Source organism: Manis javanica, chromosome 4, assembly GCF_040802235.1.
Source record: "Manis javanica isolate MJ-LG chromosome 4, MJ_LKY, whole genome shotgun sequence".
Classification (NCBI taxonomy): domain Eukaryota; kingdom Metazoa; phylum Chordata; class Mammalia; order Pholidota; family Manidae; genus Manis; species Manis javanica.
Window position 1 is genome coordinate 164,435,304 of NC_133159.1, and position 420,770 is coordinate 164,856,073.

Genomic DNA, 420,770 nt, shown 5'->3' on the forward strand with positions numbered 1-420,770 from the left:
TCTCTGTCCCCATCTGTCTCTCAACATGCCCCTCTTCTCTGGCAGGTGAGAGTGGTTCTTATTTCACAAGAGGTTGACTTGAATCTTGAGCTTTACCATCTGCTGCCACAAGAAGGAACAAGTGCCCCCTATTACATTCAAAATTAAACTCTCAGCCCATATTCCTTTTCTTCCTGTCAATATTTTATTATAAAAGGAAACATGTAGAAGAGTTGAAAGAACTGTATTTTGCCATTCATCTAGCTCCTCGATGCCACAATAACGTTTTGCTGTTTTATCACGTATCTATCCAACTTTCGGTTTTGCTGTCCACCCTCAACCAGGTTTTCAAGTTCATTCTTAATTTCATCTTCTTCATTTTCAGAACTCTTTTCCTCTCTAGAGGCTCTTACCCCTAAAATGTTTAATTTTGCCCTTTACTTCCATATTTAAAATCAGCCTCTTATAATCCCCTCAGTTATTTTCTCCTTACAGTCCAGCTCCTTTGAAAAAAAAACCATCTGTATCCACTACTGCTACTTGCTTATCCTCAAACTTTTGCCACTAGTGACGCTGCTGGCCTCACTACTACACTGTAACTGCTCTTCTGCAGGACTTCATAACCGGCCCACTGAATCACTGGCCTTTTCCTGGTGCTCCTGCCATCAAAAATTCACCAACCTCTCCCTCAGGCCCCAGCAGGCCTCAGCCACGCTCCTACCATAGCACCAGTAATATTAACTGGATTTATTTTTATATTCTATGTCTCTTTCCTCAAATAAATTCTAAAGTCTTTCAAAGGTGTCTGATTTATCAGTGTTGCCAGCACCTGACACATTAGAAGTAGTACTTAATATATTTCAAATGAATCAATCTTATTAGATTCCAAATATACATACCACTAAAACTCATGACTTACTGTTGTTATCATTAGTAGAGTACACAGCACAATTTCTGAGCTGGAAGATAACTTAGAGATCATGTGATCTTGAGCTCCACACTCCTCATTTTCATAAATGAATAAAATGATATACAAAGAAGTTAAATGACTTGTCTACAGTAATCCAGTTAATTAGAGGCAATGCTAAGACTACAAGGTAGATAAAGAAAATTCTTGGTTTTGGTTCTAGTCGGCAGGATATATTTCTGATCTCTGAATCTGAGTAGCAATGCATGTGAAGTCAAAAGATTATGTGCAGTTTATCTGCTTTGATTATCCTTTGTCATGGAGAAAAGAATTACATAATCTTCTTTTGCCTAGTTGTTAGGCATTTTAATTAGCTAAATGGAAAATAAAAATTAAGCATGAAACCAAAATACTCAAATTTATATTTATGGTACAATGTGTATATTGATGGTAATCAACCAGTGCTGAATCCACCATCAAAGAAAGTTGTGAAAAATACGGAGAGGCTTTAATGATAAGTCTTATATGTAATTTAAAATTTTAAATAAGTCCTGTAAGGCTAAAGAACCAATAAAGCTCAGTTGGGAAAAGAGAAGGTAGAAAGGCAATTTAATAATGCCTTTCCTCTAATAAAATGAGGAAATGAGCTCAAGAGTAAGAGCTATTATACGTGGTGACTAGAGCAAGAGCTATTATACGTGGTGACTAGAGCAACAGCTATTATACGTGGTGACTAGCTATCCTCTCCCTCTACAATGGCCAGAACAAGACGAAACAAGTTCAAGATTGTAGCATGAATAGTTCAGAATAGATACAGAAAATAAATTATGAGTTTTTACAAGAGAATTTCAGTCTTTCTGAATTTATAAAATAAAATTAACTTGCAGCCACCTGAGATGTTAATGGTAATGTCACAGGCAGGCATACAGATAAACCTTCTCAAGGTCTTTAATGAGTCTGAAATTATTTAATATGGGGTGATCAGGAGAGGTCTCATCTGAGCACATGATCAGTAAATGCAAAAGCTCTTTTCCTACAAGGTCTCTAATCCACTCTACATACATAATTTTCCTGGCTCAACTACAACTAATACTGGGAAGTTAAGGTGAGGGGTGGAGAGAACAGGTATTTTGCAGTTGACAACATGGCAACCTGAAGTATCACTAGGAAAACCTGAATAGACCAAATTTAGTGGTTCATAGTACTTTCTCCCCTGACAGCCAGACCTCAGAGGAACAGCTGTAAAGCACAGAAACTCACTGTAGTAAGTAGCTCCTCTGGAAATCTGAAGCTGCAGTGAGCATAGCTATCCACTGCAAAGAGAACTTAATGTACTCTAGCTACCAAAACAAAAGTCTGGAAGACATTAAACCCACTATGTTTAAATCTATGCAATAAATGGGGATTAATTATATTTTAATGATTTTTTGCTTCATATCTTCAACAGAAATAATTTTAAAAGGGAAAGGAAAAAGTCATTTTTTAGGTAGTGGATCGTAAGTGTTATCTAGTCTGAAAAAAGTAAGGATGGCCCTCTTTTCCTAGATCAAATTTAAAAATCCCTTAAAGAAATTCAAAGTGGGAAGAAGGAATTTAGCAGATGCCAATCCATCCCTTTCCTAAGGATAAAGTTCCTAAATACAGGACTTAAAATCTCAGTGAATTAAAATTTAAAGACACTGTATTAATTCGTTATGCCTGTCGTAACAAAGTGCCACAGACTAGGTGGCTTTAATGACAGAAATTATTTCCTCACACATCTGGAGACTAGAAATCTGAAACCAAGGTGTCATCAGGGCTGGTTTCTTCTGAGGCCTCAAACTTTGGCCTGTAGATGGCTGGCTCCCCCTGTGTCATCCACCACAGGGTCTTTCTTCTGAATGTGCCTATGTCCTAATTCCCTCTTCTTACAAGGACAACAATCATATTGGATTAGGGCCCATCCCAATGATTTCATTTTTACCTTAAACACCTCTTTAAAGGCCCTGTATCTCTAAACACAGTCACACTGAGGTACTGGGGATTAGGACTTCACATACGAATTTTGGGGAATCCAATTTGGCACATACACATAGATTTTTAAAACAAAATTTTAAAAACAGCTTATAGATTATTAGTCTTTACAGCATTTTAATTTTAAAATGATAGAAACTACTGAGAAGTTGACTTAGCAGATATCCTACTTACATAACGGGAATTTAATATTGCTTTTAAGAGAAAAAGTCAGGCCCAGGGGAGAGGAAGCTGCGACACAGCTCCAGATGACTGTGGCCATGCGAAAGCGCCAGCACAGGTTTTTAAAGAAAAGTAAGAAATCTAGATGTTTGTCAGATACTTTCTCAGAGTGTGTAGTCCAAACAATACATCCTGAAGGTCATGAGTTTGAAACCTCTATTTAATGTAAAGGGAATATTTTGGACATAAAAATAAAAGTACTCTTGGGCGGCCGTGCCGTGGTGGCGGCGGCGACGGTGGAAGCCCCGCGCTGAAGAGGCGCCGTGGCCGACCCGGCGGCCTGGAGGCCGCGAGAGGCGGAGGCCGCGCCCCCCTCCCGCGCCGCGGGATCGGAGGGGAGGAGGCGGACGCCGGAGAGCCCCGCCCGGTGGCCGGGAAGGTGGGGGAGGCTCCGCGCACCGCCCGCCCGCCGCCGCCGCCGCCGCCGCCGCCGCCTCGGGGGTCCCGCCGCGAGCTCGGCGGCCCCGGCCGGGGAGGGAGGGCGGCGTGCGCGCCCCGAGCCGCCCGAGATGGCGGGAGGCACTGCGGCACCTTCGCTGCGGCGGCGGCCGGCAGCGGCGAGATCGTGCAGCTGAACGTCGGCGGGACCAGATTTGGTACAAGGCAGACTCTCATGTGGATTTCAGATTCGGTTTTTTCCAGCTTGTTGAGTGGAAGAATTTCAACACTTCGAGACGAAACTGGTGCAGTATTTATTGATCGAGATCCAGCAGCATTTGCACCCATTTTAAATTTTCTTCGGACAAAAGAACTGGATTTACGTCGTGAGTCTTTTGTCGCTGGAGTTTTTGTGAAGCTTACAACGATAAAGTTACTGTTTAAGATGGAAAACATCCCTTTCTCAAAGTCAAGATGGGATTTTTATGTAACCTCTATTCAAGTCTACACAGGCGTGTTCTATTATCAGGTCACAACTAAGCAGGTATCTTTCTGACTGTGAGCATGATATCAAAACACATTTTCAAATTTGTGAAAAGTTCTGTAAATTGGAGGGAAATCATGTGCAAACAAATTATCTATAAAGGCTTTCTGATTTCTTTTAAAACAAATTCATGTCATTCGGCAACATTTCATTTGAATACAGATAGCAAATTCAATCTCCAAGCCTAATGTGTGCAATAATGAAGTGTTTTCAAGACTCAGAATTAGTTTGACTGTAAAACTGGATGAAATTTTTTAACACCTCAAGAAAAATTCCTTTAAAAATATTATCAGTTAATAAGATACACACCAAGATTTTAAGTTAAATTATTAGATGGATTATTCACTTAGTGAACAATAGTAGGACACTTAGAGGTAGTAGTCTTTTGTTCACCAAGCATCACTGAAAGTTCTTTTTTTTGTCTCATATATTCTTAATCACTAGCAATAGAGACATGGAAAAGACAGTTTTAGTTACCTGTGATTCAGTGATAAAGTAGAAGTGCCTGCAGAAAGCGGAAGAAGGGAGCATAAGGGTCCAGGGGACATGGGGCAGTGCAGTGGGGAAATGGCGTGTAGTGAGGATGTATTTACTGCTCATTCTGTAACAGACAGCTAGCTAAGGCCTGAGGAAATGCAGTAGTTACCTGAGAAACGGAAATTAACCTAGTTCAGTACTTTCATACAAGCCTCAGTAAACTATTAGTAATATTTGAATGTATCATACAAAATGCTTGGTAAGAATATGTTTTTAATATCACATTGTAAATATAATTTTAAAATAAAATAATTTATGCATATTAAAAATAAATAAATAAATAAAAGTACTCTTGTAATCCACAATATCTGGGGGGTATTGTGCATATCCCATACTTTTACTTTAGGGATGAAATATGGTCCTTTCACGCAGAACAGGGAATAATGGGAGAGGATGGTTGTGTGTGTGTGTGTGTGTGTGTGTGTGTGTGTGTGTGTGTGTGTGTAAGAGAGAAAAAGTAAGGGATTTCACTTTAACATGCGTATTCAAATTGCTTGTTTAAAACTTGGCTCCATACTTGAGATTAAAAATGAGGCTCTGCTACTAACTGAATGACCTTGGGAAAGGTACTAAATGCATCTCACCTTAGCTTCCTCATTTATAAATACAAAATTATAACAGTATTTACCTCACAGTGTTGCTGAAAGGAATAGATGGAATGAAGCAATAAACCACTGAGCTGTCTGCCAGAGCATTCGGTAGTGAGTAGCTGCTGCTGTTGTGATTGTCCTTGTTACCATATATATATATATATTCAGGGTGGCTGGACACACAGGTCTGCAGCTCAGCAGCTGACATGGGGACACACAAGTGGAGGCGTCAGTGCATGGATTTTAAATGGAAACTACAAAAGTCTACCAAGGAGACTGAATAGGAAAAAAAAAGAACCAAGGACCGAACTCTGGAGAACACCCCATTTATGGGGCAGCTAGAAGACTCTAAAAAAAAGGTACAGGAGTTAAAGAAGATAAACAAAAGAAAGAGCCCCCAAATCTAGGAAGAAATTTCAAGATCTATCAAGTGCTGCTGAGAGGTCAAGCTACAAGGCCTGCGATGTGCCCACTGAACTTGGTGACTGGGTCATGGGGACTTTAGCAAGAGGAGAGGTAAACACAAAGTATTGACTCCAAACTATCCAGACCTCTGTTTAATGAATTGTTGTAAAAAGATGGTGGGGTGGTAAGCAGAAACATACAAATCTTCAAATTCCTATAGGTTCTCCAACCAACTGCTCAGTTTCGGCTCCAAAACACCTGTGAATGTTTAGCTACATTGAACTGGAACTCAGCACTCCTCTGACTGCAGTATTTCTCGTGTTAGCAAGGGGAAGGCAATCAGTGAGCTCAGTCAGGCCTCTGGTGGCTCTGTCCCTACGAACAGACGCTGCTTGTTTTGGGAAAAAAGACAACAGTAGAAACAAAAGGCAGAACTTCGTTCTTATCCATACTGAAACTACGTAATATTTTCAACATGCTTTAACAAAATTCTAAATATTTATATGATGATAATATACCTCATTTCTTTCAAACAGTACTGTATACATATGCAATTACTCAAAGTGTGCCATTTTACTGCCACAGGGCAAAGTCAAGATCTCCTACTCCAATTATCATTACTGCCTTGTAGCTATCATTTCACTGGGAGGGGAGATCACAGGAGCTAAAGGTATTAATGGGCTGAGTAACACAAACTTTTGAATCATGGGAGAATCTGGTAAAACATTAGTCATTCTTTTAACTTAACCAAGACTCAGAAGGATGTATTCTCTCCAAACAGCCATGGTTGGATGTTTGACTCCCCAAAAAACATACCTGGTGATTTACATTTTGGAAATCACACAGCATTTTAAAGTTCATTACAAGTACATAGTAGTGATAAGCAATTTGCTCTGCGTTCTGCTCTGCACACTAAGTATCCCAAGTTCTACTTCATAGTCAGCTTGAGCTAAGGCTGTAAGACTTGCTTTCATGCTGGGAATCCACAGGGAATTGCTTCAATTGGTCCTAGAACATTCATTCAACAAATATTTACCGAGTCCCATTTGGGTACCTGGCATTATGATACTATTCCAAGCATTAAGACATTTACAGACGTTGGCCCACACTTATGACACATCACCAACACAACTGGTCATGCACAGAGTAAATTTATGTACACTAACACTGTCTCCAGCTTTATACAGCAAAAAAGCTTGGTAAAAGTTTTTATTGAAAGGCATGTCCAGGCTAAGAATCATTATGCTTTCACTGGGTATAACCTAATTGCATGTACATATGGTATATTTTCTACAGAGTTTATACTCTACTGCCTTAGACCTGTTTAAAAAAATAAATCCCACACGCTAATGATGACCATGGGTTATACCCTTCATCTCATGCCAACTTCTGTTGTCAATTGCACAATCTGCACTGAACTCTGTTGGACCCAATTATTTGTACCTGAGTGAGTTTCTAGTGCCATTATTTAGTTTGACTTCTGACAAAACACTTAAGAGAGACACTTCCTTGTGGAGCATTATGACACATCAAATGGACTTCACAGTTTGCCAAGGTGTTGTAATGCACCATTACTGAGCACCAGCCAACCAGACATGGAAACATCTTTCCTCGTTCAAGGCTTTCATAAGAATTTTGAAAGTAAACTTAAAACATCTGAGAGAGTGCTATTGGTCTAGTTCCAATGGATCAGTCCTATTAGAATAGACAGTTGTCTAACAGATGGCACTGGAATGAGGCAATCTGCCATCTATGTGCATCTGTTACTAAATATTTATGCTGTTGAAAATCACTCCAATAATTTCTCATGGCTTCATTCCCACTACAGGATTATGACCAACAGGAATCACTTATTTATACAGCATAGCACATTAACATTCCCATACTGGAGGACAGAACCAAACTGCTAATTTTGCCTCTCTAGGGTTTTGTTTTATTGTTTTAGCCTTTTTTTTTTTTTTGCTTTGTTTTGTTTTGGTAGAATTCATAGAAAAATGCACTATTTACTTTTTCATTAATTTGTCCACTTGATAAATACTTACCAAATGCCTACCACGTGCAGGAACTGTGCTGGGCATTGGAGATGCAATAGTAAACAGACTAACTTGCCCCTGTTGTTCTCATGGGGACTGGGATCTCATTGGGAGGAAACAAGTATTATTCAGTCAAACAAATACACTATCACCAGCCATGATACATGTTGTGAAGGAAAAGTATTGATGCTAAGAGAGCATGTAACAACATAAATACTGAGGACATGATTTCATAGGTAATCTTTTTAAGCACTGCTCAATTTCAACACAGATCATACTGAGGGAGTGTGATGAGGATTATTGTTGTTATTGACAAACACTTCACACTTGCACAGTACCGTTCATCCGAGTGAGTCACAACTTCATACACACAAGTATCACAATCCCAATTTTATAGATGTGAGGAATGGGCAGTGCACAGTAGTTAAGCATCTTGCCCATGGTCATACTGAGTGAGTGGCTGATAGTTTCAACTCATTCAAACTCCCTTTCAATTTAATTTTGTTTTGCAAGTGCCTCCTAGTTAACAACTCAAAATGAAATTTATACCCCATCTTAAGTTTACGAAAACATACTTGATTTCAAGCATATATCCTCAACCTTTAATGGTCATTTGTTAGTTCTTATATGAAAAGACATTTATTCTTTTTTTTTTTTGAGAGGGCATCTCTCATATTTATTGATCATATGATTGTTAACAACAATAAAATTCTGTATAGAGGACTCAATGCACAATCATTAATCAACCCCAAGCCTAATTCTCAACAGTCTCCAATCTTCTGAAGCATAACGAACAAGTTCTTACATGGTGAACAAGTTCTTACACAGTGAATAAGTTCTTACATGGTGAACAGTGCAAGGGCAGTCATCACAGAAACTTTCGGTTTTGATCACGCATCATGAACTATAAACAATCAGGTCAAATATGAATATTCGTTTGATTTTTATACTTGATTTATATGTAAATCCCACATTTCTCTCCTATTATTATTATTAATATTTTTTAAATAAAATGCTGAAGTGGTAGGTAGATGCAAGATAAAGGTAGAAAACATAGTTTAGTGCTGTAAGAGGGCAAATGTAGATGATCAGGTCTGTGCCTATAGACTAAGTATTAATCCAAGCTAGACAAGGGCAGCAAAACATCCACGGATGCAGAAGATTTCTCTCAAAACAGGGGGGGTGAGGTTCTAAGCCTCACCTCTGTTGATCCCCAATTTCTCACCTGTTGGCCCCCCTGCAACTGTGCCTGTCTTAGGTTGTTCCTCTCTTGAGGAATCTTACCCGTCTCTGGCTAACCAGTCATCTTCCGGGGCCATACAGGGAAATGTAAAGTTGGTAAGTGAGAGAGAAGCAATATTCTTTGAAAAGGTTAGCTTTTTACTTCTTTGCAGATTTATGCCCTGTGGCTTCTATGCCCAGCATTTGCCATGAGGTATCTTTACCACTTGGAAGAATTATGATACTCAGTAATTTCGATATGAGGCACAAATTCTACTTAAGGGTTGTAATTAGGAAGGAAGAAGAAAAGCTTTAGAAGTAGCAGACGGAAGAAAACATGGGAAGATTGATTATTTCTTTGACACATCTTCTTGTAGTGTAACATAGCATGTATAGGTTTTAAACTACTAATTAAATTGCATGCACACATTAACATAATAGGAATACAGCTACATAGTCAAAGCAGACCTACAATTACCAGCCATATCCAGTGAAACCAAGAAAACCAGTTAGGCACCCTAGGCATTTGTGAAAACTTATCAATTATATGATGGATATTGTCTCACTGAATTTGAATAGTTTGAGAAAAATCAGACAAATTAAAACAACACATTCCTGGGAACTGTTCACATCCCATATGTTCTTTTAACAGTAGATAGTCTATAGTCGCAAGATTTTGGAGCACTGCAACTTGCACTTCTCCTAATTCTTGGTTGAGTTCCGACAGTATAGATCCAGTCAAATTTGTTGTTTCACTGTATGCACAGGCCAGCTTAGATATCTCCTTCGTCATTCCAATGGCAAGTCCAGGAACTGGTAGGATGAATGTAGCTACAACTGCAACAGTGCCAGGATCTTTGTTGAAGTTTTTTGATGATCATCTTCTGGAATGACTCTTCCAGAGAATGTTGATGTTGGAAGTTCTTCTTCATATCGTATCTTAATTCGTTTTCTGGGTAGCCAAATTAGGCTTTGATCCTCTGTATAAACACAAACAAACCCTTTGCCCACCCTTTGATATGACCTTTATACCATTGTGAAGAACTTATTGGAGATCACCACACAGGAACTGCTTTTTTTTTTTTAAGAGAAAGGAATATTATCAGAAAAATGTACTTCCATAGCTGATCATCTGACACCCTTTAAATGATCAAAATTAAGGATATTTAAAGCATGCATTAATCGGTGATTTGCAGGTGGTTTTATCCTATCAGGGAGTAATCCCCTTTTCTTTCTTTTTTTTTTTTTTTTTGTTATCATTAATCTACGATTACATGAAGAATATTATGTTTACTAGGCTCTCCCCTATACCAGGTCCCCCCCACAACCCCTTTACAGTCACTGTCCATCAGCATAGCAAAATGTTGTAGAATCACTATGTTGTTCAATTTTTATTCCTCACCAAAACAAGCAATCAGATAGCAATATCCATAACTTCAAGCATGTAGAATACATAAAGAGAGTGTAAGATATTTCCTTCTAAATAATTATCATAACCCACTACGACCCTATATAGTTTCAGGTTTTAGAAACATTATAAAATTATGACCTGCTATTACTTGGTCTTGTATCAAGCCTATACAGAGAGCACAACTTTGCTTCAGAAAAGGACAATAAGCATTTTTTATCCCTTTATGAAAGACAAGGGAGTTTCCTGACAAGCATTAGAATCACTAAATCCAAGTTGCTCTACAGTCTAGGGTAAGGTTAGGACTGAAAAGTGGGATAAAACTCAAAGTGTCATCTTTCCTGTTTAGCAGGGTGGGGGTAATGGCAAGAGGGCTCAAGATGAAAGAATGCTGTGAACTATAGAATGTGGGTGAGAGAGGGCTTGTCTTTTTTTAAAACTGAGTGACTCAGTTTTGTTTTTGTTTTTGTTTTTGAGAGGGCATCTCTCATATTTATTGATCAAATGGTTGTTAACAATAAAATTCTGTATAGGGGGGTCAATGCTCAATGCACAGTCATTAATCCATCTCAAGCCTAGTTCTCTTCAGTCTCCAATCTTCTGAAGCATAACATACAAGTTCTTACATGGTGAACGAATTCTTACATAGTGAATAAGTTCTTACATGGTGAACAGTACAAAGGCATTCATCACAGAAACTTTCGGTTTTGATCACGCATTATAAACTATAAACAATCAGGTCAAATATGAATATTCGTTTGATTTTTATACTTGATTTATATGTGGATCCCACATTTCTCCCTTTATTATTTTTATTTTTAATAAACTGCTGAAGTGGTAGGTAGACACAAGATAAAGGTAGAAAACATAGTTTAGTGTTGTAAGAGAGCAATTGTAGATGATCAGGTGTGTGCCTGTAGACAATGTGCTAATCCGAGCTAGACAAGAGCAATAAAACATCCATGGATGCAGAAACTTTCTCTCAACACGGGGGGGGGGGGGGTGAGGTTCTAAGCTTCACCACTGTTGTTCCCCAATTTCTCACCTGATAGCCCCCCTGCGACTGTGTGTCTTAGGTTGTTCCTCCCTTGAGGAATCTTACCCGTCTCTGGCTAACCAGTCATCTTCCGGGGCCATACAGGGAAATGTAAAGTTGGTAAGTGAGAGAGAAGCAATATTCTTTGAAAAGGTTAGCTTTTTACTTCTTTGCAGATTTATGCCCTGTGGCTTCTATGCCCAGCACTTGTCTCAAGGTATCTTTACCACCTGGAGGAATTATGATACTCGGTAAATTCGATATGAGGCACGAATTCTATTTAAGGGTTGTAATTAGGAAGGAAGAAGAAAAGCTATAGAGGTAGCATATGGAAGAAAACATGGGAGGATTGATTATTTCTTTAACATATCTTCTTGTAGAGTACCTTAAGCATGTATAGGTTTTAAACTACTAACCTGCGCACACATATTAACATAATAGGAATACGGTGACATAAACAAAGCAAATCTATAATTACCAGCCATCTCCAGTGAAGCCAAGAAAACCATTTAGGCACCCTAGGCATTTGTGAAAATTTGTCTATGATATGATGGATATTGTCCAACTGTACTTGAACAGTCTGAGAGAAGTCAGACAAATTAAAGCAGCCCATTTCTGGGATCTGTTCACATCCTGTATGTTCTTTTAACCGTAGATAGTCTATAGTCGTAAGATTTTGGAGCGCTACAACTTGCACCCCTCCCAACTCCTGATTGAGTTCCAACAGTACAGATCCGGTCAAATTCGTTGTCCCACTGTATGCACATGCCAGCCTAGACATCTCCCTCCTCATTCCAATGGCAAGTCCAGGAAATGGGGTGGACGCAGCCACAACCGCAGCATCGCACGGATCCCTGTGGAGGCTTTTTGATGATCATCCCCTGGCATGAGTCCTCCAGAGAGTGCTGATGCCGGAAGCTCCTCCTCATATCGTAGTGACTCAGTTTTTTAAAGGGAAAAAAGTTGGATTCTTTATGTAAAAATACCTTGAACAGGAAACAAAAGCAAAAATGAACAAGTGGGACTATATCAAACTAAAAGGCTTCTGTACAGCAAAGGACACCATCAGAACAAAAAGGCATCCTACAGTATGGGAGAATACATTAATAAATTACATATCTGAAATTTCTTTACCTGCAAGATAAATTTGAGAATTGTGGAAGTCTAATGAATGTTCTTTTTGGTTTATTTATTTATTTTTTTAAGTTTTCCAATATTGCTCTTTGGCTCTTGGAAGGAAATGAATGTGTCTTCCACTGTCATTTTCTGGCTGATGACTTTGAAAAGTTATCGTTCAAGGTTGGGTTGAAAGTTCTCACCCGTATATATGTGGAAAGAAAACAAACAGCTGCACACATCATGATCATGAGTTACATATGTCTGTACAGTGCTGTGACACCAAGAAGTAGGGTTAAAATAGGAGCCAACTTAATTAACTGTAATCCCAATACCAAGTGCATAGGTTCCAATTTTTTAAATTAATGCGTCAAAAATCTGGATACAAAGTCCATGTTAGAAATAGTCAAATTCTGGGAAAAAAGCAGACAGTTAGCAGGAGTCCATTAGGAACTTGGGCTAAAGATGTGCAAACTAGAATTAACATTTTGAAATGTGTACATTGGGGCAAAATTAATGGCACAAAGAGGCAGATCCTCAACGAAAAGGAGATTGTTTAGGGACCTTGTATTTTCAGTGACACCTGGTACTGCTGTCTCCTCAGCATAAATGAATCTTAGGCTGCTCAACTAGTTTGTTGCCTTTCAGCTTAATAGTATGTGAGATTATCCACCAGTGTGTATCATTCATTCACATGTTTGACGATGAGCTATTTTAATGCCCACTTTTTAAAAAATGAAATTTGAATGGCCTTGCCTATATTTGGGAAACCACCTGGAAAACCAAAAATAATAAATAACATAAAGAAGAAGAAAAAAGTTTGCTTATCAAGCCCAGCTTTGACAATCTAGCTTTGTCCCTTTGGGTATAACAGCCAATTCATTAGAATATGAGGACCCATTATTGAACTGACACTGAAAAATTCCAAGTCAGAGTTGTGGTAAAGGAGATTTTTACATCAAATAGGAGGTCATCTGCAAGTGTAAGATTCTTTGAGTCTCTTTGAGGGGTTACTATTCCAAACCACCCTAAAAATCATGTTTTGATGAAATCTCTATAGAAGGTGCACCTTGCCAAGAAAATCCAGTTAGTATATATATCCCACTTGAAACTGACATGATTTTTAAAAATTATTTTTAATTTGTGAAACAGTGCAGGTTCACAATCTTTAGCTGCAGTTGTGAAATCCAAAGAGCATGAAAAAAATACATGCACACCAAGTAACTCCTTTGGCAGCAAAATCTGAGCTAATATGAAATCATTTGGAGTTAAACCCGATCAGAGCAGATATGAAGCTAGAGATAGCATTATTTACCTCACTTGTGAATATTCGTAAATTTTATTGCAGAAATATGTGTGGATTATGGAACACCAACTGAGACCCTACCTATCATATCACATATGATCTAAGCATCCTATTACTTTCTTGTATTTGAATAATGCCATATTCTGAAACAAATCTAGCCCCAGTGATTTTGGGAAAGGGATTATAGACCTTTACATAGAACTATAGACATATAAGAATCCATCTTATAAGTTTGCTATATTATAACAGGCTTTTTGAAAATATAACTTTGAATCGTAAGGGTATAAATTAAACCACAGCTATATCTAAAACTACGTAAAGTCAAGGTATAGTGAATTCTGTTTCGTTGGGCTTTCAAGTTTCTAATATGTGCATTTGTTTGACCCTTTATTTCCCACTGTGAACCTGACTCAGTGCTGCTCGATCTTCTGCTGATTCAAATATGGATGATATTTGTAAGCTGCTCCGAAGTACAGGTTATTCCAGCCAACCAGGAGCCAAGAGACCACCCAACTATCCTGAGAGTTATTTCCAGAGAGTGCCTATCAATGACGCCTTCATCAGTATGGTCATTGGCCGACTAAGATCTGACGACGTTTACAGTCAGGTGGAGATTAAAGCTGTTAAGATCTTAATGATCCAAAAGACTGCTTTCCCTTTCCTCTTCAATTACTCCTTCCCTTCTTTCTTCCTTTAAAGAGTAAAAGCAACTAAAAACTATCTAAAACCTTTTGAACTGTGCTATGGGATAATAGAGGAAACAGGGATGTTAATTTGGGCAGAATTGGAGATTCAGGGAGGAGATGGGATTTGAGTTATATTTGAAAGATGCTGCATTCTTTTAGTCATTCATTCAAGAAATGGTTACTGAGTGTGCATTAGATGCCTGTCTGTGTGCTCGGTGCTGGGGATCCATCGCTGATGAAGGCAAGCCATACCCGTAATGAGCTTGTAATAAAGATAGAAGACAGAGAGCTAAAGGGATTACAGTAAAGCAAGACGAGTGTTATCTAAGGGGAAGCACGGGGTGCCATGAAGTATATAACAGGGCCGGCAAGATTGCGACAGGTGACAAAGGGGACATTTAGGGCAGTCCGAGCAAAGGAGGCAGCACAAGCAGGGCTGTAAAGATCCTGCAGCATTTGTAAGTCATCTCCCTTTCCTCTCCAGTATATGTATCATTCACTTACTTAAAAGGATGAGAAAATTATCATTTGACTATTTTTCTGAAATGAACATAATTTTATGTATTTTATATACTTTCTTACTAGAAGAGAATAAAGAACTGTACCTGTGATAATTTATATTGTATACTTGTGATAATTTATGATAGACTGTTATTAATCACAGTGAGTACGTGCTCTGTGCAATTGTTTAGGTAGCCTGTTTTTCGTATGAATAAGTTAAGTGTAAAAAAGAGACCTTTTTTTCCCTTTTTTTTAAGACAACTTAAAGTCAGGAGCTACCTGCAAATCCCAGGTCTCCATAATACTTGTGGACATTTATTCAGAACCCAGTATAAACCAGAATCATTGGAGTCAAAGATTCCTAACGCAGGAGGTTATGGAGCCTGGGGACACATCAGTATTTAGAAGACAGGCAGACGAGCAGCCAGCAGAGCACAGCGAGGAGAGGACCCGTTGCCCAGAGGATTGAAGTGGGAGTGTGACAAGGAGGCCACCGAACTGAGTGACGGTGAGGGTGTGAGTGACCCCAGGAAATCCCAGGAGTGATGGTGGAGGCCAAGCTTCAGGAAGTGGGCAAATGGCAGCAGAGAGATGAGTCTGTGAGTTCCGAGAGATTGGCTGTGATGGGAAAGACAGAGACATGTGCTAGTGAGAGACATGGGGTTCAAACTTTTTCCTTTTTCTTAAGGAAGACTTTGAATTTGGAAGAAAGATGACATTATGTGGTTGGAGAGGAGAGGGAAGGCCCTGGTTACACTGCATCCCTTATAATACCACAGTCTGAGAATTGCATCTGGTGCCCAGGACCCTCAAAGGAGGTGGCTTGTGAGAGACTGATAGGCCCCAGGACTGGGTCATTTATTTGGCACCTGTATACATTTAGATGTTGTAACAGCTCCCTCCTCCGGGTGATCCAGGTCTCGGCGTATCCTTTGCCTGAGCATCGCAGCACGGCCATGCTGTATGTGATTCTCTACTTTGAACCTTCCATCCTTCACACCCATCAAGCAAAAGTGAGGGAGATAGTGTATAAATACTTTCCAGATAATTGGGCAAGTATTACTATTGATCTGTCTTTTCTCTACAATGAGGTTGTTGCAGAACTGACTTTGTATTCTTTTGGCCTTTAACTCAGAGGTCAAAATGTTGTAAATAAGGAGACAAAATTACTGGCAAAATTACTTTAAGTGTGTTGAGAATTTTATAAATCATAACATGAAGAAGAAAAAAATCTGAGTAAAATTTCCTGACCAACCTACTGGTTTTTCTCTTCAATGGATACTTTGAAGGTCAAACTATGCATTAAAATATATCTTGCCTTAGCTACTGAGATTATAACTGTTATGTAAGCATTTCTTTGTTCTTTTCTATTTTATGAATCTAAACCATCAGAGTTTATCTAATTTGTCATTTTATGAATAAGAATTTCACTTTTATAATGTTTTATCCCTATGTTAATGTTGATGGGGCTGCTGAAGTGTAAATACTGCAGGAATATGCTGTAACTTTTTAAATGTTTCACTTAAAAGCAGTAATTCTTAAAGGAATAGAACTGACTTAACACACTTAATTTATATGAAATATTCTCTTTGCGCATAGAACTTTAACAAAGTACAGTGAATCAGATCATTTTGTAATTCAGGTAGCAGATTTTCCTTCACTTCTTCCCAGCCATTGAATCACAGATTACCTATGATAAGGGACCTGGATGAGGAGCTTTCCTGGGGAGGACACAGCCTACACAGAGGAGGTGATGCTTTCTATCTAACTAAGAGTGCGTCACACTCATGGGCTAGCAGTTGAACAACCTAGGGGAAAACTCTGGTAGTCTAACTTCATTTGCCTAAGCATAATTAAAGAAGTTTTGACCACAATGTTATAATCAGAAACGGAAGCGCCTTTAATATTAAGAAAGGTCAAAATCCTGTTACATAATGTTTACAAGATGTACTACTTTAAAAAAAACACCCTGGCACATGGAAATAAAGGAGTTAAAAAAAAGATATGTCAGGCAAGTGGCATCCAATAAAAAGCTAGTGAGAAATAATAATATCACACCACAGAGAATTTTAAAGAAAACACATTAATAGGGACAAAGAAGGATCATATGTGTGTGTCATATTAAAAAGAATAATCCACACTCAGTAACATACTCAAAATATATAAAGTGTGAAAACTCAGAATAATGTGGAAAATTTGATTTTTTTCCTTAATGATAGGAAATTTTAATGTACTTCTTTTCTATATATAATCCTGCTCCCCCCAAAATACATAATGGATGTTCCATGTGTATTTGAAAAGTTGAATATGCATTGGATCACGAAGGAAGTCAAAAATTCAACAAAGTTAAAAAAACCAGTGTTAGACTAGGGACTATATTCTCCTGCCATAGTGCATTTGAATTAGAAACCAAAATTAAAAAGATATTTTTAATGTTTGGAAATACATATACTCCCAAATAACTTACATTAAAGAGGAAATCACAATGTAAATGAAAAAATACTAAGACTTGCACCGTATCAGAATGCTACACAGTGAAGCTTATAGGAAATGACTATAACTTGAAGGTGAATACAGAAACTTAAATTCACTTACTTGAAAAAAATTAAAATTAAATGGGTTAGATATTAAGCTTAAGAAGTTAGAAAAGGCAGAGTAAAAGGAAGTTGATAATATACGAGCAGAAAATTTATTGAACTAGACAAAAAGGAAATGAGATCAATACAGCAAAAGCTATTTTGAAAAATGTAATAAAATAGATATTTATTTGGTAAAACTGACTACAGAGAGAGAGCAAGAGAGAAATTTCAATATATTAAGTTGGAAAAAGAAGACCTAGGACAAAGAATTTTTAAAAGTATAAGAAAACCTATGAACAACTTTATGCCAGTACATTTGAAAACTCTGCGAAATGGACAAGCTTTTTAAAATTATAACTACCAAATATGAGTCAGGAAGAAAAACAAAACATGACTAGTCCAGTAACTATGAAAGAAATGGACTTGGTGATCAAATCTCAGTGCCTAATCCACTCCCACCAAAAAGAAAGAATCACCAGGCCACAGGAATTCACAGGTAAGTCTTGGCAGAGCTTCACTGGCTCCCCAGCTTTAGACACACTGAAGTGGGTAGGTACAGAACTGCAAAAATAATGCTGTTTCCTCCAGTCAAGGGATTTTTACAACTTGAACTCGGGACCCCTTGAAATCTCTACCTTCAAGGGGTCAGTGAGGTCAAAACTGTCTTCATAATAAATTAAGACATTCTTTGCCATTTTGCTCTCATTTCTTCCCCAGCATACAGGGCAATTCCAGAGGCCACGTGACAAGTGAACCTGCAGTAGAAACAGAATGTAAATCCAGCTGTCTTCAGTTAAGCCAGACATTACAGAGACTTGAAAAAATATCAGAACAATGCCAGTCTTTTCACAAATATTTTTGGGAAAACTTGAGGTTTTTTTCCTTTGTTGTTAAAAAAATATGTATGTTAGCATGTAAAACAAAAATTTATGTTGTTTTTTTTTTCCTGAGGGCTTTTTTTAAGTTATTAATTGAACATTTAATGGTGCTGTAGGGCCAATTATTATCCTTTTATAGGTGGGGAAACTGAGGTGTGAAGACATTTAGTTACTTGCCCAGGGCTACACCACAGGCAGTGCTGGGCTGGACCCCAGCAGGCTCTTTACCCGCCAGGGGATTTCTAACGACCCGCAGAGCCTACATCCAATGGTGGAGCCAGACTGAAGTCCCTGATTCGTTTCTCCTCCCTTCTTTCCAGCGGTCCCTCGCGCGGGCTGTCCTGAGAGCACCACCCCCCACCCCACCCCTCTGCTCCTGGAGTCTCTGCCCCATATCCTCCCCTTTCTCAGTCCCCTCTCTCCTTCTGTGGAAGCATATCCTCAAATAACATTCTCAGGAAGGTAGATCAGAGGAAATGCGAGTCCTTGTGTGGCAGAAGCAGCCACAGCATCCCCTGTCCCAGCACCCTGGCTGGCCCTCGGCAACAGGACTTCCCATTATTCACATCAAGAGACAGGGTCCCTTTCTTCCCCCGGACGCTGTGGTAGCGTCGGGATTCACTCGGGTCGGAGGGCTCTTAATGACACGTCGTGAACAGCGGACTGAACAATGCTGGTGTGCGGCCTTGACCTCTGTTTCTGCTCTGAGAACCGCTTCTGTGCCGGGAGGTGCGGACTTGCTCTAGGGAGGCCCGCGTCATCCTGGCTGGCCACCAGCAGCCTGGAGGTGGGGTGAAAAGCCCAACAAGACCTGCGGTAAACAGCCCCCGGGGCCAGCCAAGGCACAAAGCCTCAGGCCAGGTCAAGGGTGTCTCGGTCACTACGTTTTGGGGTGGTTGTCAGGTGGGAGTAGGCAGGGAGACAGCTCACAGGCCCGGAACCTTCTTACGCTTGCTGGATGGCAGGCTGGGGGGTGCTCGGCGGGCGTTTCCCACTTGGGAGTCCGCTGGGGGCCGTGCGGTCCGCAGCTGCCCTGAGCAGGCCACGAGCCACGGCTGGTCTTGTTAATGTCGGCACGCGTGTTTTACATTTCTGAGGTATTGCTCGTTCGGGAGCCCCCGGTTCTTTTTTCAGAGCACGCAGTTCTGTTTTAGGGGCAAAGTGGCTTTGCAGGGAGGGGGCTTTTGGGTCCTGCATTTTCTCTTTTTTCTTTGTGGGTTTTTTTTTTCTTTTCAGTCGTGGGACCTCCTAGCAGGCACTGTCTTCGGGGTCTGGTCTGCTCTCCTTTCCGCTCCTGTATGCGAGGGAGGTCGGAGGTCAGGAGGAACCCCCAACACGCTCTGTCCCCGTTAACTTCCAGAGCTGTCCGAACATCCGAACCTCAGGCCCCTGCAAGGAAGTCCTCTTGCCTCTGAGCAGACCGGTCCTGCTGTCGCTCTGCCATCTGGAGGGACAGCTGGGGGAGCCCCCGTGTCACCTGCCGTCCTGCCCTTGTGCACCCCTCTCTGTGATGCTGGATCGGGGCGGCCATGCCAGGCCATCCCTGATCGGCCTGTTTTCTGGCCCTCGCTTCATCCCCACCCAGCCGTCCTGCCAAGTAAGTCCTGACCTCCGCCAGGAGTTGGTCAGTCCCTTGTCTTCAGACTGTTATTTCTCCTGTCCTCTTTGCCACATGAGGCAGATATGCTGCAGGGGCTGCAGGTGGATGGCTCACCAAGAGGCCATGGTGTGACGGGCCACAAGCTGGGCTGGCTGGACACGTGGGGCCCCTGCCCGTGGAGGCCCGTCTGGCCTAGGGCCGGGCGGCACCTGGCAGCCTGTCACTACAGCTCTGGATGGAAATGAACCAGGAGGGGCTGCATCCGGAGCCCAGCGCAGGCATCAGCTGCAGAGCCAGCTCGGGGTCCACTCGGCCATTGGAGGGAGGCACCCCCGGCCTCTACCCTGTCGCCCCTTTCTGGAGTCTCATGGTTCTCAGCACGTGCACAGCTCAGAGCATCCCTCTAGGGCTGACCTGGGGCGGCAGCCAAGGAAGGCTCCCCGGAGGACCCTGAGGCAGGGAGGCCCCAGGAGGCCGGTAGGGGAGCGGCAGGGTGTGGGGGCTGAGTCCTGCGCCCCATGCCTCCCAGCCTGCCAGGGGCCAGCAGAGGCCCAGAGATGTTTGATGAGGAGAGAGAAGAGGTCCATGTTTAGTGTTATTTTAAATTAATAATTTTTTCTTAATTTCTCAGTTTTAATGTGTAATATGATAAATATTATTCACTATAACCCCCATTTAAAGAAAAATTCTTTGGGGTCCTCAGTAACTTTTTAAGGGCTGAGATTAAAATATTTGAGCTCTAGTCAACGTCTCTGCTTTTTTTCCAACCTTGATTTAGCATTTTTCCATGAATTAGTAGCAACAATTCATTCTTGCTCCAAAGTGTTCCTAAGGAAGAACTCTCACCTATTATGTATTTTGAAACCCTTAGTTCTTCAGGGATGGAGTTTAAACTGGAAGGAGGGGGCAATGTCTTCTCTAATTTTGCCTTGAAGTGAGTAGGTATTTAACAAATACTGAATGAGTGTCTCCTCTTTCAGGTAATTAGTATTTACATGGGGATCACAGTGAATCTAGCAGATGCTTGGGAACCTTACAAAGCTGCAAAAACTGCTTTAAACAATACTCTAGACCTTTCAAATGTCAGAGAACAGGTAGGTCTGGCTAATCGAGAAGGATTCTGTAAAAACTGTAAGCCTGCTTTCTGGGGTAGGAAATGAGTTAAGTACATTTCCCAAGGAATTTGGGTGATGTCCACATAGACATTTCAGTGCAATGATTAATGAAAGGTGAATTTTTCACATCCAAATAAGATAGGTGATTACAGGTTTTTAACTTACGTGAGTATTTGTAAATGAGAGACTTGGGTTCTAAGGAGGAGTCAGCATCCTAAGATGAATCAGTAGGTCATATGGCTCCAGTTGGCTTCACTTATTCTTGTTAAACACCTTCTCCTATGGATAGAACTGCTTTCACAATGAGCTGGAATTTTAGTCTTTTCATTAGTAGGACAAATGTTGAGGATGGTAACCGAAGGTGTACAACATGCCCTACCATGCCCTGTCATTGTAATTTCAGTTCATTTCTGATGTGCAAAATAAGCAGCAAGACTCAAGACATTGATCTCTAAATGGCTGCATTCTGTCCCTTTGATTAGCGCACAAGGCAGAAGAAAATACCTGAGTAAACAGAGGAATAAAAAATAAAGCCTTTTAATAGGGAAATACCCTTGACATTTCTAAACAGTTGCCTTCCTCAGCCTGACTGCCTGAGTTTTTCAGTTTCTAGTGGGGATGGAGCAATATTGACTCAACTTCAGCATGTTTTATTCAAATAACTTGAATTCCATAAATAATTCACAAAAGACAGTATCACCGTTGGCATATCTCCTAGAAATATATTAGAGAAAGTGTCACTTCCTATGCTTACTGGCATCATAGCATTAATTTTTCATTACTTAAATTACTTTCTAAAACTGCAATTGCTTATTGGCAACATTTTAAGAGGTTCTCAAAGTCTTCTGATGAAACACCTTATAATAGTTTTAAACTAAACTGACTAGGTTAAGGCTGTTTTAACATTTAACTCTTGCTTCAGGTAAAGCAGACAACCAAATTTTTAAAAGGCTGGTTTGAAAATTCAGTTTTGCCCTCCCGCAGTGTACTTTGTCAAGCTTTCCTATGCCTGCAGAAGTCTCATCTCCTGAGGTTTCTGCTCTGCTCTGCTCTCTCATCGGCAATAACAGGGAGAAAGGCAATCGAGCTGCTCCCTTTATGTCTCTTTTCTGTCCAAGTTAAGAATAGAAAGGGTCCTAGGAACCGCTTGATTCTCTTCTCCAGTTTACATTTGAAGAAACCAACATGCAAAGGTTAAATCTGAATTCACACCAATAGTTAATGTAAGCACAGCCAGAATTCGGATTTAGAGTTCTCTTAATTCTAAGTCCAGTGCTCTTTCAAAAGTGTCCAATAAACCACTCGCCTTTGAGCCTTATCCACTGTAGCCTGTATGTTACTCATCTAATGTAGAAATGTTATCTGTCAAGGGATCAATCTGAATGTGATTCACTTTCAAGATAAATAATTTTCTCTTTTTTCATATAATTCCAGTGTTTTTTTTAATTTTCAAAGGCAAGCAGATATGCAACTGTCAGTGAAAGAGTACATGCTCAAGTGCAACAATTTCTGAAAGAAGGTTATTTGAGGGAGGAGATGGTTCTGGACAATATCCCAAGGCTTCTGAACTGCCTGAGAGACTGCAACGTGGCCATCCAGTGGCTAATGCTGCATACAGCTGACTCAGGTAATGGAAGAAAGGGGTGGCCATTTATAGCACCCTATAGAAAGGCCTTCAGAATTAAGATCTACTGCATGATGCAAAGCTGGTTAGCCCTTGGTTGAGAATCAAGTTGCTTTCCTAAGTTGTTTGTGTGTCTACTTGGACAAGTCAACAGCCCTCCTGAACAGCCCCTTATCACATACTGTTAGGTGCTAGGGAACATGAAGAAATTTACCTCCACATTCAAGGAACTTGTCACTGGTCACATTGGGAAGATTGGACGTATATGTATGAAAAAGTATAGCTGCAGATCTGCAAAAGGCAGAATAATGCATTCCCACCCCCTCTCTCAAGCATGCCCATGGCCTAATCTCTTCAACATGGGGCATGGTAGCAAAGGGGGAGTAAGGTTGCAGGTGCAACTAATGTTGCTGGTCAGCTGACTTTGAAGTAAGGAGATTATCCTGGATTTTCTTAGTGGGTCTAGTATATTCATATAAGAATCCTTAAACTGAGAAGGAAGCAGAAGAGTCAAAACTAGAGAAACCCATCATGGAAGAGACTCAGCAGGCCACTGCTGGCTGTAAAGATGGGACAGTCCACGAGCCAAGGAGCACGGGCAACCTCTAGATGCTGAAGAAGACAAGAGAACAGATTTTCCCCTAGATGCCCCCGAAGGAACCCAGCCCTGCTGACTCCCTGATTTTCTTTAGCCCAGTGAGACCAGTGGCAGACTTCTCATCTCTGGAACTGCAAGAGAATAAATTTGTGTCATTTTAAGCCACTGAGTTTGTGGTAATTTGTTGCAGCCACCATGGAAAACTAGTCAAAGGGCCAAGCCAGGAAACAAAAGCCAGATGTGTGAAACAGACGGTTGATGGGATCTGAGTCCAGAGCAGGAGAGACAGTGGAGGGGCGGAGGTGACTGGGGCAGGCTCCACGCAGGAGGCAGGAGCTGACCGCCCCTTGCTAGGACTTTGAAGTAAAAAGAATTCTAGACTGGAGAAACAATAGAAAAAAGGTGTGATTTTGGAAGTACAAAAAACATGGGCCCATTGAGCTAGACAAGAGTGCTTAATTACAGAAAGTTGGATCTTAGTGTTTTCTGGGTCATGGTCCTCTTTGAGGCCCCATGGGCCATCAAGTCTAGTTGTTTCACAGATTACATGAGATGCCTCCACAGGGTCTGAGAGACCATGACTTTAAAGCCCCTGGTTTAATAGAAAAATAAGTGGGTTAAGCTAACCGGAGTTTGTTCAGAGCTGATGCAGTTCCTTATATGTAGTAAGTGCTTGATCAACATAACTCAGGGATTCGTTCATCCAGAGCTGTGTGCCCCTTCCCCTAAGACCCCTAAGAATCGTGTTGTTCAGCATCCCTGGAGAGCCTCTGCTTTACTTTTTTCATCAACGGTTTTCTTGAGAACCTACCCTGAGAAGGGTACTGCTTTCAACACTTCCTTGTTCTCTCAGGTAAAGCTGTGTCTCTAAAAAACTGTTCACACCAGACTATTCTGCAGCCTGCCCTGTAACACAGTAGCCCCATCTCAAGACTCTCAGGCAAGGTGTTCTTCAGTCCCCCTCGCTGCCACGTGTCCGCTTCATGGGGGTGGGGCAGGGAGGACAGGGGTTGGATTTCTTCATCCCTCACAGCTGAAAATGAAATTTCTCCTCAGCCTTCTCTCTTCATGCTAGAAATCTCCGTCTTCTAAACTCTTCCTCATAAGCGATGCTTCAAGTTTTGTTTTGTTTTTCTGCCTTTTGCATGTTGGCCTAGAGCTTGCTCCAAATTAGTTTACTCAGAGCATGAATACCATGGCTAAAGTTCTAATCATCTAATGGACCTGTTTTTAGTTGAGTTTATTTTTTACATAAACTCCAGTTCTAATTTGAGGATTTTACTACGTTGACTCAGTTTGTAATCTTCTTTACCAAGAGTCTTACTTTCTCAGGCATATAAACAACTCAAGCCCTTGATTTATCCTATCATAAAACTAACTGCTGTTTTACAGTGAGTCAGCCTCATCTTCATCTTCCTATGTCTGTGCCTGACAGTCGAGCCTGCATTCGGGGAGCCAGTGTTCTCCTGGATTGCACCCCTCCAGGGGCAACCTCAGTCTGCCAGAGTTCTCTGCTTTTATCTTCAGCCACATCTGTTTTCCGTGTTTGTCCCTGACCACTGTCTGACCTGACTGCGCAAGGTCATAACTTACCAGAAACAAACGGTTTACCTATCTGGTTGTGAGTCATATGTGGGAAAAGTAACTGCTTATTTAGCTTTTCTGGTGTTGTGATCATGGTGTGCAGGAAGAAAGGCATATTTCTCATACTCCCTCTGGTTGACCTGCTACAGGCATTTCACACAGGCTCTGGATGCTTCCGCAGTGCCTTGTAGCTGCTGAGGAAGCACACTCGGAGTCAACATCATCTAGGCAAGGCCGGCCTGCTGCAGTCTGACCCCAAGGTCGCCAGGATTCCCGCCGTTCTCTGGGTGTGAATTCTGGAGGGTCAGATCTTCTAGGGGAGATCAGGCCTGACAATTGGAACCAAGCCTGGCTTCTACCACGGAATTAATTGTCAATGTGTAGAGCTGTCCCCTGTCCAAAAATGAAAGCCAATTAATACCAGAATGTTTCTTGAATTACAAGTAGTATATAGACAGGTGGAAGTCCTTACAAGGTTGCCTTTTGCTTTTTAGTTAGGCAAATGTGAAGCTGAAAAAAATTGTCTATGTAAATAAATACCTTCCCTGATAAGTCCTGGAAAACACATGGTAAGTCGCCACTGCAGTTTCCCTTGAAAACTGAGCCCCTCTCCAGGTTGTCATGGTCTCCTTCTGATGGAGAAACTTAGAAATCAATATATTAAATGGCCTTCTGCAGGCTTCCCCGTAACTGAAGCACCAGAAACGCCCCTGACATACACTCATACAGCATCGTCATTCTGGACATGCCCGACACCCTGAGGTACCAGACGGAGGGCCGGGAAAGCAAGGAAGTGCATGTGTGGTACTAGAACAGCTGCCAGGGACCTTGGACCTTATCAGCTGTGACCTTTTTGACAGTATTTATGGTCTTAAATTTTTGATTTTGACTATTTGTACTTTGACTTCTAAATATTTTTGCCTTATCCTATTTTCTCACTCTTTCTTAGAGAAGTAATTGTGCCCATAAGCCAATTGCAGCAAATAATGGCAGTTTTTTATTCTCTCTACTTTTTCTTTTTTAACATGTTGTTTATTTTGTTTGAAATAGTTTAGCTTGGCGGCAGCTGGCAGGCTGAACAGGGAATCAGGACATCAGTGATACGGTCACTCACTGCTGTTTTGGAAGCTTGGTCTAGTCTCCCTGGGCCTCGGTAGTGGACAGTCCAGAAAACTGAGTGCCGGCCATACCCTCTGGCCTTTACAAGGAACAGAAGAGTCCCAGGTCTGGTTGGCAGTGCCACATGTTCGTGTGGGTATCCCTTTCCTCTGCTGTGTCTGGGCACCCCAAGACCACTCCAGCTTCAGTAATTTGCTAGGAGGACTCAGCATATACTAGTACTCATGGCTATAATTTATTACAGCAAAAGGATAGAAAGCAAAACCAGCCAAGGGGAGAGGTGCAAAGTCTGGAGGAAACCAGGCAGAACCTTCCAAGAGGCCGCACATGGGACACGTTTACTTACCCCAGCAGTGGGTTGTGACAGCATGAGTGAGATGTTGCCAACCAGGGAAGCTTGTTAGCAGCTCAGTACCCACGGCAATTATTGGGAGCTGGTGTGTAAGCCTGGAACCTACCCAAATTTCAGTCTCCCCAAAAGGAAAGCAATGGTTGATCATAAGCCACATTGTACAAACAGAAAAGCCATTATCAGACCATTTTTATCGGCTCTCGAAATGGCAGAACTTCAAAAAATCCAAGTTCCCACATGTCAGCCAAGGGCTGCTCTTTTTTCAACTGTATATCACAGGCGACATTTCATGTCAGATCCAGTTGTCATATTTAGTAGTTTAGTTGTACTTAACTCTGTAGCATACATGTCCTATAATTTATCGTGCTGTTACCAATACACATTCTGCTTATTACTTCATAAATGCTTAAAATAAATGAAAATGAAGGAAAGTATTTAAGAACTCACACTTCATCAATATTTTCTACACATTTAATAAATTGGAAACTCTTCTCTTCCTATGTCTAGCCTATAACCCAAACAATAAACATCTTCATCAAATCAAGGACCAGATTCTCAGACTCTAGGTACAATCCCAAGATCCTCTTTTAGTTGCTGTTGGATACTGCACAATTTGAGTTTATACTTAAGGAGGTAAAAATATTGAATGAATAATCAATTCTTAGGTTTGTTCAATGCTTAAGAAGATAAGGATTCGGTAGCTTCGTCTCTGATTCATGCCATAGATTCCAGCTGTCTAAGATAGTTCTTACAGAAAAAGGACAGGTTACACATTTAATGAGCATTTCATACCTACTGTCCTTGGGGATACAGTGATGGAAAAGTGCACAAGATTGTGGAGTACAGGCTAGTGAGGAATATGGGCATTAATCAGAGAATCACGCTGATGAAAAATAAATATAAACTGAGATACACACGCTCAAGGAAAGGAACCTCATTCTGCGAGTACCAGAAATAAGGGGTGTTGTACTAGCCTTGACGACTTCCCTAGGAGAAGCGAGAGCTTCCGAAGGGACCTGGAGAAGCAGCCTGCGAGGGTTAGCAAAGAGAAAGGCTGGGAGCATGATGAACATTCTGGAGAGAGGACGAACATGTCCAAGTCCTGGGTGGGAAGCAGCATGACCAGTTCAAGGACCTAAAAGACCAGCTGGCTGGAGGGAAGGGAATAAGAAATAAAGGTATGAAATGAGAGTTGGGGAAGAGTGAGCCCCCTGCCTGCCCTTGCAGGATTCCAGTCTTCACCTGAAAGGCCAAGAGAACCTATTAGAAAGGTTGTAAGTAGGATGGGTAGTTTGCATTTAAACAAGGTCAACTTAAGGACTTTAAAGATTTTGAATTCACTGGAGGAAGTTCTGAGGTTATTCTTATCCCGCAAGAAGCCTCTTTGGATATAAGACTGGTAAATACCCAGGAATGCCAGCACCAGCAACCTTGGGGGTTTGGGTCAGGTGGGCCCAGGAACTAGCCCCAAATATTAATGCCCATTTAGGACCAATACTCACCTTGACTCAGCCTGGTTAGTGGTATACAACATGTTTCTTTATCTTCTAAGTATGTGAGGACACTGTTTTCCCTATTTAGTAGCCCAGGAAAAGTAGATACTGATTCTTAACATAATGTTAATGGATGTGCTGAGTGTTTTCAGTGACTTGTTTAAGTGTAGTTTTATAAGATCAGAGAAGTGCTATCCCTTTTTTAAAATTTTTATTTATTTTTTTATTAAGGTATGATTGATATACACTCTTCTGAAGGTTTCACATAGAAAAACAATGTGGTTACTGCATTTACCCATATTATCAAGTCCCCACCCATACCCCAATGCAGTCACTGTCCATCAGTGCAACAAGATGCCACAGATTCACTATGTGAGAAGTGCTATCCCTTTTTATCTTTTTAATAATGTTAATGTTTCCCCTGTGAATAGCAAAGTATTATTGAATACCTACTCTGTTCCCAACTAGGTGCTAGGAATCTAAAAGTGAACAAGGTATATCCGTACCCCCAAGGAGCTCTCAGTATAGTCAGGAAGAGTGACAGATTAAGCCAAGATAAAAAACCAGGAAAGATCCAAGAGCTGGAACCAGGCATCTTATTAGCTGGTCAAAGTAAAACTGGCCTTTCAGAGGCAAGTGAATTGCCCCCAAGGAAGAAATGTGCTCCAGTTAGCGTCCTGACCTAAGTTAATGCTAGTGACCCAAGAGTTGTTGAGATCAGGACAGATCTGGGTCATCTGCCTGACCAAGCCTGCTTTCTAATCATAAATCTTTACCTGGAATCTATTGGAATAGAATGGGCAGCTCCCTTCTGTCTTTTCAGGTAGCAGAAAAATAAAAGCCTACAGATCAATCCAAGTTGTTGTCAGAGATCTTTGAGGAGAGAAAGATCTGGTCGAAAGAAAAGAAAACCAACTACGCAATACAAATCGATCAAAACGAGGATACATTTGAATTTCTGACATTACAGCTTGGTCCTTTAACTTGTATTTTCATTTGTCCCCCCGACCCCAACCCTTTTTCTAGAATCCCTTTCTGATTCTCCTATAAACACACCAATTGGTTCCATGTTTTTTCTCATCTTTAGATGAAGATGCAGCTCCTAATTTAAGGACCATCCCCTATCCCAAATCCCATCTTACAAGATAAGAAATCTGAGTTCACTCTGAGGGAGTATTTGAAGAGCTGAAGCCATTTGGTCCATAAAGAAGATCTCGGGGTGAAGTTTTTGCTGCTTTGTCCAATGGCATTGATTGATCCGAGGCACTCAGATAGAGCAGACTGTATAAATAGTGCTCACTGTTCCCATCTTATGACTTATCATTTCATTGATTAAGCATCCTGCCTGGTTACTAAATTCCTCTTCACTGGACTTGCAGAATCCCCCCAATTCTGATCCTTTCATTGGCAGATGGGAGTCTGCTGCCCCGTTGCTCATCTTTTCAATATTCATTGTGAGGCTGAGGAGCAAAGGATTTAAGAGGAAAATGAGCACTTACGTATACTTACCTCTTAGGAGCTCAGTAAAATAAACCTCCATACCTTTGTACATACCTTAGATATGTTTTTAAATTTTGTTTCCAGAAAAACAAAAACCAACTAACCCTGAGTTATACCATTTCCTCCTCTGTTCGACTCTGTAAGTTTAAATTTTATGAATGAGTGAATTAATAATCAGAATTATTGGATAATCAAAGCAAGGAAGAATTTTTTTAGGTGACTTAATTCATTCTCCAGTTGTCAGACAAGATAATACTCAAGTCTTCCCTGACTAATTAAATTAGAATCATAGAAATTGTTACCTAGAAAAGACCTTAGAGCAATGGTCATCAAGTTTAATTTCACATTGGAAATGCTGCTTCCTGGGCCTACACAAGACCTGAACCAGAATCCTGCTGGGTGGAGCATGGGATTCTGAAAATGTTAAGGCTGTCCAGGTGATGGACAGCCTTAAAGCTCTCAGAGATGCTCTAGCCTTGCCCCTCAGTTCATTTGAAGTAGTAAGGCTTAAGAGATGGCCTCGGGGTAATGTTCAGGCATATATTTTTGTAAGTTGGGTTTCACACAGGCTTTCTCAGGAAACTGCCCAATCTGGATTTCTTCTTAAGTAAATCTCTTCTGTCTCTTCAACAGATGTTCAAGCAAATGCTCTCAGAAAAGCAAGCCAAATGGGAGCATTACAAGAAGGAGGGCTCAGAGCGGATGATGGAGCTTGCTGATGTCTTTTCAGGAGTGAAACCCCTAACCAGGGTGGAGAAAAATGGCAATTGCTAAAGAGGCATATCTGTGTTCGGAATGTATACACAGACTGTTGGAAACTGGCAGAGTAGAAAGTCATTATGTTGGTAACATCTTTGTATTGATTTTAACATTGCAAATGAAGGTGGGAAGTTTAGTTTGGGCTGCCTCTAGCTTTGTGCTCCTTTGAGTGGTCTGTGTCACGCCCCTATAGTTTTCTATAGTTTTCTTGTCCTCAATATATGTTAGGCTAAATCAGGGTTTCTAATTCTGTGGTTTTTAGATGCCTTATAGAGTCATAATGCACCCTCCCCCACACTTACCAAAGTATGCAAAACTCATGTGTCAGCTCATGTGCACTTGAGGGAAGGGGAAAACCTCTTAACTCTCACCATCTCAGAAGAATATACTTCATCCAACAATAATCGCTAGGTGATAAAGGTTCTTTTTCATCTACGTGCCTGCCATCTACTGGCATAAGAGGGGACATGCAGACTGGATTTGAAACTAAACGTAACTCATTTACTTTTATTTTAATCCTGCTGCTTTTAGGAAATTTTATCTACATGAAAATTGTTGTATCACTTAAATTTTTCACATAGGTAGAAACCTTTCAAAAATGCCCCTGAAAGATCATTTTGATTTTTAAGATAATAAATCGAACTATTTTTTTAATGCTCTAATAATAGTTAAAGCTGTCAAATTCATTTCCAATAGTTAATTATGCTGTGAAACTGCTTAATAATATAGCTTTTTATTTTTAGAAAATTACTATTTATAATCAATATGAGCTTGCTTGCATATGTCAGTAAGAACTAAGTGTGTAAAGGATTAATTAAATTCAAAGCCACAGCTATGGGAATTATGGGATTCAGTAGTCTTTCCTTGTCTCTGTATTAATAGAAAATCTTCAAGCTTGGTTCAGAGAGATCTCAAAATAAATACTGTCTTTAAATTACGATGATTCTACTGCTGCAGGCAGAAAAACTGTGCAACTGATAGAAGCTTTGGAGGAGGTAAGGAAAGTCTTTTAAAATGACAGTTCTTGAATCAGAAATCATACTTTCTGACCAACCCAGCAATCTGCTCCTGGAAATATATCTAAGGGACTATTTCGTCAGAAGCAGAAAAGTACAAAAAAAGCAAAATATGCCCACTGTGCTACTATATACAGTGTCCTAAAATTGGGGAAATAATTAAATGACTAGCATGAAGAGAATGGTAGTGAAAAGTTACATTTCAACTGGTGGAAACATGTAATCTTGGAAAATTAATTATGAAAACAACATAGAAACATTGGCGAAATTGTGGTAAAGTAGTAAAAGCAAAAATAAAATTGCACTGCATGTCTCATTTTTAGGTTGGTAAAGACTGTAGACCCAGGGCAAAACTGTAAAGGAATCCACAAGAGTGAAGATAGTTGTATAATGATCATATTCCTAAAGTTTTAATTGTATGCTTAGCTAAATTTAAAATAGAAAATAAACCAAAGTATCAGAACAATAACCATGAGGTCTGTTATTTAAAACATCATTCAATACTTATCTGGAACCCTGTCCAGTTGATGTACATATATTTTTAGAAATATAATAAATATTGTTTTCATTTGATGGACTTTCTTAGCAGACGTTTTCTTATTTTTATGAGGTTTTTACAATCATCACTTGTTAATGGCAGCACAATATAGTACTCCGTTGTTAGCATTTCAGCTTCCCAAGCCATTCCAAACAATCCCCACTTGTACTATTTGGGTTGTTTTTTGGACATTCTAGTCTATAGTACAACTACAAATAACTTTGTAAATCTCAGATGCTTTTATCTTTTCCATTATTTATTTTCGTAATAGCCCAGACCCTTTGAATCATATATATTAAAATTTATATATGAATAAAATATATATAGCATTATATACATTAAAATTTCAGTGGAATGTTTTGATTTAAATACATCAAAAACTTAAAAATGTGCAAGTGCCAACACCCCACTTGTGAGTTGACTTCGTTTTTTAGCAGTCCTGCAAATCTTCAGAATGAAGAGGCTTCTCCAGTATACTTTTATTGATACTAAACTGGAAAGTGGAAATAGTCACTTATTATGTCATATATGTACAGGAAAATAAGCAGTGGGACATTTCCTAATTCTAGAACTTTGTGTCGCCTTTTCTGACCTGGCTTATACAGTTCTGAAATTATAATTTGAAATTAAAAATTTGCCAAAAAATTCTTAGTAAGTAGTGTGCTTTATTTTAGGTGTTTTGAAGGAAAAATAAACACCACAGAGGCCACTCAGAAGTTTTAATTAAATGTATTTATGTAACACAGGTTCAAGAATTTCACCAGTTGGAATCAAATCTGCAAGTATGTCAGTTCCTTGCTGATCCTCGCAAGTTTCCCCACCAAATGATTTGAACCATTAACATTAAAGAGGAGGTCCTCATCACAATGCAGATTGTTGGGGACCTTTCTTTTGCTTGGCAATTAATTGACAGGTAACGTGGACAGCCTAGCATTTGCCATTGATGAGGGCCACGATGAGCATCTCCTTACCATTTATCTCTTTACAGTTTCACATCTATCACGCAAGAGAGTGTAAGGGTAAACCCATCCATGGTTACTAAACTCAGAGCTGCATTCCCAAAGGTAAGCAGAGAGCAGTGAAAACAGTCTCAGACACCAGGGGAGAGTTGGTCTTCGTTATTACTTCATTAATTCAGCCCAAGAATTTTATCCTTTCAGAAAGTTAGATAATTTGAGTATTTTTATAGACTGAAAAGTTGGCAATTTTTCCATGAGAGCACACTTTCAATAGATGCCATAAATATTTAACGTTTGAATTCATAAGTTGCAGTGTCTAACATAAATTATTTTTAAACTAAATAATTTTTTAAAATTTTACCAGTATATAAAAAGGGCTTCTGTCGTGAGTGGCACACGTGGGGCAGCTTGTATGCTCTTCGTGCGGAATCGACATCAAGAGATTTCGGAAGCATAATTTTTTGGTACTTGGGCAGCTAGTGATCGTTGGTCCTGGAGCCCCCGAAAAAAAAAAAAAAAAAAATTTTACCACTATACTAAAAATGTGAGTCCCAGAGTCCTTTTTCTCTAGACATGAATTGAGTCCTTTTATTTATTCATTTAAAACATTCTTGTTGAGGCTCTGCTCCAAAGTAGGATCTCCTCTGAGGTCAAGGAGTAGTGGTGAACAACACAAGCATGGCCCTTGCTCACGAGGTAATTGCAGTTTGTGATAGGTGAACAAATAATTTACTCAGCGACTTCTGATGGAATTACCATGAATATCAGTTCTGAGGTACACTTTCTTTCATGTTTAATTGGGGTTACGCTTTATAATTGATGGAATATCCTAGTTGAATTGTCAACATGTTTTTTTCTTTGTGAATAATGCATAAAGTAATGAATGGCACTTCTTATTTGCCATGATGTCTTAGATTGTACTCAGTACAGTAGTCTCATCAACCAAGACGTCTGATTTTTCCAGAGACGAATAGCTGTCTACCGTAGCACCGAGAGACGAGCAGCTGTCTACCATAGCACAGAGGCTGTCAAACTTGAGGGGTGTCAGAGTCACCTGGAAGTCTTGTTAGAGCCGATTGCTGGGCCTCTCCGTCAGTCTCTGATTAAGTCAGTCTAGGGTGGGGCGTGAGAACTGGCATCTCTACATCTCTAACAAGTTCCCAGGTGATGCTGATGGTGCTAGTCCAGGGACCACAACTTGAGAAGCACTGTCATCCAGATGACATTTTTTTTTAATTATATTGTTGTGAGAAACCATTAATTGGCATTGATAAGTTCAGTGATCTTTGGTCTGAGTAAAGCCCAGAGGCATTGTTGTACGTTACTATTCCTGGAAAGAAAGAGATTTCTAGGACTTTTTGAGAAACGTGTATATGTGATTTTTCTTCCAGCTTGCCTCTGCCCTTGATCTTCCCCTTCTTCGTATTAATCAAGCAAATAGCCCTGACCTCCTCAGTGTGTCGCAGTATTATTCTGGAGAACTGGTGACCTATGTGAGAAAGGTAAGAAACGTATCAAGATGATGTTTATTTTTTGCACATGTGTTTTTATTTTCAAAGAACTTTTACACCTGCTTTATAAATGCTAGTGGTAGTAACCCCATTTTATAGGTGTAGAAACTGAGAAACAGATTACAGTGGTTTCTTCAAAGTCACAGAGCTAGTTGGTAAAAGACGCAGATCTAGATCCAATATGTCCTAGTCACAAGTTAAGTTTTCAGGGGAATTTTGGTCCTGGTTTCAGTTACATATGGTGTAGCATGGAAGCAAATAGGCCTGGATTCAAAATTTACCTGGGTCACATACTAACCTTTGTGACCTTTGGCCATTGTACTTAACATCTCTGAACCTCAGTCTCCTAAAAATGTGTCATCTGAAAAAGATACATTTTTTTGCAGCATTTCTATGAGGATTAGCTTTATATCCTGTGAGCAAATAATATTTGAAGGCATGTAGCCCTGGACCTGATAGCAGTTATGAAAAAAAACTCTTTGAAGTCCCTCAGCATCCCTTGCAATAGACCAATGGCTGTTTGCACACACTGGTACCTTTCCTCCTGTCATCCTAACATTTTTTAGCAAAGAAAAATAAATGTTCAGATCACGGGAAGATGACAGCGTGAGTAGTTCAGAGAAAATCTCCTCCCCAAAACATATATATTTATGAAAATACAATAAATACAACTATTCCTAAAAGAGACACCAGTGGATGCAGTAAAACAGCCAGGACACATCTACATCTGCGAGAACTCAACATCACACGAAGGGGGTAAGATACAAGCCACGGCCAGGAAGGACCCAAATGCTCCCCCTCCCCAAAACCCAGTGGGAAGGAAGGAGTCGGAATGGGGAGGAAGTGAAAGCCCAGTACTGCTAAACAACCAGCTCTAGAAATCCGCACCTCGAACGCAGACACAAGGTTCACGGGGTGCTGGATATTAGAGAAACGGAAAAGCAAAACCTGTGGGCAGTTGCCCGCAACTGGTGCCCCTGAGACAAAAGAAAAGCGAGTGCTTTCTGCAAGTCTTAAAGAGACAGGGACCCCATAGATGGATGAAGTTGTCCTGGCACACTTAGCCAGCAGCTGGGAATCCTGGGGAAACTTAGGTGCCCTAAATCCTGGGGAGGCAGTGCAGCTCTGAAGCCCCTCATGGCACTAAGCAACCTGCCAGTCGTTCCTCCAACTGGTGTGAACTCCGACACACCGGCCCAGTAGCGGGAGAGTGGCAGTGCGTGCCAGGGATGGCGGTGCCAGAAGGGACTGGGAGCAGATACATGTGCCAACGGTGCAGGAGTGGACCAGGAAAGGCTTGTGCGAGCCCGCAGCAGTGCAACCGAACAGCCCAGGCATGGCTCGCGCACACCAACAGCAGTGGAGCCAGAGGAGCCCGGTAGAGAACCGCGCGCACCTGCAGCAGAGCCAGAGGGAGCAGGCGCACTCCCAGCAGCTGACCAGAATCCCAGCCCAAGGCACAGCTGCCCAGGGCAGACCCAAAGGCCACTGCTGGCACAGAGCTGCCTGGCAGGGGCGCTGCTAGCACGGAGGAGCACACCTGGCGTGCCTGCCACTCCTCGCAGGGCTCCGTGCTGCTCTGACAGAGAGCCTGCCCACAGCAGCTTAGGGGACTCACCCGGTGGCTGCTCCAGGAGTGCAGGTAACCATCAAAGGCAGTGGGGAAGGGCAAGGGAACCAGCAAGCAGGAAAGGACTTTCTTCTCCCAGCTGACACACCCGCAAGCTGCCTACAGCCACTGCTATCACCATGAAAAGGCAAATAGATTTAGTCCAGTCCAAGATAGTTCAAACAACACCTGAGAAAGGATCTGCAGAGGCAGACCTAACGAGTCTCCCTGAAAAAGAATTCAAAATAAAGTCATAAACATGCTGACAGAGCTGCAGAGAAATATGCAAGAGCTAAGGGATGAAGTCCACAGGGAGATTACAAACGTCCAGAGGGAGATTACAGAAGTGAAACAAACTCTGGAAGGAATTATAAGCAGAATAGATTAGATGCAAGAGGCCATAGATGGAATAGAAACCAGAGAACAGGAACGCATAGAAGCTGATGCAGAGCGAGATAAAAGGATCTCCAGGAATGAAACAATATTAAGAGAACTGTGTGACCAATCCAAAAGGAACAATATCTGCATTATAGGGGTACCAGAGGAAGAAGAGAGAGAAAAAGGGATAGAAAGTGTCTTTGAAGAAATAATTGCTGAGAACTTCCCCATACTGGGGGAAGAAATAGTTGCTCAGACTATGGAGGCACACAGAACTCCTGAGACACGGGACCCAAAGAGGACAACAGCAAGACACATAATAATTAAAATAGCAAAGATCAAGGACAAGGACAGAGTATTAAAGGCAGCCAGAGAGAGAAAAAAGGTCACCTACAAAGGAAAACACATGAGGCTATCATCAGGCTTCTCAACAGAAACCTTACAGGCTGGAAGAGAATGGCATGATATATTTAATGCAATGAAACAGAAGGGCCTTGAACCAAGGATACTGTATCCAGCATGATTATCATTTAAATATGAAGGAGGGATTAAACAATTCCCAGACAAGCAAAAGTTGAGGGAATTTGCCTCCCACAAACCACCTCTACAGGGTATTTTAGAGGGACTGCTCTAGATGGGAGCACTTCTAAGACTAAATAGATGTCACCAGAGAAAATAAAAACACAGCAAAGAAAGCAGACCAACCAAATACTAACTAAAGGCAAAAAATAAAATCAACTACCCACAAAAGCAGTTAAAGGAAGCACAAAAGAGCACAGAATAAAACAACCAACATATAAAGAACGGAGGAGGAGGAATACGAAGGAAGAAAAATAAAGAATGACCAGACAGTGTTTAAATTAGCTCAATAAGTGAGTTAAGTTAGAAGATACTAAAGAGGCTAACCTTGAACCTTTGGCAACCACAAATCTAAAGCCTGCAATGGCAATAAGTACATATCTTTCAATAATCACCCTAAATGTAAATGGACTGAATGCACCAATCAAAAGACACAGAATAATAGAATGGATAAAAAAGCAAGACCCATCTCTATGCTGCTTACAAGAGACTCACCTCAAACTCAAAGACTATAGGAACAAAGAAAGACAGAAGGAACAAAACAGCAGCAGAATCATAGAACCTAAGAATGGACTAACAGTTACCAAAGGGAAAGGGACTGGGGAGAAAGGGAGGGAAGGGAGGGATAAGGGTGGGGAAAAAGAAAGGGGACATTATGATTAGCATGTATAATGTTGGGGGGGGTGGCATGGGGAGGGCTGTGCAACACAGAAGACAAGTGATGATTCTACAGCATCTTACTACACTGATGGACAGTACTGTAATGGGGTTTGTGGGGGGGGTTTGGTGAAGGGGGGACCCTAGTAAACATAATATTCTTCATGTAACTGTAGATTAATAACAACAAAATTAATTAATTCATTAATTTAAAAAATAAAATAAAATAAAATAAAAAAGGTAGGGAGTCAGTAGTTGAGAATTCTTCTGGGACCACAGTAATGCATATTATTTAACAACTGGCTGATAAAAATATAGCTGTATCCAAACATGTGACAAAAATTTTGCACCAGTCCACAGATAAACAAGTGTGATCTACAATCTGTTACACAAACGGAAATAAAACTAAAAGATGACTGTTAATTATATATAAACACATACAAAGTGAGAGTATAACTATCCATAACACAACCTCCCATACTTGAATTATCCCTCAACTGGCTTTAAAGTATATCACAGAAACTGGTAGTTCAAACTAGATTATCTGCAGCACAGCAGAAAGCTGAGTCCCCAAGTCTGGCCATTCTTGTCAGACTCTACTAAGCCTTTCCTTCCTATATATTTGTCTTTACTCAACCATTAATTCAAGTATCTCACCAATTTCTAGGTGCCAGACCCTGATTCAGCAAGAAAAATGAAAAAAACAGAAGATAGTCTGCATTCAAGGAGTTCTAAATCCATGAGATGAGATAAATTATAAGAAGGAAGTATACAGTAAGAGAGGTAAAAACAGCAGGGTGGTTAAAGTCTGAGACTAGTCTGAAATACCTGAAAGCTACTTCTCTGACTTGCTAGCTATGTGAACTGAGTAAGTTTTTCACCTGTAAAATGAGGATAATAGAACCTACCTAATAGGAGTTTTTATGAGATAATACCCAACAGAGAAATAAGCACTGTGTATTATTTACTGCTATTACTAGTAAGAGTGCTATTACTGAAATATGACCAAAGTGCTATGGGAAAATGAAGCAGTTAACTGCCTAGGGAAGATTATCAGAGATGTTATCAAACTGAGGCTTGAAGAATTAGTAGGAATCCAGACAGGTAAGAGCATATGCAAAAACAGTAATAAAATAGCCTAGCATGTCCAGAAAACAATACGAACAACTACAGAGAAACAGGACAAAGAGAAAAGAGAAAGGATAAAAATAAAGAATGACCAGACAGTCTTTAAAATAGCTCAATGAGTGAGTTACAATGGCATCAGATGCTTAAGAGTCTTACAAGCCTAGTGAATTTACACAAGACAATCAGGAACCACAAGAAAAGGCACACCTTAGGAAAGATCAAGGTTCAAATCTAAGTTTACTGTGAAATGGATCAAAGACCTGAAGGTAAATCATGAAACCATAAAACTCTTAGAAGAAAGCACAGGCAAAAATCTCTTAAATGTAAACATGAGCAACTTTCTTCTGAACACATCTGCTGGGCAAGGGAAACAAAAGCAAAAATGAACAAATGGGACAACGCCAAACTAAAAGGCTTTCTGTACAGCAAAGTATACCATCAGTAGAACAAAAAGGCATCCTACAGTATGGGAGAATATATTCATAAACAAACATATCTGACAAGGGGTTAACATCCAAAATATATAAAGAACTCACAAGCTTCAACAACCAAAAAGCAAATAACCCGATTAAAAAATGGGCCGAGAATATGAACCGACACTTCTCCAAAGAAGAAATTCAGATGGCCAATAGGCACATGTAAGATTCTCCTTCATCGCTAATTATCAGAAAAATGCAAATTAAAACCACAATGAGATACCACTTCACACCAGTTAGGATGGCCAACATCAAAAAGACAAGGAACAACAAATGCTGGCGAGGATGTGGAGAAAGGGGAACCCTCCTACACTGTTGGTGGGAATGTGAACTAGTTCAACGATTGTAGAAAGCAATATGGAGGTTTCTCAAAAAAACTAAAAGACAGAAATACCATTTGACCCAGGAATCCCACTCCTAGGAATTTACCCAAAGGAAACAAAATCTCAGATTCAAAAAAAACCTATGCACCCCTATGTTTACTGCAGCACTATTCACAATAGTCAAGACATAGAAGAAACCTAAATGTCCATTCAGTAGATGAATGGATAAAGAAGATGTGGTACATATACACAATGGAATATTATTCAGCCATAAGAAAACAAATCCTACCATTTCAAACAACATGGATGGAGCTAGACAGTATTAGTTAGGCTCAGTGAAATAAGTCACACGGAGAAAGACAAGTACCAAATGATTTCCCTCATTTGTGGAGTATAACAATGAAGCAAAACTGGAGGAACAAAACAGCAGCAGACTCACCGACTTCCCAAGAAGAGACTAATGGTTACCAAAGGGGAAGGGTGGGGGAGAGTGGGTGGGGAGGGAGGGAGAAAGGGATTGAGAGGTATTATGATTGGTACACATGGTGTGTTGGGGGGTCACAGGGAAGACAGTGTAGCACAGAGAAGACAAGTAGTGACTCTGTGGCATCTTACTACGTTGATGGACAGTGACTTCAATGCGGTATGGAGAGGACTTGATAATATGGGTGAATATAGTAACCAAAATGTTCTCATGTGAAATCTTCATAAGAGTGTATATCAGTGATACCTTAATAATAAAAAAATCTAAGTTTACTGTGTAGCCTCAATTTCTCTGAGTCTCAGTTTTCTCATCTGTAAAATGAGGGATACCATTATCTGGTTTGGATGGTGACTGGGATTATTTAAATATCTCCAAAATGCCCTGGTGTAGGGCCTGGCATGTAATACTTAAACAGCAGCTGATAGTATCATCACTATATGTGATAGTAGTCAACTTTTGATGCTGGAATAGTCAAGGATAAGTTCATAGGACCCTAGTTTGACAATGTCTACTAGACGTGCCATTCTCCTGTCCCATCTACTCTTTTACTGAAACAAATGAACAAAACAGACTGATTTTATATTCTCTTCTTATATTTTATGATGCATTCTAACAGATGGATGCTCAAAAATATATTTGGGAAACAGAATGAATTGTCTGGTATACCTGTTCTTAGTGAAACGGCCAGCATGAAGTCATAAACAGCCAATTAAGTTTATTAATACTGAGATGTTTCCAGAAGCATACCAACAATTTCCTACCAGTTACTTAGCTGGTAGAAAATGCAATGCTTTCCCTACTGTACACAATACCAACACTCCCCTCTGCAAAAAAAAGCCCACTTCAAAAGAAATCAGAAGATAAAAGTTCAAAAACTCAGCTTAGTAACTGGGCCTCAGTTACTTCATCTATAAAATAGAGTTACTACCTATTCTATTTACCTCGCTGAGTTACTAGAAGCATTAGATAAGAATGTATATAACGGCACTTTAATAAGTACACAACTATACAGTATTATCATTCTGACATCCAGTTAGATGATTTTACAACATCCTGGAGTCTCAGTTCCTAACTTCCTTCCCTATAATGATCCTGTCCTCCATTCTCCCTTAGCCTTTTAACTCTCATGGTCAATACCAACCATCTCAATCCTTCTATAATCTCTATTTCAAACACTGTGCTCTGCAACCACAACCTTCTACCTTTCCAGTTCATTTCTTCTAGCACCTCCAAAATTCTTAAACCCCATCAGAACCTACAATCCACTGATCTAATTTTTCACTCCATTCCCCTACCCCTCCACCCCAAAGTCCTCACCAAGTTTAAAATTACATAGTCCATTATTACAATCACTCCCTTGTCCCCACTCACATTAACTCTGGTTAGTGGAGACTGGGTATCACAGTTTTAACAGTATGTATAGCACATTTAATACAACTGTATCCAAATTAATCTTCCTGTAAGAAAAACTGCATTGATATTTACCCCATTTAAATACCTTAAACAGTTAGTACATTCCTACTTAGAACATTAAAATAAAACTTATCTTTGTAGCCCTAGATTTCACTTTTTCCCTATGCCCAATGGCTTGTATAATCATTGTCCTGAAAAAATCAAGAGCTTCAGTTGGAGCTATTTTCTCCAAATGAGTATCTCCCATTCCTTTCCTTTGCAAGGATGCAATCCCATCTTTCAAGATCCAGCTTAAAAGCTGATTTCTTCTTAAAGGCACGTCCAATCATCCCACTTTGAGGGTTTTCTCCTTTCCTTACAATTTTGCATTTACTAACTATATGATCCATCTGATAATTATGCTGGTGAGGAACAAATTATTGTTACTTTTATTCTCTAGAACAAAAGCTCCTTGAAAAACACTACTTCTTAACCAACTCCCACCACCAACGTACTCAATATATATGTCTTAGTACAACCACTATTCCAATATTGTTTTATTTAACAATCCTTCCAAAAATTAGTTTGTTTTCTAGAAAATATTCTGAACGTATATATACCCCTTGGCATCTCTTGTGCAGATAGTACCTTAAAGTAGTATGAAACCAATTAAATTTTCAACTACTTCTGCCCTTTCTTTTAGGGTAACTGGCAAATTTTACTCATAGCAACAAGAGAAATTACTGATTCTACAGCATACAATCCACAAGCATCAGCATTATTTTCTTCAATAGTCAACACCCACATTAACAAGTTAATTTCTTGTTTTATCAATACTGCCTCAAAAAGGATGAAAAGTTCTCTCTACTCCCTCAACTCTGAAAAAACTGTTAACATGAACAGTTAAGATATGAGTACTGACTTTTCCAACAATCATTACTTAAAACCAGTCACAAAACATGACCAATGACTGATTTTTTTCCTTTTTTTATTAAGGTATCATTGATATACAATCTCATAAAGGTTTCACACGAGCAAAACTGAGGCTATTACGTTCACCCATATTATCAAGTCCCCCCTACACACCCCACTGAAGTCACTGTCCAGCAGCATAGTAAGAAGCTACAGAGCCAATGACTGTTTTTCTATTACAACTTAACACATGGAGAGCTGTTTTATATTTCAATTTTATAAACTACAGAGATAAGTTGAAATTCCTTTTTGAAATCAATGTAATTGCCAAAAGAGTGGCAAGAACAACAAATAATTGGAACTTCATGAGATGAGACCAATTGTAATACACCTCTGGTTGCTTGCGTGACACCCATAAGATTTATCTTACCTCAACAACGTCAGTAAAAAGAATAACTAAGGCAAGTAACAGGAAATGCCTGTTTTGATCCTAACTTTAATTTCTTACTATCTATAGTCCTTACTAAAACATTATGTGCTCTTAACCTATGTACAGTGCCAAAGCAACTTCAACTTTTTCTTCATCCATTCCTAAATTAGGTGTAAAATGCTAAATGTATTTGTTAAATCCCAAAGAAATAAGCCTGACAGTACAGTATATTCTGTCTTTCACCATGGGCATATTTAAGTTTTTGCACTAATACAATATGCATTAAGTACATTTGGTTAGAATTCCACAGTTAAATGGTCAATTCACTTCTTATAACTGAAAGATCACTGCAACATCTTCTGGTATTCACTGCAATATCTAATCAATGCCTTCTTTCAGTATTTATGGTGGTCTTTTGTAATTCCTTTGGTAATTACCATGAGTCAGCTTTCACTTAATACTAAATGGGAATGCTAATATGAAGAAAGAATTAATATCACACACACAAGCAAAAGAACCAAGTTGTTTCAGGGAATAAATTTTAACAGAATTGAAGAACTCAAGCTGGAATCCATTTTCATTAATAAAATAGTAGAAACTTACTGGTTTACAAGAAAAAAATGAAACTTCTACATGGGTTTCAAATTCAAGATCTCATGAACCTGTTCTTTTCAGAAAATGGTAATACTGACCACATCAAGACAACAGTCTTTTTTTCATTTTGCCATGTACCCAAATAAATGAACATGTATCTCAGCTATGAAGCAGCACAATCAGGACAGCTAATTATATATGTGCTTTAATAAATTTTTAAGTCACAAATTTTAGTTTAGATTATGTAACTTATCATAAAGACCTGAGAAAATGATAATCCCTCTGCAGTACTCTAATGAGAATTATGTGACACACTCAGAATGAAAGGAAAGAATATAACAGGGACACCTATTTTGCTCTAATGCTGCAGCACTAGAACAGCCCTGTAATAATCAGCCTTACAGTATATTTGGATCTGTTTCTTCTTGGTCCCCACGCCCACTTTGAAAACAGTGCATCATCACATGAAGTCCCATGATCACAGTCTTGCCAACCCCATTCTCCCTTCAATACAACGTATACATTTTTCTCCTGTGACATTATTCCTTGACATGTTCCAAGTTTTTAAGAGCCTTTTGCCTTAGATACATACCCTGTACCCTTTAGATCACCACTAGGTAGCCCTCCCTTATACTGACCTTATTTGGTCACTCTTGATCCCCAGAACATGTAGTAACCAACAATTTTATATTTGCTAATGATCATGTCAATTCATCATCATTTTGAAACCTATACATCATTATTTTGAAACCTTGTTCCAATCCCTTCCACCTATCATAATATGCATGGGAAAGGGAAGAGCAATGATTTTGCCTTGTTTCAGCAATCCAAGCAAAGGTGACACTGACTTTCATAGCTAGTAGCATCTCAGGCAGATAATGGGAGAGAGACCCAGTTAACAGAGATTAGAACACCTGCTAATGTGTCTTCTCTGGCATGTCTGCAATAGAATGCCAACTCTATTACAGTACCACACAGAAAATTTACTAACATGCTTCTGTGACCTGAATATTTTTAAACTGTAAACTTCCTCACTTAAGATCTTAAGATTTATCACATCCTGGTCACATACATGAAACACACAGAGAAATCCTACAAACATACTACATAAAAGTAATACATGACTTGCTTATTGCTTTACCATATGAATACTTATATAGATTTTAAAAGTTCTTGGGCACTTACATATTTTTATTATGACCTTTACAGTAATATTTGTTTCTCCCATTACTTCACCATTCCTTGATCTATCATCACAGCTCCTTTTTATCAGAACTCTAATGAAGACATTCAGAACAAGAAAGAATGGAAGACAAAGTACTTTAAGTCACCAGTTCTCTGCAGTTACAGAAGCTGAAGAACATTTCCTCACTTTCAGCTACATCACCATTAACAGCTGCACAGCCAATAATGCTAAACTGTGTTTCTTAACACTTTAGAGCTGTACATCACTGTACAAATAAAACTTTCTTTAGTGAACATATAATTCAAAGTGCTAAATAATCTCTATCTTAAGTTATCCTATGTATTTTCCAGTTTTTGTGTGTAACATTTCAATCTATCAACAAACACGCCTTAATCTGGCAAATGTAGGCAGAAATCATGTCTCATTCAGAAATTCAGGTCAGATTCTTGAAGCAGTTAAAACTCTTAAGACATTAAAAAAAAAAAATACTTCAGCCTATTTCACAAAGCTTTCCAAAGATCAAATATCACTTTCAAAGGCTACACAGAAGAATATCTTAGCTGAAACAGTTAACAATATATGCTCTTTGACACAGTGTAACTAATGATGGTCAGAAACCTCCCCAGAAGCCCTTGGAAGATGAACCCAAAACAAATCTGAACAGAACAGAGTAAAAACTGTTAACTGTCACACCTCTCTAAAAACTCATTAATTCTTTGTGACCTGTAAGTTTATCCTCCATATTTGATAACTGAACTACAGTTATATAAAAACATAATTGCAAGCAGAGATAATGGTCAGGAGCACAGCTTCAAGAGTCAAAGTACTAGAGTCTGAATCCAGGCTCTGCCAGTTAGAAACTGTGTGTACTTGGCCAAGTTATTTAAAACTCTGTGCCTCAGCTGACTCTTTCGAAAATGGGAGTAACAATATCTACTCATAGGGTTATTGCGAAGATTATGAGATAATACACATAAAGCCTACAGAACAGTACCTGTTTATTATTATAATGAAGTCATCAAAAAATTTTTAATGTACACTCCTGATAAAGATCACTCTTTATATTCGGAAGTGCTTCGAGTGGCATAATACAGTTAAACTCCTCACTGTATTATACAAAACACATCTGAAAGCTTAGGTGTTCACCAATCTAACAGTGTACCCAATTCTTGACTCAGTTCAAGAGACAGTATTAAAACTCCAAAATTTGAACTTAATGGTAAATTTGCAAAGAATAAAATTCTATAATTCTAAATTATCTTGCCAAATAAAAGGCAAAAAAAATGATTGTCATTTAGAACTTACCAGAGAAGATTGCCCCCCCAAAATTCCAGTGCTATAAGAAGATCTGTTTTAAAACAACAGGATTTATGCACTGTGTTTGGAAACCTACTTAGGGTTTGTTTTCAAGTGTACTCAGTGACTTCACCTCATTTGTCACTTAAAACCTTAAAAAGAGGCCACATTTAATTTTTAATAACCTGACCTTAAAAAATGTTTCAGATACACTACACACAGAAGCATCCTATTACTTCTCTCCAAAAACTTTAAATCAAAGGACTCTGATAAAAATCAATTTGTATTTTCCCTTTATTAAAACATCCAGAAAAAACTACTACTCGAGTATTTTTAAATGAATGTTTTTTAGAACTATTAGTACAATAATTTACAAAAGCTTTAAACATACTGTCTGAAAGTCTGTCATTCCCAATATCCTATTGACACACAGTATTAGGACAACTGAATTTAAAAAGCCAACATTTTCCTGGCTGGCCCAATGCAGCAGGAGTTGGTTATTACAACACATATGCATTATCTTCAAAGGAATACCCAGCAACTTGAAGCAAGTTTTACATAAACCCAACTAAAGCATTGATTGGAAAAGTCATCTTATTTGAAAAGGTAGACTTACTCAATTTTTTCAAGTAACAGCATTTATACTCTGTTACCCAGTTTTCAAAATCTTTCAAGACCCTGCAAATCCTGTTTAAGCCTGCTAAAATTCCATGGGTGACAGCCATTTTCCCTCAAAACTTAATTGTCCAGATTACCTATTTTCAATTTTATTAGGTCACCTTGAAATTCTCTCTTCCATAAAGCACTTAAGGGTTTTAGTTATAAACATGTCTCTAAAAATTAACCAATAAAGCCCACACATTTTGCAGCCTACTCATGTTTTAAAATGCTCGCTAAAAAAACCACCTTTATCGGGGACCAAATACCTAAAATGAACTGCTTCAAATTTCCCTGGACCTGCATTATACCCTTTATACACCTTGAGATCCTGTATTATGCTGCAGCTATACAGCAGACGCACGATCACAAGGTTTTCAACAGCCTCCAGATCCCTTACTGCTGCAAAACTTCTGATAAACCTTCCATGCAGTAGACCATTAACAGTGCTGGTTTAACTGCTTTACCTGTTTATTTACCAACCCAATCATCTCAGGGAATTCAAACTGCCTTCTGAAACTTATCTAGAGTATTCCTGTGTTCTTTTGAGGAAGATCTGCACCTGGAAAAAACTTTTGAGTTTTAGTGTTCATTCTCTGGTCCAAATTCCTGTTTCCAGGATACGCGGTAGTAATGCAGTGGTTTCTTTGAGACTCTAAGATTGTATTTTACCCTAGCAATAGCCAACCTCTACTAAATCCCTTTTAGGTGGCCGAGATTGCTGCGGATTATAATGCTCAACAGGAAGGTTTTTTAAACATCCGAAAGACGAGTTATTCGAATTCAGGCCTTAATTTTTTCCTAAATAATACTTGTCATCACAAGGACATGTTTCCATACATTTGCAACTTAAGAAAGTAAAAAATCAAGCTTTTGGCACTATTTATCACAGCTTAAAAAGTCCATCACCATCACGCTTTTTCTTTCGAAGTAGGATTTCAGACAAAGCTTCCATCAACCATAGTCCTGTAACATGCTTTCCAAGCCAACTGACGGCCTGCTAACAGCAACATTTACACCCGGGGAAATCTTTACAGTTGACTAATCAAGAAGGCGTCTGATAACCAAAGCACCCTTTCTCGAGGAAATGTAAGAAGCAACAACTAAAGGGATTTATTACAGTGAGGAAAGAAGGACTCTCCAAGCAGGGCCATGGAGCAAAATTCAGGGGTTCGGAAGCCCTGGTCTCAGCAACACTGGCCCCAAGGCCTCCCCACCCAGCCCGCTATCCCCCCGGGAGCCAGCCCTGCACCTCCATAGGCCCGGCAGACCAGAGGGGAGCACCTCCCCCACCCCACGCAGCGGCCAGGCTCGAGTTCCGAAACCTGAAGCCCAAACAGGCCAAAGCCGCAAACGCGGCAGCGTGAGTTTAAAAGGTATGAAAACACAGGGTGAGAGGAGATGCGGCCTCGCCTCAAGCTGGGAGGCCCCCTGAGGAATCCGAGGCGGGAGAAGAGCGAGCCGGTTGATAAGCCGGAACAGTCTGGAAGAAAAGAGAGCTGGGAGCGGGGGATGAGGAGGTTCCTGCTCGGCCAGCGCCTTCTCCGGGTCCTCGGCGACGCCCCTGTTTACCTGAAAGTCTCGGTCCTCATTGAAGCGGGAGAAGCGATCCGCCATTTTGCCTCCCTCACTCCTCTCAGGACGACGCTCTCCGGCTAGCTCCTTCCCTCCCGCGACACCCGCCCCCTCGCTCCCCTCCTCTGTTCCCCGCCTCCTCCCACGCCCACCCGGTGCGCACAGGCCGGGAAAGGAGGATGCGCGTCCAGAACGGAGCCCAGCGGACGCAGGCGCCTTTCGGCCCTGGAGGCGGGACATTCCTCCACGCCCCGCCCTCCTCTCTCAGCCTAGTGCGACCCCCGGCGGCCGCGCGTGCGCGCTAGTGCTGGACAGCTGCGAGCGCTTCCGGAGAGAAAGGTGACGCGGGGCGCAGTGCGTGTGTGTATGGATGTGTTCCACCTGCTCTCTTCCCGGAATGCATTATCTTTTTTTGCCCTCTTGCGTCCTTCTGTATGCGAAACCCATCCTTTGTTTTATTCACCAAATGGCAGCATTATGTAGTGGCCAAAAGCGAGGATTTTGAAGCCAGACTGCTCAGTTTCGAATCCCGGTTTGCTTTGAACGTTAAACCGTGAACGAAACGGGAAAAGGCCTTTCTCTCAAAGGGTTTACATTCCACTGTGGTAAATAAGATGAATAATAAAACAATTGAGTAATTTTTAATATTAATGAGTGCTACAAAAAAATAAAACGGTGCAGTGATGAGAGGGACTTCTGAAATGACCTTTGACCTGAGGAACAGAAGCGGCCTGCAACCTTGGAGCAGGGGAAACATTAGACGCAAAGGCCCAATGACTGCTAAGAACTTGGCATTCTCAAGCGATCATTTTAGAAAAGTATTTCTCAAGAGACCAAAGTTTCAAATCAATTCAAGTTCTCTGGGCTTCGGTTTCCATTTTATAAAATAAGGAAATTGAGTTTGGTAATCTACTGCCCCTATCACTGACTTTGTATGGGTTATGAATCAGGTTTTTCCACCTTATGACGTTCCTGAAGGACCCCACCCAGCCCACCAATTCCCTTAGCCAAAACACATAAAACACACAGGAGTAGCAGAACTTCCCTACTTTTGAAAGAGTAGTTGACAGAAATCACACAATGAAAAAATGACCCGTACTGCACCCTGAGAGTCAAACGGAATGTAATTTTTTGGAGGAAGGGTGTGTATCTCCTATTCCTATGTTACCTTCTGCAGTCCAAGGAGAATACAGTTCTAAGCAGTGAAACGAGCTCCCTAACTAGGGAGAGGCAAAACACACAAGGTAAACATTGTAAAGAGACCTGAGGATACATGTGGCGGATTGAATCATATGGATACCCATGACACATTTACCTCTTTTCCCTCTCCCAATCCCACTAAAATGACAGTAAAAGAATCAGAAGGACATAAACTTACATGGACAAAGAGACCTGAAGAAGGGACAACAGATGTCAACAAAATTTTGGAAGCTAAAGAGCATAGATAAATGGAAATGCACTAGTAGAATGGAGAAAGCAAAGTCCTGGAGTGAGGAAGCCAGGAAACATGTTGAATTAATGCAGAGGAGTATCAGAAAGACTCAGGAATTGGAATCACCAGGTTTCCCTGAAGGTGAGGGTGTGGATGGAGCCAGAAACAGGAATAGTTACAAGGCAGTTTAGAGAGAAGTAACTCTTAAATCCCTTTCCCACCCAAGTAGCAAACTGGAGAATTCTCTTGGATATGCTGGAGAGACTTTGACATATCTGGCTCAGCTAAAGAAGGAGATAACAGGCTGAAAATGGCAAGGTTTGGTAAAAGCCAACATTCTGGTCAGAGAATTGTTCTCCCAGCAAAAGACTACAGGATCTCTCTCTAGGAAACTGATCCCTCTCTGGTTTAATGGGAAAAATCCTACACGTCCAAAAACAGGAATAGAGAGTGAGGCCTCCCCAACATAAAGGTCATGTTCCTGTCCAGATATTCCACAGAGAAGTCCATCATTCAGGAAACCCCATCCACAGAGTTTCCACTCAGCTCTTATGCATAGTCGGATAGAAGGAAACCTGTAACAAAGACAGACATCCCCACCCAAAAAACAAAAACGGAAAGGAATTCAGAGGAACTAGAGATAACAAAAGTAGCAAAAGAAACCGTAAGACAATTACAATCAACATCTATGGAGATAGAAGATCACCTCAGGGAACAAGGGACCACATTAGGGAGCAAAGAATGCCGAAAAAGAAAATTCAAAATTAAGAAATAACTTTTGGAAATTAAACAAATAAAATAAAAAGAAATTAAACAGAAATAAAAAATTCAATTGAAGAGTTAGAAAATAAAGTCACAGAAATCTCCTAGAAAACAGAGTATAAAGACACCCTGGTCTCCTTAATTATTGCAGTAACTTCTAAGTGTTCTGCTTCCACCCTGACCCCTTACAGTCTTCAAAGAAGCTATGGTGATCCTGTTAAAAGGTCAGTCAGATCTCATCAGTTCTCTGCTCCAACCCTCCAGGGGCTTTCCCTGTCATTCATAGTAAAGTCCACCTACTACTGAGACAGGGACCATGGGCTTAGACTGAGTAGGGTGAGGGCCTCTGGAAAAAGCAAGGCAAGATATTTACAGTCAAAGCAATGTAACAATGTAAAGTCCCTATCGAAACTCTGTGTTCAGCATTATGCAAAGGCAAGGTCACACTAATTCTCTAGGGTAAAGATACCAGACTAGGAATATAGACATATTCATTGAGATCAGCTAAAGGTCAAAAGGCCAGGAGCAACTTGGCCTGGAAAGTTTGAGTGTTCCACAAGGGTATCTCAGCATAACCCATGACTTCACTGTAAACAGCCCTAGCAAACAGACAATAACTCAGCCCACCTTGAGGGTAGGGCAGGTGGTACAAGTCCACACCCTAAGCCCTCAGTTCCCAAAAGTCCTCAACTGCCTATAAATCCCCTAGACAACGCACCACCCTGGGTTCTCTTGTCCCCTCCTGGTGTGAGCCAGGAGCTCTTTCCTCTCACTTTATTTCTAAATAAAAGCTTCTGCCCTAGCTCTACTACCTTGGGTGTTTGCTAAGTTCATTCTTCGACTCAGCAAACAAGAACCCTGGCATCACTACCACCTCACCGCTCAGATCTCCTTTTCTCTCTGCACCCTGCTTCGCTACTCTCTGGACACACCACCTGGCTATACCTTAATCCCTAAGTCTGTTCCCACTTCAGTCTGCCCTACTTGGGAGATAATGTATATGCTGTTCTTTCTGCCTATCATTCTTTCCCAGATATCCATCCACGTGGCTCACCATCCACCACTCATACTCTGGTCTTTATTCTCAGTAAGATTTTCCCTAATAATGCTATTTAAAATCACAGAGCCCCATATTCTGAACTCCCTAGCTCCCTTCCCTAATTTTATTTTTCTCCATAGTACTTATCACTTTCTAATGTGTAATGTTTGCTCCTTGAGAGCAGGGATTTTTCTCAGTTTTGTTCCCCTCCGTATCCTAGTGCCAAGAATAATGAATGGCATATAGAAGGCACATGAAACATTCTCCAGAATAGACCACATACTAAGCCACAAAAAGAGCCTCAGTAAATTCCAAAAGATTGAAATCCTACCAACCAACTTTTCAGACCACAAAGGTATAAAACTACAAATAAATTGTACAAAGAAAGCAAAAAGGCTTACAAACACATGGAGGCTTAACAACATGCTCCTAAATAATCAATGGATCAATGACCAAATTAAAATGGAGATCCAGCAATATATGGAAACAAATGACAACAACAACACAAAGCCCCAACTTCTGTGGGACACAGCAAAAGCAGTCCTAAGAGGCAAGTATATAGCAATCCAGGCATATTTAAAGAAGGAAGAACAATCACAAATGAATAGTCTAATGTCACAATTATCAAAATTGGAAAAAGAAGAACAAATGAATGAGGCCTAAGGTCAGCAGAAGGAGGGACATAATAAAGATCAGAGAAGAAATAAATAAAATTGAGAACAATAAAACAATAGAAAAAAATCAATGAAACCAGGAGCTGGTTCTTCAAGAAAATCAACAAAATAGATAAGCCTCTAGCCAGACTTATTAAGAGAAAAAGAGAGTCAACACACATCAACAGAATCAGAAAACAAGAAAGGAAAAATCACGACGGACCCCACAGAAATACAAAGAATTATTAGAGACTACTATGAAAACGTATATGCTAACAAGCTGGAAAACCCAGGAGAAATGGACAACTTCCTAGAAAAATACAACCTTCCAAGACTGACCCAGAAAGAAACAGAAAATCTAAACAGGCCAATTACCAGAAACAAAATTGAATCAGTAATCAAAAAACTACCCATGAACAAAACCCCCGGGCCAGATGGATTTACCTCGGAATTTTATCAGACATACAGAGAAGACATAACACCCATTCTCCTTAAAGTTTTCCAAAAAATAGAAGAGGAGGGAATACTTCCAAACTCATTCTATGAAGCCAACATCACCCTAATACCAAAACCAGGCAAAGACCCCACCAAAAAAGAAAACTACAAACCAATATCCCTGATGAATGTAGATGCAAAAATACTCAACAAAATATTAACAAACCGAATTCAAACTACATCAAGAGGATCATACACAATGACCAAGTGGGATTCATCCCAGGGATGCAAGGATGGTACAACATTCGAAAATCCATCAACATCATCCACCACATCAACAAAAAGGACAAAAACCACATGATGATCTCCATAGATGCTGAAAAAGCATTCAACAAAATCAACATCCATTCATGATAAAAACTCTCAACAAAATGGGCATAGAGGGCAAGTACCTCAACATAATAAAGGCCATATATGATAAACCCACAGACAACATCATACTGAACAGCAAGAGGCTGAAAGCTTTTCCTCTGAGATTGGGAACAAGACAGGGATACCCTCTCTCTCCATTGTTATTCAATGTGGTAGTGGAGGTCTTAGCCACGGCAATCAGACAAAACAAAGAAATACAAGGAATCCAGATTGGTGAAGAAGAAGTCAAACTGTCACTATTTGCAGATGACATGATATTGTACATAAAAAACCCTAAAGACTCCACTGCAAAACTACTAGAACTAATATCGGAATTCAGCAAAGTTGAAGGATACAAAATTAACACACAGAAATCTGTAGCTTTCCTATACACTAACAATTAACTAATAGAAAGAGAAATCAGGAAAACAATTCCATTCACAATAGCATCAAAAATAAAATACCTAGGAATAAACCTAACCAAGGAAGTGAAAGACCTATACCCTGAAAACTACAAAACACTCTTAAGAGAAATTAAAGAGGTCACTAACAGATGGAAACTCATCCCATGCTCCTGGCTAGGAAGAATTAATATCGTCAAAATGTCCATCCTGCTCAAAGCAATATACAGATTTGATGCAATCCTTATCAAATTACTAACAGCATTCTTCAATGAACTGGAACAAATAGTTCAAAAATTCATATGGAATCATTAAAGACCCCAAATAGCCAAAGCAATCCTGAGAAGGAAGAATAAAGTGCGGGGGGGGGGGGGGATCTCACTCCCCAACTTCAAGCTCTACTACAAAGCCACAGTAATCAAGACAATTTGGTACTGGCACAAGAACAGAGCCACAGATCAGTAGAACAGAATAGACTCCAGACATTAACCCAAACATATATGGCCAGTTAATATATGATAAAGGAGCCATGGACATACAATGGGGAAATGACAGCCTCTTCAACAGATGGTGCTGGCAAAACTGGACAGCTACATGTAAGAATGAAACTGGACCATTGTCTAACCCCATACACAAAAGTAAAATCCAAATGGATCAAAGACCTGAATGTAAGTCATGAAACCATAAAACTCCTAGAAAAAAACATAGGCAAAAATCTCATGGACATAAACATGAGTGACTTCTTCATGAACATATCTCCCCGGGCAAGGGAAACAAAAGAAAAAATGAACAAGTGGGACTATATCAAGCTAAAAAGCTTCTGTACAGCAAAGGACACCATCAATAGAACAAAAAGGTATCCTACAGTATGGGAGAATATATTCATAAATCCGATAAAGGATTGACATCCAAATATATAAAGAGCTGACACACCTCAACAAACAAAAAGCAAATAATCCAATTAAAAAATGGGCAGAGGAGCTGAATAGACAGTTCTCTAAAGAAGAAATCTAGATGGCCAACAGGCACAAAAAAAGATGCTCCACACCACTAGTCATCAGAGAAATTGCAAATTAAAACCACAATAAGATATCACCTCACACCAGTAAGGATCACCATCATCAAAAAGACAAATAACAACAAATGTTGGCGAGGTTGTGGAGAAAGGGGAACCCTCCTACATGGCTGGTGGGAATGTAAATTAGTTCAGCCAGCCATTGTGGAAAGCAGTATGGAGGTTCCTTAGAATGCTCAAAATAGAAATACCATTTGACCCAGGAATTCCACTTCTAGGAATTTACCCTAAGAATGCAGCACTCCAGTTTAAAAAAGACAGATGCACCCCTATGTTTATCGCTGCACTATTTACAATAGCCAAGATATGGAAGCAATCTAAATGTCTATCAGTAGATGAATGGATAAAGAAGACGTGGTACATATATACAATGGAATATTATTCAGCCATAAGAAAAAAAATAAATCCTACCATTCACAACAACATGGATGGAGCTAGAGGGTATTATGCTCAGTGAAATAAGCCAGGCAGAGAAAGACAAGTACCAAATGATTTCACTCACGTGTTGAGTATAAGAACAAAGGAAAACTAAAGGAACAAAACAGCAGCAGAATCACAGAACCCAAGAATGGACTAATAGTTAGCAAAGGGAAAGGGACTGGGGAGGATGGGAGGGAAGGGAGGGATAAGGGTGGGGAAAAAGAAAGAGGGCATTATGATTAGCATGTATAGTGCTTGGGGGGCACGGGGAGGGCTGTGCAACACAGAGAAGACAAGTAATGATTTTACATCATCTTACTATGCAGACGGACAGTGACTGTGAAGGGGTATGTGGGGGGGACTTGGTGAAGGGGGGAGCCTAGTAAACATAATGTTCTTCATGTAATTGTAAATTAATGATACCAAAAAAAAGAAAAGAAAAAAGTAAAATAAATGTTCAACTGCTTTTCCTCTTTTCCCATTCACTAAAGGTTTTGCAGATCATTCCAGAAAGCATGTTTACTTCTCTTCTAAAGATCATAAAGCTTCAGACTCATGATATCATTGAAGTGCCGACCCGCCTGGACAAAGACAAGCTAAGGGACTATGCTCAGCTTGGCCCACGATACGAAGTGGCGTGTCTCTTTGACTTTTCTGCCTTTTGATACTTAAAACCCAAACCATGGAATGTCCCAGGTCTGTGTCACCTGCCGTGTCCCCAGGACCACCAGACCAGTTTGGATTTATTTTTTCCCACTCTCAGTGTCCAGTCACCACATTTCGAACCATTGTCAATTTCATGTCCTCTGACACAACTCCAAACTTTACATCAGAAATTTAAATTTCCATGCTTATTCTAACTCAAAAATATAGCATCTGTTTACCTTATCAATATCTCCTTGTGTTGCTTGAAAAAAAATAGAGGGCAGTAAAGGGGAGATGACCTCAGAGTCTTGATTAGCCTTTTCTACTCAAAAGGGACCATCCGTGTTACTACCTCCTGCCCTCATATCTACATAAGAAACTGAGGCTCAAAGAAGGGGAATTGATTGGTCAAAGTTTAAAAAAACATTTAATGTCTTCTGACTCAGTGTCCCAAAATGTCTAATAGTGATCTCTCAGTTATACCACAAAGCCTCATTTCTGCCTGGGGAAATATATGTAAATAAATACATTTATATTTACATTTATATAAATAAAGCTGCATACTCATTCCTGTTGTCTTTGCCCATTGCAGGACTATTAGCCAGTTATCTTAGCTTCCTCTGGAAATGATGGGTCTGTTGTCTGAAATACTTCATTAACCTCTTTTTTCTTTTTTAAAAGTTGCCAAACTTACTCATGCTATTTCCATTTTCACTGAAGGCATCTTAATGATGAAAACGACTTTGTTGGGCATCATCAAGGTAACAGCTTAGATGCTGGTCTAGGTGGTCTTGTAGTGAGGTCCTTACTTTGGGTTATGGTATTTATCCCTTGGGGAACAGGCAATGACCTTATCATCTTGTGTCCCTTGCTGTTTCATACTCAGCTTTTAATCATCATTTTGCTCATATATGGATGGAAGAAGGCAGTTTAAAATCCCTATTTTTCATTATACCCAATAGTTAGTTAAATCTAAGAAAGAGCCGTGTATTGAATTTTTGTAATAACAGAACAAAATGGTTTAGTCCCCTTAGGCAAGTATCAGGCTCACTCTCTCCCATCCTTCTGTGGTATCTTCAAATTGCATTCAGGCACAGAACAGTGAGCTAATCGCAGGCCATCGTGATCACTGATGCACCCAAGCTCCTCTCTGCTCTTACTGTTTCCTTCTTCCTCTTCAGGACACCCTCACCCATTCCCATCCCCCATACCACTCACTCTGTACGTTTGATTGCTTTCCCTAAATATGCAGCTATCCTTATTTTAAACATGGTGTTATGTGTGCATGTGTTTTTTATTTATTTAAATCATATTGTGCTCTAAGTCTCATTCTTTTTCCAACTTTTCTCACTTGTTAATGCTTTTGAAATGTATTTATGTTGCTATGAGTCAGGTAGTTGGTTACATCCTACTCCTGCATGGAATTCCACATTTCACTTAACCATTCCCTGTTCACAGACCCCTGTGTTGCCCATTTTCTACCTCTGCTCCCCGTTATCATAAACAGTGTCAAGATGAGCATCTTCAAACATGTCCCCATTGAAGACCTACAAGAATTTCTCTGAAATGTGCCTTCCTAGGAGTGGGGCACTGAATCTTAGGGCATATTTGTACTTAATTTGTCTCAAAACGGCCAGATTGCCTTCTGAAATGACTGTTTCCTGAGTGTCTACCTTTATTTTTGCCAGGACTCATTATTATCCACTTTGTAACTTTTGCTCTTCTAAGAGGTATAAAGCAATATATCATGGCTGTTTTAATTTGTAATCCTGTGACATCTAGTAATGTGCTCATTCACATAGTTCCTGGCACTTTTATTTATGTTTCCACTTACCTGGCATCAGTAGAATCTGCACATTGCTGATTTTTTAAAAAATTATCAGTCAAATTGCCAGATTAATATTTCTGTTAATAAAACCCAAGAAAATACAAGAAATGAACCTAAATAGAAACCGAACTTCAGTGTATGGTTTTTGTAAGTGTGCTGAAAAAAATACCATTGTATTCCTGAAACAGTAATAGTCCATTAAACTATGCAGAGAGCACACATACAGATTACCACTTCTAACTAATCCATAAATAGATGGTAAATCCTAGAACCAGATTAAGCATTTTACATGCAAAGTGACCAGTATAGGAAGGATGTAATAAAACCTAATAATGAGCGATAATTCTCAAAAGAAAGACTGCTTTCCTTTGTGAGTCTTTAGCCACAATCTTTCAGATAAAAAAAGAGCAGAGGAACTATCATCTTGACCCCATTCAGCCCAAGTAGACTAACAACTCAGGGCTTTTTGTAAAGAATCCTGTGACTTCCACTAATGTTTAACCTCCAAGTATTAAGGCTCTATTTCAAGTACTTAAAACATTAAGTTTCCTTTAGTCAATATGACTCAATACCTATTAATGTTCATCATTAGAGGTAGCCAAAAAATGGGAATAATCTAAACATTTATCAGTAAGAGAATGGCTAAATATATCATGATGTATTCATACTATGGATCATTCTGCTGCCATTCCAAAAGAATTTGCCACTGGAATATTTTTAAAACTTAAAGGGAAAAAGAAAATTGCAAAATGTGTGTGTGTGTGTGTGTGTGTGTGTGTGTGTGTGTGTGTGTCATATTATGATCCCATTTAGATTTTTTAAAATTAGTATGTGTTTAAGGACAAATATTTACATACATAAATTAATAGAGAAAGGTCTGGGGGATCCACATGAAAACTTAGCTGTTATTAACTTCAGGGGAGGGAATACAGTTGTGAGGGAGGGGCTTTCTCATAGCTATGAATGCTCCATGGATAGGTGAACATCTAGGAAGGATTGGAAGGGCTATTAAGACCTTTAGATGTATGAAATTTAACTCTTTTCACTAAATATGCTCTTTTTTTTAATCAAAGTATTATTGATATACAATCTTAAGTTGGTTTCAAGTATACAACACAGTGGTTCAACAGTTGCTGACATTATTAAGCCCTTACGCCCACTAGTGCAGTTACTATCTGTTACATAGGAAGATGTTACAGGATCATTGACTATATTCTCCATGCTATACTACCATCCCTATGACCAACTTATATTATGATTGAGAATTTTTGTGCCCTGTTATACCCCTCACTCTCCCCACCCACTTTCACTCCAACCCCTCCCCCATGGTAACAACTAGCCACTTCTCAGTGTCTGTAAGTCTACTGCTGTGTTGTTCATTCTGTCTGCTTTGTTTTTATATTTCACAAATAAATGAAATCACATGGTATTTGTCTTTGCCTGGCTTTCACTACGTCTGTTCTTACAGGGAATGTTTCTTTGGAAACTTTGTGTTCTTTCTTTGATTTTGTTTTCATTGCTTATGCTTATCTATAATTAACCTTTTTGCTGTAAAATAGAGCAGAGATACTAAAAGCTACAGAAACACTTGTGTAGTTTAATGGATTATTATCATCACCACTCAAGAAATACAGTTTAGCCAGGTCTCAACCTAGTTCCTCCTCATGTGCCCCAACCTAATATCGCTCTCTTTGTTGATGGTTTTATTAGCCAAAATAATCTCTAGATACAGGAGGTTTAGACTTGCCCATTGAAAAAAAAATATGTTAAGTCTTTTTTAATTTTCAGGTTTCTCCTCCATTCCTGTCTCGCCAAGGCCTTTGACCTGTTGTTTCTCCAGAGTCTGCATTTTGCTAATCACTCAGTCATGATGTAGTTCAACGTGTTTCTCTGGCTTTTGTGTCTTCGGCAACTTTCATTGCAGCTGTTTCTCTTGAAGTTTAAATATAATCAAACACAGATGGAACCCATCAATTGTCTTTATGACTTTTGAAAATAATGGTTCTTTGCAAATTAAAAGTGAAAGAAACAAGTCTCAGGGATTCCAAAGGAGTGGGTTAAAACTATCTGATAGGATGCTGTCTTTGAGAGAGCAACAAAAGTTTTCTCATTACAGAGAAAAGAATCAGCAAAATAAGCTTACAGAGTTAGATAGCAGATCTGCTTTCCTGTCCTCTCTCCCTAATTACAATCATCATTCCGAGAATGCTGGAAGAACAGAGAATTGCTAAGTCTGCAGAGTGGTCCTGCCCAAAGCTTGTTGGCCCCTAAAGGTACAGATGCCCTGAGATGACATCCGGAGACAAGACACACACTGAAACCAGATGCAGGCCCTTCTTTGCAGTACCTCATCCTGGTGATAAGAAAAGTCAAAGTCACTTGTTAACTTTCAACAAAATGATTAAAATGTGAGGGCAATTTAAAACTCTCTATACCCACCGTCTTTGAAATATCACATTGTAAAATCATCATCACGGATTTTTCTGAGATAAACCAACTCCTAAAGAGGTGACAGCTTTATGCGTTCGGTCCAAGCTGCACAAGGTGAGAGGGGGGCCACAAAGGGAAAAGTCCCAATCATTCAGAAATGAAGTAAGAAGGGTTCCACCAGGGGTTCTGGAAACCTTCCCCCCTGGATCTCTTCAGAACTGAACTTTTCCTCCCTGCTACTTACTTCTTTCTGATTTGTACTCAGGTGGATCCAAAGCAGTTGCTAGAAGATGGAATAAGGAAGGAGCTAGTTAAATGTGTTGTTTTGCTCTTCATAGGGGCTTGATATTCAACCCTCGAGCCAAGGTACCAGATGACCAAAATAGGGCTGTCCTTTTTCTCTATTCTGCTTGCGAAAGGGACTAGAACACCATTCGAAACTCTTGTGAAGCAGACCTTTCCTCCTGTCTAATGTATATCTAATATATAATGTTTGGTACAAATGATGTGCTTTTTGATTCTATACTGTAATCCATTCATATTATAAGAAAATCCCTTTAAAACCAGCCTTTTGTAATTGCTGATCCCCAAGTTTAGGAATTGAACTGATGTTTATGATTCAGAGTTACTTCTTATCATTGTAAGAATTTGTTAACCCGAAAGCAGATAGGAGCATAAAGTCTTAACTTTTTATTTTGCTCAATCTTTTAGGGAATATGGTACTTTTTCTCAGGAGAAAAATAAATACGCCTGAAATTTATATCTACGGTACTTTTCACCTCAGTAAATTCAAGGTAAAATATTTTAAGTGTTTTAGGATTCAATATATTCATCAAGGGACATGAGAGAAATCATCAACATTCATTTTTTACATTCTTTTGTCTGAGGCTTCCTTGTGAAGTCTATTGTTTGCTTAATGCCTGACACAGGTTACCACCCACCCTAGATGAGGTAAGAAATGAGTATTTCCAAAGCTGTCTTTAACTGTCACTGTGATCTCTCAGTTGGGGTACCACTTAAAGTCTAATGTAGATATTAATGGTTGACAGTCTATTCTAATGTCATAGATTTGTTTCCCGTTTTGCACAGCCAAGTGAATTGATGCCCAAGCTGAAAGAGTTGGGAGCTACCATGGGTGGATTCCATCGTTCTTTTGAATACATACAGGACTATGTTAACATCTATGGTCTGAAAATCTGGCAGGAAGAAGTATCTCATATTATAAATTATAATGTGGAACAAGAGTGTAATAACTTCTTAAGAACAAAGGTATCTAAATCAGTTTTAAATTCTTGACGATATTTGTTATTTCTGACATTTAAAACACACTCCCCAAACCTCAGAAATGCCAACAGAAAAGCTTGTTTAAATGGCTATACAAATCAGTAAGCACTATTTAGTCATAATACTTTCAGAGTACCTTCAGGAGTTGTGAGAATTAGAGAAAAGTGTATATGACACCTGGCCTCTGGGAGTTTACGGTCCTAAGGAGGGAGCAGACATAATTAAATGGCTGCAGAACAAGCTGGCTGTTGTAATTGTTAGAACTCAAGTGATCAAGAATTCAGAAGACTTGGGAGTTCATTTGGGCCCCATCAGAGGATGTTCCTGAAAGCAGAATTGCTGATCATGTGGCGATTCTGTGCTCAACTTACTGATGAACCGCCCAACTGTTTTCCAGGGTCTACCGGCAGTGTCTGAGGATTCTGATTTCTACACATTCTTACCAATACCTAACCAATATTTCTTTTCTTTTAATTACAGCTATCCTAGTGGGTGTGAAGAGGTATCTCATTGTGGTTTTGATTTGCATTTCCCTAGTGACTGTTGATGTTGAGCATCTTTTCGTGTGCTTCTTGAGCATTTATGTATCTTTGGAGAAATGTCTCTCAAGTCTTTTGCCTATTTTTCAATTTGGTTGTTTGAGCAACAGATTCTCAAGTGTTACACTGGGAAGGTTGATTTTAATCAGTAGTAAATAAGGAGCCACTCTTTAAGTTTTTAATTAGGGACATGATTCAGGTGACATTTTTGAAAGTTTAAGTATCTTCCACCTTATGACATTTTGGGTTTTTATTACTACACTGACATATGGTAACATAAAACAAAATATGAAGAGTCTCTTCTCCTTTCCTCAGTCACTTCACTTTTTCACAAATATTTCTTTTTTTATAAATTTATGTACACCATTTCTGGGAAGCTATTAATGCATTTTTTAAAAGTTTTCTCTTTAAAACCAAGGAGCATTTATTGTCACTGTTCATGTAACATTATCATTATAAAACCATGTGGAAAAAAGATGAACTAGACTACCTTATCAAAGATGACTAAATATGGTTTGGTTTGGTTTGGTTTGTTTTTTTCTAGATTCAAGACTGGCAAAGTGTGTACCAGTCCACTCACATTCCGATATCAAAGTTTACACCTGTGGATGAGTCTGTCACATTTATTGGTTGGCTCTGCAGAGAAATCTTGCAGATCACAGACCCAAAGTAGGTGTATCTGAATTCCACTGGGCCTTGAAAACTGGGGGCAATAGAAGTCCCTAAACGTGTTGCATATGCTCAGACCACACGCTTGTTCCTGCCACCTGTCTAATGCGTTTACTAAACTCATTTTTTCAGGCTGCTGTTTTTTTCAGTGTGACTGTGGAGTCACCAGTCCAAAGAAATGTAAATTACAACCACTATAAGGCTGTTTGGCCCCCTTATTGTCTATGTACCTCTTGTTTTCCAACTAATGTTCTGCTCACCTGGGCAAGACTCTCCTTATTGTAATTGCTCACCTGTACCTGTGTAACTGTGGCACTCTCCCCCATTCCAGTCACTGGGTTTTGCACTTGTCAGCTCTTATCCTGACCTTTTAAGATTACTTCCTTATTTCTTAGCCCCACACCCAAGCACTTGCACTACCAAGAGCTCACATTTATTGAATGCTTGCCTTAAGTGCTTCTCAGCACATTACGCACATCCCTTCATTTACTCATTACAACAGTCTGTGAGGGAGGCATTGTTATTCTTCCCACATTAAAGTAACTGAAACACAGAAAAACTAAGTCACTTGCCCAAGAGCACAGAGTCAAAAAATGGTGGACCCAGAATACACACCAGGCCCTCTGACACTGGAGCCCAACTCTTTTTTTTTTGGTATCATTACTGTACAATTACATGAGCAACATTATGGTTACTAGACTCCCCCCATTATCAAGTCCCCACCACATACCCCATTACAGTCACTGTTCATCAGCGTAGTAAGATGGTATAGAGTCACTACTTGTCTTCTCTCTGCTATACTGCCTTCCTTGTGCCCCTCAACCCCCACATTATATGTACTAATCATCATGCCCCTTTTTCCCCCGTACCTCCCTTCCCACCCATCCTCCCCAGTCCCTCTCCCGTTGGTAACTATTAGTCCATTCTTGGGTTCTGTGAGTCTGCTGCTGTTTTGTTCCTTCAGTTTTTCTTTGTTCATACACTCCACAGATGAGTGAAATCATTTGACACTTGTCTTTCTCCACCTGGCTTATTTCACTGAGCATAATACCCTCTAGTGAAGCCCAACTCCACTTAAGCACTGTGCCATTCAAGGGCAGACAGCATAGCTTAGTCACATGGGTGAAAGTCTCATATAATCAGAACTGCCCTTAAGGATATTTTAGGTGATATGATGGAGAGGCTTGGATGTGGCCTCTCTAAGCAAGTTCAACTAAGCTACTTCCCCTTTTACTTCCATTGAGCCTCTGATGAAGCAGTTGGTACTAAAACCACATGAAGGAAGAGCAGGTTCATGTCATATGTCTCAGGTTTACCCCTGGGCACATGTCCACTGAGTGGAATGATTGGTGGAATTACCCAGGAAAAGAAGGTTCTCTTTTCTTCTTTGCCCAGCTGTGCATGCATAGTTGAATTTGTAAGTTAAATGTCTTAATGACATGGCTTCTTTGTACTGCCCTTCAAATTCAGGCTTATTGTGTCTCTCAAAACTTAGGAACTTAACAAGCTATATAAACTTATCCCACAAATTCCAGAAGAAATAAGTTTTATCTCTGACTCATGAGCCAAAAAGAGTAAATGATCCAAAATGTTTTGTGACTGTTCCTTTCCTGGTACCCATGAGTTGATCACTGAAGCCCTTCTAGAAAACTATCCCTCATGCCATGTTAATACTTGCAGAAAGGATTGAACATGGTTGGGATTTCCCTGTCATACATGTATTTCATCTACATATTGGGAGCCTCTCAAGTGACACAGCCAAAATGCCAGCCCTGGGTGCTGGAAGCAGGACACTTTGAAGCCTGAAAATAGAATGTAGTTCTGGAAATCATCTTGTTCTTCCTATTTGCTTCCATATTTAAGCATCCCTAGCTCCTGAGTCTCTTTTAACTTCCTCCCAAGCGTCACTTCAGTAAAATATGTGCTGGTTCCTGGCATTGGGGACCTATCATGTGTGGACCTTATTAAAATTGTAGAGTCTAGGCCTCCACTCTAGACCTACCCAAACTCTCTGGCATCTGATTTTTAACACACTTTATGGTGAGTCAAGATTCTTAGGCCAACATTTGAGAACCATTAAAATGGTGGTTAAGGATATGGTGTTGGAATCAAGCCCACATGCACCTCAGTTATCTCATCTGTAAAATGAGAGTCAAATGCCTTGTAGATCAAAGAGCAATTATGAGGGTGAAAGAGAGCACACAGGAAGGCCGTCGCCCCATACCTGACACAGAAGTGCTTGTTAATTTCATCGGTTGTTATCCTTGTCGTCCAGGCTCCCAAGTCCAGAGGAATCACAGGCTGCTGACCAGACCTGGGAGGAAGGAGGAAACAGCTTTGTCATCACAGTCTCAAACGTTAGGTAGAGCTCGAGGATTCAGAGCTCCTTTCTTATCAAAATGGAAATGACCCAAGGCTCTGGTTATTTAAAGAAATCTAAAGAAAGGCCCCGTGGAGAGACAGCTGGGCTCCAACATCCTCTGGCCTGACAGTCGAAAGTAGCTTTGTCCTCTCAACATGACTCTGGCATCGGATCAGTTCAGTGGAAATGAATTAGTTAAACCAGACATGTAGCACACAGGGCACGAAAAGGTAATTTAACTGAATTCTCCCTTCTTGGCCCATTGGGCATTCACCATGAGATATGCTGAGCACCTCCAGACAAAGATTATTAAACCCAAGTCAGGTAACTGTTGTTCTTCATTTCTGGTGCCCCAGATCCTGTTGTGTCCCACATCCCGTTAGGCTGAGTTCTGAGCTGCAACTGGGCTTTGAGTTTGTTTTTCTTTTGTTTTAGAATGACATGTCACATTGACCAGCTGAACACTTGGTATGATATGAAAACTCATCAAGAAGTGACCAGCAGCTGCCTCTTCTCAGAAATCCAGACCACGCTGGGGACTTTCAGTCTGAATGGATTAGAGAGGCTTCTGTGCTTTATGATTGTCAAAGAATTACAGGTGAGCCTTTTGGCTTTTGCACAGGTTTTCTGCTACCCTGGGAGAGACAAAAGTAGATGAGTTAACTGTTCCTTCATGCTTTCTTATACTGACATCAAGCCCATGAATATAATTCTTATTAGGTAGTGAGAGCTGGGAATAAATAAGAATTTCTTTGGCCAGTGTACTATGGCAAGGGGTAGACTGTTTTTATGAGTTTCATCTTAAGACTCTTTGAAACCAACAACTTCTCCTGGCAGGGGATGTTTCTAATAGGAACCAGAATTTGCTTCTTCCCTGTCATCCTATTTGTAGAGTTGTGTCATTTAGACCAGTCTGTGTTCTACATAGCAGTTTAGATAACTGAAGTATTTATTCATTTTATTCATTACGTTTTATTTTCTTGTTCTAGAATTTCCTCAGTATGTTTCAGAAAATCATCCTAAGAGACAGAACTGTGCAGGATACTTTAAAAGCCCTCATGACTGCTGTCATCCCCCTAAAAAGCATTGTAGGTAAGTGTTCTGAAACTAGCCCGAGGTAGAGAGAACACTGTGGCCTTTCCCAATTTACTAAATAGAAAACTGTATTTTACCCTTTCAGCAAATTCAAATAAAATTTATTTTTCTGCCATTGCCAAAACACAGAAGATCTGGACATCTTATCTTGAGGCTATAATGAAGGTATGTTGTGGGAGAGGGTGATCATCAATACTCTATTTTTTAATAATTATTTCCTTATAACTTTGTTGCTCAAAGAAAGCCACTCTTTGTTTTGTCATCAAACCAAAAATACAATATTTCAGTTTCTCATTATTTCCAAATTGATTTTTCTTTAGCTTCCTTTCTGGGGCCATTTTTGATTATGCTTTTCATTGGCCTAGTGTTTTTCTTTCACTAAAGAAAACTTCTTAAAATGCCTCTTGGCAAAAGATGCTTTCATACAAAGAAGTAGAATCCTCCCTTAGTGATCCTCCATCCTTACATTCATGTAATAAACTGCTCTGTGAGCTTTCAGCCCTAGGATGCTCTGAGGAGCGGTTAGAGTACAACATTTGTCTTCCTCCCCTCTTGCACCTGCAGATATTAGAAAGACAGGTTCTTTGGACATAAATTATCCTTCACTGTGAATAGAGCACTATGTGTCTTTGGGAGTGAGTGAAAAAGTGCAATGAGGAGATTAATTTGTTGGATGGAAATCCCAGTCACTTTAGAACCCGCTCGTCTCCTCTCTTGCCTTTACACCCTGCATTGGCTCCTGGGGACTGTCTTCTAGATACAGGGGTTATTAAAAATGTGCGTCTTTCCAAGACATTCAATAAGCTTTGTTGAACACCTGCTGTGTACAAAGCATTGTCAGTTGGTGTGAGACACAGAGTTAAAGGAAATGTTAACTGTCTCCTCAGAAAGGCTCCTTACAATCTGATAAGAAAGAGTAGACTTCCTGGTAGAAAGCTGATTCTTGGTTACAAGTATCACATACCATGGAAGAGTCTGGGCTGCAATGGGGATTTGGAGAAGTTCCGTTCTCCTATTCCCAATTAAATGTGTCACTCATTAGGACAGTACTCATTGGTGCCTCAGCCAAATTTACAATGTATTTCCTATAATTTTAGTGAGTTTGGGGGCTTTATTTCAATTTGGAAACATGAATGGAATAGGTAACACAAGGAGCCTTTGGCCCTGCCCGATGTCTGGATCTTGTCATATATGCCTGGCATTCCCTTAGCCAGGTGATTTTCAGAGATTGAGAGCTTCGCAGGCCAGCTTTCTAACTGCTGGGGAACCATTAGGGGAAGATTGAACAGTTGCCTGAAGTTGGACGGGCCTGAGTCTCACCTCTCTAGGAGGCTGAAGTTGACGTCAGGGGTGCTTTGAGGAGGCGTGGGGTTTCCCAGTGGCTGTTACAGGCCTCCCTTAGTTGTAATTGCTGGTAATTCAGTAGTAGCCAAGCATTGGGTCTAAGTCAATTGTTTTTACATGAAACCCCAGGGACAAATTTGTCTTGAATTAGGGCCCTTGTAATCACCAAACCAGTGCTAATGGCCTGGAACAGCAATGGAAATAATTCTGCATTATTAAACAGTGACAGTAGCCACATGGAGTTACTGAGCACTGAAAACTGAGTTTGCGGGCATGAGGAAGTGAATTTTATATTTATTTCACTTTAATCAGTTTAAATCTAAGTGGCCATTCGTGGCTAAGTGGCTGCTGTATTGGTCAGTCAGACTCTAGAGAAAACATGGAGAAAGCAATCGAAACATCTCTAAATGGGCAAACAAGTAGGTAGAGTGAGATTATCACCTCCAGGCTCCTTAGCCACTCCAGAATCTTTTTAAAGGCTTGTGGTAAAGAAGCCTTAAAAAGAAAATCTTGGCCACCAAGGTTCAACATGCTTTAAATAAGAACAAGGTACATTAAAGTGCCTTTGTTTCTGCTTCCGTTTCTAGACTGGTATCTTCAAGAGAATTCTTGACCCAGAGTATCTAGAATTAAGCAAGGAGTTATATGGGCAGATACAAGTTCAGAGGAACATTTTTGAATGGTCTAAGAGAACCCACTATTTTCTTGGCCTTGCCCTATTCCAGTATTTAAATAGTGTTTTTCTATTAATAAAAGGTTTCTTACTTAGAAATAGCATTCTTTGGATTGAGTTTTATTTTCTTCACATAAGTAGAATAATAGTCTAGTAAAAATGGTAATCAAAGGTCCTTTGAGGCCATTTAACACTTATAAATGTTACGCTAAATTTATCCAAATACCTTTTCTTTGCTCTTAGAGAAGGCCACTTTTTTTAATTGAAGTATTATTGGTATACAATCTTATTGGTTTCGTATACAACACAGTGGTTCAACAATTACCCGTATTATTAAATCCTCACCCCCTCCAGTGCAGTTCCTATCTGTCAGCATAGGAAGATGTTATAGGATCAGTGACTATATTCTTGCTGTGCTACGTGCTACTCTCCCTGTGATCAACTTATTTGATGATTGAGAATTTTTGTAAGGCCACTCTTTTCTTCCTTTTTTTTTTGATCTGCTCCCAACAACTCACAGGAAATGTGTTCATTTCTACCTCATTGTTACTGACATTATCAAACAGCCTTGCCTCCTATTCCTCTTCTCCCCCTTGCTGACCTTTTAGGGGTAGCTTGCCTGGAATAGAAAAGGTGAAATTTACTGGCATAAAAACTTAGAGTATACTAATGGCTTTATGATGCCAACAAATTCAGCTGGCTTCAATCATATCTCCAAAGTTTATGCTCATTACTACCTGGAAATTATGGTGGCTGAGCCATCAGAGTCACATCACTATCACAAGTCTGTTTTCTTCATAGTTTGAGAATTATATTTTGTTACAGTTGGCTCCCACTATTATGTATGTTTCATTCTGTATATTTAAAAGAATTACTCTAAGACAGTCTCCACCAGACAGGCTTTGAAAGGAAAGGAGTGACACATAGCAGCGATTCACCGGAGAGTTCCGCTTTATTAGGGAAAGGTGCTGGGTTATATAGGAAGGGGCATGAATTGATTGAGGTGTCACTTCTACGGGGCCGGTGGCTGTTGGCTAGGTGCTGGGATTGGGAGGGGGGCGAGAGGTGATTGGGCTTCAGGTGGCGCCGGCGGGAACTGAGGACCCCGAAGAGAAGCTGGAAGTTTGCCATCTTACTGGTGGGGACCCTTCATTCACCCCTTTCTCCTCTATGGGTTTGTGGACGTTGCTTTCTCTCTGGCTGCTTCCTGCTGAACAGGGGCGGAGAAGGGAGTGAGGGCTTGAGGATTGGGAGGAAAGGGTTGATAGGACTCCCCACAGTAAGGACGAGTAGATGTGGACTTCTTCAGGTTTGGAAATCAATGAAGGTTCCTTGTAACCATAGGTTGGCTAAGAGGATATGGGTGTCAGGAGCCAGGTGTCTGCGGCCATTGTTTCCAGGAACAGTTTCTAGTGGAGAGAGGGGTCCATCTCAGCGTGTGGTGAGGAGGTCACGTGAGGGTGAGGGATCTTCTGTGGCTAGAAGCTGGTAGTTCCTGAGTAAAAGCTGGTTGAAAGCTTGATTAGAGATTTTTCTGACTTGGGATTTGATGAACTTTATTATACAGGGTAAGAAGAGACAGGCGAGAAGAATGATTATTATGGGGCCTGCAATGGGCCAGAGCCAGGTGAGGAGGGGGTTTGTTAGTATTGAAGAGAATGGGTTGGAGTTGGAAGCAGAGTGGAGACTGGAGGCAAGGTCGGTGAGTTTGGTGATGTCAGTTTCTACAATGCCGGATTCGTTGATATAATAGCAGCACTCTTCCCAGAGGAAGACGCAGGTGCCGCCCTTCTCGGCTGTAAGTAGATCTAGGGCCCGCCGGTTTTGAAGGGTAACTTTAGCTAGCGAAGTGACCTGTCTTTGGAGAGAGGCTAGGGAATAGGCAGTGGATGTCAGGGCTCCCTCAAGTTTGGCGTCGAGATCTCTAACTGCCCATAGAGAGTGACCCAAGGCTTCTCCCGAAAACCCTGCCCCAATGGCTGAGGTGATCAAAGAGCTACTGACCATGATGGGAAGGAAAGCAGCTCTTTTTGTGCGAGAGGGCAAGGGAGGTTGGAGCTCAAGAAATTCTGCCATGCTGTAAAGTGTAAGCTGTGGGATTAGGGTGACAAGAATGCAGGGTGTATCGGAGTTGAGAGGCAGTGAGTTGAAAAGACTGCCATTACACCAAAAGAAGTGTCCCGGTTTCATAAAAGTCTTAGAGCCGGAGGTAGGGGTGTAGATAGAGAGGCAGTGAAGTGCACTGGAGGGGGGGTGGAGTTGGGCCTACACAGTGGTGGATGGTGAGATTATCTGCATATTCTGGTTCCCATAGGGGTATGTCTGCCAGGGGGCAGAGGGGTTGTCTTTCTGCATGGAAGGAGTAGTTGGAAATATTAAGGGGCACGGCGGCCAGCAGTGGGCGCTGTAGTGATGCGCACAAGAAACAACTGGCTGTGTTAAGGGTATGGTTGAGAAAGATGGTGGTGTCTTGAATGAGCTGTAATGAAGAGTAGGAGAAATGGGAAGAGGGGTGGGGATAAGAAGATGAAGAGGCGCCGTCAAGAGTTTGGATAATGACTTTTTCGGAATGTCTGCTATCTGATGCAACTTGAGAGATCTGGGAATGAGAGGGAACATACTTTTGAGAGATATGAAGGGTACCGTGGGGGTTTGAGGACCCCCCCCCCATAGTAAACTGAGGCTGTGACTCTGGCAGCTCATCAAGAGTCCCAGGGATCTGGGATTGATAAGGAGAATGAGCCGTTGGGATATTTCATGAAACGGTTGGAGGAGTAATACTGTGGGTACTGGAAGTTACCCATGTAGTGAATGGCACAAGACCAGTAGGGACATCTCCTGTAGGTGTCTGGCCATCGCCTGCAATAGGCTTGTTTTTGGCTATAGAGGAAGCAGAGGTAGGGAGAATAAGGGTAGCTGCTAGTGAACACTTGGGTGGAGGGAGGAAAGTGGAGGTATAAAGGCTCAGAGCAGCTTTTCAGAGGGCAGTCTGATGTGGCAATGAGGGCAGTAACTTTTGTTTGATGCTGTGTAAGTCTGTCTGACTTTGAATCGCCATACAAAGGAGGCTGGGGTGGCGGGGAAGACAATAAGAATGAGGAAAAAGCGAGAGAGCAGTAAAGGGGGAAAAAGTCATGATTCGGGTATGGATGGCAAAGGGGGTGAACGGGATTTTGGAGGAAAGAGGACAGTAAGGTGAGGAGTCTGGAGGGAGGGAGAGTCTGTAAACTTTTGTAGGTTAAGAGATCTTTTAGGTGATGTGGGGACAGAATGGTAAGGGGTGCCTTGAATGTCAGTTTATGAGCTTTTTTCTGCAAGAGCTGTCTAGCGGCTAATGCTCGTAGGCAGGGGGCCCATCCCCGAACTGTGGGGTCTAATTGCTTGGAGAGATAAGCTACTGGGGCAAAGGATGGGCCATAATATTGGCTTAGGACTCCTAGAGCTTGACTGGACCTCTCATGAATGTATAATGAGAAGGGCTTCGACAAATCAGGAAGATGGAGAGCTGGGGCTTCCACAAGGGCTTGACGGAGCTTAATGAAGGAGTGTCGGGGTGAGGAGGATAATGGTTCTTCAGGGGGGCTCTTGCTGAGGGCGTACAGGGGTCTTGCCAACAGGGAGCAGGGAGAAGTTAGGGATCTATGCTCTAAAATATCTAGCTAGGCTTAGAATGGAAAGAATTTCTGTCTTGGTTTTGGGAACGGGCAGGTCAGAAAGGAGCCGTTTTCTGTCTAAGGTAATGGACTTTCTTTGTTGAGATAGAAGGAATCTGAGGTAAGTGACAGAAGGGGAAGAGATTTGAGCTTTGACGGGGGATACTCGGTAACTTCTGGAAGCTAGAAGGTTAAGTAGGGAGGCAGTGTCAAGTTGAGACTGTTCCCACGAGAGACTGCAGAGTAGAAGATTGTCTATGTATTATAAGGTGGACTTGGAGTGATCATGATGAAACTGTTTGAGGTCCTGAGCTAGGACCTGTCTAAAAATATGGGGACTATCTCGGAAGCTTTGTGGCAAAACTGTCTAAGTGAGTTGTTTAGAATGTCTTGTGTATGGGTCCGTCCAGGTGAAGATGAAAAAATCATGGGAGCAGGGGTCTAGAGGAATAGAAAAATGGGTCTTTGAGATCTGGGACTGAGAAGTGGGATGCTGAGGCAGGGATCTGCGATAAAAGGCTGTATGGATTTGGAACTAAGGGATGGATAGGGACAACGGCCATGTTGATGAGGTGAAGGTCTTGGACAAGGCGGAAAGATCCGTTGGTTTTTTTAACAGCTAATATGGGGGTATTAAATGGGGAGTGAGTGGGTCTGAGGTAATTTATGTTTAAGAGATCTTGAATGATGGGTTGGAGGCCTATGAGGGCTGAAGTGGTTAGGGGGTATTGGGCCTGACAGATATACTGAGAGGGGTCACGTAATTTGATAGAGGCAGGGGGACATAGGGCCACAGAGGGGCTTGTAATGTCCCAAACTTTGGGATTTACAGGGTGTTTGAGGGCGGAACCGGAGCTTTCATTGGGTAGAGGGGGGTTGTCGGCTATGAGGGCCATCAGAAAGGGAGTACTGGGGGCTGTGGGAGTGGATATAGTTATGGAAACGTGGAGGAGGGAAAGGTTGTCTCGTCCTAGTAAAGGGATGGGACACTGGGGCATAACTAGGAAGGAGTGGGAGAAAGGTATGGGACTGTCTAGGATTGTGCATAAAAGGGGGGGAGGTTTAATGGGAAAATCTGTTTACTTCCTACCCCGACTATAGGAGTAATGGCTGGCATGGTAGGGCCCCGGTATTCTCACAAGACTGAGAAGGTGGCTCCTGTATCTAGGAGGAAGGAGATGGGGCGACCATCTACTGTTAAAGTAACCCTGGGCTCTTGTTTGGTGATGGAAATGGTCGGGCGAGAAGCCCCCGGGCCCCGTCAATCTTTTTCTGCCAGCCCCAGTACGGCGGGCTTAGGATGGGGGTTGTTCGTCCAGCCTCCCCTTTGGGTGGTTGGGCAATCAGACCCCCCAGTGGCCCTTTTTGTGGCATCTGGGGCATGGGGTGGTAGGAGATCTGGGGGAGGGGCACACCCTTGACCAATGTCCCTCTTTTCCGCACTTGAAACAAGCTCCTGGGGGGGGGCTTGTCTGTAGAGGGGAGCCCAGGTTGTGGTTTTATCAGCTGGGCCAACATCTGGAAATTGGCCTGATCAGCCTTTTGTTTACCGCGTTCTTTCTCCTCCTTCCGGTTATGGAAGACTTTAAAGGCTACTGTTAGGATCTCAGTCTGTGGGGTAGTGGGGCCCTGTTCTAACTTTTTGAGTTTAGCTTTAATGTCGGGGTAGCTTTGAGCTAGGAAGTATGTCATAAGGACATGTCTTCCTTTAGGTGTTTCTGGGTCTAGGCTGGTATGCTGTAATAGGGCTTGAGTGAGTCTGTCTAAGAACTCGGAGGGGGTTTCATCTCTCTTTTGAATTGTCTTGGAGCTTTTGAAAATTGACTACTTTACGAGCTGCCTTTTTCAGACCTGCTATTAAGCAGGAGGCAAAAATATCTCGAGAGCGGAGACTTACGGCGGTGTTATAATTCTAGTGTAGGTCTTGTTCGGGGACAGCAGTGGGGCTAGGGGGATAGGTGGGGTCAGTCCTGTGGGTTTCAGTAGCGTGCGTTTGGGCGAAGTCCTAAACTCATCTATGCTCTTCAGGGAGAAGAGTATTGGCCAGGAGCATGAAAATGTCATGATGCGTGAGGCTGTAAGCCTGGAGGGTCCATTGAAACTCCCTGATGTATGTCGTGGGCTTAGTGGAAAAGGAACTTAGGCATTTCTCTAGTTGGGCTAAATCTCTTAAATGCCTTTGGATCCTGCTACCTCTAGGAGGGGGGTGATAATTTTGGCAGGCTCTCGGGACCAAGTCTGAGGGGGACTGAAGGGTTCTGGCTCAGTCTGTGGGGGAGTGACGTGGTCTAGCTGCGCCTATTCAAGCAGGTCCTGAAGTGTGGAAGGGGGGCAAAGAAAATAAAGAAAGATAAAATCAGACCCACGTGTTGCCAGCCTGCAGCCCAGCTGCTTGCCTCTGTTGCTTTAGTTGGGCTTGAACTCATGACTCTGAGGTTAAGAGTCCCATGCTCTACTAATTGAGCTACAGCAGGGCTTCAGTTAATTGTTTATGGAATGTGTTGTTTTCTATTTCTGCCACATTGGCAAGTGGGGGAAGGGCATAGCTAGAAGCAGGGGCGGTGTTTCTACACATCTTCAAGGTCTCCCTATTTTCAGAGTGAGGAGTCTTGGCAAGATATGTTTTTGTGGACAGATAACTTCTAAGGACTGCACCGGTTGTTCTCTAGCTTGTGCTTTCCCATGCTGCGTTCAGACATGGGGGGAGGTGCTTTCCCATTCTCCCTACAAACATGTGAGAAGACAAAGGCGGTCCCTAACAGGGGAGAAACAGGTGATGAGGGCAAAGACGGAGGAGGCCCTTGGGACCTAGTTAAAGGGGGGGCTGAAAGGCTCAGGCTTAATCTGCGGGGGACGAAGGCGGAGGAGGTGAGATGGGGGAGGATATGGTGAGGGAGGAAGGGAGAAGGGCTGTTGTAGGAGAAGAAGGGGAAGGGAGTGAACAGGAGGCTTCTGCGGGGGCAGCGGCTTGCAGGCTAGGAGAACTTGGGAGGGGGCTGGGGGAGGAGGAGGCGGAAAGCTTCGATATAGGGAATCTCCTTCCATTTTTTCAGGTGGTGGCAGTAGTTAAAAAGATCGCGAGTGATGTTAGGATCAAGAGTTCCCCCTGCGGGCCATTGGTTGTTATTGTCTAGGGGGTATATGTCGGCCAATCTTGGGAGCAATATTTACGGAGAAGTTTTGGTTTTATATCAGGCGTCAGGGAGAGGGTAGCCAGATGCTTAAGCAGGCATTCAAGAGGTGAACTTTCAGGGAGGGATGAGGAGGCTCCCATGGCTAAAGGACAGAGAAGGAGACAAACAGGGGAAGATGAACGGAGATCCTCGGACTGGAAGCAGACCGCAAGGAGACAAAGGGCGTCCCGATGATCCTTGGTGGTCTGCAGAAACTCATATATGAGTCGGAATTTCTTAGGAAGTGTGGGTCGTCACCCAGACTTCCCTAAGAGGGCAGAGTGCCAGAGTCACGAGGTACCTAGCACTAGGCATTTTCGGCGGATGGAGCAGAAGGAGGAGGGTGGGAAAAGGGAGCGTTCTCATCCACAAAGGAGTCACCTCATTTATGGCTGTTGGAGAGGGGGTGCCTGAGAGTCGGCCGCAGCCGTGAAGGCCTGAGGCGGGGAGCGTTGCCTCCTCATCCCCGAGCGTCAGGGCCTTGCCGGACGATCACGGTCAATGGCACTGCGATAGCTCGGAGAAGAGTGGCCCACTCCGGGGGGAAAACTTACCTAAAGGCCAGAGAGGAGTGGTGAGTGTGATGAGCCAGCGCCGGAAAAAGAGGATGAGGGCAAGCTGCTGCTGGTGTCGGGGGGAAGATGGGGCCCAGTTGGGGTGTCCCGTCTCCCGGGTTTCGGCACCAATGAAAGGAAAGGAGCGACACATAGCAGCAATTCACCGGAGAGTTCCGCTTTGTTAGGGAAAGGTGCTGGGTTATATAGGAAGGGGCATGAATTGATTGAGGTGTCACTTCTACGGGGCTGGTGGCTGTTGGCTAGGTGCTGGGATTGGGAGGGGGGCGAGAAGTGATTGGGCTTCAGGTGGCGCCGGCGGGAACTGAGGACCCCCGAAGAGAAGCTGGAAGTTTGCCATCTTACTGGTGGGGACCCTTCAGGCTTCACCAGGTTTCCAAAGAGGTTCAAGGTCAAAAAAAGAAAAATGGGTGAAGAACCCCTAGATTAAGGGTTATCATTAAAAGGCCTTCTTGGAAGATTTCATGTAGACTATTTTATAACCCAGATTATTACATGATCTGTAATCCTGAGTGATTTTAGAATATTAGAGTAAAATGGCAACCTTAGGACTTAAAGAAAATTCAGTTTAGGACAAAGCAAGTGGGACTTCTCATTAGCAGCTACTAAATTTGGACAACTTATTCCAAAAGATCAAGAGTTTCAAAACAGACATCTTTAGTACATGAACAGCTGAACATTAGTGGACCCACTTTGTAAAATATTTGATTTTGGGGAATATCTTGAGGTTGGCCGGAGTCTGTCCAGACGTGCCTTGAAGGGTCTCTTGGGCTCCAACAGGGATGATGCTTGTCTTAGCCCTGGATCCAGTCCAGGAAATCCTTAAATTTCTCTGCAGTGTTGTAATCCTTCCAATAGAAATGATCATTTTGTGTCTGCCTCCTACAATCACTTTGAAATGCTTATGTTCTCCATGTTCTTTCTCTTGCTAATTTGTAGGTTGGGCAGATGCAGATTTTGAGACAACAGATTGCCAATGAATTAAATTATTCTTGTCAGTTTGGCTCCAAACATCTGGCAGCTGCTCTGGAGAATCTCATTAAGTAAGTGCTAGTGTTTGAAATGGTCATCTGTGGGCCTGGATTGTTATCATAAATGGCACCCCAGTTTCTTTAATACCTACTCTTTTACATTCTTTTTGAGTAAGAAGTCTTTCTGAATTTATAGGCTTCCTTCCCAAGAATTACCAAATTGGTCTTTAAAAGACTCCTTCCTCAGTATTGTCCCTTGGTGCCTCTCTCTCCTTCCCTCCACCCCACGCTGCTGATGTATTCATTTATTCAGCCAATATATTGATCACTTAATACACACCAGACACCGTGCAGAGGGTTGCACTGACTGAGAGAGCAATTATTACCCATTTCCGTAGGACAGTCACTAGCCATCCAGAGGGCAGTTAGAGGTGTGTTAATTACCTGGAGTGGTTGGGCATGCAGCCTGTTCCTCACCAGCAATTGCTCTCATTTCAAGCCTTCTCCTTAAATAGTCTGTGCTTCTCGGCACAGGACAAAGTCAGTGTAAGCAAGTCAGTGCTTTTGACAAGCTAGGTATTGAAAACAGTAAGTCAATTCATAAAAATTTGAATGGTGAAAGCACTTGATTTAACTCCAAAAGACAAAGTAATTCTGGATCAGACTTTCCACTTAAAGCCAATCACAGGTACAGAAATTGAAAATTAGAAGGATCAAGCCCTCATTTTACCGATGAGGAAACTGAGGCCCTGAAAGATTCTTTCATAGCCTGTGGTAACTGCTGTCTGAATTCAGTTACTCTCTAATGCTTATCACTCTTGTTTTTTCTCCTTCGTTTAGGGCTCTCCTAGCGGACATCGAAGCCCACTATCAGGACCCTTCACTGCCTTACCCCAAAGAAAATAACACACTCTTATACGAGATCACAGCCTATCTGGAGGCAGCTGGCATTCACAACCCACTGAATAAGGTTCATAATTAAAATACATAATGGTGTGGTGGGGAACCGTGTGGCACAGAAGGTGATTTGGCCCAGGTACATGAGACACTGGGAGAACCTGGGTCCCAGTCCCGGTCCCAGAGGCTCCATTCTCCCAAGTCCCCCCTTGCTGAGTTCCAGTTTCCCTGGTGGAATATGAGGGTGATCTTACCTTCCCTGTGTGATTCAGAGCTGGGAGAATCAAGTGATACAATGTTCAAGCTCCCTAAAAAGGAAAAGGCACTGTATCTGTAAGAAATTAGTTTTAGGTTTGTCTGGCATTTGGTGTTTGAACTGCAACTGAATGGTGGCCGTGATCCTTCTTGCCCAAAAATGCTTCCACTGGTGACTGGCAGCAGTCATAATCATAATCTGGGGCTAAATACTCTTTTCTGCAATTCTGATCTCCACAAACCTCTGAGAGCAGAAAGATTTTTCACAACTTGGTGTTAGGTCTCATTTGGTGGCAAAACTTGTCATGACATAAGACTCTTTGTACTTCTGTGAATATTCGTGTTTTAATGCAGCAGTACTGGTGACTTTGATTATAGGGTGAGACCCTGGGCCCTCTTTCCCTTTTCACGAACTAGGAAAAGTGAAGTTCTGAAATCTCTGCCATCCCCTGGGTTTTGGGTGAAGATTATGAGCCTGTGTAGCAGCTGACGTTATTCTGAGGGCTTATTACATGCCAAGCACTGTGCTAGGTCTGACCGTGGGTGATTCCACCTGAGCTCACAGCAGCCGCGTCAGATGTGCCACTGTCGGGTTGGCCCGGAGGCTGGGAGGCTGGCGACTCCCCCGGGCTCCACACTAGCAAGCCTTGGAGCCCGGCCGTCACCCTGGACCCGGACCGGTGTCCACACCGGAATGCCCTCCTGCCTCCCAGGGAATTGGGGCTGGCTGGGTAGACCCTGACTGCCGCGGGAACCGGGCAGGAAGCTGCTCTGTGACATTGCCCAGGGGTCAGCAAACAGCGCCCGAGACGTCACCCGCTTTTCATGACGGACTCCTGCTCACTACTCTGTGGACTGCCGCTCCTCCTTTCTGCCTCTGCCCTCCCCTCACTTTGCCTTGACTGTGGCATCTGGCTTTCCCCCCCTTGCTCATCACCCTTTGTCCCCATCCCATTGTTATAATCATAATCATAATCTGATTATGAGGATTAAGAGGATTCAGAGGGAAAGTAACTGCTAATCTCTAAGCAAAGTTGTTCCCTTCCCAGAAGGGTTCATTATTTTATAGGTATTTATGTTTGGGAGGTCAGTGATGTTACACAAAACTCAGAAGTCAGTAAGTCAATGGAACCATTCTAGTCTTAGGTAGTGTGAAGAGTAAACTGAAATAAAATAGAAGCTTTCCACTTGAAAATGTGTTCTGCAGTATTGTGCAATAACTTTTCTTACCTTTGTCTTTTTAGATATACATAACAACAAAGTGCTTACCCTATTTCCCAGTTGTCAACTTTGTTTTTGATCTCCCAGTTGCCAAAACTTCAGTACAACAAAAACCTAGGTACTGTATGACATTTATTCTTTTCTGTATTGAATTTATTCTATCCAATAAGTAATAACAGGTTAATAATCTAACCAAACAACTCTTGTATAGAGTGCTATTCACATATGAGATCTTTGTATAGAGTGCTATTCACATATGCATTTAGTTAAATGCATGTTTATAAAATCCATGTCTTTGGGCCTCTGAAACATGTATCCCTTCATGAAATGTAGATAGTGGATTTAATAGCAACAACGTATAATCCACCTTTAATTTCCAACAGATTAATTATCCAACTTGTAAAATGTGTGGAAACTTTGCTTCTCTCCTTTCTTTAATGTATGAACAGCTGATTTTATATAAAAGAAACTTCTTTTGGTTAATATCTTATCCACTTAACAAGTGTCATGTGCCTACGGTGAATATGGAACTGTGGTGTGAAGAGTAACAGTACAGCAACAATACAGGAGTGAACACTAAGACAGGAATATCTAGGACTTTAAGATACATCTGATTACATGCGAAAATAATACAAACAGCAGATAACAAGACTTCCAGTGTATTTCTGTCCAGGAATATAACCCTAATTGTTTTGTCATTAATCAGTTTATCCTGAACTCTTTTATAATCACTTTTCTAATAGATTCCCAAGTACTTCCCCATCTCCAAACTTTTTATCTGAGTTTTAAAAAACCCACTGTAGAGTGTAATTTAGCTTAAAAGCATTATAAGAGCTTTCCTGTAAATGTAACCATGTAATTTTTTTTTGAAGTATAGTTGACATAATATTATAATAGTTTCAGATGTACAACACAGTAATCCCAAATTTATTACATTACAAAATGCTCACCACTGTCAGGGTAGTTACGTGACACCCATCTGTCACCATACCAAGTCATTACAGTATTACTGACTGATTCCCCGTGCTGTGCCTTCATCCCCGTGATTTATTTATTCTATAACTGGAAGTTTGTTCCTTTTGATCCCTTCATCTTCACCCTCCTGGCAACCACCAGTTCGTTCTCTGTATTTATCTGGGTTTTTGTTTGTTAGTTTTGTTGTATCCATGTTATTTTTTCAATCAGCAATTTCAAAGTGTATTTCTTCCTCGAAGTATTTCCCTTGCTATTTCATAAACCTTTTAAGGATAAAGATGTAGAGTCTCTGTAAGGTTCTTACTCTCTCATATGAAAATGTTTCTTGAAAAAATAGCTCTCATAGCAACCCCTGTTGGTGCTACAGAATGCAAAGCCCAGGACTTGCTGTAGGAGGGAGGGAACAAATGTGTGTTTGGATTCTGGATTCACCACTTAATCACCTATGTGACTTTGGCCAAGTTCCTGAACCTCTCAGGCTGGTCAGATTTTTTAAATGCCTGATACAGTACCTGGTACAGAGCAAGTGCTCAACTGATGCTAAGTCCTGTTCTGTATATTGGTCAAAATCAATGTAAAGAACCATCCCAAGGTGAATTTAAGGTTTCATCTCAAGATTCAGAGAACCATGCTCCCCCTCTGTGGTCCCTGTGTTATTACTACATAAGAATATATGATCCTTTATAATGATGGCTCGTCAGTGCATAAACATACCTTGTTTTTATTAAAGGCTAGTCATTTACTGGTGTCATTCTTAGGTAATATATCTTTCATTGTACATATGGTTAAGATCAGGCATGTCACAGGAAGCATGTCACTATTCCATGGAATTGCCAGATCTTTAAATAAAACAAAGCTTTTAAATGTCTTAGAAATGTATCTGTACCTGACTATAGTTCTTTTCATGGATTAGTCTGCTGTGGTAACTTGAGAATCAGATTAACAGTAGAACTGAGGAAGAAACATCAGCATGTTTGTATACCCTGAACACATGTATTTAACCTTGTGAGCATTACTCTCAAGAATTGCATGCCTTCCTTGGTCTGTCTTAAGAAAGAATCTGTGGTGCTGCATTCATAGAAGTTTTTGTTGTAAACGTAACTATTGCTCTCTACCTGGGAAGGATTATTCCTCAGTGTTCTGAGTACTGGCAATGCAGTGGGCATTAAATAATTCAGAATTTCCAAAACCTATGTTGGGTTAATCAGGATAACTTGTTTTGGCATCCTGATCTAAGTAGAGATCTCCCAGTCATCACAAGAACCCAAATGTAGGATATGGGGGGTCTGTCTGACCAGTTTAACTTTAGAATAAGCTGCCAATCCTTTTTCCAAAGTCGTACCATATTACACACCCATCAGCATTTGTCAATGTCCATCTTTTAATATTTAACCATTCTAATGGGTATATATGGCATCTCATAGTTAATTTGCCTTTCCTTGATGTTGAGTACTTTTTCATGTGCTTTTTGGACTTTATATCTTTCTTGGTTAAGTGTCTGTTCAAGTCTTTCACTTGTTTTAAAATTAGGTTGATTGCTTTTCTCTCACAGTGTCATAGGAATTATATATTATAGATATAAATCCTTTCTTAGATTTATGAATTATGTATTTTTTCTCAAGAACTGTGACTTACCTCTTCATTTTCTTACTGATGACTTTAATGAGCAGAAGTTTTTAATGCTGATGATGTCCAATGTATCCATTTTTTCCTTCACAATTAGTCCTTTCTGTGTCCTAAGAAATCTTTGCTTACCCCAAGGTCCTGAAGATATTCTCCTAGTTTTTTTTCCGGAAGCTTTGTAGTTTTAGCTTTAACATTGAGATCTGTGGTCCATTTCATTACTTTTTATGTACAATGTGAAGTAGGGGTCAAGGCTTATTTTTTCTTCATGGGATATCCAGTTTCAGTGACATTTGTTGAAAAGATATCTTTCTCCATTACATTGTTTGAGTATTGGTGTGTAATGTAACGAATCACACAGAAGTTTCCACATGATACAAAGCTTGTAAGCCTTTAATTCTCCCCTCCTCCTCACCATGTGGCTTTTCTGGGACAGAAAAAAAAATGTATTTACATGAGGCGATGGGTCCTGAGCCTCCTTCTCTTTTACCCTGAAGGGTTAACCCAGCTAAGTAGATTTTCCTGTTGTGTTACATATTCAAAATGTGGAAGATTACCACTTGGTCATTTTTGTCAATATAACTTAAAGACACTGCTAATCAGACATGACTTCAGAGGCCATTGAATTTACCTCCCACCAAGGGCATGAACAAGCTGTCAGATGACCCTGGCAGGTGGTCATCCAGTCTCTGCAGGGACGAGGTACTCTCTGCCTCTCCAGACAACACAGAGCACTGGTAGAGTCGTTCTCATTGTTAGAAAGTTCCTGGTTGCAGTGAATGGAAAATTTCATCCCATCTCTGAAAATTTCACACACGGGCCTGTTTGTAGTCTTTGCGGTGAGACGGAATAAATGCCGCCTCCTTCCTCAGCACCACTCGGCGCTCTTCGAGTTGGCTGTAGTTTCTAGAGCTCTCTTTTTAAGATAAGCCCCTCCAGCTGTTCTGCGGTGCAGTGGCTCAGAAGCTGCTCCATATCAGGGGTTCCAGTTTGTTACCAGCCATCTTAAAAGTGTTCTCTCAAACTTGTACCAAAATTCCAAATACAGCCCTCCCCTTAGAGTGGAGGAGTTCCTATCCTCCTTCGTTCTGAGTCCTAGGGAGCAAAGTACAACGAAGGCTGCAGTGCTGAGATCTGACGTCCATTGTATAGGAGTGGCTCTGAATGATTTTGCATCATCTTTAAATCCTGACATCTCTCTCCCATGAGCCTCAGTCAGGCCAGTTCTTCCCCATCTTAATGAATGGATTAAACATCAAATAAACAGGGAATTTTCTTTTTTTAGGACATATGGTCCAATTTGCTTCAAAGAGTAGATTTTCTTAACAATTGAAGAGCTCAGAAGGAAGGGGAAGTCTCAAAATGAAATTGTAATAATCACGAAAAGGTCAGTTGCAGAGGAAAGCAGTAGGCACCTAAAAATCTGGTGCACCTGCTCGGGACCAGGGAGAGGAGACCAAGGACTCCAGTCCAGGCATATGAGGTGGTCAGAGAGCAGCTCCACACCTGGCCACCCCCAGCCAGTGCTCCCCATCTGTCAAGAGCTGGCAGGTCCTTCATCCTCTGTTTTTCCTTCTGCAAAGGATTTAGTGTGGCCTTAGTCCAGGATGATAGTGGCAGCCCTGAGAGAGGCCGTCGGGGTATAGGAGTAGAGCAGAAGCTCGGGTTCCAATTCAGCTAAGTGAAGGGTCATAAGGCACCTGAGAAGCATGGACACTGCCTCCTTCCCCTCGTCCCAAGAAGAGCAAATATAAATACAGCCGTGGTCACACAATGACAGATGGAGAGCAGTGGAAACTTTTCCAGGTGTTATCACTCGTAAACCCTTTCAAAAGCAAGAAGTCACTAGAGAAATAGATCAGTAATACAGTACCATCTTATGGTACCATTTGCTAACTAGAGAATGCCGATATGTAAATTGGAAATAGTTTTAACAGTTAAAAATTCATTTTGATATAAAGTAAGAGTGTAAACTCCATAAGACTATTGTATACTTTGTGGCATTCCCAGTTCTAGAACAGTGCTTGGCAATACAGTTGTCATACAAATGAAAACTGAGTGGGATCCCGTGTGGAAAATTGCTAGATGCTGATTTTATTTGATACCCTTAAGTATACAGTAATGTGCCAGGCACAATCTCAGACGCTAGACATAGGAAGATGCAGGTTTGACCCAAGCCCTCAAAGAAACCAGCGTACAAGCAACTGAAAGTTTAAGAGGCGTGGAAGAAGATCCTGAGGCTAATGAGAACATGAGAAAAGGCCACCTGCCCAGAGTATCAGGGAGGACTTCACTAGGTTATGTGCTGAAGATGTGCCCGCAAGATAATGACTTGCTATGAAGCAAGAAGTTGGTCTATAGGTTTGTTTCTTCTCTGACCTCATTTAGAAATCTGCCATTGATTTAGTCTGTCAGCATGTTGGCTGAGGGTCCGATATGTGCAAAGCAGTTCATTGATCCGGACTGTTCTTTGTTACAGCCAGAAAATACCCGAGATGCCTGCAGATGTTGTGGGTGCCCTTCTGTTCCTGGAGGATTATGTTCGGTACACAAAACTGCCCAGGAGGGTAAGCAGCAGATAAAGACAGTGTTGATGCCCTTTTTATAAGGCCCTTTGAACTTGCTAGGAGTGAGTCCAGCAGCTCACTCACCTTGGCTGCCTCCGAGCCCCTTGCCGGGGCTCTGCCCCACAGCTCTAAAACTCCCCATCCTCCCTGGTAAGTGCTTTGCAAGGAGACAGTTTAACGCACCTTCCTTGCTCTTCTCCCTCTTTACCCCACCTTCCTCCTGTCAGCAGCTCACCCAGTTCAGGAGTTGGGATGGGCAGTCCAGGAGAGAATTTCTTTAGTGGCAGGGATAGAAAGGTAATTGTGTGGTTGTTTCCTTTCCCCAGTAATGGTTCTCAAGCAAGTTTGATTATTTTCACAGCATGGCGAAAATTATACCATCCATACTACTGTTCCCAAAAATGACAGACTGCTTTTTACCTTCTAAGATATTCTTCCCTTTTCCTTTCTTACTAGTGAGTCTGCTTTGGTAAGTTTTAGCTGAAAGTGGAAAGCTTGATACTAAAATATAAAAGACTTCCAATAGATGCTGAACAGCCATGCCGATTTTTTAAAAATTAGCTTAGGAATTGAACATCTTTGTTTATAACAAAAGCCAAAGATGATGTTTTAAAAATTAACTGCCATGTCATACTTAATAGTGAAATACTAGTGGCATCCTTATTAAACTCAGGACTGTAGTGATCATGCAGCAGTACTGATACTTCAGTGCTACTTTTGTTGCACAGGTTTGTTAAAGAGAGCAGTTGTATATTTTCCTTGGTTCTTGTCCCTGCTGCAACAAAGAATTGAAGGGCAGAGACACAGTAGTGAACCAGAATAAAAGTTTTATTTAAAGTTATGCACTTAAAGAGAGAGAAAGTGCAGGCGACCTCAGAGAGGAGGTTCCCAGAAAGGTTGAAAAGTTTTATTTAGTTATTGTGAGTTTGTTTTGGAGACACAGGGAAGTCCCAGTACAAGATGAGGAAGGGATAGATTAAAGCAAGAGTGTCAGGGAATGACAGAACAGAGTGATAAAAGAAGTTCAGTAAACTGCTGCTCAGCATGGGACCCATCCCCTGCTAACTCCTTAAGCCAGTGCCAGCTGGCATCCAGTGTCCACTTGGATCTGCAGGGTGTGGGAACTGAGTCCCTACCACCCCAGGATTTGGGGAGCTGCAAAGCACTGGATGGAGTGAGATTACATTCTGTGAACTTCCTCAAGGCAAAGAAAGGAGACTTTCTGGCAGGCTACTAAAAAACATGACAGTATAGCTGCAGTTTCATCCGGGTCACCCAGGCCATGGTAATTTGCAAGCCTGGATCTGAGCTCTCAGCAGCCCCTCCCTACTGACCTGAAATAGGACAGAGTGAAGATTTGAGCTTAAATCCAGAGTATTAGAATGAAATAGCAAAGTAACGAAGACACTACTGGAAAAGCGCAGAGACAAAACATTACAATTTGAGCAGTGAGAAGTTTATTTAAGGCAAAAAGATGCACACTTGGAGAAAGGAAAGTGTGGACAACCTCAGAGAAGAGGCGTGCTAAAAGGTTTAAGTTTTATTTAAAGAGAGAAAGTGTGGGTGACCTAGAAAAGGAGGCCTGAAAGGTTGAGAAAAAGTGTGGGTGTCCTCAGAGAGGAGGCATGCTGAAAGGTTGGGGGTTCTCCCTTTTAAGGATTTTTCAGGAATGTGACAAAAGGCTACAGGGTGTAGACTTGTTAAGTGGTCTCAAGATATTTATCTTTGGTGAGAGACATTAAGTTTCTTCTCTTCTATTATCAGTTCTCTAGGTAATTCTGCAAAATTAACACAAGCAGTGTACTGATCCAGTTCTTCCCCAGGATAGCAGGTTCTCTCTGGGACCATATCAATCAAGACAGCCTGCCCTGCCTCCAAGGTGGGCTGAGTTATTGTCTGTTTCCTAAAGAATAAGTTAAGAATCTTATTTCTTAACTTCATGGGTTTTAAAATGCAATCTTAACTTTAAGATGGAATCTTTCCTGTTTTTACTATGCTGTTTATATCTGGGCTTGTTTGCTAAATTAATCATAATGCTTGTCTCCTGCCCAGGTTAAGGATTACTTGATTAGGGGCCAGAGGAGGAAAAAATAGCATATACGTCAAGTTAAATAGTAAGCTAGGCCTTTTAGCAGACTAAAGTAAATCTTACAACGGCATGATCTAATTGACACAATGAAGACATGGGCTGCGCTCAGATACTTTTCTTTACCTGGGAAATATTTGGGCTTTCCAAGTTACTCCCCGCCTTCGGAGCTTCAACTGATTAACCCATTAACTCTGTGAGTCTTTTCTGGCTCTCTAGTTTTAACTGGTTAACTCTTTGAGTCCCTTCTAGTGGGTTTTACTGGCCTTATTCTCCCTCCACCGCACTTATATCTATCCTTCTACCTAACATGTTCAAAACAAATAAGAAATGAAAAATTGTAAATGTATTTGCAAAGAAGACAAATGTGTATTCTTTATCAATGATGTAATTGCCTACCTTGAGTGCCCAACAGAATCATGTGGAAAAGTGCTAACATGAGAGTTTATAAAATAAGCTGAGTACAGGATGTACTAAGTAAATCCACAAATAAGATCCTATTCACAAAATTAACAAGGAAATGATAATAATTAACAAGGATAATCTACAAGAAGTTATTTAAAAACAATTTGAAAAACTTTAGGAAAAAAACAAAACTTTTTAAGTCCATGTTTCTGAATGAGAAGTCAAATATTTGTTCTTCCTAGCTTATAGTTTTATTGTAATTATGATCAAAATCCATTATAAAAATTTTTCATTAATAATCATTAATATTAATAAAATGTTATTTTAAAATACAACATTTTTTAAAACTTCACAGAACTTAGGCTAAAGCAGAATTTTTAAAAAGAAGATATTAAAACTATCAAATATTAAAATATATTATAAAACTACAAAAAACAAAATAGTGTGGTACTGGTATGAAAGTCAATAGATGGGTTGAAACTAAAATATGTAGCCTAGAAACAAATACCAGTACATAAAATAGTATATAAGGAAAGGTAGCATCTCAAATTAGGGGAGAAAGGGAATATTAGTCAATAGTGCCAGGACAGTTAGTTCAATATGTGGTTAAAAATAAGAGGCAAGTTTGTCTTTTTATATTTTCCATGTATCAAAATAAATTACAGATAGTATAAAAAATGAAAAAAATTAGCAGAAATTTTAGACAAATACTTTCAGCTCTCAGAATTTCCTATATATTCCGAAAGCAGGAAACATAAAGGAAAAGATTTAGAGATTTGATCTCTTATAAATGTCAAATGTAATGAAAGAATTCTGTCAAATGTCTCTTGATTTAATAAAATGGGGGAAAATTACAAAGGGAAAATAACAAAGATCCGTTTCCTTGATTTATAGGATGTTCTTTTAGATCTATAAGGAAAAGATAAGCAATCTAACAGAGAGGAAAAAAATAGGCAAAGGCTATTAACAGGCAGTTATCAGGAAAAGAAATACAAATGGCTGGTAAATTTGTAAAGATGTTCAACCTTATTATATTCAAGGGTCACAATTCAAAATACCTGTGAAATTAGTTTCAACACATCAGATTGATAAAACCTACAATGCTGGGCCCCCAATGTTTAGAAGGGTTTGGAGCAATAGGACTTTTCAGTACTGTCAATGGGAATGTAAATTGCTTATCCTCTGGGGTGTGCAATTTGGCTTATCTATTAAAAAACTTTTGTAATACACTTTCCCAATCTCAGCAATTCCACTGCTAGGAATCTACCTGCTGGGTATAGGTGCAAAAGTTCAAGATATGTTTGCAAGGATGTTCATAAGATTTAGTAGGACACAAGATAATGCAATCCTAATTTTGAGGGTGTGTGTGCATGCAAACATATGTGTATAAATTGAAGGAATTCAAAGCAAAGTAACTATCAATTTTAGATTCTCCAAGGGACTGAGACTAGACTCAATCTCTGTTTTTGCTGAATTTCCTCTAATTAGGTAATACCTTTATAATCAGAAAAAAAAGAAACACTGCTTTTAGAAAAAAAACTATTTTCAGCACTTGGAGATCACCTCGTTCTACACCCCATCCTTCACCTCCCTTTCCCCCAGCGCTTCCCCTAAGAACAGTGAAGGAATGAATGCCTTTAAGGGTCCTCCTCTCTTCCCCCTCTGGCCTGAGTCACTTGCCAGACATGCTATTATGCCTAGGTTATTCATCAATTAACTGTGAGGTGACCTGAGACTAACCTTCGTACTTCCCAGAGGCATGTGTATTCCTAGCCGATCCCAGGGCCTTTACGAGCCAAGGAGCTCACATGTAGAGACAGGTGGAACTGAACAGCATCCCCTCAGATGTCAGCAGTGCCAAGAAATTAAGACACCAGTACGAGGAACACCAGAAACAGAAGGTGGTGGTTCTAAGGAGTGTTCCACCCATGGGAGGCCAGCACTTCCCTGTGATACACCTTGCTCCAAGGTGGTCTTCATCTCTTTAATTTTCATGTGGCAAATGTTGAATTTGTTCTGAATTATGACACCATGAATAATTAAACTATTTTGATTTTTTAGGTTGCTGAAGCACATGTGCCTAATTTCATTTTTGATGAGTTCAGAACAGTCCTTTGAGTTTGATTTCTACTTCTTCAATGAAAAGGATTGTCCTTCTACTACCACTAAAATGAATTCAGAAATGAAAAGAAACTCAATGGCCCATAGAAACTGCATTTTTTCCCTTCATTGTGGGAAACATCAGACATTCTGGGTAAGATGTATCTCACCGCACTAGTTAATATAATTGTTTAAATCATGGTGTTATATACAATTTATATCATGTAGAAGCAGAACATATTTCTGTACTGCCTCTTATAAATGCTGAATGTAATTGTTATGTATAAATCCATTTAGTTTTATGTTCTAAAGAACTATTTGTGCAACTCCAGATTTTCAGTAAAATAATATTGCCAGTATCCAAAGTTGTCCTTCTTCCTGTGATTCAAAAACTATATATTCCCCTGCAAAAAACCTTGTCTGGAAGGTAAGATTCATATGGTAGGTCTGCTGTACATACCCATGACAGACTGGCAGGTGTATGGCGATAGACAAAGTAGCAGCGAATGTAAAGAACATGTACCATAGAAGGTAATTGGATTCGAAGGCTTGCCATACTCTTACAATCCCGGATATTCTGGGATTCCTAGAAGGGTTTCTAGCATCTCTTCTATAGGACTTATTTCAGCTGCTGCATCCACCCTTTCCTTCCTTCCTCAGCAGCCCGATCCTCACCCCAGCAGCCCTGCCTGGTCGAGGCCGAGCAGAAGTCTAAAAGTGATGTTGCCCAGCACCTAAGGAGTTTGGAAGTCAACTTTGGAAGTTCAGCAATCCTATATCCACATGTCAAAAATATCTTGCTATTTTCCATTTGTAATCAGGTAACAGTAACTGCATGATGAGATCTTTAGATCTCTGTGAAAATGGCTCCCCAAAGAAAGCCAGCTGGTAAAGAGGCCAGATCTAGGAAAGTGAGGAGTTTTTCACCGGGAAATAGAACTGCGGGACAAACTAGGGGAGAAAGTGTCCACCATACACTGTGCTATAACAAGGCAGCTGAAACAGGGCAACACATACCAGTTGGAATAACTGCAACTGATTCCACTCGTGATTTGGCTAGAGAAACTTAAAAGCTGAAAAAGAAATTTCTACTATGAAAGCTTTATAAGTCATTTTAGCCATAATCATTAGAATCTGAAGTAGCCCTTTAATATTTCAGGTTATGTATTACTACTCTTTCAGGGGGAACAAATTACTTCAATGGTATTACAGAATTTTCTGAAGTCTTATGATACCTTCTGAATGTCCATAATCCCTTCAAATATACTGTAAACTCAGTAAATTCAAACTGATTTTAAGGCATGGTGGCAGATACTGCAAGTGCTTATTTGTTCATTCACTGTTCCTTGAAGTAACCTTAGCCTGGGTTGTTAACATACAGAGTGAAACTTGTAAAGCCCTTGACTGCTTTCCTGTATGAATGTGCTATTTTCAGACAACTCAGAAAAGAACCTTATCAGATTGCCTCACTAGAAAGATGAGGAAAGGAAGGTCCAGAGACATTAAGGCAACTTCCCCCAAAGTCAGATTTAAGAGAACAGGTTTCCCTGTATATTTTGAAATCCACTTTGGTTTTCTTTTCCATTATCATGAAGCTATGTCAAGAAGTCCAGAACAAGACAAAAAGACATGAGAGTCCATTCTTCATTTTATTGAAGTGACCCACCCACAGTGACTCATCCCAACTACTGAATTTCAAAAGATAAACTGCAGGTCCTTGGTGTTAGCACTAATTTATGGTAACAGTCATTTCCTTTAAACAGTTATTTTCCTTTGCCCTTCATTTTAATTTGCAAATAAAAGTATATATTTACATGTTTATATACAAATAACTTCAAAAACAAATTAATTCCAATCTTAGTCCAAGAGTTTCCACTTTAGAAGTGGTATAGTACTATGCTATATATACCCTTTCCAAAAGTCTCTCAGGACTTGGTGAGTTCCAAATACTCATCCACAAACTGTTCCCCTTTAATAAACCAAGTACTTCATTTCTGAGTAAATTAGAGGAAATATTACAGAACATGCTTTGTACAATATAATACCACTACTGAAAATGGCTCTGGGTTTTGTAATCCAAGGTTCTGATTTAAAGCAAAAATATGTGGCATGGACTGCAACGGCAAAGAAGTGTCCAATTACAACTAGAGGGTTAGGAGACAATCTGTAATAGAAGAAAATATATATGTATTAGTAAGACCCAGAAATTAAAGTTTACTCATAAAAAGACATCCCAGTTATGTATCATCTACAAAGCTAAATACACAGTCTGCATTTTAGAGAACTTTACAAGCTTGTGTCTTCCTGCTGAATTTGATGGCAGGGACAGACAAAAAATGTTTTTTACAAGACACTACTTAGAATATACCTCCGTCAGAGAAGCTAGTAACTCCTCTAAGTATAGTTTATATAAATTCTATGTTTTGAGCTGTTTTCTTTCACTACTCTTGACATCCAGTCCGCAGTACTAGATGGCCTGGCACAGTACTGACATTCAGATTATAGATGAATGAGGAAACACAGAATTTCAATTTTAGACTTTGCCGATAATTATCACTCTACATACATCTGTTTGTCAGAACTATTAGCAAGTTTCTTGAGTCCCTAAACTTCAACCAAATTAAAATTTAAATACAAATTTCTCTTATCCATGGGTTCCATATATCAGAACATTTATTTAAACCCACAGGCCCAAAACAAGCTTCTATTTTAATGAAGGGTTTTAGCTTCACCTACCACCAACTTCTAATCAAAACTGTTTCTCAGAAGTAAAACAAAAGATGAAATACTGCCTTTTTTTCATTTCTCTGAGCTAGTGGATAATAAAAATGGTAGAATGTATATGAAAGATTTGCAGTAATTCATAAACTGAACAGTCCTAAGAAAATTTGCAATTTTTCCCTTGTCACCAAAGCAACTTACACAGAAAGCAGCCCAATGGGACCAGTAACACATTCTCTACCAAGTTTGAAATTAAAAAAAACAAGCTTTTCTTAGTTGATGCAGGGAATCTAAAATAAAATTTTTTTAATTACTCCCAGTCAAACTGTTCACACATTTGTGTTAGGGTGCTAATGATATGTCAGAAAAAATGAAGCTGTAACATATATCAAACTTCATAGATAATTTTTAAAAAATCTAGTCCTGGAATTTTAATGACCGAAAAATTCTTTTAAATTCCATAATCAACATTATGGACAGTAGCTTTACTATGAATATATATACATTTTTATTAATAAATAATTACTATACCAAACATGCAGGTCCTGGAAGTTGTTTAAAAGCTATTTCCTTGATTATATTGTAAATTCATTAAATGATACAAAATATTTTATAAACTTTTTGTTTAAAAATACAATTCTAGAAACCAAATTCCCAATCACTCAAATGCCCAGCTTGTATCTCTGAAATAATAATAATGCCTTTTATTGGTATAGTATTTTAGGCTTTTCAAAGTAATTCATTAAACCCTCACAACATAGCATGATCGATCAGTAACCTTTTTAATAGTTAAGCATTAATGTTCTTTTCAGGTATGCCTACATTTGTATTTACAACAGAAAGAAAGAGGATGCGCTAGGCAAACTTTTATTCCAATAAAGCTCTTCCCTCCTCTAACTCTCATTATTTTCTTTATGTTGTTTTGTTGGCAGATTCAAATTCATAATGTAAGACACTCAAGAGCTTACAAAAGCTTAGGAAGAAGAGCTTAGAAAGACTCAAAACTTAGTATTCTTTTTACTTCCCCAACCAACCGTTTTAACTTCCATTCCAAGTAGCAAGGAAGGAGTAACTGGCAAATCACAATCAATGAGTTGTTTTTTTAGCAAGAATGATGGTTATGGAGGCTACCGAAGGCATTTGTACAGTATCATCCTTTGTAATCAGATCACCAAAGGGTGGATCACTAGGGCCTCATCTGGGTCACAGAAATAGCTTTGTTGTCGATATATGAAGTAATGGGATTTGAGTTACATGTTTTCTTGGAAACCTAAAGGTCTAGCTTCATTAGCCTACCATTAACTAATTTGTATGCTGCTGTAGTTGTCTTTTTCTCCATCTCTAACACTGCTTCTGCTAGGTCATGTTCTCCTTAATACACAGATCGATTATCAACTCACTACAATATGTTAACAAAAACAAAAGCATGAGAATATTCAAATGACTAAAAGGTGGATGCATTTTGCTTCTTGGGCATGGTTATTTTATAAAATGTAAGCTTCACATTCATTTTATAAAATACTACTTTGAGAAGAAATTGAAACTAGTATCAGAAAGAAATATTAACAATGGCATTATATTTCAATTCATGGCCAGAAAGATCGATCCATCACAACCTTATGCATTTGGGGATATGTATGGTCCGATTGGGACCAGAGGAATTAATAACAGTGAATTATTGAGGTATTGTTATTAAGGTTGTCCAAGAGAAGACAATAGCCTTCCACACAAAGTAGTGGATATATGATGATTAGAAGCTAAAAATCTTACTCAAGGATGGAGTTAAAGGACTATGAACTTGTGAGTCTGCAAACTCAGGAAACATTTCTATTTGACCTAATCACTAACTTTTGAAAATTAAGTTCCCTCCCTGTGCTAAAAATTTGCAATTCAGTAATGTTCATTAAAAAATATCTACACTTACCATCTGGAGCAGAAAATAATTCATAAAGAGCCTGAGCAAGGATATTCACAACAAAAGAATGAGACATTTTTCTTGTCCAATAGAATGATTTTTTGGCCAAAAAAGAAAAAGATCACTTATTATATGGTAACAGGGGAAAAAAAGAACAAACTGCTGTTTACCTTAAACTGTTATTTACCCTATGCCTTATGTTCAGCATTTACACACACACACACACACACATTTCCAGAGCAATGAGTTATGACTCTGAAACTAAATTCACAATCACTATGGGCAAAGCGAGCCATGCAAGCCAATGTTATATAACACCCAAATACAGAAATTGAGAAGATCTGTGAGATTCACCAGTAGCAAGTCAGGGTCTGTAAGCCTCAACAGACTGCCTAAGAAGCATTACTAAGGATCAGACTCCTAGGTACTTTCCTCCAGCAAAGTCCCATTCCTCTGAAGGTCCAGAAAGAAATCTGTTTTGAGACATTTTTGCCAAAGAGTAAATTTAGTATCTTACCTGGAAAACAGCAGCATCATTATAAAGGTCAGGAATACCAGTTAGCGTGTTTCTCCACAGCTTAATGTCTTTAAAGACAACAGTCATCTCACCCCTGTAAGAGGGTGCCTCATGTTGTAGGCATCTCCCAAAAGAAGAACCCCTGTAAAGAGAATGTCTGGGTCATGGCACCATCTGAGTGCATCCCTTAAGGCAGAAGCTGCTCTACTAATTTACAAATGTTACGAATGAGAGCTAGACAATTAGAGTGTGAAAACACAAAGGAACAAATGATAAGTTTGCTGAGGCAAAATTTCCAAGGGTTGGCTCAGTTAATAGTTCCTGTGTACCTACCATGCGCCAGACAGTGGGAATACAGTGAGAACAAGAGCATGTTTCCCACCCTTATGAAACTCACACATGAATCAAAGGGGAAGTCAAAGTCAAAATGTTTGTTTATAAGGCCTTTCGTGACAAAAAAAGTACCTATAGGCAGCCAGGCATAAAAAGCAAGTCTTCGAAAGAAAAAAGCAAATCAAAAGATCTCTAACATTTCACTTCAAAGGTTATACTTCAAACTGAAAAAAAAAACAATAGGCAGCTATTCCAAACCCATCAGAAGTTAATTTAGGAGAATGTAAACCTGGACTGAATCTTATCCGAAATCTTACCCTTGAGTCAAAGCAGAAGAAGGAAGCTCCCAGTTTGACTCAAGGTGCACCTCCTGACTGAGCTGCCTGACACTGAGATTCCCAGTCTGTTGTCAGACTGGTTAGACCTAGGACTTAGATTTTAAAAAGCACTTAATAATTTTGTCTGTGAGAGAAATTAAGACAACAATAATAACAGTGCTGAGGTGGTAAAATTATGGATAATTTTGTTCTGTAATGTCACAATATACTACATAACTACGGAATATGTTAATATGTATTAATTTACAAAAAAGTAGCTTCTAAATTTAATTCAATTTTTTACATATTACTTGAATACCTTCACTAAAAAACCATAAATTATAACTAGCTTTTATTCCTCCTTCTCCATGGAACAGTCCTCATCCCTCCAACTGGGATATGTTCCCACAGCAGGTTGTTAATATTGTTTTGGCATTGGCTTCATTCCCCTTTGCATATGGTTTATTGACATGACTGAGAGTTCATTATGCTTGTTTTTATGCAGCAAATTACAATCTGTTTAAGTTCAGTAACTACAGCATATTGACAGCTCCCATTCAGACCTCTCTTTGAAGCTCCCCACTCAGGTTTTTAATGGTGCTCCCTCCACATGACACCTCCAAATGCCTACCGGCTCACTTCATGCCCAGTATGTCCAAAAGTGAACTCACCACTTCTCCCCACACTTCCCTAAACTTACATTCTTTTTCCTTTCTTTCCAGTGGCAGCAAATAGCTGGCCAAATTATCTAAGCTTGAAACCTGGAATCCACTAAGAGGCTTCACTCTCCCTTACTATATTATCCAGTTAATCATGGAGTTTCATGCATTCTACGTCCTAGATATTTCCCAAATCCATTCCCTACCTTCCATTTTTATTGCCACATCCTAGTTTAGGCCTTTCATTATCACTGATAGAGAGTAATTAAATAGTCTTACTATTAGCTTTAGTCTGAATGAACTTTCAACCAAATGACCCTCCACAACATATCAGAGTAATTATCTCTAAAATAAAAATCTTACCATGACACTATCATGTTTTAAACTTTTCAATGAACTGTTAGAACAAATGAGTTCTGCAAGATTTTGAGATACAAGATACATATGTGAAAATCAATTTTATGTCTATACACTAGCAATGAAGCATCTTGAAATTAAGAAAACAAGTTCATTTACAGTAGTATCAAAAGGAGTGAAATACTTGGGAGTAAATTTAACAAAAGAAATGTAAAACACTCTGAAAACTATGGAATGTTGTTGAAAGAAACTTACATTTATAGTCAACTGAATTTTGACAAGAGCGCCAAGGAACTCCAAAGGGGAAAGAACAGTCTTTTCAACCAGTGGTGCTGGGACAACCCTGGACCCCTTCTTCACACCATACACAAAACTTAATCCAAAATGGATCAAACACCTAAATGTAATAGCTAAAACTATGGAAGTCTTCATAGGAATCAATCTTTATGACCTTGGGTTAGGCAAAGCCTTTATAGATAATAGCATCAAAAGCATGAGTGGCAAGAAAAACAAATCAAAACTAGACCTCATGAAAGTTAAAAACATCAAGAAGTGAAAAGACAGTCCATGGAATGAGAGAAAAGTTTTATACATCATATATCTAATAAGGGACTTATTTCTTGAATATATAAGGAACTCTTAGAACTCAACGATAAAAACTTCCAAATTTGTCCAGTTAAAAAAATGTGCAAAGTCTGAAAGGACATTTACACAAGTGGCCAATAAACACATGAAAAGATGTTCAAAATCATTACCCATCAGATAAATGCAAATCAAAACCACAAAGAGATATCACTTCATACTTACTAAGATGGTTATGAGCAAAAAGACAGATAACATGTGTTGTGAAAGATGTAAAGAAATCAGAACCCTCATATATTACTAACAGGAATGCAAAATGGGCAGCCACTTTGGAAAACAGTTTAGCAGTTCCTCAAAGAGGTAAACAGAGTCAACATATAACCCCAAAATTCTACTCCTAAATATACACCATGAAAAATGAAAATATATGTCCACAAAAACTTGTACACAGATATTCACAGCAGCATTGTTCATAACTATAATTGGAAACAACCCAAATGTTTATCTGATGAATGGATAATCAAAACAAAGTATATCCACACATGGAATATTATTTGCTTATAAAAGCAAATGAAAGGCCGGGGGGGCTGGAGCGGCGGCCCGGGCTCCGCCGGGGCGGGGCGGGCTGGGTCCGGGGAGGCAGGAGGTCCGGGCCTTGGCGGGTGCGTATCGGCCGCCGGCAGGGCTCGTGCCTGCTCGACCAGGCTTGGCCTCGGAGCCCCGGGCCACTTCGCCAACCCGACCTCCAAGCCAGCCTGCGCCTCCCGGCCCGGCCTCCTCCCCGGGCCCGCGCATCCTCCGGGAGCTGAGTCCGCGCGGAGACCGCCCGTCCGCAGTGGATCCCGGGGAGCCTGACGCGAGGGGCCCGCGCGCTGCACACGCGCCCGGGGTTTGTTGTTTATACCCCATGTTATCCCATCACCAGAAGAGTCTGGGCAGAGACTGGACTGCACCGTGGGAGAATCTGCAAAGGTGTTGCTGGAACAGACATATTTCTAGTTGTGTAAGGTGGCCTGGACATTATTCTCGTGCTCCTTACCCGTACTTCAGCAGTAGGCACTTTTCACTAAATTGGAGACCACCTTGTCTGTTTGAGTCTAGAACTCAGTTTCCATACTGGAACTGGAGACCTGACAACCTGAGCCAGACATCTTTGATTCATCTCTCTAACGGCATGCACTCTGAGGGAGATGAACCTTCGTCAAAACGAAGAAAACACCAAGGCGCAATAGAATGGCATTGGGAATACATATGTAACCATAATAAAGAAAAAATGACGATCCTAGGAGACAAAAATGTTGACCCCAAATGAGAAGACAGTGACAACAAGTTTGACTTTTCCGTGATGTCCTATAACATACTTTCACAGGATTTACTGGAAGACAATTCACATCTCTATAGACACTGCCAGCGGCCAGTATTACACTGGAGTTTCAGGTTTCCCAATAGTTTGAAAGAAATTAAACACTTTGATGCAGATATACTTTGTTTGCAAGAAGTTCAAGAAGATCATTATGGAACAGAAATCAGGCCAAGTTTGGAATCATTTGGTTATCACTCTGAATACAAGATGTGGACGGGAAGGAAACCTGATGGCTGTGCCATTTGCTTCAAACATTCCAAATTTTCACTCTTTTATCAGTGAACCCAGTGGAATTCTACCGCCCTAATGTTCCTCTGTTGGACAGAGACAATGTTGGATTAGTGTTGCTCTTGCAGCCCAAAGTTCCTGGTGCTGCGTCTCCTGTGATGTGTGTAGCTAACACACATCTCTTGTATAACCCAAGGCGAGGTGATATTAAGCTGACGCAGTTGGCAGTGCTGCTGGCAGAGATTTCCAGTGTTGCCCATCAGAAAGATGGTGGCTTCTGCCCTACTGTTGTGTGGTGACTGTAATTCTGTTCCTGGTTCTCCACTCTAGTTTCATAAAGGAAGGAAAATTGAACTATGAAGGACTTGCCATAGGAAAGGTATCTGGCCAGGAACAGTCTTCACGGGGACAAAGAATTTTATCTATTCCAATTTGGCCCCCAAACCTAGGTATCTCACAGAACTGTGTGTATGAGGTACAGCAGTTACCAAAAGTAGAAAAGACAGACAGTGATTTGATGCAAACCCAGCTGGACAAAGCAGAGGTCTTGGTGACAACTGAAAAATTATCTTCAAATTTACAGCACCATTTCAGCTTGTCGTCTGTTTATTCCCATTATTTTCCTGATACTGGAATTCCAGAAGTGACTTCCTGTCATTTCCGAAGTGCCATAACTGTGGATTATATTTTCTATTCTGCTGAAAGGAAGATGTTGCTGGGCAGCCAGGAGCTGAAGTTGCTTTGGTTGGTAGTTTGAAACTTCTAGCTAGACTGTCACCTCTTACAGAACAGGACTTATGGACTGTTAATGGACTTCCTAATGAAAATAACTCTTCAGGTCATCTGCCTTTGTTGGCTAAGTTCAGACTTGAGCTCTGACTCTTCTGTGATTACATACTGTATTCTCTTTCAAAGAACCTTAAGTTCTTAAGAGTTTGCATGTTGCTTATTTTTGTGCTGTAAGAAAACATTGTTAAATGTTTGAAACAAATACCAGAAGAAAAACGTTTACATAATTTTCTTTTTAATAATGAAAAAATATTTTCAGGACAAGTGTGAGATCTAAATGCTCTTTATTGTAAAAGAGTTGTATTTTTTATTAAATCCCAGTAAACTGACAGTGATTTTTAAATATAATGCAACTTCTTTAAAAAAAAAAGAAAGCAAATGAAGGACTAACACATGTTACAACATGGATGAACCTCAAAAAAGCCACTTACAAAGGACCATATATTATGATTTCATTTATAGAAAATGTCCAGAATAGGCAAATCTATAGAGATAAAAAGCAGATTAGTGGTTGACTAGGGCTGGGGGTTAGAAGGAAATGAGGAAGGCTGCTCATGGGTACAGGACTTCTTCTTGGGGTGATAAAAATGTTCTAAAATTGACTGTGGTAATGGTTGTAAATACCTGTGAATATACTGGAAACTAATGAACTGTACACTTTAAATGGGTAAACTATATAATTTGTGAATTATATCTCACTAAAGTAATTTTACTGAGGTATAAAACTTTTAAATGGCTTCTAGAAAAACCTTTTCAATGACTTTCCATCGTCTATAGTATTAAACTAAACTTTCAGTAAGTATCTTACCTTTCTTCTACTCTGACACCTATCCTTTGCCCCAGCCATGGGCAACCTGAGTTCACTGAAAGTGCCACCATTCCTCAGTCCTCCTGGCCTTTGTGGATACTATCCCACGTACTCAGAAGTCCCTCATCTCACTGTGCAACTCATGAACTCCCACTCGTCCCTCAGGCCCCAACTCCAGCTTCACTCCCTGAGCAGTATCTTCCCTCACCACCCTTCCCAGGTCACAGGCTCCCCTCCCTGCCTTGCAGCTCCCTTCACGGTGAATCAGTGGTTCTGAGAGCAGGCTTCTATCATTACAGCATTTATCAACGGTGTTCTGAAATTACCTTCACTAGAAAACTGCGTTCTCTAGACTATATGTAACTGTTGTAGCCTCAATAGCTAGCACAGTGACTTGTATACACTCAATATTAAATAATAAAGATATAAAATTAATCTTGATTATTAGTAACATATTAATCCACAGTAACCAATTCTCTGTCCCACAAGTTATTCCCAGCAGTATAATCACATATGGCATTTGGAATACTGAAATTGAGTATTTGGAATATCCTTTATAAAATCAGTCCAATAAAAGAATACCTCGTTTGTTTACTGGTGAAGAAGGAAGGAAGCTTGCTGGCATAGCTCTCAAATGAGAATCCTGAGTGGCTTCTAGGAATGGTTCTTTCAGGTGATCTGCAAGAAATCCCACCCCACCATATAAATGGCTTAACATTTCAATATCAAATTATCACATTTTCTTATCAAGTATAAACAAATACCTGCTATATGTCTGTTATGGTTGTCACATATATCCTTGGTGACAAATCAAAAACTAATTATTTCAATAATAAATTGTTCACTATGTACCTAGTTATTCATGCTGAAAAAAAAGGAATCTAAGAGAAAATTAATGTAAATCAATATATATCCAGTTGAATGAACAAAAAACTAGAGAAAGAGTGAAGCAAATTTAGATGAAATGGGACAAGGAGAAAAACCACCTGCCCCTCCTCCGAATGTTAACTGATAGGTGTCATATTTAACAATTTATGGTCACCACCATATTCAGATTAAATATACCACCAATTCAGAAACAGCAGGAGAGTATGTACAGTAGAAAAAGGATAAGATGTAGAGAGCTCTACCTGAGCTTCAATTTCTTCATCTATAAAATGAATGGATTGGATTAGCTCATCTCTGAGATACTTCCCAGTTTTAAAGTTTTGTGCTTCTACTTGTATAGAAAATGAACTTTCTTTTCATATAGTTCTCATTGTAATCTGGGAATACAGGAACAGAATGCCTAGTACTGAAATTATTCTATTCCTTAAGGAGTAGAATTTCAATAATCTAATATTAACATAAACCTGTAAATGGTTTTTCCTTCCATGATCTTAGGGCAGTCTGCTCCAACTAACCTCTGAATTGGAAAAAACAATCTATAGTAAAAGAAAAAAAATGCTAAGAATATCATGATACTGACTATCCTTTTCCTAAATATGCCTAACTCATTTTTCCATCTGAAATCTTCAAAAATGTCTTAACTGAGTGAAAATGTATTGAAATGTTGAAAATGTCATTATTAAAAATCTAAATTGATCCATCTATACCTTCATTTCTGTTAATACTCTGTTATAAAAGAGTGCTTTTGCTTAGTTAAAAAAAACTTGAAAAAAGAACATTTAAAAAAAATTCACTTATACCAAGGATTGTTTCCTATTACTATATTACTATAATCATATAATTAGCAAGCAGGACTTCCCTTCAATTTTTCCAATATTCTTAATAATTTTTTACATTCTTTTCTTACCTGCATCTTCCCATTCTCAAAAAAAAAATCAGAATATAATTTTTGTGTCTGCAATCTCATGAAGCCTTTCTGTATTCAACTCAAAACTAAAAATCATCTTAAAGACTCCTTATAGCTTTCATGTTCTGAGGGCAAGGATGTATTAGCCAGGCAGACCTGGTTTCAAACTTGGCTGTGCCACTTCCTAATAGTTTGTTCTTGGAGAAGCCAAGTAATCTCTCCAAATCTTAGTTCCCTTATGTGTAAAATGGGGGTAATGATAATGCCTACCTCGGAGGGTGGTTGGTAGATTAAATGAAATTGTGTTTTCTTAAATAGTACACATTCAATAAGTGGTAGCTAGCGTTTCTACAAAAGCTAAGCACAAAAATAATTAAACATAAGACTTTAGGTTGCTCTTCAGACTACCTTAAAAAGTACCATATATGCCAATATTAGTATTCTAAAAACTATGCTTTGTTAATATGAATAGATTGAAACTTTTTTTTAACTTTGCAATTTTATGTGCTAAATGGTTCAGCTCAGAGTACCTGACTGACTAGATGCATTTTTTCATGCGCCATCCTTACCTCTGGCCCAATTTAGACACAGCTTTAGTGAAAACTGGAGATGGAGAACCTTTTGTGAAATTTGCTTTCAGGCTGTAGATTACAATGGGAAATGAAATCTTTTCTTACCAGGTAATTGTGGGTAAATTTTTTCGACCATGTATTCTCTTAAATTCCTTGGCATTTCTCCTCGAATGTCAACAAGTACTCGAGTTTCATTAGATGAAATCTGGTAGATGAGAACTGGGCTTGGGTTAGCTAAAATAAGTTCAGCATGATGTGCCTTAAATTGTGGTGCATTCTAGGGAAGAAATAAAATATTTTAACAATTTTCAAATTTCAAGTTGCCTTTATTTTTCTATAATTACATTCGTACAGTACCTTCATAAGAAAGCCAACAAAATGAGATAAAACAGAAACTTTATTGGAGGTCAGGCTTTTCCTGAACTTGGAAAAAAGTCCATCTGCAACAACAGTCAATGGAGCGTGCAGTTCCTACAGCAAACATAAAGCATATTCAGCTAAGTGGTTAGAAATACAGAGGAAAAGGACTGTTCCTTCAAAATGTGCATGAAGAAATTTAAATATATAATCAGACAACATTATAGAGGCTATTTGAAGATAATGCTTTGAAGAAACTATTTTATGGGCTTAAGTTAATGCATGACCAATCTTCAGAGGTGCGTCATCTGAATCCCTAAGGATCACCATCCTTCAAAGCTCTACCATTCAAACCATCTGGGATTAAGCTACACTTTAATAAACAACTACTAAGCAAGCATAGACCTTGAAAAACTGAATATCATTACAAATTTCAAGTACAAGCCAGATATTTTTATTCTAGAATTTTCAAGCCTCATACAGTGCTTTCAATCAGTGGCTAGGGCTAAGAGAATTTTGTATATATGGACTATGTACAAAATTAAATATACAATACAAATGATACAAAAACATATTGGGCAGTTAAAGCCCATTTTGTTCAAGGGTAAACTGTACTGGAAACTATTTAATTCTAGTATTTCCCCAGAGAATCTCTTACTTGTACCTTTCTCCTTTAAATAATTGCGTATTTTATCCTAATACTTTCTTTTATAGTGAATCCTTCCTTTTCCACCTTCCAGTTCCCCTCTGCTTCTCTGCTAGGGTATATTTCTCATGTCCGGTTTTAATACTGTTAATATAGTGGGGTTTGCTTATGAAGTTATTTGTATAGCAATGTGTTGCGATCTAAAATCCATCTTATTGCAGAGGGCTTGGAGGGAACTCAATCCATCTGAGAAATGAGAAATTGCTGAGCCTACTTTTTTAAAGGAGTAGAAGAATAAGAAGGAAAAGAACCTCTTAGGAAGAGCTATCATTTGATATATCGCACCCTGACGTCTCCAGTTTCTTTACCTTTGTACTGAACTCCCACCACAGCATCATCTTCTTCTAATAACTGCAGCACAATGCCCTCGATAAACTTTGTACTAAAAGGTAAATAGAAATCAATTCTATAAGAGCACATTTGAATAATTTAAATGAGGAATCATAAACTCCTTAATTCTTATCTCCAGTTTGCTCTTGTAAACTGGACACACATGCTTTGTGAACACATGTCCACAGAAAAAGGTCTAGAATGACAAAAAGCAAAAACATCATTAATGAATTTTAGAATTATGTGTAGTATTTTCTAATTTCCTAAAATTGAAGACATGTTACAAATGTAATGATTAAAAGAATACTTTTTTTTTCTGAGACAAAATCTGTAATAGTGTGTCTGTAGGTAGGTATTTGATATGCCCTGCTTAATTAGCAAAAAAATGATATCCAATGAAAAGTTACACAATAGAATCATGAAATAAGGGTAAGTGATTGAAAGACTATGGATGACAATAGACTAGAACAGATTGAGCATGCAGAATTACATAGTCATTATGAATTCTATATTATATATATATAAATATGTAAAGCAATGTTACAATGATATAGTATATTAATAATATATAAAAATAAATATATATTAAAAATAATATAGTGCTCCTGGGTTGAGAATCCTTGTAAGATCTTTCCAACAGTAATGGAATGTTATTTTGTATTTCTCTTTCTATTCTTTCATTAATTTGAACAAATATGTATGCGCATTTAATAATATGTTATTCAGTGATTTTAAAATATTTACTCTGCAACCTAAGTAAATGTCACCTTTATAAATTCTTCATTATGCCACAGCAATGCAAATGTGCAACTAATACTGGTTCTGATGATTCCAAATGTCTACGTGTACTTAAGTCACTTAGCAAAATTTTGATTTTCAAAAATGTTGACATCCAGAAAGAAAAAAATAGCCAGTTTCAAGAAACCTTTGTTACTCTATTTTACAAGTTTAGTTTTCCATTCTCAAAGTCATTACCTACTCAAAACTGTTCAGGGTTAGGGCACTAATAAAATCTGAATGTAGAAAAAATTCCATCATAAGAAAGAAAAATCACTTTATGTTGAAAATGTTTGACAGTGATTAACCCTGGATATTCATTCCTATGAATTCATTATCTCTGGTCATAAAGTCACTGGTTCTATAAGTATTTTAGTGGACTAAATTGCATAATGCCAGCCTCTAGTTTATAAACATACCTAATTTATGGTGAATGGAATCTGTGATGAGTGAGCTTTTGAGCTAAAATACAGAGTGCTCAGAGCATCCAGAGAATCGAGGGCAGCATGTACACATTTTAAAGAGAAAGAATCCTATTTTCTTAGAAAGCCTAAAGCCCTCCATGGCTAACATTTCCTTATAAAAAAGCAAGATCATTTTCTAAATGAAAAGTAACTTCCATTCCCTTTACTACTTAGCGTCCAAATGTAATGGGCCTGCAGGTACAGAGTTCAGTAAGATAAGGCCTGTTTCTTCAAGGCCTTAGGATCAAATACGGTATTCAGCGGGAGAGATGTCAGCATCTCTAACCCAGTATTTGGTAATACATAATAATGTTGTTGATGAGGAGAGGAGTACTTAACAAGCATAAGCTTATCACAACAGTATGCATGTGGGTGTGTACATAAGATAGTAGCAATATATATAACCTTATAATAGTAATGATTAATATTTTCATTGTTAGTGACCATAGTCTATGCTAGCTTTAAAAAATGTTACTTTTCCAGTGTTTTAGAAGTTTTTGTTATAAAATATATATCTACTTCCTTTTGATAAAAATATAAATTCCTAGGTCTACCTCCTATAGACCCTGATTTCTGAGTTCTTCATCGCTGGACAGGTATTGCCTATGACTCAGATCTCTGGGCCACTCTCTCAACAGCATTCCCTGTGCAGTGTGTTCTGGGGTGCATCTGCCAGGAACTGTGAGGCTATCTGTTCTCCCCACTGCCGGCTATTTAAATGGAAAGTTCCTCTGAGTCTTTCGTCAATTCAGTAGGCTTGGAAAGATGACAACATCCTCTTACAACAGTTTTCCACATTAGACGTAAATGTGCACTTTTTTAAATTCTCTCCTAGTTGAACATAACCTTCTGCTTGCTTTCTTCAGTATTTTTATCACGTTCCAATTCTTTCTTCATGTTTCATTCTCACATATTTATTCCTACGTTTAAAGAGCAGCAGTCCTCTTTAATCTTGGCCTCGCCCGCGTCCGGGAGGCCGGGTCCCGGCTCGAAGGCGGCGGGCGGCTCGCGCGGACCCGGCAGCAGCGCAGCGGCGAGCAGGGAACACGCCAGGGAGGAGCCCAGGAACTGCGTGGTGGACGGGCGGCGGCGGCGCGGGCTGCAGCGGCGGGGCGGGGCGGGGCGGGCCCCCTCCGGGCCCCTCCCCCTCCCCTACCCTCCCCCTCCCCGGGGTCTCCGTGGGCCCGGCGAGCTTGGGCGGCGTGAGCGGGTCCGGCCGGCGCTGCCCACGCCGCGCGTCGCGCTGCAGCCAGGGCCTGGCGGGCGCGCGTCAGGTGGCGTCGCACAGGAAGCCAGATGTCCGAGCGCCCCTCATGCGGAGCCGCGAGGTGAGGCGCAGGCGGACGCTCCTCGGGCCGCGCTCCCGCTCGCTCTCCGGGAAGGGGGACCCCGCCACGACGCCCCGCGTTGCGCGGCCCTCCGGCCACCCCCCGACCCGCGTCGCCTCCCCGCCCCCTCCCCGAGGCGCGGCGGGGGGGGGGGGGGGGGGGGGGGGGAGCGGGCGCGGGCGGCGGGGCCTGGAGAACGGGGCGGTGGCGGCGAGGGGCGGGCATCAAGAATTTTTTAAAGTAACAGATTTTTATCTCAATTCATTAAAAAATAAAATACATGCAGACAGTTTTACATACCCACACAGATTCATACCCAGATTGGAAAATACAACCGGACTTTATCCACCAAATATTCATACTAGTCACTTCTAGTGAGAAGGATCATGGATAATTTTTATAGTCTTCTTTATGATATTCTTAACAAAGGCACTGAAGATCTAACATTCTTCTAACTTATGGTTAACATAATATCTATATTCCAGCCTATACCCAAACACTCACAAAAATTTATAATAGTGTGTTAACAAAGGCCAAGGTTAAATGTGTTCTTTAACATTACATCTTTGAAGCTGGAGTCTTACTTGGGCTCTGCCATGGCTGCTTTCCGAAGACTCATGATCAATCCTCCACGATGGAAAGCTCTTCCGCTCTGCACTTGATTGTTTTCCGATAGAGGGTAAGGAATTTGAACCTCTGACTTGCTTTCATGATCATGAATTATGTAGCCATGTACATCCTGGGGATCAGTACCTTGTACGTCATCTGCAAAACTATTCAGTTCAAAAATACCGATTTCATTAACGTGCCCAGAATTCTACTAGGCACCAAGAGGACAAGGAGGCATTGAAAATGAGTCTCTGTCTTCATCAAGCTATGAGACCGTTTGGAAGACTGGACATTAATGTATTTTGAAATCTTAATGCTTCTGGAAAAGTACACAAATATCCTAAAAAGTTGCCAATTAGCAATATCTTCCATTTGGATCTCAGTAAATTGCCAGTCTTTACTCAGATGTTAGTAAAGTTTGTAAAAAAAATACTATATGCTTGAAGCCCATCTAGTATTTCTATAATGTTTTGTCCAACTACTAAGATAGCTTGTTTTTCTCAACCCGTAATTGTATTACAGATGTACTTTATATGCTAAAACTGACCAATTTAGAACACACCAGAAAATGTAAAAAGGATAGCAGCATAATAAAATTTTGCCTTGGGTAAACTATCTTAAGTACATAAATAAGGTCTAATTTAAGATTTCTGGGACATGTCTCTATCTCAACTTTATTGATGGAATCAAATACGACAGACTTTGGACACTTAAACAGGCAGAAAGACAGAACCTTAAACTTCAATGAAATTCATGCTTCAAGAATAATAGATATTAATAATTTAGAAGCCAGTGACATTAACTACAGTTATCACTAGCCATTAATCATAGGGCTCCATAATTGTGATATTTGACTACTTACTGGTTAATATATCAGATAAAGTAACATGGAAAACACTCTTCCACATTAAAAAGTACAGAACTGCTTTCCATTAAAAAGCAAGCGAAAAAGCAAAAACAAAAAACCATATATGCAAAACATGAAGAGCAACTTCAAAGTCAAACCAGTAAGCAAGTTTTAAAGGCAACAGCATAAGGGTATCAGAACTACAAGCCAAGAAAGCTAGAGTTGTAAAGGGCACTCCTGGAAAGCAAGTAAGGGTCTCATATGCAAGGGACATTGGAATTTCACACCATATATAAATTTCTTGTCAATAAAATAAAGATCACAAAACTCAATTCAATGACCTGAGACATGACATGGAATTAAGCCATCTACCCAGGACATGACCCATAAGAAATCCAAACATAACTTTGTGCTCAAACTGAGTATATAGTGCATATTAAAATATGTATCATTTATGAAAGCCCAAATATAAACCAGAGTCAAGGAATAAATATAAGAAAAGATATGGAGGATTTATGAAACTATAAATACATTAAAGACCTAACTGAATGCAGGGTATACCACATTCATGAATAAGAACTTCAAATCAATTTTTCAAAATTGAGCTATAGATTCAGTATTTTTTGAGTCATAATCTTGACAGAGTTTTTTAGTTTCATGGAAATTGAGAACCTAATTATAAATTATATACAGAAAAGCAAAAAGACCAAGTAAAGTCAAGATGATCCTATAGAAAATGAGGTGAGGAGGAGGTCCCCCATTAATTACTGAGACTTCGATACATAAAGATAAAGCATTTAAATTATAATATTCATTTTAAGAGTTCTAGATATTAATCTTAAGCCAAAGGACAATCAGTTCACTTAATAAAAACCCACACTCCATGAGGGATAAGGTCCATATTATATAAAAAGTCCATGCTCCAAAAAGTAACTATTCAAAGTGTTTCTATATTCCATATCTCACACCTGAGGGGAAATTAATAGCATAAGGAAGATTAAAAGGACTTGATACTAAAGGATTTATGGTATGTGGACTAGCTAAAATACTTCATAGGTTCTCTGACACTTGATGAACTACATATAACAATCCATTGAGGCTTGTGCCATAACCTTGGAGTTGTCTCCTGAGGCCAGATCTCTAAAGAATATAGTTGGAGAGCATTTCTGGTTGCCTCATGGTCAACTAGAAAGGTAACGATCCTTCTCAGCAGTGTGTCACCCTGGCCTCAGGAAATCTCTTGTAAACTGGTGGTTTGGAAACCCATAAGGACAGAGATGGAATCTCCCTTCTTCATAAGGCACTCTCTCCACATGGGTCCTTACCCAGTAGTCTTTTGCTTTTCCTCCTCACCGACTGCTCCTTCTCGGTCCCCTTTTCTAGTTCCTGCTCACCTCACTGATCTCCAGATAGTAGAGTTCCCCAGGGTTCATTCCTGGAATGGTAATGTCTTCTAGTCTCATTTAAATTCTAGGACACCTCTCTCTCATACCAAACATTGACATCAGTAAGTCCTGCTGACTCTTCCTTTAAAATACATTTCCAGAATGTACTCACTTCCCACACCTCTACTGCTATGACCCTGTTCCAGTCTAGCAACTCTCATTGATTCTGCAATAACCTCCTAACAAGTCTCCTTGCTTCTGACCTTGCCACTTTATGATCTATTCTTTTTTCTACACAATAACAAGAATACTTGGAATATTGTTAATCATCCTTCTAAAATGTGACATTGAATAATTCTTCTTAAAATTCTCCAAAGGCTTCCATGTGGAGTCAAAGCCAAATCCATACAGTACGTTACAAAGACCTTTTAGAATCCAGCCCCGATAATCGACCTGACCTTTTCTCTAACTATTCTCACTCCAGTCAACACCACTCTCTCTCCTCACTCTTTTAAGAGGCCGGGCTTGCTCCTCCCCCAGGCTTTTCCCTTGATATTTTTTCTTGCCCCATATATCAAGGGCAACTCTCTTACCTCCTTCCATTCTTTACTCAAATATCATCTCTCAAAGAGGCTTTCCCTTCCCCAACCACATTATTTAAAATCACATAGCTCCCTATCTCCCTTTTTTCCAAAATCCTTATAACCATTAACATATATTCTTAATTTTATTTTTACCTTTTATCACCAGCCTCCAAACTACCCACTAGAATGTGTACTTTCTGATGGCTGGGATCATTTTCTGTTTTGTTCACCACTGTAGCCTCAGCATCAAGAACAGTATCTATAATATGATCAATGCCTAATAGATATTTGTTGAATGAATGAATGAATGTCAGTTCTTTAGTCACCTCCCTCTCTTGCATTATCGCGTTCTGCCTCACTACTTTCAACGTCACCAAACATCCTGTGGTATCAAGATGCACCTCCTTTGCCTTCACATCCACATCTCACTACTGCCCTATTTCTGTTTTTTATTAGTGAAAAACTCCTCGAGAGTAGTTTTCTATTCTCCAATTTTTTAATCTCCCACTCACATCAGTCTGATTTTGTCTCCACAACTCCACCACATCTCAATGTCACAAGCAAATTCCAAGTTGCCAAATCCAATGGCTGTTTTTCTATACTCATCTTACCTGACTTTGAATAGCAAACCAGGACACATCTGTCCTTTCCTTTATTGATACATACCCACTCCTCCTACTAGAAACATTCTCCTCTCTTGGATTAAGTGACACCAAACCCTGTGGCTTTCTTCTGCCATTCTGCCAGCTACTTCAAAGTCGCTTGTACACTGTCTTCTTCAAAAGTCAGCCTGGATTGGTTTATTCTGTTTTCTCTTTTCTCCCTACATGATCTCCTTAAATGGTTTTAATCATTGCTGTGGCTTTTAAGTGCTACAAGTATGCTGACATCTCTGAAATTTCTAACTCCAGCTCAAACCTCTCCTCTGCACTCCAGATTCATATATTTAACATGTTCACTTGATCTCAATGTCCTCCAAATTTCCTCCAACACCTGTTCCTCAACAGGTCATCTTCCTGTCAGCAAATGGTACCATTACCTACTGGTTGTTCAAACCAGAACCTAGGAATCATTTCTAATACCTCCCTCTTCCTTCTATCTCACACCAATTCTTCAGTGACTCTTGCCATTTCTGCCTCTTAATTTTATTGTGAATCAGTCCACTTCTCTTTATATCCTCTGCTACCTTGCTAGTCCAAACCACCATTATCTATTGTTTGAACTTAGCAATGAGTCCCCACTAGACTCCTTGCTTTGATTCTTGCTACTCCCACTGCCGCAATCTTAGTCTACTCACCACATCATATCCATGTATTCTTTCAAAATAGCATTCTACAAACTGCAGGGTATGATCAGTGATAAATTGTGAAATGAGTTTCAACCTGTGAATTGTATACTTGGGTAAAATGACAAGTATTTATAAAGTAAAATAAGACAAATTTCATTCCAATTTAAATATTACACGTATGTACTGAGGATGGTCAATGTGTTTGTTACTGTAAGTAGCTGTCAAAAGTTTAAGCCACTTTATAGAGGCATAATCCAGATCACATCACCTCCTACTCTACCTACAAAACTGTACAAAGCGGTATCTGCTTACCTCTCCAACCTTAATCTCAAGCCACTCTCTGTAACCCATCACTCAGTACTTTCTACCTACACTGGTGTCCTTGTTGGTTCCTTGAATAAAATAGCAAATATTTACACAGTGCCTACTACATACCAGGCACTGTTCTGAATGCTTTGCATATAGGAATTCATTTAATTCTCATTAACAACCTATGAGGCAAGGACTCTTAGTATGGCCATTTTACAGATGAGGGAACCAATACACAAGAGTTTCAAAACTTAGCCAAGGTCATACAGCTTTTTAAGCACCTGAGCTGGTATTCAAAACAGGCAATCTAGTTTCAGCATCAATGCTCATAATTACTCCAGCATTCCACCTACCACATATGCCAAGCAAGCTCTTTCTCAGTTCATAGCCTAGACATATCTTGTACTCTGATCCTCAAGAGTATAGTTGATCTGTTTTGTTCCCCAGTATAAATCTGGTATTCAGTACAGCACCTCACAAAGTGGACAGTGAATAAGTATACCCTAAATAAATAGTTAAGGGCTTAAAAAGCATTGGCTTAATGGATGAATGATGCTTAAAAGATTCTACAACAGGCACATAATAATATGCAGTCTACACATGATAGTCCCCTTCACCTTTCCCTAAAGTTTATGCCCTCATTCTATTTTTCCAGTCCTTCATTTTGATTATTACAATTTTTCAGCCACTTCATTGTATCTCACTAAGTCTACTTCATGTCTTCTCATACTACTAAATGCTTTTTTTCTCCTTTGCTCTCATTTTCATGGAAATTTGTTGGTAAACGAGTACAGTAACTTTTATAAAGAAAACAGAATACATTTTTACCATCGCAGGATAGAGTACAGTGCAGAGTGCTTGTTTGCAGTCATAACTCCTAAAGATCAATATGAACCTACCTTCAAGTCCAAGGTCTTTAAGGACGGGATAACCACCTGGCTGCAGAAATTCTCCAACTATCCTGTCAGGCTCTTTTAAATCTCTCTCAATTACTGACACCTTTCTTCCATCTCTGGAAAGGACTGCTGCCAAAGCAGAGCCAAGGACACCAGATCCCACAATGATAACTTCTGGATCATTTTGAGAAGGTGTTGATGCAGAGGCTGCTGCTCCTATCAAGGCTGTTTCTGAAATACCGGCTCCTTTTTTGCGCTGGTTAAAAAAAAGAAAAAGTGAATTACGTATCCATATGTGTTATCCTTAAATCATACTACTACTATATAGACACACTGGACTTTTGCATCTTGAGCAAAAGCTTTACCTTAAACAACAGCAAATCAAACGAACTATGAAATCTTTAAATACAGGTCATATATAAAAACCAATGATATAAAATACTGGCTAAAGAAAAATGTATAATATTATCCCAATAAGAGTAAGTTTAATATTTTATATAATAATGTATTACTAATAATATGTAATACATAACATATAGACTATATAATTATATATAATAATATATTCTGTTTTCTCAATATATTTAGAAAATGCTGTTCTACAGACGTATTTAGAAATCCACACCAGGCCAAATATAAAAAATACTTTTAAGGGGCTTCCAGGACTATTATAGGGAAAATTCCACAATTAATTATTCAATTCTTCAAATACATACCGAAGATCTACAAAATGCAAGCCATGTACAACTTCTGATACGACTTCACGTTGCAAACTATTCAGCACCTTTTAGGTACTTCCACTATTCATCTTAATTTTCTCCTTCGAGGTTTTCATCTGAACATCTATCTTAACCTAAAATCACTTTTATATAATGAAAAGACTGTCAAATCCTGGCTACTAATCTACTAATTGGGAATTATTTAACACAACAAAATTCCAAAGGAGTAAAATGACTATTTATCCTTTGGAATTCAACCTGATCACAATTTTATTTCCTTAACATATAAGAATATATTTAATTTACCCTTTCCTTTTCTTCTGATACTCTAAAGAGGGCCTGATCTAACATCTGGTCCTCCAATGTATAAATAAATATTAAACCTATTCCTTGCTGGGCTGACAGTAAAAACTTTACTTGATCATAAGATGACTTTTTCATGAAAAAGGCCTGTTTTGAGAGATTTATGCCCATTGAGAGTAACAGCGAGAGTGGGTTTTTCTTTTCAATGAATAATTCAATATTGTAATAAGTATTTTTTTCTTGGTATATGGATTCACAAGTGGGAATGTATTTCAGATACAGAATTCCAAGAAACCGTCTTTCTTGAGTTCTCTGACCTTAACGATTAAAATAAGATCAAATGCCATTTTCAAAGGGTTTTAATAAGTCCCAAGGCAAAAAGCTGAAACCATTTAAATAAAAGACTTAACCTTCTAAAAGATAAAACCCAAAACCTTTTAGAATTTTAATTCTCTGTGATTTTAATATCCATCCAGTCTTCCTTTATCTCTATAATGGACTGGGGCATTGTCCACTCCATTTTTAATAATTTCTCTTGGAGAAATCACCTTTTTGTCCTTTAAAGAGAAGATAATAGAGTTGACTCTTCCCATCACTATTTCTTAATGACCAGAGCTGATTATCCTTAAATTACTGTTCACAGAGCAAAATAAGGCCCTTTTCTCCTCTTAGCTATTTTTTAATAGTTTTTCTTCCTAAAATTTCCCTGTTAAACACACACACACACACAGACACACACACACACACACATACACACTTGGAAGGTCAGAATGGGAAGCACTAGTGGGAACTCAGTACTCAATACACAGCCTACCAACTCTGGTGTTTAGAAAATGAGCATAAAGTCTGAGGCATTCACAAAGTGAAACCCATTACTGACTACTGGTGATCCAATTCCCAAGTTATCTCAGACAATACCAAAGTATTCAAATTGAGAATTAAAGATTCCCTCCCCTTCCTTTTCCATTCCTCCAACCCACACCCATCATGTGTCACGGAATTCAGCACTACTCAAATGTGCCTAACAGATGTGTACTACCTTTAGACTAGTATTAATAGCTGCTATTTATTAGACAGTTATGAACCAGGCATTTTCCAAACATTAAATCATTTAATTCCCTAACAGCAGGCTATGCCACCCCCATCTAACAGAAAAGGTAAAAACTGATTCTTACAGAAACTAAGGTCTTCCAAAGGTCTGACAGCCAGAAGTGATGGAGCAAAAATTCTAGACCAAGTCCTCTGTTCTGTAAGCCTTGCTCATTTGTGTAAGTAATGTAGACACAGAACCCTAAGAGCAAATTACTTGCAGGCCACTCACCCCAACTCCAGATCATCATTATCCCCACCTGGCCCACTATTTGGGCTCTCTGACCTGATATCCCTGCTTCCATTCTTGTACTCCTACAATCCACTCTCCAAACAGTAACCAGAATGCTTTTAAAAACTAAAAATCAAATATTGTTACTCCCATGCTTAAAAATCCCCCCAGTGCTCTTGTGGAAAATCCAAACATCCATGGCCAACAGGCCTTATATATTCTGGCCTCAAAGATCTCCCTCATCCCTTACCACTGTCCCCTTCGCTGCTGTCTTCCCAGGGATTCTCATACTAAACATCACGTGAAAAACAGCCTTTGATTTAGGAACATGACTGAACTCTGGACAGTAGCCAATTACTCACTTGATTTAGTATATTACTACACCGATTTACTCCAATTATTCACTTGATTTAGGATATTACCACACTGATTTACTCAAAGCTCCGTTAATGTGGGGAGAGGAGGGTGTTTTGTCCAAGACTAAAGTGCTGAGCATTTTTACTGTGCCAGCTCTTCCAACTGTTCTGTCACTTCCCCCAACAATCACTTCTTACAAGCAGCAAACTTTACCTGCAGGTTTCTTCTCAGGTACAAACACAATTTTTACCCTAAAACATTTGTTTTTACATCACAGAAAGTGATTCTGTCCTCCTTCAAAATGAAATTCTAACATTTCCTTTCACCTTTCAAAATCAAATCAATATTCATAATCAATTTCATTTAGGTTGGCCCAACCAAATGAAACAAATGTTTTCAATCATCCCTAACGGTGTCAAGGATGCAGCCACAAACAGTCAAAGACTTAAAAAGAAAAACTGAGAATTCGTATCACTGTATCTAAATTATTGCCTTTTCCCCTTAAGGAGAGTGACCCCAATCCTAATTTAAAATAAGATACTCATTTGTTTGACCACTTTGAATTCAACCTACCCGCCTGGACTCAAGCTGCTCTTTATTTTCTGATCCAGGAGGGGATTTGGCCCAGAAGAAGCCAATGAAGGGCAAGGCTGACATAATATCCGAGAAGACGGCAAACTGGGACCCGCTCCGCTGGCGCCCGAGGGAGATCCCGTTTCCGTAGCGACAAAGGTACGAGAGCACCAGGCCCAGCGAGAGGAACACCAGCACGCACAGCAGGAGCTCCTTGTTGGCCAAGGAGACGAAGTCTCCGCATTTCTTATAAAAATAGGTGAAAGTAGCAATGCCAAGAAAAGTGCACATGGTTCCAAGGCTACTTGGGTGACTCTGGGTCCGTGTTGGGATCCTTTTTTTCCTTGTAGGGTTTGGGTGATGACAGGTTTTCCCCGAAATGCTACCAAAAGGAGCACAAGAAACCGGCCAAACTCCAGTAAATACCGTAAAAAAAAACCAGGATTGCAGTTCAAATCAGAGCTATTTACAAAATCATATAAAGTTATTACTACAAAAGTATCTGAAGACAGGAAAGTTGTCCAGGACTTAGAAAGCAGTATTTAAAAATCGCCTACTCCAACAGCACCCGACCGGGCTCTCCTCTTTCAGCCAATCCATTTATTTCCTTTTCTCTTGTTTCCTGGATGGGTTTTTCCTGGGGGTTATTGCAGGTGCTGTTTTTAATTTTGATGTTGGCTCCTAGTGCTGAAAAACCTTTCTCTCTAACCAGCAGCAGGTGCCCTTTCAGAAGACGGTGAGGGGTAAAAAAAAAAAATCAAAGAAATCTTGGCGCTGCGAGAAAGGTGGCCTCGCCTCCTGAGACCGCGATGCCCGGGCCGGGCTGGCAAGCGCGGAGTACGACTCGCCCCCCTTCGGGCGGCCAGGCTACGCGGCCCAGGTGGAAATTCTGGGCTGCCGTCTCCCACCAAAGATGGCCTCGGCTTCACCACTGCGGCTCCGGCGCAGGGAGGGGCAACCCCTGCTGAAAATCTCCCCACATCAGGCTCCTATACACCAGCCCCCGAACCTTCCAGTCCGCGATTCCGTTTCCCCCGCAGGTGAACGGCGATCTCCAGACAACTTCCCTTAGAGGGCGGCGACTCCCGATGGCCTGTTCGCCAACATCCCAAGCTCCGGCGCCGCCGCGCTAGTAACCAGAGTAACCAGCTGAGCTCCGGAGGCTTGTCACCCACCCCGCGCGCCCCGCGGCCCAAAGGCTCCGCCCAGGCGAGGGACCAGGGGGCGGGGCTAAAGGAGGAGGGCCCGCCCCGCCCTGCGCGCAGGCCTCGCCCGCCGCCGCCGGCGGCCAGTGAGGGCGCCCACCGCTCATATGCCGAGAAGGCGCAAATCGCCGTTTGGTCAATCGCGGACGCCGTTGCCAGATCGGGGACGCCAGGTGAGGCGCTAGGGCGATGTTGCGTGATGGTGTAGGGTGGGACTGCGCTCGGGGGGCCCTGCCACCTGGTGGGCTGATCGGAGGGCTTGATTTGGCTCCGGCGGAGGTGGGGTTCGAGGGGTTCGTGCCCTCGGGTCCGCCTTCAGGTTTTTGGCTGCAGCTCCCGCTGCTGGGGTCCTTCCTACACAGGGAGAGGCAGAGTTGGTGCCGAGGACGCCCCTGCGCCACCTAAAGTCGAGATGTTTCCATTCATTCCGTGGACTTTACTGAGCGCTTACTACAATGCCATCCCGGGGCCACAGGGATGAATCAGACACCACCTTTTTGTCCGGTGCCTAGTGTGTGTAGAACCTAGACGGCGGTAGAAAGAGCTACCGGTGTGTGGAGAACCGGGCGCTCAAGCTGAATCTGGAAGGACGAGTAGGCAGCAATTGCCAGAAGAAAGGAAGAAGAGATGGTGTGCCGGGTTTTCCCTTCCTCTTCCCCAAATTGTCAGGCAACTACGCACTTGTCGTTGTGCTCAGGCTAAAGACACCCTGATGCTCTTAGCCCCGTTCTCTCAAGATAAGAAACGTGGGAATGGGCGTGGGAGGACGAACGTGAAATAGAGATGTGCCTTAAGTGCCCGGAGAAACTGGGTAGACAGGGAACCATGGAAACCGGAGGCTGTCTTTCACTCGCCCTGGAGGGAGGCTGGGAAAGTCTCCGAGGAAGTTGCATGTACCCAAGACAAGCATTCTGGAGGAAACAGTAAAAGAGTGTGAGTCAAAAGGTGAGAGACAGCCCTTGTTATGAAACGATGAAACCTCCCCAGGATTTACTGACTCCTGATAACAGTGCCTTTGCTGACCTAGACTGCCTTGCCTACTTTAAACTCTATGACTTCATGTACAAATTCTGCCCTCTGGAGCACTGCTGAATTGTCACCTTTTCCATCAGGTCTCCACTGACCCACACCAAGTCACATGATAGTTTATTGATACCTATTATCCCAATCTCTGACTACACCTGTAAATTAAGCTTTATCATCCCACTCATCCTTGAGGGAAGGCCCTCTGTCTGATGAATCAGAATCACCCACAGCACCTAACACGTGTTGCACTTAATTTATCCTCCGTAACAAAGTTTTGATGAATGATGAATGATAGGTAGTAGGAAGACCAGATGACTTGAATCAGGAGAACTGGATTCTGGCAGCCACTAACCAGCTTTGTGACCTTGGACAAGTCAAAAGTCAGTCAGCCTCTTGAGGGAAAGGTCAGTATCTCCATGAAATCTAAATTCTTTGCAATCCTGAACCTGACACTTTGCTGAGTTCAAGATAGTATGGCACCTGCCATCATTTTTCATCCCAAATATTGTATGTTTTATCTGCTAATAAAATATTTTACATGTCAAAACATTTTCTCAGGTGTCATTTGACTCTCAAAATCACCTTGATTTTAAAAAAATACCAAACATGAAACTTAAAGAGGTTAAATGCCTTGGCCAAATCACAGCTTGTAAGTGATGAAACCAAAAGTTAAACTCCTACTCTCCAAATTCATGTTCCCCAATACTCTTAACTATCAATAACTGCTTTAACTTTCCTCTATCATAAAACCAAGACTTTCCCTCCCTAGCAATATTGCTCAATGTTACCAACAAATTCAGCTGTTTGAAATATATATGTAATTCAAAAGCATTCATGAAATAATCAGTTTAATGTGTGGGAAATCATTTTCCTGAAGACAAATCTTCAATACACTGCTTGTTGGTACCTTGAGTTCCTATATTGCTAAAATTCTAGAAGGCATCTGACTCTTACAGATGAAAACACAGTATCACCTGGATGATTGTTACTTGATTGTCATATTTGAGATTATCATAGGATTGTTTCCTTTTTAAGTAATTTAAAAATCTTTTGAAAGCCACTTCATCTGTTTACAGTCCAAGATCCACGTCTGTACTTGGGGCAAAAAGAACATTTGTAATGCCTAGCATAGGGCGCACCCTGAATGCTTATATTGCCTGGGCTTAATTAAAGGCTATATAACCATCACTCAAGTATGTTTTAATCTTTGCATGGCTCCACTTCTTCAAAAACAAAAATCTGTCACTCAGGCTAGCAATATGACACAAAGTTAGCCACTTACTGACTGAAAGTAATAAACTACAGAGTAAATTCATCAGAAATATTTTGGTAGTCACGACAAGAGCTAATACTTATATAGTACAGGCAGTGGTCTAAATGCTTTCTTCATATATTAGCTCATTTTGTCCTCACAATCACATTATCAGGCAGGTACAGTTTTAGCCCCATTCTATAGACAAGGAAACCAATGTGCAGAGAACTGGTCACATAGCTAGAGACTGAATCCAAGCTGAGGACTCTAGGAATGTTTAAGTAGAATGTGGTTTTTTTCCTCCGCATACAAATATCGTACCTTAAAACAAACAAAAAAGCCCATGTGCTCTTTTCACTACATTGCTTAACTGCTTGTCATCTCTTTTGACATAATTTGGCATGCCAGGCCTCAACTGTGTCTCTTGAAGTGCCATTCTCAAGGCAGGAAGAAGCCTTGCCCTCCTTTCTTCAACTATCCGTTCTCTAAAATCCACATTAATCATCATCTCTTTCTTTTCAAGTTTTCATAACTCCACCTCTTTGTCATACCAGTCACCAATTCTTAATTAGCAATTTACATATAACTTTTTCAAGAGATTCAACTTCTTAAGGGAACGACTGTCTTATTCATAGGTGGATTCTCAGCACTTAGTATATGGTAAGCATTTTTCAATGTATTAAATGCAACCTTTCCTTTCTTCATTTTATCCCTTTTTGTTGTTGTTTTGATACCAAACTGAGTAATTTCTTTTTCACTCTTTTTATTTGTTGCACATTAGAAACACATACACTGAAACCCTCAAAACTTTCTTCCTATTGTGTTGTCCAAAAAGACTTTTAAGACCAGTTATTTGTTCTAGATCCCCCTCAGTACTTATGTAATCTTTTGCAAATTCTAGTTGCAAGTGGAGACAATTACATTAATTTTGAACTTTCATTTTCTTTCTCCCCTTCAGTTCTACTTGTAAAGCCATAATTAGCATATACATCAAAGCAATTCAATGTAATAATATGTAACAACTGTCCACTTTGTAACAGGCATTATGCTTAGAGTTGGGAGTAAAGCAGTGAACAGAGCAGACAGTACCTCTCATTTGAGAGTTAGTTTAATGGAGAAAACAGCAGCAATCAGGTCAAGATGACATTGTCCAAAAAAGAGCAAGTACACATTGCTCTGGAGGGTAAGGGCAGATAAACTAACCGTGGGGTCAAGGACGGCCACCCAGAGGAAATTATCCTTACACTGAGGTTTGAGAATTCATAGGAGTAACCAGGTGTATAACCTCTGACATGGCAGTGACCACACCTGACATATTTTTTCCCTTTCCCAAGTGTTTGTGTCTGTGGATGTTTGTTTCCTTTACCAAAACTCTAAAGCCTGCAGCCAACAATACAAGTTTTTTATTGAATTGTTGATGACAGTAGGATAGGAAAGATGAGGATTCTAATCATCTAAGCAGTCTAACCTGATAAGCCTCCTTCCAGCTTTTCCCTCAACATAAGTTGTAGAAACATTTGCCAAACCTGAATTTACTTTAGTCATTTGGTGTGCCCTTCATTTTCTGACTCAGATGACAGTAGGTATTGCACTAGCTAGACAGCCCTTCCTCTTAGCACTTCCCAGGCTTTGGGCCTCTCTGCATTTCCCCAGCTCCTTAGAACAGCTTCCAGCACCACCTACTGCAATTGTGCCCATGGCCGCACAAGGAAAAGCCCAAATAGTTCTTAAAATCAATGATTCAACCCAAGTGACTCTCAGCGGATCCTAACCCAAGACAGGGGGAAGGAAGGCTTAAAAAAACAGGAAAAAAAATAACCAAACAAGCTACCTTAAAAGAGATTTTCATCATTTAAATGTATGGGCCTCAAATCACCTTTTTTCCCCTAGCCCCTCTGAAAGGAAAGGTGTTTAACAAAATTATTTCACTGAGGTAATTTAAATTGATAACTATCTTAGGAAAGTGATTAAGCAATATGCCTTTAAAAACATTTTTGCCCTTTCACTCAATATATCACTTCCCTGAACTCACTCTAAGGAAATAATTTGAGATATCCAATAAGACTTGTGTACCAACAAAAATCAAAAAAGCAAAACCAAACAATCAGAAGCACAATATCAAAACATAAGCATAACAACCAAAAACACATTGATCACAGTAATGTTATTTTAAATAGCAAAAAATTAGAAACAATATAAACATCCAACATCAGAACAATTAAATGATTATCATACACCATTCAGTGTATTATTATGAAGATATTAAAAACCTCCTAATTTAAAACAGATGAATGGACAAATGATGTAAGATTGGGAAAAATCAAAACACAATACTATATATTTATGCCATACGATCCAATTTTTAAAAAATATTCAGATAAATCCTTAGAAAAGAGGTTATAGGGGAGGATCTGCAAACTTTCTGGTGAGTGAGCTGTGGAAAAAATAGTCACAGTTCATTTTTATTTTAGTCTTCATACTTTTATGTATTTCCTACTTTATACTTCTCTATATTTCACAGTTATCAAGCATTACTTGAATGATCGGAAAGTAAGCTATTTGCAAAGGAAAATCTTTCGCCTGTGTTTGTCAGTATAATTAACTGATATTTTCTTTAATCTGCCCGTTTGTCCATATGACCCAGCGTGGCTCAAAATTAATCATGATCCTTTTTCAACCAAAGCTCCCACTTCATCCCTCACTGTGTCAAATCCTAGAAGATCTAATGATTTGACCAGTCAAGCAATATTGTATCAGCAACCTAGCTATCTTAGCACCAACAAGCTACCTGTTTCTCAGTGGCTATGTGCCCATGGAGTCATGATTGCCAGGCATCCTGTTTCCATCTATATCTTTGTAAACAAGCATTTGGACCAGCCTTAGCCCTGACTTGATTCCTACTTCATTGGGCAGGGAAGGAGGGAGGACAAAGGAAGGGAACAAAATAAAAGGTAGAAGAAGAAAGCCTAAGTTTAGGTTAGAATATGGATGGACAAGGCAGAAGAGGTTAGGGCCAGACAGAGTTATGAGAACAAAAATGAAATAAAATACATAGGGGAGTGAAAGGAAGGGTAATTTTTGATCAGAAAAGGCAACTATTTGCCATATTATAATAACAATGTGCTACATTATTAGCCTACACACTCCTGGTCATACCTCTTCATGTTAATGGAATAAACGATAACAAAAGGATTGCACCATTTTAGTGGCCACAGAGGACACCCAGGTCTCTGAGGCAAAGATCCATGGTTGTCTAGAGCCTTCAAAGATGATGCAAAGATCCATGGTTGTCTAGAGCCACTGTGTGATGGTGATAATAGCTAACATTGAGTGATTACTAGGTACCAACAATACTAAGCACACGGCACACATTATCTCACAACAAACCCATCAGCTAAATGTAATTAATATCTTTATTTTAGAAACCTAGAAATAATTGACCAAGAAATAACCAAACATTTCTGTACCTAGAGTGTATCCTTAGCAAAATTATGAGCAAATAAGGGTGGACAGGTAAGAAAAATAGTATTTCCTTAATGCCTATGATATGATGGGTACCTCACCTCACTCACCACTTACCAAATCTTACAAAGTACAGAGTCCAAAAACAGTGACTGAAACATGAATTCGAAACAGGTTTTGAACCTGTCCTAGATAGTCTGGATCAAAAGCCCAGGGTCTTGCCTCCATCCATAAGACTGAACAACTGGGACATTGTAGGAGTCCTCTAGGGTTAGTGTGAGGATAGACCTAGCATCCTAGGGCAGTGACTTCCACTTCCAACCAGCCCAGCCTCTGTGGACTGGACAAGTAATGGCGTTAAAGAGTCCTGCGGGGACACTGAGGCTATGTAGCCTAATCCAGTAGGCTTCATCCATTGGTGAATACCCCTCAACCAAAACCAATAAACACTTCACACACCAGGCTTTGTGTTGGGATTACAAAAATGGAATCCATTCTCTGCACTCAAGGAAATGACTATCTACTAGGAATGCACATCCTGTAAGGACATACTCTTGGACGTTAGTGTAAATCATGTAAAGCATATTTCACCCATTCAATAACTATTGAGCACCACTGTGTGCAAAGTATTGTGTCAAACCTCACCAAGCTTGCATTTTCAGAAAGCAAACCTAACCACTTTAATCCTTGGTGAATTCTAGCTCCTTGGATTATCAAACTATTAAAATTTGAAGATGGAAGGTTAGCATGTTAGTATAGTTCAAGAACTGGCAAGGAGGAAGTAGTCATCTGAAAAGCTGCACATTTCCCTACTACCAGTCCATCCTTTCCTTAGCCCTTCTTACTGTCACTGGACCTCTGCTAAACACAGATTAGGCATCACGTAAACTGTTGTTGAATGAATGGATGACTGTATTGTTTGAAAGGAGTTATATAAACCCAAATACAGAATAAAGAAGAAAAGATAATTTTCCCATGGCCATGATTTCAGAAAGTGAGAGACTGGCGAAGATCGTGGAGTAATGTATTAGGGGCAGAAGTCACAGACCACACTCCCTACCTCTCACCATTAATGAGGGAACTTCTACAGCACTGAGAAGAATGTCCATTTGGTAGATCCAACTTGGATGACTTGCAATGATGGGAGTACCTTTACCTCAGATACTATTATACATTTGTTTGTATGTCTTCCGGCAAGCTATACAGCAGCTAGGGAGTGAGTTCCCTGCTATATTGTGAGTATATGCATCGACATGGATTTCCCTACTCCACTGTAGGAAAAAAACATATAAGCCCCTTCTTTGAGTAGTAAAAAATGAACATAGGAGTCTTTCCTTTAGTTAAAAAGAAACTGAAACAAATCACTTGTAAGTAAGAATGCTTTATTTATTCAGTTGCTGAATCCTTTGTGACGGCAAGAGAAATAGAGAATACAAAAATACTTCTTGGGGAGCTAAACAAGGAATGTATTTGCTGATCAATGAAATAGAGGCAAAGGCATCAAATATGGTTAAATTTCACTATGTTATGCTCTCCACCATAAACAACAAATGTCTTTTGTTTTCCTAGTTTTCAATCCCAAGAGACAATGAATCTTGACAAATTGTTTTACTAATGAAGCCCATCTTAACACACCTAAAATTTGAATGTCTATATTCCCATACACATCAATGTCTATGAAATAGGTTTTATGTAATTGTGGGCAATAGTGTAGTTGATGATGACAGGACATAAACTACCTGTTGTTAAGCTTTTCAGTTACAAATTAACTTAAACTAAACTTGCTATTTTGCTCTTACCTGACTTAAAACTGAGTCTTTTGTTTCATGAACAATAAAAATTTTCAACACTCTGAATCAAATAAAAGTGTTTTAACAATCTGCCAATGTGACACACAACACAGTCTTGTGCTTTTACATAACTTATTCCTCAGTGTTACTGAGGTTGGTCATAAAAAATCTGCAATAGAACAAGTTGCGGCTGTATTGCTACTTAGAAAATACGTGGAGGACGTTTTTCAATTTGTTTCAATTAATAAGGATCAATGACAACTTATGTAGACCCTTTTACGTTTTAAGCACTGTGCTAGCTGCTTTGCAAACATCTATCTAATCCTTACAGAAGCCCTGCGAGGTCCTCATTATCTCTGCTTTACAGATGAGAAAACAGGGACAGAGTAGTTACTTGCCACACTTAATGTGGCTCATATTGGGCACCCCCCCACCCCAACAGCAATTACTGCCTTGAAATTGAATATCAGCCCCAACAGCAAACACCCAAATTTAATTTTCAAACATCAAACTCTTAGTTCTGAACACTTGTCCTCAGGTATTATAGGTTAAGACAATTTGGGCAATGCTACATAATATACAAAGGTAAAAAGATGCTTAGGTGAGGGTCACATAAAAGCCAGTGATGCCCAATAAAGTTCTCCCAGTGTTTGAAAGCAGAAAATCACCCCAAATACTACTTAAATACCTTTATCGGTTAGCTTTTGCATTACTTTAAAATTTTGTAACAGTAAAAAAAGACACGATTACCTCGCCAATATCAGGCACACTACAATCATGAAAGAAGAAATAATCCCATGCAGTTCAGTTACTGGCCAGATCTCAGCCTTTGCAGCAGCTCCGCATTCCTAATTTGTAACTACATGTTCTGCATATGATACACTTAGAATTGTAAAATGAAAAAAAATCCTCAACAACTCAGGAGTCTTGACCTTCCTACACATCTACCTTTTGCACTGGCAGAAAAAAATAGAGGCTGGGAGTATAGGAAATATCTTAACATTTTACAAACATATTGGACAGACGGGCAGGGAGAACAGGTCTGAGTTATCAGATCTATACACCACATGAAAGAGACAAAAGAAAACTGCAGAGACTAGAACTAAGGAATCTCAGTTTCCAATGCCAAACTGTCCCTGCACACTGGCTCAGACTCAGTGGGTGGATTATTAGAAAAATAACCCAGTTTCTGATCTGACAAGAAAACATGTAATAGAAAAACTGAGGGGAATGGACAATTTATCAACAATTTAAAAACAAAATTTACGAATCCTACCTCCTAATCTGGCTTTGGCCAAGACAATGAACGGTGTATCACTAGATAACCAAGATGGGTTGAACATAAAACATACAATCATTAGAATAGCCAATCTCTAGACCCAGTGCCTTCAAAACTCTAGCCTATTTCTACACTATATTGCAATTCCTCTTAGAAACCAGAAACACCATAGCACATTTCATACAGTCTTATAGGAAATTTTTATGAATCTGCCAAGAACGATGACCTTGGAAGAAAAACTTTTTTGTGATATCCAATAAAGCAGCCACTAGTCATATGTGACTAGTATAAATAAGGAAGTGGATTTTAAGTTTCTTTTGATCTTAATGTAAATTTAAATTTAAATAACTATCATTGGACAATGCAGTTCTAGATATTAATTTTCAGCAAATAAAAATGCATTTTTAAAAAAAGACTCATTTCTTTAAGACACAACAAAACAGCCAGGAAATCACATTATTTGTTCAAAAAGAATCTTTCTCTGAGTAAATCCCTGAGTAGTAATGATTTATTGCCACCAAATCAGGCATGAGGAAATAAGGGAATTCAATGGCAATCTCAGCTTCAACCTCTCAGGTGTCTGCATTCCCAGGATTTCTCATGTATTCCTTTGAAGCTATTCCTATCTTTCTTAAAAATAAAAAAATAAAATCTTCTCCATCTGTGGCAGTACTCTCCCTGGGCAGATCCAATGACCTGGTGATCTGGGCCTTCCCATCCTCTAAACTTCATAGCACCATGATCAGAGAACACCTTAATTGTCATGGTTCAATAAAAAAAAGGGAAAGAAAACAGGCTTTGGCACTAAGAAGAAGAAAAATCAGGAACTGAAAAAGAAGAAATGAGGGCCATTCCCCCTAAACAGTTTTTCCAAGTCCATTTATGAGGAAAATCTTCAACTTCAGGAGACTCAAAAAGCTTTTCTATATGAATTTTCCGATGCTGGGATAGGCACTTCTGTTGAAACATTTCTCACAGTCAGTACATTTTTAAGGTTTTCTCCTAGGTGGGTCCTCTGGTGCCTGATAAGGTTAAAGCTTTGACTGAAGCATTCACCACAATCAGGACATTTATAAGGTTTCTCTCCTGTGTGAGTCCTTTGATGAATCACCAACGTGGAACTCTGACTAAAAGTTTTCCAACACTCAGAACATCTGTAAGGTTTGTCTCCTGTATGTGTTCTCTGATGTCTAATGAGATGGGAGCTGAGGCCAAAGCTCTTTCCACATTCCCAACATTTATATGGCTTCTCTCCTGGTTGGATTCTGCATTCTCCTATCATACTGCCATTTTGACTCAAATTTTCTTCAAATTCAGAACTTTCATAGAGTTTCACTCCTATATGCATTTTCTGGTGTGTAATAAGGCTTAACTTCAACTGAATTTCTTTCCGCATTCTGTACATTGATAGGGTTTTTCTCCTATATGTATTCTCTCATGCTTTATTAGAGTAGAATTACAACCAAAGCTTTTTCCACTCAAGACATTTGTAGGGCTTCTCACCTGTGTGTGTCCGCTGGTGGCAAATCAGGCTGGAACTCTGACTAAAACTTTTCCCACAGTTGGGGCACTTATAAGGCTTTTCTCCAGTGTGAATCCTCTGATGTTCTATTAGGACATAACTATGGCTGAAGCATTTCCCACAAACAGGACATTCATATGGTTTTTCACCTGTATGTGACCTATGATGCTGAATGAGGTGAGAGCTGCTACTGAAACTCTTCCCACAGTCAGGACACTTACAGTTTCTCTCCTGTGTGAGTTCTTTCATGAATAATAAGATGTGAGGTATTGCTGAAGCTTTTCCCACATTCTCCACACCGGTAGGGCTTTTCTCCTGTGTGTGTTCTCAGATGCTGAATCAGGTGAGAGCTGTTACTAAAGCATTTCCCACACTCAGAGCATTTATAAGGTTTTTCTGAGTGGGTCCTCTGGTGTGTACACAAATGAGAACTATTATTGAAACTTTTCCAACATTTGGAACATTTGTAGGGTTTGTCTCTGAAAGAGGAGATCTGCTGGACAGAGGCAATGCAGTGTTCTGGATCCCATCCCCAGTGACTGGGTTTCTCCTCCTCTTTTCCTGTTGAATTTCCTTGATTCTGTGGGTTGCCATTGTTCTCATAGGAATCATCACCTCTTTAAGTTGATCTCCTTTACAGTTATTGTGTTGAATGGTTTCCAAATTATCCTTCCTTTCATTTCCTGCAAGAATAAACAAATATTCTAACATATTCCCTAATCTCTGCCAGGGGAAGGAAATTCTAAGTTGCAACAGAGGAGAGGAAATAACAAAGTAGAGCTTCATAAATTATTTTATGTTCATTATTTTAAAGCTAGTTTTTACTTCTTTTACTCTGTGTTCATCAGAAGCAGGTGAATTTTTTATACTTAGTAACAATACTAATGAAGTTTTGTATGATTGTCAGCAATTGCCAAGGGGGATACCAATCTAAAAATAGTTTCCTTAAACTTTATTAGAAGACTGAAAAGAAAAAAAGGGATCTGAACTAGGGGAGAAACTGAATAAGCTACATTCTGAGATGAAAAAAGACAATACCTTAGTTAAAATCTGAGCAAATATAGGAATAACAATCATGCCCATTATTCATTAAGAAATAAATAAATTTGTACATGGTATCTCATTAATCCTGAAAAATATGTGAGACAGATATTAACATTCACTTAAACATGAAAAAAGTGAGGTTGTAAGAGTTACTCTAGCTTGTAAGTGACATAGCAGGGACTCAGATTAAAGTTTCTCTCATTCTAATGTCCTAGTCTTTCTATGTACTCTGTAGCACATCTTAAGATGAATCTCCAAAGGATTCATATCATCTTCTTGACCCCTCACCTGTAAAAGGGCTTTTCAAATTCTCCCTTTCCATGAAGCCATTAGAATCTGAGACCAATAGCTTTTGTTCTTTCTCCATCACAGTGATCACAGCCAGGTTAGGGATCACAAATCCTGTGGAGGGAAAGAGGTTAGGTTTGCAGGCATTTGTTAAAATTTATTCTTCCTTCCTTCCTTCCCAACCATTGTAACATAACAATTGTAGGCACACAATGGTTTGTGAACCATCCTCAAAATAAGAAACACAGTCTTTAGAAGTCCTTTTAGAAAATCTTATCTCAGATGCCAAGTGTTTAGAATTAAGGGTTAATCCAATTTACCTTTTCTAAGGAAATAACAATAAAAAATTCAATCTTCACATTAAAGTCTGAGGATCAAGCTTCAAAACTAGAATGCTAATATTCACTGTCCACTCAGAGATCAAAAATATTTATAATTGACGAAACAAATCTGTTTTGTGGATAAAGCACCAAGAAGACTTTAAAGAATCAATATGCCGCTATGAGCAGCAGCTACAGAGAAAGCACACTGTATAGAAAGAATGACTTCATCCTTGATGGAGAACAAAAACTTTGTCAATTTCAAAACTTAAGATTTATATAACAAGAAATTAGGACAAAAGAGGGCTGGAATAATCACAGCCAATAACCCCTAAATACAAAAGGGAGGCTAATGAAGGATCTTTTCCTTGTCTCTGACTCTCTAAGTTCATAATCACAATGTGTCTTTCAGCCTAAACTTTAGCTTTTGTAGGTAACTACAATCCCTGACCTACTTTAAGAGACGGAAAAATGTGATCTATTACTGAAAGGCAATATATGGCCTTGACATCCATTTCAGGATATAGAGACTAATATAATACAGGAAAAATGAGAGTCTAAAAGGATATATAAAGGCACACATATGGAAAACAAACAAACAAAGGTATATTTATCATTTTCACCCTACTACTGCTTCTCATGTGCCAGGCACCGAACTAAATATGTGTATTTCTCATTTAATTCTCACAACAGCCCTCAGAGGTATATGAACAATAACCAGCATTAGGTGAGCAAAAAAGGCATTAGGAACCTTCCCACGGGCAAACGGCCACAAAGTGGGAGAGTAGTACTCAGTCCCAGGCCTGTTTGGACATCGTCTTTCACACTTTGATCTATTACAGTCAACTTAGAGCAGGAAACAGAGCGGGGAATAAACCCAAACTGCAAATGATCCTTAAGGAGGACCCTTACTTTGGAATATATTGACTGGATTTCTAAAAAACAGATTTACATTCCAAGACGTTAGGTCAAAGGGAGCTAGCATTCCCTAAGCACCGTCAGCAATTAGGGATTTGTTATCGGAAAAGGTGAAACTAGTCTAAATCACAAATATCCCCAGGGTTTGAGTAGGATAAAAAAAAAAAGAACTATACATATTAATTTTTCAAGTGTTCGAATGGAATAGTGTTCCGCCGCCCGAGTTACACGTTTCCATGGAAGTCTTTACAAAGGAAGCCGCGCCATCATTTTCCCTAAGAAACCATTAATTTTGGTAGTAGATGAACCCCCAGGAACAGTGGCTCAGCAAAGCGGTAGCCTACTCAAGGCCATTAACAGTATTAAAAGGCTGTCATTCCACAGAGAAGGGCTGCTTTCAGTGTCTTCAAGCAGAGTGAATAGGATGGGGCCATGCTTGGGATGAGAATGTCTTCCAAAGATGCGCTGCCTGAAACTTAGCTTTAAGAACCATTGACAGGAAGCACAACTGGGGTACACTGCGGGGTAAGTTCCAAGAGACCAGATCCAGCCGACAAGATCCTTTAGGGACCCCGCAGGCGCGGCGGCCTCGCGACGGGTGAGTCTGGGCCCGCGCCCCTCGCAGCAGGGGGTCCCCCTCCGGGCGGACACCGCAGCCTGGGCGCTGCGGCTTCCACTCCTCCTGCCCGCAGCCCTCGACCCGCTTCCCCCCGAGATGGAACTCACTGTTCTGGGCGCTACCCAAAAGGCGCCCTGCACCCCCAGCACGCCCAGCGCTCCGGGAGGAAGGAGCCTCGGCTCCCTCTGACCCCACCACCCGAGGGTCCCACACTCCCAAACCCGGCGCACGGAGATGGGAAATTTCCCCACCTCCCCGGCTTGGCCCGAGCCTCTCTAGGAAACGGTGCAGGCTCGCTCTCGTTGATCTTAACCCGCAGGGTCCTGGACCTGAAGGAGCGCGCTGGTGGATCGCCGTGCCTTGCGCCCTCTGATGTTGGCGCGCGGTGATTCTCATTCCTCACCCAGAGTCCTTACAGTAGGGGCCCGACTGGAGCTTGTACTTTCCCTTGCCATCAGAGCATCATCGGATTTATCATCACCGTCAGAATAAAAATGAATTATTTCCTAAGCGCCTGTTGTTTCTGTTCCCACCGCTGTGAACCGAGATACACACACACACACACACACACACACACACCTGTCTGTGAAACAGGCATCCTTCCATATATAAAGCAATTAGTTCACAAGACACCCTTATTAGTAACACCCGGAGAAGCAAACTCTCCTCTTTCATTACAGAGAAAATAGAAGCCAATCCCTTCATCTCCCCCACATCAAATATGCAAATCTTAAGACTGCTGCCCCGCCACCCTCTTTCTTCCCTTCTGTTCAAAAGAGGATTGGTCCTTCCTATTTAAAACAAGCCCTTCTCTGGTATTCACTTTCCTTCCCACCTTCTTGGAATTCCTACACTATCAACTAACTGCACAATTCTCTCACGCCCATCTCAAAATAGTCCTTCAGCTTTTCTTTTTTTTTAAATCTCACAAGGTTTCCATTTTATCTCTTCCCACCTGCCTTTTAATCCATGTCTCCTGCAGCAAAAACAATAAATCACCAGGATCACCAATGACCTCTGTGTAGTTAGTGCAGTTGGTATTTTTCAGTTCCCTAGTCCTTTTCCAGGAGTTTTGACACTGCTGAGAACTCCTTTCTTCTAGAAACACTCTTTTGAAGTGACACCACACTCTTCATTCCCCTCTGATATCTCTAGTCAGTCCTGTTAGTTTCTTACAAGCTTGATCTTCGCTAAATACTGAGGCTCCTCAAGGCCATTCTAGACCCTCTCTATCCTGGAATGTTCTCTAGGAACCTCTTTCATTCCCACATTTTACAATATCAGCTACACAGACAACTTGCAAGTGTTTATCTCCAGCCCAGGCTACCTATCCAAGTTCTTCACCATATAACCAATGGTCTACTTGACATCTCATATCAAAGGTCTCAACAACACCTCAAAAACAAAATGTCAAAATTCAAAATCTACTCTTACTTCTCCCAAATATACATTAAACACAAAATAAAATAAACCTGTTTCTCTTCCAATATTCTCTCTCAACCATCCATCGTTACACAAAAGTCCCTCCTTTTTCCTTACCTCCTGCATACAATCCATAGCTAAGCTTCATCTATCGTGTACTCGTACACAATTCTCAAATCCAGGCCCTTCTCCCAACCACCAGGGCCATCCTGAATTCAAGCAACTACCACCCCTCATCTGCAGGATTTCTGTAGCATCCTAACAATCCTACAGCTGTCCATCTTTGCCCCTTCTCATCCAGTCTCCTCAATGAATCCAGAGTGTTCTTTTCAAAAGATAATGTGATTCTGCCAGCTCCCTTTACCAAGTTAAAGCCCATTCATCCTTCAGACTTCAGCTCAGACATCACTTCTTCATGTATGTCTCCTCTCCTTGAACCTGCATAACCTTGTGTAACTGCCTCAAACAACAGAGTGTGGAGGAAGGGAAGAAATAGAACTTACTCTTCTGCCTGCTCTTAGAACCAGCCACCGGGCTGCAAGGAAGCCCAGGCACTCGCAGAAGCCACGTGAGGCGCTCTGGCTTGCGTGAGAAAGGCTTCAGAGGACTTCAGACCCCAACCATCATCAGACTGCAACCACGTGGAGTCCAGAGTGAGAACCACCTAGAAGAGTCAGTCTACCCCCAGAACTATGAGAGAAAATGCTAAAATGATTATTTTATGTTCCAAGCTACTAGGTTTTGGAATGAATTTGTTATACAACCACAGACATATTTAGTACATTGATGTGTGGTGCTGCCTTAACAAAAACCTAAAGAAAGTGTGGTATTGCCTATGGGAACAGGAGGCAGGCAGGAAAGAGAAATTCCTCGAGTAGTGTTAGTGGAAGACTAAGGACCTTAAGGAGCTTGTGAGTGACACCATTCTGTAAAGGTGTAGAAAGTGATCATTTCATGCTTGTAAGCTATACCAACTACTCAACTCTGCCGTAATTGCACAAAAGCAGCCATCTGCAAAACTAGCAAATAGGGGCTGGCTTGTTGCAATAATACTCTATTCACAAAAAATTGGGCAGCAAGCCCACCAGAAGTATTTTGCTGACCCTTGTTCTAGCTAAAGAGGTTTCAAGATAGAATAATAAAAGTGCCACATTGCTTCTTCTCACTGCCTAAGATTAAATGCAAGAGAAGAGAGACAAGCTAAAACAACAACCCTTGAATATATGAGCTAGAACCTGCTCCTTTGAAAACAAATTTTTTTCTCTCATCCCAGCCTCTCCAGATAGAAAACAATGTTAAAATTAAGAAATGGGAAAAGATAAAATATCAGGCACTTCTAGGAAATTTTGGTTTAAATAAGGGTCAGCAAATTACCAAAGTCCTTTTACAGGTCCTAAGGATGTGTCTTGATGAATTTCTATGTTAAACAATAGGCAACTAAAAACTCCAAAGGATCTTGTCCCATAACAACCGCACAAAGAGGCCAAGGCAGAGAAGGGTTATAACATGAAGATGTGTAGGCGTCACTTCTATCTAATAGAGTGTCAAGATTTCTGAAAGTATTGTATCAGCTGGGACTGAGAGAGACAGACACTACAACATGATAAGACGTCTTTGGAGTCCCCAGATTTTATTGGCAGGAAACAGGTGTTGAAAGCTACTCAGTCACAAACATGGGTCACTGTTGAAGAAAACCAGAATGTGTCATCTCAAGATATGCCTCTGGAACATAAAAATTATTTTAACCTGAAAGTAATTACGAAGCAACAAATGAAGGAAAGCTCTCTCTACCCTCCTGCTTCCCTGCTTAAAAGCAGGATATAATTTCTCCTTAACTGGAGATGATTCTAGACTATTCCTATCAATACGACAGGAACCTGCAAACAAATATCACTATATGAGTTTCTTTCCATATATTTATTTTCTATGGTTTGCTGCCTTTGGAAACCTAAATCTGCTTTATTTTGTCTTCACATTTCTCTACAGATTTATTGTTTGTCAAAGATGCAATATAAACCAGACTTCTAAGACACCTCTTTGAGTTACTCTTTCCCTGAGTCTCTTGCATATAAAATTGAGTTATACATGTTAATAATCTTGCTTGTTTTTCTTTTGTCAGTCTGCTGTTTGTTACAGAGGCCCCAGCTGAGAACTTCAAAAGGCAGAAGGCAAAGAATTTTTTTCCTTTCCTACACTAGCAAAAGGCTACCTAAATTTCCAGACCTTTCTGTTCAGCCTTGTTTTGAGCCACCATGCTCTTCCCACTGGATGCCAAGCTGTTTCGCTTCTCTGAACACAGCTTGTTCTTTCCTATGCCTGTGCCTTTAGTTTCTCCTACAGTGTCATAGCTTCAGGCACCCCTACCCTTCTCCCTCTCCCCTACCTTCCCTCTGTCTGTATAGAACTCACCCACTCCTCATTTCAGCTTAAGTATTATTATCTCCCTGGTTTAGTCTCCCATGACTCTCCCAGGAAGACTTAGGCTGTTTTCCTTCCCAACTTGCACCACGCTCATCATACTGTATTCTACACCCCCATAGGCCCTGACCGATTAAGAAATGGATACGGGTATTAGATAAGGTTCAAAATCACCAGCTTGTCGCAGGCAAAGCTGGAGTGGAGAGCTGGTTTTGTGTCCAGGGCTTCCTATGCCTTCTCATGCATTAGACAGGCTTTGCTCTCCTGGTTGCAGAGCAGAAAAAATTTGCCCCAGAAATTCTAATGGCCACATTCACAAGAAGCAGAGAGCAGCTGAGAAATGTTCTATGGACAAGAAGACCTTACAGAGCCCAAGGGGGGCTGAACTACACACATGCGTTCAGCATTGTCTACCCCATCTCACCTACCAAATAAGTTGCTTTTCTTCACCCCATAAATGAGTATGGGGTAAGGACTGAGGCAGAGGGGTGAAGGATAGAAAGTGCCTTCCACCAGTTACATAAAAATAGAAGTCCTTATTTTATGGGGTTTCAGGAACATGAGGAGCAGGAAAGAACGGCTTTCCTTTACATCTAAAAGCTTCCTGAGGATGGCATTCAATAAACATCTTCGACTGGACTAGAAAATGAAGCCATGAGTGAACTTGTTCACCATATTGTCTTCTATTATAGTGGCTATGTAGACATGTAATCCAGGTTAGCAGGAGAGCTCTCTGAACGCAGGAACCTCATCTTATTCGTACAGTCCAAGTACATAGAACATAGCAGCAAACAATGTGTAAGTCCTGGGAGAGGAAATCCCAGAGCAAAATACCTCTGAAACTGAAATAGCTCAAAGGGAGAAATAAAGTTTAAAATCCGTTTATTGCCTTCAAACTGCAGTCTGGGGCCATCTCTCTTTCTTGCTCAGGCAGAAGCAAAACCAGCCGTCCCCCTCACCTCTGAGGTTCAGATAAGCCCTCCAGTTGCCCAGGTAATTACCCATGGATATGGAGATGAACAACTCTCCTCCCCTGAGGAATGCCTATTGATATGCAGATGCACTAAAGCCAGGTCACATCTTCTGGAAATATTACAGTTTTACTTACACAGTGAATATTGCATAGTTAAATAAACTCCTAGGATAAAAGATCTAGTATGCTTTGGGGACATATTCAATTGTGCAGCTTGGAAAATTTACCAAATACTATTATTTTTCCTTTTATTTCCTTGTCTCCTTTGTTCTTTAACTCACTTATTCAACAAACATTTAGTGTCACCTGCTATTGACTTCCTGAACAGGTCAACCTGAGCAGGAGTTTGGATGGTGTGGGTAAAATTGCAGTATTTCCAGAATCTCTTGCCTGGCCTTAGTGCATCTCCATATCAATAGCGTTTCCAAGGGGTGGAGAGAAGTAGTCCATCTCCATATCAATGGTAACTACAAGGGTCAGCAGAGAGCATCTCTGGACCAGAGAGATTGGGTGGGCCCCCAGGCCCCCCAGGCCCCCTCTCTGGCAGCCAGTTGGGAGAGACAGGGGAAAGCAGAAGTGGACGACTGCTTGTAAGCAATAAATGCGTTTCTCCCACTTTATTTCTCCTTTTGACTGATTTTGGTTTCAAGGGTATTTTGCCCCGGAATTTTCCCCCTGAGTTACAGATAGATTGGCCTGGCCCCTGGCTAGCTGGTACAGGGTACTGATAGACTGAGCTTCTGCCTTTCTCCAGCCATGACTGCTTCCAGACATCAGTGCCAATGAGAGAAACAGCAGAAACTGTCTGCATGTGGGATCCTCCGCGAGTGTTTTTAGCTTCACATTACAGAAGACCTGACATACGGTGCTTTAAACCATAAGGACTTACTATTGACTTAAGAAATGTCTAAGGCAAGCAGTCCTGGGACGGTGGACTGAGCAGCCCAGGAATTCTGGGTCTCAGAGATAGTGGGTCTCTGAACCGACCTACCCCAACAATAGTACTTGCTATGGACTGAATTGTGTGCACCCCTGCTCCCCCCTACTCCCCTTCCTGTTCATATGTTAAAGTCCTATCTCCAATGTGATGGAATTTGGAGGTGAGGCCCTTGGAAAATAATGAGGTTTAGAGGAAGTCATGAAGGTGTGGCTCCATGATGGGATTAGTGGCCTTAATAGGAAGAGCCACGGAGGACTTGGCTTGCTTGCTCACTCCCTCTCTTTCTCTCCCATGTGGTGACTCAGGTCAGAAGGCGGCTGTCTGCAAGCCAGGAAGAGAGCTTCTCACCAGAAGCCAGCAGTGCTGTCACCCTCATTTCAGACATGCAGACTCCAGCCAGAACTGTGAGAAAATTAATTTCTGTTGTTTAAGCCACCCACAAGTCCATAGTATTTTGATATGGTATTTTGCTACTCAAGTTTACTAATAGAGTTCTGGTCTGACGACATGATCAGAACACCTTGCACTTGGTTGTCAGTTGTCAGGTTTTATCCTTTGCAGGGATGCTTGTGTTTTGCAACAAAGGTGATTAAAGTGGCAGGCATTTCTCCAAGCCTCAGGAATGTGGGCACAGTGATGCCCATCTCCCAGAACTCTGAGGATTATTTTGATCACTTTGAGTGGTGGGCTTTCTGGTGCTTTCAGCAGATCTCTGGCTCCTTTTCTTCATCATCCCCCTGCCAATTCTCCCTGCATTATTTGGCCTGGGACTACACACAAAGAATTGTTACTAAAACAATCGCTGCTCCAAATTCCTGTTTGACTGACTCGGCACCTCCAGGGTGGAGTCAGAGAAGAGACTTGGCTTAGGGAGGGCATATAGGCTGGCTCAGGGCAGCAAAGATATCAGAAACCCAAGAACCATAGATGCCCCAGTGCAAAGGATCACCTGTATCAAAATTGATACCAAGGAGATTGCACCATCTTTTTTGAAGGTGGCCAGGGGAAGCAGGCGTAGAGGTCGGAGGGAAAATAAATGTCCAGGATCATTTGATTCTGGGACTACAGCAAATCAAAGAGATCAGCAAAGCAGAATCTAGATTGTGCCCATCTCATACCAGCTTGGATGGCTCTGTTTTTGTCATATTAGATGCTCAAGATTCTAAACTGTGTCACAGGTGGCTCCAGAGACAGCCGTTTGGTGAGACTGCTGCAAAAGGTACATTATGCTTCTCAGCAACCCAACCTTCTATAAACTCAAACACTCTTTAGGCAAACATAGAGTGATATTTGTACCAATTAGACTGAACAAGTATGAACCTGGATGTAACGGGATTATGAGCACTGATACTCTCAATGTGAACCATTTGGAATTAACTATCGGAGGAGGGAAACAGCCAGGTACCACTCTCCAGAATCTTAAGGGTCACGCCTCCTCCTTGGCCACATATTTTCTTTAAGATTAGTTGTCTTCATATCTGCTCATCTTGGCCCCCACCCTATGTAAACCAATCTTCCTCCAGAAGACTAAAGATCAAGATTGGGCAGGCCTCATTCCTGACTATGGAGAAGTCCAGTTCTCAGGGCCAGTTCTAGCTCTTGCAGCCACAGAGCTGTAGAAACCTACAAAACTGGACTCAAATTATGCAGGAACCTGTAACACAAGACACCATCTGGAAATTTGAGTCCATGTTACAAAGCATGGCCCAAGGGCTCGATTCCTTTCTAAATACACCAAATGCTGGGAAGCAGAGTAGTTACCGGTCAAAACTGTGAAAACAGCAAAATTTCTCCAAGACAATTTCACCTGCTTTCTCTTACCAACCCCCTACCTCCAACTCTGCCCCTGCCCTCTAGTTTCAAATTGATCTACCATTAGTGGGCACCTACCAATTGTTCCCTCATTCAGCGCCTGCATTTTATCCTTTGTCTCTTAACCCATCCCTGTAGATAGTGGTATTCTCAAGGGCCAGGTTGAACTGCATCTGTGGAATCATAGGCCCGGAGTTGGAAGCAGGAAAGTAGGTGAAGAAGAATAGTATCTGGTGAGGCCTTCCTGGGCCCAGACACTGTCAAATATATTCACCTCATCCCCACAAACCCCTATATGATACAGGGCTTAGTATTCTAATCTCACATTTTGAGGACACAAAGAATTTGAGGATAATTACAAAGCCTCTAGGAGGTAGAGGGATTGAAGGCCCTCAATAAAATCTTTTCATGCCCTGTAGCTCTCTTTTGAATTCATGAACCCATTCCTTCTCCTGTATTTCCTACTGCAGTGGATGCCAGCCCAGGGGACAAGTTACCCAAGTCACACCCTGGACACCATCTTTGACTATTCCCTTACCCCGTAACCAACCAGTCACCAAATTTTGACCCACCTCCTAAATAAGTCTCGAATATGTCCATTACTCCTCACTCCCACTGTCACTCTCCTAGGTTAGTCCACGAGCATTTCTCATTTAGGTGGATCTCTGTCTCCAGGTTGGCTCAAGAGGTACGTGTCTGCGTGAAGATGAAGAGCTGCAGAAATATACTGATATTTTAATTGCCTTTGAACAATATTCAATTAAATTATAGCATATATGGAATATTCATATGACTGTGCTTGGTAGTAACATGGACTAGTATTAATAAGGAAATTACATGCAAAATACTTCCTGGTTAATAACGTGTTCCATATCATAATGGCAGCTTGGCTGGAGAGTCATACTTTACTTCTATCCAGAACACACCTTTAGTTCCCCCAGACTCCTCTTCCCCAAGACTCTAAATTTCTCATTCAATATTTTTTAGTTTAGATCTCAGCACAAAATGTTATTGATTTTTATGATATTCAGTTGTCAAAAAAGGTATTCAATCTAGGTAGGCAATTGTATAAATAATATTTTTAAGTCTGTCGGCCTGAGTTTCACAGTATATTGCTTTAGGGCAAGCAAACTCTGAAAGAGAGATGATATTATCAGCTTTACCTAATGGGACAAGTAATGCATTGGATTTCCACTGAAGTCAGTAAAGGAAGCACTTTTCTCAGAGAATCATCACACCTGTCATCAGAAAATAATGGCCAAAATTGGCAGGCAGGCAGGGGTTTGTAACTATTTAAAGTAGATGTGGAAATTAATGAATCTGTAGAACAGCCTTAGCAAATGAACAAAGATATCAAGGAACAGGAATGCTAAATGCCCTGCAAAATACAGGGCAGCAATTCTGCAGACTAAAAAATTGTCCTGCCCCAAATGCAAACAGCGTTTCTGGAGAAACACCGATCTGGTCCCGACTCTTCATCTTACAGATGACCCCATTAGACTTGCCTTTCAGGGAAGGTGCCACATATTCAACTTTGTTCTGCCAGGAACCATCACAGCGTCTGGCACTCAAAAGAAGCTTAGTAATTGTGAGGTGTGATATCTTTAAAACAATTCATGTGCTTAGGCATTTTACCTTTTGTCTCAGTTCACAAGAGCCAGTCATCTCCTTGGGGGGATATCAAGACTCCTTACTGAAGGACTGCAAAGTGACAGACTAGGCTGATATTTAGCTTTTGTCATTCAAAAACAAGGTTTTGCTACAACAATGCTGACATTCTTCGCCAGGCTCTTGTCCTGAGAAACAATTATTTCAATTTATTTTCTTAGCATATCGATGGCCTAGTTTGGTGTTTAGAGTTCTTGCTATGGGAGTTCCAGAAAGATGAAGCCCTCTGTCTGAAAGTGAAGAGTTTTAGATTTAAAAAGTGACCCTAGGGGCAGAGGGGAGGTACTATTACCCCCTCATCTCTTCTCTGCCCACCTAGTCTCATATGATTACCTGACATTCCATTTTATATGTCTTTGTTGTTTTTTTATTGTTTTCTTCTTTGACCAGATTGTCAACTCCATGAAGTTCTTTATCTATTTAATTACTGCTGTGTTTCAGTCTCTACAACAGTACCCGGCAGCTCAATAAATATGTATTGAATCAATGAATGAGTTTTCTTTTTTCTTCATTCTCTTCCACGTCAGAAGGAGAGCAAGAAGTAATTTAATTAGAGAGGCTATCTTTAAAGCTTGTGAGCTCATTCACTGGATTTCCCCTGCTTGCAGAGGAAATCCCAAAAACTGGTTCCTTAGAATCACATCCTGAAAGGTCTAAGGACAGGCTCATCTCTGACTTATTCCTCGTTGTTCTGCACTCCAAGTTTACTTCCTCTGCAAAGTTTGTAGGGTGGCAAATGACATCTCTCAAGACACTGAGCCACTAATTCTTCAGAAAATGCCCAGATAAAATAGAGCCAATGCTCTGGGTCCTTGCCTGTTTCTGGCAAACAAATCTACGAATTTTTGCCATGGATGCTGACCCCTTCTCAGTAGTGGAACCTAATGGGTACTAGATCTTTGCAGACCTGCCCAGAGAAGCACATCACATCATTACAGGAAGTCAGAACTCCTTTCCTATATGGTGAAAAGGTGAACACAGGATTTGGCATTAGAAGACAATTCTATTAGGAAATTTGTGCAGTCAGATCCCTGAGTTTTACCGACCAATGTTCAGACTTTTCTTAGCCACAGAAGAATAAAGGTCCTAGAAAACTTCAGGCTCAGTGACCAAGAATGTACATCTTCACAAAGCATTTGGACCATCAAGTTCTTTGATAGTATGCAAAAATATCAGCCATGTTGTTCTGGGATGAATTCCATGGTGACCCTTTATTAGGGTGGGAATGGGAAGGAGACAGAATTTGCAAAAGGTGGGAAACCTTACAGTATGAGATCTGCACAATGTCAGGTGTAGACAAGTCATTTGTTCCCGATGGTAGTCTGTATTCTAAAATGGATTCTTCTCAACTGCATAACAGAAAAACCTCCAAGTAAGTTATTGGATAATAGAACGAAATTATGGGCTCCCGATCTATAGTGTCATCCTAAAAAGATCTTTCATCTAAATTTAGTGGTCCAAAGCTGATCAAGTGCTTTCACACCAATATGCCACTTATTTCTCACCACAAATCTGTGAAGACATCAGCCGGAAACGTGTCCATTTTGCAGACAGGAAAGCTGAGGATCCAAGAGGGGAAAGGAGTTGCCTAAGCCCCTGGAGCCAGTGGTGGAACCGGGTTTAGTGCCCTGCTCCTCCAGCCCCCACTCTCAGTGTGTCTGCACCACCCCCGGATGCAGCATCCCAGAGAGGATCATAAATGGACTGACCACATGATTTATCACCCAAACCACAACACTTTGGAGAGTGGGAAATGCTCTGTGGATAATTATCTTGAGACAATAACTGGACCCCAGGACTGATGAATAATCACCTTAATCACAGGGCAGAAGCCTGGGGGACAGGCGAGTCTGCACCCTGCTCTGCTCATCTCTTTTCTTTGGCAACAGACATAAATCTTCAGCTCTCCTTTTGAAAGTGAGTGACTTTTCAGTCTTGAGCCATGCAGTTCAATAAACAGACTTGATTGAGTCAAGTAATGAGGAGCCAGTTCTCTTTTGTTTGGTGCCACTGTGTCTGATCAGTTTGGAGACCAAAGCTTGGGAAATATGGTCAGTACTTGGGACATGCAATCAAGAATAAAGGAAGGAAAGATAAAGCCATGTGGCTTCCGTAGGACAGAGAGTAATGGGCTGATGAGAATAGTCAGAAATGACAACCTGGGCAATTTAAGGTCTGACAGCTGTGCATTAAGCAGCTTGTCAGTGTCGTGTGCTTCTGCTGGGGAAGGCAGATTCTATCATGTGGGGAAGGCCACGAGGCTTCCTAGAGTTAGTATAGCTTGTCCCATCTGCCTGGCTAGATCATTTGTTTCCTGGTCACCATTACTACCTCAGTGGTCACTGCAATATCTTGTTATAGCAAGAACCTGCTCTGGATATAATTTCCCATGCAAAAGGGCATGAGAACAATAATTAGTAATTTTATTTCTAATAATCGCATATTACCTTCACAGAATGTTTTTTATAAGTTTTAATGTTTTACCACTGTTACAAGTTTATGCATGTAAAGTGCTTAAAACAATGCCTAGCATGTATTAAGTTCTATGTAAGTATTTTCTATTATTTTTATTTCATTTGATTCTTACAAACACCCTACAAAATAGTTTGAATAGGTGAGACAAGGAGAAAACTGCGCATGACTGACTAAGTTAGTTTTCCTTCATTACTCAGTCTGTCTGTTTCAGCAACATGACCCTGGTCAGAATTCTTTTGGTTCTGCTAAGAGCAATATCTTCAGTCCCATGATCCCATAATTTCATCATTTAAATCCAGACTCCTTCCTGGTCCATGTCACAAGGTAACATATTCCAGGAACACTTGGATATTTGGAACCTTGAAGCAAGTTCTCCTGCCCCCAAAAGCTCCTGGGCATCCTGAGGCTCCAGTGCCCCTGGGTGATTGGGTATACGCTGTGCCCTGTCTAACGCCTTCTCCATCACCAGGTGGTAAAGCAACATCTAGTCACAGGGGCCACGTTTTGAGCAAAGGCATCAGTCAGAATACATTTTTGCTGCATTTCCAAAAATGCTCAATGAGCTAGACAAGAGTTGTCCTCTCTCAGTCACATAGCAGGACAAGGGCATTGTCAGTCTCTATCAGCTTCCAGCGCTGAAGGTGAAGTGAAAACAGTACACAGGCAAGTTGTAGTTGTTTCTAGGGTATATATGGAGAGTTTGCCAAAACCATGTCTTTAGAGTAAAAGAAGAATCAAAGGGGAAGGTCACTGTGGGTTTGCCCACTGAGAAAGGTCAGATCTGAGTAGGGCTAAGCAACATGGTAGCCAGCCCAGGGTCAAAGCCTTTTGAGAACTAGATGTGGAAACCAGAGTAGTGAGTCTTGTGTTTGATTCTGATGAATTTACAAGGCTGGTGACATCTTCTCATGGAGTTTTTCTGGAAAGGCCCAGTCCTTGGGCCTGGAGGTAAACCTTTATTGGTGTATAAGCTAGTGTTCTGCAGAGAAGAACAAACATATATATAAGTTCTTATGAGGAATTTGCTCATGCAGTTACAGAGACTGACAAGCCCCGAGATCTGCAGAGTGATTTTGCAGGCTGGGGATCCAGAAAAGCTGATGGTTTAGTTTTCAGTCTGAGTTCAAATACCTGAAACCTAGGAAAAGCCAATGTTTCTGTTTGAGTCCAAGACAGAAACAGCACTGATGTCCTAGTTCAAGACTGTCAAACAGGAAAATCCTCTCTTACTCAGGTGGCGGTCAGACTTTTTGTTCTAAGTAGACCTTCAACTGATTGTTTGAGGCTCACACACATTACACAGTCTGCTTTATTCAATCTACTGATGTAAATGTTAATTTCATCCCCAAAGACCCTCAGAGAAACACCCAGAATAAGGTTTGCCCAAACATTTGGGCTCTCCATTGCACAGTCAAGTTGGCACATAGAATTAATCATCACGGTTGATATCAAAGGTGCAGCAGAAATTACAGTCATTTGGAAACGGCTATAAGCAGAAGTGGATGATCTTGATACACACACCCAGGGAGATGTGCAGCTAGCCAAGGCCCCTGCAGAGTGCTAGAACTCAGGGAAGGTATAAAGGAAATGAAGAACCACACATCAGCCCACCAGGGAGAAGTGGTACTGCCAGAGAATATTGCTAGTATCCTTGGGCTGAGAGCTCTTCCTAAACTGGACTGTTTAGAATGCACATCTTAAAAATGCACTGTGTTTACTGATAAAATGATGAGAAAATTGAGAAAAGAAATTGTAATCAGAATTCTATTAATATGGTGTCTGGAAGCTGCTTCTGGTGAGGTTTCTCCCTGAGTACTAGGTGAAACCTCAACCTGGACAGGGGGGTTTTGGAGGGAAAGGAGGTTAGGGGTGTTGGGTGGGGAGGGCTCTTGACTCTGAACAAGAAAGAATTCTCAAAGAGGTCGAAGGAGTGTAGGTAAGGAAAGAACTCATTAAAGTGAGAGTAATAGTGAATGCAGCCGCCCTGCAGGCAACAGAGATCAAGGAAGAGCAGAGGGAGGAAAGGGATACTCACTGAACTCCTGCTCGGCATAAGGAAATTCCCTTGCTAACTCGTGAAGCCAGACTCTCCTGGCGTCCAGTGTCTACTTGAATCTGCACAGTGTGGGAACAAAGGCCCTACCACCCCAGGTTTTGGGGGAGCCACAGAGCATTGGTTGGACTGAGATTATGTTCTAAGAGCTTCCAAAAGTCAAAGATTTTCAGGCAGGCTACTCAAGAGCATGATCATACAGCTGCAGTCCTGTCCCGGTCACCCAGGTGATGGTAACTTGTAAGCCCAAATCAGAAATCTCAGTAGCCTTTCCTTTCTTGTCTGGAGTAGAACAGAGACAGAATGAAGACATGTACTTCAGTCTGGAAAATAGAATGAAATAGCCAAGTAACAAAAACACTTACTACTGGAAGAGCATGAAGACAAGACACAGTAAGTTGAGCAGTGAGATGTCTTTATTTAAGGCAAAAAGTACACACTTGAAGAAAGGAGAGTGTGGGCAACCTGAGAGAGGAGGCAGACTTAAAGGCTTAGGATTCTGTCTTTTAAGGCTTTCAAGATGGGGGCAAAGGGAGGTGGGGGGAGGTGGTGCAGGCTTGACATGTGGTCTCATGATGTCTATCTCTGGTGAGTATCCTCATCTATAGTCTATCTTCTCGATATTCTGTAAGATAAACTTAACACAGGGAATTTCTTAATCCTGTTCTTCTCCAAGGTAGTGGTTACCCTCAAGCAATGGGGACACATCATTTAGGACTACTTGCCCTGCCTTAAGATAGGGTCGGTTATTGGCTGATTACCATAAAATATGTTAGGAATCTCACCTCCTAACTCCCACGTTAAAAAAAAAAAAAAGGATCTTAGCCTTAACATACAGTTCCTCCTGTTCTTACTATACTATTTCTATCTCAACATTTTTAGGAAAGTTAATCATGATGCTTGTGCCACTTCCCTGCCCTACCTCAAATAATTATAGCAAGTAATACTTCCTCATTGTTTCTCCCCATTTTTATTCTTTTCAATATTGGTTTTTACATAGTTGTAGTCAAACTATATATAGAATATTGTGTTATATGTCAAATACACAATATACTTGACCAAAGCAAGCCTGCCCCTCAGGGGACATGTGGCAACATGTGGGGATGGTTTCAGTTACCAAAACCAAGCAGGAGGGTGTGCTGGCCCACTGGTGAAGGTCAAGGAGGCTGTGAAATATCCTGCAGTGTGTAGGACAAACCCCTGGCCCCCATGGAAGCATTACCTGATCCAAAATGTCAGTGATGGCAGCAGTTGAAAAACTCTGTTATACTTTTTGCAACTTATTTTACTTCACATATAGAGTTCAATATTACTGCAGGGTCTTTGAACTAATTTAGTCTATGTGCTAGCTTGTTGGCACATTGTGGGTACTGAGGGAAACTTAATAATGGATGCATCATAGTCCATTGAGTTAATGTGAAGAAATTTCCACAAGTATTCCCCTATTGTGGGACATTACGGTTAAGAGATTTTGCTCCTAAAAATAACACTGCAATGTACATTATGAAAGTATCTTAATTTGAATTACTTCCTTTGGATTAACTCCCAGGTGTGAGATAGTCTGCTGCAGAAAAGACTCTAAATGTTTTGTGAGTAATATCACATGTTTTAGGTTCTTCAGAGCAGGAATTTGCTTTATTTAATGTTTGAATCACTAAAACATAACACGATGCCTTGCATATGCTGTTTCTCAATAAGTGTTAATTAAATAGAAATTTTTATCATGCAAAGGAAGTACTCCTCAAGATTCAGTTTACTAAGACCTTAAAAACTAGGATGGTCCTGTTTTTCTCCTCTGATCCATGAAATATACTTCATTAATATTAACCAGTTTTCTAATCATCCTTCTTGATAATTCATGTTATTCTTATTATATATTGACTGATTGGAGCTGTTATTATTTCATCTAACTCTTGCTCTCCAAAGAGATTGGTTTATAATTTTGTGTGTGTGTACTAACTTTTCTTAGGCATATAAAAAGGGAGGGGTATGGTGGCAAAATGTCCACATAGTTGGAGTGGGGAATTCGCAGAAGAAAGTATAGGAGAAAATCATATGGAGAGGTAAATGTATGGGGAGAGAAAAAGCAATAATCATAGCCTCAACACCTGGCTCCTTTTTCAGGATCTATAAAGTAACAGCAGTATTCACAATAGCCAAAAGGTGGAAACAACACAGAGGTCCAGCAACAAATAAATGGATAAGCAAATGAGGGTATGAGCATACAGTGGGATATTATTCAGCCATAAAAAGGAATTTAGTACTGATACATCCTATACAATATGGATGAATCTTGGAAGCATGCTAGGTGAAAGAAGCCAGATACAACAGGTCACATATTATATGAAACATTCAAAATACATAAGCCATAGACAGAAAATATTTTGATGGTTACCAGAAGGAGAGATGGGGGAGCAACTGCTTAAAACACACAGGGTTTTCTTCTGAAATATTATACATGTTTTGTAACTAGATACGGGCAGTCTTGCAAAACATCATGAATATACTAAATACTACTGAATTGTTTACTTTAAATGATTAATCATACATTATGTGAATTTTGTCTCTAACAATCCAGTTTGTACATTTTTTTCATTATAGTCAGTGTTTTTGTGTCCTACCAAGAAATATTTGCTGACCCCAAGGTCATGACAATATTCTGTGTTTTATTCTGCTGTATGACTCTGGATTTTAGGTTTAGGTCAAGTGACTTTTCAAATTAATTTCTATATATAGCATGATTAAGTATTTATTTACTTTGAATACAGAGAACCAGTTGTTACAGCAGAATTTGTTAAAAACTTTCCTTTCTGGGAACCCTCCTACACTGCTGGTGGGAATGTAAATTAGTTCAATCATTGTGGAAAGCAGTATGGAGGTTCCTCAAAATGCTCAAAACAGACCTACCATTTGACCCAGGAATTCCACTCCTAGGAATTTACCCTAAGAACACAGCAATCAAGTTTGAGAAAGACAGATGCACCCCTATGTTTATCGCAGCACTAGTTACAATAGCCAAAAATTGGAAGCAACCTAAATGTCCATCGGTAGATGAATGGATAAAGAAGATGTGGTACATATACACAATGGAATAGTACTCAGCCATAAGAAGAGGGAAAATCCTACCGTGTGCAGCAACATGGATGGAGCTGGAGAGTATTATGCTCAGTGAAATAAGCCAAGTGGAGAAAGAGAAATACCAAATGATTTCATTCATCTGAGGAGTATAAGAACAAAGGAAAAACTGAAGGAACAAAGCAGCAGCAGAATTACAGAATCCAAAAATGGACTAACAGGTACCAAAGGGAAAGGAACTGGGGAGGATGGGTGGGCAGGGAGGGATAAGGGGGGGGAGAGAAGAAAGGGGGTATTAAGATTAGCATGCATGGGGGGAGGGAGAAAGGGGAGGGAGGGCTGTACAACAGAGAGAGGACAAGTAGTGATTCTACAACATTTTGCTATGCTGATGGACATTTACCAACTTTTTATGCCCCTTCAAAATATTGGCTATTCTAGGTCCTTTACATTCCCATTTAAATTTTAGAACCATCTAGCTTGTCTGTTTTTTCAGATGAAATTTTATTAGAAGCTGTTGACTGGGATCTCCTACATGAATTACCTACTTAGTTGATAGTAGACTGGTCTAAGATGGTTTTGAAAGAAAAAGGTTTTGCTTTGTTTCATTCTTTCCTCTCCATTGTTGTAGGTTACAAGGCAAATGCCAGAACATGAGCAGGAAACTCAGCTCAGAGAACAAATGTCTGGATACTAGAGGGTGCCACATACAAATATGAAATGTCAAAGGAGCCTGGTTCAAACCCAAATCCCCAAAACACATTACAAAGGGTCAAGTGAAAATGAAATGAACTCATCAACCTTCCTGAAATATATTCCAAAAAGATCATAAACATGACCATGGAGGTACAGAAAAACATTCAAGAACTCAGGAAATAAATCAGCACAGAGATCCATTCATTACAGAGTACAAAGGGGGTATTTAAAAGTGGATTAGATATGGTGGGGGAGAGGATAAATGAAAAAGAAAGTGGAGAAGAGGAAACAAAGAAGCTGAGGCACAGAAAAAAGGATCTTTAGGAATGAAAGAATATTGAGAGAACTGTGTGACCAATCCAAATGGAACAATATTCATATTAGAGGGGTACCAGAAGAAGAGAGAGAAAAAGGATGGAGGAGGAAAAAAGGCAGAGAGAAAAAAATAACAACCTTAAGATTGTGTTTGTAATAGCATACTGAGTTTAGACTCTTAGATAGTAAGGAAGTTACCCTTGAACCTTTGGTAACCATGAATCTAAAGCCTGCAATGGCAATAAGTACATACTTATCAATAATCACCCTAAATGTAAATGGTTTGAATATACTAATCCAAGGACATCGAGTCACTGAATGGATAACAAAACAAGACCTGTCTATATGCTGCCTACAAGAGACTCACTTCAAGCCCAAAGACATACACAGACTGAAAGTAAAGGGGTGGAAAACGATATTTCATGCATCTAATAGGGAGAAAAAAGTAGGAATTGCAGTACTTGTATCAGACAAAGTAGACTTCAAAACAAAGAGTCACAAGAAACAAAGAAGGACATTACATAATGATAAAGGGATCAGTCCAACAAGAGGATATAACCATTATAAATATCTACGTACCCAACACAGGAGCACCTACATATGTGAAACAAATACTAACAGAATTAAAAGAGGAAATAGAATGCAATGCATTCATTTTAGGAGACTTCAACACACCACTCACTCCAAAGTACAGATCAACCAGACAGAAAATAAGTAAGGAGACAGAGGTACTGAACAACACATTAGAACAGATGGACCTAATAGACATCTATGGAACTCTACACCCAAAAGCCACAGGATACACATTCTTCTCAGGTGCACAGGGAACGTTTTCAAGAATAGACCATATACTAGGCCACAAGAAAGAGCCTCAGTAAATTCAAAAATATTGAAATTGAACCAGCTTCTCAGACCACCATAGTATGAAACTAGAAATAAATTACTCAAAGAAAATGAAAAAGCCTACAAACCCATGGAGGCTTAACAACATGCTCCTAAATAATCAATGGATCAAAGACCAAATAAAAACAGATCAAGCAATATATGGAGACAAATGACAACACTAACTCAACACTGCAAAATCTGTGGGATGCAGTGAAGGCCGTGCTAAGAGGGAAGTATATTGCGATACGGGCCTGCCTCAGGAAAGAAGAAAAATCCAATATGAACAGTCTAAACTCACAATTAACAAAACTAGAGAAAGTAGAACAAATGATGCCCAAAGTCAGTAGAAGGAGGGGACATAATAAAGATTAGAGCAGGCCTAAATAATTTGATGAATGGAATCATGACATTATGTAATGTCTCTCTACTCCTTGTAATTTTCTTAGCTCTGAAGCTCTGAATATTTCATGTAGTATTAATACAGCCTTCAGCTGTCTTTTGTTTGATATTTTACATTTCCCTTAATGGAGGTCAGATTCTCTTAGCTTTCCTTCATCTAAGTCTTTCTCTCTCTCTGCTTTTTGCATTCATTCTACAAGACTTTTGCTTAGATAAAGGATTCTCTTCTGGGTTGGCAGTTCTTTCCTTTCCTCACCTTAATCATTTGACATTCTGTGGCCTCCACTGTATTTTATGAGAAATCTGTGATCATTCAAATTTTAGTTTATCTTTGCTTTTTAGCATTATGACATGTCTAGGCCTTATCAGGCCTAACTGTTTGTTACTGATTTTAATTTTAGGCCTTATCAGGCCTAAACTCTTTTGAATTTGCTCTGTTTGGGGCTTGCTGAGCATCTTGAATCTCTAAATTTATGTTTTTGTCAAATCTGGGCTCTTTCCTGCTTTGAGTAAGAATTATTTTCTCTAAAAAAATAAAATTCTCTCTCTTTTCCTTTATATAACACCTATAATGTGAAGTTTAGACAGTTTGATACTGTCCCACAAGTTTCTAAGGATGTATTCATTTTTTCCAGTGTTTTTTCCTGTCTTTCTTCAGTGTAGATAATTTCTGCTGCTCTGTTATCTTCAAGTTTACAGACCCTTCTATCATCTCTGTTCAGCGGTTGAGCCCATGCAATTTCTTTTGTAATTTCTGGTAATTATATTTTTCAGTTCTAAATTTCTCGATGTGGATCTTCTTTTATAGTTCTTATTTTTCTGCTAAGAACTTCAGTCTTTCCAATTATTTTGAGAGTGTTAACCATTACTGCATTTACTATGGTTATAATAGCTGCTTTAAAGTCTTATGTGACAATTCCAACATTAGGCTTCTCAAAATAGGCATCTGTCCTTTCTTTCCCTTGATAATTTGTCACATTCTCCAGTGGTGTGTGTGTGTGTTGTTTGTTTTAGCATGTGCAGTAAATTTTGGATTTTATTCTGGTCATTTTGAATATGATATTGTCATTTCTGAGTCATGTTTGCATCTTCTGGAGGTTGATTTGTTTGTTTTAGCAGACAGCAACCAGTGTAGATGACACGTTCTGTCTCACTTTCTGTGGGTGGCGGTTCTAATACCAGTTCTACTTTCAAAACTTTCCCTGTGCTCTTTACATTTGGCCTGTGCTATGTCTCTCAGTGATAGTCTAGGACTTAGGCAATAGTACATATCGTACATTAGTTCTCTTTCTCATAGCCTTTGCTATACTTTCTGAGTCTATTTTATACAAACACAAGTTACTTGTATTACTTTATACCCAGGATAGGCATGTCTTTTCCAGTTGTTTCCTCTCCATGATTTCCCCCATTCTCTTCAGATTCCAGTGGCCTTTTCCCAGTTACTTTGGTCAGAAAGACACAGACGCCCTTAGACTTCTGCATTGTACAGTTCCCCGTAACTGGGGCTGTCCTTGCATACAGTGCAGAAAGGAGAGAAAAGGAAAAAAAACATAATGGCAATTCTCCTCATACTGTTTGGGCAACAGAGGCCCTGTTTCTAGCTTTTCTGGCCTGAGAGAAAGGTTTTTCTCACAGGGTTTTTCTGTTCCTCTGGCACTGCAAGTCTAGGGCGAAGAGGAAAAAGAGTAGGAAAAAACCCCAGCATATTTCCTCACCATCTCCAGGTCACAGGGTCCCCTTGGGGATAGAAGAAGGGGACTCCTTTTAAGGGTTTTCTTGTCATCACCACTATCAAAATAGTTACTCAGGCAACTCTTAGGTCAAAGCCAGGAGATAGAGGAAAACAGAATCAGAAAACTCATGACTACACCCATTATGCTTCAGGTTTTGACTTCTCCCAATTATCTCTATTACCTGTTTATGGAATGTTGAAATCCTTTGGCCATTTATATATTGGCAGATTAGGTACTTTCTGAGTGATTTGAATGATATGTATATATTTAAGGAACATTAACCCTTAATCTGGATGTTTCTGTTCTTGTGTTTGATTCAAATTTTTTGACATAGTAATTTTTTAAAATGTGTTAGTCTTTTGTGGATTAAAAAATTTGCTAATAGCCATTTGGGTAGTCTTCCTAATTAGAGTATGTGTTGTGGTTTTTAAAATATTCTGTTTTATTTTTCTCAAATTTAGAACAAAATTTCTTAAAATTATGAGCGATTGCTACAAAAATTTAGGTAATACAGATGTCTAGGCTAACAGGCAATGCTCTTCACAGCCCTACTTACTTTAAGAGAGAAATATTAGCATTTCATACAGATCCTTCCATACGTTGTTCAGAAGTTTGCACTATATATATATATATATACACATATATAATTGAGGTATGACTTACATGCAGTAAATGCATGTACAGTTGGTTTTGAAAAGTGTACATTCGTATAATTCACTATCCCAATAATATGTAGAACATTCTATCATCCTGTGAAGTTCCTGTGGTTCCTTTTGTTCTCACATCCCCTTTTCTGCCCCCTACTAGTCCCAGACAACCGTAGATCTATTACTTTAGACAAATTTTGCCTGTTAGAGAATTCAGGGAAATTGTATAGTGTGTGCTATTTTGTTTCTGGATTTGGCTGAACATAATGCTTTCCATAGTCACCTGTGTTGCTGCCACGTATCAGTACTCTACTCCTTGTTATTATGATGCATAGTATTTCACTGTGTGAATATACCATAATTCTATAATACATTAATTTATTGATAGATATTTGTATTATTTGCAGTTTTTGGCCATTATGAATAAAGCTGCTGTGTGCTAGTTCCTGTGTGCCAGTGTTATAATTTCTTTTGAGTAAATGATAACTAGTTAAGGACTTACTCTATCCTAGTAAATGTTTATTTAACTTGATAAGCATCTGTTAAAGAGTTTCCCAAATAGTTGCACCATTTTACACTCCCATCAGCAATGTAATGAGTTTCAGTTCCCCACCTGGCACATTTATCATTTTTTTTTCTATTTTATTTTTATTATTTTTTGGTATCATTAATATACACTTACAATGAACAACATTGCAGTTGCTATACTGCCTTCCCCGTGGCCCCCCACCCACCACATTATGTGTGGTAATCATAATGCTTCTTTTTCCCCTTATCCCTCCCTTCCCACCCATCCTCCCCAGTCCCTTTCCCTTTGGTAACTGTTAGTCCATTCTTGGTAACTTGTGATCTGAAGACTACCATTAGGCCAAATGGTTTCTCTTCCCTTGTATGAGTGAGATTTTGTAAATCTGAATATAAATGAGGGAAAAATTAGGCCATGTGACTATAAAGAGGGCTACCAGAATCCAGTAGAAATTATAAATGCACAATAAAGGAAGAGTTCAGAGCTTCAATTTCTTTTTCTAGACAGTGTTCAATAAAATTAGTTTTTCACAAAGAAGCATTTCCAATGCAGACCTATTGTAATGATTTCATAAAAGTTCAGACAACATAACCAGAGACACAGCAAAATACACTTCAGTCAGAGTCCTTGTGCACTAGAGGCAAGTCTGCTACATGTACAGCACACTCTTCATCCTTTTAAGGAATCTGAGCATGGGAAACTTCCAGTTCTTACCAACTTAGAGGGCCTTTTCAAAGGCAATGCTACAAACTGGTGGGAGCCCTATCACGTTAGATGAGGCAAAACAGAAGAGCGAATTTGTTTTTCTTTAATAATGACCTGTATTTTGGTAAGCAGCTCCAAGATGGCAGCCCAAGATGTGACTTTTCCCCTTAGAGGAAGAAGTTTATCTAAAAAACAGAAACCTCCTTATATCACTAATAGCGATTCATACTTATATACTTAAACATATTATTTCCTGAATTGAATACACACTAGACACTTTACAGTGGGAGAATGGGACAAAAATATGCAGGACCATATAAAATTCGTCGGAAAGGGCTGCTGTGTTGGGCCAAATCTGTGCTTATATAGTAGTGGCTCAGAAGGGGCAGAAGGTGCGGGAAGAACTATTAGCAAGCAGGAAGAGGCAGCTGGAGAGAGAAAGCCCCCTGCCAACCCCATATCCCTCCCCCAGTGGCCATGGCCTGTTGACTTTAGTTTAGGAGAACCTTAGATGCCATAACCGCAACTCCTTTCTTGGCTATTTTGGTCCTTAGCAAAATTAATAGTTATTAGTATTAATGGAGTACAGAAAGTACAAGGATCAACGGCATCACTAAGAAAAATGTAGAGATAGCGCACATGAAGATTATGTGATTGGCTATCATCTTTGCAGAGGTATCACCACCAGTGTTTTTCAATCTCCATGGTTCGTTTCTCTCCGCATCACTTATTTTTTACTGTATCACGACACAGACCCATGGAAACACTAACTGGCTCCATCCCCAGTACTTTTTACTGCATTGCATCTTATGGATCCACATTTTACCCAGTTTTCTTCCCACCCACACAAGTGCTAAGAGGGTATTAAAAAAGAAAAGATAGCATCTAATGACCATCTTTTCATAAATATCAACCCAGAGTACTCACTCTTAAGAAACACATGCATTCTTGCCTTAACTGAGGACTGAAATAACCAAGTAACAGAACCTTAAGTGCCCTGATGGAAATGTACAGTATGAGATACATCCACCTATCTATACACACATATGGGCACTCATGTGTATATACAATATATACATACAAATGATAATAGCTATACCAAAAATGTGCATACTTAACAGCTTTTTAAAAAGCCAGTAGATCATGGTATAATACAATTCATCTCCACTAGTGAATGGCACAAATGGAGAAATGCAAAAGAGGTGTTTCAAGTACAATAAAGTCATATTTCACAGGTGAAAATGAAGAGTATTATTCCAGTGTCCAACACAATGTACTCTATGAAAGTTTAAAATGCCAGATACTTAGTACTTAAAGCAGAAAGTTACTAAAGTCTGCCTTATGGTCTGAAAAAGACACTCATAACAGAGGTTTTGGTTTTTGAAAAGGGGGTGAGGAAACAGGCGGGAGTGGGAAGGAGTGTCAAGGACAGTTTCTTAGTTTGCTGAGTGGTGTTTATCTGATGTCTAGGCAGCTGAACATCATGATGGTTATGCTAAAAAGTTCAATTTACTGGTAAATCCTTGGCTTAGAGTACTAAGCGTATTATACCTGTGGGTGTGGCTTTAAATGCAGGACTAGTCATCTCCAGGTATAGAGATCACTGAAAAGAATGGCAGTTCTGAATAAAAATAATATAAATACATTTTCCAGCTAACCTTATATATCAGTGAAAATACCTGTAGATACTGTAATTTGGGGATACAGCTGATTTTAATAAACAGAAAAAAATATGTATGAAAGGAAGGGAACCCAATTAAGAATTATCTCAAGGTATGAGGTTTTACATTTTCAAAATGTTAACTTAAAAGAAGGGAGAGACAGTGAACACAGGAAACTTTTTACTGCCAAGTTCTGGATACCAGATATAGCATTTACAAATTTCTGATATGCTGGACAAATTTCCCATATTTATTATTTTCTTAAACACATACATATTAAGTGAACACCAGCACTGGGGAGGAGGTAGTATTAGTTTAATCGAAGGTTGACATTTGTACACTGATTGAGAAAGTGCCTGCTTCTTTCTTTAGGATCTTTCAAAATCCTTCAGATTTTCCTGCTTTTACTCTTTGATGATTCCTACCATGATTGAGATTCCTCAGAAGTTAATCTTACAAACACACACAAACCAATCTGAATGATTAATCTGAATTAATTTGAATCTTTTTGCAAACTATATATATTTTATTCATTTTATTTTTTTTTCAAACCATATATATTTTAATTCAAATTAACTTAATGGAATAATTCAGGTATAGTGATGTAAAACTGGCTCGGGTCCTGTGGCAAAAACGAAGCCCTACTGGACAGACATTTGGAGTCAGTGTTCAATCACGATTTTACAAGTACATGTAGTCTGCATGAACTCAGTAATTCAGTTTGACTAATTTAAGTCCATTTCGATTTTAGAGTTTTATATGCAAAACTGATCTGCTTCAGTAAAGGAGCCAGATCTAGTAAGAATTTTTTAAAAGGTATCAAATTCCATTATATTTTTGGACATTTTATAAATTCTAAAGGTTGGTCCTATCACTTTCCTCTAAACATGTAGATATCTCAATTTGTCTGAGATACTGTACAATATTTGAATGCAGAAGAGCTATTGAAATAATTAAGTCCCTTTCAGTAGAATCAAGTACATGTTATGTCCACCTAAAAACTGGTGATCTCAACCGTGGCCAGGAGGACGACGGACCAGAGCGCTACATGAAACACTGCCTATGACTGTGTGTGAATTCTACTGCGATCTTGGTTTTAAAAATATTTACACTGAAATATTAATTTTTCTCCCAGTTCCCATTAAATGAATGCTAGAAAGTCCTAAAGGGGTGGATTCAGGCAGACTGGGCTGACGTACCTGGAGAAGACTTAAATTGGTTGAGAAAACCAAGATTTCAATGGTGATTGGTCTGGTCTAGGCGGAGAGCATCACTGAGAGGCCGTGGAGAATGCTACCTTGGAGCCCTCTGTGAAAAGCAGGAGTCTGTCAGCAGCAGGGCTCCTGGTTCTTCAAGACAACTGGGGAGAGGGCAGGACAGCAACCTAAAGGAACTTGGAGCGCTCACGGGGAAGGACATTTTTTCCCTTCAAGTCATATTCATGGCTCCCCACCCACCTGCAGCTCAGTCTCCACACTGGCGGTGGGACCCCAAGTCACATCTGACTGTCAGCATCAGGTGGATCCTTCATTACAAAACAAAACAAAATAAAACAAAACACACCCCTCTCTGGAAAAAAGAAGTTAGCTTTCGTCAAGAGATTTCCTGACCACCATAACTCACTGTAGTGTTTTTTTTTTTATTTGCCAAACTTGCTGGTTCCTTTTCAGTAGTACGTTAGCACCGAGGCTTTAGACTTCTGCAAGTGGTATTTTCTGTCGTGTGATGTTAACATGATGCCAAGCAATCACTAAGTCTCAAGAAACTAGAAGTTTGTAAAGTATTGCAGCAACAAAAACAGCAATCAACAACAGAAAAAAAAAAAAAAAAAAAAAAAGGAAGAGGACCTGCACATGCAGCAAAACCTACAGTGGTGCTGAGGGTTAGTCAGCCCTGGTAAAGTCACAGGCTCAGTGACTCCTGGCTCACTCGGCAACTAAGCACTTAAATAACGGGCTATTCTACTTGTAAACAGGAAACCCCATAAACCAAAAGGGGGTAATCGAATTATGTCTAAGTAGTGTGATGAGAATTCCAAGAGATGGTGGTCTGTAAATACGGCATCATTCAAATACCTCTGGCCTTTGATTTGTATTGGTTACATGTCTTTGTTTTTGTATAAACAAAGTAAAAGTACTGTTTGGGGTCTTGGAAGTTAACAGAGCTTAGCTCAGCTAGGATGACGTATCACAGCATAAGCAACAAAATATCAGGATATACATAGGCTTCATCTCCTCACTCTGCTACTGAATATACCCCTCATATGAGCTTTCAGGGGCCCCTCTCACCCTTTTTGTCTTCCCCTTTGGAGGCTTACAAGTTTGACAATGTAATTTCCACAAAACTTGGGATCTCCTGAAGCACCTCCATCTCACCATACCACAAAGAAGGCACAATTGAATAGACCAAAAAAAAAAAAAAAAAAAATCCCTGACAAGCTTGCAGCATTCAGAAAAAGAATTAGGTTGTCTTCTACTCTCTGAAAGAGTCAATGCAACCCTTTAGTGTTCATGGATTTCCACTTTTTTCCTACTCCAAATGAGGCCAATTTAATAAATAAAAGTCAGACAAAATACATTTATTTAATAACCAAAATACATTGGTGAGGGGATACAGGTGTGTTTCCATAATAACTTGTTTTAGCATATGCTGGCTGCTGTGAGCGGCTCATAAGAACCTGGGGTATACAGAGAAAGGCTTTAGATCTTTGCACAAATTTCTTAGGATAGACTTGTCCAAAAGTGATGAGTCAAGCCACGTTGCTGAATTGTTTTTGCAGTTTTCAGAAAATACCCCCTATCTAACCAGTTTCTTTTTACCACGTGCACTGTATGTGTGTGTGTGTGCATATTTAATAAACACACATACACACCAATTCCCCTTTACATAAAATTTCCCCAAAAGTTAAAAACAAAACAAAGCACAAAACCTGACAGCTAAATACTATGACATCCCAATTAGTAAACACAAAACAGAACGCTTTACAAAAATGAATAAAATATACCATCTGTACTCAGCTTCCACATGGTAGCACCCAAGCGAGGAGGCTGCTTGTGATGATGTCTACAGGGAGTTTCCTTTGCTGGACTGTTCCAGCAGAATGGCCATTCTCAATTATTTTGATTTGGTTGTTGATCCATTGATTATTTAGGAGCATGTTGTTAAGCCTCCATGGGTTTGTGACCTTTTTTGCTTTCTTTGTGCAATTTATTCCTAGTTTTATGCCTTTGTGGTCTGAGAAGTTGGTTGGTAGAATTTCAATCTTTTTGAATTTACTGAGGCTCTTTTTGTGGCCTAGTATGTGGTCTATTTTGGAGAGTGCTCCATGTGCACTTGAGAAGAATGTGTATCCTGTTGCTTTTGGGTGTAGAGTTCCATAGATGTCTATTAGGTCCATCTGTTCTAGTGTGTTGTTCAGTGCCTCTGTGTCCTTACTTGTTTTCTGTCTGGTGGATCTGTCCTTTCGAGTGAGTGGTGTGTTGAAGTCTCCTAAAATGAATGCACTGCATTCTATTTCCTCCTTTAATTCTGTTAGTATTTGTTTCACATATGTTGGTGCTCCTGTGTTGGGTGCATAGATGTTTATAATGGTGATATTCTCTTGTTGGACTGAGCCCTTTATCATTATATAATGTCCTTCTTTATCTCTTGTGACTTTGTTTTGAAGTCTATTTTGTCTGATACTAGTACTGCAACACCTTCTTGTTTGCATGAAATATCTTTCTCCATCCCTTGACTTTTAGTCTGTGCATGTCTTTGGGTTTGAGGTGAGTCTCTTGTAAGCAGCATACAGATGGGTCTTGCTTTTTTATCCATTCTATTACTCTGTGTCTTTTGATTGGTGCATTCAGTCCATTTACACTTACAGTGATTATTGAAAGATATCTACTTATTGCCATTGCAGGATTTAGGTTTTGGTTACCAAAGGTTCAAGGTTAGCTTCTTTACTATCTTACTGTCTAACTTCACTCACTTATTAAGCTATCATAAACACAGTCTGATGATTCTTCATTTCTCTCCCTTCTTATTCCTCCTCCTCCATTCTTTGTATGTTAGGTGTTTTTTTTTTTTTTTGGTGTGTGTGTGTGTGTGTGTGTGTGTGTGTGTGTGTGTGTATGTGTGTGTGCTCTTTTGTGTTTCCTTTGACTGCTTTTGTGGGTAGTTGATTTTGTTTTTTGCCTTTAGTTAGTAATTGATTGGTCCGCTTTCTTTGCTGTGATTTTATTTTCTCTGGTGACATCTGTTTAGCCTTTCCCTCAATTTTTGCTTTTCTGGGAATTGCTTAATCCCTCCTTCATATTTAAATGATAATCGTGCTGGGTATAGTATCCTTCATTCAAGGCCCTTCTCTTTCATTGCATTAAATATATCATGCCATTCTCTTCTGGCCTGTAAGGTTTCTGTTGAGAAGTCTGATGATAACCTGAAGGGTTTTCCTTTGTAGGTGACTTTTTTTCTCTCTCTGGCTGCCTTTAGTACTCTGCCCTTGTCCTTCATCTCTGCCATTTTAATTATTATGTGTCTTGGTCTTGTCCTCCTTGGGTCCCTTGTGTTGGGAGTTCTGTGTGCTTCCATGGTGTGAGAGGCTATTTCCTCCCCCAGTTTGGGGAAGTTTTCAGCAATTATTTCTTCAAAGACACTTTTTATCCCTTTTTCTCTCTCTTCTTCTGGTACCCCTATAATGTGGATATTGTTCCATTCTGATTGGTCACATAGTTCTCTCAATATTCTTTCACTCCTGGAGATCCTTTTATCTCTCTCCCTGCGTCAGCTTCTCTGCGTTCCTGTTCATTGATTTCTATTCCATTAATGGCCTCTTGCATCTCGTCCATTCCGCTTTTAAATCCTTCCGGAGATTGTTTTATTTCTGTGTTCTCCCTCCTTAGCTCTTGCATATTTCTCTGCAAGTCCATCAGCATGGTTATGACCTTTATTTTGAATTCTTTTTCAGGAAGATTGGTTAAATCTATCTCCTCAGATTCCCTCTCAGGGGAGGATGTCTGGGTTAGTCTGGTCTGTATCAAATTCTTCTGCCTTTTCATGGTGATAGAGGTAGTCGTAGGCACTTGGCATGTGTGTCAGCTGGGAGATCAAAGTCCCTTTCCACTTGCTCCTGACCTTTCTTTCCTGGGAGAACGGTGACCCCTAGTGGCTTTTACTGGGCAGCTGCGTGCAGATGGGGTCTCTGATTCTTGCCCCGCTACTGTGGAGTAAGCTCCATGCGGTTGCTGTGGGCGTGGCCACTTTTAGGCTGCTGCTCTGCTCTGGTGGGGCCGCGCCAGAGGGGGAGTGGGCGGGAGGCTGTTTATCACTGTGGGGGGCCGCCAAGCTATGTTGTCGCCCATGGGGTTGGGGCACCTGGAGTTCCTGGGGATTCCCAGCTGCTGGGCTATATGCCGGGATGCCTCCATCCAGCTGTGAGGCCCCTGTCCCTTTAAGACCTTCAAAAAGCACATGCTTTTCTTTTGTCCCAGGTGCGCTGGCCGTGGGGACCCGCTCGCAGGTTTTACTGTTCAGTTTCCCTAGTATCCAGCACACCACGCACTGTGTGTCCATGCTCTGGTGCGGATGGCTAGGGCTGGGTATTTAGCATTCCTGGGCTCCCTCTGGTCCTGCTAGGCCATGGCTTGTATCTTATCCCCTTCGTGAGGCACTGGGTTCTCGCAGATGTAGATGTAGCCTGGCTATTGTACTGTATCTTCTGGTCTCTGTTTTAGGAATGGTCGTATTTCTTGTATTTTCAAAAATATATATGTTTTTGGGAGGAGACTTCTGCTGTCCTACTCACACCGCCATCTTGGCTCCTCCTCACCATTCTCAATTATTAAGTCACGTGTAAGACATGTGTGACCCATTGGATATTTGTCAAGTGACACTGGTGCTTCTGTTCATGCCCTGTTCTGTCCATCCCCCGGCAGCTGTCTGCCTCAGAACCCGAAGGCTATTGCGAACTCACATACTGCTACCTCGGGGTACCCCATGCATTGGCTCAGAAGGGTGACCTGCATCGCTGGGGACCCACCTTGTATTGGATGGCCCCAGGCTTGTGGTAGGCCACCTATGGGATGCGCCCTGTGAGGAGGTCCAGGGGGGGTTTGGCTGAATGCCTCAGGGGCAAGGTTAGAGAGGTCGTTTCCAAAACCTAGTCCCTCGCTTTCAGATTTGAAAGCTTTCATCTCTTTTGCTCGACGCTCTAGCAGGCTTCGTATTCTTTCACTGCACTCATTCTGAAATGTCAATATCTCTTCTTCCATCTGTTGTGGGTTGGTGGGGGGAAGCAAAAAGAAAGCTCATTTATTTTAAAAAATATATAAACTACAGAAGCAATAATTATTCTGGTTTAAAGTGAATCATAAAAATGTCCACTCTGGCTATTTTAAAGGATGTATATTTAAAAATCAAAGAGATGTACTGTAGGAATCATATATAACTTATATTGCTAAAATGTGTAAAATTAAGTTCTTAAAAGCAAAGGTAATAATCTCTATTGAAATAATAAATCAAGGCAATTATCATGAATGGCTACCAAAACCATTAGGTAAAAAGATTGAAGAAGAAAATGTGTAAGGAGAATGTAGCCTTATTAGATACACCATAAGGTCACTCTAATGTAATAAATATGGTATTGGTGTAGGAACCAGTAATTAGTAAAACAGAAACAGAATGAAGTTTGTAAGTTTTTAATGCAGGACAAAAGCACTAATTAATTTAATGGGAAAAACAACACAGGCACAAGTGGCTAACCACCTGGAAGAAAATAAAAATGGAATCTCATCTGATACCATATTCCAGAAAGATCAGAGCATTAAGTGAAAAACAAACAGAAACCATAAAGTTTCCATTAGAAAGTTAGGAGACTCTATGTACTTAGAAATCAGTGGTTGGGTAGCCGTCAGAATCAGTTTTGGACAACTCAAAGGTTTACAAATATATATAGCTGACTAGAAATAGTTTTAGTGTGAAAAAATACACAATAGTCAATGACAATGGGAAGAAGTTGATGGAGAAATTGTTGATGAATGAGAATATCTGAGCCCACTCATCAAATATGACTTCAAAGTGGGACAACTAGACATTATATAGCTTTTGATGTGATGCAAAAGGAAGTGTAACACAGTAACCCTTATGAACATTCCTCGCAAAAATTTTTAAAAGGAAAAAAATTAATGTAAATATAATCATGCCCCTAGATCTAATGACCAGTTTACAGGAAATGCAAAGTAAAGAGGAATGCATTAAATGACACCATGAGGTTGGAATCAGCCAAATTCAAATGCGAGAATTCCTACAAAGCAAATGACCCAGTCCACAGTAATAAAAAAAAGGGCACAGGAGACTAAAAGGCTTAAAAGACAATGAAATGCAACGTCTACACCATGTTTGGGCCCCAATCTAAATAAACCAAGAAGACCTTTTTTTAGATAGAAAGGGAAATTTAAGTATGGACTGAGTATTAGGTAATCTTAAACATTTATTATAATTTTGTTAGTTAACACAATGGAATTATGACTATGTTGAAGTAAAAGAGTCCTTATTTCCTTATCTGTGTTTGCAGTGAAATGATTCTATGCTGGCATTTGCTTTAAAATATTTCAGATACTCTGCCCCCTATCCTGCTCCCCTAAAAGGCTGCATGTGGAGTTGGGAAACAGACGAAATATAAGCAAGATACTGATAGCTGTTGAAGTTGCGTAATGAGTATTTGGGGACTTCATTGTACTAGTTCTTAATAATTTCACTAATACTTTTTGTTTGAAAATTTCCATGATACAAAGTTTTTAAAAAATAGGAAATAAAGAGTATTTGTAAAGAAGTATTAAATTAGGTTTTAAGATATTTGAGGACTTAAGCCAATAGTCATTGTTCTCTACACAGAAATCTAGCTCAACAAATGTGCTTAATTTTTATGTATCTTTTTTTTATACTAAGTTATCATTGATATACAATCTTATGAAGGTTTCACATGAGCAACATTTTGGTTACAACATTTACCCATATTATCAAGTCCCCTCTTATGTATCTTTTTTAAAGTGCCCTTTTAAAAACACACAATTTAGCATGGAAACACCTGGAGGACCTGGAGGACAATTCTTGTTTCATTTGGACGCTGAAAGCAATCTTCAAACAGAATTATTACACATCTAGAAACAACTAACATTCTCTCTGCTTCCACCTCTATTTTCAGATGACTGTTTCTTATCTGTACAACCAGTAGGCACAAAGTACAGAAAATACAGATGTTACAATGTTTTCAAATCATACCATGGGTATATCACTGCCTTGGTAGTTGCCAACTGACTGACCCCAAAGTACTTTATAGTCATGCACTTCACTTGAAATATAAACATGAGCCCTAAAAATCAAGCAGCAACTCAAAGCACTGTAGATTTATTCCACTGTTTCTTTTATTATTTTTAATACTAAATCTTATGCATGTCTATTATCAAATACAAACCACCACAACCAATCTACCATATTAAAAGAGCCATTATAAGTATTAGTTCAACTCACTTTAAGTGTGATTTGTCTTTATTTTATTCAACACCTCATAAGCATTTTTCCACATTAATACTATTTTTATAGCCATTATTTAAATGGTTGAGTAAGATTTTATTAAGTGGCTTGGTCATAAGCACTTAATTATTTTACATGGTTAGGTGTTTAAAACCATTATAACTATGCTATAATTAACATATTTATGCATATTGTTTTTCCTGTATTCAGGATTTCTTTTCTCTAAATTCTCTAAATTCTTTGCTTAACATTTTCTAAGATCATTGATATACTTCCAAATTGCTTTCCAAAATGCATTAACAATGTATGAGAGTGCCACTGCACTTCTGGCAATGGTATTAGCCCTATGCCAACATTTTACCTGGTTTCGTAGAACATAAAGGCCTTAGTTCATATATTGAAATGACTACACCTAAGATACTAATTAGCACTCTTTAACTCGGAGCCACTAGGTGGAGCTAAAAATACAAATAAAACAATACCAATAATTCTCTCATGACACTGTTACTGAAATACTATAGGTTTCTCTTTTAGTGATAATTTTGAAGCATAAGAGATGGAACTTTAGATTCAATTTTAAATATGCAAGTTGAAATCAGGCAGATTTATGAATTCTGTACATGGGACAACTACATTTTTCTAAAAATTTGTATGTGTTTCTGTCTTCCCACCTTGAATGAGAAACACAATTGAGATAATTTTTAGAGGCAAGTACCTCTTAAAGGAGCCAGTAATGAAGACAGCTGTGCCAGAGAAATAGCAACACCTTCTTTTGGTGGAGTTTTTAAGAACATTTATTTTTAATAGAAATGAGGTATTCTATTTTTATCACAAGAACTGTAGAAAGTAGAGGAAAATCTATGCGCCAATTAATGGTCCAGAAGCAATGACAATTTTTAACAGACAAAACCATTAGGCATGTGTTAACTTACAATGGACCTAAGACATGCCAGCTGCTGGGAACTTATGGCTCAGGAATTCTGGAACAGAGCATTCAATCCTGGATACAAGTGGTATTCTACTACTTCTCAAAACAAATGCCTTTCCTCTCTTTCTTTCTCAAAAGCTTATACCCTTTGTTCTTTCTTCAACACACACACACACATATAGCCTCAGTACCTTAAAGGACACAAGTGAATTTAGGGATTCTACTTCTAATATATATGACAAAGAATAAGTAAAATAAATAAAGCTACATCTAGAAATATTTTCAGCCTGACACTTCATCTGTGTAAAACTGGTCTTACCTTCTCTTTTCTAGTAATGCATCAATCTGTACAGTTTCAGACCAGGAATGAATGAAGTATATTCCTGATCCCTTTTCCTTGTCTCTCTCAAGCAATTACTAAAGTTTTTTCCTTCACTATCCAAGTTTCTCTCCAATTTCTTTCGGTACAACTAGGTACACAAAAGAAGGGAGGAAAACGGAGCCAGAGCTATCCTTTTACAATTCAACTGTCTTCACATAACTCCACATCATTCCTCTAGTAATTACTACTTAAGTATATATATTCCTTTAATACATCACACATTAATTTTAAGGTTCATTACTGAATCAGTAATTTTAAAGAAAAAGAAAACACTACCAAAACTAGAATTAAGGAAATATGGTATTGTGAAAACAATCTAATGCCACCTCTGTCATCACAAAAATATATTTATGAAATGATTTTGATGAAAGCAAATCCTGGCACAATTACTTTTTTCTATTACGCATACCTGTTGTTTCAAGAGTGCCTTGCGGAGGGAGACCCTCCGTTTCAGCTCCCGAAGCTCTTGAGCGTGTTGTGCCTCAGCCTGCATTTTGATCTTGCTCTGAAGTTCAGTCAACAGCTCCAGTTCCTGCTGCAGCTGCGTTTTCAAAGCCTGGCACTCTGCCTCCTGCGCTTCATCCAAATGCGGCTGAAAGAGAAAGAAAACATACATCCTCCTGTGAGCTACCTTCTCATGACCTATGGAAAGGAGGACGTGTAAGTTAAGGCAGACTACTCTTCTATAGGGCACAACTGTTCTCTTTTACATCTTGGGGTAAACATCTCTGGAAAAGGAAAACACAGCAACCAATGACGGCATTATAAGAATAAAGCTATCATAAGCTATTTGGATGATGCCTAAATAATCATTATTTTTTAAAGGAAAACGGAATCTGACTGACATAAGACTGGGAATGTCTTCTCTCCAATGGAAATAACTACAGAACAGGGACAAGCATGCCACAGCTTATGGGCCAAAGCTGAACAGCTACCTGATTTTTTGTTTTTGTTTTTCAATAGTCCACTAATTAGGAATGGTTTTTTACATTCTGAATTGGTCACATTTTAAACGGCTATGTAAATACCCACATAATAACCTCAGTTTTTCCTCCTAAAATATTTACTATCTGGCCCATTAAGAAAAAGTCTGTAAACTGACATAGCAACTATTTTGTGCCTGCACTCAAATGTGACCATCTGGATTCCTGGTAAAGTGCTACTTTTTGAACCCTGCTTAACAAAGCTGCTTCTCCAATCTTGATGCACTGTTGGTATACCTACTAAACCTCTGCAAGGCACCAGCAGAGAGCCTATGTGGAACCTCATGACCAAGTGTATCAAAGAGAATTACATATGCATCCTGCATATTTCCAAGCAATGCTGAGAACAAGAAGAATATGGACCACCTTCACTATTTCCCAAGGTACAGCAGCATTTTCATCTCCAACTTAATATTTCAATTGTTGGGATTTTATTCGGGTGGTGGAAGGAAAGGGGCACTAAATTTGTTTTGCCTAAGTAAAATAAACTTACAGCTCGAGTGGAGAGCATTTCATTAATGTGGTCATACTGCTCAGTTAAGATGGCTAAGTTTTGGATCTGCTTCTCCTTAGGCTTTACTCTTTAGCACCACAAGCAAAAACCTGGAAGTCAGCTAACTAATCTTTCAAAGGTCAAAGAAAAGTTATGAGGCAAGAGAAGGGACAACCCTTCTTGTGGAAATGATAACAGACATGAACTACATAAACATTTTTGAGATAAAATAATTTGAGTTCAGAAACAGAATAACTCTGGCTTTAAATCACAGGTTAATTATTCTATGAACTCAAGTTTCAACAAAATGTAGTAAGATGAGATATATTTGATAAGGTATAGCCATCAAGCCTACAAGTAACAACACTCATTTGCTACACAAAGGCAGAACCTATAGTTGAAATTATTTACCTCAATATATATACTGCCAGATATTGAATGGTTGACTAAGTGTGCAAATGCATGTATGACCAAACACTCTTGTCAAGGAACTAGTTCCCACTCTTTGCTCCCATACTACAAAATCAAATATATATCTTTGTCAGCATTTTACACCAATTGAGGTACTAAGTCATAGTCATGTACCTTTATTCTGTGAAGGGTCAAGAAATGTCTAGCTAGAAAGACAAACTCTTGGTTTAGTTACGCTTAGCACTGCCCTTAAATACTGCCCTTGGTTAATAAAATTCCTCCAAGTTAGCCAGAAATGGAACAGTGAAATTTAGAATTCTCTTCTGACTTTGTGTAACCACCTCCATTCTTTAAAAAACTTTTAAGTATTCAAATATATTGCCAAGAAAACTATAGACACTCCATATCACTAGCTAATGACAAAAAGGAATGCCCTGGAAAATTTTTTCAAGAAGATTAATACTTATACCAAGAATAAACTATATTCCTCAATGTTTCCCCCAAGTGAAAGCAGGATTAACATGTTCCAGTTGTTTCTTAATCACTTAATACTGACAAAACGTCACCTAATGGCAGATGAAGAAATGGCAGATAAACAATAGGTGTTTACCCAAGTCATTCCTCAGAAATGGTGCCCCAATGTCTACAAATACTGTCAGCTCACCTAAGTGTGCAAACTGAAGTCCTCCTATCCCCCTTAAAGTCTTGGAGAAAGTTGGAATAGTTGCAACTATTGAAGTTGAACTACTACATAGTAAATACAAATTTATCTTAAAAAGTTGCAACTATTACTTATGTAAATGAAATGACATGATGTTAAAATAGTCTGTTTTCTCCAAGAAGGGACTAGGGTTACCAAAAAGGAAGGGATTGGGGAGTATGGGTGGGGAGGGAGGGAGAAGGGGATTAAGGGGCACTATTATTAGCACTCACAATGTAGTGGGGTCATGGGGCACGCAGCACAGCGCGGAGAAGACAGTACTAACTCTATAGTGTCTTACTACGCTGATGGACAGTGACTGCAGTGGGTTGGGGGGGACTTCATAGTATGAGTGAATGTTGAAACCACAACGTTGCTCATGTGAAACCTTCTTAAGATTGTTTATCAATGATACCTTAATTTTAAAAAAAGAGTCTATTTTGTTCAAATTGGGCAAGTAGATACATATATACAACTAAGAGGAACATGGTGATTTTCTTTCCCACTGAAGTAACAGAACAATTTCTTTTACGGAAAATCTTGAGCTTATGTATCATGAGAAGGACGTTTTCTATCTGAAGTCTGCCTATGACTGTGAGACATTATTTTTCCCCTTGATTTTTTAACAGTATCTGAAAATCAGACTAGTGTCTCCAAGCTTTCAAACGGAGAAGGGGGCCACAACAGGGAACCAAAAGGAAGGGTTAAACAGCAAACAACTAACCTATTCCAAGCCCCAGAGAAATGAAGTCCTATCAGATTCATGGTCTGACCAAAGAAAACTAAACAAGCTTTCAGTTCGGTTTACTTCTGGGTGCTGCTCACTTTAAAACTGTAATTCATTTTATAGACATGCTTTAAATATCTTTTGGTGAGAACCTCTACTATGTAACCACTACAAAGACAAAATAAATGTGGAAAATCATTATGAATTCTGATTGTGATAAGCATTAACTAATGATGGTTATGAGGGTAGTCAACGTACGAGCCACTCTGTAAATGATGTTCATTAGCTGTTTTGAAGATACAGCAAAGTATAAAATTTTACTTAGATTCACAAGAAAGGATAAATATTAGCTTTGCTTCTGTGTTTTGTTCAGGACAACTTGTATGAATGGAGTTGAATAGGAATCAGAGACACCACTAGGTAAGGTTTAGCTTCTGGTTTGGACACAGATTACTTCTGTGAGTGAATTTCACTTGACTTCAGGAGAGTTATTCAGGTAAGTGTTACCTGATAGTTTTATAGTTAAATTGTCAGAGATCGAAAAAGAGGGTAAAGGAGATACCGTGGAACCGGGCTTCATTGGATGTAAACACAAGTTTACAATGTGCAGACATGTACAGATTAACTGAGGTACTACTGTGGGTGACAACATATATAGGGGGTCATTTTGGTTTTTTGTTTATTAAGATTCATGTGATTATACTTCACGTATTTATTACAAGTTATAAAATTAGAAAATTCCTTGGAATTGTTAACTCTGGTTGATTTTGGTAGAGGGGGCTGGACCAGGTGGCCTAAAGAACAAGGAGAGGGAAACCTTTAAGTTTATAATACATACACTTTGGCATCTTTTGAATTTTGTATCATATAAATAAATTTCTCTATCAAAGCAAATACAAAATTTAAAGTCCTTTGATATGATATATCACCAACACTTGTCTTTCCTTATTTGTCTACAAGAGAGCATGTAGTACCTTCCTTCACTCTGATGTACTAATTAAAAAAATACACTCCAACTACACATGCCCTGGTCTTACCTATGTTACCAAACACAGAAAGAATGGGAGTAACAGTGTGATAATTCCACTATTCCTCTAAAGATGAGTATTGACAATGAAGGGAGAGGGGGTAAAAAGGCGTTTTTCATTCACTGGTTTCTGTACTAATTAAGAACTTACCGCCTCTTTTGGATACAAATCACATTCAGAGGAAATAAGATTCCAAAACTATAAAACTTGGAACAACAGAGAGAAGCCAGCAGGTTAGGATGTTGATATGTAGATTGCAGTATCAACACTGGACATTTGGGTACACTTAAAATGAGAATTTCGAATCTTATTTATGACACTTTCTACAGTTAAAAAGTTCTGGCCATTTTTTTTGGTACTCTGCTGAGAAATACACAAGCTGAAGTCTGCAGCTATAGACCCTCTACACCAATACTAACCAAACATGCTTAAAATGAAAAGAAAAAAGCTTATTCAATTTCTTTATGACAGACATCTGGCTTAGACTTTTACTGTTTACATGTGCCTTTTATGTGTTCTCCTTTGCCAAGAAGCTTAGGCTAAAGGTACCTTCAGACTCTTAGGCTGCTGTCGAGCCTGCATGACGTGCTTCCGCCTTAGTTCTCGCTCTCTCCGCTTATTACGCTCCAGCTGGTCAGTGAGCTCGGCTTGATGCTGCAGTCTCATCAACTCACAGCGCATCTTCTGCACTGTGTTGAGGTGGCGGAACTCCAGTTCTTGCGTGGATTTATGCTGTCGCAGTAACATTGCATGCTCTAAGTCCTTTTGAGCCTGCCTTTTATTTAATTCCTAATCCATAAAAAAAGACAAAGGCATAATTTGATGATGTACAATGCCAGGAGAAAAAAAATCCTAAGAAACAGAATAACCAGGATATAGATGTAATTCTCTGATTCAGTAATGGCTGCACAGTAAATATTAGAGTTTTATTACTGGAACTGTAGAAAATGGGCAATTAGTAGCACAATTGCCTTATCTGTTCATTTACTATTTATACTACTTTTAGCAATAAGCTTAAGACATATCACATCTGTCCCAAGAGACTTAATGTCCTTTCTACTCTCTTTCCGTCATTTATGTTTCCTAATTTTGTATCTGAACAGGATTTCTAAGTCATCCTTTGACTTTCTTCAGAGTATACATTCAATTCTACTACATGCAGTGTACCCAGTATAGTGCAGGGGTTAGGAACACAAGACTCTAGGGCTAGGCTGCCTGCTTTCGAAATCCTGGCTCTGCTACTGACAAGCAGTGAGTCCTTGGGTTAATTACTTAAACTCTCTGTGCTTCCATTTCATTACTTCTCAAATGGAGACCATAACACAGCTGTTTCATAAAATTAACGTGAGGGTGAAATGAGTTCATACGTGGAAAGCTGTCAGAATACCTGCCTCATGATCAATAAATGTTACTACAATTTTTTTCAGTTTAAAAGATCAAATGTACAACACACACACATACACTCACACACTCTCTCTCTTTTACTATGTAGAAGGAAGTCAGACGTGCCCCCTTTGCCTCCGCTGCCCCTTCTCCAGGGGCCAACATTTGGTGCATATGTTTCCCAACCTTCCCCACGCTTATCGTGACACAACCATTACACAAAAACATACAGTTTTAAAATTGAATAACAATATATATTATAGGCATATAATATGCTTGCTTTACCTAAAAATATAATGGACAAATACAGATTTTTAAAGAAATTTTTATTGGAAGCTTCTGCTTTCTGATGCCATAGTTTTTCTACTTTTTGCTTTATGACAAATTTTCAATAAACATCTACACATGATACACCATATAATTATGTTACTATTTCTTTAGGATAGAATTCTAGAAGCGGATTCGATGGGTAGAAGATACATGCAAATTAAATTGTTAAAGCTGCTGAATTATGCTCCAAAATGGCAGTATCAATTTATATTCTTACCAACATTGACCACTTTCCATGCCACTACTAGGACTCATCAATTTTTTAGACCGATCTTATCTAATTGATGCAATTGTCTTAACTTGAATTTCTTTATTAGTGAATTTGAATAATTATGTTATACTTGAAGTTTATTTTAGGCCACTCTTGAAAATAAATTGATCTATGCTCATAGGTATACCTGATAATGAGTACCGTTGTTTTCATTGGCATAAGTTTCTACATATTCCCAATGAATAATTTAATGTTTATAAAATTATGTTAAATGGTAGTATATACCTCATGGCACCCATTTTGGATGAAAAGGCATAAGTTATCCAATTAATTTTCTCATATTAAAAATTAACAGTTCTTTCATTCGTGGATTTAATATTCATTAAATATTTACTTAATACATATTTATTGAATACCTATTATGGGCCAGCCACTAGCTACAAGGCCTGGATATACCTAGCCACTGGATATAAAAGCCCTGAACAGAACCTGGGACTTGATCTAATTTCCATTCTACTTGGGGAGAGAGAGATCCCCATAAAAAGTGTGTGCACGTATGTGTGTATGTGTGTGTGTGGTGTGTGTGTGTGAGAGAGAGAGAGAGGAGTGCAAGAATATTTAAAGAAGGGAGGAGGATTTGGAGATCAGAATTGAGGAGATATGAAGTGAGGGAGAAGGTGAATCGTGTGGGTTGGGTTTCCAGGGAAGAAGGACTTAGGCAAAGGCAAGCAGAGGTGCTCTAAGGCCCTGAGGGTGGGATGTGACTGACATATTTTCAGGAAGATTCTGATTTCACACCATTTAAACATACCTCCTTGAGAAGGTCCTGCTCCAAGTTATGGCTCCCAAGTAGCAACTTTCTTTTTAAGCGACGGCATTGCAGCTCTAGGTACCGTTTCTGATGTTGAAGAAGATTGGTCTTCTCCTCTTCTTGGAAATGCTGTATGTTCTGTTTCTGGCTTGAAAGCCATTCCTGTTTTTCTTTTCTTGGGGTGCTCTTGTTTTCATTCAGCTCCTGGCAAGATAAAAAACAACTGAGTTCAAAATACATAAAAATTAACTACATGAATATACTATTTGGTAGCTGGTAATCTTCAGTAAAAATACTTAATTTGTGCCCTCTCTCATGGGCAGGCAGGGCAATGACCTTAAAGGAGGTAGGTAGTATTTTTCTGTTTCTGGAGTTATCCATGAAGTAGGACAGAAAAGAGAAAAAATACACTAGAAAACATGCATATTTTTAGCTTTGCACAGCTATATTTAGGATGGCTCGTAGCTTTGAAAGCACGCAATGATTGGTGAATGGAGTAAAACATCTTTGTTTGAAATCCTCCCAAAAGGGGGAAGAAGACAGTGCTTTCAAGTAAAAATCACACATGAATTAAAATTAAGGTTAAAATATAGTTATGTCTCACTTCTTGGCTTTCAACAATTGAAATACTAAGTTTTTGGCAAAGTTAAGGATGGGCTCAGTATAAAAGACCAGAAATTAAATGGAAAATCAACAAAACCACAGGAAAATAGAGACCGTTTAGAATAGATTTAGTCTTCAGCACTGTAACCACTGAACAAGGCAAGACCAATGTTTTTCTACAGCATTTTAAACATCATCTCACAAACTACCTAAAAAATTTATTTATACTGGATAGGATGAGAATACTGACAATACATTCAATGATGCAAACCCAAGGATGCTAATCAATACTAGTATATTTCAACCTACAATGCATCAACCTTGCAGAGAATATAAATCAGCCATCTTTCCTAGGTCTAAGATGATTTTTTAGAGACTGTTAACCTTATGGTTCTTCATCTGTTGTTCAAGAAAGAAACCGATGATTCATTACTTTCATTGATAAGATATTCAAACACATAAAAATAAAAAGCACATAAGCTTGTAGTTCTCAACTTAAGGATGTCAATGAGAAGACAGGGATAATACAGGCATATACAGAAAGAATCACTTGCCTATGTTTTTCAAAATCTTTGGCCAAGGAAATTTCCCACCCACTAAGACTATAGTAGGTCCCTTCCTCTATACTGATAATAATCATTCTAAATGAACACACACACACACACACACACACACACACACACACACACGCAGACACAAAACTACCTTCTAAAAGAAAACGAGCTTATTAGTTAGACTATGAATTATATGCTTAAAGGATTATCTAAACCAACACATTCATTTATAAAACTAAAACCTGATTTCACTAGGAAACAACTATAGAACTGCATTTTGTTGGATATTTATTTACAGTTGGGAATCCTGTTTACCATCTTTTCAAATCCCATGTTCTGGTATTGAGTTTAGCTTTTAGATTACAGTAATGGGAATACATAGCAGGTTACACTCTTTAAAGTTGGAAAAATTTTATCAATGAACCTCACTCGGCAGGGTATATATAGCAAGGCTTTGTGCCACCAATATCCTTAATAAGACTTATATATCTAATTATAGGTCAAATTCCTATACACAAGAAAGCACTGTACCAAAGAGATTATGGTTATTTTATCAAGATTAATTTATCTGCATGCAAATAATTAATTACATGGACTAAAAATTTCAGTCCATCAGTCTGTAAAAGAGGGTGTAAACTGGGGAAGTCTCGGTGGGTGGGGAATTTCCTTGGCAAAAGATTTTGAAAAACATAGCCAAATGATTCTTTGTGTATACGCCTGTATTATCTCTGTCTTCTCATTGACATCCTTCAGTTGAGAACTGCAAGTTTATGTGCTTTTTATATTTATGTGTTTGAGTATCTTATCCACAAAAGTAATAAAGAATTGGTTTGTTTCTTGAATAACAGGTGAAGAACCGTAAGGTCAATAGTCTCTGAAAAATCATCTTATACCTATGAAAGATGGATGATTTATATTCTCTGCAATATAATAAAGATACTATAGTTGACACAAATCATTTTCCTGTCCTGACCACTATCCTGAATAATAATCCCCTTTCAGAAATTGCCTTAGGACAACATGGCTTTCCTCACAGTTAGACTAGATCTGCGATAAAAATAAGTTCAAGAAAGCAGCACATAAAGGGCAAACACACATGAAATCCTGTAGCCATAAAGACATAATTAGCATGCTTTCCTAGTAAAGAAAATGGGATGAGAAGAAATGTCTCTTATCCTTATTCTGTGTTAAAATCAGAATAAGAACAAATTATTGTAATCTGAGCCCAAAGTAAGAAGGTATGACTTACTTTTAAAGGAAGAGATGTATGGCTCTTTTTCATAGCTAAAATATTTTTATTTCTAGTGACTCAGTTTCTTAAGTGCTTAGGAAAGCTACTATAAATAAAAGCTTTATAAAATAATTCACATTTTAAAGAGATCACTCTTTGTAGATCCCACTCAACTGAGGATCTCAGCCATTGAAAAGTAATAGGTTATAATCAATGTCCTCACTTAAACTGGTATATTGTTAGTGGCCACAAACAAAAGAAAATTTTATCTTAATGGTTCTACGAGTAGATCAATATTGGATATAATCAGTAAGCAGGCAAGTGGCTTGAAAATTTTTATAAAGTAAATACCTCCTTAAGTTGTTCCTTTCGAAGTTTGTATTCTCTCTTCTGGGACTTCAAAAGGCTATTCAGTTCTTTCTTCTGCTCAGCCTGAATACGTTGTTGAAATTTGTTCTCCTCACTGGACATCAGTTCAGCCTATAGGAAAATTTTTAAATGGATCAAATTAGCTAAGCAGATAAGCTTCAAAGCAGCAGTTTAATACACATTAGCAAAGATATTTCCTCCCACCTAAGAATATAAAATCAGTATAATCATTACCAAAACAAGAATATCCAATAAATTATTAACAAATATTACTCAGCATCCTTATGATTTGAATTTCAGAGAACCACTAAAATGGAACTCATCTTTAAAATGCTGATCTTTTACAGGGTCAGTGTTTTCACCGTTCCCCCCCATTTAACTAGAGTATGCTGCCCGACCCCCCTCACTAATAAAACAAAACAAATGTAATTAAGTTATGACCTTTTATCTAGCTTGACTTGTGTATTAACTACTAAAAGCATACTGCTGACTGGCAGCCTTACCAACAACATGAACAGATATTCACACATATTCTGTATGTTGTATAAATTATATACTGTATTCTTACAATAAAGAAAGCTAGAAAAAAGAAAATGATCTTTTAAACTGTCTCCCAAAACATTTTCCAAGACCTTTATTGAAAAAAATATGTGTATAAATGGGCCTGTGCAGTTCAAACCTGTTATTCAAGGGTGAACTATACATATTCATTGTAGAACATTTAGGAAATACAGAAAAACACAAAGAAGAAAAATCTTGCATGATTTTACCACACAGAGATAACCAATATAAACATTTTGGTGCATACCCTTCCTAATTTTTTCTAGGCATGTATAGATATTGATATAAATATATAAAACAAATCTAAGATCATATTGTACATCCTGTTTCATGAATTCCTTTCCTAAAAATGTTAGTATCTACCTGTTTACAAAGTATTCAAGAAAGTACAACATCAAACAGGATTCTAAATATTTCTATATTCTTTTGCCAAATTATTTCAAAATCAAATATTCATTTACACCAGAAATTATTTTGCTAAATTCTCTATTACTGTGAGACGGTGATTCTTCTTTTTTTGCAGACATATTTGAAGATATGGTGTAAATTTATTGAGAAGTTTACATTTTACTTGACAACTGTGATTATCAAAATAAATTGAAACTAAAGGGACACCAAGGAAATTAGAAACCAGTTTTCACAAAAGACTCCTAAAAAAATGCACCTTTATCATACAGTAGAATGATACTTATTTGTAGTAAACAAATGGGCTAAATGTGAATCTGAAACCCTCTTAATTTCTCTTAATTTAACATTCTCTGTATACTACAGTACTCTTCAATTCTTCTGATATAAAAATGCTACTATAAATTTAAGGTTTCCAAAAAGTACATAGAGAATGATAAATTTTTTTTAGAACCTGAATCACCTACTAACTGATTTATCAAACTCCTCAGATAGCCAAAGTACCCAAGGCCTAGAACAGAATACTTAACGACTTTTTTTTTCATTAAGGTATCTTTGATATACACTTATGATGGTTTCACATGAAAAATAATGTGGTTACTACATTCATCCACATATATCATCGAGTTCCCCCCATACACCATTGCAGTCACTGCCCATCGGTGTTGTAAGATGCCACAGTCACTACATGTCTTTTCTGTGCTACACTGTCTTCCCCATGATCCCCCCAACACCATGTGTACTGATCGTAATAGCCCTCAATGCCCTTCCATCTCTCTCCCCAACTGCCCTCCGGCACCCCTTCCCTTTGGTAACTGCTAGTTCCTTCTTGGAGTCTGTGAGTCTGCTGCTTTGTTCCTTCAGTTTTGCTTCGTTGTTATACTCCACAAATAAGGGAAATCATTTGGTACTTGTCTTTCTCTCCCTAACTTATTTCACTGAGCATAATACCGTCTAGCTACATCCATGTTGCTGCAAATGGTAGGATTTGTTCCTTTCTTATGGCTAAAAAGTATTCCATTGTGCATATGTACCACTTCTTCTTTATCCATCCAACTACTGATGGACACTTAGGTTGCTTCCATATCTTGCCTATTGTAAATAGTGCTGTGATAAACATAAGGGTGCATGTGTCTTCTTCAATCTGACAACTTTTTTCTCTGGGTAAATTCCTAGGAGTGGAATTCACGGGCCAAATGGAATCTCTATTTTTAGTTTTTTGAGGAACCTCCATATTGCTATCCACAATGGTTGAACTAGTTTACATTCCCACCAGCAGTGTAGGAGGGATCCCCTTCCTCTGCATTCTAGCCACCATTGTTGTTCCTAGTCTTTTCGATGTTGGCCATGCTAAATGGTATGAGGTGATATCTCATTGTGCTTTTAATTTGCATTTCCCTGGTAATTAGTGATATGGAGCATCTTTTCAAGTGCCTCTTGGCCATGTGAATTTCTTCTTTGGAGAAGCATCTGTTCATATCCTGTGACCATTTTTTAATTGGGTTATTTGCTTTTTGGGTGTTGAGGTATGTGAACGCTTTACATATTTTGGATGTTAATCACTTGTCGGATATGTTGTTTACAAATATATTCTCCCATACTGTAGGATGCCTTTTTGTTCTGCTGATGGTGTCCTTTGCTGTACAGAAGCTTGATGTAGTCCCATTTGTTCATTTTTGCTTTTGTTTCCCTTGCCCAAGGAGATGCGTCCAGGAAAAAGTTGCTCATGTTTATATTCAAGAGATTTTGCATATGTTGTCTTCTAAGAGTTTTATGGTTTCATGACTTACATTCAGGTCTTTGATCCATTTAGAATTTACTTATGTGTATGGGTTTAGACAATAATCCAGTTTCATTCTCTTGCATGTAGCTGTCCAGTTTTGCCAACACCAGTTGTTGAAGACACTGTCATTTCCCCATTGTATGTCCATGGCTCCATTATGGTATATTAATTAACCACATTTGCTTGGGTTTATATCTGGGATCCCTAGCCTGTTCCATTGGTCTTTGGGTCTATTCTTGTGCCAGTACCAAATTGACTTTGCAGTAGAGGTTGAAGTTGGGGAGCATAATCCGCCCCCAGCTTTATTCTTCCTTCTCATGATTGCTTTGGCTATTTGGGGTCTTCCGTGGTTCCATATGAATTTTAGAACTATTTGATCTAGTTCACTGAAAAATGCTATTGGCATTTTGATAGGGATTGCACTGAATCGGTAGATTGCTTCAAGCAGGGTGGCCATTTTGACAATATTAATTCTTCCTATCCATGAGCAAAGGGATGTTATTTCCATTTATCGCTATCTTCTTTTTATTGAATGTCTTGTAGTTTTCAGGGTATAGGTCTTTCACTTCCTTCATTAGGTTTATCCCTAGGTATTTTATTCTTTTTGATGCAATTGTGAATGGAATTGTTTTCCTGATTTCTCTTTCTGCTAGTTCATCATTAGTGTATAGGAATGCAAGAGATTTCTGTGTATTAATTTTGTATCCTGCCACTTTGCTGAATTCAGTTCTAAGTACTAGTAGTTTAGGGGTGGATTCTTTAAGGTTTCTTATGTATAATATCATGTCATCCGCAAACAGTGACAGTTTAACTGCTTCTTTACCAATCTGGATGCCTCTTATTTCTTTGTGTTGTCTGATTGCTGTGGCGAGGACCACCAGTACTATGTTGAATAAAAGTGGAAAGAGTGGGAATCCTTCTCTTGTTCCCGACTTAGAGGAATAGCTTTCAGCTTCTCACTGTTCAGTATGATGTTGGCTTTGGGTTTGTCATATGAGGCCTTTACTATGTTGAGGTACTTGCCCTCTATACTCATTTTCTGGAGATTTTTTACCATGAATGGATGTTGAACTTTGTCGATTGCTTTTTCAGCTTCTATGGAGATGATCATGTGCTTTTTCTCCTTATTTTAGTTAATGTGGTGGATGATGCTGATGGATTTTCAACTGTTGTACCATCCTTGCATCTCTGGAATAAATCGTACTTGATCATGATAGACTATCTGTTTGATATATTTTTCACTATGATTTTGTTGAGTGTTTTTGTGTCTATGTTCACCAGGGATATTGGTCTATAATTTTCTTTTTTTGTGGTGTATTTGCCTAATTTTGGAATTAGAGTGATGCTGGCCTCATAGAATGAGGGTGGAAGTATTCCCTCCTTGTCTACTTTTTGGAAAGCTTTAAGGAGGATGGGCATTAGATTTTCACTAAATGTCTGATAAAATTCAGCAGTGAAGGCATCTGCTCCAAGAGTTTTATTTTTAGGTAGATTTTTATTACCAATTCAGTTTTGCTGCAGGTAATTGATCTGTTCAGGTTTTCTGTTCCTTTCTCGGTCTGCCAAGGAAGGTTGTACTTTTCTTGAAAGTTGTTCATTCCTTCTGGGTTATCAAGTTTCTACGCATACAATTTTTCACCATATTCTCTAATAATTCTTTGTATTTCTGTAGTGCCCATAGTGATTTTTCCTTTCTCATTTCTAGACACTCTTTTTTTCTTGATAAGTCTGGCTAGGGGTTTTTCTATTCTGCTTATTTTCTCAAGGAACCAGCTCCTGCTTTCATTGATTCTATTGTTTTATTCTTCTCAATTTCATTTAAGCCTGCTCTAATCTTTATTATGTCCCTCTTCTACTGACTTTGGGCCTCATTTGTTCTGCTTTTTCTAGTTTTGTTAATTGTGAGTTTAGACTGTTCATATCGGGTTTTTCTTCTTTCCTGAGGCAGGCCTCTATTGCAATATACTTCCCTCTTAGCGCAGCCCTAGCTGCATCCCACAGATTTTGCATTGCTTGATCTGTTTATATTTGGTCATTGATTCATTGATTATTTAGGAGCATGTTGTTAAGCCTCCATGGGTTTGTGGGTCTTTTCATTTTCTTTGAGTAATTTATTTCTAGTTTCATACCTTTGTGGTCTGAGAAGCTGGTTGGTTCAATTTCAATATTTTTGTATTTACTGACATTCTTTTTTGTAGTCTAGTATATAATCGATTCTTGAAAATGTTCCATGTGCACCTGAGAAGAATGTGTATCCTGTGGCTTTTGGGTGGAGCATTCTGTAGATATGTTAGGTCCATCTGTTCTAATGTGTTGTTCAGTGCCTCTGTTTCCTTACTTATTTTTGGTCTGGTTGATCTGTACTTTGGAGTGAGTGGTGTGTTGAATTCTCCTAAAATGAATGCATTGCATTCTATTTCCTCTTTTAATACTGTTAGTATCTGTTTCAGATATGTAGGTATTCCTGTGTTGGGTGCATAGATACTTATAATGGTTATATCCTCTTGTTGGACTGATCCCTTTATCATTATGTAATGTCCTTCTTTGTCTCTTGTGGCTTTCTTTGTTTTGAAGTCTACTTTGTCTGATACAAGTACTTTAACTCCTGCTTTTTTCTCCCTATTGTTTTCATGAAATATCTTTTTCCATCCCTTCACTTTTAGTCTGTGTATGTCTTTGGGGTTGAGGTGAGTCTCTTTTAGGTGGCATATAGATGGGACTTGCTTTTTTATCCCTCATATTGACTCTGTGTCTTCTGATTGGTGCATTCACTCCATTTACATTTTGGGTGATTATCAAATAGGTATGTACTTATTGCCATTTCAGGCTTTAGACTCGTGGTTACCAACGGTTCAAGGAAAACTTCCTTACTATCTAAGAGTCTAGGCTCACTTAGTGTGCTATTACAAATACAATCTAAAGGTTCTTTTTTTTTCTCCTCCTTTTTCTTCCTCCTCCATTGTTTATATATTAAGTATCATATTCTGTACTCTTTGTCTATCCCTTAACCTACTTTGGGATAGTTGATTTAATTTTGCATTTGCTTAGTAATTAATTGTTCTGCTTTCTTTAATGTGGTTTTATTACCTCTGGTGACAGCTATTTAGCCTTAGGAACACTTCCATCTATAGCAGTCCATCCAAGATACACTGCAGAGACAGTTTGTGGGGGGTAAATACTCTCAGCTTTTGCTTATCTGGAAATTGTTTGATACCCTCCTTCAATGTTAAATGATAATCTTGCCAGATAGAGTATTCTTGCTTCTGCTTCATTGCATTACATATATCATGCCACTCCCTTCTGACCTGTAAGGTTTCTGCTGAGAAGTCTGATGACAGCCTGATGGGTTTTCCTCTGTATGTGATCCTTTCTCTCTCTCTGGCTTCTTTTAATACTCTGTCCTTACCCTTGATCTTTGCCATTTTAATTATTATATGTTTTGGTGTTGTCTATCTTGTCTCCCTTGTGTTGAGAGATCTGTGCCCCTCCATGGCCTGAGAGACTATCTCCTTCCCCAGATTGGGGAAGTTTTCAGCAATTACCTCCTCAAAGACACTTTCCCTTTTCCTCTCTCTTCTTCTTCTGATACCCCTATAACACGAATATTGTTCTGGTTGGATTGGTCACACAGTTCTCTCAATATTCTTTCATTCCTAGAGATCTTTTTTTCTGTGCCTCAGCTTCTTTGCATTCCTCTTCTTCAATTTTTTTCATTTACCATCTCCTCGACCATATCTAATCTGCTTTTAAATCCCCACATTGTATTCCATAATGAATGTATCTCTATTCTGGATTTGTTCCTGCATTCTTGAGTATTTTTCTGTACCTGCATGGATGTGTTTATGATTTTTTAAATCTCTTTTAGGAAGATTGATGAGTTCATTGTCACTTGACCTCTTTTCTGGTGTTTTGGGGATTTTGGTTTCAACCAGGTTCCTTTGACATTTCATCTTTGTATGTGGCACCATCTAGGACCCTGAAGGTGTACTCCCTGCAATTACTTAGCCCATGGAGCCATGTCAGGGGTCTCAGAGGAGCGGCGCTGGTGACTGGGGGTTGGGAAGAGCTGTTTCCTGCTTCCCAGATACTGTACGTCTCTACACAGCCAGACTAGTCAACCAAACACACAGGTGTAACCCTCTATGCTTTGCATTTGTAACTGCTGTAGGCAGGACCTCCCTCTGGCTGGACTGATGCCAGGGCAGGGGCAGATGGTTTGTAAGCCAGTGCCAGCCTGCCAGAAGGTGCAGCAGGCTGCATATCATGGAGGAAGGCCTCGGAGCTGTATAGCCACCCAGGGGGATGGAGTGCCTGAAGTTCCTGAAAAGTTCCCAACCTGCTGGGCAGAGTGCACCTGAACAGTTTTGTCTACCTGTCCTTTTTCCTGAACAGCAAGCCCTGTGCAATATTTGCCCATTTAGTAGCCCTCTCACTGTTAGGAAGTCTCTCATACTGCCTGCCTTTCTTTTCTCCCAGAGCAGCTGGATGTGAATCCCTGTTTTCCACAACAGCTGGAATCTCAGTCTGTCCAAGTATTCTTCCTGTCTTAGCTTTCCAACCCCACTGATCTCCAGAGGACCATGTAATATAAGTTCTTGCTCCCACAGCAGATCTCCAGGGCTGGGTGTTCAGCAGTCCTAGGCCTCCACCCTGTCTCCACTCCATTTCTCTTCCTTCTGCCAGTGAGCTGGGGTGGGAGAAGAGCATGGGCCCCCCAGATCATGGCTTTGGTATGTTACGTTTTTTGAGGTCTGTTCTTTTCTCCAGGTGTAAGAAGTCTGGTGCTGCCTTCTTTCCTGTTGATCTTTTAGGGTTAGTTGTATTAACAATATTTTCATATTATATGTGGTTTTGGGAGGAGGCCTCTGTCTCACCTCTCACGTCGTCATCTTTAATCTGATCTACCTGACTTTAATCGCTGTTACATGATAAAACTATCAAGTTATCAGGACATAATTCCGTACCTACTGGTTCCCGACCCAGCACTTGATATTTAACCTATTATGTACATATTTTTCCCTTTCCCCATTTGATTTGCTTGGTTCTGGGGAACAGATACCCTAACATCAAAATGCCATCTTGGTTAATTTTGAAATAGCCACAAGTTAGAATAAATACATTAGTAATACCGGTCAACTACCTCTTTTTCCACAGCAGCCTGATGTTTCTTGATCAGTTTCTTCATTTTTGCAGCAAAGTTGTTACGCTGCATTTCAAGATCTTTCTCTAACCTGAGATGATGCTTATCCATCTCAGCCTTCAGCTTATCTTTCAGAGACATCAGCTGTTTCTGATGCTCAAGTTTTCTGAGCTCATGTTCTTCCATTTCCCTTGTAACCTACAACAATGGAGAGGAAAGAATGAAATAAAGCAAAACCTTTTTCTTTCAAAACCATCTTAGACCAGTCTACTATCAACTAAGTAGGTAATTCATGTAGGAGATCCCAGTCAACAGCTTCTAATAAAATTTCATCTGAAAAAGCAGACAAGCTAGCTGGTTCTAAAATTTAAATGGGAATGTAAAGCACCTAGAATAGCCAAAATTTTGAGGGGATATGAAAAGTTGGTAGATTTAAATTCAGTAATCAAAACAGTGCAGTATTGGTATGAGGACAGGCTGAAGAGAGCAAAGGAACACACTGAAATCTGGAAACAGACCCACATATATTCAGTCAATTGATTTACTACCAAAAAGTCAAGTTAATTCAAAGAGGAAAGGAAAGTGTTTTTAACAAATCCTGCTGTAACACCTGGTTCTCTGTATTCTAAATAAATAAATGCTTAATCATGCTATACACAGAAATTAACTTGACAAGAGTCACTTGACATAAACCTAAAATCCAGAATCAGAGAGCAGGAGAAAACACAGAATATTATCATGACCTTGGGGTCAGCAAATGTTTCTTGGGTAGGACACAAAAAACACTGATTATAATGAAAAAAATGTACAAACTGGATTCTCAAACAGAGGCAAAATTCAGATAATGTAAGATTAACCATTTAAAGTGAACAATTCAGTAGCATTTAGTATATTCATGATGTTCTGCAACCACTGCCCCATTGTAAAGAAAAAAATGTACAAACTGGATTCTCAGAGACAAAATTTATATAATGTAGGATTAATCATTTAAAGTAAACAATTCAATAGTATTTAGTATATTCATGATGTTCTGCAAGACTGCCCGTATCTAGTTACAAAACATATATAATACTTCAGAAGAAAACCCTGTATGTTTTAAGCAGTTGCTCCCCCATCTCCCCTTCTGGTAACCACCAATCTATTTTCTGTCTATGGATTTATCTATTTTGGATGTTTCATATAATATGTGACCTGCTGTATCTGGCTTCTTTCACCTAGCATGTTTCCAAGGTTCATCCATATTGTACAGGATGCAACAGTACTTCGTTTCTTTTTATAGTGAATAATATTCCACTGTATGTCCATACCCTCATTTGTTTATACATTTATTTGTTGCTGGACCTGTGTGTTGTTTCCACCTTTTGGATATTGTGAATACTGCTCTTGTGAACATTTGTGTATATGCATTTGTTTAAGTACCTGCTTTCAATTGTTTTGGGTATATATCTAGGAGTAGAATTGCTGAATCATGGGGAAATGCTATGTTAAACTTTTTGAGAAATCATCAACTGTTTACCACAGCAGCTGACATTTTACATTCTTACCAGCAATATATAGCAGGAGTTCCAATTTCTCCACGTGCTCTCTAGTTGTTATTTTCCATCTTTGTTTTTGTTTTTCTCTCTTAATAGCTAACCACCTAACAAAACAGCAGCAGACTCACACAGTCCAAGAAGGGACTAGCAGTTACCAAAGGGAAAGGGGTGGGAAGGGTGGGTGGGAAGGCAGGGAGAAAAGGATTAAGGGCCTTTATGATTAGTACACATAGTGTAGAGGGGGGAGATGGGGAAGGCAGTAATAGCACAGAGAAGACAAGCAGTGATTCTATAGCATCTTATTACGTTGATGGAGAGTGACTTCAATGGGGTGTTAGGTGGGAACTCAATAATATGGGTGAATGTAGTAACCAGTGTTGCTCATGTGAAACCTTCATATGATTGTATATCAATGATACCTTAACAACAACAACAAAATAGCTGGCCATCCTAGTGGCTGTAAGGTGGTACTCATTATAGTTTTAATTTGCGTTTCTCTAATGACTAATTATATTGAGTATATTTTCATGTGCTGTTGGCCATTTGTATACATTCTTTGGATAAATGTCTTTTCAAGTCTTTAACACATTTTTAAAAATTGAGGTATAGTTTATATATTAATTTGAATAGTTTTTTGGTGGAGTCTTTAGGGCTTTTTTTATGTAGCATCGGGTCATCTCCAAACAATGACTGTTTCACTTCTTCCTCACCAGAGTGGGTGCCTTTTATATTTGTCTTGCCTGATAATGTAGCTAGGACTTCCAATACTCTGTTGAATAAAAGTGTTGTGAGTAGGCATCCTTGTCTTATTCCTGATTTTAGAGGAAAAGTTCTTAGCTTTTTCATGGCCTTCACTCATTTTTAATGGGTTGTTTGAATTGGATTTTAAAACTAAAAATTTTAATTTATCACAGATGGAGAAAAAATATTTGCAGGACATATCAGAGAAAAAATACCTGTATGTTTCTTATGAAAGTCAAACATACATATGCCCTATGACTCAGCCATTTTATCCTATGTATTTGTCACAGAAATTAAAACATCATGTTCAAAGACATGTACATGTTTGTAGCATCTTACTATGCTGATGGACAGTGACTGTTCTGGGGTATGTGGTGGGGACTTGGTAATAGGGGGAGTCTAGTAACTGTAGTGTTGCTCATGTGATTGTACATTAATGACACCAAGATCATAAAATAAATAAATAAATAAAAGTATTTATTTCATCTTCCACTTGCCCCTCAGAAACCTCTAATCTACTTTCTGTGAATTCGCCTATTTTAGATATTTCGTATAAGTGGAACTCTAATAATATTTTTCCTTTTGTGTCTGGCTTATATCACTTAGCATTTTTTCAAGGTTCGCTCACATTGTAGCATATATCCGAACGCCGTTCCTTTTCACAGCTGAGTAATATTCCATTGTAGATATATTATATATATATATATATATATATATATATATATATATATATATATACACACACACACCACACACACTATGGTTTGTTTATCCATTCATGTGTTAATGAACACTTGGGTTGTTTCCATCTTTTAGCTATTGTGCCTAGTAACTTTTGGTAATACTGAAAGCAGTGAAGTTAAAAAGGAAGCATTCCTATCAATTGTGAAAACGAGTTACCTGACCTTCCAATGTTTTCAAGAAAATTTAAAATCTTACACATGAAAGTGTAGCAAACATCCACATTTCCTAAACTGAGAAGTTGTAATTTCTACAATTACACCCAGTTTTATTTAAAAAATGTAAACATTATGGAAAACACAAAAATCACTTTCCATTATCACCCACCTTAAACCTTTCTCCACGTCCCAAAGGCAACCATTATCATTAATATCATGTTGAATAGTTACTATTTTTAAATACCTTCGTTTTCATCTAAGTAACTTCAATTAATACATTATATGGTATTTATTGATTTAATTATTCTAAGATTTAAAAAATATTCTTTTTGCATTCTCAAAACACGTTTCCTAAATGCAGACATTAAACTGGGAATTAAAAAGCCTTTTGCCATTTTAAAATAAGTTGCCTAAAATTATGTTCCAAACTTCTGATACATCAAAGGAAAAAAAACCCCAAACTCTTAAACAAACCAGACTAGGAAAATTAGTTACCAAAGTTGAATTTTTTTTCACTGAAATCCAAATACTTACAGATTCCGGATGGATGGCAGAATTATTAGACATGACTGTGTGGATTCCCTCCGTCACGTGTAGCTCACTCTTGTAGCTTTGACTCCTGGTCTTGTTGGACACACGGGGAACAGACTGATGATTTCCAATATTCACTGCTCCTGTCTGTCCAACACCGTGATCTTGGTCCTGAGGGAAAAGAGTATTAGATTCAAATATCTTTATCTCCTGAATTCTTGATTATTAGCATCTAGCACACCGCTTGGCACACACAGTCTTCAGAATGTTAGTGGTCTATTTTGAGAAATTCCTTGTATTTGCCAAGACCAGAAAGTTTATCAGTTGTTAGTTGACAGATTAAAAAAATGACCGACAGTAAATACCAAAAAGCCCAACCAACTAAGTGAAAAAGTTAATCAATTCAGAGTTATTTCCAAAGGGTAGTCTTTTCTCTAAAATTTTTGACATTATTTTGAAATCCATTTCTACTACACATCTCATGGGGTATACACAGAGATGCTGCTCATTTCTCAGTGATTCCAATGGTGAAACCAAACCCCAACCTTTTTTTTTTAATCCTATAAACATCCCTTTTAGTTATTTTTTATTGAAGCCTTTTATATTTCTTTTCTTCTCAGAATATAGTCTTTAGCCTAAACTTCTTCCACTAAGTAATTTAATATTAATTCCTACCTATTTTTATGTAAAATTAAAAATTGTATATATATTTAATCATAATTAGAAGACTGTTCTTCCCAAGAAACCCGGCAAACTTTGGTATCTGGGCACCAATATTACAGTCTTACCATACCGAAACTCTGTCAGATATGCAGAATAATAAATACAGACCCACAGTATATGGAGGATCTTTTCTTACATCCACAGCCTTAAACTGGGCACCAATATTACAGTCTTACCATACCAAAACTCTGTCAGATATGCAGAATAATAAATACAGACCCATAGTATATGGAGGATCTTTTTTTACATCCACAGCCTTAAAAAGTTGCTGTTATTCTAATGTTTAATGACATTAGAATTTTATTAATTTCACTTTACTAAAGTAATTCATATACCTAAAATAGCCCCAACTTTCTAGTGACTAGTGTTAGAACTAAAAAACAATATCAAAAATACCAAAACTGTATGTAAGAAAGTCTTCTATTTTATAGTTCATTAATTATGTAGTGTTATTAAAAAGAAAAGTAACTACTACTGTTTTAAGAATGCAGGGATCTTTCTCAATAGAAAGCAATAAAAAAGAATCAAAGCTTTGGCATTGAGACATGAGCAAAGAAGAAAACAGAAAATACTTAGACTAAAAAAGATAGCTCCACAAATCATAAGCTTTATATTTTCCTTTGAGGAAGTTTTGTAACATTTCTACTGCAAACTTGGAAACATGGTAACATGGAAACAACTTGGTCTCAAGAGTAATATATGAATCTGAACCCATATGCTTCTACAGTAAGTTAGTTAACCACTCTGAGCCTTACTTTACTCACCTATAAAATGAGTATTTTAGAACCATGTAGAGGAATGAATTCCTATACACAACTGAAAAGAATGAAGTGTTCTCAGTAACAGAATAAGAATCCTTGGTAATTTTTTTCCCCCAGGATAAATTTAACTAAGTCACATGTTTATTTCATTCATTCATTCATTCATTCATTTATTTATAAAAAAGCAAGAAATTTCCAATTTAATAAACATGTATCAAACATTACACAAAAGGCACTGGGGGAGAGGTTTATACAATAAACAAGATAAGGAGAATGGTTGGTAATTCTAATGACTTCTCTGTGAGCACCGTCAACTTCCAAAACGCGTAATTTCAAATACTTCCAAAGCGTGTCCCATGCCATCAGACAATCAGGCAAAAAAGTGTTCAGTAGACCAGAATTTTGAGAGGGACTAGATTAAATAAAAGTTGAACAGGTTTCTCTAATAAAAGACTTCACACAGCTTTACTATGCTGATGTCCACTACCGAGAGTTTGGTTTAAAGAATGCAAAACCTTTTTCTCCACCTGGGACCTCAGAGAATCACTGTGAAGACACAATCTGGAAACCACTGATATAAAAGATTCTTGGCAAGAAAAGTTCCATAAGGAAAGAAGCCAATAAAGAGACCCCAATACTTGAGCCGTTTCTAAGTTATTACCTTTCCTTCCTGTGCTTCTACTGCCGGCCCTTTATGTGCCTCCTGGGAAAGGACCTTCTTGTTTCGATTGTGCAGATTGTCCAGCACTCTTTTTTTTTCTTCCTTTGCCCTTTGAAGGAGATCTATTAACACCGTTGTAGGGTGCTCCCGAAGCACAAAGGGGTCCTGGTTAAGAGTAGAAGGCAAAAGTCAGGTTGAGACCTATATATTTTTTCATTCAGAACAAATGAATCCCTTCTTGGACCCTAGAGTTACTATCCTAAATAATTATAGATAATGCATGTAATCTATGGTTATCTAATTCTGCTATGCTTTTTACTTCTTAGATTTATAAATTTTAATTTACATGTATACACTCTGTGCCTACATAACTTCCCCTGTACTTTTTATGAAAACTTTGAACATATGACACCTTTGTTGGCCAAATGAAAATGCAGAGTTGAAATAATCAGAGTCTAAGTAAACATTAAGAATTAAGTCCAATTAGAGCTCTAAGTAAATGCTTACAAATTCTTAGAACTGGTTTCATAGAGGAGACACTATCAGTTCTGAATTACATTAGATTTCAACAGGAATGTGTTTACTGATGGTGAATTACATAACATACTACTTGGGTATAATGGGCTCCTTTATGTTGCTTAAATGAAACTTCATAAAACACTAGCAGTTGATTAAAAGACGTTATGTATTAGTGATTTTTACCATTAATATTTAATAAAGCTTAACATTATCAAATACAGAAAAGTAGAAAGAACAATTCTACTATAAGATTATCATCATTACATTTGGTATTTTTTGGATATTTATGTCTTCTCAGAAATTTTCCAAGTATAGATTTTGTTTTGTAGTGAGCACACAGATTGCAGAAAGATGACTTGTGCGCTGGAGTTCATGAGATGATCTTGAATTCTTTTAAGACTTTTACCCCCTTTATTAGCTCAGATTTATTTCTTCTCTGAAGAGTTGTAACTATATATTATTCTCTTTTTATTGCTGTAAGTATTATGTTATTTCAACTCATAATGCCTACAGACTATTTCCTCAAATGTTCATGCCAAAATTACATAACCATTATTTTAATTCTGATAATTATTTTCAATTTTTCATTCTGAGATAAATAGCTTCATACAGTAAGTCACTTTTTTCCATTTTATTCTTTTTCCTTATGACAGACTGCAACAGAAATGTGGTTAGGCCAAAGGGAAGGATGCACTTGACAGATTCTTCCTATCACTTTCAATAATGGCAATATACAAAATGGACCAGGTAAATGAATACATATGCAGGTTTGGCATCACCCAAGGTCAAGTATGCATTCCTGGTGGGCTGGGTTATTACCAAAAGAGCTTCTTTTGCCTTCATTAGGCAAATGTAAGAAGCCAGACACATTCTTCCTTTTCCTGAGCCTTAGCTTGGTATGTACCACTATTTATAATATTCGGTCATTTTTATCTGAAAATAATATATCTTGTAATTCTAAGTTATTTAATAGTTTTCTACAAATGGATCCTGCTTATTTTTCACTTACATAATTCATAGCTATACTAAACCTTTTGTTGCTATTGTGAATACCTAGTTTTTGGGCTTGAATTTGAGACTGTAAGTGTGCTTAGGGCCTAGAATTCCCTAAGTGTTACTGAAACTTTATACTGCTCTTCTACATACTGTAGTTGCAAATAACCCTACCTAATATGTACATGATCCTTGCAATATCCTTGTGTACTGAACTGCGTGTTGGTGAAAATAAACTGAACTTCTTTGAGATTCTAAAACGTGCATGCTGAAAGTCTAATTTTCTAGTGAAAAATCCACAAAATTCCTTAGGGTCACAAAAAGATAGTCAACTGCTACTCACGAATGCCTTATCTAGATGTTTTAAGAACTATATTAAATTGAACAATACTATTATTGCTATTCATAAAATGTGAACCTCTAAATGAAAACATTTTTGAGAACAGAAAGCATATACTAAGAATTTATTTAAATTAGGTAACCAAACCTATTGAAAAATGAATAGAATTCACATTACTTTTAAAATACTTTCATTGCTAAGTTAGAAAAACATATTTCTCAAAAGGAAACAAAAATGTGATATTCATTTTTAACAGTTCTTTTGAAATCTCTTTTCTCCCACAGTATTTATATAAATGTATTACACATCATTTCTCTTCCTTTCATATTACTTTATATAGGACAGAAGGGTATATAAAGTATGGTAGATACAAAAATTAAATCCAAAGTTAAACTATGCTTTGCCACCTCTGAAATGACATTGTTCCATATGAGTTAAAATTTGTAGCTGTAACTCATGAATATATTCTTGCACATATAAAAATTAAGTCATTTAGTACTACTATATTGAATATTTAACTATATATTCTATTCAGACATGGTAAAAGCAGTTAATTTTGAAAAACAAAATGAAAAAACTTAGCAACTAAGAAAATTTCCAAGAAAGAATGGTATTATGAAATTAGTATTTTAGCAAAACCCAGTACAGCGTACTTAATACTGATTCGGAATCAAAGAAGAATAAAACACATTCTTTCAAATAATTTCTTAGGTGTACAAAACAGAGTATAACTGACCTTTAAAAGTTTCTTTGATGTAGGGCGATCTTTAGGGTTTTTCTGGAGGCAAGACTCTACAAAGTTGCGAAAAGAACTGGACCTATTGTAAAGGAAAGTATTAAGTGAACATATTGCTATTTCCTTTAAAAACACATCCACAAATCAAGGCATGTCCCTATGGGTGGGAGGGAGAATAGAAATCATAAAAAAAAGCAGACACAATACACTATATATTTCATCATGTAAGTCTATAAAAAGCTATGCAAAGCAACTAATGAATCTTTCCCATTTTCCAAAGATAGATGTGCACACATTATTTTAAAATCCTGCTCTCACATACTTAAATATCACAACTCATTCTACGTTGTGGTAAATTAGGGAAGTCAATCATTTTCCTTTTTGCATTCAAATCTAAGATAATATTCTTCTTAGTATTTTTTTTCTTTTCTCTAGCCACATCTCTTTCTTGCTTGACCCTTGGATCATCTTCCATATAGCATGTTTCAGAATATCATGCTATTTGTTTTGGAAAGAACATTTTTTATACCTAAGTATTTAGTGTCCTTGAGCAAATGGACAAAAGTTCCAGAAAACAGTAAAATTTTTTTAAAATTAGAATTCTGTAACCTACTATTATATAGTGTTACTGATGAGAGTTCAGTAAGGCAGTAAGTAAAAAATGTTCCACCAATGTTTGTCATCAATATTCAAATAAGATTTAATTCTTTTATACAAGAATTCTTTTTTGAATCCCTAAAGTATCAACCAGTGTAAAGACAGCCTGTGTTTAGTGTATTTATTATTCAGATGTACCATCATAAACTGTGCCAAGATTTCTTCGAAACATCTCTACAGAAGCAGCAAAGACCTGTGAACTTGCCTTAATAATGTAATGATAAAAAATAAATTATTGCTAATTTATGCATCTTGTGAATTTTAAAGTATTTGTTAAGTACAGTAGATAGTCTTCTCGAATTTTTCAAATGCTAGATACACCTGAAGACTTTCCCATTAAAATTTTCTATCACTGATAAAAATCCTTTCCTAAAATTGTCCATCTGTTCTCAATAAACTTCTTTACATGAATAACAGTATTATCAAAGAAGCACTAGGAGATGCAACATCAAAGCACATTCTGAATAATAAATAATAACAATTAGAATCATCCAAAAATTATGAATTATCTGGTAATTCTGATAAATTATCAAATCATTTTTACCTATGTTTTATACCATATCAATTATAAACCATTCCCCAATTAGATATCTATACAGGTTGTGGCAATCTATATATTGCAGTTTTAAAATATGAATGTTTAAATCATGCTATTTATTATATAATCAGGGTTCTATGTGTCGCTAAGGTACAAAAAGTATATTACTTTTTATACAAAAGCCATACTTTTTGCTCCCATGTAGCATCACCTATCTTTTATTTCTGAACTGAGTTATATATATGCTATGAAAAGTAGAGATAATAAAGGATAAACATGATGCAAGGATAAAATAAAGCTATTTTAATATTTCTTCAGGTTATATACACTTCACCTCATTGAAATGAAATCATTTTGATAACATTATGAAAAAGTATTTAAATTTTACCATGTTGAACAATATCTCTCTCAGCCATACTCACCATTCATTAGACTGCAGTGTAGGGGGGTTATTTCTGGTAATGAGATATAAGGCACGCCTTGCATTCATATGATATAAAGGAGGGTCTCTTTCCGCTATAAAAGAAAGAAAACTTCCTGTTAAATATGTGCCTGTTATATAGGAGCATGGATGCACTGTTAGTTTTTTTTTTTTTAAATAAACCCCAACTTAGGAAAAAAGTTGCAAGTAGAGTTCAGAGAACTTAGTTAAGTGAGTCAATAGAGAGGAAATTGCAGCCCTGATGCACATCTCTAAATAGTGTATTTTTCCAATAAACAAGAACATTCTAAGAGAACCTAATACAGTCATTAAATCAGACCATTAATATGAATGAATACATGACTATTATCTAATCTTCAAGCTCCATTGTAGTTTCTATCAAATGTCCCAATAATGTCCTTTGTAGCAAAAATGACCTTCAATCATCTGCATCCTTAAAGGAAATTGTCCATTTTTTCTAAGTTTTAAACTTACATAAAATTGTTCATAAAATATCTCTAAAATCCTTCTAATATGTGTAAAATCTGGAGTCATGTCCCCTGTCATTCCTGATATTGGTTGTTTGTGTCTTCTTTCTGTTTGATCTAGCCAGAGGTTTATTAATTTCATTAATTTCCCCAAAGAACTAATTTGTGACCTCATTGATTTTCTCTATTGTTTTCATTTTCTATTTAATTGATTTCTGGTTTGATCTTTTCTGGGTCTCTTTGTTCTGTTTACTGTGGATTGAATTTGCCCTTCTTTTTCTAGTCTTAAGGTGACAGTTGAAGTCATGACCTTGACAATTCACAAGTATACAATTTTGACTCTCGAATATCCCTCAGTTTGGCTTTGTGCTGTTATTAAATTTAGTTTACACATCTCTGGCAGGAATATCACAGAAGCAAGTGTCACGCTTTTCTCAGTGTATTCTATGATGATCCTATAGAACAGGCCCGTGGTTTCAGATCGTCTTGTCATTGATGGCGTTCACTTTGATCACTAAAGGCCATTCCACAAGGTTTCATGGTGAAGTTTCACTTTTTTCCTTTGCAATTATTAAGTACTTGTGAAAAGGTACTTGAGTCTATATAAATATTCTGTTTTGCATAAAGATCATTTTATTCTCTTATTGTATAGATTTAGATTCTTCATTTAATAATTTATGACTTGCTACTATCATTTATTTTGATGTTGAAATGGTTTCATTTTTGAGCAGTTGAGAATCTTCTGAAGCCGATGTCTGCCTTTCCGGCATGGCTCCAGCATTCCCTGCTCAGCTCCTTGCTCTCTGGCCCACTAAGATGTTCCAGGATCATCTTATGCTTTCCCTACTGCAGACACGGCTCCAAGGAGCCGTGGCAGGCAGTGTGCTCACTGCTACTGCCCGTGTCACTTCTCTTAGATCCTGTCAGTGGATAAAGGAAGGGAACACACACGTCCCTCATATATTTGTATTCATACTTGCACATTAAATATCTTTAGTTGTTTATTGAAAACAACTGAGTTCACTACAATATCTCAAATCCAATGCTATGGTACTATTTATTCGAGCCTTCTCTTCCCGTTGTTTGTAGCACCCTTCTCTGACAGTAGGAAACCTCACTCTCATTATCCTTAATATATTTGATGAATCGCCCCTGTACATAGCCAGTCTCCCATCTAGGCCACACCCTTTCCCCTTTTCCCCATCAAGTTTTCAAACACCATTCCAAGCCTGTCTACAGTGTGAATGTCCACTTCATCCACTCAGGTTCTGACACCCCATCCAAACTGGATCACTTTAGGCAGTGACGCCCCCCTCATCAGCCCTCAGGAGGGAAGCCCCCTTCCTTTCAATCAGGCACTGCCACTGTGTCAGGTGACCCACCCCCAAATATGGACGTGCTCCTTGGCCTCTGACACCCCATGCTGGGCTACTTCCAGGTCTGAATGCTTTGGTTACCCCACCAGGACTCTGAATCCCCAAACTTGACTGCCGCCCTCCCTGCACAGGTTCTGCTTCCACATACAAGGCATTCTGTCTGTGGGAACTCCCTCCTCTCCTCACAGGACTCTGACACACCATGCCGGGCTACCATGGCTCAGCAGGTGACATGGAAACCTACTTTATACTGTCCTCCCAACAGCTTTAAGAATGAGTAGTTTGATCCAGGAAGGAGAAGGGATTACTGAAGAAATTCTTAATGAATAAAATAACTTGTTTCTACTGTGATTTATTAAAGTATTCAAAAATTCTAAGTGGTGTACCATCAATATATCAAACCAGAGTATGATTTTTGATCTGTCATTTACTATAAAGCTGAACATCTCTATTTAGTCAAAGAACACTGAACTTAGCTAAAAACCATAGAGATTTACTAAATCTAGAATGCGGTAGCCTTCAGTGGATTCAAGGGATATTTTCCATTTCAAATACTTTTTTAATTGAAGTATCATTGATATTCAATCTTATATTGGTTTCAAGTATACAACACAGTGGTTCTACAGTCACCCATATTAAATCCTCACCCCCGCTACTGCAGTTACTGTCAACATAGCAAAATGTTACAGAAGCAGTGCTTATAGTTTCCATGCTATTCTACTATCCTGGTGACCAGCTTATGACTGAAAATTTTTGTGCCCTTTTACTGCCCTCACCCTCAACTACTCACCCCAATCCCTCCCCCACAGTAACCACCAGTCACGACTCAGTGTCTATAAGTCTACTGCGATGGTGTTCCTTTTGTTTTGTGTTTAGATTCCACAAATAAGTGAAATCATATGGTGTTTTGTCTCTGCCTGGCTTATTTCACTTAGCATAATACCCTCTAGGTTGATCCATGTTGTTGCAAATGGCAGGATTTCTTTTCTTCTTATGGCTGAATAATATTCCATTGTGTATATGTACCACCTCTTCTTTATCCACTTATCTACTGATGGACAGTTAGGCTGTTTCTATAACTTGGCTACTGTAATGCAACAATAAACAGAGCGGTGCATCCATCTTTTTGAATCAGGGATTTTGTTTTCTTCAGGTAAATTTCTAGAATTGGAATTACTGGGTCATATGGCATTTCTATTTTTAGTTTTTTTAGTAACCTACGCACTGCTTTCCACAGCGGCTGGTCCAATTTACATTCCCAACAAGAGGGTAGAAAGGTTCCCCTTTCTCCACATCCTTGCCAACACTTGTTTTTTCTTTTCTCTTGGACAGAGGCCATTCTAACCGGTCTGAGGTGATATACTATTGTCGTCTTAAGTTGCATTTCCCTGATGATTAGTGATGTGGAGCATCTTTTCATTGTTGGCCATCTGTATTTCAGCTTTGGGAAAATGTCTGTTCTGGTCTCTGCCCATTTTTTAGTCGGGTTTTTTTTTTTTTTTTTTTTTGGTGTTTAGTAGTATGAGTTCTTTATATATTTTGGATGTTAACCCTTAATAGGAAAAATCATTTACAAGTATACTCTCCCACACTGTAGGTTACATTTTTGTTCTGTTGATGGTATCCTTTGCTGTACAGGAGCATTTTGGTTTCGTATATACGCCCACGTGGTCATTTGTTATTTTGTTTCCATTTCCTGAGCAGTTGTGTACAGGAAAAAACTGCTCACACTTATGTTTGAGAGATCTTTGCCTATGTTTTCGTCTAAGAGTTTTATGGTTACACGTCTAACATCTAGATCTTTGATCTACTTTGAGTTTACTTTTGTGTGTAGAGAGTCATAGACAGTAATCTAGCTTCTCTCTCTTGCATGTAGCCATCCAGTTTTGCCAACACCAGCTGTTGAAGTCTGTCCTTTCACCATTGTATACTTATGGCCTAAGAATGCAGCACCCCAGTTTGAAAAAGACAGATGCACCCCTATGTTTATCACTGCACTATTTACAATAGCCAAGATATGGAAGCAACCTAAATGTCCATCAGTAGATGAATGGATAAAGAAGATGTGGTACCTATACACAATGGAATATTACTGAGCCATAAGGAAAAAACAGATCCTACCATTTGCAACAACATGGATGGAGCTAGAAGGTATTATGCTCAGTGAAATCAGCCAGGCGGAGAAAGACAAGGACCAAATGATTTCACTCACATGTGGAGTATAAGAACAAAGGAAAACTGAAGGAACAAAATAGCAGCAGAATCACAGAACCCAAGAATGGACTAACAGTTACCAAAGGGAAAGGGACTGGGGAGGATGGGTGGGAAGGGAGGGATAATGGCGGGGAAAAAGAAAGAGGGCATTACGATTAGCATGTATAGTGCGAGGGGGGCACGGGGAGGGCTGTGCAACACAGAGCAGACAAGTAGTGATTTTACAGCATCTTAGTATGGTGATGGACAGTGACTGTGAAGGGGTATGTGGGGGGGACTTGGTGAAGGGGGAAGCCTAGTAAACATAATGTTCTTCATGTAATTGTAGATTAATGATACCAAAAAAAAATCAAACTGTACAATAAGCTATGCAGCCTGATAATCTAATCCTCATACCTAACACAAAGTATTAAGTAACCTAAGTAGCGGTAAGTAATTCATGAATGCTTTAGAGACCCTTCATAGATGGTAAATTTATAACCACAGACATATTCTAGGTGTTTAACAAATACTCATTAAATGTTACACACAGATACCTCAAAATTAATACCACAGTAGAAACTATTTTAGACCTAATTTAATACAGCAAATGTAATATGCCTAAATTTACATATATATATATATATATATATATATATATATATATATATATATATATACACAAAATGCCAAATAACCAAAGTGACAACCTTGATAGATATATTGCTCCCCTTAAACACTGACATAAAAATAAAAATCTGTAATTTGGTACAGAAATTGAGATAAAACATTGATCAAAACTTACTACGCAGTAATAAAGAGCAATGCTTACCTAGTTCAATGCATGTTATTCCAAGAGACCATATATCGACTTTGTTATCATATTGTTGTTCATTCCTGCCTAAAATTATTTCTGGGGCCATCCTAAAACATAAAATGTTACTTAAAGTTAAAAGAGAAATGAAAAGTATACTGTTCTATAAAAACGTAATGACCATCCACATGGAGAATCCCTGTGTGAATTCCAGATGATATATCTGGACATAAGAATTCTTATAACGGGAAATGCATTACAGGTTGTGAGGTAAATATTTACCATTGCGCACACAGTGTTAGACTTATTCTCACCATTTGTCATGATCAGGTACCAGCATCCTGGAGGAAAAACTCCCCAGAGCAGGGTTGTATTCTGCATCAATTCAAGTTTGCAGATTGTAATATTGTATAGCCTTTATGCCAGCAGTTCTCAAACATTTTGGTTTCAGCATCTTACTATAAAAGTCTAAATTTTGCTCGAAAGAGGGCATTTTATCACTGGCACTTGTTTTCTTGAAGTAAACAAACTCACTACATTTAGCTGAGAAAATATCTACCACAATAAGCAACCATGAATAAGCCATTTGTCGGTCTTTTTCGCAAATAAGAGTAGTGTTCTGTGATAAAAGTGGCTAGGACAGCCACTCATAACTAAATAAACCATACAATTATTAACTTTGGAGGCGTCTTGGTTATAAAATGAAACGTTAAGTCGCATCTTCAGGTAGACTCTAATGTTCTCACTGGTGCTTCACCTTATCCTTCCTTTGTACTTGTTAAGCACAGACAAACATTTAGAACAGTTTCTGACTGCTTAATAACATTGTCACCAGGCGTATGTGTGTTCCTGTGTGTAAAAGTATGTAAATACATAGTGCTGTGTTCCTAATATACCATATACAAATTAATACATCTGTAACTTTCAATTGCCGATAACAGAGGGCTTCTAATGTGTTAAGATGTTGAAGTAAGCTTGGGGAGTCACTAAGTTCAACAAAGTTAAAAAAGTAGTTTTGTTTTTAATGCACAACTTTCTAGCTCCTTTCTAGTATCTAATATTGATCACTGATTTGTAAAGAGGGGGACCATTAGTAAGCATTATTTGTCCAAAGAACCCTTTTTTTATACAGGGGAAGAGGATTCTATCTAAACTAGGGTTCTACATAAGAAATTTTTGGTCATACAGAACAGTAGTCTTCAAACTTTTTATTTTCTTACTTCCAATGAATTTATTTTAAAAATGTATCCGCTTATACATTTTTGAGTTGGTATCTAAATTTTATAAACTTAATAGTTGCAAAGGATATAATGCACACATATGTATATACATTATTTTGTATATGTGCTTTACAGATATTTACAACTTGGAGCTGAGGACTTCACTCATTCAATTCATTAAAAACACTGCTGTATAATAACCTAATTAGCAAACCCAGTCTGCATGGTCATATCAGCCATTCAAATCAGAATTATTTTCTGTCAGGAAATGCCAAACTTCATTTTTCATTGTAAATAACATGTTAGTGTGTCCTCACGACAATTGTCCCAGTTATAAATGAGATCATTTTTGATTCCCTAGAAAAGAAGATGGGAGGAAGGATAATTGGGGAAAAGAAAGAGCAAGGAGCCAAAGGAACTGAGGAGAGATGACTGTGAAGGCAGAAGGCCCTGTGTCAAAACTTGGTGTCCTAGCTCTTCAATATTTCTGATGCTATATATTCTAGATGTTACGTGTTCTCAAGTTGTCCCTCTGGTGACGGTTTGAGGCTTTTAATTCTCAGAGCAATGCATCACTCTACTATTCAGGATGGGTGAGAAGCCTTTCTTTAACAAACTGGGAGTTGGGAGATTTGAAACGTAGGTGGAAAAGAAGATGCAGTAGACCTGAGACACTTCTCAGCATGTACAGAGAGAGGACATCTATGGAAGTTGAAGATGTGGAAAATTATTCCCTTCAGACTTGCTGCCATTAATATGGAATTATTTATGAATAAAATTAGATGATGTCTAGAAGTTGCTTCAAGTAACTGGAGGTGGGAGGGAGGGCAAGAAGATCAAGTACACAGGGCAGCCAGGCCCTGGGGTAGTGCTGTTAGGCTGAGCTGACCGCTGTGTGAGCCTTCGTTATATTTTTGTCTCTTTCCCTGTATACTAGAAATTCTCCACAATGAAAAATGAAAACAAAAAGTTCCTGATCAGCTACCAGTCTTCAGGGACTCTTATTCAGAAGATACTGACACACAGTAAGTACAAATCTAAAGAAAATTTCCACTTAGCATTTCTATCTTCTCCCTTCTTAAACAATTAAATTTTTTCACTCCTACCCCCAATACATGATGTAGATGATAACAGGAAAGAACCGTAGGGGGGACAAATGATACAATAGGAGGTACAAGGGCAGCGCCTCAAATCTGTATCTGAAACTACAGTGCTTAGAGGAATATCTAAAGCAGCCCTGTATTTCCAAGAGAAACATAAAGCACCTGATAAAAGGACAAGCACACACTGCCTATTTCAATTATGAGGATCAATACCAGATAGGACTACGCTTACCAATGCGGCGTCCCCACAAAAGACTTGGCAGAAGAGGCCATGGAAGCAAATCCAAAGTCAGCAAGTTTCGCCTGGCCTCCTGGTGTCAGAAGGATATTTCCTCCTTTGACGTCTCTGGGTTTAAGGAACACAGAAAATTATTTGTCTTTCCTTTGTAAGATTCTACTGAAAATGATAAAGATCATATAAAAATGTATAAAAGAGGGAAGGAGAAATCAGAATCATTAAGGCCTTGGGTAATCTCTCAGTTGGGATAACGAGAGCTAAGATCCCAACTAAGAAATGAGATACACAGAATTCCTCTAAGTATATAGTAACAAGTTTCTAAAAGAGAAGATAAAATACCAGTAGAAACAGAAGAAAAAAATTAGCTAATTAATAGTACATACTTGATATTTGAGTGCCTGTTTATTGGTACAAGTAATGGTTTAAAAAATTTAGCTGAACATTCTTATATGATTGTAAGATTTCTGAGTATACCCTTAACAATAAAATGGAGTAAGAAGAACCTGATGCCCCAAATTTGTTTTTTTTTAATTACTCATATCATTCCAAATTTTAGCATAGTTCTCCTACCTAAATATGAAATGAAAACTGAAAACACATGGGTAAGGTAATATCAATGATCCCAAATTTACTTTTAAGCTCTTTTCTAAATCAGCAACGTACATGTGAAATAAGAAAATTATAATGGGATTGCATGCCCAATGGGCACCATAACATTCAAAAAGAAAGAACTTTCTAAGCACTTGTCAATTCATACTATATAGAATTATAATGGATGTAATATTAAGTTAATCTATTTTCTTCCATTTGTTTTTATAAAAATGAAAGGTTCTTTGAAGTTGAGAAGACCTTAGGTTCTGCTTCCAACTCTTTCATTCTCTTATTTACTATGCATGTGGATTTTTCTCTTGGACCTTACTATCCTCATCTAAAAAACTGATACCCATTAATTTGCAATGACTCTACTATATAAGTTTACTTTGTATTGTCTGGTTCACATAGATAATTTAAAAAATGCTAGCTTCCATCTAAAAACAGGCAAAACCAATACCAATGCTAAAAATGTACTTTATGATGGTTTAATCTTTAAATTACTATCCATTATCAAGGATTATCTCAAAAGCATAGAATGCTAGTAGCTTTCACTTGTCCCTGTCATGGAATCAATGGAACAAATCCGGCATTAGGAGTCACCAGGAGGACAAAAGATCTAGGTTAGTTCTAGTCTAATCTATCTTGCTTCATCAGCTTTGAGAAGTGAGTCACAAATTGGGGCATCAGTTTCTGCATCTGTAAAATGAAACAAGTAAGAATACATAATCCCTATCGTCTTTCCCACTTCACAAATTCAACTTTTCTATAATTAAATTTCTATCACAAATCTCTAAAGTGCACATACTTTGGAAAGCCCAGCAGCATGTGTAGAAAAAGATAAAAATTATTCTCAACCAAGAGATCAAATAAATTAGTATATTCATTTTAAGACACGGATAACCTAAAAAAATATGAGTTTGTAAAACTCCAGAATACTTTTATTTAGCTAAAACCAACAAAGCTTTCAGGATTAATAAATTCTAGGTCTGATTTGCTTATTAATGTATGGTAATTTTTAAGGTACTTACCTATGGATCATGGCACGGGAATGTAAGTAGGCTAATCCCTGAAGAGCACCATGTATAATTGCTGCTATTTCCATTTCTTGTAATGGCTTTTGGTAAACTTGAAATAAGATTTTATTTGAAAATAATTATTCTATAGAACATTTCTATTTTAAAATATATATACACATATCTAATATATGGGCCAGTTTAAAAAAAGTAACATTTAGCAAGAAGGAATTTTTTGCTTTCCAAGATAGTAAAACAAAGCAATTGAACTTAGTAAGTGCACAGTTGTGCCTATTTATTAGAGTTCACAGCCAATTTTCCTCTAAGTTAACATTTAACAATTATTTCATGATTATAAAAACAATGAAAGAGCTTTCCCTTTTTATATTCCTACATATCTTCATTCTGAACAGAAGGAACAAATTAAGTTTAATGATAAAGAATGCAGAAAAATGCCTGTTAAATCACAATGAAAGAAAACTCATCTGTTATGCTAAAACGTAGTATTTAATGAGGACAGTGCATACCACGCTGAGAATCTAGAAAACACAACGGTTTTACTCTTACGGGAAAGTTTTAACATTATTTTAAAAATCTCTCAGTGAATGAATTCTCATTTTATTATACTAATACTTTTCTTTTCTTAATAAATAAAGGAGGCTTACCTTTCAGCAAACCTGAAGCAGATCCTAAACAATATTCCATTACAAGCTACAGGGGGAAAAAATGATAAAAAACATTAAAATACACTATTAAAATAAAAAGATTCTATATGAGATAAAATAAATTCACCAAGGAGATCGAGAAGATAGTTTGAAGTGAAAAAAACTCTAGTTATCAATTACCTTTAAATATAAGTATACATTTTGGAACTTGTTAAATGCATACATGAAGTTTAGCCAATGCTACATTAATATTTTATAATGCCGACCTATAACTGCTTGTAGAAGATGTGTGTTTCATGTAATTACTAACTAAAGCTATAAAGGAATATACATATTCCATTCATATTAACCTATAGTAGCAATACTGGTATTGTTAGGAAGCAGAAAGTCGTCCTCTGGTTCTATATATACCAAGTTTGGGTTACCGTTTAAATCTTTCCTATAAAGCAAACACAGAGCACCTCGTATGTGCCAGGTATGTTATATATATTAACTAATTTAATCCTCATAACCACCTCTGGAAGGAGACCCTATTATCATCCTTGTTTGACAGATGGAGAAACTTGGAAGACAGAGAGGCAGCCTGCGCTCTCTGCCACTGTTTGTGCTTCAACCACAGCCTCAAATTTAGGAGTACCATCACCACCAAATTAAAGCAAACATTGCAAATCTAAATAAATCTAAGTTCTGTATACTAAAATGATAATCAGCTGTAGCTTATTAAAAATAAAAGGTCATTCCTGTTTAAAGAAAAGTTAGCCTTTCTCTGAAAAGACATAATTACTGTGCCTATACTGTTGTAAGATTACTACCTTATCTTAGTTTCAACAATGGGGCAAAATTAATTTCCATTTTTCTGCAATAAAATGTCCCAATTTTCTACCCTTAGTATTATTCAGCCAAAGAATCACAATCAGTTCAGATTTCACCAGGATTCACCACCAATATTCCAACCAAGGTACTTGTGGTTAAATAGCTTACAATACATTTATGTCAAAAATATATGCTGATTTTCATCCTTTGATAGGATTGTTCTCACACAAATGTTTGATAAAGCATTTGAAGAATGATACCGCTAACACACATCAGAACATTCTCCCGTGCACGTAACGGTCAGCTGAATCTCTAGTCAATTGGCAAAGTTCTATTCTCTCTCACTGCCTGAGAGTTTCAGGTAAAGCTGCTCCTTTCTCAGTGTGAACTGACATTTCAAGGTGTTTGCGCATGGCTTTACACAACTATTTTGAGACATTTTTAAATTAATCATAAACCAAACCTACTAAAATTACAGCAAGGGGAGAGCAGATACCTACCCATGCTCGGTGCTCACGTAAATAGCAGCCTTTGTATTCCACGATGTTGGGATGTTTCAATGTTCGGAGAAACCTGACTTCCTTAATAATACCCTGCCATCTCTGTGGGGAGAAAAAAAAGAATAAAGGAAAGAATTAGGAACAGTTGCCTTTCCTTAGAAAACTATATAAGTACAAAAGTAATTATTAGATTAAAAAGTTAACAAGAACATAAAACTTTGCTTCATTTGTAATATTTAAATGTCAAACTAATATATTTTAAAGAAATTACATTCATATAGTTTACAACTCAATAACATAAAATTCATTCCAGGTAGTACATATTTTCATTTTCATAAAATTTATTATCAATGAGTCTTATAAAAATTTTACAACCACACACCAAGTCTGTTGAAAGCTATATACTACATATAGTGGTTTTTCTTCAAAATTTCAACCTCCCCCTTCTTTTTTGCAGCTTTATTGTTGTATAATTTACATACCTTAAAGTTCAGCTGTTGTGTTTTTGGCTTATATTGTCTACCAAATGTTGTTTTTTCTGCTGTTTAAACTCAAATCAATTAATTACCTAAATTCCTAAATGCTCATATTCTAAAATGCTAGTGAACACTTAGGTTATAACAGAGGGAAGTTCACAGAAAAACCAAGCAGCATGGAAACATTTTCCTACAGGATTTCACGAAGAGCCTTCCCACTGACGCCTACTAGTAAATAACAGATAAACCTTCAGCAATAAAAGCTACTCTATGACAACTTCAGAAACTTAGGCCATGTCCTAAATACAGTTACTTGTCAGAAGCAATCAGGGAACTCTGAAAACACAGGTACTTGGGTCCATACCCAGAGACTCTGGAGGCTTAGGAGATGGGGGATGGGAACGTGGAATCTGTTTTTCGTTCTTGTTTCAGTTTTTCCAGGCTTTACCGCTGACTTGTATCATATTTCTAAAGGTAGGGGAACTAGAATACAGAACTTTAAAAAATGTTTTGCACTAGAATTTAAGATCCTATATCTCCTATGTTATTTCATAAGCCCTCAAGAAAATATACCAAGATATTCACTGTGTAAAATGTGTAGGCTGTAAGATGCTAACTTCAGAAAGTGTCATATGGGCTTTACATTTCAAAATTGAGTGCTCTGGGAGGCAAACTCTCAAAACAAAACCAAGCTAAAACCTGTATTCTTCAATGAAAAAAAAACTTCCAGGAAGGATACACTATTAGATGAGAGAAGATGATGCCCTAGGTGAAACTTTTTGTTCTAGGCATGACTAATTAAACAGACTCCAACACAAGTCTGCTATGAAAGCTGGTTTTAAAGTTATACGTAGAATGGCAAATAAAATTAAACTTGTAAAAAATGGAGGTGTTTTAGGGGTTTTAGAAATTATTAAGAGTTTTTTTAGGTATCGACATAATGAAACAGTGATCAACCACAACAGTGTTATCATACCCATAAGTATGATTATCACAAAAACAGTATTTACAAAACAGAGATTACAGAAATGTAGAAAGCCAAAACCTTTAAAAATTAAAGACTGATCTAGCAATTCTACCTCTGGGCATATACCTATGTGCATAGCAGCATTATTCACAACAACCAAGGGGTAGAAGCAACTTAGTGTCCATTAACAGATGGTAGATGGACAAACTGTGGTGTTTTTACACACACACACACAGGAATATTATTCAGCTTTTAAAAAGAAAGGTAATTCTGACACACTACAACATAGATGAACTTTCAGGACACTATATTAAGTGAAACAAGCCAGTCACAAAAGGGCAAATAGTGAATAATTTCAATTACATGAGATACCTAAAGTAGTCAAATTGATAGAGACAGAAAGAGGAGAGGTGATCTCCAAGGGCTGCGGGGAGGAGGGAATGAGGTGTTACTGTTTGATGGGTGTAGAATATCACTTTTGCAAAATGAAAGAATTCTGGAGATGAATGGTGGCGATGGTTGCACAGCAATGTGACTGTCCTTAACACTACTGAACCTACACTTAAAGTGGTTAAGATGGTAAATTTGTTTTGTGTACTTTATCACAATTAAAAATAAATAAAATTTTTAAAGAATTAAAGAAAGACAAAGAGAACAGACTTAGAAAGTAATTTTATAAACTTATGCAATTAAGGAAGAACTAATCAGAATACTGATGAACTAAAGTACATGCAATACAGTATCAGTAATTTTATTTTTCAGATTATTACCCACTGCCTTATTTTTCAGACTAGATACACTGCTGCCAATGATTATTTGCAACAGCCGTTAAATAATTTCTCAACCATTAAAAATTTATATCCAGTATACTTACTATTAAATGTACCTTATTCTAGTTTACTTTCTCAGACATGATAATCCCTCTATTATAGAATAATCTGCTAAACAACAATTTAAAAAATTAAACTCATGTCAGCAGCACATATCTAAAAAAATTAAGAGTAAGGGACGCAGTTGGGAGGTTTCTGGGATGTCATGAATGTTGTTTATGGCTCTAGGTACAGGTTAAATGGGCACACGGAGTCTGGAAGAAAATTCACTGAGATAAACCTTAGTATTTGTATATTTTTCAAGATTTTTTGAAAAAATTCCCACCTATCCCCAATTAAAAATGGTATGGCTTTCTTTAACATGCCAATACGAACATATATATTTCACCTACCTCCATAGCCTTCTTTCCACTGAAAGGTATTCTCTTGATAGCCACCGCGTCATTGGTGTGCACATCTCGTGCCTAAAAAAGACAGAAGATCACTGTAAAACCTAACATTTATAAACTACCATGTCCAAAAAGATACCAAAACTGCTTTTAAAGAACATTAAAAACATAAGTAGTAAAAAGCATATCAAATTATCAAGGAACTGGTACTTTAGAAATAAAAATAATGCATGTTTATCTTTGAATGAGCTAGTTGAGAGGAAAAATATAGAAATTTGAACAGAACTATAAACAAACAAACAAATGACTAGTACAAGTCTATGCTAGGCCTGTAAATGTCAAAATTTCAATGAAATGGATAATTCTCTAGGAAAGAACTACTAACATTGATCTAGAGAAGAAAATCTGAGTAAAACAGTGGTGGAAGATTGAAAAGAATACTAATCATCTTTAAATTAGTTGTGAGGGGAGCAGTTTCACCAGGGGAACTTCCCAGGATAAAAGGGGAGGGAAAGGAAAGCTGTCCCACTAATCGTATGGAGGCGGTCTGACCCAGCAACTAAACCCTCACAAGCAGCACAAAATAGAAAGTCAGGGACCAATCTGACTTACAAATGTAGACAAGGGAACTCTAAATAAAAATTTAAAACCAAATATTACAGGGCATTAAAAGAATATTTCATTTGGATAAAATTTATTACCACAGAAATGCAAAATTTTGATACAGGAAAACATTTCATAATTTGCCATATTTTTTACAAATCAAAGGGGAAAAATATATACTTATACATATAAATGCTGAAAATGCAGAAAGAGCCCAACTCCAAATGTATTTAATGCCGGGAAGACCAAACTTAGAAAACCCACATGGGAAAGGTAATTCCTCAACATGATAAATCATGCCTATTGTAAACAACTATTAACTAGAATTAAGACAAGACAGCTAAAATGCTATCACCATTACTATATTTACCACTGCTGTGGAATTTTCATAAAAAAATAAAAGCATAACAGAAACATGAAAGTTAACTCTTTAGAAAGTAAGAGCCAAATTGTCATTATGTGTTTAAAAAAAAAAGATGCTATATAAAGAAGGCACAAGAGGATAGCTGCAAACATTTCAAATGAGTTCAGTAAGAAGGATTAATCATCTCTAGACATCTGTGGAAGAATTCACTGTATTTAAGATAGCCATTAAAATGAAAAAACTAAATCTGTAACACTACCAAAATATTAAACATCTATACAAACTTGTTGCTGAGAAAAAAAAGCAATCTTAATAGGAAGAAATAATGAATGAATAATCATAAAATGTGTGTATGGGACTTCAAGTAAGTCAGTGTTTTGCAATATTTGATTCAATAACAATGTAAGTCATAAAACTGCTCAAGTAGTGGAAACAACATGGAAATTAAAGCCGAATATCTTTCCCATTTTTTCAATAATCTAAGAAGCTCAATAAATAAAATGATCTCTTTTTATGTACCTAATGCAAGTGACTCTAAAATAGACTACTGCATATGTCTTTTTGTACTCCTGATTTTTACTCTGCCAGGACTGGATATTAAATAAATGCTGGTCACTGACATTAAGCCTTTAACACTTACAAAAAACACTGCTCCAAAGCCTCCCTGGGAAACTTTTTTGAAATCTGTGAAGCACTTCTCTGGATCTTCTTTGGAGAAGAGCTCTGCAATCTCAGGGTCCTTCAGGCTCTGTGCTTGGATAGTTGACGACATCCTGCTGGGCAGTCAGCAGTCGGATTCTAATTTTATGCTGCTCTCCCAATCCTTGGGAAATCGGTATGAAGGAAGCCACGGTGGCATAAGCAATTGTAGAGAAATGAGAAAAGAAAAAAGGAAAAGCAAAAGTTGCTAAGAATAATTAGTATATCATTTTCTGACTACATATATAAAATTATCTTAGACGTGGAATTTCACTGAAAAAGTGTTGCCTACTAGCACAGGAGTCTTTAACCCAGCTCATCATCACAATCACCCATGCTGGTTTAAAAAAAAGATTCCCACTATACATAGTATGTAAGTACATACTATAGATACACTTCTAAAAATTACATAAATCTATATGTACTGGAAGGCTTTCTGTATCAGTACTTAGAGATTTATCTAACTCTGATGCAATAAGCTCATCAGCAAAAGAGATAATATAGAAGGAAGACCATTAAAAACGTGCCCAACAACTCAAAATGTACCCATAATATGTTTCTAACAACAGGAAGATTCCCATCTATTAAGGACCTTCAAATGCAAGAAAATAGATAATAGATTTAATTCAGTAAGATTTCTTTTCCTTTCAGATACCACATGGTAGTGTTTAATAAACTCAACAGACATTCCTAAGAAAAATGCAATGGAAGAAAATAATGAATTTAACATAGATAACTGTTTCCTCCATAACCTAATTCATATTAAAATATGGCCTTATCAAATCTGCTTCATTATGTAAGTAGACACACTACAGAATTCCCTGGTGATTCTGGTATCAGTTCCTTTATATCAGATTACCAAATTTCAAAAATGGCAGCTATAAATGACAGGCTTCAGAACCTGGTTCTGGAATGACACTGCCTAGATAGGAATCCTGACAACAATTATTTGCCAACTATGAACTTGGGTAGCCTCATTTCCCAAATCTATAAAATGAAAGAAATAACCTACCTCCCAGAGTAGCTGTGAGGGTTAAATGAGGCAATAAATTTTAAGTGCAGACCAGCACTCAGGAGCAGTAGCCAGTACACTAAATGTTAGTTATCATGAACTCCCTAAATTTACCAATTAAAATTAAAAATTCCAAAAATTGATTTCATTAAACTGATAAGGGAAAATAAAGCTCTAGCGAGTGTTTTCTATGCCCAAAGCATATTTTTTAAATTTTTGAATGTTTTTAATTTTATTAATTTCAAAAAATTTGTAAACCACAGAGAATTTTTTGAGCCTGTCTCATTTTTAGTGAAGTCAACTGAACCAATTATAATGCTCGTTATTAAATTTCTAACAACATAAAACACATTTACATATCTTTTGCACTTCCCTAAATTAATACTACATTGCAGTAAAAATTCAAATTACTAGTTTGTATTCCTTTTCTAACATTTTTGAGGCTACATCATATTCTTCACATCTACCAATCACTCTGATCTGGAAGATAGTTCCCTGGAACAATGCTTCAATAACAATTCTTCCAAGAACATGTGACGACAGGAAAGTCATTTAGCTTATCACTCCTAAAATGAGATCGAACTAAATTCTATATAAACTGTTCCTATTCAATTTATACACCTGTGTAAAACAAACAGCCTACTATGTACCTAAGACCTTATTTAAGAACTTTCAATCATCAAATTACAGTACCTTTATTACAAGCATGACTTTATATAAAATTTTGAAAAAATTTTGAAAAGAAAGAAAAAAAACATTGTAAAAAATGAATACATCCATAGAAACTTCTGGAACAGTATGCGATTGCCTATATTTCAGATTAAGGTGTTATACAAAGGAAAATAAAATTTTACTTTTTTAGAAAAAGAAATCTTACTAAAAGCAGAAGAGATCCCAGATTTCACAAAAACATAAATTTAGAGAAACAAGATGCTCATTCTAAAGAACAGAATGGAAATCAATGAAACTAGACAACAAAATCTGTAAAATCAAAAGCTAGTTCTTTGCAGGGAAAAAAATGTCAATAAAACTGAAAGAACTCTGCCAAGCTAACCAAAGGAAACAAGAGGAAATTACCCAAAAGAGGGCATATTACTATATTCCTAAAGACATTGAAAGGATAAGCAAATAGCATAAACAGCTCTAAGCTTGTAAACTTGACAAAATAGCGGAAATAGACAAATTAGTTGGTAGTGGTGCTTATAAAATACCAAAACTCAGTCAAGAAGAAATAGAGAGCTGCCTCTCCCACCCAGACAGAGCAAATTCAAAGAGTTTAGGCCCAATAAGGCGTAAACTCAAAATCAGTAACAAACACTTACGTCTGATAAGGCCTAAACATGTCATAATGCCAAAAAACAAAGATAAGCTAAAACTTGAATGATCACAGATTTCTCATAAAATACAATGGAGGCGACAGAATGTTCAATAGTATCTTTAAAGTGAGGAAAGAAAAGAACTGCCAACCCAGAAGAGAATCCTTATCTAAGCAAAAGTTTTTTGGAATGAATTCAAAAATAATAGAGGGGGGGGGGAGAGAGAAAGAGGGAGAGAGACAGAGAGATTTAGATGATGGAAAGCTAAGAGAATCTGACCTCCAGTAAGGGAAAAGTAAAACATTAAACAAAAGAAACCTCAAGGCTATATTACTACCACACAAAATACTCAGAGCATCAGAGCTAGGAATATTACAAGGAGTAAAAAGGGGCATTACATAATGTTATGATTTCATTCATCAAATTCTAAATGTATACTCACCTGATAAAAGAGCTCAAATTACACAAAGCAAAAATTGATACAACTGAAAAGAGAAAAGTCTGTAACTGGAACGCCACCACCATAGACCAACACTACCAACCAACAGGTCCTGATGACACTCCAGTATGTAGCCTGGCCACAGAATGTACAGTCTCCTCAAGTGGGCATTATGACATACACTGTGAGATCACATACTGGGTCATAAAACTAATCTTAACAAGTGAAAAAATTTCACTTAATACAAAATGTTTTCTGTTAAGAGGGTAATAAACTTAAAATCAGTAACAAAACAGTTAAAAGAAAAACAGGACCTCAAGCGTGGAAATTAAATACACCTTGAGATAACCCATGGGTTAATAAAGACATTTCAAGGGCAAAGAGAAAACAATATGAATTGTGTGAAAATAGAAATACAACATGAAATTTACAGGATTCTTACACAGAAATTAAGGCACTAAATCACAGTAGAAAGAAAACTCCAAAGAATAATCTAAACTCCCATCTTAAAAATCTAGAAAGAGAAAAGCAAATAAAACCAAAGCTAAATATAGAAGGAAATACTAAAGAACAGAATGGGAATCAATGAAACTAGACAACAAAATCTGTAAAATCAAAAGCTAGTTCTTTGCAGGGAAAAAAATGTCAATAAAACTGAAAGAACTCTGCCAAGCTAACCAAAGGAAACAAGAGCAAATTACCCAAAAGAGGGCATATCACTATATTCCTAAAGACATTGAAAGGATAAGCAAATAGCATAAACAGCTCTAAGCTCGTAAACTTGACAAAATAGCGGAAATAGACAAATTAGTTGGTGGTGGTGCTTATAAAATACCAAAACTCAGTCAAGAAGAAATAGAGAGCTGCCTCTCCCACCCAGACAGAGCAAATTCAAAGAGTTTAGGCCTAATAAGTCCAAAATTTAAAATCAATAACAAACACTTACGTCTGATAAGGCCTAAACATGTCATAATGCCAAAAAACAAAGATAAGCTAAAACTTGAATGATCACAGATTTCTCATAAAATACAATGGAGGTGACAGAATGTTCAATAGTATCTTTAAAGTGAGGAAAGAAAAGAACTGCCAACCCAGAAGAGAATCCTTATCTAAGCAAAAGTTTTGTGGAATGAATTCAAAAATAATAGAGAGCGGGGGGAGACAGAGAGAGAGAGACAGACAGAGAGATAGAGAGACTTAGATGATGGAAAGCGAAGAGAATCTGACGTCCATTAAGGGAAACGTAAAACATTAAACAAAAGAAAGCTCAAGGCTATATTACTACCACACAAAATATTCAGAGCTTCAGAGCTAGGAAAATTACAAGGAGTAAAAAGGGGCATTACATAATGTTATGATTTCATTCATCAAATTCTAAATGTATACTCACCTGATAAAAGAGCTTCAAATTACACAAAGCAAAAATTGATACAACTGAAAAGAGAAAAGTCTGTAACTGGAACGCCACCACCATAGACCAACACTACCAACCACCAGGTCCTGATGACATTCCAGTATGTAGCCTGGCCACAGAATGTACAGTCTCCTCAAGTGGGCATTATGACATACACTGTGAGATCACATACTGGGTCATAAAACTAATCTTAACAAGTGAAAAAATTTCACTTCATACAAAATGTTTTCTGATAAGAGGGTAATAAACTTAAAATCAGTAACAAAACAGTTAAAAGAAAAACAGGACCTCAAGTGTGGAAATTAAATACACCTTGAGATAACCCATGGGTCAATAAAGACATTTCAAGGGCAAAGAGAAAACAATATGAATTGTGTGAAAATAGAAATACAACATGAAATTTACAGGATTCTTACACAGAAATTAAGGCACTAAATCACAGTAGAAAGAAAACTCCAAAGAATAATCTAAGCTCCCATCTTAAAAATCTAGAAAGAGAAAAGCAAATAAAACCAAAGCTAAATATAGAAGGAAATACTAAAGAACAGAATGGAAATCAATGAAACTAGACAACAAAATCTGTAAAATCAAAAGCTAGTTCTTTGCAGGGAAAAAAATGTCAATAAAACTGAAAGAACTCTGCCAAGCTAACCAAAGGAAACAAGAGCAAATTACCCAAAAGAGGGCATATCACTATATTCCTAAAGACATTGAAAGGATAAGCAAATAGCATAAACAGCTCTAAGCTCGTAAACTTGACAAAATAGCGGAAATAGACAAATTAGTTGGTGGTGGTGCTTATAAAATACCAAAACTCGGTCAAGAGGAAATATAGAGCTGCCTCTCCCACCCAGATGACAAACTGTGGCGGCTCAGGCTCAGACCTCAAGGAGGCACCGGCTTCCACTGCCTCAGCCCCTACAGCACGGCCATCAGCGCACTGCTGCCAAAAAGAACAAGGCACAGTGACAGTACGGGTGTCTGGGGCTGGAGGCGCAGCAGGGGGCATGGGAAGCAGGGTGGCGCAGGCTGGAGAGCTGGCTGAGCTGAGCGGGGAAGCTGTCACTAGGCGGTGCGGCATCCTCAGAGGGGGCCGTGTCTAACGGGGTTTACCCGCTGCTCAACACTGCCAATGGAGCAGTGAGGCCGACAGTGTTCAGCACACCTCCAGTGGACTTCCTGATTGCAGCTGGAGGATGCCACATCTCTATTCCCAGATGTCATGACTGGATACTGCCTGAACCATGCTGGCTTTGAGGCCTTGAACACACATGGAATTCAGCTCATCTCCCTAGCTGCACATAAATTCATCTCAGATATTGCCCACAATGCTCTGCAGTACCACAAAATGAAGGGAGTACACTTAACCATGGAGGAGTTGACCCCTGCCCTCAGTGAGTACAACATCAGTGTAAAGAAGCCACACTACTGACAGGATTGGTTTGAAGATGGCGGCATGAGAGGTGAGACAGAGGCCTCCTCCCAAAACCACATAGAGCATGAAAATATAATTAACACAACTAATCCTGAAAGAGCAAAAGGAAAGAAGGGTCTCTAGGAATGAAAGAATATTGGGAGAACTGTGTGACCAATCCAAACGAACAATATTCATATTAGAGGGGTACCAGAAGAAGAAGAGAAAGAAAAAGGCAAAGTGTCTTTGAGGAGGTAATTGCTGAAAACTTCCCCAATCTGGGGAAGGAGATAGTCTTTCAGGCCGTGGAGGTGCACAGATCTCTGAACACCAGGGACCCAAGGAAGACCACACCAAAACGTGTACTAATTAAAATGGCAAAGATCAAGGATAAGGACAGATTATTAAAAGCTGCCAGAGAGAGTAAACAGATCACACACAAAGGAAAACTCATCAGGCCATCAGCAGCCTTCCCAGCAGAAACCTTACAGGCCAGAAGGGAGTGGCATGATACATTTAATGCAATGAAGCAGAAGGGCCTCGAACCAAGAATATTCTACCTGGCAAGGTTATCATTTAAATTTGAAGGAGGGATTAAACAATTTCCAGATAAGCAAAAGCTGAGAGAATTTACCTCCCACAAACCATCTCTACAGTGTATTCTGGAGGGACTCCTATAGATGGAAGGGTTCTAAGGTGAAATAGCTGTCACCAGAGGTAATAAAAATGTACAGAATGCGATACCCAATATATAAAGAATGGAGGAGGAAGAAAAGGAGAGAGAGAAAAAAAGAACCTTTAGCTTGTGTGTGTAATAGCATACTAAGTGAGTTAAATTAGACTCTTAGATAGTAAGGATGTTACCCTTGAACATTTGGTCACCACGAATCTAAAGCCTGCAATAGCAATAAGTACATACCTATCCATAATCACCCTAAATGTAAATGGTCTGAATGCACCTGCACAAACATGACTCACAAATGACATGATCATATTCAAAATGGCCAGAATAAAATCCAAAATTTACTGCACATGCTAAAACAAACAACACACACATACACACGCCACTGGAGAATGTGACAAATTCTCAAGGAAAAGAAGGGACAGATGCCTATTTTGAGATGCCTCATGTTGTAATTATCACATAAAGACTTTAAAGCAACTATTATAACCATATTAAATGTGGTAATGCTTAATACTCTTATAAACTGGAAACACTAAACTTCTAGCAGAAAAATAAAAACTATAAAAAAAGTCCACATTGAGAAATTCAGAACTGAAAAATATAATTACCAAAAATGACAAAAGACATTGCATGGGCTCAACCACTGAACAGAGATGATAGAAGGGTGTGTAAACTTGAAGATAACAGAGCAGCAGAAATGATCTACACTGAAGAAAAGACAGGAAAAAACATTGGAAAAAATGAATACATCCTTAGAACCTTGTGGGACAGTATCAAAGTGTCTAAATTTCATATTATAAGGTGTTCTATGAAAGCAAAGAAAAAATCTTATTTTTTAGGTAAAATAATTCTTACTAAGAGCAGAAACTTTGACAAAAACGTAAATTTAGAGATTCAAGATGCTCAGCAAGCAGCAAACAGAGCAAATTCAAAGAGTTTAGGCCCAATAAGGCGTAAACTCAAAATCAGTAACAAACAGGTAGGCCTGATAAGCCTAAACATGTCATAATGCTAAAAAGCAAAGATAAACTAAAACTTGAATGATCAGAGAATTCTCATAAAGTACAATGGAGGCCAGAGAATGTTCAATAGTATCTTTAAAGTGAGGAAAGAAAAGAACTGCCAACCCAGAAGAGAATCCTTATCTAAGCAAAAGTTTTGTGGAATGAATTCAAAAATAATAGAGAGCGGGGGGAGAGAGAGAGAGAGAGACAGACAGAGAGATAGAAAGACTTAGATGATGGAAAGCTAAGAGAATCTGACCTCCATTAAGGGAAATGTAAAACATTAAACAAAAGAAAGCTCAAGGCTATATTACTACCACACAAAATATTCAGAGCTTCAGAGCTAGGAAAATTACAAGGAGTAAAAAGGGGCATTACATAATGTTATGATTTCATTCATCAAATTCTAAATGTATACTCACCTGATAAAAGAGCTTCAAATTACACAAAGCAAAAATTGATACAACTGAAAAGAGAAAAGTCTGTAACTGGAACGCCACCACCATAGACCAACACTACCAACCACCAGGTCCTGATGACATTCCAGTATGTAGCCTGGCCACAGAATGTACAGTCTCCTCAAGTGGGCATTATGACATACACTGTGAGATCACATACTGGGTCATAAAACTAATCTTAACAAGTGAAAAAATTTCACTTCATACAAAATGTTTTCTGATAAGAGGGTAATAAACTTAAAATCAGTAACAAAACAGTTAAAAGAAAAACAGGACCTCAAGTGTGGAAATTAAATACACCTTGAGATAACCCATGGGTCAATAAAGACATTTCAAGGGCAAAGAGAAAACAATATGAATTGTGTGAAAATAGAAATACAACATGAAATTTACAGGATTCTTACACAGAAATTAAGGCACTAAATCACAGTAGAAAGAAAACTCCAAAGAATAATCTAAGCTCCCATCTTAAAAATCTAGAAAGAGAAAAGCAAATAAAACCAAAGCTAAATATAGAAGGAAATACTAAAGAACAGAATGGAAATCAATGAAACTAGACAACAAAATCTGTAAAATCAAAAGCTAGTTCTTTGCAGGGAAAAAAATGTCAATAAAACTGAAAGAACTCTGCCAAGCTAACCAAAGGAAACAAGAGCAAATTACCCAAAAGAGGGCATATCACTATATTCCTAAAGACATTGAAAGGATAAGCAAATAGCATAAACAGCTCTAAGCTCGTAAACTTGACAAAATAGCGGAAATAGACAAATTAGTTGGTGGTGGTGCTTATAAAATACCAAAACTCGGTCAAGAGGAAATATAGAGCTGCCTCTCCCACCCAGATGACAAACTGTGGCGGCTCAGGCTCAGACCTCAAGGAGGCACCGGCTTCCACTGCCTCAGCCCCTACAGCACGGCCATCAGCGCACTGCTGCCAAAAAGAACAAGGCACAGTGACAGTACGGGTGTCTGGGGCTGGAGGCGCAGCAGGGGGCATGGGAAGCAGGGTGGCGCAGGCTGGAGAGCTGGCTGAGCTGAGCGGGGAAGCTGTCACTAGGCGGTGCGGCATCCTCAGAGGGGGCCGTGTCTAACGGGGTTTACCCGCTGCTCAACACTGCCAATGGAGCAGTGAGGCCGACAGTGTTCAGCACACCTCCAGTGGACTTCCTGATTGCAGCTGGAGGATGCCACATCTCTATTCCCAGATGTCATGACTGGATACTGCCTGAACCATGCTGGCTTTGAGGCCTTGAACACACATGGAATTCAGCTCATCTCCCTAGCTGCACATAAATTCATCTCAGATATTGCCCACAATGCTCTGCAGTACCACAAAATGAAGGGAGTACACTTAACCATGGAGGAGTTGACCCCTGCCCTCAGTGAGTACAACATCAGTGTAAAGAAGCCACACTACTGACAGGATTGGTTTGAAGATGGCGGCATGAGAGGTGAGACAGAGGCCTCCTCCCAAAACCACATAGAGCATGAAAATATAATTAACACAACTAATCCTGAAAGAGCAAAAGGAAAGAAGGGTCTCTAGGAATGAAAGAATATTGGGAGAACTGTGTGACCAATCCAAACGAACAATATTCATATTAGAGGGGTACCAGAAGAAGAAGAGAAAGAAAAAGGCAAAGTGTCTTTGAGGAGGTAATTGCTGAAAACTTCCCCAATCTGGGGAAGGAGATAGTCTTTCAGGCCGTGGAGGTGCACAGATCTCTGAACACCAGGGACCCAAGGAAGACCACACCAAAACGTGTACTAATTAAAATGGCAAAGATCAAGGATAAGGACAGATTATTAAAAGCTGCCAGAGAGAGTAAACAGATCACACACAAAGGAAAACTCATCAGGCCATCAGCAGCCTTCCCAGCAGAAACCTTACAGGCCAGAAGGGAGTGGCATGATACATTTAATGCAATGAAGCAGAAGGGCCTCGAACCAAGAATATTCTACCTGGCAAGGTTATCATTTAAATTTGAAGGAGGGATTAAACAATTTCCAGATAAGCAAAAGCTGAGAGAATTTACCTCCCACAAACCATCTCTACAGTGTATTCTGGAGGGACTCCTATAGATGGAAGGGTTCTAAGGTGAAATAGCTGTCACCAGAGGTAATAAAAATGTACAGAATGCGATACCCAATATATAAAGAATGGAGGAGGAAGAAAAGGAGAGAGAGAAAAAAAGAACCTTTAGCTTGTGTGTGTAATAGCATACTAAGTGAGTTAAATTAGACTCTTAGATAGTAAGGATGTTACCCTTGAACATTTGGTCACCACGAATCTAAAGCCTGCAATAGCAATAAGTACATACCTATCCATAATCACCCTAAATGTAAATGGTCTGAATGCACCTGCACAAACATGACTCACAAATGACATGATCATATTCAAAATGGCCAGAATAAAATCCAAAATTTACTGCACATGCTAAAACAAACAACACACACATACACACGCCACTGGAGAATGTGACAAATTCTCAAGGAAAAGAAGGGACAGATGCCTATTTTGAGATGCCTCATGTTGTAATTATCACATAAAGACTTTAAAGCAACTATTATAACCATATTAAATGTGGTAATGCTTAATACTCTTATAAACTGGAAACACTAAACTTCTAGCAGAAAAATAAAAACTATAAAAAAAGTCCACATTGAGAAATTCAGAACTGAAAAATATAATTACCAAAAATGACAAAAGACATTGCATGGGCTCAACCACTGAACAGAGATGATAGAAGGGTGTGTAAACTTGAAGATAACAGAGCAGCAGAAATGATCTACACTGAAGAAAAGACAGGAAAAAACATTGGAAAAAATGAATACATCCTTAGAACCTTGTGGGACAGTATCAAAGTGTCTAAATTTCATATTATAAGGTGTTCTATGAAAGCAAAGAAAAAATCTTATTTTTTAGGTAAAATAATTCTTACTAAGAGCAGAAACTTTGACAAAAACGTAAATTTAGAGATTCAAGATGCTCAGCAAGCAGCAAACAGAGCAAATTCAAAGAGTTTAGGCCCAATAAGGCGTAAACTCAAAATCAGTAACAAACAGGTAGGCCTGATAAGCCTAAACATGTCATAATGCTAAAAAGCAAAGATAAACTAAAACTTGAATGATCAGAGAATTCTCATAAAGTACAATGGAGGCCAGAGAATGTTCAATAGTATCTTTAAAGTGAGGAAAGAAAAGAACTGCCAACCCAGAAGAGAATCCTTATCTAAGCAAAAGTTTTGTGGAATGAATTCAAAAATAATAGAGAGCGGGGGGAGAGAGAGAGAGAGAGACAGACAGAGAGATAGAAAGACTTAGATGATGGAAAGCTAAGAGAATCTGACCTCCATTAAGGGAAATGTAAAACATTAAACAAAAGAAAGCTCAAGGCTATATTACTACCACACAAAATATTCAGAGCTTCAGAGCTAGGAAAATTACAAGGAGTAAAAAGGGGCATTACATAATGTTATGATTTCATTCATCAAATTCTAAATGTATACTCACCTGATAAAAGAGCTTCAAATTACACAAAGCAAAAATTGATACAACTGAAAAGAGAAAAGTCTGTAACTGGAACGCCACCACCATAGACCAACACTACCAACCACCAGGTCCTGATGACATTCCAGTATGTAGCCTGGCCACAGAATGTACAGTCTCCTCAAGTGGGCATTATGACATACACTGTGAGATCACATACTGGGTCATAAAACTAATCTTAACAAGTGAAAAAATTTCACTTCATACAAAATGTTTTCTGATAAGAGGGTAATAAACTTAAAATCAGTAACAAAACAGTTAAAAGAAAAACAGGACCTCAAGTGTGGAAATTAAATACACCTTGAGATAACCCATGGGTCAATAAAGACATTTCAAGGGCAAAGAGAAAACAATATGAATTGTGTGAAAATAGAAATACAACATGAAATTTACAGGATTCTTACACAGAAATTAAGGCACTAAATCACAGTAGAAAGAAAACTCCAAAGAATAATCTAAGCTCCCATCTTAAAAATCTAGAAAGAGAAAAGCAAATAAAACCAAAGCTAAATATAGAAGGAAATACTAAAGAACAGAATGGAAATCAATGAAACTAGACAACAAAATCTGTAAAATCAAAAGCTAGTTCTTTGCAGGGAAAAAAATGTCAATAAAACTGAAAGAACTCTGCCAAGCTAACCAAAGGAAACAAGAGCAAATTACCCAAAAGAGGGCATATCACTATATTCCTAAAGACATTGAAAGGATAAGCAAATAGCATAAACAGCTCTAAGCTCGTAAACTTGACAAAATAGCGGAAATAGACAAATTAGTTGGTGGTGGTGCTTATAAAATACCAAAACTCGGTCAAGAGGAAATATAGAGCTGCCTCTCCCACCCAGATGACAAACTGTGGCGGCTCAGGCTCAGACCTCAAGGAGGCACCGGCTTCCACTGCCTCAGCCCCTACAGCACGGCCATCAGCGCACTGCTGCCAAAAAGAACAAGGCACAGTGACAGTACGGGTGTCTGGGGCTGGAGGCGCAGCAGGGGGCATGGGAAGCAGGGTGGCGCAGGCTGGAGAGCTGGCTGAGCTGAGCGGGGAAGCTGTCACTAGGCGGTGCGGCATCCTCAGAGGGGGCCGTGTCTAACGGGGTTTACCCGCTGCTCAACACTGCCAATGGAGCAGTGAGGCCGACAGTGTTCAGCACACCTCCAGTGGACTTCCTGATTGCAGCTGGAGGATGCCACATCTCTATTCCCAGATGTCATGACTGGATACTGCCTGAACCATGCTGGCTTTGAGGCCTTGAACACACATGGAATTCAGCTCATCTCCCTAGCTGCACATAAATTCATCTCAGATATTGCCCACAATGCTCTGCAGTACCACAAAATGAAGGGAGTACACTTAACCATGGAGGAGTTGACCCCTGCCCTCAGTGAGTACAACATCAGTGTAAAGAAGCCACACTACTGACAGGATTGGTTTGAAGATGGCGGCATGAGAGGTGAGACAGAGGCCTCCTCCCAAAACCACATAGAGCATGAAAATATAATTAACACAACTAATCCTGAAAGAGCAAAAGGAAAGAAGGGTCTCTAGGAATGAAAGAATATTGGGAGAACTGTGTGACCAATCCAAACGAACAATATTCATATTAGAGGGGTACCAGAAGAAGAAGAGAAAGAAAAAGGCAAAGTGTCTTTGAGGAGGTAATTGCTGAAAACTTCCCCAATCTGGGGAAGGAGATAGTCTTTCAGGCCGTGGAGGTGCACAGATCTCTGAACACCAGGGACCCAAGGAAGACCACACCAAAACGTGTACTAATTAAAATGGCAAAGATCAAGGATAAGGACAGATTATTAAAAGCTGCCAGAGAGAGTAAACAGATCACACACAAAGGAAAACTCATCAGGCCATCAGCAGCCTTCCCAGCAGAAACCTTACAGGCCAGAAGGGAGTGGCATGATACATTTAATGCAATGAAGCAGAAGGGCCTCGAACCAAGAATATTCTACCTGGCAAGGTTATCATTTAAATTTGAAGGAGGGATTAAACAATTTCCAGATAAGCAAAAGCTGAGAGAATTTACCTCCCACAAACCATCTCTACAGTGTATTCTGGAGGGACTCCTATAGATGGAAGGGTTCTAAGGTGAAATAGCTGTCACCAGAGGTAATAAAAATGTACAGAATGCGATACCCAATATATAAAGAATGGAGGAGGAAGAAAAGGAGAGAGAGAAAAAAAGAACCTTTAGCTTGTGTGTGTAATAGCATACTAAGTGAGTTAAATTAGACTCTTAGATAGTAAGGATGTTACCCTTGAACATTTGGTCACCACGAATCTAAAGCCTGCAATAGCAATAAGTACATACCTATCCATAATCACCCTAAATGTAAATGGTCTGAATGCACCTGCACAAACATGACTCACAAATGACATGATCATATTCAAAATGGCCAGAATAAAATCCAAAATTTACTGCACATGCTAAAACAAACAACACACACATACACACGCCACTGGAGAATGTGACAAATTCTCAAGGAAAAGAAGGGACAGATGCCTATTTTGAGATGCCTCATGTTGTAATTATCACATAAAGACTTTAAAGCAACTATTATAACCATATTAAATGTGGTAATGCTTAATACTCTTATAAACTGGAAACACTAAATTTCTAGCAGAAAAATAAAAACTATAAAAAAAGTCCACATTGAGAAATTCAGAACTGAAAAATATAATTACCAAAAATGACAAAAGACATTGCATGGGCTCAACCACTGAACAGAGATGATAGAAGGGTGTGTAAACTTGAAGATAACAGAGCAGCAGAAATGATCTACACTGAAGAAAAGACAGGAAAAAACATTGGAAAAAATGAATACATCCTTAGAACCTTGTGGGACAGTATCAAAGTGTCTAAATTTCATATTATAAGGTGTTCTATGAAAGCAAAGAAAAAATCTTATTTTTTAGGTAAAATAATTCTTACTAAGAGCAGAAACTTTGACAAAAACGTAAATTTAGAGATTCAAGATGCTCAGCAAGCAGCAAACAGAGCAAATTCAAAGAGTTTAGGCCCAATAAGGCGTAAACTCAAAATCAGTAACAAACAGGTAGGCCTGATAAGCCTAAACATGTCATAATGCTAAAAAGCAAAGATAAACTAAAACTTGAATGATCAGAGAATTCTCATAAAGTACAATGGAGGCCAGAGAATGTTCAATAGTATCTTTAAAGTGAGGAAAGAAAAGAACTGCCAACCCAGAAGAGAATCCTTATCTAACCAAAGTTTTGTGGAATGAATTCAAAAATAATAGAGAGCGGGGGGAGAGAGAGAGAGAGAGACAGAGAGAGAGATAGAGAGACTTAGATGATGGAAAGCGAAGAGAATCTGACGTCCATTAAGGGAAATGTAAAACATTATACAAAAGAAAGCTCAAGGCTATATTACTACCACACAAAATATTCAGAGCTTCAGAGTTAGGAAAATTACATGGAGTAAAAAGGGGCATTACATAATGTTATGATTTCATTCATCAAATTCTAAATGTATACTCACCTGATAAAAGAGCTTCAAATTACACAAAGCAAAAATTGATACAACTGAAAAGAGAAAAGTCTGTAACTGGAACGCCACCACCATAGACCAACACTACCAACCACCAGGTCCTGATGACATTCCAGTATGTAGCCTGGCCACAGAATGTACAGTCTCCTCAAGTGGGCATTATGACATACACTGTGAGATCACATACTGGGTCATAAAACTAATCTTAACAAGTGAAAAAATTTCACTTCATACAAAATGTTTTCTGATAAGAGGGTAATAAACTTAAAATCAGTAACAAAACAGTTAAAAGAAAAACAGGACCTCAAGTGTGGAAATTAAATACACCTTGAGATAACCCATGGGTCAATAAAGACATTTCAAGGGCAAAGAGAAAACAATATGAATTGTGTGAAAATAGAAATACAACATGAAATTTACAGGATTCTTACACAGAAATTAAGGCACTAAATCACAGTAGAAAGAAAACTCCAAAGAATAATCTAAGCTCCCATCTTAAAAATCTAGAAAGAGAAAAGCAAATAAAACCAAAGCTAAATATAGAAGGAAATACTAAAGAACAGAATGGAAATCAATGAAACTAGACAACAAAATCTGTAAAATCAAAAGCTAGTTCTTTGCAGGGAAAAAAATGTCAATAAAACTGAAAGAACTCTGCCAAGCTAACCAAAGGAAACAAGAGCAAATTACCCAAAAGAGGGCATATCACTATATTCCTAAAGACATTGAAAGGATAAGCAAATAGCATAAACAGCTCTAAGCTCGTAAACTTGACAAAATAGCTGAAATAGACAAATTAGTTGGTAGTGGTGCTTATAAAATACCAAAGCTCGGTCAAGAAGAAATATAGAGCTGCCTCTCCCACCCAGATGACAAACTGTGGCGGCTCAGGCTCAGACCTCAAGGAGGCACCGGCTTCCACTGCCTCAGCCCCTACAGCACGGCCATCAGCGCACTGCTGCCAAAAAGAACAAGGCACAGTGACAGTACGGGTGTCTGGGGCTGGAGGCGCAGCAGGGGGCATGGGACGCAGGGTGGCGCAGGCTGGAGAGCTGGCTGAGCTGAGCGGGGAAGCTGTCACTAGGCGGTGCGGCATCCTCAGAGGGGGCCGTGTCTAACGGGGTTTACCCGCTGCTCAACACTGCCAATGGAGCAGTGAGGCCGATGGTGTTCAGCACACCCCTAGTGGACTTCCTGATTGCAGCTGGAGGATGCCACATCTCTATTCCCAGATGTCATGACTGGATACTGCCTGAACCATGCTGGCTTTGAGGCCTTGAACACACATGGAATTCAGCTCATCTCCCTAGCTGCCCATAAATTCATCTCAGATATTGCCCACAATGCTCTGCGGCACCACAAAATGAAGGGAGTACACTTAACCATGGAGGAGTTGACCCCTGCCCTCAGTGAGTACAACATCAGTGTAAAGAAGCCGCACTACTGACAGGATTGGTTTGAAGATGGCGGCATGAGAGGTGAGACAGAGGCCTCCTCCCAAAACCACATAGAGCATGAAAATATAATTAACACAGCTAATCCTGTGTGACCAATCCAAACGGAACAATATTTGTATTAGAGTTGGGGAAGTAATTAAAATGGCAAAGATCAAGGGTAAGGACAGAGTATTAAAAGAAGCCAGAGAGAAACACCTGCTTGGGGATAAAGCTCAGTGAAGAGGAAACACGTATTTACCAGGTGAAGGAGGCCTCGAGTTCAATCAAATGCGTTCTCCTCTGGATTTACTCAGCATGGCAATTACAAAATGTCACAGAATCTTGGTATTAATTAAATACGTTTTTTCCCTTTTTACATGTGTTTGACAAAGAGTATCAAGATTTGTTTTGACCCATTGAAAACTACTTCTTTATGGTGGCACAATGTCATCATGTTAATGAAAAAAACAATCTCCAAACTACATTCAGTATGGAAGGAGTTTTAAAAAGTCAGAGCCTGAGCGCCCACATCTTGTAAGGCTTGGTAATACTATCAGCAACACAGTCAGCAAGGCCCCCCAGAGGCAGCTCAGCAGCCCCGCTGGCAAAGTGCTCAGAGCCAGTCAGGGCTGCGCTACCCGGACTTCAAGGATAACGAATCTATAGACGCTCTGCCATCTGTTTTCCACTTTCAGGGTCGTGTGAGAAGTTATCCTAACAGGAAACAACCCCAAAAGCCCCTTGCCGACTGGAAGGAGTCAGTAAAATGGGGTGTATGTATGTAGGAGAAGCATAGAGAGGGGGAGGGAGGAGGAGGAGGAGGAGGAGGGAAGGAAGGGAAAACAAGCGGGAGGGACAGGGAGAAAGAAGGCAGAAAGTTAGGAAGGAGCTAAGGATGTGGGGAGCCTTCACCGGCACAGAGCCCAGGAGGAGCGCCAGACTCGCACACCCCAGAGCCAAGTGTTCGTCTCTAAACTGCCACCTCCTCCACTCCCCACCCTGTTTGAAACCTTCCCCACATGCAAAGGAAGACACATGACTTCAAATCGGGACCAGCTTAGGACGGAGCTCTTCTGAATGTGTACAATAGATCTGAGTCATTTGTTCGTTTTGTAAACATGAAGAAATCACACTTTTAAAACTTCCTCCTTCATGACTTCACAGTACTTGATAATATGCTTAGCATGGAACATTTACCCTTTTCCTTATCCATACCCAAAGATGTCAAGAGGTACAGATTTTTTTCACTCATTGAGACAGGTGACAATTAAGAGAGAGCTCAGTAGGGCGGCAGAAGCGGGAGGGACAGTGGCCGTGGTGTCTAAAGCCTAGGCCGGGCCACACAGCACTGAGGAGCAGCCCAGGAGAGCATTTCACCAAGGCCGCTGCCTTCCTCTAGGAAACCATCCCACTCAGCTCCCCAACCCCCAAGTGCCCACTCAGTCAATCAGTGGTAATGACCTGTTTATGCCACTGTCATCCCCCCCCGATCTGTAAACAACTGAAGAACAGGGACCATTTTTGTTCATCTCTGTGTCCCATGCATGGCACATGGTAGGGGCTCAGTTTCAGTAGCTGGAATCCAAACTTGTGGCGTCTTTGGTGGGTTAAAAATTGCTCCCTCGCTTTTCTGTGGAAAAGGAGTTCTGCATAAGACCTAGAGAAGAGTTCTGGGAGCCATGGATTCAGGAGGGTGGGTCACCTCTAGACCTAGGTACCACTTGGCTCTATCATAAATTGGGGGATACATGCTAAATTTCCTGTTTCTTCCCATTTATTTCATTAGGATAATTAAGATGAGATAAAATGAGGAAAAACTTAATGTATGTATCAAAGTAGTAACAAAAACATCATGAGTATGGATAACCTGGCGGGTGGGGTGGGGGGACAGTTTCTGAAAAGGCAAAGCAGGATGACTGGTTGATCTTGTTTTCATCTGCAAAGCCTACGGGTGTCCAAGCGTTAGCACTCGTGTTAAGTCCACACGCTTCATTCATGGGCGCCAGATGACAGCCCGGAGGCAAGGGCAAGAAGAGACTGGAAGGCAGGGACAAAACAAAGTAAGCATAAGGAAGGCGTGGAGAAAAGAGGGTCTCAGAACTTATTTTACAGACTCGATAGGAACATAAAAAGGTCTCAAATCTCTGCCTTTATGAGCTTGTGATGAGGATGATGCGGTTGGGTCACAGCTACTTCCCTTTTCTTAATTTTGCTCCATTTCCCCTACTCTAGACCTGGTGGTAAACAGCGAGATGCCACGGGACAATCAACACACGACGCCCAACGCTGCAGGACATGGCCAGCCTCCGCCTCCCCAGTGTCTCTGACTACAGCTCTCCTCCGTGGCTAGAAATTCCCTTAAGACGCAAGAGAAGCACGGTGAGGGAACCGGATGGGGGAGGCCTCCCTCTCTGAGGCCCTCAGCTGCGAGCCCTGTGAAGGAGAAGGTAGGATATTCATATCGAAATTTCACAACAGTCTAGAGAGCGAATAAAGGAGGCAGGCCAAAAATACATGAAGGGTGACTATCAAGGAGGTAGGGAAATTATGTAGGGGAGGTAATGAGCACACTAATTATAATAGTCCTAATTAGGGGAAAGGGAGCAAAATAAAGAAAAGGGAAGTTTCAGTGTTCAGGAAAAACTCTGCTGGGCCCATTAAAGGAGCGATGAGCTCCTCAGCCTCTTCACACAGACCGAAGGCCATTCAACTTGACCAAGTTGCTTCAGAATGAGCTAAAATTATTTAAAGGGAATTTTATTTTTGTTACCCAAACTAGACTAGGTTACTTGATGACACACAGAAACCTCTTGTATCTAATTTTATCATTCTGTTCTCAATTCTAAGTTAAACAGTACAGTAGCTCATGATAAAAAGCCTGTGACTATTTCATTCCAAAAATATGATTTGACATGTAGGGAGATCAAAACTGGCAAAGCGAGAACAAGGAAAAAGAATGAAATATAGTCAAATATGCTTCAATTCACAACAGATTTACAGATGAGAGCTAGCAAAAAGGAATATTAAAAGTAGGACTTGTTTCTCTTATTTTTCAGAACTAATTCAATTTCCTTATTTTTCAGTTAATACATAGATGGCAATTAAACTTGATCCTTGTCAGTAAACAGTAAGGAACATTAGCTTTCAAGTTTTAACCTAATTTCATAATGACAGTCTAGAACAACTCTCACACCAGTTGAATAACTGACTGTGGTTAACCTTCATGTTGTACTAAGAGACTGCAGTATTAGAGTTTATGGTTTCTTTCCTAGCATCAGGAGTAAAACTTTAAGAAAATGTATTTTTTCTTCCTCATTAGCCCAAGGTATGATTCGTGCCACTTTCATTTGGTGAATGTTTGCTGACCACCACTATTTCTGAGGCACAGAGGATATAGAGGCTGGGGACTGAAACATACAAGTAAACCGGTGACTACAGCCTAGCATGCGGGGCACCAGTGTAGACATGAGCTTAGGAGGCTGTGGGAGCTCACAGGAAGGCTCTAAACAGGAAGGCAGGAGGGATGCTGACACTGGGAGGAATCTTGAAGGAAAAGGAGGTGAGATGAACAAAGGCCAAGAGTGAGTGAGAGAAAGCAGGCTTGCACCCATCATCCTCAGCGGGCGTTCAAGAGCAGCAACTCCAACACGTACAGATACAGTTACATACACTGTAATAAGTTAAGTAATAAACACCTTTTAAAGTGGTTTTCTGATGTTACTTGGTATTTTAATCCATATAATTATTTAAATGTCTCCTGAAATGTAAGCTATATACAGGTGCTTGACTGCTTCCTCTTCCACCCACCCACCTACCACCATTAACTGAGGGTTTATCATGCCTGGTGGGCCCTGCATATACCAAGGTCAGAAAGACATAGCCCCTGATCTCAAGGACTAACTGTCTAGTGTTGGAACAGAAAGTACCATTAAAATACAGTGTGGTAAGTAATATGAGTTTCAGCAGTGGGCTCCAGAGGAGAAAGATGATTCTAAGCAGGGTAGGAGGGCTGCTGCTGGGCCCCTGGGTGGGAGTGATCAAGATGCCTTTAGAGACAATGACTAAGGCTACTTGCCATCTCTGTATTAGTTCTGAGTGTGTGGCTCAGGAATGCCAGGGGAGGATGGAACACAGCTAGACCTGAATGACACCAGATATTGCTAAGTGATGACCCTTCCATAGCAGCTAAAGTGACAGGGCACTTAAAGAAATTTATCCTCTCTGCATGTGAATTACAAACATACAACATTTTTTGACAAGATTTCTTAGGGTAAATCATATCTTGTGAGGAGGTACTCGGAGCTCTCCCCAGCTTGTCTGCTCATGCTTGCTCTTTATGTCAGTAGTAAATTCAGGGCTAGAGCTATAAATAAGTTTTCAGAGAATGCTTTAAAAACAACCTTTGGTCTGATTTCAGATCCTAAGATGTCTTAAAGCACCCCGATGGCCTGATTCAGTCTTTATCAAAAAACCTTTTCCATAAACATGCAATTTCATCATACATATTACTCCTGTAATAAATTTCATTTAAAATCCTACTTCTGACAACAGGCACTATATTTTGAAAGGATAGACAGCCTGCAGGCAGATTTTAAAGCAGAGTTTACAACACTCAGGATTTTATAATGCAGGTTTTCATCTTGTACAAGATTAACTATATACTTGCTAACTTGATTTTTCTTTTCTTTTCTGTATTGCTTCTGAGGTTCTGATGAAATGTTTGCTGCCACTGCTAATGAAATTCAGAAAAGGACCATTGGTTTTTTTACTTTGCTTGGGAATTTTGATGCAATAGATGTTTTCACACTGCTGTCAGAACAAATAAGATTTGTTATTTCTAAGTGTAGAAAGAACATAGCTTTTCAAAAGAAAAGTGAAAAGAGAATTCAAGCAAAAGGGACTTAGGGAAATCTGGCAGGAAGAAAGTTTTGTGTTCTGTTGATCTGAGTGCATGAGAAAAATGTTTTTAAGAGCTTTTATATCAAAGGCAATTTTTTTCAACCACCATCTAGAAGAGAAAAACACAGTGCCTTGAAGTCAACTGTTTGTTAATTATAAGAAAATAGTGCTTTGGTGGAAAGTGCACCAGAATGACTGAAAGTTCCCAGCTCTGCAAGCAAACAGCTGTGTGACCTGGGAGCGGTGCCACTTAACACTATTGTTCTTGACCTTGCCCTTCCTCCAATCTGAGAAAGGGCTGAGAATAGGAAGGAGGTAGACTCTGTAGTTTCAAAAACCATTCAGTTTTAAATCCTCTATCCTTGCAGTCATTGTCAAAATTATGCCCAGAGAGGAATCAGGGTACAAACAAACAAAGATTTTCCTGAATATTTAGGTAGTTGCCTCCAATGACTTCATTTGATCGTAAGGGAAACCCGCTGCCTTCAAGAGTCAATCTATTTGCAAACCAAACTTGCACAACATCCTAATTTGTTACAGAAATAAGTGGCCATTAGTAACTTAGGCCACTCGGCTAGAATCTCTCATGCTCTGCAGTGGATTAGAACCTTAGCTCTACATCTGCAGGTCACTGTCTTAGCCACAGACTGGAACTTTCTAAACCAAGTCCAACAAAGGAGCTGTGAGTAAAGGGAATATTCTTTCTTTGGGGAGTTTTATTTTTTAACAAAGTGAGAGTACCAAAAAACAAATTTTTACTCTCTGAAGTTTTATTTTAGTCATTTTTAAGCCAATAATATTCCAATACTGTGTTGTGGTTCAATGTTGTGAGCGGAAACTGAGAGACAGGCAATTCAACCTTGGATTCCTCTATGGTCCACATGTTAATTATGCTGTGTCATGAGGGCCATGTTCCATCCCTGAGCTGTTATGCTGACAGCCCTCCTTGACCATCAAACCATACTTTTCATCTGTGCATCTCTTTATGTATTGTAATACATAATTACATTTAATTGTCATATTATCCTAACCTTACTGATATTCACAGAGGTTAAGTGCTTTTAAGTTGATCACAGTTACTACACAAGCAGAATGAGTGTAAACCCAGTTCTCTTTATTCTAAATTCAGTGCTTTCCTAATGAAATGCCAGAGGACCAGTGGTTAATAATTACTGTGCATTTACTATGTGTCAAACATGGGCTAAGAGTTACATGTCAGGTTATCTTATTCTATCATGATAATAATTCTATGCTGTAGATATTATTACTAACCCCACTTACAGATGTGGAAAGTGAGACCACAGAGAGGTTACATAACATGCCCAAGGTCAGAGAATTATCAAGAAGCACAATCAAGATTCAAAGGCAGGTGGTTTGCTTTACCAACTTGTCTTTCAACAATTAGGCCAGAGTGCCTTCCTACGATAGCATAGCCACCCTCATCAGTTTCCGCCCATAATTTAAGTGAAAATATCTGCAAGAGTCCAGGCCTGCCCAAAATAGCTGGACACTAGAGCTCCGAGTCATGTGTGACACAGGTCGCTGTGTCAGTTCATCCTGTTTTTGCACAGCTGACGATTACTCACAGTGCCCAGGCACAGTGCGCTACATACAGATGATGCACAGTAACTGTGCTGAATGGAACCCAGTGAAAATTACCAGGTCATCATCAACAACGACTGACCTCCTGACTTTTGCAGGCTTGTATCTGTTTTAAAATTAAGAGACAAACACCTGAGATCACATGTAAGTTCTGACTCACAAATCAAGGGAATAAGTAGAACAGAGGTTAAGTGTGTGACCACCAACTATATGTAGCCTGCAGACAGGTTTTGTTTAGCAACACATTGCTTTTAAATTTTCAATCAATAGCTAATATTTAAAATTTAAGCTATTTCATTAAAAAAAACAAATTTCCAGTTTCTATAGAAAAGTTGGAAGCTATAAGACACTAGACAAGGGCATCTGTTCTCTAGAGCATCAATTTCAATGGGAGGGGTTTTTATCCACTTACTTTCTTCCTTGTCCCCAATACGATCTGAGTTTGCAAGCTATGAGCTATAGAGAATGTGCAAGAAGACTTCTAAGTCCATCTGAGTCTTCTATAATTCTTGAATCACTGTTTCAAAACACGCGATAGCCTTGCAGCATACATGGCACATGGAAATTTTAGTCACTTAGCCCCTGAGCTTTCATTTTTGCCTCAGATAGCAAAATAAACAGACAGCTCACACTTAACTTGGTTTAGCCGTCTCTAAAATGAGAATGTCTCCAGTATTAAAGCACCACCACAAAAATGACAAACCAGCTTCGTGTCCTTTCACTGGCTCCAGGTCAAATGACCTACACAGTTTTTTGCCGTGCTCTGCACAGTTGGGGCAAATAGCAAATGGTATCTCACTGATGTGTTTTAAGGGTGAAATGCTATCATTAGCAAAAACTCTGAATGTTTTTTAAAGTCATCTTCATCTACTTATAACTGTCAGAGTTGTTGGCAAGAAGTTGACTTTGCATTCACTGACCTCTTTGGGGTAGGTGGGCAGAGCTCCTGAACAAGTCCGTGGTCTCTGCAGCTATGCTACTATTCAGGAAGACTGGAGGTCTGTACAGCAGCAGCCAGGTAGGTAAACATGAAGGTGAGAAAGTCTTAAATTACTAAACATGTTTATTCAATCCAAATATAGTCACAGACAAACTACAACAGTATAAAACGAGATTTCCCTTACCAAATTTTAGATTTTAGATGTAATAAAAATCTTTTCTCCATTAGTCAGTTAATTGCTATTGAATCCTGTGTCTTAAATAAAAACATCTAGAGACATTTAAAGGCTTTCTCCTGTCTGGGTCCCAAACAAAAATGTAATGAAACATACTAGGGGTCAAAAGCATTGCTGCAAGTATATTCAGTATCAGTTTATATTATAATCAGCTATATTATAATCAGACTTCAAATAATAGAGACTTTCTTTTTTTAAATGAGGTTAATAGGATCATTCTGAACAGGACTATTTGTGTTACTATCATGTACGATGATAGGGAATATGCAGTGTCTTCATTGTTAAAAAAAATTCCTGCTTGTTAGAAAGTCTGCAGTCAACTTAGCTTTATTGCATGAAATAAGCAGTTTGCACACACAACAATAAAACTGTTTAAGAGAAGAACGTAATAGGCTTAGCAGATGTTGCAATCACAGAACATTCTAGATAAACGGTTTTAAAAGACATTTCCTCAGTTTAGAAACTCTTTGGAAAATCAAATTTAGTTGCTGAATTTATGCACACTCTCTCTGAGGTAGTATTTGGGCCTGTTTTTCTCTAGTAGAAATACAAGACTAAGTTTACAATGAACCAACTTCCAGCAACGGTAGCTCACATTACCCAAGTTCCTGCTTGTGTTACTAACAAAGACATCTTGGTGGTTTCTTCCAAAAATCATCTTTACCATTTGTTTGCTGAAAGCTTTTGGAGAGTTAAACTGTCACTTTCTTAGTTATGAGTGCTTCAACGTTTATTCAACAACCACTAAATGAGGACATAGAGATGGTTCCTGCCTGCAAGAAACTTATGCTTTACCAGGAACACCAAATACGACAAATAAAATACATGCTTGTTGTTATACAGTTTAAGCCATTTCTTGCTAATCTGTAGGGAGTGTAAAAGACTGTGCTGGGTTTATTACGTTCATCCTCTGCTAATAAACAATGCAACGTTCAAAAGGACAAGTTTTTTAAGGCTGATGAATGAAGAAAAGGATTTTAGCTCAAACGAAAGAAAAAAGTGTTACAATTTTAAAATGTGGCTTAATGCAAACTATCTACAGGCAAGCATGGAAATCAGCCAACATTTTAAAGGTACATGCTTCTTTCCTAACAACAAGGTTGGATGATGTGTTTGATTATTTTCATAAATTATAAGTTATTATTTATATGTCTTAGTGTCTCAACTATTAGCTTCGAAAAAGAAAAATATCAAGCCATCTTTCCATCTTAATGCATCCGTTCTCCTTATGACCACTACATGCACTTTACCTAAACATTCATGCTGTATCTGAAACAAGTTTAGGCAGACTTTACTTACTCCAGTCTACCAGTTTGATTCTAATTATTACTCTTACCTAACAAAATGCTTGTTATCATAACATACTCCACTCTAGTTTATTTGTGAGGGAAGTCTTAGAATGGTCATTACCGTTCTTAAATAACAAGACCATTTCTCACATGGAAGTTATTCTTCTGACAGTGGCATAGAATATGTTAATGTTCACACTGCCATAATCAACCACTTGCAATATATATGCAGAAGGGGGCAACCCCTGATATGTCTCAGTGTTCCATCTGTGCTGCCTCAGGCTCAGCCGTGTTTCAGCTCCCAGGAGCAGTGACCCACAGCTATCAAAATATTTACCCCTAAAATAGCTTTGTAATAAGAGTGGAATGTCCTTTTTCATGATTTCCTTTGAGAAATACATATGTATTTAACTGGCAATTCTAAACTTTTGGAGATGATAAATCACGTAAATCTACTTATTAAAAAAAAATCCCTTCATGGTGGTTATGGGTGATGTATTATAATACCTACACAAATACACAATATGTTTAACATGCTTTACATTTTCACCTTTGATGATGGCCCTATCCTCCAGCTATGCCTCAATTGCAGTCCCATCCTGGTTCTCACTGTGAGCTGAACCGTCCCTGATAGATGGTTAGTAAGCCGACAACATTAGGTATGAACCTTCCTCTTCGGTCATCAAAGGCATACCAACACTATACATAGCTAGTGAAAGGTGAAGGGTGACAGAGGATTTTGACCAGATATAAAAGCAAACATCAGTAGTGGAACTGCAATTTACATTACAGAATGAAAAATGAAACAACACCCAAAATAAGCAAAGGGGAAACATCCCTCCTGATTGAAGCAAAAGCATACCCAAATCTACCCAGGTTACAAATAGCCAATCCTCACTGCTGAGGAAAATACCTCTACCATCTGTATACATGGTCACTGCATAATCAGTACCTAAAAACAATGGCTGGTCACTTTGGGTTACCCTGAATGTGAAGGGCAAGGGGAAAGGTCAGTTCCAGCAAGGCTCACACACACACTGCACTTGCCTTTGTTCCTGACTGTTCCCAGGGCCCAGCCGGGGCACCCCCTTTGCTTCACCTGGTCTAGCATTCTGCCTTCAGGGCTTCTTTGCCATCCCCAACTTCCAATCCTTGGAAGAAACCAGACAGGGTGGCAAGGAAACCTGACAGTAGGCCAGGACAGGGCATTCAAGAGCCTCTAACTGGTACCACCCGAGGGCCCCAAAGATTTCTCAGTATCTCCACGGGAATGTGGCACTTGTTCTACATAAATAGGAAGAATTCTCTTAACTTTTTTCTTTTTAACAACACAATAGAAGTAAAATAACAAAATATCCATGCTTACTTCTCTCCAAAACAACGGAGACCACCATCATATAATACAATCAATGAAAATCCAGCAAATATTTGTTGGGCTATATGCACGGCATTGCAAACCCAGACAATTTAAGAGGTCAAATATGTTTAATTTTTGGAGTCCCTCACCCTAACATCGTATCAAACATACTAAAAGCTATACTCATAACCCACACGAAAAATAAGTTTATGGCCAAAACATTTTTGAAAGAATTATTCTATTTTTGTTTTTTAAACTATTTGGCTATGGGTTACTCATTTATGTTTGCTATAATTTCGCAGTAATCACTCCCAAGTTTAACATTTAATGAAGATAACATAGTTAGTTTTATATTTGTTTGCTTAAACACTTATTTTTGATCCTATACTTTTTTTTTTTTTGAGAGGGCATCTCTCATATTTATTGATCAAATGGTTGTTAACAACAATAAAATTCTGTATAGGGGAGTCAATGCTCAATGCACAATCATTAATCCATCTCAAGCCTAATTCTTGTCTGTCTCCGATCCTATACTTCTTTGTGTGTTTCAGCCAATCATTTTTCTTTCAAGATCTCCAACATTTTTGAGGTTTCTGAAAAGTATGATATCATTTGGTCATTGTGCCCCTACTGCCTAATGAATACCCCGGTGGCCTTGACTGTGATACCAAGAGAGAGGCAACTTGAAGGGGAGATGCCTTCCTCAGGAACTGGCAGGAAAGATATTGAGCATCAAGAGCAGGAAACCGAGGTGAGGCAGAGGATGGCTGACAGATCTCACGTGACAGAGGTACAGGTTCGGCCAAACAGCAAACAGGATATCCAACCATTCAGCAATCACTCTGTGTATGCCCATCAAGAGACACAGATGAAAAAAGCACTTTCCTCCCCTCAAGGAATTCATAACCTAGTAGGGGCAACAGGACTTTAATGTAGAATGCAGGGGCACAGTGTGAAACCTGATGTAACAAAGACCTCAAGCACCACAGAAATACAGAGGAGGGAGCTTTCACCAGGGCCACCAAATTGCACAACTGCAGGGGTGTCATTCACACTGTCATCTATGTGAATGGTATTCCCCATAGTTGTGCAGGGTGGTGGTCATGGCTGAAGGGATAATAAAAGGTTTTCCAGAAGAGATGGAATTTGGGCAAGTCTGTGAAAGACCAGATGCTCCTCCAATTATAAGCAGTGTAACCTCCACGAGTGTCCATTTATTCATCTCTAATAGGGATAATAATACCGACTTCATTGAATTATTACGAGAGAACAAAAAGATGTATACAGTATACTATCCATACCAACTCCATCCCTCCTTCCATTTTCCCTCCTTTCTGTACTTGAGCTTCTACCACATCTGGCACTCTACCAGGCACTTTATTTTTTATTTATTTATTTTTTAAAATTCATTTTATTATCATTAATCTTCAATTACATGAAGAACATTATGGTTACTAGACTTCCCCCTTTACCAGGTCCCCCCATACAAACCCCATTACAGTCACTGTCCATCAGCGTAGTAAGATGCTGTAGACTCGCTATTTTCTTCTCTGAGTTGCACATCCCTCCCTATGCCCCCCCTCACATTATACATGCTAATCGTAAGGCCCCCCTTTTTTTTCCTTGCCCTTATCCCTCCCTTCCCTCCCCTCCTGCCCAGTCCCTTTCCCTTTGGCAGCCATTAGTTCCCTCTTGGGTTCTGTGAGTCTGCTGCTGTTTTGTTCCTTCAGTTTTTCTTTGTTCTTATACTCCACATATGAGTGAAATCATTTGGTACTTGTCTTTCTCCACCTGGCTTATTTCACTGAGCGTAGTACCCTCTAGCTCCATCCATGTTGTCTACCAGGCACTTTATATATGAGGGACGATACACACAGTTTGTCTTCATGAAATGTACAGTAAAATGACGCTACTCTATTACTAATTATTCTACAGAGAGTGGTAGGAGGAAGGTGGGTCAACTAAAAGCATAAGCAAACAATTAAGTCATCCACTTTTTCAGGAGAAAGAAAGAGGGTTTCAGGGTGTTAATAACTCTGCTGGTGGTAGGACTGAGAGAGAAGCAAGAGACAACTGCTCAGCAACAGCAAGTTAGGGGGTACAGCAGAGTGGCAAATAAGTGTTATCTACTATCTTAATTCTCATCAACTGATTACCTGGAAGGCTGTGAATGAACTCATGACTGTCCGTATTCACGATGGGCACTGCAGAGGCTTGGGGTGCGATGTGAGTGGTAAACCAGGCATTCTTTGTCTAAATGATATTATGTTGCCTGTCTTTGTAAAAAGCCATGTCTGGAAGATCTGTGTCATTTCTTCAGCAGAGATCTAGAGCACTAGAGCAGGCAGGAGACCCAGGAGGGAGGGGGGTAGACTGCTGGTCAACTGCTGGCACAGTACCAGGCCAAGAGATCAAAGGAATACAGGTTTGTGGTGCCTGCTGTAATGAATTGGTTTGGTATGGAATTCATACTGGGCTGAGTCACCAAAATGGAGCCAATGGATTGGAAAAGTGAAAGAGACCGAGTTTTGGAGGCAGAGAGTCTTGTGTTCAAATTCCAGCTCTTCCAATTACTAACTTCTTATGGCACTTCATCTTTCTGAACCTTAGATTCTCTTGATAAAACATGTGGATGTTAATACTTACCCCATAGGGTTACGGGAATGGTTAAAACACACTGTGCAGCACCTAAAATACACTGGAAGTTCAACAAATAATACTTCTGTTTTCTGAAGGGACTGGAGAGCCATACATAGAAAATTCTATAAGGAGTGAAACTCTACTGATGGAGTTCATAGCTCACTGGGGAAAGGTAATTTTTAACCAAAAGTTTTAATGTAAGATGACAAGTGGAGGCAAGAATTAGGTACAAACGACATGGGATCAGAAAACGGGATGGGAGAGAAATCAAGGGAAGTTTCACAAAAGTTGCTTCAAAGGACATCAATTTTTTTCCAAATGGAGTGAAAGAAAGACATTATTCTATGAAGAAGTAAGAGTAGGTAGAAGAGATGAGAGGTGTGAAGTGTTTTAGGGGCTTTTCAGCTGAGATGTCAAACTCATACAAGACAAAAAGCAAGAAAGAAGATGGGAAAAAGGAATGAGTCATGTGCTGAAGCCAGTGAGCATAACTTATTGTTTGTTGTATTATTATTATCATTATTTTTTATTTTGGTATCATTAATCTACAATTACATGAAGAACATTATGTTTACTAGGCTTCCCCCTTCACCAAGTCCCCCCCACATACCCCTTCACAGTCACTGTCCATCAGCATAGCAAGATGCTGTAAAATCACTACTTGTCTGCTCTGTGTTGCACAGCCCTCCCCGTGCCCCCCTCGCACTATACATGCTAATCGTAATGCCCTCTTTCTTTTTCCCCACCCTTATCCCTCCCTTCCCACCCATCCTCCCCAGTCCCTTTCCCTTTGGTAACTGTTAGTCCATTCTTGGGTTCTGTGATTCTGCTGCTATTTTGTTCCTTCAGTTTTCATTTGTTCTTATACTCCACTTATGAGTGCAATCATTTGGTCCTTGTCTTTCTCTGCCTGGCTTATGTCACTGAGCATAATACCCTCTACCTCCATCCATGTTGTTGCGAATGGTAGGATCTGTTTTTTCCTTATGGCTGAGTAACATTCCATTGTGTATATGTACCACATCTTTATCCATTCATCTACTGAGGGACATTTAGGTTGCTTCCATATCTTGGCTATTGTAAACAGTGCAGCAATAAACATAGGGGTGCATCTGTCTTTTTCAAACTGGAGTGCTGCATTCTTAGGGTAAATTCCTAGAAGTGGAATTCCTGGGTCAAACTGTATTATTATTTTTATTATCTTCAGATTGGCCCAAAATTTCAAGACCAATCAAGAACAAATAGATTAATACACTAGAATTCTAACCTTAGTGAAACTAAAGATGCATTTATCCTGCATAGAAAACAACCTAATTGGCAAATAAATAGCGTAGAATTGGAAATGTCATGGCCCATATGAAAAACACCTGCCCAACTGAAAACTGGTATGTGACATCCAGTTAAATGAGAGAAGAGCTTGACAACTCAGAAAGCAACTAGTTTTTGAAAGCTAGTATTGTCTTTTAAAAATTCAGTGACAGAAAAATAAAATCACTAAACTGACAGGAATTACAATGAAATTAATACAAGGAAATGTCATTTAATTTTAAAGGGTCCTATTTTGCTCATTTACTTTGGGACTCCTTATTTTAAATAAGTTAAAACTTTTTTTGTTTTATTTTATTATTTTGCTGTTTTAAAATCCTGAGTGCTTGAAGCTTTCATTTGTGTTTGGGATCTCCAATCCACCACACAGTATGTGTTGCACTTCACCTGTACAAAGGGGGTGGGTGGGGAGCAGGTACAGAGCAGATAGGCCTTAACACAGTCTGAGAGGTCCTTATCTCAGGAGCACTGGAAGGCCTCTGAGAATGAAATCATCAATGAGGTGAATCATCGGCAACACATTCCACCTTGCAAAAGGAGACGCACCTGAACTCAGCGTGAATTGTGCTGAAGAGGGCAGAAGAGGTACCTAGCGGGACTGCTTTACAAAACCGAGGCACCCACTAACTCCGGGTTTCTCATCAGGAGCAGCAGATTATCAAGGAATGATCACATTCCTAAAACTCTCACACTGACCATCCAGCGACCCCATGTCCCACGTACAGAAACAAAGTCATGGGAAAGATACCAGCTGACCCAACCTGCCATCTGAGCCAGGAATGGGGTCAGAATTTAAAAACCAGTTTCCAACTTCACCATTCATTTCTTAGCTCACCCTACTAAACTGAAAGATACAGTTCAGAGGATCATCTGATAAATCATGATCATACTGTGGTATAAATAAAGAATTAAATAAAAACCAATTGTAACCTCAAATGTGCCCATAAATTGTAAGTTGGATAGGTAGTTTTGAATAACACTTTCCAATTCTTTTGAATTAAAATAAAATTTAAGATGTTGTAGGAAGGCAGTTCAAACAAAAGCTAATTTTGTTTAATGAACTAACCAGGAAGGCATTGTGAAAGTACTGTGCAACTAAATGCTTAGCTAATTACTGTGAGATCAAATAACTGTTACCATAGTTACTGGACACTGTTTTCCATAATAACTTTTATCACTTCAATAAATCTTTGTGATGCAAGAAATATAAAAAGTTTACTGTAACATGACTATAATGTTTTGGAAGGCACACACTGATGACTGACCTACTGAAATTACCTTCCCATATTTGTCAGTGAACAAGGGGTGATACTGTATCTAGTTGACTCAATATCAGAATGTTTCACTGGCTTCTTTTATAGACTGTAATTCCTCAAAAGTTGAATCTACCTGGTCCTGTCATTCAATGGAAAAAATCAGAGTGCACCCTCAGTGTTATATCTTCTCTTTGAATGAGAATAAAAATAACAGCAACTATTTATGAAGCAATAATTGTCGGGTTCCACACTAGGAAGCTGACATACATCATCATCTAATCCCTCCCACACTGTTATAGCCCAATGTCATTTCAGTTCCCTCTTGGGAGTGATTTCAAATCAGGTCTCTACAGCTCCAAAGTCAGTTCTCTTTCCATTATACCACAGAGCCTTATAACACAAAAGAGACAATTTCACTAACCGCTTTCTTGCTGCTAGTTTACAGAGTTAAAAGTTATACCAAACTGCCACTGAAGTCTCCCTGACATAATGACTGACTGCTCTGCTGGCGGAAATGATATCATCGCTCCACTGGAAAATGGGCATTCATTCCCTGGATATACTGGAGTGGAGACTTGGTTATACTGCTAGGGTTATATTACTATTCCTGGCTCCACCTGCTCCCCATCCACATATGCAGGGCTTAGTCATTTGGGCACTTTCACTCATATCCTGCTTGCCCTTTTCGAGACCTAAATGCAGAGATTTTTGAGTAAGTGAAATGGTGAAATGGTCTAATAAGTTAAGACTAACAATAAACTTGTAGTATGAGTGTGATAAGAAAAAGGAAACTGCATATTCCAAATCCGGTTCTGTCAGTGTGAGGCTGGATAGCCTTGGGCAAGTCACTGATGATCTCTCTGGGTTTTCCCATCTGAATAATGGGGCAATAATCTCCACCTACTAACTCACAGGGATATTAGGTAGATAAGTTATTTAATGTCGTTGAGTTCTTTGAAGATACAAAGTACTAAGCATTACAATCATTATCAAGGTGAAATGAAAACCATACATATGATTACAGTTATTAAAAAGAATAAAAGGGCGGAGCCAGGATGGCGGAGTGAGTACAGCAGTGGAAATCTCCTCCCCAAAACACATAGATCTATGAAAATATAACAAAGAAAACTACTCCTAAAATAGAGACCAGAGGACACAGGACAACATCCAGACCACATACACACCTGCAAGAACCCAGCGCCTTGCGAAGGGGGACGGGAAGGCCACAAACCAAAAAGAAGGGAAGCTCTTCCAGCAGTCACTCGTACCAGCTCTGCAAACTATCTCTATCACCATGAAAAGGCAAAACTACAGGCAGACAAAGATCACAGAGACAACACCTGAGAAGGAGACAGACCTAACCAGTCCTCCTGAAAAAGAATTCAAAATAAAAATCATGAACATGCTGACAGAGATGCAGAGAAAAATGCAAGAGCAATGGGATGAGATGCAGAGAAAAATGCAAGAGCAAAGGGATGAAGTCTGGAGGGAGATCACAGATGTCAGGAAGGAGATCACAGAAGTGAAACAATCCCTGGAAGGATTTATAAGCAGAATGGATAAGATGCAAGAGGCCATTGAAGGAATAGAAGCCAGAGAACAGGAACATATAGAAGCTGACATAGAGAGAGATAAAAGGATCTCCAAGAATGAAACAACACTAAGAGAACTATGTGACCAATCCAAAAGGAATAATATTCGTATGATAGGGGTACCAGAAGAAGAAGAAAGAGGAAAAGGGATAGAAAGTCTCTTTGAAGAAATAATTGCTGAAAACTTCCCCAAACTGGGGGAGGAAATAATTGAACAGACCATGGAATTACACAGAACCCCCAACAGAAAGGATCCAAGGAGGACAACACCAAGACACATAGTAATTAAAATGGCAAGGATCAAGGACAAGGAAAGAGTTTTAAAGGCAGCTAGAGAGAAAAAGGTCACCTATAAAGGAAAACCCATCAGGCTAACATCAGACTTCTCGACAGAAACCCTACAGGCCAGAAGAGAATGGCATGATATACTTAATGCAATGAAACAGAAGGGCCTTGAACCAAGGATACTGTATCCAGCATGACTATCATTTAAATATGATGGCGGGATTAAACAATTCCCAGACAAGCAAAAGCTGAGGGAATTTGCTTCCCACAAACCACCTCTACAGGGCATCCTACAGGGACTGCTCTAGATGGGAGAACCCCTAAAAAGAGCACAGAACAAAACACACAACATATGAAGAATGGAGGAGGAGGAATAAGAAGGGAGAGAAGAAAAGAATCTCCGGACAGTGTATATAACAGCTCAATAAGCGAGCTAAGTTAGGCAGTAAGATACTAAAGAAGCTAAACTTGAACCTTTGGTAACCACGAATCTAAAGCCTGCAATGCAATAAGTACATATCTCTCAATAGTCACTCTAAATGTAAATGGACTTAATGCACCAATCAAAAGACACAGAGCAATAGAATGGATATAAAAGCAAGACCCATCTATATGCTGCTTCCAAGAAACTCACCTTAAACCCAAAGATAAGCATAGACTAAAAGTCAAGGGATGGAAAAATATATTTCAGGCAAACAACAGTGAGAAGAAAGCAGGGGTTGCAGTACTAATATCAGACAAAATAGACTTCAAAACAAAGAAAGTAACAAGAGATAAAGAAGGATGCTACATAGTGATAAAGGGCTCAGTCCAACAAGAGAATATAACCATTCTAAATATATATGCACCCAATACAGGAGCACCAGCATATGTGAAGCAAATACTAACAAAACTAAAGAGGGAAATAGACTGCAATGCATTCATTTTAGGATACATCAACACACCACTCACCCCGAAGGATAGATCCACCAGGCAGAAAATAAGTAAGGACACACAGGCACTGAACAACACACTAGAACAGATGGACCTAATAGACATCTATAGAACTCTACATCCAAAAGCAACAGGATATACATTCTTCTCAAGTGCACATGGAACATTCTCCAGAATAGACCACATACTAGCTCACAAAAAGAGCCTCAATAAACTCCAAAATATTGAAATTCTACCAACCAATTTTTCAGACCACAAAGGTATAAAAGTAGAAATAAATTCTACAAAGAAAACAAAAAGGCTCACAAACACATGGAGGCTTAACAACATGCTACTAATAATAATCAATGGATCAATGAACAAATCAAAATAGAGATCAAGGAATATATAGAAACAAATGACAACAACAACACTAAGCCCCAACTTCAGTGGGATGCAGCGAAAGCAGTCTTAAGAGGAAAGTATATAGCGATCCAGGCACACTTGAAGAAGGAAGAACAATCCCAAATGAATAGTCTAACATCACAATTATCAAAACTGGAAAAAGAAAAACAAATGAGGCCTAAACTCAGCAGAAGGGGGGACATAATAAAGATCAGAGAAGAAATAAACAAAATTGAGAAGAATAAACAATAACAAAAATCAACGAAACCAAGAGCTGGTTCTTCGAGAAAATAAACAAAATAGATAAGCCTCTAGCCCAACTTATTAAGAGAAAAATAGAATCAACCCAAATCAACATAATCAGAAATGAGAATGGAAAAATCACGACAGACACCACAGAAATACAAAGAATTATTAAAGACTACTATGAAAACCTACATGCCAACAAGCTGGAAAACCTAGTAGAAATGGACAACTTCCTAGAAAAATAAAACCTCCCAAGACTGACCAAGGAAGAAACACAAAAGTTAAACAAACCAATTACAAGCAAAGAAATTGAAACAGTAATCAAAAAACTACCCAAGAACAAAACCCCGGGGCCGGACGGATTTACCTCGGAATTTTATCAGACACACAGAGAAGACATAATACCCATTCTCCTTAAAGTGTTCCAAAAAATAGAAGAAGAGGGAATACTCTCAAACTCATTCTATGAAGCCAACATCACCCTAATACCAAAACCAGGCAAAGACCCCACCAAAAAAGAAAATTAGAGAGCAATATCCCTGATGAATGTAGATGCAAAAATACTCAATAAAATATTAGCAAACAGAATTCTACAGTATATCAAAAGGATCATACACCATGACCAAGTGGGGTTCATCCCAGGGATGCAAGGATGGTACAACATTCGAAAATCCATCAACATCATCCACCACATCAACAAAAAGAAAGACAAAAACCACATGATCATCTCCATAGATGCTGAAAAAGCATTTGACAAAATTCAACATCCATTCATGATAAAAACTCTCTGCAAAATGGGAATAGAGGGCAAGTACCTCAACATAATAAAGGCCATATATGATAAACCCACAGCCAGCATTATACTGAACAGCGAGAAGCTGAAAGCATTTCCTCTGAGATCGGGAACCAGACAGGGATGCCCACTCTCCCCACTGTTATTTAACATAGTACTGGAGGTCCTAGCCATGGCAATCAGACAAAACAAAGAAATACAAGGAATCCAGATTGGTAAAGAAGAAGTTAAACTGTCACTATTTGCAGATGATATGATACTGTACATAAAACACCCTAAAGACTCCACTCCAAAACTACTAGAACTGATATCGGAATACAGCAAATTTGCAGGATACAAAATTAACACACAGAAATCTGTAGCTTTCCTATACACTAACAATGAACCAATAGAAAGAGAAATCAGGAAAACAATTCCATTCACCATTGCATCAAAAAGAATAAAATACCTAGGAATAAACCTAACCAAAGAAGTGAAAGACTTATACTCTGATAACTACAAGTCACTCTTAAGAGAAATTAAAGGGGACACTAGTAAATGGAAACTCATCCCATGCTCATGGCTAGGAAGAATTAATATCGTCAAAATGGCCATCCTGCCCAAAGCAATATACAGATTTGATGCAATCCCTCTCAAATTACCAGCAAAATTCTTCAATAAATTGGAACAAATAATTCAAAAATTCATATGAAAACACCAAAGACCCCGAATAGCCAAAGCAATCCTGAAAAAGAGGAATAAAGCAGGGGGGATCTCACTCCCCAACTTCAAGCTCTACTACAAAGCCATAGTAATCAAGACAATTTGGTACTGGCACAAGAACAGAGCCACAGACCAGTGGAACAGATTAGAGACTCCAGAAATTAACCCAAACATATATGGTCAATTAATATTTGATAAAGGAGCCATGGACATACAATGGCAAAATGACAGTCTCTTCAACAGATGGTGCTGGCAAAACTGGACAGCTACATGTAGGAGAATGAAACTGGACCATTGTCTAACCCCATATACAAAGGTAAACTCAAAATGGATCAAAGACCTGAATGTAAGTCATGAAACCATTAAACTCTTGGAAAAAAACATAGGCAAAAACCTCTTAGACATAAACATGAGTGACCTCTTCTTGAACATATCTCCCGGGGCAAGGAAAACAACAGCAAAAATGAGCAAGTGGGACTACATTAAGCTGAAAAGCTTCTGTACAGCGAAAGACACCATCAACAGAACAAAAAGGAACCCTACAGTATGGGAGAATATATTTGAAAATGACAGATCCGATAAAGGCTTGACATCCAGAATATATAAAGAGCTCACACGCCTCAACAAACAAAAAACAAATAACCCAATTAAAAAATGGGCAGAGGAACTGAACAGACAGTTCTCTAAAAAAGAAATACAGATGGCCAACAGACACATGAAAAGATGCTCCACATCGCTAATTATCAGAGAAATGCAAATTAAAACTACAATGTGGTATCACCTCACACCAGTAAGGATGGCTGCCATCCAAAAGACAAACAACAACAAATGTTGGCAAGGCTGTGGAGAAAGGGGAACCCTCCTACACTGCTGGTGGGAATGTAAATTAGTTCAACCATTGTGGAAAGCAGTATGGAGGTTCATCAAAATGCTCAAAACAGATCTACCATTTGACCCAGGAATTCCACTCCTAGGAATTTACCCTAAGAACGCAGCAATCAAGTTTGAGAAAGACAGATGCACCCCTATGTTTATCGCAGCACTATTTACAATAGCCAAGAATTGGAAGCAACCTAAATGTCCATCGGTAGAGGAATGGATAAAGAAGATGTGGTACATATACACAATGGAATACTACTCAGCCATAAGAAGTGGAAAAATCCAACCATTTGCAGCAACATGGATGGAGCTGGAGAGTATTATGCTCAGTGAAATAAGCCAAGCGGAGAAAGAGAAATACCAAATGATTTCACTCATCTGAGGAGTATAAGAACAAAGGAAAAACTGAAGGAACAAAACAGCAGCGGAATTACAGAACCCAAAAATGGACTAACAGGTACCAAAGGGAAAGGAACTGGGGAGGATGGGTGGGCAGGGAGGGATAAGGGGGGGAAGAAGAAGGGGGGTATTAAGATTAGCATTCATGGGGGGGGAGGGATAAAGGGGAGGGTGGGCTGTACAACAAAGAGAGGACAAGTAGTGATTCTACAACATTTTGCTACGCTGATGGACAGTAACCGTAATGTGGTTGTTAGGGGGGACCTGATATAGGGGAGAGCATAGTAAACATAGTATTCTTCATGTAAGTGTAGACTAAAAATTAAAAAAAAAAAAGAAAGAAAGAAAGAAAGAAAAGGGGGATTACTCCTTGACAGGATAAAACTATTGGTAAATCAAAGATCAACACATGCTTTAAATATCCTTAATGTTGATCACTTAAAGGGTGTCAGATGATCAGCTATGGAGGTACTCTTTTCTGATAATATTCCTTTCTCTTAATAAAAAAAAAAAAAGAAGCAGTTCCTGTGTGCTGACCTCCAATGAGTTCTGCACAGTGGTATAGAGGGCATGTCAAAGTGTGGGCAAAGGGTCTGTTTGTTTCTATGCAGAAGATCAAGGCCTAGCTTGGCTACCCAGAAAATGAACTAAGATACGATATGAGGAGGAGCTTCCGGCATCAGCACTCTCTGGAGGACTCGTGCCGGGGGATGATCATCAAAAAGCCTCCACAGGGATCTGAGCAATGCTGCGGTTGTGGCTGCATCCACCCCACCGTCTCCTGGACTTGCCATTGGAATAAGGAGGAAGATGTCTAGGCTGGCATGTGCATACAGTGAGACAACGAATTTGACCGGATCTGTACTGTTGGAACTCAACCAGGAGTTGGGAGGGGTGCAAGGTGTAGCACTCCAAAATCTTATGACTATAGACTATCTATGGTTAAAAGAACATATGGGATGTGAACAGATACCAGAAATGGGCTGCTTTAATTTGTCTGATTTCTCTCAGACTGTTCAAGTACATTTGGACAATATCCATCATATCATAAACAAATTTTCACAAATGCCTAGGGTGCCTAAATGGTTTTCTTGGCTTCACTGGAGATGGATGGTAATTATAGATTTGCTTTGTTTATGTCACCGTATTCCTATTATGTTAATATGTGAGCGCAAATTAGTTGGTAGTTTAAAACCTATACATGCTTAAGTTACTCTACAAGAAGATATGTCAAAAAAATAATCAATCCTCCCATGTTTTCCTCCATATGCTACCTCTATAGCTTTTCTTCTTCCTTCCTAATTACAACCCTTAAATAGAATTCGTGCCTCATATCGAATTTACCGAGTATCATAATTCCTCCAGGTGGTAAAGAAACCTCGAGACAAGTGCTGGGCATAGAAGCCACAGGGCATAAATCTGCCAAGTAAAAAGCTAACCTTTTCAAACAATATGGCTTCTCTCTCACTTACCAACTTTACATTTCCCTGTATGGCCCCGGAAGATGGCTGGTTAGCCAGAGACGGGTAAGATTCCTCAAGGGAGGAACAACCTAAGACAGGCACAGTCGCATGGGGGCCATCAGGTGAGAATTTGGGGATCAACAGAGGTGAGGCTCAGAACCTCACCCCCCCTGCTTTGAGAGAAATCTTCTGCATCCGTGGATGTCTTGCTGCCCTTGTCTAGCCTGGATTAATACTTAGTCCATAGGCACACACCTGATCATCTGATCATCTACATTTGCCCTCTTACAGCACTAAACTATGTTTTCTACCTTTATCTTGCATCTACCTACCACTTCAGCATTTTATTAAAAATAAAAATAATAATAATAATAGAGGGAGAAATGTGGGATCAACATATAAATCAAGTACAAAAATCAAATGAATATTCATATTTGACCTGATTGTTTATGGGTCATAATGCGTGATCAAAACCGAAAGTTTCTGTGATGAATGCCCTTGTACTGTTCACCATGTAAGAATTTATTCACTATGTAAGAATTCGTTCACCATGTAAGAACTTGTTCGTTATGCTTCAGAAGATTGGAGACTGACGAGAATTAGGCTTGAGATGGATTAATGATTGTACATTGAGCATTGACCCCCCTATACTGAATTTTATTGTTGTTAACAACCATTTGATCAATAAATATGAGAGATGCCCTCTAAAAAAAAAAAAAAAGTATGACAGAAAACCACTATCAAAAGGGTGTCCTACTGTAGTGAAAGCAAGCATACATCCTCCAAAATCCTGAGGTAGGAACCTTAAGGCTCCCAGCAATGAAACTGGATTCATATCTATTCAGCACTGTTCCAAAGGTCTCAGTTTCAAGAGGTCAAAAGCCATTTCATCGTTGGCCTCAAAAATGAACTGGCAGGAGTCATGTCAAAGACTGAATCAGCCTTGGATGACTCGGCAGCTATAATCTTGCTCAGTTGAGAGATAACCAAAGGCTGACACCTCTGTCTTTTGTCCCGCCATTACCTGGGCATAGAAGCCGCAAACTTGTCCTTGACTCTCCTCTTAGTTCCTCCTGTTCCTTCCATTCAGTTGGTGCCTGCTGCCTCCCAAATAGCTCTGTATTCAGCACCCCCTCTCCCAGCCCATGTAGAAAGGACCTTCAGTAAGACCTTCCCCACTTACCACAATTTCTAGAATAGTCATATAACTGTCTTCCTGCCTCCAACTTTCCCTCCCCCTTAAATCTGTTATCCTACCCAGAATGTAACCAAATGCTTATCATGACTTGCTTCTGCTTAGAATAATTCAATGGACACCATTGCTTTCAGGATAAAATTAGGATTCTTTAGCAAGTAATGTAAGGATTTACATAAACTGTAAATACTGTCTCCAATTTCATTTGTCACCTCTCCCTTTATCATATTCTAGTCACACTCTCTCTTATAATTTCCTGTGCTCACTGCTACTACGTCTTCTACACTGCATTGAGACTGTCACTACTTGTGAAGATACTAGTCTTGAAGAATCCTATGGGCAGTGACTGGTCTTCTTCAGCCTGGAGTAAGTATGTATGTACTCAATCAATGTTAAATGAATGCCTGAATGAATGAACAAAGGCTTCCAGAGGACATGTTAGCCAGTTATGCTCAATGCTCTCAGCTGGGTGAAGGGCTCTTGAGCAATTCACTAATTAATTTGATTGATGTTTTAACTATGAGGAGGATGATAACTGATGCAGGATATCTTGTTACTAAGACTTGAGTGAACTAAGTTATCCTTTGTAATACAGACCTAAATGATTTAACTGTGCCTCTAAGATTTTAGATTCAGTCAGATCCCATGAACTATTGCCAAGAAGCAAACACTCAAAGTATAAAACAAGAGTGTTAATGATTTTTAAGAAAGCTGTGATCTTGGGATGTTCACATCAGAATCCCTGCTGTAAAAAACCTCTCTTTATCAAAGTCATGACAGCGACAGGAAATAAATCAATCAAGCAGTGAGTGGCATACAGAGGAGTATCATTCTAAAGTGGTAAGGTTTTCTTGGCTCCACAGATAAGAGAAAAAGTGAAGGACAAACAGCATTTTACTCCCTTGCTCTGGAATGCTACTGGACACATAAAGCCAGATCGGCCATATATGAATCAGCTTCTCCCACTTAAAGTCAAAGAGACAAATCTCATTTTGGGGAATGAGTGAAGACAGTCATATACAAGATTGTATTTTATGGAAATAAAAAAAAGAATTATGAAACATAAAGTACATTAAACATAAGACATGCTCTCTTCCCCAATTTCTGCGAATTGTAGAAGTCTTTGAAATTGATAAAACCTGAGAGATTTAAATATCTATTAGTCAATTAGTCATCCAGGAAAAATATCTATCAAGTTAACTTCATTTAAAGTTCACCCACTGGTCACCCAATAGAATCACCTCTTATTTTACTGTCCCTTTTTTTTAATTAAGGTATCATTGATATACACTCTTATGAAGGTTTCACATGAGCAAGATTGTAGTTACTATATCAGTAAATATAAGATACCCTTATTATCAAGTCCCCCCCATACATTGAAGTCACTGTCCATCACCATAGTAAGATGCCACAGAGTCACTACTTGTCTTCTCTGTGCTACGCTGTCTTCCCTGTGACCCCACACACACCATGTGTACCAATCATAATACCCCCTCAATTCCCTTCTCCCTCTCTCCTCACCCACCTTCCCTCACCCCTCCTCTTCAGTAACCTTTAGTCCCTTCTTGGGTTCTGTGAGTCTGCTGCTGTTTTGTTCCTTCACTTTTGCTTCGTTGTCACACTCCACAAATGAGGGAAATCATTTGGTGCTTGTCTTTCTCCACCTGGCTTATTCACTGAGCATAATACCCTCTACCTCCATCCATGTAGTTGCAAATGGTAGGATTTGTTTTCTTCTTACAGCTGAAAAATATTCCAGTGTGTATATGTGCCTCATCTTCTATATCCATTCATCTACTGATGGACAGTTAGGTTGCTTCATGTCTTGGTTATTGTAAACAGTGCTGTGATAAACATAGGGGTGCATCTGTCTTTTTGAATCTCAGATCTTGTTCTCTTTGGGTAAACTCCTAGGAGTGGAATTCCTGGGTCAAATGGTATTTCTATTTTTAGTTTTTTAAGGAACCTCCATATTGCTTTCCACAATGACTGAACTAGTTTACATTCCCACCAACAGTGTAGGAGGGTTCCCCTTTCTCTGTATTCTCGCCACTATTTGTTGTTCCTTGTTTTTTGGTTGTTGGCCATCCTAACTGGTGTGAGGTGATATCTCATTGTGGTTTTAATTTGCATTTCTCTGACAATCAGCGATGTGGAGCATTGTAGGCCACCTGAATTTCTTTTCTGGAGCAGTGTCTGTTCGTGTCTTCCGCCCATTTTTTAATCAAGTTATTTGCTTTTTGGGTGTTGAGGCATGTCGGGTATGTCATTTACAAATATATTCTCCCCCACTAGCTTCCTACTTGTTGACACTCTTCCTCCTCCTGGATCTCAATTTTTACTATCTAAGCTCAAGTCTACTTCTGTGACCATTCATTAGTCTGTATCTGCAGGCCCTGACACTGCTGGCCATATCATTTTTCCTGAAATTAGTTCCGCCTGTGGCTTTTATATTCCTATGGGATCTTACATCTCCTCCACCCCAGACTATTCTTCCCTTGATGGTTCTTCCTCTTTCTAGACAATGGACCTGTGTCCAACTCAGACATTTGTGTTATTCCTGCTCAGGCTTCAACATTACATCTGGATATAGAACTTTGAGACTATTCATTTTTGGCTTTGATCTTTCTCCCAGGTCCAAGTTTGCATCCCCCACCACCTAAGGGATATTTTAGTTGCTCATCACACAATTTCTTCAAAGAAAACATGTTTGCAACCGCATGTAATATCTTTTCCTTCCCTCTCCAAACAGTTTCCTTAGTGTTTTTCTACAATCGATTGACTGTTCTCTAGGGCACTCCTGATGAAACCCTTTTGCCTCTTCCTCCTTCTAACAACCAGTATAAGCCTCAGTGACTAGTGCCAAATTCCTCTACCACATATCTTACAGCCGTCCTTTCCTTGTATTTCTAATTTAGCAAATCAAAAACACTGCCAAAATACTTAATAGTTTTAACACAAAAATCAGTACTCTCCCTTCTCTTTCCTTTAGAATGCCACCAGCTTAAATTTTTTGTATATATACATTTTTGGTTTTAGTATGAACTTTTAAAAAATCTTAGTTTGATCAGGCCTTTCTCCAATCAAAAGTCTTCCAGAGTTTGATATCACCTATAAGACAACATATCATTTCTTAGCCTTACATTCGACTCCCTCGGCAGTTTGGTTTTGACCTTCTGGTCTCATTTCACACCATCTCCCATAAAAATACTGTATAAATAAAAGCCCCTGATCATGTCTCACCAAACTAAGGCAATAAAGAGAATATATGCTCAGGAATGGGACCTTTCTCTGTTTTTCTGTCTGGTCCTCAAACCAAATGTTCAAAGCCTTTATTTATAACCCAAGTTTTATCCTATGATATTCCCAGGGACACAGGAAGTCCTGACATCTCTTCTCCTCCTTTTTTTTTTTTTTCTGAGAGGGCATCTCTCATATTTATTGATCATATGGTTGTTAACAACATAAAATTCTGTATAGAGGACTCAATGCACAATCATTAATCAACCCCAAGCCTAATTCTCAACAGTCTCCAATCTTCTGAAGCATAACGAACAAGTTCTTACATGGTGAACAAGTTCTTACATAGTGAATAAGTTCTTACATGGTGAACAGTGCAAGGGCAGTCATATCACAGAAACTTTCGGTTTTGATCACGCATCATGAACTATAAACAATCAAGTCAGATATGATTATTCATTTGATTTTTATACTTGATTTATATGTGAATCCCACATTTCTCCCTTATTATTATTATTTATTTTTTTAATAAAATGCTGAAGTGGTAGGTAGATGCAAGATAAAGGTAGAAAACATAATTTAGTGCTGTAAGAGGGCAAATGTAGATGATCAGGTCTGTGCCTATAGACTAAGTATTAATCCAGGCTAGACAAGGCAACAAAACATCCACGGATGCAGAAGATTTCTCTCAAAACAGGGGGGGTGAGGTTCTAAGCCTCACCTCTGTGGATCCCCAATTTCTCACCTGTTGGCCCCCCTGCGACTGTGCCTGTCTTAGGTTGTTCCTCCCTTGAGGAATCTTACCCGTCTCTGGCTAACCAGTCATCTTCCGGGGCCATACAGGGAAATGTAAAGTTGGTAAGTGAGAGAGAAGCAATATTCTTTGAAAAGGTTAGCTTTTTACTTCTTTGCGGATTTATGCCCTGTGGCTTCTATGCCCAGCATTTGTCTTGCGGTATCTTTACCACTTGGAAGAATTATGATACTTGGTAATTTCTATATGAGGCATGAATTCTACTTAAGGGTTGTAATTAGGAAGGAAGAAGAAAAGCTATAGAAGTAGCAGATGGAAGAAAACATGGGAAGATTGATTATTTCTTTGACACATCTTCTTGTAGAGCAACATAAGCATGTATAGTCTTTAAACTACTAATTAAATTGCGGACACACATTAACATAATAGGAATACAGCTACATAACCAAAGCAGACCTACTCTCCTCCTCCTTAACAGACACTGCAGTGTAAATAATTCCAGGGTTGTTTCCTTGGTGTCAACTCTCTTTACCTCTACTAAGACTTAATTGCAAAGAAAAACAAAAGCCTACTACTGCTCCTTTATTGTACCTTCTATTTCTAATCTCAAACTCCCAGCACTTTCTTGTTTTGTGTATCCCCAACAGGTATAGTAGACATGAAATTCTACAGGTTGCCTGTAAATTATATAGAAGTAAGGCCAAGTATAAGGAAAATGATCAGTTGGGAGAGTTTTGTCCTTCTCAGCTACATAGCCAGACTAACTGATTAGAAAAACATCTGAGAAAGAAGACAGTTTACACTTTCATACAGTCTTACGCACCCTCGTCCCATAAAAGGTGAACACGGACAGGGATGTTTGTCCTTCTTACCATGCATTATTTTCATTACTCAAGAAACTTCACTGAAGGGTAAAGTCTGTAGGAATTTTGACTTTACAAGACATGCTACAGAATTCTGAGTGCTATTCTAATCAGCATCTCAATCTACAACTTAATGGTGTTTAAAAAATAGACCTTCTTTCCCCCAGTTCATGCAGAGTTAGTGATAATCATATGTTCTTAATTTGAGTTGCAGAATTTAGTTCTAAGCAAGACAACAATTTTGTAGTGTGCCCGTGAGATAAGATTCATCCAGAAATACTTAGAAATCAAATAACTGAAACAATAGAGGTTGCATCATGCACATTTACAGAAAGAAAAATACATGAAAAAGTCACCAGGGAGTACTAAAGATACCCTCAAATAATGAGGCTTAAAAGCCTAAGAAAATTTAAGGAGTAACAACAGAAGACCAATAGATGTTCAGAGACAAAGATAATTAGGCATTTTAAGTGGCTGTGTGGTATAACAGAAAGAGAATGTGATGTGGAGTCAGAAAGCCTTGGTTCAAATGTGGGCTCTGCCACTCACAAGCCACAGGCCCTGGGGCACTTCATCTCTAAGACGGTGAGACTTGGAGGGCTGAGACCAGCATGAGGCCAGTGAGGCACAGGTCTCAGGGGAACTTTGAAGAGGAGGCAAAGAAACTCACTAATCAAGATAAGTAATATTTGAATGCAGCTCTCAAAATTGAAATTAATGCCAAAAATAGCCATTTAGAACAAAATAAAATTTTTTATCATGACAGGATCCAATTCTGCACTTACTTGCACGACTTACACAGCTTGCCTCATCTTAATCCTGGCCCTGTCAGATCCTGCATGAATTTAAATCTTTAAAATATTGCATGAAATGTTATTTATTTTAATTGTGTTGTTTTTTTGGCACTCCCTTTAATTTTGTGCCTGGGGTGAGTGCCTCATGTGCCTCACCCTAGTCCCAGGGCTGCTCCTGATCTGACATTTCTCATTTGTGCAAACAGTAACATTGGAAACCAAAAAACACCATTTTCATGGGGTTGCTGTGAAGATCAAATGAGATACTTGCATATGTTAAGGTAAGGACTTTTTTTTTAGTATTATTATTATTTTAGGAAGAGTTGGAATAATCAATGAGGCTGAAAGATGGCATAACACAACTCCCAGAAAGCAGCTCTGGCCAGTTGTCCTACTTCTCTCTCCTATTCCGTGCCAGCTCTCTCTGGGCCCTTTAGTCTCCTACATGGTTCCGAAATGCCTTCAAGAACAGCCTGCTCTGTCCTGGGCCCCAAGCTGCACAGACAAGTGTTACCGAGTACAATGGATAAGGATGGGACCCAGCAGAGGACATACACAAGGCATCTTCCTGGCACATTAATTCTATCCATCTTTTTGAGAGGAACACACATGGAATAGAAAACCTAAAATAAACAGAAAAGCTAAGATTCAAAAAGAAACTTCAGTGACATTTCACATTTGTAGCAGGCCAAACTGGGCTATGCCTCAGACTTACTGGGAATGAGTTCCTCTCGTTTTTAGGGCTTACTCCAGGGAAAGATAGGGAAAGACTGAAGTCCTGGTCTTGGGGCATCCATCCCAGCCCTGGTTAGCTTGTCCATATGTTCATTTGACAAACATCCAGCCCACTGATTATGTGCCAGACACTGGAAATCTGGAGACAAAGTATAGCCCCTGTCTTCAAGAAGCTATCTATCTGGGCTATCAGAGTATCAGAAGAACTGTACATATGGTAGATGGAGGCTTTCATTCATTCAAAACATTCTCATTGGGTGACACTTGTTAGGCACTGTTCTAGGCACTGGGCAGAGAGCAGTGAATAAAACACAAACATTTCTCTGTACTGTAGAGCTCATATTTGAGAGGGATTCTTGGGTTAGTCCAAGACTAGTCTAGGAAAGCTCAGACTTCCTATCTCATTCCAGCGCATCAGCATGGTAGACCTAAAAAACCTAGTAGGAAATCAAACATGAAGCTACAAGTTTTCAATTTCTTCATAAGACGATCTGTTCCATGATCCAGTAGGGATAAATAGGCCCTCCAATATCTGAGAGAGAGGGCTCCTAGAATCATGATAGGGCCAAATGGACATCTCTGTACAGATCCTTGGGAAACTGCAACTAAGGTAATCATTTATTTTGGGCTACTCTGAATTTTCAAATACAAGTCTACGCTTCTTGAAGACCAATATCATCTCATCACTTATGTCTCTCTCTGCCCTCTTAGCCTGGGCACTTAATCAATACTTGATTTAATGCAGGATATGAACTGAATAATATTTTCTAAATAAGTTGTGTCAGCTGTAGATATCCTTCCCCTAGCCACCACATAATGAAGTCTGTGCCCGTGGATCAGAAGTAGGGTAGTTGCACATATGGAAGAAATGGTTAAGGCTGATGATCATATACATACAGTTCTAGTTCAAGAGCACAATGAAAATGTACTCATCCTCAACCTTTTCACAGAGGCAATAAAATGGTCAAAACACTGCCACAGTCATAAGATTATTAGTTGTCTTTATATAATGTCTAATACTTTTCAAAGCTCTTTCAAAATCACAATTTCATTTGATTCTTACATCAAAGCTATGAAGTAAATAGGGTGAGCAATACCATTTCAGGGATGAGAAAACAGATACCAAACAGGTCTCACCTACAGTCACATAGCTAACCAGTGAGTTTAGGAGAACAGCTGGACTCCCATCGTAATGCTCATTCCGTAACACCAGACTATGGAGATAGAAGCATTGGTTTCCCAAGTTTCAAAATGCCTGGCACACAGTAAGCTCGGACTGTCTTATTTATCTCTGTTACCCCAGCATCTAGAACAACACTTAAATGAATGAATGAACAATGAATGGATGAATGGTAATGAATGGAGGCATGAAGTAGTGGCAACGCTGAAAGAAGGCTTGACTCACACTGTAGCTTTACAGGCAGCAGCTTTCATAAAATGACATGAAACTGATTTCACAAATGCTTTTCAAAGGCTTCTAAATTGCTCTTTTTACTTCCTTACCTGATTAGCTTTAAACCAAAGGAGATGTTTTTCCCTGACCTATTTTCAAAGCTAATCTTTAAATCCCTAGGTTACAAAATCCTAAGGATGAAATATTTGTTCTGTGAAATAGTATAATGGTTCAGGCAAGAAAAACTTTAAGAGTGTAAGTATACTGATTAAATTCCCAGGATTCAAGATACTGAAAGTTATATTAAAATGCCTTAAGTGAGATGAGTCTCTATTGAAGATAGTTGAGCTGCCAGTATTTCAAAAGTTACTCAAATCATAAACCCAATTACATGAGAAGAGTAACAGCAGAGCGCAGAAGCCAAACTGAAAAAGTAAAAATCAGATGCTTCCTTTAACAATAAAGGCTTTATGATACTGGATCGTGATTGAATTTGAATACTTAAGTGCAGTTTTCTGATTGAAAACAAGAAGTTTAGCATTTCCAATCTTCTGAACTTCACCACTTTTCCGTTCCCGCCATAAATGAATGAAGCTGGGGTTCAGCTTGCATAAACTTGCTCTGCACAACATCCAGCACAATAGTCATTGTCAATAAATGTTAAACAACACATTTGGATAATTCCACAGGTAATTCTACAAATTTGGATAATTCCATGTCCTGCAAGTAAGGACATGATTCTGTGATGACTACTGAGTACGTTGATTGACTCACCAAACAGTGATTTTTCTCCCCTTCTTCACTGAAGTGTACACATCAGGCTTTCTCTGCTAGAGCTATCCAACTCTTTTCTCTGCAGGCTTCACTCAACACATTGTGCCTCTTTGTATACATGGAATAAGATCATTTCTCTACAGAGAACAGAGCCATGTTTGTCTTAAAATCTGTGCTATAGGATACTGGGGATTTAAAGAATTAACCCACGATAAAATTGGAAGAAAAATAAAAATAAAAATAAGAATAGGAAGGGACTCCCCTAGATCTAAATCCTCATTTTAGAGCAAACTCAAGCCCAGAGAGGAAGAATGAATGATCCCTGGTTCAACATCCAACTGGGGGAGTCAGCAAGACTACAATCCAGATGGGTGGGGGTGCACAAAAGTGCAGTCACATGTGTATATAAAATATATATTTAGCCCCAATAAATCAAAGTAACCTGTCCCGAACTGCAATCATCCTTTTGCTACATACAGTGCTATTTCGGTGGAGTACTGCCACTCAGATGACTTCATCTCTAATTTTCTCCTTTTGGTTCTATTTTAAAGAACACATTTTCACATTGAACTATAACACCAGTAACTTAGCCTAAGGAATCAGACTCTCCCGATAATCAGACATTATCAGACACTACCTCCACTACCTCCACCACAGTCTGACTCATCACAGAGCTATCTCCTCCCATATTCCTTGATTTGAAAGCTAAACCCAAGAGTAGTGTAGTTAGGATGCATTCCAGCTCTGGCTTTGATGCTCCTTTGGGCCCATAGAAAAGTCAAAGAATCTTCCTAAAACATTTTTTTTCTTTGTAATGATGTTAAATTACTCACAAAATGTTTATTAAAAACAAAACAAAAGTCTAAAAACCAGCACATGCCAATGGTGCTGCTTATTTAAGCAACTGGCGTTCCTCTATGCTTTTGAGGCGTTTCTTCCGGGGCTGTACAAAGTCATCATCTGTATCATCACTAAATTTATTATCTTCTGATTCATTCCTGAATTCTAGTTTAGGAAACCTTTTTTCTGGTAAAGGTTCTTGAGGAGTTCTTCAAAATAGTTTTCAAGTTTTATGCCAGCGTTGGCTACTTCTGAATCAGGCTCATTGAATTCAGCACAATTTTGAAAGATCAATCTAAAGTCAGCTACAAAATCTTCAGGGTTTGTGTACATAGAAAAATCTTCTTGTAGTCTTTTCTTGATGGTTGACAAGTCCATTGGATTTTTAATTATTTTGTAATAATCAGGCAGTTAGAGGAACTGGATCTTGAAAAGCCAGGCTCATTTCATGGCAGTAAAGAAATAAAAGTAGGCGCTCACACTTCCTTATATCTATTGGTGTTAATTTAACAAGGACTTCTGGTTTCTTTTTTTCTGAGTTGTGACTGGGAGCATCACAATCATATTCAACTTCTGGTTTAGATAAGTCTCGGCAGAAAGTGCAGATTCATTCTCCACTTGGTGGGTGCATGACAAGAAAGATGGAATACTTTGGGACACTTATCACAGCACAGGAGCTCCCCTCCATTCTGACAAACTGCACAACAGTCCTCATTGGGGTCGTCTTCTTTCTTTGTCTCTCCAACATGAAGCGGTGACTTCTGGGAGGCATCCAGCCACTCAGACTTTGCATATGAGGAATTTTCCTGGTGACGTCCAGGTTGATCTCCTGTGCTATCAGGAGCATCTGATCTTAGCACAGACTCCTCAGAAGCAGAGCTCTGACTGCTATTTAATAGCAGGGAGGTAAGTATGCTTCTTGGATAATTGGTATTTTGAGGCCTAGATTCTTCATCTGATTCTTGTTTCACTACAACAACAGGAAAATCATAATTTTCAGGTGGTCCACTGTTTTCTTGTTTTATTTGGATTGGCTCCAACATGACCACTGGGACTTTGTGTGTAGAATCGGCTCCCGTTGGTTTGCTGGAAGAGCCAGAGCTTCCTCTGCTCCCCACACTGGAGGCACTAGGTGAACGTATTGGTGGGTGTACACTAGTCATAGTAACAGGTCCTGCAAGGCCTGGAGATGGTACTGATGAATTTGGTGACTGGACGGTTCTGTTTGAGGGTGGTCTTGGCTGGCCATGATCTATACTAGGATCTTTCTTCACAATATTGTCCAGCATAATAGTACTTGAACAGTCAATATCTGGAAGAGAAGGAAGATTGTAAGAACCTCCCACTGGTGAGCTCAAATCAATCATAGGTGAACCAAAACCTTTGCCATCGTGTCCTACTGCACTAGTAATAGTGGGACTGGAAGGAGTAGAGGATATGCTGCTGGCAGTTGACGGGGCAGCCTGCCCACTGCTGATCTGCCACTGTTTTATGGCTTGTTGAGCCAAGAAAGCCATCTGCAGAGGGTTGGGCTTTATTGCTTGTCGTGGCACATTCTGGTTTGGTGGATATCTCAGCTGTTGAGGATGAGGAGGAAGAACTGGTCCATTAGGTTTGGGGCTGTGATTTTGAAAATTTATCAGATGTGGAGGGGTTTGCTGATGAGAGATGGAAGGTTGCTGGATGGGCCCCTGCACTCTAGGGTTTGGTAAACCCACAGGTGCTGGCCTCCGTTGCACCTGTTGCCTCTGAGCCATTACCTGTTGCTGCATATGCTGGAGTCGTAACTGAGCTAGGCTGATCTGTGTTGGAAACTTGGATAACTGCTTTGAAGATAAACCACCTGGTGGCTGTGAATTCTGTTCCACGACAGGGTTCTGCTTAGGCATTTGTAGCTGACTCTCTTTATCTTCGATTACTAAAGAACCTAAATTGATAATATTTTGAGCCCAGAAACTAGGATCACAGTGAAACTGGATGGTATTGTTGGTCACTGGGGAAGCATCACACCTTGCTCAAAGGAGGTGCCGTAGTCGGTATGTAATCAGTCGCTTGCTGTACAGTAATGCTGTACTACTGCCGCTGGAAACGGCCTATTTGGAAAAATGCATTACATGTTCCAGCTGTTTAGAGAGCCCAGCCACTTCCTGTTGCTGTTGCATGAGTTTCATGCGATGGTCCTTTGCAAGGCTCTCAAGCTGATGCAACAGAGCTTTTCCTTTTTTATTTATTTCTACCATCAATGTAAATATAGCAACTTTAATATCCTGTTTCACCTGCTTTGATTTTGATTTACTTCAATTATCCTGTTTTGCATCTGATTTCCTGTGAATTTTATGTATTTTGTTTTTTCCATCAGTTTTGTGATTAGGGTATGATCACTTTCTGATTCTGAAAAGCTTCTTCTATAAATTGGTATCTATGCTCTTTATGTTCTAATAACTGGCAGTCTCCACATGTCAGTTTGTCACATGTTTCACAGTAAAGCTTCAGCTGCTCCTTATGAAAAGGGCAGAACACTGGTCGCTGACTAGTCATACCAACTGCCTCTGGAGATACTTCCTCTTTCTGTCTCACGGTGTGATCTTTTGTGAACTTCACCCTTTGGTGAGCTCGGATGCATGTCTTGCAGAGCCATTCAACACACTCGACACAAAACCCATTAGTTTCTGCATTGTCCTCACAGCTTGTACACACCTGATTAGACTTTTCAACTGTACTGCTGGGAACCTCAGTAGTGTCTTTCACAAAAAAATTATCTATGATGTGTCTCTCTGCACAGTCTTGGCTGCAAACTGGACATCGAATGACTCCAACTTGGGTGGCGAACGGCGAGGAGCCGCTGACCAGCGAGCCGGTGGCGGGGACGGGCGGCGGGGTCTCGGCCGAGCCCAGCATGGGCGCCGGCAGCAGGAGGTAGCGCCGGGGCGCGGGCAGGCAACGCTGGCAGAAGGAGTGCAGACAGGGCAGCAGCTTGGGCGCTCGGCTCTGGATGTTCTGGTGGCACACGGCGCAAGGGTCCAACAGGTTGAGCCGGGCCGCCTCGCCTCCGCGCTCCGAGTCCGGGCCCTGCCGACTCTCGGCCTCGTTCTCCCCGCTCGGCGCTGTCGGGGGCCGCCGTCGCCGCCTTCTCCACAGCCACCTCCATTGTCCTGTCCCGGTCCCCGCGTGCCGCCGCCTGCCGCCGCCCCCGCCCCCGACGACCTCCTCCTCCTCCTCCTCCCAGGCAGCTCGGGTGACCCGAGGGAGGAGGGGGGAGGCAGCGCCGGGCCGAGGAAGCCTTCTCAGGCCCCGGCGATCCGCCTCCCGGGTGGCGCGGCCGGAAGAACGGTGTCTGTCAGCGGCGACCGGCTGCGCCTCGTGAGCTTCGCCAACCGCCGTGGCGCTCGTCAAATCCACACAGCCCGAATCCACTAACCTCCCAGCCTTCCTCTGGGGGTACCCGGCCGGCTCAGGCCCCGCCCCCACCCTCCCTCTCCCAACAACTAAAACATTTTTAAAAGAAATACTGATTGAGCAACTTGCAGAGCAAATATTCTGTATCTGCTGCTGAACTAGACACTTTACATATGGTATGACAATTCATTTTCTAAAAGTGACAGGTACTCTGGGAAGTTTATGATCTTACCAGATCCTATTAACAACCAGAAGGATGGTATAATTATTTTTCCTATTTCACAAAGAAGGAAACCAAGGCTTAATTAGTTCTTACATTATCTTTCCTATTTTACAGTATAGGATCCTGAGGTTAAAGAAGCCTTACCGAACATATACACAATGGAATACTATTCAGCCATAAGAAACAAATCCTACCATTTGCAACAACATGGATGGAGCTAGAGGGTATTATGCTCAGTGAAATAAGCCAGGCGGAGAAAGACAAGTACCAAATGATTTCCCTCATTTGTGGAGTAAAACAACGAAGCAAAACTGAAGGAAGGAAATAGAAGCAGACTCACAGACTCCAAGAAGGGGCTAGTGGTTACCAAAGGGGAGGAGTGAGGGAGGGCAGGTGGGGAGGGAGGGAGAATGGGATTGAGAGGTACCATGATTAGTGCAGATGGTGTGTTTGGGGTCACCAGGAGAACAGTGTAGCACAGAGAAGGCAGGTAGTGACTCTGTGGCATCTTACTACACTGACGGATGGGGCCTGTAATGGGGTATGGGGGTGGGACTAGATAATAAGGGTGAATGCAGTAACCACATTGTTTTTCCTGTGAAACCTTCACAAGATTGTATATCAATGATACCTTAATTAATCAATCAATCAATCAATTAATTAAAGAAGCCTTACGGAGGATCTGCTTAACACAACCAGCTGACTGGCTAGGAGTGGCAGGGCCAGGATTTAAACCAATATCTAGATAACTCCAAAGTCTGCCACAGTGGACACCGTGAGGTGCCTTACAGATGGTTCCTCAAGAATGGAACAGCTGGGAGTGCTGCAGGCACAAAGTCTGCTGCTCTCAGCACCTCTGGGGTCTGCTTTAGTTAAAGAAAGCTGCCTTGTCCAAGATCATGTTCCTTCCTGGGGTGCCTGGAATCCAATGGCTGGTCAATGAGGTATAAATGGCCCTCATGTCATTATATAAAGCAAAACAAGTAATTCCCCAATTTTACACAGAATGCCCTATCTCCTTACCTTAAACAAAACTTTGTTCTTCCTGGAGGCCCTGCTTCCTTCTGTCTGGAGGTTACCTGTTTTTCCCACTTTCTAGGCCAACAGGGCCAGGAAAAAAGAGAGATGAGTGGGGTGAGTGGCGGTATTCCCTTGGATAAAATCATATAATCATGCTGATAGTCACTAGCACAAAACTAGTTTTCAACACCAACTGGGCTTTCAGGCTCACCTATTCTTCCTTTTGTCTATTACAAGCCAGCCCTTATTTCCATTTCTCAGATTTTTCTAAAACTCACCACTCTCTTCAATACAGCTGTTAGTCCCTGCTTTGCTTTCTTCTTTCAGTGCACAAATTTATCTCTTTTTTCACAGAAAAGAATGTCCATCAACTATGATCTTCAACTTCCTGCCCTAATACTATAAAATTATGTACATCTACACCTACCCTTGTTGCATTCCTCCAGTCTCAAAGGACTGCCCTTGACCCTACGCCCTGCTCTCTCTAACTGGCAGCTACTGCATGAATCTTACCTTCTTATTCTTCTCTCTTCAACCTCTTTCATTTTACTGGCTGCTCTGGTTAGTAAAGCATTTACTTATTTTCTATCCCCCAAAACCAACAGCACCGCCACCACCACCAAACCGTCTCATCCTTGTGTTCTTCTCCAGCTATTCTCCACTTCCTTGGCCGTATCAACTCTGTCTACTTTCTTACTTTTCATTCATTTACTTATTGATACCTGGCTTTGCCCGGCCTGCCTAAAGTCATCGCTGACTTCTCATCTAGCCCTATCTTACTTAACTGGTTGTTTGCATCTGATACCAAAGATTAGCCCCTACTTGAAACTACTATTTTGTTTGTGGGACAACATCTTGGTTCTCCTGGAACTTCTTGGATCATTCTTCTCCATTTCTTTTATGGGCTCACTCTTCTTTGAGCACCTTTTAAATAGCAGGGTACTCCCAGGGTTCATCCTCAGTCCTCTTATCTTTATTACTGAGCATTCTTGTCCTAGGAAGCTTACCCATTAGTAATTTCAACTATTCTCTTTGTGACAATGACTGCCAAATCTTTATTTGCAGCTTAAATCTCCCATAAGTTTGACTTGCATACCCTTCCTTATATTCTCCTTAGTTCGTTTCTACTGGTATTGGTGTCTACCTACCTAACTTAGAAACCTAACAGTCTTCCTTCACTTTGCCCTTTCTCCCCACAATCAGTAACTAAGTATTGCCCTTTTTAACTTCTAAATGCTTTTTAACCCCCTAAATATTTCTTGAACCTATTTTCTCTAGCCCCTCCCCATCATCACAGTGCTAATTTAGGCCCTTATTGTCCTTGCCTGAACTACTGCAATGGCCACCTAACTGGTCTTCCTGGTTCAAGCTTTAATATCTTCAAGTCCACTTTCCCACAGTCAACTGAAGGGTCTGTCTAAAACTCATATACGATTGGATTGCTCCATCCAATGCTACCTATAATAACAAAAACACCAAATGACCTGTATGCAACATACCTTTACTTGGCATGATTCAAACTTTGCCAGTCTCTCTGGCTACATCAATCACTACTCCCTATCTCCAGCTTTATGCTCAGCAACACCTAAGGACTCATAATTTCTCATGCACATCATGCTACTTCCTGACTTTACTTCAGGTCACACTGCTGTCCCTTCTGCCCAGAACATCCCCATTCTTTCTCCCCCTACCTGGCTAACCCTCTCTCATTCAAGACTCAGTTCACTTGTCATATTGAGGATGTCTTCCTTGATGCCAAAAGGATTAGGTGTCTCGCCTGTGTTCCTGTGATACCAGTACATATCGCTGCCATCATAATTCTACATTGCTTCAAAATGGTTTGTTTATGTGTCTATCTCCTTGTTTTGGCAACAAAACTTGGTAGCTTAAAACAAGAGTCACTTATTTTGCTCAGGAACCATCAATTTGGGCAGGGTTCAGTGAGAATGGCTAGTCTCTGCTCCATGCGGTATCAGCCAGGGCAGCTCTCCCAGAGCTGGAGGATCTGCTTCCAAGATGGCTCATCCCAAGGGCTAACAAGCGGGTGCTGGCTATTAGTTACTTTCCACCTGGGCCTTTCCACAGGGCAATTTAGGCTTCTTCACAGCATGGTGGCTGGGTTTCAAGAGTGAGTGATCCAAGAAACAGGAAATGGATCCTGTTAGTTTCTTAAATTGGGTACAATTTCTGAATAGAAAATGAATAGATCTCTGCCACACTCTATTGTCAGACAGGCACAAAGCCCAGGTTCAAGGGGAGAGGGCATAGCCCCATCTTTTGATGGGGGGAGTGTCAAAGAATTTAGGGGGGCATGTTTTAAAACTACCACACTCCTTTACTGGACTATGGGCTCTTTTAGGACTCACAGACATGGCATGTGTCTGCTGAATGAATGGATTCATTCCTGGACCAATTTGCCTACATGAAACTTCACAGTCTTAATCAGTCAATTGCACCACGGAGGTTCATTCTAAACAACTCAGCCACATCAATTAGTAAGAGGATTAAGGCTCAAAGGAAATTAGGCTTAAAGTCTCATAGCATTTTAGAAATGGGAGGGATTTATGAGCTAATCAAATTTTTTAGTCCATTTTACAAACAACAACAAAACAAAGCAAAAAAAAAACTGAGGTACATAGAAAAAAGAAACTATATGGGTCAGCTATATAAAATAGCAATGATTTAGATTTTGCTGAATATGGAAAACACATGCTATTCACTTGCTCAGTTTCTTCTAGCAAGTCAGAGCTAATTAAACTTAAGAATCTGATTGAGGAGAGCTGTTAATTTTCTCTTTTAAAGGAAGACACTATTTACTTTTGCAAATTCGGTCCCATTACAGCTATTATTGTAATTCAATTATTTGATGACACCCTATATGTCTTGGTTAAAATGTTTTGTGGCACCGACATGCATCTAGCCATTAAATAGAATATGAAGAAATGCATAAGACCTTAGTTATTAGACATCTTTAAACATGTCCGATTGAAACACATGTGAGCAATAGAAGTATCCGTGTTTGAATTATTAAATATGACTATTAAAGTCAAAAGAAATGAAATAATTTGACACCAGTAAGGATCAGGATACAAGCCTAATTCTAAAAGGTGAAATTTTGACTAAAAATAAATAAATAAATAAATTAGTTAACTGGATTCAGAGAGATATCTAGGTATAGCTTTAGAAGTGCACATTTAGACAGACCTAAAAATATTTAATCTCTTCTAAGGCTTTCTGAGGAGCCTCTAAAACACTAGGTAATCTTACGTAAGTTATGACTGTGACTACCAAAAAAAGAAAAAAAATCACTGGGAATTGCCAATTAACTGAACAAGCAGTAGCATTTTACCAAGAAAGTAAAATCATTTTTTCCAAAGAAACGAACCTTTTTCTCGGAATTCTTCCGTGTGGCAGAACATTCAGGAAATTGCATTTCCTAAATGTAATTATCTTATAAATTAGACTGCTTACATGACTTCATTTCAAGCAATCTGGTTCTAAGAAGGACACAATTCTAATTTAGCAATTCCATAATAAAGATAAGTTATATAGGATGTTGGCTTTACAAGACAAACTATGAGGTATATTAATATCATTATCTGCACTCCCTACCCACTGTTTATGCAGGTACTACTTTTCACCCAGTATAACATCTGAGAAGCTGCAAAGTCCCCTGGACCTTATCAGTGACAAAGGGAAAGTAAAAAACAAAAACAAAAAAAACCCCATTCCCCAAAACCCCTCATGTAACCTATCTGAGACACCCGAAACACCCATCCACAAAGACAGCATCTTTTTTGTTTTAAAAGACTGTTAGACTGCATCTTCTATGTTAAACTATTAAAACAATGGCAGATTTGTAGAAGAAAATTTTGCTTAAAACTTTGATCAACTTAGGCACTGAGTATTCGTGCTTTTGGAATTTTTTGCCTTCTAACCTAATTGGCATGGGAAAGGGAACTCAGCATGGGCCGTGCTTTGCTTTTAGTCACAAAGGGCGAAAAACCAGCCTTGCAAATGTATGTTGATGAAACGAGTGACATTCAAAGTCCACTCACTTGTTTTGGAGTAAACAGGGAAATATTTTACTCAAAATTTCTTCAAAGTGATTTTCTGGAAGTTATTTTGGCAACTGAGTGAGACTTGAGTTCCAAACACTCCACACAAAAATCTGGCAAAGACTGGATGTAGGTGAGAAAAGGATTCCTCACAAGCTCCCAGTGATTTTTCAGTCCTGAGTTGGGAAGCTACTGCCCAAATTTATTCTTTAGACAGACTGAGTTAAATTTCTCCCCTTGCTGAATTCACCTTCAGGAACCTGCTTTTTGAGAACTTCAGTAAGTCAGAAAATTTTAAGACATGTTTGGTACAGCATAATGGTTAGGAAAGCAGACTCTGGCAGCAGACTGGGTCTGAATCCTGGCTCTGCCAATTATCAGCTGGGTGCTCTACAGCAAGCTCCTGAGACCTCTCTGCACCTCTGTATCCTTACGTGTAAAATATGTAAACACTATCTGTACCTATTTCTGATGATCTTGAGTACTACATGAGGTAATACACATAACAAAAAGCATCAGAAAAGTATCTAACATGCAGGAAGCTCTTTAAAAGTGTGAGTCTCATTAGTACAACAGCTGGACTTTAGCTGCAAAAACATAGTCTATCAGGTAATGATGTTTGATTTTACCCCTTGAAATTTCAGTTCTTTGTATATAAACCGTAAAAGGGCATCTTTCAGAAATGTTATGCTTTGCTGAATGTTTGCAAGTTTGAAGCAGTTGCCTTTGTCCTTATTGATTGTCTCGGTAACGATACAACATAATCCTTCAGTTCGGAAATCTTTCCAAACACTTTTCCTTCTGACATGATTGAAAAGGTCCAACAGAATATAGAATAATATAAATAGTCACTGTTTATTTCTTCCTGTAGTTTGGTTTCAATTTTTAACATTAAACTCTTCAATTCATCTGGAATGTATTTTAATGTGAAGTATAAATTTTGGATTTAAATAGTGTTATTAAAATGTTAGCCAATGGTTCCAAAAATTTTTCTTGAATGAGCCAACTTCTCCACTAACTTGAAAATCTAATACATGCCAAAATCTTATACGTGCTTATTACAATAGTTGCCTATTTACTTATTACTGTTCTCCCACGGGAACTTAAGTTTCACAAAGAAAGAGACTCAGTTACTTTGGTTCACCACTGGTCACCAGAGTTCTGCTACTGGGCTTTTAGGAATGAATGGCTGAAAAAGGCTTTCCTCTCCCAATCTCTGAATGTGATTACTGTTATTACTGATTTTCTAAAGATAAACAGATGCAACATTATTGAAACTAATCTGAACTGATCATATCTATGATTCTTTCAATATGCTGCTATATTTCCTTTGCTAATATTTGACTTAAGATTTTGTATAGGTAGCTTTAAGTGAAGGTGTTCTTAATTTTTATGAACAAAACAAAGTAGAATTTGGTCATAGCCATCCTAGGTTCATAAAATAACCTGAGAAATTTTCCATATTTTACCATGCTTTCAAATAAATTAGATAGCACAGGAAATACCTGTTCCTTTAGGCTTTGACAGAATATGATAAATATATCTAGAATTTGCACTTCTGAGGAGGAAGGAATCTTTCTTTCAATCCGACTTTTGTCAATCTCATTCATAGTTTTTGCTGTATTAAGTCAATTTTGGTTATTTTAAATAATCTGTTTTTGCTTATTCATTTTGTAGATTGAATTTACTGTCATAGGGTTAAAATTCCTTTTTTATTTTTAAAACAGTATTAAAAATTTTGCAATTTAAAATAAATTCTCTGCGCATCTATGGTCATACGTTTCTTCTTTTTTTAAAAAATATTTGCTTCTGGGTCATGTTATGATTGGATTTAAAAAATCAACTTAAATCCTTGTCTTCTAACAGAATAGGGGAGTCACTGTGGTAATGAATATGTTCAGTTTTAATGTTAAACTATATTCTTTTTATTTTATGCTTCCAAAATGTTTTCGCCTTTCCCCTTCTCCCTGAGCCATACTGATTAAGAAGATCCTTCCCCCCAGCTTTTAGCCAATTTATTAGGAAGCTACTCGTTTTATTTCTATTCTAGTTCTGCTTATTTTTAACCTTCCCTTACCCTGCCTTTCTTTCTTGAAGCCAATAATAAAGCAGCATTTTTTGAGTCTCCTTGCAACCTTCCCTCTTCCATCTGCCAAATTACTGAAATACTTTAGAATCCCAGATCCCTGTTATTATTGGTCCATTATATTATTCTTTTTATGAAGAATGATTATCAGTAGTATTACGGTTTACTCCTATACTGTTATTCACAGTTAATTCCATACCACTTGAAAATACTCTAATTTCTTCCCCCTATTGAGTTCTTTATTCTAATTATTTGTTTGTCTCTACTATACCTTTGCATAATTTTTTTCAGAGCAAGCACATCATGAGTGGGATATTCTGCAGGTTTTCAGTAACAAAGATGATCTTTTTGTTCTCCTTTCAAGAAAAGATGCCTCAGCTGGCTGTGCAATTTGAGTGACAACCCTTTTGAAGGTGATGCTTTCACCCTTTCATCCTTTCGACCTTTCCCTCTTCCCAAGGTGATGCTCCTTTGCTTTTCCTATACAGTGCTACTAGGTAACTGGATACAAATGTATTGTCCTTCTTTTGTGGATAACATCTGCTCTCTTACTCCTGCACTACCTCCACATATCTGGATGCTGATAGTTGATTCATTTTTAAGTATAACAATTTTGTTAGAATACATTTAACAGTGAATTTTCATCCTCATTATTTTTATTTAATAAAAGCTTTATTGAGATATAATTCACACAACATAAAATTTCTTCATTAGTATTTGCTGGCACCCAAGCCCTTTGATGTGATGATTCATGACTCCCTTTAGCTAAGGTGGGAGTGAACATGCGATGTTTAATATGTAAGCTCAGGTTATCGTCTTGAACCTGAAGCCTATCCAATGTATCCCGAAGCTGCCTGCTGTTGCCCTACTGCTCCTCCTCCCTGCTGTTCTACTGGCTGCATCCTGGAACTTACTTTACCTTTCTTTATACTCTCCTCGCTTTCTTACCAGGTTTCTCGACTTTCTCCATGGTTTTACCAGGACCAAGCCCCAGCCTTCCTCTCCTCTCATTCTCTATACTCTTCCTGGTAAGATTTCATCCACTTCCTGGCTCCAAATGTCATCTATATGAGAGGGTCTCAAGCCCCTCCCCAAATATTGCTTATACATAAACATTCTCTCATTACTAACATCTCTCATTAGACACAGTGATTCTCAATTACAGGGATATCCTGAAATCTCAGAAGGCGCATTTATAGCTTGAAGAAGCACTTCTGTTGAGGAACACGTGCCTGTCCCATCATCCAATGAGCTGACCATTCCAGAAGCCTGGGAGTCATCACCGTTAGACCCGAGGATGGTATCTCTCCAGTTCACCACCTTATCTAACAGAGAGTCTAACATATAGCAGCCCAACAAATACCTGTCATAGGGATGAATTCAGTCACTAAATTCTGTGGTTTCTAGTTCACATCCTTTCAACTCATCCTCTTTTCATCCACACTATCGATCCATGAATAGTTACTAAGAGTGCATGAACACCATGAAATTGTACCCAACATTTGATGTGTATATAAAAATTTTTAGGGTAATTTGCAGATTTCCTAAGGAGTCAATAATCCTAACAGTTTAAGAAATATTACTGTAGGGGCTTATTTGGTTAGAAAGGAGTATTTTGAAGAGTATTGCAAACTAACAAAAACAAATTGTAGATACATACACACAGCACATAGACACATACACACAGATACAAACATGGACTGACTTCATGACATCAAGCCTATGGTAAACGTTTTGTTGAAAAGGGACAAGAATCAGAAGAGCTAGAGGGCTGCAGGAATAATGAAGAAAAACAGGATGCCAGAAAAAGAACTGAGAAAGGCAGAACAGAGAGAGAAAAGGAACTTCTGTCCACTCTGCTGTTTTATATATGGCCCTTAGGCAGCCGGTGTGCGAAAGGTTGGCTGCAGTACGGAGGACGTCAGTGTCTGAAGATACCTGTGTAATTCTGAAAATTGCACACTTCAGCTTGCCACATGCTGCCCAACTTCAGGACAGTCTGGTCCACCAGTCCAGCTGTCTTTTCAATTCTGTCCAGTGAATCCCTTTCTAGACTCTGATCTTCAACAGAAGGAAAGAGAGAAAGAAAATAGAAGGCAGTGGCCTGGGCCCATGAGAAGAGGAAAGGGAAAGGAGGTCAAACACTCCCTACTTCTCAGGTGACCACCTGTCTCTAGCTCACTCTCCTCCTTTGTCTTTATTCACTGAACAGCTTATGTATGTGCCTGTGTGCAAAAATCGTTGACAATATAGGATGCACTTCAGTAAACAAGAACATCTTTATAAGTTCTGAAAAATACACGTGGTTTTCAGAGTTCCAGGTGTTTTTAATAAATGTTGGCTAGTTCATCCTCTCTCCATCAATTAAACACTTAATAAAGGAAGGGAATATGATCTTTTGGGGGGGTAACTTCTCATATCAGCACGTAACATATTATACTGCCCGGTTTGCTTTAGCAAATGCTAACTTTTCTGTCATAAGATGTTGTTACTAATCTACTAAAGTAGGAAAAGTACATCAGAAATGGTGATAGGCTGGATTATTTTTGTTTTAAAGGCACCCAGCCTAACTTCCATTATTGCACAGTCCAAGGATAGCTACTGATCTTACATCTAAGACGTCTCTGGCTGTGAAATAAACGTTACTTACGTGGAAATGAAAACCGGACGCTTTCATCATTAGCATCATCTTTCATCCAAAGAAAATGAAAGCCTGAGGATGGTTTTCATTTGGTCAAAAGGCCTGGACAATTAACTGACTGGTTAATCTGCATCTAAATCCTCAGGAATAGTCCATAGCTACCTGTTTAGCGATTCAGCTTCACATGATTTAACATCAACACACAAGAACAGCTCTGCTGTGATGTACAGGGATAGGAGCCTCATGAATTTATCAGACATACTAATAATCCAACAGTGTCTACTTTTGCTGCAAAACTCTAATTGTGTAAAGGGACAAAACTGTGATTGTTAAAACAATATTTTTTTTAAAAAAATGTCTTTTCAAGATTCTATATTTACCTATACTATCTGAAATTTTCATGAAGCCCTAATCTACTAATAACAAATATGGTATTTTAAATCATAGTGACAACTGAAGATTCCTCTGGGTAAATGCCTGATAAATTTATGGTGAAATTTAGTGACCAGTTATTCTGGCTGGAAGTTAGGGTGCAAGGGGAGGAATAGGAGAGAAATGGGAAAAACTACTGCTCAGCAAGTCCCACCTAATAGTGTAATATTTGGAGCAATATCCACTTAAAACAAATTCCAGGATTCACTTAAGAGTTTTAATGGTTTTTGCCCTGTTTATTTAGTCTCATACCCTTTTGGCAAGAAATTGTTGTTAAAGATTTATTGAGATCTGGTTTAAGTCCATTCTTTTCACAGATAAGCTGAACAGGTCACTGAGAACTTGGGCTTCACTTTTTTCCACAGCAGGGTGTGGGATCTGAAACCCCTTCAAATGTTACTGGGATCCTTTTGAGGAAAGAGAGGAAGATGAGAATGGAAGAAAAATATTCTACAACCTCGTTCATTGCCTGCTCTACTTGCATCCTTATCTTTAACCTTGGCGAACTCATTGTGTCCTCCATCTTCTTTAGGTTTCACTGCTGCAAGGGATCCAGGTTAGGAAGTGATGCCAGGATCAGTGTTGACAATGAGATGAGAGCCACAAGTGAAGCCAAAAGAGGCTGTGAAGCCAGAACTAGAAATGAGCTGTTGGAGATCATATCATGTGGCATCTACAATATATATTCCATTCATCCATTCCGGTATGAAGTGTGCAAAACCAAACAAATACACATCCAGAAAAAAAGGGCCTGCTGGCACCGAGGTAATATTATTTGGCACTCTCTAGCTGAAATGTGCACATTGTTAAGATGTCCTTACTATAGTCCTTCTGGGAAGAATTATTTTGGTGAAGTGTGGAATGGAAAGCAAACATGGAACACGACAACACAGATGGGCATCACCTGGGAAACCCAGCAGTCCACTCCAACAGATGCCCTCAAGGTGGTATTTACCTTGAGGAGCCTCGCAGACTGATACCTGATTGCACTGACTGGACACAGGAATGCAGACTCATGCTAGCAAAACTCCCAAGACACTAATGTATAAAAAAATTAGGTGACTTTATTATTTACAGTAAACAACAGAAGAATCAGACATACTTAAGGTCTGTGTCAGCCTGACAGTGAATGATCTCTTTGGGAAGGCAAGTTACCAGAGGGAAGCATGGTGAGTAAGTGGAATTAACGATGCAGGATTCTACTGCAAAAGGGCATGAAGCTCTGCAGCTCCTTATAACACAATGATTGACCTTCCAGGGAGGCTGGATGCTTGCCTCAACCTGGCAGGTGCTATTGGTCAGACAGTATTGTGTCAGGTATCATAACAATTACACTGATAGCTTTTCATTTCCCCCATAGTGGAGACAGAGAAAATGGTCTTCTGATGAAGATTTTATATGTTTGTGTGTTATTAAGATGTTGATACCCTCAATAAGGTTACAGTCAGATTTTTACTGCCCAAGAAGTCTTTAGGATTCTTAAGATCGTATTATCTTCAATCTATTAGGTATTCATTTCTTAGTTTAATTTTCAGAGAGTATTTCCATTGTCCTGCTTTCTGGATCAATAGGGGCACCACATGGTGGACCCCACATTTGCCTACAGGTTCCACAAAGCGTCAGTTAAATTCAAATCAACCTGTATTCACTGTGCCAACTTTATGCCCACTGCTGTACCAGGTACAAACTAATATGCAAAGTATAGTAAGAGCCTCTAAGAAAATGTTATATTTATCGGATGCCTACTGCCCTTTGCTCTTCATAAGGTACATTCATTCATTCCTATTTTGCTATATGTACAGACCCTCTACTAACAACCAGGATTTATTAGATCCAAGAAATACAAAGAAAAACATGACACTGCCATGTTGCTGCTGAGAGCTTACAGCCTGGCAAAGGAATAAGAAATGTTTTTAAAAAAAAGGTTCTATGCCAAGTGGTATAAAGCATAACAGGGGGAGTGCTTTTATATCTTTGGGCAGAGACAGAGGCTGTATCTTTTTTAAAGTCTGATTTAAAAAAGAAACTGAATAATAATGATGATTATTAAATCATTTAATGACAGTGGTACAACATACAAACGATAAGTTCCTTCCTTGTTACTTACTTCCCACCCCTGTTCCTACATTATTATCAAGGTGTAAAATGTATATATTACAAATCCCATTCATGTAATACACACATGTACACATCCATTTACTTAATACATATACATATGGATCACACTATATTTTCTTCTACATTTAATTCTTTGTTATAAATTATAACATGAATATAGCAAAAGTGCACAAAATAAATACGCTGAGTTGAGAAAATAAATTGCCCTGGACACTTACCAGGTCAATAAATAGAAAATCTGAGTACCCCAGAAACTCCCTGCATCTACCGGCCCAGATCCCCAAAATATCATTATGTTGAATTTGATGTTAATCATTTCCTATCTTTGAGTCTGTAGAACCTGTCCACCTATGAGGCAGGTAAAGTTCAAATTTCAAATGTTCTTAAAGCAAAAACAGCTTCAAATCTCTAAGCTTCTCTGAACTCTCATTTTTCCTTAGAATTCCTTAGATTTTTCAGCCCTTTGCTGCTCTGAGCAAGTTTTCCTATACATATTCAACATTCTCCATTATTTTCACCAAGAGGATTATTCAAATAACCTACCTGGCCAGATTTTCAGTAACAGAAATTTTCAGTAACAATTTCTTCCTTGTGTTATGGTATTATGTGTAAATATAAATCCTTAACAACTAGATCCTAACTCCCTGGCGTTTATGAGAAGCAAACGTCTCTAACTTCTTACAGCATAAATTGTGAAATATGCAACAAATGCACTAAAAGTAAAGAGGAAAGGAATGGAAATGAGACTCAATATGTAATTCCTCCTGCCCTTGAAGAGTTTCCATTTTCTTTTTTTGAAGGAAGATGTATATGCATAAAACAATTTGAAATGAAACAATTTTAAGGCAATAAAGATGTATGTTTAAATGAAATCATTTATATTCACTGACATGGAGAGATTTCTAAGATATATTGTCAGGTGAAAAAAAGAAAGTTGTAGGATGGTGTGTCAAAAAATATAGTCTGGGGGGGGGGGGGGGCGGACCCAGGATGGCGGCGTGAGTAGAGCAGTGGAAATCTCCTCCCAAAAACACATAGAGCTATGAAAATATAACAAAGAAAACTATTCCTAAAATAGAGACCAGAGGACACAGGACAACATCCAGACCACATCCACACCTGCAAGAACCCAGCGCCTCGCGAAAGGGGGTAAGATTCAAGCCCCAGCCCGATGGGACCCAAGCGCCCCTCCCCCCGGCTCCCAGCGGGTGGAAAGAAACCGGAGCGGGTTTTTTTTTTGGCGAGTGCTTTTTGGAAGCCATAAAGGGACAGGGACCCCGTTGCTAGGGAGGCAGGGCGGCGGGACCGGTGAGCGGGTGCCTGGGACCGGCGCCTGAGGACAAAGATTATCGCGTATTTTTCCCTACGGGACCAGTGGGCGGGTGCCTGAGACCGGCGCCTGAGGACGGAGGAAATCGCGCATTTTTCCCCTTTTTTTTTCTCTTTTTGGCGAGTGCTTTTTGGAAGCCTTAAAGGGACAGGGACCCCGTTGCTAGGGAGGCAGGGCGGCGGGACCAGTGAGCAGGTGCCTGGGACGGGCGCCTGAGGACAAAGATTATCGCGCGTTTTTCCCTACGGGACCTGTGGGCAGGTGCCTGAGAACAGCACCTGAGGACGGAGGAAATCGTGCGTTTTTCCCCTTTTATTTTCCCTTTTTGGCGAGTGCATTTTGGAAGCCTTAAAGGGACAGGGACCCCGTTGCTAGGGAGGCAGGGCGGCAGGACCGGTGAGCAGGTGCCTGAGACCTGCGCCTGAGGATGGAGGAAATCGTGCGTTTTCCCATTTTTTTTTTTTCTATTCTCTTTTTGACGAGTGATTTTTGGAAGCCTTAAAGGGACAGGGACCCTGGTGTTAGGGAGGCAGAGCAGCAGGACCAGTGAGCGGGTGCCTGGGACTGGCGCCTGAAGACAAAGAATATCGCGCGTTTTTCCCTGCGGGACCGGTGGGCGGGTGCTTTTTGGAAGCCGTGAAGGGACAGGGACCCTGGTGCTAGGGAGGCAGGGCAGCAGGACCAGTGAGCCGGTGCCTGGGACCGGCGACTGAGGGAAAAAAAAAAAAAAATCGCGTGTTTTTTCCTTTTTTTTTTCTGTTCCCTCTCTCATTGTTGCTGTTGTTGTTTTGGTTTGGAGAGTGCTTTTTGGAAGTCTTAAAGGGGCAGGACAGGACACTTAGACCAGAGGCAGGGAATCTGGGGATCTCTGGTCACTCTAACCCCCTGGGCAACAGGGAGCACAGAGGCCCCTTATGGAGATAAATAGCCTCCCGGCCGCTCCCCCTCCAATGGGGCTCCGCCACTCTGGAGGAGCAGCCCCAGCCAGGCGACGCCCACAGCAACAGCGGAGATAAACTCCATAGCAAACGGGCAGGTAGCAGAAGCCCTGTCTGCGCACAGCTGACAAGCATAAGCCACTAGAGGTCGCTATTCTCCCAGGAGAGGAAGGCCACAAACCAACAAGAAGGGAAGTTCTTCCAGCGACCACTTGTACCAGCTCTGCAAACTGTCTCTATCACCATGAAAAGGCAAAACTACAGGCAGACAAAGATCACAGAGACAACACCTGAGAAGGACACAGACCTAACCAGTCCTCCTGAAAAAGAATTCAAAACAAAAATCATGAACATGCTGACAGAGATGCAGAGAAAAATGCAAGAGCAATGGGATGAGATGCAGAGAAAAATGCAAGAGCAATGGGATGAGATGCAGAGAAAAATGCAAGAGCAATGGGATGAAGTCCGGAGGGAGATCACAGATGTCAGGAAGGAGATCACAGAAGTGAAACAATCCCTCGAAGGATTTATAAGCAGAATGGATAAGATGCAAGAGGCCATTGAAGGAATAGAAGCCAGAGAACAGGAACATATAGAAGCTGACATAGAGAGAGATAAAAGGATCTCCAGGAATGAAACAACACTAAGAGAACTATGTGGCCAAGCCAAAAGGAATAATATTCGTATTATAGGGGTACCAGAAGAAGAAGAAAGAGGAAAAGGGATAGAAAGTCTCTTTGAAGAAATAATTGCTGAAAACTTCCCCAAACTGGGGGAGGAAATAATCGAACAGACCATGGAATTACACAGAACCCCCAACAGAAAGGATCCAAGGAGGACAACACCAAGACACATAGTAATTAAAATGGCAAGGATCAAGGACAAGGAAAGAGTTTTAAAGGCAGCTAGAGAGAAAAAGGTCACCTATAAAGGAAAACCCATCAGGCTAACATCAGACTTTTCGACAGAAACCCTACAGGCCAGAAGAGAATGGCACGATATACTTAATGCAATGAAACAGAAGGGCCTTGAACCAAGGATACTGTATCCAGCATGACTATCATTTAAATATGATGGTGGGATTAAACAATTCCCAGACAAGCAAAAGCTGAGGGATTTTGCTTCCCACAAACCACCTCTACAGGGCATCCTACAGGGACTGCTCTAGATGGGAGCACTCATAAAAAGAGCACAGAACAAAACACACAACATATGAAGAAGGGAGGAGGAGGAATAAGAAGGGAGAGAAGAAAAGAATCTCCAGACAGTGTATATAACAGCTCAATAAGCGAGTTAAGTTAGGCAGTAAGATACTAAAGAAGCTAACCTTGAACCTTTGGTAACCACGAATCTAAAGCCTGCAACGGCAATAAGTACATATCTCTCAATAGCCACCCGAAATGTAAATGGACTTAATGCACCAATCAAAAGACACAGAGTAATAGAATGGATAAAAAAGCAAGACCCATCTATATGCTGCTTACAAGAAACTCACCTTAAACCCAAAGACAAGCATAGACTAAAAGTCAAGGGATGGAAAAACATATTTCAGGCAAACAACAGTGAGAAGAAAGCAGGGGTTGCAGTACTAATATCAGACAAAATAGACTTCAAAACAAAGAAAGTAACAAGAGATAAAGAAGGATACTACATAATGATAAAGGGTTCAGTCCAACACGAGGATATAACCATTCTAAATATATATGCACCCAATACAGGAACACCAGCATATGTGAAGCAAATACTAACAGAACTAAAGAGGGAAATAGACTGCAATGCATTCATTGTAGGAGACTTCAACACAGAACTCACCCCAAAGGATAGATTCACCGGGCAGAAAATAAGTAAGGACACACAGGCACTGAACAACACACAGGAACAGATGGACCTAATAGACATCTATAGAACTCTACATCCAAAAGCAACAGGATATACATTCTTCTCAAGTGCACATTGGACATTCTCCAGAATAGACCACATACTAGCTCACAAAAAGAGCCTCAGTAAATTCCAAAATATTGAAATTCTACCAACCAATTTTTCAGACCACAAAGGTATAAAAGTAGAAATAAATTCTACAGAGAAAACAAAAAGGCACACAAACACATGGAGGCTTAACAACATGCTACTAAATAATCAATGGATCAATGAACAAATCAAAATAGAGATCAAGGAATATATAGAAACAAATGACAACAACAACACTAAGCCCCAACTTCTGTGGGACGCAGCGAAAGCAGTCTTAAGAGGAAAGTATATAGAAATCCAGGCACACTTGAAGAAGGAAGAACAATCCCAAATAAATAGTCTAACATCACAATTATCAAAACTGGAAAAAGAAGAACAAATGAGGCCTAAAGTCAGCAGAAGGAGGGACATAATAAAGATCAGAGAAGAAATAAACAAAATTGAGAAGAATAAAACAATAGCAAAAATCAACAAAACCAAGAGCTGGTTCTTTGAGAAAATAAACAAAATAGATAAGCCTCTAGCCAAACTTATTAAGAGAAAAAGAGAATCAAAACAAATCAACAGAATCAGCAATGAGAATGGAAAAATCACGACAGACACCACAGAAATACAAAGAATTATTAAAGACTACTATGAAAACCTATATGCCAACAAGCTGGAAAACCTAGAAGAAATGGACAACTTCCTAGAAAAATACAACCTCCCAAGACTGACCAAGGAAGAAACACAAAAGTTAAACAAACCAATTACGAGCAAAGAAATTGAAATGGTAATCAAAAAACTACCCAAGAACAAAACCCCAGGGCCAGACGGATTTACCTCGGAATTTTATCAGACACACAGAGAAGACATAATACCCATTCTCCTTAAAGTGTTCCAAAAAATAGAAGAAGAGGGAATACTCCCAAACTCATTCTATGAAGCCAACATCACCCTAGTACCAAAACCAGGCAAAGACCCCACCAAAAAAGAAAATTACAGACCAATATCCCTGATGAATGTAAATGCAAAAATACTCAATAAAATATCAGCAAACAGAATTCAACAGTATATCAAAAGGATCATACACCATGACCAAGTGGGATTCATCCCAGGGATGCAAGGATGGTACAACATTCGAAAATCCATCAACATCATCCACCACATCAACAAAAAGAAAGACAAAAACCACATGATCATCTCCATAGATGCTGAAAAAGCATTTGACAAAATTCAACATCCATTCATGATAAAAACTCTCAGCAAAATGGAAATAGAGGGCAAGTACCTCAACATAATAAAGGCCATATATGATAAACCCACAGCCAGCATTATACTGAAAGCATTTCCTCTGAGATCGGGAACCAGACAGGGATGCCCACTCTCCCCACTGTTATTTAACATAGTACTGGAGGTCCTAGCCACGGCAATCAGACAAAACAAAGAAATACAAGGAATCCAGATTGGTAAAGAAGAAGTTAAACTATCACTATTTGCAGATGATATGATACTGTACATAAAAAACCCTAAAGACTCCACTCCAAAACTACTAGAACTGATATCGGAATACAGCAAAGTTGCAGGATACAAAATTAACACACAGAAATCTGTAGCTTTCCTATACACTAACAATGAATCAATAGAAAGAGAAATCAGGAAAACAATTCCATTCACCATTGCATCAAAAAGAATAAAATACCTAGGAATAAACCTAACCAAAGAAGTGAAAGACTTATACTCTGAAAACTACAAGTCACTCTTAAGAGAAATTAAAGGGGACACTAATAAATGGAAACTCATCCCATGCTCATGGCTAGGAAGAATTAATATCGTCAAAATGGCCATCCTGCCCAAAGCAATATACAGATTTGACGCAATCCCTATCAAATTACCAGCAACATTCTTCAATGAATTGGAACAAATAATTCAAAAATTCATATGGAAACACCAAATACCCCGAATAGCTCAAAACAGACCTACCATTTGACCCAGGAATTCCACTTCTAGGAATTTACCCTAAGAACACAGCAATCAAGTTTGAGAAAGACAGATGCACCCCTATGTTTATCGCAGCACTATTTACAATAGCCAAGAATTGGAAGCAACCTAAATGTCCATCGGTAGATGAATGGATAAAGAAGATGTGGTACATATACACAATGGAATACTACTCAGCCTTAAGAAGTGGAAAAATCCAACCATTTGCAGCAACATGGATGGAGCTGGAGAGTATTATGCTCAGTGAAATAAGCCAAGCGGAGAAACAGAAATACCAAATGATTTCACTCATCTGAGGAGTATAAGAACAAAGGAAAAACTGAAGGAACAAAACAGCAGCAGAATTACAGAACCCAAAAATGGACTAACAGGTACCAAAGGGAAAGGAACTGGGGAGGATGGGTGGGCAGGGAGGGATAAGGGGGGGGAAGAAGAAGAGGGGTATTAAGATTAGCATGCATGGGGGGGGAGAAAGGGAAGGTGGGCTGCACAACACAGGACAAGCAGGGATTCTACAACATTTTGCTAAGCTGATGGACAGTAACCATAACGTGGTTGTTAGGGGGGAACTGATATAGGGGAGAGCATAGTAAACATAGTACTCTTCATGTAAGTGTAGATTAAAGATTAAAAAATAAAAGAAAGAAAGAAAGAAAGAAAAGGGGGATTTCTCCTTGATAGGATAAAACTATTGGTAATCAAAGATCAACGCATGCTTTAAATATCCTTAATGTTGATCACTTAAAGGGTGGCAGATGATCAGCTATGGAGGTACTCTTTTCTGATAATATTCCTTTCTCTTAATGAAAAAAAAAAAAGGCAGTCCCTGTGTGTTGACCTCCAATGAGTTCTGCACAGTGGTATAGAGGACATGTCAAAGTGTGGGCAAAGGGTCTGCTTGTTTCTATGCAGAAGATCAAGGCCTAGCTTGGATACCCAGAAAATGAACTAAGATACGATATGAGGAGGAGCTTCTGGCATCAGCACTCTCTGGAGGACCTGTGCAGGGGGATGATCATCAAAAAGCCTCCACAGGGATCCGGGCGATGCTGCGGTTGTGGCTGCGTCCACCCCACCGTTTCCTGGACTTGCCATTGGAATAAGGAGGGAGATGTCTAGGCTGGCATGTGCATACAGTGAGACAACGAATTTGACAGGATCTGTACTGTTGGAACTCAACCAGGAGTTGGGAAGGGTGCAAGTTGTAGCACTCCAAAATCTTCTGACTATAGACTATCTACGGTTAAAAGAACATATGGGATGTGAACAGATCCCAGAAATGGGCTGCTTTAATTTGTCTGATTTCTCTCAGACTGTTCAAGTACAGTAGGACAACATCCATCATATCATAGACAAATTTTCACAAATGCCTAGGATGCCTAAATGGTTTTCTTGGCTTCACTGGAGATGGATGGTAATTATAGATTTGCTTTGTTTATGTCACCGTATTCCTATTATGTTAATATATGTGTGCAAATTAGTTAGTAGTTTAAAACCTATACATACTTAAGGTACTCTACAAGAAGATATGTCAAAGAAATAATCAATCCTCCCATGTTTTCTTCCATATGCTACCTCTATAGCTTTTCTTCTTCCTTCCTAATTGCAACCCTTAAATAGAATTCGTGCCTCATATCGGATTTACCAAGTATCATAATTCCTCCAGGTGGTAAAGATACCTCGAGACAAGTGCTGGGCATAGAAGCCACAGGGCATAAATCTGCAAAGAAGTAAAAAGCTAACCTTTGCAAACAATATGGCTTCTCTCTCACTTACCAACTTTACATTTCCCTGTATGGCCCCGGAAGATGACTGGTTAGCCAGAGACGGGTAAGATTCCTCAAGGGAGGAACAACCTAAGAGAGGCACAGTCGCAGGGGGGCCATCAGGTGAGAATTTGGGGATCAACAGAGGTGAGGCTCAGAACCTCACCCCCCCTGCTTTGAGAGAAATCTTCTGCATCCGTGGATGTCTTGCTGCCCTTGTCTAGCCTGGATTAATACTTAGTCCATAGGCACACACCTGATCATCTGATCATCTACATTTGCCCTCTTACAGCACTAAACTATGTTTTCTACCTTTATCTTGCATCTACCTACCACTTCAGCATTTTATTAAAAGTAAAAAAAATAATAATAATAAAGGGAGAAATGTGGGATCAACATATAAATCAAGTATAAAAATCAAACGAATATTCATATTTGACCTGATTGTTTATAGTTCATAATGCGTGATCAAAACCGAAAGTTTCTGTGATGAATGCCCTTGTACTGTTCACCATGTAAGAATTTATTCACTATGTAAGAATTCGTTCACCATGTAAGAACTTGTTCGTTATGCTTCAGAAGATTGGAGACTGATGAGAATTAGGCTTGAGATGGGTTAATGATTGTACATTGAGCATTGACCCCCCTATACTGAATTTTATTGTTGTTAACAACCATTTGATCAATAAATATGAGAGATGCCCTCTCAAAAAAAAAAATATAGTCTATCTCCCAGGTGTGTCAGTGTGTGTGTGTGTGTGTGTACATGCCCATGCATATTCTTGTTTACGCACAGAAATGTGATTATAAAGATATAACAGTAGTTACTCCTATGGGCTAAGACTGGGAAGCCAGGAACTATCTTTTCACTTTCAAATATCCTGTATAATACTTTTACACAGAGCATATTGTTTTTATTGTTGAAGGAAATTTTAAAATTACATTCAAGGGCAAACATCTCTGACAAAGGAATCAAAAAGAATAAATAGACAGGAAGACAAAAACTACTGGGGAAGGCTCCTTCAAAAAGGTAGGATCTGAAATGGGCCCAGTAGGACTGGTAGAGTTTGAATTGGAGAAGGGGGTGGAGGGAAAGGTGGTGAGGGGGACAAGAGCTGTGTTTTGAGCACACATTAGGGAGAAATGAGAATGGTGTCTGAAGGGGACCATAAGCAAGTTGACCTGGCTGAAGCTAACTCCAGTTTACAGTGAAAGAAATGATTGCGTGGACATAACAAAGCTACAGCATAAAATGTGGGATGTCATCCCAAAATATAAGCGTTTATAACTGGTTTGATGGGACACAGAAGTCATTAGAGGTTACTTTGCAAGGTGGTAGTGTGAGATCATCTTAACCTTATGAAGTAGTCTATGCAGAATGAGATCAAACGTGGAAAATTCCTGGTAATTTGTTAAGTGTTAGGTCAGTAATCTTAGGTTTTATTTAGTAAATTATCATATTAAAAGTTACATGTTAAGGAGATTATCTTGGTATTCTTGTACAGAATGTACTCCAGGGGACAGAAAGACTTAGATCAAGGAGATTCCTTAGCAATATAATACACTTGCAAGAGCTTGCCCCATCTTCACAATCTGAAAAGTGCAAATCACTATCCCACCTCTCAGGATAGTTGTAAGGAATAAATGTACAGGAAATGGGACGGTTGAAATTTATTAGCTTATTTCTTCTCAACTGCTATTATAGCCCAGATGTATGTTGATACAGCTGATGTGCTGGACATGGGAATGGGAAAGGTAAATCCAAGAGATTTTTCTAAAAAAATATAAGGATCTATTTATTGGATGTAGGGGATGACAGAGGAAAAGATGAAGATTTCTAGGTTTTCAGCAGAAGAGACTGACAGGCTGGTTGCTGACAGAAACCTTCCTGGGTCTGAGATCCACATTTTTGGAGTCATGACACTCTTACCATGTGAGTATCACCTCTTCTATCTCTGTTACTCCTGACCTGTGACTCCCACAACTTGGGATCAGCAACCTCCTTGTATTAATACAAACATGGCTTGAGATATTTTAAAATAAAAGTACACTTATATTGATCTTAAAAAAAGTTTCAAGGACGCATTAAAAATCTTAAAACAGCTAAGACATACAAAGTTCCTGACTATTCAGTTATTGCAGTAGGCTAAAAAAATCCATATATTGACTTTAAGGAAGAAAAAAATCTACATAAAACCTGATGGAATTAAATGTCCTTAGGGTTTCAAATTAACTCCTAAATCACAAAATTATGAAAATCAAAAAGATCACTACAAATTAGTAACATAAGTGATTCGAATTAACTGTGCTTTTAAAACTCTTTTCTTCCAGGACGGTTCTGACTTCTGGCTTACATGCTACAACACTGGGCTGTAGAACAGAATTTATCATAGCTTTACAGTATTCCCAAAATCTGGGCTGGTGCTCTTTGTTGTCCACTTGAAGGTCAAAAGTTTGAGGACTATTACATGATAGAAAACAAAAATTCAAAAAGCTCAAAGTGATTTATCGTGCTTTAAACTCTTCAGTGTTCTGTAAGGTCCCATCTTTGTAGAAGATGACAGAGTTGGCAACTGTGTAGCTAAGCCTCCAGAACTAGCTACAACTCTGGAATGGGGTCGTTTTGCAATGCAGTTGGTCACCACCATGCGAACATCTTGGGATATAAAAGAGCTTGTTTACCTGCTAGTTCCTGTCAGAAAATAACTCATTCACACAACAGTACAACAGTACTTTTGCTTAAACTACCAATCTACATTTCTTGGTATTTATGATTGTATTTTAAAAGAAAGTTAAGAACATTTCTGCATATTTGAAAAGGTAGAAAGGAGGGGAAAGGGGGGAGGAGGAGGAGGAGGAAGACATACATCTTTGTTTCATGGTAATATGGGAAGGGGAGGCAGGGGAAGATGTAAATGAAACAATTGGCTGTGAGCTGCTGTTTGTGAAGGTGGGCATGAGACCACAGAAATCCATCTTCCACTGCACCTATGCAGGGTTCACAGTGAGCCACTTTGGCATGTGGATTATTTCAAGCTGAAGACAACCAAGGCCCAAAAGACTCAGAAAGAGCTTTTTACTCCCCCTTACTTAGCTCTAAGAATTCAGAAAGAGGGCCTGGTCCAGGAAGAACTGCTATCATCAGAGATAACTACAAAGAGCAAGTGAGATGGATGCGGTAAGCTGTGGGGAGCTGGCAGGGCCTATTCCTCTTGGGACGGTGTCCCCTTGTCTCTCTACCTGGCACGACAAACGTGTTTATCAAACAATTGCTCTTCCCATCTACCTGTGAACTGTATTCCTTGCCTCTGAAGCCCTAGACTCCTAGCGCCTTGTCCTTAGCTCAGGACAGCATATAAGCCTCGATTGCCTGCCTGTATTTGGGTCTCTCATGTCTTGTGGGGCTCCTGTACATACAAAATTAGATTTTGTTTTTCTCCTGTTCATCTGTCCTACGTCAATTTAACTAATAGATCAACCAAAAGAACCTAGAAGAAAGGAAAAAATTTCCCCTCCCTGTATCTACTTTGTTATGTTGAAGTGTTACAAATAAAGTTTTAAAAAGGCACGGGCCTTTTTTTTCTCAAGATTGTCTCCTAACTCTTTACCTAAAAAGATACATCACAGTACTGTTAATAGAATTATAATAAATACGTGATCTTTAGAACACTGAGTTAAGATTTCAAGAGCTCCTGAGGCTCACTAGCCTAACAATAACAAAATTTATGCCAGAAAATTATCCTTATTTTGTACATAATGCTTACATAAAGCACTTTCTTATCCACTATCGCAACTGATTTTCATAATAATACTATGAGATCTGGTGGGTAACATTCTAATTTATGAAAAATAAATATGAGACTCAAAGAAATAAGTGGTTTTCATTTCTTTCATCCATTCATTCCATAAACATTTACTAAACACCTAGCATGTATTAGTCAGATTTGCCCTGGGTATTAGGAATTAAGAGAGAAAGCAAATGTGATTCCTTCTTTTAAGAGATGTGTAGTCCAGTAGAGGGGACAGATGTATAAACTGATAACTGTGTGATGATGTGGTTCATGCTACAATGAAGTATTTTTCAAAGATGCTTTCCGCCATACCTGCAGTAAGAAATATACATTACAACCCTGTGCGTATAAATGTAAGTTTTATGAAACAATTCTTCCTGTGTATGACACATATGGTATTTTCTAATCTACACTATTTGCTATCTTTTCTCTTTTAATAAAATGCTGGTCACAACATTTTACAATGGAGTGGGCTGTTACCTACAGTGTGCAAAAGTACTATGATGAGTATGATAAGAGTTCTGTGGCAACACAAATGGAAACAAAAACTCTGCTCCAGGAATGAGAAAAGGCTTTAAAGAGGCTGGTCTCTGAACACTTATTAATATTAAAGTGGCATAGCTAGAACAAAGGTCTTGGGATGCTTTCATCACTTTGCTCTTGCAGTAACTGTGCTGTTTTACACGAGCTAAACACAAAGCAGCAAGTCTGTGAACTTGCTGATAAGCTATGGAAACAAATTGTTTTCTTGAAGGGATGACAGCAATCATTCATTCACATTTACTACATCCTCATTATTGGCCCAGCACTTCCTGTACATTGGCTCACCCTGCTACTACCCGTAAAACAACCATATAACCATCCTGCAGCTACAAGGTTTATTCTATGACTAATAGTCTTAAATATTCTCTCAAAAACTCTCTAGAACTAAAAGAGACCAGGATAATATGTGTTAAATGTAAGATCAGACACTGTAACTTTTAACAATCACCAATCTCTGTTGTGGTTTTTGTTCAATGCCTTAATCCTCAGAGTCTCAAAAATCTGCTGTCCAACCAGGGCAGGCGTGCCTGCGATGTACAGCAGAGCTCAGTGAAGGGAAGAGCGGGCAGAAGCTCAAGGCTCCATGAGTACTTGTATCTCATGCTGCTGCCCTCTGCTGTCTAAGACAGAAAGGGGCAAGATCAAGGGAGACCCACAGACTTGATTTTACTTTGCCATTTCTTCCAATAGGAAAGTTTCCATTTTCAGATACTTGTTTTGAGAATATATTTTGCCCAACTGCACCAAACATTCTTTTTTCGTGAACTTGACCTAGCCTGCTAAGTTCTTTGTGCTTTTTATCTGTTAAGCAAGAAAAAAGAAAGGTGCTTTTCCACAACAGCATGTGATGAGCTTACAATAGCACTATTATTCTTTGGGTATTCAAAAAATATTCATCAAGAATAATGAGAGTGACACCGAATAGGAAACAGACAAAAAGAAAAAAGTTAAGTGGACTTCCTGTGATTTGGAGGAACTACAGCTGTTTCTCATCCCTAACTTCCCCAAGGGAAGCATGCTTTGAATATCAATGATAAAATATTTTGTTGGCTGAAGGTTGAAAACAGTATTTTTAATTAAAATTAAACCAATTTGAACCAACCCCAAAACACCAACCAGCATTTGTGCCCGATTCATAAAATCGTAGGGCCTTCAATTGTAAATCGAAAGTATTCTGGGCTAAGCTTTATAGCTATTAACCCAGTAATGGAGGATTGGGCAGAACAAAATGAGACTTACACTTTTGAGAAAGTTACTGAAAAGCAAGGGTCATTTATAAGGGTATTCTGATCTTTACATGAATTCCTTTGTTTGGGAGACATGTTTAGGTTTGATACCTTTGAATATTCTAAAGAAGTCTCTGAACTACAATCTACAAGGTCTTCAAAAAGATTTTCATGTGTTACATTATATAGAAGATCTATTTTAAAAGAAGTTACTTTTTAATTCAGACCACAATGATAACATTTTCAAAAATCTGTAAATATTTAGTTGAGAATCAAATGATAAAATGCTAAAACAACCAATGAACAATCTACAAGGTCTTTAAAAAGATCTTGTTTTAGACTACATAGATCTATTTTAAAAGAAGCCACTTTTTAATTCAGACCACAATGATAACATTCTCAAAAATCTGTAAATATTTAGTTGAGAACCAAATGATAAAATGCTAAAACAACCAAGTGAAATATGTAGCTAACAATAATAAGACTCTTAACTTTTTTTTTGTTAAGGTTATCATTGATATACACTCTTATGAAGGTTTCACAAGAAAAACAATGTGGTTATTACATTCACCCTTATTACTGAGTACCCCACCACCACACCCCATTAGAGTCACTGTCCATCAGTGTAGTAAGATGCCACAGAGTTCCTACTTGTCTTCTCTGAGTTACACTGTCTTCCCAGTCATGACACCCCATAATCCCCTTCTCCCTCTCTCCCCACCTGCCCTTCCCCACCCCTTCCCTTTGGTAACCACTAGTTCCTTCTTGGAGTCTGTGAGCCTGCTGCTATTTTGTTCCTTCAGTTTTGCTTCATTGCTATACTCCACAAATGAGGGAAATCATCTGGTATTTGTCTTTCCCTGCCTGACTTACTTCACTGGGCATAATACCCTCTAGCTCCATCCACGTTGTTGCAAATGGTAGGATTTGTTTCTTTCTTATGGCTGAATAGTATTCCATTGTGTACATGTACCACCTCTTCTTTATCCATTCATCTACTGATGGACACTTAGGTTGCTTTCATATCTTGGTTATTGTAAATAGTGCTGCGATAAACATAGGGGTGCATATGTCTTTGACTCTTTATTTTTTAATCCATCATTATTCTTATACAGACAGAAAGACTAGGAAAAAATATATATAGTGAACTCCCTTTTGAGGATAAAGCTGAATTTCACCTAGAACATACGCTTGACACCATTTAAATTCCTAAAATCTTTAATACTTACTTCCAACTTTGTATGAAGCACTGTCAAAAGACTGTACTATTTTAGGCATCTTGAACACAGTAGGTCCAAAACCAAGACTCTCATTTGCTTCTGCCCTTTCCTCCTGCCAACCTCCCAAACACCCATTCTTCTTAATTAATTGCAGTGATCTCTAAAATGGCTATGCACAAGAAAACCCACTGTAAGGGGGGGTTAAAATATTAAAACTTTATACTGGAAAACATGCTCAAACATATTTAACTTTGAAGCTATTTAACTGGTAAGGGTCTGTGACTTTTCTGAAAAGTTGAGTCACTAATCTAGTCTCCTCTTTAGACCACTTAGAATCTAACTGCTTAGATTCTCTCTCCGGGTCTCTTCCACTTCTGTTTTCATTTCCATTTCCCCTGCCACTGCAGTGGTCCACGACGCTCCATGTCTCGCCTGGATTTCTGTGGTAGTTTTCTGTCTTGTCTCATTACTTGCAGTATGTTTTTCCAACTCATCCTTTGCTCCGCCACTAGAAATACCTTCACTAGCCAGTCATATCACTCATACCTACTAGCATCTTAACACAGTTTTCAGGGCTTTCTATACTCTTATTCCAACCTAGGAAGTAGTCAGGAAAAAGCATAAACTTCAGGCCTTGGATCGATTTTTGCTTCTGCCCCTTATAAGCTTTGTAACTTTGGGGGGAATCACTTAGGTTTTCTCAGCTTTTATTTCCATCTTTGAGGGGTGGTATTAACAGCTCACAAAGCTGTCATGTAAATCAAATGAGATTATACATGAGAAGGAACTTAGCACAAAGCCAGGCACACACTAACTGATCATCAATTGACCCTTTCTCGCTCTAGGTTCATCCACTACTACTGCCTTCTGCCTCGCTTCCACTACTCCTGCTCCCATAATCCTGGCACATTACACACCCCTCTCTGGGACATTTGCTTTTCTCAAATAAGACAGGGACTCTCAGGCCCCTGTGGTTCTCATGATATTATACTGTCTGCCTCATATGCCCTTTATTGCCTTCTCCGAGTGAAATTCTACCCATGCATCAAAGTCTAGCTCAAATGTCAACAACTCCCAGGAAGTCTTCCCTTTCTTCCATGGATCAGAATTAACCACTTTTCCTTTGTGTTCTCCCTTTACACTGCTTGCAGCTTTACTTTAGTGTTTATTTCTTTGTGCCATAATATTATTATTTAAATATAAAATTACATTTATATACATGTTGCCTGCATCAATTACAAGCTTCTCAAAGGCAGAAATCATACTTTTCTTTTTATTCTAACCAATTAACACCATTTACTGGAAGGGATTCAAAAAATGTTGGCTGATTGAATAAATATATATATATATATATGAAAAACATATTCAAAAGGAGTTAACTTTTTTTTTTTTTTTTTTAGAGGGCATCTCTCATATTTATTGATCAAATGGTTGTTAACAACAATAAAATTCAGTATAGGGGGGTCAACGCTCAATGTACAATCATTAATCCATCTCAAGCCTAATTCTCGTCAGTCTCCAATCTTCTGAAGCATAACGAACAAGTTCTTACATGGTGAACGAATTCTTACATAGTGAATAAATTCTTACATGGTGAACAGTACAAGGGCATTCATCACAGAAACTTTCGGTTTTGATCACGCATTATGACCTATAAACAATCAGGTCAAATATGAATATTCGTTTGATTTTTGTACTGGATTTATATGTTGATCCCACATTTCTCCTATTATTATTATTATTTTTATTTTTAATAAAATGCTGAAGTGGTAGGTAGATGCAAGATAAAGGTAGAAAACATAGTTTAGTGCTGTAAGAGGGCAAATGTAGATGATCAGATGATCAGATGATCAGGTGTGTGCCTATGGACTAAGTATTAATACAGGCTAGACAAGGGCAGCAAGACATCCACGGATGCAGAAGATTTCTCTCAAAGCAGGGGGGGTGAGGTTCTGAGCCTCACCTCTGTTGATCCCCAAATTCTCACCTGATGGCCCCCCTGCGACTGTGCCTCTCTTAGGTTGTTCCTCCCTTGAGGAATCTTACCCGTCTCTGGCTAACCAGTCATCTTCCGGGGCCATACAGGGAAATGTAAAGTTGGTAAGTGAGAGAGAAGCCATATTGTTTGCAAAGGTTAGCTTTTTACTTCTTTGCAGATTTATGCCCTGTGGCTTCTATGCCCAGCACTTGTCTCAAGGTATCTTTACCACCTGGAGGAATTATGATACTCGGTAAATTCGATATGAGGCACGAATTCTATTTAAGGGTTGCAATTAGGAAGGAAGAAGAAAAGCTATAGATGTAGCATATGAAGGAAACATGGGAGGATTGATTATTTCTTTGACATATCTTCTTGTATAGTACCTTAAGTATGTATAGGTTTTAAACTACTAACTAATTTGCACACATATATTAACATAATAGGAATACGGTGACATAAACAAAGCAAATCTATAATTACCATCCATCTCCAGTGAAGCCAAGAAAACCATTTAGGCATCCTAGGCATTTGTGAAAATTTATCTATGATATGATGGATATTGTCCAACTGTACTTGAACCATCAGACAAATTAAAGCAGCCCATTTCTGGGATCTGTTCACATCCCATATGTTCTTTTAACCGTAGATAGTCTATAGTCATGAGATTTTGGAGTGCTACAACTTGCACCCCTCCCAACTCCTGGTTGAGTTCCAACAGTACAGATTCAGTCAAATTCATTGTCTCACTGTATGCACATGCCAGCCTAGACACCTCCCTCCTAATTCCTATGGCAAGTCCAGGAGACGGTGGGCTGGATGCAGCCACAACCGTAGCATCGTCTGGATCCCTGTGGAGGCTTTTTGATGATCATCCCCCGGCACAAGTCCTCCAGAGAGTGCTGATGCCGGAAGCTCCTCCTCATATCGTATCTTAGTTCATTTTCTGGGTATCCAAGCTAGGCCTTGATCTTCTGTATAGAAACAAGCAGACCCTTTGCCCACACTTTGACATGCCCTCTATACCACTGTGCAGAACTCACTGGAGGTCAACACACAGGGACAGCCTTTTTTTTTTTTTTTTTAATTAAGAGAAAGGAATATTATCAGAAAAGAGTACCTCCATAGCTGATCATCTGACACCCTTTAAGTGATCAACATTAAGGATATTTAAAGCATGCGTTGATCTTTGATTTACCAATAGTTTTATCCTGTCGAGGAGTAATCCCCCTTTTCTTTCTTTCTTTCTTTTTTTTTTTTTTAATTTTTAATCAACACTTACATGAAGAATACTATGTTTACTATGCTCTCCCCTATATCAGGTCCCCCCTAACAACCACATTACGGTTACTGTCCATCAGCTTAGCAAAATGTTGTAGAGTCACTACTTGTCCTCTCTGTGTTGTGCAGCCCACCCTCCCCTTTCTCCCTCCCCCCCATGCATGCTAATCTTAATACCCCCCTTTTTCTTCCCCCCTATCCCTTCCTGCCCACCCATCCTCCCCAGTTCCTTTCCCTTTGGTACCTGTTAGTCCATTTTTGGGTTCTGTAATTCTGCTGCTGTTTTGTTCCTTCAGTTTTTCCTTTGTTCCTATACTCCTCAGATGAGTGAAATCATTTGGTATTTCTCTTTCTCCGCTTGGTTTATTTCACTGAGCATAATACTCTCCAGCTCCATCCATGTTGCTGCAAATGGTTGGATTTTTCCACTTCTTATGGCTGAGTAGTATTCCATTGTGTATATGTACCACATCTTCTTTATCCATTCATCTACCGATGGACATTTAGGTTGCTTCCAATTCTTGGCTATTGTAAATAGTGCTGCGATAAACATAGGGGTGCATCTGTCTTTCTCAAACTTGATTGCTGCATTCTTAGGGTAAATTCCTAGGAGTGGAATTCCTGGGTCAAATGGTAGGTCTGTTTTGAGCATTTTGATGAACCTCCATACTGCTTTCCACAATGGTTGAACTAATTTACATTCCCACCAGCAGTGTAGGAGGGTTCCCCCAAAAGGAGTTAACTTTTATCAGAACAAAATACCAAGCACTTGTTCTGACTTTTCAAGTAGGTTTTAGAAAACTTCTCCCTGAAAAACACACCACTTTTTAATCTTTATAATACATTTATTAAAAATAATGAAGGCATTACCTAAAATGGTACATCTTCTGAAACTTCACACTCAGTGTATATAGCAAGGTATTACTTTCAAACTACCAAACTGATTTTAAAAATTGGTATCAACTATTATCCACTGATGGGCTACCAGTGAGTGAATACTAATAGTGGGGTGATGATTCAAAGAGGAATAATCATGGTACACACATTAAAATGAATATTAGGCATTATTTTAAAATTATGTTTTCAAATACTTCATCAGCTCACACTATATGAGTGAAATAATCAGGACATAAAGCTGATTCCAATTTTGCAAGTATATAATTTAGAGAAAAAAAGACTAAGGAAATATAGAAGATGTTAAAATGTGGTTATTTTGGAGTGGGGAGACTATAGGTGATTTTAATTTTTTGTCCCTTGTATTATCTGAATGTGCTACATACACAATTATATAGTTAGCAAAGTAATTTCTGAAAGATTAAATATAAAGAAATTCTCATTAAACTTTAGTCAGATTTGCGAATAAGTAAAATTAAGTTTTATTAGCCCAGTAAAAGACTCTGATATTTAATATTAATTGCAACATATTCATGCAGACATCATTAAAAACCAAGTGTTAATGCTGTAGTTTAGCAAGTATTGATAAAAGTTGCCCTTAATTTAAACAGAAAGGAGAGTAAGTACCCATTTGACTAGTTATTTGGTAGGCAGAGAAGTCCTAGCTCCAGAGGGGGAAAGACTCAGCTGACATCCAGCCTGGCTGCTGCTTGGCTGTGTGACTTGCTCTCTCTGAGCCACAGCTACCCTATCCACAGACCAGGAAAATCCTCATTTTCTCTCGTTACTTGCAGAACTGATGCAGACATGGTTTATGGAATCTCGACCACAACGTCTAGGACGTGGCAGGACCTGGGTCTCGGGTCTCATGGACCTGGAGGCTGTCCCCTCAGTTGGAAGACGGACAAGGATGAGTGCAGGGGTTCATTCTGCCTAAAAGGGAACACGGGAGGTCTGCCTAAGCTTGTTGGGTAGTAAAGGCTGATTGTAAAACTGACTCCGAGTCACCACAGGTATCGCCGACTGCACCAGCCACAGCCGTGAATGTGGCACGCAGTGGTAGACCCCTCTGGAGAGCGGGATGACGGGCCATTAAAGGAAGCTGATGGGGGGTGAGAAGTTGGGAAGAACAAAACTGATGGGAGAGAGGGAGGAGAGAACAAGTTTCAAAGGGTAGTGCCACCAACAGGGCAGAGAAAAAATGAAGCCAAGGGAGAGACCAGAAATAACCAGACTGTCAAACAGGGATGAGTAAGGGGAGAGGCAAAGAGGCTCTTCCTTGCCTGTGACTTCCTCTCGAAATTTTCTCCGCCTCTTGTACTTATTCCCGTATGTCTCCCTCTTTTTAATTCCCACCACTTCATTTCTAAAACTACATTTTCATTCGCAAGAGTCACTCCCACGTGCTGTCTGACAAGTGGTATTCCTCCAACCAGGAGTCAGGAAGTGAAAACCCAGGGAAAAACCAACCCAGAGTGGCTCCCCCAACCCCCAAGGCCCTCCAGCATCCAGGATGAGATCTAGAGCTGATCCTGGTTCCAGACAGGAGGGGTCCAGTGCAGAGGGAGCAGCTGCTCACCTCTCCACTTTCTCTTCCTGGCCATTGATGTCCTCATTTGCACTCTCTTCAATTACAAAGGATGCACTTGTCTTCAATTACAGGCGACCCACGCAAATGTCCCATGATTAGAATTTACCACCTGATAATTGGATGGTCACCTTCCCTTTCTGGCAAATTTATAAAATGTTATTTTAAAACGTCAGTATTGGACATGTTTAAAAGAAAGTTCACACAAAAACAAGGCCATGAGAATATGTGGTCAAAAGCCATGGTGCCTCAGGGTGGGAATGCATTTATTTCCATAGTGCACCAGTTTGTCTCCCAGTCTGTCAGTTTAACATGCCAAGAAAATGCTCAAGTAAAATGTTTCATTCTGGTTTTCTTCAAGAAAGCTGTATACTTTAAAATAAATAAATAAATAAAGGTTATACTGAATCAAGAGTATCAATGACAGTTAAATGTTACCCATGTGGGTGCTCAGGGAGGGTGACTTCAAAGACACAGTGATGCAGTTTGATAAAAGTGTAACAACCCATGAAAAGTTCATCTTTCGGGAAATCTCTACTTGAAAAATAAGATGACACTAATATTGTCCCTGGAAATGCATTCATTCTCTAGTAAAAGCGTGTCATCCACACCTCATCAAAGAGATGCTAATGTCTACAATTGCCAAAAGCTGGGCTGCCTGAAGTGAAAGCTGCAATGTTCTCGCAAACGACTTTGTTCAGTAAATAAGTACAATGTTAAGAGACATTTTCTTGTAAGATACACCAAGAAATAAAAAGGGAGTACCCTACCAAATGAAAACAAATGCACCCCAAAACACAATATGAAACAAGTGGTGGGGGACCTCCCTGGAGAAGCTGATTTGCTCATTGCACCTTTGGACCCACCCTGCTTCTCAGGGAGGGGGTCCTGACGAACCACAGGACATGGGAACAGGCTGACTGATGCTTTGCATTTCTTCCACTTTGCTTGCGGTTCTCAGGAACTTGGACAAAGCCAAGAAAGAAACAAGAGCTGAATAACTCTTTAGAAGTGGCGCCTCTAAAAAAGAATCACCGGGTTTGAGGTGAATGGGATTGAGAGGACAGAAAGAAAAGGACAGAAGCGCTGTCAGAGAACTTCAGAGCCACAGACAGAAACAGCTCTGCCTTCCTCAGAGGGAAGCTTTACTTTTTGCTGAGCTGTCCCCAGGCACTGCCCCACGGGGCCTCCCCGCGTGGCAGAACCCGGCGCTGGTTTAAGAGCTGATTTTAGTCTCTGAGGTAACGTGGAAGGACATTACGTTCTCAGGCGTGGCTCACTGTAGGGATTAGCACATATGGCCTAAGAAAGATATGCTGGATATGTGGTAAATCATTCTCAGAAGGAGCCCATCATGAAGCCCACTTTGTTTTAACAGCACAGATTTTAGCTAAAGTACTACAAAACAATCACTAATTAGAAAAAAAAAAAAAGAAAATCCCACTAAGGAGATCACATTTTCACTGACTTCCCATTTTCTCCTAAGAGTTCTTCCTTTTTCCTCAATAAAGCCAACCAACAAGAGGCAGTTTACATAATCATTAAGAGCATGAACTCTGCAGTCACATTTCCTCGGTTTTGAGCCAGAAATATGAAATTGGGTAATTTGTTCAACCTGCATAAGCCTCAATATCCCCCTCTGTAAAATGGGCATGATACCACCACTGACCTCATAGCACCCTGAATAGAGCTGGCACACAGTAAGTGCTCAGAGAAGGTCAGTATTTGTTAATGGTTATAAAAAGAAAAAAAGTTACTACTGCAAAGTCATGACATCCTTGTGCCTAGACTGAAAAAATAAGGCATATGATTAATGTGTTTAATTATCTGTATGTCTGCCTCTCAAAGTTAAGAATGTATTTCTTGAAGGCTTATTCATTTTTTGTCTCAAATGTCTCAGTTTCTGGCATATAAGAGCTCAGTAAATGTTTCAGTACAGAAGTGAAAGGAAAGGAACAAAACTTTGCAGACCAAATAATGTGAGCAATTGTTAATATTGTCATATAAATAAATTCAGATTTAATGAGCTTTTACTGAGTGCCTACTTTATGCTAGGCCCCACATGAAGACTTCACATTATCTTAATAGATTTCTACAGACAAGACACATCTGTGCAACTGTAAAAATAAGAGACTGGCTACTGAGCTGGACTGAGACTCAGACTATAACCAGCTTACAACCAGAAAAGGGTTCGTTAATTAAATCTGAGTTAATTTTCAAGCTATACAAATAACATATTTATATGCTTCCAAAATGTAGAAGCAGAGGGTCCATGGACCACAACATGGGGGGATGCTATAGGACTACACTGTCTCCTCTAGATCTAGGGCAGGGTGATGGTACCCAGCTGGGATACAAAAAGCACCTTGGGGATAGTTCTACCACCCAAAGGGCCCACGTCAGAAAAAAGCCCTGTTTTAAAGGATCTCTTTAACCACAGAATAAAGAACTACATATTACATCCAAGACTCGGCAGCAACTCAATTTCCAAATGTTAGTTTTTTCATGAAATCATCATATATCCCAGGAAAAAGTCATACTGATCTCAGCTCTTTTACTTTTTACTTTTTTGGGAAGAATGTTAAGCCAGTGTAAAATGAGTAAGTGGATTTCAGTCTTCTGAAAGGGCTTTTGGGTATGGTTGAGAAAGCTAACTTTGAAAACTTAGCAACACAGGATACATTATGAGTAAGTTCCTTACTTTTTTTTTTAGTAATGATGCTAATTCACCAGATCCTTCTGAAAGAGTCCTTTTATTAATTTCAATGAAGTCAAGTTGAGAACAAGTTGTAATATGAAACACACTTTATGCAACTATGTTGAAATTCTCTGCCAGAGTTACATATTCCCATGTAAGAACTTTATGGTAAAACAATTTCAAAACAATATCAAGCATCAGGTTGGGTTCATTTTGGTTTTAGGTTGCCACAGGAAAACTCTTTCTATACAAATCATTGAAATCCTAAGGCAAAATGATAGTGCTTTTAGTAGGAAAAAAAATCATGTTCCCTACAGTTTATAATAAAAGAGCTGAAACTGAGCCCCAACTGAAATTATACTGTTAGGCAACTCCAAAAACTAAACATAAAAACATGCTAAAATGCAACACAGAAGGAAAACCATTCTCATATGCACAGTTTTAGATGCTTAGCCATTCCTGACCTCAGCCCAGATGAGATCGACTGATCCTTCACAGGGTTTCCTCCCATCAGCCAACAAACTCACGCGCTTCTCGGCCACACGGTTCCTCAGGAAAACGCGAGCAATACATTTAAAGGCCAGAAGAAATCCCGTGGGTGGGTTTGGTCTGCTTTTCAAAACCAATGAACTTCTCATTAAATAACCTTTAATAACAAGAGAGAAGTTTACAAGACATACACCCAACTTAACTACAAGGCAGGCTATGTTGCACATCTCACGGTATTTTTTTTTAAAAAAAAGAGAAGCTTTCTGAATGGCACAATCCATTTTGCCAGGTAATGTCAGAAAATTAATGAGTCCTACTTGGAAGTACTACCAGGCTCATTTTTAGAATGATTTTCAGGAAGTATGATGTTTCGATCACAAAAGCCCAAGCATCTAAAACCTCCATGACACTTTATTAATTCTTTATAAAAAAATCTTTCATAAAATTCTTTATAAAATAAAGTCTTGCAACCACAGGAGAATTCTGAGAATCCAGCTTTTCCAGAAAGCTTAAGAGAAATACTTGCGTTTCACCATTCTCAAAATCATTTGAGTTTGAAACAAAATAAACATATTATTCTATTTAATATCGTTGCACAAGCAAATTCAAAAGAATGAAATGTGTTCAAAGTTACTAGAAAAAATCTAGCAATACAGGCTGCCAACTTGTTCAATGTCAAGCTCTAGGCAGTGTAGCCACACTAGCAGTAAATGACTGACTCAGAGTGAGTCACGCTTAAGCCATTTTTGCTTTTAAAGTACTGCCAGGCACTGTGTTAATATTCAACCCAGAGTAAATTTAGCCCAACAAGAAAACAAGTGTTTCCATGGTTGCTTCTTCACAGTGTTTATGGTATATATGCAGCCATTAGGCACAGAAATCCAGTCAGATAAATTAAGTAGAAATGCTCATCTTTCATTTCTATCAAGGCTTTCAGACACTGGGAATGTTAAATGCAACCCAGGCTATTCTTCCATCTCCTTTCGTCTACCCACCCCTCCAGACCTCAAAAGGCAAATATGTAGAGTATACTATTAGTTTTGAAGTCTGTACCATTAAAGTGCCTTTGGCAGATTGCTGTTTGCAGATTTTATTTGGCCCTATGTTAAGGGTCACAACCACTTATATTTCTCTGTGCAGCTACAGGGCTGAAATGCTTAAAAAGTATCTAGCAAGAACAGTAGAAAATGTGGACTGCAGATACCAAATGAAGTCATTATACAGTATCATGCATAGTGAATGGTCAGAGTCTGCTAATGTGGTAATGTGAACACTCAGAAAGTGTTAAAAAAAATACTGGTTGGGAGAGATGAATGGCTAGCATCTGATTGATCTGAAAATATCTCAATTTCTTTCAAAATATGCTATTTCTGTTCCAATGCACATGGAGCTCTTAGACTTGGATAGCGCAGTGAATGAGAAACAGTTGCTAGGATTCTTTCCTAGTGAATCCACCTGCCTGTTTGCAATATAGAATCTCAGCACTAACTATATAGAACCTACACTATGGTCAAATAAGGGGGTTTGGCATTCTGCTCAGGAAAAAATCTTAAAGCTAGCTATCTCAGCTCTGGGTTTTAAAGTAGGATGTATGCCCCTTAGTATATAAACTCTCAGAATTGCTATTCAAAATTAGCTTTGATCTAAAAATGAAAAATAATTCGATTTCACTAATAATATATACTGGCATTAAGCAGGACATGCATAAATATGAATACAGCAAATATCAGAGGCCTATGCTCTTTCTCAGGGGGCAGAACAGTCTAAAATGTGTGGAGACCACTGTTGTACCAAATAAAGTCTCCTGGAGTTTAAGAGCCTTTTCTTCTCTTCGTGTTCTATCCTAGTACAATGTTTTTTACATTTAAATGGTCACTGGCACAAAGGAAGTATAGTGGAAAAGTCTAGATCAGCAAGCAACTGGAGAAGACAGAGAAATGGTAATCTGAGTGAGGCAGGTCTGGAAAACAGCCACACGAAGGAGCTCACTGCAGCTCAGTGCAGCTGTAATGATACACTGGGAACACAAAGTCACACAGACCAGCCTCATCCAAGAGCCCATCTCTGAACAAAAACACTGACCTGTTCTCTTAACAAGACACCTCTACCTCTAGGACTCCGTGAACATTAAAATAATGGTTTAAAAGCTCTTTTCAATGAACTGGAAAAGCCTCACACAAGTGTAGTTAGATAACAGACATCTTTAAAAACACATGGCTCTTGGAGAACAACTGTGAAAGGGGTTCCCTGGTGGTGCAAAAGATGGAGACTCCTAAAATAGTCTCTGACTTGCTTGCATGGAATCTTTCAGTCCTATGGGAAGCTCTAACACAGGGCTTGGCCTAGAGCAGGTGCTTAATGAATCTCTGAGGAATAAACGGATAGAATACAAAACTCTTTACTCATAAAACACCTTATTTGAAGCCCACACATTCTAAAGCTCTGTGTTTGTTATGTGTATGTTTACTGCACTGGTAATTTTCCGACTCTGAAAGCCTAAGGGACTATATACACACTTCATCAGAATGTTTTGCTTTCTGACTCCTTCGATCACTGACTTCACTAACTCTACTTACAGTTCAGACAACCTATTATTTACCTGAAAGTTCAACATTATAGGATTATAAACAGTAGTTAAATCTCCACATAGGCAAAGACAGGGAGGGATGAATAGTTGAAGCATGAGATTTTAGGGTAGTAAAACTATTCTATATATTATATGGTGAATACACAACATTACACATTTGTCAAAAACTTATAGGCCGTTTGATCTAGTAATTCCACTTCTGGGTATAAAAATTAAAACTAGGGACTCAAACGGGTATTTGTATACCAGTTTCATTAGCATCACTACCGCCATGAGGTGGAAACAACCCAAGTGTCTATTGACAGATAAATCGATAAACAAAATGTGGTATGCGGACACACACACACACACACACACACACACACACACACACTGGAATATCATTCAGTCTTTAAAAAGGAATGAAATTCTGATATGTGCTATAACACAAATGAACTTTGAAGACATTACGCTAAGTGACATAAGCCAGACACAAAAGGATGATTTTGGACCTGGTCGGCTCCCTCCCTCCCCGGGCGGCCCCTCCGGCGGAGCGCGCCTACTCCAGGCCCCCGGCCGGGCCACGCGCAGACCGCCGAGCAACTCGCACTGCCGCCCCCTGGTCCGGTTTCCCCGTGCCCTCAGGCGGAGGCAGGGGTCCCGCCGCGCCCCGCAGCCACGTACCTTCCAGCCCGCAGAGCGGTCGCTGTCGTCTTCACCCCTGAAGTGGGGCCCGTTCTGGAACCTCCAGCGCAGATCCGCGGAAGCGGGAGCCGTTTCTCAGCCGAGGTCTCTGAAGTCCGGCCGGCCGGGCCAGCGGCTCCAAGTCCGGGCCGACCGCCGCCGTCCGTCCGTCGCGGGAGAGACGAGAAGGGGCGAGTGCGGCGCCGGGAGCCCAGCGGGTGCGAGGCGGCGATCCAAGGCTGGGGGGCGAGGTCGGGAGGAAGGCGCAGCACAGCACAGTTCTTCGCGGGCCCAGAACTTCGCGGGCCCAGAACTTCGCGGGCCCATCATCTGGTCTCCGCCGGCCCGCTGCGCAGACGTTACGGCGGGCCGAAGCACGGAAGGCGTGCGCCGGCTGGTGTCCCTGCGGCGCTCACGATGCTACTGACCGTTGAATAACGGCGGCGGCGGCGGCGGCGGCGACTGCAGCTACTACACCGCCCCCGGGGTTACGCACTCTGCGCCCAATGGCTGCCCGTCCACGACAGACGGCCCTCAGGGCCAATGAGCGCGAGGCGCCACGACGCAGGCCCGCCCCCGACCGATGGCAAAAGTTAGAAGATAGAAAATAGAAGAAAAAAATGAAATCACGGTGAAAGTAAATGAAATAAACACTAAATAAAAAGGACAGGAGTCAAAATCAGAAATAGAATTTAAAGAGAAGTGAAGTGACACCACTTAAATACAAAGGATTGAAGAGATAAGTATGAAAAATTACATGGCAATAAATTTGACACCCTAGAAGAAATGGATAAGTTCCTAGAATCATACCATGTTAAAAACCTGTTCTGGAGGAAATAGAAATCTGACCAGACTAACAACTAGTAACCAATTGAATCAGTAATCAAAAACTCCACACAATCAAAAGTCCAAGATGTTTTCATTGGAGAATTCCACCCAAACATTGAAATAAGAGTTAATACCTATCCTTCTCAAACTATTCCCAAAAACTGAAGAGGAAGGAACGCTTACAAAATCATTTCTATGAGGACAAAATCACACTGTTACCAAAACAAGATTAGGACACTACCAAAAATAAAAAATAAAAAAAAGACAACTACCCACCAATATTCCTGTAAAGCATAGTTGTAAAAATCCTCAACAAAATATTAGCAAACTGCATTCAAAAATACATTAAAGGATCATTCACCAAACCAAATGGGATTTATTCTAGGGATGCACGAATGGCTCACTACCAGCAAATTAATACATGTAAACACCGTATTAACCAAAGGAAGGATCAAAACTATACAAACATCTCAATACATGCTGAAAGAGGATCTGACAAAATTCGTATCCACTCATGATAAAACATTTCATCAAAGTTGGTATAGAAAGAACCTATATCAACATAAAAAAGGCCTTATCTGACTTACCCACTGCTAATATCATAGTCCATGGGGAAAAGCTGACAGCATTTTGTCTCAAATCAGGAACAACTGAAGGATGTCCAGTATCACCACTTTTATTCACCATAGTACTGGAAAGTCCTAGCCACAGAAAATGACAAGAAAAAGAAATAAAAGGCATCCAGATTGTTAAGAAGTAAAATTGTCAGCCTTTGCAGATTGACATGATACTCTATTTAAAAAAAACTCTAAAACTCCAAAAAAATTAACAGAATTAATAAATAAGCTCAGTAACATTGCAAGATGTAAAGTCATTATACAGAAAAATGTTGCATTTCTATGTACAAAAAGATAAACTACCCTACCCAAAACAGAAATTAACAAACCAATCCCATTTACAAATGTATCCAAAAGAATGAAGTTCTTAGACACAAATCTAAAGAAGGAAAATGAAAAAAAAAAAAAGGATGATTTTGTATAATTCCACATTTATGAGGTACCTCAGTCAGATACATAGAGACTGAAAGTAGAACAGTGGTTTCCAGAGTCAAGGGGTAGGAGAGCAGTTATTGTTAATGGATATTGAGCTTCAGTACAAGATAAGGAAAAAGTGCTAGAGACAAACAGTGGTGACGGCTGCACAACAATGTGAATATACTTAATGCCACTGAACTGTATGCCAAAAAATAGCTGAAATGGTAAATTTCATGTTATATTTATACTTACCACAAAAGAGCCCCACAGAGCAAGACAGCACAAAGAATGAACTCTAATATAAATGATGGATTCTAGTTAATAGTACAGTATTAATATTATTGGTTTAACAACTGTAACAATATACCACTAAAATGTAAGATGCTAAAAATGGGAATGGGTAGGGGGAAACTTATCAGAAATCTCTGTACTATCTGCTCAATTGTTCTCTAAACCTAAAATTCTTCTAAACTATAGTCTACTCATTAAAAAGAAAAACCTAAGCAAAGGAGGTTGCTCTGTAAAGAAGCAGACATTTTTCTTTCATGTAATGCTGTGTACTCACTTCTCAGTGACCCATTTCCTTATCTGGGACCCTGGGACCCCCATCAGAACCCTGAGCCCCACCACTCAGCCTGGCTCCAGCCTCTTTTCCTGCTGATTCTGACCTTGTTCCTTAATGTTCATGTATGTCCTAATGTGAGGGACCCAGATGCAGGTTCTCTTGCTCCCATGGGCCCTGGATGCTCTTACTATGCCCCAGTCTGTCTGCCTTGCTGTGACCTATGACTTGTCTTGAACTCATTATTTGTGTATTTTCTGGCTGGAAGTGACTGACCTACTACTGACTGTTGGTACTCTAAACTTCGATACAGTTCCCTAATTCTGTCCACCAACCTTCTATTTATTTTGCTGTAAGGCCCAGACCAGCCCGGTAGTAATTAACTATGAACAGTGCTTGTGGGAATGATATTGATACAAAATGGTTAGGTTCAAGAACATTTCTTAACACTGAAAATAGGAGAGTTCTTTATTCAATGTAAAATGCCTCTTTATAAAGCTCTTAGGGGTACAACTATACTCTACCTTCTCATTTCCTGCCTTAATTCTATGTTCACAGGGTATCCTACACGTAAACGGAGAACTGCAAACTTGAATGCCTACCAGGAAAAGCAGTGAAAGTGTACCAGATAGAAGACAAAGGGAATGGTCAGAATGGTGTCTGACCGAGAAGTACAGCTCTGATCTAAACCATTTAAAAACAACAAATCCCAACACTGTGTGAGCCAAACAAAACTCACATTTCAGGCTAATGTGTGATTTGCAACATTAGAAAAAGAGAGAGAGAAGGTGGGAAAGCACGAGCACCTTAGGTAGACTCTGATATTCATGACACAAAATCTGGGCTAAATCACTCCATAAAAATGCTTATTTATTAAAATACCAGAGAGAAGCTCAGGCCTGTGAAGGAGATGGGCATTCAAATCACGTTTCAGGACACCTAACCCTTGCCAAGTGAGAATGTGATTAATAACATGACTTGCTTCATGTGTAATGTTGAGATGTTGGTAACCTACGAAGGCTGAAAGGACCTTCTTCTATGGCCTGATTCATTTTGCTTCCGGTGTCCTCAAAGGGAAAACTAGGTAGGGAGCAGAGAATAAAATCTTAAAATGAAAAAAAAAAGCCCCACAAATGTTCAAGATTCTTTTTTCGTAAAGAGGCATACTCTTTTAACACCAAATATTTAAGCTCTTTTCTTTCCCATTCTCATCATATAAAAGGGAATTGAACTATGACCGGTTGTTATCATTTACTGCTAAATGTAACTTTTAGATCAGAAAGTATTATTATGCATTGATCCTAAGATTATTTTTTAACAGATTAGAGAATGTCCTTCACAGTAAGCCTATGCCATGAGATACATGGAACAAAGCTTCTGCTTGCCTACCCTGAGCATTTGAATTAGCAGATGAATTAGAAAAAAGGCACATGTTCCTCCAGGCACACCAGGTACATACTTTGTGGATTAGAGCACAGGCCAGCACGTAGTCATCCCATGCCTCCTCGGCCAGGTGCTCAGGTGTAGTGCATAAGAAACTGTACAGCTGTATAGAGCAGAGACATCCTATCCCACAGTTCTGCTATCTTAATAAAGGGATTACTTAGATTCTGTGAGTCAGTACTTTCTAGCCCACCATCTCTTTATCTGACCAACCATCCCAAATTTATAACCCATGTAAAAATAATTCATGCCCTGGCAATGACTTTCAGTGATTTGATAATGAACCACTTTCTTGGATCCTCCCTCCCCTCAAACTTCAGCCTGGCTAACAACATGGTTACCTTCTCTGCATTTCTCACCTTGCTGTCTGTGGAGAGGTGACAAAATAGCCTGGTTATGAACTAGGTGTCCCTTCACAGTGGCCTGGCTCTCATGGCCTCAGCTCTGTGTGTGGCACCCCGTTAGCTCAACCAAGTCCCTGAACTTCTTCATTCTCCAAGAAGAGCAACTTTTAAGAGATTCTTCCCACCTAACTCACCCAGCTCTGCAGTGTAGACCCAGAAAGGCTCTATCAAGGGCTAGTGGGCAACCAGTCATAAATCTAATTGGTATCTTCAAGAGTTAGCATCTCTGGCAAGGGAAAAGTCAGTAGTAAATGGGGTGGCTTTGAGCACTATCAATGTTTCCTATATATGGGTACATATAACAGATACTGACAATGTAAAGTAAAATATTTAACACAACGGCAGTGACCATTATAAAATGTTTAGAAAGCAAAAGCCCTCTCTGCTACAAAATTACATATATAGATTCTGCACATATAAGATAATCAATCCATAAACAGTCACAGAGCACTATGGACGTCTAAGTAATCATGGAGGGAAACAATGCAAAGATGCATAATGGAATGATGATATTTTCTTTTCTTTCCCCACGCTTTACACGTCTTGAGAAGCCTTGCAGAGTCTAGCCTTTCTCTAGACTCCCCTCCTCTTTGCTGTTTTTCTTTAATTGAAGTGCTGTTGATAAACAATCTTATGCTGGTTTCAAATGTATAACACAGTAGTTCAACAGCTAAACATATGATTAAATCCTCACCCCCTCTAGTACAGTTACTATCTGTCAATGAAGAAAGGTGTTACAGAATCATTGACTATATACTTCACGCTGTACTACTGTCCTCATGACTAACTTATACTGTGATTGTGAATAATTGTGCCCCTTTATCTCCCTCACCCTCCTCGCCCACCTGTCCCAACTCCTCCCCCTTAGTAACCACTAGTTATTTCTCAGTGTCTATGAGTCTACTGGAATGAGTACATTTCCCACACCAAAACTCTGGATACATGGCCAGTGGGATAGAACATCAGAAACTAAAACTCTCCTAAAAGTTAAGGAATACAAAGTCAATGAAAATATCAGATTATCCTAAATTGCAAAGAGATGATAATATAAGGGAGATAAGTGGAAATATTCTGAAGGATAATGAACAATATGACACAGAGTAAGAGCACTTTATCTGGGACATGTAGGTGGCAAAGACCAAAATGTTCAATAACACCTGAGTTGGCCATTATGTAGGAAATGGTCTCACTCATACATTGTTGGTAGGAATTTCAATTAATATAATCTTTATGAAAGGCAGTTTGCCCTTCATAGTATAATTTAAAATTTCACATATGTTTTGACTCAGCAATTTCACCAGCATTTACCTTACAGATATAGACTACTTAGGTGGAATTTTGTAGACATAAGAATAGTTATTGCAGCAATGTCGGTACCAAACAATTATCCCCAACATCAGGAGACTGGTTAAAAATTATGAGTTACTATATGGCCATTAAAAAGAATGAAGAAGCCCTATATGCACTGACATTGCAGAATACCCAAAATATATTAAGTGAAACAAGCAAATTAGAACAGTATGCCTAATATGCTACCATCCTCTCTCTCTCTCTCTCACACACACACACACAGAGTGATATTTCTACCAGAATACATAAGAAATTGGCAACAACTGCCTCCATGGAGGCAAAGACCCTACTTTTCACTACATAGTCATTTTACTTTGTGAATTTTATCAAAAAGATAAAAACTATAAAGAGGGGCAGGGAATACATATATACAAGAAGTGCTATAGAGAGGAAGGGGCTATCTTGAGCAGGATTGGTTAACAAAGATCTCCCACAGAAGGCACTCTGAATGAAATCTGCCTGGGAGAGACAGTATGGAAGGCTGGGGAGGTGTCCTGGAGGCCAACCGGGTGAGGAAGAAAGGAACAAGCCATTTTTGTCTACAAAGAGTAAGTGGATCAGAAAGGGACTAATGTTATGCCGATACTGAACGCTACTCCCTTTTCCACGTTCTTATATGGCACTTGTCTATTAGTAGGTCATATGCATGAATCTAGAATGCAATCCATTCACTTACTGAATATCTATTATGAGCCAGGAACTATGCTAGATGTTGAGGACAGAAAACGGTGAGACTCAGTCCTTGTCCACAACAGGTTCTCTATCTGAGGAAAATGCAAAGCTAGGAGAGAAGAGGAATTCCATAGAGAAAAACCTGAGCAGCATATAGCCCAGGGCAATTATCTCTCTGTTCTGCATGGTGCAGGGATAATGAAGGTGCTGATAAAAACAACAGCTAACACTTATATAACATTTAATATGTGCCAAGTCACTATTCTAAGTCACTTTCATATATTAATTCATTTAATCTTCACAACAACCCTATGAAGTAGGTATACTATTATTACGCCACCTTAAATGGAGTATGTAATGTACTGCAAGGTTTTTAAGAGCATACCATTGCTACACTGCTATTAAGGGGCTGAACCCAAATTTGAACTCAAAAAGTGTGGCTCTAGAACTAAGCAGTGAACTACTACTAGGGACCCTGAGAGAACAAGTGCCAATCTCGGAATAATAATGCTACCTTACACTTATTTGTATAGGACTTTGCAGTTTATAAGATACTTTCACGTGCTATTTTCAATTTAGAAAAGCCCCATGATATGTTCTCTTTGAAATGAACACACATTCCAGCTATTGAAATGGATAAAATTATAAAAACTACTATAAACTCTCAAAATGCCCATCACTAAAAATAACTGTAGTAGAAAAGTTCCTCAAGGAGTTCTACAGAAATTCATCATCTGGTAACATTCAAGTTAAGACAGTATTAGTTGAGCATCACTGCTTTCAAAGGAAAGGCACTGATAAACTAGACAATGGATTCAGGTTCTTTAAATGCCACTTAAACAGTGAAATACTGCCTTTGACTTACTAAATTAAAAACCATAATTCTTACATTCTATTACTCAATATATAGTTATTTGAGCACTTTGGCAACTGGTATAGGTTTAGATATTGTACTATTCAATTAGCATTAAGTGAAATGCACTTTAATCAATACCTCTCAAAATAGTTTAAATTGTTTAATTAGGACTAACTACACCAGAACATCTGAAAGACAAATTTACCTGTCAAATTTAGGAAAGGAATTTCCCCAGTTTCTTTTTACCAGCTTAGTTCTTAAATAGATCCAGACATACTTGTAGAAAGTACCAGCTGACATTACTCCATGGGGGTTTCCTTACTATAATTAATTTTGGATTTCCTTGTCAAGAGGGAGACATAATCTTTGCTTCTATTTTTTAATCAATACATGACTGAGCAGAGTACTACCCAGTGAAAATGAAATGGGTACTGCCCTTATAGAGTGAAATAAATATTCTCTACTCAGTTTTCCAACCAAAGAGCACAAATACTGCTGAAGGAAAACAAAGCCTTGGCACCGCTGGAGGGAAAAAAATTTGCCAGCTGTCTTCCCAGCATAATGCTTTCTACAGTCATGTACAGGATTATCTCATGCTCTTTAATATCTGCCACTTTAAACGACTCTCTTTAATTAAATAATTATCTTCTTGGGACAACACAACTCAATCCTAAACTGAGTAGGATTCTACCTCCCCACTTACTCAAATTCTACCTGATCTTCAAAGTCTTGTTCAAAACTCATTTTCTCTATGAAGCCATCACCCCCTGATTTCCAAGATCTCTCCCTTCTCAGGTGTTAATTATGTGAATCACACATCCTGATTCATTTGCTCACTATCTTTTTCTAATTCAATAGCACTCTGCTTGTATTTCTCTCACGGCACTTATCTTTCTTTGAACTGCAGTGATTTTAAATGTTTCTCTTGTCCACTAAGAGGACTAAGTCATACCCATCTGGGTATTATCTTTGATTAAAGCCCAGTGCTTGACACATTAACAATAAATATTTGTTGTCTTGAATAAATGTTGTCCATCCTATAAGAATACAAAAGAAAAAAAAAGCCACGTTTCTTTTTTCTGTATTCCTAGATACCTAGCCCAGTGCCAGGCATCAATAAGCCACTTGAAGATATTCAACGAATACTATATAAGTAAACCAGTTGTAGTTTAGTTTTACTTAAATCTGAATAAACATGTCCCTGATCAAACAAATGACTCAAAAAATTGAGGTCATTTCAAATACCTCTTGCTTTTGTGGGTTAGTAACACACACACACACACACACACACACACACACACACACACACACACACACACACACACACACACACAGAAAGCCAGTACTGTTTCAGTAGTTAAAAACTGGTATTTGAGTATTCAAAATGAACAAACAAATAAGAGCTGGTTGGTAGCTGAAAACCTGGCCACAATACTTGCTATCACCTCTCAGCGAGAGGCAGTCTATTCTCCCACCCTTTGAAGTTGGACTGCCTTGTGATTGCTTTGACCAATAGTCTGACAAAAGTTACACTGTCCAGTTTCCTAGCCGAGGTCTCAGGAGATCTGCCTCCACTCTTGAGGCTCTTATCTCCCTCCTGCCATAATGGGAACAAATCTGAACTATTCTGCTCGGGAATGAGACCACCTGGGGTGCGGACAAGCTGTCCCAACTGAGGGTGTCCTAGATGGAGAGGCTGCAAGCCGATCAGGGAGCCTAACTGGCCCAGCAGAAGGACCACCCAGCTAAATTCAGTCCCAACGGCCAATCCATGGGAGCACAAGCCCAATAACAGTTATTTTGAGTCACTAAGTTTTGGTGTGGTTTGTTACACAACAAAAGCTAAGTCATCACCATTTAATTTAAAACTGAACACTTACATGGTGCCACGATGCTAATTTCTATTCCACGGAAGTTTTAGACAGCCAATGTAGATCATTCCTACATGTTTAATATTTATTTTTAAATAATATTAAAATCTAATTATGACTAAATAAAAACTCTAATTATGATTAAAGCAAAATTTCTAAATAGAGTATTTGCAATCTTTTTTGCTGATTTTTTTAAAACCTATTATTTAATAAATTAGTACACCTCATCACTGTCCCCTAATGCACCACGACATTTTTTTTCTTTACACCATGTGTATCTTGCTTACAAAATTGGATGGGGGAAGTCAGGTGTCACCTCTAGTCTTCATTGCTTTAAATACCTATAACTGGGAGGGGCAAAATAAGCAGTGAAACTCTAAATCAATACTACCAACAAGGAGTAGAAATGCAAAAAATTAAAAAACAAAAAGCTATTTCCATTTCCCCATCTCATTAGATTATGGAATTCAGTTAACAAATTTTGAGACATGAAAAAAATGAATAGCTTTCAGAATCAGACTGAGAGATTTGTGCATCCCTGGTAATAGGAAATTCAACTAAAATAGGAAAATTATGCGAAGAAGAAAAACTCTTTCTCCCTTTAATGTTTTTGACCCTTAAGCCCCTTTGCTCCTCCTTCCAGCCCCTGGCATCCCGTGCTGGCTCCTCCTTTTCTTCCTCTCCTTGACTCTCGGACTCTCCCCTTGCGTGGGTCATCTATCCCCATGACTCCAACCATCTTCTGGAAGCATGTGGAAAGCCTTTATCTCCCTCTCATTAGCCAGAGTTTTATACCAAAGCCTTTCTCATTTCCAACCATCTGGTAAAGATCTATGCCAAAACCCAGCACCCTAAATATAATATACTTTAATTAAAGTTATCCTCCCACGTCACTTAAAGACCAGATCCTCCATGAGACATCTTGCCTCTTTTAATGGCACCACCTCTTTCTTATCTACTCAAACTAGGAACTTGAGTGCCATCTTCAATTTCTTATTTGGCTATATCTATTGTTATTATTATTTTAAATAAGTTGACAAATCCTACAGTACCTCTTGTATTAATTCTCTCCTCCTATTTCCCAACATGATTCAGGATGTCATCAGTACTTGACTGGACCACTGTAACAAAACCTCTTCCCTTCTCAATTTATCCTATAAATACCATATCTGGATCTGTCTTGTTAAGGTTCAAGTCTAAACAGATGGTTCACCTAATGAAAAACTTAATGTACCCCATGACTTACTAATTAAACTATCCTATTCAAAGCAACAAAAAACTCTGTAACTCAGGCCCAACTTACCCTTCTAATCTTATCTCCCATGTACTTACGATGTGACTGGATCGCCTGCTGGTCCTTGGGTCCTACGCCTTTTCCTACTTCTGTTCATGGCTTACAGTACTTCCTTACCCGGTAATGGGGATCACAATACATATACAGTATTTATATTGCCTTAACATTTAACAATATATGATAAAGCATTTTCTAAACATTTTATTGTTTTGATAAATGATTTTCACAAATCTCTTGATTATTTTCAAATTTTCCTACTGAATATCACTGAGAAATATCTTTGTAGGTAAAGCATTCTCATTTTGGACTATTTTATTAAAACTGATTCCTAAAAGTACAATTACCAGGAAAGCATTCTTAAACATCTTGGCACACCTTCTGCACGTGATTTTCAGTTGACTATAGCTATCTTAAATCATCATTGTATTATCAAAGCTTAAGGTTGATCCTCATATACAGCTGGTGTATTCTATTAACTACCATGTTGGTATCTATAACCTATAATTCTAACATGCGTCTCCCAACCCTCTGTTCCTTTGGGGTTTCCTCTTCTCCTCCAACCATGACCTCCAATCTCCAGCCCATGCAATTACCAGAATTCAACTGCAGGCCAATGGCCATCAGAGCAAAAACAAAGAACAGTTCACAGGTTCTCAAAGCTTGGAATTCTGAAAACATAATAATATACTTTCTATTTTTAGAGGTGGGGTCACGGGGGAACTTGTTATTCAAGTCAAAGGTCAGTCAAGATGAGAAAGTTAGTATTTCAGTATGTCTGTGCCAGCATGTACCACCACCAAAAGCAGCACATGCATGCAGAATATTTTATTTTAAAGGGTGGTATTAATACATGTTCAAAATCACATGATAAATTGGATACTTCTGTAGTGGCTTCCATTTTGTACACTATTTAAACAATTAACATATTTCAAAGCTACCATAAACTTTGCTTCAAATTCCTCTTCTTGCCAAACAATCTTACCTGCTAATCTTCCTAATCTGCAGTTAAATTAGGAAGACTTTAAACCACTTTCCACATTAAAACTTCTTTAAAGGTCCCACATTCTAGATGTGTACTTACTCTACCTTGGGAAAGACTTCTTGAAATCAGTGATATCTGTGATAAGGCAGAAAGATGAACTTGCCTTAACCAAGTAAAGAGAGAGGGAGTAAACAGAATATTCCACAACGAGACCAGCTAGTGTAAAACCTGCAGGTGAAAGCGAACATAATACTCTCTGGGAATTGCAAATGTGTGGATCAAAGAGCTAGAAAGGAGAGTAGTGAGAAAGTAAAAGAAGAAACCTGGTGCCAGGAGGGCCTTAATTCCAGGAGGAACAGGGGGCCATGTGGCAGACGACCATGACCAGATTAATACCTTAGAATGGTCAATCACTGCGGCAGAAACTGGCAGGCAGCAAGTCAGGGGCAGGGAACAGGGAGGAGGCCGAAATGGAGCAGCCTCAGCAGTGGGAGCACATGGAAACTAAGAGGGGATTGGCAGAGGTTTTTTAGGATGGGCCCAGATAGCACATCTTGTTCAGTGGCTGAAAATTCCTATTCATCTCTTTGTAGGAATAATTTTTTGCTTTGGATAAATTTAAGATAAAAATCACTGTGGTCTGAAGCAGAAAGAAAATATTACCTAAATAAGCTGGTACTATATTTTCTTGACTCCACGATGCCATCAAATCTAAGAAGCATTGTCAACCTAATACACTGTGTATGGGGGGGATATCTGATGCTACCACCTAACAGGAGAGACGGGGGTCACGAAGGCCGATGGTCGGGAGAAAGAATTCAAAGTTCTTGGGTATAACATGTATGTTTCCTGCTTTACGCAACTGAAATGAAGTCAAAGAATAGTGCCCCCCTTGCTAAGGAGGAAGGAAGTACTTTCCAGTGGTAAGCACCCAATGGTCAAACTGGGAAAGGAGAGTAGTCAGTAAGTCTGGGAACACCTCTAGCCAACCGGCAGTCACACTTCATCCTGAGAGCAAGGCTGCTGCCCAGGTCTGCTAAAGGAGCCTTGGTGAAAAGGGATGCACCTCCTTATCCGACCTATTACCTCACTCCCAGGACTACTGGGTGTCGAAACAGCTGCCATGGAATATTTTTCCCAGGGGAAAAAAAGTTCCATGAACTAAGTTTTAATCCCATTTTGTAGTCTTTCATTCATCCCCCAAATACATGTGAAGCACTGGTCCCATGCTGTTCTAGGCACCACAGACAGTATCTATCAAGGCAGACAAGGGCCTGCTCTCACTGAACTGACTGACTTTCTAACCAGTTGCAAGTTGCAAAATGAAGACTAAGGAATCCCACAGTAAAGGAAATTGACTCATTTATCTAACTCTGAAACCTTTACTATTTTATCTAAAAAAATTAACTACCTTTATTTTACTCCATTAAAACTCCACTCAGCACCTTTTATCTATGCCTCCTCCCCCCAGGCCAACCCCCACTCTCATTTCTTCTTCAAATTTTGCATGTCAAGTTCTAGGACCCTGCAATCTCAAGAGACCAGTATCCTTTTTCTCTCATTCCCAACACATTAATTACCTGCCTCTGTTCCTTGTGCCTAGCACAATGCTCTGCTTATAGGAGGTGTGTGTTCACTAACAATATATAATTTGAAATACGTTATCAGGTGATTAAAAGAAAAGCTAACTAAATAGGTAGGTGCAAACAGCAGAGCTGATTCTCCCCAGTTAAATATAATGCACATCTGTAAGAGAATCCCTAATATATTAAAGGCCATACAGCATATAGTGACAGCTGCAGCTCCATTGTATCTGCTCATTATAAGTACATTTCACTAGACACAGGATGGCTCATTATGAGAATAGTGTGGTTCTTGACTCTGCTTCCCTATCAAGAAAAGTTTGCCAAAACCAATATTGTGTTGAAAAGTGATTCGTTCCTATCAACATAAATTTTTTCACACTCTTTTCAATGACAGAACATCCTTAACTACTTGACAGTCTAGCAATACTTTCTACTTCCTTCATTAAAATCTTGTGATCCTTTAGCAAAATGACTATAACACTCTGAGCTTGCTTCCTTCCACTTGAGAATTTATGCCAACCATTAGTAACTCTAAAAATACAACTATTACTTGGCTGAGCTAGAATCTGAATTGATACTTTCTCATTCCAAACTCCAAGCTCTTTCCATGGGTTGGACAGTCTCTACCCCCTGAATACTGTTATCAATATATCTAAATAATTAAATAAGTAAACATAAGAAGTTATCTAGAAAACAATTTCATGACTAATATATACTTTTTAACACATACAAGGCAAATAACTCTGAAGGAAAGTACTTGAATACAACAAATACACAAATATGATTATTAAGGCTATCATTTATGCTTATAGGTGGATACCTTTATTTTAGACTTAGTAAGAGATGCACTCACTTCCATCTAAATAAGATAAAGTAGAAGCTAACTAGGTACCATGAACACAGGAACTTGCCTATTCTGTTCACTGTTGTATTCCCAGCACAGTCAATAAACACTTGCTGAATGAATGAACGTTAAGTATAAGATGGAATATAAAAATGAAGCTCTCAGATACAGAATAATAAAGTTAGTTTATACTCAATTCCAGGAGATAAAATACAATCTAATTCATCAAATAATTACTGAGTAACTTACATATGCCCACAACTATGCTATGTACACACAGATCTTCACTTTTAGGTAATAAGCTGCAAGGGATCTGGAATTGCAAACCAGATTTGCATTCTCTAGAGTGCCTAGCTAAATAACCTTTAGCAGATTATTTTCAACCCTTGTACCTAAGCATTACCTGGAGAACTTTTAAAAAAAAGGCAGAGCTTTACGCAATTGAGCCCCACCAGACCCAGTGAAACCTGAATCTCTGGGGATAGGGACCAAATTCTGATTTTAAGGTTCATATCTGATACTGATACCCAGTGATGGGTGAATGGTTCTCAGATTCTGGTGCACAGGAGAATCACTTGGAGGGGCTGATAAAACTCTCAACCCCCACTCCCAGAGTTTTGGCTTCAGCAGGTCCTGGTGCCTAAGAAGCTTCCAGGTGCTGTGCTGCTGCTGGTGTGGGCCGCTGCTGACCAGATACACTAATCGGAAAACATGAACACTATATGATAATTTTAAATATAAAAAAGGAACTTCATGCTCAACATCATTGGTCATTAGAAAAATGTAAATTAAATCCACAGTAAGATATTACTAAGTACTTACTAAAACGGCTAAGATTCAAAACAAAACCAAAATAACCCAAGTGCTGGCGAGCGTGCATGGCAAGCACAATGCTCATACATTGCTGATGGGGATGAAGAATGGTACACCACAACGGAGAACAGCCTGTCAGTTCTTCTAAATTCAAATATACTTAGCTTATTAGCCAGCAATCCCATACCTGGATACTTACCCAAGAGAAATAAAATGTTATAAAATGTTATATTCACATAAAAATGTGTACATGAATGTTTATAACAGCTTTATCCCCAAGCTGGAAACAACTGGAATATCCTTCAAAAGGTGACTTATGATAAATAAACTATGGAACATCCATACGAGGGAATACTACTCAGAAATACAATGCAACAAATGGCTGGTAACAGCAATGCTATGGATGAATCTCAAATGCATTCTACTCAGTGAAAGAAGCCACTTAAAAAGCTAGATACTGTATGATTCCATGTATGCCACACTGTGGAGAAGTTAAAGCTGCACGGAGAAAAAGACAAAACAGTGGTTGCCAGGTGCTGGAAACAGAGGAAGGTATCCACTGCAAGGGGCACCCATTATATACATCTAACAATTATAAAACTTAGATTATTCCAACCTCAGGAATTAAAGATTTGACAAGATAATTATTTTCTTAAGTATGATGTGCACTGTCCGCAGAATATTTAGGATTTGGTCTTCCTATTCTAGGTTCAGGCTGCTTTCTGAGCATGGATGGCATCATACTCTCTCAAAATAAGCTACCACGAGAGAAACACCCATAGTTCAGTTTGTGTTTAAACTTGCTGCTGATTCATTTCTTCCTTGATAACTGAACCTTTCTTTCCTAATTACTTTAATTATAGCCATCTCTCATTCTAAAGCTTCCCTTTTCCTTGGGAACACATTTGTTATCCTTGTGACCTCCTGTGAGACTCTGGGTAGGTATGTCACCTCCAGGATCCAGTCTGCTAAAAACAGAAGCTGCACTTTCCATGCATCCTTCTCCTGCACGTGGATGTTGCAAGGATTAAGAGAAATGAGGTATGCGTGTGGGATTATTGCCGTTATGCTTGAAATAAATTTCATGGAATTTGTTCTAAACTTTAGTGCAATAAATATTCTACTCTTCTTTGCCATAACATAGCAACAGTTCACACTGGAAATGGCATTCTTAGGTACTATTTACTGAATGCACTGCCAAGACCATGGTATCTGGTAAAGGAAGACCATTTCTGAATCTCACTCTATAACTTTCTTTGTGACCTTGAGCAAACCACTTACCTTTTTTGAGCCTCATTTCAACTAATGTTTCTCTAGGAACTACTGTGACATCAATAGGAAGCACACCTAAATAAACTACTATGTCTGATATCATTCCTACTCCCTGATCTCTAAATGGAAATGATTCAGATTCCAAAAAGCAAAGAGATTCTCTCTCAGCTAGATGAAGCAGATTCCCCAAATAACAGAGGACATCAATGCAGATCTAGGATCTGGGAGACCCAGAAAAATTATTTACTCTCAGGAGTCCTATGACAAACTAATTTTTCAAGAGATGAATAAAATGCTTGAACTGAGAGAAAAGAAAGCCACATGGTAGTCATTCCTAGAGTTGGTGCTTTACTATACAGAAGAAAGAATACGAGCTTTGGTGTCACCCAAACTTAAGTTTGAATTTTAGAATTCACGATTTTAGGGAAATTATATTACCTCTCTTTGCATATTTCCTAGTCCATAAAATGGGTATAGTTATCCTGTAGGGTTGTATGCCCATAGTTTTAATTCAACAAACATTTATTAAGTATCATATATAGTAGGTACTATACAAAACCTGGCTATTACTTTTATTATTACTATTTTCAAAAGAACCAGGGCAAACTTTAGAGGAAGGCAGAACAGATGGGGTCTCTACTGCTTAATATAAAAGGCATGCAGAAAAGCTAAGTTCTCACGCATAAACTCCTTGATCACTTAATGCCTTGAAACTCCACTATGATAAGATCAATCTAATTTGAATTAATCTTTGTTTTCTTTTCTTCTTCACTTATTAATTACTTACTTGGTACTCCAACTTTACCTTAAAATGTGAGAATTCCTGGAAAGTAACAACTTTATGAAACAGAAGAAAGAAGACAGCTCTCCCTAATGCTCCTGCTCTATCCCTGGTATCTCCTTTCCTTTAGTTCCACTGTTTATTAGCTTTGTGACCTTGGGAATGTCACCTAACTTCTCTGAACCTACTTCATCACTAAGATGGGAATGGTACCATTTAGCTTCACTGATGAGTAAACATGTATGGGAAGAGAAACTCCAAGGTGGGGAAAACACAAAGAAAGCAGCTGGGTATTAAGAAACACAAAAATATTTTAAAAATCTGCATAAGGCAGAAATCTCACTAAGTGAGCATGAGACCCCAGGCCAGGGATATAATCCAGCCTGAAAAAGTCAATCTCAATCTCTCCTGTGCAATTTACGATTTTTAGCATTTACCAACAATTCACGGTCATCCAGCAAGTGAACGGTGATGGGTTTACCAACATCATCAGGAAAGAAATGAAGTTCAACTGAGGGTCACAGGGATGATAAAACTGTCCACAGGAGAGCCAGCAAACTAAAGTTTTTATAAAGTTGCTTAAATGTTCCTAGCAGTCACACTTAGAGTGAGCCACATTCACTTAATTCCTGGGCATAATGATACTAGGGCATTAAAAACTGTATCTTACTATGTACACTACACATTTGCACCAAAAAGTAAAAGGTTATATACACAAAATCATGTATGTTGACTTTTTTGAGCAATGCAGGGATTTTTCAAAGATAACTGTTTTTCAAAGACAAATTGATTTTTCAAAGATAAATTGTTAACTTTTGTTGATTTCAGATCCTAATCCTAATTTTCTTTCCCCCTTATTCTCTTCTTTACTGATAATATATTATTGAAGGGAAAGGAGTTCTATCATCAGACTGCCTTAACTAGGTTCTAACCCTCTTTTTCTAGTTGAGTAATTCTGTTCTATAAATATTAACTGAGTCCTCATTATGTGTGGAATGAAAGGAACACAGAGATGAAGAAGAAATTATTCCAGCCTTAAAGGGTCTTGGGCTTTAGTTAATTGCAGGCCAAGGAACACTGTTTGGATAGACAGTTACCTTATGACAAAGAGATTTATGTGTTGAGGAGTATCAGGATTAAGTCAGTTTAGTCATCACTTTGCCCCGTTTAAATGCACTCAAAATATTTTTAGGCATAGCCAAACATTTTCCCTCTTGGCACCACTTGTGTTTCTTTCTCATTTCTTTCCTTGCAGGTTTCAAAACTCACACATGCCCTTCCAGCCTTCAAAGGAGCTAATCTTCCCTACGGCCCCCTGTTTACCTTCATGTGGGCCAGGAGCTCGCAGACCTGTCCTGTCTCCATAAAATCTCCATCTCTTTGCAACAGCACCCACTAAGCTTCTACTATATATTCTTAAATGACATTTCATGCACATTCTGGCCTTAGTTTGGAGTATCTTGAAAACAAAGCCACCATTTTCTCTGACGACATCGTAATTTTCTGTCAGTTGGCCAAATTAATGCTGATGTCCTTCTTCTGAGTGCCAACCAAGTCACCAAAAATGGTATTATGAGACGGGGAAGCCACAGGTCACAAATAGCTTTGTTCACAGTGTTTTAAAAACCTAGTAATGGAAATATAATCACCTAGATCTCTGGATTTTCCAAAAGAACCTGAAAGCCTGACAAAAGAACCACACCCACTCACAGTCACAACAGACAGGCAAGGGGGCAGGTGTCTCCCTACTTAGGGCATAAGCTCACAAGTGTATGGTGGTTTCCCTCAAGATCCTCCTTCCAATCAAGGGCCTGTGCTTTACATACTGTGCGTGTAGACTTCACGCTGGAGTTTAAGGAACACAGCAGTAAGCAAAACATAAAAGCCCCTAACTTCCTGGAACTACACGATGGTTTGAGCAGATGCTGAAGGAAAGGGAAAAGCAGCCCACTAGGAGTAGTGACATGAGGGTATTCTAACGTTGCTGAGGACCTCACTATTTAACGGCATCCTGAGTGAATCTTTTGTCATGTGAATGGCCACGCCCTATTTTACCAGTTTTGAGATCTAGATTGGGTATGCTTACAATGAAGGTACAAAGTTAATCTGTAAGTCCATTTAATAATTATGATTACAGTAGTAAATTCCTATGTCTGTCACTGAAAATAATTTTGAAGTTTCACTCATGGATTCCATTATCACCATATCTTATATGCTGCATATCTCATATATGACCTAAATAGACTGTCTAAATCTGTGCTGAACATCTTCAGATTAAGAAATCTGCATTAGGGGGCAGAGCCAAGATGGCAGCATGAGTAGAGCAGTGGAAATCTCCTCCCAAAAACACATAGATCTATGAAAATATAACAAAGAAAACTCTTCCTAAAATAGAGACCAGAAGACATAGGACAACATCCATACCACATCAACACCTGCAAGAACCCAGCGCCTGTGAACAGGGTAAGATACAAGCCCCGGCCCAGCGGGACCCGAGTGCCCCTCCCCCTGGCTCCCAGCGGGTGGATAGAAATCGGAGCAGTATTTTTTTTTGGCGAGTGCTTTTTGGAAGCCTTAAAGGGACAGGGACCCCGGTGCTAGGGAGGCAGGGTGGTGGTTCCGGTGGGCGGGTGCCTGAGACCGGTGCCTGAGGACAAAGAAAATCATGTGTTTTTTCCTTTTTTTTTTTTCTTTTTCCTCTTTCGTTGTTGCTGTTGTTGTTTTGGTTTGGAGAGTGCTTTTTGGAAGTCTTAAAGGGGCAGGACAGGACACTTAGACCAGAGGCAGGGAATCTGGGGATCTCTGGTCACTCTAACCCCCTGGGCAACAGGGAGCACAGAGGCCCCTTACGGAGATAAATAGCCTCCCGGCCGCTCCCCCTCCAACGGGGCTCCACCACTTTGGAGGAGCAGCCCCAGCCAGGCGACGCCCACAGCAACAGCGGAGATAAACTCCATAGCAAACGGGCAGGTAGCAGAAGCCCTGTCTGCGCACAGCTGACAAGCATAAGCACTAGAGGTCGCTATTCTCCCAGGAGAGGAAGGCCACAAACCAACAAGAAGGGAAGCTCTTCCAGCGGTCACTTGTACCAGCTCTGCAAACTATCTCTATCACCATGAAAAGGCAAAACTACAGGCAGACAAAGATCACAGAGACAACACCTAAGAAGGACACAGACCTAACCAGTCCTCCTGAAAAAGAATTCAAAATAAAAATCATGAACATGCTGACAGAGATGCACAGAAAAATGGAAGAGCAATGGGATGAGATGCAGAGAAAAATGCAAGAGCAATGGGATGAAGTCCGGAGGGAGATCACAGATGTCAGGAAGGAGATCACAGAAGTGAAACAATCCCTCGAAGGATTTATAAGCAGAATGGATAAGATGCAAGAGGCCATTGAAGGAATAGAAACCAGACAACAGGAACGTATAGAAGCTGACATAGAGAGAGATAAAAGGATCTCCAGGAATGAAACAACACTAAGAGAACTATGTGACCAATCCAAAAGGAATAATATTCATATGATAGGGGTACCAGAAGAAGAAGAAAGAGGAAAAGGGATAGAAAGTCTCTTTGAAGAAATAATTGCTGAAAACTTCCCCAAACTGGGAGAGGAAATAATCAAACAGACCACGGAATTACACAGAACCCCCAACAGAAAGGATCTAAGGGAGACAACACCAAGACACATAATAATTAAAATGGCAAGGATCAAGGACAAGGAAAGAGTTTTAAAGGCAGCTAGAGAGAAAAAGGTCACCTATAAAGGAAAACCCATCAGGCTAACATCAGACTTCTCGACAGAAACCCTACAGGCCAGAAGAGAATGGCATGATATATTTAATGCAATGAAACAGAAGGGCCTTGAACCAAGGATACTGAATCCAGCACGACTATCATTTAAATATGATTGCGGGATTAAACAATTCCCAGACAAGCAAAAGCTGAGGGAATTTGCTTCCCACAAACCACCTATACAGGGCATCCTACAGGGACTGCTCTAGATGGGAGCACTCATAAAAAGAGCACAGAACAAAACACACAACATATGAAGAATGGAGGAGGAGGAATAAGAAGGGAGAGAAGAAAAGAATCTCCAGACAGTGTATATAACAGCTCAATAAGTGAGCTAAGTTAGGCAGTAAGATACTAAAGAAGCTAAACTTGAACATTTGGTAACCACGAATCTAAAGCCTGCAATGGCAATAAGTACATATCTCTCAATAGTCACCCTAAATGTAAAAGGACTTAATGCACCAATCAAAAGACACAGAGTAATAGAATGGATAAAAAAGCAAGACCCATCTATATGCTGCTTACAAGAAACTCACCTTAAACCCAAAGACAAGCACAGACTAAAAGTCAAGGGATGGAAAAACATATTTCAGGCAAACAACAGTGAGAAGAAAGTAGGGGTTGCAGTACTAATATCAGACAAAATAGACTTCAAAACAAAGAAAGTAACAAGAGACAAAGAAGGACACTACATAATGATAAAGGGCTCAGTCCAACAAGAGGATATAACCATTCTAAATATATATGCACCCAATACAGGAGCACCAGCATATGTGAAACAAATACTAACAGAACTAAAGAGGGAAAAAGACTGCAATGCATTCATTTTAGGAGACTTCAACACACCACTCACCCTAAAGGATAGATCCACCGGGCAGAAAATAAGTAAGGACACACAGGCACTGAACAACACACTAGAACAGATGGACCTAATAGACATCTATAGAACTCTACATCCAAAGCAACAGGATATACATTCTTCTCAAGTGCACATGGAACATTCTCCAGAATAGACCACATACTAGCTCACAAAAAGAGCCTCAGTAAATTCCAAAATATTGAAGTTCTACCAACCAATTTTTCAGACCACAAAGGTGTAAAAGTAGAAATAAATTCTACAAAGAAAACAAAAAGTCTCACAAACACATGGAGGCTTAACAACATGCTACTAAATAATCATTGGATCAATGAACAAATCAAAATAGAGATCAAGGAATATATAGAAACAAATGACAACAACAACACAAAGCCCCAACTTCTGTGGGATGCAGCGAAAGCAGTCTTAAGAGGAAAGTATATAGCAATCCAGGCACACTTGAAGAAGGAAAAACAATCCCAAATTAATAGTCTGACATCACAATTATCAAAACTGGAAAAAGAAGAACAAATGAGGCCTAAACTCAGCAGAAGGAGGGACATAATAAAGATCAGAGAAGAAATAAACAAAATTGAGAAGAATAAAACAATAGCAAAAATCAATGAAACTAAGAGTTGCTTCTTTGAGAAAATAAACAAAATAGATAAGCCTCTAGCCAAACTTATTAAGAGAAAAAGAGAATCAACACAAATCAACAGAATCAGCAATGAGAATGGAAAAATCACGACAGACTCCACAGAAATACAAAGAATTATTAAAGACTACTATGAAAACCTATATGCCAACAAGCTGGAAAACCTAGAAGAAATGGACAACTTCCTAGAAAAATAAAACCTCCCAAGACTGACCAAGGAAGAAATACAAAAGTTAAACAAACCAATTACGAGCAAAGAAATTGAAATGGTAATCAAAAAACTACCCAAGAACAAAACCCCGGGGCCGGACGGATTTACCTCGGAATTTTATCAGACACACAGAGAAGACATAATACCCATTCTCCTTAAAGTGTTCCAAAAAATAGAAGAGGAGGGAATACTCCCAAACTCATTCTATGAAGCCAACATCACCCTAATACCAAAACCAGGCAAAGACCCCACCAAAAAAGAAAATTACAGACCAATATCCCTGATGAATGTAGATGCAAAAATACTAAATAAAATATTAGCAAACAGAATTCAACAGTATTTCAAAAGGATCATATACCATGACCAAGTGGGATTCATCCCAGGGATGCAATGATGGTACAACATTCGAAAATCCATCAACATCATCCACCACATCAACAAAAAGAAAGACAAAAACCACATGATCATCTCCATAGATGCTGAACAAGCATTTGACAAAATTCAACATCCATTCATGATAAAAACTCTCAGCAAAATGGAAATAGAGGGAAAGTACCTCAACATAATAAAGGCCATATATGATAAACCCACAGCCAGCATTATACTGAACAGCGAGAAGCTGAAAGCATTTCCTCTGAGATCGGGAACCAGACAGGGATGCCCACTCTCCCCACTGTTATTTAACATAGTACTGGAGGTCCTAGCCATGGCAATCAGACAAAACAAAGAAATACAAGGAATCCAGATTGGTAAAGAAGAAGTTAAACTGTCACTATTTGCAGATGATATGAGACTGTACATAAAAAACCCTAAAGACTCCACTCCAATACTACTAGAACTGATATTGGAATACAGCAAAGTTGCAGGATACAAAATTAACACAGAAATCTGTAGCTTTCCTATACACTAACAATGAACCAATAGAAAGAGAAATCAGGAAAACAATTCCATTCACCATTGCATCAAAAAGAATAAAATACCTAAGAATAAACCTAACCAAAGAAGTGAAAGACTTATACTGTGAAAACTACAAGTCACTCTTAAGAGAAATTAACGGGGACACTAATGAATGGAAACTCATCCCATGCTCATGGCTGGGAAGAATTAATATCGTCAAAATGGCCATCCTGCCCAAAGCAATATACAGATTTGATGCAATCCCTCTCAAATTACCAGCAACATTCTTCAATGAATTGGAACAAATAATTCAAAAATTCATATGGAAACACCAAAGACCCCGAATAGCCAAAGCAATCCTGAAAAAGAAGAATAAAGTAGGGGGGATCTCACTCTCCAACTTCAGGCTCTACTACAAAGCCATAGTAATCAAGACAATTTGGTACTGGCACAAGAACAGAGCCACAGACCAGTGGAACAGATTAGAGACTCAGGACATTAACCCAAACATATATGGTCAATTAATATTTGATAAAGGAGCCATAGACATACAATGGCAAAATGACAGTCTCTTCAACAGATGGTGCTGGCAAAACTGGACAGCTACATGTAGGAGAATGAAACTGGACCATTGTCTAACCCCATATACAAAGGTAAACTCAAAATGGATCAAAGACTTGAATGTAAGTCATGAAACCATTAAACTCTTGGAAAAAAACATAGGCAAAAACCTCTTAGACATAAACATGAGTGACCTCTTCTTGAACATATCTCCCCGGGCAAGGAAAACAACAGCAAAAATGAGCAAGTGGGACTACATTAAGCTGAAAAGCTTCTGTACAGCGAAAGACACCATCAGTAGAACAAAAAGGAACCCTACAGTATGGGAGAATATATTTGAAAATGACAGATCCGATAAAGGCTTGACGTCCAGAATATATAAAGAGCTCACACGCCTCAACAAACAAAAAACAAATAACCCAATTAAAAAATGGGCAGAGGAACTGAACAGACAGTTCTCTAAAAAAGAAATACAGATGGCCAACAGACACATGAAAAGATGCTCCACATCGCTAATTATCAGAGAAATGCAAATTAAAACTACAATGCGGTATCACCTCACACCAGTAAGGATGGCTGCCATCCAAAAGACAAACAACTAAAAAAGGTTGGCGAGGCTGTGGAGAAAGGGGAACCCTCCTACACTGCTGGTGGGAATATAAATTAGTTCAACCATTGTGGAAAGCAGTATGGAGGTTCATCAAAATGCTCAAAATAGACCTACCATTTGACCCAGGAATTCCACTCCTAGGAATTTACCCTAAGAACGCAGCAATCAAGTTTGAGAAAGACAGATGCACCCCTATGTTTATCGCAGCACTATTTACAATGGCCAAGAATTGGAAGCAACCTAAATGTCCATCGGTAGAGGAATGGATAAAGAAGATGTGGTACATATACACAATGGAATACTACTCAGCCATAAGAAGTGGAAAAATCCAACCATTTGCAGCAACATGGATGGAGCTGAAGAGTATTATTCTCAGTGAAATAAGCCAAGTGAAGAAAGAGAAATAGCAAATGATTTCACTCATCTGAGGAGTATAAGAACAACGGAAAAACTGAAGGAACAAAACAGCAGCGGAATTACAAAACCCAAAAATGGACTAACAGGTACCAAAGGGAAAGGAACTGGGGAGGATGGGTGGGCAGGGAGGGATAAGGGGGTGGAAGAAGAAGGGGGGTATTAAGATTAGCATTCATGGGGGGGGAGGCAGAAAGGGGAGGGTGGGCTGTACAACACAGAGAGGACAAGTAGTGATTCTACAACATTTTGCTAAGCTGATGGGCAGTAACCGTAATGTGGTTTTTAGGGGGGACCTGATATAGGGGAGAGCATAGTAACATAGTATTCTCCATGTAAGTGTAGATTAAAGATTAAAAAAAGAAAGAAAGAAAGAAAGAAAAGGGGGATTACTCCTTGATAGGATAAAACTATTGGTAAATCAAAGATCAACACATGCTTTAAATATCCTTAATGTTGATCACTTAAAAGGTGTCAGATGATCAGCTATGGAGGTACTCTTTTCTGATAATATTCCTTTCTCTTAATAAAAAAAAAAAAAAGCAGTTCCTGTGTGCTGACCTCCAATGAGTTCTACACAGTGGTATAGAGGGCATGTCAAAGTGTGGGCAAAGGGTCTGCTTGTTTCTATGCAGAAGATCAAGGCCTAGCTTGGATACCCAGAAAATGAACTAAGATACGATATGAGGAGGAGCTTCCGGCATCAGCACTCTCTGGAGGACTCGTGCCGGGGGATGATCATCAAAAAGCCTCCACAGGGATCTGGGCAATGCTGCGGTTGTGGCTGCATCCACCCCACTGTCTCCTGGACTTGCCATTGGAATAAGGAGGGAGATGTCTAGGCTGGCATGTGCATACAGTGAGACAACGAATTTGACCGGATCTGTACTGTTGGAACTCAACCAGGAGTTGGGAGGGGTGCAAGTTGTAGCACTGCAAAATCTTATGACTATAGACTATCTATGGTTAAAAGAACATATGGGATGTGAACAGATCCCAGAAATGGGTTGCTTTAATTTGTCTGATTTCTCTCAGACTGTTCAAGTACAGTTGGACAATATCCATCATATCATAGACAAATTTTCACAAATACCTTGGGTGCCTAAATGGTTTTCTTGGCTTCACTGGAGATGGATGGTAATTATAGATTTGCTTTGTTTATGTCACCGTATTCCTATTATGTTAATATATGAGCGCAAGTTAGTTAGTAGTTTAAAACCTATACATGCTTAACGTACTCTACAAGAAGATATGTCAAAGAAATAATCAATCCTCCCATGTTTTCTTCCATATGCTACCTCTATAGCTTTTCTTCTTCCTTCCTAATTACAACCCTTAAATAGAATTCGTGCCTCATATCGAATTTACCGAGTATCATAATTCCTCCAGGTGGTAAAGATACCTCCAGACAAGTGCTGGGCATAGAAGCCACAGGGCATAAATCTGCAAAGAAGTAAAAAGCTAACCTTTGCAAACAATATGGCTTCTCTCTCACTTACCAACTTTACATTTCCCTGTATGGCCCCGGAAGATGACTGGTTAGCCAGAGACGGGTAAGATTCCTCAAGGGAGGAACAACCTAAGAGAGGCACAGTCGCAGGGGGGCTATCAGGTGAGAAATTGGGGCTCAACAGAGGTGAGGCTCAGAACCTCAACCCCCTGTTTTGAGAGAAATCTTCTGCATCCGTGGATGTTTTGTTGCCCTTGTCTAGCTTGGATTAATACTTAGTCCATAGGCACACACCTGATCATCTACATTTGCCCTCTTACAGCACTAAACTGTGTTTTCTACCTTTATCTTGCATCTACCTACCACTTCAGCATTTTATTAAAAATAAAAATAATAATAATAATAGGAGAAATGTGGGATCAACATATAAATCAAGTACAAAAATCAAATGAATATTCATATTTGACCTGATGGTTTATAGGTCATATTGCATGATCAAAACCGAAAGTTTCTGTGATGACTGCCCTTGTACTGTTCACCATGTAAGAATTTATTCACTCTGTAAGAATTCGTTCACCATGTAAGAACTTGTTCGTTATGCTTCAGAAGATTGGAGACTGACGAGAATTAGGCTTGAGATGGATTAATGATTGTACATTGAGCATTGACCCCCCTATACTGAATTTTATTGTTGTTAACAACCATTTGATCAATAAATATGAGAGATGCACTCTCAAAAAAAAAAAAAAAAAAAATCAAACAAACATTCATATTTGACCTGATTGTTTATAGTTCATAATGCGTGATCAAAACCAAAAGTTTCTGTGATGAATGCCCTTGTATTGTTCACCATGTTAGAATTTATTCACTATGTAAGAATTCGTTCACCATGTCAGAACTTGTTCGTTATGCTTCAGAAAATTGGAGACTGACGAGAATTGGGCTTGAGATGGATTAATGATTGTGCATTGAGCATTGACCCCCCTATACAGAATTTTATTGTTGTTAACAACCATTTGATCAATAAATATGAGAGATGCCCTCTCAAAAGAAATCTGCATTAATAATCAGAAATGCTCTCATTTATTTTTGCATTTAAAAGTACCAACAAAACTATACTTCATATCAGATTATTTTAATACTTAGATTCACACAGTCAATTGTTTTTGACCACAAAGCAAAGACCGTGTATTCTGAAGGCTTCTAAATATCAAATTATTGCCTAATGCCCCCAATTTTTGCCTTGCTGACCTACAGTAAAACTTCTGATGCCCACTAGATATGTAATAGGTACATGAATAAAGCACACCAGAAAACTGCTTGATGACTTGAGAAAGTATCTACACAGAAGTACCCCTACATTCTAATTAAGTTCTCCTTATGTTAAAATTGCAGGAAACCATGAGTTATAATAGTGGAGACAGTTTGAGTAAAAGAGGTTAGGAAGAGAGAAAATTACCTAAGCATATTGTTTAAAGAAATTAAAATAATTTCATCTAAAGATGTCTGGTTATATACAACTTAAACCAAATCATATAATTGGTTTCACAACTTGGGTTAGTAAGAACATGATTGCCAGAATTCTTTTTCCTGAAATTACTCCCTAACTCAGTTATCACTGCCACCAATTCTAAGAATTATCTTCATTCAATTTTGATTTGTATAACTCCAAAAATAAGAACTAAGAAAAACAGTGGCATGCATATAGAGACCAGACTACATATTAAGTGACTCAAACTCAGATCTGGTGGTTAAGCTCACATACTGTCCACTATACTGCACAGGTTCTTTCTGAATAATAATTAAATCTAAAGTAAGCTTTTAGAGTTTGCAAAGATCCAGTATCTCACTTACTTTTGGTTAATCCTAGAAAGTTGGGGCACACAATATATCTCTAATATACAGGATACTGGGTCCCAGGTATGGTATTTATAGAAAAACCTAAAGTTAAAACAAAAACAAAAAATGGCTCTTGTTTTTTATTATGATTTAGACCAGATATTAGCAAACGGTCCAAAGAAATTGGATAGAGTGCCTGGTAATATCCACAAGGCATATAAAACTACTAACGGAAATGAATGTGCACAACTAAATTATGTTACTTTTAGAGTAACTGTATCTTTAAAAAGAGTAGTAGAGTATCTGTTATGCTTGTATTTTGGGGATGGTAAATACCAGATATCTGTACTGCCCCTTCTCTTCCCTACTATAATGCTCCAAGCACACTCTTTTCTGCTAGGCCTGAACCCAGTCTCAGAATCTTTTTGAACATACAGCTCCACACAGTCTCAACCAATTGACTGGAAATATTAGCCACACATATAAGTCCTGCATTCCTATTTTGACTCTCTTCATTTAGGTCCACATTATGTAACATTTGCTTCTGGCATTTTTTTTTCTTTGCTTCTGATTCTATATTTGTCATCAATGTTTCTCATATTATTACGTGTTTGTATGTATCATCTTCTCCCAAGTACAGGGACTCTGCCTTTTATTCATCTCAGAGCACCAACTGCAGTGATTAATACACAGTAGGCACTCAAAGTGTTCTGAATGTATCTGAGATAAATATATGATATTTATGGAAAAATCTAAAGTTAAAAAAAAAACAACTCCCCTTGTTTCTGATTATGGCTTGGACCAAAGGTCAATAAACTTTTCCTGTAAAAAGCCAGAGAATAATTATTATAAGCTTTCAGGCCAGCTGGTCTCTGATGCACCAACTCGACTCTGACATTATAGTGAGAGCAACCATAGACAAAATATAAACAAATGAGCTGAGTCTATATTCCAAGAAAACTTTATTTATGGACACTGAAATCTGAATTCTATATAATTTTCACATCTCACAAAATATTTTTCTTCTCTTGACTTTTTCCTCAACAATTTAAAATTGTAAAAATCCCTTCATAGCCTGTGAGCCACAGAAAAGCATGAGGCAGGATGTGGACTTGGCCCACAGACCCAGATCTGTCACTCTCAAAGTGTGAACTTTGGGTGGCCTGCAAGATCCTGTCAGCAAGTCCAGCTACCTATATGTAGGCCAGATTTTCTTTGTATGCCTCAAACAAAACAATGGACCACACGGACTGAGTAGAGAAGCAAATAAGAGGATCTGGCTGTCTTCTGTGAAGCCAGAAATTGAAGAGATTTGTAAAACTGTAAAACAATGTCACTCTCCTCACTAATCTTTCTTTGTTTGGAAAATACAATTACATTTCTTTATGTTAACCTGTTATGGGTTTCTTATTGATTTTTTAAATGGATTAATATTTTTTAAATGCTTCAGTTTTGATTTTTAATTATAATAAATGTCAATAGCTTATAACCCATGCAAACAAAAGGTCTCTAAGAGACCCCAGTAGATTTTGAGAATATAAAGGGATCTTGAGATCAGACAGTTTGAGAACCCGCTGCAGATGAAGCTGGGCTGACTTACTCCTGCTGCACAAAGTGTTCTCGGGCCATATGCAGGGTACTTCCTCAGCCTGACCCACCAGGCAGACCACCTGATTTCAATCTCTACCTTGACTTCAACTCACCTAAGAGCTTCCTGGCATTCTTTGATTAGATCCTGATTTGGTAAAACTTAATCCCATGCAATTTATGTTCTTGTATAATAAATTTGGTGAGAACATTATGATTATTTTCATCAAAGAACCTTTCAGATACATGCAGACCATAAAAATGCTTCAGCCTCTACTTTGCCAAAATAGGCAACTTGAAGCAAGTATCTCTCCCTGGCTTGTATTTTCTAATCTTTAAAAAAAAATTATTATTATAATTCTTTGCCATCAGAACATATCTCAAAACAGATTCACTTTATAAATTAAAGTGCTTCTGACATGGCTCCATGAAAATTGTGGGAGCTAATCGGGCATCCTAACGTAAACACTGTATCCAAAGGATTAAAATCCACTAGACATGGTACAAATTTAGTGCTAATAATAATGCACTAAAAATTACATTTTGCAAGTAAATTATACATATCTTAGCATTTTAAAAGTATTAATATTTTGCTTGTTCTGTCATTTGAGATTTAACCTTTGCTAAAGAATATTTTAGGAGAAATAAAAGGGAAAGTTATCTTGATTCCAGTGTTTCTCATACAGGGAACCTTACATAAGGGAGCATTTCTTTCAATATAAATCGATTTTGTCATAAGGTTTAACTGTCTATCCAAATGATACTGCTGGCCTGGGGGATCTCTGCTCCATTTTAGGGAGAATTAAGGCAACAATAATCACAATTCCAACCTTTATCATCTTACTGAATAATATATTCTTACTTAGAAAGTGTTTCTCATGAGTATACAATTGTAAAAATCTTCATAGTTTTCTTTTTTGGAATATTAACTTTGTAAACAATAACAAAGAAGGAAAAGATTTATATTTTGGGGCATTTATCCTTTAATCTGTCTTATAAAATGTCTAAAAAACCAAGAACTATGATCAGATGCTAAATCTACATAATAATTTGTGATTACTGGCTCCAAGTAGAAAAACAAAGTACATCTGGCTCTTCTGACCAACACCAAAACTGAAATTCACTAGCATCATTAGATCAGAAAGACACTAGCAAATCATTATTTCCTATTGGGGAGGTGATTACCTGTTTGGGGGAACAGTGCCTATTATAATAGAAGGAATTTGGTAGCTGTGATTTTCAGTGAAGAACAGAAAACAGACAAGATGTGGGGGAAAATGCTTACTGTTTAAATCTACAGTAAAAGCAAAAGTCTCACTATGATTGCAAAACATTCCAAATTGTGAAACTTAAGTTACTTGTAAAATAGACAAAAGTAAAGCTGCTTCCTCAGTCATTTTTGGAGATCTCAGCATCAATTTAAAGAAAATGCTTATATTTAAAAGAAAGCCTATTACAAAATATGAATCCTTACATAACTACAAATAAGGACATGAAGTAAATTTATATACCATATCATACAACATTCTTATTCCATGTGTTTGCACATGAAGGAGATGTGAAATTAAAGTTTAAAAAAAGTTATTTCCTTTACTATTGAATTCTTTAAGGAATAAAACAGTACAAGAAATAACCACAATTGATATTAATTGCAAGAACAATCAAATTATATAAAATTGTTATGTGGATTATATGAAAAAAGAAAAGGATGGATGGATTTCCTTGTGTGGAAAAGATACATTTCTGTATGTACTGTAAAATACTGCCTATGAAAATGTTTTTACATAATAAATAATTTTTCCCACTCTCATTTTTAAATAAAAATTATGTGCATTTAAAACCCTGGTTATAAGAGGTGAGGCTCAGAACCTCACCCCCTCTGCTTTGAGAGAAATCTTCTGCATCCGTGGATGTCCTGCTGCCCTTGTCTAGCCTGGATTAATACTTAGTCCATAGGCACACACCTGATCATCTGATCATCTACATTTGCCTTCTTACAGCACTAAACTATGTTTTCTACCTTTATCTTGCATCTACCTACCACTTCAGCATTTTATTAAAAATAAAAATAATAATAATAATAGGAGAAATGTGGGATCAACATATAAATCAAGTACAAAAATCAAACGAATATTCATATTTGACCTGATTGTTTATAGGTCATAATGCATGACCAAAACCGAAAGTTTCTGTGATGAATGCCCTTGTACTGTTCACCATGTAAGAATTTATTCACTATGTAAGAATTCGTTCACCATGTAAGAACTTGTTTGTTATGCTTCAGAAGATTGGAGACTGACGAGAATTAGGCTTGAGATGGATTAATGATTGTACATTGAGCGTTGACCCCCCTATACTGAATTTTATTGTTGTTAACAACCATTTGATCAATAAATATGAGAGATGCCCTCTCAAAAAAAAAAAAAAAAACCTGGTTATAATAAAGTTTGTTGGGAAGGCAACAGATTTAAAAATCACATGGAATTTAAAAATCACATGGAATCACAAAGACAGAAGGGATCAAGAGGGTTTAGGGCCATATTTGAGAAGGAAAATATAGTCTGAGAAAACATGCTACTCCAAAGCAGCAAAACTATAATCAAAATGTGGTTGTTTGAAAGCATGGCACAGTAGTTTAACATCTGGAAAACACTGCTGCTATTTCAATTAGGTAGTTCCCAACTCCCCTCCCCAGTGGTGGGGCAATGCATTGTAATTTTCTCTAGCTACTGGGGTATTTTCTTAGCACTTTGTGGAAACTGTTGGCTTTCAGAAACACACAGGCTGATTTGAAACAAAAGTTAGACAAAATACAGAATTGTAACAACAATAAAAAGCAATTTAGAAAGAGGATCAAAGCCAAGCAGATAAGCAAACATTTTTAAATCAGCTGAGATTTTTTTTCAGATCAGTTCCCTAATTTCAAAGAGCCAAACCAAAGCAAAGCATGCTGACTTACACTGATTCTTCAGTTCTTTCAGCTGTTGTTTAAATTGTACAAATTTTTCATTGTTTTGGAAGTCTGCATCTGAATTCTTATTCTGTAAACCCAAAAATTTCTTCTCCACTAATAATTTTAGATCTGGTATTTTTTCTGGACGTTCTTCTTGTACCTGAGGAAGATAATAAAAATAACTAAGTGTTAACGATAACATAGTTTTGTAACATTACTTTTATCTCAATTCATTCAAATGAAAATACTATGAGGTAGAAAACACAAACTCGCCACAGTGAACCAGAGAGGTCGGGACTAGTTGCAGAACAAACTGTTGGGAAAGAGTGGAGGGAATCATTCACCCCATCTACTCATCAATTTCTTAAGCCACTCTTCAAGGCCCTCCTAATTTGCTGTCTCCTGGCAACTACGGGGGAACAATCTCACACCAGCACAATTCCATGTCCTCTAACCTGAGCACTGCGGCTTCTGCTCTTTAGCCAGCAGTCTCTGTCCCCATCTGTCTCTCAACATGCCCCTCTTCTCTGGCAGGTGAGAGTGGTTCTTATTTCACAAGAGGTTGACTTGAATCTTGAGCTTTACCATCTGCTGCCACAAGAAGGAACAAGTGCCCCCTATTACATTCAAAATTAAACTCTCAGCCCATATTCCTTTTCTTCCTGTCAATATTTTATTATAAAAGGAAACATGTAGAAGAGTTGAAAGAACTGTATTTTGCCATTCATCTAGCTCCTCGATGCCACAATAACGTTTTGCTGTTTTATCACGTATCTATCCAACTTTCAGTTTTGCTGTCCACCCTCAACCAGGTTTTCAAGTTCATTCTTAATTTCATCTTCTTCATTTTCAGAACTCTTTTCCTCTCTAGAGGCTCTTACCCCTAAAATGTTTAATTTTGCCCTTTACTTCCATATTTAAAATCAGCCTCTTATAATCCCCTCAGTTATTTTCTCCTTACAGTCCAGCTCCTTTGAAAAAAAAACCATCTGTATCCACTACTGCTACTTGCTTATCCTCAAACTTTTGCCACTAGTGACGCTGCTGGCCTCACTACTACACTGTAACTGCTCTTCTGCAGGACTTCATAACCGGCCCACTGAATCACTGGCCTTTTCCTGGTGCTCCTGCCATCAAAAATTCACCAACCTCTCCCTCAGGCCCCAGCAGGCCTCAGCCACGCTCCTACCATAGCACCAGTAATATTAACTGGATTTATTTTTATATTCTATGTCTCTTTCCTCAAATAAATTCTAAAGTCTTTCAAAGGTGTCTGATTTATCAGTGTTGCCAGCACCTGACACATTAGAAGTAGTACTTAATATATTTCAAATGAATCAATCTTATTAGATTCCAAATATACATACCACTAAAACTCATGACTTACTGTTGTTATCATTAGTAGAGTACACAGCACAATTTCTGAGCTGGAAGATAACTTAGAGATCATGTGATCTTGAGCTCCACACTCCTCATTTTCATAAATGAATAAAATGATATACAAAGAAGTTAAATGACTTGTCTACAGTAATCCAGTTAATTAGAGGCAATGCTAAGACTACAAGGTAGATAAAGAAAATTCTTGGTTTTGGTTCTAGTCGGCAGGATATATTTCTGATCTCTGAATCTGAGTAGCAATGCATGTGAAGTCAAAAGATTATGTGCAGTTTATCTGCTTTGATTATCCTTTGTCATGGAGAAAAGAATTACATAATCTTCTTTTGCCTAGTTGTTAGGCATTTTAATTAGCTAAATGGAAAATAAAAATTAAGCATGAAACCAAAATACTCAAATTTATATTTATGGTACAATGTGTATATTGATGGTAATCAACCAGTGCTGAATCCACCATCAAAGAAAGTTGTGAAAAATACGGAGAGGCTTTAATGATAAGTCTTATATGTAATTTAAAATTTTAAATAAGTCCTGTAAGGCTAAAGAACCAATAAAGCTCAGTTGGGAAAAGAGAAGGTAGAAAGGCAATTTAATAATGCCTTTCCTCTAATAAAATGAGGAAATGAGCTCAAGAGTAAGAGCTATTATACGTGGTGACTAGAGCAAGAGCTATTATACGTGGTGACTAGAGCAACAGCTATTATACGTGGTGACTAGCTATCCTCTCCCTCTACAATGGCCAGAACAAGACGAAACAAGTTCAAGATTGTAGCATGAATAGTTCAGAATAGATACAGAAAATAAATTATGAGTTTTTACAAGAGAATTTCAGTCTTTCTGAATTTATAAAATAAAATTAACTTGCAGCCACCTGAGATGTTAATGGTAATGTCACAGGCAGGCATACAGATAAACCTTCTCAAGGTCTTTAATGAGTCTGAAATTATTTAATATGGGGTGATCAGGAGAGGTCTCATCTGAGCACATGATCAGTAAATGCAAAAGCTCTTTTCCTACAAGGTCTCTAATCCACTCTACATACATAATTTTCCTGGCTCAACTACAACTAATACTGGGAAGTTAAGGTGAGGGGTGGAGAGAACAGGTATTTTGCAGTTGACAACATGGCAACCTGAAGTATCACTAGGAAAACCTGAATAGACCAAATGTAGTGGTTCATAGTACTTTCTCCCCTGACAGCCAGACCTCAGAGGAACAGCTGTAAAGCACAGAAACTCACTGTAGTAAGTAGCTCCTCTGGAAATCTGAAGCTGCAGTGAGCATAGCTATCCACTGCAAAGAGAACTTAATGTACTCTAGCTACCAAAACAAAAGTCTGGAAGACATTAAACCCACTATGTTTAAATCTATGCAATAAATGGGGATTAATTATATTTTAATGATTTTTTGCTTCATATCTTCAACAGAAATAATTTTAAAAGGGAAAGGAAAAAGTCATTTTTTAGGTAGTGGATCGTAAGTGTTATCTAGTCTGAAAAAAGTAAGGATGGCCCTCTTTTCCTAGATCAAATTTAAAAATCCCTTAAAGAAATTCAAAGTGGGAAGAAGGAATTTAGCAGATGCCAATCCATCCCTTTCCTAAGGATAAAGTTCCTAAATACAGGACTTAAAATCTCAGTGAATTAAAATTTAAAGACACTGTATTAATTCGTTATGCCTGTCGTAACAAAGTGCCACAGACTAGGTGGCTTTAATGACAGAAATTATTTCCTCACACATCTGGAGACTAGAAATCTGAAACCAAGGTGTCATCAGGGCTGGTTTCTTCTGAGGCCTCAAACTTTGGCCTGTAGATGGCTGGCTCCCCCTGTGTCATCCACCACAGGGTCTTTCTTCTGAATGTGCCTATGTCCTAATTCCCTCTTCTTACAAGGACAACAATCATATTGGATTAGGGCCCATCCCAATGATTTCATTTTTACCTTAAACACCTCTTTAAAGGCCCTGTATCTCTAAATACAGTCACACTGAGGTACTGGGGATTAGGACTTCACATACGAATTTTGGGGAATCCAATTTGGCACATACACATAGATTTTTAAAACAAAATTTTAAAAACAGCTTATAGATTATTAGTCTTTACAGCATTTTAATTTTAAAATGATAGAAACTACTGAGAAGTTGACTTAGCAGATATCCTACTTACATAACGGGAATTTAATATTGCTTTTAAGAGAAAAAGTCAGGCCCAGGGGAGAGGAAGCTGCGACACAGCTCCAGATGACTGTGGCCATGCGAAAGCGCCAGCACAGGTTTTTAAAGAAAAGTAAGAAATCTAGATGTTTGTCAGATACTTTCTCAGAGTGTGTAGTCCAAACAATACATCCTGAAGGTCATGAGTTTGAAACCTCTATTTAATGTAAAGGGAATATTTTGGACATAAAAATAAAAGTACTCTTGGGCGGCCGTGCCGTGGTGGCGGCGGCGACGGTGGAAGCCCCGCGCTGAAGAGGCGCCGTGGCCGACCCGGCGGCCTGGAGGCCGCGAGAGGCGGAGGCCGCGCCCCCCTCCCGCGCCGCGGGATCGGAGGGGAGGAGGCGGACGCCGGAGAGCCCCGCCCGGTGGCCGGGAAGGTGGGGGAGGCTCCGCGCACCGCCCGCCCGCCGCCGCCGCCGCCGCCGCCGCCGCCTCGGGGGTCCCGCCGCGAGCTCGGCGGCCCCGGCCGGGGAGGGAGGGCGGCGTGCGCGCCCCGAGCCGCCCGAGATGGCGGGAGGCACTGCGGCACCTTCGCTGCGGCGGCGGCCGGCAGCGGCGAGATCGTGCAGCTGAACGTCGGCGGGACCAGATTTGGTACAAGGCAGACTCTCATGTGGATTCCAGATTCGGTTTTTTCCAGCTTGTTGAGTGGAAGAATTTCAACACTTCGAGACGAAACTGGTGCAGTATTTATTGATCGAGATCCAGCAGCATTTGCACCCATTTTAAATTTTCTTCGGACAAAAGAACTGGATTTACGTCGTGAGTCTTTTGTCGCTGGAGTTTTTGTGAAGCTTACAACGCATAAAGTTACTGTTTAAGATGGAAAACATCCCTTTCTCAAAGTCAAGATGGGATTTTTATGTAACCTCTATTCAAGTCTACACAGGCGTGTTCTATTATCAGGTCACAACTAAGCAGGTATCTTTCTGACTGTGAGCATGATATCAAAACACATTTTCAAATTTGTGAAAAGTTCTGTAAATTGGAGGGAAATCATGTGCAAACAAATTATCTATAAAGGCTTTCTGATTTCTTTTAAAACAAATTCATGTCATTCGGCAACATTTCATTTGAATACAGATAGCAAATTCAATCTCCAAGCCTAATGTGTGCAATAATGAAGTGTTTTCAAGACTCAGAATTAGTTTGACTGTAAAACTGGATGAAATTTTTTAACACCTCAAGAAAAATTCCTTTAAAAATATTATCAGTTAATAAGATACACACCAAGATTTTAAGTTAAATTATTAGATGGATTATTCACTTAGTGAACAATAGTAGGACACTTAGAGGTAGTAGTCTTTTGTTCACCAAGCATCACTGAAAGTTCTTTTTTTTGTCTCATATATTCTTAATCACTAGCGATAGAGACATGGAAAAGACAGTTTTAGTTACCTGTGATTCAGTGATAAAGTAGAAGTGCCTGCAGAAAGCGGAAGAAGGGAGCATAAGGGTCCAGGGGACATGGGGCAGTGCAGTGGGGAAATGGCGTGTAGTGAGGATGTATTTACTGCTCATTCTGTAACAGACAGCTAGCTAAGGCCTGAGGAAATGCAGTAGTTACCTGAGAAACGGAAATTAACCTAGTTCAGTACTTTCATACAAGCCTCAGTAAACTATTAGTAATATTTGAATGTATCATACAAAATGCTTGGTAAGAATATGTTTTTAATATCACATTGTAAATATAATTTTAAAATAAAATAATTTATGCATATTAAAAATAAATAAATAAATAAAAGTACTCTTGTAATCCACAGTATCTGGGGGGTATTGTGCATATCCCATACTTTTACTTTAGGGATGAAATATGGTCCTTTCACGCAGAACAGGGAATAATGGGAGAGGATGGTTGTGTGTGTGTGTGTGTGTGTGTGTGTGTGTGTGTGTGTGTGTGTGTAAGAGAGAAAAAGTAAGGGATTTCACTTTAACATGCGTATTCAAATTGCTTGTTTAAAACTTGGCTCCATACTTGAGATTAAAAATGAGGCTCTGCTACTAACTGAATGACCTTGGGAAAGGTACTAAATGCATCTCACCTTAGCTTCCTCATTTATAAATACAAAATTATAACAGTATTTACCTCACAGTGTTGCTGAAAGGAATAGATGGAATGAAGCAATAAACCACTGAGCTGTCTGCCAGAGCATTCGGTAGTGAGTAGCTGCTGCTGTTGTGATTGTCCTTGTTACCATATATATATATATATATATATATATTCAGGGTGGCTGGACACACAGGTCTGCAGCTCAGCAGCTGACATGGGGACACACAAGTGGAGGCGTCAGTGCATGGATTTTAAATGGAAACTACAAAAGTCTACCAAGGAGACTGAATAGGAAAAAAAAAGAACCAAGGACCGAACTCTGGAGAACACCCCATTTATGGGGCAGCTAGAAGACTCTAAAAAAAAGGTACAGGAGTTAAAGAAGATAAACAAAAGAAAGAGCCCCCAAATCTAGGAAGAAATTTCAAGATCTATCAAGTGCTGCTGAGAGGTCAAGCTACAAGGCCTGCGATGTGCCCACTGAACTTGGTGACTGGGTCATGGGGACTTTAGCAAGAGGAGAGGTAAACACAAAGTATTGACTCCAAACTATCCAGACCTCTGTTTAATGAATTGTTGTAAAAAGATGGTGGGGTGGTAAGCAGAAACATACAAATCTTCAAATTCCTATAGGTTCTCCAACCAACTGCTCAGTTTCGGCTCCAAAACACCTGTGAATGTTTAGCTACATTGAACTGGAACTCAGCACTCCTCTGACTGCAGTATTTCTCGTGTTAGCAAGGGGAAGGCAATCAGTGAGCTCAGTCAGGCCTCTGGTGGCTCTGTCCCTACGAACAGACGCTGCTTGTTTTGGGAAAAAAGACAACAGTAGAAACAAAAGGCAGAACTTGATTCTTATCCATACTGAAACTACGTAATATTTTCAACATGCTTTAACAAAATTCTAAATATTTATATGATGATAATATACCTCATTTCTTTCAAACAGTACTGTATACATATGCAATTACTCAAAGTGTGCCATTTTACTGCCACAGGGCAAAGTCAAGATCTCCTACTCCAATTATCATTACTGCCTTGTAGCTATCATTTCACTGGGAGGGGAGATCACAGGAGCTAAAGGTATTAATGGGCTGAGTAACACAAACTTTTGAATCATGGGAGAATCTGGTAAAACATTAGTCATTCTTTTAACTTAACCAAGACTCAGAAGGATGTATTCTCTCCAAACAGCCATGGTTGGATGTTTGACTCCCCAAAAAACATACCTGGTGATTTACATTTTGGAAATCACACAGCATTTTAAAGTTCATTACAAGTACATAGTAGTGACAAGCAATTTGCTCTGCGTTCTGCTCTGCACACTAAGTATCCCAAGTTCTAATTCATAGTCAGCTTGAGCTAAGGCTGTAAGACTTGCTTTCATGCTGGGAATCCACAGGGAATTGCTTCAATTGGTCCTAGAACATTCATTCAACAAATATTTACCGAGTCCCATTTGGGTACCTGGCATTATGATACTATTCCAAGCATTAAGACATTTACAGACGTTGGCCCACACTTATGACACATCACCAACACAACTGGTCATGCACAGAGTAAATTTATGTACACTAACACTGTCTCCAGCTTTATACAGCAAAAAAGCTTGGTAAAAGTTTTTATTGAAAGGCATGTCCAGGCTAAGAATCATTATGCTTTCACTGGGTATAACCTAATTGCATGTACATATGGTATATTTTCTACAGAGTTTATACTATACTGCCTTAGACCTGTTTAAAAAAATAAATCCCACACGCTAATGATGACCATGGGTTATACCCTTCATCTCATGCCAACTTCTGTTGTCAATTGCACAATCTGCACTGAACTCTGTTGGACCCAATTATTTGTACCTGAGTGAGTTTCTAGTGCCATTATTTAGTTTGACTTCTGACAAAACACTTAAGAGAGACACTTCCTTGTGGAGCATTATGACACATCAAATGGACTTCACAGTTTGCCAAGGTGTTGTAATGCACCATTACTGAGCACCAGCCAACCAGACATGGAAACATCTTTCCTCGTTCAAGGCTTTCATAAGAATTTTGAAAGTAAACTTAAAACATCTGAGAGAGTGCTATTGGTCTAGTTCCAATGGATCAGTCCTATTAGAATAGACAGTTGTCTAACAGATGGCACTGGAATGAGGCAATCTGCCATCTATGTGCATCTGTTACTAAATATTTATGCTGTTGAAAATCACTCCAATAATTTCTCATGGCTTCATTCCCACTACAGGATTATGACCAACAGGAATCACTTATTTATACAGCATAGCACATTAACATTCCCATACTGGAGGACAGAACCAAACTGCTAATTTTGCCTCTCTAGGGTTTTGTTTTATTGTTTTAGCCTTTTTTTTTTTTTTGCTTTGTTTTGTTTTGGTAGAATTCATAGAAAAATGCACTATTTACTTTTTCATTAATTTGTCCACTTGATAAATACTTACCAAATGCCTACCACGTGCAGGAACTGTGCTGGGCATTGGAGATGCAATAGTAAACAGACTAACTTGCCCCTGTTGTTCTCATGGGGACTGGGATCTCATTGGGAGGAAACAAGTATTATTCAGTCAAACAAATACACTATCACCAGCCATGATACATGTTGTGAAGGAAAAGTATTGATGCTAAGAGAGCATGTAACAACATAAATACTGAGGACATGATTTCATAGGTAATCTTTTTAAGCACTGCTCAATTTCAACACAGATCATACTGAGGGAGTGTGATGAGGATTATTGTTGTTATTGACAAACACTTCACACTTGCACAGTACCGTTCATCCGAGTGAGTCACAACTTCATACACACAAGTATCACAATCCCAATTTTATAGATGTGAGGAATGGGCAGTGCACAGTAGTTAAGCATCTTGCCCATGGTCATACTGAGTGAGTGGCTGATAGTTTCAACTCATTCAAACTCCCTTTCAATTTAATTTTGTTTTGCAAGTGCCTCCTAGTTAACAACTCAAAATGAAATTTATACCCCATCTTAAGTTTACGAAAACATACTTGATTTCAAGCATATATCCTCAACCTTTAATGGTCATTTGTTAGTTCTTATATGAAAAGACATTTATTCTTTTTTTTTTTTGAGAGGGCATCTCTCATATTTATTGATCATATGATTGTTAACAACAATAAAATTCTGTATAGAGGACTCAATGCACAATCATTAATCAACCCCAAGCCTAATTCTCAACAGTCTCCAATCTTCTGAAGCATAACGAACAAGTTCTTACATGGTGAACAAGTTCTTACACAGTGAATAAGTTCTTACATGGTGAACAGTGCAAGGGCAGTCATCACAGAAACTTTCGGTTTTGATCACGCATCATGAACTATAAACAATCAGGTCAAATATGAATATTCGTTTGATTTTTATACTTGATTTATATGTAAATCCCACATTTCTCTCCTATTATTATTATTAATATTTTTTTAATAAAATGCTGAAGTGGTAGGTAGATGCAAGATAAAGGTAGAAAACATAGTTTAGTGCTGTAAGAGGGCAAATGTAGATGATCAGGTCTGTGCCTATAGACTAAGTATTAATCCAAGCTAGACAAGGGCAGCAAAACATCCACGGATGCAGAAGATTTCTCTCAAAACAGGGGGGGTGAGGTTCTAAGCCTCACCTCTGTTGATCCCCAATTTCTCACCTGTTGGCCCCCCTGCAACTGTGCCTGTCTTAGGTTGTTCCTCTCTTGAGGAATCTTACCCGTCTCTGGCTAACCAGTCATCTTCCGGGGCCATACAGGGAAATGTAAAGTTGGTAAGTGAGAGAGAAGCAATATTCTTTGAAAAGGTTAGCTTTTTACTTCTTTGCAGATTTATGCCCTGTGGCTTCTATGCCCAGCATTTGCCATGAGGTATCTTTACCACTTGGAAGAATTATGATACTCAGTAATTTCGATATGAGGCACAAATTCTACTTAAGGGTTGTAATTAGGAAGGAAGAAGAAAAGCTTTAGAAGTAGCAGACGGAAGAAAACATGGGAAGATTGATTATTTCTTTGACATATCTTCTTGTAGTGTAACATAGCATGTATAGGTTTTAAACTACTAATTAAATTGCATGCACACATTAACATAATAGGAATACAGCTACATAACCAAAGCAGACCTACAATTACCAGCCATATCCAGTGAAACCAAGAAAACCAGTTAGGCACCCTAGGCATTTGTGAAAACTTATCAATTATATGATGGATATTGTCTCACTGAATTTGAATAGTTTGAGAAAAATCAGACAAATTAAAACAACACATTCCTGGGAACTGTTCACATCCCATATGTTCTTTTAACAGTAGATAGTCTATAGTCGCAAGATTTTGGAGCACTGCAACTTGCACTTCTCCTAATTCTTGGTTGAGTTCCGACAGTATAGATCCAGTCAAATTTGTTGTTTCACTGTATGCACAGGCCAGCTTAGATATCTCCTTCGTCATTCCAATGGCAAGTCCAGGAACTGGTAGGATGAATGTAGCTACAACTGCAACAGTGCCAGGATCTTTGTTGAAGTTTTTTGATGATCATCTTCTGGAATGACTCTTCCAGAGAATGTTGATGTTGGAAGTTCTTCTTCATATCGTATCTTAATTCGTTTTCTGGGTAGCCAAATTAGGCTTTGATCCTCTGTATAAACACAAACAAACCCTTTGCCCACCCTTTGATATGACCTTTATACCATTGTGAAGAACTTATTGGAGATCACCACACAGGAACTGCTTTTTTTTTTTTAAGAGAAAGGAATATTATCAGAAAAATGTACTTCCATAGCTGATCATCTGACACCCTTTAAATGATCAAAATTAAGGATATTTAAAGCATGCATTAATCGGTGATTTGCAGGTGGTTTTATCCTATCAGGGAGTAATCCCCCTTTTCTTTCTTTTTTTTTTTTTTTTGTTATCATTAATCTACGATTACATGAAGAATATTATGTTTACTAGGCTCTCCCCTATACCAGGTCCCCCCCACAACCCCTTTACAGTCACTGTCCATCAGCATAGCAAAATGTTGTAGAATCACTATGTTGTTCAATTTTTATTCCTCACCAAAACAAGCAATAAGATAGCAATATCCATAACTTCAAGCATGTAGAATACATAAAGAGAGTGTAAGATATTTCCTTCTAAATAATTATCATAACCCACTACGACCCTATATAGTTTCAGGTTTTAGAAACATTATAAAATTATGACCTGCTATTACTTGGTCTTGTATCAAGCCTATACAGAGAGCACAACTTTGCTTCAGAAAAGGACAATAAGCATGTTTTATCCCCTTATGAAAGACAAGGGAGTTTCCTGACAAGCATTAGAATCACTAAATCCAAGTTGCTCTACAGTCTAGGGTAAGGTTAGGACTGAAAAGTGGGATAAAACTCAAAGTGTCATCTTTCCTGTTTAGCAGGGTGGGGGTAATGGCAAGAGGGCTCAAGATGAAAGAATGCTGTGAACTATAGAATGTGGGTGAGAGAGGGCTTGTCTTTTTTTAAAACTGAGTGACTCAGTTTTGTTTTTGTTTTTGTTTTTGAGAGGGCATCTCTCATATTTATTGATCAAATGGTTGTTAACAATAAAATTCTGTATAGGGGGGTCAATGCTCAATGCACAGTCATTAATCCATCTCAAGCCTAGTTCTCTTCAGTCTCCAATCTTCTGAAGCATAACATACAAGTTCTTACATGGTGAACGAATTCTTACATAGTGAATAAGTTCTTACATGGTGAACAGTACAAAGGCATTCATCACAGAAACTTTCGGTTTTGATCACGCATTATAAACTATAAACAATCAGGTCAAATATGAATATTCGTTTGATTTTTATACTTGATTTATATGTGGATCCCACATTTCTCCCTTTATTATTTTTATTTTTAATAAACTGCTGAAGTGGTAGGTAGACACAAGATAAAGGTAGAAAACATAGTTTAGTGTTGTAAGAGAGCAATTGTAGATGATCAGGTGTGTGCCTGTAGACAATGTGCTAATCCGAGCTAGACAAGAGCAATAAAACATCCATGGATGCAGAAACTTTCTCTCAACACGGGGGGGGGGGGGGGGAGGTTCTAAGCTTCACCACTGTTGTTCCCCAATTTCTCACCTGATAGCCCCCCTGCGACTGTGTGTCTTAGGTTGTTCCTCCCTTGAGGAATCTTACCCGTCTCTGGCTAACCAGTCATCTTCCGGGGCCATACAGGGAAATGTAAAGTTGGTAAGTGAGAGAGAAGCAATATTCTTTGAAAAGGTTAGCTTTTTACTTCTTTGCAGATTTATGCCCTGTGGCTTCTATGCCCAGCACTTGTCTCAAGGTATCTTTACCACCTGGAGGAATTATGATACTCGGTAAATTCGATATGAGGCACGAATTCTATTTAAGGGTTGTAATTAGGAAGGAAGAAGAAAAGCTATAGAGGTAGCATATGGAAGAAAACATGGGAGGATTGATTATTTCTTTAACATATCTTCTTGTAGAGTACCTTAAGCATGTATAGGTTTTAAACTACTAACCTGCACACACATATTAACATAATAGGAATACGGTGACATAAACAAAGCAAATCTATAATTACCAGCCATCTCCAGTGAAGCCAAGAAAACCATTTAGGCACCCTAGGCATTTGTGAAAATTTGTCTATGATATGATGGATATTGTCCAACTGTACTTGAACAGTCTGAGAGAAGTCAGACAAATTAAAGCAGCCCATTTCTGGGATCTGTTCACATCCTGTATGTTCTTTTAACCGTAGATAGTCTATAGTCGTAAGATTTTGGAGCGCTACAACTTGCACCCCTCCCAACTCCTGATTGAGTTCCAACAGTACAGATCCGGTCAAATTCGTTGTCCCACTGTATGCACATGCCAGCCTAGACATCTCCCTCCTCATTCCAATGGCAAGTCCAGGAAATGGGGTGGACGCAGCCACAACCGCAGCATCGCACGGATCCCTGTGGAGGCTTTTTGATGATCATCCCCTGGCATGAGTCCTCCAGAGAGTGCTGATGCCGGAAGCTCCTCCTCATATCGTAGTGACTCAGTTTTTTAAAGGGAAAAAAGTTGGATTCTTTATGTAAAAATACCTTGAACAGGAAACAAAAGCAAAAATGAACAAGTGGGACTATATCAAACTAAAAGGCTTCTGTACAGCAAAGGACACCATCAGAACAAAAAGGCATCCTACAGTATGGGAGAATACATTAATAAATTACATATCTGAAATTTCTTTACCTGCAAGATAAATTTGAGAATTGTGGAAGTCTAATGAATGTTCTTTTTGGTTTATTTATTTATTTTTTTAAGTTTTCCAATATTGCTCTTTGGCTCTTGGAAGGAAATGAATGTGTCTTCCACTGTCATTTTCTGGCTGATGACTTTGAAAAGTTATCGTTCAAGGTTGGGTTGAAAGTTCTCACCCGTATATATGTGGAAAGAAAACAAACAGCTGCACACATCATGATCATGAGTTACATATGTCTGTACAGTGCTGTGACACCAAGAAGTAGGGTTAAAATAGGAGCCAACTTAATTAACTGTAATCCCAATACCAAGTGCATAGGTTCCAATTTTTTAAATTAATGCATCAAAAATCTGGATACAAAGTCCATGTTAGAAATAGTCAAATTCTGGGAAAAAAGCAGACAGTTAGCAGGAGTCCATTAGGAACTTGGGCTAAAGATGTGCAAACTAGAATTAACATTTTGAAATGTGTACATTGGGGCAAAATTAATGGCACAAAGAGGCAGATCCTCAACGAAAAGGAGATTGTTTAGGGACCTTGTATTTTCAGTGACACCTGGTACTGCTGTCTCCTCAGCATAAATGAATCTTAGGCTGCTCAACTAGTTTGTTGCCTTTCAGCTTAATAGTATGTGAGATTATCCACCAGTGTGTATCATTCATTCACATGTTTGACGATGAGCTATTTTAATGCCCACTTTTTAAAAAATGAAATTTGAATGGCCTTGCCTATATTTGGGAAACCACCTGGAAAACCAAAAATAATAAATAACATAAAGAAGAAGAAAAAAGTTTGCTTATCAAGCCCAGCTTTGACAATCTAGCTTTGTCCCTTTGGGTATAACAGCCAATTCATTAGAATATGAGGACCCATTATTGAACTGACACTGAAAAATTCCAAGTCAGAGTTGTAGTAAAGGAGATTTTTACATCAAATAGGAGGTCATCTGCAAGTGTAAGATTCTTTGAGTCTCTTTGAGGGGTTACTATTCCAAACCACCCTAAAAATCATGTTTTGATGAAATCTCTATAGAAGGTGCACCTTGCCAAGAAAATCCAGTTAGTATATATATCCCACTTGAAACTGACATGATTTTTAAAAATTATTTTTAATTTGTGAAACAGTGCAGGTTCACAATCTTTAGCTGCAGTTGTGAAATCCAAAGAGCATGAAAAAAATACATGCACACCAAGTAACTCCTTTGGCAGCAAAATCTGAGCTAATATGAAATCATTTGGAGTTAAACCCGATCAGAGCAGATATGAAGCTAGAGATAGCATTATTTACCTCACTTGTGAATATTCGTAAATTTTATTGCAGAAATATGTGTGGATTATGGAACACCAACTGAGACCCTACCTATCATATCACATATGATCTAAGCATCCTATTACTTTCTTGTATTTGAATAATGCCATATTCTGAAACAAATCTAGCCCCAGTGATTTTGGGAAAGGGATTATAGACCTTTACATAGAACTATAGACATACAAGAATCCATCTTATAAGTTTGCTATATTATAACAGGCTTTTTGAAAATATAACTTTGAATCGTAAGGGTATAAATTAAACCACAGCTATATCTAAAACTACGTAAAGTCAAGGTATAGTGAATTCTGTTTCGTTGGGCTTTCAAGTTTCTAATATGTGCATTTGTTTGACCCTTTATTTCCCACTGTGAACCTGACTCAGTGCTGCTCGATCTTCTGCTGATTCAAATATGGATGATATTTGTAAGCTGCTCCGAAGTACAGGTTATTCCAGCCAATCAGGAGCCAAGAGACCACCCAACTATCCTGAGAGTTATTTCCAGAGAGTGCCTATCAATGAAGCCTTCATCAGTATGGTCATTGGCCGACTAAGATCTGACGACGTTTACAGTCAGGTGGAGATTAAAGCTGTTAAGATCTTAATGATCCAAAAGACTGCTTTCCCTTTCCTCTTCAATTACTCCTTCCCTTCTTTCTTCCTTTAAAGAGTAAAAGCAACTAAAAACTATCTAAAACCTTTTGAACTGTGCTATGGGATAATAGAGGAAACAGGGATGTTAATTTGGGCAGAATTGGAGATTCAGGGAGGAGATGGGATTTGAGCTATATTTGAAAGATGCTGCATTCTTTTAGTCATTCATTCAAGAAATGGTTACTGAGTGTGCATTAGATGCCTGTCTGTGTGCTCGGTGCTGGGGATCCATCGCTGATGAAGGCAAGCCATACCCGTAATGAGCTTGTAGTAAAGATAGAAGACAGAGAGCTAAAGGGATTACAGTAAAGCAAGACGAGTGTTATCTAAGGGGAAGCACGGGGTGCCATGAAGTATATAACAGGGCCAGCAAGATTGCGACAGGTGACAAAGGGGACATTTAGGGCAGTCCGAGCAAAGGAGGCAGCACAAGCAGGGCTGTAAAGATCCTGCAGCATTTGTAAGTCATCTCCCTTTCCTCTCCAGTATATGTATCATTCACTTACTTAAAAGGATGAGAAAATTATCATTTGACTTCTATTTTTCTGAAATGAACATAATTTTATGTATTTTATATACTTTCTTACTAGAAGAGAATAAAGAACTGTACCTGTGATAATTTATATTGTATACTTGTGATAATTTATGATAGACTGTTATTAATCACAGTGAGTACGTGCTCTGTGCAATTGTTTAGGTAGCCTGTTTTTTGTATGAATAAGTTAAGTGTAAAAAAGAGACCTTTTTTTCCCTTTTTTTTAAGACAACTTAAAGTCAGGAGCTACCTGCAAATCCCAGGTCTCCATAATACTTGTGGACATTTATTCAGAACCCAGTATAAACCAGAATCATTGGAGTCAAAGATTCCTAACGCAGGAGGTTATGGAGCCTGGGGACACATCAGCATTTAGAAGACAGGCAGACGAGCAGCCAGCAGAGCAGAGCGAGGAGAGGACCCGTTGCCCAGAGGATTGAAGTGGGAGTGTGACAAGGAGGCCACCGAACTGAGTGACGGTGAGGGTGTGAGTGACCCCAGGAAATCCCAGGAGTGATGGTGGAGGCCAAGCTTCAGGAAGTGGGCAAATGGCAGCAGAGAGATGAGTCTGTGAGTTCCGAGAGATTGGCTGTGATGGGAAAGACAGAGACATGTGCTAGTGAGAGACATGGGGTTCAAACTTTTTCCTTTTTCTTAAGGAAGACTTTGAATTTGGAAGAAAGATGACATTATGTGGTTGGAGAGGAGAGGGAAGGCCCTGGTTACACTGCATCCCTTATAATACCACAGTCTGAGAATTGCATCTGGTGCCCAGGACCCTCAAAGGAGGTGGCTTGTGAGAGACTGATAGGCCCCAGGACTGGGTCATTTATTTGGCACCTGTATACATTTAGATGTTGTAACAGCTCCCTCCTCCGGGTGATCCAGGTCTCGGCGTATCCTTTGCCTGAGCATCGCAGCACGGCCATGCTGTATGTGATTCTCTACTTTGAACCTTCCATCCTTCACACCCATCAAGCAAAAGTGAGGGAGATAGTGGATAAATACTTTCCAGATAATTGGGCAAGTATTACTATTGATCTGTCTTTTCTCTACAATGAGGTTGTTGCAGAACTGACTTTGTATTCTTTTGGCCTTTAACTCAGAGGTCAAAATGTTGTAAATAAGGAGACAAAATTACTGGCAAAATTACTTTAAGTGTGTTGAGAATTTTATAAATCATAACATGAAGAAGAAAAAAATCTGAGTAAAATTTCCTGACCAACCTACTGGTTTTTCTCTTCAATGGATACTTTGAAGGTCAAACTATGCATTAAAATATATCTTGCCTTAGCTACTGAGATTATAACTGTTATGTAAGCATTTCTTTGTTCTTTTCTATTTTATGAATCTAAACCATCAGAGTTTATCTAATTTGTCATTTTATGAATAAGAATTTCACTTTTATAATGTTTTATCCCTATGTTAATGTTGATGGGGCTGCTGAAGTGTAAATACTGCAGGAATATGCTGTAACTTTTTAAATGTTTCACTTAAAAGCAGTAATTCTTAAAGGAATAGAACTGACTTAACACACTTAATTTATATGAAATATTCTCTTTGCGCATAGAACTTTAACAAAGTACAGTGAATCAGATCATTTTGTAATTCAGGTAGCAGATTTTCCTTCACTTCTTCCCAGCCATTGAATCACAGATTACCTATGATAAGGGACCTGGATGAGGAGCTTTCCTGGGGAGGACACAGCCTACACAGAGGAGGTGATGCTTTCTATCTAACTAAGAGTGCGTCACACTCATGGGCTAGCAGTTGAACAACCTAGGGGAAAACTCTGGTAGTCTAACTTCATTTGCCTAAGCATAATTAAAGAAGTTTTGACCACAATGTTATAATCAGAAACGGAAGCGCCTTTAATATTAAGAAAGGTCAAAATCCTGTTACATAATGTTTACAAGATGTACTACTTTAAAAAAAACACCCTGGCACATGGAAATAAAGGAGTTAAAAAAAAGATATGTCAGGCAAGTGGCATCCAATAAAAAGCTAGTGAGAAATAATAATATCACACCACAGAGAATTTTAAAGAAAACACATTAATAGGGACAAAGAAGGATCATATGTGTGTGTCATATTAAAAAGAATAATCCACACTCAGTAACATACTCAAAATATATAAAGTGTGAAAACTCAGAATAATGTGGAAAATTTGATTTTTTTCCTTAATGATAGGAAATTTTAATGTACTTCTTTTCTATATATAATCCTGCTCCCCCCAAAATACATAATGGATGTTCCATGTGTATTTGAAAAGTTGAATATGCATTGGATCACGAAGGAAGTCAAAAATTCAACAAAGTTAAAAAAACCAGTGTTAGACTAGGGACTATATTCTCCTGCCATAGTGCATTTGAATTAGAAACCAAAATTAAAAAGATATTTTTAATGTTTGGAAATACATATACTCCCAAATAACTTACATTAAAGAGGAAATCACAATGTAAATGAAAAAATACTAAGACTTGCACCGTATCAGAATGCTACACAGTGAAGCTTATAGGAAATGACTATAACTTGAAGGTGAATACAGAAACTTAAATTCACTTACTTGAAAAAAATTAAAATTAAATGGGTTAGATATTAAGCTTAAGAAGTTAGAAAAGGCAGAGTAAAAGGAAGTTGATAATATACGAGCAGAAAATTTATTGAACTAGACAAAAAGGAAATGAGATCAATACAGCAAAAGCTATTTTGAAAAATGTAATAAAATAGATATTTATTTGGTAAAACTGACTACAGAGAGAGAGCAAGAGAGAAATTTCAATATATTAAGTTGGAAAAAGAAGACCTAGGACAAAGAATTTTTAAAAGTATAAGAAAACCTATGAACAACTTTATGCCAGTACATTTGAAAACTCTGCGAAATGGACAAGCTTTTTAAAATTATAACTACCAAATATGAGTCAGGAAGAAAAACAAAACATGACTAGTCCAGTAACTATGAAAGAAATGGACTTGGTGATCAAATCTCAGTGCCTAATCCACTCCCACCAAAAAGAAAGAATCACCAGGCCACAGGAATTCACAGGTAAGTCTTGGCAGAGCTTCACTGGCTCCCCAGCTTTAGACACACTGAAGTGGGTAGGTACAGAACTGCAAAAATAATGCTGTTTCCTCCAGTCAAGGGATTTTTACAACTTGAACTCGGGACCCCTTGAAATCTCTACCTTCAAGGGGTCAGTGAGGTCAAAACTGTCTTCATAATAAATTAAGACATTCTTTGCCATTTTGCTCTCATTTCTTCCCCAGCATACAGGGCAATTCCAGAGGCCACGTGACAAGTGAACCTGCAGTAGAAACAGAATGTAAATCCAGCTGTCTTCAGTTAAGCCAGACATTACAGAGACTTGAAAAAATATCAGAACAATGCCAGTCTTTTCACAAATATTTTTGGGAAAACTTGAGGTTTTTTTCCTTTGTTGTTAAAAAAATATGTATGTTAGCATGTAAAACAAAAATTTATGTTGTTTTTTTTTTCCTGAGGGCTTTTTTTAAGTTATTAATTGAACATTTAATGGTGCTGTAGGGCCAATTATTATCCTTTTATAGGTGGGGAAACTGAGGTGTGAAGACATTTAGTTACTTGCCCAGGGCTACACCACAGGCAGTGCTGGGCTGGACCCCAGCAGGCTCTTTACCCGCCAGGGGATTTCTAACGACCCGCAGAGCCTACATCCAATGGTGGAGCCAGACTGAAGTCCCTGATTCGTTTCTCCTCCCTTCTTTCCAGCGGTCCCTCGCGCGGGCTGTCCTGAGAGCACCACCCCCACCCCACCCCCTGCTCCTGGAGTCTCTGCCCCATATCCTCCCCTTTCTCAGTCCCCTCTCTCCTTCTGTGGAAGCATATCCTCAAATAACATTCTCAGGAAGGTAGATCAGAGGAAATGCGAGTCCTTGTGTGGCAGAAGCAGCCACAGCATCCCCTGTCCCAGCACCCTGGCTGGCCCTCGGCAACAGGACTTCCCCTTATTCACATCAAGAGACAGGGTCCCTTTCTTCCCCCGGACGCTGTGGTAGCGTCGGGATTCACTCGGGTCGGAGGGCTCTTAATGACACGTCGTGAACAGCGGACTGAACAATGCTGGTGTGCGGCCTTGACCTCTGTTTCTGCTCTGAGAACCGCTTCTGTGCCGGGAGGTGCGGACTTGCTCTAGGGAGGCCCGCGTCATCCTGGCTGGCCACCAGCAGCCTGGAGGTGGGGTGAAAAGCCCAACAAGACCTGCAGTAAACAGCCCCCGGGGCCAGCCAAGGCACAAAGCCTCAGGCCAGGTCAAGGGTGTCTCGGTCACTACGTTTTGGGGTGGTTGTCAGGTGGGAGTAGGCAGGGAGACAGCTCACAGGCCCGGAACCTTCTTACGCTTGCTGGATGGCAGGCTGGGGGGTGCTCGGCGGGCGTTTCCCCCTTGGGAGTCCGCTGGGGGCCGTGCGGTCCGCAGCTGCCCTGAGCAGGCCACGAGCCACGGCTGGTCTTGTTAATGTCGGCACGCGTGTTTTACATTTCTGAGGTATTGCTCGTTCGGGAGCCCCCGGTTCTTTTTTCAGAGCACGCAGTTCTGTTTTAGGGGCAAAGTGGCTTTGCAGGGAGGGGGCTTTTGGGTCCTGCATTTTCTCTTTTTTCTTTGTGGGTTTTTTTTTCTTTTCAGTCGTGGGACCTCCTAGCAGGCACTGTCTTCGGGGTCTGGTCTGCTCTCCTTTCCGCTCCTGTATGCGAGGGAGGTCGGAGGTCAGGAGGAACCCCCAACACGCTCTGTCCCCGTTAACTTCCAGAGCTGTCCGAACATCTGAACCTCAGGCCCCTGCAAGGAAGTCCTCTTGCCTCTGAGCAGACCGGTCCTGCTGTCGCTCTGCCATCTGGAGGGACAGCTGGGGGAGCCCCCGTGTCACCTGCCGTCCTGCCCTTGTGCCCCCCTCTCTGTGATGCTGGATCGGGGCGGCCATGCCAGGCCATCCCTGATCGGCCTGTTTTCTGGCCCTCGCTTCATCCCCACCCAGCCGTCCTGCCAAGTCAGTCCTGACCTCCGCCAGGAGTTGGTCAGTCCCTTGTCTTCAGACTGTTATTTCTCCTGTCCTCTTTGCCACATGAGGCAGATATGCTGCAGGGGCTGCAGGTGGACGGCTCACCAAGAGGCCATGGTGTGACGGGCCACAAGCTGGGCTGGCTGGACACGTGGGGCCCCTGCCCGTGGAGGCCCGTCTGGCCTAGGGCCGGGCGGCACCTGGCAGCCTGTCACTACAGCTCTGGCTGGAAATGAACCAGGAGGGGCTGCATCCGGAGCCCAGCGCAGGCATCAGCTGCAGAGCCAGCTCGGGGTCCACTCGGCCATTGGAGGGAGGCACCCCCGGCCTCTACCCTGTCGCCCCTTTCTGGAGTCTCATGGTTCTCAGCACGTGCACAGCTCAGAGCATCCCTCTAGGGCTGACCTGGGGCGGCAGCCAAGGAAGGCTCCCCGGAGGACCCTGAGGCAGGGAGGCCCCAGGAGGCCGGTAGGGGAGCGGCAGGGTGTGGGGGCTGAGTCCTGCGCCCCATGCCTCCCAGCCTGCCAGGGGCCAGCAGAGGCCCAGAGATGTTTGATGAGGAGAGAGAAGAGGTCCATGTTTAGTGTTATTTTAAATTAATAATTTTTTCTTAATTTCTCAGTTTTAATGTGTAATATGATAAATATTATTCACTATAACCCCCATTTAAAGAAAAATTCTTTGGGGTCCTCAGTAACTTTTTAAGGGCTGAGATTAAAATATTTGAGCTCTAGTCAACGTCTCTGCTTTTTTTCCAACCTTGATTTAGCATTTTTCCATGAATTAGTAGCAACAATTCATTCTTGCTCCAAAGTGTTCCTAAGGAAGAACTCTCACCTATTATGTATTTTGAAACCCTTAGTTCTTCAGGGATGGAGTTTAAACTGGAAGGAGGGGGCAATGTCTTCTCTAATTTTGCCTTGAAGTGAGTAGGTATTTAACAAATACTGAATGAGTGTCTCCTCTTTCAGGTAATTAGTATTTACATGGGGATCACAGTGAATCTAGCAGATGCTTGGGAACCTTACAAAGCTGCAAAAACTGCTTTAAACAATACTCTAGACCTTTCAAATGTCAGAGAACAGGTAGGTCTGGCTAATCGAGAAGGATTCTGTAAAAACTGTAAGCCTGCTTTCTGGGGTAGGAAATGAGTTAAGTACATTTCCCAAGGAATTTGGGTGATGTCCACATAGACATTTCAGTGCAATGATTAATGAAAGGTGAATTTTTCACATCCAAATAAGATAGGTGATTACAGGTTTTTAACTTACGTGAGTATTTGTAAATGAGAGACTTGGGTTCTAAGGAGGAGTCAGCATCCTAAGATGAATCAGTAGGTCATATGGCTCCAGTTGGCTTCACTTATTCTTGTTAAACACCTTCTCCTATGGATAGAACTGCTTTCACAATGAGCTGGAATTTTAGTCTTTTCATTAGTAGGACAAATGTTGAGGATGGTAACCGAAGGTGTACAACATGCCCTACCATGCCCTGTCATTGTAATTTCAGTTCATTTCTGATGTGCAAAATAAGCAGCAAGACTCAAGACATTGATCTCTAAATGGCTGCATTCTGTCCCTTTGATTAGCGCACAAGGCAGAAGAAAATACCTGAGTAAACAGAGGAATAAAAAATAAAGCCTTTTAATAGGGAAATACCCTTGACATTTCTAAACAGTTGCCTTCCTCAGCCTGGCTGCCTGAGTTTTTCAGTTTCTAGTGGGGATGGAGCAATATTGACTCAACTTCAGCATGTTTTATTCAAATAACTTGAATTCCATAAATAATTCACAAAAGACAGTATCACCGTTGGCATATCTCCTAGAAATATATTAGAGAAAGTGTCACTTCCTATGCTTACTGGCATCATAGCATTAATTTTTCATTACTTAAATTACTTTCTAAAACTGCAATTGCTTATTGGCAACATTTTAAGAGGTTCTCAAAGTCTTCTGATGAAACACCTTATAATAGTTTTAAACTAAACTGACTAGGTTAAGGCTGTTTTAACATTTAACTCTTGCTTCAGGTAAAGCAGACAACCAAATTTTTAAAAGGCTGGTTTGAAAATTCAGTTTTGCCCTCCCGCAGTGTACTTTGTCAAGCTTTCCTATGCCTGCAGAAGTCTCATCTCCTGAGGTTTCTGCTCTGCTCTGCTCTCTCATCGGCAATAACAGGGAGAAAGGCAATCGAGCTGCTCCCTTTATGTCTCTTTTCTGTCCAAGTTAAGAATAGAAAGGGTCCTAGGAACCGCTTGATTCTCTTCTCCAGTTTACATTTGAAGAAACCAACATGCAAAGGTTAAATCTGAATTCACACCAATAGTTAATGTAAGCACAGCCAGAATTCGGATTTAGAGTTCTCTTAATTCTAAGTCCAGTGCTCTTTCAAAAGTGTCCAATAAACCACTCGCCTTTGAGCCTTATCCACTGTAGCCTGTATGTTACTCATCTCATGTAGAAATGTTATCTGTCAAGGGATCAATTTGAATGTGATTCACTTTCAAGATAAATAATTTTCTTTTTTCATGTAATTCAAGTGTTTTTTTTAATTTTCAAAGGCAAGCAGATATGCAACTATCAGTGAAAGAGTACATGCTCAAGTGCAACAATTTCTGAAAGGTTATTTGAGGGAGGAGATGGTTCTGGACAATATCCCAAGGCTTCTGAACTGCCTGAGAGACTGAAATGTTGCCATCCAGTGGCTAATGCTGCATACAGCTGACTCAGGTAATGGAAGAAAGGGGTGGCCATTTATAGCACCCTATAGAAAGGCCTTCAGAATTAAGATCTCCTGCATGATGCAAAGCTGGTTAGCCCTTGGTTGAGAATCAAGTTGCTTTTCTAAGTTGTTTGTGTGTCTACTTGGAAAAGTCAACAGCCCACCTGAACAGCCCCCTATCACATACTGTTAGGTGCTAGGGAACATGAAGAAATTTACCTCCACATTCAAGGAACTTGTCACTGGTCACATTGGGGAGATTGGACGTATATGTATGAAAAAGTATAGCTGCAGATCTGCAAAAGGCAGAATAATGCATTCCCACCCCCTCTCTCAAGCATGCCCATGGCCTAATCTCTTCAACATGGGGCATGGTAGCAAAGGGGGAGTAAGGTTGCAGGTGCAACTAATGTTGCTGGTCAGCTGACTTTGAAGTAAGGAGATTATCCTGGATTTTCTTAGTGGGTCTAGTATATTCATATAAGAATCCTTAAACTGAGAAGGAAGCAGAAGAGTCAAAACTAGAGAAACCCATCATGGAAGAGACTCAGCAGGCCACTGCTGGCTGTAAAGATGGGACAGTCCACGAGCCAAGGAGCACGGGCAACCTCTAGATGCTGAAGAAGACAAGAGAACAGATTTTCCCCTAGATGCCCCCGAAGGAACCCAGCCCTGCTGACTCCCTGATTTTCTTTAGCCCAGTGAGACCAGTGGCAGACTTCTCATCTCTGGAACTGCAAGAGAATAAATTTGTGTCATTTTAAGCCACTGAGTTTGTGGTAATTTGTTGCAGCCACCATGGAAAACTAGTCAAAGGGCCAAGCCAGGAAACAAAAGCCAGATGTGTGAAACAGACGGTTGATGGGATCTGAGTCCAGAGCAGGAGAGACAGTGGAGGGGCGGAGGTGACTGGGGCAGGCTCCACGCAGGAGGCAGGAGCTGACCGCCCCTTGCTAGGACTTTGAAGTAAAAAGAATTCTAGACTGGAGAAACAATAGAAAAAAGGTGTGATTTTGGAAGTACAAAAAACATGGGCCCATTGAGCTAGACAAGAGTGCTTAATTACAGAAAGTTGGATCTTAGTGTTTTCTGGGTCATGGTCCTCTTTGAGGCCCCATGGGCCATCAAGTCTAGTTGTTTCACAGATTACATGAGATGCCTCCACAGGGTCTGAGAGACCATGACTTTAAAGCCCCTGGTTTAATAGAAAAATAAGTGGGTTAAGCTAACCGGAGTTTGTTCAGAGCTGATGCAGTTCCTTATATGTAGTAAGTGCTTGATCAACATAACTCAGGGATTCGTTCATCCAGAGCTGTGTGCCCCTTCCCCTAAGACCCCTAAGAATCGTGTTGTTCAGCATCCCTGGAGAGCCTCTGCTTTACTTTTTTCATCAACGGTTTTCTTGAGAACCTACCCTGAGAAGGGTACTGCTTTCAACACTTCCTTGTTCTCTCAGGTAAAGCTGTGTCTCTAAAAAACTGTTCACACCAGACTATTCTGCAGCCTGCCCTGTAACACAGTAGCCCCATCTCAAGACTCTCAGGCAAGGTGTTCTTCAGTCCCCCTCGCTGCCACGTGTCCGCTTCATGGGGGTGGGGCAGGGAGGACAGGGGTTGGATTTCTTCATCCCTCACAGCTGAAAATGAAATTTCTCCTCAGCCTTCTCTCTTCATGCTAGAAATCTCCGTCTTCTAAACTCTTCCTCATAAGCGATGCTTCAAGTTTTGTTTTGTTTTTCTGCCTTTTGCATGTTGGCCTAGAGCTTGCTCCAAATTAGTTTACTCAGAGCATGAATACCATGGCTAAAGTTCTAATCATCTAATGGACCTGTTTTTAGTTGAGTTTATTTTTTACATAAACTCCAGTTCTAATTTGAGGATTTTACTACGTTGACTCAGTTTGTAATCTTCTTTACCAAGAGTCTTACTTTCTCAGGCATATAAACAACTCAAGCCCTTGATTTATCCTATCATAAAACTAACTGCTGTTTTACAGTGAGTCAGCCTCATCTTCATCTTCCTATGTCTGTGCCTGACAGTCGAGCCTGCATTCGGGGAGCCAGTGTTCTCCTGGATTGCACCCCTCCAGGGGCAACCTCAGTCTGCCAGAGTTCTCTGCTTTTATCTTCAGCCACATCTGTTTTCCGTGTTTGTCCCTGACCACTGTCTGACCTGACTGCGCAAGGTCATAACTTACCAGAAACAAACGGTTTACCTATCTGGTTGTGAGTCATATGTGGGAAAAGTAACTGCTTATTTAGCTTTTCTGGTGTTGTGATCATGGTGTGCAGGAAGAAAGGCATATTTCTCATACTCCCTCTGGTTGACCTGCTACAGGCATTTCACACAGGCTCTGGATGCTTCCGCAGTGCCTTGTAGCTGCTGAGGAAGCACACTCGGAGTCAACATCATCTAGGCAAGGCCGGCCTGCTGCAGTCTGACCCCAAGGTCGCCAGGATTCCCGCCGTTCTCTGGGTGTGAATTCTGGAGGGTCAGATCTTCTAGGGGAGATCAGGCCTGACAATTGGAACCAAGCCTGGCTTCTACCACGGAATTAATTGTCAATGTGTAGAGCTGTCCCCTGTCCAAAAATGAAAGCCAATTAATACCAGAATGTTTCTTGAATTACAAGTAGTATATAGACAGGTGGAAGTCCTTACAAGGTTGCCTTTTGCTTTTTAGTTAGGCAAATGTGAAGCTGAAAAAAATTGTCTATGTAAATAAATACCTTCCCTGATAAGTCCTGGAAAACACATGGTAAGTCGCCACTGCAGTTTCCCTTGAAAACTGAGCCCCTCTCCAGGTTGTCATGGTCTCCTTCTGATGGAGAAACTTAGAAATCAATATATTAAATGGCCTTCTGCAGGCTTCCCCGTAACTGAAGCACCAGAAACGCCCCTGACATACACTCATACAGCATCGTCATTCTGGACATGCCCGACACCCTGAGGTACCAGACGGAGGGCCGGGAAAGCAAGGACGTGCATGTGTGGTACTAGAACAGCTGCCAGGGACCTTGGACCTTATCAGCTGTGACCTTTTTGACAGTATTTATGGTCTTAAATTTTTGATTTTGACTATTTGTACTTTGACTTCTAAATATTTTTGCCTTATCCTATTTTCTCACTCTTTCTTAGAGAAGTAATTGTGCCCATAAGCCAATTGCAGCAAATAATGGCAGTTTTTTATTCTCTCTACTTTTTCTTTTTTAACATGTTGTTTATTTTGTTTGAAATAGTTTAGCTTGGCGGCAGCTGGCAGGCTGAACAGGGAATCAGGACATCAGTGATACGGTCACTCACTGCTGTTTTGGAAGCTTGGTCTAGTCTCCCTGGGCCTCGGTAGTGGACAGTCCAGAAAACTGAGTGCCGGCCATACCCTCTGGCCTTTACAAGGAACAGAAGAGTCCCAGGTCTGGTTGGCAGTGCCACATGTTCGTGTGGGTATCCCTTTCCTCTGCTGTGTCTGGGCACCCCAAGACCACTCCAGCTTCAGTAATTTGCTAGGAGGACTCAGCATATACTAGTACTCATGGCTATAATTTATTACAGCAAAAGGATAGAAAGCAAAACCAGCCAAGGGGAGAGGTGCAAAGTCTGGAGGAAACCAGGCAGAACCTTCCAAGAGGCCGCACATGGGACACGTTTACTTACCCCAGCAGTGGGTTGTGACAGCATGAGTGAGATGTTGCCAACCAGGGAAGCTTGTTAGCAGCTCAGTACCCAGGGCAATTATTGGGAGCTGGTGTGTAAGCCTGGAACCTACCCAAATTTCAGTCTCCCCAAAAGGAAAGCAATGGTTGATCATAAGCCACATTGTACAAACAGAAAAGCCATTATCAGACCATTTTTATCGGCTCTCGAAATGGCAGAACTTCAAAAAATCCAAGTTCCCACATGTCAGCCAAGGGCTGCTCTTTTTTCAACTGTATATCACAGGCGACATTTCATGTCAGATCCAGTTGTCATATTTAGTAGTTTAGTTGTACTTAACTCTGTAGCATACATGTCCTATAATTTATCGTGCCGTTACCAATACACATTCTGCTTATTACTTCATAAATGCTTAAAATAAATGAAAATGAAGGAAAGTATTTAAGAACTCACACTTCATCAATATTTTCTACACATTTAATAAATTGGAAACTCTTCTCTTCCTATGTCTAGCCTGTAACCCAAACAATAAACATCTTCGTCAAATCAAGGACCAGATTCTCAGACTCTAGGTACAATCCCAAGATCCTCTTTTAGTTGCTGTTGGATACTGCACAATTTGAGTTTATACTTAAGGAGGTAAAAATATTGAATGAATAATCAATTCTTAGGTTTGTTCAATGCTTAAGAAGATAAGGATTCGGTAGCTTCGTCTCTGATTCATGCCACAGATTCCAGCTGTCTAAGATAGTTCTTACAGAAAAAGGACAGGTTACACATTTAATGAGCATTTCATACCTACTGTCCTTGGGGATACAGTGATGGAAAAGTGCACAAGATTGTGGAGTACAGGCTAGTGAGGAATATGGGCATTAATCAGAGAATCACGCTGATGAAAAATAAATATAAACTGAGATACACACGCTCAAGGAAAGGAACCTCATTCTGCGAGTACCAGAAATAAGGGGTGTTGTACTAGCCTTGACGACTTCCCTAGGAGAAGCGAGAGCTTCCGAAGGGACCTGGAGAAGCAGCCTGCGAGGGTTAGCAAAGAGAAAGGCTGGGAGCATGATGAACATTCTGGAGAGAGGACGAACATGTCCAAGTCCTGGGTGGGAAGCAGCATGACCAGTTCAAGGACCTAAAAGACCAGCTGGCTGGAGGGAAGAGAATAAGAAATAAAGGTATGAAATGAGAGTTGGGGAAGAGTGAGCCCCCTGCCTGCCCTTGCAGGATTCCAGTCTTCACCTGAAAGGCCAAGAGAACCTATTAGAAAGGTTGTAAGTAGGATGGGTAGTTTGCATTTAAACAAGGTCAACTTAAGGACTTTAAAGATTTTGAATTCACTGGAGGAAGTTCTGAGGTTATTCTTATCCCGCAAGAAGCCTCTTTGGATATAAGACTGGTAAATACCCAGGAATGCCAGCACCAGCAACCTTGGGGGTTTGGGTCAGGTGGGCCCAGGAACTAGCCCCAAATATTAATGCCCATTTAGGACCAATACTCACCTTGACTCAGCCTGGTTAGTGGTATACAACATGTTTCTTTATCTTCTAAGTATGTGAGGACACTGTTTTCCCTATTTAGTAGCCCAGGAAAAGTAGATACTGATTCTTAACATAATGTTAATGGATGTGCTGAGTGTTTTCAGTGACTTGTTTAAGTGTAATTTTATAAGATCAGAGAAGTGCTATCCCTTTTTTAAAATTTTTATTTATTTTTTTATTAAGGTATGATTGATATACACTCTTTTGAAGGTTTCACATAGAAAAACAATGTGGTTACTGCATTTACCCATATTATCAAGTCCCCACCCATACCCCAATGCAGTCACTGTCCATCAGTGCAACAAGATGCCACAGATTCACTATGTGAGAAGTGCTATCCCTTTTTATCTTTTTAATAATGTTAATGTTTCCCCTGTGAATAGCAAAGTATTATTGAATACCTACTCTGTTCCCAACTAGGTGCTAGGAATCTAAAAGTGAACAAGGTATATCCGTACCCCCAAGGAGCTCTCAGTATAGTCAGGAAGAGTGACAGATTAAGCCAAGATAAAAAACCAGTAAAGATCCAAGAGCTGGAACCAGGCATCTTATTAGCTGGTCAAAGTAAAACTGGCCTTTCAGAGGCAGGTGAATTGCCCCCAAGGAAGAAATGTGCTCCAGTTAGCGTCCTGACCTAAGTTAATGCTAGTGACCCAAGAGTTGTTGAGATCAGGACAGATCTGGGTCATCTGCCTGAACAAGCCTGCTTTCCAATCATAAATCTTTACCTGGAATCTATTGGAATAGAATGGGCAGCTCCCTTCTGTCTTTTCAGGTAGCAGAAAAATAAAAGCCTACAGATCAATCCAAGTTGTTGTCAGAGATCTTTGAGGAGAGAAAGATCTGGTCGAAAGAAAAGAAAACCAACTACGCAATACAAATCGATCAAAACGAGGATACATTTGAATTTCTGACATTACAGCTTGGTCCTTTAACTTGTATTTTCATTTGTCCCCCCGACCCCAACCCTTTTTCTAGAATCCCTTTCTGATTCTCCTATAAACACACCAATTGGTTCCATGTTTTTTCTCATCTTTATATGAAGATGCAGCTCCTAATTTAAGGACCATCCCCTATCCCAAATCCCATCTTACAAGATAAGAAATCTGAGTTCACTCTGAGGGAGTATTTGAAGAGCTGAAGCCATTTGGTCCATAAAGAAGATCTCGGGGTGAAGTTTTTGCTGCTTTGTCCAATGGCATTGATTGATCCCAGGCACTCAGATAGAGCAGACTGTATAAATAGTGCTCACTGTTCCCATCTTATGACTTATCATTTCATTGATTAAGCATCCTGCCTGGTTACTAAATTCCTCTTCACTGGCCTTGCAGAATCCCCCCAATTCTGATCCTTTCATTGGCAGATGGAGTCTGCTGCCCCGTTGCTCATCTTTTCAATATTCATTGTGAGGCTGAGGAGCAAAGGATTTAAGAGGAAAATGAGCACTTACGTATACTTACCTCTTAGGAGCTCAGTGAAATAAACCTCCATACCTTTGTACATACCTTAGATATGTTTTTAAATTTTGTTTCCAGAAAAACAAAAACCAACTAACCCTGAGTTATACCATTTCCTCCTCTGTTCGACTCTGTAAGTTTAAATTTTATGAATGAGTGAATTAATAATCAGAATTATTGGATAATCAAAGCAAGGAAGAATTTTTTTAGGTGACTTAATTCATTCTCCAGTTGTCAGACAAGATAATACTCAAGTCTTCCCTGACTAATTAAATTAGAATCATAGAAATTGTTACCTAGAAAAGACCTTAGAGCAATGGTCATCAAGTTTAATTTCACATTGGAAATGCTGCTTCCTGGGCCTACACAAGACCTGAACCAGAATCCTGCTGGGTGGAGCATGGGATTCTGAAAATGTTAAGGCTGTCCAGGTGATGGACAGCCTTAAAGCTCTCAGAGATGCTCTAGCCTTGCCCCTCAGTTCATTTGAAGTAGTAAGGCTTAAGAGATGGCCTCGGGGTAATGTTCAGGCATATATTTTTGTAAGTTGGGTTTCACACAGGCTTTCTCAGGAAACTGCCCAATCTGGATTTCTTCTTAAGTAAATCTCTTCTGTCTCTTCAACAGATGTTCAAGCAAATGCTCTCAGAAAAGCAAGCCAAATGGGAGCATTACAAGAAGGAGGGCTCAGAGCGGATGATGGAGCTTGCTGATGTCTTTTCAGGAGTGAAACCCCTAACCAGGGTGGAGAAAAATGGTAATTGCTAAAGAGGCATATCTGTGTTCGGAATGTATACACAGACTGTTGGAAACTGGCAAAGTAGAAAGTCATTATGTTGGTAACATCTTTGTATTGATTTTAACATTGCAAATGAAGGTGGGAAGTTTAGTTTGGGCTGCCTCTAGCTTTGTGCTCCTTTGAGTGGTCTGTGTCACGCCCCTATAGTTTTCTATAGTTTTCTTGTCCTCAATATATGTTAGGCTAAATCAGGGTTTCTAATTCTGTGGTTTTTAGATGCCTTATAGAGTCATAATGCACCCTCCCCCACACTTACCAAAGTATGCAAAACTCATGTGTCAGCTCATGTGCACTTGAGGGAAGGGGAAAACCTCTTAACTCTCACCATCTCAGAAGAATATACTTCATCCAACAATAATCGCTAGGTGATAAAGGTTCTTTTTCATCTACGTGCCTGCCATCTACTGGCATAAGAGGGGACATGCAGACTGGATTTGAAACTAAACGTAACTCATTTACTTTTATTTTAATCCTGCTGCTTTTAGGAAATTTTATCTACATGAAAATTGTTGTATCACTTAAATTTTTCACATAGGTAGAAACCTTTCAAAAATGCCCCTGAAAGATCATTTTGATTTTTAAGATAATAAATCGAACTATTTTTTTTAATGCTCTAATAATAGTTAAAGCTGTCAAATTCATTTCCAATAGTTAATTATGCTGTGAAACTGCTTAATAATATAGCTTTTTATTTTTAGAAAATTACTATTTATAATCAATATGAGCTTGCTTGCATATGTCAGTAAGAACTAAGTGTGTAAAGGATTAATTAAATTCAAAGCCACAGCTATGGGAATTATGGGATTCAGTAGTCTTTCCTTGTCTCTGTATTAATAGAAAATCTTCAAGCTTGGTTCAGAGAGATCTCAAAACAAATACTGTCTTTAAATTACGATGATTCTACTGCTGCAGGCAGAAAAACTGTGCAACTGATAGAAGCTTTGGAGGAGGTAAGGAAAGTCTTTTAAAATGACAGTTCTTGAATCAGAAATCATACTTTCTGACCAACCCAGCAATCTGCTTCTGGAAATATATCTAAGGGACTATTTCGTCAGAAGCAGAAAAGTACAAAAAAAGCAAAATATGCCCACTGTGCTACTATATACAGTGTCCTAAAATTGGGGAAATAATTAAATGACTAGCATGAAGAGAATGGTAGTGAAAAGTTACATTTCAACTGGTGGAAACATGTAATCTTGGAAAATTAATTATGAAAACAACATAGAAACATTGGCGAAATTGTGGTAAAGTAGTAAAAGCAAAAATAAAATTGCACTGCATGTCTCATTTTTAGGTTGGTAAAGACTGTAGACCCAGGGCAAAACTGTAAAGGAATCCACAAGAGTGAAGATAGTTGTATAATGATCATATTCCTAAAGTTTTAATTGTATGCTTAGCTAAATTTAAAATAGAAAATAAACCAAAGTATCAGAACAATAACCATGAGGTCTGTTATTTAAAACATCATTCAATACTTATCTGGAACCCTGTCCAGTTGATGTACATATATTTTTAGAAATATAATAAATATTGTTTTCATTTGATGGACTTTCTTAGCAGACGTTTTCTTATTTTTATGAGGTTTTTACAATCATCACTTGTTAATGGCAGCACAATATAGTACTCCGTTGTTAGCATTTCAGCTTCCCAAGCCATTCCAAACAATCCCCACTTGTACTATTTGGGTTGTTTTTTGGACATTCTAGTCTATAGTACAACTACAAATAACTTTGTAAATCTCAGATGCTTTTATCTTTTCCATTATTTATTTTGGTAATAGCCCAGACCCTTTGAATCATATATATTAAAATTTATATATGAATAAAATATATATAGCATTATATACATTAAAATTTCAGTGGAATGTTTTGATTTAAATACATCAAAAACTTAAAAATGTGCAAGTGCCAACACCCCACTTGTGAGTTGACTTCGTTTTTTAGCAGTCCTGCAAATCTTCAGAATGAAGAGGCTTCTCCAGTATACTTTTATTGATACTAAACTGGAAAGTGGAAATAGTCACTTATTATGTCATATATGTACAGGAAAATAAGCAGTGGGACATTTCCTAATTCTAGAACTTTGTGTCGCCTTTTCTGACCTGGCTTATACAGTTCTGAAATTATAATTTGAAATTAAAAATTTGCCAAAAAATTCTTAGTAAGTAGTGTGCTTTATTTTAGGTGTTTTGAAGGAAAAATAAACACCACAGAGGCCACTCAGAAGTTTTAATTAAATGTATTTATGTAACACAGGTTCAAGAATTTCACCAGTTGGAATCAAATCTGCAAGTATGTCAGTTCCTTGCTGATCCTCGCAAGTTTCCCCACCAAATGATTTGAACCATTAACATTAAAGAGGAGGTCCTCATCACAATGCAGATTGTTGGGGACCTTTCTTTTGCTTGGCAATTAATTGACAGGTAACGTGGACAGCCTAGCATTTGCCATTGATGAGGGCCACGATGAGCATCTCCTTACCATTTATCTCTTTACAGTTTCACATCTATCACGCAAGAGAGTGTAAGGGTAAACCCATCCATGGTTACTAAACTCAGAGCTGCATTCCCAAAGGTAAGCAGAGAGCAGTGAAAACAGTCTCAGACACCAGGGGAGAGTTGGTCTTCGTTATTACTTCATTAATTCAGCCCAAGAATTTTATCCTTTCAGAAAGTTAGATAATTTGAGTATTTTTATAGACTGAAAAGTTGGCAATTTTTCCATGAGAGCACACTTTCAATAGATGCCATAAATATTTAACGTTTGAATTCATAAGTTGCAGTGTCTAACATAAATTATTTTTAAACTAAATAATTTTTTAAAATTTTACCAGTATATAAAAAGGGCTTCTGTCGTGAGTGGCACACGTGGGGCAGCTCGTATGCTCTTCGTGCGGAATCGACATCAAGAGATTTCGGAAGCATAATTTTTTGGTACTTGGGCAGCTAGTGATCGTTGGTCCTGGAGCCCCCAAAAAAAAAAAAAAAAAATTTTACCAGTATACTAAAAATGTGAGTCCCAGAGTCCTTTTTCTCTAGACATGAATTGAGTCCTTTTATTTATTCATTTAAAACATTCTTGTTGAGGCTCTGCTCCAAAGTAGGATCTCCTCTGAGGTCAAGGAGTAGTGGTGAACAACACAAGCATGGCCCTTGCTCACGAGGTAATTGCAGTTTGTGATAGGTGAACAAATAATTTACTCAGCGACTTCTGATGGAATTACCATGAATATCAGTTCTGAGGTACACTTTCTTTCATGTTTAATTGGGGTTACGCTTTATAATTGATGGAATATCCTAGTTGAATTGTCAACATGTTTTTTCTTTGTGAATAATGCATAAAGTAATGAATGGCACTTCTTATTTGCCATGATGTCTTAGATTGTACTCAGTACAGTAGTCTCATCAACCAAGACGTCTGATTTTTCCAGAGACGAATAGCTGTCTACCGTAGCACCGAGAGACGAGCAGCTGTCTACCATAGCACAGAGGCTGTCAAACTTGAGGGGTGTCAGAGTCACCTGGAAGTCTTGTTAGAGCCGATTGCTGGGCCTCTCCGTCAGTCTCTGATTAAGTCAGTCTAGGGTGGGGCGTGAGAACTGGCATCTCTACATCTCTAACAAGTTCCCAGGTGATGCTGATGGTGCTAGTCCAGGGACCACAACTTGAGAAGCACTGTCATCCAGATGACATTTTTTTTTAATTATATTGTTGTGAGAAACCATTAATTGGCATTGATAAGTTCAGTGATCTTTGGTCTGAGTAAAGCCCAGAGGCATTGTTGTACGTTACTATTCCTGGAAAGAAAGAGATTTCTAGGACTTTTTGAGAAACGTGTATATGTGATTTTTCTTCCAGCTTGCCTCTGCCCTTGATCTTCCCCTTCTTCGTATTAATCAAGCAAATAGCCCTGACCTCCTCAGTGTGTCGCAGTATTATTCTGGAGAACTGGTGACCTATGTGAGAAAGGTAAGAAACGTATCAAGATGATGTTTATTTTTTGCACATGTGTTTTTATTTTCAAAGAACTTTTACACCTGCTTTATAAATGCTAGTGGTAGTAACCCCATTTTATAGGTGTAGAAACTGAGAAACAGATTACAGTGGTTTCTTCAAAGTCACAGAGCTAGTTGGTAAAAGACGCAGATCTAGATCCAATATGTCCTAGTCACAAGTTAAGTTTTCAGGGGAATTTTGGTCCTGGTTTCAGTTACATATGGTGTAGCATGGAAGCAAATAGGCCTGGATTCAAAATTTACCTGGGTCACATACTAACCTTTGTGACCTTTGGCCATTGTACTTAACATCTCTGAACCTCAGTCTCCTAAAAATGTGTCATCTGAAAAAGATACATTTTTTTGCAGCATTTCTATGAGGATTAGCTTTATATCCTGTGAGCAAATAATATTTGAAGGCATGTAGCCCTGGACCTGATAGCAGTTATGAAAAAAACTCTTTGAAGTCCCTCAGCATCCCTTGCAATAGACCAATGGCTGTTTGCACACACTGGTACCTTTCCTCCTGTCATCCTAACATTTTTTAGCAAAGAAAAATAAATGTTCAGATCACGGGAAGATGACAGCGTGAGTAGTTCAGAGAAAATCTCCTCCCCAAAACATATATATTTATGAAAATACAATAAATACAACTATTCCTAAAAGAGACACCAGTGGATGCAGTAAAACAGCCAGGACACATCTACATCTGCGAGAACTCAACATCACACGAAGGGGGTAAGATACAAGCCACGGCCAGGAAGGACCCAAATGCTCCCCCTCCCCAAAACCCAGTGGGAAGGAAGGAGTCGGAATGGGGAGGAAGTGAAAGCCCAGTACTGCTAAACAACCAGCTCTAGAAATCCGCACCTCGAACGCAGACACAAGGTTCACGGGGTGCTGGATATTAGAGAAACGGAAAAGCAAAACCTGTGGGCAGTTGCCCGCAACTGGTGCCCCTGAGACAAAAGAAAAGCGAGTGCTTTCTGCAAGTCTTAAAGAGACAGGGACCCCATAGATGGATGAAGTTGTCCTGGCACACTTAGCCAGCAGCTGGGAATCCTGGGGAAACTTAGGTGCCCTAAATCCTGGGGAGGCAGTGCAGCTCTGAAGCCCCTCATGGCACTAAGCAACCTGCCAGTCGTTCCTCCAACTGGTGTGAACTCCGACACACCGGCCCAGTAGCGGGAGAGTGGCAGTGCGTGCCAGGGATGGCGGTGCCAGAAGGGACTGGGAGCAGATACATGTGCCAACGGTGCAGGAGGGGACCAGGAAAGGCTTGTGCGAGCCCGCAGCAGTGCAACCGAACAGCCCAGGCATGGCTCGCGCACACCAACAGCAGTGGAGCCAGAGGAGCCCAGTAGAGAACCGCGCGCACCTGCAGCAGAGCCAGAGGGAGCAGGCGCACTCCCAGCAGCTGACCAGAATCCCAGCCCAAGGCACAGCTGCCCAGGGCAGACCCAAAGGCCACTGCTGGCACAGAGCTGCCTGGCAGGGGAGCTGCTAGCACGGAGGAGCACACCTGGCGTGCCTGCCACTCCTCGCAGGGCTCCGTGCTGCTCTGACAGAGACCCTGCCCACAGCAGCTTAGGGGACTCACCCGGTGGCTGCTCCAGGAGTGCAGGTAACCATCAAAGGCAGTGGGGAAGGGCAAGGGAACCAGCAAGCAGGAAAGGACTTTCTTCTCCCAGCTGATACACCCGCAAGCTGCCTACAGCCACTGCTATCACCATGAAAAGGCAAATAGATTTAGTCCAGTCCAAGATAGTTCAAACAACACCTGAGAAAGGATCTGCAGAGGCAGACCTAACGAGTCTCCCTGAAAAAGAATTCAAAATAAAGTCATAAACATGCTGACAGAGCTGCAGAGAAATATGCAAGAGCTAAGGGATGAAGTCCGCAGGGAGATTACAAACGTCCAGAGGGAGATTACAGAAGTGAAACAAACTCTGGAAGGATTTATAAGCAGAATAGATTAGATGCAAGAGGCCATAGATGGAATAGAAACCAGAGAACAGGAACGCATAGAAGCTGATGCAGAGCGAGATAAAAGGATCTCCAGGAATGAAACAATATTAAGAGAACTGTGTGACCAATCCAAAAGGAACAATATCTGCATTATAGGGGTACCAGAGGAAGAAGAGAGAGAAAAAGGGATAGAAAGTGTCTTTGAAGAAATAATTGCTGAGAACTTCCCCATACTGGGGGAAGAAATAGTTGCTCAGACTATGGAGGCACACAGAACTCCTGAGACACGGGACCCAAAGAGGACAACAGCAAGACACATAATAATTAAAATGGCAAAGATCAAGGACAAGGACAGAGTATTAAAGGCAGCCAGAGAGAGAAAAAAGGTCACCTACAAAGGAAAACACATGAGGCTATCATCAGGCTTCTCAACAGAAACCTTACAGGCTGGAAGAGAATGGCATGATATATTTAATGCAATGAAACAGAAGGGCCTTGAACCAAGGATACTGTATCCAGCATGATTATCATTTAAATATGAAGGAGGGATTAAACAATTCCCAGACAAGCAAAAGTTGAGGGAATTTGCCTCCCACAAACCACCTCTACAGGGTATTTTAGAGGGACTGCTCTAGATGGGAGCACTTCTAAGACTAAATAGATGTCACCAGAGAAAATAAAAACACAGCAAAGAAAGCAGACCAACCAAATACTAACTAAAGGCAAAAAATAAAATCAACTACCCACAAAAGCAGTTAAAGGAAGCACAAAAGAGCACAGAATAAAACAACCAACATATAAAGAACGGAGGAGGAGGAATACGAAGGAAGAAAAATAAAGAATGACCAGACAGTGTTTAAATTAGCTCAATAAGTGAGTTAAGTTAGAAGATACTAAAGAGGCTAACCTTGAACCTTTGGCAACCACAAATCTAAAGCCTGCAATGGCAATAAGTACATATCTTTCAATAATCACCCTAAATGTAAATGGACTGAATGCACCAATCAAAAGACACAGAATAATAGAATGGATAAAAAAGCAAGACCCATCTCTATGCTGCTTACAAGAGACTCACTCAAACTCAAAGACTATAGGAACAAAGAAAGACAGAAGGAACAAAACAGCAGCAGAATCATAGAACCTAAGAATGGACTAACAGTTACCAAAGGGAAAGGGACTGGGGAGAAAGGGAGGGAAGGGAGGGATAAGGGTGGGGAAAAAGAAAGGGGACATTATGATTAGCATGTATAATGTTGGGGGGGGTGGCATGGGGAGGGCTGTGCAACACAGAAGACAAGTGATGATTCTACAGCATCTTACTACACTGATGGACAGTACTGTAATGGGGTTTGTGGGGGGGGTTTGGTGAAGGGGGGACCCTAGTAAACATAATATTCTTCATGTAACTGTAGATTAATAACAACAAAATTAATTAATTCATTAATTTAAAAAATAAAATAAAATAAAATAAAAAAGGTAGGGAGTCAGTAGTTGAGAATTCTTCTGGGACCACAGTAATGCATATTATTTAACAACTGGCTGATAAAAATATAGCTGTACCCAAACATGTGACAAAAATTTTGCACCAGTCCACAGATAAACAAGTGTGATCTACAATCTGTTACACAAACGGAAATAAAACTAAAAGATGACTGTTAATTATATATAAATACATACAAAGTGAGAGTATAACTATCCATAACACAACCTCCATACTTGAATTACCCCTCAACTGGCTTTAAAGTATATCACAGAAACTGCTAGTTCAAACTAGATTATCTGCAGCACAGCAGAAAGCTGAGTCCCCAAGTCTGGCCATTCTTGTCAGACTCTACTAAGCCTTTCCTTCCTATATATTTGTCTTTACTCAACCATTAATTCAAGTATCTCACCAATTTCTAGGTGCCAGACCCTGATTCAGCAAGAAAAATGAAAAAAACAGAAGATAGTCTGCATTCAAGGAGTTCTAAATCCATGAGATGAGATAAATTATAAGAAGGAAGTATACAGTAAGAGAGGTAAAAACAGCAGGGTGGTTAAAGTCTGAGACTAGTCTGAAATACCTGAAAGCTACTTCTCTGACTTGCTAGCTATGTGAACTGAGTAAGTTTTTCACCTGTAAAATGAGGATAATAGAACCTACCTAATAGGAGTTTTTATGAGATAATACCCAACAGAGAAATAAGCACTGTGTATTATTTACTGCTATTACTAGTAAGAGTGCTATTACTGAAATATGACCAAAGTGCTATGGGAAAATGAAGCAGTTAACTGCCTAGGGAAGATTATCAGAGATGTTATCAAACTGAGGCTTGAAGAATTAGTAGGAATCCAGACAGGTAAGAGCATATGCAAAAACAGTAATAAAATAGCCTAGCATGTCCAGAAAACAATACGAACAAACTACAGAGAAACAGGACAAAGAGAAAAGAGAAAGGATAAAAATAAAGAATGACCAGACAGTCTTTAAAATAGCTCAATGAGTGAGTTACAATGGCATCAGATGCTTAAGAGTCTTACAAGCCTAGTGAATTTACACAAGACAATCAGGAACCACAAGAAAAGGCACACCTTAGGAAAGATCAAGGTTCAAATCTAAGTTTACTGTGAAATGGATCAAAGACCTGAAGGTAAATCATGAAACCATAAAACTCTTAGAAGAAAGCATAGGCAAAAATCTCTTAAATGTAAACGAGCAACTTTTTTCTGAACACATCTGCTAGGGCAAGGGAAACAAAAGCAAAAATGAACAAATGGGACTACGCCAAACTAACAGGCTTTCTGTACAGCAAAGTATACCATCAGTAGAACAAAAAGGCATCCTACAGTATGGGAGAATATATTCATAAACAAACAAGGGTTAACATCCAAAATATATAAAGAACTCACAAGCCTCAACAACCAAAAAGCAAATAACCCGATTAAAAAATGGGCCAAGAATATGAACCGACACTTCTCCAAAGAAGAAATTCAGATGGCCAATAGGCACATGTAAGATTCTCCTCATCGCTAATTATCAGAAAAATGCAAATTAAAACCACAATGAGATACCACTTCACACCAGTTAGGATGGCCAACATCAAAAAGACAAGGAACAACAAATGCTGGCGAGGATGTGGAGAAAGGGGAACCCTCCTACACTGTTGGTGGGAATGTGAACTAGTTCAACGATTGTAGAAAGCAATATGGAGGTTTCTCAAAAAAACTAAAAACAGAAATACCATTTGACCCAGGAATCCCACTCCTAGGAATTTACCCAAAGGAAACAAAATCTCAGATTCAAAAAAACCTATGCACCCCTATGTTTACTGCAGCACTATTCACAATAGTCAAGACATAGAAGCAACCTAAATGTCCATCAGTAGATGAATGGATAAAGAAGATGTGGTACATATACACAACGGAATATTATTCAGCCATAAGAAAACAAATCCTACCATTTGCAACAACATGGATGGAGCTAGACAGTATTAGTTAGGCTCAGTGAAATAAGTCACACGGAGAAAGACAAGTACCAAATGATTTCCCTCATTTGTGGAGTATAACAATGAAGCAAAACTGGAGGAACAAAACAGCAGCAGACTCACCGACTTCCCAAGAAGAGACTAATGGTTACCAAAGGGGAAGGGTGGGGGAGAGTGGGTGGGGAGGGAGGGAGAAAGGGATTGAGAGGTATTATGATTGGTACACATGGTGTGTTGGGGGGTCACAGGGAAGACAGTGTAGCACAGAGAAGACAAGTAGTGACTCTGTGGCATCTTACTACGTTGATGGACAGTGACTTCAATGCGGTATGGAGAGGACTTGATAATATGGGTGAATATAGTAACCAAAATGTTCTCATGTGAAATCTTCATAAGAGTGTATATCAGTGATACCTTAATAATAAAAAAATCTAAGTTTACTGTGTAGCCTCAATTTCTCTGAGTCTCAGTTTTCTCATCTGTAAAATGAGGGATACCATTATCTGGTTTGGATGGTGACTGGGATTATTTAAATATCTCCAAAATGCCCTGGTGTAGGGCCTGGCATGTAATACTTAAACAGCAGCTGATAGTATCATCACTATATGTGATAGTAGTCAACTTTTGATGCTGGAATAGTCAAGGATAAGTTCATAGGACCCTAGTTTGACAATGTCTACTAGACGTGCCATTCTCCTGTCCCATCTACTCTTTTACTGAAACAAATGAACAAAACAGACTGATTTTATATTCTCTTCTTATATTTTATGATGCATTCTAACAGATGGACGCTCAAAAATATATTTGGGAAACAGAATGAATTGTCTGGTATACCTGTTCTTAGTGAAACGGCCAGCACGAAGTCATAAACAGCCAATTAAGTTTATTAATACTGAGATGTTTCCAGAAGCATACCAACAATTTCCTACCAGTTACTTAGCTGGTAGAAAATGCAATGCTTTCCCTACTGTACACAATACCAACACTCCCCTCTGCAAAAAAAAGCCCACTTCAAAAGAAATCAGAAGATAAAAGTTCAAAAACTCAGCTTAGTAACTGGGCCTCAGTTACTTCATCTATAAAATAGAGTTACTACCTATTCTATTTACCTCGCTGAGTTACTAGAAGCATTAGATAAGAATGTATATAACGGCACTTTAATAAGTACACAACTATACAGTATTATCATTCTGACATCCAGTTAGATGATTTTACAACATCCTGGAGTCTCAGTTCCTAACTTCCTTCCCTATAATGATCCTGTCCTCCATTCTCCCTTAGCCTTTTAACTCTCATGGTCAATACCAACCATCTCAATCCTTCTATAATCTCTATTTCAAACACTGTGCTCTGCAACCACAACCTTCTACCTTTCCAGTTCATTTCTTCTAGCACCTCCAAAATTCTTAAACCCCATCAGAACCTACAATCCACTGATCTAATTTTTCACTCCATTCCCCTACCCCTCCACCCCAAAGTCCTCACCAAGTTTAAAATTACATAGTCCATTATTACAATCACTCCCTTGTCCCCACTCACATTAACTCTGGTTAGTGGAGACTGGGTATCACAGTTTTAACAGTATGTATAGCACATTTAATACAACTGTATCCAAATTAATCTTCCTGTAAGAAAAACTGCATTGATATTTACCCCATTTAAATACCTTAAACAGTTAGTACATTCCTACTTAGAACATTAAAATAAAACTTATCTTTGTAGCCCTAGATTTCACTTTTTCCCTATGCCCAATGGCTTGTATAATCATTGTCCTGAAAAAATCAAGAGCTTCAGTTGGAGCTATTTTCTCCAAATGAGTATCTCCCATTCCTTTCCTTTGCAAGGATGCAATCCCATCTTTCAAGATCCAGCTTAAAAGCTGATTTCTTCTTAAAGGCACGTCCAATCATCCCACTTTGAGGGTTTTCTCCTTTCCTTACAATTTTGCATTTACTAACTATATGATCCATCTGATAATTATGCTGGTGAGGAACAAATTATTGTTACTTTTATTCTCTAGAACAAAAGCTCCTTGAAAAACACTACTTCTTAACCAACTCCCACCACCAACGTACTCAATATATATGTCTTAGTACAACCACTATTCCAATATTGTTTTATTTAACAATCCTTCCAAAAATTAGTTTGTTTTCTAGAAAATATTCTGAAGGTATATATACCCCTTGGCATCTCTTGTGCAGATAGTACCTTAAAGTAGTATGAAACCAATTAAATTTTCAACTACTTCTGCCCTTTCTTTTAGGGTAACTGGCAAATTTTACTCATAGCAACAAGAGAAATTACTGATTCTACAGCATACAATCCACAAGCATCAGCATTATTTTCTTCAATAGTCAACACCCACATTAACAAGTTAATTTCTTGTTTTATCAATACTGCCTCAAAAAGGATGAAAAGTTCTCTCTACTCCCTCAACTCTGAAAAAACTGTTAACATGAACAGTTAAGATATGAGTACTGACTTTTCCAACAATCATTACTTAAAACCAGTCACAAAACATGACCAATGACTGATTTTTTTCCTTTTTTTATTAAGGTATCATTGATATACAATCTCATAAAGGTTTCACACGAGCAAAACTGAGGCTATTACGTTCACCCATATTATCAAGTCCCCCCTACACACCCCACTGAAGTCACTGTCCAGCAGCATAGTAAGAAGCTACAGAGCCAATGACTGTTTTTCTATTACAACTTAACACATGGAGAGCTGTTTTATATTTCAATTTTATAAACTACAGAGATAAGTTGAAATTCCTTTTTGAAATCAATGTAATTGCCAAAAGAGTGGCAAGAACAACAAATAATTGGAACTTCATGAGATGAGACCAATTGTAATACACCTCTGGTTGCTTGCGTGACACCCATAAGATTTATCTTACCTCAACAACGTCAGTAAAAAGAATAACTAAGGCAAGTAACAGGAAATGCCTGTTTTGATCCTAACTTTAATTTCTTACTATCTATAGTCCTTACTAAAACATTATGTGCTCTTAACCTATGTACAGTGCCAAAGCAACTTCAACTTTTTCTTCATCCATTCCTAAATTAGGTGTAAAATGCTAAATGTATTTGTTAAATCCCAAAGAAATAAGCCTGACAGTACAGTATATTCTGTCTTTCACCATGGGCATATTTAAGTTTTTGCACTAATACAATATGCATTAAGTACATTTGGTTAGAATTCCACAGTTAAATGGTCAATTCACTTCTTATAACTGAAAGATCACTGCAACATCTTCTGGTATTCACTGCAATATCTAATCAATGCCTTCTTTCAGTATTTATGGTGGTCTTTTGTAATTCCTTTGGTAATTACCATGAGTCAGCTTTCACTTAATACTAAATGGGAATGCTAATATGAAGAAAGAATTAATATCACACACACAAGCAAAAGAACCAAGTTGTTTCAGGGAATAAATTTTAACAGAATTGAAGAACTCAAGCTGGAATCCATTTTCATTAATAAAATAGTAGAAACTTACTGGTTTACAAGAAAAAAATGAAACTTCTACATGGGTTTCAAATTCAAGATCTCATGAACCTGTTCTTTTCAGAAAATGGTAATACTGACCACATCAAGACAACAGTCTTTTTTTCATTTTGCCATGTACCCAAATAAATGAACATGTATCTCAGCTATGAAGCAGCACAATCAGGACAGCTAATTATATATGTGCTTTAATAAATTTTTAAGTCACAAATTTTAGTTTAGATTATGTAACTTATCATAAAGACCTGAGAAAATGATAATCCCTCTGCAGTACTCTAATGAGAATTATGTGACACACTCAGAATGAAAGGAAAGAATATAACAGGGACACCTATTTTGCTCTAATGCTGCAGCACTAGAACAGCCCTGTAATAATCAGCCTTACAGTATATTTGGATCTGTTTCTTCTTGGTCCCCACGCCCACTTTGAAAACAGTGCATCATCACATGAAGTCCCATGATCACAGTCTTGCCAACCCCATTCTCCCTTCAATACAACGTATACATTTTTCTCCTGTGACATTATTCCTTGACATGTTCCAAGTTTTTAAGAGCCTTTTGCCTTAGATACATACCCTGTACCCTTTAGATCACCACTAGGTAGCCCTCCCTTATACTGACCTTATTTGGTCACTCTTGATCCCCAGAACATGTAGTAACCAACAATTTTATATTTGCTAATGATCATGTCAATTCATCATCATTTTGAAACCTATACATCATTATTTTGAAACCTTGTTCCAATCCCTTCCACCTATCATAATATGCATGGGAAAGGGAAGAGCAATGATTTTGCCTTGTTTCAGCAATCCAAGCAAAGGTGACACTGACTTTCATAGCTAGTAGCATCTCAGGCAGATAATGGGAGAGAGACCCAGTTAACAGAGATTAGAACACCTGCTAATGTGTCTTCTCTGGCATGTCTGCAATAGAATGCCAACTCTATTACAGTACCACACAGAAAATTTACTAACATGCTTCTGTGACCTGAATATTTTTAAACTGTAAACTTCCTCACTTAAGATCTTAAGATTTATCACATCCTGGTCACATACATGAAACACAGAGAGAAATCCTACAAACATACTACATAAAAGTAATACATGACTTGCTTATTGCTATTTACCATTATGAATACTTACACAGATTTTAAAAGTTCTTGGGTACTTTTTATATTTTTATTATGACCTTTACAGTAATATTTGTTTCTCCCATTACTTCACCATTCCTTGATCTATCATCACAGTTCCTTTTTATCAGAACTCTAATGAAGACATTCAGAACAAGAAAGAATGGAAGACAAAATACTTTAAGTCACCAGTTCTCTGCAGTTACAGAAGCTGAAGAACATTTCCTCACTAGCATTCAGCTACATCACCATTAACAGCTGCACAGCCAATAATGCTAAACAGTGTATCTTAACACTTTAGAGCTGTACATCACTGTACAAATAAAACTTTCTTTAGTGAACATATAATTCAAAGTGCTAAATAATCTCTATCTTAAGTTATCCTATGTATTTTCCAGTTTTTGTGTGTAACATTTCAATCTATCAACAAACATGCCTTAATCTGGTAAATGTAGGCAGAAATCATGTCTCATTCAGAAATTCAGGTCAGATTCTTGAAGCAGTTAAAACTCTTAAGACATTTAAAAAAAAATAAATACTTCAGCCTATTTCACAAAGCTTTCCAAAGATCAAATATCACTTTCAAAGGCTACACAGAAGAATGTCTTAGCTGAAACAGTTAACAATATATGCTCTTTGACACAGTGTAACTAATGATGGTCAGAAACCTCCCCAGAAGCCCTTGGAAGATGAACCCAAAACAAATCTGAACAGAACAGAGTAAAAACTGTTAACTGTCACACCTCTCTAAAAACTCATTAATTCTTTGTGACCTATAAGTTTATCCTCCATATTTGATAACTGAACTACAGTTATATAAAAACATAATTGCAAGCAGAGATAATGGTCAGGAGCACAGCTTCAAGAGTCAAAGTACTAGAGTCTGAATCCAGGCTCTGCCAGTTAGAAACTGTGTGTACTTGGCCAAGTTATTTAAAACTCTGTGCCTCAGCTGACTCCTTCGAAAATGGGAGTAACAGTACCTACTCAAGGGGTAATTGTGAAGATTATGAGATAATACACATAAAGCCTGCAGAACAGTACCTGTTTATTATTATAATGAAGTCATTAAAAAATTTTTAATGTACACTCCTGATAATGATCACTCTTTCTATTCGGAAGTGTTTCGAGTGGCATAATACAGTTAAACTCCTCACTGTATTATACAAAACACATCTGAAAGCTTAGGTGTTCACCAATCTAACAGTGTACCCAATTCTGACTCAGTTCAAGAGACAGTATTAAAACTCCAAAATTTGAACTTAATGGTAAATTGGCAAAGAATAAAATTCTATAATTCTAAATTATCTTGCCAAATAAAAGGCAAAGAAAATGATAGTCATCTAGAACTTACCAGAGAAGATTGCCCCCCCAAAATTCCAGTGCTATAAGAAGATCTGTTTTAAAACAACAGGATTTATGCACTGTGTTTGGAAACCTACTTAGGGTTTGTTTTCAAGTGTACTCAGTGACTTCACCTCATTTGTCACTTAAAACCTTAAAAAGAGGCCACATTTAATTTTTAATGACCTGACCTTAAAAAATGTTTTAGATACACTACACACAGAAGCATCCTATTACTTCTCTCCAAAAACTTTAAATCAAAGGACTCTGATAAAAATCAATTTGTATTTTCCCTTTATTAAAACATCCAGAAAAAACTACTACTCGAGTATTTTTAAATGAATGTTTTTTAGAACTATTAGTACAATAATTTAGAAAAGCTTTAAACATACTGTCTGAAAGTCTGTCATTCCCAATATCCTATTGACACACAGTATTAGGACAACTGAATTTAAAAAGCCAACATTTTCCTGGCTGGCCCAATGCAGCAGGAGTTGGTTATTACAACACATATGCATTATCTTCAAAGGAATACCCAGCAACTTGAAGCAAGTTTTACATAAACCCAACTAAAGCATTGATTGGAAAAGTCATCTTATTTGAAAAGGTAGACTTACTCAATTTTTTCAAGTAACAGCATTTATACTCTGTTACCCAGTTTTCAAAATCTTTCAAGACCCTGCAAATCCTGTTTAAGCCTGCTAAAATTCCATGGGTGACAGCCATTTTCCCTCAAAACTTAATTGTCCAGATTACCTATTTTCAATTTTATTAGGTCACCTTGAAATTCTCTCTTCCATAAAGCACTTAAGGGTTTTAGTTATAAACATGTCTCTAAAAATTAACCAATAAAGCCCACACATTTTGCAGCCTACTCATGTTTTAAAATGCTCGCTAAAAAAACCACCTTTATCGGGGACCAAATACCTAAAATGAACTGCTTCAAAATTCCCTGGACCTGCATTATACCCTTTATACACCTTGAGATCCTGTATTATGCTGCAGCTATACAGCAGACGCACGATCACAAGGTTTTCAACAGCCTCCAGATCCCTTACTGCTGCAAAACTTCTGATAAACCTTCCATGCAGTAGACCGTTAACAGTGCTGGTTTAACTGCTTTACCTGTTTATTTACCAACCCAATCATCTCAGGGAATTCAAACTGCCTTCTGAAACTTATCTAGAGTATTCCTGTGTTCTTTTGAGGAAGATCTGCACCTGGAAAAAACTTTTGAGTTTTAGTGTTCATTCTCTGGTCCAAATTCCTGTTTCCAGGATACGCGGTAGTAATGCAGTGGTTTCTTTGAGACTCTAAGATTGTATTTTACCCTAGCAATAGCCAACCTCTACTAAATCCCTTTTAGGTGGCCGAGATTGCTGCGGATTATAATGCTCAACAGGAAGGTTTTTTAAACATCCGAAAGACGAGTTATTCGAATTCAGGCCTTAATTTTTTCCTAAATAATACTTGTCATCACAAGGACATGTTTCCATACATTTGCAACTTAAGAAAGTAAAAAATCAAGCTTTTGGCACTATTTATCACAGCTTAAAAAGTCCATCACCATCACGCTTTTTCTTTCGAAGTAGGATTTCAGACAAAGCTTCCATCAACCATAGTCCTGTAACATGCTTTCCAAGCCAACTGACGGCCTGCTAACAGCAACATTTACACCCGGGGAAATCTTTACAGTTGACTAATCAAGAAGGCGTCTGATAACCAAAGCACCCTTTCTCGAGGAAATGTAAGAAGCAACAACTAAAGGGATTTATTACAGTGAGGAAAGAAGGACTCTCCAAGCAGGGCCATGGAGCAAAATTCAGGGGTTCGGAAGCCCTGGTCTCAGCAACACTGGCCCCAAGGCCTCCCCACCCAGCCCGCTATCCCCCCGGGAGCCAGCCCTGCACCTCCATAGGCCCGGCAGACCAGAGGGGAGCACCTCCCCCACCCCACGCAGCGGCCAGGCTCGAGTTCCGAAACCTGAAGCCCAAACAGGCCAAAGCCGCAAACGCGGCAGCGTGAGTTTAAAAGGTATGAAAACACAGGGTGAGAGGAGATGCGGCCTCGCCTCAAGCTGGGAGGCCCCCTGAGGAATCCGAGGCGGGAGAAGAGCGAGCCGGTTGATAAGCCGGAACAGTCTGGAAGAAAAGAGAGCTGGGAGCGGGGGATGAGGAGGTTCCTGCTCGGCCAGCGCCTTCTCCGGGTCCTCGGCGACGCCCCTGTTTACCTGAAAGTCTCGGTCCTCATTGAAGCGGGAGAAGCGATCCGCCATTTTGCCTCCCTCACTCCTCTCAGGACGACGCTCTCCGGCTAGCTCCTTCCCTCCCGCGACACCCGCCCCCTCGCTCCCCTCCTCTGTTCCCCGCCTCCTCCCACGCCCACCCGGTGCGCACAGGCCGGGAAAGGAGGATGCGCGTCCAGAACGGAGCCCAGCGGACGCAGGCGCCTTTCGGCCCTGGAGGCGGGACATTCCTCCACGCCCCGCCCTCCTCTCTCAGCCTAGTGCGACCCCCGGCGGCCGCGCGTGCGCGCTAGTGCTGGACAGCTGCGAGCGCTTCCGGAGAGAAAGGTGACGCGGGGCGCAGTGCGTGTGTGTATGGATGTGTTCCACCTGCTCTCTTCCCGGAATGCATTATCTTTTTTTGCCCTCTTGCGTCCTTCTGTATGCGAAACCCATCCTTTGTTTTATTCACCAAATGGCAGCATTATGTAGTGGCCAAAAGCGAGGATTTTGAAGCCAGACTGCTCAGTTTCGAATCCCGGTTTGCTTTGAACGTTAAACCGTGAACGAAACGGGAAAAGGCCTTTCTCTCAAAGGGTTTACATTCCACTGTGGTAAATAAGATGAATAATAAAACAATTGAGTAATTTTTAATATTAATGAGTGCTACAAAAAAATAAAACGGTGCAGTGATGAGAGGGACTTCTGAAATGACCTTTGACCTGAGGAACAGAAGCGGCCTGCAACCTTGGAGCAGGGGAAACATTAGACGCAAAGGCCCAATGACTGCTAAGAACTTGGCATTCTCAAGCGATCATTTTAGAAAAGTATTTCTCAAGAGACCAAAGTTTCAAATCAATTCAAGTTCTCTGGGCTTCGGTTTCCATTTTATAAAATAAGGAAATTGAGTTTGGTAATCTACTGCCCCTATCACTGACTTTGTATGGGTTATGAATCAGGTTTTTCCACCTTATGACGTTCCTGAAGGACCCCACCCAGCCCACCAATTCCCTTAGCCAAAACACATAAAACACACAGGAGTAGCAGAACTTCCCTACTTTTGAAAGAGTAGTTGACAGAAATCACACAATGAAAAAATGACCCGTACTGCACCCTGAGAGTCAAACGGAATGTAATTTTTTGGAGGAAGGGTGTGTATCTCCTATTCCTATGTTACCTTCTGCAGTCCAAGGAGAATACAGTTCTAAGCAGTGAAACGAGCTCCCTAACTAGGGAGAGGCAAAACACACAAGGTAAACATTGTAAAGAGACCTGAGGATACATGTGGCGGATTGAATCATATGGATACCCATGACACATTTACCTCTTTTCCCTCTCCCAATCCCACTAAAATGACAGTAAAAGAATCAGAAGGACATAAACTTACATGGACAAAGAGACCTGAAGAAGGGACAACAGATGTCAACAAAATTTTGGAAGCTAAAGAGCATAGATAAATGGAAATGCACTAGTAGAATGGAGAAAGCAAAGTCCTGGAGTGAGGAAGCCAGGAAACATGTTGAATTAATGCAGAGGAGTATCAGAAAGACTCAGGAATTGGAATCACCAGGTTTCCCTGAAGGTGAGGGTGTGGATGGAGCCAGAAACAGGAATAGTTACAAGGCAGTTTAGAGAGAAGTAACTCTTAAATCCCTTTCCCACCCAAGTAGCAAACTGGAGAATTCTCTTGGATATGCTGGAGAGACTTTGACATATCTGGCTCAGCTAAAGAAGGAGATAACAGGCTGAAAATGGCAAGGTTTGGTAAAAGCCAACATTCTGGTCAGAGAATTGTTCTCCCAGCAAAAGACTACAGGATCTCTCTCTAGGAAACTGATCCCTCTCTGGTTTAATGGGAAAAATCCTACACGTCCAAAAACAGGAATAGAGAGTGAGGCCTCCCCAACATAAAGGTCATGTTCCTGTCCAGATATTCCACAGAGAAGTCCATCATTCAGGAAACCCCATCCACAGAGTTTCCACTCAGCTCTTATGCATAGTCGGATAGAAGGAAACCTGTAACAAAGACAGACATCCCCACCCAAAAAACAAAAACGGAAAGGAATTCAGAGGAACTAGAGATAACAAAAGTAGCAAAAGAAACCGTAAGACAATTACAATCAACATCTATGGAGATAGAAGATCACCTCAGGGAACAAGGGACCACATTAGGGAGCAAAGAATGCCGAAAAAGAAAATTCAAAATTAAGAAATAACTTTTGGAAATTAAACAAATAAAATAAAAAGAAATTAAACAGAAATAAAAAATTCAATTGAAGAGTTAGAAAATAAAGTCACAGAAATCTCCTAGAAAACAGAGTATAAAGACACCCTGGTCTCCTTAATTATTGCAGTAACTTCTAAGTGTTCTGCTTCCACCCTGACCCCTTACAGTCTTCAAAGAAGCTATGGTGATCCTGTTAAAAGGTCAGTCAGATCTCATCAGTTCTCTGCTCCAACCCTCCAGGGGCTTTCCCTGTCATTCATAGTAAAGTCCACCTACTACTGAGACAGGGACCATGGGCTTAGACTGAGTAGGGTGAGGGCCTCTGGAAAAAGCAAGGCAAGATATTTACAGTCAAAGCAATGTAACAATGTAAAGTCCCTATCGAAACTCTGTGTTCAGCATTATGCAAAGGCAAGGTCACACTAATTCTCTAGGGTAAAGATACCAGACTAGGAATATAGACATATTCATTGAGATCAGCTAAAGGTCAAAAGGCCAGGAGCAACTTGGCCTGGAAAGTTTGAGTGTTCCACAAGGGTATCTCAGCATAACCCATGACTTCACTGTAAACAGCCCTAGCAAACAGACAATAACTCAGCCCACCTTGAGGGTAGGGCAGGTGGTACAAGTCCACACCCTAAGCCCTCAGTTCCCAAAAGTCCTCAACTGCCTATAAATCCCCTAGACAACGCACCACCCTGGGTTCTCTTGTCCCCTCCTGGTGTGAGCCAGGAGCTCTTTCCTCTCACTTTATTTCTAAATAAAAGCTTCTGCCCTAGCTCTACTACCTTGGGTGTTTGCTAAGTTCATTCTTCGACTCAGCAAACAAGAACCCTGGCATCACTACCACCTCACCGCTCAGATCTCCTTTTCTCTCTGCACCCTGCTTCGCTACTCTCTGGACACACCACCTGGCTATACCTTAATCCCTAAGTCTGTTCCCACTTCAGTCTGCCCTACTTGGGAGATAATGTATATGCTGTTCTTTCTGCCTATCATTCTTTCCCAGATATCCATCCACGTGGCTCACCATCCACCACTCATACTCTGGTCTTTATTCTCAGTAAGATTTTCCCTAATAATGCTATTTAAAATCACAGAGCCCCATATTCTGAACTCCCTAGCTCCCTTCCCTAATTTTATTTTTCTCCATAGTACTTATCACTTTCTAATGTGTAATGTTTGCTCCTTGAGAGCAGGGATTTTTCTCAGTTTTGTTCCCCTCCGTATCCTAGTGCCAAGAATAATGAATGGCATATAGAAGGCACATGAAACATTCTCCAGAATAGACCACATACTAAGCCACAAAAAGAGCCTCAGTAAATTCCAAAAGATTGAAATCCTACCAACCAACTTTTCAGACCACAAAGGTATAAAACTACAAATAAATTGTACAAAGAAAGCAAAAAGGCTTACAAACACATGGAGGCTTAACAGCATGCTCCTAAATAATCAATGGATCAATGACCAAATTAAAATGGAGATCCAGCAATATATGGAAACAAATGACAACAACAACACAAAGCCCCAACTTCTGTGGGACACAGCAAAAGCAGTCCTAAGAGGCAAGTATATAGCAATCCAGGCATATTTAAAGAAGGAAGAACAATCACAAATGAATAGTCTAATGTCACAATTATCAAAATTGGAAAAAGAAGAACAAATGAATGAGGCCTAAGGTCAGCAGAAGGAGGGACATAATAAAGATCAGAGAAGAAATAAATAAAATTGAGAACAATAAAACAATAGAAAAAAATCAATGAAACCAGGAGCTGGTTCTTCAAGAAAATCAACAAAATAGATAAGCCTCTAGCCAGACTTATTAAGAGAAAAAGAGAGTCAACACACATCAACAGAATCAGAAAACAAGAAAGGAAAAATCACGACGGACCCCACAGAAATACAAAGAATTATTAGAGACTACTATGAAAACGTATATGCTAACAAGCTGGAAAACCCAGGAGAAATGGACAACTTCCTAGAAAAATACAACCTTCCAAGACTGACCCAGAAAGAAACAGAAAATCTAAACAGGCCAATTACCAGAAACAAAATTGAATCAGTAATCAAAAAACTACCCATGAACAAAACCCCCGGGCCAGATGGATTTACCTCGGAATTTTATCAGACATACAGAGAAGACATAACACCCATTCTCCTTAAAGTTTTCCAAAAAATAGAAGAGGAGGGAATACTTCCAAACTCATTCTATGAAGCCAACATCACCCTAATACCAAAACCAGGCAAAGACCCCACCAAAAAAGAAAACTACAAACCAATATCCCTGATGAATGTAGATGCAAAAATACTCAACAAAATATTAACAAACCGAATTCAAACTACATCAAGAGGATCATACACAATGACCAAGTGGGATTCATCCCAGGGATGCAAGGATGGTACAACATTCGAAAATCCATCAACATCATCCACCACATCAACAAAAAGGACAAAAACCACATGATGATCTCCATAGATGCTGAAAAAGCATTCAACAAAATCAACATCCATTCATGATAAAAACTCTCAACAAAATGGGCATAGAGGGCAAGTACCTCAACATAATAAAGGCCATATATGATAAACCCACAGACAACATCATACTGAACAGCAAGAGGCTGAAAGCTTTTCCTCTGAGATTGGGAACAAGACAGGGATACCCTCTCTCTCCATTGTTATTCAATGTGGTAGTGGAGGTCTTAGCCACGGCAATCAGACAAAACAAAGAAATACAAGGAATCCAGATTGGTGAAGAAGAAGTCAAACTGTCACTATTTGCAGATGACATGATATTGTACATAAAAAACCCTAAAGACTCCACTGCAAAACTACTAGAACTAATATCGGAATTCAGCAAAGTTGAAGGATACAAAATTAACACACAGAAATCTGTAGCTTTCCTATACACTAACAATTAACTAATAGAAAGAGAAATCAGGAAAACAATTCCATTCACAATAGCATCAAAAATAAAATACCTAGGAATAAACCTAACCAAGGAAGTGAAAGACCTATACCCTGAAAACTACAAAACACTCTTAAGAGAAATTAAAGAGGTCACTAACAGATGGAAACTCATCCCATGCTCCTGGCTAGGAAGAATTAATATCGTCAAAATGTCCATCCTGCTCAAAGCAATATACAGATTTGATGCAATCCTTATCAAATTACTAACAGCATTCTTCAATGAACTGGAACAAATAGTTCAAAAATTCATATGGAATCATTAAAGACCCCAAATAGCCAAAGCAATCCTGAGAAGGAAGAATAAAGTGCGGGGGCGGGGGGGGATCTCACTCCCCAACTTCAAGCTCTACTACAAAGCCACAGTAATCAAGACAATTTGGTACTGGCACAAGAACAGAGCCACAGATCAGTAGAACAGAATAGACTCCAGACATTAACCCAAACATATATGGCCAGTTAATATATGATAAAGGAGCCATGGACATACAATGGGGAAATGACAGCCTCTTCAACAGATGGTGCTGGCAAAACTGGACAGCTACATGTAAGAATGAAACTGGACCATTGTCTAACCCCATATACAAAAGTAAAATCCAAATGGATCAAAGACCTGAATGTAAGTCATGAAACCATAAAACTCCTAGAAAAAAACATAGGCAAAAATCTCATGGACATAAACATGAGTGACTTCTTCATGAACATATCTCCCCGGGCAAGGGAAACAAAAGAAAAAATGAACAAGTGGGACTATATCAAGCTAAAAAGCTTCTGTACAGCAAAGGACACCATCAATAGAACAAAAAGGTATCCTACAGTATGGGAGAATATATTCATAAATCCGATAAAGGATTGACATCCAAATATATAAAGAGCTGACACACCTCAACAAACAAAAAGCAAATAATCCAATTAAAAAATGGGCAGAGGAGCTGAATAGACAGTTCTCTAAAGAAGAAATCTAGATGGCCAACAGGCACAAAAAAAGATGCTCCACACCACTAGTCATCAGAGAAATTGCAAATTAAAACCACAATAAGATATCACCTCACACCAGTAAGGATCACCATCATCAAAAAGACAAATAACAACAAATGTTGGCGAGGTTGTGGAGAAAGGGGAACCCTCCTACATGGCTGGTGGGAATGTAAATTAGTTCAGCCAGCCATTGTGGAAAGCAGTATGGAGGTTCCTTAGAATGCTCAAAATAGAAATACCATTTGACCCAGGAATTCCACTTCTAGGAATTTACCCTAAGAATGCAGCACTCCAGTTTAAAAAAGACAGATGCACCCCTATGTTTATCGCTGCACTATTTACAATAGCCAAGATATGGAAGCAATCTAAATGTCTATCAGTAGATGAATGGATAAAGAAGACGTGGTACATATATACAATGGAATATTATTCAGCCATAAGAAAAAAAATAAATCCTACCATTCACAACAACATGGATGGAGCTAGAGGGTATTATGCTCAGTGAAATAAGCCAGGCAGAGAAAGACAAGTACCAAATGATTTCACTCACGTGTTGAGTATAAGAACAAAGGAAAACTAAAGGAACAAAACAGCAGCAGAATCACAGAACCCAAGAATGGACTAATAGTTAGCAAAGGGAAAGGGACTGGGGAGGATGGGAGGGAAGGGAGGGATAAGGGTGGGGAAAAAGAAAGAGGGCATTATGATTAGCATGTATAGTGCTTGGGGGGCACGGGGAGGGCTGTGCAACACAGAGAAGACAAGTAATGATTTTACATCATCTTACTATGCAGACGGACAGTGACTGTGAAGGGGTATGTGGGGGGGACTTGGTGAAGGGGGGAGCCTAGTAAACATAATGTTCTTCATGTAATTGTAAATTAATGATACCAAAAAAAAGAAAAGAAAAAAGTAAAATAAATGTTCAACTGCTTTTCCTCTTTTCCCATTCACTAAAGGTTTTGCAGATCATTCCAGAAAGCATGTTTACTTCTCTTCTAAAGATCATAAAGCTTCAGACTCATGATATCATTGAAGTGCCGACCCGCCTGGACAAAGACAAGCTAAGGGACTATGCTCAGCTTGGCCCACGATACGAAGTGGCGTGTCTCTTTGACTTTTCTGCCTTTTGATACTTAAAACCCAAACCATGGAATGTCCCAGGTCTGTGTCACCTGCCGTGTCCCCAGGACCACCAGACCAGTTTGGATTTATTTTTTCCCACTCTCAGTGTCCAGTCACCACATTTCGAACCATTGTCAATTTCATGTCCTCTGACACAACTCCAAACTTTACATCAGAAATTTAAATTTCCATGCTTATTCTAACTCAAAAATATAGCATCTGTTTACCTTATCAATATCTCCTTGTGTTGCTTGAAAAAAAATAGAGGGCAGTAAAGGGGAGATGACCTCAGAGTCTTGATTAGCCTTTTCTACTCAAAAGGGACCATCCGTGTTACTACCTCCTGCCCTCATATCTACATAAGAAACTGAGGCTCAAAGAAGGGGAATTGATTGGTCAAAGTTTAAAAAAACATTTAATGTCTTCTGACTCAGTGTCCCAAAATGTCTAATAGTGATCTCTCAGTTATACCACAAAGCCTCATTTCTGCCTGGGGAAATATATGTAAATAAATACATTTATATTTACATTTATATAAATAAAGCTGCATACTCATTCCTGTTGTCTTTGCCCATTGCAGGACTATTAGCCAGTTATCTTAGCTTCCTCTGGAAATGATGGGTCTGTTGTCTGAAATACTTCATTAACCTCTTTTTTCTTTTTTAAAAGTTGCCAAACTTACTCATGCTATTTCCATTTTCACTGAAGGCATCTTAATGATGAAAACGACTTTGTTGGGCATCATCAAGGTAACAGCTTAGATGCTGGTCTAGGTGGTCTTGTAGTGAGGTCCTTACTTTGGGTTATGGTATTTATCCCTTGGGGAACAGGCAATGACCTTATCATCTTGTGTCCCTTGCTGTTTCATACTCAGCTTTTAATCATCATTTTGCTCATATATGGATGGAAGAAGGCAGTTTAAAATCCCTATTTTTCATTATACCCAATAGTTAGTTAAATCTAAGAAAGAGCCGTGTATTGAATTTTTGTAATAACAGAACAAAATGGTTTAGTCCCCTTAGGCAAGTATCAGGCTCACTCTCTCCCATCCTTCTGTGGTATCTTCAAATTGCATTCAGGCACAGAACAGTGAGCTAATCGCAGGCCATCGTGATCACTGATGCACCCAAGCTCCTCTCTGCTCTTACTGTTTCCTTCTTCCTCTTCAGGACACCCTCACCCATTCCCATCCCCCATACCACTCACTCTGTACGTTTGATTGCTTTCCCTAAATATGCAGCTATCCTTATTTTAAACATGGTGTTATGTGTGCATGTGTTTTTTATTTATTTAAATCATATTGTGCTCTAAGTCTCATTCTTTTTCCAACTTTTCTCACTTGTTAATGCTTTTGAAATGTATTTATGTTGCTATGAGTCAGGTAGTTGGTTACATCCTACTCCTGCATGGAATTCCACATTTCACTTAACCATTCCCTGTTCACAGACCCCTGTGTTGCCCATTTTCTACCTCTGCTCCCCGTTATCATAAACAGTGTCAAGATGAGCATCTTCAAACATGTCCCCATTGAAGACCTACAAGAATTTCTCTGAAATGTGCCTTCCTAGGAGTGGGGCACTGAATCTTAGGGCATATTTGTACTTAATTTGTCTCAAAACGGCCAGATTGCCTTCTGAAATGACTGTTTCCTGAGTGTCTACCTTTATTTTTGCCAGGACTCATTATTATCCACTTTGTAACTTTTGCTCTTCTAAGAGGTATAAAGCAATATATCATGGCTGTTTTAATTTGTAATCCTGTGACATCTAGTAATGTGCTCATTCACATAGTTCCTGGCACTTTTATTTATGTTTCCACTTACCTGGCATCAGTAGAATCTGCACATTGCTGATTTTTTAAAAAATTATCAGTCAAATTGCCAGATTAATATTTCTGTTAATAAAACCCAAGAAAATACAAGAAATGAACCTAAATAGAAACCGAACTTCAGTGTATGGTTTTTGTAAGTGTGCTGAAAAAAATACCATTGTATTCCTGAAACAGTAATAGTCCATTAAACTATGCAGAGAGCACACATACAGATTACCACTTCTAACTAATCCATAAATAGATGGTAAATCCTAGAACCAGATTAAGCATTTTACATGCAAAGTGACCAGTATAGGAAGGATGTAATAAAACCTAATAATGAGCGATAATTCTCAAAAGAAAGACTGCTTTCCTTTGTGAGTCTTTAGCCACAATCTTTCAGATAAAAAAAGAGCAGAGGAACTATCATCTTGACCCCATTCAGCCCAAGTAGACTAACAACTCAGGGCTTTTTGTAAAGAATCCTGTGACTTCCACTAATGTTTAACCTCCAAGTATTAAGGCTCTATTTCAAGTACTTAAAACATTAAGTTTCCTTTAGTCAATATGACTCAATACCTATTAATGTTCATCATTAGAGGTAGCCAAAAAATGGGAATAATCTAAACATTTATCAGTAAGAGAATGGCTAAATATATCATGATGTATTCATACTATGGATCATTCTGCTGCCATTCCAAAAGAATTTGCCACTGGAATATTTTTAAAACTTAAAGGGAAAAAGAAAATTGCAAAATGTGTGTGTGTGTGTGTGTGTGTGTGTGTGTGTGTGTGTCATATTATGATCCCATTTAGATTTTTTAAAATTAGTATGTGTTTAAGGACAAATATTTACATACATAAATTAATAGAGAAAGGTCTGGGGGATCCACATGAAAACTTAGCTGTTATTAACTTCAGGGGAGGGAATACAGTTGTGAGGGAGGGGCTTTCTCATAGCTATGAATGCTCCATGGATAGGTGAACATCTAGGAAGGATTGGAAGGGCTATTAAGACCTTTAGATGTATGAAATTTAACTCTTTTCACTAAATATGCTCTTTTTTTTAATCAAAGTATTATTGATATACAATCTTAAGTTGGTTTCAAGTATACAACACAGTGGTTCAACAGTTGCTGACATTATTAAGCCCTTACGCCCACTAGTGCAGTTACTATCTGTTACATAGGAAGATGTTACAGGATCATTGACTATATTCTCCATGCTATACTACCATCCCTATGACCAACTTATATTATGATTGAGAATTTTTGTGCCCTGTTATACCCCTCACTCTCCCCACCCACTTTCACTCCAACCCCTCCCCCATGGTAACAACTAGCCACTTCTCAGTGTCTGTAAGTCTACTGCTGTGTTGTTCATTCTGTCTGCTTTGTTTTTATATTTCACAAATAAATGAAATCACATGGTATTTGTCTTTGCCTGGCTTTCACTACGTCTGTTCTTACAGGGAATGTTTCTTTGGAAACTTTGTGTTCTTTCTTTGATTTTGTTTTCATTGCTTATGCTTATCTATAATTAACCTTTTTGCTGTAAAATAGAGCAGAGATACTAAAAGCTACAGAAACACTTGTGTAGTTTAATGGATTATTATCATCACCACTCAAGAAATACAGTTTAGCCAGGTCTCAACCTAGTTCCTCCTCATGTGCCCCAACCTAATATCGCTCTCTTTGTTGATGGTTTTATTAGCCAAAATAATCTCTAGATACAGGAGGTTTAGACTTGCCCATTGAAAAAAAAATATGTTAAGTCTTTTTTAATTTTCAGGTTTCTCCTCCATTCCTGTCTCGCCAAGGCCTTTGACCTGTTGTTTCTCCAGAGTCTGCATTTTGCTAATCACTCAGTCATGATGTAGTTCAATGTGTTTCTCTGGCTTTTGTGTCTTCGGCAACTTTCATTGCAGCTGTTTCTCTTGAAGTTTAAATATAATCAAACACAGATGGAACCCATCAATTGTCTTTATGACTTTTGAAAATAATGGTTCTTTGCAAATTAAAAGTGAAAGAAACAAGTCTCAGGGATTCCAAAGGAGTGGGTTAAAACTATCTGATAGGATGCTGTCTTTGAGAGAACAACAAAAGTTTTCTCATTACAGAGAAAAGAATCAGCAAAATAAGCTTACAGAGTTAGATAGCAGATCTGCTTTCCTGTCCTCTCTCCCTAGTTACAATCATCATTCCGAGAATGCTGGAAGAACAGAGAATTGCTAAGTCTGCAGAGTGGTCCTGCCCAAAGCTTGTTGGCCCCTAAAGGTACAGATGCCCTGAGATGATATCCGGAGACAAGACACACACTGAAACCAGATGCAGGCCCTTCTTTGCAGTACCTCATCCTGGTGATAAGAAAAGTCACTTGTTAACTTTCAACAAAATGATTAAAATGTGAGGGCAATTTAAAACTCTCTATACCCACCGTCTTTGAAATATCACATTGTAAAATCATCATCACGGATTTTTCTGAGATAAACCAACTCCTAAAGAGGTGACAGCTTTATGCGTTCGGTCCAAGCTGCACAAGGTGAGAGGGGGGCCACAAAGGGAAAAGTCCCAATCATTCAGAAATGAAGTAAGAAGGGTTCCACCAGGGGTTCTGGAAACCTTCCCCCCTGGATCTCTTCAGAACTGAACTTTTCCTCCCTGCTACTTACTTCTTTCTGATTTGTACTCAGGTGGATCCAAAGCAGTTGCTAGAAGATGGAATAAGGAAGGAGCTAGTTAAATGTGTTGTTTTGCTCTTCATAGGGGCTTGATATTCAACCCTCGAGCCAAGGTACCAGATGACCAAAATAGGGCTGTCCTTTTTCTCTATTCTGCTTGCGAAAGGGACTAGAACACCATTCGAAACTCTTGTGAAGCAGACCTTTCCTCCTGTCTAATGTATATCTAATATATAATGTTTGGTACAAATGATGTGCTTTTTGATTCTATACTGTAATCCATTCATATTATAAGAAAATCCCTTTAAAACCAGCCTTTTGTAATTGCTGATCCCCAAGTTTAGGAATTGAACTGATGTTTATGATTCAGAGTTACTTCTTATCATTGTAAGAATTTGTTAACCCGAAAGCAGATAGGAGCATAAAGTCTTAACTTTTTATTTTGCTCAATCTTTTAGGGAATATGGTACTTTTTCTCAGGAGAAAAATAAATACGCCTGAAATTTATATCTACGGTACTTTTCACCTCAGTAAATTCAAGGTAAAATATTTTAAGTGTTTTAGGATTCAATATATTCATCAAGGGACATGAGAGAAATCATCAACATTCATTTTTTACATTCTTTTGTCTGAGGCTTCCTTGTGAAGTCTATTGTTTGCTTAATGCCTGACACAGGTTACCACCCACCCTAGATGAGGTAAGAAATGAGTATTTCCAAAGCTGTCTTTAACTGTCACTGTGATCTCTCAGTTGGGGTACCACTTAAAGTCTAATGTAGATATTAATGGTTGACAGTCTATTCTAATGTCATAGATTTGTTTCCCGTTTTGCACAGCCAAGTGAATTGATGCCCAAGCTGAAAGAGTTGGGAGCTACCATGGGTGGATTCCATCGTTCTTTTGAATACATACAGGACTATGTTAACATCTATGGTCTGAAAATCTGGCAGGAAGAAGTATCTCATATTATAAATTATAATGTGGAACAAGAGTGTAATAACTTCTTAAGAACAAAGGTATCTAAATCAGTTTTAAATTCTTGACGATATTTGTTATTTCTGACATTTAAAACACACTCCCCAAACCTCAGAAATGCCAACAGAAAAGCTTGTTTAAATGGCTATACAAATCAGTAAGCACTATTTAGTCATAATACTTTCAGAGTACCTTCAGGAGTTGTGAGAATTAGAGAAAAGTGTATATGACACCTGGCCTCTGGGAGTTTACGGTCCTAAGGAGGGAGCAGACATAATTAAATGGCTGCAGAACAAGCTGGCTGTTGTAATTGTTAGAACTCAAGTGATCAAGAATTCAGAAGACTTGGGAGTTCATTTGGGCCCCATCAGAGGATGTTCCTGAAAGCAGAATTGCTGATCATGTGGCGATTCTGTGCTCAACTTACTGATGAACCGCCCAACTGTTTTCCAGGGTCTACCGGCAGTGTCTGAGGATTCTGATTTCTACACATTCTTACCAATACCTAACCAATATTTCTTTTCTTTTAATTACAGCTATCCTAGTGGGTGTGAAGAGGTATCTCATTGTGGTTTTGATTTGCATTTCCCTAGTGACTGTTGATGTTGAGCATCTTTTCGTGTGCTTCTTGAGCATTTATGTATCTTTGGAGAAATGTCTCTCAAGTCTTTTGCCTATTTTTCAATTTGGTTGTTTGAGCAACAGATTCTCAAGTGTTACACTGGGAAGGTTGATTTTAATCAGTAGTAAATAAGGAGCCACTCTTTAAGTTTTTAATTAGGGACATGATTCAGGTGACATTTTTGAAAGTTTAAGTATCTTCCACCTTATGACATTTTGAGTTTTTATTACTACACTGACATATGGTAACATAAAACAAAATATGAAGAGTCTCTTCTCCTTTCCTCAGTGACTTCACTTTTTCACAAATATTTCTTTTTTTATAAATTTATGTACACCATTTCTGGGAAGCTATTAATGCATTTTTTAAAAGTTTTCTCTTTAAAACCAAGGAGCATTTATTGTCACTGTTCATGTAACATTATCATTATAAAACCATGTGGAAAAAAGATGAACTAGACTACCTTATCAAAGATGACTAAATATGGTTTGGTTTGGTTTGGTTTGTTTTTTTCTAGATTCAAGACTGGCAAAGTGTGTACCAGTCCACTCACATTCCGATATCAAAGTTTACACCTGTGGATGAGTCTGTCACATTTATTGGTTGGCTCTGCAGAGAAATCTTGCAGATCACAGACCCAAAGTAGGTGTATCTGAATTCCACTGGGCCTTGAAAACTGGGGGCAATAGAAGTCCCTAAACGTGTTGCATATGCTCAGACCACACGCTTGTTCCTGCCACCTGTCTAATGCGTTTACTAAACTCATTTTTTCAGGCTGCTGTTTTTTTCAGTGTGACTGTGGAGTCACCAGTCCAAAGAAATGTAAATTACAACCACTATAAGGCTGTTTGGCCCCCTTATTGTCTATGTACCTCTTGTTTTCCAACTAATGTTCTGCTCACCTGGGCAAGACTCTCCTTATTGTAATTGCTCACCTGTACCTGTGTAACTGTGGCACTCTCCCCCATTCCAGTCACTGGGTTTTGCACTTGTCAGCTCTTATCCTGACCTTTTAAGATTACTTCCTTATTTCTTAGCCCCACACCCAAGCACTTGCACTACCAAGAGCTCACATTTATTGAATGCTTGCCTTAAGTGCTTCTCAGCACATTACGCACATCCCTTCATTTACTCATTACAACAGTCTGTGAGGGAGGCATTGTTATTCTTCCCACATTAAAGTAACTGAAACACAGAAAAACTAAGTCACTTGCCCAAGAGCACAGAGTCAAAAAATGGTGGACCCAGAATACACACCAGGCCCTCTGACACTGGAGCCCAACTCTTTTTTTTTTGGTATCATGACTGTACAATTACATGAGCAACATTATGGTTACTAGACTCCCCCCATTATCAAGTCCCCACCACATACCCCATTACAGTCACTGTTCATCAGCGTAGTAAGATGGTATAGAGTCACTACTTGTCTTCTCTCTGCTATACTGCCTTCCTTGTGCCCCTCAACCCCCACATTATATGTACTAATCATCATGCCCCTTTTTCCCCCGTACCTCCCTTCCCACCCATCCTCCCCAGTCCCTCTCCCGTTGGTAACTATTAGTCCATTCTTGGGTTCTGTGAGTCTGCTGCTGTTTTGTTCCTTCAGTTTTTCTTTGTTCATACACTCCACAGATGAGTGAAATCATTTGACACTTGTCTTTCTCCACCTGGCTTATTTCACTGAGCATAATACCCTCTAGTGAAGCCCAACTCCACTTAAGCACTGTGCCATTCAAGGGCAGACAGCATAGCTTAGTCACATGGGTGAAAGTCTCATATAATCAGAACTGCCCTTAAGGATATTTTAGGTGATATGATGGAGAGGCTTGGATGTGGCCTCTCTAAGCAAGTTCAACTAAGCTACTTCCCCTTTTACTTCCATTGAGCCTCTGATGAAGCAGTTGGTACTAAAACCACATGAAGGAAGAGCAGGTTCATGTCATATGTCTCAGGTTTACCCCTGGGCACATGTCCACTGAGTGGAATGATTGGTGGAATTACCCAGGAAAAGAAGGTTCTCTTTTCTTCTTTGCCCAGCTGTGCATGCATAGTTGAATTTGTAAGTTAAATGTCTTAATGACATGGCTTCTTTGTACTGCCCTTCAAATTCAGGCTTATTGTGTCTCTCAAAACTTAGGAACTTAACAAGCTATATAAACTTATCCCACAAATTCCAGAAGAAATAAGTTTTATCTCTGACTCATGAGCCAAAAAGAGTAAATGATCCAAAATGTTTTGTGACTGTTCCTTTCCTGGTACCCATGAGTTGATCACTGAAGCCCTTCTAGAAAACTATCCCTCATGCCATGTTAATACTTGCAGAAAGGATTGAACATGGTTGGGATTTCCCTGTCATACATGTATTTCATCTACATATTGGGAGCCTCTCAAGTGACACAGCCAAAATGCCAGCCCTGGGTGCTGGAAGCAGGACACTTTGAAGCCTGAAAATAGAATGTAGTTCTGGAAATCATCTTGTTCTTCCTATTTGCTTCCATATTTAAGCATCCCTAGCTCCTGAGTCTCTTTTAACTTCCTCCCAAGCGTCACTTCAGTAAAATATGTGCTGGTTCCTGGCATTGGGGACCTATCATGTGTGGACCTTATTAAAATTGTAGAGTCTAGGCCTCCACTCTAGACCTACCCAAACTCTCTGGCATCTGATTTTTAACACACTTTATGGTGAGTCAAGATTCTTAGGCCAACATTTGAGAACCATTAAAATGGTGGTTAAGGATATGGTGTTGGAATCAAGCCCACATGCACCTCAGTTATCTCATCTGTAAAATGAGAGTCAAATGCCTTGTAGATCAAAGAGCAATTATGAGGGTGAAAGAGAGCACACAGGAAGGCCGTCGCCCCATACCTGACACAGAAGTGCTTGTTAATTTCATCGGTTGTTATCCTTGTCGTCCAGGCTCCCAAGTCCAGAGGAATCACAGGCTGCTGACCAGACCTGGGAGGAAGGAGGAAACAGCTTTGTCATCACAGTCTCAAACGTTAGGTAGAGCTCGAGGATTCAGAGCTCCTTTCTTATCAAAATGGAAATGACCCAAGGCTCTGGTTATTTAAAGAAATCTAAAGAAAGGCCCCGTGGAGAGACAGCTGGGCTCCAACATCCTCTGGCCTGACAGTCGAAAGTAGCTTTGTCCTCTCAACATGACTCTGGCATCGGATCAGTTCAGTGGAAATGAATTAGTTAAACCAGACATGTAGCACACAGGGCACGAAAAGGTAATTTAACTGAATTCTCCCTTCTTGGCCCATTGGGCATTCACCATGAGATATGCTGAGCACCTCCAGACAAAGATTATTAAACCCAAGTCAGGTAACTGTTGTTCTTCATTTCTGGTGCCCCAGATCCTGTTGTGTCCCACATCCCGTTAGGCTGAGTTCTGAGCTGCAACTGGGCTTTGAGTTTGTTTTTCTTTTGTTTTAGAATGACATGTCACATTGACCAGCTGAACACTTGGTATGATATGAAAACTCATCAAGAAGTGACCAGCAGCTGCCTCTTCTCAGAAATCCAGACCACGCTGGGGACTTTCAGTCTGAATGGATTAGAGAGGCTTCTGTGCTTTATGATTGTCAAAGAATTACAGGTGAGCCTTTTGGCTTTTGCACAGGTTTTCTGCTACCCTGGGAGAGACAAAAGTAGATGAGTTAACTGTTCCTTCATGCTTTCTTATACTGACATCAAGCCCATGAATATAATTCTTATTAGGTAGTGAGAGCTGGGAATAAATAAGAATTTCTTTGGCCAGTGTACTATGGCAAGGGGTAGACTGTTTTTATGAGTTTCATCTTAAGACTCTTTGAAACCAACAACTTCTCCTGGCAGGGGATGTTTCTAATAGGAACCAGAATTTGCTTCTTCCCTGTCATCCTATTTGTAGAGTTGTGTCATTTAGACCAGTCTGTGTTCTACATAGCAGTTTAGATAACTGAAGTATTTATTCATTTTATTCATTACGTTTTATTTTCTTGTTCTAGAATTTCCTCAGTATGTTTCAGAAAATCATCCTAAGAGACAGAACTGTGCAGGATACTTTAAAAGCCCTCATGACTGCTGTCATCCCCCTAAAAAGCATTGTAGGTAAGTGTTCTGAAACTAGCCCGAGGTAGAGAGAACACTGTGGCCTTTCCCAATTTACTAAATAGAAAACTGTATTTTACCCTTTCAGCAAATTCAAATAAAATTTATTTTTCTGCCATTGCCAAAACACAGAAGATCTGGACATCTTATCTTGAGGCTATAATGAAGGTATGTTGTGGGAGAGGGTGATCATCAATACTCTATTTTTTAATAATTATTTCCTTATAACTTTGTTGCTCAAAGAAAGCCACTCTTTGTTTTGTCATCAAACCAAAAATACAATATTTCAGTTTCTCATTATTTCCAAATTGATTTTTCTTTAGCTTCCTTTCTGGGGCCATTTTTGATTATGCTTTTCATTGGCCTAGTGTTTTTCTTTCACTAAAGAAAACTTCTTAAAATGCCTCTTGGCAAAAGATGCTTTCATACAAAGAAGTAGAATCCTCCCTTAGTGATCCTCCATCCTTACATTCATGTAATAAACTGCTCTGTGAGCTTTCAGCCCTAGGATGCTCTGAGGAGCGGTTAGAGTACAACATTTGTCTTCCTCCCCTCTTGCACCTGCAGATATTAGAAAGACAGGTTCTTTGGACATAAATTATCCTTCACTGTGAATAGAGCACTATGTGTCTTTGGGAGTGAGTGAAAAAGTGCAATGAGGAGATTAATTTGTTGGATGGAAATCCCAGTCACTTTAGAACCCGCTCATCTCCTCTCTTGCCTTTACACCCTGCATTGGCTCCTGGGGACTGTCTTCTAGATACAGGGGTTATTAAAAATGTGCGTCTTTCCAAGACATTCAATAAGCTTTGTTGAACACCTGCTGTGTACAAAGCATTGTCAGTTGGTGTGAGACACAGAGTTAAAGGAAATGTTAACTGTCTCCTCAGAAAGGCTCCTTACAATCTGATAAGAAAGAGTAGACTTCCTGGTAGAAAGCTGATTCTTGGTTACAAGTATCACATACCATGGAAGAGTCTGGGCTGCAATGGGGATTTGGAGAAGTTCCGTTCTCCTATTCCCAATTAAATGTGTCACTCATTAGGACAGTACTCATTGGTGCCTCAGCCAAATTTACAATGTATTTCCTATAATTTTAGTGAGTTTGGGGGCTTTATTTCAATTTGGAAACATGAATGGAATAGGTAACACAAGGAGCCTTTGGCCCTGCCCGATGTCTGGATCTTGTCATATATGCCTGGCATTCCCTTAGCCAGGTGATTTTCAGAGATTGAGAGCTTCGCAGGCCAGCTTTCTAACTGCTGGGGAACCATTAGGGGAAGATTGAACAGTTGCCTGAAGTTGGACGGGCCTGAGTCTCACCTCTCTAGGAGGCTGAAGTTGACGTCAGGGGTGCTTTGAGGAGGCGTGGGGTTTCCCAGTGGCTGTTACAGGCCTCCCTTAGTTGTAATTGCTGGTAATTCAGTAGTAGCCAAGCATTGGGTCTAAGTCAATTGTTTTTACATGAAACCCCAGGGACAAATTTGTCTTGAATTAGGGCCCTTGTAATCACCAAACCAGTGCTAATGGCCTGGAACAGCAATGGAAATAATTCTGCATTATTAAACAGTGACAGTAGCCACATGGAGTTACTGAGCACTGAAAACTGAGTTTGCGGGCATGAGGAAGTGAATTTTATATTTATTTCACTTTAATCAGTTTAAATCTAAGTGGCCATTCGTGGCTAAGTGGCTGCTGTATTGGTCAGTCAGACTCTAGAGAAAACATGGAGAAAGCAATCGAAACATCTCTAAATGGGCAAACAAGTAGGTAGAGTGAGATTATCACCTCCAGGCTCCTTAGCCACTCCAGAATCTTTTTAAAGGCTTGTGGTAAAGAAGCCTTAAAAAGAAAATCTTGGCCACCAAGGTTCAACATGCTTTAAATAAGAACAAGGTACATTAAAGTGCCTTTGTTTCTGCTTCCGTTTCTAGACTGGTATCTTCAAGAGAATTCTTGACCCAGAGTATCTAGAATTAAGCAAGGAGTTATATGGGCAGATACAAGTTCAGAGGAACATTTTTGAATGGTCTAAGAGAACCCACTATTTTCTTGGCCTTGCCCTATTCCAGTATTTAAATAGTGTTTTTCTATTAATAAAAGGTTTCTTACTTAGAAATAGCATTCTTTGGATTGAGTTTTATTTTCTTCACATAAGTAGAATAATAGTCTAGTAAAAATGGTAATCAAAGGTCCTTTGAGGCCATTTAACACTTATAAATGTTACGCTAAATTTATCCAAATACCTTTTCTTTGCTCTTAGAGAAGGCCACTTTTTTTAATTGAAGTATTATTGGTATACAATCTTATTGGTTTCGTATACAACACAGTGGTTCAACAATTACCCGTATTATTAAATCCTCACCCCCTCCAGTGCAGTTCCTATCTGTCAGCATAGGAAGATGTTATAGGATCAGTGACTATATTCTTGCTGTGCTACGTGCTACTCTCCCTGTGATCAACTTATTTGATGATTGAGAATTTTTGTAAGGCCACTCTTTTCTTCCTTTTTTTTTTGATCTGCTCCCAACAACTCACAGGAAATGTGTTCATTTCTACCTCATTGTTACTGACATTATCAAACAGCCTTGCCTCCTATTCCTCTTCTCCCCCTTGCTGACCTTTTAGGGGTAGCTTGCCTGGAATAGAAAAGGTGAAATTTACTGGCATAAAAACTTAGAGTATACTAATGGCTTTATGATGCCAACAAATTCAGCTGGCTTCAATCATATCTCCAAAGTTTATGCTCATTACTACCTGGAAATTATGGTGGCTGAGCCATCAGAGTCACATCACTGTCACAAGTCTGTTTTCTTCATAGTTTGAGAATTATATTTTGTTACAGTTGGCTCCCACTATTATGTATGTTTCATTTTGTATATTTAAAAGAATTACTCTAAGACAGTCTCCACCAGACAGGCTTTGAAAGGAAAGGAGTGACACATAGCAGCGATTCACCGGAGAGTTCCGCTTTATTAGGGAAAGGTGCTGGGTTATACAGGAGGGGGCATGAATTGATTGAGGTGTCACTTCTACGGGGCCAGTGGCTGTTGGCTAGGTGCTGGGATTGGGAGGGGGGCGAGAGGTGATTGGGCTTCAGGTGGCGCCGGCGGGAACTGAGGACCCCGAAGAGAAGCTGGAAGTTTGCCATCTTACTGGTGGGGACCCTTCATTCCCCTTTCTCCTCTATGGGTTTGTGGACGTTGCTTTCTCTCTGGCTGCTTCTTGCTGAACAGGGGTGGAGAAGGGAGTGAGGGCTTGAGGATTGGGAGGAAAGGGTTGATAGGACTTCCCACAGTAAGGATGAGTAGATGTGGACTTCTTCAGGTTTGGAAATCAATGAAGGTTCCTTGTAACCATAGGTTGGCTAAGAGGATATGGGTGTCAGGAGCCAGGTGTCTGCGGCCATTGTTTCCAGGAACAGTTTCTAGTGGAGAGAGGGGTCCATCTCAGCGTGTGGTGAGGAGGTCACGTGAGGGTGAGGGATCTTCTGTGGCTAGAAGCTGGTAGTTCCTGAGTAAAAGCTGGTTGAAAGCTTGATTAGAGATTTTTCTGACTTGGGATTTGATGAACTTTATTATACAGGGTAAGAAGAGACAGGCGAGAAGAATGATTATTATGGGGCCTGCAATGGGCCAGAGCCAGGTGAGGAGGGGGTTTGTTAGTATTGAAGAGAATGGGTTGGAGTTGGAAGCAGAGTGGAGACTGGAGGCAAGGTCAGTGAGTTTGGTGATGTCAGTTTCTACAATGCTGGATTCGTTGATATAATAGCAGCACTCTTCCCAGAGGAAGACGCAGGTGCCGCCCTTCTCGGCTGTAAGCAGATCTAGGGCCTGCCGGTTTTGAAGGGTGACTTTAGCTAGCGAAGTGACCTGTCTTTGGAGAGAGGCTAGGGAATAGGCAGTGGATGTCAGGGCTCCCTCAAGTTTGGCGTCGAGATCTCTAACTGCCCATAGAGAGTGACCCAAGGCTTCTCCCGAAAACCCTGCCCCAATGGCTGAGGTGATCAAAGAGCTACTGACCATGATGGGAAGGAAAGCAGCTCTTTTTGTGCGAGAGGGCAAGGGAGGTTGGAGCTCAAGAAATTCTGCCATGCTGTAAAGTGTAAGCTGTGGGATTAGGGTGACAAGAATGCAGGGTGTATCGGAGTTGAGAGGCAGTGAGTTGAAAAGACTGCCATTACACCAAAAGAAGTGTCCCGGTTTCATAAAAGTCTTAGAGCCGGAGGTAGGGGTGTAGATAGAGAGGCAGTGAAGTGCACTGGAGGGGGGGTGGAGTTGGGCCTACACAGTGGTGGATGGTGAGATTATCTGCGTATTCTGGTTCCCATAGGGGTATGTCTGCCAGGGGGCAGAGGGGTTGTCTTTCTGCATGGAAGGAGTAGTTGGAAATATTAAGGGGCACAGCGGCCAGCAGTGGGCGCTGTAGTGATGCGCACAAGAAACAACTGGCTGTGTTAAGGGTATGGTTGAGAAAGATGGTGGTGCCCTGAATGAGCTGTAATGAAGAGTAGGAGAAATGGGAAGAGGGGTGGGGATAAGAAGATGAAGAGGCGCCGTCAAGAGTTTGGATAATGACTTTTTCGGAATGTCTGCTATCTGATGCAACTTGAGAGATCTGGGAATGAGAGGGAACATACTTTTGAGAGATATGAAGGGTACCGTGGGGGGTCGAGGACCCCCCCCCCCCATAGTAAACTGAGGCTGTGACTCTGGCAGCTCATCAAGAGTCCCAGGGATCTGGGATTGATAAGGAGAATGAGCCGTTGGGATATTTCATGAAACGGTTGGAGGAGTAATACTGTGGGTACTGGAAGTTACTCATGTAGTGAATGGCACAAGACCAGTAGGGACATCTCCTGTAGGTGTCTGGCCATCGCCTGCAATAGGCTTGTTTTTGGCTATAGAGGAAGCAGAGGTAGGGAGAATAAGGGTAGCTGCTAGTGAACACTTGGGTGGAGGGAGGAAAGTGGAGGTATAAAGGCTCAGAGCAGCTTTTCAGAGGGCAGTCTGGTGTGGCAATGAGGGCAGTAACTTTTGTTTGATGCTGTGTGTAAGTCTGTCTGACTTTGAATCGCCATACAAAGGAGGCTGGGGTGGCGGGGAAGACAATAAGAATGAGGAAAAAGCGAGAGAGCAGTAAAGGGGGAAAAAGTCATGATTCGGGTATGGATGGCAAAGGGGGTGAACGGGATTTTGGAGGAAAGAGGACAGTAAGGTGAGGAGTCTGGAGGGAGGGAGAGTCTGTAAACTTTTGTAGGTTAAGAGATCTTTTAGGTGATGTGGGGACAGAATGGTAAGGGGTGCCTTGAATGTCAGTTTATGAGCTTTTTTCTGCAAGAGCTGTCTAGCGGCTAATGCTCGTAGGCAGGGGGCCCATCCCTGAACTGTGGGGTCTAATTGCTTGGAGAGATAAGCTACTGGGGCAAAGGATGGGCCATAATATTGGCTTAGGAGTCCTAGAGCTTGACTGGACCTCTCATGAATGTATAATGAGAAGGGCTTCGACAAATCAGGAAGATGGAGAGCTGGGGCTTCCACAAGGGCTTGACGGAGCTTAATGAAGGAGTGTCGGGGTGAGGAGGATAATGGTTTTTTAGGGGGGCTCTTGTTGAGGTCGTATAGGGGTCTTGCCAACAGGGAGCAGGGAGAAGTTAGGGATCTATGCTCTAAAATATCTAGCTAGGCTTAGAAAGGAAAGAATTTCTGTCTTGGTTTTGGGAATGGGCAGGTCAGAGAGGAGCTATTTTCTGTCTAAGGTAATGGACTTTCTTTGTTGAGATAGAAGGAATCTGAGGTAAGTGACAGAAGGGGAAGAGATTTGAGCTTTGACGGGGGATACTCGGTAACTTCTGGAAGCTAGAAGGTTAAGTAGGGAGGCAGTGTCAAGTTGAGACTGTTCCCACGAGAGACTGCAGAGTAGAAGATTGTCTATGTATTATAAGGTGGACTTGGAGTGATCATGATGAAACTGTTTGAGGTCCTGAGCTAGGACCTGTCTAAAAATATGGGGACTATCTCGGAAGCTTTGTGGCAAAACTGTCTAAGTGAGTTGTTTAGAATGTCTTGTGTATGGGTCCGTCCAGGTGAAGATGAAAAAATCATGGGAGCAGGGGTCTAGAGGAATAGAAAAATGGGTCTTTGAGATCTGGGACTGAGAAGTGGGATGCTGAGGCAGGGATCTGCGATAAAAGGCTGTATGGATTTGGAACTAAGGGATGGATAGGGACAACGGCCATGTTGATGAGGTGAAGGTCTTGGACAAGGCGGAAAGATCCGTTGGTTTTTTTAACAGCTAATATGGGGGTATTAAATGGGGAGTGAGTGGGTCTGAGGTAATTTATGTTTAAGAGATCTTGAATGATGGGTTGGAGGCCTATGAGGGCTGAAGTGGTTAGGGGGTATTGGGCCTGACAGATATACTGAGAGGGGTCACATAATTTGATAGAGGCAGGGGGACATAGGGCCACAGAGGGGCTTGTAATGTCCCAAACTTTGGGATTTACAGGGTGTTTGAGGGCGGAACCGGAGCTTTCATTGGGTAGAGGGGGGTTGTCGGCTATGAGGGCCATCAGAAAGGGAGTACTGGAGGCTGTGGGAGTGGATATAGTTATGGAAACGTGGAGGAGGGAAAGGTTGTCTCGTCCTAGTAAAGGGATGGGACACTGGGGCATAACTAGGAAGGAGTGGGAGAAAGGTATGGGACTGTCTAGGATTGTGCATAAAAGGGGGGGAGGTTTAATGGGAAAATCTGTTTACTTCCTACCCCGACTATAGGAGTAATGGCTGGCATGGTAGGGCTCCGGTATTCTCACAAGACTGAGAAGGTGGCTCCTGTATCTAGGAGGAAGGAGATGGGGCGACCATCTACTGTTAAAGTAACCCTGGGCTCTTGTTTGGTGATGGAAATGGTCGGGCGAGAAGCCCCCGGGCCCCGTCAATCTTTTTCTGCCAGTCCCAGTACGGCGGGCTTAGGATGGGGGTTGTTCGTCCAGCCTCCCCTTTGGGTGGTTGGGCAATCAGACCCCCCAGTGGCCCTTTTTGTGGCATCTGGGGCATGGGGTGGTAGGAGATCTGGGGGAGGGGCACGCCCTTGACCAATGTCCCTCTTTTCCGCACTTGAAACAAGCTCCTGGGGGGGGCTTGTCTGGAGAGGGGAGCCCAGGTTGTGGTTTTATCAGCTGGGCCAACATCTGGAAATTGGCCTGATCAGCCTTTTGTTTACCGCGTTCTTTCTCCTCCTTCCGGTTATGGAAGACTTTAAAGGCTACTGTTAGGATCTCAGTCTGTGGGGTAGTGGGGCCCTGTTCTCACTTTTTGAGTTTAGCTTTAATGTCGGGGTAGCTTTGAGCTAGGAAGTATGTCATAAGGACATGTCTTCCTTTAGGTGTTTCTGGGTCTAGGCTGGTATGCTGTAATAGGGCTTGAGTGAGTCTAAGAACTCGGAGGGGGTTTCATCTCTCTTTTGAATTGTCTTGGAGCTTTTGAAAATTGACTACTTTACGAGCTGCCTTTTTCAGACCTGCTATTAAGCAGGAGGCAAAAATATCTCGAGAGCGGAGACTTACGGCGGTGTTATAATTCTAGTGTAGGTCTTGTTCGGGGACAGCAGTGGGGCTAGGGGGATAGGTGGGGTCAGTCCTGTGGGTTTCGGTAGCGTGCGTTTGGGCGAAGTCCTAAACTCATCTATGCTCTTCAGGGAGAAGAGTATTGGCCAGGAGCATGAAAATGTCATGATGCGTGAGGCTGTAAGACTGGAGGGTCCATTGAAACTCCCTGATGTATGTCGTGGGCTTAGTGGAAAAGGAACTTAGGCATTTCTCTAGTTGGGCTAAATCTCTTAAATGCCTTTGGATCCTGCTACCTCCAGGAGGGGGGCGATAATTTTGGCAGGCTCTCGGGACCAAGTCTGAGGGGGACTGAAGGGTTCTGGCTCAGTCTGTGGGGGAGTGACGTGGTCTAGCTGCGCCTATTCAAGCAGGTCCTGAAGTGTGGAAGGGGGGCAAAGAAAATAAAGAAAGATAGAATCAGACCCACGTGTTGCCAGCCTGCAGCCCAGCTGCTTGCCTCTGTTGCTTTAGTTGGGCTTGAACTCATGACTCTGAGGTTAAGAGTCCCATGCTCTACTAATTGAGCTACAGCAGGGCTTCAGTTAATTGTTTATGGAATGTGTTGTTTTCTATTTCTGCCACATTGGCAAGTGGGGGAAGGGCATAGCTAGAAGCAGGGGCGGTGTTTCTACACATCTTCAAGGTCTCCCTATTTTCAGAGTGAGGAGTCTTGGCAAGATATGTTTTTGTGGACAGATAACTTCTAAGGACTGCACCGGTTGTTCTCTAGCTTGTGCTTTCCCATGCTGCGTTCAGACATGGGGGGAGGTGCTTTCCCATTCTCCCTACAAACATGTGAGAAGACAAAGGCGGTCCCTAACAGGGGAGAAACAGGTGATGAGGGCAAAGACGGAGGAGGCCCTTGGGACCTAGTTAAAGGGGGGGCTGAAAGGCTCAGGCTTAATCTGCGGGGGACGAAGGCAGAGGAGGTGAGATGGGGGAGGAGATGGTGGGGGAGGAAGGGAGAAGGGCTGTTGTAGGAGAAGAAGGGGAAGGGAGTGAACAGGAGGCTTCTGCGGGGGCAGCGGCTTGCAGGCTAGGAGAACTTGGGAGGGGGCTGGGGGAGGAGGAGGTGGAAAGCTTCCATATAGGGAATATCCTTCCATTTTTTCAGGCGGTGGCAGTAGTTAAAAAGATCGCGAGTGATGTTAGGATCAAGAGTTCCCCCTGCGGGCCATTGGTTGTTATTGTCTAGGGGGTATATGTCGGCCAATCTTGGGAGCAATATTTACGGAGAAGTTTTGGTTTTATATCAGGCGTCAGGGAGAGGGTAGCCAGATGCTTAAGCAGGCATTCAAGAGGTGAACTTTCAGGGAGGGATGAGGAGGCTCCCATGGCTAAAGGACAGAGAAGGAGACAAACAGGGGAAGATGAACGGAGATCCTCGGACTGGAAGCAGACCGCAAGGAGACAAAGGGCGTCCCCGATGATCTTTGGTGGTCTGCAGAAACTCATATATGAGTCGGAATTTCTTAGGAAGTGTGGGTCGTCACCCAGACTTCCCTAAGAAGGCAGAGTGCCAGAGTCACGAGGTACCTAGCACTAGGCATTTTCGGCGGACGGAGCAGAAGGAGGAGGGTGGGAAAAGGGAGCGTTCTCATCCACAAAGGAGTCACCTCATTTATGGCTGTTGGAGAGGGGGTGCCTGAGAGTCGGCCGCAGCCATGAAGGCCTGAGGCGGGGAGCGTTGCCTCCTCATCCCCGAGCGTCAGGGCCTTGCCGGACGATCACGGTCAATGGCACTGCGATAGCTCGGGGAAGAGTGGCCCACTCCGGGGGGAAAACTTACCTAAAGGCCAGAGAGGAGTGGTGAGTGTGATGAGCCAGCGCCGGAAAAAGAGGATGAGGGCACGCTGCTGCTGGTGTCGGGGGGAAGATGGGGCCCAGTTGGGGTGTCCCGTCTCCCGGGTTTCGGCACCAATGAAAGGAAAGGAGCGACACATAGCAGCAATTCACCGGAGAGTTCTGCTTTGTTAGGGAAAGGTGCTGGGTTATATAGGAAGGGGCATGAATTGATTGAGGTGTCACTTCTATGGGGCTGGTGGCTGTTGGCTAGGTGCTGGGATTGGGAGGGGGGCGAGAAGTGATTGGGCTTCAGGTGGCGCCGGCGGGAACTGAGGACCCCCGAAGAGAAGCTGGAAGTTTGCCATCTTACTGGTGGGGACCCTTCAGGCTTCACCAGGTTTCCAAAGAGGTTCAAGGTCAAAAAAAGAAAAATGGGTGAAGAACCCCTAGATTAAGGGTTATCATTAAAAGGCCTTCTTGGAAGATTTCATGTAGACTATCTTATAACCCAGATTATTACATGATCTGTAATCCTGAGTGATTTTAGAATATTAGAGTAAAATGGCAACCTTAGGACTTAAAGAAAATTCAGTTTAGGACAAAGCAAGTGGGACTTCTCATTAGCAGCTACTAAATTTGGACAACTTATTCCAAAAGATCAAGAGTTTCAAAACAGACATCTTTAGTACATGAACAGCTGAACATTAGTGAACCCACTTTGTAAAATATTTGATTTTGGGGAATATCTTGAGGTTGGCCGGAGTCTGTCCAGACGTGCCTTGAAGGGTCTCTTGGGCTCCAACAGGGATGATGCTTGTCTTAGCCCTGGATCCAGTCCAGGAAATCCTTAAATTTCTCTGCAGTGTTGTAATCCTTCCAATAGAAATGATCATTTTGTGTCTGCCTCCTACAATCACTTTGAAATGCTTATGTTCTCCATGTTCTTTCTCTTGCTAATTTGTAGGTTGGGCAGATGCAGATTCTGAGACAACAGATTGCCAATGAATTAAATTATTCTTGTCAGTTTGGCTCCAAACATCTGGCAGCTGCTCTGGAGAATCTCATTAAGTAAGTGCTAGTGTTTGAAATGGTCATCTGTGGGCCTGGATTGTTATCATAAATGGCACCCCAGTTTCTTTAATACCTACTCTTTTACATTCTTTTTGAGTAAGAAGTCTTTCTGAATTTATAGGCTTCCTTCCCAAGAATTACCAAATTGGTCTTTAAAAGACTCCTTCCTCAGTATTGTCCCTTGGTGCCTCTCTCTCCTTCCCTCCACCCCACGCTGCTGATGTATTCATTTATTCAGCCAATATATTGATCACTTAATACACACCAGACACCGTGCAGAGAGTTGCACTGACTGAGAGAGCAATTATTACCCATTTCCGTAGGACAGTCACTAGCCATCCAGAGGGCAGTTAGAGGTGTGTTAATTACCTGGAGTGGTTGGGCATGCAGCCTGTGCCTCACCAGCAATTGCTCTCATTTCAAGCCTTCTCCTTAAATAGTCTGTGCTTCTCGGCACAGGACAAAGTCAGTGTAAGCAAGTCAGTGCTTTTGACAAGCTAGGTATTGAAAACAGTAAGTCAATTCATAAAAATTTGAATGGTGAAAGCACTTGATTTAACTCCAAAAGACAAAGTAATTCTGGATCAGACTTTCCACTTAAAGCCAATCACAGGTACAGAAATTGAAAATTAGAAGGATCAAGCCCTCATTTTACCGATGAGGAAACTGAGGCCCTGAAAGATTCTTTCATAGCCTGTGGTAACTGCTGTCTGAATTCAGTTACTCTCTAATGCTTATCACTCTTGTTTTTTCTCCTTCGTTTAGGGCTCTCCTAGCGGACATCGAAGCCCACTATCAGGACCCTTCACTGCCTTACCCCAAAGAAAATAACACACTCTTATACGAGATCACAGCCTATCTGGAGGCAGCTGGCATTCACAACCCACTGAATAAGGTTCATAATTAAAATACATAATGGTGTGGTGGGGAACCGTGTGGCACAGAAGGTGATTTGGCCCAGGTACATGAGACACTGGGAGAACCTGGGTCCCAGTCCCGGTCCCAGAGGCTCCATTCTCCCAAGTCCCCCCTTGCTGAGTTCCAGTTTCCCTGGTGGAATATGAGGGTGATCTTACCTTCCCTGTGTGATTCAGAGCTGGGAGAATCAAGTGATACAATGTTCAAGCTCCCTAAAAAGGAAAAGGCACTGTATCTGTAAGAAATTAGTTTTAGGTTTGTCTGGCATTTGGTGTTTGAACTGCAACTGAATGGTGGCCGTGATCCTTCTTGCCCAAAAATGCTTCCACTGGTGACTGGCAGCAGTCATAATCATAATCTGGGGCTAAATACTCTTTTCTGCAATTCTGATCTCCACAAACCTCTGAGAGCAGAAAGATTTTTCACAACTTGGTGTTAGGTCTCATTTGGTGGCAAAACTTGTCATGACATAAGACTCTTTGTACTTCTGTGAATATTCGTGTTTTAATGCAGCAGTACTGGTGACTTTGATTATAGGGTGAGACCCTGGGCCCTCTTTCCCTTTTCACGAACTAGGAAAAGTGAAGTTCTGAAATCTCTGCCATCCCCTGGGTTTTGGGTGAAGGATTATGAGCCTGTGTAGCAGCTGACGTTATTCTGAGGGCTTATTACATGCCAAGCACTGTGCTAGCCCTGACCGTGGGTGATTCCACCTGAGCTCACAGCAGCCGCGTCAGATGTGCCACTGTCGGGTTGGCCCGGAGGCTGGGAGGCTGGCGACTCCCCCGGGCTCCACACTAGCAAGCCTTGGAGCCCGGCCGTCACCCTGGACCCGGACCGGTGTCCACACCGGAATGCCCTCCTGCCTCCCAGGGAATTGGGGCTGGCTGGGTAGACCCTGACTGCCGCGGGAACCGGGCAGGAAGCTGCTCTGTGACATTGCCCAGGGGTCAGCAAACAGCGCCCGAGACGTCACCCGCTTTTCATGACGGACTCCTGCTCACTACTCTGTGGACTGCCGCTCCTCCTTTCTGCCTCTGCCCTCCCCTCACTTTGCCTTGACTGTGGCATCTGGCTTTCCCCCCCTTGCTCATCACCCTTTGTCCCCATCCCATTGTTATAATCATAATCATAATCTGATTATGAGGATTAAGAGGATTCAGAGGGAAAGTAACTGCTAATCTCTAAGCAAAGTTGTTCCCTTCCCAGAAGGGTTCATTATTTTATAGGTATTTATGTTTGGGAGGTCAGTGATGTTACACAAAACTCAGAAGTCAGTAAGTCAATGGAACCATTCTAGTCTTAGGTAGTGTGAAGAGTAAACTGAAATAAAATAGAAGCTTTCCACTTGAAAATGTGTTCTGCAGTATTGTGCAATAACTTTTCTTACCTTTGTCTTTTTAGATATACATAACAACAAAGCGCTTACCCTATTTCCCAGTTGTCAACTTTGTTTTTGATCTCCCAGTTGCCAAAACTTCAGTACAACAAAAACCTAGGTACTGTATGACATTTATTCTTTTCTGTATTGAATTTATTCTATCCAATAAGTAATAACAGGTTAATAATCTAACCAAACAACTCTTGTATAGAGTGCTATTCACATATGAGATCTTTGTATAGAGTGCTATTCACATATGCATTTAGTTAAATGCATGTTTATAAAATCCATGTCTTTGGGCCTCTGAAACATGTATCCCTTCATGAAATGTAGATAGTGGATTTAATAGCAACAACGTATAATCCACCTTTAATTTCCAACAGATTAATTATCCAACTTGTAAAATGTGTGGAAACTTTGCTTCTCTCCTTTCTTTAATGTATGAACAGCTGATTTTATATAAAAGAAACTTCTTTTGGTTAATATCTTATCCACTTAACAAGTGTCAGGTGCCTACGGTGAATATGGAACTGTGGTGTGAAGAGTAACAGTACAGCAACAATACAGGAGTGAACACTAAGACAGGAATATCTAGGACTTTAAGATACATCTGATTACATGCGAAAATAATACAAACAGCAGATAACAAGACTTCCAGTGTATTTCTGTCCAGGAATATAACCCTAATTGTTTTGTCATTAATCAGTTTATCCTGAACTCTTTTATAATCACTTTTCTAATAGATTCCCAAGTACTTCCCCATCTCCAAACTTTTTATCTGAGTTTTAAAAAACCCACTGTAGAGTGTAATTTAGCTTAAAAGCATTATAAGAGCTTTCCTGTAAATGTAACCATGTAATTTTTTTTTGAAGTATAGTTGACATAATATTATAATAGTTTCAGATGTACAACACAGTAATCCCAAATTTATTACATTACAAAATGCTCACCACTGTCAGGGTAGTTACGTGACACCCATCTGTCACCATACCAAGTCATTACAGTATTACTGACTGATTCCCCGTGCTGTGCCTTCATCCCCGTGATTTATTTATTCTATAACTGGAAGTTTGTTCCTTTTGATCCCTTCATCTTCACCCTCCTGGCAACCACCAGTTCGTTCTCTGTATTTATCTGGGTTTTTGTTTGTTAGTTTTGTTGTATCCATGTTATTTTTTCAATCAGCAATTTCAAAGTGTATTTCTTCCTCGAAGTATTTCCCTTGCTATTTCATAAACCTTTTAAGGATAAAGATGTAGAGTCTCTGTAAGGTTCTTACTCTCTCATATGAAAATGTTTCTTGAAAAAATAGCTCTCATAGCAACCCCTGTTGGTGCTACAGAATGCAAAGCCCAGGACTTGCTGTAGGAGGGAGGGAACAAATGTGTGTTTGGATTCTGGATTCACCACTTAATCACCTATGTGACTTTGGCCAAGTTCCTGAACCTCTCAGGCTGGTCAGATTTTTTAAATGCCTGATACAGTACCTGGTACAGAGCAAGTGCTCAACTGATGCTAAGTCCTGTTCTGTATATTGGTCAAAATCAATGTAAAGAACCATCCCAAGGTGAATTTAAGGTTTCATCTCAAGATTCAGAGAACCATGCTCCCCCTCTGTGGTCCCTGTGTTATTACTACATAAGAATATATGATCCTTTATAATGATGGCTCGTCAGTGCATAAACATACCTTGTTTTTATTAAAGGCTAGTCATTTACTGGTGTCATTCTTAGGTAATATATCTTTCATTGTACATATGGTTAAGATCAGGCATGTCACAGGAAGCATGTCACTATTCCATGGAATTGCCAGATCTTTAAATAAAACAAAGCTTTTAAATGTCTTAGAAATGTATCTGTACCTGACTATAGTTCTTTTCATGGATTAGTCTGCTGTGGTAACTTGAGAATCAGATTAACAGTAGAACTGAGGAAGAAACATCAGCATGTTTGTATACCCTGAACACATGTATTTAACCTTGTGAGCATTACTCTCAAGAATTGCATGCCTTCCTTGGTCTGTCTTAAGAAAGAATCTGTGGTGCTGCATTCATAGAAGTTTTTGTTGTAAACGTAACTATTGCTCTCTACCTGGGAAGGATTATTCCTCAGTGTTCTGAGTACTGGCAATGCAGTGGGCATTAAATAATTCAGAATTTCCAAAACCTATGTTGGGTTAATCAGGATAACTTGTTTTGGCATCCTGATCTAAGTAGAGATCTCCCAGTCATCACAAGAACCCAAATGTAGGATATGGGGGGTCTGTCTGACCAGTTTAACTTTAGAATAAGCTGCCAATCCTTTTTCCAAAGTCGTACCATATTACACACCCATCAGCATTTGTCAATGTCCATCTTTTAATATTTAACCATTCTAATGGGTATATATGGCATCTCATAGTTAATTTGCCTTTCCTTGATGTTGAGTACTTTTTCATGTGCTTTTTGGACTTTATATCTTTCTTGGTTAAGTGTCTGTTCAAGTCTTTCACTTGTTTTAAAATTAGGTTGATTGCTTTTCTCTCACAGTGTCATAGGAATTATATATTATAGATATAAATCCTTTCTTAGATTTATGAATTATGTATTTTTTCTCAAGAACTGTGACTTACCTCTTCATTTTCTTACTGATGACTTTAATGAGCAGAAGTTTTTAATGCTGATGATGTCCAATGTATCCATTTTTTCCTTCACAATTAGTCCTTTCTGTGTCCTAAGAAATCTTTGCTTACCCCAAGGTCCTGAAGATATTCTCCTAGTTTTTTTTCCGGAAGCTTTGTAGTTTTAGCTTTAACATTGAGATCTGTGGTCCATTTCATTACTTTTTATGTACAATGTGAAGTAGGGGTCAAGGCTTATTTTTTCTTCATGGGATATCCAGTTTCAGTGACATTTGTTGAAAAGATATCTTTCTCCATTACATTGTTTGAGTATTGGTGTGTAATGTAACGAATCACACAGAAGTTTCCACATGATACAAAGCTTGTAAGCCTTTAATTCTCCCCTCCTCCTCACCATGTGGCTTTTCTGGGACAGAAAAAAAAATGTATTTACATGAGGCGATGGGTCCTGAGCCTCCTTCTCTTTTACCCTGAAGGGTTAACCCAGCTAAGTAGATTTTCCTGTTGTGTTACATATTCAAAATGTGGAAGATTACCACTTGGTCATTTTTGTCAATATAACTTAAAGAAACTGCTAATCAGACATGACTTCAGAGGCCATTGAATTTACCTCCCACCAAGGGCATGAACAAGCTGTCAGATGACCCTGGCAGGTGGTCATCCAGTCTCTGCAGGGACGAGGTACTCTCTGCCTCTCCAGACAACACGGAGCACTGGTAGAGTCGTTCTCATTGTTAGAAAGTTCCTGGTTGCAGTGAATGGAAAATTTCATCCCATCTCTGAAAATTTCACACACGGGCCTGTTTGTAGTCTTTGCAGTGAGACGGAATAAATGCCGCCTCCTTCCTCAGCACCACTCGGCGCTCTTCGAGTTGGCTGTAGTTTCTAGAGCTCTCTTTTTAAGATAAGCCCCTCCAGCTGTTCTGCGGTGCAGTGGCTCAGAAGCTGCTCCATATCAGGGGTTCCAGTTTGTTACCAGCCATCTTAAAAGTGTTCTCTCAAACTTGTACCAAAATTCCAAATACAGCCCTCCCCTTAGAGTGGAGGAGTTCCTATCCTCCTTCGTTCTGAGTCCTAGGGAGCAAAGTACAACGAAGGCTGCAGTGCTGAGATCTGACGTCCATTGTATAGGAGTGGCTCTGAATGATTTTGCATCATCTTTAAATCCTGACATCTCTCTCCCATGAGCCTCAGTCAGGCCAGTTCTTCCCCATCTTAATGAATGGATTAAACATCAAATAAACAGGGAATTTTCTTTTTTTAGGACATATGGTCCAATTTGCTTCAAAGAGTAGATTTTCTTAACAATTGAAGAGCTCAGAAGGAAGGGGAAGTCTCAAAATGAAATTGTAATAATCACGAAAAGGTCAGTTGCAGAGGAAAGCAGTAGGCACCTAAAAATCTGGTGCACCTGCTCGGGACCAGGGAGAGGAGACCAAGGACTCCAGTCCAGGCATATGAGGTGGTCAGAGAGCAGCTCCACACCTGGCCACCCCCAGCCAGTGCTCCCCATCTGTCAAGAGCTGGCAGGTCCTTCATCCTCTGTTTTTCCTTCTGCAAAGGATTTAGTGTGGCCTTAGTCCAGGATGATAGTGGCAGCCCTGAGAGAGGCCGTCGGGGTATAGGAGTAGAGCAGAAGCTCGGGTTCCAATTCAGCTAAGTGAAGGGTCATAAGGCACCTGAGAAGCATGGACACTGCCTCCTTCCCCTCGTCCCAAGAAGAGCAAATATAAATACAGCCGTGGTCACACAATGACAGATGGAGAGCAGTGGAAACTTTTCCAGGTGTTATCACTCGTAAACCCTTTCAAAAGCAAGAAGTCACTAGAGAAATAGATCAGTAATACAGTACCATCTTATGGTACCATTTGCTAACTAGAGAATGCCGATATGTAAATTGGAAATAGTTTTAACAGTTAAAAATTCATTTTGATATAAAGTAAGAGTGTAAACTCCATAAGACTATTGTATACTTTGTGGCATTCCCAGTTCTAGAACAGTGCTTGGCAATACAGTTGTCATACAAATGAAAACTGAGTGGGATCCCGTGTGGAAAATTGCTAGATGCTGATTTTATTTGATACCCTTAAGTATACAGTAATGTGCCAGGCACAATCTCAGACGCTAGACATAGGAAGATGCAGGTTTGACCCAAGCCCTCAAAGAAACCAGCGTACAAGCAACTGAAAGTTTAAGAGGCGTGGAAGAAGATCCTGAGGCTAATGAGAACATGAGAAAAGGCCACCTGCCCAGAGTATCAGGGAGGACTTCACTAGGTTATGTGCTGAAGATGTGCCCGCAAGATAATGACTTGCTATGAAGCAAGAAGTTGGTCTATAGGTTTGTTTCTTCTCTGACCTCATTTAGAAATCCGCCATTGATTTAGTCTGTCAGCATGTTGGCTGAGGGTCCGATATGTGCAAAGCAGTTCATTGATCCGGACTGTTCTTTGTTACAGCCAGAAAATACCCGAGATGCCTGCAGATGTTGTGGGTGCCCTTCTGTTCCTGGAGGATTATGTTCGGTACACAAAACTGCCCAGGAGGGTAAGCAGCAGATAAAGACAGTGTTGATGCCCTTTTTATAAGGCCCTTTGAACTTGCTAGGAGTGAGTCCAGCAGCTCACTCACCTTGGCTGCCTCCGAGCCCCTTGCCGGGGCTCTGCCCCACAGCTCTAAAACTCCCCATCCTCCCTGGTAAGTGCTTTGCAAGGAGACAGTTTAACGCACCTTCCTTGCTCTTCTCCCTCTTTACCCCACCTTCCTCCTGTCAGCAGCTCACCCAGTTCAGGAGTTGGGATGGGCAGTCCAGGAGAGAATTTCTTTAGTGGCAGGGATAGAAAGGTAATTGTGTGGTTGTTTCCTTTCCCCAGTAATGGTTCTCAAGCAAGTTTGATTATTTTCACAGCATGGCGAAAATTATACCATCCATACTACTGTTCCCAAAAATGACAGACTGCTTTTTACCTTCTAAGATATTCTTCCCTTTTCCTTTCTTACTAGTGAGTCTGCTTTGGTAAGTTTTAGCTGAAAGTGGAAAGCTTGATACTAAAATATAAAAGACTTCCAATAGATGCTGAACAGCCATGCCGATTTTTTAAAAATTAGCTTAGGAATTGAACATCTTTGTTTATAACAAAAGCCAAAGATGATGTTTTAAAAATTAACTGCCATGTCATACTTAATAGTGAAATACTAGTGGCATCCTTATTAAACTCAGGACTGTAGTGATCATGCAGCAGTACTGATACTTCAGTGCTACTTTTGTTGCACAGGTTTGTTAAAGAGAGCAGTTGTATATTTTCCTTGGTTCTTGTCCCTGCTGCAACAAAGAATTGAAGGGCAGAGACACAGTAGTGAACCAGAATAAAAGTTTTATTTAAAGTTATGCACTTAAAGAGAGAGAAAGTGCAGGCGACCTCAGAGAGGAGGTTCCCAGAAAGGTTGAAAAGTTTTATTTAGTTATTGTGAGTTTGTTTTGGAGACACAGGGAAGTCCCAGTACAAGATGAGGAAGGGATAGATTAAAGCAAGAGTGTCAGGGAATGACAGAACAGAGTGATAAAAGAAGTTCAGTAAACTGCTGCTCAGCATGGGACCCATCCCCTGCTAACTCCTTAAGCCAGTGCCAGCTGGCATCCAGTGTCCACTTGGATCTGCAGGGTGTGGGAACTGAGTCCCTACCACCCCAGGATTTCGGGAGCTGCAAAGCACTGGATGGAGTGAGATTACATTCTGTGAACTTCCTCAAGGCAAAGAAAGGAGACTTTCTGGCAGGCTACTAAAAAACATGACAGTATAGCTGCAGTTTCATCCGGGTCACCCAGGCCATGGTAATTTGCAAGCCTGGATCTGAGCTCTCAGCAGCCCCTCCCTACTGACCTGAAATAGGACAGAGTGAAGATTTGAGCTTAAATCCAGAGTATTAGAATGAAATAGCAAAGTAACGAAGACACTACTGGAAAAGCGCAGAGACAAAACATTACAATTTGAGCAGTGAGAAGTTTATTTAAGGCAAAAAGATGCACACTTGGAGAAAGGAAAGTGTGGACAACCTCAGAGAAGAGGCGTGCTAAAAGGTTTAAGTTTTATTTAAAGAGAGAAAGTGTGGGTGACCTAGAAAAGGAGGCCTGAAAGGTTGAGAAAAAGTGTGGGTGTCCTCAGAGAGGAGGCATGCTGAAAGGTTGGGGGTTCTCCCTTTTAAGGATTTTTCAGGAATGTGACAAAAGGCTACAGGGTGTAGACTTGTTAAGTGGTCTCAAGATATTTATCTTTGGTGAGAGACATTAAGTTTCTTCTCTTCTATTATCAGTTCTCTAGGTAATTCTGCAAAATTAACACAAGCAGTGTACTGATCCAGTTCTTCCCCAGGATAGGTCCCAGGTTCTCTCTGGGACTATATCAATCAAGACAGCCTGCCCTGCCTCCAAGGTGGGCTGAGTTATTGTCTGTTTCCTAAAGAATAAGTTAAGAATCTTATTTCTTAACTTCATGGGTTTTAAAATGCAATCTTAACTTTAAGATGGAATCTTTCCTGTTTTTACTATGCTGTTTATATCTGGGCTTGTTTGCTAAATTAATCATAATGCTTGTCTCCTGCCCAGGTTAAGGATTACTTGATTAGGGGCCAGAGGAGGAAAAAATAGCATATATGTCAAGTTAAATAGTAAGCTAGGCCTTTTAGCAGACTAAAGTAAATCTTACAACGGCATGATCTAATTGACACAATGAAGACATGGGCTGCGCTCAGATACTTTTCTTTACCTGGGAAATATTTGGGCTTTCCAAGTTACTCCCCGCCTTTGGAGCTTCAACTGATTAACCCATTAACTCTGTGAGTCTTTTCTGGCTCTCTAGTTTTAACTGGTTAACTCTTTGAGTCCCTTCTAGTGGGTTTTACTGGCCTTATTCTCCCTCCACCGCACTTATATCTATCCTTCTACCTAACATGTTCAAAACAAATAAGAAATGAAAAATTGTAAATGTATTTGCAAAGAAGACAAATGTGTATTCTTTATCAATGATGTAATTGCCTACCTTGAGTGCCCAACAGAATCATGTGGAAAAGTGCTAACATGAGAGTTTATAAAATAAGCTGAGTACAGGATGTACTAAGTAAATCCACAAATAAGATCCTATTCACAAAATTAACAAGGAAATGATAATAATTAACAAGGATAATCTACAAGAAGTTATTTAAAAACAATTTGAAAAACTTTAGGAAAAAAACAAAACTTTTTAAGTCCATGTTTCTGAATGAGAAGTCAAATATTTGTTCTTCCTAGCTTATAGTTTTATTGTAATTATGATCAAAATCCATTATAAAAATTTTTCATTAATAATCATTAATATTAATAAAATGTTATTTTAAAATACAACATTTTTTAAAACTTCACAGAACTTAGGCTAAAGCAGAATTTTTAAAAAGAAGATATTAAAACTATCAAATATTAAAATATATTATAAAACTACAAAAAACAAAATAGTGTGGTACTGGTATGAAAGTCAATAGATGGGTTGAAACTAAAATATGTAGCCTAGAAACAAATACCAGTACATAAAATAGTATATAAGGAAAGGTAGCATCTCAAATTAGGGGAGAAAGGGAATATTAGTCAATAGTGCCAGGACAGTTAGTTCAATATGTGGTTAAAAATAAGAGGCAAGTTTGTCTTTTTATATTTTCCATGTATCAAAATAAATTACAGATAGTATAAAAAATGAAAAAAATTAGCAGAAATTTTAGACAAATACTTTCAGCTCTCAGAATTTCCTATATATTCCGAAAGCAGGAAACATAAAGGAAAAGATTTAGAGATTTGATCTCTTATAAATGTCAAATGTAATGAAAGAATTCTGTCAAATGTCTCTTGATTTAATAAAATGGGGGAAAATTACAAAGGGAAAATAACAAAGATCCGTTTCCTTGATTTATAGGATGTTCTTTTAGATCTATAAGGAAAAGATAAGCAATCTAACAGAGAGGAAAAAAATAGGCAAAGGCTATTAACAGGCAGTTATCAGGAAAAGAAATACAAATGGCTGGTAAATTTGTAAAGATGTTCAACCTTATTATATTCAAGGGTCACAATTCAAAATACCTGTGAAATTAGTTTCAACACATCAGATTGATAAAACCTACAATGCTGGGCCCCCAATGTTTAGAAGGGTTTGGAGCAATAGGACTTTTCAGTACTGTCAATGGGAATGTAAATTGCTTATCCTCTGGGGTGTGCAATTTGGCTTATCTATTAAAAAACTTTTGTAATACACTTTCCCAATCTCAGCAATTCCACTGCTAGGAATCTACCTGCTGGGTATAGGTGCAAAAGTTCAAGATATGTTTGCAAGGATGTTCATAAGATTTAGTAGGACACAAGATAATGCAATCCTAATTTTGAGGGTGTGTGTGCATGCAAACATATGTGTATAAATTGAAGGAATTCAAAGCAAAGTAACTATCAATTTTAGATTCTCCAAGGGACTGAGACTAGACTCAATCTCTGTTTTTGCTGAATTTCCTCTAATTAGGTAATACCTTTATAATCAGAAAAAAAAGAAACACTGCTTTTAGAAAAAAAACTATTTTCAGCACTTGGAGATCACCTCGTTCTACACCCCATCCTTCACCTCCCTTTCCCCCAGCGCTTCCCCTAAGAACAGTGAAGGAATGAATGCCTTTAAGGGTCCTCCTCTCTTCCCCCTCTGGCCTGAGTCACTTGCCAGACATGCTATTATGCCTAGGTTATTCATCAATTAACTGTGAGGTGACCTGAGACTAACCTTCGTACTTCCCAGAGGCATGTGTATTCCTAGCCGATCCCAGGGCCTTTACGAGCCAAGGAGCTCACATGTAGAGACAGGTGGAACTGAACAGCATCCCCTCAGATGTCAGCAGTGCCAAGAAATTAAGACACCAGTACGAGGAACACCAGAAACAGAAGGTGGTGGTTCTAAGGAGTGTTCCACCCATGGGAGGCCAGCACTTCCCTGTGATACACCTTGCTCCAAGGTGGTCTTCATCTCTTTAATTTTCATGTGGCAAATGTTGAATTTGTTCTGAATTATGACACCATGAATAATTAAACTATTTTGATTTTTTAGGTTGCTGAAGCACATGTGCCTAATTTCATTTTTGATGAGTTCAGAACAGTCCTTTGAGTTTGATTTCTACTTCTTCAATGAAAAGGATTGTCCTTCTACTACCACTAAAATGAATTCAGAAATGAAAAGAAACTCAATGGCCCATAGAAACTGCATTTTTTCCCTTCATTGTGGGAAACATCAGACATTCTGGGTAAGATGTATCTCACCGCACTAGTTAATATAATTGTTTAAATCATGGTGTTATATACAATTTATATCATGTAGAAGCAGAACATATTTCTGTACTGCCTCTTATAAATGCTGAATGTAATTGTTATGTATAAATCCATTTAGTTTTATGTTCTAAAGAACTATTTGTGCAACTCCAGATTTTCAGTAAAATAATATTGCCAGTATCCAAAGTTGTCCTTCTTCCTGTGATTCAAAAACTATATATTCCCCTGCAAAAAACCTTGTCTGGAAGGTAAGATTCATATGGTAGGTCTGCTGTACATACCCATGACAGACTGGCAGGTGTATGGCGATAGACAAAGTAGCAGCGAATGTAAAGAACATGTACCATAGAAGGTAATTGGATTCGAAGGCTTGCCATACTCTTACAATCCCGGATATTCTGGGATTCCTAGAAGGGTTTCTAGCATCTCTTCTATAGGACTTATTTCAGCTGCTGCATCCACCCTTTCCTTCCTTCCTCAGCAGCCCGATCCTCACCCCAGCAGCCCTGCCTGGTCGAGGCCGAGCAGAAGTCTAAAAGTGATGTTGCCCAGCACCTAAGGAGTTTGGAAGTCAACTTTGGAAGTTCAGCAATCCTATATCCACATGTCAAAAATATCTTGCTATTTTCCATTTGTAATCAGGTAACAGTAACTGCATGATGAGATCTTTAGATCTCTGTGAAAATGGCTCCCCAAAGAAAGCCAGCTGGTAAAGAGGCCAGATCTAGGAAAGTGAGGAGTTTTTCACCGGGAAATAGAACTGCGGGACAAACTAGGGGAGAAAGTGTCCACCATACACTGTGCTATAACAAGGCAGCTGAAACAGGGCAACACATACCAGTTGGAATAACTGCAACTGATTCCACTCGTGATTTGGCTAGAGAAACTTAAAAGCTGAAAAAGAAATTTCTACTATGAAAGCTTTATAAGTCATTTTAGCCATAATCATTAGAATCTGAAGTAGCCCTTTAATATT

The 420,770-nt window shown here is 39.5% G+C and overlaps 4 protein-coding genes, 7 long non-coding RNA genes, 2 other non-coding genes and 1 pseudogene across 19 annotated transcripts; 8 read left to right on the top strand and 6 right to left on the bottom strand.

The window, feature by feature from the left end:
- Positions 1 to 6,963: 6,963 nt before the first annotated feature.
- On the bottom strand, positions 6,964 to 26,826 carry LOC140849296 (uncharacterized). The gene is made up of 4 exons (XR_012131038.1): positions 24,088 to 26,826; positions 18,906 to 21,558; positions 12,408 to 18,216; positions 6,964 to 12,259 (listed from the first exon to the last, which is right to left on the bottom strand). It is a non-coding gene; the product is annotated as an uncharacterized lncRNA (long non-coding RNA).
- A 5,524-nt stretch (positions 26,827 to 32,350) lies between these two features.
- LOC140849290 (uncharacterized) lies at positions 32,351 to 47,938 on the bottom strand. The gene is made up of 2 exons (XR_012131027.1): positions 47,781 to 47,938; positions 32,351 to 34,085 (listed from the first exon to the last, which is right to left on the bottom strand). It is a non-coding gene; the product is annotated as an uncharacterized lncRNA (long non-coding RNA).
- LOC140849341 (U11 spliceosomal RNA) lies at positions 32,966 to 33,099 on the top strand. The gene has a single exon (XR_012131079.1). It is a non-coding gene; the product is annotated as a U11 spliceosomal RNA (small nuclear RNA).
- A 16,090-nt stretch (positions 47,939 to 64,028) lies between the features above and the next one.
- On the top strand, positions 64,029 to 65,430 carry LOC140849310 (uncharacterized). The gene is made up of 3 exons (XR_012131054.1): positions 64,029 to 64,766; positions 65,158 to 65,260; positions 65,349 to 65,430. It is a non-coding gene; the product is annotated as an uncharacterized lncRNA (long non-coding RNA).
- A 12,637-nt stretch (positions 65,431 to 78,067) lies between these two features.
- On the top strand, positions 78,068 to 89,272 carry LOC140849299 (uncharacterized). The gene is made up of 3 exons (XR_012131042.1): positions 78,068 to 78,143; positions 83,103 to 83,190; positions 87,743 to 89,272. It is a non-coding gene; the product is annotated as an uncharacterized lncRNA (long non-coding RNA).
- A 139-nt stretch (positions 89,273 to 89,411) lies between these two features.
- On the bottom strand, positions 89,412 to 114,942 carry LOC140849279 (squalene monooxygenase-like). The gene is made up of 9 exons (XM_073236280.1): positions 113,891 to 114,942; positions 110,621 to 110,873; positions 105,284 to 105,464; positions 102,109 to 102,182; positions 101,095 to 101,208; positions 100,843 to 101,014; positions 98,953 to 99,048; positions 92,935 to 93,076; positions 89,412 to 89,945 (listed from the first exon to the last, which is right to left on the bottom strand). The coding sequence occupies exons 1-5, from the start codon at positions 114,179 to 114,181 to the stop codon at positions 101,135 to 101,137; spliced, it is 873 nt and encodes a 290-aa protein (XP_073092381.1). The 5' UTR covers positions 114,182 to 114,942; the 3' UTR covers positions 89,412 to 89,945; positions 92,935 to 93,076; positions 98,953 to 99,048; positions 100,843 to 101,014; positions 101,095 to 101,134.
- Positions 95,574 to 98,024, top strand: LOC140849271 (protein angel homolog 2 pseudogene; annotated as a pseudogene).
- LOC140849297 (uncharacterized) lies at positions 104,313 to 117,309 on the top strand. Its single transcript, XR_012131039.1, has 5 exons — positions 104,313 to 104,699; positions 105,272 to 105,378; positions 113,929 to 114,049; positions 114,931 to 115,268; positions 115,429 to 117,309. It is a non-coding gene; the product is annotated as an uncharacterized lncRNA (long non-coding RNA).
- A 4,891-nt stretch (positions 117,310 to 122,200) lies between these two features.
- Positions 122,201 to 331,460, bottom strand: LOC140849252 (serine/threonine-protein kinase TAO1-like). The gene is given in 27 exon segments (XM_073236241.1): positions 122,201 to 124,851; positions 124,854 to 124,904; positions 124,907 to 125,275; positions 125,278 to 125,381; positions 125,383 to 125,649; positions 125,651 to 126,041; positions 126,044 to 126,109; positions 126,759 to 126,872; positions 159,041 to 159,272; positions 163,252 to 163,434; positions 167,734 to 167,973; positions 169,920 to 170,123; positions 172,659 to 172,787; positions 180,566 to 180,763; positions 184,275 to 184,442; positions 186,417 to 186,581; positions 189,005 to 189,086; positions 190,622 to 190,715; positions 195,510 to 195,601; positions 198,047 to 198,160; positions 199,675 to 199,771; positions 200,325 to 200,370; positions 201,638 to 201,739; positions 204,303 to 204,374; positions 205,907 to 206,089; positions 300,351 to 300,464; positions 331,364 to 331,460. Coding segments are annotated over 25 exon segments (3,855 nt in total). The 5' UTR covers positions 206,039 to 206,089; positions 300,351 to 300,464; positions 331,364 to 331,460; the 3' UTR covers positions 122,201 to 124,708.
- On the top strand, positions 221,808 to 247,986 carry LOC140849307 (uncharacterized). The gene is made up of 3 exons (XR_012131051.1): positions 221,808 to 224,660; positions 229,648 to 229,732; positions 246,863 to 247,986. It is a non-coding gene; the product is annotated as an uncharacterized lncRNA (long non-coding RNA).
- LOC140849259 (transcription intermediary factor 1-alpha-like) lies at positions 249,728 to 259,169 on the bottom strand. Its single transcript, XM_073236249.1, is given in 8 exon segments — positions 249,728 to 256,213; positions 256,216 to 256,430; positions 256,432 to 256,644; positions 256,646 to 257,679; positions 257,782 to 258,305; positions 258,308 to 258,397; positions 258,400 to 259,133; positions 259,135 to 259,169. Coding segments are annotated over 8 exon segments (2,985 nt in total). The 3' UTR covers positions 249,728 to 256,073.
- Positions 331,461 to 340,128: 8,668 nt separating the features above from the next.
- On the bottom strand, positions 340,129 to 379,776 carry LOC140849289 (uncharacterized). Of its 7 annotated transcripts, none has more exons than XR_012131025.1 (4): positions 379,622 to 379,776; positions 356,839 to 365,934; positions 344,265 to 353,415; positions 340,131 to 344,116 (listed from the first exon to the last, which is right to left on the bottom strand). It is a non-coding gene; the product is annotated as an uncharacterized lncRNA (long non-coding RNA). The 7 variants fall into 7 exon arrangements; XR_012131024.1 differs by having other exon boundaries at positions 356,722 to 365,934; XR_012131022.1 differs by having other exon boundaries at positions 355,940 to 365,934.
- LOC140849342 (U11 spliceosomal RNA) lies at positions 364,818 to 364,951 on the top strand. Its single transcript, XR_012131080.1, has one exon. It is a non-coding gene; the product is annotated as a U11 spliceosomal RNA (small nuclear RNA).
- A 16,104-nt stretch (positions 379,777 to 395,880) lies between the features above and the next one.
- LOC140849277 (WASH complex subunit 5-like) lies at positions 395,881 to 419,774 on the top strand. The gene is made up of 8 exons (XM_073236271.1): positions 395,881 to 396,597; positions 396,989 to 397,091; positions 397,180 to 397,259; positions 407,450 to 407,553; positions 408,322 to 408,451; positions 409,879 to 409,973; positions 414,933 to 415,020; positions 419,577 to 419,774. The coding sequence occupies exons 1-8, from the start codon at positions 396,436 to 396,438 to the stop codon at positions 419,631 to 419,633; spliced, it is 819 nt and encodes a 272-aa protein (XP_073092372.1). The 5' UTR covers positions 395,881 to 396,435; the 3' UTR covers positions 419,634 to 419,774.
- Positions 419,775 to 420,770: the final 996 nt, after the last annotated feature.

Excerpts from the sequence above, each read along its gene's own strand:
- LOC140849279 (XM_073236280.1), bottom strand. The coding sequence starts at position 114,181 with ATGTGCACTTTTCTTGGCATTGCTACTTTCACCTATTTTTATAAGAAA. Across the intron at positions 102,183-105,283 it reads GCAGCCATGGCAGAGCCCAA|TACAAAGTTTATCGAGGGCA; the intron begins GTAAGACTCCAG and ends TTTACCTTTTAG. Across the intron at positions 101,209-102,108 it reads GGTGGGAGTTCAGTACAAAG|GAACTGCACGCTCCATTGAC; the intron begins GTAAAGAAACTG and ends TGTTTGCTGTAG.
- LOC140849277 (XM_073236271.1), top strand. The coding sequence starts at position 396,436 with ATGACATGTCACATTGACCAGCTGAACACTTGGTATGATATGAAAACT. Across the intron at positions 396,598-396,988 it reads TGATTGTCAAAGAATTACAG|AATTTCCTCAGTATGTTTCA; the intron begins GTGAGCCTTTTG and ends TTCTTGTTCTAG. Across the intron at positions 408,452-409,878 it reads TTCACAACCCACTGAATAAG|ATATACATAACAACAAAGCG; the intron begins GTTCATAATTAA and ends TTGTCTTTTTAG.